The sequence below is a fragment of the Daldinia childiae genome (assembly GCF_008694065.1).
Source record: "Daldinia childiae strain JS-1345 chromosome Unknown Scaffold4, whole genome shotgun sequence".
Classification (NCBI taxonomy): Eukaryota; Fungi; Ascomycota; class Sordariomycetes; order Xylariales; family Hypoxylaceae; genus Daldinia; species Daldinia childiae.
In genome coordinates this window covers 292,402-844,554 of record NW_022984645.1, presented here as the reverse complement: position 1 = coordinate 844,554, position 552,153 = coordinate 292,402, and the positions used below count along the sequence as shown (strand labels likewise).

The following is a 552,153-nucleotide window of genomic DNA, read 5'->3' as shown; positions in this document are numbered from 1 at the left end:
ATATCTCCACAGGGGTTATCCACGAGGATTCTGCGCTGCCCATATTAATACTTAGAGAATAAAGCATCATTGTTGTTTACTCATTGCCATCCAAGCAACAATGCCAAATCAGAGATTAAAAGCGACCTCGACCGGCTTCCTATTCCGGGAGACAATCCCCCTTGTTCCGCGCTTAACGGATAATCAACTCGTTATCAACTCGGAACACTTCCTTTCGCCATATCTTGAAGGAAGTTCAGTCGTGGCCACTGCCGCAGCAACAATGAAACCTACTCTTGCGAACCGTATAAATATACTAATCCTTTGAAGACCACGGAGCCTTTCATACGTAACAAAAAGTTGAATCTACCTAAGAACCTCGCTCATTAAGGTCATTGTCAGATGATTATTGACAGCGACAAGAGCTCGTTGCCCTTGCTTTATCATATTCTCGAGCATCCCCGCGCGTGAGATTTATACTGATACTGATACCGTCACTAATCAGAGTATTCTCCTCTGTCGTTTGTAAGATGTATAAGGGGAGTATTAAAATCAAGGATAACATATAGAATTAAAGATCTTGATATGTATTTGCCTATCCCGGAATGCAGAAAAGATGGCGTCTATTTTACCTAACTTACGCAGTATAACTAGGTAGATATTTTGTAATTAGCCAAAGGAAGAGAAGTTCGTTATATAAATAAGGAATATATGATATATCCAAGTTAGTTAAACGATGAATAAGTATTTAATAGGTTTCTTCAAACGAGGCACGTGCCTAGTAATTATTGGTAACTGGAGGCTAATGTACCTACGTAATGAGGCGGGGACAAATGTCTTACTACCATGTACCAGTACCGTAATTGTCCGATGCAAGGCAACCAAGTCGCCAAGCTTTCGGGTGGGCTACCCTGGCATAGGCCATCATAGGTAGTTCCCGTTCAGCCCGCTTCAGCACAGAACCTTCTTTAATTCTCACGTTAAAAGTTCAGGTTATCAATAAAAGTGGGTATAGTACCTAGGTACCTAAATAGTTGGAAAAGCCGATTCCGCCTCATACCTAATTTGTACTTGCACTTGCACTTGCACCTGCACCTGTCATTCTAGGACTTTGGGGGGCTCACCTACCTCATGAATAATCAATCAAAATCAGTCCATCTTTTTTTTCTGCTTGTCCTCGTTGCCTAGGTACCTACATATTAGTTACACCCTTCTTTTTCCGCATTCTTTCAACTTGATTGCGTATGCCCACATTCATTTGTGCATTGCGTTAGTTCTCATGGCCTAGTCACTCACTCGCATTCGCATTTTATATGGTACATATATGCGTATACGCCTAGATTCAGTATCAATATCCTCAGTATCCTCAGTATCCTCAGTATCTTCAGTATCTTCAGATCGTTATTCTTCGACCTATATTCCTTTAGATTATCCCCGTTCATAACAACGCCCTCGCCTGCGCCACCGTTTAGAAGCTATGGGCATCTTCAACCAGAAATCTCGGCTGAAGGCAGCGCCTCAGGAGATCCGTGTTGAAAAAGTCGTCGTTCCCACCAAGCCGCGACCCAGCCTAACCGTAAATCCTCCCCGCGTGTCTTCAAGCCATTACTCTGCGTCTCCCCGCCTCTCGCCAAATCCGCGCCTCTCACGAACCAAAAGCGCGTCGCCGTATCCTTCCTCCTCTGACGAGAAGCGCGCTATTATACGGAAGCGCAAAGCTATAGCCAGTACCCCACGAGACTCCCCCGCCTTCGGGAACGATTCGGAATCGGAGGATGATGATAGCGATCCTTTCCGAAAGCGACTGCGGCGTAGCGAATCAAGGTCGGTGGATCTAAATCGCAAGCTGCGCCATAAGAAGGCATTCGGCGATGAGATCAGAGACCCACGCATCATCCACGCGGCGGATATTGCATCGGTCGCCACAAAGTGTCCGCCTATCCAGGGCGCGAAACCAGAAGAAGTTGCGATAGAGCTGCAATATCCGTCTCGATGTAAGCGTGAAAGGTAAGGGTATCAACTCCAAAGGCATCACAGGGCGCACTAACATAAGACAAGATACGAGCTAGTATGGCAGAAAGATAAGATCGACGCTATTAAAGACATTCTTTTAGTCGTGGAGCACGTGGCCGAGACATATCTCACCGACGACGAAGCGAAGCCTTTCATCGACCACAACGCAAGTTTCAGAAGACAGATGGAACGCGCAATAAGCGAGAAATATAGAGATGTGCCAGTCTTCAGAGCAGCACTTAAAAACTACAACGACAAACTATTAGAATTGGTTGAGAATGGTACGATAGCGAAGAACATAGAACAACAGCACCATCTTCCGCCCAGTCTGGTATCGTTTATCCTCACGCAAGTATACGATCGCACGGTTGCGCCGAAAGTAGAGATGCTCACGAAATACGAGATGGGAAGCGACAACGTCTACGGAGAGCTGCTGCACCCTTTCATCACGAAACTGCTTGTCGAGCAGACGAAAATGACTTCCGACCAGGTTTTCATAGACCTTGGTTCTGGGGTAGGTAATGTCGTACTTCAAGCGGCCCTTGAAATCGGTTGTCGGAGTTACGGTTGCGAGATGATGGAGAATGCCTGCAATCTCGCCGAAGCTCAGGAGAAGGAGTTCAGATCCAGATGTCACCTTTGGGGTGTCGCGCATGGGCGGGTTCATCTTGAGAGGGGTGACTTTCGCACCAACGCTAAGATCTTGGAAAAGTTGAAGGAGGCGGACGTAATACTCGTCAATAACAAAGCCTTCACTTCCACTCTTAACGATGCCCTTATTAACATGTTTTTGGATTTGAAGAAGGGCTGCAAGATCATATCGCTAAAGTCCTTCGTCCACGAAAACAAAACCGCTATTAACGATGTCGCAAACAGTATCCTCGACGTCCAGCATTACCGCTACCACGAGAACTGGGTCAGTTGGGCCGCTGCGGAAGGCGACTACTATATCTCCATCAGGAAATAATGATGCCGACCAGTCTATATGGGAAAGAGACGTCAGCAATATTTCCAATGTATAGAATTCAGAGAACGGGTAGGTGAGAACGCGCGTTAGGATACCACATTCGCATAGATAAACATGATTCGAGGGATACCAAGGAATGCGATCAAATGGTAAGGACTTACAATACCGTTATTAGGTTATATAAATAGAACACATCAATACAATAAATCTCAAAATGGCATCCATGAGCAGTATGCTAGTTTTTCACCTCACCTCCGATTCTTACTACTTGGTGATTCGTTTTCTAGGTTCATGGCGTCTGCCTCGTGCTTCATCCGATCCATCCATCTCTTAATTAGATCCTTATTATCAGCTGCGACCTTAGCTGCTTTCTGCTCGGTGACATCGAGTTGTATATTTAACGTCAGGTTCTCATCCTGAATATCCTGTTGCTACGCATTAGTCCCCAGCCAAATATACATACCTACATCTACACCATCCTTTATTCGTACCTTGAGCATCTTGTTCTTGCCAGCCAGCTCTTCATTGCGGTCCTTAAGTTTCGCCGTGAGTGCGTTACGCTCGGCGGTCAAATCGTTAATACGCTTAGTATCGACTTTCGCTTTTGACCTCAGCTTCTGGAGTTCATCTTCGGCAGTTTTTAGTCTGCTCTGCAGCTGGCCTTTAGACCGGAGCGCTTCGGCTAGGTCTAACCGTAGTTGGGCGATGCTCTGATCCGCACCACTATCTGTCGTGCCAGTTGTCGCAATGCCTTTTCCCGACGGGTTTTCTGATGACGTTGGGGGGTTCGTTGAGGTTTGCCAGACTACCTTTTCGGCTTCGAGGGCGGCTACGCGATCGGCGAGTTGGGAGCCTAGAGGTGAGATTTATTAGGAATGGTCGGTAGGTAAGTGGAACACAAGAAATGCTACTCACAAGCCTCGACGAGGTCCTTGTTCACAGGATTGTTCCGCTCTGCTTCTTGCAGGGAAGTAAGATATTCAGATCGCCAGTCAGTCATGGTGGTCGAATTCTACATATTAGTATCATCTGAGATATTGAAAAATGTATAGTTATAGAATTATTTCTATGCACAAGATAAAGTTGCTTGTTCTGCTCGGCGCTCAGCGATAGGTTTTTTGGCATTTAAGGGCAGGAGGGGTACCTCTACATAAGCTTCGTAGGGTCCATAAATACCCGCCTACTAGTGCCAATAAATTCATATCGATTACATATATTAAGTACCTAATCTTAGATCTGAGTTATTATTTATATTCATTCCATTGGTTTAACCATTGTTATACTTGAGTATCAAAGAATTGCTATATATCCAATTTTATACAAGGGCCATTTCTCCTCATAGCTATGAATAATTATGAGACTCCAAAAAAATCATATACTTCTTGAAAAACAAATCTACCTAGGATACAAGTAGATAACTCAGTCACTCATCCCATATAATATGCGATATGCCCTGGCCGTCAGGTAACGTATCTTCCGTGGTCCAAGTCACCAGGGGCCACTGATCATCTATAACACCCGTCCCGGAATCCCTCGAGAACACAACTAGCCGGCCCGGAACGCTATATTGATTCGCAGCCGCAAATAGCGTCCCGTCCTTGCTAATAGCAAATGACCGCGGCCACAGACCTCCCGACGCCGTAAGCCCCACAAGCGCAAGATCGCCGGTATCAAGATCAACGCTATACGAAGCGATACTGTCACTACGCTCGCCACGGTACACGCTTCGCCCTTCATCGCGCGTAGAAAGCACGATATGCCTACCGTTTTCCGCCGCCGCAATCTCCGCCGGTATCGCAACCCCCGCGGCATCGCCAAACCCAGTCTGGTACGCGCTGTCCTTGTAGAACTGCTTGAAACCCAGGGTCCCGTCTTTCCCGTACACTACTTCGAACCCGTGCAGCGAATTGGTAAGCTCACCGAGCACGTAGAAGAACGTCTTGCTACTATTGCTTTTGACAAAGACGCCGTGGCGTGGCCCGTTCCCAGGCTCGATGTAGTGCGCGCCTAGTTCAACTAGCCGGTCATCCCATCCTACCGCGTATGTCCGCAGGGCATCTGCACCGCGGTCGAGCACCACCACGAATTTTCCGGTGGGGTCGGCGACGATGCCGTGGGGATACGGCTTATCTTGCAGCGTTGAGTTAGGACCAGATTTATCCATGAAGTAGTGGAAGCTCTGAAGCTCGACCAAGTTGCTCGGATCCGAAGTATCAATCTAATGTATGCAAACATTTCGTATCAGCTTTACGATACTACAATTCTAGAATCTTTGGCGTTATTTTTTTTTTGATTGGGTTGAAATGATAGGGCTATCACACTTACTACTAAACGTTAGCCACTGTATACCTTACGAAGGCGGTTTCGAGACTATTATAGAAAGGGGGTTTCAAAATAACAAGCATAGAGTATTTTTGATACATACCGACGGAGACCGCACCTCCCGAGTAGTGAGCCAACCCCAAGCGATTAGGAGCATAAAATGTCGACTGTACTGGCCCATAATCGGTGGTGATGTTGCCTAGTATTAAAAGAGACTCTTTAGAGAATGACGCCACCGAGCCAGCGTTGGTGGTCGTATAAGCTTCATTTGCGCAGAATAGCGTGCCTGTTACTGGATCAAGTTCCAACCATCCCGGATTACGACCACATTCCAACGTCGACCCGACCTCCCGTAACGAATGGCTCCCATCGACGTTGCTAGTGAAGGTCAGACGGTACACAAGTCCAGCGTAACTAGCTACATAGATGTCCCTCGCAACGGCGATGCTGACGCCAGCGGATACCGTTGCGGAAAGGATATTATACTTCATAGCCGTCCAACAATACTCGAGGTGAGGTAAGTAAATAATGGACGGAAACAATATGAATAAATAAGAGCAACTCTTATCTATCAATACTAAGTTAGGTTAGGTTAGGTTTTGAAAGCGCCCGAGACCATAAGAATATGATTTTCCGTGATGATTATCACACCGCTTTTCACTTGGCATCTTACCTATATATTGCAGCGGGATTACAGAAGGTAATTGTAACTATTAAAGTTCCATAGGAATAATTCTATTGTCGCACAGTCATTTATTGGTACCTGAGCGTCATCTCGCCTATCCCTATAGGAAAGAGATATCTAACTCAGTGAGGGATATACCACAACTATCCTCTCATGTATCACCCTTTCATACAAAGACATAACATTTGTATGTTCTAACCTTATTAATCTCTGCTTGCTAGTCTCCCTCAACATGCTACTCCATTCGTAATCCGGCTTAACGGGTTCTCTTGGGCAGGTTCTTTCTTCCTGGATTAGGTGACCAGTGTAATTATTTCCTTCTATAGGCCATACATACATATACCAAGCCCCTGACAAAGGAAATACTCCGTTGGTACAAGATTGCCAATCTGAAATCGAAACGTGCTTTTAGCGCAATCTTCGATTTTCCTCACTCATTCGTCTGAATAGTTCCTCCCTGCTTATAGCCCGTCATTTCCAGGTATATAAGCTCTAATCCCTCCTATTTACTCTTCGGAGTACTTTCCTCAACCGTAACAGAGTGCAGCATAAGCTTCGTCTGGATCTCCTGGCTATTCGCGGCACACCCCTTACTCCAATCATACCCGAGCGCGTACGCAAACAGGCTGCCGTCGTGGTTAAACGCCGTCGTTGTAATGGGGCTGCCGGTCGATGGATATGCCTGCAGCCGAGCGTGCGCGATGCGATCCCAGAAGTGAAACGTGCCATCGGAGCCAGCTGTGACTAGGACTGTGTGCTGGACTGGATGGAATCGTACGTCATTGACGGACCATACCTTGGTAATTTTCGTCTTAAGTTCAGGCGGTCCACGGTGGCAGCGAAATTTAAAGTTGATTTTGCTATATTCATTCAACATCAGTAAACATTTATTACGATCATATTAGTGCTCGGTGACGCGCGCGAAAGATCGGATAAGAAAAAGGATAGTAATACCGATCTTCTTCTTTGTCTACAGCGTTAAAACTGCATTTTCCCTCGATGCTTGCTGTCGCCCAGCCCTTGCCGTCTGGGAATACGTCGACGACCTTGGTCTGATGCTTGAGCGGCGATTCCAGAGTTCGGGAAATGACAGTTGGGCGTCGGAGGTTGATAAGATGGATATGGCGTTCTGCGGTAGCGACCACAAAAAGAAGAGACTTAGCATCCATCGAGTAGACACGGTCCTCGCACATGATGGTAGTGACCGGACTCTGCTGACGAAGATCCCATAATTTGACTGTCTTGTCCCAGGACCCGGACGCCACGATGTGAGTATTCGATTCCGGGATTTCGACGAAACGCACGCTGCGAATGGGCTTTTCGTGCGAGCTGAGAGTAGCTTGCTGGCCTGTCGGTAGATGTAGAATATGAAGCGACTTATCAGCTCCTCCAGCTGCGATTATTGTCCCGTCCTGATTTCCCGCATCAATACCCACCCCATCGACTCCAGCCTATATCACAACATTCCCACTTACCTATTTTAATTCCCACATTGGTTTTATTTCTTTTTTTCACGCTGTAGGGTTAGAAGAAACTCAAAAACTTACCTTGGCCCAGTCGCAGCCGAGAACGGGGCCGACCGCGTTAAACATAGCTGTTCCATTCGCGGTTCTGTTGTTGGCGTTGACGTCGTAGACACGTATTTTGCCATCCCAAGATGCTGCTGCCAGGTGGTTGGAAACAGGCGACCATGAGACGGACGAGATGGTGTCTTGGGCGTCATCTGGTAAGCTGACATCGTTGGATAGAGAACCCAAACTCAAAGTGGAGAGAGTCGTAGGAGTTTTCTTAGTGGAAGACATTTCGAACGATAATTTTGACGACGCGACAAATATAAATTATATGAGAGTAACTAAGTTATAGATGAAATAGAATAAGCAGGCTGAAGTGATACTTATAAGCACGAGCCTTGTTTACAAGGATGTATGTACATTAGGTATACCTGTTATTCGGTATATTGTACTCGATGGAAGGAACGAGGCAACTACACCTTAGAAATAAGGTTAACATCACATCTCTCAAGTAATTTCAAGCAGGTGTGATCCATGGATATAAATACGTACCTACCTACATAGGTACCTAAAGTACCTACATGTAAGCACCTAAAATAATCAATAATAAAATCGAAGACTACAACTTGACACTCTTGACCAAGCCCGGCTTGATACCAGTAAGCTCGCCTCCATATCCACCACGACCTTCGCCGCCCCCGTATACCGGTTTCATGCTCTTCAACTTCTTTTGCTTCTCTGCATATGCCTTTCGCTTCTTTACTCTCGGATTTCTCACGTCCTTCTTACGTCTCGGCGCAAGTCCCTTGTTCTTTTGTATCTGATAAGTAATCTTACGCTTTCCATCCTCGCCGACCTCCTCTGTCTCCACGATACGGTCATTCTTGCTAGCCGCTGCAAGAGCTGCTGCTCGGGCTGCTTTATCTCCCTTCTTCTTGCTTGTTGCTGCAGCAATCATATCGTAGTATTCATCCTCGTCATCTCTAACTGCAGTAGCAACTCGCTCGTCCTCTTCATCGCTAGCATCTCCAAGATCAGCACCCATCTTTGAGCTCTTCTGACCACGCTTCTCTGCTTCGGCATTGAGGCGTGCTTGTCTATCCTTCAGGCGTTCCCTGTAAGGAATATCCATGTCGCCACCTGCATCCCTGCCTCCGGCTGCTCGGCGGTTGGCTTTCTGTACGATCTGAGAGGTATAGAACCTAAGACTCTTCTTCCGAGCTGCCTTTTCAGCAGCCGATTTGGCATCAAGAGCCTCCTCTTCACCAAAATCTGAGTCACTGTCTCTTGCCGTAATATCAACGGTTGACTTCTTCGGTTTCTTCTTAGTAATAACGAGCGCATCGAGATCAGCAAGTGACTCTTCAATGGCCTTCGCTTTCTTCTTCTCCGCCTTGGCCTTGACCTTGGCCTCTTTGCTTAATTTCTTTGAAGATTTAGTTTCCACTTGTATTTTCTCCTCGGTGGCTAGTAGCTCCTCTTCCGGTGGTGATGGTATGCTATTAGTTACGTGTGTATGATCCGATATCTTCAGGTGCTCTACTGTCTTCCATGCATCTCGGCACTCTAACAGAGTTCCCATCACTTCATGATCACGTAGTTCTGCGGGATCCAACGCTTTTGCAGCTCCGTTGGCAACATCCCTAGCTGGTGATGCTAAGGTAGCGAAGTACATAGCAAGCGTGGCGACGTAGCAGCCTAGGATTCGGTATTTGACTACCGGCAATGACTTAGGCAGCTGCCCTTCTGCCTGTTTTTGTATAGTCACAAGTAGAGGTTGAAGTTGCTGGAGCTCATCTGCTAAGTAATCGAACTCGGGGTATCTTGTCCGTAGAATTCGGTATCTTTCCTCGGGGCTCATATCAGCGGGAATCTCGACATCCTTTAAGACTTCAGTAACAACGTCATCTTGTTCCGCATCCTCGCCCTCCGGAGCGAGCCACTCGGTTTCGTCGAAAATGAAATCGCTCTCAGACATCTTTGCCAGCTTTTTCTTCTGTAGTCTCCGGGCTTCCTGCTCCTCTTCTAAAGCGTCGGCCTCCGTCTCGGGATTGTCGGCATTGTAATATTCTTTCCTCGATGAACCCCACCAGCCGGAATCGCCTTCCTCTTGTCCAGATTCAGATCCATTGTCAGCCTTCCCCTTGGCAGATTTCGTAGGTTTACGAGCGTATCCGTCTTGGTCATCGCCGTCCTCCTCATCATCGGAGTCCTCGTCATCATAGGCAAGGGCCTCTTCGTCAGAATTCTCTAAGAATTCTTCTTCCTCTTCTTGCCGCTTTTGCTTTTTGGGCTTTCGGTCATCTTCAAAAAGAATTTGCTCCTTGTCCATGAAGTGTTCCTCCTCTGAGTCGGCTATATCTTCGAAGGTATTAATAGGACCCAATCTCGCATCAGCAGGGTTATATTCGCGAGGACCCTTTGGCTCCGAAAGGCCACTGGATGCCTTTCTTTTCTTTGCCATATTGATAATGTTTCTGATAATGCAAAAAATATAAAAGTACAAGCTGGCGTGAGTGGTCGCAAGCTTGGTTATAAACTTTTTTAGTGTTCACGTTTAGAACTTTTTTTTTTCCTTTTCCCCACGCAAAATGCTAAGCTTGATCTCTTATCGTTATCAATAGCTGCTCCACAAGGAAGCGCCGCAGGTGGGCCATCAAAGGTAAGTGGCTCCACCTATTATGCACAATAGCGGAGTGCATAAACAGTCCCCTGGTTCCATTTTGAAGTTATCCTCAAAAAAGGGCCGTGACAGCTTCAGCTAATCCTACGCTACTCTTCCTTATTTCACACTCTCACTCCACACGTACACAATGCAGTAATTGCATTCCACCAATATCCTAACCCTATGTACTCTTCCAAGGTCTCGATTGTTGTATATAATTTCCTATCTCTTCAATAGCCTTGATCTTCGATTGTCTATAAATTGACACTACAATCGTCCTTGTATAATTATAATACTTTCTACTTCCGTAATGGGTGTCTCTTGGAGCAACCAAATGCCCGTGGAGGGCAAGGTATGTCATGTCAACAGGACCACCCGAATTGTCTCTTTTTTGGGCATATCTAACAAGTGTTTTCGCCCTGTTTATAGACCGTCTTGATCACGGGAGCCTCGGAGGGGCTGGGCAGAAGCGCAGCTCGACAATTGGCCGAGAAAGGCGCAAACGTCATCCTCGTCTCACGAAGCGCCAGCAAACTCGAGACTGCAATGGCCGAAGCCAAGGCCGCCGCCCGCGACCCCGAAACCCAAAGGTTCCACTTCATCTCGGCCGACGTTGCGAAACCCGATTATGCCCCTCCCTTGCTTGCTGAAGCCGTAGCCTGGAATAATGACCAACCCATTGATATCGTGTGGTGCATAGCAGGCATGTCTGCCCCGGATTTCTGGCTCGAGGTACCCCTATCTCAGACGCGAAGCCAGATGGATATCAACTTCTGGGGAGCGGCCGAGATAGCCCACGCTGTACTGAGGCTATGGTGTGCACCCGACGCGCCGGTCGTGCCGGAACCGAAACACTTAATCTTCACGTCTTCTGTCTTAGCTCTTTTCCCAGTAGTTGGGTACGGGCCATATACACCTGCGAAGAGCGCGTTACGTGGATTGGCCGACACCCTAGTGCAGGAGGTAGAGGCGTATCCACAGAACGTGAAAGTCCACGTTGTGTACCCGGCCTCGATTGGTAGCCCGGGTTTCGAACGCGAGAACAAGACGAAACCGGGTGTTACAAAGATGCTCGAGGAGGGAGACCCGGTACAGAGTCCCGATACTGTAGCTTCGGGCGCGATCCGAGGGCTCGAAAGGGGGCAGTACTTCATAACAACGGCCTTGTACGGATATGTTTTCAAATGGAGTACATTGGGAGGCTCGCCGAGGAACAATTGGTTTATTGATACAATCATGTGCTGTCTCATTCCATTGATATGGATATTTGTGCTCCCGGACATATTTTCTAAAATCAGGAAGTACCGTAAGACGCATGGGCACCCTGCAAGTTATCGAGCTAAAGCCATAGAAGACCATCAGAGCTCTTAGTTTACCTACTGCATACCTCCTATATTATACCCGTGTCCAAGACACATACGCACTAATGGTTTCTATAATATCAGGTTCTCAGATGAATGCAATATTGTTTAATCTGATCTTAACATCAAAGCAATGTAAATCTTGACTTCTAAATCTAAGCTTATCAGGAGCTTCCTTTCTAAAAGAAAAAAACTATTGCGGCTTTAACTACCTTAAATCAGATATCTGAGATCCTAAGATGTGATTTATCATAATCTGCCGTCTAACAAAGTGGCAGTTCTTGGGTGGGTAGTCTTTGTGCTAGACATATATGGGGTTTGAAATACCTCCTGCAAGGCCGAGGCCGAAGGCATATCTTAGTTTATTGTTCAGTTAATTGTCATATCATTATTATTCATACTTCAACGCTCTGTTTACATTCAATCTTAGTCTCATGGAGCCTAGGGTATACTGAAGAGCAAATAAGAAAAAAAAAATTTGAGGCTCTGGAATTTTTTCACACCAAGCTTAAACAGACTTCAACTAATCTAATAACTATATAGCCAAGTGGGTAGGTATCTATAAGTGACGCGCATCATTACTATAATTACTATCATCAACGCCACAGTCAAACGTAGAAGATAAGACAATTCAGTCATCATGAGCGAGTTTATTGAAAACTTCGTAGACCCTCCGTGACCATGCTAGACTACGGCGAGACAGACAACCTCCTCCTTTCCCGGATATTTTCGTAAATAAGAAAAAACACACTCAACCTAAACTCCGTGCGTTTCCATATAGCGCGCATCGACTCATGCATGACTAAAACCAACTAGCATGGCAAAAAAAGAATGTTCCAAGTTCCTCTTATAGACATCTTAGAGTTTGACCAATTATTTTGACCCGGGAGGCTACTCCTCCTCCACTTAGAAATTGCCTTGAACATTTTCCTCAATGATTTGAGGATTCAATCGCATTGAATCCTGCCAGCAGGTCAAATTGAGGAGTACCATTCTCCTGATGCCTACCCGGCTGCTAACCGCTTTGCTGGGTTTGTCTCGCGTCGTTAGTGGGGTGGCCATCCTAAGGTGCATCTTGCTCATTCACGACGGACTGGGAAGCTCCATGAGGGCCGGTTTGAGGACCAGCTTGACCAGCCTGGCCAGCTTGGTTCTGCTGCTCACGAACAGCCTCCTCGTACAGGCAAATCTGGTAGGCTAGCTGCTTCGTAGTTGCATCGATCATGATCATAAGCCTGTTTGCGCGATCTGCTCCGCGGACCTGGGCCAATGCTTGCTCTATCGTATAGCGCACAACAGGATCAGTAGAAGCAGGAATCGAAGCAAAGTTGAACGGAGTCATGCTTGAGGGTGGCGGTGGAGCGGCCATGGGATAGGCGAAATTGTCACCACCAATCTGACTTCCGTGAGCCTGGGGATTGCGAGTCTCTATGTATATGGTTAGCCTATCAATACTTATTTATACGTGTATTTTGAAAGGATTAAGGTAAATGGCATACCATGAAAGGAGCATCGAGCACCAGATGCGTTGAACCAGCAATTGGCACAACTGCCGCACATCTGACCGTCGATGATTACGCAGCTAGTCCAAGGCCCGTGGCCTTTGTGGCAGTTCTTGCATGGCTGGGGTGCCTCCTCGCCAGCAATATGTGCGAAGAGAGCTTCGACGTTGCTACGCCGGACTAGATTCAATTTCTGTCCGGTACGTCGCTGTTGGGCAAGACGCATGCCAGGGTCGCGGGCCAGTCTCTTTGCCAAAGCGCTCTCAATGTTGATATCGAGATATCCGGACTGGTGAGCAAGCTCCTCTGTAGTATGAACCCCAGCATCATCACCTCCCATAAGATGACCGCTAAGGTCAGGATGCTGATCATTGGGATTCTGAACGCTGTTAGCTAGAATGCTAGCTGCGGTGAGTTCCACCTGCTGGTGGTGATGGTGATGCTGCTGAGCGGCGGCGGCGGCGGCAGCAGCAGCCGCCGCCTCAGGATCGAAAGTGGTATCATTGTCGAAATCCTCATCAGTAGTAGCATCTTGTTGCTCAAGGTCGGGATCTTGATTTGCAAGTCCGTCAACAGCGCCGATTCGACGATTGACTCTTGCGCGCGGAGCGCCGACCGGCTTGGTGACCTTGCTCGGCCGGCCACCTCGGGATGAATGCATGACGCCTTTCATGGTGGGCCAGGTGATCAAGAAAAAGCCGCCTGCTGGCTGACAGTTGGTAGTCCGATTGATGATGTCTTATGGAAGAATGAGAGTTTTCAGCTGTCGGCAGCTGTGTGAAATGATGTAGGATGAAATAATCTTTCGGAAAAGCCCGTAACTAAAAAGCTTAACTCAAACCGTAATTTCGCCGGGCGGTGTAGAAGGTACATAGGTACATACCTAACGTGCTATGGAGGTACGTACATATCTAAGTACATAAGTGTCAGGAGATCCCCGCATATAGGTATCCACGTACCTAACTTGAATACCATGACTTAGTTACATGTAGATAGACAACTCCATTGCAACTACTTAAGAGGTACCTATTCATGTAGGTGATTCAAAAACAAACCTAAGGGGAAATTATACTGGAAATACATAAGTACCTAAGTATGTGACTAAGTACATGCCCTAAAATACCGAAAAGTTGGATATGGAAGTGGGCAGGAACAAGATGAGAACCTTATATCAGAAGGTTGAAACGGGATATGTTGATGAGTAAGAAGCGTATATATACATCCAAGATGATCATACATTTTGCATTGTAAAAAGAAAATTTTTGCGTTGTAAGATTCGGTTATCCCTCAATGGTATGGAAGGAACCTTTTTTTCAATAATCAGATCTTGTAATATATACCTTACGCCGGTACCTAGGCAAGCAAATTTGTCTTCTAGAAGAGAAATCGACCGACAATTATGTTATTAGCTGAATATCAATATCATAACAGGCAAACACAAATTCACCAATGAAACACCCAGAATTTTCAAACATATATAGAAGGACATCACTTTTTAACATCATATCAAAGCCTTTATACTGTACAATTAAATGCCACCTAGTTAACGCGACACGATCTATAGCCACTCAATTCATCGAACGCCAACTGCAAGATAACAGTTTTCAGAGGGTATACAGATTAGAATAATGGGATGGGCTTTTATTGATCTTTTTTACAGATCCAACCAATTGTTCAGGATCTGCCTTTCCACGCTTTCCCCCCCTTATTGGTATAGCTTCATCAGTCATCCTCTCCTTACTGTGTAAAGAGGCAACTGCCTACGATCCACCTCCCGGCCGGATTTCAGCCATCCACTAAGGCACTCATTACGCCTTAGATTAAAAAAAATACGAAAAGCAAAGGAAATGGAAAGGAACCGGCGTAACCGCGAATTCGTTATTAAACAAGGTATGTAATCCGCCGTGACTTTAGATGCAAACGTCCTCCTTCCTGTCACTACTTCCGGATCGTGCGATCAACGGTGTCCTGAATCTTCGCGCAAGGCTGGTAGGGGCCGTACCAAAGAGTATAAAGGGAGTATGTGAGACAAAAATGGGCGCAAAACAAACACACGGAAGGAGATCGTTGGCCAGTTCATGGTAAGGGCGCAGGTCAAGTCGTTAGCCAGATTTATGACATTACTAGCAGCCGTCGAGTATGCGGTACCGAAAGGGGGGTATTGGGTGAGCTGGTGCTCTATAATAGATTTTGCGCTTGTGTTACTCTTATTCTTAATCAGATAAGGCCGCATAGACGCAGGTTCTCTTGGATGATTATGTCTTAAAATAGTGTTAGCATAGACATTGACAATTAGCAAGGTAAATTATATTACATACCGTTAACGGCAGCCATAACGAAGCGAATTTGTGTCGTATCTGTTGCACATGTAAAATGTGTGTAGATCTGTTTCGTTTCGTGCTGGTTCAAACTGACGAATCGGTTAAGGATGTAGTCGCAAGCGGCAGCGTAGTCGTCGCCACCTTCGTAGTCGGGGAAGTAGTTCTTCATTGGGCTGACGGGAAGCTTCTCCTTGAATCGATCGATCTTGTTTAGGAAGAGGATAATAGAGGTCTTAATAAACCATCGGGAGTTGCAGATCGAGTCGAATAGGGTCAAAGCTTCCTGCATACGGTTTACTGTCTCATCTTCAAAGAGCAACTGATCGTATTCAGAGATAGCGACCAAGAACAGAATGGTGGTGACGTTCTCGAAGCAGTGAATCCACTTCTTACGTTCTGATCGCTGGCCACCAACGTCGAACATTCGGTAAGTTAGATCACCAATGATGAAGGTTGTCTCAGTGATACCGGTTGTCTTGACACGAGATCGAAGGACATCCTGATCATTAGGCATGTAGTCAGGTGCAGCAATTCGAGCAATGTTGTCGAAGTAACTGCGATGGTTAGATGGTCCAGGAGTGGGAGATTAAACAGTGATCCACGTACTATCTTGCAGAGTCGTTCAATTGATACTCACGCGACCGCTTGAAACAGTCTTGGACACCACGGTCTTTCCATAGAGTTTCAATTGCGTTGCCAACCTCAGGAGGCAGCACGTCACCCTCGATCTGAGCGGGTTGCATGAAGATCGTCTGGACGTGATACTCCATTCGCTGATCTTCTAATGGAAGCTCTAGGGATTCCATAGCTTCGAGGATGACGCGCATTGACTGAACAGTGTTGCTGAAGATGATTTCCTTGAATGATTCTCGCTCGTCGCGCGAGTAACCACCCTCGTTGATGATCTTCATCTGCTTCAAGATTGTCGACTTTCCAGATTCACCAGCACCTTCGGCTATTAGATCGATTGCCGCGGTTGAGGGGAGATGTTCTTAGTACTCACCCAGAAGAAGCATCTTGATTTCGTTGCGCTGCATCATCTTATCACGCTTAAGCTGATTCTCAATCTCCTCGTTGCGGGCCTTGCCCTCCTTCTCCTCCGTACTCATTCCGCAACCCATCTTGACTAATTAAAGGAGTCTGGACTAAATGTTATAACGAATGTAAACTCGGCGTCTATCGCGAAAATAATATACGTCGAGTGATGACTGTTAAAACAATGGTGTCAGTAGGTAATAATACTAGAAAAAATAGAAGACAGCAGCCGAAGTGATGGGACGCTCTCTTCATCCAAGGGCGCAGATAACAAGACCAGCCAACCGCTTGCGCCGGTTTAGACGCAGTTGTAGGCCGTCGTTCCGCGTAGATGATTTCGATAGACACCAGTAAATAGACAAGACAAGAACATACCGGAAAATGTCAATTGAACTGACGAAGAGACACACACGATAGATAAGAAATGGGGATAAATTCGCCGAAGGAAAGAAACGGCGAATGTGATGAGAAAAGCTGACAGTGGAAAGGAAGAGTGTAAAAAAAAGGGTGGTCGCGAGAGATTGTGACGGGGCGAGATGGATGACCAAGTGGAGCACCTTTGCCTTTGAAAGTGCAGCTTTGGTTTGTTGCCGGACGACCCCCTGTCCTAAGGAATTGGTTTGAGAAGGGGAAAAACGAAAGGGTGAGAGAATCAATTCGGAAATGGGGTGGTAAAAATCGTGCCGGGGCTGGCAGTAACTGAGGGGACTATGACCGAATATAGTTAGATCAATCACAGTTTATGCGAGGAACAAAGCCAACGCTAATCCTAATAGTCTCTAGTTAATAGAATGCCTGTGGGTACCTCCTATTGCCCAGCATCGTAGATGGATTAGGTACATCGATGCTCAGTATTTAATATTGAAAATTTTAACTGTACAAAGAACTTTGGAAATTTTGTCTTATTTATATCTAGCCACTTACTTTTCCGTATATTAAACACTTTCCCGACTTAAGATAATAATATCCTTTTTTACAATGATTTAAAGTTATACAACGAAACCCGTTACCAGTAAACTTAAGTCCTAGGTAAAGTTAATACCGCATGAAATATCAATTCTCAAATATATCCCATAGTTCAAATGTACTTTGAAACGTTTGCTTACATAATGTAAGGTTTTGATGCAATTTGTCCACGCCGCCGTAGTACATTAGATATGTACCTGGTAGTGGATCTAGAATATATTATGTACATGTACGTACATATGCATACATCATCCACACAGCCATCTATCTATTAGTGCTTCAAAGCACTAAGTGCAAATATCGAAGTCACGTCAGCAATAAGAACTCTAGGTTACATACAATGATGTATTGATAATTCTAAATGCAGCAACAAAATTACCACAAAAAATTGCCAGCTGGTCAGATTAGAAAAGTCTTAACCATGGGAATGGATGCATTTTTATCAGCGCTGGAGATGACCGAAGAACTGGTAACCATACAAACCACAAAAAACACGGGGGAGAACCACTACTTCGCATCACATACAGTAGCTGATTAGTATACTGTATGGATGTATAGAAATACCTATCGCAGATCGGGGAGAAGCAGTATCGAGCCTTGTCAAATACCCGGATTTACCGCAGTATATTTAAACATTACATCCAATCATATACATAATTTCATCAAATAGGACTAGGAAATAGTTTGTTATTCCGTAGTTATTTTCCTGCCTAGCGATAAACGAACAAACGAAAGCGGCATACCTATATCACTGGGTAGTAACTATTACTAAATGGCCAGATTGATTACAATGGCACATTAGGATGCTTTGGATGCTCGAGACCCCTGTTCACAACCTGACTGCAGGTCCATCCACTGCTACCCACCTATCTGCAGGTCTGCCTAGGTCTGCCTAGGTCTGCCAGGCTTCGGAGCGAATAGATTGCCTCCATCTCGAATTACACATGCATCGACACATCCGTAGGACAATGTAATTGTATGCAGCAACAATTCGCCTTACGTGAGCACTGAAACAAACGCGTAACTAAGACAAGTTTTCGGCCTTTCTAATCGGCCTTGATATAGGTAAACTGATAAATTGCTAGGAACTGCATTAGGTACCTAGGTAATGCTTCTAGAAGTATACAAGATAAAAGTCGAGCCGTTTCCCCAGGATCCTCATATAAGCAAGCGGGTTGACTCCACCAGATCGTCTGTTTCGCGCAAAGAAAAAGATGTAAATAGCAACGTGCATAATATGATCTGACATGTTATGTAGGACAAGCCTTGTCATCTTAACGTGTGATTCATGGGCTGAAACGTGATCAAGTATACGTAAGAGCTAACTCGGAATAAATAGTTGCGTCTTTAGCATCTTTGACATTAATCGCTACCTGGGTTATACTATTAGGTATCTCTTGATTCAAATAGTATCTTGCCCTTTGAAGATCAGCTTAGTTACCTCTAATCCGGACTAATCGAATCCAATATGCACTTGACCCGGTTAGCCCGTCGCTTTGGTATCAATATTTTAAATGACCCGCCTTGGACCGTGCGCAGTATAAAGACTAATAACGAAAAGCAAGAACATTCAGTTCAGCATCGACATTAATAACTTTAAAATCATAATAAAATATGACAACGTTTGAATATAGCTTCAGTAAGTATAGGTAGACATAAGTAATAAGTAATATAAGCATTATAATCTCATTAGAACAACTTAAGATCACCTCTTCCACGATACTACATATAAAAGGGGCAATATTACGCTTAGGCCCCTTCTAAACAGTAGGATCATTCTAAGTTTCAAAACGCATCACATCTTCCATTCAACCCTCTGAAACTTCTCAAACAATAACAATGATATATCTCCAGTACTGATATATCTCGACCTGGTGATATGAACCATGCCGACCACGCGAGAAGTCGATCCATCTGATCAGGTAGATAGGTAATAGCCCCCCTGACACCAATCCACATCTGTCCATGGTCCGTCCATGTTGGAAATTTTGTTAAGTTCGCATTAATGAGTTATCACTTCTACGCTAAGATGTACATAAATGATGTATCGGGGTAATGGGTGGTACATTCGCACGATGGGAAGATTTACCCATCCACAACATATTTCCCCCCCAAAAGAGGCTCGGTGTACCATGTAGGTTGGTAGGCTGACAAGGTGTAATACCTACCTCTCATTTGTATAATGAACCAATGTCGTCCCTGCTTATTCGGAACAATTTCCCCTATTCTCAAATAATCTTGGATGAAGCCCAGACCAGCCATACCAACCCAGACCTACTCCATTGCCACGAGGTCGCTAGGTTACAATTTGCGCCATTGCGGCTAGATGACGCTATTCTGGCTCAGCGATTTTTTCGTGTTCAATCGGAGTCTAGGCCGAGACGGAGATTTTGGCTTCAATTTTTTTTAATAACTACAAGTTTATTCTTGTAAGAGAAGCGCGCAGCTTTGTTTTAGATCAAGTTCAGCTCAGCTACTTAATATAAACAGAAACTTCCATTCGGTCCCAAAGTGACTAATGATATGAGACTTAAGCAAAAATCTACTATATGGATGGACATGAGCCATCTACATAGATCCACTCGGTATATTTACCAGAATTTGCCTCAGCTGAACTTGATCTATGCGCAGCGCATGTGGTACATAGCATACATCCGAGTTTCAAGACATCGTACAAGGCTGTTCTGATCCCCCAGGTTTAAGAAGGATCATGCCTGAATGCATGAACAAAGAAGCCTTCTGGAAGCCAACAGTATCGAAACATCTGTACTGCTTTAACCTTAAGGTTGTATTTCCCTATAAGCTGAGCCGCCCCATACTGCCAGGGGCATGCAATCTGCGCCGGATTGATACATTAGATAGTACCGAAGCCTACAATCCTTCAACCATCCTGCAGGAGGTTTAAGCAGTAGATTAACCTAGAAAGATGTCTCGTTATTAATTTGGTGGCCTAACTCGGTGATAGGCCGTCTTCTACATATAGTTCCCCGAGTAAAGAAAGACTAGGTATAGGCCAACTCTCAAATACCAAGAATTACCAAAATGTTTACCTATTGCATAGATATTTTTTATAGGAGAGGCATGTACCTAATCAGAACTTGTTTCTTCTATGGCATCCATTTTTTCGAGACCCGCGAATCAGGTTTTAGGTAAATTTTTAGATACGCGACACGTAAAACAAAAAGAAGTCAACCTTTTCCCAGCCACCAACGGTAACGGTACCTAACGTAGCCGGCTTGGGAACAGATGAGCTGCAGATCGCGTACGCCCTACTTTGCATTATTAGCTCAATCAAGTTTTTATTTACAAAAAGTAAAATTACCTGTTAATTATTAGTTATCCCTTTTTTTAACTTGAGGCTCAAGCGTTCGCTGTCGCCGATACGTGCAAGTGCCCAAGCTTAGACCGCCTATACACACCGAGCTTCTGATTGCATCGTTTTCCCTCCCTCGCCGCGATATACAACTAGCATAATGGCCATTCCCCTAACGCGATTAGGAGGCGGAGGTATGTATACATTGCATAGTTACTACATGAATATGTATATCACCATATCATAGCAATTCTATCCCCTGTCTACCGTCCCAAGTGACGCAACATCCCCCACGTCGGGCTTCAATCACCATATACACCCCCAAGTCCAATCGTACCTAGTTTATCAATTCACAAGCTTACATACCATCGGCATTTCCGCTGCAGCCTTCAACCATAGTCCGAGCAATGACGCCGAAGCCGAATATGACCGGCTCCGAGACTTGGCGCGGGCGGAAGCCGCGAAACGGAACAGCTGTTTCGACCGGGTATGTACCTACATTTCATATACCTATCATACCTATCTATACCCGCTGTCTATACCTATACTTATACATACTTCATTCCTTACTTATATAATGTTCTTACCCACCCACACGTCCACCCCTCCTCCCTACCGTAGATATACGCATAAGCATCCTACCTTCACCGAGATGACACCGAAGGATTTTACGTACGCCACACTAACCGCCTGCCCCAAATGCACAGGCGCACCAGGCATACGAGCGCGGCGACGGCGCCGAGGCCAAGGAGCTGAGCAACGAGGGCAAGCGGCACGCCGCTAAGATGGACGAGTACAACCGCCAGGCCAGCGAGTACATCTTCCGGGAGAACAACGCCACGGACCGCGTCACCGACGACACCATCGACCTGCACGGTCAGTTCGTCGAGGAGGCCGAGGACATCCTTGAGCGCCGCATCCGCTATGCTCAGCAGCACGGGCAGACGCATCTCCACGTGTACGTGTGCCCTTCTCTTTCCACAAGACCCAACTTTACTCCTTTCCTTTTCCGTCCCTTCTCCCTTGATATCCACTTAAGGGAGAAAAGGAGAAAGGATAAGTACAAGTAAAATAACCCCTTAGAAACCCAAAGCTAAGAGCCACCACAGCATCGTGGGCAAGGGGAACCACAGCACCGACCACGTGCAGAAGCTCAAGCCCCGCGTGGAGCAGGTGTGCCGCGAGCTAGGGTTGCAGTACGCGACGGAGGAGAATGCGGGTCGTATCTACGGTACGTAACGCCCCGATCAGTCATCGCAAATCTACCCCTAGACTCAATTTCAAATTCGCGGTACCGATATATATATATATACCTACATGTTTACTCACACAAAAACAGTCAACCTTCAAGGCGGCGAGGCCGTAATGCCACCGCTCCCCCAACAGCCGTCGGCCCAGCACGGCGATCACGGGCACGGCGGTGGACAGCCACAACATCACCAGGGGGGTCGGCCGCAGCACCATTCCCAGCAGCAGCAGCATCACCAGGAACAGGAACAGCCCGACGAACTGGAGCGGCTGCTGTCGAAGTTTGTGCGCAAGCTGGGAGATTGTTGCGTTGTTATGTGAGAGATTTGGCAAGTCAAGTTTTACCCTCAGTTAAGGACCTAGAATCAGGAATGGCACTCTGGGTGCTATGTTCCGGGCGGTTCAGGCACGTACCTTGATGTGAAAAGAGGGAGAATGATACAGGTTTTGTAGGGAGGTTGGTTTAAGGGTGGGTATTAACGCGCTTCATGACGGTTCTCCAGGTCTGATTTATGATTCTATGAAATACTTAAGTTGCTATATTAGTAGATTCTTGAGATATTATGGATAAGGTTTCTTGAGGACTTGTCGTATTGTCGATGGCTTGCTATCAATTAATCAACGTATGACAAACACCGCCCTATTTAAATCAAGAAATTTAAACCCGAATACCACTGGGGTATTCTCTATTTCCCCACGAAAAATCCTATACATATTAAAGGGGTTGGTTATTCTTGTGTTTCTCCTCTAACTACCTACCTAAGGTAGTTATCCTTGGATTAAATGCTTCTATACAGTGCTCTATGTCTCAGTATACCACGGGAATATATGCTCATTTAGTTTTACTTCCGGCCTTATTTTCAAGTTGTCGTATATCGAATTTAATTTCCTATATAATCTTAGATTCAAAAAGACTATAATGATGATTCGATAAACGAAAGGAGAGCTCTACGTTATAGATGTAATCTCCCTATAGCCATTATTTCGTCGTTACTAGCTAGTCTTTGAGAATGAAAGATATCCAACAGTAAGTACTATTGAAAACATATCACTAAATGCATCTTGTCTATAAAAGGCCGCTTATGCAAGGCTCGATGTTATTACACTAGACAACCTAACTTTTGTCGTTCGTCTCCCAATTCGCAATATTCTCCCTATACTCTGTCATCTCTCTCCACTTTCGCGCGAAATCCCGCATTCCGCCCTCTCCGGCCAAGCTTGCATCTACGACATCCTTTGGCAGTTTGTGCGCCGAGTACTGCGGCGAGCTGAAGTTGAACGCAGCAGGGTCCTCTTTTTCGATAAGTCGTAGCTCTGGTATGAAGTCGTCTTCATCGTCATCCCCCGACGTCTCGTCCGTATCTTCTTCCTCTGCCTCTTCTTCGGCCCCCCCGACTACTCCAAGCATTGGGCTGGGCACCTCCATATCCAATAACTCCTTCCAATCGAAGAGAAGGCTGTCTGTGTGTGGAGCCCAGGCGTTGATATCGATAAGTCGTGCCCTACTTAGTGGCTCGTCCTCGCCTTCTGGAATATACACATCAAACGTGAAGTTGCCGTCCGGGAACGTGTATCGTAGTTTATGGTTAAATAACTGGCTGATCCGTCCAACGATGTCGGGTCGTAACGACTTCAGGAACTCGTAGAAGTGTAAATCGCGCTGTGAGATGGCTATCAGGTTCCTATGCTTCACGAAACAGCGGAATTCCATGGCTGTGTGAGGATTGAAGTATGAGCGTAGCACAAGCACGGGCTTGAAAGCTGGTGTGTTGCCTGTAGAAGTATTGCTTGTGGATGTGCAGTCATCAAAAGCGTGCTCCAAGTCGTAAGTGATAAAATTCGAACTCTTCAACAGTAGATATATGTCGTTAGGACTTGTACACTTGATAGTGTTCTGGTGGGGTGATATCCAAGCCGCATCTTTTGGTGCGGTCCAGTTCAATTTCGGTGCTACCGCACCGCCTAGCTCTGCGATCTTGTCTTTGATCACTTGGTGTAACTCAGGAAATCTCTGATTCGGCGGTAGTCTAGGTTCCTCATCTTCATCCTCATCGCTATCAGAGTCCGAGTCAACTTCCTCGACGGGTGGCCGGAAGCTTGATGGTGCCGATTCCCATTCGTCGTCCTCTGGCTCAGCTCCATCATCATCGGCAAGGATAATACCGTCCTCGCGGATATACTCTATAAATTCGGGTGAGAGGGGTATGATACGTGATTTGATGCATGACATGCGATATCTATTAGTTTGTAAGTTATATGCATTCGTTAAGCTGTAAGTTCATATTATTGTCTACTCACTTGGGGAACCAAGAATCATAGGAACAATTGATTATATGATCCCTTGTAATGGGTGGGAACTGCAGTGCCGAGCTTGCAGTCCCCGATGAAGATTGTGCGGTAGTAGGTGCAGGCATAGTTTATGTTTTTGAAATAACAGGTACCTAACTAGTTAAACTCCTTAAAGATATTTCTTTGGTTGGATCTGTAAACTTTGGAAGATGAACAGAATTTTTTAACAGGAAAGTGATGTCAATTATAAATTAGAAACAATCGCCTTCCTATAGGTACCTAACCTAATGTATCTGAGTATTTATATCTTTAAGCTCATGGTTGGTTGACAGTTCCTTTGCGACGACTCATACTATGCATGTTAGACTCATACTTATGGTGGGGCATCATATAGCGGGGCAAAGTTGTGACCCTCAGGGTAGCTCTTAACTTAGATGGTAAATGAACCCCCCACCATTCCGTTTCCGCCACTCTTTACCGCCTTCCTAGCTTCTTTGCTCTAGCTCACCAAGCTACGTACCTATGTACCTATTCACCTTCAATTACCTTAACTATATCATCTCTACCTATTTGACCTTTTAACAAACCAACGGAATCATGTCTGACAATGTTGGACTCTCGACACCCAGAGGAAGTGGGACATCTGGATATGTCCAACGAAACCTAGCACACCTCAAGCCGCGCGATCGAGCAGCCCCCTACAATACCAAAGACCTCGATAGCTTCAAGCATCGGCAACGACAACCGGACAAGGAGATTCTGGAGCACGATCGCAAGCGCGAAGTCGAAGTAAAGGTCTTCGAACTGCGCGACCAGTTAGAAGACGAAGGGTATGTTTGATCAATCGCGCGTCCAGTTTGCCTTTGAGCTGTTACCCGACTAATGCGGTATACGTAGAGTTGACGAGGATGAGATTGATAAACGTTGCGATGTCTTACGAAAAGAACTGCAAGCCAAGATGAACAAGGGAGATAGGGGTGCGGCACCGAGGAAACCACTCAAGGCGCATCAAGTTCACGAACTAGCCGATGCGAAGATCAAGGAGAGTGAGCGGTTACGAAATGCATTGAAGATAAGCAAGGACTACGAGGAAGGAAGCCACTGGAAGCGGCAAGAGGAAAGGCTAAGGAAAGCCGCGGAAAGGGACTCCTCTACTCAGAACAACAGAGATTAGAATATTTGGGCTTGGATAATTAGTGTTGCTCTACACTTCATTAGGTTGCGCAAAGGCGTTCGGGGCGGCTGAGCTTTATTAATAGGCCTCGGGAGTTTATGACTTATGTATGATTTTATGCCGGTTAAGCAATTGCTGTGCACATAATTCGCAAAAATAGGTCGAGAGAAAGTCACGTTTCTTTTACCATCGCTGTCTATTCTATTCCCACGGGTATCAAGGTTTAATTTGCCGCCAGAATTTCCGCCGCATCGAAAGGAGGGGCGTGATCTTCCCTTCCTAGACTGTTCCTGAGTCTTTCAGTATGCCGAGCCTTTTCCTCTGCTTCCCTCCGCCTCTCATGTTTAACATATGTTGCGTATCGCAGAGTCCCTAGAGTTAACACCGCCATGAAAATTATACCCAAGACGGATCGCCGAATTAGCACCCAGCGTAGCCCCTCAATGTCCGATCTGGAATCACTGTTGAGAGTCACGCTAATTTTCAGGTTGAGCTGTTGGATCTTTAGAAGGCGATGATTAGCAGGTGTTCCAGCGAGTTCTAGATAGAGGAAGACAAACCACGCTCTCCATCGTCCTCTGTTCTTCTCTCACATTCATCCGGCGGTCGTTGAACATGCCCTTGACATCATCCTTTAGTGTCATGAGATCCTGGGTCATCCGTTGGCTTAGAATATCAACTTCGTGCTGCAACTGGGTTCGCTGCTGACGTGTTGTTTCGTCGGCAGCCCTCTTATTGTTCTTTACCTCAGCACTGAGTTCCGAGCACGCAGCGCGAAACAAATACGTCTCCTATACATATCTATTAGCAGCCAGCGTGAGATAGAGTTAGAAACTTGCGCCTACATTATCCACGTCGCTTTTGCTCACTAGTCCATCTTGGGCAACGTCTAGATTCTGAGCTAGTAGTCCTCTAATAGCTTTCATGACTGTAGTAGCTTGCGCCGTGCTATACCCACCTTCCTCTAACTGCTTCACAAGAGTGTAAGTGTCGAAGTGATGAACGTAAGGGGAAGCTGATAGATGGGGATGGTGATATGTTTCGGGAGGAGGCATATGTAACACTGCTTCCATCGGACCGCTTTCTTGCATCTTGGCCTCTGTTGCAGCTTGCTGAGGACTCGAAGATAAGGAGGCGGAGACTGTAGACGCCCCTGGTGGAGGAACCTCAGCATCACCGGGTTCTTTTGCTACTTTCTCCTCTGGCGTTTGATGTTCTTGAGCTGCTTTCTTTCCCTTGTTTGCATCCTCCTTGCTAGGCGGCTCCGCATTCGAGAAGCTCGATAGTTTCGCGGGATCTGCGCCTGGCGCAGGGAGGTTTACAACGTCGGGCGTGACGGGCAACGGCTCGATGGCTTTACCATGCCTCTCAAAGACAGCCTGTCTTGAGGGAGTGGAAGATGAGAATGCCACCATGCGCGGGTTATTATTCGAAGACTTGCGACATCGGATCTTTGCTCCGTGAGCTGAAGACTCGCCGAAGCGGGCTGCCCGAAATAAATGCGGGTAGAGGAACGGTAACCGAACGGTCGACATGGTTCCTAGCTATGGGTAGGTATTTGAGAAGTATTTGTGCAAAAGAAACATATTGTCGGCGGACTAAAGGAGGTTGAGGAGAACAACTGCAAGTGACACAAATTAAGCTTGAATAAGAAAGGTCGGTTCCACGTGGAACCGTTAAGCTTGTAATCTGGATTGGATCTCTTCGGGTACCTGATAATTCTCTAGTTGGGCCGAGCTGTGCGGGCAGGCGGGCTGGCGGGCTGGTATAGTGGATCCTATAGGTATAACTGTGAAACGGTAAATCTCGAGCCCGTTGTTCCGTACCTATGACGGAGGTAGTTGATCTGTACAAAGTACATATGTACATGTAACTTTGTTACATGCCGTTACCAGATTACGAGAGTGGAGACGAAGAAGTTGGGATTAGGAAGCAAGGAAGGCAGGGGTTTTTGCTCGTCACCCCGCAACCCGACGGTGAAAACAACGCAGGGCCAGCTGAGGGCGGGAGCTTTCCCCAATTCCCTGCCAGCAAATAATTTACATAATTTACATAGTTATCTGCAGTGCCATGTCACTAAAGCCATCCAACCTCTCAAGATGTCTCTTTCGTGATTAGGTAGTTTTCCTTCACAGAGAGTAACCTTTTTTTCTTTTCCCTTTAAAAACATTTTCGGCTTGAAGTGCTTTTTCGGCCTACGATACAACGTATGAGAAGGATAGGACTAATTTTAGCTATTCATATACCGCTATAACTCACCGCTTCATACCCAAGTTCGAACAGATTTGTCCCGACATTCTGGGTAGCTTGTAACCATACATTCCGAAATCCTTAAGAATCTGGCATTCCGCATTCCTACCGATTTTTCCTCGTGGTGTCTCTAGGTTCGTTATCTGAACTGTTCGTCCACGAGCATTTTCGCGGCCATGGCGTCGGCCGATGCGCTATCGGCGCCCGGGTCGGCGACCTATGCGTCGGACACGATGGTGGTAGGAGACGGGACTTGGGACTTTACCAAGAATACTTTCCTGCTGCCGAACCTGGCCGGGCTAAACTTCGAAACTATGCGATTTAATGGTAAACCGATACTCCTCCCTACCATAATATCTAACAAAATCTGAACTTCTATTAGGCATGGGCAACCGTTTTGCAACAGTAGAACAATACCATCAATTGGTAACAGGCCACGGTATTCTTGCCGTTATAACCTTCCTCTTCATCGTGCCGGCTGCGGTTATGTACGCGCGATTTAGGCCATATGGCTCTCTTATTCGGCTGCACGCATATTTAAACATTCTTGCTGTCGGTCTCAGTACGGTCGTATTCGTGCTTGGGTGGTTTGCCGTGGGCCCGAGTCGAAGCTTAACGAACCCTCATCATGGAATTGGACTTGCTATATATGTCATGATTCTGGTTCAAATGATTGGGGGTCGTATAGTGAAGAATATTCGAAGAAAGTCGTTTAAACTCATGCTTCATCGCTGGCTAGGTCGAGCGATTGCGATCTTGGGAATCGTTCAAATTCCCCTTGGACTTACGCTTTATGGGTCTCCCTTGTTTACCTTCGTTCTATATGCCGTGTGGATGGCATTCTTGTTCCTGACATACTTCATCCTCAGTTGGCGACACGAAAGCAACCGCGACCGGGAGGACCTGATGATTCACGGCGGGCGTTCTGAAGGTGGGTTTACGGAATCGGAACGCAAGTCCGGACGAGGAATGGGATGGTTGGGGCCGCTAGCGGCAGGAGCTGGCCTTTGGGCACTTTTGCGAGGGAGAAAGGATCGCGAAATAGACGAAGAACGAAGTACTAGCATATCGCAGCCACGAAGTCGTCCACCTGAGGTGATCCCATCTCAAAGAGGCTCTGCGAGCTACTTCGAGGATGAAAAGGTGTCTGATAGGTCCGATCGCCGTGAAGGAGGTAAATCGAATTGGTTGGCTGGCTTAGCTGGGCTTCTTGGGGCCGGCGCGCTGGTTAAAGGTACTCGAGATAAAAGAGAAAAGCGAAGATACGGCGACGAAGAATATTCTGCTGTCGCGACCGACACGCCCAGTCGATTTAGCCGTCCAAGCCGGGTCCGGAAGAGTGCTACTGACGGGTATACCGAGAGTGAATTTAGCGAAGATCGGACAGAGCTCCACGCCCGCCCAAGACCGCACACTCCGCTACTACCGGGCCCTGGTCGTCCTACTGCTACTACAGTTCTAAGTGGTGGTACCGAGCCTATGACACCACGCGCATCCCATCCGCGACCACCGATTACAGAGAGCAGTTACATTTCAGACTATTCGTCATACGTTAGTCCGTCGAGGCGAGCTATCGATGACGAGGAGAGTAAGGCAGGGAAAGGCATTCTTGCTGCTATCGGGTTAGGTTGGTTGGCTAAGAAGATGAGGGGAGATGGCCAAACGGATGAGGAACGACGGAAAATGGAGGACGAGAGACGGGGCGGACATCGCGGGTCAAAATACACAGGCGATGGATACAGTACGCCAACAAAATCAACACAACGCCGGGTACCACCTACCGCTCCAACCGCCACAACCTTGACATACGACACAGAATCGTCAATGTTTGAAGATCGTCCTCCGGGAACAAGTGTTAGCGGGCCACCAATGCCACCCTATGGTGCGCGAGGTGGTCCACCTCCAGTACCAGTGCCAGTACCAGTACCAGTTTCTGTTCCCGGCTCCCATTCGAATCCGCACTCCCGCTCACAATCGCACTCGCACCACTCGCACTCTCACTCGCATTCCCACTCCCGGTCAAGGTCGAGATCCAAGAGTGTTATTACTGACCCAGTTTCGATGCCGTCAATGCCACCAGACCCTCACGGAGTTCTTCATCCGCTGCATCCAGGATCAGGCACCGAGTCTTACTCATCTGCTGGAAATGGGACACATAGACGGGATGAATCCCGTCGTCGTAGAGACGCCGAAGAAGCTGCCATGGCGGCTGCTGCTAGCGCTGCGGGTCTCGCCGCAGAGGAAGAAAATCGACACCAAAGGGACCGTAGTCAAGTTTCCAGTCAGCCAGTAAGCGTGAAAGTGAAATATCACGATGATAGGGATAGGAACATCACATTACGACGTATCACACAAGAAGAAGCGGCGGCGCAAAACCGACGTAGCCATAGAGGTAGATCGGATTCCATTAGTACTTTCTCGGAGAGCGAAGCACCTCCCAGCCGTCAACGATATCGACGCGATTCTAGTTCACACAGGACTGCAGAAGAGGCTGCAGCGGAGGGATTAGTTTCCGAATCAATGTCGCCACCAACGCCTGTATTTGCTGGAGGAAAACGAGGAGGAAAAGATTCGGCCTATTATTCTGGCCAGCCAGGTCCTTCTGGCGGACCGCCCCCAGCTGCACCGACCGTTTCCAGTTTGGAGACTCCGGCGGCAAGTCGTGCGACGTGGAGTGCGATAACCCCTTCTCCAGCAGGCCCATCAGATTCGATAGCTCCATCAGCTGCAGACCGAAGACGAAGAAGACGCCAAGAACGAAGAGACCAAAGGCCTACGGATACCGTAGAATTTGACTAGTATCCTAGGGATTCTTCATGATCTCTTCTTACACTCATTGTTCGGAGTTTTGGCGTCTACTTTGATGATTCAACTGGTCTATGAAAATGCATGTATTTCAAGGGGCAGCATATAATGGCTGGTTTCTGCCCTCGGGAGATAATGATGTTTAGAGAGAATTAGGGCTCATGATAGTGTGGGTAATGTTTTGCATGATATCCCACGATATCCGATCCATTATTTTCTATTTTATGTGTTAGTGTACTGTACTGTAGTGGACGAGCCTTACAGAATGACAATATGTATGACCCCGAATAGAATGAAATGGACTTTCATCGTTTATAATATTTTAACATGCAAATTTGTGATTAAAATTTAGAGGTAAAGGTTAACGAGATGCTGCGAGGGCAATTCATAACGATTCATAACAGCGTAAATCGATACACGTGCGGTCGCGACGTATCGATAAGCTACCGCAACCCAAAATCGCGGTTCACAGATAGAATCGCGCGTATCTAATCAGTATTATTAAACTTATTAAACTTAGCATCATATTTAATTATTTTCATGTGATCCAATCCCCATCCTTCATACCTACCTACATAAGGACAAGTCCTATACCATTGCACGCCAACGTATCAAACCATAGGCTAACTAGCAGACAAATTGTCTCAACAACTAAGCTGCAATCACCGCAATGGCAGCAGTAGCAAGCGGACAAGAAACAACAGCAGCTTCTCAGCAAGCGCCGGCATCCCCCCCGCTACCGGCGAGACACACGGCGCTGACTCCGGGGTTGCGGGCGTCGCGGTTCCAACAGGTGCTGGACTCAAGCTTGTCGCATACGCTATCCAAGATCGGCTGGGACAACTTTGCAGCCTGCTACCCGACCATCGCCGCGCAGGCGCCTGCCGTGCTGCGCGCCGTCCAGAAGCAGATGGTGGATCGCTTGGGCGCGCTGTGTAAGGTGAGTCGCTACGATTTGTTTACTCCCGCCGTAGTATTAGGTAGGGATAGGGGGGTGCATATTTACCTATTTTCCCTTTGCGCGAAAGACACAAATATCCAATGTCATGGTCTTTTTAAGTTCTTATAAACAGACGGAAAGAAATAAGGAAAGCCGTGAGAATATATATATATATGCTTACATCTGCCAACAGAAAGAATTCGATTCCGTCCTGCAGGGCCGTAACGTGGTGGCTAAGCTTAACGAGCTCGAGAGCCTGGTCAGCGAGGCCGAGCGCAGGAGGGACGACGCCGGCGTGGTTGGGTCGGAGGCGCCTATTCCGTAAGTGGATATTCTACTTTCTCGTTTGTTATGTATATAAGTCGCAATTAGACTGTATTCTTTCACGTACGACCATAGGATCTGGAAAACTCGGGATCCCGTCCGCTCTCCCATAGATAAGCCAGATACCGCCAGATTAGTAGTTGGGTCGGTGACGACCAGCGAATCCCTGGTGTTGTACGTTTTCTTTTTGACTTTTTGATTTCTTTTTGGTTTTTTTTTTCATCGCTATTTTTTAGTTTATTCTATTTTTATTACTCCTTCTATTTATTAGTAATTGGTAAAACATTGGCTAACTTGCAAAGACCGCACATGCTACCTCCGGACCAGATTTTGGCAGCACATCTAGCGCCGCATCTGGCACAGCAACAATCGCAACTTAACGCAAAATTGCAAACAGTACAAGCGCATAACGCAAAACTATTTAACGATATCCAAAAGCAGCGCACCGAGATGCAGTCTCTCATGGCGCTCTTACAGAAGGTCTTCGAGGACATCGACGGTGCTAACAGCCAGATGGATGATGTTGTAGATGATCTTGCCAAGGAGACGAGGACGGTGGAAGCTGAGATGGCCGAGCCGTGAAGAGCATTATTATACACTCGTAAATTTTATTAATACTAGTGTTGGTACAGGCTCTACATTCTGAGTCTACGAGTCCTGAGGAATGGGATGATGATGCATATACATGGTGTTCTGGCGTATAAGACGACTGGTTTATACCGGCTCGAATCAACTTAATATTTGGGTCCTTTATACATAACCGCTATACGTACATAAGATATCATTTTACAATCAGTAGCAGCAAATTCAGCATACTTTTCCATATTTGCAGACCTATTTATTATAGCTAATATTATGATCTCATTTCTTGTGATTGCATCTCTGTCTTTCTATATTCTTAGGAAATAGGATATCACTGTTTTATATCTCTTTGAGCTACCTAACCAGACATATTTCTGGTTTTTTTTTTTTATAAAAAAAAAAGAAGTACTTATCATTTGGACGAATGAACCAAGAGTCTGTAACCAACAGCTAAACCTACTAAGTTCTACATTGCAACCGAACTAATAGCAGAAAGCGAAAACTGGGCTAATCTATATGCGCCCATAACATGGCATTCCGGTATGACAAATTAGATGCGGTTGGACGCGTATACGCGCCCGAGGGACAAAGCAGGGTAGCTAACTAAGGATCTGCGTAATTTCGGCAACCTGCGTACTGCCGCATGCAACAAGACGGGACAAGCGAGTAGGCCTGGGTGTCGAAGCTACATGTATCCATCTAGCTGATCTAGATCTTACATTCCAACAGCCTCCTTCGAGATTATCCACCTATCACGGCTCGTGAGGCTACCCGTTGAATTGACCATTGTGGAACAAGCGTTTGAAATTGAACGGGATTATACAAATATGGAGATCAGATAACTTTTTATTGATGCCAAACAATGGCATAACTCGTCTTAATAGAAACCTCTTAGCTTGTAGATACATATTCGGCACCGACACATAACTAAGGTATGAAAGACGCAAGATCAATACCGCCATTGACACCAGTAGTCCAGTCATAGCATTACATTAGGTAGTACACAGTCTTTTTTCAAGAAAAAGAAGTCTTTTCACTTTGCCCCTATTGTACAACTGTACAAATCTGGCCCCTTGAATTTCCCAATATCACCCATTCACTCCTCCCATGCAGATGAATGCCAACTTTTCCAGCCTTCCATCAATGTACAAACCCCCTCTCCAAGCAGAAGAGGGAAGAATTAGCTAAAGGGATGATGGTGCAATGATATATGCGTGCTCAAATTAAAACCAACTCGAATACGCCTCCAAGAGACACCCGTGTAGGCTCGAGTCCAAGTCATAAACCACCCCACCTCTAAACTCCAAAATCCTGCGTCTAACGCTTTTTCCAAGGCATGGTAGCGACGACTTCTGGTTCCGTAGGAGTTCCGAGTCCACATACACGCCTTGCCTACTTAAATTTCGTAAGACCTCGTACCGTAATACTAGGACGCTCATGCATTCGTAGCTTGCGAGGCACCTCGGCCTCGAGGCGCACCGCCGCCACCTCTACCACGACCCTGTCCTCCAAAGTTACCTCGTCCACCCTGACTGCCAGACCGCCCTTCAAATCCTCCGCGTCCCCCCGGGCGATTCTGTAAATTTCCCCGCCCTGAATTGTAGTTACTACCACCATAAGCGCCTGCTTTGGGGCGGCGGGGCTCCACGACGATGCTCTCTCCGTCAATCACGTGAGGATTCGCAGCTACAGCAGCTTGGTACCCTGCGTGCGTGGCGAATTCCACGAAGGCACAGTTCTACAAAATGTTAGACTATATATCACAGTTGAACATGGTATAGTGACTTACCTTCTGGCGATTGATGTCGAAGTAGACTAGTTCACCATGCTGTGCTAATGACGCCCTTAATTCGTCCTTATTTACCTTCTCCGTGACGTACTTGACATATCCCATGGTGCCATCCTTGTCAGTCTGGGGTCCGGAAATCGACTGGGGTCTATTCTGTCGCTTCGAGTCGTTGCCAGCTGTCTGCCACTCCGTAGATGTCTCTTTGCTAGGCGTAGCGGGGGTCGCAGTCTCGGAGCTTTGGGACGGAGCGGGAGCTTGGGCTGTTGCTGACTGGGTGGGTGCGGCCGGGCGTGATTGCGGCGCTGTTGCAGGGGCTGCAGGGGCTGCAGGAGTTGCCGGCTTCGTCGGAAGAGGCACTACAGGTCGGGGACCCGCGCCGGCAGCTACTCGGCTGGCCCAGGTCATGGGCTTAGGTGGCTGAGTCGGAACCGGAGCCGCAGGCGCTGCTGTAGTGGTTGCGGGGGGTTGGCGTACTTGAGCAGGGGTCGGGCTTGGGTCGGCAGGCTTCTCTGGCTCTGGCTCCTTAATCTCTTCTTCCACGATCTCTTGGGTCGTCTCTTCAGGCTCAGGTGCAGTAGTCTTAGCTTCCGGCTCTTTAGCGAGCTCTGGGGCCGCTGGCGTTTCACTGGCGGCCGTCTCGGCTGCTACGTCACCATTGGTCGGAGTGCTGTCTTCGGGAGTCGCGCTCACATCCTCCAATTTCTTGTCGACAGCGCCCGCATCAAACGACGCAGGCTCCTCAGTAGGTGCCGCGGGCTGTGCTTCTGGCTCCTCCTTGGTTGCCGGGGCAGCCTGGGTCGCAGGTTCTACTTGCTCCTCCTGGGCAGTTTCAGCCGGCTCCTCGTCACCTTCCTCGTCTATGTATCGAAGAATATCGTTCAAGACGAAGTATCCGGATGGCTGCTGGGCAAGGACGAAAGTCTGAACGAACTTCTTGGGGTCGCCGGCTTTGTTGGAAGTCTCACCAATTACCTGAATGACGATATTGTCGTACGAGGCCTGAGAGTCGACGTTGGAGACACGAACCTTGCAGTCTTGAAAATCTAGCTGCTTGATGCGCTCCTGGATGTTCTATGAAAGCGCGTTAGTACGGAACAAAATCAGTAGGCATAGCGTAGCTGTTGAAAAAACATACCGGTCTACCAACAGAAACGTTGGCGACCTCAGCCTCTAGGCCATAGACGAACTGAGAGCGCTTTGAATAGAAAAGCTAGGTAGATAAATTAGTAAACCTTGTTCTAATAAATGTAGCATGCGTTCGAGACTTACGTGAAGCTTCTCCGGATTTTTGCTGAGGGTGGTGTAGTACTGCTCGACGAAGAACCAGGCAACTTCATCCTTTCCAAGATTGTTGTTGGAGCTGGTAGTACTTGTTTGGTCAACAGAAGGAGCAACGCCTCCGGAAGTTGTGGCAGTAGGACCTCCCGAGAATTGGTCGGTATGGGTGACGTTGCCGTTTGTCGCCATGGTTGCGCTAGGTTGTGAAGAAATTTGCGCGCCTGGTTGGGTAGAAGCGATCTTATCGACAAGGTCAAGAAGAGGGGTGCTCAATAATGAAAAAGCTGCCTCTTATTAGAGATGCTGCTAATTCTACGAGCGACTTATACGGTTAAGCGGAACCTGAAGACTTTGTACCTGCTTCAGTGGCGCGATAGAAAATTTCGGGACGAAACGTTGTGTCTCGCAAGGGACAAAGCAGGAAAGAGTCCGGATTAGGTGGGAGGAGAAATCGAATTAAATCGATAGTGCTAGGTGAAGGTAGAGGGGAGAGGTAGTTTTTTTTTGTTTTTGTTTTTTTTTATCTCTTGAATGTGAATGGCGGGGAAGGAAAGGTGTTCGTCAATACCTAAGGAAAGATTTGTAAAAGTGTAGGTATGTAGAAGTGGGTGATGGATAAAATGGAGGAAGGTTTATTAGAGTTGTGGTGGAGAAATGTTTGTTGGATGCGATTGTGATTTGGAGATTTGTTTAGACGGGTTCGGAGAAGGTAGGTACGAAGTGGGTAATAGGTAGGTAGTAGGTAGTAGACACCTAGTGGGAGGACGGCGGGCAGCACCTGCAATACTGCAATACTAATAATTATGTATTACTGTTATTGCCTTCTGTACCTCTGTAGAACACAGCGGCACGCTAACGTAATCGGGTATCGAGACGGACTAAGACGGGCGGGGAGAAAGATCTAAGTCCGCGCGGGAAAGTACGAGGGTCGAGGGTCGATAATGATGACGAATATGATGAAATATGAACAGTGTTAAGTTTTATAGAATGAAAGAAAGCTTGGGTGGCGACAGAATAAATTTCTGTTAGGTACCTAAGGTAGTGTAGACCTTAGAAATAATAAGGTATAGAGATGGAGTCTGAGAGTTTAGGTTGAACTACTAAATTGGACTGACTACTGGTAGACTGATGAGATTGGGGATGACTGACTGGAACGCCAGATTTTGTTTTTTTTTTCTTTTCTTTTCTTTTTTTGCCGTGGGTGGGCATGTACCTAATCTATGTAGGTAGGTAAGTACCTAGAGGTAGTCTTCACCAATTCTCGAGAGAAATGGGCTCCATCTAATTAGAAATTTGCCAAACAATTGGAAGTTGCAATACCGTATCGGATATTTATCGGCCTTTCCTTTTTTCCCTTCTTTTTCCCCTCCCTTCCTAGATAATATCCTCATTAGGTTAGATTTCGAATCTAATCCCCACAAGGCTCACAAGTTTTCCATCTGAGATCCAAGCTTAGGCCACATAAAAGTCTATGCATACTGGGTACGGCTAGGTACGTGGTACGTAGGTACCTAACCATAAGCCTTTTCTTTGACTTAGTCATCATTACATATCTTTCAACTCCAAACTTCTTCTATCGATAAAGAAATTGTAGATATGAAATACTTCATTAGATAACTTGCTTTTCCATTTATAAAATGTGGTTATATAACTCTATGTATTAGTAGTAATTTCTTCAAATACGCTTCCTATATTATTCAATTGCTCTAATATTTTATTATTGATGAAATGCCAGGCATACGAAGGCATCTAACACAAGGACCTAGGTACTTAGATAGGTCTGGGGATCAATCAAACGACATAGTTCAAGCATGTAAAATACCTACCAAGAACCCTGTTGGCTAAAGGAATGTGTACATAATATTTATAAAAAAAGATAAGTTAGGTACTATGTGATTCGTGCGAAATTGGGTAATTAAGGTCCATGCTTTGCAAGTTTGCTAGCTTTAGGGGCTGTTACTGAAGGTAGCATCCATTTGGCAGTCCATCATCAATTTTGTTATCTGTAATTGGAAGTAGTCTGAAAATAAACCCGCGCATCGAGGAAGACTTAAGCGAGTCTTGCCATCTCATGTATTACATCCTCAATACGTAGCCCTCCGTCTGGTCGGTTGGGTAGCCTGCCTAACTAACCTCTTTACAATCCTCCCAAAAGATTTCTTTTCTCAAACTTCACCATCTTCATGCTACCCTCTGCTTTCCAAGCATAATAACAACCCATAATTCCTACCAAGGTAGAAGCAACATACAAGACATCATGGATAATGAGAAGACCTATTACAGTCCATGCGACTCGCCTGCTCCGCCAGACTTCTACTGTACTACAGATACTACTTGCATCGTCCTTGCAGCCAATACAACAGTTTTATGCTGCCCAAAGGAAAGCAGTGGAAATTGTCAAGAAATCAATGTCATCGCTTGCGACCTGGAACAACAGGGCCCCTTTTCGAGTGTCCAAACCACAGTCAAGGAGGGAAAGCTACCGAAATGTGGCACAGGCTGCTGTCCTTGGGGTTACCATTGCGGGTCCGATGACTTTTGTTACATGGACGAAGATCAGAGCAAGCCACCGCCGATATTGCAAAGCACGACCAACGTGATAATTAATCATCCATCTACTGGCATTTCATCCTCTTTGCAGTCTATTCCGACGACTTTCGACACGTCAGTCACTTCACAGAAACCTTCGTCACCTTCATCGTATGCCGCTCTAGTGACACTCGCACCCTCTTCCGGGGACCCAAGCACCACCGTGAATGCCGACCCAACTGATTCATCAGGCGTAACTCTGAGCACCGGCGAGATAGTAGGGATAAGCCTAGGGGGTTTCTTCAGTATCGCACTGGTAGCCCTAGTCGTATGCTTCATGCGTCGTACGCGAAAATCTACTGAGCCTTCAGGTGACGATGAGCAAAGCCAGGATACAGGAATGCTAGATAATAAGGATATGGAGAAGCTACATGATCTCCACCGAGAGCTTCACGGCACTCCAGTCTTCGAGCTACCTGGTTAAATAAAGCACAGATGATAATGATGATGATGATGATGATATAACCAAATGACCTTCCTAATCGGACAACACAGAACTGTGATATTCAAGTAAGTGCTTAATATTCTATTTTGATATCTATTATTATCAAAGCGTAACTGCAGGTCCTAATAGAATATAGGCACACAACCCGCTTTTGCGTATACCGGGTGAAATTAGTTAGCACTTCACTTATGATGGGCTTGATATCCATATCGGCTCTTCGAAGACTCGCGGCTTAGGTCTCGCGAGAAAGGAGCTCTGATACCGTCTGCTAGAATACTAGTCAGGACAATACGGCAAGGGCAAACATGATGAACCCCCGATGCGCTATTAGTTAAATACCTACCTAGGGTAGCTAGTATAACGATCACGTTGATTTTAAAGCTGTGCGAGGTCTAATTTCGAACCCCCAAGATATCTACTTGAGCTGTAGCATTATAGAACGTTGATATGATATTCTGTCGTATTAGGCTAATAGTTACCTCTCAATCAAATTTGATAAATTTGCTGGCAGCCTTTCCAGTACACTCTACTTTTGATTTGACCCCGATTGTGGAGTCGATGATAACCCTTCTATAAAAGTGCTTGCATAGGAAACTATAGCATATATTTATGAACTAAGCTATATATCTGAGTCTACAACCATATGTTTATTAAGGAGGGAGAGGGGGTAATGACAATAATATATCGTAATTTTAGACATAGAACTTAACGGCAAGTATCAGAAACGAGTATCTGCCTCCTAACCTGGAGTATTTCTAGAATCCTAGCCTCGCGTTAACAGCCAACATTGCCCAAGCTAAATCCCTAAGGATATAAGACCGATTTGGCTTAATGCTTATAATCATTTCCCCGGAAAGTCGAAAGCCCCTGGATTCTTGGGATGTCGAGGCGCTGAACCAATTAGAATCTTTTCTCGGGTTCCTTGTGGCATTATGTGAGGTACCTGAGAATCCCTGTAGCTGTACAGCTTCGGGAATCCACAATGCCGGCCCTATCGAAGTCAAGTATGGTACTCATATTGATACTCAATATGTACGATATACCATGCCGAAGGTTCTAAAAAGACTTTGAATGCTACTTGCAAGGGTCCCTACTTCTTATGCCTTGAACGCGAGAGCTCATCGGGTTTCGTCAACCTGAGGCGAGACCCAGTGGGGGTACACCGTTAGATTATATGAACCAGATCTTTCTCTGGATCCTACGATCTATAAACCCCCCGAGCTTCCTGCGAATAATTCCCTATCAACCTATCTCTTCTAGGTGTACGGAAATCATGACTTCCTACGTCTTGTTGTTGTCACTTCTTCACGTCGCCACCGCTTGTGACAAGGTTTACCATCTATCTGCCCAGCAGTGGAATGGAAGTGTATCCTCAGAACTACAATCGGTTCAAGGTGGACTAGGCGCTTTCGACCAACAAAAGATCCTACCTTATCCTAATAGTACAAGTTTTGACTGGTGAGAACACTACACGACGAGGCCTACTATAACGTGTTACTTATTCGTTTTAGGTGGTACTTTGATGCGTTATCGACTTCTTCGGACAATGAGTCTATTGTTATTAATTTCCTAGAGGCCGGAGACTATGCTGTGACACCGCAAATAAGTGGCAGTCTGATCATCTCGATCGTAGGAACATTCGAGAATGGAACAAGCTACTCATATGGTGGACTCGCATTATATGGGGCGAACATCACTACGAATGATGAGAGTATTACGAGCCAATGGAAGGGACCCGGCATGAATATGGCTTTCGAGGGGTATCTAGACCTAAAATATAACAGGATATCTTATAACGTGACGCTCGATTACCCTGCTGTGGGAATTTCCGGTTCGCTGCTATTACTTGCCGTAAGCTCACTCCTCATCATTGCCGACCCCTGGATATTTCTCTGACTATATATCTTCTCAACAGAGAGCTCCCCCACGATATCCTTGCGATCCTAACGTCCCCGGTGTAACGGAAGAAGTTTCCCCTGGCTTGGGTTGGGCCAATGTGGTTCCTGATGCCGATGCTACACTAGACTTGACTATAGGAGGAGAGCACATACGGTTTACCGGAAATGGGTACCATGATAAAAACTGGGCTGACCGCCCGTTTACGGAACTACTGGATTTCTGGTACTGGGGACGTGCCCGCGTAGGTCCTTATTCTTTAGTCTGGTTTGATCTGAAAGCGCCAGATGGGGGACATCACCAGTCAGGATATATATCGAATGACGGTGAGGATATTTCTATCAGCTGCACAGATGCTTCGGCAAAAGCCATTCCATGGGGCAATAACAGCGAATACCCTCCTAAGCCAATTACCGGTCCACCAGAAGGTATTATCGTCTCATTCGATATGGGCGAGAAGGGTACTTTCGTTGCCAACATCACCACTCAGCTACTGTTGGCAGACTTCCACACCTACCAAAGATATATAGGTCCAGCGACCGGTGGATTTAAGGATGGAGAGACCTTTACTGGGAAAGCTTTATATGAAATAATGCATCTGGCCTAATTAGACGTTGGGGTGGGTTCGAATTATTCATATTGGTCTAGTACCACCCTAAATTTGGTATGACTGTATACAGCCTCAAAGCCATTCTAGGGTTACGCTTCTTTAATGTTCTAGATTCGATTCTTTATTGATGATGTTATCTAAATTTTGAAACATATTTGGAAATTGACGAGTTAATTCAAATGAAGGAAGTGTGAAAGCGAAGAGTCAATGATTTAAGTCAAAGTAACTAGTTTAAGAATCATTGTTTATTATTGCTTTAAGATAAATCAAGTGTCTTTCTCCAGTTAATACTAGTTAGTGAATAATCTAGAATACTCCTCCTCCAGGAATGAAGTGATATAAATGTAAACTAAATGAGTTTACTCGTTATTTCTCAGTCGTATCTGAGCCTTCGCGTCTTTCCTTTACTCCGGTAAACACCCCAGTTAGAAGTTTTATTCCATTTGCTTTTGGTTCCTGTCCGCGAAGAAGGATACCGATCTCGCTAGGATGATACCAATTCATCCAAAGCATTGCTATTAGAATCAATGCGGCATCAAAGACGTATAAATATACCTCCGATCTGACTAAAGTTCCATCGGTGCCTTGGAGGTACTCTATAACTCGAAACAGACTCCGCACCCAGATCATAACACCTGTTACGTATAGTGTAACCAGGTAATGCTTCCAGCGAACTTCGGGGGCACTTGCTTGAGCTGTAGGTGCGTTACTCATTCGGCGATGGAACATGCCCGCGAAGACGACGAAGGCTCCAAAGAAGCCAAGCTGCACAAATAGACCGATGATGATTAAATATTTGCCAATGTTGCTGGCAGTACCGCCTATAACCATCAAACCGCCTCCTATAATATGGTTAACGAGTTATTTTTACCGAAGGATTGTGATGAAAGTCTCATACCAGATGATTGGAAGAACAGTGATATGACGTCGCCGCCGACGAAAACTTTGGTAAGCCATCGTCGTCGAATGGGAATGTATGACTCTCCATTCGTCAACTCAACGATACGGCCAAGAATCATATAGATCGATGCGGCCATGAGTGTCGGTGCGATAAGAATGAGGCAGCTTTGTATGATATAAGGACTGAGGCTCCAGCATCCGGGATCTTCTAGGCCACTCTTAATTCGGCTAATGTAACCAATGAATTCACCTGCGATTAGGAGGTTAGCGAAGAAATAGGCTAAAGTAAGGTGCTTGGAACCGCATACATATACAGCCGATGACGAGTGCAAGAAGATACCAAGTCCTCGTTATATATAGTTGTGCGACATGGATGGCAAGAGTGATGCCAAAGAGCACACTGAAAATAGCTGCCGCCGTTGCTGAAGGCTCATATCGATAAAATGCCCATTTCGCGTCCTGCCAGTTAGGGTCGCCGCAAGTAGCCATCGTGGGCGATATGATGTTTTGGTCAGAGATGTTGATCCGAGTATATAAGAAGCCCAGTATAGAGCGGTAGAATACGATTAAGAGTATAATAAATGATTGAGATTATTTCGTAAGTGAAAGTTAGAGTGAAGTTTATTGTTAGAGTTATAGAATACATATTTGCAAAAGTTTGTTTATATATTCCTTCCATTGGACTATTCATATTCCTTTCGTAGTATCTCGCAACTCTTTTCGTAAGTTTCGGTTGACACAGCCCATTTAGAAGTGGAGAATGCCCGCGTTTCTAGTTTCTAAAGAACAAAGTTTGTTAGATAACTGTCAATCTGTCATGCTAGACCTTCTAGACTTATCTGTTTTAGATCTTAAACATACACTTGCGACTTAGTTTAGGAGATTAGGAGATAGATCTGAATAGGGGATCTGCCTAGTTTCAAGATAAGGTGGAACATAACTCGGATAACTCGGACTTCTCGTATATCTACAAATATTTTATCCAATGAGAAGCGCTTTTTCGAGTCGCATTCGGCATAATTCGTATAATTCGTATTTTTATCAAAACTTACGACGAGTTACATTTTCTTACCATCTATTTTTCATTATCCTCGCTCGCGTAACTGCATTAATAGTCGTACTCGGTACCTCAATATGGCTACAAGACGAAGTCATCCGAAGTCTCGTAACGGCTGTATTATCTGCAAGCAGAGAAAAATCAAGGTACATCCATTGACTTATACCTAGCCACGTACACACAGTACCCGCTCATATTAATATTCTATTCTACCTAGTGCGACGAGTCGCGTCCAACCTGTGCTAATTGCCTACGATACGGCGCCAGCTGCAGCTTTACGCCTCCTAAAGTTGCTTCTCTCCCCGTGATAGCTCGTACTCGTCTGCCCATCGGAGACTTATCCTCTCAATTACCAGATGATACAAACTCTCTAGGCACCGACTTGCAAACAACTTTTACTAATCTTGGCATATTGGCCAACCCCAGCTCCACATTATCAATCCCATCTGGACACGACGAATGTCGAGATTTTGAACTATTGCACCACTATTGTACTTTTACAGCCGATTCATTATCTCAACGTCTAGATAGACGTCACATCTGGAAAGTTGTCCTACCACAAGTCGGTTACGAACATGACTTCGTTAGGCATGGCGTTCTCGCCCTCTCAGCCATACATAAAGCGTATTTGAACCCGAGCCAACGGCAGATCTACTTAGTTCTTGCAGCGCACTATCAATCCCAAGGCTTAAGCGGTTTCAGAGCCATATTGCCCCGCATTACATACAACAATTGGAGAGCTGTCTTCTGCTTTGCTACTATCGTGATAGTTTATGTTTACTCACTGCCATTAAGGATAGATGATCTGAGGCTTGAGAATCCTGTTCACAACTTATTGGAACTGTTTACGGTTGTTCGAGGGCTGCGCGCTACTCTCGAACCCTTCACTCATCTAATAGCAAAAACTGAATTTGCACCAGTAGTTCATGGCATATGGATTCCTGAAGAAGAGAAAAGGTATCTATACATTCGTTTCTTAGCCACCATAGCGTTGGTTAATCTTGCGATAGCGTCCCATCTCTTGAGCATACCCTGCTTCCTCCAGAAACATTTTCTGTTCTATCTTCTCTACGACCACTGATTCAAGGGAAATTACCTCTTCCCAAGACACACCACTATGAGCGTGCTATCGATGGGTTGGAAACATGTACTAAAATTGTAGCATATGCCGGTTCATATGTTGAGCCTGGCATGGTAATATGGTGGTCATGCATACTCGACGAAACAATTATTAAGGACGTGGAATCATCTGATCCGCACGCTTTAATCCTCTTGGCACATTTCCTAGTGCTCATGAGCATCACAGAGAGGGTTAACTGGTCCGTGAAAGGATGGGCGAAACCGGTACTTGAAGATATTGAAAGACGTTTACGTGATCGGCCCAGATTTATAGGTCATCTTCACTGGCCGAAGGCTCAAATAAATCTATAGTCCTTTGGAAAAGAGATTCGACAATATTTTCCAATTGTATTTGGTTGGATAAAAATTTAACTGCTTAGTCGGTCGCATCTATCAAAGCCGAAGATTACGATTCATACGAAGAAGTTTTTTCTTTTTCTTTTTCTGTAACCCTCCATTGACATTTCCAGGTTTATGACTCGGGTGCCTCGAGCTTACTTTTTAGAGCGTCCTGTTCAGCTTTAAACTTTCGCTCTATCTTGCGAAGTATCTTAGCAGGGTTCCCAGCCGCGCAGTGATAAGCGGGAACATCCTATATAGAGATAATTATTCACGGTTAGACCGTCTATAAGCTATTGGTAGTAACAAGCTTAGGCTTTACTCACCTTGGTCACAACACTTCCTGCACCAATTGTACACCCAGCCCCGATCGTCACACCGGGGAGTATTATCACATTCCCGCCTAACCAGCAGTCGTTACCGATGGTAATCGGCTTACCGAATTCTGGTCCGTTGGTGCCGTTGCGTAGGTCCGGATCCAGGGGGTGTCCCCCGCTAAAAAGGGATACGTTCGGCCCAAAGAGAGTTCGTGACCCAATCGACACCATACAGGTATCAATTATAGTACAGTTAACATTTATGAATACATTACTTCCGACTTTAACATTGGTACCATAATCCATTCTAATCGGTCGTTCAATCCAAGGATATTCGTGAAGGATCGCATCCTCTTCTTCATCTGTTGTTGCGGGAGGAGGAAGAGGGCGATCGTCCTTGGTTATTCTGCCTAAAAGGTCAGTGTGCTATTCTAGCAGCCTAACTATTAAATGGCGTTTTTGAAAACCCGCTTACTCTTTCCAGTATTCCGCGATCTCGCGGCGGCTTAACTCTCCAGCGCTGTTGAGTCGGCCAAGTATGCGTGTGCATCGTTGTCGCTCAGCTATCAGTTGCGGAGTGAAGCAATAATAAAGCTCCCCGCGTTCCATGCGAGCGAGGTTCTCGCCTTCGTCGACTTTTGGCACCATAGTAGAGAAAATCTAGAAGTTTTTGGGCGAAAGGATAGGACGGAGAAGTAAACGAGGGGCGATGTCAGCTTAAAACTATTTACGTGTGTGAAAACGGGCTGTGAAATGTACCAATGCTCTCTTGTGAGGTATTGGGTTAGTTTTGAATACGAGCTGCTATATGAGTGGCTACCTATAGGTGGTATATGTGGTATATGTGGATAAATATTTACCTAAGGTACCTATGCATATTTACATAATATACCAAGGCCATTAATAATACGGCTAGTCTGCAGCGCCAAATCGACTTCCAGGACTATTTAGTAGCTAAGAGTTCGGATTCGCGGTTTGAACTTGTTACTATTTGAATTTGAACGTTGCGAAATTAACTTATGTTAAGCTCAGCCTAGTAAGCCTTTTAATGTTCAAGTGTAGTATAGTAGCTGTTAAGAGCTTAGTGAAATAATAACAAAAGCAATACTATAATCTTGCTACTCAACCTCCCCCAATCACATTATATAAACTATATGAACTATGTAGTTCGTAAGCATCCCATAATTATGACGAGAATTGTGTAGCGTTTGAACAAGTACACTCTATGGAAAGTCTTTGACTAACGCCCCTTTTCTAAATAGTAATATTACAGACCTCATGGTAATCATTTAATATTGGTACCATGTAACGGGCGGGCCAACACATAATAAAGATCATAAGCTTGAGATCCAGACCAAGCGCGTCGATGATCATAGAATCGAGTTATACTATAAAGTTGGTTACCTCCAAGAGGCAGACGTTAAGAAACTCAAAGCATCAGCTCAGGGCATAACACCAAAGTTTTGCCAAAGGTGAATAGTTGACGTTTTCAAGGACCTCGAAAGAAAGTCTCTTGTATCGAGTGGCACTGGTGATGCATGATATCAGAACATGGAAGCTGACCCGTATTCACATGATGTACTTCCTCTTAAGTTGCTTCTAGAATCCCATCCCAAATAAATTCTTAATACCCTGACCATCTCATATAAGAGTTTCGCAGACTTGATCTAGCCTGTCACTCTATATGTATTTTATTATGATTTGAACGCGGCCTAATTATTCATTTGGGTAGGTATACATATATTTACCAAAATTGTAAATTCCAGCTATAGTACCTATAATTCAGCTGAAGACTACCTACCATATATAGACGTTCGGCTGACTAAGTAGTACAGATACTTAGGGCTGGATCTATGACGGAAGTAGTATTTTAACTTAGAAATTACAGCTGGAAACTTAATGCAACACCTTACCACCTTCTAACTACCTCATCACGACTTTATTATAAGCAAACAGGTAGGTACATAAACTAAACCTACTTTGTGATAATCAAATGGGGTATATTCAATATATTCAATATATTCAATATATTGAAAACACAAACAATTTCTTTCACACGTGGAACCTCTTTATAGACGTCTCACAATCAATCTATCCTTAGAAATCCTAATGTAAAACAATAGATCAAGCTTTAGTTTTACTATTAGTTTATTATAAATTCCAAGGCATAAAACCTTAAGGCCCACGCTCCCGCATGCGCCAACTGTCATACACTGGCCTGGCATTCATAAGGAAATAAATACATACCGACTCGAAAGTCGAGAGACCATGGGTTCAGAAATCACACCTGGCACTAGCCGTTCGTCACCTTTTATTGTCGAGCCTACGTCAAATCATACCCACAGCTTCATCCTTCTCCACGGACTTGGTTCAAATGGACGTAAATTTGGGGAAGAATTACTTGAGACTGGTGTCATATCTGGTGGCAAAAAGCTGACAGAAGTATTCCCTGGTGCACGGTTTATATTTCCTACAGCTAAGCGCCGTAAATCAAGCATGATAAGACACGCAAAGTTGATACAGTGGTTCGATATCGCCTCTCTGGATGACCTCTTCTTCAAGCCACATACCCAAACCAGGGGGCTTGTGGAGTCCCATGGTGAAATAACCCATCTGATCAAAGACGAATGTCAAAAGGTTTCCCATCAAAACGTCATATTAGGTGGTCTCAGTCATGGTTGTGCAATGGCACTATTCTGCCTTTTTACATCTTGGTTTCCTCTCGGAGGGTTCGTGGGGATGAGCGGATGGCTACCATTTCAGCCCGACATCGATAGCCTCATAGGAAGCGAAGGCGACACATTCGTCTTCGGCAACGACGCTAAATCTATCGATGAAGATCCCTTTTTCTTAACCGAGGTATATGCCCAAGCAGAAGAGAATCCAATTGCCCCAGTGATCGAGTTTTACGATGATTTACTGGATTCCAGTGGCATTCCTGATATCAACAGCAGAGGGACATCACTTTCAACGCCGGTATTTCTCGGACATGGTGCGGCCGATGAAAAGATCGGATTGTCTAATGGGGAGGCGGCCCAAAGAATCCTCAAATCAGTAGGCTTTGACGTTTCATGGAAAGTCTACCAGAGGCAAGGGCATTGGTATAAAATTCCAGATGAGATAGATGACATAGTCAATTTTCTCCAGGGAAAATGCGGCATGTGACTCTGTTCTGTTGGATGCAAAACTACACAGGCAATCAGACAGTTTCGTATATAATAATCATAAGACCCTGCATTTGCTGAAGATACAATATATTACGGGGCTCTGCGCCTGACAGAAGACCTGAGGTGAGTGTTAAGAGCCGAATTAGAATAATAATATTATAAGAATAGTGAATTTTTAACTATTGTAAGGTCTTCATTCATGCCAAAGTAAAGTAGAAAAGCGTGCTATTGGCATAGAAGATGATAGGTCGGGAGTACGAGCATGAAAAGGGGACATATCTTAAATTAAGAATATACTAACTCATGTGTAACAAGGATAAGATCATTTACTAATATGTGTCTGAGTGATATACTCGTTTTTAGGCTGGCATAAGGAGGTACTCTTTGTATGACATAAGACAAATAACAAGCAAAGGATACATATATTCCACAAGCACCTACTCTCTATCCGCCCCTAGTTTGCCAGTGTGCCTTTCAGACCAACTTACTTGTTTAGAAGGAACCTACTGGCTTGTTGTGAGACACCGCTATATTTTGCTTTGCTATCATACCGTGTTAAATCCGATGGCTATATCCTCAGATTTAGAGCTCATATATGGGCGAAGGCCGTCTTTATACCATTTCCCCGTTCTTCCACATAAGACTGATACTACATCTCTTACAACCGTCAGTAACTTCATAACTGACTACTAGTATAGCTTGGTGGGTTTCTGATGTACACAGGTCAGTATATTAAAAAGACTATGCTTATAATATAATAACTAATGAATACAACGACGACAATTTTTGACAATACTTCCATCGTGTTCGGGCCTCCTAATTTGACGCCAGATGGGACATTACTAAAGAACATAATGATGCACCAAAAGCTGCGGGCATTGCTCCTACCACCTGCTATTATTGAACAAATCTTGATAGAACCAAACAGGATTAACTTCTTTAAGAATCTAGATTTTCTCGCATATGGAGGAGCACCTTTTAATCATGCAATCGGTGCCAGGCTCTTGAAAGTCGTTGAACTAATCTCTCCTTTTGGGTCTACGGAAACGCACCCAATACCACAGCTGGCTCTTCTACGGGGTGACTAGGCCTGGATAGAATTCAATCCCTTCATCAAACACAAAATACAGTTATTTGACCCCGACGAAGGCACATATGAGCTTGTTCTCTTCACAGGTGAGACTAATAAAGACACCGCCGCTATCTATCATAATCTACCCGGCGTCAGCGAGTTTCATACCAAGGACCTATTCACGCATCACCCCAGCTCTTCAAATACTATGGGCACAAAGACGATATTATCGTTTTGAGTAGCGGTGAAAAATTCAACCCCATTCCGTTTGAACTCAGCATGCAAAGTCATCCTGCTGTTAAGGGCGCCTTGGTAATTAGGGACCATAGGACACAGGCAGTGTTGCTTTTAGAACCAGAAGAAATCACTCTTAACGAAGAGAATATAAACGAGCTCTTAGACAGGCTGTGGCCACATCTGGAAAAATCCAATTTACTTGTTCCGGGCCAAGGTCGTATTCACCGCAGCAAGGTCATTTGTGTTTTGCCAGACAAGCCATTTATGAGGACTGCCAAGGGGACAATAATACGGAGGCTAACAGAGGAAGCTTACAGCGAAGAAATCGCGAAGCTATATTCAGATACAACAAGTAGAGGCGTTATAGTGGATCAGAAACTGGAACTCCTACCCCCCTACGAAGTTGCTTCTGTTACCAATTTCTTACGCAGTATTCTAGCGGTGCATTTCCCTCTTGGCTCTACTATCTACGGAGAAGATGGTTTGTTCACGCATGGTTTGGATTCGATCCAGACGATAGAAATAGTTTCGACTTTACGGCACAATCTTTAGCCTCTGACTTCCAAGTCCGTCGAAACGATCACGCCCATGGCTATCATTGGATAACAGCGTGGTCATGACACCTAGCGAAGACTCGAACGTCGTTTGCGCGCGTATGGTCGATGAATAGTGACGAGTTATCTGAAGCAATTGCCAAAGGAGTCTTCTCAAGCAGTAGAACGGACGAGACCTTCAAAATAGCGATTATTGGCTCGACAGGTTATCTAGGATCCCATCTCTTAGCTTTATTGAAACTCCCTGATATTTCTCAAATTTACTGTTTTAATCGATTGAACAATGCGCGAAAGATACATGAAGAAAATCTTCACGAGTTAGATGAGAGTTTGGTACCACTTCTATATAAACTAAAGTATATAAAAGTCGATAATGAGAAACCGTGCTTTGGTCTTGAGCATCGCGAATACGAAGAAATCGCCAACGAGGTCGATACCATTGTATACAACGCATGGAGACTTGATTTCGGCCTCTCGATTTGCTCGTATTACACGTTCCTAAAGGTTATCGTAAATACAAGTAATCTCGCGGCTATTAGCAAACGCAACATCCACGTTGTATTCATCAGTTCTGTTTCCTCAGTTAGTCGAATGGCCACGATCACCACAACACCTGAAGCTCCTATTTCAGATTCCTTAGCTTCCTTGGACATGGGCTACGGACAGTCCAAACACGCAGCTGAGCGCATACTCACAGCCGCAAACGAGGCGTCCGGCATTCCGGTATCAATTATACGGGTCTGCCAGCTTGGTGGACTTTCTCCTGGGAAGCCTGGGAAGTGGGCTGACCAGGCTTGGCTCTCTGCTCTGATACGCACGGCGAGGGCTATTAAATGCATTCCTGAGCACGTCACAGCAGTTGAATGGGTTCCTGTCGATGTCGCTGTTGAGATGATACGAGACCTTATTACCCGCCCAGTTCAACAGGAGGCGCAATTTTATCATATCTGCCATCCTATACCACAACGCTGGGAGTTACTTGTCGATGTACTTCGTGAACTACTTAGCGTCGCGGATACGGTGTCCTTAAAGGAATGGACTAAGAAGCTTAGGGACATTGAGGACCCAAGCGCCGAAGAGATTGCTAGAATGCCTGCGCTAACTATGCTGGACTTTCTCGAGGAACTGGGCGATGGGACGGAATCTGTAACTTATGCAACAGATCAGGCTACAAGGTACTCACAAACTAGGTAGTATATCCGCTTTGGACAAAGAAATGCTACGGAGCTGGGTCAATAGCTGGAATCTATGAGAAGTTTCCACTGCATTAACAACCACTCCTTTGCGAACCTCTTCCGTTATATCTATTTCAAACGTAGGAATAAGACCGGCAAAACGGTAGTATTCTGCTGCGCGAAGTTCAGCGGGCATAGAAATCTTATAAATCATCGAGTATGAAACGAGGCAGCACACTTAAATCTTTTGATTACTAGGAGGTCCGTAAGATCCTCAAGAATAAATATTTCTATTATTTGCGTCCAACAACGAGAGCGGCGGTGCAAAGGGGAATTATAACCGTCTTGGGAAGGTTATCAGCATTGGCGAATCCATAGAGCCTCAGCTCGCAGCCCAGCCCCAATGAGCAAAAATGCCCAACGTCACTGCACGTAAGCAAGAAACCAGTAAAATTAAAGTCAGGACGGGGTACATTTGCTGACGGCATATACTATTGTAAGATCTGCAACCGGTACTCTTCCGAAAGCGAGCCGGTGGGCGATCTCAAGTCGTTATATTGAAGCCTGGTAGGATTCGCGATATTCCGCTTCTTGTGGCGTCACACATGGTGGTGGCGGAGCCCTTCCTAATGGTGTAAGTCCTATTAGGTATTATAAAAAAAATGAGGCATCTCCCCAGAACTTGATTATGTTGGAATTTGAACGTTCATTTTTTCCTACCTCTGTACATACCTGAAAATTATTGAAACCCGACTACTTAACTATATATCTCTTATTTAAATCCGAATTGTCTTGGATTGAGGCCGCTAATATGTCGTCTGGTGTATCATTAGATGACATTTCCTTTTATCCCTACGACCCATCGGAGGCCGTAGCTGGAGTATGCCTCGCCCTATTCGGGATAACTCTTATTTGGTCTTCTGTTTTAACTATTCGGAAAAGAGCTTGGGTGTGGACGGTACAGCTGCTAGCGATACTCAGTAAGCTCTTTAGTGGCCTTTAATATAGCGCTGTAAATATTCTAATGCGTCAACAATAGTGGAAGTAGTTGGATATGCAGTCCGAATTGCGTCTGCTGGCAGTCCTACTAACCTGAACTTATACGCGATACAATTTTGCGTAATCATTCTCGCCCCTGTTCTCATGGCTGGTGTCATATATGTCGTCTTTGGTCGTATCGTCTTTCATGTTGTCCCCGCCCAAGAAAGGACGACGAGACTCCTCTGGATTCCGCGTATGTACTTATTCAAGCTCCCCTCCAACCATCCTTACTAAATGTTGCAGCTCGGTGGATCACGCCTATTTTTGTCACCTTCGACGTGATCTCTCTCCTTGTTCAGCTCGTTGGCGCCGTTTCCGTCTCAAGTACTGAAGTGACAGATGAGGACGCTGAGGACACAATAAATATGGGAAAGAATATCGCACTTGTGGGCCTCGCCATACAAATCGCAGCATTTGGGCTTTTCACGGTAGTTGCCGCTCGCTTTCATTTTACTTCGCAACGATTCGAGGCTAGTCTTTTGTCGAGGCTTGAGGCAACTGACGGAGGAAAGTCGGTCTTAGTCATAGGGCTATCACGAAAGATAAACAGGAACTGGAGATACCTCCTATATGCAGTCAACGTATCTTGCATTTTGATTCTAGTAAGAACCTAAGAAATACTTGTTAGTGTAAGCCTTCTAACATTGCTTCCAAGATCCGGTCTGTATTCCGCGTAGTCGAATTTGCCGAAGGCTCAAACAGCCCCGTATCTCAGCATGAGTATTTGTGAGTAGCCGAAGCCTACCTAGACACCTATAGTATCTCTTTATAGGCTAACACCATATAGCATGTACATCTTGGACACATTGCCTGTGTTCCTAGTTGTATGTAGCTTCTGCTTCTTCTTCCCCGGATCGTATCTCCCGTCCATGGGCTTTAGAATCCCTAAACAACCAGTCAACATTGGGGAAACGTCGAGTCATGAGAGCTCAGATACCGAGTTACAAGGGATATAGATATAATAGACGAGTTATAGTGGCTTATTTTCCAATCGACTTCTCTTTTCTTTTGCCTCTTCTCTACCCAACCCTGCATATGATTGCAATTCAATATAAACCCAGTAGTTGATTAAATAAAAGGGTTACTGCCCAGGCGCTCATCATGGGAAAGGAGGCGCAAAAATTCACCAAACTAGCTGAATATGTGGATATTTCTGATACCGATTTAATGGCAGCTAGCTGTTAAACTGTCGTCATCAACACGAAGACTTGAAATACAAGAAACAAGGGCAGTATCATGCCTGTCATATTTGCCGTACCAACACATCCTGTAGTCTGAGGCAAAGTCAGCCAATGATCAATTGAGGTTTTCTGGAGACATCTTATTCGTTACGCGTGTGACAAAGACATAATGTGCCTTTGTTTGAAACTAGACGAGACGCTGTCACCCGCGTTTATTTTCCGAAGTACGACATATACGACACAGACGAGCAAGGAGAAATTGTCATCACAGACCACTCGATCTCCCGAAACTAGCTTGTTCGCCTTATTTTGACACATGACGATTGGATGATATCTGTCAAGCTGGGCCTAATGGTAATGTGACTGATTAGTGAATGGCTTGTCGACAATCATGATCGTTGCCCATATGGCCGTGAGAATTTGACAGATGCAGAAGTGTTACCTGCATTGTAACGGAAGAGCGATGCATGCATGTACATAAGTCAGGCAGCCATTACTATAGTAATAAAAGTGATAGCAATGCCATCTCTTGTCAGGGATGAGCTGTCAACAGGAAGATCCCGGGTTCGGAGTTTTTGGTTTGAAAAAATCCCCTTCTTACCCTGGGCTTCCTGGGCTTCCTGGGCTAGATCTAGGGTGTGACAAACATGAGTCTTCAAGACCCCTCTCAGCGCTGTGCTAACATCCTAGATGATACAGGGGCCAATTAAAAGCTTGGATACCTTCGCTCTTCGTACTTGAGGATTGGACTTAAGGATTGGTATTCATTTTTCTTCGCCGATCTAGAAGCGATGAATTCTAGAGATCTGAGAGGAAGCTTTATGAAAATGTTAAGCATTTGGGAATTTTCGTGGGATGATGAATTGGCAGCAATGCGAGAAAAGCCCGAAGAAACCCAACAACTTGGCCAGATGTTTGTTTGACTCGCTTGACTTCTCTAATACCTCACAATGAAGTCCCTTAACCCCTCGGGGGTTACGTCACGTCAGGAAATGGCACCCGGATTCTCGCAACGTAGCACCCGGTTACAAGCCCTGGACAATGTCTTCAGCCCTGGGCGAAAGTATGCTGCGTTGTGAGTAACAGTGTTGATATGTAAGAGGAAGGACGTTGAGATAGTAGCCTTAATAAAAGCCTAGTTGGGGTAATTTATGTAAGGAGGAAAAAAAAAGAAGCTTCAAATACTCGTAGCTGGTGACTTACATGAATTAATTAAAAGCACCCTAATGCACGCAGTACCTAATGTACCTAAGTACCCAAATACTCAAATGCTATTAATGCTATTAAGGTATTAAGGTTCCTATATCAATAAGGTTTATAAATTAGCGCGGGTAAACATTTGGTACATCTCGATGTATGGATGTACCTACCTATTTAAGTTGATTATCCGTTACGACTCAACTTGCCTAGCAATACCAGCGGATCTCGCCTACCAAATATATGCATAGTGTGGAATATACATAGAACCCGAGAAGCTTCAACCCTGGCTTTTCTTAGGCTACTGGGGCAGTCTTGTTTGTCCTTGCCTGGTAATTCCGTTCAGGGCTGTCCGACTTGCTAGGATGTTTAACCTCTGATCCACGGCCGATCCAAAACATGTATTATCGCTAAACTACATGCATGTTAATCCATGTTACCCAAAACCCATGTTAATCTACGTACCTTTCACCCCCACACCAAAGCTGACGATTGGGTCTAAAGGAAAGCGGGGAAGTTCCTATTCGGTAGCATTATTTTTTTTTCTCGTCTCTTTCGACATTGGATGAGTTTCAAACAACCCCCAAGTCTCCGTAGGTGAAATACCTACCTACATACGTACCCGTACCTGTACCTAACATACCTACCTATGTAGGTCTAGGTATGCATTCTAATAAGAAAGCAGAAGCGTAAAGAAGGAAAGGGGATAATAATAAAAAGGGAAAAGCCCACCCATACAGACATGCATTACTAATAGATACATGGCGTATTCGGTATCAGACTGGCAGACTGGTCGTTTACTGGTCACTTTGAAGGATTGTGATTGACCAACACTTCTCACCTTTCAGACGATACAAGGTCGGATATACCGTATAACTATTGCCGAATACCGTGAGCCCCCATCACGGCTACCTAGCTCCTGGCTTCCCCTTCTGAACTTCAGCACCCTCTGCTTCTTATTAAGTATTCTCTTTGAAATAGTACCGAGCAACTTAACTTATAAAATAAATCGCCATTCAGCTGGAAAATATTATCCATATCCCGTTATTGGTGGTTGGTCTTCAAAGTTATATTAAACGTTGTTGCAAAAACGCCGTGCGCTTGCCGCCGAATTTCGATCTCGAAGGCACGTGAAGAGTCTCCGTCCGGACTCGGTGAAAATCCGCCTCGGGGGCTTCAGGAACGAAGTAAACAAGATCCGGAGTGGCATCGAGCAATCCTTTTATACAAGTGGCAGACGGGATAGAAGGAAAGAAAAAAAAGCAAGATTAATGCAGCTAGTCCTCGCATAATCATGATCCTTCTTGTTCCCCACGACTTTGACGAACTGCTTTCCCTTTTCGATACCTGCCAGCCGCAATATTGACCAACGGCGGCCGCCAACCTACGGAGACAAACGACTCAACGCGCGCAGCTAAGACAATAATAAACTACTCTGATTTGTTCGTTCAGCTTGCCTATCCTGGAGTTTTCGCACAATGGTTTATTGTGGAAAGGCTTCTCAGGGGTGTCAAAACTGTCGAACCCGACGTATAAAGGTGCGTATGCGCTCACAACCTCATCAAACACATTATACACATGCATCCGCCTTCCCTGTCCTGTCTTGCCCTGCAGCTGAGGCAAGATGTACTAGGCGGCATCGTATGCGAGATGCCGCAAGGTTCATCTGTGTCGTCTGCATCCACCTCAATCGATCCAATCGGTCGGGACCGTAATAGATGAATTAGCCCATAATTACCATAATTAACTAAGAAATTGTAGTGCGATAAGAAACGGCCAGAATGCTCACAATGCATTCGCGTGGGCAAGAAATGCCCGGGTTATCGAGACCAGTTATCTCTTATGTTTCGAGATGAGAGTAGCAAGGTTATACAAAAAGCACATGCCCAATGGGGCTCTTCGGGGTCTCCTGCTGAGCAAAGCGGAAATTTCGTTTCGAATTCAGCCTCGGCCTCAGCATGGGCAGACGAGTCGTCGAGCAGTGCTTCAGATAGTCCGCCAGAGAGTAGTTCAATTCCGCCACCCCAACTTGTTCCCGCAAAGATACCTAAGAAGGTAGAGTTAAATATGGAGCAGCAGGGCCTGCAGTTTTATATCAATCGCTATCTTATGCACCATCCCGACTCCCCAAGGACAAGCGAGGAGGTAGCGACGTATTTTACTAGTGCAAATGCCGCCCAGGGCGTCATGATAGCCGTAGGTCTCGCAGGACTGTCTAACCTGCTAGGGAACAAGAATATGAACCTAGTTGCGCGTTCTAAATACGTCGCATCTCTGAAGCAAACCGGACAGCTAATTGCTAGTAATGATCCTGGAAGCCTTGTAGCTCGCATTCGGAGCGTCGTAACGCTCGCATTATTTGAGGTAAATTGATTCCTGGAAACAATTATATTTAAGTATGCAACACTTACTATATATAGGTCGTCCAAGGTAAAGGATCTAGAGTGGCAGTGGGATTAGCTAGCACGCACGTTAATGGGGCAGTGGCTGTATTACGATCTGTATTGCCTCTTCCGCAGGCCCCTAATAAAGGTGTACATGCTATATTACAATTGTTATTTTCAATGGTATTGTATTCATCGCATCTTATCTGACCTACCTACTAACTATCCTAACCTAGTTCATTCCATATCAAGCGACAGACACGCCTCTTCCATCTGGTTTCTTCGAGACTCTAAAATTCTGTAAGCAGTTGATGCAAGGAGTACCAGAAAGTTGTTCTGTTGATTTGGCTATCGCTATGGTTCGACTTCTCCAACTGTCAGCTACATTCGAGCACACGGTATACACCGACGGGCGTCCAGCTGTAGATGATATTATACGACAATTTATTCAACTGGATAATACGTTTGATAGCTTGGAAAGGCAGCTACTAGAGGCCTTTCCCTTTAAGGAAAATAGGGGAGAGTATCCACCAGAAGCGGTCTTTCGCGGAAAGTGGCACAAGTATAATGTAATATGGGCTGCTAGGATATGGAATCATTATCGTTGGGCTCATATTCTCACTAACCAAAAGCTTGTCAAATTTATGAGCACCTATCCTATTTCGAGCAGTCGAACCTTACCGACCCCTCAGAGAGTAAAATGTTACGCCACTATTGAACGACTGGCGGAGGATATTCTTATAAGTGTACCTTCACATTGGCACCATCCAACGCTTGATCCCGAAGTGACTCGAGAGTTTGAAGCGGATGGATATGGCAATTCCGGAGCGGTAGGGGTACCTAGCCTTCTTTGGCACTTAAAAGTGGCTGGCTGCGCTCCGAACGTCCCGCCCGAGTTCTGGGACTGGGCTTATAACGCGATGCAAGTGGTTTGGAGGCAGATGGGAATGTTACACGCAAAGGCCTTGTCAGAAACCATGGAACAGTACCGATCCAAATTAGATAAAGAGGTGGATGGGCATAAAGTAAAGTTAGAAGAGGAGGAGGACCAAAGGCGGATATATTCAATGATTTAGATGCTGATTATATATAAGTGGTATATCTGGAAAGGCGTCCATGGGCGTGGCTAAGCTTTGGGAAGTACTTTGACTTGATGATCTACTAGGTGTATTTAGGGAGGGCATATAGGCGAATGGCATTATACAGGTCGGTAAGATTAGGTTTTCAAAAATACCCCTAAAGCTATATTCATTTGCAAATAATGGTTTACTTGAATTATTTCCAGCCTTTTGATGTCTAAAGCCTGAGCAGAGGTAAAATTGAACCATGTACAAGTACATATGTACCTAATGTACCTAACCGTTTAGTAGCATATGGGTCCGTGTATCATTTGCGGTAATTCTACGGGTAAGCTAACGAAGCGATAAGATCTTATCGGAGCGTCGTCAAGTGGTCCGGGAGCGCTAGCTTTAACGCCTCTTCAATCATACAACAACTGCTATCAATCTTCAAACTATCCATAAGTCGCTCCCTACGACGTTTCCATCACCTCTTATTCAATCTATGCTAATAGGACGATCCTATAACCTATACACAAATAAATGTAACTGACAAAAATTCAAATACCTATCAAAATGGCGAGCGGCGGAGAGGGGCGCAAAGGTATGTATCTGTAATTCGCAGATTTAACTGCGCAGCGCGCCGTGTTGACACGAATATTCGCCCCACGTTCTAGGTCCCGATGACGAAGGTACAATTAACGTCGCCTCAAAGAAAGTTATACGAGATAGGCCAAACGGTATAATCAAACTTAAGAAACCTGTACCGAAGCAATTAAAACCCGGCAATTGGAGAGATGGTAGTGTTGCCGATGGTACGTTGCGCCGGAACCCTTTACTCTCTTTGTAGCGCCAACGGCTTCTAAGTATTATTCTATTATGTAGATGACAAGAAATCTAAACCCTCCGAGAACCCTTCCGTCATCGTTGGCGTCCCGTCTCCCGGACCCGTGGTTAATCAGTTAGACGAAAACTCCCGCGAGACCTTTGCGACCGGACGGCCTCTCGAAGATAATCTTAATCTTCAACAATGTAAACACTGCAAAAAGGGCATTATCAAAACTGCAGCGAAGGAGCATATTGCGCAATGCCTACGAATTAAGAAAGAGAAAGCCCAGCGCAAAAAAGAGGCTAGGGAAGCGAGGGAACGAGCAAAGGAACAAGCGCGGGAAGAGGAAGCTCGCAAAGCCGACGAGGATGGAGATGCTAAGATGAATGATGACAGCGATGATGATGATGACGGTTCGCCTGAGAAAAAGGGAACTAGTGGGAAAGCAACTAAGAAGGTAAGTGGTAAGAAGCCAGACGGTGAGCCGAAGGGCAAGAAACGAAAGGCCGACGGTGATGCCGATAAGGGACCAAAGAATAAGAAAAAGAAAGAGGAGCCGAAGCCAAAGGTTCCTAAGCCTAAAGGTATCTAACCACTACGCATCCTTACCGTTGAATCATATTAGTTGTGTCTAACCAATCTAGGCCCCGTTGATGTTGAGAAGCAATGTGGTGTTATATTACCCAACGGGCAACCATGTGCGCGATCTTTAACATGCAAAAGTCACAGCATGGGAGCCAAGCGTGCTGTCGCCGGTCGATCACTTCCTTACGATATGCTACTTGCTGCATATCAAAAGAAGAACCAGGCGAAACAACAAAGTAAGACACAGAACACTGGTTAGGCATTTGATCATGACGACTAATTGGGAACAGAGGCCGCATTGGATGCAAACGCTCCGTTAGAGGACGACGACGACGCTAATGCCGGGCCAGTCGACTCTGATGAGGAGACTGCTGCTGTCATGAGTGCACTAGCACGATGGAATCCACAGCCCGTCCTGCCGCCGCCCGTTTTTGAGCCTATCAGGAGGACATATCAACTAGCGCGTCTTCGCGAACAGCTCCACACGGCGACCAATGGCGGGCGTACCAACATTTTCAAGGTGGTTGGTTTTGGTGCTCAAAAGCTCCCCGAAAACCATACCGATACGAATATGGACCTAGACGACGCGCCAGGGGAGCCAGACCTAGGAATGATGGGCGCGATGGGCATTCGACGGTCCTCAAGTTTTGGTATGCAAGCCAATTCACGACGGCCGTCCGTAGCAAGCCGAGCTTAGGACCGGCTGCTCTCATGCGACATATCGTATGAGGATATCAAACAAGGATATCAAACGAGTCTAAACAAGGGTTCAGTTAAGAAAGTCGTCTGAGCTTGCATTCCCTTCTTCTTCTGGCAGCAATATCTTGGTTTGAATCAGCCAGCACCATCCCCATTATAACTACATGTGCCTCCTATAGGCTTGTGCCGCCCAATAACGGCATGTAAACGGTGTTGGGTAAGTACCCAGATAATAAGGCAAATGCATTTGGGTGGACTGGTCATTGTCATTATCATTATCTTCACGATTAGGCGTTTATCGGGGGATACCAGAGCAAAGCAGGTGGATTTAAGGGTTGAATTTGTTTAGCAGGAAAGCGACTCGGGGGCGTTAGGTAAAGGTGGCAAGGTCAGCAAGTATACCATGATTTGCTGCCTCCTTGGTCCGGCGTTGAATTGTTTTTGGAGCCATAGGCCGTATTTAGAATTCATATGATACCACTCAGCAAATTCCAATAAAGAACATAACTGGGAATGGAAGCTGTTTAGGTTGAGAGCTGTGACGGCACACGTGTCGGTGCCCGAAGTGGCGGTATACAAGCATAGGCCTAACCTAAGGGCTGCACAGCGGGATGGAGCATGAGGACCCTGTACACGTGTAAGCTCGCCAATCTCTCGGGTGCCTTTTCCTGGCATCCTATAGGATATTGTGGACTCAGGGAAGCCCCTCGTGCAAAATGTGTGCGGTAGACATCCACAAGCGAAAGGATTGGAAGCGAATGGTCCATGGATAGCTAGCCTCGAAGTTTGGATATACAATTAGGAAGAAATGGTAAGGATGGTGAGAATGCAGGACAAGGAATGTCCATGTATGTAAACATAAAGGGGGGTGGAGTTGGAGTACTATAGTGTTTACTCGCCATCTTTTACGTACTTTGCGAAACACAACATATATTAGATGTCTTACATAAGATATTGTGTAGATATAAACTGGCTATGAACTGGCCATGACGTCGTCGTTCGAGTTACCCCCTCTTCGCTCGAGCCAGCTCGCGGCTTGGTCACATCGTGAAGTTCTCCTCTCTCATACACATCCCATACCCATACCCACGCCTAACACATAGTACTCACACACAAACAAATATGCCGTCGGCCTTGTGCGACATCGTCGACCCAATGGCAAATAAACAAATAATTGCACGGTAGACGGCATGATAGACTACATAATCTATATACAACCTAGTGGGTTCTTGTCTCCTCCTAGACACACGATCAGCTATCGACCAAACTTCTTGGCACCATTGACATCGTAGGGTTACAAGGTAACGTACATACACGACCAAAAAGGCCTCATCCGAGATTCGGTTGGTGTGGAAGCTGCTGACGATATTCTTTTGTGTCCTGTTTTGTCCTCATACTGTATTCTAGATCTTCCCGGAACCTAGATCGGAACGCTTGCTTCTTCGATATAAACCATACAAAGTCCCTTTTCACCTGTCCCCCCTCTACCACTTACAGCGCTAGGAAGGAAACCAACCAACCATGCCATCGTCAAGCTTCGCCAATTACACAGGCACACCGGCAGCAGTAGCAGCAGCAGCAAACAACTTTCTCCCGGCCCTACACCACGCCGTCTCGGGCTCCGCCGGCACGCTCATCTCAACATGCACTCTCTACCCTCTCTCTCTAGCGATTACCCGCCTCCAAGCTCAACGACAATTTCGTCGCGAGGAAAGACTCAACAGCAACAGCAGCAGCAGCAGCAGCAGCGCCGGCGACACCACCCCCACAGGTCCGACCGGTCCCGGGGCAGCAACAGCAGCTCCGGGTCCGGCACGGGAGTCCACGTACGCCGGAATCACCGAAGCCTTTTCGCGGATCTGGAAGTCCGGTGGCGGGCCGAAAGCACTCTATACTGGCCTAGCTCAAGACGCAGCCAAATCTGTCTTGGACTCTTTCCTCTTCTTTCTCTTCTATGAGTGGTTCCGGAGCGTCGGGCTCGCGGCCGGGGGCCGTGGTCGCGGGAGGAGAAGAGGGGATAGGTCCGCGTCGGGGCTGGGCGTCCTTGAGGAATTGGCTATTGGTGTGGCGGCTAGTGCCTGCTCAAGGCTCTTCACGACTCCGATTGCTAATGTGGTCGCCCGCAAGCAGACGGTCCCGCTCGTCGACAGCGAGGGAAGGGATGCCAGCGTCCGCGAGATCATCGAAGCTATCCGGAAGGAGCAGGGTCTCGCGGGGTTCTGGTCCGGGTACTCGGCTAGCCTGGTGCTCACCCTGAACCCGAGTATCACCTTCTTCCTTCAGGAGTTCCTCAAGAAAAAGACCGTCTCGGCCGATAGATGGGACAACCCCGGCGCGCACATGACGTTCCTCCTCGCGGCTATCAGCAAAACCATCGCTAGCACTATCACATACCCGTTCCAAATCGCTAATACCCGACTACAGAATGGCATCCCGGCCACGCCCAAGAGCCCGAACGGGGATGCAGCACAGGCCTCTGCGGGAGCAGTCGAGGCCCCCGCGCAGGAAGCGCAGACACACCACGTCACCTTCGACGAGCCAATATCTCCCAAGACAGAAGTCCCTCGTAAGGTCTCTTTCAAAGAAAACGTCGCGCCGCCGGAGCGGATCCCCGGAGGCGAAAGCGACTATAAATCGGACGCGCTACGGACGGTCAAGGACTTTGGTAAGAGCAGTGTCTTCGGCGCCGCCGTGCAGATTGCGCGCACCGAGGGCGTCGGAGCTCTATACGCTGGCATCTTCGGCGAACTGATTAAAAGCTTCCTGGGCCACGGGACTACGATGCTGGCGAAGGATGCCGTGCATAAACTGCTCTTTAAGCTATACTTCGTCGTCGCGGGCGTCTTGGCTGAGATCCGGGCGCGCAGGGCTAGGACTATGGCTAAGGCTGGAGTTAGGGGTAGAACTGTGGTTAGGCCTGTCACTAGGACTGAGACTCAGACCGAAACTGTGGTTGAGACTTCGGTTAGGAGTGCGCCGGAAGCTGGGATTGAAACTGGGCCAGGATCTGCGGCTATGATTGAGGCCCCAATGGCCCCGAGTGAAGCCCCTTCTAGCACTCCACCACCTCTAGTACGAATGTCCTCGCCTCCGCCGTCACCACCGTACTCATCACTGGAATTGCCACCATCACCACCACCGTCTCTACCCGAAGCGCCAACACCACCCCTTCTCGAATTCGAATCCGAATCCGAACCCCCCGCCCCATTCGCCCTCCCACCTCCTCCCCCACGCCAACCTTCTCCGCCGCCACAGCGCTCCTCTCCCTCCCCTCTCCGCCTAGCATCACTACCACCTCACCGCCCCCCAATGCCTCCGTCCTCCTCGCCGCCGCAGCACCAGCTACACTCTCTGCGAGACCGACACGACAACAACTACGACCGATACCGATACGAGCGACTTCCATCCCCTCCGCCGACGCCGTATCCCGGCGCCGCGGGATACGGCCACCGCTGGAGCAGTCCGCGGAACCGTAGCGGGGGGCGGAGATCGTTTCTGGCTGAGGACGGGGACGGGGATGGAGATGGGGGGAGCGTGGTGGTGGCGAATATGATTGATAGGTCGCAGAGGGGGGTTAAGTATTATTGATGAGATGAGGATGAGGATGGTGATGATGATAATGAGAGTTGATATTAGGGTGGGGTGGAATGGGTGGTTGTTGGGGAAAAAGGGGGGATTTGTAGGAATGGGATGTACGAAATTGGTTGGACAAGTGTCTGTCTACCGCGAGTACATCGATCGATCTATTTTTCTCTTCTCTTTCCTTTCCTTTCTTTTGTCTGAGGGGGAAAAAGTACTAATGGGTCGAGACTGTCATTCACATCTTTCCTTTCCTGATTAATCTCCTTGCTGTACTCGGACATCGGAGGGGAATCCAAAAGACGGGTTTGTTTGGTTTGGGCATTTGGGGCCCTGGAGTTGGGGAATTGTAAATCGAGGTACATGTTTGCAAAAAGTCGGGAGGTCAAAAAGAGTATATGGCAGGCCGCATCATGTACGAGGTTTGCAATGATTCGACTTTGGGCTGGGTTTGGGTTTGGGTTTGGGAATGGGAATGGGCTATGGGGATACTGGATATGGTATTGAGCATAGCGTACGGCAGGATGGGTCGGATATACATAATGTATGGTTTCCGGTGTTGGCAGTGGGCGCCGGCTCGTTGCTATACTCGAATTAATTATAATATTCTAGTCATAATCGAGTCCCATATTCTTCCTATAATATCGCAGTCAAATCTAGCATTGAAATGCCACGCCAGATTTCTGCACCTGGTTTACGCCCCCGGCTGAAAAGCCTGTACCCTCGCTCCTCAGCTCGACTAATCCCGGTCGTATCCTCTCTTTATCCTTTTTCTTGCTCTTTTCACTCCCCCCATCATTACTGCCCTTCTGATCTATAAGGTCTGCCTCGCAGACATAGCACCGTAAGCTCCCAGCATCACCTGCCGATGCGTGTGGATCATGGTGGTGCCGCGAGGGTTGCATAAACTTATCGACGCAGTTACGGCACAAGACATGACCGCAGGGCTTTGCGAGCAGTGCTTTCGAAGTATTGCTTAGTCCTTTCTTGCACGATGGACATATTCGTATACGCTTCTTCCTATTACTTGGACCATCCCGGCCCTCGCCTCCTCCATCTTCCTCTTCGGTGAAGTTCACTGTCACAAGTGTGTGTAGCGAGTACGTATGTGGACTGTCGTCTTTTGACGCCGGGCATATTGGCGTGCTCTTCGTCTTCTTGGCTACCTCGTGAAGCGCATCTTTCGTGTTGGAAGATGGTGTAATCGAAGGCGTCCAAAACGACGGTAACACGGGTTTCGTTGCTTTCTCTTCGTCGATTGCTTTCCGTGCTTTTGCCCTGTCTTCTTGCGCTATCCGCACCAATTCTTCCGCGTCTATTTCAAATTTACGCTTCTTCCCACTGCCATTAGGTAACTCCACTGCCGCCGGTGTGCTACTTTGATTATGACTATCGGTTGATCCTTTCCGAGTAGTATTATTGTCTTTATTAGTGCCATTACTCTTCGTCTTCGCGTCTAGGCCGATTTGTGTCATCTCAAATTCACGAATAGCACGTTCACGGGCTTCTTCCTCCTGGCGCGCCCTTTCTTCCAAGGCATCACGCTCCCCCTGGTCGCGAACTTTCTCGAGGCGCTTTATTTCCTTCTTCTGGGCCAGGATGTTATTCAGGGCGCACTCGCGGCAAAATATGTCGCCGTGCACACATGACACCGGGTCTTGGGCTATCTCGAGGCACAGTCCGCAGGATGAGAAGGGAAGGAAGCTTTCACGTGAAAGTCGTGCCGTCGTTGAGCTCCATGCTCGTTTAGCGAGGTCCCGCTCGTGGGAAGTGAAGACGGCGCGCGATGTGTTCCGCTTACCTATGGAGAAATGTGTTAGTGATACCGTCTATCCCCTTAGTATCCATTAATGCAACTATTATAAAATGGACGTCTTACTGTGTGACATGTTGAAGATGGTATTTAAAATAATTACAAAGGATACTTTATTATTTATTCGGTAGAGTTTAGGTACCTAATGTTTGATATCGCGAATATAAATAAAGTGGATATCTACATATACTTGTATCTTCAAGGCTCAAGGCGTAACGTAATGGAAGTAGGGATTTAGGTACTTGTCCAGGTATTGATGTACTGCAACTACAGGGGTCTATCAACGTATCATTATCTCCCCAATGAGATCATCCCGTCCCTGCAGATGTAGCGAGAAGCCGTCATCAAATTCCGCGTTAGTTACGGAGCGGTACTTTTTCAAGTACCTAATTACATGTAGGTACCTGCTAAAAATTCTACATCGTATGGGCTTGGGGGGGTTTTTTTTTTTGCGCTTGCGCTGTTACCTAAGTTTTCTTTTGATGTACTCATCATGCGAAACCCGCCTGCGGAAACTTCAAAACATCATGTAGTCTTTCCTTAAGAAAAAATCATTATTTGCTATGCCGTCGAGTTCTAGCAGCAAAATTCAATGGCATCTCACGAAGTCGACATGTCTAACTCCAACCCTAACAAGCTGCCTCTCCAGCAGCCAAGTCTACCCTGGCGCATGACTTCTTCTGTTATTATGGGCCTAACTGCGGCCCTCTCTAGGAGTTTCTTATATGGCTTAAATTCGGTCGAAGTAACCGGTTTAGAGCGATTCTTGGAAGTCTTGGACATGAGGAAAGATGTCGAAAAGAGGCAGAGAGGTCTCATTACTGGTGGGTGATGACGGGCCTCGTGATAGTATGAGAAACTAATTTTATATCAGTTTCAAATCATGTCAGTGTGTAAGTATCATATAACTAATATTCATAATCATATCTCATAAATTAATCCATCATATAGACTTGATGATCCTCTCATATGGGGAGTTTTACCATTCAGTTATGCCTTCAATCCATCTAATCATAGATGGGGCATGGGAGCCCATGATATATGCTATAAGAATAAGTGAGCGCATATCTCTTCACTCATATATACCTATATATCCCTTTCTCCCGCTAACATATATAGCTAGATTACTTGGATCTTTTTTCTATGCTGGCCAAGTATTACCGACTCATAGGTCAAAACACTCATCTCATGGGGGACTCTTTCAGCCTATAGTTCCCCAGGCGATTCGACTTCTATCTTCATCACCATTTACTACTTCGGCACCAGCTCCCTTAGAAGAGTCTCATGACATATTAGATCCGTTTACTTCGGGGGATATGACATTCACTACTACCGGCATAGACCAATACGTCGCGCCGTCTATATACTCTCAAAACCGGCATAGTTGGATCCATGTCTTCCCCGAGGCATGCGTACATCAGCACCCGAAGATGTTCATGCGTTATTTCAAATGGGGAATTTCGCGCATGATTCTCGAGAGCGAGCCCATGCCCGACGTGCTTCCCATGTTCATCGACGGCCCCCAGCGCGTCATGCCCGAAGACAGGGAATGGCCGCGATTCCTTCCCCGCTTCCCCGTCAAGTTCCGGGTAGCCTTCGGCGAACTCCTAGACACGGAGAAGAAATTCGGGGACCTTCGCGCGAGGTGGCAGGAGCTCGTCCGCAAGGAGAAAAAGAGGCTATCAATGGGCGAACTAACCGACGAACTTAAATACGGCAAGGAAGCCGTGAATCTAAGAATCGAGGTTGCGAGGAGGGTCCGCGAAGAAGTGGCAAAGGTTCGCAGGAGCATGGGATACCCAGAAGAAGAGCCAGGTTTCGAGCTAGCAGAAACGTGGGCACAGGAGCCGACTGAGGAACGCTTCAAGAGTAATGTTGATGACGGTTTAATCAACAAGAGGAAGTAAACCATTTGGAATCGGTTATTATAGATCTCAAAGCTGAGCGTATCGTAGAGCAGTAGATTATGGAATAAATTAAATGGCCGAATAGATATAGGGATACGGTTACTAATAAATCTTGACAGGATGGGATTCATGGAATAGGTACCAGTGTCCCCGATCTAGAAAATTGACTAATTACTATAGAGATTGTTTGATTCCCTATTCATATCTACCCACCGTATTCTCTTAAGAATAAGTAGACCAGATCTAAGTTAGATTTGACCAAGTAACTTCCATTATTACCTTCAAACCCCCTATCGTCGCACCATACAGTCAACACCGTCTTCTCACTCTCTAGGATCCAATCAGATATCCTATAAACGTGACTCATAAGTACAGTATCCAGAATTCACATAGTTACATTCGGCATCAGTTTGAAGTGTACAACAGTAGACGGAAGCTCGAATTATTGGGTATATCCTTTTCGATGCTTATTAATAGTAATGGATCTTTCTCCCAATCCCTATGAATGCAGTCGTTATCTATGAGCGTTATGACCGTCAGTGCCTAAACTCCTACCTACCCGTAACCCTTCTGTGCTGCATTAGGACACCAAATTCGCTACCTGCTAGACCGGCTAATAACCGCTCCTCACCTTCGTCGTGGCTATTCTATAACCGCAAAACGATGAAGCATAAACCCAACTCGCTATTTGATAACCCATATCCGTGCTAAGTGTATCTAAGACTTCTAGACACAAATCGCTGGCCCAAACTGTAACCTAGTGTCAATCATAATACTAATATCCTTGATCGTAAACGCCTTGCGAGGGTACAGCTGGAGCTGCAAAACCTCTGGCCTGGGCTTGGGCTTGCATTGCCTGCTGTTGCTGCATTTGGTGTTGCATAGCTAAGTCGGAAAACCAAGGGTGCTGCAATGCGTCGTGTGCGCTAATGCGGTGCTCCGGGCGTAGAACCAACATCCGTTGCAGGAGATCGATTCCGAGCTGGTCAATCTGAGGCAATATAGCTCTAAGATCCTGCGTGGCATACATTTGGATGCTTGGCTTGTACTCGGGGAACTGTGTGATACCGGGCCAAGTCCTTTCTGTAGGTGTGCCCATTATGCGGAAGATACGTATGATTTGGTCCTCATTTGTTGTACCTGGAAATAGTGGACGACCGGTGTACATTTCGGCCATAATACAGCCTGCCGACCATATATCGATACTGGTGTTGTAGGTTCGACTACCTAGTAAGACGTCTGGAGCTCGGTACCACAGTGTGACGACTTCGTTTGAGAAAGTGTTGACTGGAATACCAAATGCTCGCGCTAGTCCAAAATCTCCAAGCTTGAGCTGGCCCTTCTTGTTGATAAGCAAGTTTTGCGGCTTCAGATCCCGATGGAGAACTCTATTCTTGTGGCAAAAGTCAATGCCCTTCAGTAACTGAAACATGAAGGATTTAATAGTCATAGGCTTCAAAGCGCCCCTATCGCCGTGAGAATCCATGTACTTCTTAAGATCTCCGTCTAGATATTCGAATACAAGCATAAGCTTATTCTCGGTATGAATTACATCGTAGAGCGCCACAATATTTTCGTGTTTCAGTTCTTTCATGAGCGAAATCTCTCGAATCGCAGTTGACGGAGTGCCTTCTTCGGAGTCGAGGTGGATCTCCTTGAGAGCGACAAGTTCGCCCGTCTGGCGGTTCCGTCCCTTGAAGACCTATTACGCCCATATCAGTTAACAAAAGATATCCTGTCACGATTTCGAATACACGGGAGAACATACCGTAGCATATGTACCCTCTCCCAACTTCTCAAGCTGCTGGAAAGAGCTCGGATGCCTCTTTGCGTCCATCTTGGTATGAGTCGGACGAGATAGAGAGGTATAAGTAGGGTTAAATAATATACCCCCAGCAGTACAAGTCTCGCTTAAAAGGTCCAAAGTCGTTGGTTGTTTGCGAGGGTTGTCTGTGGGGGGAGTGGCGTTGGAAGTCGTGATGAAGGTAGGGGAAAGGAGAGTTAAATAGCCTTGCCGTAATACAAGGCGCGGGTTCTGGGCTTCGATGACGAGAGAGAGAAGAGGCGCCCGAGAAATTTTATTAAGCGACAGTAAATGTAATCTTGGCAAGACTTTATGGTGAATACGGCTGAGTTAGGGCGCTTAATCTTCAGTAAACATTCCGTTACGTATCCCCTCAGGATTTAAAGGGTGGATTAAAATGGTAGGTCGGCAGGTCGGTAAGGTCGTTAAGGTAGGTCAGGTATTCTCGGATTTCCGTTTAGCGGTTGAAGTTGAGGGGCAAATGGACGAGAATGGACGACATGAGCAGGGGGGAAGATGGATTCCAATGGCGTACATAAAATTGAATGTGTATACGTACCTACTTTATGTACATATGTACATATGTATGTATGCAAGTAATGCAGCCTACGAATACGTACGTACCTTATGTACCTTACCTAAGGTAAGATAATACCTAACAAACCTTAAGTAATAAAACGTATGTTCACTACGAATACACAAACCACTGACCATCCCTGCACACCACACTATCCAATGTCGAGTTTCACAAAGGCCCAAGTGATCGCACCATCCACACTCAACAAGCCAAAAGTGGAGGTGTACAAATAGGTACGTCATTCTCACTTTGGTGAGTATAGAAAAAACTAAGTTATACTCTGTATTGATTTGTACTTAAATTGTACCTACACTATTTCTCCAAGCTGGCCTCAAGCAACCTCCTGAGCTTATCTGATGCGGGGTGGTCCTTTATTCAACCATTTATGGAGCGGCTCCAACCTCCATACAGCCAAAAAGAGAAGACCCCAACTTAAGGTTATAATACATTACATACCGACTCATGTCATCATTCACCACCGCCTATGATTCCCCTTAACAAACCATATTGAACCTTCTCCAACCTCTTTGACCGATACATATTAGGTATTTATATATAGTTATACCTATATATAATACCTTTGTAGTCGTCTAAACTGCGAACGCATTCCTATAACTTCTTTCTATCTACCTAACTAACTAGATGTAAATCTCAACCATGCGACCCTCTCCTGGCGACCACGCTTGGCATGGGCGTCAGCGTCCGGCCGATCATGATCCAGCTCCCCTTATGGCTTCCAGTTGTAGTAGCCAAATGTCTTTTTTCCTTGCCGACGAGTCGTCCATTGATTCTTACCTCGAGCAGTCTAACCCGCACAGTCGTTTTCTAGATGCGCGGAAGGCTGCCACCTCTACAAGTGTGCCACCTCCCCGCGGCAATGATAGGGACAGTGAATCTTCAAGGCAGGCTACGATGCAACGGGAAAGAGATTATGTACCAGCATACTCCCAGTCATCCAGAGCTTCTGTCTTCACACATAGTCCAGCATCGATGAGGTCCCAGAACTATTCATCACTTTCGCGGCCGATAACACCCATTATGCTAGGTACACCCTGCACAGGTTCCGTAATCAGCACCCCGTCCTCCAGGAGAAATTCATTTGCTGGGTCGCTCTCAGACCACGGAGTTAGTTCCGATGAGGATTTTTCCGAACAAAGGCCATCGAACATATTAGATAGCGGAAGTGTTCCTCAATTAGTAATGCCCAGCATCAAGATGCCAAGTCGGCGTCCATTTACCGAGACAGGCAAGAATCTGGGGCGGTTAAAAGTGTTGTTTGCCGGTGACTCTGGTATTATTCCTGACAAGACTGTCCCTTAGCTCTAGCTAATGGACTCCGCCTTAGGTATCGGCAAGACTTCCATGGTCAAAGCAATCGTCCAAACCTGCGAGCATATCGTCCATGTTGATCCTATTCCATCTCAACCCGAGTCGAACACCTACCAGAAGCAGACTAGCCTACCTAGAAATACATCAAACTCGACATCTAGCATATCGGAGATATATGCTAGCACCAAGCCTTATCCAGAATGGTGGTCGATGTTGGACGAGCCTCTTCTCTCCCAAAGGCGCAAAAGTTTGGGCGACAGCGTTCTGGAGCGCAATGTGTGTTTTGTAGATACACCTGGATATCGGAATGGCTCATCCGTAGGTTGCACTAATTATGTTAACTATTTGGAATACTAACACACCATCTAGGCTATGGAGACTATCATGTCTTCTGTTAAATATATCGAATCTCATTTAGACAAGATATCATCGGACTCTCTAAGCGATTCGGATATGTTAAACATGTTAGGAGGTAACGGAGGTTTCCAAGTTGACGTGGTCTTCTATTTTATTTCACAAGGTAAGCAAGCGTCCAATCCGAGGAGAGACCAGGACTAACCAAACTTAAAGAATTAAGACCCATTGATATAGAATATATCCGCCGGCTAATACCACTGACGAATGTTATTCCCCTTCTAGCCCAGGCTGACTCGTTGTCGCCAGAACAGCTTGCTATATGTAAAGCGCAACTTACCGGCCAGCTTCAAGAGGCGAGCCTTCAAACATTTAGCTTTGCATTAACAAGCGAAGGATCTGCAACGGCGGTACCCAGTATTCCCTATGCTGTATCTAGTGCGACAGGCTCGGACGACGATATAATGGATGCGAGTCTTCTCATGAGTGCCGATTATGTTCAGCCTCTAATGACGTCGGAACTAAAATATCTTGTAGAGAACGTTTTTAGTCCAAGCGGAATATCCTGGTTGCGACATGCTGCAGCAAAGAAGTATCTGGGATGGAGAAACACCACACCCTCGCGCCCTCGTCATTTATACAGGCCGTTAAGTCTCCCTGGTCCGACGTCATCTTATCTTCCGAGCAGACCGTTAGAAAACCCGATTAGTCCACGTTCCTCCCTAGCACTCGCCCGTTTTAATGACCGGCAACTGGCCTATAATCCACCCCAAATGCATGTGGTGGATTGGGCAGCCAATCTTCAGCGTAGTCTGGCTAGTGAGCGAGCCCATTATGAATCGCTTGCTCGAGGAGAACGTGCTATTTGGCTTACGGAGAGATTGAACGAATGTGTGCAAGATGGCACACTAGTAGCCCTGAATAAGCCCCAAGATACAGGCTCAGTAAGGACAAGAAGACCATCCAAACGTAGGCCTTCGACAAAGACGGTACCGCACCAAGATCCACTAGGATTGCTTCAAGTGACAGCAGACTTGAGAGCGAAAGGATGGGTTGCTTTAGAGGTTATAGGTAGCCTTGGTATCATTGGAGGATTAGCATTTTGGATCTCAAGGCAGCATTGGCACATGGATCCCCTCGAAATCGCTCTTGCGGATGAGTGGGTAAGGCGTTGGAGCATGGATATTTAATATACTAGTACTTGTACAATTTGTACAAAATGGTTTGAGATGGCCACTCTACTCACAACATAGGTAGCCATCGGCCTTACCAAATAAACCCAGCTTTAATTTGAGTAGAGAGTTACAGATTGAATTTTGAGCTTTTGCGTATATTGGATGATTGCGTAGAATCAGGGATAATGCCTATACCCAAGATGATAGAAATAATATAGTTCTTTGTTTTTTGAAATGGTCTTTTTGGGGGGAGGGGAACATGTCTTCTATTATTATACTTTGATAAGAATGAAAACGATTTTTTTTTTTTTTTTCATCCAGTGTGCTAAATTTGACTTGATATTACCTAAGGTACTTTTAGGTACATGTGGACTTCCGATTCAATTCTTACGTCGTAAAAAGGATTCTTTGATAAGCGCGCGGTATATATCGATAAATGATAAATGATAAACAGTCGCAGATCAGTTCCCGAGGAAAGTACAAAGCAAAGCAAAGGTAGGTACCACCTAAGTACCTACGTACATGTAAAGGTAGATTTTATATTTTCTTTGTCTCCATTTCCTTACCATCATTCATTCCAAACATCAATTCTTTTTACGCGTATCCCATAAACTTTAGTATACTCGTACTTTTTTCTTTTCTTACACTTATTCGCGCGAGTCCTTACCCGTTCCTGAAGCCCAGTCGACCTGCTGCATTTGCCTAGGCTTATAACGAATACTTACAACGAATACCCCGAATTTACCGACGATACCCCAAAGGCAATGTGATTGTTTCTCGAAGCGACTTTCGATGCTGTTTGTCACAGACGAGACCAAGTCAGATCCTTTCAACTTCCTGCCTGCGCGCAGCATTATTCTACCTTCTTTTAATTATTTAATTCATTCTAGATCCGGATAATTTCCTTTCCTGACATTTTCTTAAGCATCATCATCCTTCGATATCTTCCCAACAAGACACAATGGCAAAATCTGAACAGACCTGGGGCATCACCCCTCCGATTTCAGTTGCTCTTCCCACACCAGCCGAGACACAGTCTACACATCTTCTCTTAGAAGAACTGCGACGACAAAATACGTTTGAATCCGCAGCCGAAACTAAGAAGAGGTAAGCTGGATAGCCAGCTCGTGGTGAAACTTTGTCTGTCAATCGCAACTAACAAATCTATTCTACTAGAGAGAAGGTCCTTGTCGATCTTCAGCGTATCGCCGACGAGTTTGTGAGACGAGTAGCAAAGGAGAAGGAACCGCAAAATGAAGTTCTCATCCGCGATGCTCGCGGCGAGGTCTTCACATACGGAAGTTTCTGTTTAGGCGTCTACGGTCCCGGCTCTGATATTGATACCCTCGTCACTGCTCCCCGATACGTCACTCGTGATGATTATTTTAAACATTTCCCTTCTTTACTACAAGAGATGGCCCCCGAGGGTGCAGTGACAGATCTCACTGCTGTAGAAGATGCATTTGTACCTATCATCAAGTTCGAATATTGGGGAATCAGTATTGATCTGATCTTCTCAAGAATAGCTACGCTGAAACAGTTCCCACCACATGGCCAACTCAATCTGAATAACAATGAATATCTACGTGGCTTAGATGATCGTGAGCTCCGCTCCCTCAACGGAACTAGAGTCACGAGAGAGATTTTGAACCTGGTCCCGGAGCAAAGCACCTTTCGCCTTGCCCTTCGAGCCATCAAGTTATGGGCAACACGTCGCGCTATATACGCCAACATTATTGGATTTCCCGGTGGAGTAGTGTGGGCTATGATGGTAGCACGGGTTTGCCAACTCTATCCGAAGGCAGCGAGTGCTACCATTGTTTCCAAATTCTTTCAGATCATGAAAGTCTGGCAGTGGCCTATACCTGTACAGCTGAAGCACATGGATGAGGGGCCACTCAATGTCCGTGTCTGGAATCCCAAGGTCGGTGTTTACTTTCATGAGCAAATTAGAAGTTTCACTTGGTTAACTAGCCGCAGATATACAAGAGTGACAGCTATCACCTAATGCCTGTAATCACTCCTGCTTATCCTCAGATGTGTGCAACTTTCAACATCACACATTCTACCATGGCCATTATACAGCGCGAGCTGGAACGGGGCGCTGATCTCACTGATAGGATAAGAGCCGGAAAGCTCGCGTGGAAGGATCTTTTTGTAAAGCACACGTTCTTCACTGCAGACCACAAGTATTACTTGGCCGTCATTGCGACTAGTACTACCAAAGAGGCGCACAAGATATGGTCAGGGTTCGTAGAGTCGAAAGTCCGTGTTTTAGTGGGCGATCTGGAGCGGCATGCTTCGGTTGCGATTGCGCGCCCCTTCAATAAAGGATACGAAAGGGTACACAAGGTTAAGAACGACCAGGAAACTGAAGAGGTTCGAAATGGGAACCTGACTTACCTTGTCCAAGATGACGATAGTGAAGATGACAACAAGGTGAAGAACGAGAATGGTGTTGAAGTCAAGACTGAGGACAAGACAGAACAGAATCCCACGGTCAAAGTTGAGAATGGCGAATCGATGAGCTTAGATATCAAGTCCGACTCTGAGGACCAGAAGATTAATGTGGAGAGCATCCCCGATGCAGCCCCCAACGCATCGAAGATATACACCACGACGCACTATGTAGGCCTCGAGCTTGCTGAAGGTGAGTGCCCCTCTACTTCATCCTGTTTTTGTATACATATTCTATGTGGCTTTTCGAGCCAGCGAACGCTCCGCTGTGATTCCTAACCTAAGCTTGATGACATGTTAGGCGCAAAATCATTGGATCTGTCTTTCCAAGTAAACACATTTAAGGATCTGTGCAGTCAATGGGAGAAGTACGAGCCAAGCTTGAATTATCTCAGTATCCAGCACGTGAAGAAGTAAGTCCACCGCTAAACCGGTTTATTACAATTATTAACTTCAAATTCCCAGTACCAATCTTCCCGACGACGTTTTCGAGCCCGGAGAAGTCAAACCAGCGCGCCCCCGCCCTGTTAGAAAGATAGTTGCAAACGGCGATTCCACAGTCAGCCAAAAGAAGCGCAACGCTTCGTCCGAAGTATGTAGAGATACATGGTAGATGGCCAATATCGTGACCACCGCCAGGATATCCAAGGAGGTCCTTGTATCCTTATGGAGCTCACTAACACGTAATTTAGGGGAACCCGCCACCCGCGAAACGACCACAGCCTGCCTTACAAACCCCTGCCGCTGCTGTGGGCTGAGTATTAGCCAATTATCCGTATCGCCTTCTCCGACAACACCGGACTATACTTTGACCATGCTCATTCCGAATCTCCTAAAGTGCCGACTGATCTGTTCCAGTTGCCACTAACTTGTATTTGATACTAACATAATAGTGCCAGAAGATGGTCACTTTGCAACATTGTGTGAGTGCGGTTGCCACAATACGAATATCAGCCTCCTTTCCATAGGCGAGCTGGCCAAACAGTAACAGGGGCCACAGAATACTAATGCCCGCGGAAGACAAATCAGTAGCCGCGGCCTTGCTTCGCGAGGAGTGCTACAACGCTCATTTTCCTTATTTTCTTTATACGACGAGTGTGCAAACTATACGAACCCTAGTGGTTGGAGAAATCGACGACGAAGCTCTCTAGGCTTGATGTGAGGGGGAAATATTAATATGGCCCATCCCGTTTTCACCATGATATCCCCGGTTTAATTACGTCCCTTGGCTTTATCTAGGAAGAGAGAAAGCTGAATTCGCATAGCACTGATCTGAGATAGGGCATCGAGTCGGAAGGAAATAAGACTTTGGCCTACAGTGTATTTAGAGGCGTTTGCAGATAAATAAAACTTGGTTAGGAGGCACAAGTGCCTCGAAACAATCATATTAACCATCCAACTAGCTCATCCCATTGTAGTATTATAACTACGTGACAACCGAATTTAAGTTATGACTTGACTACATGTAGTTAACAATCAAGGTATGTGAGCCAGGGGGCTACGTGCCCATTATTGTCTCACTATGAGGTATGATTTAGTAAATATAATAAGTAAAGAATATTATCACCTTGCTAGTAATTATCTTACCCATTTGGTGGCCATGCCAAGTGTATTATGCTAATAAGCCAGGGATTGTGAACAAGAAGCATAATAGCAGTTCATTATCTATAGTTGACTACAGCAAGTATCCCAAGTCTTTTAATAAAGAGCATATTACCTATGTACTCCATATGTTATAGGCAACATATAAGTGTTTAAGTTGGCAACTTAATTATCTAATCTAGGGACTCACTACAAGGTAAGCCTTGTTTGTACCATATTAGTTATGTACAGGTACCTATTCGTACAATCTACAGCCATACAAAGCTGGATCATTGAGAAAGATAAACCGTGGCAAAATTCTCTTTATTGGATAGCCAAGCTTGAGCTATAGACCAGATCATGCTAATACGCATCCGTCCGTCCTAACCTACATATCTCCTACCGCACCTATGTACAGGATATGCCAACTATCCCCTATCTTCCTTAGTGTCGTGATATCGGTACCAGTTGACTTCTCACATTGAAAACTCCCTCTCCTCTCTCCCTAGACATGGATAGTCGGACACCTATCAAATCGTATCGTTGAAAAAGAAGAATTTCCATCCCGAAAACACCTTGACTCATCCGTAACACCGTGCCGGCCATTAATGATGAAATTTTTTCTACTCGTTGCCGCCCTCTAGAAAATATGATACGTCGAAGTTAAACGCCGTCCTCACTCGTAACTCTTTGCTTGCTTGTTCGCGTGTCTATGTACCGAGAATCAATTAATGATTGCGTGAAAGAAGGGCAGTTTTGATATGGTTCAGGAGTCGAAGGATAGGAAAAATATTAGCATTAGCCCCGGCTCTTCCTTTGACCTTTGCGGCCCTTCGTCTTTGGTTGCGGAGGAGGCTCGCTGTGGAGGTGTCCGAACTCCTCAATGGCAACATTATTGGTCCAGTTGAGGCAACGGAATTGGGTAGGCTCGGGACTAGCCTGAGTCTTTCGGGTCGTCATCCGTTTAGGCTCCTCCTTCTTCCCATTCTCTTTTACCGTCTCCTTGGTCTCCTCTTCGTCTTCTTGGTAGATATACTGGGCTCGGCTCTTCATATGCGTTACAATCTTCTCCTTGTAGGCCAAGATTTCCTTTCTTAATTTAGACTCGTTGAAACCTCGAGGATCAAGCCAGTTCAGAAGTGAGTCGACCTCGCTCGGTTCTGAGTAATAACCCCATTGATAAGCGTTGAAGACGCTGGTACGACCCTCTTCCATCTTTTTCCTCTGTGGAACCGTCATTTTAAATTTCGCCTTGTACTCTTCCTGGTGCTCTGGGAGCATGTCGATATATCCCTCTCGTTCCATCTCATCAGGGCCCTGGACCCAGATACAACCATTCGCATAGCCTGCATGGGCCGTTGAGCTGGTAGGTAATCCAGCATATGGCATGCCATTACGCTCAAACCAATAGTACCGGTTCCAGAATCGATCCTTACCAAGAGGCCGAGTTCGGAAACAATCTGCTTCTCGAAGGTCGTTGTCCAAGATGCTAATCTCATTCTCGCACTTCTTAACCGTGCTTTCCCGTTTCTGGATATCCTTCTGCAGCTTCAGAAATTGCTTAGATTGCTTCGGCACCTTAGCAGCTAGCTCGGCTTCTTTCTTCCGCTCCTCTTCTTCACGTTTACGCTGACGTTCTGCTGCACGATTGCCACCCCGTCGAGTATTGTGGCGAGCATTCGCGTCTATGTCACTGTCTTCGGCCTCGCTCTGCTCTTCGGGCGAATCATCAGCATCGGTCATCTTCACATCGCCATTAGTCTTTATCTCAGCTTCCTCTGCTGGTGGTGACGGAGGCATATTTTCCGGTAGGAGAATTTTGTGCTGGTCGTAGAAGCCTTTAAGTTCCTCGTTGCTGCAAAGACGGTCAGTATATTAAGCCCCAAGATAAGCTAAGCTCCAACTTACGCTGCTTTTTTCTGCTTCTGCCATTCAATCTTTTCCTTCCTGTAGCCCGTCTGAGTCTCAGAACACTCGTCAATGTATGCACGGACAGCCTTGGTGCTGACAGTTAGCAGACAGATGATCTCAAGAGCCAAAACACGGAGATTGAAATCAAGTTTGCTGTATTGTAAACGGACCGTCTCCTGGCTCGGGTCGATATTGGGAGGTACGAGGCTGGCTAACACCTCTTCACAAGACTCAGCCTGCCACGGTCTTTTAGACAGCCGGTGTAGAATTCCAACCATAATCAACTCCCAACCACCATCTTGAAATTCACGTTTCTTGAGCTGCTCGACCCAGTCAAAGTTGGCTAAAGCCTCGGGGGCACGATGTTTAATCTCGGGCTCCGGGGTTTTCTCAGCAGCAGCAGCCTCAGCCTTAATCCTCTCTGCTTCTAACTTAGCCAAACTACTTCTAGTAGCACGTCCTGTCGGCTTTGGCTCGGGTTCGGGTTCGGGACTGGCGGATTCACTGTCCTCGTCTTCCTCCTCCTCATCGTCATCAAGCTCCGGAAGATCCACCAGTAGCTGACCACCGTCGGCTTCGGAGCTCACTACCTGCTTTAGGACTGCACAATGGATCTCAGTAAATAGCTGACAAGGAGTATCTTCCTTGGTAATCTCTACCGCCTCAACAAAATCGTCAAAAGTAAACGAGTCTAATTTGAAGACCTCGCAGTAGACGTTTAATGTTACCCACGTCTCCAGTAGCGACCCGATAGATTTCATCAGAATCTTGTCGTTTCGTGCAACACTGTCAACAACACCCTCAGGAGGGTCGCTGCACATGAACTTCAGTGCCGGCCGAACATAATCGTCACGGGGCTCCAGCTGTAAATCCTCAATGGGATATTTTGGGGGCGGCGGAGGAGGTGGCGGTAGTTCCGGTTGGGGTTGGGCAGGCGGCGGAGCCATGCCGTTTCTGAATGGCACAGGAAACTGAAATGGCACGTTTCCGGGCGCCTGAGGATGCGGTCCCTGGTTTTGTGGAAGATACATATTGACACCATTGTGGATATCCATATCCTGGTGATGTGGTGACTGGCTGTGGTGAGTCTTGATGGCCTTATGGCTCTTAGGTGCAGGCTTAAGCTCAGGTAATCGAGCCGGGCCAAAACTCTGAAAAGCACCGCCCGTACCATTCATATCCTGTACTCCGTTGTTTGGTTGCGATGCCTTCTTCTGGGCTTGGTGCTGCTTTCTCTCTAGCAGTTTATTGTCATACCGCAGGTGAGGTGGTACTCGGGTATCGATATGGTACTGCGCCGCGACATCGTGCTTAACCAACCAAGGGGCGCCAGTCCATGCTTCTCGAGTCACCGTCTTCTTAATAAAAGATCGCAACACTGACTTGGTGAAAATCTTCCTGTCGCGATAGACATGATCACCATCCATGACAGCTTCCTCACCGGGCCTACCGTCAATACTAATCATATAGCGTGAAAAGGGTTGCGTGAGAGTTCCGTCTGGTAGGACTTTGCTTCCTAGACGAGCTTTGTCCCTGACAGTTCCTGCTACGCGCTCCCCATTCATTAGCTGTACCATAACTGACTCCCCAGGATAGTAATCAGCCTTGAATTCGTCGTAGATCATATCTACCAACGTGTCAATGCGTGAAATCGTCTGAAACTGAACACGGCGCAAAACAGGAGCCTTAAGAGCTTCAGGGAATGCCTGGTCAACTTCCTGTGCGCCAGCAAGCTATACTACTAATTAGAGGAATGCGATACATATGCGACAATATCTTTAATGAACCTACCTCGCTCTTAAGAGCCTCAAAGAAAGATAGGCCAGAGTGCCCTGTGATTTGACAAATAAACCGAGGCTAAATACATATGTATATGTTAGCCAACTACTAAGGGTGCAATCAAAGTCCAATCGGGATACCAACCTGGTTATAAAAGTCCATACTAGTTAAGAATAGTTAGCATAGTAAATATCAAATTGGATTAAGTTTAGGGAACTTACCGATTCAGATAGTCTTCGTAGGTAATAAATATCTCCCCTGTTTGGGGGATATACCAGACCTAAGAGCCGTTAGTTGGAGGTGTGAAAATGTGTGAAACCTGAGAGGATGTATGCTACCTCTGTGGACTCATCCTCAACCGATGGGGTTTGCAGAAACTGCACCGGCTTGCGCTTGAATAGGACCTATAAAAGTTTAGCTATTATGTCTCTCAGTGTATGATTGTGTAGTCATGACTTACCATTGTGCCTATCGGCTCTTGAAAAGCCAAAAGTTGTTAACTAGCCGCACGATGAATCCTGCAAGGCTGAAAGTCAGCCTTCTGTCCGGGGTGGCGCATATAAGTTGATTCTCCAGCGATAGTATAAATATAATTATATCATGTCGACTAATAGAAGCTGCTTTTTTAATGTGTTGTTGTGGAATTGGTGTGAATGTAAAAGTGTGGTCACGGTGCGGGAAAGTGCAAGGTTGAGATCGAGGGTAGGGTTGATAAAGCGGGCGTGAGCATGGGCGGACTTACATGTGAACTTATCAAATATAGTAGGAACGCGGTTGAAATTGTACGAGACGCGTCAAGATAGTCTTGGACAACCCGGTGCGTTGAACCAAATGGTGGTTGCAGGCGAAGAAAAAATACTGGATTGCGGACGCGACGGGATTAGTTGTTGTTTTGTAAAAGATTTGTAGAAGGGGAGGAGAGGAGAGGACTAAAAATAATAAGGCGAAGGGCAAGGAGGAAGAAGGAAAACGCTACCTCAGGTACCTTATGTACGGCAGGCGGGAAGCAAGAGCCAGACCCCGGGAGACGGGGGTTAAGCCACTCAACGTTGTTTTCTTATTGGTTTAATCTAGCTCCGTAGTGGGTCTCTTTCGCTTATTTGGGATGGGCCTCAAAGTCGTGTCCACCTTGAATAACCACTCCTACCTACCCCATCGTCACTCTTTGCTCCCTACGGTCCCAGAATGCAAACATTCAACAACATTCTTATACTCGTTCAAATCGCCTATTCTAGACCATTCGAACGAGTACGGAATCTATTACTTTTAACCATATATTTGTAAAATACCTACGATATAAAAGCAACCTAGAGTCCTGGGTCTAATATAGGGCCAGCTTATGTCAAATTCCCTCGATCTCGATAATCATCCTCGAAAGCACTTTTCAAGCCAACCACATGTCGGAACAGGGTTTTGAATAACTCAAATTAAAGCCCACTCTCTATTCTATATAATTGATGAATTATGTAATTTTATAGCTAATATTGCTCCGAGTGCGGCTATATATCAACATTAGGCCTTCTTAACAACATATTCATCTAATCTATGTATAGGTCCTTATGCGACTAAAGTAGCAAATCCCTAAGCAGTCTCTAGCATTTTCCGCGCATTATTTTCCGATATTGATGAACCGGATATCATGTGCCAATTAATACGTCTTTGTTTGGATAACCGGGTGGTTCCTTGAGATCGATAGGCCGTCGGTGAGACTGGGCCTTAAACAAGCCTGTCAGGAAATTTTAGTCACCACACCTATGTACATATATGTATGGTTGGCACCAAGCAGCCCACAACCCCCCCTGGGTACCTACGTAGGGAGAGCTAGTCACCTGTCCTGCTTAAAACCTAGCCGAGATTCCCGACCAATGCCTATTATTCAAAACACATTTCATTTACAGAACGTCCAAACCATGTCATAGGAGAACAATTCTTAAACTTTATATTTAACTAGTTACTCCAGTTGAACCTAACATTAAAGTCATTAAACTCCGAAATATCATTGACTAGTTAGTCTACGAGGCAAAATATACCACCATAAACCCTATCCAACTACCAACAACCCCTATTGCTGAATATGAACTCATGAACATTAGAGGCAGAAATTCGTAGCTCTTGCCAAATATGATTCGGTGTAACAATGAGCAGTATACGATCAGCGGTATGCTAACCGTGATATAGAGAATAGTAAACCGATCAAAGAGGAAGAACCTCGGCCGACTTGAAGCCGGAGCAGTGCGATCAAACACCATCAGAAATAGAACCAACCAGAATATGGTATAAACTGTCTTGATCGGAAATTCGGCAGGAGTAAATAGCAGTGGGAATAACGAGACATGACCGGATACTGCCAAGGGACGGAACGCACTGAGATACCGCCGGTCCTTGAGAGCGATCAAGCTGAATGGAATAATAACGAGTAGAATGGCTTTTTCATGAACATGCCATCCAAAGAGGAATGACGAGTAGCCGCAGAGAGTGACTGCTCCTATGAAAGCATCCCAGTTAGGACGGGAAAACAGCCTCACGAGGGGTATGATTTGAAATAGGAGAGTGAGCGCAAAACATATCCTAGGTGTAATCTCAGGAAGTACTGCAAAAGCTGTATCCCCAACTAGACCTCTTGTAACGCTATTAATAGCCTCCGACTTAACCGGCAATCCCAGCCGTGGCGCAACTAGGTTTGTCAGTTACTAAACCTTATATAGAGAGAGGGTACTAGTTACCAAATATCAATACTCGATCCGCAAAGGAATACATAGCCCATACGTTTGGAGCCCAGTACGCATGGCAGAGTCCACGGGAGAATGGGAATAGCCTGCTTAGGATCTGAGGAATCTGGTTCTTAAGTGCAAATGGCCCGAACGCCAGTCCGAATACGCCGATGATGCCGGATCCTAACTTTAAGCAGTTGAGGAATTGGATACGAAATATTGACTTGGGCGAGAGGCAATAGGTTCTAAGAAGGTAAACGAAGTAAGCCGGCGCAAGATAAAGATAGATATGTTTCATGCATAGCAATGCTGCGAACATGATACCACTAGCTAGGAGGCCTGTCTTTTGACGGGCTAAGACCAATGATAAGATCAAGACGCCGTACATAGCCCCATTATACTGAAAGTGAATATGGTCTATGATGAGAAGGCCAGGGGAGAGGATAACTGAGATTGCGGCGGCTTGGGTTGCACGCTTGGTCACCCCGTGCGAAGACTCGACAAATCTACGACGTTATGTTAGTACAACAAGCCAAGCAGCGGTACAGTTAAGACATACAATTGCAGGGCGTATATCAGAATCAATTCTGTAGCGATGACTGTAAATCTTTGGAAGTAAACAGTTTGCCAACTATCATAGCCTAAATTATAAACTCGAAGCATGGCCGGGTCAGCTAGCTTTGCTACCTGAGACATAATCCATTCGAAGTAGGCGAAAAACGGAGGATAGTCCAAAGTCCATTCAGAAGTCTTTTCGTAATACCATTCCCATATTGGTAGACTATTCGTGATAGCTAACCAGTTCCTATGCACCTCAAAATCGGTAGATTTACTTTGAGTAATTTAGCTGTTAGGTTCTCTGTAAAGTGAAAATGTAGGAATTGGTACAACAACGACAACAACAACAACAACTAGAAGCACTTACTAGGCCGGGAATAGGAGGATCTTGAACGCGGTTGCAACTATTGCGCATTGCGCAAGAGTAGGATATGTTTCAGTCATTTGGGTTTGATTTCATGACATGCTTCGATACTTTCCAAATTCTAGGGCTTGGCGTTAACTGGTAACCTTTCAAGATGCAAAATAGAGGAGATGGCGTTGTAGCGCTGGGGCTTAGTTGAAGAATTGAAGTCAATTGAGGCTAGGATGACAAGCTCCACAGGATCGGTACGTATTTTTACCGACGTGCGACATCCCTCGAAAAAATCCAACTAAAGTCGAAAAGGCAGGGGTCCGTGCGTCCCTTTTTTAGTTGATCTGCCATTCCACGCCTTCCACGCATTCTTTCCTGCCACACCCACATACCTTTTCCAGCTACCGCCTTGCATGCCCTTGTTGGCTACGTAGAACATGAAACAGGGATCAAGTACCGAGTACACATCTGCTGCGACGTTAGGACGTTAGCGCGAAAGAGGTACACAGGTACCAATTGTTTCAAGCCTCCAAGTTCAATTAGCCTAGACTAAAAGGAATACGGGAAACAGTTACACTTGCTCCTTTCTGGGGGGAAGGCTATGAAGGTTTGAGCTATCCACACTTCCAGTGCACAATCTGTCTTTATTTATTTTTTTAGACTTTTTTCCTTTTGAATCAATTACATAGATTGCCTTTAACTTACCTAAGAGCGATATTCGTCGGTGCTTCTGCTTAGTCTAATAGGCAATCTTTTTTTTTTTTTCAATTCGCTTTTCTGTTCTGTTTCCTATTCCTAGGTAGTTAAGCTCCCCGCCTCTCTTGAGCTCAGGCTCAGATTAGGACAGCTTTGGTGCAAAGTGTCCTTACGAAGGTCACGAACTACTTGTTTTGTTCACTTCGTGTATTCTCCCACCCTTACCAAAAAAAGACTAATTTCTCAATAATCTCCTTAATATACCTATTGCATTTTCCGGGAAAAGCTTCTGTCTTATTAATTCTATTTCAAATCGAAGCATGCGTTTGTTACGATCGTCAACCTTTGCCTTTGGGCTTGCTACGACGGCGAAATTCGCTGATGCACAGGCGCAATTCCTTGTCAATGAGCTAAGCTTCGGTTACACTGGCAGGTGAGTTCTCGGAGAGAAGATCAAAGAACATCTTCTATCAGATAAAAAGGCTGACAGAAGCCCGCCAGAATAAATGACCGAGGACAAGCAACTGTGCCAGGCTTCTCCATACAGGGCACACCAGACGTACCTGAAGTCCTTTCCAACAAGTTGATCCTTACTCCTCCAGCACCCGGTAATACTCGCGGCGCGATATGGGCAGACCAACCGAACAGGTATTCGACGTGGGTGGCCGATGTCGATTTTAGAGTGAATGGGCAAGAGAGGGGTAGTGGAAATCTCAACATCTGGCTTGCAAGACGAGGTAACCAAGAAATTGGCTCGTCTAGTGTCTACACGGTCAACAGATTTGACGGCTTAGCCCTTGTGATTGACCAGCACAGCGGATCGGGTGGCATGATTAGGGGGTTCTTGAACGACGGCACTATCGATTTCAAGTCGCATCAGAGCGTCGACAGCTTAGCCTTTGGACATTGCAACTACCCCTACCGTAACTTAGGTCGGCCTTCTCAGATCAAGTTAAGGCAAACGCCCCAGGTATTCAAGGTTGAGGTTGATGGTAGGCTATGTTTCGAAAGTGATAAGATCAGCATCCCACCAGGATACTACTTCGGTATCACAGCCGCAGCAGGAGATAACCCTGATTCATTCGAAATATTTAAGATGGTGACCATGACGGAGAATCTCGATGCTAAACACGACGCACCTCCACAGCAGCAGCAGCAGCAGCAACAGCAACAACAGCAGCAACAGCAGCAGCAACAGCAATCAAACCAGAACCAGGCGCAAGCGCAGATGAGCTATGGCCGCAACCCCAATACCCGGAACAACAATCCCAATGAAGTAGATGCTTTTGGTGATTCTATTCCCGATACTGCTGCCAACGTATACACAAGCTCCGAAGCTCAGTTCGCAGACCTTCACAACCGTATACAGAGCTCTAACCAGCACCTCTCGACTATCTTCCGCCAGGTCGCAAGTCTGGGGAGTATTGGTGAAAAACGACACGAAGAAGTCTCGAAGGCTATCTACGATGTGAAGCAGATCCTGTCGAAGCTAGATAGACTCGACTCGCTTGAGAATGAAATTACCAAGCTACAGCGGGAACTCAAAGACATGCGAAGCGACATCAATTTGAAGGTGAAGGACTCGGAACACGCGGTGAAGAGTTTCATAGGCACAAATCACGGTACCATGTTAGAACACGTCGCGGTGCAGGCCGCCCCGAAGCACGGAAAGCTCATCTTCGTCATTATCGGAAGCCAGATCTTGATAGTGGTTGCTTACATCTACTACGAGCGGAAGAAGATTATGCCCAAGAAATACTTATGATATATCTAAATAGTTATTTGAGGAGGGGCTGGCGAGGTGAGGCAAGGCGCTGGGTAGAACTTTGTATAAAATATCTGGACGTGGGATGCGGGTTTGCATGACTGTGTTTTTTTGTTTAGCGCATGAATGAGAATTTCAATGAGGCGGCGTTACCCTAAACCAAACATTTGAAGTGTGACGAGATGTCTCTCTTGTACTATATACCGAAAATAAAAGGGGCTTCATTATTGCGCGAAATGACATACTTTCCCATCAATTATATTTTATATAATATGAGGTGTTCGCGAAATCTAATCTTCTCATAAAGGTCAAATTAAACCCCAACCGAAGCTTGAAAAGACGCCGTAAAGACATCGACTACATACATGTGGATAAGATACATCATATACAGCAAGCTGATTTCCCAAACGCCTATTCCCATCCATCCCTTGTATGAGCTATGTATATATAGGAGGTAGACACCTTGTGATGTAAATATGTAAATAATGATCGACGAAGCAAAACAAAAGAAACCCAAAAAGTATGAATATATATATCCTCGCTTGCTTGCTCGCTTACCTGCCTGTTCGGGTAGGTATTCATGTAGTTTATCCCATTCGTTTCTCTTTCTCTTTCTCTTTTCCCTTATGTTTATTTTATTTTCCCTTTATTTCCCTCCGCTGATCTACCTCCCCCCCCTATTCCCATCCAGCGCATCCCATCTCATGCATACCCCATCATGCGCAACAACTCTGCCCCCTTAGGCGCCGTCGTCAGGTCCTCGTACCCGCCATCCGTAACAAGCACACAGTCCTCGACGCGCACGCCGCCGACGGCCCAGTAGCGCTCGAGCGCCGCGGCGTCGATGTAGCGCGCGTGCTCGGGGCGGCGCAGGAAGTACGCCTCGATGTACGGCCGGCAGAAGTAGATGCCCGGCTCGACCGTGACGACCATGTTGGGCTGCAGCGAGCTGCGCGTCGGACGCTTTGATTTCTTGCTCTTGGGTTGGGTCTGGGGCTGCGAGATGGATTGCTGGCGTTGAGGGGGAGATGGCAGACGTCGGGGCTGGGGTGGGAGTGGCGGAAGGGGGGGGTTGACGTCGCCGTTGATGGTGGCGTTGCTGTCGCTGTTGCTGCTGTTTTTTCTGCTGGCGGGCGGTGACGAGGGTGAAGTTGGTTCGGCTGTTGTGACTACTACCGGAGGTGGGGAGGGCGATGATCGTGGCGGGAGAGGTGGATTTGTAGATTGTGTTGGCGAGGATTCAGTGAGTGTGGATGGCGATTGTGGATCCTGTGATGTGCTGGCGGTGGTGGTGCTGGTTGGCGACGAAGGCGTAGGAGGGGCGTTGCTGGCAGCTTGCTTGATCATGGCACGTACGGACTGGGGACCGATGGGTCGACGCTTTCCCCACATACCTTCACCGGCGGGACGCAGGAGGTCTCTGCTAAGAACGCTAGAGGAGAAAATACCGTTATTACGACTGGCATACGAAGTGATGGGAATAGGGGTTTGCTGTTGTGGACATAGTAGGGTAAGGGGTTTAAAGGGGATTAGAGGGTATGTAAACAGGGAGGAGGAAACCAACTCGTGAACGTCAAGACCGACGTGGTGGCCGAGGCCGTGCGGGAAGAAAGCGGCACCGGTACCGTTCTTAAAGATCTCTTCAGCAGTCCCATTATGCAAGATTCCAAGTTCTAGTAGGCCTTGAACGGCAATAAAAGTCGCATGTAGTTGCAAGTCGCGGAAGATGACGCCTGGCTTGATGCGTCGAATGCATTCTTCCTGCATCCGATGGACAAGTTCGTAGATAGCCCGAGCCTCCAAGTTGAACCGGTAACGTGGACCTAGGGGAAGGGTACGTGTTATATCGCTAGCGTAGCAAGACCACTCAGTACCGGCATCAAGCACCACAAGCTGTCGCCCCGCAAGTGGATCGCTGTTGGCCTCGTAGTGCAGAGTTGAAGCGTTAGGACCGGACCCGGCGATTATAGGGTAAGCTTGCGCTTTCGCGTTAGCCGCTCTACACGCCGCAGCGAATGCGGCTTCGACTTCACATTCATTTTTCATGCTACTCAGCTGTAGAGCGACCTTTTTATGTGCCGCCGACGAGATTTCGTTAGCCTTACGAATCATAGCTATTTCATAGTCAGATTTGATAACCCGCGCTTCATCCATCGCCGGCTGAAGCGACGTGACGTCGATCTTGAGTGAGGGCCGCAGCTGTTCGAAGCCGTCAAATTTAGGCAGCTGAGCTGAGCGAAGGGCGTAAAGAGACTTGATCGTAGTCAGCCGTGCGTTCAGATAAGCCGGAAGCTCGCCGATGTACTTGACATCATGAACGTCCGACTTCGTGATACATTCTTCCAGCGTAGGCGTCTTCCCGAACCAGAGTATCGTTGCCGGAGGTGTAAACGGGATCCATAACGTGAGCTTGTCCGCAGCGATATCGTACGTCACGCTACAGCCCGGAAAGTCGGCACCGGTCAGATAATAGAAACTGGGTGCTTCAGTTAGTCTCGAGGATATTTAGAAGGAGGTTGATACCATTTGAAGGGTACCTAAGCAGACATACTATCGGCGTTGCCGGAACGGGGGCCCTTGATCTGAATCTTCCCACGTTGATTCTAGCTGGCCCGGCAAATAGATAATTCCATTATCGGCTCCAAGCTCCTTAGCAACCTTCCTCGCATGTTGTTTGGCTAACAATCGTTAGAATATATTCTTAAAACATTCGTATATACGCGGAAGAAGAGAAGAGAAAAGAGAAGAATTGAGGAATATAGGACGTAGATCCGATATTGGTAGACGATGCGGTATGCTCAGAAAGATGATGTGGTGCAAATGTATATGTTGTGTTGTTTTGTCTAAAAGGAGGCTGGGTAACGTGCAATAATATCCTTCAGGGGCTAGCATCACCCTTGTATAGTTCAAAAGATACGTGCAAATCGAACCGCGTTCAAACCGTATAATTATATGTAAACATATACTGATACAATATAGTTGGTGTAATAGACTAAGCTACCAACACTATACCGTCGGTGTGTAGCTCGAAGGAATATGATTTAGTTAAGCTTAGAACTGAACTTACCAGGGTATCTCCTAAGACCTTCGTCGACTTTACCTTCTAATTCCGCGACGTTAACCTCGATAGATCTATTCCCAATAACTTCTGTTAGTGGTATCCTAGACAGAATTGGAATGCTGAGCATGACTGCGACGGCGGCAGAGACGGCGCTGTGTACCAGACCCTTAGTCCTGCAGCGGAACTGATGAAGGTCCATTGTGGTAGACATTGTAATTGTCGGTGAAGCTAAGGTTAACAAGGGCTTCGGGATAGCAGTAACACATACAAAGCATCAAATTCCTCAACGATAACTAGGTCGTGCTCGATATCTATAGCCTCCATCTTAAAAAAAGAAAAAAAACCTTTCCGTAGATTTAGTTGTTGTTTGACGAGTAGAGCAACGACAGCATCGTCAGTGGGGGTGTTGTCATTGTTGTACTAATTCTAATATATACCCCCTGGGCATAGTTGTATTATATAGCTAAAGCGGCTGATCTTATTCGACGAAATAAACTTATGCAACAGCTTAGCTGGTTCAACCTGGTTGGAGGCTTGGGCTTGGGCTTGGGCGATCTCACGTGGCGAAGCTCGGTTCGCATCGCAGTACCATACCTATAACTAATTTACACGTACCAAGCAAATATTCCCTTCAAAACAATCATGGCCAAGACCACCTCTAGAACCTAAATGATCTGTCTAAGGCCGTCGTGCAGCCCCTCAGAAAGCCCGAAGATCCTCAAGCTGTGCCCTATATGTCCACCCTAGATTTACTTGTTCTCTTACTTGGCCATTAACTGGACCAACAAGAGGTATACCCAAGAGGTATGCCGACGTAACCCCTTGCTTTTCTTTCGAGTTCATTCGTCTCGGATTTTAGCTCCGAGGGTTGGGCATATTGGGAGCTAACTTCGATCGGACTCCGATCAACGTCGCAGATGGATAGGATCGCTATGACGGTCTGCTCTGCATCATCAATAGAGGCCACTTAAGCTGACTTTATTATAAGGTGGCCCGTGAATAGCACAAATGCCAAGTTATGTGCCTGATTTACACATTTTATATACATCATTGAGCATAATCCACGACGAGATGCTCTCCCGCCGTGTCTCTAAAAGATCCTGCTCATTGCCTATGTTGGGGGTATAAGACTCGCTTTGGATCATAGATATCTTAGATGACGTCCATAGAACGAAAATTCATAAACTGCAATATGTGACTGTCCATATTCGGCGTCAATCATCAATGTTTTGATTTACCTATGCCAAACTCCAATCCCTTCCATCATCTAAGAAAACATCTATTGATGTCGTAATTATGCAGAGGGGTATCCTTTTTCTACTCACAAACCTAGTCCATTCCATGCTAAGGAAATGGCTGCCACGACGTATTAGCTAGTAACTCTTCCATCTCTCCTGGTTGTTGACCCCGTCGCCGCATCAAGTGTAATTGGTCTGATTGAAGTTGCGGGTGGGGTGAATGACGGTGTTCTAATGTGTGCATCTGTAACAGCATCGGATCCGAATACATCTGCGCTGGGAAGTTGAAGCCTGGTTGAGCTTGCGACTGCATTAAGTATGGCGGTAGCGGTCCCATAAGTTGTCCTTCGATACTATCATAGAAATTAGGTATATAGTACGGAGCAGGACCGTGGTGTGACAGGTCTCCTTGACTACCGCCCGGTACGCCTGACTGATGAGTGCCGAAATCAAGTTGGGGCTGGTTGGGATATTCTAAGGGGTCGTCCGAGGGAAACATCACTGCATCTAATTGATGGACCGGATTGCCCGCACTGAATGCTTGATGTTGCAAATCTAGAGGGCTAGGCTCGTGTAGGGCCGCGGCCGTTGCGGAATCGGGGGATGGTATCGGTAAATCTAACGGCGAGAATTGAAAACTGGAGGTAAATGAGCCGCCATATTCTGGCTGTGGTAGGGAAGAACTATCAACGGGGATGACTTGCGGGACGAGCCCGACTGGAGTCTTTCCAGCCTTTTTCGACGATTTCCCCCGAGGCTGATTGGGTCTCTCGGGGAGACGCTGTATTGAATCGTTTGAGTGTACTGGAAGTGGCATCGTCATATCATCATGTACTCCTGATGCGGGACGTTTTAGAGATGTCGTAGTGCTTGCCTGCTTAAGGCTCTTTGGTAATTGATCAAAGAGTATCTTGCTAGGATTAGCCATATATCGGTAGGTTTGTCATATAGTCCCAACTTACAGCTAGAGATTGGGATATGCGGTCCGCAACCAAGCTCTTTCTTGAAAGCTCTTCAATAATCTCTTTCCCGGCTATAGCATCTGCAAAAATCTCCATAGACCCGGGTTTGTCTTGATTCTCTAAAACGAAGAAGACCAGCGTTATAATAGCGAAGAATTCGGTGAAAAGAGTGAACCAATACGGTCCTACAAGAGAAACCTGTTTTCGCATCTCTAACCCGATGTGTACGATGTTTCGCGCGACACTAACACCAGCGGCTCCGCAAGCGTAGGCACGTTCATTTACATCCTTGCCAGCCGTGATACGTGGAGAAACGTAATGGAGGAATGGTCTATATAGTACCATCTGGATATGAGCGTAAGTAAACCTCAGTAAGTTACGCACCCTATAAGACCACTTAGTAAGCGCTCGAGTTCAACGTCTACTCTAGGAATAACTTACCGAACAACTTCAACAGCACCAATAGGGTTCGGCCGCCAAGCATCCGGCAAGTCCTCGTTCCATTTTTGAAGCTCTTTTTCGATTTCTTTTATTTTCCCATAGCTGATCGTATATGACGCGTATGGCTCCCCAACACCTTCAGCCTCACTCTGTTCCATACCTTTCAACGGGTAAACGTTTTTAACAACCTTACCCAGAATATCCATCAGTCGTACGTGCGCATTAAAGGCCTCGAGGAAAGACGGGGTCCCTGGAGGCGGGATGAGTATCTTGTCCTTCGTGATGTATTCGTCGTCCACAGGGGTTGGCAAAGGCTGGTCAATGTCCTCATCATTTAAAAGTAGGGGAAACCCCAGTAATGCAGACACATACGTATCCATCTGCCTACATATATAGAAAACCCTTCGTCTCGTTTCGGCCTCTATCGGATTTAGTTTGATATGAGGTAGGTGTCGATGTAAACCCATCCTCAACGCAGATCGTAAGGCAATCCCCACAAACCCATAGCAAGTACTTAAATTCGATATCGACTGGATGAACAGTATCATAAAAAGTAGAGCTTGAAGCGAGGGGAGGTCTCGGCACTCCGTTATATCTTGCAGAATGCCTCTTGCACTGCTATAATATTTAATTCTAAAAATGCATAAGTTAGTCGAGATCAGAGAAGCCCAAAAAGGGGGGAAGGGGGGGCATAGTATTACGCTTCGTCCATCGCGATCTTATACGGCGGCGTTTCCGAATTGTCATTTTCAGGTATGTTATACATGCAGCCCAGGGCCATTACAGAGTATGCTAGCGCTAGACTCCTTTTGTTCTCTGTCCCAGCTGCGCCTACTGGTTTTTCGTATAGGTCATCCAGCATCTTGTAAAAGGAAGGGACATGGACGATGCGCAGAAGACATGTCGCGTTATTAAGTGACTCGGAACATAGCGCAAGGGCCCTCTCCTTTGGGGGTAAATCGTAAGGGGGTATAATACGACTTGGCGGCGCTCGTGAACTTGACGGGGGTCTTGGGGGGTCTAGAGTGAGGACACCAACAGGTCGAGGCGGCCGAGGAAGAAACGGCACCTGATAATCTCTTCCTAGAAGACCACGAAAATGCTCCTTCATCCTCTTGAAGAAGACTGAACCGGACGAGGTCCCGTGGAAATCATAGTTGCCCCTGTCGTCGAGGTCGAGTTGGCCAGCGGTTTCGATCATAGAATGTAACTGGGCGTCTACAGAAGACGAGGAACCTGGCTGTTTTCCCTTAGTTGCCGAGGACCGTGTTCTAGCTTGCTCCCGGATGCGAAACTCCTGCTGAACTGCAGGATCCAGGCTTGGATCGTTGAGGTCGACATCTGGCATAAATCTGCGCAGCAAGTTCTCTGCTCTCGATAGCTTATTTTCTAGAGCCTCTATATACTGCGGAGCCGGATTCCTGCGCCTGTTGGAAGGCTTATCGTACGTACAGTCTATCAATAAAACATCAGCCGGCAAAGAAATAGCTAAAGAATGCGAGTAAAAGTTACCGTAGCTATACACCTGACAATGGGTGCATGGCTGCTTGCCATCGCACTTTATCTTCTTCCTACGGCATTCACTAGAAGAAACTAAGTTAGTATTTAGACCTTGAGATGTTGCTTAAGCGTCGAAGGTGAAGATATCTGACTAGGAAGCTCCGGGTGACACTAGACACGCTCACATAAGAGACATGTTTTCAAAGGCAACCAAAGAGGGATCATAGCAGAAAAATGGAGTTTAAAACTGCATACTCGCATGCGCGCGTCACCCTCCGGCGCTTCTGGAGAGGAACAGACGGTGTTTCGCTAGAACTTTCGACATGGCTACCTTGAGGAGCAGAGGCTGGAGTGTCCCCAGCTGGAGAGCCCGTTTCCAAGGCTTGAAAGGAAGATTCTTCTTCGTCAGATATCTGGCCGTCTACAGTTTCGGACTTAACGGATCCTATGCGATCAGCAGGAGTGCGTGAAGAGCGAGAAAGAGGTGTCATGTCCAGTTGATTGTGGGTGCCGGGAATGGCACCCTCCTAGAATAGGTCAAGAATATAGCCTGGTGCCGTCTTCTATCGCTTTAATTCATATATTTATGAGATAGCAGATGTATTCCAGCGCATTTTCGGATCTTTAACGCTTGCTCCTGAGCAAACTGATTATATCGAACAGGTACCACAATACAGGGCAGAAGTTGCTTTGCCTATATGAAAAGAAGTCAGTAATGTAGGAGGGGGTTGGCCCAATTGAAGTTCCGTGAATAGGCTGGAGGATTAGATATATAGCCTCGGCATTAACCAGAAACGTGAAAAATAAATTAATAAGATAGAAGAAGAAGAATAAGTAAAGACATGTTCTTATCTGAGTACGAATATCTAGGATAGACGGTTGAGTGAAGTAAGTGAGTAAGAGAAAAGTAGGGTAGGGTGAGATGGGACCGAAGGCGCTGATGCAGTAGCGTAGGTCATAGCATCCATAGCATCCATGACATCCATGACATCCATAGCATAGGGCGCCTAAGATTAGAGGTAGGTAGGACAAAACCTCTACCTACCTCCTCCTATACATTAGAGATGCAGTAGGCTACCTTGGCTTTGCTATTACGTACATACTTTAGGTAGTGTAGGAATTGTATATGAACGACGTCTTTTTTTTTTCTTCTCTTCTTCCCTTGGCAGTAAGAGAGATACATATACACAAGTATGTAGGGCTACGGGTAAAAAGGAGGGTATACTAAGAAGATCAGGTACCTACCGGGAGAGAGTAATGAAGTAATTAGGTATGTGCTTATTATCTGACGTCCTGTAGTAACCTGTAGCGAGTATGAACGACGAACAAACACAATGATCAAAACGGGATTGAAAAGAAAAGAAAAAGCGGTCGGTCGGAATAACCCGATCCAAGGATAGAATTGATTGATTGATTGATTGATTGATTGACTGATTGATAGGGCCGATACTGTTTGAGGCTAGTAACTTTTAAAAACTAATGAAATATCGGATGGATAACTAGGTAGGATATACTTCTCCTAGTTATGGCACCTTGCGAAGAGTAAATAATAGGTACGATGAACGAGAATCTAAAGCCAATTCGTCTCGTCTCTTAGAAGCATTTCAAGGGGGGACGATGGAACGCTTAAGAAAAAAAAGACATGGTGGCTCGAGTGGGGAGACTATGCAAATAGAAAGGCGCTTAGCTAGATAAACTGGGATCATATAGTTGGATAAGTACTGCTTTTTGCAAGGCGGGGCGAAGCTGCTTAGAAGTTGGGTAATCCCTGTATTGTACATCTACTTGATAAATGAGCCGGATGGTACCTCCTTACAAGTCATGACGAAGTACCATACCAGGTTTTGGTGGATCGAATAAACAGTTCAATAACCGTTTACTTTTTTGACCCATATTTATACTGTTTATTTCATTTAAATATTCAAGATCAAAAACGTTAGCCATTCTTAGCGTTTACCACTATTTTAATATCAAATAATATCTAAACGTTTAAAAATTTTTAAACATTCAAGTTTTTAAATATTTAACCTTTCGAATATTCAATATAGCTTCAAATATTTAAGCATTTATACGTACTCCCGTCGTTCCCGTCGGTCTAAAGGCCTTTATCACGGCCTTACACCCTTGTCAAGGCCATACAAGACAAGGTCTAATTTAAAATCAAGGTTGTACAGGCAAATCTGAGGCAATACAGGTATACAGGTATACAGGTCTATATAAAGGGCCCTCCCTTTCCTTCCCATTCATCCTTTTTTCTTCTAAGTCCTCAACCATTTGACCAACCAGTCAGTCAGTCAGTCAGTCAGTCAGTCAGTCAGTCAGTCAGTCAGTCAGTCAGTCCCCTGACCTTCTAATATCTTAGCTAATTAGATATATAACCAGTCTCCTAGCCAGTCTCAGATAATCTCTTATATAGTCCTTTAGATAGTCCCTTAAATAGTCTTATATAATCAATCTTTCAACTAATAATTGTATTCGTAATCTATTGACTGACTGACTGACTGACTACCCACCTGCCTACCCACCTGCCCCTGTATTTGTATAATATACGTACCTACCTAATTTACCTTCCCGTCGCTCCCGTGGCCTTCCCGTGGCCTTCCCGTGGATTTTGTAGCTCTTTCTATAAACGCTATAACGTTTGAAAGTAAGTGAAACGTTTGGAAATATAAATAGCTATACACATAAACATTCCAATCACTTCCAAACGTTGAAAATAACTTCAATAGATATAAAATCTTATTCGTCGTTCACTTAAGTCTTGATTTTCAAACGTTTAAATATGCAAATGGTAAAATAACGGTGAAATAACGGTTTATTCGATCCACCAAAACCTGGTATGGTAACAGGCTGGGGTCACACAGATTTGAACAGACTACTCCGATTTACACTAGTGACTTATGCATATTCAGATGCATATATGTAAGCAGTATATGTATATATAGAGATACACATATCTAGCACTGATCAGAGACATCTTCACGAAAGAATATATTAAAATAAGTTACTGGGATATATATTTCCCCTTGATTACCTATTACTTAATCTAACAACCCGGGAATTTCCATACAAAAGAGTGCTCAGGAATCTATAATCTAGTTATATTAGTATAGAAAAGCTTATATCAATTACATGACGGTGTTAACGTGTAAGTAACACTTAATATATTATCGACACCATAAGCAATCACGGATAGGACTAATATTACAAACATGTTCGAATGTTATTTCCAACACAAGGACGCACGTAAGGGAGCTTTGTACCTAGGATAGCAACTTTTTGGTTGGAGAGCACCAGCAGGAGGCCTCTAGGTTTAATGACAGGCAACATCAATATATCTTAATTCGATGTCAACTACTGAGGCCTCCTAGATTCAGTAGGTCCATTTGGACAAAGTTAATAGAGTCGGGGTTTCCACTAAGAGATCGGGTTATTCGGTTCATCAATAACTACATAGATCTCTCCAACCCGAATTTTTTCAAATTACGTATGTTTAATGAGTCGCTCTTGGCTTCGAGTCTAGAACATGTAGGTGGTTTTATGGCTGACTTCCACCAAGCTTTGATCGCCAAGTATGTACATACCTAGTTTTACTTACAAGGCTGGATTACCAGACCATAACTTCAAGTTCTATAAATGCATAGATCATCTCCATACCTAGGTATATGTACCAATGCCATCTCCATTCCTTTTCTTCGAAGTAACCTATCCTCTTCGCTCTTTATGCTTTGATAAATACGATGACTCTAAAATTACTTGCCATGACGATGCTCAGCCCGAGTATTCGGAGGGATTTAGCGTATTGCTAATACAAATACATAAACAGCGGCTATAGACTCTCACAATGGCAGCTTCTCTCACATCGACTACACCATAATCAAGTTTACCGGTCAGGAACACAAGGTATCATTGCAGACCGTTGCAGGTCTGATCACCATGTATATTCCATACATACGTACGCGGAGAGCCCGTAGCAGTGGTCTTGGCATGCCTCTAACCTTCAAAGCAATTTTCTTGCATGCATATTCGCGGAGCGGCGTTGATCTAGTAGAGATAAGCCAGCATGCAAGCCGTAACTGACTAGATCTATCATTGATATTATGTAAATGAAGCCAGTAAATTGCTCTATTCTCCAACCAAGCATACTTTGCTTTGACATTATTTTTTTTGCGTTTCACATTATTGACAAGGACAGATCAATACCTACCTTCGTCCCAATTGTTATTAGGAGCTGATATGGATTAGAGATAGATACCTCTTAGATCTCGGAAAACCGGCACACCGCCGTCTTGGCTCTCTCCACCGAAAAAGCTCTTTGGACCGGAATACGCCATGATTGGAGCTCGCGTCTCCGTGCAAAAGTGGACTTCAATCTTGGCAATATTCGCGATATGATTCTCATTTAGACCACGGTAGAGAATAGATACGAGCACCAAGGCCGGCGTATACCCATTCTTCCATGTATTTAAAATAATATACCTAGATACAATAGCCATCATTAGTATGATACAATTATATTTGGATCAACTCATATCATTCAATTGGCCCAAAATACCTCTTCTCACATAGAATTTCGCCTATTTAAGTATAGGTAGTTATATTGGTGAAGTTTTAGAGTATAGTAAGTTTCAGAGACGCGTTCTTACAACTCATATTAAAAGGAGGTATGCAAGTACCTATATTTGACGTGTCTACGGGGTATGTAGTACTGTTTGAGTTAACCAATAAGTTTGTTAAGTACCTAAGGTAAGACATATTGAAAAAAAATAGGTCTCAGATAATTGAACATTCGTCTCGTGGTCTGTATCCACCTTAGCCTCGTTGCTTGGCCTGTGGATCCAAGATATGGGCGGGCTGACGGGAGATGGAAGTATTCGAACTTGCCGGAAAGCCGTCCTATGTCCGAGGCAATACTATTAATATAAGCAAATCTAATATATTTCTGTAAGTATTGAAGTATAATACTAATCTCAATTTTAAGAAACTTTTCAGAGAGCCTAAGAGCAAAATATATAATTTATAAAGTGTGTGATAACTATACATTAACGGCTTGGTAGCTTTGTTATGTTAGGTAGATTATTATATGAATGTGGATGGATGAGGCTTCGGCAAGCTGAAGGCTGGCTAGCAGCCTGTCTCGAAAAGTAATGGCGCGGTTTTGGCATTTAACCCTTCTTAAAGAATCACCAGTTATATAAGCAAAATAAATAGTAATAAAATTATAATATATATCGTTTTATTTGCAAGAGGCTATTATACCTTTTTATCATTTTAGTTTTTTTATTAAGATAATAATGCGCTAAAAATATAGCTTTAAATATATATTTTTAATAACGTTTTAATATGCTATATTAATATACTTATAATTCCACCATTTCTACAGCAATAAAATTATAAAAAAAACCTATAATAATAATAAAAGCCAAAAAATCAATAGGTATTTTTTTCTATTTTTTGTTATCTTCTTTTGTGCTTTTCTTTACATATATTATATAGTGTTGTTTTTAGAAGAAAATGCCAAGACTGCGCCATTACTTTTCGAGACAGACTGGCTAGCTGCTTACCAAAATCAACAGCACGCGCTCCTGCTAGTGTTGCAAAACTCCACTTAAGCCTTACGTCCCCATGCTAGCTGGATACGTACTTGTGTACCTGAATAACAGTCCAATGGAATGTGCCACATGCATAGGGCGATAAGGCCTTGTTAGAACAACGTTTAAAAAATATGTCCCATTCTTATTAAAGCAAATGACATGTCCTTTTTTCAAAATTACTTCTTTAACAAAAACAATAAAAAAGAAAATAGCAAAAAAACCATGTGTTGAAAACAATCTAGTAAAATTGAATTAAAAAGATATTTCGTCAATTTCTATAATGAAATGGTGAAGATATTGATGTTAATGATATGAGGTACTCATGTTACATAATTAGAACGGGGCTTCTTTTTTGAGGCGATTCTGCTTGTCAGGTTCAACGTACCTAAGGTGTAGCTACCCCGCCAAAAACAACGTAGAGGCAGCTTCGACGTTCGCAACCTTGATACCTCTTTTTTTTTCTAATACACATTTCCAACACACACCATAATAACCCAAAACAATACTAAGCATTCAACATCCTCAGTCTATAATAATTCTACTTCTCAGGCACCCAGTCATCTTTTTCACAGCATAGGTAGCCAACAAATTAAGGTACAACTACTTGACTATAGGCCTTACTTTCTTGAGCGCCGGCATCATGGCAGCCGACCAGCACATCCTTACCTTTTTTACCGCCATGGACAACCAGGGCGTTGTTATTGTCAAAGGTACGAAATAACTTTCAAAACAAACAAGTTCTTCTGCAAGTTGTTGGGAAACTAACGTATTCTAGATGCTCCGAAGCTGGACCTTGATCTATACATTTCTAATTACAAAGGTAAGTGACTCTAGGTAACCTAGCATATGCTACCCGCGTGCTTTACCTCGTTTACTAATAGATACTCACCTCACTCTACTAGGCCGTACTCGTTTCGACCGATTATTGTTAATTGGCCAATGCTCCGTACCTCTATGCGTCGATGCCCTCAAAGCTGCTGTGGCCGAAGCCAAGCGTGGAAAAGACGTCCAGCGATACCGCGATGCTTTCGAATATATCCACATTGCTGCGCCCGACGAACCTGAGGCTAAGTGGGATGATGCCTGGGTCACGGCAACAGCGAAAGCCAATAAGGCAGAAACTCACCGACTTGAAACTGAGCTTAAGGGGTATAAAAACAATTTGGTCAAAGAGAGTATTAGGGTATAAATCCACTTCCAACCCAAGAAAGCATCTAATCATCGAGAGTAACACTGACATATTTAGATTGGCCACCGTGATCTCGGCGAACACCTTGAGTCTATTGGAGATCTTAACGGAGCCTCCGAAACCTATATCAAGATGCGACCCGATGCTAGTACACAATCTCATATCCAAGACGTAGGCAAGCATATTATTAGCATTATGCTACAGAAGCGAGACTGGGCTGCAGTTCTAGCCAACGCTAACAAGGTCTTGGCTATGAGCCCGGGAAGCAACGAGCAGAATTCCGAGCAACCTTATCAGAAGATGATTTATGGTCTTGCTCAACTTGGAGAAGGTCGATATTACGATGCTGCTAAGAGCTTTCTCGAAGTTGGGGATCCGATCAGCTGTCAGGCACATAACGACGTCGCTAGCCTAAATGACGTCGCCACATATGGAGGGCTTCTTGCACTCGCCTCAATGGACCGATTAGAGCTACAGACTCGAGTTCTGGATAACTCTAGCTTTAGAAACTATCTCGAGCTAGAACCACACATCCGCAAAGCTGTTAGTTTGTTCGTCAACGGACGATACTCGGCTTGCTTGGGAATACTCGAGTCATACCGAAACGATTACCTTCTCGACATCTATCTCCAGGCACATGTTCCTGCAATTTTCTCGCAAATTCGCAGCAAGTGCATTGTCCAGTACTTCGTACCATTCTCATGTGTTACCTTGGAAAGTCTAAATGCAGCCTTTGCCAAACCCGGAGAGTCTATTGAATCAGAGCTCATTGATATGATCAGAGCAGGTGCTCTAAATGCTCGCATTAACACCATTGATAAGGTAAGTTGAGATGTATCTATTAAAACTAACGCGTTACTAAGATCTTTGTTTAGCTTCTTGTTGCTGTCTCCACCAACTCCAGAGCAGTCATGCAGAAGAAAGCTCTGGATTCCGCCAAGAATTATGAAAAGGAAGTCCTAGAGAGAATTCGCCGGATGAACATCGTAGCGGCCGACCTAGAGGTCAAAGGCACCAGAAAGGTTGCTGGTGTAGGAACTGGCAATCTCCCCGGCGTAGGCGACATTTGGACTGACGAAGCCAGAAGACAGCCGGCTTCCAACGACGCAATGTCTTAAGTAGTATCGCTTTGAGAATAAGACGGTAATTCTTCTAATGTATAGGATGAATCATGTCTATTATAGGCAATGAATTCCAACATTCTGGCGAGAAGTAGTCAGGGTTTAGAAGAAAAATATGTTGGAGATGAACCGAGTTTTCACAAGAACACTTGTCATCACAGCTGAGAGGCAGCCAAACACGAAGGCATACAGCGCATAATGAGGAGTTGCTAGGATACAGGCGTCACGGGTATTGCATGTAGTTTCGTTTTTTTTTTTTGCAGGGAGGTTTTAGGGTTATGTCTGCATGGCATATTACGTCGTCCAAGAGCATGAGATTCGCAAATACCCTATGACAAGGTAGTCCAGGAATGAATTAATTGATTGCTATTACCATATCATCCCATCAACTGCCTGATATCTTCCGGAGGCCAGCGTACCTGTGCAAACGTTAGGCATCGTTTAATGCTCTGTAAATATTTCCTAGTCACCTCGTCACTCATGATATGTCCCCGCTCACCATCGTGTAATTTCTCCCGCGCGCTTCGCTCGTGGATACCCACCATGGTAACACCGATAGGCCACGCCGCCTTACCGATACTCAGGCGTAGATACCCGTCGTTGGCGTCGACGTAGCGGCGCTCCTGGGCGGCCTGAACGATTTCCACGACAGGTTTTAGGATGTCGTCCTCTAGCTCGCCCTTTTCAAATTTACGGAATAGCGGTACCATGTTGTCACGACTCGATACCATAGCGTTGATAGCTGCCTTCCCGGCAAATGTATCACGGTTCTCTTCCCGCGCTAATGCCACCTCCCACTCCCGCAGCACCATCGTGAAGTACGACGCTAGCTGTCGGAAGAGATACTGTCGTCCTGCCTTGTCCTGCGGTATCGAACTTTCTACCTTCATGTCCTTCTCCTCTAGCAGTTGCAGCGTTGTAGGTATAGGCCCGGCCGTCACGACGGTCGTGAGTCTTCGGTACCGTTTTAATTTCGCGCGATGCGTCTCGCCGAATAACGTGGCGGGCTGTCCTAGTTCGCGCAGCTTCGAGACTAGCGCCTCCTCCGGGATGTCGTCGTCGCCCTCGGCGCCTGCGCTGCCTTCGCGGCTACCGCTACTGCCATCTTCCTTGGATAGTTCGGGGAGCCCGAGGCGTTTCCGTCGGCGGCGCTCTTCTTCGGCTGCTTGCTCTTCTCGCCGGCGCCGCGTCTCTTCTTCTAGCTTCCGGCGCTTTTCTTCGCGGGCCTTGGCCTCCTCGGCTGCGTCCTCTTCGCGCTTGCGTTTTTCGGCCGCTTTTGCCTGGCGCTTTTCCTCGAGGGCTTTTTGCTCTGCCCGGTACGCGGCTTCGCGCTGAGCTTCGGCTTCGGAGCGGCGTATGTACTTTTTGTTATTAGAGGAGGAGGAGTCGCCAGTAGATGTAGGTGTTGTTGTTGCTCCTGTCGCCTTGGCGAGCTCTTTGGACATGAGCGATGCGAAATCCATATTGGAGGACGGGTGCTCTGGCAAGATTTGCGAGCCCACCGGGTGGCTGGTAGAAGATGACTGCTTTAAAAGTGAGTGGAGGTCTCAGCTACGTGGTCCCAAGGAAAGCCGTGCGGATGTGGTGTGTATGTTGGAAGGATGGAGATGGCAGGGCGGCGTATGGGGAAGAAAGTCGCATGGTTGAATTATTGTTTAAAGTGTCCAATAGGAGTCAACCCACTAAGGAGGTCGGCAAGTTTTTAGTGGGAAAATACCGATCATACCGACTATCTAGCAACAGACCACCTGCACGCTACGCTTAAACAGCTCTATATTGTATGCTACGGTCTATCCAAGTTACATCATAAAGAGCCGCTAAACTGCCCGGGGTAGGTGGGGCTTCTTAAAGTTTAGGAGGTAGTATTTAACATTTCTAGCATCTCCCACCATCAATATTAGCACATATTAACCCCCGAGTCCCTGGACAGCTGGAATCTTATCAGCGAAGCTTTCGAGCTCCTGCGTTTGCTTGCTTCAAAAAAAAAAAAGTTGAAGCATATCATTCGTAGCCTCGTCACTCCCCAAGTTTAAAATTTCCGAGCTTCCATTTATAACATTCCTAACGTACCATCTATCCGTGCTGTCTTGTTTCTCCTAACTTTCATCTACTCCGTTCCTAGGAAGTGTACCTATATAAGTCGACTTTACTAGTCGCAACAACATGATTTAAGATTGAACATAGTGTTCCTGAGAAGGTACCACTTGGGGAAGTGATATCTCAACATGGATCGTCACGCAACACCGCCGTTTATGCTACGGCTCTTCTATCGAACCGGCGCATTTCACAGGTGAGTAAACCTTCATGGGGTTCCCTGCGACGCTCCAAGAATAAGGGGGGACCACCCGAGTGCTTATACACATCTTAGACCCGATGAGTTCAATACGTCGCAGCTCCCACCGCATATGCCAATATATACCTGGCCCGACTGCACCTTAACGGAGCTTACTTATATTATCGCTGCCTTGAAGCCATCTCTCGTCCCTGACCCGGCCATCGGCACCCGTTTCGCATTCCGCCTCATCTTTCCAGACACGCGAAACACCTCGGGTCCAACGTCGTCCAAGTACACTGTTAAAGATTTAGGTAGCGTGATAGTTGGTAATGGGGGGCGAGGATTGGACCCTGACGACCCTGAGGCTGAGAAGACGCTCGACTCCGAAGGAGATAAGACTCTAAAGGAGGCCAGGTTTGTCGTCGGTGATTTTATATCGTGCGCCATCCTCCCTCCCCTACCGGACGGTTCCGTTGCCCCTGTTTCTAGCGCAAGGGTCGGACGCAGTACCGGTGCCAGCGAGCCCAGGGCTTCTATAGGTCATGTCCCCAGTAGCTCCTTCGGCAGAAGAGAACAGGAGAACGGGACCGACCGCTCTGGTAGACTAAGGAATAGCGGGAGGGGATACGATGGGTTTGGAAGTCGTGGTAGCATACCGATGGGTGAATGGAGGAGGGGAGAACGCTTACCTGAGTCGCCCCCTGTAGGACGTGGCAGAGGGACAAGACGGGCATAGGACACGGTCCTGGTGGAGACAACAGTATTTTTTGGAAAGCGGACAAGATAAGATGAACAGCATATTTGGCGGTAACAGACAAAATATGGTAGAGATATCGTCCTATGCGGACTTATGACAAAGTTAGTTGTTCCGACTCCGCAATGTCTCACTCGTGTATTTACTGATTTCAATGCAAGCAGGTCATCCTGTCTTGGCTCTCACGACGGACGCAAATTGATACCCGAATGCTCCCGAGTGTTCAGCAAGCAAGTGATTGTGTATAGATACCCTTCAAAATTGTCTTACAACTTGTTTCCGCTTTCCGGTTTTTATGGTATGCATTTTCGGAGTTATAGATGGGGGGGACGGGCAATTAAGGGAGCATATTTAAAAAGTTTGGTTTGCGTTTGCTGTTTTATGTAACTAATAGTATATGTTAGTATCAATTGACTGGTTTTAGTTTTGAAGTTATCTCTTATTTAAGTGATATTCGCCATTGAGAAACTAACCGTTTGTCGTTTAGCTATACCAGTCGAAGGGATTAATTACCTTATATATGGAAACTATTATTTTCAATACCATCATAATCCAATAGAAGAGAAGGTGCGCTCTTATTAATGGTTAGAATATATTTTCGAGAGAAGCCTGAATGAAATATGTAGAAGAGAACGAGTAGCAGCCATATCAGGAGTTGTCGTTCACATATCATATCTGTCACAACCCAGAACTTCAATTGAAGAATATACCATACCGTTAGACACTAGAACCCTCTTTATATTCATTTTCAAGATCACTTTTAACATCATACACCTGAAAAGTAGAGGCACTGAGAAGTGTTCATTGGTCAAAGTCCTCGTTCAATTACGGTAGTTTCGCCTAGCCTTATATACAGTCATCCAAGCCTTTCCCACGCAAATTCTTCTCTTAGAACTCCTTAATCAAGTCACCCTTCCTCTTCGCTCGCAATTCGTACTTTCCCTACACATCGGAGCTATGTCAGCAATCGCCGTATCTACATAGGTATATATTTCCACAACAATTCCAGCTAGGTAGGTCGAATACTCACGTCGGTGGTGTATGCGACAACGGTGAAGATGGCCGGCACGACGATGGCGTACATGAAGGTGATGCGGGCGGTTCGCGGAGTCCATCGGAAGAACTTGTGGCGGTTCGTGGTCATGTCTGCGGATCATATCAGCTACGGTTTGTTTACCTCCTTGGCAGCGCAGCCTTGCGCGATTCCTCTATTTGTGCCATGATTCACGGCGAGGCCTTAGGAGGAGGGACGAGGAACGAGTGGACGTACTCCCTAGCTTCTGGATAGCCGGGTCCATGGACATGCCTGACATAAATGTTAGCTTCTTTGTTTATTGCCGCGATCGGAAATTCAATTGAGCTCTCGAAGTTATATGTACGTACGGTAGTGCTCTAGGCCAGCCATCTTGACAGAGGTAGGCAGTTGCCGTGCACTAGATAGATGGGTGTTTAGGTGGTTGTCTTCGAGAGGTCTATCTCAAGATTGATTGATAGTAGCATCAATTCGCTCTAGACGTCTCGGATGGTTTGAGGCTTGTAACGTGGGGTGCCTTTGATTTTCAGCCTTATTGTGGCGTATTAAAGCTTAAGCTTCCATCATGGAATTAGGTAATCAAAAAAGTTACCAAGACCCGCCCCATACAACTGACGTAGCTGTGTTACGAACCCGTACCCATGAAGAAATAGGTTTACACAAACCAATCTTCCATATTCACATGTTATGCCTGATATTCAGTTTATTCTTGATAACGACTAAGTACTGAGGGTTAGGCCTTCCCATGATGGCCTTGTGTAACTATAATACCTATTAATTCTAATCGTAGTGTTACTCACACTGCTTACTTCAGGTAATTACCTAACTAAGGACTTAGATAGTCTATGATGTACATAGCCCGCAATGCTCTTAGTGCAAAATAATTATACCTCGGCAACTTTTAGCCATGGTTCTGCAAATTCTCGAAGATAGAAAGAGATCCTCTTTCGTCGTATGATGAGTAATAAAGCTAGGATTTTACAGCTGCTAATTAAAACTAAATTCTAGTCTTGCTTGGTATTTGAATCCGGGCTCGACTTACATAGAACTCAGTCTAGTGTAGGTATAAAATCTAACAAGACCCAGACAGTGTCCCCATCTTTCCTATCCCAAACATACAAATAAGACCCAGAGCAACTTCTCTGTTTTATCATTATATAAATCATTTTTGATATTCGAATAACTTACAATCATCTACGTTTTGCCCACCATGGCCACTGAAGAACAGCCCAAGATTAAGCTTTACTGGTAAGTTCCTTCATTATTCCCATCGCATCGTGAGCTGTCTCTTACAGTTAAACAGGCTAGAGCAATCTCGCGCTCAAAACATCCTTTGGCTTCTTGAGGAGCTCAAGGTGCCTTATGAGCTTGAAACATTTCATCGAGTAAACATGTTCGCCCCTCCCGAGTTAAAGAAAATTCATCCGCTAGGAAAGTCGCCTGTGATCTCCATCACACCCGCAGGCTCGGAAGAGCCAACCGTTCTAGCTGAGAGCGGGTTCATCACTCAATACCTAAGCGAGCATTTTAGCCAAGGCACCACCATGATGCCTAAGCGCTGGAAGGACGGCCAGGACGGCAAAGTCGGCGGCGAGACTGAGCAATGGCTGCGGTGGCAGTATCTGCTCCATTACGTTGAGGGTTCGCTGATGCCGATGCTTATGATGGCGATGGTCTTGGGAGCGCTCAAGGGGTCCAATATCCCCTTCTTCATCCGTCCCATCACCTCCATGGTCGCCAACCAGATCCTCAGCCGCCTCGTCTTCCCGAACGCGAAGTCGCAGCTGGGATTCTTGGAACAGCAGCTGACGACTTCGGGAGGCGACTACTTATGTGGCCCGGAACTCACATCTGCGGATGTTCTTCTCAGCTTCGCGTTAATCGCAGCTAAGGATAAGTTTGAGACTTTTGGAACGTGGGAGAGCGGTGGCCCTAAGGCGTTGTTCCCTAAGGTGTTCGCGTACATCGATAGGCTTGAGGCACATCCCGGGTACGAGAAGTCGGTCCAGAAGGTCAAGGAGATTGATTCGAGCCTGGGTATCATGTTCACGCCCAAGATGTGAAATTGAAAAGTCCTGATTATGCGGTATCACTCATCTTCATGCGAGACTATTACGAATACTGAATACATGCGATCTGAATTACGCCAACGTACTAAATTGATGCGGGACGGGGACTGAAAACCCTGCTACAGCCACCGCGCCGCTTTAAGCATTGGTCTACCTTAGGCCCGGCCTGATTGGCGTCTTAAACTGAACACGGCATGGAAATAAAAAGCCGTTGATATGAGAGGTACTATCGAGTAGGAGCTTTTATATCAGATGTAGGCTTTATAGTTGGAAGGGTTGGTGATTATATACACGTATAATATATAAGTTGTGATGTATCGAGGATGAAACTAGACCAGCATATTCGATTCTATCAAACATGGCTATTAGCAAACTTCCTCTAAGGACCTCTTTAGAGGAACCTCGCCTTTTTACGGCTCCCCACTACTTGAAAACCTTTGTATTAGAGGTTACATGTAGAATATGTCGCTGTCATGAACCAGACTTTAATTATACAGAAACCCACTCTCGTGTGGATTACTAAAGCACTGTAAGCTTTATCTAGTACTGGTGTAGACCATCGACACCGAGACTTACTAACTCATTTATCATGAGCATCATCCATCTTTAGATTAGACGACGGGTTTGATATTTAGCGTGCTAAATTTTAACCTGGAGGTAGTTATAGTTATCGGGACACTCGATTAGTGCGATGTAGACAAGAGATTCGCCCTACTGAGAAGTGTTGTTAACAAGCCGAAACGATGGCGATAGTCTATCATTTATAGTACCTACATTAGCACACATAATAACTATAATATACGGAGATTTTATGAAGAGTTAAGTTGATATAGCTGTTATTTGTAGGCGTATGTTCAAAAGCTATATTTTCTCGGAGCTCTAGGATCGCATTATTAAGGTACTTATCAATGGCACTCAAGACATCTAAGTAACAATATTTCCCGAGACTACTAGAATATTGTATCCCAACCAGAAAGATATCGATAGGTTACGCGTCAAGTCAAAATATTTGCGAGCTATGTCGAATGAAGAGAGAAGAGTATACTGGTCTAAGAACTTGCCGATTTATACTCGATCGCCTTCTCTCAGATTCGCGAGCTTAGCGGAACGAGTTATAAATACCTTACTACATACGGCAGGAGATGGGTTTAAACGCCGTTAGTCGGGAATGGCCTAAACTTATATCTGAACAAGAGTGGTCGATGCATTCATTACCAGAGGCGTGTAAGGTGGGTGGACATAACTAGGTATGTAACTAAGTCTAAACAAAAGCACTTGGGCGCCCCACGCCTATGTCAAACAGGTGATAACTAACAATTTAAAAGATGGATTTCGGATTTCGTCAGCGGCACCGAACAGCCAATAACTATTCAACCAAGAGCGCCGATCCGGTTCCCGGCGGCTGTGTCCGGGGCTCAACCGTCTGTCTCTCCACAATAATAATAAGATCTGTGCATATCAAAATGTACAGTTGCATTGCATCGCATCCCTCTCAACAACATCAAAGCCAGCCTTTCATAAGCTTACTCACCGCCCCCAATCAGATAATATCGTACCTTGATTATCTCTCATTAATAGATGCCTATTGAAACCTCATGCTGAACCCGCAGCTAACCGTCGATTCCTTCGATGGATTGCAGTGCAACTACGCCCGGTTAGCGGGGGGCTGAAATTAAATAGAGGAGAGGGGCCAATTTGGGCGGAAACAATGTCTACGATGGGAAATTACGTGCAAATAGGTACGTGTCATAGAGGAGTTCATGCCTGTAGTACGTGGCTACGTTGTGCTACTAGGCTAACCTACTTATTACATTAGGTAGACTATGTATAATAGAATGTATAATAGAAGACAGGTAAGATGTATGTAGATGCTTTCCGCTAAGGTCCATTGATGTTAGTGCAAAGTTAACATATATAGTGCAGATACTTAAGTATTAATATCCAAGTTCATTGGATCCGTCACTTTTGATCCCCAGATTTTAAAATCATTTTTTAGTTCGCTACATATAAATGTACCGTGGAAGCCGCTCCATTCAAGCCCATTGTGCTTGTGCTGCCCGACCTTAAATGAATTTTAAGGTATTGTCCTTTCCGATTCCAACAAAGGCTCTAAAGCCCGACAAACATCAAGTACTAAAGTTCCGAGGTATATTTAAACCTTCCAATAGCGCTATTACATCACATATGACAGCCCGCTTTGCCCCCGTCTAGTGTGGATTGTTCTCCGTTGCTGGCTCCCGAGTCACAAGCTCGACTACTTAAAATAATTCATTTTCGTTTGGGAGTAATAAATAATTACCTCTCCGGTACTTCCGGAAATGCGACATTACTTGTCCTGTGGATTATAACTGCTTCTCAAATGCACTCCCGACAGGTGGATAAAGATAATTCAATTATACTTCTCATGAAGCCCAACCATCCATGATACCTAGGTAAATATTAGGTATTTAATCAAGCAGTATGGCGAGCACACCTGAACGCCAGCCGAGGGCCTCGCTCCTCCAGGGTATACTAGAGCCACCTAGCTTAATAATTTCCGACGGAGAGGTATCACCGTCGTCTGACGGTGCAGTAGATGAGGAGTCGTTGTATATCGGCCAAGACGATGCTCAATCTATCATACAGCCGGCTTTAAGTCCCGCAGCTACAAGGCTCACCCTACCGAAGACTCCTGCAGCAGAGAAGGTGGCAGCCTTGGAGCAGGCGCCAGGTAGAGGTCTGTTTAGTGTTATCGAGGGACCGATCACTTCAGAGCCGGATAGTCTGCATCCATTAGCAATGGGTTCAACTAGGACGGCTTACCAAACGACCGGTACGAGGGCGCAGACGCGCCAAAGCAGAGGTCTTTCCCTAGGTCAACTTCCTTCGAGTCATTCACCCACGTACAGATTTCCTTCGCCATGGCAGTCGGGGCCAAAGCAGATGGTTGTGCAGAATGAGCCCAGTTCGAGACCAGCCCTATCTGCCGTATTTGGTCAGAATAATGGCCATCGCCGTTCTTCTTCCGGGGGAGCAGATGCGCTAAAGAGGATACGGGAGGCTCTGCCGTCTATGCCGTCTATGCCATCCATGTCTATGCCATCGATTTCTCTGCCGTCATTCTTTTCGGGACCATCTTCAACGAAGAGCGTAGGGCTAGATGCAAAGAAGAATATTACTTCCAATGACAGTGCACCAAGGGCAGGGCGGCTCATATTCACAGAAACGCCTGCCCTATCCTCTAGAAACATAGCCCCGCCGGAAAACAGGCAATCGCTTATGGCTCTACCCATCCGTAATGCTGAAGGCTCTACATCGTCTCGACCGCCAACCCGGCCACGGACAATGCGGCGGTCAACTTCTGATGAATCCATACTCTACCATTCACTATCTAGGATGTCGTCTTTCGGTGACGACGATAGATGGAATGATATTAGAGAGCAGAAAAACAGCAGGCTCAAAGCTATTACGGATAGCTTGGATGTACCCACGTTCAAACTACCTCAGTTTCCAAGTATCATTCCAGCTCCGCTCAAGAGAAATTCAACACTGGGGTTCAATCAGTCAGACTCGTCTTTATCAGGTACCCCACGTACCTCTACATTCTTCGATATTGGCCCATCAAACAACAGCGATACAAATCTGTCGGATCTGGATCGTGCTTTGGAGTTATTAACCGGCGACATTGTCATCATGGGCGGATACCGTGGGTCTATCTTAAGGTCTACCAAAACTAACCGCCAGGTCTGGGTACCCGTAAAGGTTGGGCTTAACATTCGAAAAGTTAATTTGGAAGTTGGTCTGGATCCCGAGGACGAGGAAAGAATGGAAGACACGATATACGCCTCCGGTATGCTTAAAAACATAGGACCGGTTGATATCTCGAAGCGTTTATTCAAGAGATTGAGAGAATGCGAAAATGCTAGGTCGGGAAAACTGAGGGTGTGGGATTATGGCTGGGATTGGCGTTTAAGTCCCCATCTACTCTCGCGCAAATTGATCGCCTTTCTCGAACAGCTGCCCTCAAATCAGGGCTCTGGCCTCTCCGAAGGCAAAGGGGCACTGGTCATTGCACACAGCCTTGGAGGGCTTATTACTCGCCACGCCGTAAATCAACGACCTGATCTATTCTCAGGAGTAATTTACGCAGGGACCCCGCAACGATGTATAAACATATTAGGACCGATCCGCAATGGCGACGCTGTGCTCTTTAACGAGAAGGTCTTGACGGCGCAAGTTAACTTTTCGTTAAGGACGAGTTTTGTTTTCCTACCGGAAGACGGCTTCTGCTTCATAAATAAGTATACCGGCGAACAGTATCCTGTTGATTTCTACGACCCCCAGCAATGGATAAAATACAGCCTGAGTCCGTGTATAGAGCCGTCTTTACCCTCCTATAAGTCTCGTTCCGGCGCGCTCAGCTCCCTGAGAGAGCTCTCTGAGAGATTACCGACCCCATTAAGGAGCCGGGGAAATAGTGCGGCTAGCGAATCCCGGTCGCCAACGCGCAATCTAGTGGCCGATGCGGTACGGAAAGTCGAGGTATCTAACGACAGGACCCTAGCACCACAAATGGGAACGCTGCATGGAGATTCGAGCACAGCTTATCAACAACAGCAGAAAAACATTGACCACGACGCCGGAACACGCAGCCGCAACCTCGCGTACCTAACCCGGACGCTTGCCGAGATCAAGCGATTCCGGGTTGAGACCCAGCACCGGCCGGAGCACACGCAAGCCAACGCGTACCCACCGTTGGCAGTTATCTACGGCAAGGAAGTACCAACTGTGTGGGCGGCGAGCGTTACGTCACGTGAAGCAATTGCGTGCGCGGATGCGTACGACGACTTAGTTTTCCGCAGCGGTGACGGCGTCGTGCTTGCCCGCGAGGCCATGCTCCCTGAGGGGTATGAGCTCGTACGTGGCGGCCAAGTTAGTACTGACAGAGGGCATATTACCATGTTGGGCGATATGGATGCCGTCGGAAAGGCTTTGCTAGCAGTGATAAGGGGCCGCCGGAAGGGCATCGGGCTCGAGGGGCCTAGAACTTAACCTTTTCGCAACTGTGCAATTAGGGTTTTATGATAGAATAACTAAGTATAAACCGGGGTTCATTAGAACGGTTTAGATTGCTGAGAAAGAAAGACATACGGGCAACCGAAAAAGAATAATAAGAAAGGCATCACGGGCGCATTGGATAGGTCCTCATTAGCGATAGGTCCTTTTTTAGTTTCTTCCCCCCTACGGGTTGGGGTTCTATGATATTGATATTGGCTTAACTTTGAATGGGGTCTGTAGCATTTGCATAGCATTATACTGTAGCATCGTCAGTAACAACTCTGTTTTGGCTTACCTTCTTCTACGGTATGGTGAGCTTTGACTTAGAGAGTTGGACTGGGGTAGATTATGTGTAACTGCCTTCTTTCCTATCTCTACCTATCTGCTTGTCTTGGTTATACATGAGGAAAACTCGTACAGATATATTACTCCTGCTCACGAACTCGCATTTCCCACGATATGGGGGTGTTACAGTGCTACGTGATCTGGCATCGGGTGAGCACCGACTTGTATTTATTTATTTATTCATCTATAGTTATATAACTCATCATTTACTTTCATATACTACCCGCGTTATAAAGAGGTATATTTCGGGTGACTGCTTCTCGAGCGACAAGGTATAACTCCGCAGGCGCTCGAAACCTGGTAGGTATCCAAGCTGTCATGTATTTATCCGTCTAACCTAGGTTCCCTACATACCTCCATACATACCACACTTACCGTCGGGTACTAGTCCGTTAGAACGGGAAGGGATCTCTGTTTTCTGCCCACGTCGCACGGGCTCGTATCCGTCGACGCTTCCCGGGTCCCTGGTGCCGAGCATGAACGAATTGGCTCGGCGGGCAGCTGCGTCTGCATCTGCGGTCGTTGAGGTACGAGGTACCACGTGGAGATATAGCTAAGACATATATTTGGCTATTGGTATTCTTTATCAATAGCGTAAGTATTGCTGAAGACGAGGTGATACTCGGAGATGATGTTTGTGGAACGCTGGTTGGTAGGAAAAGGGGGTGTGCTCCTATTCATGTGCGCCCGGGTGTTCAAAACGCGTTGTTGGATTTGAGGCCAGATAAATCCGAGTCTTGGATATACATAGAGCATACATAGTAAACGGACATATAGCATTGAAGTGTCTTCTCTCGTTTGCCGTACTTAGTAAGCTTGAGTCAGAGGTAATCCGTGGTCCTTCCCGACATCAACACCATCTATCCGCTGCGGCATAAATAAACATATTACACAGCAGCCTCGTGGCGCTGCCGTGGTTTCACATCAACCCTCCCTCCCACTTCTCCCGCCATGACATCAATTAGGATTTACGTTCCGTTTCAGCCTTCGGCACTGGGGACCTGGAGATGCGAGGAGAAAACATTTTAGACTTTAGACTTTCGCCGCAGAGGACTGTTGTGTACGGATTTGGGGACCGTTAAGGAGGAGGAGGATAAAAACGTCACACACACCTACCTACACCCCTCGGAGATTTCACGTATACTATGTACATGTATATACCTATGCACAGTAGATGACGGGTATATGCTCGCCTCGTCCACGGCTCCTTCAGCTGAGGGGGATCCGCTACTCTTGTCTTTCTAGAAGAGCAGTGCGGAAAGGAGCGCAAGTGGACCCGTCCGATATTCGTCAATACATACCTGTCCATTAATTTAATTTAACCGACGAGCATCATCCTGTGGTAAGTGTCGTGGCTGTGTGGATTGAGGGGGTTTGTAGCGCCTATTTGCGCCTCAAAACGCTGTTAGAGAACTCGTAGGCGTAGTGCTACTTGAGACGTGGATTTATCTTCCTTTGTTGCTCATGACGACACCTATTCTCGTGATAATGGCAATGGATATTTCTTGACATGTCAACACGAGGTCTGCGGCAGGTTTATATAAATGGAAGATATATGCTAGATATAGGGTAGGTATAGTATGTACCTATATATGTAATATTTATTTTGAGGTCACCCATTGCCGCGCGGCAAATTGCATTGGACCTATACCCGATAGAGTAGACTGCCGACGGCGTTATGTTGCTTAAAATACCTATACGATGCTGATTGATATAGTATTATAGTATAGTACTGACAACGTACGGTATGGGCATTTCCATGTATTTCGAAGAAATGCGGGATGCTCTACCGCCCCCACGAATATCACCACACACACGTGTGAAGCTCAGCGATGTCGCGAAAATTTTACCAACGCGTCTTGATGAGGAAAGGAATGCGTGGTGTATGATATAGTATGTATGAAGGGGGTGTACTGTACATCATACATGATATACCACCACATACATATGTAGGTTGCTACCTGGTGCCAATAACATCTAAGTGATAAGATCTCACCTCTCGAATCGACAAGAATCTGAGACAACGGCTTTCGTAATGTAGCTTCGACGGAACGAAGGAGGATGAATAATATGAAATTCATAAGCATTGTATTGGACACGAGCCAAGGGTTTTGCGTTTCAACTTTTTAAGGCGCTTACACGCCTGAAAGTTATGTTGTGCGCACCGCCCAGCGCCCATCGGCAATTCATTCCTTTTCATAAATTCCACACAGTTTATGTAAGAGTTTACTCTTCTCATTATTTCCATCATGGTTATCATTTAGTTACATAGTGTTATCTATGTAGATGACAACCATAATAGGTGCCTAGGTTTGGATTGTGCTTACGATGACGATGATGTTGCTGATCGGATTGACAAAACTCGCGAACGGGGAACTGCTCATAGACAGGGGACTTTCCGCCTTATTGCATCGCACTGGATACCTAATAAATCACGATTCACAAACCGATCAGCAGGGGATTTCAGACAAACCCCTCCACCCCTCATACGTGTACGGGGATCTGCTATGTACATATATTCTGTACGCCTGTCAATACGAGAGCTCTTCTGCATCGATACCCATGATGGCGATCCCCTATATTAGAACGACTTAAGTGATTATAAAAAAAAAATTATAAAAAAAAGGTTAGTTGATAGTGTATGTTCACGGGCCACCACCGTAGGGATTTGACGTGCCGAGGACACGGCACCCCAGGCCGCAATCCCGCAGTCTATTCCCTTAACTGTTCCTCTGCGTCAGAGACTAGACTGAAACATACGGAAATTTTTAGAGGCATAACAGATCTGGATATTATTACCGCTAAGGGCAGCTTACTTGCATGCATCTCGATACATACCTACTTAGGTAGATAGGTGGTATACTTGACACGACTAAAGGTTACGGTGAATGAAAAGTATTAATGAGGGAGGTTACTCTTTCTGGAATTTGCACATTTAAGGGAAGCTGATGAGACGGAATGTATTATACATACAGGTATACTGTACTTTACATATGCAGGTGGTAACGCTAAGGCAGGAGAAAGAGTTTCCAACGGGACGGTGTCCTGTTCGGGTCAAGTAAAAGTAGAGGCAATCTTCGTCCGATCTACTGGGCAGTTGAGCAAGAAAACCGAATAAGTTTGCGGCCGATGTAATCCTTGTCTGAACCAAAAAGGCATAACGTCCAACCAACATCAAGGACCCATGTCTAGAGTAGCTTCACCTGAATTCACCTGAAAATCGACGTTGCGCTCGTGTGCAACGGGGTGGACCATGCGGTAACAAATGGTAATTGACAGATAGAGGTACATAGTAAATGGATGGGATGGGAGGGAATCAGTAGACGTATGAGGTAGTCACATCCTGATAATCCGTGATCAGCCAACCCTTTTCTACTTGTCTGTATACTTCGGCGACCTGTGCCACGCCATTGGACGAATGATAAAACCGAACCGTTCGAGCCGAAGGTCGATCTAGCATCTGACATTTCGATAGTCTATACCTAGTGTATAAGTCTTTGTTGTAGATCACTAACATATTCGTTCTTATTTTCTGTTCTGTTCTGACAGCCCGCTTATCGTAAGTTGATGAAAATGACAAAAGTGTTGGAAAATACCAGTTCCAAAATACCAGTTCCCGAATTTGATCAATCTCATGGTATCCAATCATAACCGAGACCGGATTAAGCGGGTTGCTAAGCATCAATGTAAAACAGTCTACGGAGGCAGAGCGACGGGGGCTCCATTCCTTGGCTCAACCCACACGCCACCAAAACCTGCCTGACAAGAAGACAAGTCCGTCCAGAACGGAAACAAGTCCCACAGAGCTGCTGCTTTCTTCACCGTTTACGAGGTATGAGTATCCACAAGCCGTCTGAATTGAGCTCTTCTGGCAAATATTGATTGACTGACGTGTGGCGAGTTCGTGTGGGTTAGGGAAAGAAAATTGAATCGTTCTAACTTTGGTTATGTTTCACCATATGCGTCGAATTAGCCATAAATGTACCTAACCTATGTACCTACATTTGTGTGCACTGTTTCTAGCCTTACTTAGCTTGTATCTACATGTAAGTAGACAAGCAGGTATGTATTCGTGATAGTTACTAATATAGGAAATAAAGGGAAATAAATAAAGAAATAAAAATTAAGATGAAAAAGGAAAAGGGAAAAAGATGACATACATAGAACTCTATATCAGCCTAGAAATAACTATGCAAACCCCAAGTGAAGTGTCACCGGCCGTGCTTCAACGATCAAATCGGGAACCAATTGCACATCTTCGCTTCTCTAAATTTTTTTTTCTTCTTCACGACAGGGATTCAAAGTCCCAGGTTTGCCAGGCATGTCAGGCAAACCCAGGCTCCCCCAGGTCCATCTTCGTCGAATCCACACTTCTCTCACACATAACTGTGTCATTCCTAACATATTCCGCCTCCCCTTTCATAAGTCGCCATTCCGGGGGGGATTTTTTTGAATCTCTAGTGCCTTACCTGGCACACTAGCGTCAAGGCCGCGTCTGGGCCTGTGCTGTACCTAGCTGTACTTTAACTGTACCTGTAGCGCAGCTAAAGCACGCTAATGACTCAGTGTACCTAATAGAGCAAGTACATTTGTTTTGTACATGTTTTGTACAGTACGGTAGGAAGCAGTGTTCGTCCCTGAAGGAAACCGCTAATAACATGGGAGGTCGGCCCATCAGTCTGCCCCTCTTTCCGCCTCGAGAACCTTTCTTACCTTTTCCTCCCTTCGACTTAACCTTATCAACCTTATACCTTAATCCCATACCTTCCGCACTCGTCTTTCGTCGAGTCTCTTTCGCTACATCTTTCCTCGTTGTAGTGCCTTTTTTCTCTATCTCTCTTTCTTCTTTATTTTCTCTTGGGGGAAGAAAAGTTCGCTGCAACCGTATATACATCAATCCCTATCTAATCGAGTTTCGTACTGTTTTGTTCGATTTTCCGATTCTCCAATTCCAGCCACATTTTGGTATCTGTCCCTACCATAGTAATACGCCGATTCATCGACCGGCAGACATCCCTCTACGAGCGACTCGTCCACTTGTGTGACGAGCCCAACGTAAAGCGCAACACAATTTTAAGCGTCGCCTACATCTCTTATCCGGTGTGGTAGTATCGAGAAGGTGGATAGGCGAGTTAGCATTCATTTAAACTTATACCAACCTTGAAAAGAAAAGCGCATATCCAGTCGAGAGACAATTCGTAGAGCAGCAAGTCCGAAGAGAGACAAAGGAGGGGAGACCGCATATCGGATCCGATCTTCAGGGGGCATCCCTCGAACCGATAATCGAACTTCGATCACATCCGAATACCTAGCTCACCGGATCTTATCCCGTCCCGCGGACTTTACTCCAGCCGGTTGCATTCTCGAACTTCGGTATCAAACTAGAGTTGATCCGTCCGGCTCAAGGCCCGAAATATTCCAGTGCGATACAAAACTGATTGCTTACTCGGAGCTGACGTGCTGCCTACTTGCCCTCCGTATCATTCGTGATTGGCAAGCTAAGGCAGTTCATCAGAGGAATTAATAGGTTGAATCGATCGAGCGACCCGATCATTGGCGCGTTTAGACACGTACCAATACGGAGTCGGGCAGATTGAATAGAAGGACCAGATAATCATTGGCTGCAACCATTTGCACAATAATCGGGGCCCAACATCAATATTTCTGCAACTTAAGCCTGCAAAGTTAAGCGCAGGCGTGAAGGGGGGCTCAAAGTGCGCCTCATCCCTTCATCAATCAATTTCGCTGACATCTGGAGCGTCTTGTCTGTACCATCGTTGCAACGCTTTCAAGACTTTCCGCCCATTTCCCTTCCTTGCTGCCAACTCCCGCGTGGCGCATCAGCCATTTCAGCCGGGAATAAAAATAGGAGAGGATCAGCAACAGCATCCAAAGCAAGAAAAAAAAAAACTCAATTTCGAGCTAACATCATCGTACCTGGAATTACCATATCAAGAAAAAAAGCTTAAAGCCATTTGTACACCATGAGCGCGGCGATTGCTATGGCCCCTTCCCCGGCTCCCCATGATAGACCGGCTTATGCTGAATTGGCGCCTGCCACCAGCGCTGCAGGTACTTCCTCGACTCTGACTGGAATTGCCGCAGCGCCGGCTTCACCTTCCGTCCCACGTACTTCGGCTGTAGTTTCGGGCATTCCGAACACTAATGCTCATGCTTCTGCGACGCAACGTCCTACTAGCCGAAGTCCCCCTAGAGCCGCTGCCCAGACCGCGGTAAAGTCTTCTCCCCCGAGCGCGTAAGTAACTTAAATTTTTTTTTAGTTTCTTTTTTTTTCGCCCTTCTCCCTTTTTGGCCTCCACAGATCCTTCAATCCGTCATGAAAATACCCAACCCTCTAGAAAAAGAGAACCATTCCTCCGTTATCATATTTTCGGAATAATCCTTTCGCTAACCCTCGCCTCCGCTGTAGTACACGAAATGTGTCGAGCGCTGCTGGACCTAAAATCTTTGTAAAGAAAGAGCCAGGATCTCCCGATATACCAGCCGGTCGTCATCGCCCAAGAAGGCTGGATCTCTCCAAGAGTCTCACCGGGTCGGGCGCCGCTACGGCACGTCCGGCGCTAGGAAGGGAAGGACTCGGTATCCAAGAAGTGGGTATCGCATGCCTATCACCTGGCTTCATCACTCAAGATCCTGTAATGAAAGAACACCTACAACAGAGCATGAATGTTAGAGAACAACAACGCCGTATTATCGAAGCTAGACTACAACAGCAATCAGCAAAGGGGGACGGTCCCGATAATGGCAAGGAGAAGGATCCTATTAGCCAATTCGCCGCGAAGACCCCAGGGATGTCTCGAAGAAATAAAGCCCCTCCGGGGTTAAGTATTGTAGCACCATCACATGAGCAGTTCGCCCACGAGCGAGTGATCCAATCTGCGCCATTGGGTCAGACTTTTACCGGGCGCCATAACCCGCAACCTTTAACGAGGCATCTCGCTAATCAGCCTTCGAATCTGTCCAGCACGTCTCACATTCACCACGTACCTGCGAACCAAACGACGAATCGGTTGCCTCCAATCTCCGATGTATTCGGTGGCCAAGGGCTTCCCTCACACGCAGAATCAAGTGCGCGAGCTTTCTACCCTGGTTCGAGCCACGGACCATTAGCATCGCCCGGCCACCCGCCGCCAGGTCCTTCGCAACCTCCCATGTCAGGTCGGGGTCGAGAATACAAGTCGGCCGAGGAAGTACAGCATGAACTAGCTGGCGGGCGGCCAGAGCTGCTACCTAAGCTTGTTCACTATACCGGACATCAACCTCCGACACCTCCATCACCTAGAAATGGACTTAACCCCTTAGATACGGGTCGAAGTACAAGCAGGCGAAGAACCCGCGCCGAATACGAAGAAGGCAGTAGCCCTCCGCTCGGCCACGGGCCTCCACCTACTCGGAGAGGCCCCTTTGGAGCCGGCCGGGACAGCCCCGAGACCCAGCGACAGAAGCGCGAGGAGTTTTTGAAGCTGTGCGAGAGAGCCTGGGATTTATTTCACTCGTGAATCTCCCGCCGATGGTCCTACCGGGGCGGATCGAATTGACATTTGCAACTTCATGACTTTAATGCCATGGTACGAAGTACATACGGCCCTGTTTCCGTGTATACATTCTCCAATATGAATTTTTAGTAAGGGCAATGTGCATTTGTTGACGGGCCATGTCGAATTTGGACGGACTATACCCGCTACTATGTTACGCATATGATCCTATATTCCTATCGTTGGCCCATCATTTAAGGGATACGGGGTACGGATCGGGGGATATAATGTCTTAGTACTAAGTACGTCGTTCTGAGACGACGTCAGCGGATACGGAAGCCGCGGGTGATCATACTTGGGCTGCCAGATACTAGAATCTGGAGCACGACTGTACTGGGGTCCCTTATCTGGAGATCTTGATATCTAGCACTGATGGTAGTTCGGAGGGAAAAGATGATTACAAAGTGTTTTCTTTTGTTGCTTTCTGGGAGTTGCCATCTTTCATCTCAAACATTTTTCTTGATATGGCGGGGGAAATGAGGGTATGATTCGTGGGACATCTGCTAAAGGTGGAATATAGCAGGGACTACGGGATAAGAGGCAGGCCGAGGGAGGGAGGGAAGGACGTGTATTTATTTAACCCGTGGAGGCTACGGTCAAGGGAACTGGTACACTGGTACAACGTCTAGAAGCTAGACGTATATGAGGAAGAAGCCCAGAACTAATAGGTTCCGGTCAATACATAATATGGCTCTTTCCAACGGTTGGGGGGTGAAATAGATTTTTAAATCTACGTCTTCTAAACTCTTCCACGTAGTCGATATAGCCGTGCGCTGCGAAACCGTAGGTCCTACCGTTATATAGCAGTTGTATCCCAGCAAATCATGTCAGTCCCTATCGTAGTATACAAGAGCTAACTGGGATAGGTTGGTAATTACGTTCGTCCGTCTTGTTTAGTTTAAACGAAGTGTTTCTCATCGACTTATTCTAAACTCTATCTATGCGCACGTGGGAGATATAGATATTATCGAGAGGAGCTTATAGGGTAAAAACGAAGCACGTTGTCCCAGATCCGATCACCAACGTCACACTACCCCCCTTTTTGTTAGTATGTTTTGGCTAACAGTAAACTTCGAAATATACCAGGTATACAGGTCTCAACCCAACTTACAATTTCCGAGCGATTCTGCTCTGAGGTTGGCTAGAGCTCGAGGCTGCTGATGGATTATGGCGTCTTTGTTTATCACGATGCCGTTGAGGTCGGCTTCGAGGTCGTTTCATAGCCCCCGGTGTCTTCTTTGAGAGCCCCCCGCGCGAAGTAACGCCTGCTCGATGTTTTATCTTCGAATCATTCCCGGTGTATATTTCACCACAATGATATTGATACGTACCTAGCCTAGGTAGTATGTAATAAATAGATTTATTGGAATCCTATTGTACTGCCCCCGGGCGCTTCGAAGATGCACGTTTAAGCCACCATGCCACCTGGCCCAATAATTGGCTCTTTTCCCGTCAATCACATACGAAATACTCCAAAGCTGAATCGGTCTGTATTTGGGCTTTAATTTCTGTCTAAATCTTACATTACAGCCTCGCTGCATTCTACTCCTGTTATCCAGCAAACATAAAGACACTCTACTCCGCTTAGCCTCCAGTTGCCCTTTTGCTTCCACTCAATATCGTCAACTCAATTTTCGTCTCAGTAATCCCTAAATTTCGCATAACCAATAATGGAAACTCGTTCAGTTAAATCGGATTCCACGAATGGGCTCCAGTATCAAGAGGATGTCGGTACGTTTCTCGAGCGCCGTCTTGTCATGGGTCATCTGTCATTATCTACTCCCATCACCAACTAATAGCCTTGTTAGCGCGAGAGGAATTGTTTTCCAAGATACTACGACTTCTCACAGATATAAATGTGTTTAGTCATTCGACTTCTCCTAGCATATTTATCGTCTATGCGCATGAAAATCCTAAGCTAGATGCGAGGGCCAATGCCGAATGCGTCAAGAGACTTATCGAGTACTTTAGAATAATTCAGGCTCGAATTATTTCAGACAAGTCACCGCTGCCTCTATTTGATAGTCGTGAGGGCGGTTCTGCTGCCATCCGAAATATTCTCGATAACCAAATTTGTCTGCTCCCAACACCCAGCGATTCTAACAGCACCGGCACCATCAGCAGCGTCGATAAGGTGGTGGTGTGTAACTCTGGTCTGCTTAAACGATACTATGAAGACGATTTCACCTCATCGTATATAGGTGCCATTGAAGCATCGTATACCAAGGGACAAGCCGCATCCTCCGTACAACAACGCACAGAATGTATCAGGGAGGTGGTAGAAGATAGTTCCTCCCATGATGCTTTTCATCATGTGCTTACTGAACTTGCCTTTCTCAAAATACGGAAGTCTCAAAGTCGTGATAATCACGGCATTATTCCCGTTGCGCTCGGCCAAGATTCTTTGACGTACCTACCGTTCCTTGACAACTGCGACTTATTCCTCAAGCTAAAGTCGTCCAAGAAGGTCGACTTACACTGGTTGTTTTTCGCGCTACTTCGGCAAATCTACCCCAGTGTTGATCCACTTATCACTAGATTTAAAGACTGTTATGATGCAGCTATCGAACAACTAAACCATGAAGCTACAAGAAATAAGGGGATAACACAGGAAAGAATAATGGTAGTTGGCTGGTACGAAATCCGCAAGGCAGTAGACTACCTGATGCAGCTTGATGGTGCTGCTTTACGGAATTTAATACAGAAAGGTCAATTTCAAAGTAGTAAGTTATCGCATATCCTTAGTCTTCTTAATGCTTACTTCAATTCAACTATAGTCCTATCCCGCATAGATGAGATATCTCAAACAGATAAAATGGACAAGCGTAGCCTCTTCCTTCGCGAACTCCCCAGCGTATCATGCCCGGATCGTAAGGACAGAAACTGTGAGCGAATAGAGGGGACCTGCGAATGGTTCACAAGTCATGAGACATTTCGAAAGTGGCAATGCGGCGAAACCTTAGGCTTACTCTGGGTATCCGCAGATCCAGGATGCGGGAAATCAGTTTTGGCGAGGCATTTGGTGGATAACGTCCTTCCAAATACCAGTACGAGATCCACATGTTACTTCTTCTTCAAAGATGATTTTGAGGACCAGAGAAGTTTAGAAGGTGCTATACGCTGTCTATTGCATCAACTCTTCTTTCATAAGCCTGCTCTTCTTACCGATGAGATTGTCGACGGATTCACCAATAACAAACAACTCTTCTCTTCCTTCACCAGTCTTTGGGGTATTCTTACGAGTGTTTCATGCCATGATGAGGCTGGAGAGATCATTTGCATTCTCGATGCTCTAGATGAATGCGAAGATATCAACCGCCTGACTACAGCCCTAGAAAGGCTCTACGAGAACGGAGGCAAATTCTCCCTCAAATTTCTCTTAACCAGTCGACCATACACTCATATTCGACGCGGATTCCGACTTCTTGAGAATCAGTACCCCGAAATCCACTTAGATGGAGCGAATGAAGTTGAAGTCGATAAGATCTCAAGGGAGATTGATATTGTCATCAAAGCTAATGCGAAGAAAACCGGCGAACGCCTTGACCTCGAAGACAGAGAAATGCAGCTTCTTGAAGACGAACTTACCTGTATCCCACACCGAACTTATTTATGGGTCTACCTTGTTTTCGACGTTATAAATAATAGCGAAGGAATTACAAAAGGACGCTTGAAAGAAATTGTTCACCAACTTCCGGAGACAGTCGAGGCCGCATATGAGAAGATTTTGTATAGAAGTACCGACATTTCGAAAGCCAGAAGACTTCTTCATATCGTCGTTGCGGCAGAGAGGCCACTGTCGTTGCAGGAAATGGCAATAGCGCTGGCTATTAGAGAAGATCACGAATCCCCCAGCCAACTCGAGCTCGAGCCAGAAAAACGCTTCCAGGATACAGTCAGAGGACTTTGCGGGCTCTTCGTTACTATCGTAAATTCTAAAATTTATTTGCTACATCAAACAGCCAGAGAATTTTTGGTTCACAACTCATCAAGGCTCACTCTCACTAACACCAAATGGCAAAACTCGTTTCATCTCTCAGAATCACATCGTACAGTTGCAGAGATATGTATCACTTACCTTTGCTTTCCGGATCTTGAGGCTTCAGGCGAAGGTACCCTCCTAGTCTTTATGGATTATGCTGCAAGGAATTGGCCCGCTCACTTCCGTAGGGCCTCTAATAAGAATACGGAAAAGATGTTACGTTGTGCAGAATCCCTTTGCAACAGAGGCGATCAAAGCCCCGACGAGTGGTTCAAAATTTACTGGAGCACAGAAAGACCTTACCGAAAAAAAAAGGTCCCGAACGGGTTTTCTTCGTTGATGATGGCATCATTTTTAGGGCTAGAGGAAGTTGTTTATATGCTATTAAAGGAGAAGAGTCCAGGCTTCTACACGCGAGACGATTTATGTGGCCAATCTGCTTTATTTTGGGCTTGTGCAGAGGGGCACGAGGCAGTTGTGAAAATTCTCTTAGACTTCGGCACTAAGAAATATCACAGGGCTTTCGTAAGGAAGCATCTTAATCAGAGGAATAAACATGGCTTTACCCCATTAATTCGCGCAACTATCAGAGGTTATGAGGGAATAGTAAAACTATTACTTGAAAATAAAGCCGACGTCAATCTAACAAATGACGAAAACGAATCGGCATTATCTAGAGCAGCACTGTGTGGCCATGAAAGAATAGTAAAACTATTACTTGAAAATAAGGCCGACGTCAATCTAACAAACTACATGAACGAATCGGCATTATTTAAAGCAGCACTGTATGGCCATGAAGGAATAGTAAAACTATTACTTGAAAATAAGGCCGACGTCAATCTAACAAACAACTTAAACCAATCGGCATTATATGCAGCAGCAGGTGGCCATAAAGGAATAGTAAAACTATTACTTGAAAATAAAGCCGACGTCAATCTAACAAACGACATAAACGAATCGGCATTATATAGAGCAACACTATATGGCTACGAAGAAATAGTAAAACTATTACTCGAAAATAAGGCCGACGTCAATCTAACAAATGACGAAAACGAATCGGCATTATATATAGCAGCAAATAGAGGCCATAAAAGAGTAGTAAGACTATTACTCGAAAAAGGGGCCAATATTAATCTAACAAACGATTAGAACGAATCGGCATTATATGCAGCAGCAGATGGTGGCCATGAAGGAGTAGTAAGACTATTACTCGAAAAAGGGGCCAATATTAATCTAACAAACTATTGGAACGAATCGGCATTGGATGCAGCGGCATGTAGGGACTACGAAGGAATAGTAAAACTATTACTTGAAACAGGCTGAAGTTGATCTAAAACATGCCTAAAGCAACACAAGTTGCCAGTAACGGCGGCGGCGAAGAGGCTCTATATGTCGCTATTCGGGAAAGGAGCCAAACCATATTTCGCTGACTTAAAAACGAGATACTTTTTCCAGCAGCGGTAGCTCACGGCAACGAAGAATCCGTACGACTATTAATCGAAAAGGGTTCGGTATCCAACAGCATTGAAGCCCAAGATTATGAACACCGCGGTTTAATGTTGTTAATAACAATTAAGCGCGGCCACGAGACTACAGTACGACAGCTACTCGAAGAAGGAGCTAATATTGAAATCGGTAAAGATCATGGACGCGCGCCGTTATTATTAGCAACATCCAAAGGAAACGAAGGGATGGTACAGTTATTACTTGAGAAAGGGGCCAAAATTAGGCGTAAGGATAAATTAGCAGCAAAATGGAGCAGGCACAGGAAGATATTGCAGTTACTCGAGGAGGCTAAAACCATGTAATTGAACAGTACCTAGGTAGGTATATAACCTGAAGCCGTATATATAAATTTCAGTATTGAGCAACTAAGTAAAACAAATCCACATTGCCTACCTCCTATATAAGCTTTGAACCGCCCTAAAAAGAAATATTCATTAAAATAAGTGAAAGGCTTGTGAATCATTGAGGACAGTTAGTTTTAAAGGTTGGCGTAGTAGGTATGTCTGGTTAGAAACCCATCGGAGTTGGAGCCACCTCTTCGGCCCTCCTTTTTACTGCTGCTCGATCTCTGATTGATTTGGTATGATATGCTCTCTGCCAGAACTTTTTATGTTTGTTATCTCGTATGGCCGCATCATTGTACTGGAGGCCTGCCGGGAAGAATGTCTGAGCCATCGCAAGCCCGGCTGTCGGCACCCATTTCTCAAGCTCGATCAGGGCACCGTGAACCCCAATAGCGTATACCACTTCATCCTGCTTGTCAATATCGGTAACGTGCTGTCGCCATATTCTTGGTATCAAACGGCATATGGATGGAGTATGATTGGTCAAAGAGACTGGTTTCAGGGGTTCCAGCCAACTAGGAACACCATCGGACTTAGACATCGTGACTAGCCATCGTGGCATTGGAGCGGCTTCGTTTGGAAGAGAATTATCACTTTGTAGTACTAGTGGCGGCTTCTCTGACGCCCATGAAGCAATGTCGGCAAGTTCCTCAAGGGCCTCTTCCATATCAACCTTACAATCCATGTCATCTCTGTAGTCCTTACGTCTCCCTATGATTGTCGACACACGGGAGAATCTAGTGATATGAAAATCGGAAGCTCCTGGCTCTCGGGGTGTTCCCGCCGCGAAGACGTTTTGCAGCATACCGATGCTTCCAATCCCGACAAGAAACCAGGTGTGTTCTTTAAACCCCGATATACTAATAAGCAAACAGGTCCACAATATGGCGAGGAGTAGGGATAGCCATCGAGTCTCCGGTCGCGGAACAGGTACGCTACTTGCAAGAGATTCCAGATCCCAGGAGCCTCGAGTACCGATGAAGACCATGATATGGAAATGCCCGTTACCACGTGTTAGACATGTTACCTTGTCACGCTTTAACCGGCGGCCAGCCCATTTCTCTTGCGTCCACTGCGGCAGAGCACAGGTAGCAGCAACGAATAAATTTCCACATAGAGTAATTGCGAAAATTCCCCAGTCATCATATAAGACCCAGGGTACAATAGCAATACCGACTTGCGCAAGTAATACTACCCATCCAAGCCACCACACGAAGTCGCAAGTAGGGCGCGAGACAGGAAGCAGGTTAAAGACGTCGATTCGAATAGACTCAGCTCGACCACCTTCATCTTCCGGTCGTGGGTCGACGGGATACTTAATTTCATGATCCCGAAGAAGACGGCCTAATACCCAAGACTGGTTCTCCCTAACAAACCCGTTAGAACAGGTTACGAGAAAGGAAGGACAATCGCTCGTCGGCATCAGCCTCATATCCCCGATAGCTGAGAGGAGGTTGGAGAACCCATAAGCTGCCCACCCGAAAGAAAAAGCAACGGGGGCGATTGAAAAACCTCGATTTCTTTTATCTCCATAAAGGTGAATCCTGTGCCCGACGAGTTGAGCGATGGCTTTTTGCACAATATCGCTACCGATAAGGAGGAGAAGGCTGAGAATGTCACTTGGGTTGGCCCACTGGCTTCGAAGCTCGTCCGTAGAGATAGACATGTCATCGATTTCTGTTGTATATTATAAGAGGTATATATTTTGAGAGAAGAACATGAATAATTGTTTCTAAGACTGGGCGAGTGCGTGCGTCGATATTATTAAGCCGACAGAAGCTACTCTCACGTATAAGTACTAAAGCTAAGCCACAACCCCCTGAGCCTGGAGGCAGAATGAATGAGGGGCTAGGTGAGATGTTTGGCTGACTCTTCTAATACGTAAGATATACTATTGGTAAGATAGAATCAGCCTCGACTGCCCGGGATACCGCTTATCACATCACATCCTATGAATGAAGTAGAGCCACGATGAGGGAGGGTGGCCCTGGGGTTGGTAAAAGCCGTCAAATAACCGCGACGAAGATATTATTCCTAAGCGTCTCAGTAGATCAACGACTAATAAGTCATAACTAAATAATATTGACAAAGTTCTAATCACTTAGAGAAAGACAAGGCTATACTATATACCACCGATTAGATATATTAGTCTATTAGTCTATTAGGAGTTAAATAGCTAGAGAAAAAGCTAGGTTTGGTGTTTAACAATGGCTTGGGATTTCTGAGAGGATTGCTACTAACGGCTCATATCCCCCCCCCCCCCGGTGCGCCATCAAACATTGGTCCAACCAATTAAAGACTAAAACCACACATTAGAGACTTGCTTAGTAAGACATTGCCATCCTTTCGTACATGATATTAAATAAAACAGCTTGCTAGTACTGGCTTTTTACCTCCTCGTACCTAAAAAATGCTGCGCAGGAATTAGGGAAATGGTCAAGACTAAACGCTTGAAGATCACTAAAAAAGGAATATATTTTAGCAGTGTTTAAAAATACTTCTAAATAGGTGGGAAGCCTACCTGTTCGGGAGTACTTCGGATCAAGTATTTCATCTTGCACGTTTCTTTAATAAATACCTACCTAGGTAGCTACTTCGTGCGAGCAGGCAAAAACCAGCATTAATATGACACCAAAGACTTTTAAATCGGTTATAAGAATCCAATACATCCCCGCTATAGAGTTTAACTACCTAAGTTAATTAGTATAAAAAACAGGTAACTAGGTATAACTACTCACTAGTTATGGTTAAATTCTGTCAAAGTTATTAGCTCATTTCGATCAATCTGAGGTTAGAATATCTTACAAAATACCAGACCACTATATCATTCTTAAGGTGGTAAGTCTTGAGTCTTCTTGTAGTCTTAACCTGTTAACTAATATAAACACGTGTAGCATGCACTTAGTTAACAAAGCAATGCCGAGTTTATCGATAGATGTTACGTTGGTGTTATGTGCCGTGCAAGCTTGAGTCCCAGTTATAGTATTGTAATAAATATAAAATATTATATCTATCATGAATATAATCTTGTTAGTGCTGTCGCTTCGCTTGTATACTTAAACAATCTTTCAACACTACTATAACATCAGCTGACCAACCCCTTCCCCTTTCCCCGCCTAAAATGTCTTTCCTTGAACCTTTTAATAGATGATAGATGATAGACACTCCGTGTTATATCCCACTATCATGAGGCTGAAACCAAAAGGTGCCATTCATCAAAGACAATATAGATCCTTGGAGCAAAGCTGTGAGGCCTTGTTTATAAACACAAAAGGGTGAAGGTCCTAACTCTTATAGCAACCATACCATCCACGTAACTGTAATCTTCTTCAAAGAGAATGTCTTAGTCGTGTTTATATATTAGAATGAACAGAATTACGTGAAATTTTCTCTTTCTCACTTTGGTGTCGGTTGGGAAATGAGTTTATAAAAGGAGTATGTTAGCAAGACTTAACCTAAGACTAGTACTTGGGTACTAACGGTTTTTGGGGGTTTGTTTACTTACCAAAACTCGTTTTCTGTTTTACACTTTTTGGTATCCTGTCTCGCGGCTTTCTATTTGGCAGGAAATATATTAATTTACTTACGAAAAAAGGTGCAAGAGCGTGGCGTCGCGTGGTTGGGTGGTAATGAAGTCATCTCGATGTTGATTCGACAACGGAAGGGCCAATCTCATCAAAGAAGATAAATGAAGAGAGCCCCATTGTCAATTGTCAACTCTAGATTCATAATTCCTAATTACGAATTCTCGTCGAGTATTGTATACTATTGTCATTTACGGTATTTGGTAATGCTGTATACAGAATTGTAGTTGTCAATTGTCGACATTGCTCCTGTGTTCATAAGCTATGTACTCTATAATCCTATTACAAGTTTGACTTCATATCTTCTTCTAGCTGTGAATAGTTAATTAAATTATCATGGAATATATGTGCTCAACACCTTCAGCATATAACAATCTTGACGTTTACTTTTAAGCCTGTGTTATATGCTTGTTATGTTCACTAGGTACTGACTTATATATAAAGTCACTGGCAAGTTAACAATGCCTAGCAATTCAAATGTGCTACCTCAACGACGCCTTCGCTTGCTCACCCTTGGTTAGTTCCCATATTTAATTACCAATCTGATCACAGTCAAACAGGGCTAATAATAGTTGTCGTAGATGGAGGTGGAGTTAGAGGCCTCGTTAGCTTACTCATATTGCGGAGACTGATGCACCTTATTAATCCTAAAGAACCACCGAAACCCTGTGATGTTTTCGATATGATCGTCGGGACAAGTACTGGCGGTCTCATCGCAATAATGTTAGGGAGGCTTGTGTGTACTCCCCTTATCTGCTTTCAAATATCGTGCTTACTAATATTTTTATTCAGAGGATGGACGTATCGTCATGCATCGAGGCATATATTGATATGTCCAAGGATGTTTTCAGGGCCTCGTTATGGACGAAGATCCTAGGCCGTATCTTCTTCAGCATTATTGGCAAGGCAACGTTTGATCATAAAGTCCTTGAAGACAAGACCCGTGGCTTGGTACAAGACCGTCTTAGGGATGCAGATGCAGTCCTGCTCGAGGAGAACCCTAAGTGTAAGATGTAAGTTATGAGTACTCGAACTAGTTGTTCATATCTGGAAGAGTGCTTAAATTCATGTGCTAGATTTGTCTGTGCCAGCATGGTGAACACAGACACCCGACGACTAAGGAACTATCATTCTAATATCGAGGAGGCCTTGAACTGCCGCATCTGGGAAGCAGCACGGGCAACATCAGCAGCGCCTGTTTTCTTTGACCCTATCACCTTCCACAACGGTTGCACATTTCGCGATGGCGCGCTTAGGAGTAACAATCCAATATTCGAGCTTATCGACGAAGTTCAGACGGCATTTCCGAATCCAGAAGTATCCTGTATAGTTAGCATAGGGACGGGAATACCGGTCCCTATAGCCTTAAGAAATAGCCTTATGTCAGTAGCTAAGGCCTACGTGAAGATTATGACAGATGCAGAATCTATGGCTAGATCATTCAAGAAGATATATTGCTTGCCTAATGGTAGATTTCAGGATAAGTACTTCCGTTATAACCCTACGGGTATAGACGTGAGACTCCATGAGTGGGAGAAGGTGGATGTCATGATAAGTAGTACCGAATCATATCTACAAGATATGGCCGAAACCCTCGAGGTTTGTGCGACGCGCCTCAGATGAGAGCAAATCGTTACTGGATGAAGGTATGAAAGTGGCCTGAGTGGTGGTAGTGGGAATATGATTATCTAACCTAGCGGGGTGGATCATGTGATTATAGCTCAGTTAATTCAATCTGCTACATTCGACTATTACTATATTATGTAATAAGGAACTGGTTAAAAATAAGGTACGTAGGTAGGTATTAAAAATCTCTAAATCCTATGGTAATATATGAAAGAGTGAATATATTTAGTGTAGTTAATTATTTGTAACATTACTATGAGTCAAGACTCTCTAATCTAGGTAATTCGATATAATCATGATAGTAATACAAGATTTTATTACCCGCGGCTGACATTGTCGCACAGTCTATTAAACATACGCGCCATGCTTCTTTCACCAGACCTGCGTAGCGTACACCAACAGCTCCAAGTCAACACACATTCATGTGGTCACGCACGGGGGAAAAACCACAACAAATTAGTACACTAATAAGAATCTTCACTCTTGGCTCGGGATAGAAAAAAAATGGAACAATCGCCATGCGTGCAATGTGCTGTATTGTGGAGACATCACCGCTCTGTCGCGGATCAAACGGATCGAGCGGCTCTTTCATCGCTGGTAAATGCCAACCTCCAACCCCCCAAGACACTAGACGCCAAGGCAAGCCTCAGAATGTGGACTGAATCGCCTATCTAAAATGCTCTGAATCCGAGTCCTCTAATGAACAAACCGGATCATAGCCATTACATTCGCCCTGAAAGACGTGCTAACCGAACGAGCGGACGTAGAAGGGGAAACAAAAAAAACACAGCTTAGCCGCCCAGTTCCTTTTCCCTTCTTTGCAGCTGACCAGGAAAAAATGCGAGTATGCTTCTATCCTTTTACACGGATGATAAGAGCCGCTTCTGTTGGCGCTCACTCGCAGTGCGCATGGCGCATCTATTACCTATCCTGTTTTGATGCCTGCGCGATGGAATCCTGGTGCCGTGGTCCGAAGTATCGAGACTAAAATGTATACTGAAAAAATACGAACTTGAGAAGAAAAGCGAAATGCAGGAAATCGTAATTTTACCGGAACACCATGCAAGATGAAAAGAAACCTGGGCCATGAAAAGTCTGACTGATGCTGTTAATATCGTTGATAGCGAAGCAGTCTCCTCGAAAAGGTGGCGAAGAACATCAGGGTCGTCATCTTATGTAAAGTTGAGGACACCAAAGGGACGAAACGGTCCACAGCGATCGATTCTCGGTCTAACAATAGAAAGTTCATCCCTTAGTCAAGAGACGCCGCTCGCGAGGAGCAACATCGCTTAGAGACCTTCTTCGCCAGCTTTGCAGAGCTTAATTTCGCGGCCCCATTCGGACTTGAGAACCTGTGATGCTGTGATACGTCGCGTAGGATTGGGATCCAGGATAGAGTAGATGACGTTGCGACAACGAGCCTTCATATTATTCGTTAGGATTATAGTAACCACAAGCTACTAGAAAATTGGAGGAGACTTACACGGTGTAATGATTCGATTGGGCCATAACCTTCTTCATCGCGGCGTCCTTCGAGATACCGCTCGTAGAACTCATCCTCATCCTTCTTGGCAACGCGCCACAAGTGTCGTCCGGTTCGCATCGCCATATATATAACACCACAAGCCCAAACATCAACGGCACGAGCATCGAATTCTTTGTCGATGTATTCCTCCGGGGCGATATAAGGTGCAGAACCACAGAGACCCGACACCATGTGGGCATCGTTTTCCCACGCCATTCTGAAGCATTCACCGTTTCCGAAATCCGTGATTTTTAAGGCACCATGGCTCGTCAGAAGTAGGTTCTCAGGCTTTAAATCGCGGTGTGCGACTCCCATCTCGTGTAGGTATTCGACGCCGCGCATCATTTGCTTGAAGTAACAATCGGCTTCTATCACCTCCAGCTTCCCGGCGGCGAGGACGAGCGTGTAGAGATCACCACCGGAGCAATACTCCATGACCTCGCAATAGTCACCTTTTTGGTCCTTGAGCAAGTCTAGTGTATGTATGACATTGGGGTGGCGTAAAGAGGAAGATATGCAGAACTCTGCCGTTAGACGCTTGCTATACTTCTTTTCCGTCTCTTCTGGTCGGCGACGAAATTCCTTAACGGCAAAGAGCTTCTCTCCGTTTTCCATCTTCTTATGCGATATTCTTACGATGCCGAAAGCACCACGACCCACCACTTCTTGGCATTTGCCATACTTCTCGACTAGAGTAATGCTCTGGTTTGGTCCTCCTCTCTTGTCGCTGGCCAGTGACTCTTTCTCCTGCTTAAGGGTATCAACCCAACTAGAGACCAAGGACAAATCAGCTTCCGCCGGCTGGTCTTGCTTTCTTCCAAGTAGAGACTTCCACATATCAGAGAGTTTCTCTTGTCGCTTGCTACCCTTGAGATGGTGTTCATGACCGCCGGGGACGTCTGGATTCGCAACGAATCGCTGGTAGGGTATTGGTTTAGATGGTATAGGCGGATCAGCAGAGGATGGCTTACGAGCCAGTCCGCTTGGCTTTGCGGGCGTGCTAACACCAGTCTGGCTAGGAGAAGGACTCGGAACGATGCGCTTAGATGGTTGCGTCGGATCGATAAGGACGGATCTGGGCATGTCGTCCTTATTGGAAAACATTCGGGTTAACCTGTCCTTGATCGAAGCCTTCTCGGGTTGCTTCGGCTGAGCCTCGGCATGAGAGGCGTCACCAATGGGTTGCCCATTTTGTGGTCGTAATTTCGGAGATCGCGTGGAAAGTTCGACGGATTTTATGGAAGATTGCTTGGAGGCGCTGGGAGAGACCGTCTTTTCCGAAGCGCTCGACATTTCTGAAATTGGTGATACGAGTTCGTTAACTAGAGTGGGCATATAGTTATGGATCAAGTCTCGAATAGGAAAAAGGTGACTTGGCGACGGAGAAACGGCGTGGAGAGAGAGAAGGGTCAGTTCGGCGAATCGAGAAAGGTTGGTTGGCGGCTCGAGGTCGCCTTGGTGGGCTGCGCCCAAGTGTTGGCGACACTAAAGACGGATTGCAAAACAGCTTTGATCGCGTTGGGGGAATTTTCGCAATAGGTAAGCGAGAATGAAAGAGAAATTAATTAGAAGCGGGCGGATGGCAATTTGTAGTTTCCGGTGACAGGAAAGTTATTAATCAAAGTAGGGCAAGAGTGTGGGGAGGCGAACTGGGCTACCGTAATAACTGGTAGTGCGATACTAGTAGTTTAGCTCTAAGCGCTGCAGAGTTTAGGTCGTCCGAACTATTAAAAGTGGTTATGGTGCAGGTTTGCTGTTTGACTGTTGGATTGTTGGAGAGGAGAGCTGCTGGCTGCTGGAATCTGGAGACAGGTCCGGTATTCGTATGGATGTTAACGCGGGAGAATGACAATAGATAAATAAATAAATAAAAGTAGTAACTAAATAAGTCTTGAAATGTAGAATTAAAAAGAGGCTTTAAAGGTATTGTTGTTTGTGCTCCCTAATGAATAGCGTAGAAATATTAGATAAAGTTTAAGCCTTGTTCTTTTAGCGTCAATGCCAATGTCGAGTTCCAGTTGAGCAAGACGGTGTCTAGGTGATGTCGGTGCAGCTGGCAGCTGGCTACCTAAGCTACACGTAATGTAGGTATCTTTTGGCAGCAGTAGGTAAGGAGTAAGGGAGATAGATCTAACGACGTAACAGGCAGCGGGTAATGTGGGTAAGTCACGTAGGTAAGAAGGGAGAAAGATTCAGAGATGATGATGATGATAATGATGACGATGATGATTTGGTTTCAGTTTTAGATCTAGTTCAAGGTAGGAGGAGCACGTCGCCAACGAGCCGGCTTTGGACAGTGGTCAGTAGACAGTGGACAGCAACGTTATAATGATTTTCTTAGGCGAATCGATAGGAACCTTGGAAGGGTTCCAGCTAATGTTAGAGGAGGCGCGGGCGATGGCTAACTAGACTACGTTTTGACGAAGTGAAGACTGTCATTGTCAGAAGCCAGGACCAAAGGGAGTGTGCGCGGAGGAGGACGGAAGCAGCTAGAATTAAGATTCGTGGGAAGCCAGGTTGAATCGATCCAAGTGGAGAGGCCGCAAATAAAAACCAGACAGATTTTTTATTTTAATTCTAGGAACGAACCGATTGATTGTTGCTCGCGAGAAAGGAGGGCCAGAAAAAAGGGTATTGGACGCTCTGCGGTGTAGGTGATGTCAGGGTTTTGTATTCGTATCTGTCCGTATTTTCTATGTATGTATATACAATTGATACATTTGCGTTATGCAGGGAAAATCAGCGAGGTAGCTTTTCTACTATTACCCATGTATATGTTTATGTATGGAGGTATGTAAGTATGTAAGTAGGTAAGTAAAGAAAGGTGAAGGTGATCATGTCTCTATGTAGGTATGACCAATACAGCGCGGGATGCATGCTAATGAGTGGGATGGCTTCTGGCGTCTGGCTTCTGGCTGTCGTGTTGGTTGTACGACTGTATAGCTTCCTAGGTATGTACACGGTACCTTTCCGGTGCTGCTATACGTCGTATTTAACAGCTTACTTAAATTTTACTTTAGGGAAAGCTATGTAGGCTATACATTGAAGCAGTCAGCTTGACACTTCCTCACATTATAACTTGCATTGCCTATTTGGGTACTATACGTATGTACCCAGGTCCAGTTAACCCTAGGTAGGCTCAGCTGCGGGACGACCTAGTGACGCACCTCAGATGCACAAGACATATATCATCTAGGTAGCCTATAAGTGAATATGGGCATTTTAGGAATTAAATCTTAATTGTAACACTATATATTCCGTATTATTTTAGGTACATACCTAGGTAGGTAACTGTAAGGCAGCGTCTCAAAATGAAAACTTCAAGATGTATTTTTTCTATTTAACTAAGTTTTTAAAGTTAATGTCTTATATACATGTACCTGCCTAGTGATATTAGGTACTTGTGTCCACGAGAGGGAACCCGAGGGCCCCGTATCTAATACATATCTACCCCAGTATAAAGCGGTTACGCAAGAGGTCGCAACTACGATGGAAGCATCTGCACGTAACAGAAACTACAGAAGCTACAATTGGTGGGCTTTTAGTTCCCCAGTAGGCAATCTCGAATCTGCATGCGCGAGCTGGCTAGCTTTATTCGCATCTGAATAAAAGAGCATCGTGACACAATCCATCCCTTCTGAATCGTTCATCTAAGTCAATCTGATCATTTACTACCCATTTACTACCCTTCTACTTTTCATCACCCCCCCGTCCTAATAAGACGAAAGAACAATAATATTCCCACCCTCGCTTAATTAACTAAGGTATATGTTGTGTTGTATCGAGAATGCCACGAGGTCATCTAACCCGCTTAGTTGACAAAGAGCCTCATGCTAGATTAACAACGATTATTCCCGACTGACACTCTTGTTCCGATCTATCTCGTGGACCCTTACCACCTCTGCCCAGTCTACCTAGATAAGTTTAATATTATCATCGGTTTATATCGTTTCGTATCACTAAATAAAGACATTTCAGCTTTCCTACTCTTTAAGACATGTACCCTCTTTTCTTATGACGGAACCTATGTGTTACGCATTTCTACCTCTTTTCTTTTATCCTAGTACTACTCTATATTTCATCCTTAAGGTTTCTGTCCGACTACCGACTGTACATCAAAGAAACCTTATTCAAAATGGCACCATACCCACCTCGGAAGGACGACATCCTATCTAACTGATTGCAGTAGCTTACGGGAGCATCACAAACTGTTATCTGAGCGTTGCATGATGAATTTTTTTTTTCTGCCGCTGACTACGTGTACTGGATGAGGCATTTCCCGCCCTCGACTAAGACTAAAAACATAACAAGGAGATATTGGGAACGACTAGATCTGGACCGCCTTCGTGCTGCAATCTATTAGCTCGGCTACGCCGCACTAAGACCACATATTACGAGTATTCATGACTATCGATCGCCTTGAACTCGGCGCCATTCTAAACGCACAACATAACCAATCCGGATACGCTCACCGCTACAAGCTTGTCCGCTATACTACATATCCTGCCGCTTCTCCACCAGGTATTGCTTCAGTAGGTACAGACAGGGAAGCTTCGATATGCGTCGATGACTTAGTAAAAGTGTCATAATTATATTTCCTATTTCTTCTTCTCTCCGTACTGTTACTGCTCTACTGCTTACAGAACCTTGACTATTGTTTTGGTGGATCACTGTACATATTGCTATCCTTGCTGCAGCAAGCCATTTTTCTTCATACTTACCTACATTACCTACCTACCCAACCTAGGTAGGTAGCTTACAGCTGTAGCTAACAGCTACAGTACAGTACATGCATAACCGAGTCGAGCACGAAAGCTTTCTCCCTTATGCGGGCCGGGGCTATTCCACCCATATGCCAAGCCTCCCTCCTTTGGTTTTCTCTTTAACCTATTACCTATCACCTAGGAGGCCTCCAAACAGCCTCCACAGCAACTGCATATCCGCTTATACGATTACATAAAATAGGTGGATTAAGTACCTAGGAGGTAGGTACTTAGGTTTCCGCCCCGAGTCGGTTCTGACATCCGGAAGTTTCCCTACGTGTATTACAGGTATGTCGTAGGGCTATGGAGACTTGGCTCTCAACTAGATGAGATCTCAATTGGACCCAGGAGTTTGGGAGGGGTTGGCAAGTTGTGACAGAAACTTATTCCGATCTACTTGGGAAAACTGAGATCTCGTGTGTGGGTTTGATTATTGGAATGATTGACCCTTGGCCCTAATTTGCAGTTATCAATGTCAACAACGATGTTCTAATACAGGACAACATTGGGGTAGTTATCCCTACGCTCGAATTGTCATTCGGATTCATTACTGCTTTGGTGGCTGACGTCATGAATCTGGTTTTCACAATTTCACAAGCTTTCATCCATCTGTTTAAGCTTATTCACATCTAACAAATTAGGATGTCAATCCGACCAGCGTACATATTCATATTCATATTTCATCCATCCTAGCGAATTAATGCATATGGACGTAAAACGATATCGGGAACACGCATTATCTGATCATCCCATCAGCAGCAACTGGCCATCTAATACGTCCCTGTCAAGTAGCCGCTCCTTCATCTGCAACCATCCTGCGCGTCCCGCATCCGCGACGGCGCATTTGCAGGGAAAAGAGAAGAAAAAAAAAAGAAAGGAAAAAAAAAGGATGTAAAAGTATAACAACGAAATTCTTACATGTCCATCGACAAACCCGAAGCGGACAGATATCAATGCCAAGTCTTTTGGCCACCATGCAATGAAGATCAGATGCCTAGAATCCCGATAACCACATGTCGCACGATGCGTTTTGTGCCGATCATTATGGCCGTATTCGATGCTACTAACCTAATTTACGCCGCAAAACATACAACTCCCCGTTCCCGACCTGAGCATCATCCCAATTTTATACCAGTTCATTTTCTATTCGCTATGCATCTCAGGTAATGATGTTCAGGACTGCTTATACTTCCCCTATTTAACCTGGCGACTCCTACGGTTGAGCTGGAAGCCTCCGAATTCGCATTTTGTGTCACACCGCTCGTACCGGGTTAAGCAATACCTACCTTGAATTTGTTGTTCTCCCACTCTTCTGTAGAGTGGTTTAAGAGAGTGGTTTAAGAAAAGGAATATTCTTCATCGACTGCTTAGATACGGGGCATAGAGAATAATGACGGGTACCGTAAAGGCGTAGTAAGAAGGCGTGCCTATCCGGTCTCGTTATTAATCAAGGCTTCTCGATATGTCGGATAGGGTTTCCATCTTGAGCCTGTCCAGTCATTATAACATCAGATGGTAACGTGAAAAGCAACCGGCCTTTGTTGTGCACCCACACGGCGCAATTAATTCAGACGAGATTACCGGGGAAATTATCGACTGGTTCTAGATGCTAGGGGTGCTATCCAGTCGCCTCGATCGTCACATGTATAGTATAGTGGCATCCCATACCATTCACGTACATGGGGAGACGGGAAAACCTGGGGATATACAACCATAGAACACCTCTTTAAGATGTTAAAGAGCAGGGGATCAGAGGGGGTATTTCAATCCCCTGCTAGTCGTACGGTCGCTTAGTGGCGTCATATGCGGGATAGCTTTATATTGTACTTGCTATTTGGGGACAATACCCAATCATCGGCGTAGCCATCCATGCGGGTTGCGGCTATCGCCTCAATAAATCCCTCGTCCCCATGTCTATCCTAAAATATGTGCGGAACGTCGGTGTATATATCCTTACGTATGTTTAAAAACGTGGGATATCGATGTTTCAAGCTGGTAAGGTAATCCCCGAAAGGTAAAGAAGTCTACGAAGAAGGTCAGGGATATGAAAAGGGGGGGTGGTTGCGGAGTCTCGTACGGTGAGATTATCTCGTTAGCTGATTGACCGAGCAGAGCAGCCCTTCTAGATACGTTCAAGTGTTGGCGTTTTCTTGCGACGGCCCGTTCCCACCCCGGTTATCAATTGCCGAAGCCAAGCAAGACAACAATCAAGATTTCGAGCAAACGGGTCTGCAATCAGCGAGACGAAAAGTAAAAATAAAAAGGGGCGCGGCGCCAAGGTCTGCACTCGGTTCGTTGGAATCACCGGCCGAAAGTGCCAGAAGAAGGCCAGGCTTGACGGGTGATCTAGATTTGTCTCGCTTAACGAGACCGGCTTCTCTTTTTATTTTGGTGTGTGGTGCGGCAGTAAAGAAACCTGGGGTTAGGTTACCTCGAAAGGGTAGAGTAAGGCATTGGAGTTGGTTACTTTCGAACTAACGAACTAACTACATAAATACCTACTTAACTATACATATACAAATATGCATAGGCGGCACAGGACAGAAGAGGAGGGAGTAGAAGTAGATAGAGGGAAGCAGGGAGATGAAAGGGATATCATAGGAGGGACGGAGGGGATGTCTCCAGTCTTTAAAGCGCGAGGCAGACGATATCCTAGGACATACATGGCTGTAAGTTTTTTTTTTTTTTAAACAGACAAGCAAGCACACAAAAACAAACAAGTAGACAAGTTTGATATTGGATACCCCCCTTCCCTCCAGAATACTTACTAATAAAAAGCTAGATCGATCTCTATATCCCTCATCTCTATAAACAGCCTTGCCCCTTGTTAGTCCCTATTATGAAACATATCGGCGATGATAGCCAAACGGATGATTAGAGGTGTATGACCGCTTCAAAGACATCCGTCAGCCTCGCCAACGTAGCCTACATTGTGTCTTCCCTTTTTCAGCCTACTATATTCATCAATTCCTACACGTGCTCGAAATATCGCGTTTTCTTTGGCTTGCCTACGTATATTCCCTGCTGACCGGCCAGCCAGTTGTCTCCCCCCTTTTCCTTCTGTGTTGCTCTTCTCTTATGTTAATGCTATGTATACCACGTATACTATGTACAAGCACCAGGGTATGGTGAGCTAAGCTGGCTTATTCCCGCGGTGAGGAATGTCGTCTAGATATCTGCATTCGGTACCAATCTATGCATCTATATCTACCTACATATCAACCTATACGGAATATATATATATATATACATGCCTACATGGAAGGTCAACTACCACATATGTAAGTAGGTTGAGCAAGTATTTCTCAAACCGGCAACGAGCGAACCGTCTGCAAGTAACGCTATAGTGTGCGTGCCATGCATATGCTACGCAGTACATACGTATCATCACTCTGCTTGTCCAGGAGCTAGACACACATACACATACAGAGGAGAAGGGTAGGTAGGTGGCGGACAAATAGAAACAAATGTGATTCACATAATTATGCCCCGAATAAGTCAACAGCTCTCAAACTCCCTTCGGTAGCTACATCCGAGTTTTAGGAATGGAAAGCCAATCCAACCTATCAATCCCCCCCTCGGCGGGTACGTGTAGATAGGTACATACTACCATGCTGTAGCTTGATTATTGGCCACTTCCTAACCTACTAAGTACTTGGATTACGTAGATACCTCAACACCATCATACTAACAAGTCGAACCTGATCAACGGTTTCTTTTCACCCGCGTAGCATTCATTATGTAGAATAATGTCTCGTCTAGGTTAGGTTAGGTTAGGTAGATACCTACCTAACCTATCTCCTCCTATATTCTCCTATCACATGTAATCCCGCGAACCCGCGCAATACTAGAATTATTATTTGAGAGTGTGGTGAGAACCGACAATCATTTCCGCCCGTTCCAAATCCACTTTTCCTGTCTTTCCGTCCTAGCCCGAAACGCCCGCTCTGCTTGATTACATATACGCAACGGCGCTTCTATCGCCCTTTTGCTTCTTCTGTTATTCCCTGGACTGGATGGATATACTAAACAATCTAGAGGGGAACTACTCGCGAGCGAGTGACGCGTCATATCGTGACGGTTTGAATACGAAATATCATACCCCCTTTTTTTTTCTTTTTACCTCCCCTTTACGCTGCTCGTCTCTCCCGGAGACTTCGGAATGCTCACTAAGCGTTGTTTCTAGTTCGTATTCTTTTCCTTTAGGTCCTTAGTCGCGGCCATGACTAGGTTTGCGAACCTATGCCCTGTCTCTTTAGCGGCGTCGAATGCCTTCTTGGCACCGTCCTGAACTTCATGGCCCTCTCGGTCCACACGGTCCATCGTTCTATCTATTAAATTTGACACTCCTCCTAGAGCTGGCGAACTGGAGGTTGGTGATTTCGCAGCCTCCAATACCATATAATCGTCGCTGGTATACTTGCCCCTCTCTTGAGGTCCTACAAGTTTCGTGAGATAGGTCCTAGCCCGGCCTTTCTTCTTATCGGAACGGATACGTTTGATTTCCGTCTCGAAAGCACGATCATAGATATCAAAATCGATACCGGTAGGCGAGTCGGACACGATATCAGCCGCAGTATCAGAGGCAGTAAATCCGTCGTGTCCTCCCGTGCCGATACCTAAGAAAAGCGGTGCCCTATCCGTTACGTCGTGAGCATGGCCCTTCTCTTCTGCCCCAGGCGATGCCAGTGGGTGAGTCAATGCGTGCTTCTGAGCTGCAAGGAAAGCTCTGCGCTGTTTGACAAGCTCCGCAGCCTCCTCCGCGATCGATCTTTGACGTGCTGATTGCGCGATGGTCGAGGTTTCTGCAATTGAGGGTATGATTGTTTTTGTATCTTCCGGAATGGGCTCTTGTATGTTTTCTGGTGCGTGAGATAGTTGAAGTACTTTAATCTCGGGCGTCGCAACTCGACTTTTAGAAACGAGACCCTTAAACCGGCGAATTGCTTTCAACTAAGGTCGAACTCAGGTAAGTCTTTGAAAATGGGCATTATAGGGACAGGCAGCTCTTACCACACACATCAGATGGTCCATCTTTCGCGTGAATGCGTGGTTAACTTCCAGGGCATTCGGCGGCTCTACCACATCTGAACAGTTTTCTTCTTCGGAGAGCAAAGGATCAGTGCCTTCTTTTGTGACCCAAGAATGATTCTGCTTGATTTAGTATTCATCGTTACAGACTAGGAATGGGTAGACTTACTCTTATTTCTCGCAAAGTCAGTCTTGTCTCGTTGTTCTTATCTAGAATCCTGGTGATGAGATCTACAAAATTTGGATCTTCGTTGTCGGAAGGTATTCGAATTTCTTCGGTACGGATCGCATCATACATGTCCAGCACATTGTCCCGCTTAAAAGGTAGTCCACCATATTTGAGACAGTACAAAGTAACCCCCATAGACCATATATCAGCTGGTTTGCCCGGTACATCACCATGCCTGGCTTGGCAAAGCTCGGGCGGTAAGAAAGCAGGAGAGCCTGCAGATTTGCTGGTCATCATGTGATCCGGTTTCTCGAACATCTCGGACACTCCAAAGTCGACGATCTTGAGTACATCGTCCTCTGTTAGTAGGAGGTTGTCGGGCTTGATATCACGATGTATGATACCTTGAGCGTGTACTAAGATAATATAAAGTTAGTGGACGTGCGACAGGAGCCGTACCTCGATATGAACTTACGGTATTCTATGCCCAAGATGAGATCGCGAAACCATAAACGACATTGTTCGTCATCGTAGGGAGTTGCTTGCTCGTCCAAACCGACTTTCATAACAACGCCCTTCTTACACATTTCCAAGACCATGTATAAGGAGTCATTTTCAGGGTCGTCCAATACTTCGAATAACTGTACCAAGTTAGGATGGTTGAGCTTTTTCATGATAGCAACCTCCTCTCGTATTAGAAAGAGGGCATCCTTTGCTTCGGCAATTTCATGGTGGCTGAGTTGTTTTCTGTGGGCGCTGTAAAGACCCTGTCCCGGACCAAGCGATCGCGGCCTCCCACCTCCGGGTCTTCTCAAGATATTCGACTGGGCTCGTTTTCGGAGGCGCAATTTTGAGAATTCTTTAAGGGCCTATACGAGGAATGGTTAGACGGCTTCATGAACCCGAAACCAGTCGCGTGCGCTTACATATTCGGTTCCGAATTGATCGGTAGCAAGATGTACAGCACCGTAGGAACCTCTTCCAATCTCCTCTCGAATAGTGTATTGGTTGATGGTCTGTTGCGACCTGCCATCTGTCTCATCGTTCGTATACTCGGTCTTGGCATTGAGGGTTTCCTGCGACGGGATCTCAGTTCACGACGGCGTAGTAGTATGTTTCATCCCTTTCTCTACGGACCTTCACTTCGCGATGTTGAGATGGCGTCCTCCTGTGATGCCTCATAGGACTTTTAAAATGAGATAGGTCGGGCGGTGCAGACCTAGGCAAAGCGTTCAATGTCTTAGCTACACATCCACATACAATCCGCTAGACGGCCAAGACAAATCGCGGGGCAAAACCGGCGAAGTCTCGACTTATATAATATGCTTCCAAGACTCACAAGTGAGGGGCAAAGGACGGTCGATTGAACGCATCCGCATCTTGCTGGATCGTAATATGCGGAGACAGGGGCAGGCTATGCGTACTGTCGAATAGTCGCTCTTCGGATCCTCCTGATTCGATAAGTTCTCTAGGCGTTGGTGTAGAGGTGGTCGAGGTTGTGTTAGATGAGGTTTGCATCGTGGCGGTTTCGTTTATCCGTTTGAGGGAATGATGAACATCAGATATTGAAGAGTCGACTCTGTTCCTGGCGCATGACTCTCTCTAATTTGTTAATATAAATAAGAGAAGAAGAACAAGAGAAACATGAATAGTAAAAGGTCAAAGATTAGATAAAACAATAGAAATGATGGCTTTTTTAACATATGTAAACGGTTAGGTATCTTTCTGCACCATTCCTTCTTCTCACTCCCCCCCCGGACCCCGGCACAATGGATTTCAAAAGAGATTCAGCCCAAAGGCAACTAATTCGGCGATTGGGCGAATCATGGCCCCCAACTGCACTTCCATGATCCCTGTTGCTGCTGCTGCTGCTGCATCACATCCCCGCTGGGGCTCGAGGTTGTTTCTAGGGCTAATAACTGGAAGATAAGAACTTTGGTAAGTACGTTTTGACACACGACAGCATGCTCAACCCTTGAACAGCTGAATACCTACATACATGTAAACGTATAGGTAATGCCGGTAATTGAATGAAATAAGGATACTTGTTGAGAACAGAACCTAGCTAAGCGGTGACCCCTTTTCTAAATTGCTACGTGGTTGATGATATGTTTTTATAGTTTCCATATTTTATTAAAAAATAAATAAAGTATATAGGTACATTTAAATGTCTTATATATGTACCTACCTAGGTACATATTGACATCAGTTGATAACGACGCTACTGTAAGTGCTACTGTACCTAAGTTTTGGTCTTACTTTGAAGATTCAAGGTAAGAAGGCTGGACCCTCCCCACTGGATCGGCCCGCAAATATTGGTTCAAGTACTACTTAGAAATGTGCCGACTTGCCGGCCGCCGTTCTAATTCCCAATTCCTATGTAGTTCCCATTATTTTTAGCACCTGCATCATCAAACCACAATAGCGACAAGCAAAGCCAGTCCAGTCCAGTCCAGTCCAGTCCTTATCTCACTCTCGTCCGTCCGTCACGGGCATGTGATTTCCCCAGCTTGCGACCCGCGCTGGAGTTAGCTACTAGCAGCCATGCCTATACAAGTCTATTCGTTCTATATCTTCGACCGCCATAGTAAGATTACCTTGATCCTGTGCTGCCTACGTAGATCCCGGATGGCTACACGTAGCTCTCTATTATATAAATACCTAACTAATCCCTAACACTGCGCAGCCGAGTGCGTATACTCAAAGCTCTGGGTACCCCGGCCCTCATCCAGTATTGCCGGCCCGCTCCCATCACGGCCCCAATCGCAACAGCCGGCTCCGTCCCTCGCCGCCTCCGCCGCCGCAACAACCACCCTCACCACAACAACAGCAGCACCCTCCTCCGCTCCCCCATCAACAACCACTCCTCCCGCAAATGCCGCCGCCGCCGCCGCAGCCGCAGCCATCACCCGGCGGAAGAATGAGAACGACGCGAAGCTGATCTTCGGCACCGTGTTTAGCCTGCGGAACATGGTGCGCAAGCTAGGCGGCGATGACGACGCCTTCATCGCCTTCCGCACCGCCCACTACAAGCTGCACTACTACGAGACCCCCACCAACCTGCGCTTCGCCATGCTCACCGAGCCCGGCGCCCTCAGCATGCGCAACGTCCTACACCAAATATATATTAACCTCTGGGTTGAGTACGGTGAGTCTGGTCCGGGTCTTCTTTTGCTTTTTGTGGTGTTTTAGGTACATGAGGATGTGGCGGGAAGGGAGGGACATGTGCTAGCCTTGGGTTAAGAGAGAACTTGAGGATATCTCGCTACCGTATCATTGGGACTGTGAGATTATAAGAAATAACTGGATAAAGGATTGCCGTGTCTCTGGAAAATGAAGAATGCTAACATAACTACCCCCTAGTCGTCAAGAACCCCCTCTCACCGGCCGAGCACAAAGGCGGCGACGGTGTGCGGAACGAGATGTTCGAGATGGGGCTAGATAAGTTCATTAGAGGTCTGATGTGACGGTATCCTACGATATAGAATAGGCAGCGTGGTATAACACCGGTCTCAAGTAACCGAGGGAGTGAGCTTAGCCCTTAAGCAGTTCATTCCTGGTCAGCTTAGACGCTGAAAAACCAATCAATGCTGGGGATAAGTGTCCTAGTAGAGAGGATATATGGGTGGGTAGAGGGGTAGCATAGAGGCGCATCGCTTTCCCGGTACTGCGTGCACGCGGCCGAAGTATTTGGAGTTAGCATGAACTGCAAAACAAGGCATTGGAATTAAGAGCTGGAGATGGTATCATTAAACCCCCTCCGGAACCGAGAGGCATACTTGAAGCTTCGATATCCGCAGTACTGGTACATGTGTATATACATGTAATATAGCCCTCTATGTAAAGCTGGTTGAAAAGCCGGCAGTCGTAATACACGCGCTATGCTGTATCTCAAAGAAAATAAAAAATCCAACCCTATTATGTTCCCCCTTGTATGATCCAACGATGTGCATTTCATTTCATTACAACATCAGTACCCACAGTTCACATAGTAATCATGTTCTATCATGCCATGTCGCTCATATAACTCTCACTGATCTGTCGCTCGCTCCCATGCCGTCTCGAATGAGGACTGCGTCTGCGAGATTTGCGACTGCGACGGGTCGACTATGACCATGCTCTCTTCGCCTAAAGTAGAGACGTGCGAGAACCGACCCACGTTGCTGCCTTCTGGTACGTGCAGATTGCTATTGTTATTGCTATTGCTCGTCGTCTCCTCGGCGGCCCGCGCCGCAGCTAAGTTTTCCGAGTCCTGGATCTCGTTCTCCCAGTTGCTCGAATAGACAACGGCTGCGAAAGCTTCTAGGTCGCGTACCTGCTCCATCTCCTGTAGGTATTCGTTGGGCATACCGTTGCCGATAGCGTGGGCCTGTCGCGTCAGCACCGACAGGATCTTAGGCAGCAGAACAACCTTTGAGCCGGCAGCCCTCACGGCCGCCTGCTGACCGACTAGCGCTCCTAAGTCTGACGATGGAGGGGCGGTGAAGGGTGTTCCTGGTGTTTGGAAGGCGCCTGGCAGTACTTTCTTATATAAGAGAGTAGAGAAACCAGCGTCGAGGAGGAGCGTCAGAACACGCGTGAAGGGAGGAGACTCAATGAGGTCCGAAGTCTCGTCTAGGAGACGGCGGAGTGGCGTCTCTGAAGATGCCGATGCCGATGAACCGTCCGGTTGAACAGACGTCGCTGTGTCACCCAAGACGCCTGACTCCCGGAGGACGAAGTCTTCCATCTTAGTAGGGGGTAGTAGGAATGGCAGCCACTTTGAGCCTGGTCTCGACTCGCTGGTCTCTTCTGCCCTGCTCTCCATCTTCTTACGAACCTCGAGCGTAAGCTGCGAGAACGTGTCGAAGCTTAGTAGATCACGGGGACTAAGGTGTCCGAAGACCTCGCGAACGGCACCTTCAACATTCTCCATGATCTCAACCCAGCCGCGGTGTAGCAGCCACCAGCTGAAGGTCAGGTATTTCCGGTTTGTCTCAAAGTCGCTACCGTATGTGTGCTCCGTGTTGTCATCATCGTTATTTTCTAAGCTTATCGTCGACTGTGCTGTCCCTGTTGCTAGAGACACTACACTTGATAAATAACTACGTCGCCCCAAGAGATTGAGTTGGACCCGCGTGAGCATAGTAAGAAGGGCCAAAGTGTATACGAGAGTGAAAGCACGTGTTATTGCTAGAGAAACATCAATTAGCCTAAAAATAAAGAGCAGGTTTTGAATTGGCTTCAAAAAGGCGACTTACAGCTTATCGTTAAATCATCCCATAATTGTCTCTTCGTTTTTCTCAATCTCTGCACAGACTGCTGACCGCCATCTTGGGAGCCATCTCCTGCATTGGACACAGACGATATCGTCATCTGACTAGTAAATACGCCACTCTCGCTCGGTAAACTCGCGATACTCTTTCCCTCTTCTTCAGTTAAAGTAGTATCAGCAATGCTAGGAGGTGCAGCTGAGAATTCGCCACCATTACGCAGAGCCTTGCTGCCTTTCATTTGCTGAATCTCGAGCGTGATCCTTTCGGTGTTCATGGTCTCGAGTATATTCGTAGTCGCAGTCGGCAGCAATGCTAGGACTGTAAATGTGCAGTCTTCCTGGTTCTGCTCGAACCGACGTCGAAGGCTAGGGAATTGTTAGAGGGTTTATTCGTGGTTCCCGGAAAGAGGCTGTGACAACGCGGTCTTACTTCTCCTTCGCGATGCGATCGCTGCTCATGCGCTCACGCGCGTCGTTGATCTTATTCAAGACATATTGAGTAGCTAAATAGCCAGCGCCAATTACACCAGCACCAATGGCTATTGGAGTTCTATTACGGCGGAGCCATCGCCGTGTAGCTGATATCATGCTGGGCCCCTGAAGAAGGTTTCGGAGGTGGAAGACTTCGAAAATAGAAACAATGCTTCTAGTGGATAAACCTTGGGGTTTTGAGATATATATATTCCGTTGTAACTTTTTAGATTAGGTACCTTAGTATTGACCTTAGTATTGACCTTAACATTGGGAGGCTTGTATTGGAAGGCTCTAGGGGGAGCTTTTGAGTTGAGGTATGCAGCCAACCTGCAGCCAGTCCTTTCACTTGGAACATTTAATATGTAAGGTTCGGTTCTGACGTGTGCCTCGGTCCAAGCGCGCGAGTCGTACAACACGGTAAAAGGTACCTAACTTTAGGTACCTAGCCTTATTTACCTTAGCAGTTGATAAGATAAGTGCCTGATTGTATGTGCCTAGGTACCTACCTATGTATGCAGCCCCTGCAGCTAGCCTAGTGTGAGATTTTAGGTACCTTGTTAAGCTACTTCGTAGAAGCCACAGGATTAGAAGAATGTGGCTAATATGACGCATGAGGTAGTACACATGTATTCTTCCATGTATAGGTGCATTTTTCACCCCACGTTTCCAAGTCTTTCCCCCTCCGGCTCAGCCCCTTTGTCGGGACCCCTCCATCAGACGCATCAGACTGATGATCATCTATCCATCGTGCCGGCGTCTGCTGATAGACGACCTCGGGAAGGTCAACATTCCCTAAAACTTCATCCTAACAAACTCCATAACCATCCTCGACTTGGCAAATTATACTATGGAACAACAAACACCTCAAGAGTTCATCCTCGAGGCTTTTGCCGACCCAGCTTCCGTCCGTGATGTAGTAAGAGGTATTAAAAACCCTTCATCCAATCATATGCCCCGCGACCGTCATCATTATTGTCCTTCTACCTATCATCATCACTCGCTACTTCATCCATTCATCCATCCATCCGGCATCGTCCACGAAGCTAAATCCCCATATCCCGCATCCACCTCTGCGTCTCCCCACAGATCTGCCTACCTATAAATATATGTCTATATATCCAAGTAGAGGCTAACGCGTAATAACTCTCAACATAGGAATTTTACATACAATCTTCTTCCACCGGTTCTTCCCGTCGCTGCTGCCGCGCTCGCGCGAAGTCCTCGATATCACGCTACCGTACGTCGAAGATGCCGAACTAGATACCATGATCGAGAAGCGTGCCGCTGAGCTCGCGCGCGAACTCGATGCCGAACGAACACATTCGCACACGCATTCTCACCGCAGCGCTGGCGGCCGCGGTAACATCTCGGTCCAGTTCTTCGAGAAGAAGCGCCGCAAGACATGGTATCTTCCCTACGGTGGCGGCGACGAGGAAGTTTGCTGGGAGTCTTGGACAGTCAAAGTTACCGTAGCAGAACCTCGCACAGAGAGCGGTTTGTCTCCCTCTACCCCCATCTATCCCTTATTGCACTTCTCTTTATCTAGCTATCCACGCTAGGCATACAATCACCCCCTCCCTCACAAGCTACCCTTACATAAAACACTACAGTAAAACGAAATGTAGATCATACCCACTAACAAAACAACCCACGCAGAACGCGCCAAAGTCCGCAAAGCCATGGAGCAAACCCTCCTAACAAGCGTCATGAAGATCGTAACCAGCGTCAACACCCACAAAGACCACATCCCACCCATAACTACCAGCGAAGCCAACCCCTTCCCCTACCAAATCAACGTGAACCAAAAGGACGCAGGCTGGGCCACCCGAATTGGCATATACTAGGTATTGAAGCCGATACTACTTATTTAGGGTCCTCTGTCGGATAACACCAACATCAATATCGGCAATAAAAATGCTGTAGCTTTGTAGGAAGACATATATGGCTACGTAGGCGAATGCGGGGATATGCACATACATACATTAGGTAGGCAGGCGCAGGGACAGGACACGCATAGAATCCGGGTATAGGCTGGTCAAGGCAGGTATAATCTAACTTAGATAGCCAACCAACTAACAACTAAGGAGGGAGCGGAGGTTATAATGGCAAGGCAACGCATCGTGAACTAACGAGCGGGGAAGTGAAGGAAAGGGAACAGCGAGCACCACCAAAAGTATTCGGAGCGAGGGGAAGGAATGGGGGAAGGCGTTCATGTTAACTACCTGTAACTTTGGACTGGGAAACGGCGCTCAGGGAAATCTTGATCCCCCTACGATAGACTTGGGCTTCTTCGCGGATTTCGTCATGGTAGGCTGGTGTAATTATAACTACATCGCCGATTGATACCCCCCATCGTAAGTAAATATATTGTATGCACCGTGAGCTAGCTATACAAAGTCTTTCGGAGCGTCGTGATGATAGCATCGTATTAGTTTAGACATGTAAGCATGTTCTACAGCACAAGTCACAGCAGAAATAGGAACCATTATACGGATCCAAGATCGTTCGGATGAAAAAAAAAATAAGAGGTCAAAGTTGCGGTATAAGACCGGACTGAGTACTACGTAGATAAGTACCTAAGGCACTGATAGAAAAGCATCGCAAGATGAACCCCAACTCCAATGATTGACCGCCGTACATGGGCTATCCTAGCTGTCCGTCCGTCCTCGCAAATAAAAAAAAAGTAGAAAAATTATCACAAGAGCAACATATCCCATCTCAACCGAGTATGGGTCTCACCAACTCGCAAAACTCCTCCGGAGGCAATATGCCTCAACACAATTCCTTGATTTCCCGGCCTTCCTTTCTTTACAAGGACATTCCATCCAACCAACGCCTTATCGCATGCTTCCGCGTATCCACTAAAGATCATAGGCTAAAGGGCGCATGTGTAGGGGAGACTATAAAGATAGTCTACCCTGAATCTGCGCCAGACAAAACCCAAGCAAAAAGCAAATGAGAAAATCCAGATCTCATTATGTAGGCGTTGTGGTGAAATATGTACTTGACACGTATCGTCATTATGATATCAATAATAGGCAAGAACGCCGGCCGCGGGGCGAGAAGGTAGGCGAAAAGGTCTATATTCATCGAAGGTAAGCAGCGTATTCAACGCAGTCGAATCGAAGATATCCGGGATGCAATGAGGTCATTATTCGTAATCATCATCAATGTGATATGCACCCTTAAGGGTGTAGCGCAGGCGCGTTAAAATTTGGTCGTAAAACTACGACCTAGAGCCGGCTTCGAGGATTTGGAGGAAGCGGGTAGACCGCGAGGAGGTTGGCTACCGCTGATTCTCTCAAAGCCCTGAAGGATATCTATGCCTGTACCCTCGTCCGCATCGTCCTCGAAGAATTGGGAGGTGCAAAAGTCTTCTAGGCCCATCCAGTTGTTCTTTGTGGAAGAAACATTCTTTGTGGGAGACTGCATGAATATTTTACTGGGCGAAGATATGTCTTCGAACACCTTACTTGGGGTCTCATACGACAGAGGTGTAGTCGAAGTTGGTGCCTTCAGTAAGGGAGCCGACGTGATCGACCGTTTCGATGCAGAGTTTGTAAGGTCACCAAGGACACTAGCAGATATAGATCGGTCAAGGCGACCCCTCCTAGCCGAGCGCTTCAGGGGAGAGCCATTGTCCGAAGCACCAAAGAATTGATCTAAGGACTGATCTTGATATATATCAAATTCAGCAGGGTCCGTGACGAAATCGTTAAAGTTAAACAGCGAATCGTCTATTTGGAATGCTGGACTCCACGGCATTGTATCCTCAGTTATGTTGCTAACACGACGAAGAGGCGAATTAAGCATGGACCTAACATTGTCCCTATGTATGCGTAGATTCGTGTTGGGCGAAACAGAAGCAGGAGGCTTTGGGGGCGGCTTTATTTTAACAGCGGGTGTCAGAGGAGGCAGCATCTGACCAGCGCCGTTTGTCCGTCTCAGTGGTGATGAAGAGGGAGGGGCAAATTCAAAAGGACGTCCCTTAGTAGGACTATCATAGGATGAGGCACGAAGCCGCGCAATCTCCTCTTCGGCACGTCCTCGCTTAATTCGGGGACGATCAGTTCCAGAACTAAGGATTCGATTACCTCTAGGGCGCATAGCTGACGACTCTAAGGACGAGATATATCCACTATCATCCATACAGGCGTCCATTGAAGCGTACTTGCGTCCATGGCCACGCTTGTGAGGGCCAGATGAAGGAGGTTCTCTCCTAGTTGGGGGCGGAGTATTGCTCCGGGCTTCCATTCGACGAGGAATCGGGGGCGATGAATGTATAGCAGGAGGGAGAGGAGAATATGCGCCGCTCTCTGGAGGTTGCCCCTGTTCCTGGCTCTTGTCCGGTTGCTCTTCTGGTCCGACATTATCGGATAACGGAATAGTAGCATCAGATGAGACTTCAGGTGCAGCTTGACTTAGATCTTGTGATAACATCGAATCATGAATATATGGGTTCGGTTGTGCCGGGAGCACTGGAGGTAGAGAAGGTAGACCGTCATGGAAACCAGTAGGCTCAATTCGAGGAGGCTCGACCCGACTAGTCATAAAAGGGGTGTTTCCCATGTTCGTGGTAGATTTCTTACTTGGCTTCTCTCTCATAAATTGATGCTCCATGCCAGGCTCTATGGCCCAGTAATTACCCTTGCCCGGGTCATCCTTTGGTCGCTCCTGTTTGATAAAGGCCTTATTGAGGGAGAGATTATGTCTAATGCTATTTTGCCACCCCGCATCTTGAGCGCTATAGAAGGAGAAGTTATCCGAAATCCACTTGTAGATCTGTGAGAGTGTAAGTCGCCTTTGCGGGGCACGTAAAATTGCCATTCCGATCAGTTGAGCATAGCTATATGATGGTTTTGCGCCAGTATCCTCAATCGCAGGGAAGGAATCAGGTGGCGGTAAAGGTGATTCTTCTAATTTAGCCTTCTTCGCGGGTCTCGAGTCCTGAATTGGGGCGGCCTCGAGTAATGCTCGCTTCCGGGGTGGTGCATTTTGATAGTAATTCTCCAGGCTCAGATTGAAGGTAGATGGCGCGGGATATAGCGTAGGATGAACGTTTTCTTTTCCGTAACTTGCATTTGCTTCCACTAGCGGCTTTTGCACAACTGTCTTAAATCTCGACATTAACGGCTGTTTCTTCTGCATCGAATCTGTTGTCTGTCCATGAGACGCCGGCGGTAGTATCGATACGGCATTGAGCTTGCTGCCATGCGATCTGAGCGGTGTCATCGGTGAAGAAGCGGTGCGTCCGGTTGGCTTAAACGGTGAATGTTGTTTCGCGTGCGCATTAGGCGGATTAAATATTACGTTTCCATTTGAGCTCTGCAGAGCTCGGCGAGGAGAGTGCTGTTTATTAACCGAGGGCATCGGTGCCCGACTGATAGATGGGGCGGGCTGGTCCAAGTAGTCATCTTGAAATATGTGAAGCGGCTCAGAGTTGGCCGATAAAAGCGATGGTTTGACCATTTTGGCCAATATTTTTGGGTTGCTCGTCGCTCGGTAATACTATTATGTTTGCTATTGACGTCGGTTAAGATGTAGATACGGTTGATGTGCGACTTGAAGTGTAGTTCGTTTGTGAGTTCAGGTTCTTGTTCCCGCTTCTTGGACTGCGTAACGATTGAGAGATTGGTGAAAATGGAACGATCTAGTACTCAGTGAGAACTCACGGTGGGCGACTTTAATTAGTTGTGGATCCACGAAGCAAGGGTTGCCTGTGGCGCGCCAGATATCAGGCACTTGACGTGCCTAAAGCATAGAAGGTCTCAAAAGTGAACCGCTGTCGTAAAGTTCAAATAACGATATACACAATAGTCGCAGTAATGCTGTCATTGATATCGTAGATAGTAGTAATGGAGAAGGTTGCTGATGGATGGAAGGGAAACGATGGAGAAAGAAGAGGGGATGGGAAGGAGATGGAGATGGAGGAGATGGGGAGAGCCGGTTCGTGGGGGATCGAGATTCTGAATGGTTTCCTCGACCTTGAACTATTGCTGGTTTAGGTATGCGGGCGTTACAGGTGCGATAGAAGCACAGGAATGCCTTTGGGTCTTTTGGGTCAAGACCGACTAACAAAAGAGTCGAAGAGAGGGTGTGTCAAGCCTACAAAGGCTGCAGGGTCGGCACGCAGAGAATAGATTGAACCAGGACCGGGGAGAAGAGTGAAGACCGAATAGGGTTAATGGAAGTAGCATAGAGTAGCATAGAGTGTGCCGGGATTGGTAGAAAGCAGAACGCCAGCTCAGCAAAAGATCCACTTAGGTAGACCCGCCGGTGGATGTGCGGATGGGAATATGGGAAGATGGAGGTAAAAATGTAGAATAGGATTGGACGATAGCGTCGTGGGCTGACACAACCATGGCAAGTGCTAACAAGGTTTGTTTTAAACAAGACTTGACAGACCAATTTCGCAAGGAATGTCAAGAAGAATCCCAGTTTCTACGAAGTGGGGGAATTTGCAAGATGTGCTTCTGCACGTGTTATGGTTGGCCAGTTTTGATAAGTTATGCCGTCTCGAAGCAGGCCAGAACCCTGTCTTTGGTCTTTTTTTTTTTTTTTTTTTTGACCTTCGATTGCCGGATAGGCTGTGCAGGATAACAAGATAGTAAGATGGATGCGAACGATATGCTCGTAATTGTGAAGTGCTTGTTTGCTGGAGTTGTTTGGAGGTTGTCTGGGTGTATTTACTGTGGTAACGCAAGATATATCAGATGTTGACAGGTCGTGATTAGGATAACCTATCAACGATGAATAATGATGATTATGCTGATGATGGTTACTGGGCGAGGATTAAAGGCGGAGTTAAACGATCCCCAGGAATGAGAAGCAAACAACCTTAGGTATGTGGTATGTACCTAACGTACTGTTGGGACTCAGGACTCAAGACTCAAGACTCGGACTTGAAAAGGCCGCGTCGCACTGGTTATTCCCCAAAAAAAATCTTTAGATTCTTTCTCAGCTTGTATAGTAGTGACTAGCGACCGTGCAAAAGAACGAAGGTAGCTGAAGATGGTACGAGTGTTTAAAATTGGCGAGATAAAGTGAAAATGATTGGTCGCGAAGGTCGCGCGTACTTGCTGCAAAGTGTTTGAGGATTAAGAAGATGAAGAGAAGTGATTGGAACGCGAAGGCGCGTCGCCGTGGCTTCTCCTTTGTTATGCCTGAGGAGCGCGTCTAGCCAATCATAGTGATACCTTTAACTTCATACCACCTTGGCAAGCCATAAAAGGTTAATTATGTGCGTTACTGCATAAGAGGTGCATAACATGTACATAGTACGATGTATCTTTCCTATTATAGTAACCCATTTCGAACCTTGTCTTAGTCTTATCCTATGCTATCGGGTACCTGACCTAATTGTATGTAACTTAAGGTATGCGCATCTATTTGTTCTTAGACGCAATATTGGGAAAAAATGTATCAAATATAAATGTCATTATGTAAACCGAGGTATTCAATATCAAATATGCTCATTCCCTATCCTTGACAATAGAATGGACTTTTACGATTCTTAGTATTTACCTACATTTGTCTAAATACCTGCTTTCCAACCCGAAAGTATGGTTCGTATAGGAAAAGGGGGTAGAATTAGCACGAACATGTTGAAATTCTCAATACTACCGTCTTAATTCCACATCTGCCGGCGCCATCTTGATACGCCCGGACTAGTAAAACCAAGAATAAACCAAGAATACAATAAGCCATGATATCATGGCCTGATAGCCGGGTCCCATTAAACTCCATTCCTAATCCCGACGATCGCCTTAGGCCCATCTTAGACTAAAGCCTTGCCTGTCTCGATCTGACTCAACTTTCTAATTAAACTACCAAAACGTACTACATACTACATAACATGCTCAGACACGATCGAATTCTTGTTTCCGATCAATTTCAAGTACGAACTATTGTGAACCATTTATCCCGAACAGCTTAAAACAATGTCGTGAACATGCAGCAGAAAAAGTGCAAATATCTCTTGTATAACCATCCCTATGCGCCACGGTAAAAGCTACTGTACAACTCATCGCCATCCTTTCTAGCTTAATTAATTAAACGAGCCAGTCTATCAGTTCGGTAATGAACCACATCAACCGGGCGGCTGCCGGGATGAAGCCACTGCAGAATGTTTCCCAGCAGAGCAAAGTAAGTTCAGTTTCCGTTATGGGGCCGCATCCGTAGTCTTATCGTCGCCACATCGGCCAACAGCAGCATCACGGCGATCCAGGGCCATCCATGACCTTTTTACCATCTTTCATTGGTAGGAATCGGATTTTTCCAGAGTCGTACCATACCAGCTTTGATCACACATTAATAGTAGTGCTCTCCAAATTCCTACTAACATAGTATCATACATACTGCCATAACACATACGCTATCATACTAAAAAATGATATCTTCCAAGTTCACCGTTGATTCGCGCCGATTCGCGATCTGCCTTGGAGTTTGACCGCGTACCCCTGCCTTATTCGCTTCCCATTAACCCCTAATTAGGCAGGTCAACCAACTAAAGAACCTTTGTGCCGCGTCAGTACAGACATCGCATTGAATCGCAAAGTGCAAATGGTATAGTGCAAGGCATAGTATAGTATAGTATAGTCTAGTCTAGTATAATATAGTATGAGGCCTCGATCGATAAGTACGGACATATAGCATAGTGTATTTGAGAAATGTTGGGAATAACCTCGAGTGTAATACACTAAGCAATACATAAGCAATGAGGCAGAAATTAAACTAACGCCAATGACGTGCTCGACACCGTGTTTCCAGACGCCTTACGAGATGCGATAAATTATGAAACACGGGAATTCCAGGCCCGTGGCCGCCATCAGACTGGTCAAGACCCCAGCCCAAAGGTCCGTCTCGTCCGGTGAGATGCCTGGTCATAGTAGGCCATACTATGTACTATGATAGCTAAGGTTCCCCACGAGTCTAGTGGTGAGCAGTTGTCTGTACATAAGCATTCCCCAGTAATCATCAGGCCATACCTTTCACCCGGTAATACCATGGAGCGTCAGCCAGAATAGACGGTGAAGCATATTCAGACACGGCCCTCCTCCAGCGCAGCCATAGAATGCGCAATGGCCACTCCTCTTGCGCTGACGAGAGACAACCCCCAAATCGCCCGTCGCCGCTATTCGCGCTGTCGAAATTGGCGCAAAGCCTTTGGTGAGCATGAGAGGCCGGAGGGTGCGTTAGTAGGTCAGGCGAGGCTCACGCTGGGCGCCGATGACGCCCAACATGAATGACTGGCAATGCGGATACGGCCAGGTGATAGAGTCAAGGCTCTAGGACAGCTTCATGGTCAGATCGAGTCGAGAGACTTACCATAGATCTTGCCCTGTATTGGTCTGGTCGTCTGAGCGTCTGAGACCGGATACAATGAATCATCTTTGTTTAGGCCAAACCTCCAATGCTAGTTTGTTGGTGCATTGGTAGCATTCTAACGGCTACTGGGAGGAATTGAAGGATTTACAGGCCAGATTTCGGGTCCGTGTTTCTAAGCTATTGCTTGTTCGGCCTATCCTTTGAATAGGCTATCATTCAGTGGAGACAGTTATGAAAGTCTGCATACTGATGGCCCCTTTTCGTGAAAGGAGTCCAGTTACTCAAACTGGTACAAGATTATTGCTATCAACTCCCTCAGCATTCAAGATGTTTATTGGTGTATGTTGAATAGATTGTATCTGATTGGGCACATTAAGACACTGTTCTGAAGACCCCTAAAACAAATTATACTCATTGGCTGGACCAGCACAGGTAATTGGTTATTATACTCCTCCCCGCAAATACTATACTGAGCCTAACAGACCTTTTCGGTCACAATATATTATGAATGAAGATCAGACTACATGAGATATCTGATAATAAGACGAGCTCGTCAAGAAATGGGCGGGAAACAACCATCGGTTCGGAGTATCCGACTGCAGATGTAAAATCCGGCGAGCTGATAACTCGGACTGTGACATTCTGAAAAAAAAAACAACCACAAGGGGGCGTCATCCTTAAGGAAGCTCCATTCTACGAGGTGTAGCGTAGAAGGGACGCACGTGGTCATCATAATGAGCACTCGGCACTGTACATACCAATATTGCAAACAATATGTTAAACCAGCCAACTATTCTAGTCTTTGCCATACCTCATAAATTTTATTTCTCATGGTCTCGTGGCCAAGAGACCTAGGATGGAACGTCTTGCCGTAATATGTTGGGACGTACCACATCGAGTTCTCAGCAATGAAGTCTCCACGGGCAAGCTGCAAGCTCGGGTCTTGATGCTTCGCCATGGCCATATAACACAAAGCCAATCGGCCCCAATCCCCAGATGCTTGTGCAGGCTCAAGACACGACAATGGGTCAACCAGAACCGATGTTGGGGGCAAAGTCTGAAGGTCAGAAATATGATTTGATCGGGTTCCATTTCTGGCGTTATCCGGACCGCCTACGAGGAAAAACCACGTATCTTTGCGGTCGTAATCAGGCTCTTTCACACCCTCCTCGCAGAACCGATGACCATCGAACCCCTTGTCATAATCAATAAAGATGACCTTATCCTTGGTAAACCGCGAGTTTATCGTGTTGATGGTCCTACGGATCTTGGCGTTGACGGTGAGTACCATTGTATTCATCTGACTCCTCAGGTCCTTTTTCAGCTTCGGCCCACGCCACCAGACGCCAAAGCTCATCTCGTCGCAGTCGTCAGTGGCATCGTTAAAGAACCGGGCGTATCCCGTGACCGTAATTGTGAACGAGGGCTTCTTCTCCCAGCGGACCTTGTCGAGGATTTCCATGATGATGATCTCCAGGCGGTGTTCGAATTCATCGCTCTCGATCTGGTCCCGTGTGTTCTTGAGGGCCGTCTCGCAGGTACCAGAGTAGAAGTTGTAGAAGCGAAACACACATGCATTCATTACGTCAAAGAAGCCAAGATCATTCCCACCGATTGACAACAGCGCAAAGTCTACTGGTAGTGAAGCGTTGAAAGCGTCGATCTGGCTATCATGACTGCCGTCACGACTGGACAGAATCTCTTGGGTCGTGGCTCCTGTACAGGACAGAAATTGGAATGTCGTGGAATTCCGTCCACCTTGACCGGCCAACAAATCGGAAGCGATTAAAACACTATGGGCACCTAAACCCTGCCGACAGTCATCCTCCTTGCCATCTACGCCGGTGCCAATTCCAGCACTATAGGAATCACCCAAAGCAATGAAGCCGGTTACTGAGCTAATGTCCTCCGATGAGGCTGAGGAGATAGGGAGTGGAGGTTGTCGATGATGGCCTGACACGCTGTTTCCGATAACATATTGACTCCCCGGAACGATTAGTCGACGCTGTTGAAACGCGCGACCAGAAACAACTCCGGAGGAGACAACAAAGGTGAGTACAGCAGCCAGGCGCATAGCGAAGCTAAGCTTCATTAAGGCCGTATGTCAAGATACATAGCTCGAGTAGTATAAGTTCCCGAACTTGAGGTAGAATATATGAATATAGACATTTGATGGATCTAGGCAACTATTTAGGAGATAAGACGAAGAAGGTCACGTCGACTACGTTGTATGCGTTGTTTGCATTGTGCCGCAGACTATACTATGTAAGGTGAAGTCACAAGACCAAACCAATAAGAAACGCTAAGCCAATGCCTTATGCACATGTGCAATGTTGGGGTCCTGATTCCTTCTGGTTTGGCGGTTATCTGCACGTTATCTGCCCGGTTATCTTGTCTCCTCTTCAGTTATCTGTAACCGTAGTATAAAAGACTTCGGCCACACGTGGCGTAGTTAATCAAACTTACTCCTATATCTTTTATGTACGGTATAGTTATACGTTATACGGAACCCTTAATATTGGGAATTCGTAATACAATGTGCCTAGAAAAACCCATGCACAATCCTCTTTGCAAAGCAATTCGCATTAGATATATTAATAAATCTAAATGACTATGTTAAGTTTGTCGTGTCATTTATTAGAATCCAACATGTATTAATGTTTTGAGTATTTTCCAACAATATATTTCTAAGAATAATAGCAGAAACATTGTTAGATACTAAAAGCGGTGGAAATAACTCCATCTCTACCTAATCAAGGCTGATTTCGGTTGTGTGGAATCTTGAAATTCCCAGCTGGTTGGTAACGGCATTTATTATTCCTTCGGGCAATTCTCGTCATTTAAGTGGCATATTACAAGACAGCAACTACCTAAGGTTAGGACCTGAGGAAGCCACTTATTATATGCATTCGCAACAAATGTCTAAAGTTAGGTAAAGTGTGGAAACAGCTGAAAGGTGCTTGCTTCTTGCTGCAGCTCATATTGATGTAAGCTCAAACGATTCCGAGCTAGAAACACAATGACGTCAATATCTCTTTAACCCCACCAACGTCATCGCCCATCTATTCCTCATATCTTCCCCCCGCCTAAGCTTGTTCTAGATATGCAACATTATTTTCGACCATTCATACGTATGCAGAAGTAACTAAATCGATTGTCAGGTTTACCTTCATTGGCCAAAAGCTTCCTTGGAAACTCAGTCTCGAGATCGAGATCAATACGACGCCTTGATATCTACTTGGCTGTAGCACATAGCCCTTACGTATAAGTCAGTATGTAAGTCGGTCTATACACCTAGGTAATTAGGTCAGTGGCAACCAATCCAAAGCTTCAATCCCAGATTCGGCTTCATTTAGACAAGCCACATATCCTCGTATGCCGAAAGGAAGGAATACGGGGCTTACAAGGAACTTCTTTGTGCGTTAACCTTGCCGTCTTAAGCGGTCATTCTTCTCTTACAGGGAACAAGTCGTATGCCATCATAAAATACGTCAGAGACAAACCCACTATATCCTGTTATAGTCTATATAGCAAATATATCCATATAATATGTACCTTGCCCTACTACTTAATCTTGGCCATTCTTAATTCTCCAGATTTACATGACCTTTTACGACCTAAGCATAAACAAGCTTTATATTCCTTAACTGCCAAGCATACGACATTAGATACCTAACCCTCCTGCATACCTACATACCTACATACATATCTATCTAGCATATTACTCTTAAGATCTAATTCGCTATGGAGACTGTAAGCAACGTAGCTTCTGCGGCTGTTAAGGCAGTCTGGGGCGAGAATAAGCAAAACGGCCCGGAGCCTATCTCAGGTCAGACTGGCGATACCTCTAAAGGTGAACCGTACGATGCTGGCAACATTGGTAATATTATTTTGCAGATATGTCATTATCCAAGTTAAAAACTAACACGAGCTTTCCAGAAGATCCTAAAGTCCAAGCTGCCAAAGCAGAAACCAACGGCGAAACCAATGGCCAGGTCAACAAATCAACAGAATACACTAAAGATGCAGAGTTCTCCAAGGATACAGGCACTGCAGTAGAGGCCAAGGACACGCCAGACAACCCGTCGACAAATCTCAAGTCAAACAGCATACCCGACGACACAACCAAAGCTCAGAACGACGTGCGCAGCCCAGATGACCCGAAGACGAACCCCAAGTCCGCGCCTATTGATGTCAACGACACCGAGGACGGTCCGAACGAGGCCCAGAAGCTAGATGGCCCTGGACCCAAGCCGCTCGACGAGATAGCGCGCGAGCACGGCGGCGACGCGGGGAAAATAGAAAAGGACGAGAGCAAACCGCTTCCTGGCGAGGAAAGCGAGAGTAAGAGTAGCGGCGAAGACGAAGACGGCCCCAACGCGAAGAGTACCGGCGAGGGCACCGGGGAGCAGTACGTCAAGAGCAGCGGGCTGCAGGCCGACGGCGGAGACTTTGACGCTACGAAGCCAGGGGCAGGCAGGGAAGCTGACCGTAAGTTCACCATGCTACATCACATATAGGGTAAAACCACTAACAAGAAACCAGGTCTGCTAGAGGAGAAGGGAATCCATCCTGTCGGCGGCGCGAAAGACGACAACAATGATGATGCGTCGGAGCATAGCGACAAGAAGGACAAGGATAAGAAGAGCATCGGGCAGAAGATCAAGGATAAATTGCACCGACACTAATTTCGCCGGCCGTGTCGACTTTATGATAATGATGATCTATGATTTCCGAGAACCGCGAAGCTCGCTTTGTTTGACTGGTGCGGCGATATAGGAATAATGTCGCCGTCAAGTTTGAGCGTCTTTCACTTTGCGGCGTCTGTACTGTTATTATTACTACCTAGTTATGATGTAATATGAAATATTTCTACCGTTACTTCGTATGAGATGTTATCCGTCCTCTTGAGGAGAACAGGTCGTCTTAGTTATTTGTTATATCATGTTGTTAGTGTATTTGATATGATTTTTGTTCATTCTAGTTTGTTCACAAAGTCTTAGCAGCTAATCCCTGTTGCAAGAGAGTCGAAATTTATAACGATTAAGTGTTTTGTCTCTCCCTGTTGTCTGCCTCCTACATTATAGGATATATCAAATAATGTATCGTAATCCCCTTAGGGAAAAGGTAGGGATCTTATGGCCATATAGAAACGCTTACATAGATCTTCCTATAGCAGAAATTAAAGACATCGATATCAATCTGAACAGAGCAAACCCCATACCAAAAGTCAGATTATCCGTCTGATAGTTCCCCTATCTGTATGCTTTGAGTTTAGCTTAACTACAAGATATTAGGGGATATGAATCGACTACCCTCTTATAGTAGGTATCCAGGCCGAGCTGTATAGTAAACTCTATCGCCTCCGTCCTACGTAGAAGTATGGGGGAAAAGTTTTCCTATTTATGATGTACAACATTATAAAACACCAGCAGTCCCGTGTCACATAGCTTAAAATCAGACAGCTACAGTATATGACAAGTTAATGTTAAACAAACTATATACACGACTAAAGCCGAAGAGGGAACTATATACAGCAACGGCAGTAATTAAAAGGTCACTCGACCCAGCCTCGAAGAAACACCGATGAACAACACAAACCAGATACCCCCATGTGCCCGTATCTAAACTAGGGCAGCTAAGAAAGCAGTTAGATAGCTGGGTATAAGGTATAAGGGGACCAAAAGCAATGCAGCCTCAAAACGACAATATGCAAGAACCAGCCCACAGGGCAAACGAAAGACGCAGGGAAGAAAACGACCGATCCTAGACCCTGGATTCAAGATCCAATTCCCATGCAGATAAAAACAAATGCTCTCCCCTCCTAACGCCGGGGCGAGCCCAAAAAAGCCTAAAAATATCCACAGCGAGTGTACGAAGCCAAAGCCGATAGTTAGGTACCTATATACACGTACACAGATCAACCAAACTCCGTTATTTGATATGCAGCATCTTCTTCAGCGCGCTAAACAGGCTCTTCAGCTTGCTCAGCCAAGCAGGGGTCGTATCCGGGGTCTTGTTCTTGTCCCCGCCGTCCTTTTCCTTGCCGCCGCCGCCGTTCGAAGGGCCGTTGGAGGCCGGCCCGCCGACCGTCACCGTTAGAAGCTCCGGGTTGGCGTCAAAGACGGTACCTGCCTGGTCTGGGCCCGCGTCGCCCGAGGGCACTACGTCGTCGTATGGGAAGGCGTAGCCGCGGCCGTCGAGGTTGACTTCGTGGGTCTGGGAGGGAATGTTAGTAAAGATGAATATGAATAGGTAGCTAATGTAAAAATTAAATTGATCTGGTTTTTTATGTGGTTATGCATGGGAGAGAGGGCGGGAAGAGAAAAGAGGGTTGGGGGTTGGGGGTTGGGGGTTAGGGAGGTATGCCGACCAAGGCAAAAGAAAAAGAAATAAAAATCTAGTAGACATACGATACGCGCATAATGGTTAGTCGGGGTAGTCTTATAATAATTCGCAATCTGCTCCCCATCCGGCTGCTTCGCATCATCCAGCAGCGTAGAGCGGTTCAACGCCGCCGCGATCCTCGCGCCTAGCGCCCCCATCTCGTCGCGCGTCTCCTCGGGGTAACTACCAAACGGCCCCGTCGAGCAGCTGAATATGTCGCCGGCGCTGGGCTTCGCGAAGGTCCCCACGTTCGGGAACGTCAGCAGGTCGCCTTGCACTCGCCCGGTAACGTCTCCCCACGAGGCCTGCGTGTTGATCGTTAGGTCGGTGGACGTGTACTTGCTCCACACTTGGTTAACGTAGTCGTCGTAGTACCCCTGGAATAAGTTCGCGTCTGCTACACGGCCGCTGTTCGGGCTCAGCGCGCGCAGCGTCTTGCCGTCGGACCCCTTCACGATCAGCTTATCCCAGCCGGCTCCATCTGCTGCATTCTGCTGCGTTAGCTTGTCGGCAACCGTGTCCAGACCACCCGCGGGTAGGCCTTGAACGGTCTGGACGTTGCCGGCGGTGTTGCGCAGCTCGAGGGCGATGGGTAACGGGCCCACGAAGTCTACATAGCTGATGTTGACGAACAGCTGCTCCGAGTTGTACGTGAACTCGCAGAAGCCCCACGGGATGTTGTAATTAGCGTCCGCGGAGTTGGTCACACTAGGCTCGACAACGGCGGGGCCTGGGTTCAGTAGGAATGTCAGCTTGGAGCCTGTGCTGAACCAGATGCGGCCACCGGCGATTTGGGGTATCGTGACGGAGGTCGAGGCACCGGGCTCGCCGAGCGGGATAGAAACATCGGCTTCGAGGGCTGACTGGGGCGCGGAAGGGGATGACGGCCGGTACACGGTCGTGCCGTCGGCTTGGATAAACAACGGGACGTTGTTGTTGTTCAGGTCTAGGCCGGTGATATAGGCGTATGCTTGGGACGAGCCCGTGTTGTTCTTGATAGCTATCGCAGTCGTGGGATTCGTCATCTTGCCGGGCTTCCTACTCTGCTAGAACACGTATAGTTATAAAGGTAAGTAAATCGAAGCCGAGCTAACTTTAGCCGATATGTATATAGGATTATATTTAAAGTTCCGAGAACATGTAGTTAGGCTTTCTTTGGTTTTAAATGTGAGATGAGGTTTAGATATACAGCTAGAGGTATAGGGGTTCCAAGAGAATCCTAAGTCTAGGAGTAGATTTTGCGAGCATGTGCTCGGGATTCCTTGTTATAGGAGGCAACTTGTGACCATCAAGAAGTAGAGACGTATAATGACAAGAAGTGATAAAAGCCAACCGAGCATATGGGAGCGAATACCGTATACGTAAGGTAAAAACCAGCCGTTCAGTTGATGTCCCCCTAGGTCGGGCTTGTGAGCTGGGCCTACGATCATTTGATATCCAGTTCTGTCAACCAGTACCTGAAAAAGCAAGTCTATGATAGGTCGTATATACGCCGACCATAGGGAGAAGGCTTTGTCCGGGTTATTTCTTGAAAATCTAACCAAGCTCCAAGGAGAAGTGGTATCATGTGTTGTCGATGTGACGAACTTCATGTGATAAGTGATTCGAACCATGGTTAAGGACATCGCAAATAGGGTCGCAGTACTCGCACAGCCTCTTCAAGCCACTCATACTATGTATGTCATAGCACATGGTAAAGATGAAAACATGAGAAGTTTGAAATCGACAGGTTTTCATGATAACGTGTGTGGTATCCGGATATCAAACCTTGACCGGCTGACGAGGGTAAAAGCAACAACAAGGAATATAACTTGGTAGAAAGATACAAAAAAGAGGAACCAAGAAAAAAGGGAAAAGATGACTGTGAAACATGAGGTATGACGTCTCATCCATGATGAAAATCTTTAATGGTTTAGGCTATGTCATCGACTTGTGTATTGTAAGGGTAGACTTAACCTGCGAGGCTAGATGAGATTGTTTCACCCTACGGATCCAATAAAAGCCGTTACCAATTATAGCTATGTGAACACGCGCGTTGGTGTCTCGGAGGTTACATCCAAAGAAGAAGGCCGCCGGTGGACAACATGAGTGCGCCGTCGTGGTAGAAGGTGGTCGGGCCGTACCCGGCCGTCGGCGTCTCTATACGTAATATAAATGCGAGGAGTTTATTTGTATAGATGTTTTGAGGTCACGATCAATATACACATAATATACTACCAAGGCTGATGTGAAACAGTATAGGAAAGGTGTGGGTGTTTGACTACGTAATGGTAGTATAAATCTATATATATCTATATTTAAGGGTAATAGACGGTATAAGTATAAAGCATATAGGTTAAATATTGACAGGGGATTCTACCGTATTAACACTACCTTTAAACGTATCCGTACCTAATATTATCTAATATAATACCTAGATGTAGGTAATGAATTATCACAAGCTTTAAGTCTTACCTAAATACTTAACATACCTAAGGTATAGTTATACAATAAATGTAACCTACTATATAATTGGATCGGCCCAATTCAAAAAAAGCCGAAGACATGTTTACCTTCTCCACGATCCCCCATCCGATCGATCAAGCCTCTAAACTTTGCGAAACCACTAATAACTCACTCCTATTCGAAGGCTCAAACGCCTCCAAGCATGACCACATGTTGTGCAGAAAAAGGGGTGTGGAAGGGAGGCCACCCCAATTAGGCAGGTGGAGAGTGTTACCGCATAATGTGACTGGACCGCTCGATTATATAGAGTTCGACTTAAACATCAGCTAACCTAGCGTTGTACCTGTCTCTAGACTCCTCACTCTGCTACCGCTTATAGTAGCTTACTTAACTTGCTAATGTAAGTCAAGACGCTAGCGAATAGACGAACTCCAGTTCATTCTACCTCTAGTACGGTACCTAATATCCTTTACCTTAGGTACATGTAAGCATCTCCGCATTCCCCAGGTCCGGATGACTCGTGCGACCGCCGTCAACGATTAGCGGAAGAGGGGGAGGGGGAAAAAAACTTGCGAACCTGCAAAGCTGGGGTTGAGCTTAAAGTTGGTTGTGTCACCAGGGGGATCCCCAGGCTACCCTCCCTGCGACGAGATCGTCGAGTTAAGTTCCTCCTTGTCCGTTGGTTGCACACATCCAGCGCGCGTCACGAGATACTCTTATAAAGGAAACAAGTAAGACAGATCATTTCTCTCTTATTCTAAAATTTTAATTATGGAGTTTTTGGCTTGTGAATATACCTACATATATAACTAATATCATTGGTAATGTGTTACAATATGAGTTATTAGTAACGTTGCACTTCTAGCACATGATTAAATTTTATATATAAGTTTATTGAGATAAATAATAATAGTAGATATAGGGTTTTGACTTATTAAGTTAAATATATTACATATAAACTGCGCAATATTTATAAATATCTCAATTGTCCTTGCGAGAAGAGAGAGAGAGAGATATATACATATATACAGGCAATTGAGAGCCACAGCAACAGACGGCTTTAGAAGGATCGTCCTGGCGCCGACTTGAAAAGGTATCATACAACTAAAAAGTGCTATAGCTTAACAACCCCGCGCCATAATCAAAATGCTAGAATATGCTTGTCCGAATCGCCTCTATCATCCATATCACATCCTTCTAAGAATATCTAGACAGAAACTTCTTTATAAACCAACCACCCAAGTGCTAGTTGCGATAGCCGCAGCAAATGGGAGAGGTCGCCACCGCCTCGCCCGCCTTCCGTTGTTCTCGTGATAAGTCGTTTGGTTAGGTGTCATGTTCGCCACGTTGCCGAAGAAGTATGTCATGTTTCTATCGGGGATCGTACAGACTGCCGTCGGGGCTGACGGATCTTTACACCGTATCATATAATCGTCCTGTCTCGATTTCAGGGATGAATTAAAGTACGCCTTTACGTAGCTGACTGTGGTTGTGGCATCCGCCTTCGGTGGTCCCTGCGACCATCCCACATTCCCGTTGCTCCAATGCGACACCTGTAAGTTTCCGGGGGTGGACGGCACGCCGGTGCCGTTCATCTCGGTGAGAAGTTGGGCGTCCGCGTAGAAAAGCACCCTGTCCGGCAAAAAGTCGATTCTATACTCGTGGAAATCCGTAGTAGGGTCGAATGGTAAGTGAATTGTCTTGAAGTCTCCTGTCTTAGAAGCGTCAAACCCGTGGTCTTTAGACTCCTGAGATTGTAAGACGAGATTAACTGGGAACGTGTTATTGCTCTTATTGAACTCGGCTGATAAGAACTCTATGTCGATTTCTTGGGTATCATTCATATACTGATATAGACAAGATTAGCGAGTCTTTGGGATATAGAGATAGTCTTAAACGGATGACTTGTCCGTCAGGATAACTGCTCACCCAGAAGAAAGCACTACAAGTTCCTGGAATATCGGTGACCTTGATACCCGCCCTGAAGGTGCCGTGGTAATATTGAACGTCCGTCGTAGAAACGTCGGCGCAGGGAACCATTCCGTTTTTTATTTCACTTCCAACCACAAGCTTCAGACCAGCATCACCACCCTTAACCCCAGACCCACTGAATATTTGTTCGTCGGCGATATTATTTGATATGACATTTTGCGGTGTAAATGCTTGGCCATAAGGCCCTCGCGCGACCTCACTAGACATATCAAACTCCTGCGGCGACCAACCATATTCTCCATAACCCTGGGTCCTATCCGTGATATCTAGATGAATAAAGTCGCTCTCTAATAAATCGGTGAAAACGTATCGTTTGTCGTCGGTAGGCGTTATTATTGAATATCCGCATTCGCAGTCCGCTAGCACGAGGTTGAAAAAGACTGACAGCAAGGCCAAGACGCGAAGAGAAGCCATCGTGTAGCAAAGCACTCTCACGCGCGCTTGGCATTAAAAGAGAACACTTTATTGAGCTGCCGACAGATTAGGGTGTTGGAGCGGTATTGCGAAGACGAAGCAATCTTGCATGCAAAAAAAACTCGAGCAAAGGAACGATCCAGAGGGAGCGAAAGCCCATAAGGGAAAATTAAGCGTATATAGTTGATTGAGACTTCTTGATTTCATGTGAGGCAATAAGCATAAGCTAAGCAAATGAGTGACGTCCATCCATGGATACGCCTTCACACCTTCTGGAGGTGAGAATATCCCGCCATTGCTGGCAGGGACGATAAGCAAAATCATGGAGGTACCTTGGGCCAGAGCATCTCGCCTGTGAAGGATAGATTAGCTCGTACCTTTGTACTCAAAGTAAGGGCTTTCCCTTCGGTGATATTGTAATGTCATGTAGTACAATCAGGGGCTACATGTGCATATGAAATTACACTTTCCGAGTATCACGAGGTTGCAAGAATAGGTGGGAAGAACCAACGAGGGTTCGGGTGCTTGCAGCGCACAGATAGAAAAAAAAGGGGGCATCGTGGCGTCCACTTAGAGCTCAGAGATCGGTCGATTGCTTGTCTTGGTAGATACCATGATGTGATAAGCTTCACCATTCCACTGATAATCATTATCACAATAATACGATAATCGGTAATAATACCGTGTAACATCTAAATATCCGAAAGTGTGGAGAGAAGTGATATATTGAATATCTGACGCGTGTGTAGTTATCTATAACTCGACGAGAACCACTTCCAATCGAACCCAAAAAAGGTGATTAATTCAATCTGTGTACTCGCCTGTGCTTTCCGATTTACCAGACTCAAGTTTCCATCCTGAGATACCCGGTTTGCTAGTTCTATTAACATGACTCAAATTTAGGAAAGTTGAAAATGAGAAACAAAAGTGGAAATAAAAGGAGAAGAACGGGAAAGCGAAACAAAAAAACAGACGATTGCGCGCGCAAGGAGAGCATCGAATAGAAAACAACAGCCAGTATGTAGAACAAGGTATCTGACAACGGGCACATAGTAAGAAAAGACTAAAAACTTCAAGAAAAAAGTAGCAGCAGCATTAAAATAAAAATAAGAGTGCCGTAGCTAATAGAACAGAGGGGAAAGGAAGATATCACAAATGGTCCAGCCAGCCAACTGCATCACACATTATATTGCGCGCGTCGCGCTGAGGTTTCCCCTCCCCTTTTCCGCTAGGTCATCGCGAGAGCCTTCCCAATTCCGGGCCCCCCTTTAGACCATTGACGTAAGATGCAGATATCGGATGCAAACACTATTGAGAAACACAACGAGTTCCAGAAACACAACACCCTCGCGCCTGTCCAGACCTTGAATTTGAGAAGACAGTAACAAAAAGACGAACGTAGGAGGTATATGCCGCGTACACTTCTCCCACACCGCCCCTAATTAGTAGACAAAACATCAAAGAAAATCGTGAGTCTCGTAATAATTTCTAATACACACTCTCCTCGTCACCCCCTTGTGAGATCATAGAGGGCGTCGAGACGTTGGATGATGCTTCAACATCATCCACGTAGCCAACTAGTGCTTGAGAGTGAAGTCGGAAAGCTTCGCCCATAAGTCGGGTAATGCTATAGAATAAAGTTAGTTTCGTATCAAAAAGTAGAGATTTGCATGTCGACTTACCCCCAAACAACTACTTCATCGAGCATGGAGCCCCAGAGATGAGCCACGGTCGAACTTAGCTGTTGCGAGTTCATAGCACCCTCTGCATCCTTATCGAAGAGACTCCTAACCTTCAGGTACATAGCCATCTCTTCCTCGGAAGCAGCTTCTTCGTCATGTTCCAGACGATATAGCCACAACGTGAGGGTGATCATGAGATCCATGCCACACAGAGGGTGTTCGATGCTCCAGTTGGTCGGAGAGGTACGCGCAACCCAGCGCACGCCTTGACGGACAGCAGTTTCGATGCAGTTGTAGCACTCGTCGATTACCTTGATCATTTCACTGGAGCGCTTTACTCTGTCGCGTGCGTTTGACATAGCGGCAGCTACTTCGTAGTGATCATGGTACCGGAGCGCTTCTTGAACTGTCTTCAAGTCGACTTCCAGGCGAGCACGGGCGTTACGATACATTGCTTTGGCATTGAAGATTAGAGGATGCCCCTTGTGAGGCGCGCTGAGCGGGACCGTATCAGCCTCAGGCTCGCAGAGATCTAGAGATTTCTCCCACGTCTCTAGAGCCATTCGGAGCTTGTACTCAGTCACCACATCTTGGAGAGCCTCAGGGCTACGCTTATGATACCAAACTTCGAGGAACAATGCGTTGATCATAACACGCGTTGCGAAGGCGCTATATTTTAACATCACACCCTGGAAAAGGTTTTCGTGAGCAACCATAAATGTAACTGCAGGTGATCCTTTTAACTGTTCTTGCCAGGCAGCTTCGTCAGTGACCTTAGAATTCCAAAGCGCCTCCTGGGAGGGAAGTTGGAGGTCCTCAAACTCGTTGAAACTAATCGCAGGTGTGTGATTGTATGTTAGAGTGAGCAACCCGAAAAAGATGTAGACAGCATAGTACGTGCGCCGACAACCTTCATCCTCGATCCATTCGTCACGGTTTGGCTGCGCACCCTCGCGACCATCTTGCCGAAGCTTCAACTCATAGCGATTACCAGCCACCATATTAGCAAGAAGACTCTTGATAGAACATGCCCATTCTAATCCCTTCGGATCTCCACTCCAGCTGGCGAAGATCATGTTAAGAAGTGAGCCCTGCATAGTCCACAAAGGACATTTCCGGGAGCTGAAGTTCTCCTTGTTCTGCAAGAATTGGTTGACTAGTACTTTGGAACCGATATGGCACATATAGGCCTGGTCTTGGTCAAAAGCGTAGAGCGCCCCGATTGATAACACTGCAAGCAGCAAGGCGGGAGACACCTGAGTGACATCGAACGATGCAGGATGCAAGAACGGCAGGTGGTGGTGGAAGAGTGTGAAATAAGTTGATAGATAACGATTCAAAGAAGATAGGTTCGGGACACGGAAACCTTCGGGAATTGCGTGTTCGATATCGTTCGCTCGAATATTATCTAGAATTATATTTCGCTCTTCGTCGCTGTTCACTCGAGGAACGTTGAATCCACCCGAGGTCTGGGGTGGGTTAGTGGATGTGTTCACAAGAAGGGGCGCGTTTGGATTTGATATGTTGAAGGCCGCTGGGCCGGTGCTTAGAAGTGGTGAGGTTGCTACGGATTGTGACGCAGACATGTAGCTGTTATAGCTGGGACCAGGGGATAATGGCGACAGGTTGGGTTGGACCTCAATGGCACTCACATTGGCAAATTGTTGTTGCGACTCGAATGAACCCGATGCGTTCGACGTGACAGACTGGGCTTTGGTATCCATTGTCGACTGGGGAGCAAAGGAATCCCAGGGTACGCTATGAGGTAGAGGAACGGCACTGGCAGGGTAAGTAACAGCGGGGTCCATTATAGGAGCGTTATTCGGAGTGTAAGCCATTGAAGGACCAGATTCGTAAGGGCTTCCATTATCGCGCATCATGGCTTTATGGTGGAGGTCGGCTACTAGCATAGCGGCATGTTCGACGTCGAAGGCACCTTCACTACTAGCCTCAATCTGTTCACTTAAGGTAGAGGTGTCGATAGCAATGGAAGATTTGGAAGGGCCGCCGACAGATCGAGCCTTAGAGACGCCAGCGCCGGAGCGCCGCTTTCCATCACTGTGGAGAGGTACACCTCCATCTTTAGCATGAACGGTTCGGTCGTGACGAAGAAGTAGGTCGCGTCGCACGAAGGTACTTCTACACTTCATACATTTGAAAGGGCGCTCCTTTGTATCTATTCCAATTCAAGTCAGCTTTGGAGAACTCGGGGTAATGCGACTGACTACATTAAATTGATTTGATTTTGAGGTGTTGAGGGGTAGCAATTTCCAATGGGGGGGCAATGGATAGCGTGAAAGGGAGGGGTTTGGGGACTTGAAAGAGATTGGAGGGAAAGGAAAATTCGCGGTACATACGTGATCGCTCGTGTCTGCTGCGATGTTCGCTTCTACTAAATGCCCTATTACAGAACTGGCACTTATACTTCCTCTCTGGTTGCGCGAGTGAGGTCTTTCGGGCGACCGGAGTCGACGAGGCGGATGTGGGGAGGACTGCCACGCTTGCGCCCGGCATCTTGAATAATGTTTGTCGCGTTGGTTGACAATGGGTAGCTGGTATAAAAAAAGGATTCCACAGTCAATGGGCTTCTCTCGCTTTAAACAATGATTGCGGTCGATGCTCCGAAAATCGATGTTCTTGAACCTTTACACAGGCCGATCGTTGAAATCGCCTAGCTCTCCTCTCTCGCACGCGCGCTCCCGTGGGATTTAAAGTGTGTCTTCTTGACTGGACTGATGATAGTTGGTCATTTGTATCGGTATAAGGAGCATGGAATGGGCTTTGTAATAAGGTGGTACGGCCTATGCCGAAATTAATCTCGAAGCACAGACGTGTTCGAGATGATGCAGTCGTCTTATATTTGACGACGCAGAAAAAAAAAAGCTAACGATGCGCGGGTTGCGACCGTTATGAGTGAAAGAGGGGTTCGAGGGGTTGATAGAGATAGACGGGAGGAAAATGTTGAAGTTTAGGAATTTTAGAAGAAGGAGGGGGGAAAGGGACGAGGGAGCGAGGAGGGACAATGCCGGGTCAAAATGAGGGAGGGAAAATTGGATGCGCTGTGCGGGAAGTTCTGCTCTTCTTTGCAGCGCTGCGTTGTGCTGTGCTGTGCAAAAGTGGCTAGTGCAGCCAGGGAGGGGGGGGAAACAGGAGCAGCTGGGTAGGAGGTAGGTACCTAAGGTAGTTGGCTAGAATTGAATTCTTGGAGACAAGACCCCACCTGATTGAGCGAAACAAAACAGTACGTACCTAATACCGCGTACTGACACGCTAAAATTTAGGCGGCTGGGTACGAGGAGATAGCTGACGATGCTAGACGTTGCTAACGAGCGGGACCAAAAGCACGAGCCCCGATAGACTTGCAAGGACCAGTCGGATTGGCAACAAGAATGTGGGTAAGGTAGAGGGGGGGTTTACTAGGAAGGTGAGGCGGTTGTGGCTTTTTTTGGTCAAAGTGGTGAGTTGCGAGTTGCGCCGCAGGCAAAGTAGGAATGAATATGGCCCGATCGAGTTAAACAGGTGGATGCGGGCCGGCTGCACGGGTTGCTAGAAGGTGGGTGCTCTGGTGTTGTAATTAGCGGTGTTATGCAGGGCTTTACGGGTACCTTGGCGGTGGGATTGCAGCAGCTTCACAGGGCAACCGGGGATACAACTTTCTAGTGGGGATTTAACAGCTTTTTCGGAGTACCTTAACCTAGGCTCTCAGGACGCTATGTATGTAGGTATGTTTGTATTCTTTCTTTCCTTTATGGCCTTTCTAATACTTGTAAATCGATGCGGTGTGCAAACAAGGTTATTTATTCACACCGCTAATATACTGTATGCTAGTTCTGCATTGAAGCGGTTCTTATGTGTTATGCGTTAAAAATGTTAAACGTGTTCAGGTAATTCTAAACATGGGAAATTGCCAATTCTCTGCTACTTTTTCTACGGGTGTTACAAGTGTCGAGAGGGGCATATTAAAAAAAAAAAAAGTTCAAAGGTCTGGCAAAATAAAAAATAAAGCAGGTGGGATGTTTTGGCGGGGGAAATGTACAAAGTTACAAAATTTACAAAAGTTACACAAGATTACCAAGATTATCCAGGTTAAGCTTGAAATTCAAATGCAAAATCTCCAGCCACAAAAGGGGGGGCGGGGAATGAAAGGAACATTAGAAGAATAAAAGAATACATATGGACATAATGGAAATCATGCATCGCCGAGGGGTCCGTGGACAGGGAACCCGGACGTGTCTATTCTTTCTAATCCACATTTCCAGTTTCGTCTTGGCGTGCCACGTTCAATTTTGTGACCCGTGACCCGTTCGTGTCGTGTCAAAAAGAAACATTAGTTACATAATGCTCTACATTAATGCTCCGTACCTAAGATGGTCAAAACTCCTAGGCCTGTTTGTTCGGTACTCGCTCTCTGCTCGGCAAAAGTAGCAAAAGCAGCAACATGTAAATATCCCTAATTTAGCTTAGCAAACTATCTAAGTTAGTATCTACCTAAGTAGGTAAAGGTATTGCCATATTGCCATATTGCCATTGCCATATTATGTTATTGTGTCTCTGGTTTCTCTATTTGGATATTTATTGCTCCTTAGTACAGGGGAGAAATTAGCAATGTCTTGCTTCGCATTCAGTCCGTTATCTACCTAAGGTAAGATGTAAGTAATAAAGATCTGGCTCCTCCTTTGCCCTTTCTTTGCCCCTCCATCTATCACGGGTTTACATACTATGTAATACGTTGCGGCGAATCAGTGCCGCCCTGGAAGTCACGGATCATGGCAAAGAATCCTTAATCTGATGGATCTGACCACTTCATTTCCGCGTCGTTCCAACAAAAATTTAAGATTGGATGCTTTAAACGAGACTTATTACCGAAAGACTTGTATCTCATAGTTAGTTAGATTTTTTAGTATCACTATGTTTACACCAGTCTTATCAACTATTCGTTTCTTCGGGGTTTGATATGATCTGCTCTCATCTCAAGGATAATAAAATAAAATACTTTTTTTTAACCCCTCCATCCCACTTTATCGCAATCAGCCTCCAAAGTTTCGCCATAAGCCCCTCCAAAAGGTACACCCTCCGTCCTTCTTAATCTAAAGTTTATACTACATATACCTAGACCAACATTATCGTAATACGTGTCATCTGTTAAGATTCGTAGTCCTTAAAACATCTTGGTAGTGTGCGATTGAAAAATGGCCTGTAAAGGTAAAGGTAAAGGATTTAATATTTCATTATGGCTGCCAATGCTGACAATACACACACATGGTAGCTAAGATCCAGTTCAGATACGACCCGAAGCCATGTCGTCACGTATACGTTAGGTACATAGATTCCCCCAACGTGAAAAGTAGGTGTGTGCAACAATATATTCAACGGCGGCTATGTTGATCAGCAAACACCATCCTAAAATAGCGTCAACAAGCCTGAACGACTCGACGTTGAGTAGTCAGCCGACTGTAAGCTGACCATCCGCCTCGCTTCCGATATGCACGAAACTGGAGCAGCGAGGCTACATATGTATAGTGTGCTGCCGAAAAAAGGACCTCTTAAGTTTATAACCCTAAACTTACCTACTGCTTCAAAGGGTGCAGATAGTATAGATAGCTAACGATATACATGTCGCATGCTTGTTAATGAAATGAAACGTGGTAGAACGCTGCTGGCAAGTGTCGAGAACTTGTCCTTCGATGATTTATCCTTCTCATCATACTATGTAATGACCTTACTGGACAAAAGTCATCATGATCATGAACATTTTCTACTCCTATGTAATGTAGAGCCTCCAATATCGGATGCATCTCCATGAAGGTGGTCCCAATTATCTTTTCATTGTGGTTTGCCGAATGCGAAATCCTACCTCACCGGTCCTCTTACAAATGGTGAGGGGTTGAAAGTTGAGAGCGGGGCAGCCGACGGCTTTCATGAGGGGCTTGGGGCTTGGGCTTGGGCTTGTCTGATAATGCAAGTAGTTTAAGTATTCCGTACCTTAGGTAACGTAGGGGAAGATACTCCTATATTCCTACATACGGTACATACCTAACACCTAATCTAGACACAACCTAATCATATACTTAGCGGAATATATGTAGGTACCTATGAAATATCTGAGTAGATGAGCAATCCTTTTCTCCCTTCTTATTCGTAATTATTTTTGCTGTCGCAAATGGTGCCCTACAACTTCATAGGCTTAGTTGCATTTATTTTAGTTTAGTATGTATTGATAGTATCAATATTTATTTTTGGCCTTTTCAACGTCGCAAGTAAGAAACCCTCTTATCTCGGCAATGGCCGGTGTCACTCTAAACAACACTTCCCCTTTTTGTCACCAAATTTATGTAAGTTGCAGCAGTTCCCCGTAAATTACCTTAACAAGACGGCTGCCCTTGCGAATTCCTGTAAAGCCGGAAGTCCGTTGGCCCACAGGCCCCACGGCGCTTGGAGGTTCCCCGATGCTGGATACCCTCGACATCACGGGACAAGCGCGAAGCCCCTCTGAGGCTTCGAGACGGAAACATACTCCGTTCGTCTTGATCGCGTGGCAGTCCACGAGAGGACTAATGAGCACATCATGCTTGAATAGCGGAGGTATAGAAGACAGCTTCGTTCTTTAATAAATCCATACTTTGCAAATAACCGAACCATTTAACATATTAATGAGCACTTATGACCTACCAAAATATACAAGTCAACAAAAATTTCTAACAGAAGCTCCGACGTTACACTCGAACTCGACCCCTGGGAATAAATAGGATTGGAAACCCGGCTTCGAGAATAAAAACTAACGATAGCCGACAGGTGGTTGACCATTGTGTTGGCGTCTTAGCACTTCTAGATGGTATTGGCTGTTCTAGTGTAGCAGAAACGAGACGGGTAACAGGTTTGACACACTAGGAACATGAGTGGAGTTATATATACCTACCTAAACTATCCACATCTACAACACTAAGGCACCGGAATGAAATAGTCTACTTAAAGGTGCATCGTCACTTGATTCTGGAGTACAGCAGATCTTCCGCAATTCGACGTCTTGATTAGCTCCCGCTCATGTAAACGTGAAGTTAGAAATTGCGGCTGGTGCCGTTGATAACAACACTGCATTATCTAGAGATCTGCTGACCTGATTGATAAAGGAATATGGGGTAGTTGGAATCGAATGATATGCACACAGTCTTTGCGCGGCCTTGGAGTTTAACAGAACTTATGATCCTTGGACTCTCATAATAATACGTCTTATATACCTATACTACCTAGAGCAAGAATCGGAATAGTCGAAACTGGAAAAGGCGAGGTTCTGGGGTTCGCGGGACTCTTCCGGTGATCTCCACGTGTGCTAACCTACATCGATCATCAGGCCCAAGTGAGCCTAGTGTAGGTAATATCCGCTCTACAATTGTCAATAGGAGAGAACTAATTTCTTCCAGGATCCACTTGACGCGATTCCCGGGTCTCATATTTCATCATAAATGATACCTTCAAGGCTATTGCTTAGGAACAACATACTAGACAAATATGAGACAGGGACGATAATAGCCCTTTAATGCTTCGGAAACAGGGGCGAGAGAAAATTCTTTAATGATTGGCGTCCCAATGATCTGGGAGAGTGACGGGCATTTTGAGGCACAAGCAGAGAAGACGGCAGTCTGTTCGCTATCTTACCGCATCCATCGATCTTACCCCCTGAAGATCATTCGTGTATGCTTCGTGCCGCATTTTATACCTCGGGTCGTGCTCACAATAATACGATTTACATATGTAGATACTAGGTATCAGAATATCTAACGTAAGAATATCTATTATCTTACTCCTTGTACTAAGCAACATAAAACTTTTCCCTCGGGGTTGACATTACGTGCTCGAAATATCTGTCAAGCCCCCACCTGGGGAAGACAGTTTCGTGGCATCATAAGTTCCAGATTTCTGGATTTGAAGTTGTTTGTTCGTATCTTGAGGGTAACTCTTCCTTTAGCCGTCGCAAACAACACGGACTGTTCGTGATGACGAGTGGACGAGTAAGCAAATCCATCCGGGTAGGCAAACTGTCTCCAACCTGATAAGTGTATCCCAACGAAATTATGATAATTTGAATATTTTAAAGTATGCTAGCTGATAGATAAGGTTGAAGCCATATCGTTGAGCTCATAGGACGAAGACTCGCGGCTGACTGCCCCTTTTAAGTTTCGTCCAAGCTAGCGTGTATCTTGATATATCACTGGATCTTGAAAGGATAGTTCCGCAGTTCCCGTCGCCTCGACCCGAACCATTTTATGTTCCACGACCTGACATGACTGTGCTACACAGTTCAGAAGTCAGATGCTGACGTACAAGAGTACGTATAAGTACAACCGATACGACGCCTGGCTAATCGCGTAGACTATCTCGTAGGATCGCAGAGGCAATCCCACGTGGAGCTGCGCTGCGTTGCGGGAAGCCAGTTTGGGGGGCAGCAAGTCTTAGAATTGTAAGAGTTCGCCCTCCCCAATCTTGTGTATCAAAGGTCGTAGGATCGGGCAGATGACAATGTTTGACGACTATTTTCGTTCATCATAGGGGAAAGGAAACTTGGAGGATTTTTGGGGGCAGTAATGCCTGCCCTTCTCGGCCAGCGTGGGGGTTGGCTGATGCTTTGCGACCTTCTACTTGGAAGACACTACTACTATACTAGACTCATGATGGGATCTAGGGTCTTTTGCGTTTGCGCTCTCGGTCTGCCGGTATAGCTTATCTGTCTTGTGTCTAAATGTTGCTAGAAGTTTTAGCTATTCGAAGGAAAAGTAATTCATTTCGTAGTTGTGAGTGAGTGATATGAGATTAGCAATAAGAGTGAATACACATCTGTCCCCCATTGCTTAATACTATACCGTGTTACAACATGTTGCGACACCAATAGCATCTAGGAATTTTCTACATCAAATTGGACTTCCGCATTCCGACCAGTTTAAGACGTAGTAAAGGGAGTCCCTTGAGGACTTAAACCCCTACCGTTTCTCTCCTAACTCCGATAAGACGAAAGATTTGATTACTGTACTTGACAAGACTCATTTATGCCCTTATGCTCCTACGCCGATCGATAAAAACGTGATCACCTCTATGGCCATTCTGATCAGATAGATTAGTCCCATCTGGACTCAAGAGGGGCTACAAGGGTGCTCTTTATCTAGTAAATCTGTTCACCGTAGGCATGGACATGAAGAGTCGCCGAATTCAATTCACTAGGTAATTTAACGGGAGGACTAATCTAGCAAGTTTATTATATCCTCAAATTTGGACACGGCAGGGCCGTATAGTTCAGGGATATGTTCGGTGGTTGCTGGCATTAATATGAAAAGAGTAGGTCTCCGGCTCGGGCCTGCAGTAGGGCGTTAATGCTCGGTGTTTGTTGGATAGTGCCTGGGCAAAAGCTTCCACCCAAGTCTTCCATGCGTCTTCGAAATATTCCGACGGCTACTCCCAAGCTCCAAAGCCAGATCATAAGGCGTAGGGACACATGAATCCTAGCACGCAATATGTAGAGGTCCCATGTCTTCAGGACCATCATAAATGAACACGACCCCACGTGTATTTGATACGCGAGAGGAAACGTACGTTATATAATACTGATACTGCATCTGTATGTAAATCGTTGCGGTATACCTCCTTAACTCTTCACCGAGCTCCAGGCCTCTAGCGTTGTGTACATACTATACTGTGTACGCAGTATTGTAACGTCGGTTCGCCAAGCGGTAATGAGCACGAGGTTGCTGCAGCTTGCATGCATATACTTTATATTTCGTGAAAGCTATGCTACCCCCTCCTCCGCATGGATTCCTATCATAGTAGAGACGACGAATCAAGCTTCGAACTCGAGTACTTACGGTACCTGTCATTTTGACATATTCTCTTTGATATAACCGATATGATCTTGCAACATTTATCTTGGCTATTGGTTTACATCCCGTCCCGGGACAAGACGACTCTCGTGGTTGTTGGTTGGCTGATCTCATGCTAGGGGATTTATCCGTGCTCACAGACCATATCTATTAAGCATACCTATGTACATGTATATATGATACCTACTGGAGTGTTGCAAAATCCCTAAACGGATATAATAAAGTAATATGTTTAATCACGATCGTTACTCATTTATGTGTAAATACCTATAAACAAGCTTAATAATCCTGGAACAACTCTTAGAATATGTTAGGTACTTTTGAAATATGTACTCTCACAGTGTAATTATTTGGTGTCTGATACAGAAACCCTGTGAGAAATACAGTACTAATAGGAATATGCGGACTGGCATCTGGCCATTCTCGAAAGAACCCTTGCTCGATTCCTGGTCAATTCCTCTAACCAAATTTCGCCAGATTTATTTTGTTTTCCTTCCCCTTGGGTCCGGCATTTCAACCTGAATAAGCGGTCGACCGAGACATTCACAAAAATATTTATTTGTGCATTGTGTGTGTATTGTGCATTGTTAATGTTAGATGTCGAGTCAAGAAAAGGTAGTATTATGGTTTGACTTAAGGAGGCAAATATATTATACTGAAATATCTAATCGATAATCCTTCCTCGGCTGCATATATCAGGTAACTAACATGACATACTCCTTCTGTTCGTAGAAGGTGTCGAGATCTGATACTCGATTATATAAGGCATTTAGATTTGAATTTTACGGCACATTTGTTAGTCACGCCAGCGGGGTGTCTTCATAATATCGAAGTGTAAGCAAGTACTACCGTATTATCATTATTATACTACCGTACAATACGTTCGTACATACATATACCTACATGTATGCATATTGATGCTATGTTTATACACATACATAAGACATCTGATACATGTGGAACTCGCCATATAACTATAGTACATAATACTTACTTACATATGTAATATTTCGTACAGACTTCTCCTCGCATATGTACCCGTATACTCACCTGACTCTAAATCGAGTCGAAGGTATAGTACATATCTAAGGTGCATATATATGCAAACAATCGAAAAAAAAACACGATCAATATATTAACTAGCCAATCTACATCCAAAAGTCTAGGACGACAACTTGCGATTGCTGTCTGCAGGCGGAAAATTTAAAAGGGGTCCAGTTCAAAAGAAGAAAGAGGGGTTTTCTACTTTTACTAAAGACGCTAGAGTCATATACTATTGCTATATAAGGATTAGCTCAATATTATTAACCTTCCATAACGGTTACATGTACCCAAAACGTAGGTATTGACCAGCAAGTACTACCTAGTGTACATACTACTACCATGACAGCATGAACGGCGGCAGGCGGATGGGGAATATCAGAAAATTGATACGGTGGGAAACGAGCAGGCCCCGACTTAGATCTCTCTAACCTACTTCTCAGCCTACCAAGCCTACCAAGCCTACCTACCTTAACCTACTTTACCTTAATTCCGGCCCTGTATGTATTATCGGCTGGGTGTCCAAAACTACACCCCCCCCTTTCGCCGATTAACCACAACTTCACCACCCTCAAAGCAGCTCTGAATCCCATAGGCTGTAACCCAACTTGAACCCTCGACATTTGATTGTCTAGGTCTGACTCCTCTCAGCCCTCAGCTTAGCCTGGGCATACACCCTACAAGCCAGTATTGAGGTGACCCGACTAGTTCTTCTCGTCAGCGAATTGGACTCCTTACCTCACTTTCTTTACCCGCCCAACGAGAACGTCTTCCACCATTCACATCTTTTCTAACCTTGGTCTACTCCAGCAGCAAGACCCTTAGCGCTTGTAGGCAAATTGAAAGGAGAGCAAACAAGTTGCGATTGAGAGATTGAGAAATTAAGAAATTGAGAGGAAGGAAAATCTATTGCACCTAAATCTTCTACATTTGTTTCGTTCTTTTTTTGCTTCTCTTCTAAGTCTATCGTTCTGAACACGCGATTTTTCTTGTCGTTAATGATTCCGACAACCATAGCGACGACAGCCTCGGTATCAATCAACGCGTGTCCTTCTACATTGACCTTCGTCTACTCTTCATTGCGAAGCGACTTTTAGCAGGCTACCTCCGCGGGTTTGACCCCCCCTGGTCTCGTCCGACTTCGTTTTCCCCTTTCAATATTAGCTCGGGCATGATTTAATAACCGTTTTCGAATTCTCTGTAATTTCGCTTGGCGCTTTCCAAGTCACGATGCTCATGACACAGTCCGCAGTGTCGGCAATAGTAACAAACCAAAAAGATAACACGTACAATTCACGGAATAGGTCTCGATCTAACACTCTCGACAAGAATCCTGATTCTGCTATTGAACTTAGGAACCCGGCATCGTTGGATCGTTCCAGCGGTGACCGTGCTTACTCATACACCATGAACGGCATACTAGGTACTGCGCCTCCTGGCACACTGTATGTACGAGCGCTCTACGATTACGAGGCCGATGATCGAACGAGCTTGAGCTTTCACGAGGGCGACATAATTCAGGTCATTACCCAGTTAGAAAGCGGATGGTGGGACGGTGTAATCAACGGGGTCCGCGGTTGGTTTCCAAGTAACTATTGCCAGATCATCGAGAACCCCGACGAGATTCCCGAGCATTTGCAAAATGTTGATGGAGATAATGGAGATGACGAGCTGGAGGACCAGGTCGCGTACGACGAAGAGCTTGATGATGATATGGAGTCGGATCAAGATGAATTTAACGGGTTGCCCCTCGAAGGCGCGAGGACTTCGGGAAAATCTGGCGCCGACTTTTGGATACCTCAAGCTACGCCCGACGGCAGACTATTCTATTATAACACCATGACTGGAGAGAGTAGCATGGAGCTTCCGTTAGAATCGCCAACTTCTTTCAATGAGAATGGGCCGCGGGATCGAATGAACGTAAACATGGTAGAGAAGACGCGACTGCCCCCAGAAGTAATGGCTAGGGGTTTGATGCAGGATGAAGATGACGACTCGGAAGCAACATCTGCTTCAGAGCTCGAAGGTGAATTGCTCACAAAAAGCTCTATGAGTTCCTTGGTAAGTACATTCACATCCCATACATATGTTTACCACAAACTCACACAGGGTTATGTAGCCTTCGCGGCGTCGCGGCTACGACAGCGTCGGGGTCTCTCCCTCGCCGTCCATGGATTCGATGAATGGGTCTCAAGGGATACGATCACGAACTGATACCTACATCAACACCAACGTCCCAATGTCTACAGTAGGCGGTTTAGCACCGACACTGGCTTCTGCGACGTCCTTCACTGGCGCTAGTTTTAACCTCCCACAAGCAGCTACGATACCTCGTTCTTTCTTCGACGACGGCACCGCGCAGCCTTTATCATGGAACCTCCTCATAGCAAATATGAAGCGCGCTATCGACCGCTATCGAGACGCGATCACGAGCAATAATCGGTCAGAATATGTTGCTCGTGCAGAGGATATATCTGATCATTTGCGCTTGCTCTTGGCTGCTGGTTCCGGTACCACCGACAACCACTCTGGCCAACCTTCTATTATTTCGACGAACAAGGCGCTTTATCCTCATTTCCGAGACATGATGTCCAAATTTTCCAAACTTGTCATATCTTCTCACATAGCCGCAGCTGATTGGCCGAACGCTGAGTCCGTGCAGAAGTGTATGCAAGAAGCCGATGGTGTACTAGGGGGGGTTTTCAGCTTTGTTGAAGTCGCGAGACAGCAGAGGGGTGAGGAAATCCCGCGATTGTTTCCCGGGTTCGTCATAGGCAGCACCACTGGAGGAAGTTGGCAAAACAATGGGCTTGGTCCCCGTGACCCCATCACATCAAATTTCTTGGAGGATGAAGAGGGTTATGCTGAGCCGACCGCAAATCTGGACGGGAAACATCTCGAAAGGCTGGATGAATATAAGAGGATGCTAGTTTCTAGCATCAGGGAGTTAGAAAAATATCTCGGTTTATCTGACAAGGTTGTGTCACCATATAGACATGAGCTCATCGGCAACAATGTCTGCATTGCAGGCGGGAAAGTCTTGGAGATGTTCAAGCCATGGATTGCGATGATTGAGTCTATTGACCTTTCATCTCTAGGAAATACTTTTCAAACGCCCCAACTTGCTGACTTCAGCACCAATAAGCAAAGTCTCTACGACAATATATCCGACCTTATATTAGGATGTCAGGCAGTTGCTGGTCCTTTAGGTGATGAATGGTCTGAAGTTCGCGGCGAGTCGTTGGAAGGCAGGCTTGAGTATGTCAAACAATGCGCAAGGACTCTGGAAACGAACTCTTCCCATATCGGATTTTCTCTTCAGCTCCTTTCTGAACAAGTCCAATTTAATATACAGCAGCAGCGTGAAACTCGCATGCAGGAAGATAGCCTACAGAGAGGTCCACTTAGAAGAGACCCGTTGCTCACTTCTAACTCGATGCATATCCGCTCAGATTCGAACTATCTAGCAAATATCAGACCTCCTCTAATGACTTCAGTCTCTTATCCCGAAGAACCCACCAATTTCCCTAGGAAGGCCGGAAACCTATCTAAAGCTGCGAAACTCTTGGGAGAGAACTCTATTGCTGTGACCGCCGCCCAACCAGTTGAGGAAACGCCACTATTCTTACGGCTTGACCTCGAGAATGACTTATCCTGGGATCTCAAGGCAGCACAGCCGGCAGTCAAGGGTGGCTCATTATTGGCCTTAGTCGAGCAACTCACAAGACATGACAAGTCTGATTTCAGCTTTAACAACACATTCCTTCTAACGTATAGGTCTTTCACCACGGCACGAGAACTGTTCGAACTCCTGGTCAAGCGCTTCAATATACAACCGCCAGAAGGATTAAGCAATAATGACTACGATACATGGAGAGATCGAAAGCAGAAGCTAATCAGATTCCGCGTGGTGAACATTATTAAGAGTTGGTTCGAAAATTTCTGGATGGAGGAGCCAACAGACGAAACGAGGCAACTAATCCGCGACGTGTACGCATTTGCAAGGGACACCGTCAAATCTACGGAGACGCCCGGCGCCAATAATCTCATGGCCGTCTTAGATCAGCGACTTAGCGGCAAAGAAATATCATCCAAACGCATGATACAAACATTTAACAACAATGTTCCGCCGCCAATCATGCCTAAGAATATGAAGAAGCTGAAATTCCTCGACATCGACGTCACTGAATTTGCCCGCCAGCTAACAATCATCGAGTCGAAATTATATGGCAAGATCAAGCCAACAGAATGCCTCAACAAGACATGGCAGAAGAAGGTTGGCGAAAATGAACCTGAACCTGCACCAAATGTGAAGGCACTGATTCTACACTCTAATCAAATGACAAATTGGGTTGCCGAGATGATTCTGGCTCAGATGGACATAAAGAAGCGAGTAATTGTCATAAAGCATTTCGTATCAGTTGCGGATGTGAGTTTCAATGCCCAAGTCTTTGTTGTAGTTTGCAATACTAACGATTTTAGAAATGCCGGAGTCTTAATAACTTTTCCACATTAACGTCAATCATTTCAGCCCTAGGTACCGCCCCTATTGCTCGCCTAAAGCGAACATGGGATCAGGTGCCAGCCCGAACTCAAGCTGTCCTCGAGACAATGCGACGCCTAATGGCGAGCACGAAGAATTTCGGCGAGTATAGAGAGGCTTTGCATGCTGCGAACCCGCCATGCATTCCTTTCTTTGGTATGCTCTTATACTCATACCCGTATTCCCTTTTGCATACAAGCTAACTCATTTCGTAGGTGTATATCTTACTGATCTCACTTTTATTGAGGACGGTATTCCTTCGATTATCAAGAAAACGAATATGATTAATTTCGCCAAGCGTGCGAAAACAGCGGAAGTTATCCGCGATATTCAGCAATATCAAAATGCTCCTTACTCGCTTCAGCCCGTCCCAGAACTACAGGATTATATCCTAAGCAACATGCAAGCAGCCGGGGATGTACATGAGATGTATGACAAGAGCTTGACTGTAGAACCACGTGAGCGTGAAGACGAAAAAATCGTGAGGTACGTCCATCACATAGATTAGTATAATTTATACAAAGGCTTACATTGATATTACAGGGTACTGGCCGAATCCGGCTTCCTATGAGCTAGCCTGTCCCATGACAGGCTGTGCTCCGCAATTCTATGTTTGGCCTCTCAAACTGAGCTGTGTATAAAATAGCAGAAAGGCTTACTCAAGCTACTTAGTTTATGGCATGGACAAGTAAAGAGTATCTACCATGATGCTTTATTATACCTTTCTCGAGGATACAGAACCAATATGTCCAAGATTAGATTTGTGATCTGCTTGAGCGCTCTCAAAGCACTTTCGCGTGGATAGGTTTTAAGCTCTAGGGAATCGTGGTCAACGCCAAAAAATCAGACAAGGCAAAGGGTTGGTTAGCAAAAGGGGTCCCACATGGGAGCTGGCGAGTTGAGAACTTAATGAGGGGGTAAACTACACAGGATTTTGACCTCGCTCAGCTGAACGCCAATCGTGGGATAGGTACAGGGCCAACATATACACATCCGGGAGTGCTTTCAGGTCGTGCTGGGTGCCCACGGGTAGATCAAGCAGAAGAGCCCAATAGCGGTGAAAATAATACTGCTGCCGTGGAGTTAGATGGCGGAAAGCCATGGCAAGGCAACAGTAACGAAGTATGTGATGACGAGAAACAAACAAAAAAAAATTTACAAGAAAATGGGATACCCGCTAAGGAATATGACAGGGGAGCTAAAAAGGCAACCATCCGAGGTGGACCATGGTTTGAGACAAGATGCATCAGTGCCGCATAGGTAGACTTCATTCGCTGTTCAGACAAGTATTTAATCGGTTTCTTTATTTTTCTGTGTGGAAGGATGTACTTTACAAGATTCACGGGGAATATAGGGGCCTTTTACAGGGACGGCTTGCATAATGTCGAATCCACACGCCTATTCAGGCGGTTGTTCTTTTGTTGCGGGCTATATACATACATAGATCGGTCAGTCCTAAGCGACACACTCCCCGTTGGGACATATCGGATACAAGGAATATAATTTGCATCATAAATTCTATCAAGTTTGCTGTTTATGCTGCTGTTGTTGATACGTTCAAGAGTGTTGATATTGTCAGCCCCCTTTTTACTCTAAGTGTGCTACAGCCGGCATATATACATGGATCGAGAGAAGTCTAGATTAGGGAGCGAATAAGGACTAACAAAATTCATCACATACTTCTACATATCTTATTTTCTTATTCCCGGGACATTGGAGTTCCTGTCTGCTCTGGAGAATATCACTACTCCAACCTGACTCGGTGTCAGCCCGACGCTGATATGCGGTTGGAGTTGCCAACTCGAGTAGTGAATGTTATTTCTACGTACGTAACGTGCATACTTGTCTTGTTCCCGACGTCCTCATAGCAGCTGGACACGTGTTACCAGTAGCGTTTCTTTGTCGTCTTTGTTGTAAACTCGGTCCCCTAGACCCTTCCCCCCTTCCCCCCTCTGAGGCTCAAAGGCCACGCGATACGGGCGTCATCGATTGCTTACCTGGGTAGACAGTGGGCTAGGAATAAATGCAAACTGTACCGGGTGTACCTGGTACTTTTCTGTACGTCTATACGTAGGTACGTTGGTTGGTACGGTAGGGCGCGAAATACCGCGTATGTACAACATCCCGTCGCACAACGATTCGGCCCGCCCAGCGCGGAAGGATTTGGGTATGAGGTGCATTAGAAACGAATCCACCCGCCTGCATTACATACAGCTGGCTAGCTGGCTGGCTGGCTATGTACGTAAGCTGCGCGCATGGCTACCTGCCGACAGCACAGCACATTGCATCGGGCTGGCTGGTTGGAGGGGGTGGGGGGTTTCTTCTTTTTTTATAAAATAAAATAAAATAAAAATATTGTGCATGATACGGTAATATTTTGTGTCAAAGCTCCGTTTCATAAACGAAAAAGGTTTATTGTTGCGGACTTTAGTTAAGAGGTACTTAATGTTTGATGGGACGTGAGGGTGTGTTTAGTATATCATGTATAAGGTAGTTAGATCACGATGGACAGTACTTGATGTTTTATATCAGATCAGATTTATTTCCCTCCCTCTCTCCCTCCCCCCCCCTCCTCCCTTTCACCTTTTTTCGAATATTATTTTACGGTATTATATATAACATCTTATACGATCTATAATTGATTTATTTATACTTTATATAACCGTTTAACTTACCATTGTTAATAGTTATTTTTATTAATATAATAATTATCCATCGTTTAAATGCCCTTTTCCCTTTTCCCTTTTACTATATTATATACTCCGCCTAGCCTTTCTCTCCTCGCAATCGCAATCGCTACTACCACTCAAGATTATTCCGGTACCCAAACCCAACGTCCTCGTGGTATCTCCCCCGTTTGGGATACAAGACCCGTGCGTGCGTTGAGTAGGTCCCCAACTCCTTCGCATGCAGCTCCAAATTCCCGCCAGTCAGGCCACCGCACACTACACCCACTCACTATGACTTACATTACCTACATGTCTACCATACATATGTACTTACACACTGAACCAGATCCAGACGACCGGTGGGTCTCGGGCACGTTTAAAATGTCTCTAGCTCTGCGATCACCGTATGGGGTGCATAAGTCGGGTCCGTTCTGGCAATATATACCTATTATACCAAAGTAGAAGTACCTAGATATAGATAGGTACGAAAATACTTGATCTATCGCATGTAGGTATTAAATGCAAATGCATGTCTCACCGGTCCCGTGCTACCCCAGAAACATATGGTCGCCCGCATACCGAGCCCCCGCGCGATTGGCTGTTATACGCGGGTTAGCTTCCGTGCATGTGCCTAGAGGTATAAAGTCGTCGGGATAAAGAGAAGAGGGCGATGGCAGAACACATATCTTACGGCCGCCGCCGCCGCCGCCGCCGCCGCCGCCATCGCCACCACTACTCGTTCTGATATTGCTGCAAACCCCTGAAAGAAAGAAAAATTTGTGTTCATCTGGAAGACAAAATATAGTAGGTAGGTACTTTAGGAAATGGAAGAAAGATCGGCTGTGATACCAAGGTTACATGAGCGAGCGGCGCCCGTCCCATCGAAGCACTGTGTTCACTGTACATGTCAATACGTACATACCAACCAACCTACGACGCGGGAGTGCCTCAAGTAAATGCATCAGGCAGTGTAGTAATATACGACCACACCCTCCGGAGACACTCGCACAGAAATGTCTTAGATTTTGACGCTCCGTGCCGCGAGGTCGTATGTTACACGTCCATACATACATACATACATACATACATCATCTATCTACCCAAAAATAAGGGAAACCGCCCCTATCCTACGAACGGGGGGGAAACATTTGAAACGAGGGTGTTCGTGATGCGACTCACAAGAGCGAGTGGCTTTCTCACACCTGCGCGCGCATGCCGTATGCTGTGCCCGGGGCGAGCCGTACACTTGGGATAGGTAGATCGTCTGGCTAGGCTGCTCTCGTCTCCTTTTAGCCCCCCCTGACGAGCAATATATGCGGTTGCTATGCGTGCTTTGCTTTACTTTCTACATACATACATACATACCTCATACATAGTACAAACCTAGTAAACTACCAATTCAGGCTATTTCTTTTCTGGGACGAGGCAGATTCCCTTGATTAGTCTATCTATCTATATGGCTGCTTCTTAAATACCAAATGCTACTGTAAAGATACAGTTTATTAATTACTCAATTGGTTTATAGTATTCCCAGAAGATATCATCGAGATCTCCCTGGGACCTTGGCGTTATTCTATCTAGGTATTATTATGCTACTGTGCCATGCATATGTAGGTAGGTATAGTTCCCTACTATCTGAGAGCAACCAACACTGGCTAGTATGTACCAAGGGCACCGCGAGCCATCTAGCTCGCTAGAAGCATCTGGACGCCGCTTGATTCTAGCCGCTATCGTGATACTTTGGTAGGCATTAGTGTTACTAAGACAATATTCCCCCTTTAATTAGATCTGGGATCAGGCTTCATTAGGACTGCAGTAGTTCGCTTTTACCTAGGTGTAACGTAAACGCGGAAACTTACGCAGGGTATCTCAAGGCTACGGAGATATGGTTTAGAAGTATGCGGTACGGGAGCACCGATATAGGTAAATGGTAGCTTATTAAATTTATAATAAACGACAATTTAGTAGTTAGTAAAATTAAGAAAAAAATGGTAAGTACCTTAGGTAGTTTGAGGATTATATGTCTTTCAGTTTAAGACTATTCAGTATTGATTTTAGAACGAGACGGCTCTCTATTAAGGAATATTACATTTGTACATATTAACTCCAAGGGTTTTGTACCTACTACCGTGTTGCCCTATCCTTCCCCTTATGCTCCCTCCGCCACCCCTCCACAAACTCCTCCATCTCAACGTGGACACGCAGCCTTTTCTCGCACATCGTATTATACACCGACCTAAGCTCAGAAGAATCCATGTCTCTAACCAGCGTGACGAACGCCTCCATGAACACCTCCTTCGACCAGGGACAGCACTGGAGTGCTCGATAGAATACGCTCTTAGCCTTGGCTCTCAGCTCCTTTCTGCCGTGACAGAACCTGATATACGATACCCAGAGGCCCGGATGGTTTCTGCACGCTTCACTTTCGAAGGCGTGCTCGAATGCTGCCCGCGTTGAGTGTATGTTGCCTGTGCGGGACTCATATCGAATGGCAAACACGCGACTACTAATACAGTCATGTGGCTTAACGAGAACGACTTTGTCGAGGATTGAACGCACCCTATCGTCGATACTAAGTCGCGCTTCTCTCCATGCGTAAAGGTTGAGGAAGATTGTGTTTTGGGGGAAGAAATTGATGTACTTCGTCAGCTGCTCGCGGAGGAACCCGGGTCTAAATGGCCTATTTAAGTGAGTATTAGTCGGTATGTAAGGGCTATGTACTTAGGTGTGATTTACTTACCCTTGACTAGCATGGTAGTAAAGTAAACGAGCGGCAAATTGGAGTAGTATCTCATGAGCTGAACTACTCCTAAGATCTCGAGATACTAACTCATCGGAACAGGTAGAGATACTAGATATTGCAGACCAAATATCCCCTTGGCTTCCGCTGGAGGCTTCCTTATTACTCTGCCCTGTTAAATATTCAAGTAGCGCTAGACCTTCAGCATATATGATAGCACTCTCGGCATCGCCTAACGACAACAAATAGTCTCGTTTCGATGATAGGGAATGTCTTGTCTTCAGTATCTGGGCTGTGGAAGCTGGTGGGCTTTCCGATATTGATCTCGTAGAGGGGGGATCATCTGACAAGATACATAATTGTAGTGTTGCTTTAGTCAGGTTGCCATCTTCAAGCTCCATCCATGCGGCAGCAATGTTCAAGGAGAACTTGCTATAAACTGAGATGGCTGGCAAGCCCATCGCAGCAGGAATTGTAATGCGAGCGATATCCTTGTTGCCTTTTGTCCATTCGAGTATGCAGTAACCTAAGTATAAGTCGACGTTTGTAGAATCTTCTTTCAGGAGTGCCTTTGCCGTTTTCTTTTCATGCCCGGGCTCATTTATAGATTCAAAGGCGAGATAGTATGGGCCCAGCTCACCTATGCCAAATTTACGAACGAGCTGCTTTAATGTAGTCGAAATCCACGTGTATTGATCCGCGGGAACGTCGCCTCGAATCTTCTTCATATTTTTAAACCAATTAGGTACCGGGAAGAGAACCTCTGGTGTGATTTCCATTCGCTCATAGTCATGTGAGAACTCTGGCGGCCTTTTATTCTGCCCCTCGGTATTTATAATCAGACTAGGCGAGCTCTCTATGGTGATTGGGTCCGCCGGGCTACGAGCGAGGAAACTATCCTGAAGCATATCCTGGACAATTTCGCTAGAAGAGAACGCTGGAGGTAGTTGGCAGAATATCAAAAACGCGTCTAACAATTGACACTGAAGACCAGGAATAGCCTCGTTCGGAAGATGTAAGAGTATATCCTGGATGTCTGCGTACATGACGACTCGGAATGGATCGTCCTCTGGTCCAACATCCATGGTACGAACGGGATTTGCCGCCACCCGAGCTTGGTGTTGCTCAAGGATTGACCAAGCTTTATAACCATCTCGGGTACTTGGAGATATGAATTCATCTAGAGCTTTAGCCTCGGGAAGTTCCAGTGTTTGCTCGCCTTCTTCGAAAGTTGCCCATCCCGAAGCTCCATCCTCTCCTATCCGTGGTACTTCGCTTTCCCAAAAATCCTTAAAGCCAAATGGTGGAGCAATAGATATTTTCTCGGATAAAGTGGGTGGGCGCGCAAACGTCAATTCTAAGGCGGCCTGCCATGCTGCTATACCAAGTTCCTTATACCCAGAATCTACGATGAAACGTGTAGCTCTTAAGAAGACATAAATCATTTGTTCGTACATTCGAAATTCGTTCGAACGGTCTTGTTCCATCAGGGCTTCCCTTGCTAACCGGTTCATACGATTGGCGTAGTGGCGTTGGATTTTGTCATATTGAAATGTCGATAATTTTGTCTGCTGGAAGTTTGTATACTCTCTCCACAATTCAAAACTAACTCCGTGTTTCCCCAGAGCCAATTCCCATTCTTTTGAAATGGTTATGCTATCCCATATCTTCGAACCTTCTTGCATGATTCTTAGCTGTAGTCTCTCTCGCTGCGAATCAGTGGCTGCATGAAAGTAGGCTTGCTCAAGTAAGGACAGTTTGATACTAGCAAAACTCTTAATCTCTGCTCCGGTAGAATGATGACTATCTTGTCCACTTATTCGCAGAAGAGTATCTTGGTGATTAACGAGCTCTAGCCAAGCATCGATGTCTTGCGGATGGTCACGGACCTTTCTAGACAGCTCAATCGTCTTTAGATTCGTGGGCTCATCCGCACCTCGGTCCCTCGAGCCTGTAGATGTCTCGCTGCCGTAATCCATATCACTATCGGAATGTTCATGGCTTTTGCTTTTGCCATGGATTGACCTATAGGCTTGTCCTTCGTCGCTCGATGAATCCGCCGGTTCAGACCTATCCCGCTTTCGCTTTCTTGATGTCTTCAAGGGTACAAAGTCCTCTGAGCCAGCCACAGTTTGGGACTGTTCTCGTCGAACTCTAATAGGTTGCGATTTAAAATGACCGCCCTTGGCTAGAAGGCTTTTCCTATCGCTACCGAGCAAGGAACCGCTTTCACGAAAGCCTAGCAGAAAGAATTCATCACGGCTACCGGTATGGTCAATCTTCATATAGCCATTGGCCCCTAAGATACGACCGAATCCAAAACGGCGGTAATTAGGGATATCACGGCGATCGTTACCGCTATATCTCCGAATCAAGGAGTCACCTCGCTTATCGTATACGAAAAAACTGTCTCTATCTTGCTCTGGCGAGGAAGGTCGCTGCGGGGGCTTATTATGACTGGCTTTCTCCGTGTGATGGGATATAACTCCCGGTGAATCATGGCGTTCGCGTCTTGAGATAGAAAGCGTACCGCGTTGTTTCAGTTCCTCAGGCTTGGCCTCATTTTGTGGTTGAGGCTTCTCAAGGTGAGGCTTAAACGAGGAAAACTTGGGTACGGTAGATGGTTTCTCCTGTTTCGATGACATGACGGAGAAGTATATCTTACGGTATAGTTACTCATTCTATTTGCACGTTTGATGCAATAGCGCAATATTCCGCTCTGTGCCCCCCACATGCAGACTACTAAAGAATGGTATGCTGTTGACCATTCAGAACGGATATGCTAGATGGATCTACCTTGGCTGCACCATGCAGCTCGTAAGATTTCGAGACTAGCTACTAGGTTATCCTTGGGACCGAATATCCTTGAGATTGAATATTTACCATACGTTAGATATTAAGTGAGTTAAGTGAGTACGGCATATTAGAGCTTATCAAGCACTACAACATCAAATCCCAATGGTACTACTAGAACCTCTCGGGTAGCCGTATTTAGTAGCAATAGTCGAGATGAGTAATATTCAAGATGGTTGAAAGTTTGGAAGTTGTTTGGATGAAGTTGAATGGTGGCTTCATGTTGTGGCTTATGGCTAATAGATGCATGCAGAAAAAACGGTTTGTGGATCTTGGTGATGTAATACCTCACCTAAGATACCTAAGCTTATTGGACCCTTTTGTTAGTTTGGAATTTAGGGGATTTCTTTAGCTGCTGTTTCACGCGGCTACAGCGGGCTAATTGTGCTAGGTATACGGAATAGTGGGATTGTTACACCATCGATTATAATCATTGGAACGTGCAGATATGATGAGATACCTAACTCCACGTGCTTTCTATTTCCCCAACGCGAGCGCGAACGAATAATTAATAAATGGAGAAGCTTTTTAAAGCTGCAAGACAGGCCCTTGTTTCTTGATCACACACCATCTCCGATCCACCCACCAACATCTCCATCTGACCTTTATTAGTAGCCGACCATTACAGTAGCTTCTAGATACTGCAGTCTTACTGGAAAGCGAACCTAGCTCTTCATTGGCTTATTCTTGGCGAATCTGCAGAAAGACAGAAATGCAAAAAGGACAGCGAGATTGTAGGACAATGAGGCGGAAAGTACGATGATTCTTACTCGGTAGGAGCGGAGGTTAGCTGCTGACGTTCTCTACACCCCTTACTATTAGGTAGGTAGGGTAGGTAGGTAGTGTATCCGTAACCGGGGTATGGGGGGACATACTACGCTATTAACAGTATCAACTATCGACTATCAATTAACTATCACACAATACAACTTCTAATTTAGAAATTACCTACACTCGAACTCGTCTAACTCACCTAGCTTCATCTAAACCCACCGTTCTTCTACCTACTCTGCTCATTATGAATTGTGCTTCATTCAAATGACCCTATAACCCTCCCCGCGTAATCCCTGCTAAATGCTTCACGCGCCTCATGTTGCTCAAGACGTAGTTCCCTAAGCTAGCTACTGCCCACCTCCGATATTCTGGATCACGTTATACTACGTTTTACCAGACTCTAACGCGCTCCTATTGCTTCGATACGCCATACTACCTAGGTATGAATACGCACGAAACCGTACCTCCCTCGCAGGATTCCTATGGGTCGGTTCCTACTTCTCCTACATACCACCGCCATCGTTCGAGAAGATCCAGGCCACCTTCGATATCCGAAGCCCCTGATGAAAATACCGCCCTCTTGCGGCCCTCACGCTCTCGCGTGCGCATCCACAGTCCCCTAGAGACCCCTAGAGGTTATCTATCAAGGGCCCATAGCTTTGCCGGTTTGTCTACTGAAGTATCCTCGTTGAAAGTCGTTGCGTACTGATGTAATCCTTCTCTTTGTATCAGCAACGCCTCACGGGGCACGATATCATAACCGACATGAATCATGGGGACAACGGTTAATACAAGCGCTTTCGGATCGGACCGATCCCATGTCCGAATCTAAGAGTTCTCTTCTTGCTGACGAACGTATCTGGTACGACCAATTTACCTCGACCGACTGGGTCCACGATAGTATCGCCGATGCCTACCGAGTTAAACAGTTGCGGAGCCGGAAAGGCTTTTGGGGTAGAATCGTTGTCTTATTTGATGGCGCCCAGGGTTGGATACTTAGTGCTGTTGTTGGCGTTCTAGTCGCGGTAGTTGCTTATTGTGTGGATGTGGCTGAGACAACCATCTTTGACTATAAGGATGGCTTCTGCGCGCGAGCCTGGTATTTAAGAGAAAAGGTACCGACTACTCAGCCCTATATATTGTTATTATTATGATGATGGCATATCGTTTAGCTGAATGTGCAGGGGAGCTGACAATGCGAACAGAGGTGTTGTCCCCATGGTCCGTGTACCGATTGGCGATCTTGGTCTGAGGTTCTCGGTGGCCATCCCTTCGGTGAAGTTTGGACTGAATTTGGAGTTTACATCATCGCCGTCCTTTTACTCGCGGTGCTCTCATGTCTCCTTACCCTAACGACCAAAACGGTGGTCCCTTCAGCTTACCGAATGTCAACACTAGATGAGAACTTGGCTGCCGATTATTCTCAGCAACCGGAAGATAACAACAACGATAACGATGAGAGCGGAAGTATTAGTCCCAGAGCGGTACGGCAAACGCAAGCCGACCCGCCACCACCCATGGTATACTATTCAGCAGCTGGCAGTGGTGTCGCCGAAGTTCGTGTCATTCTCAGCGGATTCGTTTTGCACGGGTTTCTTGGTTTCAAGACTCTCATCATTAAATCCGCGGGACTGATCTTGAGCGTCGCCTCTGGCTTAAGCTTGGGTAAAGAAGGCCCCTACGTTCATATTGCAACTTGTATTGGCAACATTTGCTGTCGGCTTTTCTCTAAGTACGATCATAACGACGGTAAGAGGCGCGAAGTATTATCTGCCGCAGCTGCGGCCGGTGTAGTTGTGGCGTTTGGAGCTCCTCTCGGTGGTGTGCTATTCGGTCTCGAGGAGGTTGCCTATTACTTCCCGGCTAAGACGCTTTTTCGCACATTCTTTTGCTGTATAATCGCAGCTCTGACCTTGAAGTTTCTCAACCCGTATGGTACTCACAAGATCGTCATGTTTGAGATCCGGTACAAAATCGATTGGGAGTGGTTTGAATTATTCGGCTTCATCTTAGTGGGAATACTAGGCGGCGCTATCGGTGCTCTTTTTATCAAGGCTTCGCGTCGTTGGGCTCTATCTTTCCGTAAGATTCCAGTCATCAAGAAATATCCACTGTTTGAAGTTGTACTGGTGGCGCTGGTGACAGGACTCATAGGATATTGGAACACCTTAACTAAGCTTCCGGTAGCGAAGCTCTTGCTAAACCTTGCTGCACCATGCCAAGACGATAGCAGGGATTCTGAGTTGGGGCTATGTCCGTCAAATATTGATGAGATACCTGGGATCATTCGAAATATTCTTGCCGCTTTTATCATCAAGACTTTTTTGACAACTATCACGTTTGGTATTAAGGTTCCTGCCGGTATCTATGTCCCTTCTATGGTTGTCGGTGGCCTCATGGGCCGGGTTGTTGGTCATCTTGTTCAATGGATAGTACTTCGGTTTCCACACTGGGGTATCTGGGGAACCTGTCCACTTCTTCAAGAGTCTACGTGTGTTCAGCCCGGCGTGTATGCACTCATTGCTGCGGGTTCAACAATGTGTGGTGTAACGAGACTATCCGTTACCCTCGCGGTCATCCTCTTCGAACTTACGGGAAGCTTGGACTACGTCCTGCCTTTCTCCTTGGCTATTCTCGTTGCTAAATGGACAGCGGATGCCCTGGAACCGCTCAGTATCTACGACCTCCTTACTAACATGAATGCTTATCCATATCTGGATAACAAGCATAAACCGGTCTTCACATCCGAGTTTGCTGATATAGTCCCCCGCGTTCGCCGAGAACGTGTCATTGACATAAGCGACTCGCCGTTAGTCCCGGCCACACAACTCCGTGGTCAACTCGAACTGCTTCATCGGGGCGGTGAGTTGGATGGAGGATTACCAATTGTTAGGGATGACGTCCTCGTCGGCCTGATCCCGGCCCCTGACTTGGAATATGCCTTGGATAGCCTCGAGGATGAGAGCTCCAGCTTCTGCCTCATGGCGAATATACCAAACGTCGACGAAGACGAGTCTCCGGAGCGGGATCCTACCGACTTCACCCCCTACATAGACCCAGCCCCCTTTGCTTTAGATATTAATTCCCCCATGGACTTGGTGTATGAATGCTTTGCGAAGCTCGGCTTACGATATATTTGCGCGTTGAGAAACGGATGCTATGCTGGAATGGTAAGTCTATACTCATTACATCACCAACTTGGTAATATTAAGTGCTAACGGACGCAGACTCACAAAAAGAGATTTGTGAAGTATATGCGCGAACTAGAGGAGAAAGAGCACAATCACTAAACTTCTTTTTCTTTCTTTCTTTCTTTCTTTCTTCTAATTTGGGGATTATAGTTTCTTGGGAGTAATAGGTATATATTGATTGTAGCGAGACTACTTGGGGCTCGGGTATATAGGGTGTGTTTTACGTTACCGCATTGTCATGGAATTATCACGGATAATCTTTTCCTTTCAGCATCGTTGCATGAGCCTAGCGTTTGGAATGAATGGCATCGTCTCATCTTCTGATAAAAAAATATTTTCTGATAATGACGAAGGTGCTTTGAACGTTCTTATGAACGGATACGTGAAGGCTGCTGTGTGACTATCGGGTCGGAAACTATACGAGATTTTTGTGTGATGCTGCCCTTGGAAGATAGGTATAAGCTGAAGTTCGGTTATAACTGGGTTTAGCTAATGGTAAGTTAAGGCTCTTGTAGAGTTGATGGTCCTGATATATTTATTATAATCTCTTTTATGATTCTTTGTTATGCCAAATACGCTATTTCGAAAGAACGTCGCTGTCTATCTATATGGCACTATTTATCTTAGCTACGCCCCTCGAGCCAGCCACGTTCAAAGCCGCATATATTTACCACCTTATCGTGACTTATACCTAAGAAATCTAACCTAATCTGTTAAACTCACTTTCCATGGCTGACGCAGATGTCACGTGTCACGTGTCACGAAACTATAAGGAAGGATGTGACAACAGTACAGATGTACATGTATGTAATCGTATATTGTACAACATCAATAAATCAATAAATTAAAAAAATCAACTTCGAACCGGGATATCATAAAGTCAAGTAAACGTCTTGAATACAAACCAAACATTGAAACCTGCCTTTCCAGCGAAAAAAAAAGATAAGATTCCTTAGTAACATTAAGGGTATATAAAAGGGGGTATTGTAGTATCTATAATATGTACATTCCATAGTATCCAAATCCGCCAATGCATCATCGCATCCAGTCCGCACCATCTAGGATTACATGTGTTTCCAAGCACCTCGGAAAAGGCCGCGTTTCGGTTTGAAACAAGAGTCTATTCTATCAAACAGCCCTTCGATCTTCATTTTCGTGTCGCTAATAAATTAACCAAACCAGTACGTGAATCAGGGATTTAGTGGCCTCCATCGAGTTCAGAGCGGCGTGTTCCGTCGAGTTCAACCCTCTCGGGTCTCTCGGGGTGGTAGTACTGAGGGGGATATCCGCCACTTTCCAGCTCCACGGGATACAATGGCGGTTTCTGCGCTGAAAGTTGCGTCACTTCTGGCATCTCTGGCAGATTGTCGTTATGATTAGGACCTGTAGCAGCAGCAGCGGCTGCAGGTGTTTGGTAGTTGTTACTATTCCTCCGCCTCCTCCACAAAAAGAAGCCGCCTGCTACGAGGGCGATAACTACAAGGGCGGCGCCGACACCGATACCAGCTGAAGCACCGGCACTTAAACTACTGTCGGCGTCTGCCGTTGTTGACACAGCAGGTAGTGAGGTGCTACTTTGGGTAGCACTGCTGGATGGCGGGCTAGTGCTAGATGAACTAGAGGCACTAGTCGACGATGAAGATGTGCTCGTACTAGCGGGGGCTCTTGTGATGTTAAAGTAACGCGAGGTGACAGAGAGCGGGTTCGGGTCATCCGATTGCAATGGTGACAGCCAAAGGAAAAACACGTCGAAATTCGATAAGTCGAACTCGAATGCTTGGACCGACCAGTCAAATTGAGTTACAGCACCAGACCGCGTCTCTGCTTAAGTCAGCTGTCACGTCTTGGAAAAGGGTTTATGATATTTTTCTTACGAAATATGCTTGGTCCAGCTGATGCAGAGCCACCCTATATCGATTGGAGTTAGCGATCATGCTTACAAGAGATTTATGGATTTATGAATTTAAGGAACGACTCAGAAAGAATTCGTCAATTAACTTAATAGGGAAGTTTACTGCCTCTAATATCGGCCGAGACAGGGAAGGAAAGCGGCCTTAACGTCATGACTTACATCTCGGCTCTGCTGCCATAGATCAATGGTGTAATTCGAATATGTGGTGGTATACTTGATAGTTTGGATCTCGCCGAGCGTCCATACTGGGTTCGTCGAATAATCGGTTGGCCCGTCGAGAGCATTAGGAGGGTTGAAGAACTTGCCGACCTTGAGCGATTCTTGTTGCGCTTTTACGGTCGAGGTAGCGAACACCGCTACGAAGGCGATGAGCGATGATGGCCTAAGCATCTTTCTGGAGCCAAGAGGGTTCGCGATGTTGACCCTCATAAGCCCATAACGTTTACGGTGTGGGATAAACAGAAGAAATTCCTATCCCAGAGATCAGGAAGAGACGAACGAAGATGGGAGTTACTTGGGAACGGAACGGAACGCCAACAAGCTTTTGTCAGCAAAAGGTCTAGGCTTGTGTGGGAGGGTATGCGGGTATGTATGGCACAATACAGTAATAGTACTACAGAATTCTGTAGGGCTTCGAGAACTTGGACCATGGTTCCCCATGTGCTAAAGCATGGGCTGCAGTAGAGAAGAAAAGTAATTTTGAAACGTGGAGCTGAATCCTGGCGGCTATGTTGTAAATACAACCAACACTGGTTCGCCTATACCAGGGGAGTCTAGGACTGTTCGGACTGGACCCATTACACGGCATTGGAACTTTTGCACAACTCGACCATTTTTTATTTTCTTTGCTTCTTCTTTCCACTTAACTAACCCTTTGAAGTTCTTCTATTTTATTAAAATGTATGAATTTGAATCGAGGTCGCGTTTAGTTGTATCATGACATATATATATATATTTCAGATAGTATATGTAATAATATTTTGGATATATCTGTAGGATGCAAGTAGCCACCATCGCATAGCAACAAATATAACAAAATAGCAAAACTTAGTATGTCAGCACTAAGGCAGCTAAGTCAATATATCGGTAGCGCATATGTCATAGGTAATACAGGTTTAGAATGTACATATTAATATGGTGGTTTCCACGCGAGTATAGATATCTACAAGTAGTTACGATCGTACCAGTGGATCCACAACTAGGCTACAAAGCAGTAAAGTAGTAAAGCACGAAGAATGCGCTAAACCCTTTCTAGTCTCGTTTGTTACCAACATTACCAACGTGCATAAAGAGAATGGCCAAGCAACTGCGAGCTGAGCGACTCGTCATTTTACAGGTCGCCCTATTCGTTGAATGATCGCCCCCCTGAGTTTATTTTAATTCTTTGCATGTATCTCAAGGTTACCTTAGAGGTAGGTACCGCCTAACATTAGACGTACCCTGCGTACCTAACGTAGCGTCGTACATACAGCAGCAGCATACAGTTTTTCGGGAAGCTGTAACTAATTTCACATTTAACTTTTTTTTTTTTTTTTTTTTTCATACATTAGGTACTGATTAAAGACATGGGATGCTAATCTACCGTTTCCAATGTCTTTCCTAATATCGTCGGCACGCCGACTTTCCTATCCCGTTCTTATCGCTGTAAGCGCCCTTTTGGTCGTTTCGATATACCTTCTCTCCACCAGAGGAGAGGGAGTACCATATCTCAACGCCGCCGGAAGGACAGCGACAACCCCACAGCTCGAGTTAGCGGATATCGACGATATTCGCAACAACACTCTTGGCGTTAGTTGAAGCCTATATATTTAATACTACTGCCTTCTTGCAAATCTAACATCATTGTGCAGTTCGAGAAGATATTCGTCATTGGTCTGCCGTCCCGCACAGATCGCCGCGATGGGATGATACTCCAGACTGCCCTCAGTAATCTCGAGTTCGAGTTTATAGACGGCGTCGATGGCAAAGATATACCTGACAAAGCCATCCCGAGCAGCCATGAACTTAAACGTTTAGATAATCCCACCTTGGGAGCCTGGCGGGCGCATATTAATGCGATTCAAGAGTTCGTGAATACTACCTATCTTCCAAGTTCGGGGACTCCCGCGTCTTACTGACCTCCCGTTAGAGTCGTTCGGAGAAACCTATCGTCGGCGTTAATTATGGAAGACGATGCCGACTGGGATGTTAGGATTAGAGAGCAGATGCACGACTTCGCCTTGTCGGCACATGCTTTGACGCAGCCTTTAACAGGGTCATCCAAGTTTACTGACCCAACGTTCCCCACAGCCGGGAACGGTCCCTCGGCCGTTCCGGACCTTACATTCGGCAAATTACCCGCTACGACGGCTCCCAAGAAATCCCCGTACGGTGATAATTGGGACGTGCTCTGGCTTGGTCACTGCGGAATGCACTTTCCATTCATGGACAAGAAAATCGTACCCAAGGGCCGGGTGGTGCGCCCCAACGACGTTACCGTCCCTCAGCATAAGCATCTATGGTCTATCTACGAGCCAAGTGACCTAAAACAACAGTATCCGAGCCACACAAGGGTTGTCCACCACGTGCAAGACGGCGTCTGCTCTCTGGCATACGCGGTTACGCAACAAGGGGCGCGGAAACTCCTATACGAGCTTGGGTTGAAAGATATGACCTCGGCGTTTGATATCGAGCTGAGGTGGTTCTGCGAGGGGACTGGGGAGCCTAATCGAGGTCACCATAACTGCTTAACTGTAGAACCATCACTGTTCCAGATCCATCTTCCAGCCGGTCCGAAAAAGAGCAACAGCGATATATCAGATCACGGCGAAGGTCTTCAGGAGAAAATGACCAAGGTGCTAAGATATAGCGTGCGGATGAATGCCGAGGCGTTGATGGATGGTCGATTAGACCAGCTCGTGGATCAGTGGCCAGATTCATGAGCCCGCCAAATTCCGTAATTGTAACTTACAGATCTCATCTAGCAAACTTTGAGATACGCTTCGTCGCGGCAAATGAATTAGAAAGGGGAAACCACGCATCGACTTCGGTCCCCCTTAAGGCTTCTAATACGATGTAATTAGGGTTCGCAACACGCCCACGCCTCCCGAAGCCGGTCTCTGGCCGTTACTATATGATGGCGACGACTCCTGAGAAACGGCAGTGCCTATAAGGTACTCCTGTACAAGTCATCCAGATACCTGGAAGAACCAAAAATCGGTTCTATGTTCTAGTCTTCTACCTCCGTCACTACGAAACTATTCAGGTCGCATTTATTGGCGAAGGCGTTAGGCAGGGACAGAGAAAAGGGCATCAGGGAACGTTTTATGTATACTTAGGTGGCGGCTTGATTAATTGTTGTCTGGAAAATACAGTGCTCCTACGAAGAGCTTTCTTCTTTCTATGCTTGCTATGTCTAACAGATACCTAATCTATTATTCTAGTCAAAGCTCCTTAACGCGAATTTCGGAGGCGGTTAAGAAAGACATGAAACAGCAATGACCCCTTTTAGTTTAATCTAACCCTAGCATTAAATATCTGTGGAAATGGCATAGTAGCCACATTCGAAATCAGCATAAGATCATTACCTATGGGAGGTGAGATAAATAATATGGATTAGTGACCGAGTCTAAATTATATTCATCAACTACCTAGGGATAATCCAAAGAAAGGAATCATAAGAACCATGTCATCAGATCTAATATCCAATATGCCACCCCACACCGAACAACTCGTCTCCGAGGGTGAAGTCTAGCTCGGCAGGCTACCAGTTGTCCCTACCATCAAGGCTTTCGGTTGGTATTGTGTCGTAGCCCGGTACTCCCTCAACCAGCCATACTATAATATATAGGCGCCTTCACCTCCGCGGGCTTAGCTTAGCTTGCGGCAAGTCTTCTGGCCCGCATGTTTCTTCGGTACCGTGCTATTAGCTGCTCTCGCGGTCAGCGTTCGTGGTTAGACAGCCAAGATTGGGTAATTTGGCATCGGGCTATGCTGAGATAAACGCTCGTAGCCGCAATCCAATCAGCTGCGGGACCCTGGAGGGTTAGATATAAAGCTTAGACGCAAATATTTTATATGCTAGCATAGGAGAGACTACGTCGGTCTTGTTCGCTATTGTTTTTAGCCCCCTTTGTAGTATCTTGCTCGGTACGGTGGTCTTGACCGGGGTGGATTCCTGGTTGGCTTTTACTATTGCTGCTATTACGACGACTTGGGTATTGACTACCTGTCTTACATCGTCTTAGGTACGTAACTTCAAAGCCTTCAGAGGCATTCCTACTCTCTTACCATAGTATTGATTGACAAGCATGTATGTGTAGAATATAAAGAAAGCCGTGAGCATACTAGGGGTTACTCGTTAATAGATTACGGGATTGCTCAAATGATTTATATAGTTATACCTAGGGTAAACATAGTAGAAGTCTTAAATCCTTATTATATTCATCGAATGTAGGCCATACCGTCATATAGAAAGTGCAAAGCCGGTAATACTTCGTCCCAACAAGGTCGTCAAAGCTCTATAGAAACATGTAACATCCATGATAGAATTTTCATAGACTATACGATGTCAGGAGCTTGATTATTTACCTACGATAACGCACAGCCTCGTCAAAAAAAGTATATGTACATATTTATAGGTAGGTATATATATCCAAGTGAGAAGGCATCGTAGCCTATATACAGACATCGCGTCATACCTATCAGAAGTCGAAGCCCGGCTTCGACAGGACTCCTCCGGAAAGCAGGGAGCTCCGTCATCTGGGTATCCACCCCATCCAACCATTAAGTCCGGGAGTCGTGTAGCTAGCTATATGACATCCACGCCCACAGCTCATACGCCATGGTCCCTTCGGCGGTGCCGCCTCTTGGTATACACTGCAAGTATCGTCCCTCGCGACACCTTTGCTAGACTCTGGGATATTTGGTATTCCTTGACCAAATTTTTTTTTCAAGACCAGTGTCTTATAAATATTGGATCAACGCAATGATAGACAACAAGTCTATGTCACCTCCACCGCGAAGCGAAGCGGGGAAGAGTGGCAAGTGCGTACTCCGCGTTATCCACCTACGACAAACAGAGACTTCGGCCCGATAGCCACGATCATCCCCCAGAAGTTCTAGTATTTGACCGCGAACCCAGCCGCTTCTGATATAGGGCGGGGTTTATGTACACTACGTTATTGTAGATATGAGGGAGTATTGTGTAAGGTCGATATTATATCTCCTTTAGAATTAAGAAGGGCATTCGTATGGGTGCATCGTCCTTCAAATATTATTAAAGCTACCCTTTCCAGGAAAGAGTTGAGATGATCGGGCATGAATGAACCCGAGAGTCAGCCCGGCGGCTCGCGGTCGCAGGAACTCCAACTCCTAGCTTCGTGGACGGGTTACGATTATACTATAAGAAAGGGGTTAGTTACTCCGTCCTTGGCCGGGTTCATGTGGAGAAAAGTGGATAGCGTAGTCTCTTAATTCTCTCAAGGCATATACGAGGTTTGTTACTTACCATTAGTTATAGTAGTAGAATACTACCATATCCCCTAGCAGGGTCATGTCATGTCTTATACATAAACCATCCGACTTCGGGCTGTATCGTATCATTTCCGGTGCCTCGACGCATCTGCGGTCTGCCACCCGCGTTGACCACCTCTTTGGACCGAAATGTTCGTATCGCCATCGACCCGGCTACCATCTCGGTCGGGATCTCGATACCGTCCTTTAGCAGCGTTACTGGCACTTTGCTGAACCCGCTCGGCATCTGGCTCCTCGTCAACCTGACCTCCTGTCCCGGTTTTGCCCCGTGCAGACATCTGCCGCTCTCGTCCCAGAAGCAGAACGATGTAATCCATCCCGAGTAAGTCGTAGTACCGCTACCATTAGGTACCTGTTCATTGCAGATGCCCTGCCAGAATCTCCTTGTTGTCTCACTCTCTGGGTCTCTGAAACTGGTAACAAACCCGTCTAAGATAGGCCTAAGTAGCCGAAGCCATCGGGACGGTTCCGAGCCTAAGGTCTCCAGCCGCTCAACTCGCTCCCGGATCTTGGTCCAATCGCTTTCCTCGCCAAGTAAGGTTACGGATGGTATTCCGCATCGCGTTCCCCAACTATATGTGAAATACTTCTGCATCGTGCCCATGAATATGATGCTGGCGACAGCCTGGTCTATCTTAGTCGTAGTCGTGAAAGCCGGCAGGACCCATTGTTGCAAGTGCTCGTCCCGCAGTCTTTCGCCCAATACTTTAGTCATTAAATACGCCAATTTACCATGGTCGGCATCGTCTAGATCGACGTCGATATGTAACTCCTGTTGGCCCTCGTAGGTGCAGAATCGCTTGCGCAGCTCCTCCGCGTGCCCATTAACGTAGGAACAAAACTGCGTTAGGATAGCGAACCAGACATCCTCCGGCCTTATCACCAGGCAATGATGCTCATTATACGCATCCACGCACGCATGAACAAATCCATTCTTAGTAGCGAAGACGTTATCCTTCCTCTCGAGCCCTGCAAACGAACTCTGTACCAACTGTCTGGCCCGCGGCGGGCTGGTGCGCGTGTCGTCGGTTAGTGTATAATGTAGCAAGATCTCGGGCGACGATGCGAGTCGGTATTTGTGACCTGCCCAGGATGTCGACCCATGATTTGACGGCCTGACTGTGACGGGCATATCAGGCAAAAAGGCTTAGCTACATCTGAAATTTACACGATTAAAAAAGAAAAACGAGGGAATAGAAGAGGGACAAAATTATCAATGCTGATATTAAAACAGCAAAAAATGACAAAAGTCCATTATGACCAAGAAAAAGGAGCAAATATACAGGCTGTTATACTGGGACTATTACCGAACCTCTAGTTTTTTTTTTCCTTAACGCCTCTATGGTTCTAGGGAAAAGTCTCCCAATTAGGCAGCCGGTGGGAAGTAATGTGCAATCAGGGACTGGATGTATGACTGGATGTATAATTGGCCCACATGCGATGTTCGGGTGACGCCAAGTACGGCCTAAGCCGTGTAGGGCGACCGAGATGTGATGTGGGCTACACTGTAAACGGCACGGATTTGCCGCGGCATTGCCCCGAAGCACCTCTCACGTCCACTCAAGCCACTCTCATCTAGTGGTGTTCTATGGTCGACATTCGAGACAACTTGAACACCGAGGCAACCCGGAGCGATTTTCTCACGTCCGGGGGACAAAGGGGGACCGGAGGGAGGAGACGAACGTAGAGCTCGGTAAAGCCATGTTTACGCATCTTACATTTTGATTTGTCCACCTCTCATTGCCGACTACTACCAACCTGACGATGGCTGGATGGGTCGACGAGGTGGTTCGTGAAGGGTAAGGGCGCAGTTAATAATACAGCCGATACTGGCGCAAAACCCAATACAATGTAAATAACTGGTTGGAGTGCCGGGCTGATATCATCTGCCAGACGCGGCCGACATAAATGAAGTGAGGAACTTGCCGATCTTATCCTCAAACCAGTAGGTCCCGCGAGCTTTCTCGCCATCAACCAAGGATCTCAGTATATGTCTGCAACGTTTCTTCAAACCTAGACTCGGTTGGGCTATCCACCACGTGTCGAGGTGACCCGCGAATGCTAGCTGCTATACTGCATTGGGAATATCAAGTTCATCAAGTTCTCTCTTCGGTAGACTCATCGCCGAGAAGAAGGTTCCGCTTTAGCGATGATATAGTAAAATCAATCTAAGTTTTCACGATCCAGGCCCGATACCATCTTTGCCACGCGCCGGCATTGTCTCTCTTGGCCCGTCCGGACAATATGAATCGGCCCGGCTCTTCTAGAAAGTCGAAGCTAGTACCTATAGTTCGGCCTATGCAAGCGAGTTTTCGGCGCGTCGCGAGACAGGTAGGCAGGTAAGTAGAAAGGAACTATAAATCACGAGACAGGGTCCTCCCCTGGACATCGCGCCCTTGGCGATCGCTCTAGTTCGCCATGGCCTCGGCGAGCTTTCCGGAGCTCTTCAGATTTCGCAATGAATTTTGAGCATTTAATCGAGGCAGGTAGCTTGACCCGAGTATAATTTAGTCCTTTGGATCAGCATTTAATTGGTCCCGAGCTGTCATCTCTAATAAACGCACTGGCTTACTTCGAAATTAGGCCATGGAGCTGGCTGCTGCTGCTGCTACTGCTACTACTGCTGCTGCTGCTGATGATGAACCATGTTATTCTTGTTCTTCTCCGCGGACTAAGCGACTGCTCGAGTACGAAGGAGAAAAAAACTCGGGATTTGACAAATGGAGATGTGTTCATCTTGACTAATTGAAATGCTAGTTTCGTTAATAGATTGGTCGACGTATGTAATTACGATGCGATGGCGGAGTGAGATGCCTGCAAGACAGAGCTATAAGGCTGGAATAATCGATCCACTAAGAGGCCGCCGGTCCGCTTCGGCTTGGTGCAGTAGTCCCGTTCCGGATCTCGGTGTGGACGTCTCCAGGTCAGCGGGTCCAATACTTTCATATCTACAGCATGTGCTTAGGTGCTTAAACAGGTACCTAACATACATACTTCCTACATACGCACGAGTTGTCCCTATGGCGCAATGATAAGCCGCATTGCACCAACATCATATCTCGGCGGAACTCTCATGCCTCATGGTTGATAACTAAACTATGACCAACGTTGCCAAGTGTACAGTCGTCCACAGAAATGACGTTACGTATTCCTAGGTTGTGATACGTATTACGACTAAAGAATTAGAAAATAGACCTTCGTTATAGCATCTCCGAGGATGTTGGTGTTGACCTCGTAGGAGTCCTGAGCTGAACTCCCCCCCAGGACTTTAAGATTATATGCTTATGCGGCGAGTGTTATGCCGCAGCGTTATAATAGCCATTCTTTTGATATGGCTGAATATGTTCAATAATATAGGTAAGCAGATTATTCTATGGTTGCGATGTGATTCCCCGATATCTTACTCCACTTGCGGGCACATCTCTTGGCTATTCGATTCTATATTCGGGCTGATGGTGTGAAGGGGGGTATCTATAGTAGCTGACCACACCAATTATATCCTAACGAGGGCGAGACTCGGTTTAGACACCAGTCCACTTCCCAAACTTTTTGTAATTCGCAAACATCTCCCTAAATATGGCGCGCCCGTTCGCATCTAGGGATTCATTCAGTACCCTCCTACATCCCTGTGGCGTGATGTCGAGGACTGAGTAGACGCCCGGCTCGAGAGCTTTTCTAATGTCTCGTGGCACGTTCACCTCAAGCTGCAGTTTGATATATAACTCTAGTATGGTGAACATGTCCTGCCCCGCTGTCCGTTTCGCAATGTCTGTTGCGGAATCTAATTCGTTCGATCGTGTGCGGGCCACCGATGCCGCGCTTGGCTCACATATAAGCATGAGGAGGCGAGTGAACCGTTCTGCGTGTCTCGACTGCAGGTGAGATTCAAGCCATGGTGGACAAGCCTGTGAGAATGTTGCATCTGCTTTATCGAGGCCAGGGTCGGCCAGTAAAGTAGCAAGGAGTGCTCGCAATGCGGCAAGCAGGATCGGGAAGTGCCCCGTCAAGCGAAGTCGGTGTCGTTTGAGTATAAGGGCCACTAATCGGTATAACTTATCGTAAATCTCTCCTGCTGCTTTATGGTCCTGTATTTTAGGGCCTGTCTGTGAACATACATGAACAACACTGCTTAGTGTTGTCTCGATATTGAACTGGGCCATAGAGTTAGCGTGCTTATCAAGAAGCAGCAATAAGATCTCAGACAACTGTTTGAAGTGTCGGAGAGATTCTGCCTTGCTTAGTAGAGAGGCAAGTCGCTCATGTACGACGCCAAGGTCAATAATATCTTGCGCCTCAGCACTAGATGATAAGGTAGCAGGTCCTAAAATGACGTTAGACATAGCTTTGTTTGAGAGTATTAATTGTAGGAAAACTCACCATGACGCAGCTCGATAAGCCTCTTAACAGCCAGGAGGGGCCCGATAGCGCCACCGGCCAGCTTCCCACTGCCGATTAATTCACCAAGCAGCCGATCCCTTACGGGCTGATCACGATTTTTCACAAAGGCATCGACCAAATCATATACGACATCCTCACCAACCGCTGTAGATGCTTGTCCTAACTGCGTAAATAAGCCTAACGAGTCGTATCGATCTGGGTGGTTTCTGAAGAGGAATGCTCGTAGCTTCCAGCCAATGTTGATTTTCTTAGACACGTATGATGTACTTATGCTTTCCAATTGGTGGATAGTCTTATCTGTGAGCTCAATCCGTCTCTCTTCGTAAGCATCGGCAGTACATGCCGCCCCGCTTAGTGTTATAGAAAGTGAGAGTATAGTAGACTCATCTTCCATAGCCAGGTCCGTTTGTTTGTTCTCGGACGCAAATCTGGTCAAGCTATTTTGTACCTGTCGTTCTAGTTTGCGTACGATTTCATCCACATTGATAGTTGAGATATATGACTTGTTGGAGGAGTTGTGCAGTGCGGAGACTATACTCTTCACCAGAAGTATTTGAGCAGCTGTGTGTTTCGATGCCTTTGGCTCAAGGCTCTTCACAAAGTTCGACGCCTCGGTCAAGTAGGCTAGAGAAGGCCCATCGGTATTAGTGACCATTTGCCTAGAGTGAAGTCAGTCTCGCGCGAGATATGAGTAGGTAGATATGCATTGCTGCTAACCGTAATGTCAGGTCGATGAGCTTCTCAATTAAAGCAACAACAGTTTTATCGTCTTGCCACATGTTAGAAGATATGTAAACAAGATCGTCAAATTCCATATCCTGATAAAATTGTCAGTATCAATGCTTCGGTTTAGGAGCAGCTACTTACTTCGTAAAATGTTGGTTGCTGCATTACTTTGACCAACAATCTAAGCACAGTAACTGCTAATAATGAATCCTGCGATGCATGATTGGCTATTTTCGATCTCCAATTTTTCCATGAAGACATAATGCGCTTTCGCCGCCCTTTAGTCAAGGCTTCGCGTGGGAAGTCCAAGAGAATCGAAAGCATCGAGAGGCCCCGCGGTTGCGTCCAGCCTGACTGGTTTTCTGTATCGTCAAGACCATCAAGTGGTTTTGATATGAGGGCATCAATTAACGCTTCATCATCTTCGCAATCGAAGTTATGCAGGAGGGGCTGTAGAGCGTCACTAAGTAGCATGTCCTTATCAACTATGAACTTCTGTTCAGTCTGCCAAAACATATCTATGATGAGATCTCTGAGGTCAGCGGCTTCTCTTTTCGGTATATCGGCAAGCCTTGGTAAGAATCTAAACACATAGTCCATGTAAGGCCGTGATACAGAGGAGTCGACGTTAGTTTTCATATCAGAGATGACTCTTTCAAGAAATGAACGCGTGAGTTTAGCAAGATCCGCGTAATGCTTGCCTCCCGGATAGTTAGCCAGCCATACATTGTAAGAATAGCCAAATGCTTCAAAAGTCTCAGGGTCAGATAGAAGACCCTTCCTTAGAATGCGCTTAAGGGCCGATTTTAACTCAACCCAAAGCCGATCAACCTCTTCTGACGTCTCCCAAGAAGCCATACGGCCAGCAATACGCCATCTTAATGACAAAATCGAAGACGGAATATCCTTGTAGTTCTTGCCTTCAAAAAGCGCGGAGAAAATCTTCGAATCAGCACTTGTCGTGAAATCCTCTTCGGTGATTCCCGCTGAGATCCCATCAAGGACGACTAAGAGTGCCCCGCTAGGAACATCTGAAGAAGTTAGGCGTTCTAAGATACGGATCAATTGTGTGCTAGTTAACGTGCTTTGCAAAATCTTAGCCAAATGTTGCCGAATTTCGGCATCAACCCATATTGATTGGCCCAATGAGTCGGTAGCACTCTCGCCGAGACATTCATGCCATTTCTGGATAAAGCCTGAGAAGTTTCGCGATTTTGCGAAGGCATCTTCTAAGGGAAGAATAACCTCCTTAACAACAGTTTCTCTTGTGATAAGATCATGGCTTGAAATAGAACTTATTCTGTTGAAAACGCCTTCAATTAGAGAATCGTCTGTGAGGAACACATCAGCATCACAGGCAAGAGCCTTTGAAATTAGTTTCCAGTCAGTTTCATCCGTTCCAAGCGCATGCTCTCGGCACACGGTCCGTAGAGCTGTGGTGTTTGGAACCGAGTTTGCCTGGATAGCTGTATCTAATAATTGAATGATGATTTGATTTCGAACTAAAGGTTCCAAAGGTTGGATAGCTTTGAGCAAGACCGTAAAGACGTTCTGAGCCCATAACGTGTGCTCAGTTTTCGATTTCGGATTACTCGAATCTCGAGGCGTCCTTGCTGCTACATCCCATGTAACAATGGCGGAGCCGCCTAAATTTCTCTTTGCCAGATCCAGAGCAGTCTCTATTACCTCAACATTTTCGTCTGTCGCGAACGTATGCCTTGCAGGGCGAACGAAGTATGCATTTAAGAACCGCTCAAGCTGTCGAATCCAGAGACTCCTAGCCCCATCGCTGGTCACTGTCACAGGCGCCACCCCAACAAGGCCACGTAGCCTTGTTAGAATAGAACATATAGGCACATATATATGTCTAGCAAACTCAAGGCTGTCATCTTTATTATGAACGCGGAGATTCCAGAGAGTAGTTATAATGCCGATCCATGATTCTTGATCTCCGGAAAGGCCATGTTCGAGAACGCCCAGTGAGCGATCGCAGGTCAGAAGTAGTCCTGCAGCGATATCTCTGGTTTCTTCATTAGATGAAGAGAAGAGCGATTTGATATGCTCGGCTCCAACTCTTCGTTCTGGAGTATTAGGTCCTCTGCGGCGAGCCCCCTGATCAAGGAGACTACCTAAAGCCCCAAATAGTTCGGCAGCTGACTTTATGCAACCTTGCGGAGTACGAAGTTCCTCGATATCGGATGGAAATCCGTCGTCTCTCTTCCTCTTTTTCGTTTTATCTGAGGCAGTTCCATTCGTTTGAGTTGACGATACAGGAGAAGGCTTTCGAGCCGTGGTGATGTCGTTTACGGTCTGGTGCAGGATAGAGACGAATCGAAGAGATGCGAGCGATCTTCCCAGTGTTTGCGTCGGGATCTTGGGAAATACATGGCTCAAAAGAGACCAAGTAAGAGGATACCGTCGGACCTGTTCAGCATCCTCGGTCTTGCCGCTCATATTCTTGAATAGCCATCGTAATATGTTTTCTTCAACACCATGGAATCTTGTACCCTTTGTAGCTGAAAGTAAAACCCAAAGTCTGCAGATTTTTTCGGATAGCGCAGTTGTTCCATCTTCATCGAGAGATCTTACAGCTTTGATTAGAGCAAGCCGGCGCGACTAGATATTATGTATTAGTTCCAATTGTGTTGCATTTATTGCGTAAAATCGCACAGCGTATGAATTCAGCTTACCCCTAAGTCGCTATCCACCTCCATCTTGTAATTGAACCACTACTAGCATTGCCAGGTGCTTAAATTTTATGTTATAAGCTGTTGCGACACTCAAGGTACGCAATAAGTTGAAAGCTTCTAACTTTTTTTTGTGGAACTCCCCGCGATCTCCAAAATATCACTAATTCTGCCGCTATTACTAACCTAAAAAGGAATTATATAAAGTCACCGCCTTCGGGTACCAGGGAACACAAGCCGATCAAGCTGCGTCAATGACCTGATTGCTTTTATGCCGAAAGAGAATATTGTCGAAATAACGATAGTTCAGCCGTAGCCTCTAAGGAATACCTAAGAAATACTCAAGAAATACCCAATTTCAAATGTACGAGCTCCCTAACCTTTTAATCACCTAATTGAAACTAATTATTTATTGTAGTTCTTGACATCATGTCGGACAGCTCGGTCCCCGCGCCGCCTAGCACGGTCTCTAGGCCTGTGAGCGAGGCACTTTTGAACGAGAAGGTATGACACTACTACTCCTAGTCTCAGTCTACCGTCGTCGCATAAGGGTCGCTAATATGAGAATAACATAGTGGGACCGCTGCATTTCCAACATGCTCATAAAGTCATCCCTTGGTCTCGGATTCGGTGTCGTCTTCTCAGTTCTCTTATTCCGACGAAGAGCATGGCCCGCATTTGTGGGAGTAGGTTTCGGCGCTGGCAGGGCTTACGAGGAGTGCAACTGGAGCTTGAAGCAAGCATCACAGGAGCTGAAGAGGAAAGCATGAAGGGAAGCTGGATGGTAGCTTTAGTGAGGATCATCTCGACGAAAGACACATTCGCGAGCGTTACTACACCTGTACAACAGAAACAACACCAATAGACGGCCTTACCACCTTGAGACGAGCGTAATTGGAAGGAGCTCACTCATCGAAAAAAAAGAAAGACTTCCATGTTATGCATTAATAAAGCAGGGAGCTAAGCACGATCTTCCGGAACTCTCTGTACCCATATCAAACGCTTTAGGGGGGGACGCATATAATGAATGATTGAAAACCCTGGCAGGTCGTAGGAGCGCTATTCTTCAACCAAGCCCCCGTCCTCTGCATCCAAGATTTGCTCGTCGATATCACTAGCAGTGCTTGTCCCTCACAGCTCTTCAACGTCCACCGACCGCTGAAACAGGCGTAGGATCCTGCGATTTGTCCTATGCCGGACTTTCAGTTCCTCCTCTAGACAGATAGCACATCCGCTGTCCGGCATGTTCTGCGTAAAAAAGAACCACTACCCTTAGTTCCACTGCTTTCCGCATAACCAAGTACCGCCTCCTCGTCCAACCCGTGTAAGGGATGCGTTGTTCTCCTAAGCTCGCATATATCCCTCTCAATGCTAGTAGCAAGATCTGTGGTCTTGTGCCAGGCCGACTTGATAAGATCTTCCGCCGATACTTTTCTCAACTTGGATAAGAGCGACATATCTTCTTTTGGAGGTCGTTCCTCCGGTATGTGACAGCACTCCAGGTCCATGTTTTGGGTTGCTTTGCCTTCTTTCGTACGTAAGGACCTGATACCTACTCGTATACCCACCAAGAGAAGCCATCCCATAAGCAGGACTAGGAAACATATTCCCAAAGCCAGGCCATAAATCTCGTTGGGAGAGGCAGGTCGTACACCCAAGGGGTATGAGAATGTAGTGTGTTGAAAGACATGTGGCGACGCTGGGGTCTGAGGGAGCATCGTCTGCTGTAAGGCCCGCGCAGGACCACCATCATGGTTCGAGTAGTGCACCATAGTGGAGTCTGGGGCCGGTATAGCGTCCCTTTCCTTTTGATACTGCTGGTTATGACTGATTACTCTATGAGATGTGCTAGTGGTTGTGTTTTGTCTTTTGGCTTGGCGACAAAATGCGCTGCGAAGTTGCCTAGATTGTTTAGTTGTCATCACGAGATGCCACCGCTGTTAAAGGGTACTTTACTGTGGAAGTGTTTTGCAATAACGATATCAAGAAGATATTTGCAGCCAGGCAATAGCTTTGTATAAATAGTCAAACGGATAAGACATTAATTACTGCTTGATACCGGGCTGGGACAATGTCCAAGATATAGTACGTCAGGAACAGTCTGTGTGTGGAAGTGTGATGATACTTTGACAACGGATGTTAATAAAATATTGCCCATTAGCTGACTGGGTCGTAAGAGGTTGAACAATAGTCAAATGTACATAGTCATTGATCGTTGACCTTCCTTATTTTAGTAATTGCCAGGACAAACTCTCGTGTAGGCAGGGTGTTGCGTGGAAGGTAGAAAGGAAGAGCAGCAACGCAAAGATGTTAGTGGAACTTTCGGTCTGAATCGCAATTTACAACGCATGTATGGTAAGACCTTTAATCAGTTATTACTCACAAGGAAACAACTAGGGGGCCAATATAGGTATTCTACATAAAAAATGATACGGTAGTAAACGCTCTTATTTTATACATCAGATCAATATAGAATTTCCTTATAAAATATCATACTAGATTAGCTAAATCCTAATGTGAAGGCTTAGACAATAAAACGTGAAGAGTGACTTGAAAAGGAAACTTACATTAATTTCATCTTTTCAGTTTCTTAGCAAACCTATCCATGGGCCCTTCCCTAACCGCTATATCCCGAGTTGTATGCTTAAGTTCGCCCTTTCCACTTCCATCTTGGATGTCAGCATGGCTCTTGTGCGTCCTATCGCTGTTACCACTACTACTAAAACCTCCTATCTCTGTTTCACCGACCTTCTCAAATAATCCCCTCCATGTCCCATCCTTGACTTTAACATCATTTCCATATAGCCCAATAGAATATGCCCTCTTCATTGCAGAAATACATGCGCTCCTCCTCTGTCCAAAGTCAAACATCGGAGTTGGATAATTTCCATCCGTTGTCTCATGGAGTCCATCTCCTTTAATTTTCACACCAGCTTCGTCCAGTGTTGCTTCACTAGCCTTCCACGGCTCATAAATAAACTTTTCGTCTAAGTTCTTCAGCTCAGGCACCCATTTTCTTATAAATTCACCTTTCTTGTCCCACTTCTGTCCGAACGCCACGGGGCTATAGCAACGAAAATACTGGGAGTAGAATGCAGTACAGCTCACCCATTGCCAATTTCCAGCATTGCTAGCCGGTTCGTGATCGATCAGCAACTCTTCAAAAACGTCGGCTCCGCGCTCCCAATGTATATAACATCCACCTCTAGTGAGGAAACAAGCTACCATATGACGCCCCAGGTGATGAATCCATCCTTCAACACGTAGCTGGCGCATCAAAGCGTCAACGAACGGAAACCCAGTCATGCCCGCTTTCCAACGTAGAAGCCATTCCTCTGCTTGTGTAGAGTCAACATGATACTTGCCGCCAATTGCATTAATGCCTGTCTCAGTTTCCTCTACTTTTGAGGGTAAGTGCCAAGGAATAAACCGGCAGTATGCATTATTCATAGTTTGGGCTGTAATGCTAGAGTCAGAAGTTTGCATGCGTATCAATGGGGTCAAGAGCCGCTTGGTAACATTAGGTACTCACCGAAAGGAGATCCAATCGCCGCCTGAGCCGCGAAGTACATATCCCGAAACAACAGCTGGCCGGTCAGACTTTCAGGCGGTGTGGATGCTCCCTTGCCGTACCGTTCAACTAGATCTTGTGCCCGCCAATAGAAAAGGCGTGGCGAGAGTGCACCAAAGTGTAGCATCGGTGATAGGAGAGTCGTTGATTGCGGCTCAAAAGCCGCAGGACTAGTCTTCGGTTTCTGGAAAGTGGCCGCATATTTCTCGTCTGAGAAGATTTCTCCCAGCTGCTTTAAAGCAATTGTCTCACCACCACGGTGCGGTGTAGTAGCTGTTTCTGGGAACCCAAGTTCCCTAAGAGTTGCAATAGCAAAATCTCCCCTAGGTCCCGCAATGTGCGAGTAGGTTTTATCAATCTCACTCCGGTGTGGAGCATTAAGATCCGGTTCCGGCTCCGGTTTCTCTTGTTCAAAGTCTACGGGCATATCTCCTGGATCTGGAAGATACTCTGGTGTGGGTACGGGTCGAGGTATCTCCCCAACTCTCCTCCCGGCAGCTTGGAGTTGAGTAATAGACATAGTTGGCTTTCCCCCATGCTTGGCAACAACCTCATCGCTATCCCAAAGCGTACGCCCATAACGATAGATTACTTTAACGCCAGCCTTTTCTGCTAAGGCCACCACGATTCTATCTCTTTCTCGGGCATAGACATCTGTATCCTTTTCAAATACTAGGTGCGTTACATTCCACGCTTTAAATAGTTTGGGGAAGAGTGTTTGTGGTGCTTCGCGCAAAACAAAAAGCTTGGACTTGGGATTGAGGTTCTGAATGGACTTTGAAAGGTCCGTCTGACAGTCGAGTCTAGTAGTATTAGTGATTGGTTCCACGGATTCAACATTCGAAACATGAAACTCACAAGTATTGCCACCTGTTCACTCCTCCTTTGACGCGGTATACATAATGAGGATCCCACGTAAAGATAGGCCACAAGACAATGGGGTCTAGTTCAAGAGCCGCTTCTAAAGCGGGAGAATCGTGTAGCCGAAGGTCTGTTCGAAACCAGTATATTACGCGCGGCTTCCCCATTATGGTGAGTTCGACTATTGTCACTGGCTTAGAGCCGGACTATAAGACCTATCCTTAACAGATGCTTGTGAAAACTTGAATTTGTTTCGTGGGCTTTAGTGAGTCCATGATGTCAAGACATCAGCCACACCAGGGCTCTTTAGCGCAGGCCGGCCCGTAGCTACGAGAAAATATACTAAAAGCTAGTATGTAAACTCTGTAATATCGAATGAATACCTAATTCTAAATACAAAGTGTCGATACGGTTGTTTACGTCTTAGAGGTGTCCCTTAACGTTATTACGACGAAGTCGACAATTGCTAACAAACTTGTTCGAAAACGTGTAGTTAACAAGTAGTTAATAACTGATAAATACATCTATTTCTTGGGATTTTTGCCTTTTCCCGTTAGATAAGTCATAATATGTTTAACAAGACTCGGATGAGGCGTTAATTATGGCTACGAAGTGCATTCCGTTCATATATCACTAAGTTGACGAAGCTATGTAAAATGGGGCTTGTCTACGAGTAGGCCCCTATTCGGGAAACTCTTGGTCGCCGATTCGGCCTTCTCCACGATATAGGCCCACGCTTCGCACTAGCGCAGGAACCGCTAGGCTATACTATAAGTAGGTAGGGCTTTGGGACAGGGGCAAGAAGGTTGGAATATTTTCATAGACATCTTCATACATAGTAAATAGATTAGATCGTTAACTGGTTAGCTGTTTATCATGTGGAGTAGATCTGTAGGCTCATTGGAATGAATTGTTTGGTTTACTGTTAGCAATAACGTAATAATAATATGCATATGATCGATTTACATGCCAGCGATACACTATTGAAAGACATAACAAACTGTTCAGGTATGGTAAACTTGGTGATTTACAGCTCTGGCAGGGACAGCTATTAGGCCATGTATGAGCATACCTTACTACATAGGTAGTACATTTTGTTTTTAAGCTGCAGGTAGTTCGAGATCTGCACTTGTAAGTCATTTTATGAATGAAAAGAAATAAAACCCTCAAAGTTGTGCATAAGACTACCTAGTTAACTAATAGATATTGAATATTAGTTATTTGATTATAGCTTTTCCTAGACATCTCTATGACGACTTCGAAGAACCTTAGGTACCTATGTTAGAAGCATATACGAAAAAAGACTATACGAATTTCAATCCCAATATTCTTGGTCATACCCAAAGTATGTATGTAGGTAGGCAATGTCATCGCGAATGGTGGGGAGTGAAACAAATTTGGCTATAACTGGCGTACCAATTATGACAACAGGATAGATATGTTAGTTGAGCGATGAGATCTACTTAATGTACCGAGTGTAGACCATTGGCGTTTGCTTGTTGTGTATGTCATGTATCTCATGGTAACACGAATATGCAGGTATGGGGAAGAAACCCGACTTATATTTAGCCCTCACGTCGACGATGTGGGGATGACGGGAAGAGGACAAAGTTGCTATTATTGTACTGTCTACTTGGGAATTAAGGAATACGCTAGGCCTGTACCAGGTAGCCAATACCTATCTCAGTTGTGTAGCTCCACTAAGTTGCTAACTATAAAAGTACTAGAGTATGTACCTAGATACATGCCTAGTGTTTACATATCGCCCTCATAGACCCCCCTTGCGGGCCCTGTCCAAGTACCTTGTTTCAGACCAACCTGAATTGGACCGCAATCTGCAGGGCCTCCTTTCGCATTTTCGTTGTATCTGATCAGCGATTTCCCGAGTCTAGTAGTAAGACCTTACTGATAACCAAGATTTTTTTTTTCTTTTGCATGGCATATGTAATCCGTAATACTCTCCATTTCATCTCACCACATCCATTCATTTATGCCCCTTCGATGGTCCATTACCATCTATTCTTAGAATCGAGCACACGACAAAATTCGACACAATTGGCCCGAGATTTGCACCAAGTTCAATCCACCGCATGCCGATCTTTGTACTGATCTTTGTACTGGCAAACTGGGTGCCGACTTTCTAGGAAATAAAGTTAGGTGGGCACTGAATTGGTCTGTGGTCAAGGCGTTCCCGACCAACTTTAACCCCCAACCCCTTGCGACAATCCACCACCAAGGCGCAATACTGTGGAAGAGGCTAGGGAAGAGGGAGACAAGGCAACACAAGACAGCACAAGACAGTACAAGGTTGGAATAAATTTTTAGGATAAGGCATTATCGATTACTATTATGAAAGGGCGGACCCATATCAAAATTCATTTAACATTGATCCGTGGTAATTGATTCCGCGGACTCTTGGAAAAATAGCAGCCATGACCAGACCCCAGATGATTCGCGCAGGTGAGTCTGATCTACATACAAGCCTGCCAGCCTCTAAAAGGGCTAAGGGGAGAAGGGGGAAATTTTGGGAAGATTATTACAATGCAACACCCGGCTGACCCCTTGTCTACTAAAAAAAAAAAATTTTATGAATTGTTTGTTCCTTGTGCTATGCTAATACTTTGGTCCTTTCGAATTCTACAGACACTATTGATCTACAAAGTCAAGACACGCCTTCTGCTAAGAAACACAAATCTCCATCGTCGAACGCAGCGCCGAACGGGTCACTCGCGCCGCACCAGGCTGAAACTTTGCGCGAAGTTGAAGACGATAGGGCTGGCGAGGAAGCTCGAAGTCCTAGGATCTCGTGGACCGATGGTGATAGCAGTAGCGATTTGCAGCAATACGCCGAACAACTCGCGAATTCCTTGAATGGCAACAAGATGCAATCCGAAGATGCGCTCGCAATCGCGCAGAATGGAGGCGTCTTGGGGAATGGCTCCGACGATGGTGACATGGACGCCGACGCGGATGATGGCCTTGATGATGACATGATGGATAAGATTTCGAGTTCTCCTTCAATTGAAGATGGTGGGTACACCCTTCCGCCTCCTGCTTGGCCACGGCGCGTCGACTCGCTACGTCCTCTGGCCCTGCATTCCGTTTCCCTCAATTTTCCAGCACCCAGCGAGATGAGACTACCTTCACCGTGTCTCGAATCCGTTGAACACCCATCTATACACCCCCCAGATCAGCAGGCAAGCAAGGCTTCTGCTTATAAGTCAAATCATCATCATCATCCTTTTCCTGGTGAGTATAACGGATCGACCGACCGCGCGAACCATACAGAAGACCCGGACGACCTGTCACTACCCGAATCCGAATCGAGCATGTAGGAAATACACACGACGGCTCCGGTAGATGAAACAGGACAGTATATCGAAAAAGGGGACTTCGACCAACGCGTTACCTCCGAGTCCCAATTAAAGACCATGAACTTCTCTTTGAAACATCAATCGAGTGCACAAACCATCGAGACCGAGCTAGACGAGGAGCAATTCGCCATTTCGCCATATTATTTACTTCCTTATGATGCCTCCGAAGAGGATGATGATGATTATGACAATATTTCTTTGGCCACTAATACTAGATTCATTGATGTTGGTTGGGGTGGTAAAGACTTACAAGACTTAGAGGACATCGATTTCGAGTTCGTTTACGCTCTCCACACTTTCGTCGCTACGGTCGAGGGTCAGGCCAATGCGACCAAAGGCGACACCATGGTGCTACTAGACGACAGTAATAGTTACTGGTGGCTTGTAAGGGTGGTCAAGGATAGCAGCATAGGTACGAGCCATTGGTATATTCGAAGCCCGGCTCCAGACTCACGTTTGTTTTCCAGGATACTTACCAGCAGAACACATCGAGACGCCTACTGAAAGGCTAGCGCGTCTCAATAAGCATCGGAACATTGACGTATGTAATTATGCTCAAAGATACCAAGGATTTAACTCTAACCGCGAATTAGCTATCGGCAACAATGCTTGGCGACCAGGCAGAGAAGATCAAGGGTACTGCTATACTGCCTGCCATAAGGAGAAGAAAGAAAACTGTCACCTTCACGGCTCCGACTTATGTTGATTATTCCGACCCCGAGTTTTCCAGTGACGAGGAGGACGATAGCGAAAAGGAACTCGAAGAGCAGGGTTCACAGCAACAGAAACAAGAGCAGAAAGGGCCTACCGATGATGCCTCAGATGATGAATCCGCAAAGGTGGAACCGCTCAAGCCTAAGGGTCTACAGAAACAGGTCAAATCGGACTCTACCAAGACTGATGATAAGGACAATACGCTGTCGCCTGTTCAAAACGACCGCAGGGATAGTAGTGACATTTTCGATCATAAGGGTGAGCGGGTTACAAGGAACGGTACTGTTAGGAACACGGATTCTTTCTTTAAGGATGAGACGATAGAGACTAAGAAGATCACGTTGACTCCTGGCCTGCTACGGGACGATAACGAGCCGCGGATCTCAAGCGACTCGAAGGAGTCACTGCGGCAACGACCAAGTTTGGATAAAGAGCTTACGCCTGACAGAAATAAGGACGATAAGAAGAAGCGAGAGAAGGATAAGAAGGAGAAAGAAAAGAAGCCAAGCGCGATTCGGAGTTTCTTCTCGAGGAAGGATAAGAAAAAGTCCCTTGATGATGACGACGATTCGTTTGGCAAGAGGTCCCTGGATGCCACTGCTGAAATGACGGAGAAGGAAGCGGAGGAAGCGCACGCAGCCGATGCGGATCTGTCGCCCGAAAAGGCTAACGGACCTCAGCGGAATACAAGTAAACTTCAGAAGCACCAGCCCAGTACCGACCCTTCGCCTACTCGCAAACCTGCTATCGCGCCGTCACAGGCTGGTTCAGAGCGCGGTCCTATGCTAGCGTCAGAAACTAGAAGTAACAATGTAGCGAACGTACCGCCGGCGACATTGAGGATAGTGGAGTCTGATCGGCTTGAAAGTCCAGACCGATCATCTCAGAAGAACGAGAAGGGCAGCTCGAGGTCGGTCATTACGAAGGAAAGCAAGCCACAGAAGGTTACCAAAGCGAAGTCAAGACTCGAACTTGATGACTTCGATTCGCCCGAGGAAGATGAAACTGCGTCACAGTCGACCAGGACACCTCCGGAACCCACACGGCAGCCTGCCGAGACGAAGCAAACGCGACCAACTCTGCCGGGAGCATATCCAGATAGTTATGTCAGCACTCTAACATCAACATCAGAGCTCAGTGACCAAACGATAAAGCCCCAACGCTCCGCCGACGAAGAGCGGCTCTCGGAATCTCCTGTTCAGGTCTCACCGGTCATGTCATCGAACCCACCCGCCCTCATGGTCGATACTTCCAGTCAGGAAGGCCAATCTTCTCCTGCATCATCTCCATCGCCAGAGCTAGTGGACACGGACAATAGGACTCACGCAAAGCAAGACTCGGTGACGACATCGACGTCGGTAGCGACTACGCCGACTTGGAACGACGCCAGCCTTCGTGCATTCTTCGACTCGGGCTCCGATATTAGGGATCTGCTGGTCATCGTCTACGACAAGAACGATGTGGCGCCCGCGGGCCCTGAACATCCTGTCATTGGCTCTCTGTTCCGTGAGCAGAACGCAAGATTAGCTGAAATTACGACGGTGAGCTTCCATACGATTTTCTAATAGTGTTTGTTGACTTTGGACTAACGATTATATAGCAATTGGATAATATGCTTGGGGACTGGTTAGCCCGTAAGCAACGCCTTCGAGGCACGGTGTAGACCGTTGCCGTATTCTTCGTTTCACAAGTATTCGCATGAGGCCGGCGTTTCTCTATCGCGTTACTCTGCTGATTGTATAGGCTACAAGTTGTGTTTTTCTCATCTCGATCTCATTCATCTTCACTTCTGGGCCGACCTTTTTCTGTTTATTTTAGTTTTTTTTTCGCCCTCTTCTTTTTTTGCGGCACCCCTAACCTTTAACAACAACGACAACATCATCATCATCGGTGTAGGGCGCTCGGAGTAAAGAAGATTCATTTGTGTATCTTTGGTTTTTGATTTTTTTTGTCGCGTCTTATGTAACACCTCATCCCGGTGCGGGCGGTTCAGGGGCAAAGAATGGGAGACGCGGGAGAGTTTTTAAATACCATACCATCCATCGTTCATCTTCATCATGACGAAATACCATACCAATACCTATCTGGGAATCTTGTTTTTGTTTTTTTTTTCTGATTAGGTACATACCCATATCCCTCTCTTTTGTACGTCCGGGTCTGTTCCAACACCAATGTCCGTCCATCATCGTCTACGAAGTCTACTGCCTGAGCCGAGCCGACGACGCGGTGTGTGCGTATTGTTTGTTTTTTTTGCGATCTTGCGAGTCTGTTTCCTCCCGAACGCTTGTGGTGAGGATGAAAAGTGAGGGTTGCATACAAAGTTTTCATCATCCCCCGGCCCTTGGGGGCGCGGCGGGGGAGGGGAAAGGGAGCCTGGTGTTTTCTCTTGCCGCTGGGTTGGCTGGGTTGTATAACCTCTAAACTTACTAGTCTTTTCGTGTATGGCAAAGCAAAACTCACGCTGCTGTATATATTCGCTGCTGCTGCTGCTACTGCTACTGCTACGCTTGCCGGATGAAGGACGTCGCTTGGAATTTAGAGAGCGCGGCTTTTGGTCGGGCGATGTGTGAAAGAGGCGGCTAATTGTTACTTCTCAACATGAGCATGGTGATGTGAATACGATAAGAATTCTTGCTACTTGGCTATTTTCGCAGGGTATGGGTGATGTGCGTGAATTGCTATTTTATGTGATACTTTCAGGTTGTTATTAAGAAAGTATGTGTGCCTTGTCTTATTAACATATCCTCGGCATTTATGAATAACCTCGGACATCTTATAATTCAGCCCAGGTAAGAGACCTAGAAACCCAAGTTTCTTCAAAATTAATCCATCTAAAACAAGGGGATTGTAAGTTCACTAGCAACGAGACCGGAAGGGTAAGATCACGCCAGAAGTCATTAATACAGACAGCCAGCTTTTCGTGTTAGAATACGTATTTGTTAATCTACGGCTGTCTACTCGCTAGTAGTAATGATACTCAAAACGATTAAACACCACCTAACACTATCCAGTGAGTATAAACAAACAGAATCCCAACCCCAATATCTCAAATCGACGGGTAGAACGCCATCTCAAACCTCCGCCTCCCCCTAAGCAGAGCCGAGGATGTTTTTCTCGTACACGGATGTGAGTTTGCCCGTGTTGTCGTTCTTGATCTATATACGCCGACCCAACCCGTTAGCACTGTTCCTCCCTAGCACACACACACACACACACACACACACATATATATATATATATAGATAGATAGATAGATAGAAAAAAACAGGGGGGTAAAATAGGCTAAAGGATCACAAGGAGGAACAACATACCTCGTAACGCGGATCATCAGAGCTAGCTTGGACGTTGCGGTCGGCCTGGACGCCGGGCTCGGTGATGACGTCGGTGATCTTGCCGGTGCTCTCCGAGGTGTTGGAGTCGGGGCCACCGATGGGCTTGTAGCGGACGGTTTGGCCGGTCTTGTACTGCGGCATGGTGGCTACGTTGGAAAAGTACTGATGAAGAGTTGGGTCGAGAATTGGTGTGATAAGTCGTTTGCGTTAGATAGGTATTTGTTGAGTGCGATATCGACGCTGTTAGTATGGTAGTGTGATGTTTCTGTCGGCTAAGAAAGAAGCCGTTGTGGACAGACAGACAGACAGACAGACTCCTTATATCTTCACCGGACTCCAACAGGGACAAAGCGGTGAGATATCGATATTCGGAAGTCATCCGTCATGAAGTCATAGACGTGCGTCGTGGTGAGACTGATTCCGTAATCCTGATATCAAGACTCAGCATGCTCACCGCGATGAAGAATCGTGGCTTGCAAGGGCGCCGCGTGTCCAGAATTGGATATCTACCGCAAAAGGGGACCGTGCGAATGTAGTCATGATACTACAATATAGTAGTAAATACACACCGTGTCACGGTATCGACTGTAGGGCTGAGAAGGGGGGCATGGGTACGAGCACGGGCACGGGCCGTTGCCGTTCCTGGGGATAGATGTCGTCAGTCCGATGTCACCATCATCATCATCATCATCAGCATCATTCTTTTGGTAACCCTGAAACATAGTTAACTACCGTTACGTTTCTCTTTTTGGTAGGTTACTACTCCATATTACCTCGACAGGTAACCGATGCATACCGTGCAACCGGCAACAATATAGGGCCCAGGGTTATTCCCTTTGGCATCTCGATCCGGGAATTCGGATCATCTTCTTAGATCTGTCATACAATGACGCTTAGCTTACCAAATCAGGCGTCGTTTTCGAATCGAATCTTGAGCCTCACTAGACGAGGTATCTGTCCCTTGCATTAGCAATCCGAACTAATACATATGTGGTAAGAATCAAATGCTCCACCGTTAGAGTTGCTTCACCAGGTAGGTATATAAAGTGACATGGAAACTTATTGATCGGCGGGTGAAGTAACAACTCTGGCCAAAAGGGGTAGAAGGTAATGTTCGGCGACAAAGCCGTGGGTATCAATTAATATAAGTTGGTTATCTCGGGTAACTTCAAGATATTCCATCACCCTCCCTACAACGTATTATCATGCTTAAAGGATCAAATACTTCTCCCCGATCCCCTTAATAGCCCCCACATCACCACCCGCCCAGTAAATCTGCTGGAGGTTATACGCCGCCTCCTGGGTAAGATCGTCTCTGCCCATGATACCATTCCCGGAGTCGTCGGGCACATCCCGAAGTACACGCTGGTAGTACTCAACGGCAAGATGTGGGATGCCGATGGCGTGGTAGCTACGCGCAAGATTGTAATGAGCTTCCTGTCGCTGCGCCGCGCTCGGCGAGGCTACTTTGAGCTCGTAGTATTGGTGTAGAAACAAGAAACCTTGGGTTAAGAGGAATTGCCGGTTCTCGGCTTGCCTCTTCAATGCGTAGTGGACATAGCAATGGCCCACGCTAAGAATGACCATACTGTTGGTCGGATCTAGAGTATAGGCTCTCATGAAGTAGTCTATAACAGTGTTAGTGTCCTAGTAGCCTACAAATCGATAGATCATTATGTAAATCTTTATACTCACTTAACGCGTAAGTAAAGCTGTTCGATATAAACAAAATATGTCCGTAAAGCATTAACAACGTGATGTCCAACTCCTTACTTGGGTATACCCTGCCGCTAGGTACACCCTCTTCGTCCCCGCTGTCTTCAGCCCCTGCCGCCGCGGTAATAGCGCGGTCCATGAGCTTGATCTGTCGTAGCATATACTTCTGGACGGGACCAGAGGCATACCATGATGCTGGCGATGGACATAATCTGGATAAGGTAGAGAACATCCGGAAAGGATCTGTATCATACTGATACTCCCTCATGAGCCAACGAGCTGTGGCTACACACGTCTCCTCGTCTCTACTACGTAATGCACATGCTATATTGTATTAGCTATGGTCCGTCTTACAATCAGAGAGGAGGAGGATCTTACCAGCCCACGTTACGTGTATTAAGAACACGTCCTCTTTAGACTTGGAGAATATCGTGGTATCGCGAGCAGATTCGCATACTTTATAAGCATCCTGAAATCTCCCGACTTGGGCTAGACCGATGGCATATTCGAGGAAAAGGTCAAGCCACTCGGCAAACGAGACACCTCGATAGCTCACGGCTACCTTGATCTGCTTCTCGGCGCCAGAGTCCTCTGGATTTAGGTCTATATTTGGATTAGTATAAACTCGTTACCATTTGGATATTACAACTTACTGTTGGATAAACGTTCGGCCATGGCTAGAAGGTTTGGATTTCCTTTTCGGGCTTCGACCTTCTCACGGGCCTGATTTATGCCAAGATGCGCCAGATACTTATCCCAACTATAGAAATCCTTGTACGATCTAAAATCATCAACAAGGAGTCGAGCTGCGGATAAAAATGCATTGGATGGGCCATTAGAATCAGCTTTGGTCGAAATTCGAGAGTCACGCACGACCTTCCATGCTTCGGATAACTCGTCCGCCCTTCTCCTCTCTTCCAATTGCATTTCATCAGTGTGACCAAACACCTTGCGCCGTCTCCTTGATGGATCTGGTTGTGCTCTGGGTCTACGTTCCTTCGGCTTTGACTTGGGCTTTAGCAGCTTCGGTTTCTCGCCCTTTGGTTTGAGTAGGCGCTTGACTCTCTTTGGGTTTGCACTTATATCTTCTCCAGTGACACGCCCCAAGGCGGTTTCGAGTAGCGAAGTATCGTCGTCTGACACCCGACCTTCATCATTATCCTCTCCCAAATCTTCGTCGTCTCCACGGGCCTCTTCACGAGCTTGATCGTGGGCCTCCTGTAGTTTTATGGCTTCATTTACAAGGATATAGGCCTCTCTTTCTTCTCTTGCGGCTTCGTACATCTTTGCTAATTCGTAGCGTGCATCGATGCAAGCTTCGCTATTAGCTTCATCCTGATCGATGGCAGTTGTAAAACACTCTTCGGCCTGTCTTTTATCTCCCGCGTCCAAATAACACTGACCTGCCCGGATAAGAGACTCGGTATCAAGAAGGTCAGGTTCTCGGAGCGGTTCATAAAAGCGTAAGGCCATGGGCAGGCGGCCCGTCTCGTACAATGCCGAAGCTGCATCAATCATGAGATGCGAATGCTCTAGGAGTAGTTCAGGCGTATGAAGAATATCTGGATCAATAAACGCTAAGTGACGCTGATCTGTGTTAGTTTTTTGATGGCAACACTAGAGTATGCAGTCTTACCATAGCTTCATCCTCTTGACCAAGTTTGAGGCGATACACAGCAAGTTTTGCTCTTAGTTCCAGTGGAAGACCTTTGCCGTAAGATGAAATAGGATGCTTTCCATCTTGATATTGTCCTACTTCTAATCGTCGCGTGCTATCTTCATCCCATTCGCAGTCGTCCCCTTGGCTATCCCAAAACGCCTCATCCGATCGAGTTAGGAGCCACCTTGATAATGATCTTAGCTCATGAATAGCATCTTCGAAGTGTTCAATATACGCAAGAAGTTCGACGAAGATTTTGATGTCTTGCCAGTCAAAGGGATATTGAAGATCAAATCCATTTACTCGAAAGTGGGCGATGCAACGTCGATATGCCTCTATGACCTTGCTAGGGCCGTCTGCAAACCGGGGGTTTCCGGTGTCCGCGAGCAGAACGTATATTTCAGCATAACTACGGATGGCATATATATCGAATGGGCACTGCTCAACTAAGGCGGCATAGTCTTTGACTGCTGACTTAAGGTGGCCCATTTCAAAACGTACCGCGGCTCTCCCATGACGTGCTCCGCTATGCTTGCTGTCGATTCTTAGGGCTCTCGAGTAAAGTTTGTCAGCATTGTCGAGATACTCATCTGCCTGGTCTGGAAATTCCTCTCGAAGAGCAATGGCTAGCTCTGCGCACTGAAGCCACTCGTCTATGATTTTTGGCTGTAGATGCGCGGCGAACAGCCGTGCATGGAAATGCCCCTCTCTATCACCTTTCTCCTGGCGTAACGAAGCTAGGAGAACCCAAGCCCGATAAGTCTCAGCATTTATACGAATAGCATCATTTACAAAGTCGATTGCTTCATCAATACGCCCATCCATGTACGCATTTGATGCCATATTAAGGCGATATTTAATATCGCCAGTTGGCTCGGCAGCCTTCCTGGGTCCTCGCTTCTTAGCGCCTCGACCACCGTGGCCACCTCGAGGACGGTCTGGCTTGATATCAGCACGAAGGTACTTTCTGATAAGCCCACGCATAGGACGGAGTTTTGGCATGGGATTTTCCGAATTGAGGTGATTCTGTCGCTCTAGGAGCGCGTCGGTAGCGGAATCCATCGGATCTGCTTCGTCTTCTACAGCTATCACTTGGAGCGCTGTGTTGACTGGCATACTGTGTGAGTCGCGTGCTGAGCTATGCGACTGGGGGAGACTTCTCTCATTATGAGGAGCCCCTGGGGGTGGATAAGGGTTTGGTACATCTCTCGGCACACTACCCAAAGGAAAACTCCAGTCTTGTGAGTTAACCGTATTGGGATGAACAGGTTGATGCGGATACATCATTGATGGCGTTTCTTTCCTCAGAAGAGGTCGAATCTCCCGGGGCGGATAAGGTCGAATCGCCGGATAGTTCGACCTAGGCATGGAGACATTGCTATTTAGCTGTGGCCGCAACGCTCCTGCAGTTGTGTTTGGTAAAGGATGAAAGGCATTTTGCATATGACTTGGGCCAATGCTGAGCCTCTCGTACTGGGTTGTATCCGGAGCAAATTGAGAAGAGGGTTGTGTCTGTGGAGGTGGCGGGATTGTGCTTCCTGGATGAGGATTTGTTGAATTTGGCTTGTCTGACTTCTGAGTGAAGTGCGCCTGGAGGGCGTCAAATGTAGACGAAAATGGATGACTCATGGTGAGATGATGAGGTGCCGCATAAGTTTCTTGTGAGGAAAAAGGAGAACGGGATGGCGTCTTGGTTTACCTAGATGGTCTCAACTAGAAGGAGGCCGATGGCACACAGCGTGTTTAGAACGAGCTAACCCCAATCAGTTGATATGAGCAGCGGAGGCTTGACATTGACCATTCCGGATGACTTATGAAGAAAATCGCGGAGGTAAGTAGTGGAAGGTATCGCAAACCGTGTTGAAGAAGTAGAGAAGGTTACTGCGTATAAGTGAAGATTTCAAGTACGTAGGTACGAAGTAGCTCGAAATTCTACCTAAATTGGCAAGTCCCGTCCTTTAATTAAAAAGATGGCTTATCTACATACTCGAATGCATTTAACCGAGGTATAACTAACAATGGAAACGAGTAAATTCATAAGCCATCGTGACGACTTATAAAAAAACAATATATCAAGGTAAAGTCACTACTTCGTATAGTCACTTAATTAGGTAGATACATTTCCGATGGCTTTGAAGGCGTATTAAATCGGCTTGCTTATTACGACATCTCCAACTGGAAGACCCTTATATTTCATTTCGGATAAAGATAAAGATGTTTACGTCTTAATAGTGATAATCTGTGTACACGCATACCTTACAACAACAACCTCATCTGCTATCAGAGGACCGCTTGATAGCTTTTGTCATGGCCACCAAATCTCAACCTGGGTTTGTTGTCCAAACCTTTATCCGATGCGAAAAGCAAAATATTTTCCTAACCGCTCATATAAACTCTATTCTCATATCTTGACTGAAATCTCTCAATCCACGACTAGGATGCCGAGTAAATATCAAAGACCCTCAGCCTAATTCATGGCAACGGCTTTTTTTTTTCTTTTTCTTCTTTTTTCTTTTCGTTTCAAAATCCATCTTCAAATTGTGATGATTCAGTCGTAGTGGACAAATATCATCATTATTAAGTTACAGCGGCTAGCCCAGCTTGCCATCTGCCTTGGCCTCTGTGTATGTGTTAGCAATTCTGTAAGAGAGGCGCAGGGAACAAATTTTATTTACCCTTGACTTGTTCAAATACCTTCAACATCTTCCTGCGGGCTCCGAGGGCATTAACACCGCGATCTTCTAGAGCCTTATCATCAAGTTCAATCAGATCCGTCCATTTCATGTCCTTCAAATTGTCGGTGTACTTGTGCAGTCTTAGACTTCGAAGCCAGGCTGGTATATCTTGCAGAAGGGTCGGGTCAGTAGGATCCTCCGGGGGCTTCGAGGTTCCACGGCGTCCACGGGGCGATCGGCCACGAACCATATCCGAGTGATCAGACAGGTAACCCTCGGGAACACCCACACCAAGTTGACCCATGCTGATGGCACCAAGTCCGTTGTTTAGGAGCGGGTTCTGCGCGCTATCGTACGCACTTAGGAAGCCGTTATTTTGCGGAGAAGCAAAAGGCACTTGTCCGAAACCCTGCATTGCTATGCCAGGAGAGTTTGGACGAGATCTGTGGGCTGCGAACCCACCCATGGCCTGATGGTTCTGTAGGGCAAGCATCTGATCCCTATTCAGAACCTGGCCATGCTCATTGACCATGATGATGTTTGTGCCAGGGATATTTGATCCCTGGGGTACGGATTGCATAGAATTCTGGCTTTGACCAGGCGCGTCGTTAGAACGGGCTCTTCGGTACTTGCGTACATCATCAAGGGCGAAACGATTGTTGACTGTAGATAACGCCGCGAGTTTCATTGCCGTCGCATTGGCGACCATGTCTGCCTGGTTGGCGGAATTACCAGTGTTAAATGTTGGAACCATAGGGGTGTTCACCATTGAAGCCCAATTTCCACTTCCAGCCGCGTATGGCGAGAGAAGCGGCAATTCGTTAGCCGACTTGTCTGGGGCATTGAGCGTGGTACTTTGGATATTATTGTTACCGCCTAGTTGGGGTCGAGGCGATCTCAAACCTGCCGAAGGTGGGGGCTGAACAAACTGGCCCATGGGAGTCTGACCGGATGATGACTTGGGTCGCGAGCCACTTTGGTCCCAAGGCGACGCGGGATTCTGTGCATTGGGATCAAGTCCTTCGGTCGGCGCGGAGATGGTTGGTGCACCTAAAGGGCTTCGGATATCTACTGCTGTGCTGTTGCGGTTTGAAGGAGGCTGGTTTCCGGTCTGTTGGGTAAACTTGGCCTTTTCAGTGGCAATGGCAGCCGCAGCATCAGGGAACATAGCATTTATAGTTGATGGGTCAAGCCCAGAGTGTCTCTTAGTCGACGCTTGCGGTTGCGAAAGCGAGTTCCTAGCTGACCCAACGTTCAACTTATTCATAGCATCGCTTAGACGATTCGACATGGGATCTATGGAGAGTAAGATGGTCAGTATTATATCACGGTAAATAGGGCGGAACTATCGCCAAACACACCTTTGTCAAAATTGGCCGGGGATAGCACGCCAGACATGGGGTGGTTTTTTCCCATTTGCTGAAGGACCTGGATGAAGAAACGAATTTGGACCTGGGTAGTTTGCTGAAGCAAGGCATACAAAGCAGCAGTACGCTCAGCCTCGGATAGGACCCGAAACCACTGTTCAATAGCACTGAGTTCGTCCTTGAAATCCTGATCCAGGGTGGCGGCAGCCATTTCTTCCAGAGTTGTCTCGTACTGATCAATATCAGCAATCCATTGCTGGGTCACTTTATCCTGTGGGTCTGCATCAGCAGCTCCTTGACCTTGGCCTTGTTGGCCATAAAAGTCCGAAGATGGACGGATACGATTCGACGTCGCGGGACCAGCAAGAGCGGCCATGTCAGCGGATGCGCGAAGGTGGTGATTATTAGTAGCGGCTGTTCGTGATGACGGCGGACGGAGTGACGAAGCAGTCGAGGCCTCCGGAGTGCTGTTTCGGTTCATGCTGATAGTATCGTTGAAGTTGTAGATTCTAAAGAGTTTGGCGAGATATCGTAGCAAAATTTCGAGAAGCTGTAAATGGTCGGTAGCTAAATGATGCAGCGAAAAGCTAATATTCGTGTCTTTGCCAAATAAAAAACGCTCAGGTCTTTGCACGATAGCAATGAGACAACGACGGTAAGACTATCCCTCGATGATATAACCTTGAAGAACTATAGTTATAGTTGATATAATAGAATACTAGAGTGATAGCGATGTCGATTATATTGCTAAATAGCCCGGCGAGGATTCGTTGTCAACTTGTGACACTTTTCAGGGCGAAGAGACCGATAGGAATTAAAACGTCGGCGAATCAATTGAACAGGGAAGTCTAGCGTAATAGTTTCCTGTATACGTCGTTCGTGATATGATTGACTTGCAAGGCTCGAGCTCAACTCTCTAGCAGAGAACGATGGTAGAATACCTTTTTCTTTCTCTCGAGAACTCCTGCAGTAGCCTGCTGACCTCAAAGGAGTCTTTGAAAGGAGGCAGTTGGGAACGAAGTGATTATTGATAATGCAGAATATTAGATAGGTGACTGCGATAAGTATATGTTAGTAAACGATGCATCGTTGGTTAAAGATCAAAGCCGCCTCGACAGGGGAAGCGGTATGTATGCCGGATGACTGATCTAATCCGAAGATGAGGAATCTAGGTAGATGTAGGTACAGAATAGAGGCTGTATGACAGATGACAGTTCTGACATGTGAGGCAACAAAGGCCAGTCAGACTCGCCAAACTCGTCTGACATAGCGGTGATAGGTGCTAAATTTCCATGACCGTAATATTGTCCAAGGGGATTTTAATTCGGAATTGAATGCGACGGGTTACGAGATGCAGAAGACAAAAAAGCAAGCAGAACTTACCAAGCAATAACACTGAGATCAACTTCTACTCCAGGGCCAAAAAGAAAGGAACCAGCGGCAGGGTTACCCTCGAGCTGCTGAGGAAGAGGATGTGAAGAAAAGGGAAGGAGAAAAAAAGAAGCTGTAGAGAATTGACTGGAGACTCGAGACTAGAGCAAAGGACTGGCCAGATTCGGGCACAAAGCCTGGTCTCTTTTCGGAAAGACCCTTGGCATAAAGGCTGCACTTTCTGCACTGTTACAAGAGGCTAAGGATCCTATGGATGGAAGCACCAGTTCTCCAACAGAAGGCCGACCGCCCCGTAATCCGTAACCCTTTTTTTTGTGGATACATATACAGCCCGCTACAGCCCGCTTCCCGGTCAATGTACATAGATGTTGCCTCAAATATGCATGTACATATGTACATATATGTAAGTACATAAAGTGTGCACCGCGTAAAGTAACATCCCCTACATACATAAGGCAGGTGCCTTATTTTTGGTAAGGCATTCTTAACCTTATTAGTCGGACGTAGCTCGTGCTGTCTAAGCCTTGAGGCAAGAAGTGTCGACTTGCATGCGTTTAGACGGCTCAGCGCTAAAATTCAATCTAAACGTGCGATAGAGGTAGCACAGTATAGCGTACAACATTGGTACCTATGTACCTAGGACCCCAATTACACCAACTAAAATAACAGCAATGACGAAGTCTTTTTTGGCCCGGAAGGCTTACGGTTACAGCCCCTGGATTATACATTACATATATCCATTATAGGCACCTACTATAAAGGAGTTCGTTGCTTCGTACAGGTCCCCTATTAGTGCGGCTAGGAGAACTCGAAACGCCTAACTTGTCCGCTAGGGCGTGATCATCCACACACACCCTTTATGTTCCATACTTACCTTATATTGAAGAACTGATAGATTGGACCGTGAGCGTACGGCGGCTGTGAACTTATGCGAATTACATTAAGAACACGTATATGTTTCGATTTATATATATTTTATATCAATCATAGCTGGAGGCCATTCCTAACAACGTTATCTAAAACAGAAGGGTATGAAGTATATCGTCAGAAGTTGTCTCAAGTCAGTCTGAATCCTCGACCCTGGGATATTCTCGATTGTATACCATACATGTAACTCTGAGTATAGATATTGAGACATCACATTAGATATATCTCATCCAGGTAAATCAAGAAGCATGCTAAGAGGGAATATACCTGTATCACGTGACTTTGATTATAATATAAGGTACCTATGGTATAGAAGCACCTAATAATTGGCTTGTCCATTGTCATCTTTTTGAGCAGATATACGACTATAGATAGGGAAAAGATGAGTCCATTGATAACATGAAATAGACCATCCAGGAATGTTGCCTAGTCTCCATGCACTCTTGCCTTAGAGCAGGTCGAAGCACGAGTGTTTGGTAATTGACTGGCGAGTTGCTCTCGGCACGAGAAGAAATATCCTTCAGTAGATAGGCATGGGGTAGGCCTAGAACTGTACACACATATGCCGTTTTGTCATCACATATTAGACCAACTTACGATTATACTAGGCGCAGCAAAAGGGAGAAAAATCGCGAAGGCGCAGGAAAGTCGTTGGCGAATGTAACTCAGTTGGTTACCTCTTCCTCTTTATTGTAGAAGACTGTGCCTGGATACAAGCAGCAAATGCATAACCTTGACTCCTTGATCATGCCTGAATGACCCCAAATCGTGCCCTGATGCGCATTCGCGACGTCGTGTCTCGGAACCCATTTATCCACCACTTCAAGCCGTCTCTCGCTTGCCATCCTTCAGCTCCTTCTGTATTGATCGTCAGCATATGCTTATTTGTGCAATACGCATAGTCAAGCTATGTGTGCGCGATAGGACGAGTGACGTACCAGAGCCCTCATGGTACCGTGAAGAGCATGTCTATGGTTTCTTCGGAACTTGGGGTCGGTTCCCTTCAGAGAGGGGTATCTGTTGGTCTTTGGCTTCTTGATACTATACACCACCAATTCGTCAGCTAGGATTCGGCGGGTGTAGACTATCTAGAAAGCTTCATCGAAATAGCTATATCGACTCGAAATGGACATACCCGTTACGGTGAGCCTTGCGCGACTGGTTGTGCTGAGACGAATTCTTGGACTCTATGATAAATTTGTGAGCTGACCATTCCCCGATAACTAGTGCATAATATTCGTAACTTACTCGCCATTGTGACTGGATTGACGTCGGTTTGTTTGAGGACACACGGTAATCGACGAAGGTTGATGTTGTCAATGAAAAGATAGAAGTTCAGTTGGTGCGTCTGCTATTACCAGTTGTGGGCAAAAAATTAAGCGAGGGGTCAAGCCACAGTGTTTTTTGATAAATGATAACTAGTGGCTTTCTAAGAATTGCGCTAGGTGGGGGTGTCACAATATTAATCTACCTAGGTTAAGTACTTTTACCCAGATTACATACCTATGTATATGGTACCTATCCTACAATGAATAGAGATATTAAAAACAGAATTCAAGCCAAGAAACCTCTATCTCTTATGGCAAGTATAATACCTATAGAGGTGCTTTTGTTTCATTCAATTATTAATTCGCGCTAAAACTATTTGACTTCACTATGAATATGATTCTAAAACATCCCTAAAAAGACATTCTTATATACTTGCGCCTAGTCTGCCTGTACTCCTAACTCATAATCGATTATATAAATGCATTGTCTCCTGTTTAGTATATACTTGCGTATATGTGTTTTCTTTCGCCTCTAAAATTCTTCTCTAAGAGACTCACTCGACTACTTAATTGTAACAGGAACGGCGAGCTTCGCTCTGGAAGCAGTGGCTGCCGCCAACTCAGCTGCTTTAGCGAGATGTTCTGATCGAATCTTACGAACGTATCTGAATAGGAGGATAAATAGAAATTCCATCCTGCGAATAGAAGTTAGTATATGAGTGCCCAGAGTTAAATCGATATAATAATACTAAAACTTACCGCTCTTTGGTCATCATGAGTATTCCCTGCACCAGGAAACCCTTTATAATCTGGGGCCCAATGCCCTTGAAAAGACTTAGCAGACCTTCATGCTTGATAATAAATTGCATCACTTCGATGAAACCCTTGAATGGCTTTCCCTCACGTTGTGGCGGGGGTTTCGATTGCAAGCCAACTTTTGCAACTATTAGAGGTTGTGTAACAATTGTAGCTAAGGCTTTCGACATAGCACCAAGGACTATATTCTTGGTTAGTCTACTCTTTGTCTACTGTTTCCAATCACATCAGGGTAAACTTACGAAAAGCTTCTCCAGCAGTCAAGCGGGCCTTTCCAGGGAAGAAAGCGCCCTTTAATCGCTCGTATGCGCCATATGTAATAGCAGGGTTGACTACCAGTACCAAGCTGGCTTTCAGTCCCCTCCAAAGACCGAAGAAGCCATCCTCGCTTTCAATAACTTCGTGAGCCGTATCTAGGAGGCCTTTCCTATCCGCCTTGCTTTGTGTTTGCTGTCTCGTCGTAACCACGGCCACCGGAATCGTAAATAACTGGGCTACGGCACCAGCTATGGCGCCCAGTACCAGCTCAACGGCCGTAGACGGTGGGGCCGAAACTTTCTGCGATTTGAAGTAAAGTTCTCGCACGATTGAGTACCAATAAAAGTAGGCGAAATTAGTCGAAGCGACTCCCAATAGCGCACCATTCATGCCCGCATATAATCCTTTGACTCCATCCTCTGCTGTAATCTTAGTGATAGCATCCCACGTCGACGTGTAATGAGGGTCGGTGTGTTCGCTCGTATCACCAGGCTTTCGCTTAACCTGGACCTGCAAACGTGTCTTTACTCTGTAGAAACAAACATGTAATCAGTACCGATTCCGCGCAAACCTGAAGAATAGCTTACATATCCAACGGGTATACTAATGCATTAGCTAAAACGGCGCCCGTAGCACCAGCTACGGCGAAACCCCATGACGGTAGCGGAGCAGGTTTTGACTGCACAGCCATAGCAGCTATTCGATATCTCCTACAATTGATTTAGGTATATATATTCGCCTCAATCGAAAGCTCACACTCCGCAAATGTTCTGGTTGACGACGTCGGTGTTTATGGAACAAGATTAAATCGCAATTGACTAATCGAAAGGCGGAAGTAAGACTACCTGTACGAGTATGGATAAAGCCCTATGGTTAAAAGCCACTCGGTTGCTTTTTGTTTTTAGTTGCTACCACACCATGGAATATAGAATGAAGGATGCGATTCAAATGTCTGTATACATTTCCGTAAAGTACTAGCCCAGACCACTCTAAGAAATAATTATAAAGGATGAGGAAAATATTAATCCCCCGGGTCTGCGTAGGACAATGAAGCTGTCCTGACGTCGTCACTCCGGTGATGCGAAAATCGGGGATCTAATATGCAAAGCCGAGTTTAAAAAGAGCGCCCGTGAATAATGGACCTCGGCCATTACTGGGCTGGTCCACCACCGTCGGCAACTACCTAGCGTAGCCTAGGTAGAGGAATGCACACGACCTAATCAAGTTGAATGCGGGAAGAAAGTGTAGGTCCACTCCCGGGATGTTGTTAATCCGATCTGAAAACCAGGTTTCACCTAAGTTCCAAGTCCACTGTCATTACCTTATGTAATAATGTCTTATCCCTAAGCCATGTGCTTATCTGTGCAACATACCTAATAGAAAGTTAGTTTAACAACTAATAAATCCACATAGCTAGCAACAGCCCAATTTATAAAAAAAGGTCCGAAGGCACTATCGTGAATCATCACGCTAGAACTTACAAACATGTTTTCAATGTGGGGTAGTAATAGGTAGGTCAACTATCTCACCAGCTTATACAAACTTCAAAATGAAGTAACATAATCAAATCATCTCTTTTACTTCGTCTCTTTTTTATATACCTACCTATATATATATTGATGTCATTCGTATCATCCACCCAGTTGGAGCTTTACCCATACAATGATATGCGTTGTCTCCGTGGGCCATGTCAATTATTGATAACGTAACACCGTCTTCTTCAACACCTATCCACATAACATAGGTCGTTAAACACGAACCTAAAATTCCGTTTTTAATGCCCTGGGGACGTCCAACAGACGAGTTTCCGAAGGATATGATGCTGCTGTTGTTTGCCAGTAATAGTTGACGTGGAGTTTTTAACTGCGTCCCCCAACCTTTACCTATTAAACCCCCTACTCATCTAGCGAGCGCGGTCGATTTAAAACCCAGATGCCACGATAATTAAAGCAGTAAAACCTATCCTCTATGGAGGCAAAGGCAAAGGTAAATAGCAATCTCATGGGAGTCCATTTGAAATCTAACCGTGTTTAGGAACAAGAGGCGTTGTCCTCTAGGACTCAAGGCAGAGAAGCCCTCGATCATGCTACAACGGCTGCAGAACTGTATATGAAAGCAGCCCAAGTAGCATCAAGCCCCGAGGATAAAAGCCGTCTGATTAAAAAATGCCAATCATTACTTTCTAAGGCCGAAAACCTCAAGAAGTTATGTCAAGCTGGGGGTAGCGTCGCTGCAGTAGAGAAGCGTCTGAAGCTGCCACGACCAGTACGCAAAATTCCTACGAGCGAGCAAACTATCCTACTTCGCAATTCTCGGCTTTGTGGGAGTATCTTTCCGCCATGGGACTCAGATCCTACTCCTAATGAATTCAGCGGCAATGCTTTTAACGATCCTTCGAATTTTTCATTATCTACTCGCCAGGAAGCAGTTTTCTCAGGCTGGAAACGACCCTTGGAGATTCTGGGTCGAGAGACCCCACCGAATTCTGCTGAACAGAACAATGACTTCCTAATGGAGGCCCAACACGACTATGACCTAGTCCAGGACATAACAACAGACTGTTCTGTCGTTGCGAGCCTCTGCGCCAGTATGCGTCACCTGCGTCCGGGCCCTACATCTATCCTACCGGCCCTAATGTTCCCCATAGACTCCGAGAGTGGACAGCCGAAGTTTTCAGCCAATGGGAAGTATATGTTTCGCATGTTCTTCAACGGCTGCTTCCGTAAAGTTGTCATTGATGATCGCCTCCCTTCATCCTCAACGGACCGTACTCTCTATGTTGTAGACCGTCAAAATCCGGATCTCATCTGGCCTGCCCTTATGGAGAAGGCCTATCTGAAGGTTCGGGGCGGGTACGACTTTCCAGGAAGTAACTCCGGTACTGACTTATACGTCTTGACGGGTTGGATACCGCAGCAATTGTTCCTACAGAGTGATGAAGTAGACTGGGACCGCACGTGGAAGCGCGTCAAGAAGGCTTACGATTACGGCGACGTAGTAGTGACGTTAGGGACGAGGCGGCTTTCACCGGATGAGGAGGAGACGTTGGGGTTAGCAGGAGAGCACGACTACGCGGTTCTTGATATGTCCGAGACATCAGAGAGTAGGAGATTATTGGTCAAAAACCCATGGTGCGACGGTCTCAGCTGGAAAGGGGCAGGTTCGTTCGATACATCACAGCAAGTAACAGATGATCACCCCGTCAAGTTGAAGCCAGGCTCCTTCTGGATCAGTTTCGATGATGTGACACAAAACTTCGAATCTCTCTATCTGAATTGGAACCCGAGCCTCTTCACCGAGCGCCAGGACCACCACTTCACCTGGAAGCTCCCCGAGGCTACTATGGCTGGCTCCTTTGCACACAACCCCCAGTATTCTATGTCTACTGCGGTAGACGGCAGCACCTGGATTCTACTAAGCCGTCACTTCCAAGACGAAGAGCTCAATATTATGTGCAAGTACCGTGCTACCGACAACGACGATGCCACCATCTCCTCTCTCGCCGAGGTGTCTAACAGACTCGGTTTTATAAGTATATACATATTTGCGAATAGCGGAGGCAAACGTGTGCAGCTAAGCACCCAACCCATCTTCCGCAGTGACTTTATAGACTCCCCGCAAACGCTCGCGCCCTTCGAAGCCAAGCGTGGTATCACTTACACTGTTGTCGTCGCCGCTCAAGAACTACCCCTCCCACAGTACTCCTTTACCCTATCATTCTTTTCACGCGCTCCTCTCGTCGTCGCCCCAGCCGAGCCCGTCTTCCGTTACTACATAGACGTGAATGGATCCTGGACGCGCCGCACCGCCGGCGGCAATGCCGCTTCTGCCAGTTATCTAGACAACCCTCAATTCAGCCTTGTTCTCCCCCGAGCAGGACCTCTTTCACTCCTACTATCTACCGCCCGTGATGACCTACCTGTGCATATTGACGTGGTATGGGCCGGTGGTCGCCGCGTCACAGCCGTCGGAAATCGTGATCTGGTCGTCACGTCGGGCGACTACCGACGCGGCTGTGCACTCGCCGAGGCACCCAATGTTGACGCTGGCACTTACACTGTCGTATGCTCAACTTTTGAACCAGGCTGCCTGGCCGATTTTACATTACGCGTCGGTTCCGATATCAGTTGCACCATAGCCCCAGTGCCAGCTGACGCTGCAGGCCGCTTACGCATGCAATTACCGGATCTCGTATTCCGCGGTCCGTCGTCATCTTCTTCGTCTTCCGATAGCGAAGTTCACAAAAAGAAGCGCGCCGCCGTTTCAGCCGCGCGGCTCACGCGCGCAAGCGTCGTCGTGACAATGCGAGACAACTATCGCGCTACACCCCGAGGAGGCGCCAGCACGCCGCGATCGCACCCTACCGTGCGCGCGAGTATCGAATATGGCACGGGGCCCGACAAACTAGTCATAGCGTCTACGGACAGTATCGCCAGCAACACAGGCGAGTTTAGAGAAGTTGGTGCTAACGGACTGCGCACGAGCGAGTTCGATATCGACCCCCGCGGCAGCGGGCTATGGCTTGTCGTCGAGCAGTTAGGTCTATACCACTCCCCGCCGTCGATAGGCGACGGTAGCGGCGGCGAACTGCAAGTAGAGATCCTCAGCGAGGGGCCGGTACAGGTTGGCATGTGGGAGACGGTGAATGTGTGATTTGACGGGATGAGGTCGATTATTACGTGATTTTGTCATCTGAATATGGATATCAATATCTTACCTACCTGGGTACTTACCTAAGTAGGTACCTATATAAATTAGAAAGAATGAGAACGTCGAAAAGGGGTAATATAGGAAGCGATACGGAAGAAATTACGAGCAAGTGGTTTATGTTGTTGTATTGATTGAAACGGAATAGTAGCGTGGAATGATGGGTAAGAAACGCGGGGATGAAGGAATAGGGGCTTGTTGTGGTACCTGACGTATACACCCATTTGCTTGGACACTGCAGCTACCTAGGTTATTGGCTACCTCTTAGGTAGTTATATATCCATATTGCTTTTCAGGATTTTAAAGCGTTTATCACAAGACAAAAAGGGGAAGGGAAAAAAGGGGCCGCTATATATGATGTATTCTTCATTTCTCTTCGTCGTGCCTTTCATTTATCGGATTTCTATTCAAAAGCCGCAATATCGGTGACGTAGATAATTCATGATTTATATTCTACACTACCTCTATGGAAGAGGGTAGATAGCTAGCCATACCTACCTACGTAGGTAACCAACAATCCTCCCATCATATGGCTCGCTAGCTAAAAGGAGTTCCTATAATAGCCAGTGTAGGTACATACGTAGTACCTCCTACTACGCAACTATACCTCTCCAAGTCTGAACAATGGACATGATGAGGTTAGGTAAGTAGGTAGATTTCTTGCCAGGCCAGCTATATGATGCGAAGCACTCCTCGACTATCAACCGTCGTATCAAGGGAGCCCAGCCCTATTCCGAGCTGCTCCCTGCCTTTCGAATAATGCATGTGGTGGTGAGGGAAAAAGGGGGAGGGACAAAATAAGCGAATGAGTAGGTATATGTAGTGTATGTAGAGCAAAACGTTCGTAAACATAAAAAAAGCAGAAGAAGAAAAAAAAGCCCAGCAATAAGCACTCCCCTATGTGGTATAATTGGCTACGCCCAGAACGCCAACTCCTCCCGTTTGATCGAGGTATGATCCGTAGAAACCCCCGTCCCCCAATCAAATATCGACGACGCGACAACCAGCGTCCAAAGCTTTAGAACCAGCCACCCTCCGGGATATCATCTGCACCATATGTACATCTAAAATAGAATGGTAATATATCGTATCGTCAGAAGCATTCATTCTTCGCGTTGCTCGTTTTTTTTTCTCGTTACCCCGCTTCCCCAAAATCTTCACGGGCCGCCACGACGTCTCCGTCCTCTATTAGGTCCGTCAGGTCGCTGCGAAAGCACGTCGCGAAGGGCTGGATCATCCTTATCTTTATCGACATGGTGAACCCGTACGTGCCTAACTCTACGATTAAAACCCGCTTGACTTGCTTTTGTTAGTCCTGAAGAAATATCTCACCTTTGTAGATTATCTGGCCTGGGGTACTTGTGCTCCCGATCTGGACAGAACGGACACACGTACCCAGGCGAATCATGGACGAGACCATGACGGATCATTTCATTTTTACGCTTGAAGCCTTTTCCACCCTCGCTTCGCGGACATCCTTTTACAGAACAGTAGTGGGGACGAGCGGAAGAATGTACGTTTGCATGTGAGTTGAGCAGATACTGTGTCTGGAACGGGGGCGCGGTACAGCCTTGTACGGTACAAACGAATGCGCCAATTGCGGGATTTGTCATATTATCAATGCTCATCCGTTCCGTGATGGAAGTGGCAGGTGTCGAAGTATCACCACCGCTACCACCTGGAGTGTCCGCATTGCTGCCACTACTATAATCCTGACCAGATCGATGATGATTTGTATTATTGCCACCTGGGTAGAAAAAAGGACTCATAGCAGGGAGTGTGTGAGCTGGAGAAGGCATGCCTGGGCGATACGCATCATTAGGAGATATCGGAGGTGATGCATGGCTCCCGGGAATTCCGCCCATGCGCGGTGGGCCACCTGGGGGGGAGTGAGGATACTGAGGTCCGCTACGCATCGCCAATTCTTTCGGAGGACCTGTGAACTGATCGAGTAGCTGAGCCCTTATAGAGGGCAGCGGATCATGGTTAGTCGAGTCGGATTTCGGGGACACCTCTTGGATCGGAGGCAACTCCCCACGATCGGTGGGAGTATTTAAACCAGGCGGCGATCGAACATTGTTTGGATGCATCAGGACCTGGCTTGGTGTGTAATTCCGAGGGGAATACATCTCTTGTGGACCCTGCGGCGCATAAGGAGAGATAGGCGCCTGAAGAACGGGCCTATTTGCATCCTTCATCACGATATCATCTCGTGCGCCATTTGTCCTGAAGCTTGGAGCGGGCGTCGCTCTTTGCGCAACTCTAGAATCGTCATCAGCTATTTGCGAATCATCCGTATCTACCGGTTTTGATGCCGCTTTAGCAGCAGCAAGCGCGTTTGTCGCGAGAAATTGTAAATCTATCGACTTTGATACTGACGACTCGGCAGCACGAAAAGCACGGCGATGTGCAGGACCTGGGGACATCTCGTGACTCCTAGTATCATCCTCGTCCCCCGACTCATCGACCGTTTCTTCCGTGTCGCCTTTACTTTGTCCGTCGTCGTCCTCGTCGTCGTAATGAGCGAGCGGTCGCGACCATGCCTCGGCGACGATTTCCGGCCTTTTTCCACCGTCAAGATAGTGGATCAGCACGGCATCGCCGAGGCTCGGACGAACCTTTTGTCGTCGATTAGAAGATATCCGACCCGAGCTAGAAGAAAGACTGACTTTGGGAATAGGTAACGCCGGCGGGGAGGGCGAGGGTTCGAGTTTGGGGCGGTGAGCCTTCATCAAGGGACTGTTCTGGGGTAAAACGTCATCCGGATCGTACACGTCGCTAGCTGAAGGGTCGTGAGCGAGGGCCGAATCGACGGTCGCAGTCATGCTTTCACTCTCTAGCATGGAATGGCCGTTACTCACGCATTGGGCGACTCAAGTCATCATCAGAAAACCAAAATAAAGATTGCCGGTTGTCTTGTGGGAGTTTGGATCAAATTGCGCTAACGTGGTTTAACACTATCGAAGTCGCGGTCGCCCTCCCATTCGCAAATAAGTGAAGCTGTGAAGTTGTGAAATGTTATCCAGGCGCACACCGGTTTACCAAGTCGATTGGGCAGACGGGCTCGACCGTTAGTTGAGTAACACCGCGCACTGGGCTTGTCTGCCGCAACGAGCCGCACGCGGATTGGTGGGGACTTGGACCCTATCGCTAAAATACGGGGTGGTTGTGCGCGCTATCCAGCTCAGAAACTCAGCAGTTCCTTGGCCAGAATGCGCAAATTGGCAGAGCCGGAGGAAAAAAAGAAAAAAAAAAAGAAATAATAAAAAAGCAAGGGGGGAGTTGAAAAATAAAGAAGGGGAGGGTTCGGTTAGAATTAGACCTTTGGAGAAGGATGCGGTTAATGATAGATTTGGGTTAGACAATAGGAAGTAGATACGGTACGGTGACAGTGGGTATAACGGCAAGTATGTCCTGTCCTGGATGGGGGATGGTTATGGGGGATGGAGGGGGGAAGGGATGGGAAGACGGAGACTAGCTTGCAATGTGGATTTGAAGTTGTTGCCAAGGATTCAAGCCAGTATATCAGTATATCCTCGTGACCGCCGAAGATTCGACTTGAGATTGGAGTGGTACGGTAATGCTGCGTAGGTAACGTCGTGGTAAGGCAGGTCAAGTCAGGTCAGGTAAGGTTTGGCGCAAATAATGTAAGGCGGGGGAGAGATGCTGCGGAGCCGCGTTTTCTTCGCTCTGACTTTCTGTCTAGGTTGTCTGGGTTGTCTGGGTAAGTGGGATGGGGTTGATGGGACGCGCAGAAACATAGGCTAGCCAAGACCTTAGCCCTTAAGTCTTGGCTAGACAGGCTAGATAGGCTAGTCTAGTTTGACTAGTGTATGTACCTAAGGTAGGTAAGGTATGTAGGTAGGTATGTAGGTATGTAGACAAGCAGGTCGTTATCCTTGGATTTGGCGCTGGTAACCCGATGGGATCGGATCAGTCGAATTGCCAGATTGCGCCGTGTGATAGGCAGGTCCTAAGGGCAAAACCCGCATTTAATAAGACCGGGGGTTTATAAGCTTTCTGCTTGGACGAGGTTGCAGGGGTCGGTAATCCAGAAGGGATCCTGACAGGAAAATTCAGGTCAGAAACGATGTCTCTTCCGTCATGTCGCTTCTGGGACTTGATGGATGGTGGGGAAGCCTTGGGAAGCGGGAAGAGAATTAAAAAAAAGAGGTGTGAGGAGTTGAACCTGAAAGGAAAAAGGGAAAGGAAACGATTAATGCGAAGTCATGTTACAAGGATCTAGGGAAAGAGAAGCGGGAGATACATAAAACATAGTAGGGGTTTTTTTTTTTTTTTTTTTTGGAAAGTGAAATACGCCAATGTGGTAAAGCATTGAGCATTGACGGGACCTAACCCAGTGTACATATACAACATAGGTATACAACATAGAGGTATATAGCAAATACAAAAATACGGCAATTATACATAATATAAAATATATGTTAAAAGGCACGCCTTTTTCAGGGTTTCCCGTGTCTAAGAGCCCAATTGAGGGATGAGTCTGGGGATGTTGTACGAAATTCTCCACTGATGATGAGAGGTTGAACGGACCAAGAAGGAAGAGGCGTGCGGCGAAGAATGCGGCTGCGAGTGGATGATCCAAGGACTGGACCTGCCATGCCATCAGGTCCCAAGGAAAAGAAACATAAAAAGTCACTTACCGCACCGGCAGCACGAGGTATGTACAAAGGTACCTACCTTCGTATCTGCCCTTGTACCCTAATTCATGTACGAAGTACCAGCGTACCTAGTTGGTATCACCGTACCCGCGTACTCCAATATTTTGTACCTGCCGCCTTAACTGGGCTATCCCCGTTTCCGCCGTCTAGCGGCTTTTTTAGCGACTTTTCCCTGCTTAGCGACCTGGCAACTTCCAAAGCCTCATCAACACCCCGGCTTTTTCGATCCTGCCTTCGGTGCGGCAGCCTCGGCAGCTAACCGTCCTCCCAGAGCTCAGAAAAACAATTAGGTACGATTGTTGTAAATTCACAATCCTACCGCAACTGCAGCAATTTAGCGATGGGATATATTGCCCCTCGGGGTGTTGTTTCTCCTATCCGAATTTCAAACTGGACTCTGCAGATTCGCTCAAGTGTCAAGTCCTGCGCTACTCTTGTTATATGTAGGTAAGGCAATGTTTGTATGCTTGTATGCTTGTATATGTGAATATCTATACGTATCTGTCAGACGACAGCAAAATCGACAAACGAGTGATAGCGCGACGGATTTGCTGTGCGAGAGATGCGTCCAACTGGGTGAGGGTACGAATAGAGTGGGAATTTGATGTCGAGTCGGGTGTGTCAGATGGGACTAGAATATATCTAGGCCGGCTTTTTGCGGGGATAAAGGCACCGATCAGACAAATGCAGCGCTCGCTATGTTGCTATGTAGCAGGTAGTATTGGAAAGATGCGGCGATCCAGATAGCGATCCAATATTGATTACTGGGAGGGGCGTATGAGCGTATGAGCGTATGGGCGTATACCAGTGGAACTACCAATACCCCTTCATTCAGACGTACTCGAACGTCATATAGCACAACTTTCATAGGATAGTAATGGTCCAAGAAAGAGGGCTTAGCAGAGCAGAACAGAACAGAGCAATGGTAGCGAGTCGAGAGGATCATAGAGAAGGGGAAAGAAAGGAATGTAAGAGGAAAGGAAAGGTGTACTGCATTCTACATATTCACAAGCGTGAATCTGCGTAATCTCGTTGGCTCAGCCACTTTGAGGTCAGTGCAAATAACCGCGGCGAGAATTCATGACACACTATCAGGTCTATCAGGTCTATCAGGTCTATCAGGTATCTACAAGGTGGGTTTTTGCGAATCTGGGGACTATATGCGGTCTGTGCCTCTTGGCTACCTATCCACTCAATACGCGCGAAGGTGAGCGGCAGTATCTATCTTTGTATGTATGTACGGATACAGGGCGACTCGATCTAGGATGAGGCGGGGTCGCTTCGCATATACTCTACACACCTACATACCTATTATGTATATTATGTGCAAGAATGCGGCACGACCGGATCTATGGGAAACTAATAGGTTTCAAATTCAACCCAAAGGATAACCGCTCAAGACATCAATTATAACTATTATATTATATTACATAGTAGAAACAAGGAGGGGGGGAAAGGTTCCAAGGGAAAGGGAAGGGGAAGGGGGAATTCCCACGGGAGCTGGAAACGCTGGGACAAACATACATATTACATAGGAGGTAGTAACTAACTAACATATTACATACATTAGGTAGCCAGTAGGATATTACATAGTAAGAGAATCATAACTAACAAACCGAATGGGGGGATGTGCCCTCAGCTTCCGAGTCTGGATATGACGATTAATGGGGTCAATGTGTAAAAGAACGCATCTATTTGTCTTTCTAACAACGTGCCGCCCACGCAAGAAAGGGTAGGATTGCACGATTCGGTAGCACTATACAAAAGCCACTCAGAATGGACGCATGGCAGTCATGAAGGAGTAAAAGGGTCTAGCCCAGTACATATATGTGACGTGGAACTTGATAGAGTACATATCGCACCATGATACAGCCGCATCTGCAAGCCGCTGACCGCAAGACCCGGCAGCAGCAGCCCTCTAGTGTAATGATGCATGGATGCCTGCGGGAAAGGGTATTATTATTGATGTATCTTATTAGTTCTTATTAGCACATATCTTTCGCTATCTGGTAGAAGAGTTAGGATCAGGCACATCTGGGACCTCTAGCTGCACTTTTCTGTTTAAAAAGGCCCTATTTTAGCAAAAGAATATCACCGAGACAAGATAATTAGACGTTGAATTGTCGGTAGACCGCAATGCGTCACTTATTAAATCTTGGGTCGCGATCCCGGTAACGGAAAGAGGAGTTGTGTGCAGGGTCTTTGGTCGCTTGCTCTGTGGGGACATGAACAGCATGGGAGGCCTCTTGGAAATCGATCTTAAACTACTTGCCCAAAAAAGGTGTGTCCGCGCACACGAGAGAAGAGGAAGAGAAAAAAAAAGATTCGACAGGACAGGACAGGACAGCTCCAAGTCTCTCACTCTCACTCTCACTCTCTCTCTCTTTCTTGCTAGCTGGCCCGAGGCTCGCTTCACTTCAGCTCGAAGGTGATGAGTGGGCCGCAATTCCGGGCACACATACATACATTAGTAGATAAATACTAAGCTTGAAACCGTCCAATAGTTCTAAGAAGAAAGGGATAAAGGGATAACATAACGATTATGACGAAAATAGTCCGCGGTCTACATATTCGATTTGATGCCGAGGGATTGGATGTGGGAGGGTAATCCGCTCCGAGAGGATCCCCCGTATGAGTGAGAGATAGAGATAATTTTGTGGGGGGGAAACATACTTGAGGGAGGGAAGATGGAGGGTCCCGTACCACATACATAACACATACAATACCCTACTACTCCATGTCGTCGCCAACAAATTAGATGCTTTAGACGGTAGACTCACCTGCATGATAAATCCCCTCATCCATGTACTCCGCCGCATATACGTAAGGTATATGTAGTCATAGGTATAACCTAGTCATAATATTAATAAGAGGTTGCAATGTCGGGTGTCTGACCTAGACTCTGACCAAGTCCCCATTACATGCCTGAGAAGGCCTTGGTATGACGGTTATTAAGGCTTCACGGGACTCCTCTTCTCTCGTTTCATCTTGGCTATTTTATCTATCACACACAAGCTTACAGCTTCTACTTGACTTCTATATTATCCAAGAATATGTCAACCTATATATATATCTATAACTAGCATTAGCTTTTCATCGGATATCCCATCACCCCATCATTCCCCCGCAGCTCCGAACCAGGATGTATATTCATGCGTCTCGTCTCGTCTCTCACAGGTCCTCGCAGACTTGCCTTTTCTCCAATGTCATCGCAAATAGTCCGGCCTAGGACCGGGAGACAAGACGAAGATCAGCTATGCTCATGCTCGACTTCTAACGTACTATGTATGTATGCAATTGGACCTCGCAATTGCCATGACTGGTTGCCTATCAAGCCTATGACCTGCACGACCCAGAAGAGAGCTATTTTTCCCACGCCGTCCGCGGCTGGCTGATTCATGTGGTGATCCATTACCGTCAATAGGTAACGTTGCCGGTGCAGAGTCTGCGGACCCCAAAACCACCCTTTCTACATGCCTCCTAGCAGTTTGCATTAACTGCTCCATTTAAAAAGCTCTCTCATCATGACTTACCCCAAGACCAACACCATGACTAACGCTATGGTGCGTGTGATAGTTGGTCTATAAACTATGTACTGTATATGCATGTATAATACATATAATAGTTACATATAATACATACGTATAACATATGTATGTAGAGTCGTACGCGCAACTAGTGAGGCGGTGTCCGATTAGGCTGGCGGCTCAGCGCACACGATGACGCCTTGTTGACACTTAGCTTTCGCGATTGGTCCCTTTGGATCATGTTTTTAAAGACAAACCGCCATCGTCACATCGCATCACTACCCAGACAATTCATCTTCCCCTTTCACTATACCTGTGGCTTCCCTTGTACGCCCTCTGTCGTCGGGAGCGGCATGGAAGAACCTTGCTTCGGATTCCCTGAAACCTTCATTCAGCCGCTTCGGTTGACCTGCATTGGGGGCCACCTCGCTGAGCCTCCTATGAGCCGCACCCAACTAACACATGTCTCCCGGATGTCCAATTAAATTGATACGAAATGGTAGGACCAAACTTTTTTGTATAACCCTCAACCCAACCAACCACTTGGACTGGTCGACTACCTACGCACTCCAGCCAGCGGATAGGGATATATGTAGGTTACATGCTTTCGGGCTCCGCTCCGTAATCAGCAGCTTGACCATTCTGCAAGATAGTGGCGCCCCGCGAAAATCGCATCCACAGTGCATAAGTGATAGAGGAGTAGGGCTCTGATATGGTACGAGTTTCTTCGGAGCCTGGCGCTCGGCGCCTTGTCTAGCTAAGCCTTGAGAGGAGACAACTCCGGTTGTTTATGAATACGTAGAACAAGACAGAACGCAAGGCGCCACACTGTTTTAGATAGATAACTTGAGGTGAGATATTATCAACGTAGTGGATGATAGTGCATCTCGGATACATCGTCGCTTACACGTGGAGACATTTGTTGGCGACGCTATATTGCACCGCAGGACACCATCATATCTCTATTCATATTTCTAGGCCTTCCTATCCGCTTAGGCGTAGAATAGCGACCGGCCACGTTCATGTGTTAATTATCACAATTTGATCATGGTAAAGTGTTGCGCGCACACAATCGTGCTACTTATCGGGACTACTAGTCGGGTGTTTCCAAGTCCTTCTACATCGGTTAATCTAGCGAACTGAAAAGGCTGTGCTGTGTTAGACGGTAATTATCTCTGTATATTTTGAAGCCTTCGCGGGGTTCTGCCAAGAACACCATTGCTTAACTACGAACTTTAACTCTGAAGAAAGTAGACGAGGCAACGGGAACAAAAACAGAGGGGTCTTTAAAATCTATAAAATACTAACTGTTAGTTTTGGGCATGTAAGTATAGTTACCTGTTACCTGAGGATTACCTGAGGATTTGATCTGAGGCCTTAAAACACCGAGCTGGAAGTAAAGCGAAATTAGTGTTCGTGAAGATACCTATACTAGGGTTACCCCACTTGAGATAGTACGATCCCCCGCATTCTCTTTCGAAATAGTGAACTGGTGACATCGGAGTGTCGTAAATAGGCTCAAGAACAAAACGACCACATCGATGTAGCATAAGCAGTAACAAGTCGAGTAATTGGGTAAATATCTTTACTTGATAGAAGCCGGAAATCCGGAACTAACGTGGGTTTTCGGTATCTTACTGCTAAGACGTATCATGATGGAATTGCCGCTTACGATGAATGCTGTCGTGTTCGACGGTCCGTACAAGGTTTCGCTTCAGCAACGACCGGTGCCCAAGATACAAGACGATGGAGACATTATAGTCAAAGTTGATGCAACAGCTCTCTGCGGATCGTGCGTATTATGTAGCATCCTGCTTCTGCTCCTAGCTAATTAACTAATTATTAAACCTCTTAGTGAGCTTCATACGTTTAGAGGCCACCAGCCCTCAAACGCAGGATTTATTATGGGCCACGAGTTCGCTGGCACAGTTGTGGCAGCGGGTAACGACGTTAAATCTGTCAAGATTGGGGATAAGGTGGTATCTCCTTTCACCGTGTCCTGGTAGGCTAGGATGTGCTCTATATGCAATTTGAATAATTCATTAATATGCTCCGTAGCATGAACTGTTTTTACTGCAAAAACGGATATTCGTCTCGGTGTGACCATAGCTTATTGTTTGGTTCGGAAAAGCTGGATGGCGCTCAAGCTGATTACGTGCGCGTACCCCTTGCAGATGGTACAGCTATGAAGGCGCCACCCGAGATCGATGACAATGCATTGGTGCTCATGGCAGACATATTCCCGACAGGCTTCTTCGGCGCCAAGAATGCATTCAATAGCCTGGGTTCGCAAGATCCGTCCGAAGCCACAGTGGTGGTCATCGGTTGCGGACCGGTAGGACTGTGTGCCATAGTCTCGGCGCTGGAGTACAAGCCAAAACATCTCTTCGCCATCGATAGCATCGATAGCCGTCTTGAACTCGCAAAGAGTTTGGGTGCAGAACCGCTTAACTTTGCGAAGGATAGGTCGGCTATGATTGCTCGAATCAAAGAAGTCACAGATGGCCGAGGAGCAGATGCAGTTATTGAAGTGGTTGGCTTAAGCCCTGCCCTAAAGACGGCGTTTGATGTCCTGAGACCTTTCGGTTTCATAAGCAGTATAGGCGTCCACAATGCCGAGGTAATCTAGCTCCTAATGTATGCCTGCTCACGTACTTCCAACTAACATTTCACTCAGATCCCCTTTAGTGGCACTGAAGGATATAAGTACGCGGTGTCTTAGCCCACATTTGAGTTTTCTTATGGCTGACGTTGGCGTAGTAAAAATGTGAGGTTACAAATGGGAAGATGTCCAGTCCGCTCGATATTTTCCGATGCACTCAAGGTCCTCGCAAGAAACCAACATAAGTTTGGGTAAGTTGACTCTTTTTTATCACGAAGCCTGAGTCGACAAGTTATCGGCATTAGTTAATCCTTAGTAGGTTTATGTTCGAGAAAATCATGCCCCTTTCTATGGCCGTATCCGGATACGATCTGTTTGATAAGATGCAAGTGCAAAAGGTAATTTTCAAGCCGTGACCGAAGAATAGGTTGGAATCATTGCACCCCCTTGAACGGAACAGAACTGTCTCTCATTTAGTTCTGTCGAGGTTTGACAATACCATCATGCATAAAATAGTAAACGACGGTGGAATCATCATGTACTGTAGCGAGTAGTACTCTCTTAACACGATCCGCAGTAGCTGAGTTCTCTGGTGGCATGGAATCAAAAACGCTTGCAAATGCCTTAAGTGTCCATTTTTCGGCCAGGTGAACTGGCAGTACCCATTCGGCTACAGGTGTCTCCGGAATACGCCCTTCCGGGTTCGGGTGGGATTTGAGCATTTTAATCTGATCATCTGGATGTAAATAGAGCCGACGGGGAGGCAGTCCAGAGATTAAGGGTCGCGGTAGAGGTGAGTTATCCACAGGGGAATGAGTTAATATTTGTAGCTCTGTCCAATCGTGTTGATACCGAAGGTTATCAAGCACCGATTCCGCAAGATGTTCAACGTAAGTTTTCTTAGCCATGGCGAATATTTGTGTGTCAAGAGTCTAAATTGTAGTTGCATGGCAATTCTCATACAAATCAAGGACCCTTTTGGCAAACTATAAACTACGGTAGGAGCTTAGGGCATAAAGGCGGTGTAGAGCGGCATTTTTGTATCTTAGGTAAGGTATCAGGCATCACAATAGGTAGGTACCTAGGTTAGGTAATTACCCTACTGCTGGCAGGGCACTTTGTCTATTTTAAGGTTTCGAGATCCATCTAATAACAATGAATCTGGAGCTACATGTGTCCACCTGCTAGATTATTAGAACTACTGGAAGTTATGCATACAAAATCTTTATATGTTTCACTCCAACTTTTAGTTCGTGATGGTATACTGACGGCATCCCCCGACCCTAAGTGGTACCCAAATTGACATCACATGGAACCATACTTAAGGAGCAAACTGAGACTGTACGAGTATAGGTATAGTATATCGCTAATTATTGGTCTTGGACAGACTAGTAATAATATGTAGCCGCGTCTCAGCGAGGGTCATATCCGAAATTCGCTCTTGCGTACGTATTTAGAGTGGCAGTTCGAGAAGAGAGCTACGCATATGGCTACGCATATGGCTGTGCAACTATCGAGGCGCAGATCTTGAAACTTGCAGCTGGGTGGGGAGATCTAGACCTTTCCTACAATTTTTGCAGGTGTCATCGAAATGCGAAATCTTGTTCTAGGTACCTCCTATACGCTTAATGACGCATAACTCTATCTCGACTCGCGTCTCTTCTTTAGGGGTTGCAACTGATATTTGATTGCGAAGAGTTTTTTTTTTTTAGTAGGAGGTAGGTAGGATTGATTATATTTTTTTGGATGTAGGAACAATTGTGAAATCATTCATACCTATTCATGCATTTTGTAGGATGAAATGGTATGAATTCTCCCATCTGCTTATGAGACCAGTATCTCAAAAGACTAGGTACCATACCCCTGTTCCATGGCCAGCTATGTAGATGCGAAAGTGCGAAGGAATAAGTTGCACTCGCAAACAGCGACCAGTAAATAGAGGGAACGAAGAGACCCCTTGCCCCATTTAGAGGCCTACATTGTGTGCCAAGGAAACCACTAAAGCCTAACTCACGCTAGTATTGTACCAAATTATTCGTATATCGTTCGTACATCGTATCTCTCCTTATAGTGTACACCAAATCCTGCTGTGTTACCTTTGACGTCTTTTTTACTCGCCTTCAGCACTTCCGCATACCCATTTACCATTTCACTTCCCTTGACATATGTTATTATAATCGTTAATTTACATTTCTACCCTCCTTATTAATAAGGTAATCACGTTGAGCCCCGCTACTACAAACCAAATTAATCAGACCGCGTTGTTTCCCATTTCGGCTCTCCTTGCGCAGCTATACCTACGCTTCGAAAAAAAAAAAGACTGATTAATCTAATCAATACCTACCACATCTCACTCTCAATCACATTTCAACACCACCCTACGTCGTCTCGCGTTCGAAAACGAAAATCGTGTAACTTATCGGCTTCCGGGAGGAGCAGAGGCGTCTCCTAAAGATGCCACTAGATTCGCCCAGAATATCTAAAGAAGGACAAGAGGACACCGTTGATCGGGCCACGACAATCTCAACAGCGACGGACCAAAATGACTCTCTAAGTCAACGCGCACCAATTATGTCGACTCAGGCACAGGAAGGGGTAGGCAGCGCGCTCGCATCGAATGTTGCCGCTGTGAGCGTCCAGATGCAAGAGTATTCGAATGGATACCACTTCCCACCGAAATATCCCATAAAGGAGCAAATACGAATGGGCCTTGTTTCATTCTGGGAATTCTACAATACTGGATTCGGTTTCTTTCTCACTATCTACTCTCTTAACGTCGTGGCTTGGGGTGGCATGCTCTTCCTTCTTCTATGCAACGCTGCGCCGGAGACGTGCTGGGTGGATGGTAAATTTGACTGCGATAATATTGATTCGCCGCGCAGAATATGGATCGAGACGGATTCTCAAATACTAAACGGGTTGTTCTGCGTAACTGGTTTTGGCTTAGCGCCGTGGCGCTTTCGCGATCTGTACTTCTTGTTGCGGTATCGTATTCAGGGTGATCAAAAGGCTCTACGAAGCTTAGCAGGCGTCCATCGCGGTTGGTTCCGTCTTCCCGGTTCCGAGCAACTTCCTACGTCTCTTGGGCCGAAAAATATCGAGGAGATGATCGGAAATTACAACGTTGATAGCGTTCCGTATCCCCTAGAGACCATATCAGATGCTCCGCCAACGAGCATCCGGGCACCTCCGACTAAGATGTGGAAACTGGATTTCATTATCTACTTCAATGTTGCCAACACATTTCTCCAATGCGTTCTATCAGGTTTCATGTGGGCATTGAATCGGTACGATCGACCCAGTTGGTCGACTGGTCTATTTGTTTGTCTTGCATGTATCGCCTCCGCTATCGCAGGTATCATGATGGGCGTTGAAGGGAAACACGTTAAGGCTATCGAAGGGGTCCCTCTAACTAAGAGGGATATTGAGCGTCTGGCGCGTGATAAGGAACTAGGAATTCCTCATTATAACAACCTTGGCGACAAGAATCCCGAGGATGAGAAAGAGAAGAAGAAGATGAAGAAGCAAAAGCAACGGTTTGGGAAGGCTGAACAATCTAGTCTTGCGACTGATAATGAAAGACAAGCATTCTGTGTTTAAATGAGGTGTTTTGGCAGGTTTTTATAGACGGCGGACTTGGTGTTTACTGACATATATATTTTTGAATAACATACCATCTAGCGTTGCAAAACGCAAGTAAATATATTTACGAAGCAACAAGTAATTTACAGTTTACAGACTACCACTAGGCATACGATATGAGCATTTAAGCATCCGTCTTTCTACTATAAGAACATGTATAAAGGTTGAAATACGTAAAAAGTCGTTAAGCAAAGGAGTCAAATTAAATTAAGAGATATGTATGAGTATACATAACAAATGAGGCTTACAGTTCAAAACTTGGATAGTAACAAAGTGTTCACGAGATCGAATTGGTGAGCACCTGCCGGCTCCAGAGATGGGAAATTCCGCAGTTTAGATCCGGGGGGTTATAGCTAAGCCAATTAAAGCTGAAGTTGATATCATAAGGCTAATCGGCTGACCAATGCGGGGGCAGCTTCTGGTCCCAGCTCTTGCATTATGTAGGGTACCTACCTATTGTACGTACAGCATTGCCAGCAAGGTACACGCGCCTTCGCATTCGGCCAAGGAGGTACTTAACTTACCTAAGACGAAGTGCAATCCAACGTTATCAATTAACCACGCGGTGGTCGGTCCCTATCTTCTAACACAACCTTGGAACCTTCACACGTCCTTCCTTGCCGCCATCCCCGAGGAGCTTCGCATATCAGCCGTAGCTCATCAAAGCTACTGCGAATCATATCTATCATATCTCGTTCTTTTTCTTATAGTTATAGTCACATTACCCACGCTTGCTCAATTGTAACATCCCCTATCTCTTGCTGGCACAAGACCGAAATCCTCCGCGAATCGCCAGTCATCATGGCGCCAAAGGCCCTTATCCCTTTCCTGGTGGGCATGATGCTGCTCACCGGTGTCTGCAATACGCTCTTCACCAAGTATCAAGTAAGTCTAACCTAACCTCGCCTCGGCGGCAACCAAAAGCTATAGCTCGCTAACCGCGATCGCGCAGGACAATCAATGCGTCCGGAACTGCGACGACCCAAATCCCAAGAAGCGGCAGCCGTTTGAGCAGCCCGTGCTTCAGACGGCGCAGATGTTCATAGGAGAAGTTGGATGTTGGATTGTTGTCGGGCTAAGGCTCGCGTACCAACGCTACGCGAATAGGAAGACTCCGGCTGCCAACGGATACCAGGCAATCCCTAGGGGGGACGCCGAAGTCGATGATAACGATGATGCTGCTAGCATTAATTCGGAACAGGCGCTTATTCTTCCCAATCCTCCGATTAAGAGCAATGTTGGTGTAGTCGATGGGCCCCTAAGGGGCTTTGGCATAATACTCCTTTCGCTACCAGCTATATGCGATATCCTCGGCACGACGCTTGTGAACGCAGGTTTGTTCATGGTAGCTGCCTCGATCTACCAGATGACTCGTGGTGCCTTGGTGCTGTTTGTCGGCTTGTTCAGCGTTTTTTTCCTGCACCGCAAGCTGCACTTATTCCAATGGGTTTCCCTCGTTGGTGTCATGATTGGTATTGCGCTAGTTGGACTTGCGGGTATTATCTGGCCTGATGCCAAAGCAGAGGCCAGCAACGCCTTGTTCCAGGCTGCGGAAGATGTCGCTACTGATGAGGGCCTCCGTGCTGCGTTGGGTGTTATTCTCATTGCCTTCGCGCAAATTTTTACCGCTACACAATTCGTTCTCGAGGAGTGGTTGCTAGAGCGTTCCAAAATCGACCCCATCGAGGTTGTTGGGTGGGAAGGTCTCTTTGGTCTTGCTGTTACCCTGATCTGTATGCTGGTACTACACCTCACCATCGGGAGATCTGATGCTGGCCGCTACGGAATGTTCGATATGGTTGAGGGTTTCCGACAGATGACGGAGTACAGAGCTGTGTGGGTGTCTAGTGTACTAACTATGATCTCTATTGGGTAAGTTAAGCTCTGCATTACCATGTATTGATAATAGGGATGCTAACTTTGTTGCCAGTGGTTATAATTTCTTCGGCCTCTCCGTCACTCGCAACGTCAGTGCAACAGCGCGATCGACTATTGATAGCTGCCGAACCCTGTTCATTTGGATGATTTCCCTCGGTCTCGGGTGGGAAGGATTCAAGTGGCTGCAAGTTGCCGGATTCGTCTTGCTAGTGTACTTTACTTTCTTGTTTAACGGCGTCGTACGCCCGCCGTTCAAATTCCTCGAGCCAAATGAGGAAGTAGAGGAGTTGCTCCCCGAAGAACCTATCGAGCATAACTAGATTGCCCGCAAAGCAAATCGGATTACTTGATGCTGCCTAGGGCCCCGGGTGGGCAGGACCTAATTACTCTAAATGGTTAAATACTAGCCAGGGCTTGCGAATATACGTGTTTCTGCATTGGGATGGCGTTGGTTGGTATCGGCATGTTAGTGGGTTATTGTGCTTGTAATATGTGCTTTAGTTGGAGTACTTTGGTTTCGATCAGCGGATCAGTTTGTTTGATATAGTCTTCTAAATTAGATGGCAGCGTAACTATCAGGGTCGGACTCATAAATTCTATTGTTTGATAATTTACTCCCGCTCGACGTCACTTTCTAATAGGCTTAGGACATTCGTTATGTTAGTAGACTTGAGATAAGTAGACGACTATAGAGTATTAAGACGCTAATCCATCCTACATGCTTCGTAGATGCGCCTTAGAGAGTTCTTACGGACTACAGTTGCAGACAGATGATCATATGCCAACACATAACATTCAACCAGGTTTAACTTGAGGATAGTAGCGTCAAGATAGACATATTTATACTAGTAACCAATAGTAAACGAGCCCAGTAATTCTAAAGCAAGTAACAATTTATAATGCTAAACTATCTATCAACCCGTATAACACCACATCAAGGAGGCTTCATGACGTAAGAGGAGGAATTGTATCTGACCCTCGAATACCTCTACGGCGTTATACATACGCTTGCAAGAGGCGCGACCCTTGCCTTGCCTTGCCCGTCTAAACCCACCAAGCAGACCAAACCACACCAGACCCGCCTGCGATAACCAAGAAAACGCCTAAGCAATGCATACCCATGCTAAAAACAGACCGTCCTCGCCCATCATACTGTTGTATCTGACCGATAGACCGGGGGGAAAGCAGCCGCCCGGCTCAGCTAACGTTACACAGCAGCTCGGCCTCAAGGATAAACTTGCCCTCCTTGTACTTCTCGCTCGACTCGTAGGCGCGGTCATATTTCCAGCCCACCGTCTCCTTGCACTGCTTGCACGTGATGTCCCGCACAATATGCCGGCCAGTCGTCATGCTGCGCTCCGACGGCTCGCCTGCGTCCACGTTGACGACCGTGTTGAAGAGGTAGGCTTTGCCGTGCTGGCCGCGGAAGTTCTGGGGGGGACGGGTTAGTTGATGGGCTTTCGGTATAGTAGGGGTAGAATGGGATGCTGGATAGAAAGGTCCGTAATATGTAGGGAGGAAGGTAGAAGGCTAGGATAGGGTATGATATGGTATGATAGAACATTACAGAGCTAGAGACTCAAATCATGACGACGGAGGAAAGACAGGAGATACCATACCCGACTTATAATCTCTTCATGATTAGCGAGGTGGGCTTTGCAGTTCTTGCACCCATATATTTTGTTACTATCAAGATACGTGTTGTACGCAAGACCCATTGCGGCCGATCTACGCACGCCGACCGCGTGTTGTTCCGTTTCGTTACGAGGGTACCTCTAGTTGGTTTTTATTGGTATAACTATCCGATCCGACAAAGGACTCTAATAAGATTCTCGATTTCGATCGATGCGGAGCTAGCTGATCGGGTAGGTAGGTTAGGTAGGTAGGTAGATATCGCGAGTTCCGAGGTTGACGATAGCACGGAGCGAATATACCACAATGATGGACGAGGGGCGGACGTCTGTGTCCGAGAGGAGCGATAACGTAATATCTAACGGGGACAAAATCCGAAGGCTGGATTGATTTTATTGGTTTGGCGAGTTGGTTTGTTTATTTACTTTATTCGGTTATAAAGGATGTTGGTAGCCGAAGTGCATAGCAACTTGCAAGAAGACAAAAGCGTTTATGTAGGAACAAACCAGCCTCACGCGATGCAGGCGTGATGTGGATGTAGCCTTTCGGGGTTGAGGTCATCCGAGGAGGCTAGTAAACTGCTAACAGCTGGAGTTGCTTATCTTAGTAACCTAACCTAGGTCCTTACCCCGCTGACGTGGTACTGGGAACGATGCTATCTGACAGGCGGGTGCGACCTCCATAATGCGCCATGGGCTGCAACTTTCGTATGGGGTAATTTATCCATATCTTTACTTTATGGTTCTTATCTTCAACAATCAACGATTTTTACCTTCACTCAACAAAGATTCCCATCTAAACTTGTGTTACATTCCTTATTAACAAAAATTAATTTAAATTCGACACAAAGGGAGACTAATATGAGTGAATACTAATTTTGTGAGTCAACCATGCTATGACTACCTATGTTTCCCATGTCAATAGACAAACCTAGCTGGCTTTTTTTTTACCTATACAAGTAGTTACGTGGATAAACGCCAGGAATATATCTTTTCCCTGCCTATACCCTGTCTATATCCGAGTTGTCTCTTTTTCCTATCAAGCATTTATGATACTCCAGCTCGCATTTTATCTCATAGCAGTAGACCGATGCTTCTTGAGTAGACATGAGTATTTTAATATACCTACCCAAGTCGTAGTTGACTATTTGTTTCTCTGTTGAACCTTGGTCGAACCCGAGAGTCATATCTTAGGTAGTTATAGTTACCAACTCTATCCATCTGTTAAATAATGTCTTACTTAGCTTAAAGAAACCCTAGACTCATTTGTTAGTCATACATACATGTCTTCAACAAGTCTCATTATTCACCAGATAGATTGCATTATATCCCTCAACCAATATTTAACAAATCATATATTCTCGATCTCTCCGGCCATAGCCACCGGTTGGCGTCAGGCCGACATGTCTATCAACGAAAGAAGTATCTACAAGAAACTGCGAGGGCGGTCCTAGGAAAAATATCAAATATGCGCAACCGAACCAAGCAACCGTACAACTACAATAAACCAGGACGCCCTCCCCGCTCGGTCCCCTTGATTTCCAAGTAACCCAAGCAATGATGGTGACTTATTAGCTGTCTACCACGAGAAGGCCTCCTCGATAAAGTCGATCGACGAGTTGTATTGCTTGCGACGAATCGCTTGTCTAACCTCATCGCTGAGGGCACCAGGTCCGCAAACCGTCACGCCCATTGTTCCAACTTGCTGCTCTGCCTCCATGCTGATCAGAGTCTCGATGTTGGGCCTGCCAGGGAACATTTGGACTGTTGACGAAGGGCTATGTATTTCCTTTGTCGAGCGTGGCCTACTGACGAATAGCATAATCCGTAGCACGTCACGCCGTCTATCCATAGCTAGAATTTCTGTCATCCACGGCCGAATCCATTCGAGATGCTCAGGGCTCTGGATAATCCATACTAATACCACTTTTCGCGTGGCTACCGTGCCATTTGCGAAACCCGTAACAAGGTCTCGGACGTGAGGGACTGCGTGAGTAATACCTACACCGCCAGCAAAAAGCATCACAGTGCCGTAGGAGTGCATCATATGCTCGCCACCATACGGTCCTTCGACGAGACATGTTGTCATAAGCCGGCCATCGGGTTGCGCTGCAGCCCTTTGGTATAATGTGTGTGTCATTCCTGATCGTCCTCGAATGATGAAAGACATGGTGGTCTTGCGCATGGCGAGCACGTCTTGTCGGTTCATAGCCAACTTATCCGAGCTCAACTCTTCAGCCTCCTCGCTCCAAGCTAAAGAGAACGGATGGGACTGCCAAAAGCTGATAGATGGCATGTATAAGTACGCATGTTGGCCTGGCTTGAAAGTCCAAGGTCGGGCCATTGTCACCGTCAGACGGACGGCATTGCCAGGGAGCGCCTCAACGAGCGTTTTAGTTCCTCCCCGACCAAAGTTGTTATAAGCAAGGCGCATAACACGGATTAGCCTGTCGCCAGCCCATAAGGGAATAACCGGGATCAACCACTTGATCGCGGAGAGATGCTTCAAGTCAAGGTGGTACCAAAGGCCTGCAACCGCAAGCGCAGCTAAACCGATGTGCAGAAGCTTAAAGGATTCGTAGTACGCGTGTCTAGCAATGCTCGAAGCTTGGAAAAATATCGCCACAAAGGCAATGGTGGCCTAAGCAATGTTAGGTAAAGGGATCGCCTAGGATACGAACATATATAACTTACAAGGAAACCGTATAGCAGGAACGGAACTGTAACGGTAGTATTCAGTGCCTTTGACCATCCACCAGTTGCGGCTGACGCAGCCCAGAAAGAGAACGTATGGCATACTGCTTCCAATGCTACGATACGGCCAAACCAACGATGCAGTAGGTTGAAAGTGTCAAACGACATCCCGAGTAGGGGGATAAGCGGGTTGTTCCTGCCGGCCATGAGAAACAAGGGAATCATGTTGGCTACTGCCAGCGTTCCACTTCGGTTCCTCAGTTGCTTACACGCATCCGCAAAACTCTCGGCGAAGGGAATGTGAATGACACAAAAGGCAATGTTGGTTGCGAAGTATCCTACTAGAAAGAGGAATTGGAACCGAGTGGGTAGGGTACCAACATTGATGGCGCTGCTTAGTTGAAATTCTCGGTTATGTCGTTTCCTAAACATGGGGGCATATAAGAGATTCTTCTTGATCCAGGCGAATTTCGTAGACGGGCGTGCAAAGTATCGCTGTGTGTCGTTTGTTAAACTTGTAACGGTTCGGATATATTTTTGTAATGCTGTTGTGATGCGCCATATTATGAGACCCAAAGAGAGGGCGGCACAAACAACCAATAAATAGTTAGATAAAGATTCGTTCTCCATCGCCGGCGTCCATCCTGCTGCCTGTCCCTCACCAGCTTCTGCGTTTCCTTCTCCTCCAGCCATGATGAAAATCAGATTGTTGTCGTTGTCGTTGTCGTTGTTGTCGTTTTCAGAAGTGTACCAGCTAAACTAATCAAAGTTTAGAATTGAATTGAAAAGGGATCCTGGGTCCAGAAAATCCTCATCAGTAAAAGTAAGGAATGTTGAGTAGCCTCAAGAGGTTGGTTCTGAGACCTAGTTAGAGTATGTAATGGCTAAACAAGATCAACTTAAATAGCCCGAATAAGAATGAACGAAGGGCAATAACAGCCTGCTGTCAGGAAGTTATATTGAAGGCGGCCTAAGTCGTCTTCAAAGCTGTAGTCTAGGTGACTCGAGGTCAAGTTTTTGTCACTTGCCAAGGTCGAGCGGGAAGACAAATACTTAAATGGGTGTGTGTCTTCGGGATCTGGCCCAAGGCGGAAAACAAACTGACTAGGAGCCTCGAAGGATGTGACCTAGAAGAATGCCTGTAGAAGGCTTACAAGGGCACTATTGTAAATGAACGAAGTAGGTCGACGTTACACCCGCCCAGTTCTGGTTGAAGAACTAAGAACTTGTGATTTAGTATGGGTCTGTGAAGAAAGGACCAGAAGGATTAAGGCCGCAGGGTGTGGAAGACCTAGAGAGCAGTGCCCATTTGCATGAAATATATGAATGAGGAAGAATAAGGAGGTCAGTCTAATTGAAGGTAAGAATTACCTATGCAGGGCCTATGTGAACCTGGAATATTCAGGTACGTACCGACGGAGTACCCGCTCGGGGCGTTACTCGATTACGTCGACTAATGCCGGTTTGCCCTTTATATGCCAATCATTGCGTCTATCCCCTGAAAATTAAGCCTGGAGAGGAATGGAATAGGTACTAGTACGTATTATAGGTATGTACATAATACATAGAGGGGCTGGCTGGACTTTCCCCTCAATCATTCACTGTACGCTAGGTACCTTCCTTAGCCAAGCAGCCAAGCAGAATTTCTACATACTGAATTCTTTCACCGAGAACCAAATTTATTCAGCTCATCGCGATATATCATACATATATATTAGATAATCAATCAAAAGTCAAAATAATGTTCATCTTACTTTAAGCAATTGCTTGTTCAGATGTTATCTCTTCTATTTTCATTTAGTTCAAATGTTATTTTTTAGGAGACTTAGCGTTTATTCATTTACCAATTTACCAGCACACTCAGTTGAAACGTTCAGAATTTTCTCTGCATACCAATACACGCGTCCGCATGATAGGTATCTCCCGAAGTATTCCATACTCTTCTACTAAGCCTAGATTACGAGCAAGTCTTGCCTTGGTAGTGTGGGGATGGGCCGATAAAGTGCCACCAATGTAAGGTACACAGAAGAAAAACAGCAGGATTGGCCGAGGACCTGAGCCGATCGAGCAGGGGTTACCAAACCCCAGTACAACCACATCCCTGCTTTACATCATCTGGAGATCCAACCGTTTGGCCCTCTATCTTATCTATCTTTATTATTTGTTGAAACTGCACATTACGCATGCAATGTATGGCTCTCGTTAATGCTTCAATTTTGAGGCACGAAAACTTCTATCACCAATCTCACAGTCTTATCATTCGCTATCCGATCTTAATTCTGCATCGCGGTGGGGAGCATCATGATCGACAGAGCAGTTTTGAAACGAAGCCAGCGCATATTAGAAGACAGGGATCTAGTTGATCGCACCACCAATGACGATTCATAATGCCCTAGCACTAAAAAGCATCCTAGATTTTCGACACCTTCTCGACTTGTTTGCAAGTCAAACGACTGGCTGTGGCGCATATACTAGACTCATCACAAAACTCTTCCTCCGAGGACGATCACCACGATTGAATTATTACCTCTTTTCGCAGAGTATTGCGATGTTCTTACTATTTACTAAAGTCTAATTCATATCTAAAATATGGAATGCGATACCTTATTTTATTTCATCGAGGCATTACGAAATTCCACCAACACCATATAAAATGATAGTATGCATACAACGGCACTTCTTTCATCTAGTTTATTTAGCAAGCGGGTGCTTGCGTCATCTAGGCTCAGTGAGAAATGTGATACGAAATCTCTATCAAGAAACGTTCAATCAAGCCTCTTACAACCTAGTTCCCGTCAAAATGCTTAATTTTGACGATGATGATAGGGTCTCACTTGGAATAATACTTCTACCATATTCTTAGACCCACTACAACCCAAAAGCTCGACACGTATTGAGCCTCAAGATGCTTATGCGATCATTATGTGAAATGCATATTTCCCGATTAGCTCCATGTATACACGACTCTTTCGAATTATCATGGCACCCAGGAAATATTCCACTGAAGGAACGTTTAGTCATTCATCCTATATTCCTCGGTATATACCAAATACCATTTATAGGATCACAGCTACTACGTCGATGTCATGATGAAGATCATGGCTAGATATCGCAGGCCAAGCTTTGAATATCTACCTTATCGAAAACGGCAACATACCATGTAATAGAAGATGTGATACATGGAAGTGGGATATTTTGCATAAACCTCGAGGGTCTCTGAAAATCGAACAATTCCATATATGGCAGAGGCCGCGTTTGAGAGCACTCAAGTTGATACGAGTTGCCCAATCCAGCCGTTTCACGTTTCAACGGGCCTCCACCACATACTGCATATGCCGTATTAGATCCCCTCGTCGCTCAATCTCTAAGGATTACCACATGGGTTATTCCCAGTCGTGCATGGCGTCAATCACTTAACAACGTTACCGTTTGGGGCCGATAGTTTTTGCCTATTGCAGCTTTAAATCTCGAAAATAGGCATTTACAGTTATATATAGGTAATTATCGATATCACGATTTATATACTCTCTAACCAAATGCCATCTAGCGGCGCAGCTCCCGTTGAAAATACAAGATCCCACGCTCAACCGTAGAATCCTCCGCATCCGCTGGGCATAACGTTTATATATATTATATTCCCGGGCCCGAAACTATGTGTATCCAAAGATAGGTTTACAAAACCTACCAGTGGGCTCATACTAGAAAAAAATGATGCTATCTCGTAGTTAATAAAGTAGCGAGTCTCACATGCAAAGCTCATCCTCGCTACAATCGTCCCCGGGAATACCGGAGCTTACTGAACTTGCGAGACTGGATCTAGATCGTAGCTTGGTACCAAGCAGGGTCTTTTTGTCGATGCTCCTCCTTGGTTTCTTGCGAACGAAATGACCGCCATTTTCCTTATCGGAGCCGAGCTCATCGTCTAGTGTTGGGTAGGCTAATTTTACGGACTTTAGAGCGACGATGCTTTTGCTCCGACGGGGTTCCGTAGCCGCTTGTGGCTTGTCGCCCTGAGAACAAGAGTGCGCACGTTTCTTGGTGTTGACGCGTTCGGGACCGGGGGGCTTGGGGGGCTTGGGGGCCTGTACATTATTATTGCTCTCCACCTTTGCTATTTCCGGGCCTGGAACACTATCTGCTTCACCATAGATGACCACCCCAGACTGAGTGGCTCTCTGCTCGGTACCGTCTTCTATATGATCTCCATCTAACCTTGACGACGATCGAAGCTGTCTTGTTCTCGCCTGGGGTAGACGTCTAGGGCTGACTGTAACCCACTCGCCTATAGTTTCCTCCCACCGGTAGCCCGTGAAGAGAGGTCGGATACGAGCATCGTCCCCTGCGGCCGAGTGTTGGTTGCAGGCTAGCTTCTCCGCATAGATAAAGTCTTTGACGTTATTGGTCTGTTGCGCAAGAGAAAAAGCCGCTATCGCCTTCATGCTATCCAGGATTTCTTGATCGAGTTCGAGGCCCGCGAGTTGTCCAAATAGCATGTCTAAACAGTTGTGAGACGCAAGGTTCATTCCTCGACCACAACTGCGAGCTACTGATGACACAAATGAGGCTATATCGGTAAGACGGTGTCTCGTGCGGTTGCTTCTTGCGGAATTGTGGTCCGTATGTTGTCGCCATGCTTGTCCGATGCTGTACTTGAGATGAGAACTGATATTATTATCGACTCGAGCGTCTCTCGATGAGATGTAGTATGCCAAGTGCAACAAGTCATTTCCTAGGCCGTATCGCGTGGTCTTTGACGATTCTAGACCAGCCATACACGATCTAAGGATATATCTAAGCCTATTGCCAATGAAGCTTATCTTTGCGATCTCAACTTCTGAAACGCTTGCTGTATGAAGTTCTATTTCGCCTAACGAACTCATTGCAGCTAGCATTGTTAAAGCACTAATTAGTGTCTGCTTATTGGCCATGGCAATGTTTTTTTCTAGGCGAGTCGTGTCATTTCCGTTTGCAAGGATTCGCCTCCGGTGACACAACAACGAAACGGAATAGTTCATGAAAGCCACGGCGTCGTCAGCCGCCTCCACCACGGACAAGTGCCGAGCAGCTAATGCCCATATGCGCTCGAACTCTTGCGTCGCAAGCCAATCTTGAGAGAGGCTGCCATTAGATAACAACAGCAAATACTGCCGAAGGAGAAATGAAGTACGGCCATGCTTATTAGCAAAAGTCCATAACATCGAGAGAGGCCGAAAGCATCCTAGCTCGGTGAAGAAGCTGTCTGCCATAGTTGGCTGAGAGTATTGGCGATAAACCAGAGCTGCGATAAGCTCCTCGGCCTCAGATAATGCACCAGATCGGATGCATAGATCAATAAGTAATTCTGAGAAGTCGTCACTGAATAGTCCCTCTGAAACTCCTTGCTTTACCGCATTAAGACCGTCTGCTCGAACTACTATCCGGAGATGTTTCCATCCAAGAGCTTGATTTGATCCAATTGACTCTAGGTAGTTGTATATCTCTGTCGAAGTGTTGATACCGTCAAGCGTAGAAATACCCCCGCTCTGCTCGGCTTCCATCCTCTCCCAGGCTTCGAGCTCCTCAATATACGAGGGCACTTTTCTAAGACACATATCGAGGAATGAACGTGGCCCCCGTCCTCGACTAATGACATGCCGTGTTGCTTTTAAGAGCGCTTCTAAACTCTTATAAATTGCTTCTAGGTCATTGTGTCTATTCGAAGTTGATTGAGCTCGTAAGCCTGCGAGACGTTTCTCAAGATCCTTAAACTGATCTCGTCTGCATCCGACTATAGGTTGTTCAGGTTGCTCCTTAGGGTGACTGGGATTTGTGGGTGATGATACAATATGGCCTCGTGCACGTCGTAGTAAAGGCGTAGCCGGTACTATCTCACCAGGAACTACAGGTCTTCCCTCGCTGCTTTGGAGGTATTTTGTCGTACTCGTTCCCTTCGAATCCTTGCCAAGTATAGATTGACCATCTTGATTAGGAGATCGCCTCTGAGAATAGGTAAGGCGAACTTTCTTGTGCGGTCTTAACCATTCGCAATTAGCATTTTGCTGCTCAGTAGCAACTCTCCTTTCCTGCCCGAACTCATCGTCTCTTGTGCTTAATGATGACACCGCAGCATCCTTTCTTAGAGAAGCAATCCGCGAAAGCAACGGCCGAAGTAAGCGTTGACAGCGCGCCGCGGTCCAAGGTTGTGTTGTCACTCCTAGTTTTTCTGGCTTAGGCCTTGGCTTATACGGGATATTGAACTCGTTAAATGACATGGAGGGAGCTCTAGCAATATTACTAAGCAGATATGTATGCTGAGTTATGGATGTTTGTTTGAGAGCTCCGGTTTATTGATGGCGATACGAAGCTAGCAGCTCCATACTCCGCGAACGTCGTCGCCAAAATAAAAATAGTAGGCAAAGCAAAATGATATTATCGCGATAATTGATTTTATAGAGATGCGATCCAAAAGTGCAGCTTCAAAGATGGGATTATTTTATGACCGAACGACAAGAATACCAATGCTTGGTCCAATAAGGGTGAAAGAGACATAACGGTTCTAACTAAATAACCATGACCAAACATTTGATTTGTTTACTTGATTTCCTAATCAGGATATACCCACTTTAACTTTCACACAACATTTTGGTGTATTTCGGGAAATAGAATTAAAACTCATAACTCTCATATATGTAGCTTCGAGATGAACAAACATTTTCCACAGCATTTAGTAGCTTTAACTGTAGAAAATTATTAAGTTTTTATGGGAAAAGAGAATAAAATTTTTGCTGTAAATAAAATCAAAGTAGTAAAAGTACAGGAGTACCTACTTCTAACTTGCGGGCTTTTTAGTCCCCTAAAACTCAAATTATAAGCCAATCAAAATGGAGGTGGTTACCGTAACACCTCTTTTATGCAGTGTTACATACTAAGAGCATCACTATTAGGGCGGACGGGAAAGCCCCAAATGACCTAACTATCGCCGCAGCTCCGACTTGCCGGGAACAGCCGGGGTTTTTCGAGCCGCCGAAGAAAAAAAAAATTGAAATCTAAAATGTTGCTTGCTTAGCTGCAATAATGCTTCGACGATTCTTCCTACCTTCTTCAACATAATTACATTTACTACCTTTACAAGTTCAATTGATTTGCGGTTCCTTCATTAGACCTGTATAATATTTCTCGGACCTTGTTCATTAATACTTTTACAGTTTCCACGCCGGATTTTCCAAGCTGTGCGTGGGATCTCGTTTGCTATTCTTGTACAAGTAAGAGGATATTATAGATTTGCACCACAAAACTTCGACAACCCCTCCAGCCCCTCTTAATCCTATTCAAGTTGGCCCACTATGTCTGAGAAGCCAGAGGTTACCGGTAAGTAAAACTTTTTATATGTATCTGTCTGACTCTGTCCGAATATAAGTTAATAATAGTCTCGTATAGCTCAACCTTCCGACCAGGAAGCCGAAACCCTAAATGGTCAAACTGAAAATGCTAAAGTTGACTCCAACGACCAAGCGGCTGAGGAGGATGAAGAGGAAGTTGCGGATGGTATGACTAGAAACTCACTTCCCAGGTAGACATTGCCATACCAATGCTAATACACGGCTTATAGCATTGTATCCTCTCACTATCCATCTGCCCCACGAGCCGAACAAGATCCATGTGATGGTTAGTAGATACCCCTGTCTATTATATATGGATTCTCTGGCCGGTAATGGCTAATCTCGGTACAGGTCTCGCCTCAAGAGCAAGTTCACGAGCTACGACAGTCTATTATCGAGCTGCCATCTGCTTTCCAATACTCGTGTTTCCACCTCGAGCATGCCAGCGAGCGCATAAATGACTTTGTGCAAATCTCTGACGTGAAGGGACTCGGTCCGGAAGCCGAGATCCGCTTAGTAGAGGATCCCTACACCGAAAAGGAGGCTAGAATACATGTCATCCGAATTCGTGATCTAGTTGGTGCTGCTGGAGATCGGACTGACACCCTACAAGGGGTTCTACCTGGCATCTCCCTCTTCGATTTCATTACTACTAGTGCCCAGGATACCGACAATGTCCAAGCTAGTGCCTACGATTTCGAAGCTCCCGCGAAGCCTTTAACTCTAATACCAAAAGAGGAAGAGCCCGCCCCTAAGACGGTGAAGTCGATTGCTCTGTCGCCATGGAACCCTCCACCCTACCATCTTAGACAGAAGGGCCATTTGCTGTACCTACTCGTCACCACGAACGAAGGAGAGCAATACCAGATCACTTCGCATGTTGGCGGGTTCTACGTAAACAAGTCATCGAATAGCAAATTCGACCCCTTGCCTCGCGCTGCTCCTAAGGGTCATTCTGCGCACTCGCTATTAACGCTTCTAACTCAGATCTCTCCTTCATTCTCAGAGTCCTTCGAGCAACTACTGCAGTACAACAACCGTAAGGACCCTCTCGCCACATTCCAGATGACGAATGCCATCCCTGCGGCACCATGGCTAGTTCCTTCGCAATCCTCGCCTTTATGTGCTCACAGTTCGGATATCACAAGAACTCAGGAGGGCTATCTTATCTCTGGTGTTGATAATACTGATACACTAAGAGACTGGAACGAAGAATTCCAGTCAGCTCGCGAATTACCAAAAGAGACGGTTCAAGACCGTGTCTTCCGAGAGCGGTTTATTTCCAAGCTGTTTGCTGACTATTCCGATGCTGCTGCCCGAGGTGCTATTCTGGTCGCACGTGGTGAGGTCACTCCTCTCAACCCGACGGAAGGTCGCGATGCCCAGATCTTTGTCTACAACAACGTGTTCTTCTCTTTTGGAGCTGATGGCGTGGGCACGTTTACTTCTGAGGGCGGCGATGATGCTGCTAGGGTTGCCACAGGAAAGGATGTCAACGGCGTGCGTCTAGTCAACCAGCTTGACATCGATGGGCTGTACAGCCCGGCGACTGTAGTGGTTGACTACCTCGGAAAGAGAATCGTTGGCCAGACTGTTGTTCCAGGCATTTTCAAGCAAAGAGAACCTGGCGAGAATTCTATTGAGTATGGAGCGGTAGAAGGAAAGGAGATTGTTGCGGCCGATGAACGATTTGCGCCAACTTTTGAAAAGCTTTCGAAGGCCCTAAAAGTGAAGAAACATCCTGTCTGGGACAAGGATGGCAAGCGATTCGATCTAGAGGCTAGTGTCGAAACTAAGGGATTAATGGGAACGGACGGTCGTAAATACGTTCTTGACCTATACCGCATTACGCCCCTTGATGTGTTATGGCTTGAAGAAAATAGCATCAGCACCGAGGGAGAGAAGAATGAGCTCGAGTATCCTCATCGTATGACGGTCTTGCGACCAGAACTCGTGGAACTGATTCGGAATCAAAAATGGACCGAGTGGGTCAACAAGGAGCTCGCACGTTTAAAGCAACAGTCCCAATCTAAGTCTCAGGATGAGAAATCCAGCAAAGAAGAAAACTCGTCCGCGGAAGAAAAGGCTGAGGAGAAAACCGAGAAGACTGAAGAGGCTGAGAAGACCGAGGAGACTGAGGAGAAGTCCGAGGAGACTGAGAAGAAGAGCACAGACGAAGACAAGCCTAATGAGTCTAGCGATAGCGCCGCAACGGAGCCCGAAGACCGCATTGACGCTTCTGAATTCTACTTCTCACTTAACCCAGATGTCTGCAGCGGACAAGTTCCGCAGACCGAAGCTGAGAAGGAGGAAATGGCTGCCGACGAAGAAGATGTTCGAAATGCTTGTAAATATCTACGCGAGTCGGCAATTCCTGACTTCGTCAACGATATCAAGGCTGCAGATCTACCTTTCCCCATGGATGGTTTGTCGTTGACCAAGATGATGCATAAGCGCGGAATCAACATGCGATACCTTGGCCAGATTGTGTCTCTCTGCGAAGGACCGAGGCTTTCGCGCCTTCGGGACTTGGCCTTACAGGAGATAATATCGAGAGCATTCAAGCACGTTGCGAGCAAGTACCTGCGGTATTTGCCAATTCCTCTTACTTCGGCTGGCATTGCCCATCTTCTCAACTGCCTTCTCGGATTTAGCTTCAACAGCAAGCCTACTGCTGAGATAGACGAGTCTTTAAAGGCACTTTACCCTGAAGCTGACCTTGCATTCGCGGATCTCACTCCAGAGAGTCTCCGACAGGAAATTGAAGCGCAGGCCATTCGCCGATTCAAGTTCACTTTAGATTCGGACTGGCATAGCCAAATCAAGCACCTACAGCTCCTCCGTGACGTGTCCTTGAAGCTTGGACTTCAACTTCAGGTGAAGGACTTCAAATTCACCAATGACCCTAGCGCTGCGCCCACTACAAATGGCGCCAATGGCCACGCAAACAGTGATAGCAAGAATGACAGCAAGAAGAAAAAGAAGAAGACGAGGGATGGGTCCCCAGCTTCCATTGCTTCCTCTACCAGCACGCCGACCACCTTTACTCCGGATGATATTGTCAATGTTGTCCCGATTATTAAGGACTCTGCACCGAAGAGTGCCATTTCTGAGGAGGCCTTGGAAGGCGGTCGTCATTCCATCATGCAAAACAACAGGAAGATTGGTCAGGAGTTGTTATTGGAGAGTCTAACTCTTCACGAACAAATCTACGGAATCCTCCACCCAGAAGTTGCGCGAGCATACTCCAGTCTTGCGCAGATCTATTATCAGCTCGAGGAGAAGGAGGCTGCTGTTGATTTAGCGAGGAAAGCTGTTGTTGTATCAGAGCGCACTATCGGTGTCGACTCTGCGGAGACGTTGCTCTACTACCTAAATCTTGGACTCTATGTACATGGATCTGGCGACAGCAAGACAGCTCTTGCATATGTTAAGCATGCACTTGACCTGTGGAAGATCATCTACGGGGCCGACCACCCGGATTCGATCACGACCCTGAACAATGCAGCAGTCATGCTTCAGCATATGCAAGCATACCACGAATCTCGCATCTGGTTCGAGCAAGCTCTTGCTGTCTGCGAGCGTGTGATGGGCAAGCAGTCCCTCCCGGCTGCTAGTCTCCTGTTCCAGCTCGCACAGGCGCTCGCTTTGGATAACGAATCCAAGGCTGCCCTCGTTAAGATGCGTGATTGTTACAACATCTTCTTGCAGCAGCTCGGGCCAGAGAATAATAATACCAAGGAGGCCGAGACTTGGTTAGAGCAGCTGACACAGAATGCTGTCGCAATCGCGAAGAGGGATAAGGATGCTCAGTCAAGGCGTCTACGGGCTGGAATCCGCTTCCCGGCTCGCAGCGTCGCGTTAGGAGGTGGCGCCGGCGCTACGGCACAGCCCACAGCATTAAACCAGCCCGGATCGGACAAGCCAGATGCTCGAAGCATCGACGATCTTATCAAGTTTATTGAGGGTAACACGGCTCAAAAGAAGAGCACCAAGAAACGAGCAGGCCGCAGCGGGCCCAAAACTCGAGTAGGTGGGGCCGCTGCCTCATAAAGCGTTAAGGACAATAGGACACAGGGACAGAATGCGGATCACGGGGAACGAAGCTTGACATGAACGGGTATGAAGGGGGGCTCTAAAACACGGACCGGGGGCATGAAAAGGAAAGAATGAAGAGTTACGTCTACCTGGCATGAATGACATTTTTCCTCGGTTGAGGCGTCTCTGGAACGGGGTCAAAAATCCGTCTGTTTTTTTATTATTATATCTTTTTTTCTTCTGTTTACCCTCCCCCAGGGACTGGTTGCATAGATCTAAGAAAGGGGTGTTGCATCGCGTTGGTTTTTCCCTTATCTTCATCATCTCACCTTTACCGCCTATATGGCGGTAAACTCCTTACTCTCCATCTGCCGCAGTATATCGGAACTCAACAACGTATATGGTATGGTGGTGCTTGAGCTGTATATATTAGGTGGACGACGAGGGGAAAGGGGGCAAGTCAGTCAGACTGGGTCTAAGGTACAAACAAACAAACAGCAAGCAGTATAGCATCTCGAGGGGATCTACATATTCCCGCTCTCGGACATACATACTATGCGGGATATGGCGCGCGCAATTCCTTTATAGGTATTCGCTTACCTCGCGTGTGTTAATAGACATCATCTTCACTCTTGCCTGCGAGGTTGCTTGACTTGGTTACATAGACACCCATCTAAACGTATAGTATGCTAGGCATGCTAGGCATGCTAGACATAACCATAATTACTAGTCCAAGTACATATACACGTATGCAACTAACTGTTGGAATCGTATACTAGAACCCGAGGGCACGCATCACATACATTTTTGCGAGGAACTATGACTGATTGAATGGCTAAAAACTCTGTATGCATGACGACTATCGCTATAGTTGTAGCTATTGAAGTTCATACGGATTCATTTGAAAATCACCTACAAGCTAGGCTAGATACCGTACCCAGGCCTTGAACAACATACCTATTGTCCGTTGGAGGATGCATATGTGGATGTTCGGAGCAAAAAAAAAGAAAATGCGAGAAAAAAAAGCCTTCGCCTAATAAGAGACATACGCGAAAAGAAATAAAAACAAAAAGGGGTTTAAAAAACAACAACACCACAAAAGCAAGGACTCCCCTACTCCTCTTCTCGACTAGCTGACGCTCCCGATGCCTGGATTTGCGTAGACCCCCTCAGCAGTAATGCGTAGCTCACACCCACTCCCCAGCCAGTCCTTTTTGTCCAGTCCAGCCCTGTCCAGCCCCTGAAACGCCGATTTTTGTGTCGTGGGTGCCGTATGCGTTAATAATACATGAAGTATCCACCTACCTTCCTATCCAATCCAGTCCAGTCCAATCCGGTCCGCCCGCCTGACCGGGCCACCCGAATCGCTTTCCCCATGTCGCCTTCCAGATGTCAATGATGAATAATGGGTACCGCTAACTCCGGTTGATATAAAAAAGAGAAACCCACAGAAGCCGTTAGAATCCGAGATCCGGTTACCGGTACAAAGCTATATAGTAGTATAGCATCGCCCAGGACAAGAAGACGTAATTCTCTTCCCAGATCGACTTGATCGAAGGCACATGTTGACCACCCCAGCCCAAAGGAATGCAAGGTTCGTAGAATAATAGTACAAAATGGGGAAGAAAAGCCATGAAACCTCTTTCACAGCTATTTCCACTTAATGCAACAATCAAAGGTCCGACTAGCCGTAGCCGAAATGCCTCTTATGAGGTTAGTATATGATACTATTACTTAGGCCCGTCTACCGTTTGCACGGGGTCCAAGACCACCACCGAAGTGAAGATTGGCGTGGTAAGAGCCGATGCTCTGGAAGCCTCTATAATAGCCATTAGAAAATGTCCTAAATACTAGCCTATAGAAAGTGATAGCGTACTTAGTAAGGTCGAAACCACCTTCTCCTTCGCCCTCCCCTTCACCTTCACCTTCTTCATCTTCCGGCGCAGCAGTTTTCTCTCTGTCTTGGGTCTCCGTGCGGGCTGATCGTGTCGATCTGCTAGGACTGGCAACCGGTGACCCATCACCTGCGGCGGGAGGGGGGCTGCTGCTATTTGTCAAACGGCGCATGGGCTTCGAAGGACTGACGTCAAACTGCGGGGGCTTCAGGGGCGTGCTACCGATGTCGGCATACTTCCAGAAAGGGGCCGGTGAACTGGTTGGCATGTGCTGGCTGGGCCGTTGGGCGGTACTGGGAGGCGCAAGTCTAGGGTGGACGCGGTGAGGCGCTGGGGTGACGAAGGAGGCACTCTCATCCTGAAGAAAAGAAGAAGAGAGAGTTGGAGGTGATTGTGGAAGCGCCTGCGCTGCATCAAAAGAGATGGAGCCGTCTAAGGCCCGCCGGCGCGGAAGGGGGCTTCCATCTTGGAAGCTCGCCGGCCCTGTCGGTAAATACTTGCGATCTGGTGTAACCTGGGACAGGTTGAAAGATGACTTCGGGGGTGGCGATGCGAGTGGGGAAGCCTTGCGCTTTCGGGTCGATGCCGGCTCTCGGTTCGTGATCTCTCTAGGTCCATGAGTGATGTAACTCAGCTGGCTAGGCTGACTGGGAGACGAGGGCGCAGAAGAACCTCGATGTCCACCACGGCCGCCCTTGTACGCAACGCGGATCATTTCTTCGCGCGCCTCGGGAACAATCTCCCACTTCATACCTTTACCTGGCTCGTCCGTGGTTCGAGGTGCTTTCATAAAGGACTTATTCAATGACAAATTGTGTCTTATTGAATTCTGCGATTTGGTTAGCGCAGTTAGTATGGGAAAATATATATATATCAAACTTGCCTGCCACCCGGAAGGAGGTTGGTGTCGATAATAAGCATAATTCTTCGTAATGTACTGATAAATGCCGGCAAGGTTTAACTTCTCTTCCGACGTGCTCATGATCGCCTGCGTGATCATTTGAGCATAGCTGAAATGAGGCTTGATGTGCTTGTTTTCATCTTTGCTTAGGTCTACATCACTTTGACTCATTATCACCGTACCGGAAGAGCCTTGCGCAGGTGTCTTCTGTTGAGAAGTAGTAGGGCGACTCCGGGCTGAGGGTGGTGTGCCTGGCCGTGTGTAATTGGGGGGTGCGGGCGCGATTGGTTGCTGGAAGAGCTGGCCGCGGGAGGAAGAAGGCCGTGCGGGCTGCGAAGATGGATGATCTGCCGGAGGTGCCGTAGGAAGAGCTGTCCGTCCTGTTTCGCGCGCAGGGGTCGACTGCGAAGGTTTGATACCAGCTTGTTCGAGATACATAGGGTGTATATCGAGGGGTCCTAGGCTGGCAGGTAGAACGAACATCATCTCGATACCACCAATCTCAACAACCTCGCCGCTGGAGAGCGGATGTGGTGTATCCGTTTTCTTCATAGGGATGTTGTTGACCTTGATGCCATTGCGTCCCTTCGCCTGAATAAACCATCTTCCAGGGTCCGAGTCGTAATAAATGACAGCCGTCTGGCGTGAGAATGTCTTGGAGGGGCCAAGATCGATATGAACAAACTCTTCATTCTCGCGCTCTTGTCGAGGGGGGTGGGCATGGGAAGGTTCGGAAGTTCTACCGATATTGATAGACAGCGACTTGATATAATATGTCCAATCGTGTGCGGATATTTTGGCATAAGCTTCTATGTCCTCGGTTTTGGCTTCGTGTATAGCATTGGCATGATCTTTGCTGGCTTGGGTTTGAATGCTTCGCAAATGTTGGGTTACTTGAGTAATTAGTCGATCATCGTCGTTAGACCCTTCGGGCGCCGAGTTATCGAGGGTGAGACTTGAACCCTCATCCTCGACGGTTTCCGAGATCGGTTCGTCTCCCTGCATTTAAATAAGGTGATTAGTAGACGTAAGCGACAAGATAAAGCGCTGGAAAGGGTATTCACTTTTCTTCTGCGTTTAGAAGGGCGCGACGGCGAGGATTGCTCCGGCGGAGCGGGGCTCGGACTAATATCGCGATGCCGGCGCGTCCTCTGTGATCGCTTCGATGACGGAGGCATACTATAAGCCCATTACAAGACAAAGCCACAAGGTATTGGCGGAGTTTCCCAGATGACGCGGACCGTAGATAAAAAGACAGCGGGTTTATGCCAATTTATAGACCTAGAACTAGTGGGACGTGCGACGGGGTAGGTTCAGGGTATAGCGCAAGTAGGCGACAAAATTGGCGACAGAGTTGACAATGGTCTTACCCTATTAATACGAGATTTGTAGTCGTTTCAATCGCAAGACAAGATCGCAACTCTCTTGCGTATTTATACCGAATAGTTGTAGTTTAGTATAGATAACTAAACGTAAACGTAAGTGGGGTATGATAAGTCAAGGACGTCAAGGGTTCGTTGAGGCTCAAGGGCTAGAAAATGTCGCGGTGATGGTAGCGTAGTATTCGACGCGGCAAGTGGGAAATGAAGCGCGCTGGTAAAGCAAAGAGGAAAAAAAAAAGTCGCAGAGGGTTTACGGCGCAAAGTATAAATATTTAGAAAGTATGATAGCAACTAAGCTTCGGTCCTCTAGATATGGTCGCCAGGTTTATAGAAGTAGAATGAGAAGCTCGGAGGGGGCCAACACAATTTGGTTGCGGTGCGATGCGATGCGATTTGATGCGATTAGTTTTCAAATATTGACTTGGTGATGTGGTTTGTTTAAAAAAAAATGTCGATCGGTCGCGCCTCCCTCTTTCGTTACGCAACTTAAAAACATCCCTGTCATTTTGTCACCCACTTTCCCACTGAGGCGCGTCACAGACTCACAGTCAGTCACCCTTTTAAGATTTTAAAATACCTCCAGCACCTCCCCCGCCTGAATTATTTTAAAGTGCCCCAAGCTCCTCTTTCCCTTTTTTGTGTGCATAAGATAAGATATCCGTACATGTAATTGAGGCAATGCTGTTATGCAGACGCAGACCTATTTTTGTTACTTCACGTTAGCAAGTAATAAAGCTAGCCTGCGCATTACTTCTATTATCGACATAATAGCTTTTTATACTCCAAGTTGTTTACTTTTTTATAGCAAACTCTTTAGCGCCCATTGTTTGCTGATTGTTAGTTCTGCATCGCATCCCGCATCTCAAAAATACCTCTATTGACGCAGTGATCCCCGCAGTTCCGTCGAGATGCTTCCAATTCGCTATATTCAGATTCTTCATCCACTCACCCGCCCTCACCCACTGTAATTGGCCCAGGCTGAATCCAGAACTGCCAGAGTCTGCACATCATTGCGGAGACCATCTTGACAGCCTCGGCCTAGTTAGTGCAGCCTGCCGCTTCTATTATTTTCATATTTCGGTGCAAATATCTAAAACCGTCTCAGGTCGGCTTATTCTTCAACCACTCACGACACTGCCACTTTTTATGGCTTAGTTGTCTTATACCATTACTGACCTAATAGCCTTGTCAATCAGCGTCTTACAGAAGATGGACTTTTGCTTCAAGAGCTCTCGGTTTCACCATTACGTATATTGACTATCAGGGAGATGGGTGTAAGTGGTTCGCCGGTTCGCTAGACCTCGGGAGGAGCCGTCAGCCGCGGTCGAGTCTGCTCTAATAAGACTATCCTTGACAACCCTCTCGAATTTTCCAAAATACTTACCCGAATATGGCTTCAGATTAGGTATAAGTATAAACAGTCTAAGTAACGCTGGTATTACAATAGTAGTCATTTATCTCGTACAGTATTGGCGAACAAAGATCGGGAGATGTTGTTCCTTTATAAAGTACACATACAGTCATAGCACAATTCAGATCGAGAAGCATTCACCAATAAATGGCAAACAATCGTGTATTTTAATCTACTTACCTATGCCTAGGTATTTGTCCTTTAGGATACTTACTGATCCGTTGTGGCAGGCATGCGATCATGTATATGTAAATGTGTTGGAGCTATTAACATAGGCTGATTACCTTAGGTAAGGTAGTCATTTCAGAGAGCTTCAGATAGCAGTGCTAGCTGAGGTGACTTAGGTACTTCTTAATTCATTGATTACCTAATAAGCGTGTCTAAACAGGTACCTTGTAATTAGTGTATTTCTTGAAGATAACCTATCTGTCAGCATATTGCTCAAGCAATCTAAACAAATAGTTAACTATTAATTATACTTTGACTCTTCAAAGGGTAGTATCCGTCTACTCATAACAGACTACCTATATCGCTGGCTAATGACATGTTAAATACTATAACGAAACCTAAAATAAGTATAGTTATATTGAAGTGGTTTCAGGTTATATAACTAGTTCAAATCACTCTATATATTCAATCTTCCTAATATTATCATACCTATACTTGCACCACAGGCGAAAGGTCCTAAACAATGTCCAAGGCTTTCAGTTTGGTGGAACGTCAGACAAACCATTTATATTCGTGAAGGAGACAAGGTTCTCCTAGTTAATCCCATGAGGAGATAACAAGTAAGCCTCGGTCCTTAGGTCCTTAGGGTTGACGGGATATAGTTCCGGCTCTATGTATGTCTCACAGCAGGCTGCAACGATATCTCCACCACCGCCATCACGGCTATGAAGTCTATTTCGGTATGGCTTAGCCGAACCGTGAGGTCGTTGCCATAATTGGGGTCAATCAAGCCACCACAGGGTAACACCTGGAGGGTCTCATTCAAAAGCCATTATCCTAGACTGTAAGAGCGAAGATGCAACATCAACATGCAGAGAGCCCAAAGATATAGACTGGGTGCGTATCAGCCTCGTTCTTGAACAAATCTTAGCCTATGTATTGATAGAAAGAGCTGTAGCACTGGAAGGTCGTAGCGCATATTAGCGCACATCGTAGTAACCCCAAAGGCACGGCGCTGGATCTCTCAAGGAAAGCACCCCCCGCATTATTGGCTATTGGGCTCAATGGTACATTCCATATAGTAGTCCTTGCTTTAATAAGTGTAACCAAGTATAACCGAGTAAACCTTCCAAAAAGTAAAAGTTATAGCTTTTCAAATTAATAGGTACTTTAGGTACATACTATGTACCTACATATAGGTAGGTACCAGGTAGGTATTAGACTCGATTTACCTAATTAGAGGACTAGTCGCGTAGTGTTTGCTAAAAACTACGATAGCTCTAGTTAATCTAATTAAACCCACCAACACTTAACCGCTCACCAAACATTACTACAAGTCTCCAATCAAAGAGCGATCATCTCTCAAAATGTCTTTAAAATACATTCCATCTACAATGTTGCTTGCTATATACCTCTCAACCCCGACAGAGGTTTTCAGTCGAATTAAGTACTATCATGCGTGCCATACACCGCTACAAGCTATCTACATCGATAAACACTACTCAAAACATCAAATTCTCTCACCGGGGCATGACATGATTCGTGCTAGGGGTGTAACAACCGGGAATTAGGAATGTCAGTGACACGTCTCCAGCATTAGCACCAAACGTTCGCATGTGGCATGGCTACCTGTGCATTGCCGAATACCTTATCCAGGGCTCCGGTCACCCCTCGTTTTCTCGGCCCGTACTATACCCATGTCACAGACCCGGAAATATAAGAACGACTATCCAAAGCTGACCACTCGGGCCGGTTCTGGTAATCTAGTAGCACAGGTAATGGGCGCTTTAGCAATACCTATCTACATGTTTAGGCTTGGCAACTAGAACTGACGAGGATTGGCTCATTCAATAGTTTTGTATTGGTCGTACGGCAGCCTAGGAACCTATCGGGTCTTCTGTAAATGCACGACTAATCAAATGCTGTTTTCCGGATGGGTGCCTCTTTATGCGAGCCTCTTTACTACGGGTTATTCTACCAGCACTCGGGTTAAGTTCCGAGTTGTGGCATCGTTTTATCATAATTTCTTCAACATCACACCGAAGATGCTGTCCTCGTCCTCTTAGCTCCCTTATAGGTCATCTATCTAGTAAGAATGAGGCGGCGTTACTTTAAGGTCGGGTACCTGGTCTACAAATATCCGCGATTTCGGCTTTCCTATGATTACATCGTTGTGATGTGCAGCTGACAGGGATCTGTTGAAGAATTCTGTCCAGCCCTGTCGACTAATCTCGCCGGTTACAATGTTACTCCAGCTCGCAGGAGGCGTGGGTTTTTACGATAGCCAGGGAAATCGGAAGGGTTGCTTTGATTTCAACCAATCACGTATCAACTATAGGATAAGTCTATATTAGCGGTGAAGTACCGCAACGTGATCGAATTACCAAGTGCTTGAAGACTTCCCTCTCGCCATTGGTTCCGGAAAGCTTAGGGGTTCGTTAACTGGACATATTAGCTGGGCTCCCATAATTTTTCCTGGGCAGCAAAACTAACTACCTACCTTTCTAGTCATTAGATCTCGTGCGGTTCCTATGTACTCCATACTCTAGATATCGTCTAGTCTCCAGGGATCCACGTCTTCGGAGAAATCATAAAGGCCACCACCTACCGGCCGGTTGCTTTTGATTCGCTTGGACTATGCACTCTAGCATAATAATGACTTTAGTTAGCCAGCGTCTCCCTGCGGTACGTACGTCCGGTAATACTTCCTTGAGTGCATAATTACCTATCTCTGTGATTGGACACGGTCAGTCTAGTCGGGCGTAGTCTAGCGTTACTCGTATGCCATACCATTTTACGCTTACCAGACGGAACCGAGGACGATCGTCCGACGATCCAACGAACGCGGGTATAAAACACCCTTGGAGGCCGAGTCCATTCCTCGGAAACAAAGGTAGGTAGATAATCAGGACTATCTTACTCTAGCAAATCCCTTCACAGCCGACATCATGCTCGTAGAACAACCCAGAGACATCACACAAGGCCATCTAGAGAAGAGCAGCCTACTATGGCGGTCGACAGAAACCGAAGCCATGAAATCAGTACTCAACCGCGATATCACGTCTAGTACTTCGTCGTCCTCATCAACACCAAATGATGTGGATGAGCCCTGTCGGCGTCTTGTCCTAAGAGGACAGGGGAACTATATATACCTGGCAGATGGACGTGAAATACTGGATGCCTGTGGAGGGGCGGCTGTTGCTGTGAGTAGGCTGGCTATTTTATTTTAGAGGTTCTCAGCCTTAAACCTAGGAGCTCAAATCTCTAGATATTAAACCGCATTATTATTACCAAGTTATCTCTTAATGGAAAGTTCACTGATCTCTACTGAATAGTGCCTCGGACATGGAGTTAAGGAAGTTGCTGACGCAATTATCACTCAAACTGCCTCTATCTCCTACGTTCCTTGGGGTTTCATGGATAGCCAGAGCCGACGAGATCTGAATAGATGGCTATCGCAAACTTCTAACGGGCACTTCACAAAGACATGGGTTACATCATCTGGTATGTTGTATTCCCGTCGCTCTATCATGCGGACTCATACTAAATCTCTCCCGTCCTCCAGGCTCCGAAGCGATGGAAGGCGCAATAAAGCTTGCTCGCGAGTACTTTACGTGGATTGGGCAACCGCAGCGCGTGAATTACATCGCTCGGGATGAATCTTACCATGGGATCACGCTAGGCGTGCTGTCTGTGGGAGGTCACCTAACTAGAAGAACCCCGTTTGAACCACTTCTAGTACCCAACGTCTATCATATACCGGCGTGTAACCCCTATCGTCAAAGACTTCCCAGAGAGTCAGACGATGAATTCGTCTCCCGCAAGGCAGAAGAGCTCGAACAGGCGTTCCACCGGGCTGGCCCGGATACTGTAGTAGCATTTGTCGCAGAGCCGGTCGTCGGGGCAGCAGCTGGCTGTATGCCATCCGTCAATGGCTATTTTAAGGCGATGAAGGCTGTATGTGATAAGTATGGAGCTCTGCTTATACTCGACGAAGTCATGTGTGGCATGGGAAGAACAGGCACCCTGCACGCCTGGGAACAAGAGGGTGTCACTCCCGATATACAAGCGGTTGGGAAAGGCCTTGGGGGTGGTTACCAACCCGTCTCAGCCATATTAGCTAGCAAGAAGATCACACAGGTAATGGAAGCCAAGAATGTCGCTTTTACACACGGGCACACGTATATGGATCACCCCGTCACCTGCGCGACCGCCCTACGGGTACAGCAGATCATACAACGCGATAACCTCCTTCCCAACGTCCAGGCCCAGGGTCAGTACTTAGAGAAGCTACTCCGCAACAAACTACAGAACCACCCCAACGTCGGTGACATCCGGGGCCGCGGCTTGTTCTGGGGCGTCGAGTTCGTCTTGGATAAAGAGACTAAAGAGCCATTCGACCCCAAACTTCAGATCGCGCGCCGCGTCCACGAGACGGCTCTGGAAGCTCCGCACAACGTGTCACTGTATTTCGGCCAAGGGTGTGCCGGGCAGGGCAAGGGCGACCACATCATGATCATGCCCGCGTATAACGTCACTCAAGACGTCGTAGAGACGATCGTCGACAAGGTCGCGGCTGTTATCGCCGACTTCTTTACCCAGCTGGAGAAGGAGCACGAAGCTGAGCAAGAATAGGTAGGTGTATCACGCCCCAAGCCCGAACCTGTTGGTCTTACTCTTGTTTCTGTTGGTTTTCTACCCCGTTGCGTCGATGATCTCTATGCGTAGCTCGTCGATCTATCGTCAATCACGGGTAACTTCTAACGAGAGAGCAAGAGGTGGAATAGAACGCAGATGATGCATGTATGCTAGCTTCCGTTCTATACTCCTCATATCTGACAATATCACCACTATTTTCATCTAACACAATCACAATGTCCGTTATTTGTTGCTTTAGCAACTAGTAGGATCATGATTATCTAGACGGAATCCTTTGAAACATACAACTACACATACGACGGATGTGAAGTAGTTCGCGGTTTATATAATATCATGTAGTCATTATGGACACTCTTTATACAACTGACTTCGATCTCGAAATATGTCGAAATTCAAACTCGTGAGTAAGAGACTCTTTACAGTTTCGTTACGAATCTACTATGTCTACTAGCACCAAATTACGACAACGGAATCTGTTAGGATGAATAGTATATGTTGTCGTAGATAAATGGCCTCGAAACATTAGATGCTGCCTAGACGGTCTATAAGCGTACATACTAGTATAGTAGTAAACACTCATTATTCATAATCCCCTTTCCCACTTCGTAAGTAAGTAGAGGTAGGTACCTAAGGTACGTTCAAGTCCTAGGCTAAGGTAACAAAGCCCGGGGTCTTCAGTCTGGGTCTCCCGCTTAGTATCTGTCTCTTAGCTCTTTGCCGCAGGCGGGCAGAACGCAGCGAGCACCAAATCCGCCTCGTGACGTCCCTACGTGCCGCTTACACGTTACATCGCATCTCTAGCATGGGTGGGTCTGTAGCTGTGCCCCAGCGTAGAGCGGTGGCCGTGGCCGTCGAGCGGATTGACCGGCTTCGGGTTCGTCGGGATGTGGCCTAGTGGGTAGGTGGTAGTAACGGATCGTAAAGGATGCCGACAATCGGGCCGTATTGGTAAATGCGCGTATGACTTTCTCGGCCCGTGGATGTGGCTGGTGGGAGGGAGGGAGGTAGTATGCGGTGAGCGAGTTTGCTATGTGAGAGGTCCTCTGCACAAGGATGATCCATGTGTGTGTGTGTGTGTGTGTGTAATCTCATTGCTGATGAATTAAGCAGTCGCTTAGATGATGAGTGACCTCGAATAGGCGTATTCCGACGGAAGAGCCTAATGGGAGTGTTGACGGCTAAGAAGTCATCTTCGCTTCTAGATGCCTCGGGTTCTGGGCAGAGTTCTGGTAGTAACGCTTGTACGTTACGGTAGGCCTCCATTAAACTGCTGTTAAATTAGATCTCTGCAACTGTGATCGCTTCTTCGAGGAGGGTGGCACGACAATGCAACTCAGACTTTCGATACCGGTGGCTACCTGCCCAAGCGGGACGGGGGGATCCCCGAGCTCCGCTTGTGTGGGTAAGAGGAGGCGAGAGTACACCTGGATGATATTAGTGTAGAGGTTGTAAAGAAATACGGTGGAATTTCGGTTGCATTGTAAAACAAGCCCGTTCTCTTTTCCACGACGAATAGTGGAAGACTGAGTTTTCACTCATCATCGTCGTCATCGCTATCACTAGACCAGCCCTCCTTGTAGCTATCGGCGATTTCAGCAAGTTCATTACCAATCGTCTCACGATCTTCTAGACCGATGGAACGGATAACAGTACTGCGTAAAGCTTTCACTTTATCCGTGACGGTTGAATCCGTAGACAAAGCCGTCTGAACAGATACGCTGTCTTTAATTGGATGGCTATTGCTATCTCGAAAAATCTTAGGGTAGCTGTCAATGAGTGGGAAGGCAACTGACGACCGATAGCTGTGAAACTAGTTAGCCTCGGAAGAAAAAAATTGCTCCAAGGACGATTCAAGGGGACTTGTTATCGACCGGCTAGACCTACTTGTGGACTTTCGGACGACGTCGTATGCCGTACATATCCCTCGTCTCCAGTTCATCGTCGCGATTGGCCCGCTCTAGGCTCTCTGACCCTCTATCAGCTCGAATTTGGCTGAAAATACGCCGTCGCCGCCGTCTCCTATAATCATTACCAAGATTGAGGTCCTGAGGAGAGGATAAGTCTATGTCCAGAGTTGCGATCCCTTTCTGCGAGCCGGACTCGGAGTCAGCGTCGTGACCTGTGCCGGCGCCGTATAAGTTTCGCATACGTTCATCCCGCTCATTCAGGGCATCGGCGTTTCCGTTTACGCCGTTTGTACCATTCCCATTCTGTTGGGACTTTTGTGGCTCAAATATACTCATCTCCAAGTTCGCGATGGTTTGTTTTCCAAATACGTTGAGAAGGTCAGCAACATTTCCAAGATTACTTGAGTAGACGCGATCAGAGGTCTTCAGGCGTGTACACAGAGTTATGCTTTCCAAAGCTGCGGCGAACAAAGCAGTTATATGCCAAGTTGATGTAGGATCCAGTCGCACAGACAGGGGTAGAGGGGTCTCCGGCAGTGCAAGGGGGATGATTAGAGATGCCTGTGAGTTAAATTCCGCAAGAGCTCGTGCTTTGTTAGCAAGCTTTAGCAATCTCTTTTCCTAGTTAAGTATAAGTAATGGACGTCCGCGTAAGTGTTGAAGTAGAGACATACTCTTGATAAACCTCTATTAGGCTCTTGAGCCCCTAAAACCCAAATAGGGGTTTTACCATATTCATCCCTAAGTCGCTCCATATACTTGGCCGCAAACCCAGCCCAGGCATCATCGATACCTGTCATGACCTGGAGGCCTTGCATCTGATCAGCCTCCTCAACGAAGGAACGCAAATCTCGGTCTAAGAGGTCGTGCTCCTTATCCAGCGTGGCAAAAAGCTCTTCCCCCATATGCCACTTCTCAAAGGGCATGACCGTCGAGTTGAGCTCATACTCACTCAACTGAATAATAGACTTAGGATGGAAGAAGACGCGGTTGAAGTCAGACCAATACCTAACTGTACTTGTGGTAAGCTCTGGTGGTGCTTGACCAGATTCAAGGCTCTGTTGATATGAACTCGCCTCTATAGGCTGTTGTCTTTGCACTATCGTTCGGCCAGACCATAGACTATTCGAGGCCGCATCATTGTCGATATCATATAGAGCATTGATCTTCCGTAAAGTTCCAAAGCCTCCTTTCAGGTCGTAGATGACTGTTCTAGGCGTATAGGTCTCAGAGCCATCAGATCCGATACCCGGTCTAAAGTGGACGTCATGATCAATAGGTGACTCCTCGTCAGCGCCATATGTGAAGTATGATTCCTGAGCATTCCAGAAATGGGTTGCTAGATAGTTGCTCTGCTGACCGAGTTGCAAGGTAACGATCTCACGCATCGTAGAAAAACGCGATTTACCAAAATAGAAAATTTAGGTAGAGAAGAGGAGGAGCGACTTAGGTAGATAGAAAGATGGATAGTAGCAGTAGCTCATACCTTCCAAGTTACCTAAACCTAAGGATGTATACAATGAGATGTTTTATGCAATATTCATAATAGAATACTGATAAGATAAATCTTTATATAAGGCCGTAAATTGCCGCCGATAAAGTTTCATGTTCTTATCGGAATTGACGTATCTGCATAATTTATAGGTTTAGAGTTTAGGTATTTACATAATTCAACAGACCCATTTCAAAAATTACGCAGCTTTTCCATCATTCTCCAAATAATTTGTATATATCGGTATACTAGATTACTTACTATATTTATTACTAGACCAGTGTCGTAGGTACTAACATACTATCAACAATGTCCCTAGCTCAGGAGTGGGAATCCTTCAAGACACCTCCCGTCAAGGAGGTAGCACCAGTTCCGCAAGTCGGCTCTCCAGCTCCCGCACATCCCAACCTCACCTTTCCAACAGACAAGCCCACCGTTATCGTTTTCCTACGCCATTGTGGTTGTCCATGTAAGTCATAGTCGTACCCGATATCCTAGAAGCCGTCATCATACGCATACATCTAATCGTGCAAACTCCTCATAGTTGCAGAAAAGGCCTTCAAGAACCTAACCTCGACATCGACGCAGTACAAGGACGTACACTTCATCGCGGTCTCGCACTCCTCGCCCGAGGCTACCGAGCGCTGGGTCATAGAGGTCGGCGGCAACTGGGAGGTGCAAGTGGTCGTCGACTACGAGCGAGAGCTGTACGCGCACTGGGGTCTAGGTATTGGGACTACATGGCAGATTATGGGCCCTATGTCTCTGTACAAGACATTCCGCCTGGGCAAGGACGAGAACATCTGGAACCGCGCCACCGAGAGCGGTAACAGGTGGCAGACTAGCGGCGCTTTCGCCCTCGATCAGGACGGCATGGTGAAGTACAGCAGGGTCGCTGCGTCCTCTAGTGAACTCCCAGATCTGGAGGCTGCCCTGACGAGTCTGGGTGTAAAGGTCAAGCCGAAACCGCCGCCAGAGCCGAGGACAGACGGGTTCTTGTAAGCGGGATGCCAAGCATGATACTCTCTCGTGAGGAAGAAGGTGTCTTTCGCCTGGCAGTCTAGGACTGGGGTGTATTGGATGCTTGCTATGAACAATATTACGAGTTGTTGTTGTTGTTGTTGTTGTTGTTAATAAGATATAGATTGTGTTTAGTGTGGTAGAATGGTTTATGTAGCTCTTGATAAACTGTGAGTTTTAAGATTGGAAATAATGATCACGAATAATGCGATAAGAGTAACATTTGATATTTACCTATCACCAGTTTCACTTACTCAAAACTGTAATCCAATTTTCTGATCCAATCTAATAATTACAAATATAGTATCACACTTGAGTATCCCGCTGGTTCGTAGTAACAGACTATAGCTACAGTTATAATCAGCCTAGACACATCAATGCAAGACAATTTACGAGTAAAAATGCCAACAATCTACAAGTGATATATTACGTATTGATGAGTATCAACGAATGAGGCTCGATACCTATTCAGATGCTAATGTGCTGCCTGCTTAGACATCCCGCGACATCCCGCGACATCTCCGAATGCGTAGGTTGTTCGCTTCGTTAGTATATTGAGTAGAGATGTTAATGGTTTAACAGGCACTACGTGTCATTTATATAGTCTACAATCTACTAAGGTTAAGCGCATTATACTTACCCCAGAACGGGAGATACCGGCCGAGTTTTGACTCTATCTGTGGTTTAAGCTCAAGATTTGGTGCCAGTTTCGTCACCCCGAAGACTCATAATCGACTCCCATGGGCACCGCATAGTCTCGTCGAGGTAAATGCCCAACGTCCTACTGCCATTGGCGCGCAAGCATATTACGCAGGATATCATCAATCAACAATTAATAGTCGGGAGTTTACTGATTCCTCATAAGCTACCCCATAACCGTCATGATGCTAATATTAGGGTTCTCTTCGGGTTTATCACATTAATAAAGCTATAATAAAAAGAGCTAATAAAAGCAATTATAGTCGAATCTAATCTTTTAGAAACGAGGCTGACATATGTGCCGTGTCATACACCAAAGATTATTGTGATAGTTACTACTGTTCATGGCAGTTATCTTTCTACATATAAGTCAACCTTATTAAACCATACGAGACGCCACCCGATAAGCGACTCAGAAACCTGAACTTTACATGAGCTTCAAGCTTCTATTTGTTAACACTTCACGCTTGCTAAAGCTAAATACTACACAAATAAACCTTTAACAAATCCTACCACCTCCGATACGTTGTTGCGAGGAGAGACCATAAACAAGACACTATCATATCTATGGTCCCTTAGGATATGAATACACCTTATAGGACTTCTACGCACAGTTGTTTCCGTCAAAGGAGATATTCTAGAATACCATATGCGCTGGGTTATCTTAGTGTGACAATCATCGCTGTCAGTAACCACAATAGTTACAATAAGAACACTGTTAGGATTTAATCTGTTATGTTATCGTAGCTATTAACAAATGAATATTCTCATGATTACTTGACTCGCTAAATATAGCCATTAGATACAACACTGACTAGATTTCTTTCCCTTCGTAACTCTAATATTATTCTTGAGAAACTCGAAGAACCTATACGTAAAGATTTATGCAGAGAACACCTACCACAACGAGTTAAAGCTCGCCCAGCTCGATCTTCAGATCCGATCGGAATATGCCATGTGGTTTTATGGTGCCGTCTACGACGCTAGTCAATTGGCGATCGTGAAATACTACCGACGGTCCCGGCTTGTAGAAAGAACACACAAAAAAACCAGCTCGAAATCATATCCATAGGGCGAGATTTGTTCTCGATATAGTAGCTGCTAAGCTGTCAATATTCCTCCAGCTGCGTTTTATGGAATAGTCTTTCAGCCGTCAAGGCCGAGGATCTATTCCTTCGTTCTTTATTAGGCGGGTCTTCCACGTGCCTCGCCGACGGAAGAGGTTCGCCTTCTAAATCGGTCAATAACTTCAACTTTCTATGAGATCCTCCACTCGGCACAAATCATATCAATCTTTGCAGTGGCGGAGCTGGGTATCACGGCACAGAAATTTAAGTTTGTGGCGTTCATGATCTCCAGTGGCACCTACGCCAGATATTCTGTCTAGCCTAGACCCCGATCCGATCCCGAAATAGCATCCTTAGTCTGGGCATCCGCATATACGGGGCTAGTGATACCCAACTCTCCGGGTTGAGCTTACTATTGGAAGGATTCGACCTCTTGTTTGTACCTGCATAGAGTATCAAGTAATGATGCGGCGAGGGGCTTGTGGTCTTCGCAACTTTCGGCCCGGGCAGAGACATTCGTTCTGCGAAGATATCGCCACTAGTTGGTATATCATTGAATCCTGGTCCCAGTCAAGAATGCTTCTGGATGTTTTAACATTTATGCCGCAGTGGGCTGCCAAGCAGAACATTCAGGGTTCGCACAAGGCGAGAGCCAAGCAGCCCCCCGTGACGAGTTTCAAAAGACGATCTCTCCCTGTCGGCGGGGCCGGCAGAGTCCCGGCTAGCTTATTCGACGACTCAACCACGGATCAGTCTGGACTCGAGAGGTCTTCGAGATCCCTAGACGATATATTTCGTGAATGTGTAGTAACACTCGTTTATGGGTAGCCTGTAACTGCCAGTAAGCAGAGAACTATAGCTCCTAAGTTTCATATATGACTTTGAATTAATGTAGTGGCGCTTATGGGATCTGGAGTAGTACATAGTACGGCGGATAACTGGACGGGTGTGGGTGGTGGCGATCTTACAAGTCATAGCTCGGGCATATGACGACGTTGAAGATGCGAATTGCTTGTTGGTCAGATGGTATTGTACATAGTATGGTGGTCACTACAATTACCTAGCGCCCATACTTCGGTCAGGTCGGCGCCAGGTAGCTGTAGAGTATGTAGACCTTAAAGAAGGCTGAAACAGGAATCACTTGGCTGCCAGCGTTTCAGAAATAAACGTTGACAAGGGAGCTTAACCTAAATGCACCAACGACCCACGAGGGATGGCACTTTGGTAGCTCAACAGCGTCGTATTGTAGGCAGGGGCTCGTAATTCAGAACTCTCTGATTGCAGATAAAATACATGGCTGGTGACGATTGGGGAAGGTGTAAAATGTCCGAAGAAATGAAACAAGTCGATCTCTGGGGAGCCAAGAAGCTAACCAGTACTGCTAGTAGAGGCCATCACGACTTCAAAGGAAAGTAAAGCCGAGTTATGAAACAGACAGACAAACAAACCATCATGATAACTTTCATCGGTATGCCAAGGTCTTCAACCGACGTAAACCTCGTGAGATTTTGAGGCATATAGAAATCCGTAGTTCATATTTGCTGGTAGATGAACTTAAGGGTCCATAGTAGTGTACGTGCGCGCTGCCAACATCCGTGATCGTGCTTCACCAAATTAATTTCAATGCCACAACGCTTGTGCTACTATGCGTCTTGCCGCCAACGTGACATCTAGGACTCCGAATAACTCGCCGGATAGGCTGGAGCTAACGACAGTGGCCTGTACGCACGCGCCCAAAGCGCGCATTACTCCGGCGATGGGTACGGATCATAGGCGGGATGATACCGCAGTAGTGGGAATTCGGCGGGTCATCATTTCTAAATCGATCGACCTGGGCCGCGATGGAGAGCTGGTGTGATGATGGGCTTTGGTAGCACGGCAACCCTATGCTGGGCTGCAAAATCTTTGTATTTCGTAATTCTATGCCCGTTCTGGAAGAACTTGTGACGAGCTATGCCTGTTTTACGTAGTTACTTGGCTAAAGAGAGCAGAAGGGCCTACCCTTAGACAATCCACATCCAAGGCCGAAGGTGTCTGTTTCAGAGAGTCGTGGGCGGGGTCCAAGAGGGCTGACCGCATAGCGAGAATGCAAGGTACCCGGGGATGCTCGAGACTAGGGGTCTTGAAGATTGATAGCTGTATGTACTGTATGTACTGTATGTAGTTGGCTTTGGCTTTTGCAAGGAGTACGAAAGGATTCGCTCGGTGCTTTGTTTACCGCAATGTTCATGCAACTATTCAGGTACACCAATGAGATCACCCATCTCGCCTTACGTCCCGTGATTCGGTAGAAGATTGAGCATAGACATGATGGTTGAGTACAACCACGACGGCAACACCTCGAGATGTTTCAACAACGTTCGTGATGTCGAGTCCATCGTGTTTCAGAATGGGTGCTGCAGCTTGTAGTAGATCCAGTAGAGATAGTGTACTGGTCACATCTTGGTATCGAGATCGCTAATTCTTAAACTAACTTAGACCAAGCAAGGCGTTCCTGGATCCGAAGCCACAGTTGGATTGGCTTCTCGTATTGGGTTGTTTAAATTAATGATTTGTTGATAGGTCGCTTGTACTCACATGTGGGGGTCAGGAATGAGAAAAAGGTGGCTTACGAAGCTTGGTCGAGTTCAAGTTTATCTATGTACCTAAGATAACCCGAAATTACCTTTAGGTACGAAGTACATGATTTAGGTACCGATGTACTTGCGCATAGTATTGCCAGTTTAGTATTAGGTAAGAGTAACTGCCTTACATACTAGGTGCGCGGTGCTTGCCGCTCTCGATAAACCGATAAATTTGTATATAGTGTTAGCTTCATAATGGCCTGCAGCATGGTCTAAAAAGACCATCTGACTGGCGTCAGTCTCTCACCACAACCCAATCAATTATAGTATACCCATTCTCTGACATGCTGACTTGCTTAGGTACTTGCTTGCTTTCTCCCCCCTCCTCAGAGGTGGACACTAAGAATAAACTTGATATATCTTTGTAGTCATCAACGGAAGGGTAGAGCCGCCAGTTTGCGAATGTTCTAATGTAGTCCATTCGCTAGACCCACCGCTTACCGAAATGCCGCCATTCACCTTCTATCTCTAGCCAGCGGATGCAATGCCAAGAACTCGGACGGCACAAGATCTATGGTTTAGATATGATAAAGAGTTCTATTTATGTCGTGGCCTTGGCCGCGGCCAACGGCAGCAAACAGTATGTAAATAATCTGAAGGAGCCAATCAACCACCTGAAGAGCTTTCTCCTCACGCTCCTCCAACACCTCAAGCGATACGCAAGTTCAAGTCAGCTTCTCAGCCACATCATTGGTTTATAGCGTAGTATCTGGCCAATACAGAGGCCACTCGCCAATGCAGGAACAAGCTTGACCAAGTTTGAAACAAAGCACTTGGTGAATCCATCGAGATAGAATGACTAGCTAGTTGTATGAATTACTAGGTGTGTTTTAGATCACGGTAAATGTTCCCATCCACTCGTTCGGAGCATATGGTGGAGAATTCAACCCAACACTCCCGCCTAGTACTTCGTCATGCATTTCCCTGGCTATAACCATGGCTATAGGTACTACCAGCCGCCGTAGTTGATCAATGACATACTTAAACAACGAAACGTACGCTTTTTACTTAAAATATAGGTTGGGGGTGAACTGGGATAAGCTTTGCCGTCCGTACAACTGGGTTAGCTTATTTCTTGGCAGTGCTATATAAAGCTATTTTCACTAATAGGTGGCGTTTTAGGGAGGTGGATATCTCTGGGGAAGACATCTCTGGTAAAAGGATCACGTTCGCGTGCGAGATGCCTAATGCAGTAGTAAGCTTTTGTTCGCTCCCATGGACACGCCACGCCCATTTAGGATTCGTAGTTCGTTGTGCACGCTCCCAGAATCCCACCGTTGCTTTGCAGCTTATAATGAAATTGCAGAGGAGTTGTGCAGCTTGCGGCGAGATTGGGTACCTATGAGCTTTCCTCGTAGAAAAGTCAGCTCATCCATAAGGTACAAGCGCCTTAAAATACCCTTTTTGGGTTGTTTAAACTCACGTGTACGTTTGCTTGGGTGGTTCAAATCCTGATGTACGATGATAGTTTGCGTTGTAAGAAGACTAAAAAATTATAATGGTGAATCGGCATAAGATAATGGGAAGCTTTTAGCATCGCAAGGGTAGCGGGTCGATCAAACGACTAGGAGATGCGGCATCGGATGTCGTCATGTAGCTAATAGTAAGTTTAGGATGGGTTAAATATTCATAAGTGTGGTCGTTTTATGTTTTGGATTATGCTGGCCACGACTATCAAACCAAGCCTATCCATTAGTTCTATGTAAGTCGCCTCACATGATCCGTACATACGTGTATCTGATCTGATAAGTTAAGTTAGTACCTACCTAGGTAGAGAAAGATTCACCGTCTAGGCATGCGTTACCCCTTATTCTTTCGTTAATACTAAAGGATCCAAGCGGGAAAGGGGATTGAAGTGTGACTACACGGTATCCCTTAGATATAGAGTTTGGATTCAACGCTCATAGTACTACATACGAAGAGGAAATGACTTAGACTACATACGAGGATACTCCCATCTGAACATACTAATCAAAGTCTCAGAAAAACATCCTAGTGATGATAACCATATCGCTGGATTTTTGCCGTTCTTGATTCAAGGTTCTGTATGGTAGCGTAAAACCAGGGGGGCCCCTCCACGGACCATTGAAGCCGGGCGGGCATGACCTGTTCGGAAATCTAGAGAATGTAAGTAGGCTGACGGGTCATTTACCGATGGAATGGGTTTACAGGCCTGCCTTTCATGGTCGGTGATGTCCTCCTGGTACCTATCATTGCAAAGAGAATATATCTTGATAGGCCTGCAATACGACAGAGGAGCGAAGACAGGATTGTAGCAGCCTTCTGGTTAAATATGCCTATGATCTTTTGTATGAGATGTTGTGCATGAATGAATGTGGGGGAATTAGTTCCCTGTAGTCGTCTTGGAAGCTTCGTATTTCCCATCTTCACCTCCCAACTAGTCGTTCAACGATAGACCAGAGGTTGGTTGGTCGTCGTCAAATAGAGTAGGGTAGAAGAGGCAAATTCTGATTGGACCGGATCGATGCAACTGCACATGAGAAGGTGGGATAATGGATGAATAAGATACAAGGAAAGATTAGCGCCGATATCTGGTATCAAGTATTTTCTGAAGCAATGCGCCAGGCGTGTTTCAGACTTACAGGGAAATCACAGGGGAATGGAGAGAAGTTCGCAGGGATTGAGGGATCAGCGTGCCAATGACAGGTACCCTTTCGTAGTATGGTACCATCCAGCGTCTTTCCCTCTTGGCATCTATTGGCAGGGGAAGCTTGAATAGATGATGGACTGTGCAGGTGCGTGCCTAATACCCCATACTAGCGTACCTGCAGTAAACATGCCCCTAATTATTTCTCAATACACCTCTAATAGAAACGATGACCTCAGTAAGGTGAGGTAGCTTCCCTAATGCAATTATACGTACTTATTAGTTAATAGAGCAAACTGAGCAAGTGAGTGAAAAGATGTACATAAAAAAAATAAAAATCACGCTACATTTACTTGGCTTAAAGCAGCAATTTAAATGGCCAATTCGCTAAGAACACCATTAAGACATCGTTCAACTAACTATTATTATTTTACGGTTTGTCAACGATTCCTAATTACCAAGAAGCACATACCTATTTGAGAAATTTACCATCGGGGAGCTAAGAGAGCTCCGGTACTTTAGTACTTCTTAGAATATCTACTATGTAATTGAACAATGCTCAACTGATATCCTAATAAGCGATGATAAATCCTTTTCTCACTCCTCTTCCCCTGTCGTCTAACCTTGTTCCTGTCATCCGCGATGTACTAGCATACGGAGATTACATGCTGACCCATACATAGCCCCAATTGGATTCTATGATTATATGTAATAACTGTGAGCTGTCTAAGACTTTAGACCGTGGACGAATAGTTAGGGCAGCACAGCAAAGCAGCAAAGATGACAAGCTAACAAATTCAAAGACAACAACAGTTAAGTAGGATCGGGACTGTCTTATAGCATTCTTTGTCGTCTTGTGGCATACCTGCTTCTTATGGTATGCAAATGACATCCTACCAAACTATCCTATGCGAAGGAACTTCAATCCACATAGAAGAAGGGAACGTTAATATATTAAACAGCGTACGAAATCGTGAATGTGCCGCATTCTGCTTATAATTCGATAAGGTATGGTAGGATGTCATGTCACTCTGCTATCACTGGAGTAGACTTGTAATACTCGCCGCCTTAACTTTGTCGAACCCCTATTCGCTTAGACCGTATAAGTTGATAGCATAACTGGAAGGGCCTGTTTTTAGAGATGAGCGCATTTGATACTTGAGTTGGTGTTACTTTGCTGTCTATTTAGTTATTTTTGTTGTATTATTTAACATTGCTCAAAACACTTATAGAATATCATGGATGAGCTCATCCATTTTGGGTACACCAGTGAAAATAGTTGATGACGACGATGATGACATGTATTTAAATGGTTATCAAGCTGTCAAAACAAACCCCTATACAAATATGGGATAGAAGTAAGAAACGTGCTAGGTAGTTTAAGTCAATGAGAACCTGGTGGACTAGCGAATATATGCATACATGATCCATTACTATAATAGTTTAGGAACACCGAGCATGGATAGTGGGTAAAAGAAGGACCGTGAGCTGAGTCCACGTCAAATATCCTTGTAACTTGATTTCAAGGTAGTACTCGCCCATCTATCTACACCTAAGCACCCTTGTTCTCTGTGGATAACAGAAGATATTCCCCGAATGAAGACTTTGAGCGAGGCGAGAGAGGTCGCACGGGATCGACGTGCCCTCATTCTGTAATAGATGTAATTGATGGGGCAAACAAGACGCTTTGTCCACCGGAAGATACATACGATACGACGTCAGTATCGATAGGTACACGAATAGAAAAAGAAGGGTTCTTAAGTATATTGATAGATTCTGTTAAGACTCATAGGATAATATGCCGAAAAAGGGGGAGGTCCTTTACGAGAAGATACATACATAGTAGGGCTGGGTCGGGCTACTGCACTTAAGATTGCTTCCTCTCCACGCCGTGGCCGTAAAGGGGCAAAGGGTTAGAACCCGACGTATTACGAATAATAACTATCGAATTCGAATTACGCCGTCCATAGTAGATACTGATTATTATAGTAGATTAATACGCGGCGCTGGAATTAATCAAGACGGACCCGAAAATAAGCAAGTATTACATACATACGACGTACATGGTGGATTTGCCCACCTAGGCACGTAGTGTACATATGTAAGTCCTAAGACCTCCTTAGATATATCTACCTTCATCTATGTAGTAGATCTACATCACACATACATGCATACCTCCTACATATGTAGTAGCTGGCCTGACAGTTGTGGTTCACCCGCGATTTAGATCCTAATCAGTTGTGCAACCCTCTCCTCTGCGTTGCTAGGGTCTTCATATTAGAATCTATTAGAATCGGGGGCCTCCTTCGGGACGGACCCTTTTTTTCAACTAGTTCACGATGGAGATGAAGTAGTATGTCTTATCTGACCTCCCGTAGAGGTGTAGAGTAGGTAGGTACGGGTTGTGGCTCCTACAGGCTTCTCCATGCAGCCACGTTTCTGTGATGAGGGTGTACTTCGTACGGAATACATAAAGAAATATGCAATATGGGATATGGAATATGGTAAAGTATGCGCCTTACTACCTAACTTGTATATACTTATGTACTTAATGCAGAGGAAATCGCGAGCGGAAAAGTACAATACTACAAGTTTACGACTGGCGTTAAAATAAGTTGAAAGTGGGCGCGGAATGTCGTGCCCAATCTCGCTCGCGGATTCCTTGCAGGAAGGGACAGGAAGAGATATTTCCATATCCGGGCAAGCGTATACTTCTTAGGCGAGTACCTTTCCCATCCCGGCTAGCCTAACCTGGTTGGTGCATTTGCATTATGCCATTTTGAGCACACTTATCCATATTTTTCTTCTCCGCCTACTCCACTCTAAATCTCTTCTCTCCTACCCGACTGCACCGGCCAGACCTGGTAGACCTGGCAAGGGCCTGAGTCGACCCCAGCCAGCCGAATTCATTAAACCCCCCGAACTCCTCGCCTGTTTTTCTCTTGACCCTACTTACTTGAGTCCTCTTCGCAAGATCAGTTGTTCTATTCAGAACCCCTCCCTCTCTTTTTTTTTCTTCTTCTCCCTTTCTCGCCTCACAGTCTTTCGTGTTGCAGGCCATTAACACGTAAACTCCTATTCCTCCTTGGAGAGCCCGCATCCGAAGACGACTTCATTTTCTCTTACTCCGCAACCGCGAGACGTTTTTATTGATTACGAGCGTTTATCCCGACTGTCCGGCACAACCGCAACCGCAACCCCGTCCCTAAGCTTAGTTCGTCGCACCGTTAGATCTACCATTCAACGTCCGGTCTACCTTGTTTGATCCTCGGAAGCATCTTGTTGATTATTTTATCTGTTTCGTCCCTTGACATCGGAGCATTTACGTCCCCTTATACTTGTTTCGATAAGCAAGATATAATCTAATTCGGATTGTTGCACTTTCCTAATTGGGTCTTGGTGAACTTATCAGCAACAACGAAACGACGGGAGCAAAGTTGCAGGACGTAAGCCGAGATATAGTCGTTACGAACTCATAGCGTATTGCCACACTTGTCATCCAGGACACGGTCTGTCGGTCTGTGCATATTAGAGGCCAGGAAATTGAATTCTAGGCACTTGCCAACTATCTTTTGCCGGCTCAACGATCGCCTTCAAGGTTAGGCTTACGTACGACCACTTGCGCTTAGCCATTTACCAGAGGTAAATCAACGGCTGTTAAAAATTAGAAATCCAAATATTGCTCGGGCTGGACTCGGCTTTAAACACCATACGGTATACACGGTATACACCTTAGAGCTATCCGAGGAAGATTAGCGCGGGGGGACAGGCAGTGCCTAGGTTCCCACCTATCAATATCCAAACGAGTTGAGCGGAAACGACACCACGAACGATTTTGTATTGCTTATAAAAATACTAATAATCTCTTTTTTCCCCCGAGTTATTGGTTGTTACGGATTTGAACGACCTCTAGTACATTATGTACTCACAACAAGCGGCAATGGGCGCTACGGCGCCTCAAAAACCAGAGACTTTTATGCTTAGCACAGAAGCGCAACAAGCATTACCCCATGACGCACAGGTGGCCTTACAACAAGTTGACAATTGTGAGTTTAATTCCACTGTACTTAAATTAATACCCATTCGCGTTCAATTGCTTACAAATGAGTGTAGTAAAATATTTCCTTATCTCAGCGCCTGTTGACTGGCAGCATGATCAATACATTCGACGTTTCCTATTACCGACAGGTGAATATGTCTCCTGTGTATTATGGAATAACCTATTCCATATCTCAGGTACAGACATTGTGCGATGCCTTTCTTTTCGATTCCAGGCCTTCGGCCGTCCAGTGAAGAACTCCAAGAAGTTCGAAGAGGGCATATTTTCGGACTTGCGAAATCTCAAATCAGGAACAGATGCTTCCTTAGAGGAACCAAAGAGTCCCTTTTTAGACTTCCTATACAAAAACAATTGCATTCGAACACAGAAGAAGCAAAAAGTCTTTTACTGGTATAGTGTGCCCCACGATCGACTTTTCCTTGATGCACTGGAAAGAGACCTGAAGAGGGAGAAGATGAGTCAGGAGGCTACGACTATGGCTGTTAGTGAACCGGCCCTGTCGTTCCAATACGACTCTTCGCAATCCCTCTACGAACAATTGACGAAGGCCCAGCAAGCCAATTCTTCATCTTTCAGCGCCCAACAAGTTTCTTTTCCTCAGTCTCAAGCTCCATCTCCAGTGATGAGGGCAATGGACCCCATGCCTCCCCCGCAAATGATGCCTCAGTCGATGGCCCCTTTAGCGGATGGGATGGACGCCATGGTACAGTACAACACGATGGCAGCGATGGCCCCAGCCATGCCTCAACACATGCAGCAAGTAGTCAAGAGGGAGCCTGACTTCAGCCGTATGCAATACAACCAGAATGGTGTGCCGATGGCCCATAGCCACGCGCGTCATGCCTCGATGCCAGCTTATGGTCTTGAATACTCGCCTGCACCCTCGTTTGTTTCGTCACATTATGAGGATTACAGTAACCGAGGCATTTCATTCGAGCCAATTACACCTCCTCAACAGGCCTTAGCAATGGGAGCTGAGCCGGCCTATATTGCAAACGAGGAGACTGGGCTGTACACGGCAATTCCCGATCATCTCAGTGGGCTGAACGGGATGATGCAGTTACCGCCCTCTAACTTGGCCGGACCACAGTTTTCGCGTGCATATGGCGCCAACAATGTCTACTCTGTGATCGAAGGATCACCGACATACAAGCAGAGAAGACGGCGTTCATCCATCCCTCCTTCAGTATCGGCGATAGCAGCTGCGGCTGCTCAAGCGCAGATAGCTGCTCACCGGCCCTCGGATTTGAGGAGGTCAGTTTCGGCGTCGGTTGGCCCTGTGGCGGAGGGTGACGAGTCTCAAAGCAACTCCCCTCCCGGCCTATCATATAGTAATTCGTCGATGTCTCTCACCAACCAACAACATATGGAAATGTCAAGGCATGGCACACCACTATCGACCGTGGAAGGTAGCCCTGCTCTAAACCCAATGTCTCTACAGCGACAAGACTTCACCCAGTTCACTAGTGAGGATCTCAATGGAGACGGCTCGATTCATGAGCAGCGGGTGATGCAGCCTGGAGCGAACGTGGTTCGCAGGGCTCGCTCAGCTACTGTTATGGAGCTAGGGCCTTATCCTCAGAAGTCTCATTCGTGCCCAATTCCCACGTGCGGTCGTCTCTTCAAGCGCCTCGAGCACCTGAAGCGGTAAGATCAGATATTTCTTTTTGTTGCTTGCTTGGTGCACCGTTGTGTATCTGACCAAATATCTAGACACGTAAGAACACATACCCAAGAAAGACCCTACATCTGCCCCTATTGTAGCAAGGCGTTCTCTAGATCCGACAACCTAGCACAGTATGACTCCAATTTTCTAGTTTGTTTCGTTTGTCAACTTGAAGATCCTGTGATGAGCAACGATGTTTGTGCGATATGCCTTCAGAACGAAACCCAGCAATCATTCGAATTAAGTGACAACACAAGAAGCATACATCAACTCATCATGAGGAGCGGCAAGTTTCATCGATGTGGCAAAGACTAATTATTATTGTTATTATAGACATAAGCGCACACACGACCGCGGCGAGGGTGCTGAAGGTGGGCTGACTCTCTCGGGTGAAGAGGAAGAAGATTTCTCTGGTGAGGATCAACTCACCTCGCTCGAGGAAGCTTCGCCCAACTCGGAGCCAGGGTATATCCCGACCTCGTTGAGCTCTATTGCTACATCGATGCCTACATCTAATGGGCTTTCCGGAAGTGGGATGTCCCAGTCGACCTTCAACCCTTTGCAAACGCTAAGTATGCCCATGACAATGAGCACGCCAACAGGAGCGATGTAACTGAGGTGGCGACTTGAAGTTTATGGGTCCATTATAATATGATGCAACTGTCTATATTATATGGCAGTCTTAATCTGGGGGTTTAGTGGTTTGACTTGCATGATATATTTCATTTAGACGTGTGGGATTTCATTTACAAGCGCGGGCTGGACGATTCGTGTTCGGCATTGTTCTTATCGGGGAGCGATTTGTTTTTGCTCACTTTATGCATGGGGGATACCATGGTGGAAAAAAAGAGCTCAGAAGAAGCATTTGATAGACGGACGGCCGGAAGACTTGAAGGCAAGGGAACAATTGATTCACAGGATCGCAGAGGAGCAAAGTTGCTCCCTCGAAAACGGCAGGAAGGCGCAGGAAGTCGACAGACCACTACCACTCATGCATTTGTATATATATTTGCTTTCTTCTTTTGTTACTTGGGCTTCGTGGCCGGCTGTAGGGAGCTACGGGAGATGATACCAAATTTCTTTTCTTTTTTCTAGGGCACCGTAGTTGTCAGCTTATTATTTTTTTTTTCGGGGAATATGAACCGAAGGGGAAGATGAGGAGAGAGGGCTTAGTATAAACTTTGAGCTTCAATAAATGTTAACATCTAAATACTTCGTAGTTACTTGGTTCTAAACTTGTTTTGGTAGTGATATAATTATTTATATACGTCATCCTATGAGCATTACTATGCTGTGGAAGCTAGAGGGATCTATGAAGGTCCGGGCCGAAGTCGTATAAGTAAAAACAAGACCGCACGGTATTACTTCAGCTATAATGGCTAGTATCGCTCTAAATATAATAGCAAGCCACCTAAATTTAGCACACGGGCTACCTAGTAGTTGGCACAGTGTTAACAGAAAAGGATGACGTTCAAACACGGTGCTAGGGTCCTCCACATATGAGGTATACAAGACTCTTGGCCCGGACCTTCGTATACATTATACTTATCGGAAGTAAGGCTTATAAGCATTGTGACGAGGCTGTGAGAAGAATAATTAAGAACTTTTTAGTTGTACATCAACGCAGAATACGTTATTTGGTATAATTTATGTGTATGTTTTACGTCGTTCTCTTTCGTTCATGTATAGTTTCTCATGGTATCCCCGGTTAACCCCCGTGTATAGAACCCGTGTAAACGGGTATAATTGCAGATACAAAGTTCTAAGGTTACTACTAACGGAACGTCTAAGTAAGGCGAATGGGGTGGGTAACGATGCCGTGTATTTAAATACATCGAATGTAGGTAAACTGAAATTGCACATCATCTATAACTAGTAGCAATCTTAATCATATCTACATCCATCCTCCACATCATTACCGGGACATTATAATTCCCAGAGTGGGTTTTCTGCAATCTCATTGTCAACTATCATATCCCCCAACACATCGAAAATCAGGTTAACATCCCAATTCTCGTCAATTTCCCGGGGTTGAAGTATAGATTTGACGTGGTTGTTGTATTTTGGCGCCAGCCGGCTTAAGACGTATTCAAACTGATCCTTCTCCGAGCCGATTGCCCTGCCGTCGACGCGTAATTTCGTCAGAACCTCGATTTTCCATAGCCCAAAATTCTCGTGTTTGGCGTCTTTAAGGTAAGTCGGATCGGGGAGTAAATGTCTAGGTTTGCTCTGTATAGGTCTCTCGTGGCGTAGTACAACTTCAATAATGTCATTACGCATATTGGCAATCATGAAGCGCATGTTCTCAACATCAGCCCTTATCTTAATAATATCGTCATCTGTGCTCTGGATTGAGTCTTTAACTTGATCATCTATGAATTGCAAGGTGGCTTCGATAATCCGATTACGATCGGGTATATTAACAGGCATCTTGCTAGTTGTTGGTGCTATTGCTGTTGCAACTGGTTATGGTTGTGAATGGAAGAATTACACACGGCGTCGAAGTAGTGTAGGTTTGGTAAATACGAGAACGTAGACATGTCGTGCCGGGGATATATATATGAGCTGATGCAGAGGGGAATAAGAGTAAGAAGATCGGTGTAGTTTCTTGTGAATGCGCTTATACAATGAGATGCGTCGTAAGACATTTATGTCCCATCTCACAACATATCGCAGGATGAATCCAGGCGAGTCGCTCATCTCTAACACTCCTTCTTTCACCTTCGTCTCCTCTTCCCACCACTTCTACCCCCAGATCTCCTGTCAACTCCTTGGATCTCAGCAATATCCTTCTGGCTCAGTTTCAGCATGCCGTTCCTCAGCTTCCCCACCGCGGGAGCATCGACGGCCTTCTCAAACTTTCTAACTCTGGGCTTCCCTTTTGCGGCCGTACTCGAAGGCCGCTCAAGGATGATGCCGTTCTCGCGAGCCTCCTTGCGCCTCTTGGTCTCGCGCGTCGTCACGGCAGCTACGATACCTTTCCGATGCGACATGGGCATCTTGGCCTGTTTGAAGATGCTCGACTTGGATCCAAGCGCGGCTAGCCGCATGTCTGTGGCTAGATGGCGGTTGCGACCCGCATGCTCTATGCTGCCGTTGTTCTGGCCCGACCCGGAGAGGAGGTGCGATTCGGATAACAGACGTTGTAGCGCCAGGTCGTTCTTTATAAGCGAAGGAGCATCTTCGTCCGCGGCGTTTTTGTGCTTTGTCGCCGGAGTGGAAGAGGATGCGTTTGGGTCTAGAGACGAGGAAGGAACACGCGAGGATAGGTATGCTTTGCTCTCGCGCTTAGAGAGCGGATCGGTGGAGAGCGCTGGGAGCTTGCTCGTGTGGGTGACTACTTCAACGACCTCGACTGTCGATGAGCTATGTGGTGTGGAATCTGAATCTAATTCTAACTCCGACTCGGAGTCGGATACACCGTCCCAAGAGTCCTCAGAGGCATCGTCTGAGTCGGAGCGCAGATCTTCGGGTTCATCAATATGTGTCGGCTTTGAGGGGGTAAGTGACGGATCTAGCGGCGCAAACTGGGCTTCAAAATGCTGGCGGAAGATAGCTTGAGCTTCTTCTTGGGATAACGAGGGTTCGGTTTTCTGCGCGCGCGACTTGCGTTTGCCGAGTACGGCAGCCATCTTTCTGAATATTGAAGTTGAAGAAAGATAAAATTTTAGTGGATTCAGATGATTTAATGTGTTTAAAGCGTTATCCTGGGTATATCCTAAGTAAACTTATATATCAACCAATCAATGAACCTAATTGGCTTTATTACATAGTAGTTTCTAACGCTAAAAAAAAACACCCCGCTATGGCCTCATAACGGATATACTAGAGATCTGAAGTTAAAAGCCCACTATCATTAAAGTAAGTTTAAACATATTATTATAAAATGTATTAACTATAGTACTTAAGCTGTTTTATGAACATCAACCCCAATACCTGTTTAAAACACTCCAATATTATTTAAAATACCATGACACGGTTTAGGCCATGTATAGACCTACACGCCGGTCAGGTGAAGCAGATCGTAGGCGGAACCCTCGATAGCTCTACCGCTGAGCTTAAGACGAACTTTGTCTCCCAGCATTCCGCCGGGCATTTCGCTCGTCTATACCGAGATCACAATCTCGAAGGGGCACATGTAATTATGCTGGGCCCTGGAAATAATGACGCTGCGAGCGAGGCCCTGGCGGCGTGGCCGGGCCATCTTCAGGTCGGGGGTGGTATCAACGACCAGAACGCTGCGACGTGGATAGAACAGGGCGCTAGTAAGGTAAGTGATATGTGTATGAGTGTCATATATTATGCAGTATTATTGATTGCGGGTTCTAGTAGGTCATCATCACATCTTTCCTCTTCCCCGGAGGCAAGTTTAGCCAGGAACGTTTAGATGGTGTGTTGGCTACCCTCGGTGGCCGAAAGGATAACCTCGTTATCGACCTTAGCTGTAGACGACAGGGTGACGAGAAATGGTTTGTAGCTATGAATAAATGGCAGACTATCACCGATATGGAGGTAAACCAAGGTATTTAATCGTCTATCCTCCCTCGGCTTGAAAACCTACCCTTAAGTTAACAAACATCTGACTAAATGATACGCAGAGACCATTAAAACTTTAGAGCCATACTGCTCTGAATTCCTCATTCACGCCGCTGACAACGAGGGTCTCCAGAAGGGCATTGATGAGAAACTTGTTGAGAAGCTTGCAGGATGGTGTAGCATACCGGTGACATATGCCGGTGGTGGGAGAAATCTTGACGACCTTGAACTTGTCAAGAAGCTGAGCCATGGAAAAGTAGACCTTACAATTGGCAGTGCCTTGGACTGTTTCGGCGGCATAGGAGTAAAATTTGATGACTGTGTTGCGTGGAATGCCAAGCAAGGAAAATAACCGCCACAATAAAAGACAAAACACTAGCTAGAGAATAGAAGAATCTCTTAACAGACCTTGCATACATGAGGGAAAAGCCTACTTTGCGACGATAGATAAACCATGAATATCAGTCTCACCTACCCTTCGCGACAAGAAATCCGGTTGACAAAGTATAACTACAAATGCAGCCCATTAAAAGATTCAGGAACGCCAGCGTAGCTACGGGTACGGTATTTTCGAATGACTGCAGGTATAAGCTTCGTCAATATCGTTATCCATCAACTGCTCGACCCTACTCCACCTCTTTTAGTTGTCTCGATATGTATTCCTACAATGTCCGTGTTACTTTACGACCTCAACTCCTCCAACTCCAGCTCCAGCTGTCGGATACGTTCGCTCTGGTCCTGCGTTCCAGACCCTACTCGCTTCTTCAGACTGTCTACCTCATCCGTCAGATGATTGATCTTTTGACCTTGCACGCTAATCATGTTGGTCTGAGTCTCTAGCAGTTGCTTAATCTGCTCCAAAGTTGTTTCAACGCCTGGGCCAGCTGTTGGGCTGTTTGACGATGCTGAAACAGGGGCTGCTGTAGCCGAGGCCGATGGGTAAGTAGGCGATTTAATTGCGGGTGCCACTTTCGGTGGGGGCGCGGAGGTTGTCTTGGTCGGAGAGGGAGGCGTCGGCTCAGAGCGTGCAGGGATTGCACTGCGCTGAGTTGGCTTTGAGATCTCTTCGAAACTTGAGGTCTCATCGTCATCGCCCTCATCTTTATCTTCATACTTGGAGGCTATCGCAGCCATGGAACGATTCTGCTCCTTCACTGTGGGAGGCGGAGATCGCGCTGCTGGCTCAGGTTCCTTTTGAGGTACAGATTTAGGTGCAGGGGTCGGAGCTGGTACTGAAGCAGGTGGCTGATAATCAGCAGGGACTTCAACAGGCGCACTGCCCTCATAAATGCTTTCAAAGTCAATCTTCGGTGGCAGGCCAGTTTTGCCAGATAGCCAATCATTAGCACCAATACCGGGTTTGACGCCAGAAGCTGGTGGGTAAATGTCCGATTGGAATGTCTCAGCCCGCCGAGGGACAGTGAAAGAGATAGGCTCGATGTACGAGTCGTTAACCGTCTTGTACGCCCTCATGACTTCATTTTCATGAACCTTTCTATTGTGAGTTGTGATATTCGAAATTAAAATAGATGGAATATTGTTACTTACATTCACTCCGCGCTTTGGAACGAAAGCAATACCTCTCTGAGGCTCAATCGACTTATACTCGGAAAGATATTCGAACTTGTCATTCTCATACTCAAAGTATCGGATATTGCCATCTCTAATAAAATCCAGATTAGATGCCTGTTTTTGAGCAATATTAAAATCCGTAGGACTTACCCCTTTCCGGCGAGATATAAACAGTTGCAGGCGTCATCTATGCTAAGGTTAGCTGTGTGATGTATATAAACTAAAGATAGTCTTACCCCAGAAAGGCATGCAAACGCCGGAGATACTATCAAGAGTATTCAGTACAATAGGCGTATTGTTGCCGGGCTCCCAGAGCGCAAGTTGACGATCACTCATACGAGAGAAGCCGGTCGTAGCAAATCTATTATGTTCTCCTAACCAAACTGTTCGGCTGTTTTTGGCACCCTCATGGCCCTGTCCTTCATGTGCAGGGCGCTCTTGTCGTACATCCCATACGCGAAGCTTCTTGTCTCTTGAGGTTGTAACGAGCATTGTACCATCGGCATTCCACGACAGACTTTGAACAATATCAGGGTGTTTAAGTGTATGGGCAGCAGAACCAGTGCCAACATCCCATATCTTAATTGTGAAATCCCCGGAGGCAGAAGCAAGTATATTCTCAGCAGCAGGATTGAACAAGACCTGACCAACCTTCCTCGAGTGACCGGTCAGTTTGGAGACAGGAGCTACGTCGGGTGGTTCCTCGGCATCTGTTAACAAGGTAAAGCCCTGAGGCACTTCCCAAATCATGATTTTGCCATCTTCGGAAGCTGATGCGATTATACGATCGTTAAAGGGGTTCCTTGAGCAATAACATTAGGTTAAGGTCTTCGAATGGGGGGGGATCAACCATCCCAAGGGTCGCGTGCGCACCAGTCGGTATCGAGAACGGCAGCAGTGTGGCCACGGAATAGAGGAATGACATCGGGGAGCTTGCCCTTCTCACCCACGGGGATGACAGCAAAGGCACCTCCACCACTAGCCTCCCAATTGACGGAAAGATATTCTGGATTGGCCTGTTGCAACCAGACCCGTCAGTTCCTAGGCCTACCATGCAGACAGCAAAAAAGGAGGAGGAAGGCCGGACCTTAACCAAGTTGGTATCCCAAGCATTTCGGCTTATACGTATGTTATCATAACAGAATTCCTTCCGTGTAGATTTGCCGAAGACATGTCCTTAGTCAAGGTTAGTCGGGTCATGGAAAATCGCAAGGGAGCGCGTTGGGGGCGTACGGTACTTGGACGCTCGAACAAAGCGCCCAGACATGATTGGCTGTAGGCAGTAGGAAGTAGGAATGTGATAAAAGTAATAGGATAAATAAAATATGAGGTATCAATCAGCGAGATTGTAGCATTAAGAGGGTAAGTAGAGGAAAGTTAGATAGGGGAGAACGAAGCAAGTAAAGAAGGCAGTAAAGATATTAGGTAAGGGTACGAATACGTCGAATTGATTCAAGGAGAGGAATCTGAAGCTATGTACCTAATGTACCTGGGTACCCCCTGTTGAATCAGTTGCTGCTAGCAATTAAATCAGCGGCGAGCCTCCTGAACTCGAATGAGAACAAGTGGATAAGGTAAGTGGATAGGTGGGGTTTGCATCATACCCCCGGAATATGTAAAAGAGGTTGTACAATGCAAACCAGCTGAAATCACGTGTTCATTTTCGTTGAATTTACGCTAAAATATCCCCTTAGCTTTTAAGGCTCTTTAGGTTATGTAGGTACTTTACTTACTTAACTCAGGCAACTTAGCGCGTTGACGCGCCTCTTTGAACTTTTTCTCCCCAAGAGGCGGTCCACATAGCTGTCGTATCTCCTATACACCTTCCTAGCCTCATCAATAGCCCGCCAATTCAAGTCTACATCTCAATCCTCAACATGGCAGCGTTGTAAGTATGGCTCGTCAAGCCACTGTAGCTTCTTTTATTAATTGATGAACTTAATAGTGAGAACTTTGATAATATCTTCCTAGACTTATCTAAAGAGTCTGGGAAGTGCCGATTCGCAGAAAACGGTCTCGGTTGGAAACCCTCTGCAGGCGGCAACACTTTCACCCTCGACCGTAGTGACATTGCCAACGCGCAATGGAGCCGTGCCGCAAAAGGCTACGAAGTTAAGATTCTCAAGAGATCCTCCGAGCTTGTCCATCTCGACGGTTTCCAACAAGAGGTAAACCATATTAACTATTTTCTTAATATAGGCCTTACAGTTGCTGACAATACTGCAGGATCTAGAGCGCCTGAGCAAGATATTCAAAAACTGGTACAGCATAAATCTGGATCCTAAGGAACATGCATTGCGAGGCTGGAACTGGGGCAAGACTGAGTTCAGCAAAGCTGAGCTTGTCTTCAATGTCCAGAACAAGCCTTCCTTCGAAATTCCCTACTCCGAGATTTCAAACACCAATCTTGCTGGCCGTAACGAAGTATCCGTCGAATTCGCCGCATCAAATGAGGATGATACTGGCACGAACGGACACCTAGGTGGCGCACGAGGTCGCGGCAAGAAGTCCGGTGCGGGTAAGGACCAGCTCGTAGAGATGCGATTCTATATTCCCGGAACCACCACCCGTAAAGAGACAGAAGGAGAGGAAGCAGGAAGCGGTGCCGAAGAGGAGAAGAATGCTGCAACTCTATTCTACGAGACACTTATGGACAAGGCCGAGATCGGCGAGACCGCAGGTGATGCGATCGCTACTTTCTTGGAAGTTCTGCACCTTACGCCACGGTTCGTCTACTCGGCCCCTTTTCATTTAAGAATATCTCTAATCATTACTATATAGCGGACGGTTCGATATCGACATGTATGAAGCGTCATTTCGCCTCCGCGGCAAGACGTACGACTACAAGATACAGTATGAGGCTATCAAGAAGTTTATGGTCCTTCCGAAGCCAGACGATCTGCATTTTATGCTGTGTATCGGGCTAGATCCACCTCTCCGCCAGGGACAGACGAGGTACCCGTTCCTAGTCATGCAGGCCAAGAAAGATGAGGAAGTGACTATCGATCTCAACCTCACCGAAGAGCAGCTGAATGAGCAGTACAAGGATCGACTACAGCCTCACTACGAACAACCGCTGCACCAGGTCATTACCTATATTTTCAAAGGCCTTGCCAACAAGAAGATCACCTCTCCGGCTAAGGATTTCATGACACACAGAAACCAGTTCGGCATCAAGTGCTCAATCAAAGCGGCAGAAGGGTTTTTGTACTGCCTCGAGAAAGCCTTCATGTTTGTGCCGAAGCCCGCAACTTATGTGTCATATGACCAAACGTCTTCCATTGTTTTCTCCCGTGTTAGTGGCGCGGTCTCCGCATTATCAACTTTCGATATTGCGGTTCATATGAAGAGCGGTGGAGCGCCTCATCAGTTCAGCAATATTAATAGAGAAGATCTAAAGGCGCTTGAAGGATTCTTCAAACTCAAAGGTCTGCGCGTTAAGAATGAGATCGATGAGGATGCTAATCTACTTGCTGCTGCCCTCCGCCAAGAAGTCATGGATGAATCCGAAGAGGAAGTGGTCGGTCCTCGAGCGGACCGCGGTTCCGCTGATGAAGACGAGGAGAGTGTAGATGATGACTTCCAAGCCGAAAGCGAGAGCGATGTCGCCGAGGAATACGATTCGGCTCACGAATCGTCTGGGTCGGGAAGTGCAGAGAGCGACGTTGATGGTGGGGAGGACCGGGATGGGGATGGGGATGAGGATGAAGAAATGGTAGACGAGGAAGAGGAAAAGAAGCCCAAGGCCAAAAAACAGAAGACCGGAAAATAAGGTCGAACCTCTTCCTCGTGTCTAATTGACCCGGCGTAGACTTTAAGTTTTCATCGTTGAGTGGTTCAAGGGTAGGACCTGGCGGCAACGGCGTTACGGAGGCTTTGATAGCTTTGCTCAAGTACAATCGTTGCATTTTTTTTTTTCCTTGTACAGCTTACGGATTTCGTACGAAGCATGTGGCTGACTCGATAGTCTTGTATTGAGCATAGCGTATAGGGATAAGCACATCAAAGAGGTAGTGCTTCATTGGACCTATACAGCCAATCATAATGATACCATACGATAGGCCTTTTAGGCGTCTTCATAGATTAATTCATACATGATGAATTTAAGTACACGGCACTCGAGGGTTAGCAATCCCATTCAGGCCTGCATTCGGGTTGGTGAGTGTAAGAGGAAAACGTTAACGACGAGACTCTCGTTTCATATGTTATGTTTAGAGAGTGAGTACTCAGATTTCGGAAGTTAAACAAGACTCTAAGCCGTGTCCATCTCCTACATAGTCTTTCGAGGCTTCGACACCCCTAACTAGTTCATATAAGATCTCCATTGCCAAGCAGAGTCGGTTTGAGATATGGTTAACTTTCCAGTGGTTTTCTAGTTGATGCCGTTTACATACATGTGAAACCCCACCACTATTAACCGTCTACGGATCGCCTTTTTCTTTGGATAGGTAGATACCTACCATAGCGGAGGAGGGGGGTTTGGGGGAATCATTCTAAAACTGGAATGATTCCGTGCGGTGGAACGTTTTTGGGTTTTAAGGGCTCTAATTGGTCAGAATCCGGGGTTAGTGGGTCCCAGTACCCACTTTTAATATCTTATTTTAAAGAAAGCGTTTTATAACCGTAAAACCATTCCATCCCGTAAAATCGTTCCAACTTTTGGAACAATTTTACTAATAATACAAAATTTTAATAATAAAAAAATAAAAAAATAATAATAATAATAAAAATATTAAAAAAATAAAATATTAAATAAAATAAAAAAATAAAATGAAAAAAATAAAAATAAAAAATAAAATGAAAAAAATAAAAATAAAAAATAAAAATTTTTTCGAAAGTTTTTTTTTTCTAAGTCAAAATTTTACTTTTTCTGATGTAAAGGTTATAAGGCCTAAAAACAGGGGAAATTCCACAATGAAATAATTCGATGAGATTGGCCACCTTGTCCCATTAGCTCAAACGTTTACACTTTAAACTTTAACCTTAATGAATAAAAGGTGGGGTTTATGGTTACACGAACGCAAGAGTGGTGGGTTCGAGGACCAGTCCTTCTAATTTTTTGACTTTTTCCCTTTTTGACCCCACTTTTTCACGTGAATATCACGTGAAAGTCACGTGAAAAGGCAAATCGTTCTATTTTACGGAATCATTCTAGTAATAGAATCATTCCACAACGTTGGAATCATTAATCTGATTCCCCTGTTATCGTCAGGTGGAATGATTTTACTAAGTGCAATAGTTTTAGGTTTACGGAATGATTCCCTCAAACCCCCTTCCTCCGCTATGGTAGTTTTGAAATTTTCATGTCATTCTCATATAACAAGAAGGTTGCAAGAGGACATATGAGTGTTTATGTTTTAATCGGTATATTACACACCTACCTACGTAGGTATGTAGTTATATTTATCAAATATGTCCTATTCGACCGCGGAATGCTAGGCGAAGCTCCTATGACGTACGAAAGTAGAGTCGATCCTTTCGTACCGGTACATAAACATGATACATGATACGCAGTACGCAGATATGTACGTAAATATTTACATAAGCGTGATTTTTAAGGAGCATAAACCTTACCTTAACTCGGAAGGCCTTAAGTACACCGGGTATCTCCATGGCTTTCAGGGAAAGCCCGGGCATGAAGTTGTAATATCCCTTTTTCGGCATGGCCTGTTTCTAATTTTTACCCGTCAGCTTTCTGCATCTGCGTCTGCGCCTATGTACATACATACAGCCAGCCTACATACGGCCTACACTATCTTACGAACTGCACACTGCGTATGCGTACTTTATGTAGTACTGTACCTAGTTAACCTTAATAAATATAGATAATATGTCGTCAGTCTATCAGTGTAAGAAAGACTTGCCATGTTTCCGTTCATATTGAATTGACGTCGAAGCCGAGCGGTTTCCCATTGTTTCTTCGTACCTTATTTGCTGTATAATACATACATTTTGTTCCTTCCCCTCCCTCCCCCATATTTTATTTGTTTTTTGTTATCAATTCCTTCTCTCTGTCTATTCTACATCTTTCGATCTTTCGACACGGCAAGGGCAACGGAAACGAATGACAAATTTTTTTTTTTTTTTACAAAGAACAACTGCCTTACTGCTTTACTCCAATAGATGATTAAACCCTACCTAATGCAAGCAACTAAACTTGGCCTACCTTGGGTCCCATGTCCGACCTGCCTAGATTTTATTTGCATGGTTTAAAGGTCAACCAACCTGATCAGCCGACTCCGCATCGCGTTTTTACGAACATAAGACGTTGAAGGGGACTGCAAACTGCAAAACAAACCCCCAAAGCTCGCCCCCCCACTGCAAAGGACCCTTTAGATATCAATAGCCACTCCGCTGTGCCGTGCTCCTTTTTCTTGTACTAAAAAGAAAAAAAAAGAAAAGAAAAAAATAAAGGTCCGACCCTATTTTTCCTCTCCACTCGAAGTCGGTGCTCTTATTTCCATTATTATTCGATATTATATTCGTTAAAAAGACGGCTTATTATTCGTCAATCATACAAGACGTGTGGACGCTTCTTTCCATCCACACACCCCCAAGATTACCTTTCACTCGACACCCACGTACAACCGTAATAAATGTTCACACAGCCTACGCCGCCATCGCCGGGTCTTTTCCCGCCTCTCACACCTTCCACAACCGCTCCACCGGCATCTCCCTCGTCTCCAGGTAGAGGCAGCAGGTTACGAGGCTTAATACATCTACATCTCTTGTCGCGCGACACGTCTAGCCTCGTCCACCACAATAGGACCGTTCCCCAAGATACATCCATATCTGCACCTTCAATCCAGCCTGCTTCCCCCACTACCACATCCGCTGTTCCTCATGAGGTCGACTCCGACCCGCTTAATCCAGCAGATCCAAACGACGATTCGAGTAGGACCCATCGCCGTCGCGCTAGTAGATTCTCCGAGGCTGCTTCCGAGGCTTTGTTGAACTCAAGATCCGAATCAAATCATCTAGTTGAGAACCAGGAGCATTCGTTAAACGCAAACATGACGCGGACACGGTCAGCAACCACAAGCGACGTCGCTCACGATGTGTTACCAACTATACGCTTCTCAGCATTCTTCGATACACGATCAAATCGACCATCCCTTTCGTTCACCCCGATTTCGCGTACATTACCAACAGGCAAGGAAACAATTAAGGTTGGTAGATACTCCGAGCGGGAGAACCACGCTCTCGTTCCTATCAACACACCATCAGCTGCGCCTGTAGGTTTTAAGAGCAAGGTAGTAAGCCGTCGTCATTGTGAATTCTGGTTCGAGAAGGGAAAATGGTATATCAAAGATGTTAAAAGTTCTTCTGGGACGTTTCTCAACCACATTCGTCTAAGTGCCCCTGGTACTGAATCCAAGCCGTTTCCCATTAATGATGGCGACATAGTTCAGCTAGGAATAGACTTTAAGGGTGGGGAGGAGATGATTTACCGTTGCGTGAAAATGCGCATAGAGTTAAACAGAGGCTGGCAATCAAAACCTAACACCTTCAAGTACGTTGTACATCATATCATTTTCGTAATTCCCCAAGAGTTTTCCTTCCTTATATTCGCACTTTGTTCTTTTGTCGTCTCCATACGGCGACGGCGGCTAACAAATTAATAGCATGGCAACACACAAACGCTTAAGAGACTTGACGTCAACGTCAGCTTCATCAGCCCATGCGCAGGACTGCTCTATCTGCCTAAATGCGATAGCAGTAAGTATTACCATTCTGAACGCCATCAAACCCTATACTTTGTTTATTCGATACTAATATACCTCTCCAATAGCCCTGTCAATCGCTCTTTGTAGCGCCTTGTTCTCACACATGGCATTTCAAGTGTATTCGGGAAATGTTAAATGGGCCGTCATGGCCAATCTTTATATGCCCGAATTGTCGAGCCACGGCCGACCTAGACGCCGAAGTAGACGAGCCATCTGACGAATGGCAACAGCTAGACTCAGGCATAGACGATGCTCAGGAAGAGAAGACTACTCCTCCAGCTTCTCAACTGAACGGCGAAGCTATACCGCTTGCAATTTCCCAGTCGAATGTTGAAGTTAACTCACGGCAGTCGTCTGGCGAAGGTGACGCGGGCGACGTGACAATGCAGATCGACGCTGCCGCAGCACAGTCAGTCCTATTAAGACATGCCGTGACAGAGCCGGTCCCCATACCCAATGCGACACCACGTGTGAGTAGTGGCGATCGGTCTACAACTAATCGGACGCCATCACCAAACAGTAACCCCCCGGGGCCCGGTCACGAAGGCCCAATCACTCCGCGCAATGACGCAGGTCCATGGGTGTTTGATGGCAACCCAGCGCGAGCAAGCCAAGAAAGTACCCGGCGACCTGGTATGAGCAGCCTGGATGCCGCAGCACAAGTTGAAGTGGACAGATCATAGAAAAGCTGCTACCTCTCGTAGAGTTTAGGTTTATTTGTTGCCTAAAGTGGATACGTCTGCCCTCGAAGATTTGAGTGGAAGATGAGGAGAAGGGCCTCGTATAGCAATGCTGCAGTAGCATATGTATGGTTGAAGATTGAAGCCCGACGGATACGTCGCAGTCTTCGACAGCATACGCCCATATCAGTGTTGAGATGGCTACGATGATACAGTTTTGACCTATATTGGATTCTCATAGGTCATCCCGAGTATGGGAAGGGGTAACACAAGAGGGGGATTTGGACGATATCGACTCGTTAGAATCAGGGGAAACTATATATTTATATTTTATGTTTACTCCCTATTCAAGATAGACCAAACCTTGGCCTGAGAACTGGATATCATACTCGACTAGGTCTAGTACCGATATCTATGGAATTCGTACGAAGGGAGAGCGTAGGTTCGAAGTTATCTCATAAGATAAGATGGATGAGTGTATACTTGCTAGGAGTTAAGAAATATGGCTATTCGTAGGCGCTTCAGTTCCGGCGTCTTTGGCCTAATTTGTCATTTGTCATCCTTTTCTTTGGGGGGATATGGGGGTCTATGAAGCATCTGTCTACTGGAGTTGTTGTAAAGTATAGAATGCATTCAAGGCTGAACCTGGGGGGCATCAGCCATGGTTATGGGAGTCAGGTATATCTTGTGACGGCATAATAATATTATGAGTCGGTCACAAAGTCACAAACAATGAATTGAGGTTTTGCGCCGCCTTGTGCTTCAGATGCATATTTTTAGATGATACTTATATTTGGAATAATGGGGCTCTTGGTATACTTATAGCATTGAAGTTATAGGTTTATAGGTTTACAGTTATTATGCATAATTGCTATACAGTTACATAGGTACTCTTTCCTCCAGCCTTATAAGCTTATTAATCAAGCTAAGTACCTATATTCCGTACAGAGTGGGGAAAGGGTACAATACAAGCATTGCATACATATGGCAGCTTCGATCCATGCCGTATCCGTTATCCATTATCCATTATCCGCTATCCGCTAATGAGAGCTTAAAGAATTAGCTGCAACTTTAGGATTTGCGAGCTCGGAGACAGGCGTTGAATTTCGGAGGGTCCAATTCTACACATTTCTTTACATACTTAGATTTTGTATCACGTATCTATTTTTGTCATCAATGGATTCATTGTTAGCCCGGTCTTAGAGAAGAACAATAAGCCTCACCGACTAAAAATGGATTTATGATCTACATTTTTTGCCCATTTTTGTGATATTCTTCCCTCTTCAGTCTCTCCCTGCAAGACACATCCTCGTGTTTCCCGCTAACGCCGAAAAGCGAATTGACGTCGGAGATCAGAACTTTATATTCTGGTTGCGCTCAATTTTGTTTGCCCGTTGCCCGCCCTTGCGGTGTAACCCGAGCCAGTCGACCATAGTTTCTTTTGGCAGACCAGAGCAGACATTACTTGGAGGGGCGACAGAGTCCCAAAGAATAACTGCCCCGTGGTTGAGCGGACCACTTGGAACCACGCCATGGCGACTACTGCTGGGTACGATACTAGGCAATTCTGTTTGAAGCTTCACAAACTAATTAGAGTTGTAGGGCTTTCATAGCAGGCGGTATCGCCGCCTGTGGTGCCGTCACGGCTACACATCCCTTCGAGACTGTTAAGATTCGGTACGCATGCCATTGTCCCCTCGTCCATACACAATGGGTTTCTAGAGAAGGCGGTTCGTCTGCAATGTGCAGTATGAGCCCTTGTCTCAGCAAGAAACATTGTATGCATACATCATGGCATGACGCAGCTAATAGGGAATAGAATGCAGCTCCAAGGCGAGCTCCAGACCAAGGGCCACCAGCCACACCACTACCGCGGGCCTTTCCACGGCGTCGGCGTTATCGTGCGGAATGAGGGCGTACGCGGCATATACCGCGGCATTGGGTGCGCTTACGTCTACCAAGTTCTACTAAACGGGTGTCGGTTGGGGTTCTACGACCCCATGCGGAACCGATTGGCCTCACTACTGCTACGCGACGGCGCGGCGCAGAACCTAGGGATCAATATGTTCTGCGGCGCCAGCTCGGGCATCATCGGCGCGGCCGCCGGCAGCCCTTTTTTCCTCGTCAAGACGCGGCTCCAGAGCTACTCTCCCTTCCTACCCGTCGGTACCCAGCACAACTACCGTAACGCCATCGACGGCCTCAGCCAGATATACCGCGCCGAGGGTTTCGGCGGCTTGTACCGCGGTGTCGGCGCTGCCATGATCCGCACGGGTTTCGGCAGCTCCGTCCAGCTTCCTACGTACTTCTTCGCTAAGAGGCGGCTCGTCAGGCATTTAGGTATGGAGGAGGGCGCACCGCTGCACTTGGCCAGCAGTACTGTGTCTGGATTTGTCGTGTGCTGCTTTATGCACCCGCCCGGTGAGTCCCCAATCTCATCCTATGCCACTTTAAGATGCTCCATGGAGTGGATCAGACGCATGCTAATATAAGACGACCCAAGACACGATTATGTCGCGGCTGTACAACCAAAACGGCAACTTATACAAGGGCGTATTTGACTGTCTAGGCAAGACAATCCGCACTGAGGGGTTCCTCGCTATATATAAGGGCTTCCTGCCACACTTGGCGCGCATCCTACCTCATACTATATTAACATTGTCACTAGCCGAGCAGACGAATAAGCTAATGCGCAAACTCGAGATCAAAATATTGCCTGCTCCGACGCTAGGGAAGGCTTGAATGGGTCTATAAGAGCCGTGGATGCTGAACGACATGGCGTGACCGGGGACGGCAAGGGGGAAGGGAGTCAAGCAAGCGGGAGGGCTAGTTTGAACATGGTGTCGGTTAGGGAGGAATTGTCTAAATAGAGGGGAGATATCCGGTATATGGTATACATTCACGGTATTCAGATACCACCACGTTCATCATAGAGAGATGGGGGTAGGTGGGTTAGGTATACTTCTGGCCTATATTCGAGTGCCATTTTTCTCTCCGGTTAAGGTCAGGTGAGTTAGATATGGGACGGCGCCGTAGCCGGGACAAGTATGTCTATTAGATTTATTACTGGTGTTTTTCTACGGCGGGCGGAGTACGTAGAAGAAATAAATATTCAAGTTATCCACAGGCTTGCTTTAGCCATTGGTTTTTCTTATTGCTCGTCAAGGCGAAGGTAGGGTAAACTAGGTAGCTATCTACTATCCGCGTATAGACCGTTGGCACCCGTAGCATAGCTTCCGTCTAGTCTCCGCTCTGTCCCCGTTCCCGTCCTCGTCGTCGCCGATCTCACCCCGCCACCGCTCGTCGCCTAGTTCGTCGACTAGTGCGCCGCAGAGACCGCAGTTGGTTCGCCCGTTATTAGCATTACTGTTTGTAATATTCCCCTCATAGTCGTGACTATGGTCGTCATTTACGGGCCGCCGTAGTAACTTCCCCGTCGTGCGCACGACGTTCGCGACGACGGATGGATAGCTGGCTTCGACTTCGCTGAAGTACCGCCCCAGCACGTCGTCGATACTCAGGTCCCGGTGCGAAACTACCGCAGCTATACCCCCGCTCCCGTTGGCAGCGCCGGCGCCGGCGCTATTGTTGATCTTGGCTGCTTCGCGCGGCGGTAAAATGCTGATGAGCGGCGGCGACGCCTGTGATAGATACAGCACGAGTTCCTTGCGGAACAGCTCGCGCAGCGGGCTGTAGATGGGGAGGTGTCCGGCAGTCTCTGTTGGTACCCCGTTGGTCGTGGCGATGTTATTGTTATTATTGTTATCGTCATTGCCATTGCCATTGCTAGGGAACCCGTGGTTCAGACTAGAAGGGACGGGTACCGCGCCGTCGTTGACGAGCCATGGTAAGGAGAACCCGCGGCCTTTAGCTGTCTCAGAGAGCGTCAGCTCGGCGAGCGAGGTGGTGCTGTGCCCGAGGAGGAGCGCGTCGCAGCTCCGGGTGCTAGAGGCGGCGACGAGGACGTGGCGGATTAGGAGGCGGTGAATGTCGGCGCGGGAGGTTGTGGAGGGGAGGGAGTGCAGGATTTGGGAGAGACGGTGGGAGGGAGTGGTGCTGGGATCTTGAGGGGTGGGAGGAGTGGGAAGGGAGGTCCAGTCGATAGAAGGTAAATCGAGCGCGGAGCTCAGGGGGACAGTTTGCAAGTTTGCGTCTGGGAAGCGGGTGCGGAAGGCAGCGATATAGGGGTCCTTATTTCCCTCCCCATCATCATCCCCATCCCCTCCTCCCCTCTTTACAGAAGAAGGAATAGTATCGTCGACAACATGCACAGCAACATACTCAAACCGAGACGTCTTCTGCCCCCTCGCGCGCTGCTGCCGCACATTCTCCGTCAACACGTGCAACAACGCCGTCGACGACGGCCCGCATGACAACCCAACCAAGTACCTCTGCGGCCGTCTAGGGCCTTTGGTAGATCTAGGCGCGGCGGTTTCCCGCTGCAGGGCCTCGAGGCGCTTGATAGCTTTGCTGGAGACGTAGTATGCGAAGCAAGTCCTTGGTGATGTTTAGTGTTTTATGCAATAAAATATAATAAATAATAAATGCGTGTAATAGAAAGTATTTCCACCTACTCGCACACAGACTCGGCACCCCGCAAGTCGATGGTGCCTTCGTGGTCCTTGCACCGGTTGCACGGCCGAGAGGGCCCCGCCGTCTCGGCCGGGGTTGATGCCGCTGTCGTCATTGGGGACAAGGTCTGCTATGTGTTACTCCTACCCCCTCCGATGAAGATTTCTGGGTTGGGTAGAGACAGGATTTATTAAAGATAAAGAAGATTTACTACTTAAGGGCACACATAGGAATGACTTAGTCTTATAATGGCTTTTAAGCGTTGGTAGTAATTAATTTTATTTATTAAGTTGGTAAGTTTAGAAGTTTTGAATTTGACTCATTGAAGAATTCTTTCGCGGGTGTCACGTGGGTCCATTTCTTAAGCTATGCATACTTTGCCCCTGATATCCGGTTTACATAGACACCAAGCGCATAACTATGCTTTACTAAATAGCGTGTAGTTTAAGGAATCTATTCTTCTTTTACTATATAGATTCAAATATATAACTATATTTCTTCCTTTTCTAAGAGAATTAACTTGGTATCACCGCTCATCTAGTCGCACTAAATAGAAAGGCGAAATCGCTTTCTTCAAACCACCGGCGGTCCTTCTTCCACGCGCGAGTTATCATATCCCTTCCAAGGCGTCCACACCCTTCAACCTGCTCCACCGATCCCCAATCCGGGACTACCATCCCAAAGGAGACCAGGTGAGCGCCGACTTGAATCGCCGTGCGGAAAGCAAACTCTTCGCTCACCGGACCGTAGCCCTCCATAAATCCCTGAGCCATAAATATGCCTGCTGATTTATCCTTGTATAGCTTCAACTCATACAATTCTGCAAGCATTTGGCCGACATCGAGGTTGGGCTTTCCTATCTGTGACATCTCCCAGTCAATCACGAACATTGATACGTCTACTCCCTCTTGGATCTGGGCCTTGGGAAGAAGAATGCTAGTGAGGTATCTATCAGCAAATAGGTCACAGGAAATGAATGGGCCTATATCACTTACTTTCCTGTCCAGAAGTCCCCGTGGATAACCTGGAGCTGGCTGTCGTCCTCTAGCTCTGCCGCAGCCATCTTCCCTACCTCTTTGAAGACACCTTCAGCACCTCCGAGGACATTTGGGAACTGATTTACTCTGTCCATAAGCCACGAGAAGTTAATTGTGTGTTTCAACTGCTGCAACTCCTTATTTGCGGCCACCACCTGTCGCAGCTTGGGTTGTCGCGCCGCCCAGCCGTGGAAGCCTTTGAGCCACCTTCCTAATGCCTTGCCAAGCTGGAGACTTTGGTGTTTTGTTATCTCTGGATCAGCCCCGGATTCAACTGTTAATGTATGCATTTTTAAATCAATGCCGTTCTGTAGATACTCCTGAACTTGGGTGTTGTTCGCCTCGTCGAAATGGTAGAGCTTGGGCGTTCTGACGATGAAATTGTAAGAATCATTCTCATCTGCCTTGTCAACGATAGGAAAGACTGATAGCGCTTTGAGACATTCTTCTTCGATGCGCTACCAAGAGTCAGTGCCGACTATTGCAAATATATAAGGCCAAAGTTTCATTTGGTAGTTCTAACATACGCAACGAGATAGAGTCAACTTGAAGCCCGGTGAGGTCGCAACATAATCCTCAGAATGCTTAACGGCAACTTCTTGCGTGCTATCCTCAAGTGACTGTATTAATGTTGCACGGTATATAAAGTTAGCAGTCCCCCCTGATAGTACATCGAGCGAGGATGCTTCGTAAGGTGTTCCTTTGAGACTCTCGAAGACTTTAGATGTGATCTCCTCACGGCTTGCCGGAGCCATGTTTAATTAAAGCGACGGAATTCCCTTGCGGGTGAATTGAATCAATTCAATTATAAGAATATAATAGCTTCAATTGTCGTTAAACCCAAAAATCGTGAAAAGGGCTGAATAAATGACTAAGACCAACTATGCAACATATTCTATAGGATATCTTTGATGGGAGATAAGTTTGGATTGATATATATATATATATATATATATATATATATGTATAGGCAGTTTAGACAAGCAACTATTTAAGTCTTTCATATTCATATCTCATCAGTCTTAATCTGCTCAAAGAAAATCGATAGTTATGATGCAGTTGAAGCTATGATTGGACTAAGTCGATTCGGCCAATGACTCAAGTCTAATGAGTCTAATGCAGTGAGGGAAAGCGAGGATTGCGAATATGTACCTAGGTAGTCTTGATTCGCGGGATCTATGCGATTATAAGTAATATAAACTTCAACTCTATCACACTCGCCTATTTAAAGGCTCACTTGCCATTACTAGTTTCTAATTATTAATAGTTAACTTTATTTTTTGAGAAATAGAAGAGATTTAAAGGTGCTACATATAAGCTTATGACGAAAGACATAATTTGACAACAAAGTACCAAGGTATCTACCCCAATTCTGGGTACCTATTGGTCAGGTACCACTGTATAACCTTTCAGCAAGAGCTTTTGCTCTTCCCACCAATTAAAGATAAGACAGGGATCAGTTAGTCGGTATCTCAAACACCCACTTGTTTCGTTTGCTCTCCTTGACATCATTTCCCCTTTTCCATTGGTTTACCTCGACAACCTGCAAGAGACAGAACGCCCTATGAACACCTTAATAAGGAAATAGCTACGAGGGGTTTGTTCCGATCGATAGGTTAGATTGGTCGGCCGCTTGCGATTAGCCCAGGGGGTTAGCTCGTGGGAGGGAGGGAACTAAAGGAAATCTCGCGTGGCCGGGGATCGAATGGCCCATACATATCATAATGACCTAAAATGGTCCAAAATGGAAAGCTGAATCTGGAATAGGCAATAGCCCAGGACTTGTAAAATTGAACTTTGTTTCTCATAAAGTGGTTTTTTTTTCCCATCTGCCGTCTTTTTCACTAACCTTATTTACCTTCTTTAAGGAAGAAGCTATTGCTACCGTTATTATAATTTTGGCTTAATATTATCACGAACACGACGTGCCAAAAATAGAGAAGCTGCGCTTCGTTTTCTTCAGGATACCATTTTGAAGTGCTTGTTTCGCATTGACTGCATTAGTGGCTTAATATTTTGTCGTTAGAACCGCCTTCAAAGTTCCGTTTGTTATCTTTTGCATATAATTGGCGTCGAGTGGCTACTCCTATCGTTCTGCAAGCCTATCCGCCTTGGGGCCTATTGCCTGACCCTCTCACAGATCTGCGTCTCGCGCCGTACTGAAAAAGTCTTCCGTCATTTGTAGCCTCCTGATACAATTCGCGTTTCGGCGTGTCTGCTTGTTCGATCTAACCAGATCCGACTGTGCCGACCTCACGTTGTTTGGCTAAGACGTCAGGCCATCTTATATGCTATTAAGCTATACTCTCGGAGAATAACCGATTTCCTCAATTTTCTTTGGTTCTGTCACTTTGGTTGATAGCGCTCTGCTGCGAAGACACCGGAGTATCGCGAAAGAACCCTTCTCCGAAGATGGCGCATCGTCGGCAACGGTCGCGACGGGTCTTAGATCTCACGGCACTACTGGCTATGGTCTCGACCTCATCGGCTGTCAACTTATCCCAGTTCCAGCTCATTATATCCAACAGTATACCGAAAAGCTGCATCCGCGCCTATCAGACAGAAATAGGGGGCTGCAGGGTTAGTGATTTCACAGGTGGAAGACAATGTTCGGCGAGTTGTGTGAAGGGAGTCCAGCAGGTGCAGGATCTTATACAAGAAGCTTGCGGGGATCTTAATATTAGCCACAAGTCATTGCTCGGGATCGTGTTGTCGGGTGATTTAGTCGATACCCTCTGCCCTGGCCAGGATCCGACGACAGTCACTACGACTATACACCCATCGTCAACCAAAGGGGAATTCTCAACAATTGTTACGGCACCGACAAGTTTCCCAAAGGAGACGAGTCGCACTACCAAAAAGACGTCATCCACGACGTCAAGTACGAGTACCAGTACGAGTACCAGCACCAATGACCAATCAACAACAACTCAATCTACAACAGATCAAAAAACATCATCACCAACGGCCACGGCTACCGACTCGCCTACCGACACTACATCAGCACAGAACACGGCACAGCCTACCACGCCGAGTGAGTCGACACAATCGACGTCGTCTGACGATGGTGCACCAACACCCTTTCTCGGCGGTACACCATTCGATCCATTACCTGCAGAGCAAGGCTTGGGCACAGTTCTCTCACCGGGATATGGCAAAGAAGCCTTGGTAGTTGCGATATGTGCTGCTATGTTATTGTTACGGTAGCGGTTTAACTTAAAGCCTTAGAATGTATATCCGAGCATGTAAGAATATTTGTAATGTTTAAAAGGGATGGGAGCGATAGGACATATGATACCAATCACGGGGTGCTGGGGATAGCGGTACCATGAGCCATTATGACTTCGGGGTGAAGCGTTAAAGAAGCGGCATGGGGAATTTGTGACTGGGAGCAGCAGTCTACTGGGATGGAGGATATTTATAAATTCGACGTTGAAGTTTTGTTATAGGAGATGTCACTACTAAGTGGCTTATAAGATTAAGCTTAGAGGTAACTTTTGTACACTATAAATTTAGGGTTAGAAGGCTAGAAATGAGAAACGCTAGTTATAAGAACAGAACAAGATGTTTTTACCTAATGCGAGTGCCGTACAAGCAGAGGGCAAGTTAGATTGCACAATGATGTCGGTAAAATGAGAGCGGTGGAATTCTGCCAATCTGGCTAAACCTCGATTGGTTAGCATTGGTTAGCATTGATTAGCATTGACAGGTACCTACTTAGGCGCATGTTAGCTTTAAAACCACCCCGAACCGGAGTGCCGAGGTAAGGAGAGAGAGAAGGTGCGAACTACGCTTTTTAAATAATTACCACCGGCGCCGGCGTCTCGTAACCCACTTACAGCACCTACTGTCGTACTATAGACGCAATCGTATCAGTAGCCGAGTTTTGTTTTGTTATTTTTTGACATTATCGCTCTGCTCTTTGTTCGTTACTGCGTTTTTTTTGCTTACCCAAACTAACTTACTATTAACTTCGTTGCGGTCTTTTAACTGAGGTATCTACACCAGCCATTGTTGTTGAACCTCAACGTCAAGTCCTACGTAAACGACACATATACCCAGGTTACCATTGATTTATTTGTGGTGACCTTTTTATCGGTAACAGAGAGACCAAATTGCTGCGTATTTAAACGTATTGTATTACATGGTCTATCCAACCAAGAAGTACACCTAAATACAGCAACCATGAGCGCCACCGAAATCACCACATCCGCGACCGCGGACCTGCCCTCGGGCGATCCCGTACCATCCGCCATCCCGCTGCCCGTAGCAAAGCCCAAGCCCTTCCCAATCAAAGAAGTCATCACAGCAGCACCCTCGAACATCGATGCTTTTCTAGCCCATCTCCAGCGCTGTCTACAGACGCCCTCGGGTATTGACACCACGCTGCTGTTCCTGTGCTATTCCTCGCGCTTCTCCGCCTCTATCCTCGAACATCTGACCCGCCCCGCCATCCAGCGCAGCGCCCAGCAACTCCTCGCCCTCGCAGCTAGCCTGCCCCCCTCCGCCACATTGGTATTCACTGCCAAAGCCCTACCCGGCCGTGGGGCAGCCCTCGCCCTGGTTTTTGCCAAGCGATTGCGCGCCCTCAGCGCCATGGTGACCGACGCTCGGACCTTCCTAAGGCTGTGGGGATTGCTGAATATGTACTTCTGGCTCCGCCGCCTCGTGGCGAAGAAGACGGAGGCGGAGACGGAGAAGGACGCCGGGAAGAAGACAGATAAGCTCGAGACGGCCATCTCCTGGTTCCAGTTGTCCACCTGCATCATCTTCCAGGCCCTCGAGAACGGCGCATATCTCTCCTCAAAGGGCGTCCTAGGTTGGGCGCCTGCTACTCAGCGCCGTGCTTCTCTGTGGAGCGCGCGGTTCTGGGCCGCGTTCGTGGGTGCTGAGGTCGGGCGGCTACTGTATGAGAACCGCAAGCGTGGACAGCGAACTCGCGCTGAGAAGTTCGCTGATGGCAAGACGGCGTCGGAGGTCCAGATCGAGGAGACCGAGTGGACTGCTACCTGGCGCAAGACCCTCCTCCGCAACCTCGCTTGGGCCCCGCTTACGCTGCACTGGAGCTCCGAGACGGGACTTCTAGGTGAGACGGCGGTTGGCGCATTGGCTTGTGTGCCGGGGGTCATACAGATGAGGGATTTGTGGAGGAGGACTGCTGCTGAGTAGATACGTTTTTACTCGTACAAAAGAAAAGCTGATTGTTTTACATGGAGGCATGAGCTGTCCAGATTAGTTCAGGCGGCAGTGTAGGTTATGGAAGGGCAATATAGCCGTTGCTAGTTTCTCTTTATTTCTGTTGCGCGAGGAGACGGCTCTGGGGGTTATGATGAGAAAGACGTTGAGATGAAAAGAAAGCGAGGGGAATGAATGACTTGAGCGTGTATTGGGATTTAATGGGCCTTTCGTCTGCTCTCGATGTCGATTGATCTATGAAGATGCTATAGCGTAGTTAGTTATATAGATCCGAATACATATAATACAAGAAAATAAAACCTAAACCTGCATTTTACTCCAAGTACTCGGGGAATTTTCCTATGAGGATAGGCTATTCGAGTACCCTTAGGTAGATAGTCTTGGGATGGTAAGCTTAAGAGGTATTGTGTGATATAGGGAGAAGTAATTCGAGGTCTACTCCAGTCGTTCTAACTAGGATCTCGGGGGTATCAATAGCCTTTATCGAATTCTATCAAGGTTAGGCTTAGCTGGGATGTTTATACCAGACTTCTTATTCAAGGGGTAGATAAATGTTAGTCAACTTCAAGTATTACTTAGGTACCTCTCATATATGAATTTCATGGCTCTTTTCTTTCCTTCTGGTTCCTGGGAGGGTTTGTGCACATTCTAGTGCTTATTATACTGTCACTAGGTTACTATCTCATTGAATTTATAGTCCAACTACATAACCTAATAGTTATATTATATAAACTTAAGAACAACAATGTTCAGCACACAAAAGATAATAGAACCGCTATATATGTAAATATATTATTATTATAATTATATTATATTAAACTAATATTCGGCATTAGATAGGTAGATAGTTAATTGTTTGATGGTATTAATATAGTCTGCAAGCTTTAGGGGGGGTTGGATAGCGTAGATGAGTCAATGGTTTGACCCTATTACTATTTGAGGTCATAGGGGCCACATATGCTCTTTGCCCGCCTAATAATCTCCATACTTGATTGACATAGAAATCAAAGCAGCCACGTGGGTATTCATCAGGTGTGCCTAAGAACCGGGGTAACGATTAGAATACTAAGCGTTAGTGTGGTCTGGTCCGAGAAGCAAGCAGTATCGTCATCCCGTAACAACTTCATGTTGTATGGAGGTTCGCCCTGATGAGTTCAGGATTTGCTGCCGTTAGATAGGTAAACCGCCTCTCTATAGGCATTTGATAGCACAGTTGTCTGTGCTTCCGCGATTGTGTTCAAATATGCAATCCGCTGGATATTGACTAATATGGTAGCGTTTAGTCCCTTTCGTTTCCAAGCTATTTGTTTCCCTATAGCGCTTTACAGCACACCCGCACCGCGTCTCAGGGCCATATATTCCTGGCCCATGGCCAATTAAGCAGCTATATCACTTTCATCCGTTCGTCATTATCATCATAGCCATCTGTTGTCTTAGCCCTTGATAGAACATCAATCGGCAATATGGCTGATTCCATAGCCTCCATTCCTGATGTTATCAGGCTGACTGCTAAGGTCGCTAAAAGCTTTGTGGAATACGGGAGACAGGTTAAGGACGCCCCTAGGATAATTATGAATATCCACTTAGAGGTCAATGCTCTAAAGACTATCCTAGAGACTCTTTACATGACTCTTGGTGATAATGACGCGTCTACCCAGAAGGCAGGGCTTTCAGAGTCCCTAAACCAGTGCAAGGGAGTATTGAACGAGCTTCAGTTGTTGGTGTCACCGGAAGTAGAAACAGAATCTGATGACGAAGAACTCCCCAGCAAGAAGACACCACGGAATACGCAGAATCCTTTTCATAGATTTGGACATGGAAGAGCAACACCCACACCATCTCACCACCAACATAATGATAACTCTAGTGTAGACCATCTACAGTCTTTGATGCAGGTTCAGATCAATCATGAGTACCATCTCGCACAGCGCGGGTCGCATAACTTCAACATGAACCAAAACGTCCCTAGAGCACCAGCATGGTCACCTCGTAGGCGCCCGATAATCGATCTTTCGACACGGTTCAAATGGCCATTGTTTCAGAAGGGTAAAGCAGAGGAGTTAATAAAACAGCTCGAGAGGCAGAAAACTCAGCTAAATTTAGCGCTACAGACGGACAATACGTGAGTCAAGCTGTCCAAATTTGTAGCGTGTTGGCTGACTTCTTCTGACAGCATGAACCTCAACTCTATCGCCCATTCCATAAAGGATATCGAAGCTAATCTGGACGGTAAGATAAATCCTCGAGTTATTCCAGAAGGTGCGGGTCGACTAATATTGGAAGGGAATAGATAACGAAAAGAGAGCAGTCTTGGCTTGGTTGTGCCCTAGAATTGACATGCATGACTTCCATCGTGAGCAACACGACAAGCAGGAAGACGAGACATGCGAATGGATAACCACATCTCGTGGCTGGAAGCAATGGCTTAACGGAGGCTCATATGAGCCCAACGGCTACCGTCGTTTCATATGGATCTACGGCATCCCCGGCGCTGGAAAGACGGTTTTAGCCTCGTTTCTCATCGAAAGTATTGCGGTCCATTGTCGAGCGACGGGGTTTTCATACTATTATTGTCACAATGAACGAAACCAGGATGAGACAATCCACTTCCTACGTTGGATAGTAGGAGATTTGAGCCGACAGATTGATCGCTTTATCCCTAGGGATTTAGAGAAGCTCAGCCAATCTCAAGGTTTCACTATCGAAGGCCTTATGAACTGCTTCGCAGCAATTTCTAGAAAGTTTAAGAGTGAAGGCCGCCGGGTGTACCTAGTGGTCGATGCCGTGGACGAAAGTAAAAAACCGCGGAAGAGGTTGCTCGACGTGCTGATCGCAATGGGCACGGATATAACTTATGAGAACGTCTCAATACTGATTACGAGCCGTGAAGAGGAAGACATTGTAAACGCGATGGCTCAGGCTGCGAGCAGCGCACAGCGTTCACTTCCAGGCACGGTCCATGATTCAGATATCTTGAACAGTGCCTTTATGCCCTATACGTCTATCACGATGTCGAATAGCGATGTTATGCGAGCGATCCAGAAGTACGTCGAGAAACAGTTTGAACGAAACGCTAAGTTTAGAATGTGGGCACCAGATTTTAGGGCAGAGATAGAGAAAAAGCTGGCGAGAAATGCTAGAGGGATGTGAGTACCTGAAGGCCATATTTTCGAGAGGATCCGGTTGACCCTTTCCTAGGTTCCGATGGGTTGCATGCCAAATCGATATCCTCGAACGTATCTATATGGATACAGAAAAGGTGTCGAAAGCACTAGATGATTTGCCGGAAACTCTGTTTGACACATACGAGAGAATACTCCAAAGCATACGGTCAGAACAGCACGCATTCGCTCGCACGGCTCTGGCGCTAATATGTAGCAACACCTTCAAGGTCAAGAGCGCCGACGTATTAGTGCAGGCGTCGCTCCACGAGGTTCGACATGGCGCAATGCACATGTATGATGTCGAGACATTAAAAGACATTCTCGGCTGTCTAATCAAGGTAACCAATTTGAGGAAAAGGCCTCATACCAAGCTCAGGCGTGAAGATGATAATTCTCCCCTTCAGAAAGTTGCCGTCGCTCATTATACCGTCAGGGAGTTCCTCTTCGCGAAATCAAAAAAAGATGGGGCACCAAGACCAGCCGGCGAATTCGCTCTGTCTGATCATAGTATCCGCGTACTAGAGACACAAGTCGTGTTTAATGGCCTGCTACAATGGGGGAGAAATCGTCCTCAAAACAACCCGCGATTTCCCACTCGCTATGAGGAACACTGTCTAGAAATGAGCGAATGGGCTATGCGAGGAGCCCGGCAAAACTTGCTCATCAAGAATCAAGGTGTATGGGAATCAGTAGTGCAGTGCTTAATCCCTGGCAGACCACACATCAAAGCCATTACAAATGCAAATCTCCGTAAACACTTTCCACGGTGGGCAAAGCTAAGTGCACTCGACGAGCTGTTACCGGGACAACAGTCTCAGGCAGCTTCTAATAGGCGGTTCCGACAAGAAACAGGCATTTTGGCGAGCCTTATCTTGCTCAACTGGCCGGAGTTTGCGCAAAAATACATCAAGGACACCAATTTCCAAGTCTTATCACCCGAGGCAAGGCATGCTGTCTGGACAAATAAATTCACCATCAACCCGCTGGAGAATATGGACATCCCACGCACGTTTGAAAAGGGGAAGCCGATCACACTTCTCCAACTGTGTGTGTCGTGGAAACGTCCGGAATTCTTAGAGCTTTTCATTGATGCTGGAGCGAATTTTACTCATGAACCCGACATCATATTTACGGCTCTTGAAAATCCCTGGGGTCTCGATGGAATCGACGGTGATGGATCCACTACCAGCCAGCTCTTAAAGATGCTCCTCGAAGCAGGCGCGGATCCTAACCCACCCGGCTATTTATATACCCCTCTTCAATTTGCAGTACACCACCTCGAAGAAAGCTGGGTCCAGAGTCTGCTTATTGAGGCCCGTGATGCCAATTTAATCGGGAACCCCAAGGGAAAGGATCCATATGGACTTAAGGACAGAGATCATAAGGACAGAGTTCCTTGGTACAACTTAAATCCTCTTGAGATCTGTCGTAGAACGCCGCCAGAACCAGACAACGATGGATCAGAAGAGCTAAATAGCAAGACCAGGAAGCGGATAGAACAGTTGTTAATTCAGTATGGAGCAGAAAATGGGCCCGACGTGATCGATGTCTCGTCAGATAGTCCAGATGAAGGTACGACAACCTAGTACCGAAGTGGCCGCCGTGCACTTAAAATCAGTTTCCCTTCTACGACGGACAGCAAAATTTTGTATAGGCTGAATAAGCCTGGTGTAAGCTAAGATAGGTGAATAGTGAGGCGGGAAGTGGACTAGACGGTGTAGATAGTTCAAGGAAGAAATATTATTTAAATCTCTGCCGTTGAACTGTGCTGCTCTTTCCCAGCAAAGTGTACGCTCGTGTTGAATAGAATTCACGGAGAGGATATTGTTGAAAGCAACTATCACTTGTCTGACGCAGTGGCATATTCGGCCACAAGTGGGTGCTGAAAAATTATGTGAATTAATAAAGGTGTGTGATATCATTATGATTGTTTCTGGCCCATCTCTTCCATACCGATATCATCCCATTCCTCACTCCATTCGCCAATCTTTCCACCTAGCCAGATTCCTCCGGCTGTTGCTACGCTTGCTAGAAGGAACCAGCCCTCAAACCATCTATCCACGAAGCCCGGCTCCAAGGCACTTTCAAGCGCGTCACCGACGGCGCTGCCTACCTCTTTGGGAAGATTACTTCGTAAGAGTAGAGCGGCAGAGATCACGTATATAGCGCTAATCTGCCCAATTAGCAGAGCTAGATTGGCTTGGGCCTGATATAAGAGCCCAGGAGTCCACTTGGCGAAGAGATGGAATGTTTGGAGCGCACTGTTGGCGCTCGCAGCGAGGATGACGCCGGATAGTAAGAACGATATCTGCCTAGCCCAAGCAATTTGATCAAGCTTCGGGTCCCAATGTTTCGCTAAAAGGCCCAGGAATCGATTAATGGGATCTGACGAGGAAAACGAGGCAGTGGGATAATATAGCCGCCGTAGTGTAGTTAGGGTAGTCGCTATGATACGATAAACGCAGTATACGCTGAACACATAAGTAGGTATCGAAAGTAATTTTCCCGAGAAAGTTGCAGCACGAGCCGAATTGGCCTGTCGAGAGCGAAGCATAGAAAGAGAGGACGATAGATTTGCCTCCATAGCTTCCAAACCCGTGATCTCGAGACGTAGTGTGCGGATCTCTGCTGCATCACCGCCTCCGCGGATGGAACCGATGACCTTAGTGACGAACCCACGCTTCTCGGCCGATGGATTCTCTGCTGCCTTACGCAGTAGGCTCTGCAAGCGGTATCGTTTAGTTATGAGCATCTCATTCGTAGCATCAAGACCCGCTTGTTTACGGGAGACATCGGCGTCTGTCACGGGGCGCCTCGCACGGCTGCCAAATGTGTGCCACGGTGAAGAGACCGAAGCGAATCCGGATAATAAAGCCATAAGTGAAATGCCGATGACTCCAATCCGCTCAAGACAGGCACGTGCTAGACTGCCTGAAAACGCGGGTTCGGCCCGGGCCTTCTCCATCTTAGCGCTCGGGCGCACTGCCTCACTTCCTACCGGTACGAGATTTCCTAACGACCAGAAGGCGCATAGCCAGACGCTAAACATAACAAATTGAAGTATCCAAGCAGCCCGAGGTATTTGACCTTTAGAAGTGCGTTGAAAAGACCATCCCGATCCAGCTACAAGAGACTGAAGTTCGAGGAATGGTATGAGTACGACGAGGAGGAACAAGAGAGTGGGAACAGTGACTCGCAGAGCCAGAGCTCGGGCATAAGGGTTGATTAATTCAGAGATCTCGCATAAAATCAATTCGCCCAAAACAACCGCTAACCCAACCGTCGTAGAAAAAGCGGCCTCCGCTATTCGCCTTCGTAGAGATTTAGAGCCATGCTCGGCATGCGCTTGCTGGAGTGATGGGGGCGCATCGGAAGGGAGGAAATGGTCTTCGCCGTCGCGAGAATTTTGTACACGAGCCAGATAGGGAAATATCTTTTGGGAGACCAGAATAGAGACGACCACAAAGGTCATTACGAAAGGTGCCAATGAAAATGTCATTGACGTCGCCGAGGGCGCGACAAGGCTCGGGGCCATACATGCATCGTCTGAGCAGCTGAAGAGTCCCATTGGAAATACTCTTAACGACAATGATTACGAATGATTGCTCTGTGATAGCATTCTAGCTCATAGAACAAAGTATGGATTAATACTCATCGACGAGTAAGTAGTGCATTCGAGGTGGATGTAGGCACGGATCGAGGATCGAGGATCGAGGGTTGAGAAAGAGATAACATGATTAAACTTTCATAAATTGGAGTTTGAAACTTGAACAACGAAGTCATAAGATGTTGGGATTCCCCCAGAAAGATGACGACTGCCCTTGAACCCAAGCCCCACCTTCCACCCAGCCACCACGCGGCTACTAGCCTAAGGAATGGATCTCCGACGCATCCGTGCGCATCCCGATTCCCCCCAGTCTATGTAGTTTTAGCCACATATATACGTACTTCTCGAGGGGCTCCCCAGAGTGTGGCTTAAAATACAACGAGGCGCAAGTCTAAGTCAAACCAGACAGGGGTCCATGAAAAAAGTCGAATATCTCCAAGTAGTTGCGCGACCCGAAAATAATCGCCAGCAACTGCAGAACCTCTGCCATTGACGCTGGGAGAGGTACTGTAATCGCTGCTCCTGAATATGGCAGCTTCAAGTAGAGGTGGCAATGCCGCCGCCGCTTTATTACGAAGTAAGTTGGCTTCTACGGGATCATAAAAATTGTACATTTTGTGTCACTTAATACTAAAAAACTACTAGAAGGACAATCACAATCCAGCATATGCGCCAGCTGCAGGAATGCTCAATTCCGATCGTACTCTGCCAACGCCGAAGCCGCCGCTGCAGCTGAAGCACACCATCTTAAGCCGACGGAATCACAACCACATCCACCCTTCACAGCGTCCCGCAGGGCAGAATATCGCATAAAATCTGGCATCATCCTAACCCGGGCACCTCTACTAACCCGCGCCCTCACTCCTTTCGAGAACGCTTTCTACTTCTACCAGAAACGGTTGAACGAGCGATTGGTGCTGCCTTTCCGGCACACTCTCTTCTTCAAGAAGGACACGGCCGCCGATCTCGATTGGCGAATCAAATTCGAAGAGCGGGGCCGGATAGCGGCGAAGGAGCTAGGCAGATACTATGCCCAGGGTCGCAACGCGTGGAACGACGAGTTATTAGTGGGAAGCACATTGAGCAATGAGGAGAGGATACGAGAAATCTTGCTCAAGGATGCCGAAAACAGGGTAACGGAAGATGGCGAGGAAGCAGACCCGGATGAGGTCTTACCTGTCGAACAACCGATGGCCAGGGTCACGGAGGCTGATAAGACGAACGATGTGAGGCGACTAGACCGCAAGCTGGACCGGAGTCTCTACTTGCTTGTTCAAAGTAGCGATGGGAAATGGCAGTTCCCGTCTGAGGATGTGCCGACAGATGAGCATTTGCACGAGGTTCGTCTCATATAAGCAGCTATGCATACTATAGCGAATCTATTCATGCTAACCATACCCACAGACCGCGGTAAGAGTCTTGGCGTCTGCGGCGGGTGTCAATATGAACACCTGGTTAGTAGGCCGCGTGCCTGTTGCCCATCTAGTTACGCAGCCCGAGTTCAACGAGGACACGTCCCTCAAGCAGAGGGGCGAGAAGATATTCTTCCTAAAGGGAAGGATCATGGCCGGCCAGGCGGACCTAAAGGGCAACAAGCTGGGACTACAAGATTTCAACTGGCTCACAAAGGAGGAGTTGAAAGAGAAGCTACCAGAGGAGTACTTCCACTCCGTAAGGAATATGATGGCGGATCGGTAGATCGGGTAGATATCACGATACGAAGCCTCTGTAGTCTACGACCGTCAATGTAAAGACAGTGTACTATATTGTACCTTACGTGGAAATGAATCATCCCCGTACATTGCTAGTACATATATACTGGCTTCCAACGCAACTCATTTCTCGTGCCCAAGTATTCGGTCAGCCTATTATGCTTGCTTACGTCCAATCACAGCTAGATCGCTTGATCAACGGTAGCAAAACTCTTATCTCGTCGGAAAACTCAGTTTTGTTCGCATATTCTCTATAGCAAGTTTCCTATGGCTATCTCGAATCTACCTGACTTATAATGCCGAAATCGCAATTGAAAGGTCAGGATTATAGATGGGTTATCCGGACATCTAGAAGAATAATTACCTCCTTCCGTACGTATAATCCCTAGTTTCCGTAGCTTAGGGTTTGCTATCCCCTGCATAACAGTGAAGTTACTCCCACGTTTTATGGGTCCGCCTCTTAACACAAACCAAGGCTTAAGTCAACGTATTAGTACACGAATCTATCAGATCACTGATCCAGCAATTAGATCAAAAATATCGCCTATTGCTCGTATAAGTAAGTCGCGGTTGACTGTCCTCGCCTCGGCTTAGCATAAGCAGTAGTATCCTTAAGGGACTGGCTCAAAAGAGATATAGCCTGCCCCAGGGATAGAGCACTTATTGCCATAAGCTCTCCAGAAGTCATGTGTCCAGAGGGGTACCATGTGTATTTCCTCCTCCGAGTGCGTTTCGCCCGATGTTGGCATAGGCTCACTCTGCGTAGGCCCCTCCCCGGCCGATAGCATTGACTTGCTATGCCTAGGGGTCAATACTACCCAACTTGAAGCCGCCTCGTCGAGGATGTTCCATCTTTCTAGATTTCTCAACATTTGGTCGTCACCCTGGTCGAGGAGATTGATGGCGCTTGCCTCTGGCCACGAAGTCATACTGGAGCTTTTCGTTCTCTTTTCGTCCTGGCTGTCCTGTTTCTTCGGTGCGTAGAACTCTTTCTCAAATGGGACCAAGTGTTTCTTGCCTCTGAACAGAGTGTAAGTCTGTTTTAAGAATAGGCAGGCGGTAATACAACCTGATGAAGTAAGTTACAATATTCTAGCGATATAAAAGATGAAAGGGGGCTTACTATCATATCCGGCATGGTGAGGACCTGATGAATTATTACCGGATTCTGGGACGATCGCAGGAATCGGGTTTCGTACGTAGAAATGATGAATCTTTTCCAAAGCTCGATCCGGCTCCATCATATGTCTACCTCGTGCATACATGAATCTTGTGTCCGCGATTCGTGGGAAGAGTTTGTTTATCCCAACAAGGAAGTCGTCAACGTTGGCGGGTAGAGACTCAAAGAACGTTCGATATATATAGGCAAGGTCCATGAATAAGTTATGGCCAACCAGGATCGGTCTGTTTTTCTTCAGGCTGGCCTCGCATTCTTTAAAGTCGAATGTCTTGTTGAGTTCATTCCACGTTTTGGCGCGTTCCGGAACGTCGCTTTGGTGATAAACGTATTCCTGTTTCATTCTGTCGGCAAAGGATCCGCCTGACAATGCCTCGAATAATAGTTGAAGTCCTATACAATTAGTAATTTATAAATTATTCGTCCCGAGTGAATACTAACCAGATAATCGATTAACCTCTGCCAAGTTCCATCTCTTTCGTGCCTCGGTCTACTCCAATATGACTTATTAGTCGAATACTCGAAAATAACACCACGTATAGGATTACTTAGGGGATTACAGACCTTAGCTTTTGCAGCATCATCAATTAGAGCAATGGAAGCGGTGCCCGATGCTGCGTTTCTGTTTACCGCATAGGAAGGATGCTCTTCACGGATGATTTGGTGTATCAAACGGATTTGCAATCCATTTAGCCTATCTCCATACGGATTTTTTATGGTAGTTTCTATGGCCTAACAAGTCATCAGTTTAATGAGTATCAGTCTAGAGGGGAGTGTCATACCGGCCGAAATCTTCCAGCAACAAAGTCTGCAATTTGCTTCTTAGTCCTCTTGTAAAATTCTTCAGTCTCGTAGTCTAGCGTTGAAGGATCAAGATGCTCATTGTTGGGATCTTTCGACACACAGAACTGTTTTGCGACTCTCTGTTCCTCTCTATTGAGGTAATGAGCTCCAGTATCCAACGCCTTGTTGAAGTTGAAATCGTACTGTTGTAGAAAATCGTACGCTCTCACTGAGACGCTAAATTTTCTATCGAGACGCCTGGAGAGATTGTCAAAGAATGTAGATTTAGGGAACAATGGAGAAACAGAAAAATTGAATGTTCTCGTTGTATATTTAGCTGGTCATGAGTTAGCTATGGCACGGTTTATTTTCGGCTATTTTAAACTGACCTGATTCCTCATCATAGCGAACGAAGGTGAGTCCGACTTGTAGTACTTGAAATTGTTCTGCCGCCTCTTTGATCTTGGCGTATGAATCTTGGATACTGTTAAGACCATGAATAAGTGCGATACCGCTCATCTCAACGTCCACCGCTACAAATCGAGCATTCTGTGCCTCGTGTAGAATAGGTGGTAGCATCCAGAAAAAGTTGCTCCTGTTGACCTCCATGATGACGATAGTTATATGCTGGGCTATTGTTGAAGGTGAAGTAGCGGTAACAGGTACCTATTGTTATATATTGATACGGAATAGTAAAGAAGTGGAAGAGAATTCGTGTTTATAATAGAATGCGAAATGTTAGATACTTTTAGTTATGAAGCTATGACTGCAAGTGGGTTGCAACCTCAGATAGATGATTTCCACGTCAGGTATTCTACGTAAGAGTTTTACACGTTTCATGACCAAGAGAAACATTCTTAGGGAAGGTGCTGATGGTTTGTGAGTTGGTACTTGGCAACATTTCTTCGAACTAGAGTAACGGATGGCTAATCGTCACACGCAATCACTAAATATCTGCAAAACTACCTAGGTACATAAAATTAGGTACGCACGGTTGATTCTAACGATAGTAACTTTGGGAATGATTCATAGGTTACTCAGTTAATGAACTGAGCAGGAAGCTACGACTCAATTCCCCTGGGCTCATTGTTTTGTATTTGATTTTGGTTCCCTTAGGAAAAAACATGAGAAATAGCTAGGTACCTAGGTAGGTATGGATACTTTAAGTAAACACTTAACTTGAGGCTGTTTGTGTCTGATCAGAGTTTACTGTAAGGCACGTACGGGTTGACCTCTATTTTGTATGACCCTTATGCACTTCCCACTCAGGGTTTTTTTTTTTCAAGTCCAGTGATATTGTAATTGGGTCTTTATACCAACACTCATAACAGGTACCTACCTACCTACCTACCTATAGAAACAATGTAATACTGTTACAGCTGGGTCTAATTTTTATTTATTTTTCTAGTCTATCATGATATTATTACCAACATTAAGGATACCTGATAATGACTAACAATTTTTGGCAATCGTTAGGTCACTGCAAGACTACTGTTTTAGTTTATGGCTTCATATGTCTAAATCCTTGAAAAATGTATTGCTTCCCTTTGCTTGTATATCGTAGCCAATATCAAAGTGCTAGCTAAACTTGTAGTCTTAACTCGTAGAGTTAGATCGATCATTCATCCTGATCTAGGCTGAATAGTAGTTTAGCAATAGAAAAGCTGGAGTTGCCATTGGTTTGTAGAATCGTAAAACTTATGTACTGAGAATTAATAAGAGAGCTAACTAATAAAACGGAACCAAGTGTTATATAGTCCGGAGATGATATAAGTGTAAGCGATCAACTCTACAGTCTCTACTAAAAGGAGGTTATAAGGTGGTTCAATTACCGAAAAGAAGTACTTAAGTACCTTAATCTAAGTTAGAGTGGACCGAATTAGCTCATCAATTAATTACGGCCTAACCCTGTTGTGGTAGTCTTACTGGAAGAACATGTGGGGCTCGCCTAACGTTTATTCGCATTTGTCGGCCGATGACCGATATACCGAGGCACAGCGCACCTACCTAGGTCGGCTAGGTACCATCAAAATATGATGATCACACCAGACCTTAGCAAGTGCAATCTTCCCGCATACAAGACAATCACCGCGAGGATTTCCGACCTCGTATGTAAGGTCCCACATGCTTGTGTTGTTTCTGCATGTGCAAGCTCTACCACTACTGTAATGTCATGTTGGCATAGCTATTGATTTCACTATTGATTTCATTATCTTATTCTTGTTAGTGTCAATTGTGCTGTTGGAATCCTATCGTCGCGTATGTTAGCGTTTGGTCCGATTCTTATCTGAATTGCCTACTTCAGGTTATAAAAAAAAAAAAAAAGAGTATTCGCAACTATGTCGTTCGATGGTTCTTATTCCGCAACATTGAGTCCGTCAGTGTCCGAAAGCTTCGGATCCCACGTCCTATCGAATTCGATATCGTCCTTATCATCCTCAACAACATCTCGTCCATCATCGAATAATATTTCTAAGACTTACCGACAGGCTTCGCAATTATTCTTAACGCGTCGACTTCCCGAAGCTTTATCAACAGTCTTACCCTTGATCACCCCATCCACTGAAAGTTCCAACGTAAATGGATCGACTGAGCCGGCACCCGTTGCTCGAGCCTCGAGATCCACAAGGATAAAGGTATGGAGTCTTTATCTGACGATTCTCAATGCGATATTGGAACTGGATGCCGACGAAGGAAAAGATGCCTTTGGCACTCAGGAATGGCGTACTATATGTAAGAAGGTGCGGGATAGTGATGTCTGGGAAGAAGTGGTGCAATTTGGATATCATGGCGTCGAAGGAGAGGTAGATTCCGATGTCGTTATAAATCTGTAAGTTTGGTCTTCTACTATGTATTTCAAGCTGCGCTTAGACGGCTCGAATTTGATGTAAAATGAGTATTAACGAGTCTAGGGCGACTCTTCTACTTGCACATGCGAAATCACAGGCAATCAACCAAAAGCGGCTAGAGAATTATCTAGCCTCGTCAAGTACCCCAAACCTTGATATTTCCAAACAGCTCGAGGCTACTAGGTCTCCACGATTAACATCGCGAAGTCGAAGGTCACACTCTAAGAGTGGTGCTGACACTCCTCGGGATCTCAACGCTAGAGTTAAGATTCTCGAACTGTATACTCTCCACGTCTTGCTACGTAATAATGAATGGGACTATGCTAGAGAGTTTATTAGCTCCAGTGCAGTACTAGACGAAGAGCGGAGGGATGCTTTTCTACAGGCTCTCCAAAGTTTACAGGAAGAGCAGCATGAATCAGAACGAAAAGAACGCGAAGAGAAGCAAAAGCAGGAGGAACAACTGCAAAAGGATATCGAAGAGGCTAGGAGATTGAGAGCAGAGAATGAAGCAAGAGAACGACGTCGAATAAACGAAGAAAGGGCCAAACGAGAAGGTACGGAGATCGACTACGGTATCGAAGATACTCCAAGTTCTTCGGGGGTGAGAAATAAGGCTCGGAGCGGTTCTAATGGCTCTGCATTATCAAGGTCGTCCAAATCATCCAAGCCATCCACCCCCAAGGAGAAAAAGGCTGTAGCGCGCCCAGGTCTTGGTGCTCGAGCTATAATGATTCTATCGAATCTTCGTAACATCATCGAGCAGATGAGCGCTACATTTAGAGCGAACCCGGTATTGCTTATGAGGTTGTTAGCCTTTGTCATTGGTGTAATTGTTATGTTTGGTAGGAAAGGTGTTCGCGAGCGGGTTCGGCAGATTCTTGGTACGGGCTGGAATAAGGTGAGATCAACCGCTGGTATGGGTGTTAAGGTGAGCTACATTTAGTTGACGGGTTTATAATATGGTTTTCTGTATATCATCCCTTTTTAGCAGGTAATAATCACTCGGGAATACCGGATAGTATCCTGAACGAAGTATGTCGCATACGTTCCAAAGTTTTTAACGATAATCGGTTCATATTGGTAATATATTGGGTAGTTAAATGTCAATTTCATCTATGTGAAGACTGTCGTAACCTCTAAACGCCACCCTGAATGCTGATCCGAAGTATAACTCCTTTTCCCACGTAGATATGTGTAGGTACATTAGTGATTTTGACCTGTCAGATACGCTAATAATTCTGAATTTCCGAGGCACAAGCAACCACAGCCCAGACCCGGGCATCATGGAGGCTAGTACCCCGTCCGATTTGTTTTCTTTTGGTAAAATAGCTGTAAAACGTGTAAGCATAATTCGAGGTTCGATGGAGACTCAAGTGAGAGAGATGGAAACATACATCTGTACGTGAACTGCCTAGATTTATAATCTTGGGGCAACCGTCTCTATCCTTCTCCAGTCGCGTACACTCGAAGCAGTAGAACGCGTCTGATATGCCCTCGCCGCCGCACACGACACACTTATTTTGGTAGTTACCGAAACTACATTCGTCACAAATACGCACAAGAGTAGTCGGGCGCACGTAGGAATCGCATACAGGGCATTTGCCGTCGCACTTGTCACAGAGACGGCCGATGGCGATGCCGGATTGTTTACGGCACATAACGAGATCTCTGGAAGATGAGGTTAGCTTCAGCTTATCACGAGTAAACATCTCAAATTGAGAGCAAGAGAGTTACTTACGGATGATGTCGAGACATTTTGATTGATGGCGAACCTTACGATGGTTGAGTTATTGGGAAGGAAGTGTTGTAGATAGTTGGAACGTAAAGTATTGGTCGCTAATGCAATAATAATAATAATAGCCTTCTAGACAATTTCTCAGCCTTGCCACCTGCTTCTGACGATTTCTTTGGTACATGTATGAGCCAATCTGTATGAGGTTGGAGCTTCCCTGTCTGCTAGCCTGCATAAGGGAATTATTATAAAGTGGACCATAGGTACCTATATGCGCAATTGCATAGCGTGGCACCGACGTGCATACGTTAGGTACATAATACACTAGCGTGGGGTACCGTACCTGTTGGTACCCACCTCTTACCGTTTAGGTAAACTTTGAATGTCGCGCTCGTCGCACAGAAACGCTTTGGCCCTTTGGCCCTTCAGCCTCGTCCGCGCGACAGTCTGGTCAATCTTTCATCTGAGCAAACATTGCTTAGAAGTATGGTCTAACTTAATAGATCGCCCGCTGTGGCAATCATCTTTCTAACATTGCGCATTTTATACATAGTCTCATAAATATTTTCAACACCGGGGGGATCGGCACAATGTCATCTAGTGATACGTGAGAGAGACTGTCTTTACTCTAATCTTATTGGTCGCAATTGGCTAATGATAATGCAGCTCTCTCAATGGTCGTAGCCTAGAGCACGAAACGATTGCGACTGAAGCAGACAAGAACCAGCGTAGTTCGAATAAGCGCAAAGCTTTATCGCCTTCACCAAGCGAAGATAAATCTAGCCAGTCGCCAAAAAGATCTAGAATTGGTGATGGCTCGAGGGAAGACAGTACTGTCAAGCCGCAGTCCATACCAAAGGAGCCCTCTACAGATCGCCGCGAAAGCGCGCTGCAGGAGGAAAGGAGACGCGGAAAGCGCTTATTTGGTGGTTTGCTAAGCACATTAAGTCAAACCACTTCTAGCTCTCAGCAAAAGAGACGTCAAGAGATTGAGCGACGACAGCAGGCAAAAGTTCACCAGCAGAGAGCCGAAGACGATAAGCATAGAGAAGAGAAGCTAGCAAAGCTAAGAACCGTACGGCAGTTGGAACAGTTCAAGTTTGACGAGCGAGTTGTACGCCAAACCTCCGTTTTTCTTCTTGCGGTTAATCGAGCTAACAAGACGGCCAGATGCAAAACAGGCATTCCAATATGCTGGCGACGGCACGTTTTTTAGAAACTAAAAGTACACCTAAGATAGTGAGAATAGATCTATCACGTGGCCGACGCATCTACTAATCACGATTCCAGTATTATCTGCCGTGGGACCCCACAGAAGAGCAAGAAGACATGATTAAGGATCAGACCCGAGAGGTTGAGGACATCATCGATAAGGAGGTCTTCGATTTTAAGCAACGCAAAGAACAGAAGTTGAAGGTATTGGGCGTCGCCGTTAGATCTCCTACGCCTGAACTCAAGGACACAGTGGGTAATAACCCCAATGATGAACGCCCTGCTGACCCTCCACAATCTAACCCTACCAATCGCCCGCCTTCCCACGCTGGTAAGATCGGTCATGAAAGGGAGTCCGATAGGGCGGATGATGTTGTGATAGAAGAGGTTGAGGATACGGTCATTTACTGATACCTCAACTCCTCGGTGTGGTTTTTCTTTTCTTTTCACGTTACGTCTTCTTAGGCTCTGGTGATGGACGGCGGCACAGGCGTTTTGGTATGATGGGGGTTTACGAACCAAGGATTCCCGCCGTAAGTTTCGATTCCCAGGCTGAATTGTTCGTGTGTGTTATGTATATGCATTGAGCATGAATTTAAGATTCTTGATGAACTTGATTAGAAATCATAACTTCTATCATATTCTTGAGAAGGATGGACTATCTTCACCGGGGCAGCACTGTTTCTCATGTATAGCTGTGCCCCCGCTAGCGATAATCCCTCCCATTACGTCGGGGGGTGCCTGGTCATCACATATAAAGTACAAACACTGCTTCCAGATATATACTATTGCACGGGATAATGTTCACGATAAGCGGTGTAGTCATAAAATCAATGAATCCGGATTGTAACTTCGAACTCCCACGGAATCCGGGTTGTCCGGGTATGACTCAACAGCACGCCAGGGCGAGACGTATCTGTATACATTATGCGGTTGGCTATGTATATACTTGAAGGAAGTTCTGTTGCATCAATAATATGCCGTCTATAGTATCAGGTGAACGGTATTAAGTATCCTCAACGTGCTCGGCAGTCCAGTGTACGAACCCCCTTTTTGCGGAACCGCCACGGAAGCCGTTACGTGAGTCTCCGCTCTTGATGCGTGCCGAGGCACACGAGACGCTAATTGGCCCACTAGCGGTACCTATCACGCAAGAAGGTATACATACTATGTTTGTATATGGCATGTTAAAATTCGTAGACTCGTAAACGGACGGTTAGACAATTCCTCCGATTAACACCCTTGATCTCTTGGCCCAGATATCACCTTAAGGCCATACAGGTTTTTTTCTAACCTCGGGATAGTATAGGATATTAAGCTTTGTGGGTAGTCTATACGGACTTGTTGCTATTCTAGTGTCTCCAAACCCGATCAACTGGGTTTCTTAAGTTTAGATATGTTTGCTCTCGCCAACCCCTATTAATAATACAGTATCTACATGAAGCGGAGTAGTTACACTACACGTAATTGGTATGTAGTTATTACCACGACGTGCATTCAACAATGCATGTCTTATGAGTGTACATCGATTAACGATTAGTTATCATGCTTTATAATTGCCTCTTTTAGAAGTTCTCCAAGGATTGGGTAGTTAAGTCATGTACATACTTGACCGAAGTGGGTACCGACTCTCCGGCAGGCACATAAAAGGGTCCATTGGTCCCGTCCGTTCTCTCTCTCCCAGTTCCCACCATCTCTGTAGAAGAAGGCTTGCCTTATAAAGACTCGCCTACATCCTATATCGAGAAACCCCCAAACTAAGTCAACATGGCTGTCGATGCATTGGTCCCCAATGACCCTCGGGTTGAACATAAGTTCAAGTCCTTTGGAGATATCAAATACTACTACATACTGGCTAAGCCGCAGGGCAAGCCTGTTGCTACTGTTCTCCTTACTCATGGCTGGTAGGTGTCCCTGAACTTGAGGAGCTTCTACACTACTTACGGAATATCGATAGGCCAGACCTAGGTTTTGGATGGAGATACCAAGTTCCTTACCTGCTATCTCTGAACTTGCAGGTTATTGTCCCGGATATGCTGGGGTATGGGCAAACATCTGCCCCTGATGCTCCCGAGGAGTACAGCTTTAAGAAAATGACCGCTCAAATTGCGGCTATCGTTAAGGATCACACCGATGAGCCTATCATTCTTGGTGGTCACGATTGGGGCGCGGCTTTCGCTTGGTCAGTTTTCGTCCTTTATGATCTTTCTAGATGGGTGTAACTGGGGACCTATGTCTTATTTCCGGATTTGAAAGTCGTATCATGTGATTAATGAACTGACACTTGTCTATTATAGGCGCTTGGTTAATTACTATCCGGAGCTGATCCGCGGAGTTTTTAGCTTATGCGTACCTTACACGCCGCCGTCGCCGGTCAAATACTCGCTGGAAGACTTCGTCAAAAGGCTGCCGAACTTCACATACCAGCTACAACTGGCCAGCCCTGTCGCAGAAAATATCGTCAACAAGTCGCCGGCGCACCTCCGGGGATTTATCAACGGCGTTTTTGGCGGCCTGACGCCGGAAGGCGAACCTGCCTTCAAGGTCTCTGTAGGCGTCATCGAGGAAAACCTAGAAAGGATTCAGCCGTCCCCGCTGCTCAGCCCGGAGACCATCGACTTCTACGTCCAGGAGTACTCGCGCCACGGCCTTCACGGCCCATGTAACTGGTACCGTACCACCGGCCTCCGCGGCGAGGACGATGAGGAGCTTGCGAATAAGATCGATGGCAAGATCAAGGTACCGGCAATGCTGGTCATGGCCGAGAAAGACGCTGCGCTCCCGCCGCAGATGGCGCAGGGCCAGGAGAAGCACTTTGAGGCGGGACTTAAGCAGGAACTTGTTCCCGGCTCGGGCCACTGGGTCCAAGCCCAATGCCCTGAGGTAGTTAATAAGTACATTGGGGAGTTCATCAAGAGCGTGCTGGGGGATGAACTTAAGGCCTCGCTGTAAAGCGTTAGCTTAGCCCGTAGTATGCTAACCCCACTAAGAGCTCTCTCTCTCTCTCTCTTAGATACGTATTTTGAACTAAAATCTCTATAACGGTCTCTACTAGCGATATGTGGTAGTTTAAAATCCACGATATATAGCTCGAACTATAGTATAGTATATATAACTAACTATGCGGGGTGCCACATCGAGCCTAGCTCTATCTCGTATACTATTACTATTCTCGTCGTGATGAAGAAAAACCGAGTAAATAATGCTACCATCTGTTAGCTGACCATTAATAATGTGTTACGGAGACGTTGACCCGGGTAAGACGTGGAGGTCTGTACTGCGGTCAGCGACGCCGCCACGATGAGAAGCTATGAGCCCCTGAATTTGACCTAAAATAAGATTGATGAAGGCCCTCCTAATAAGATAGTTTTGCGACCGTATATGTACGCGGGTTTCTTCTTGGCAAAACTCCGTAGTAAATGAGTTAGGCTAGGCACTTTTCCTTGTGCTTGTTATTCTTTTCTTTTACCATTCTAAGGTTTGTGATGGTTAGTTATTTTATTTACCTAGGTGTGTTTTTTCCCGGATCTTTTCAGATTGTTTGCATGCGGTATGGAAAAAGAGGCATAATAATAACTCCTTTTGGGGGGTTACCTATCACGCAAGATTGTACCTATTCTCCAACTTCAATAGGTACATCTCATGTAGGTATGATTGAGGTTGCACTTGAAACTCTAAATATTCAATGGCTGTAAAGGTTAGGTACGTACCTGTTACGTAGTTTGCGTTAGATTATGTACCTCCTATTCAGATCAATTAGTAGTACATCCTAGCACATGTAGAGAGAGGTACATAATATAGCCTTGTCAGCCACGCATGCATTTCCTTGATATGATGTACTGGCTGAGATCCCTGTTGATGCTGCCAAACTGAAAGAAAATTCATTGGCACCTCCTTACAAGAACCAGAGAGCTTGTGTTACCCACGCCCCACAGGCGATTACTACTGGCCAGTAACGGAAGGCTGTGCAGAAGAAAATGGGTGTACACGAACACGGGAATGGGGGATCCACTTATTATCTACACTGATGCTTAGGCCCGGGTTTGCTCTGGATGAATGAATGCTACCCTTTTACATTTCTACGTTTCGACCAACTTATAGGCTAGTTAGAACTGTCAGACTCTAATGCTTTACATCGTAGCCACGACATCCGAACACTAACATCATTCATCATATTTGCGACTGTTCTATTCTATCTCTCTCTCTCTCTCTCTCTCTCACCGCTGCCTGTATTTCATCAGGCCTGGTAGCTTGTCCTTTTCTATTCTCGTCATCCACGAGCTGAGCCATCTCGTATTTTATTACCACCCCCTTGCTTGATACGTTGGACCAGGGGCGACTTCCAATATCATATCTTCAAGAATCAGTTGTGAGGTTATCTCTATGGAAACTTTATACGAAAGTTAAGATTGCCCGTTACTAAATGCAAACCTGAACCGAATCTATTTCGCAAACATTGGTTTTCCATTGCGCCCGTATGCCTCCGATCCTGCTCCCTTTGTAAGATCCATTCCTTCGCGACATGGCTGGCAGGGCGCCTCCCAGAGGCACCTCCAGCTCCAGGAATGATCTTTTACTAGACCTCGACGAACAATCCTCTTACGATGGGCCGAGGCAACCTGTACATGATGACCATTCAGCTAGACCATCCGTATCCTACGACGACTTTGTCGGTGGTAGCCAAACCACGCATCCCGCTGTAAAAAACCCTCCTCCGGGCGCCGGCGCTTCGGGTCCTCGACCGCCCTACCTAGCAGATGCCGACAGGCAATACAGCCAATCGTCTGGTCTAAACAACTACCAACGATACGCAGACGATTTCGACGACTATCCCGATGACGGCCAATCGTATTACCAGCACGGAGGAGCGGCGAACGCAGCCGGCGACTCGTCTAGTCGTGACAATGCGCGGAATCGCAATAGTGTACTCGGGTTAGGAGGTGGATTCCTGGGCAAGGCTAGGAACATGCTCGGAATGGGTCAAAAAGGGTATTCGGAAATGGATCTACCTCTTACGGAGCCAGGGCATGGTCGACCGGATTCGGGTCATGAACAGCCGAAACAAAAGAAGAAATTTGACTTTCGGTTCGGCTTTGGTGGAGGTAAACCAGATCCGTCCACTCTCGGTCCTCGAATCATTCATCTAAACAACCCGCCGGCGAACGCCGTGAACAAATATGTTGACAACCACGTCTCCACCGCCAAATACAACGTCGCAACGTTCCTACCCAAGTTCTTGATCGAGCAGTTCTCTAAATTCGCCAACGTCTTCTTCTTATTTACAGCTGCCCTGCAGCAAATCCCGAATTTGTCACCGACAAATCGTTATACTACTATTGGTCCTCTCGTGGTCGTGTTGCTGGTATCCGCAGGCAAGGAGTTGGTTGAGGATTATAGGAGGAAGCAGGCCGACAGTGCGCTGAACAACTCGAAGGCTAGGATCCTGCGAGGATCGACTTTTGAAGAGACAAAATGGATCAACGTTTCTGTGGGAGACATAGTGCGAGTAGAATCAGAGGAGCCTTTCCCCGCCGACATCGTCTTGCTTGCAAGTTCCGAGCCGGAGGGCTTGTGTTACATCGAAACTGCGAATCTGGACGGCGAGACTAATCTAAAGATCAAGCAGGCGCTTCCAGAGACGTCAACTATAGTCAGCCCGGCGGAGTTAAGTAGGGTAGGAGGCAGAATTCGTTCTGAGCAACCCAATAGTAGTTTATACACGTACGAGGCTACTTTGACAATGCAAGCTGGTGGCGGAGAAAAGGAATTGCCTCTCAACCCGGAACAGCTTTTACTACGAGGTGCTACTCTTAGAAACACTCCTTGGATTCACGGGATAGTGGTCTTTACGGGACACGAGACGAAGCTTATGCGCAATGCCACCGCGACTCCGATCAAGAGGACTAAAGTTGAGCGACAACTTAACACGCTGGTTCTTGCGTTGATCGGTATACTTCTTGTTCTTAGTATTATATGTACCGTGGGAGAGTTGGTTTTCCGGTCCGTTCGGAGAGACTCGATTGCCTATCTAGAGCTGGACGCCCTTGTTAAGTCTGAAGATGTGGTGCAGGCGATATTCAAGGACCTCGTCACATACTGGGTGTTGTTTTCTTCGTTGGTCCCAATCTCGCTGTTCGTGACTGTCGAGATGGTCAAGTATTGGCATGGCATTCTGATTAACGATGATCTTGATATTTACTACGACAAGACAGACACACCTGCTAACTGCCGAACATCCTCCTTAGTTGAGGAACTTGGTATGGTCGGGTTCGTCTTTTCAGACAAGACGGGCACTCTAACCTGTAACATGATGGAGTTTAAACAATGCACCATCAGCGGGATACAATATGCAGACGAGGTACCGGAGGATCGAAGGGCCACAGTACAAGATGGTATGGAAGTTGGAATTCACGATTTTAAGCAAGTACGTGAGAATATAAAATCACATCAGAGCGCCGAAGCGATTCATCATTTCTTGGCTCTTCTCTCAACCTGCCATACCGTTATTCCGGAGCGTGACGAATCAAAAAGTGGCAAGATCAAGTACCAAGCTGCATCGCCCGATGAGGGTGCGTTAGTCCAAGGTGCTTTGACTCTAGGCTATACCTTTGTCGCTCGCAAACCACGATCGGTAATTATCGAAGTCGAAGGCAAAGAATACGAGTACGAACTTTTGGCTGTCTGTGAATTTAACTCCACAAGAAAACGAATGTCTACTATATATCGGTGTCCCGATGGAAAAATCCGGGTATACTGTAAAGGTGCCGATACGGTCATCCTGGAGCGTCTAAACGAAGACAACCCCCATGTTGAGCAAACCCTGGTCCATCTTGAGGAGTATGCCTCCGAAGGTCTTCGGACTCTTTGCCTAGCAATGCGTGAGGTCCCCGAACAAGAATTCCAGGAGTGGTACAAGATCTTCGATAAGGCTCAAACCACCGTCGGTGGTAACCGATCTGAAGAGCTCGACAAAGCGGCCGAGATACTTGAGCACAGTTTCTACTTACTAGGCGCGACCGCTATCGAAGATCGTCTTCAGGACGGTGTACCAGAGACGATTCATACACTGCAGCAAGCGAACATCAAGGTTTGGGTTTTGACTGGAGATCGGCAGGAGACGGCTATCAATATTGGGATGAGTTCTAAGCTGCTAAGCGAAGATATGATGCTCTTGATCGTCAACGAAGAGGATTCCGTATCAACTCGCGATAACATTCAAAAGAAGCTAGATGCCATCCGGAACAATACGGATGGGTCGGTCGAAATGGATGCTTTGGCTCTTGTTATCGATGGCAAGTCCCTTACTTTCGCTCTAGAGCCAGACATGGAGAAGATGTTCTACGACCTAGCTGTGATGTGCAAGGCAGTTATCTGCTGTCGTGTCTCGCCGTTACAAAAGGCTTTAGTTGTGAAAATGGTTAAGAAGTTCTCGCCGGAGATCCTCCTCGCTATTGGCGACGGAGCCAACGACGTGTCTATGATCCAAGCCGCTCATATCGGAGTTGGTATTTCGGGTGTCGAAGGTCTTCAAGCCGCACGATCAGCCGATATTTCAATCGCCCAATTCCGGTTCTTGCGCAAACTAACGCTCGTTCACGGCGCTTGGAGCTATCAACGTATCAGCAAAACCATCCTATTCTCATTCTACAAAAACATTACTTTATATATGACACAATTCTGGGTAAGCTCACGACATCTTTCATGGTCACCTCTATATTTTTTCCCCTTAACGCGTCGCCCGTCCATGTCAGGCGTAGGTGTCGGTGATTCTTGAAGCTAATACATTAACAGTACACATTCCAAAACGTCTTCTCTGGGGCTATCATCTACGAATCCTGGACATTATCCTTCTACAACGTCTTCTACACTGTTCTACCCCCCCTTGTCATGGGTATTCTAGATCAGTACATTTCCGCCCGACTACTCGACCGCTACCCACAACTATATACTCTAGGACAACAAAACCAATTCTTTAAAGTCAGCACGTTTTTCGCATGGATCGCAAATGCCGTATACCACTCTCTCGTCTTATACATATTCTCCGAACTTATTTGGTACAGCGATCTAATCCTGGGTGATGGTACTATGGCGGGTCACTGGGTTTGGGGTACGGCTTTGTATGCGGCTACCCTTGCCACTGTTCTCGGAAAAGCGGCGTTGGTGACTAGTAACTGGACCAAGTACCATATCATGGCCATCCCAGGCAGTATGGTGATTTGGTATGGGTTTATTGTCGTCTATGGAATTGTAGGTCCAAAGCTTGGAATCTCGAAGGAATACGACGGGTTGGTACCAAAACTCTTCGCGAACCCTGTCTTCTGGCTACAAACCCTCGCTCTGCCCCTCCTCTGTCTTCTACGAGATTTCGCCTGGAAATACGCGAAGAGGATGTATTACCCACAGACGTACCACCACATACAGGAGATTCAGAAGTACAATATCCAGGATTACCGTCCAAGGTACGCTCTTGCCCCTCATGCTTTCTATCATCGCGTATTGTATCGGCTAATAAATGAAACAGGATGGAGCAATTCCAGAAGGCGATCAGGAAGGTCCGGCAGGTGCAGCGGATGAGAAAACAGCGCGGCTACGCTTTCTCGCAAGCGGACGAAAGTCAAACCCGCGTCATCAACGCTTACGATACGACAAGGCACAGGGGGAGGTACGGCGAGATGCCGGCATCAACGCCGGGCAGATAGTCGGAGGCTCGGGAGGAAGAGCTTTGGTTGTGTATTTATATAATCGGATGATATGATTACTACGAATCTCGCTTAGAGCCAGCAGCGGCGTTAAAAACAATATATGAGCAAAGGTCGCGAATGACGATCAAATAATATATACTAGTGCTACTGCGTATAGTAGGCTTGTAGACTAGTTAGTGGCCTTTTGTGACTTGATGCTGGTGTTGTGTGTTTCATCGACGCTGATATGTATGGGTTATATTTCATAATGTTTTGATTGAACTTTTCACATTATCAGAGGAGATCCCCTCCCTACCTATAGGACAAAGGTGAGAGTAGGTGTCCCCAGCACGGTCGCCCATCTCACAATTTCTCATCCAATCGCAGGTTCACTATGCGTGCTCAATAATCCTCCAACTTAATGACGTGGTAGGCAGGTTCCTCATAGGGATGAGCGCTATGTAGGAGATTTCTCGGTCAGCGGAGTTGCTTCGGATATGACATGTGTACCCTCCCTCTCCCTCTCCACTATACCAATATTCACTGCTCTAGACTAGTATGTATACCACAATTCCCCCCTATGCACCTATAACAACTACCAAACAGCCTAGTTACAATCTAAAACAGCACGACTTACCCCTTAAGCGCCTCTATAGCGCCCTTAACAACGTCCTCGCCGACGCACAGGGTCTCGACGCGGACCTCGGGGACTTCCTCGAGGGCCCCGACGGCGCCGATGTGCGGGTTCGCGGCGTCGCCCGGCCGGAATTGGCCCGTGCCGAGGGTCGTCCAGCAGCACTCGGTGTAGTTCCCGGGCCCGGGGTAGCGGCCTGCGCCTGCGGCGAAGATGGCAGATTTGCAGACTGCGAGGGCGGAGGGGGGTGTATAGAATATTAGAGTGAAGCGTGAGAGGGCTGCCATGGGGTGGGGTTGTCTTATAGATTTACTTATAAGGTTTTATCGAAGGGTATTAAAAGCTGATGATGATGATAATAATAAGGGCGAGATTTAGAATGATGAGGTGGGGAGAGAATCTAGCCCCGCGTTGAATATGATTGGATATCTAACAACTAGTACAACATTTCTTAAGCTTTGGAGCAAACATTTTCTTATTTATCACATGTCAGGATAACCCATAGTTTACCGCGTCTAACCCGCCGGTAATGATACAAGTTGATATATACTTGAGTAGTATTCATAAGGTGAGTATTATGGCAGAATAAAAGAGCATGTGCTTACTGAGCAAAACCTGATGAGTGAGGTGCTATTTATGTTTGTATTGGCTATAATTGATATAGAGAAAAGAGGGGTTTATATGGCTAAGACTTATACAAGACCGAAGACCCAAGTACGTGATATTAAATATACCTATTTATATTTACAACTTCAACTTCAAATTAAGATAAGGGCTAAGAGTTTCTGCAAATTTACTAAACTAGGTACTAATTATAAAACGTCTAATAGGCGGAACAGTTGGCCTAGAACTTTGGGAGTCTAAAATACCTCAATCTAATCTCCTATCATTACGACAGGGCTGAAGTGACTAATCAATTTAAGGTCAAGCTCTTCCCATTATAGTCTAGCGCTTCATAGTAAGTCAGGAAATCCCGAGTTCCCGGGTCAATCGCGGACGGCCGGACTCCTGCAACAGGTTAAGACCCTTGATGCGGACTTCACGGCCGGTGTCTTAGCCTTTGGCCCTAGCGCCCTAAGCTTCTTTCCTGAAAAAGTAACTAGAAAAAAAAAAAAAAAAAGAAAGATACCTGACCCGATCCACCTAAAAATTCATCACATTCATGTCATTGTCCTAATCCCAATTGGCGATAAGTTCCGGCCTATTTTTTGTGCGCTGCTTTTTTTTTACTAACCCCCCCAAATCGACTTTGGGCTGGACAAAAGATTAATTTTTGTCTACCGATTCCTTAACCATCCTCACGCCTCTTTACCCTTTTCTTAGACGGTAACTCCGCCGTCAGTTAAGACCCGATGGCGTCGTCCTCACGGGCCTTGAGCAGGCTCACTAGCCCAGCTAGTAGGCAATTATCTGTGCCCGTTGCCAGATTCACTACGACGTCATACCCGCGACAGCTAACCTCCGTTGTCGCAAGAACACGAACGAGAACTGTTGTTGCTCCCCGGCTTGTCAGGTCCTATGCTGACGCAGCTCCTCGCCCTACAAAGAAACCATGCAGAATCCGGAATACTATTAAATGGACATGGCGCTTTGTTTATCTGTCCATGCTCGGTGTTGTTGGTGCTGTCATTTACGACGGCTACTTAGACCGTCACCCCGAAGAACAATTTGTCCCTGACCCTCAGAAGAAGACGTTGGTAATTCTTGGTAAGTAATTGTTACTAAGCACCACTTACCGCTCTGTCTCTAATAATTGGGCTTTAAGGTACTGGCTGGGGCTCCGTTGCGTTACTCAAGAAGCTCGACACTGCCAACTACAATGTTGTTGTTATCTCACCGCGAAATTACTTCCTCTTCACACCTCTACTGCCCTCATGTACCACCGGAAACATCGAGCACCGCTCCATCATGGAACCCGTACGCCAGATCCTACGTCGCAAGAAGGCTGCTGTCAAATTCTACGAAGCCGAGGCTACTCATATCGATGTTGAGAAGAAGATTGTCAAAATTACCGACAACAGCGAGGTTAAAGGAAAAGTCCACCAGACCGAAGTTCCGTACGACATGCTTGTTATCGGCGTTGGTGCCGAGAACGCTACTTTCGGTATTCCCGGAGTCCGCGAGCACAGCTGCTTCCTAAAGGAGATTAAAGATGCACAGGCTATCCGTACCAAGATCATGGATTGTGTTGAAACTGCTGCTTTCAAGGATCAAGAGACAGAGGAGATCGACCGTCTTCTCCATATGGTAGTCGTTGGTGGTGGCCCTACCGGTGTTGAGTTCGCCGGAGAGCTGAGGGACTTCTTTGATGAGGATATCAAGAAGCTTATTCCCGATATTGCTCCGCGATTCAAGGTAACTCTCATCGAGGCTCTGCCTAACGTCCTACCTATGTTCAGCAAACAGCTCATCGACTATACCGAGAGCACTTTTAAGGAGGAGGACATCAAAATTATGACTAAGACTATGGTTAAGAAGGTGACCGATAAAACTGTCGAAGCTGAAATTTCTACTCCCGATGGCAAGAAGTCTATTGTTACAATCCCCTACGGTTTACTGGTTTGGGCCACAGGCAACACTTTGCGCCCATTGGTCAAAGATCTCTTATCTCAAATTCCTGCTCAGAAGGACTCGAGGCGTGGTCTTGCTGTTAATGAGTACCTCGTGGTTCAGGGAGCAAGAGATATCTGGGCCGTTGGTGACTGCGCCGTTGCCGGATATGCACCAACTGCCCAAGTCGCTTCCCAAGAAGGTGCTTTCCTCGCTAGGCTATTCAACAACATGGCTAAGACCGAGTCTATGGAACAGAAAGTCCGCGATCTTAGCGCCGACTTAAACCTCAAGCCTGGTGATACGCCGGCCGTAGCGCAAGAAATCGAGTCCATCGAGAAACAGCTACGCCGTATCAAGGATGTCAAGCCCTTCCACTACTCGCACCAGGGCAGTTTAGCCTACATCGGTAGCGAAAAGGCTGTCGCAGACGTCGCGTGGCTGAACGGCAACGTTGCTAGCGGTGGCAAGCTCACATATCTCTTCTGGAGGAGTGCTTACTTGAGCATGTGCTTTAGCAGTAAGTCTTCTGCTGCTTCTAATTTCACCTTATGAGAAATCAATGCTAACAATTTCCAGCGCGCAACCGTGCTCTCGTCGCTCTTGATTGGGTCAAGGCCAAGATCTACGGACGAGATGTCTCCCGAGAGTAGACGGATTTTAGTCGATAATACCTAATCTCATTAAAACTACTCTCCCACCTCGTTTCCGGGGTCCCCCCTTTTTGGATCGGAAATGGCAAGATCCATTTTCACCCCTATATCCATATAGCACCGCCCCACCCCGCTCACCGTGTATTATTCGTCCCCTAGAGAGTTTTAGAAAGAGAAGTGAGAAGTGCCCAGTCACGATATTACGAGGACGGACAGGACAGAACGGGTTTTTTATTTGTTATTTTTGGAGGGGTGTTTTTTTTTTCTCGAGGGGACATATGGTACACGGTATACGATATAAGACGCTCGCGTATAGAGAGCGTTTTTTTTTCTACCCGTGAAAACTAAGCTCGTAGACTAGGATAGACTTGCGGTAGGCGATGGGCTGGCGCCTGGGACGCTTCCGTTTGTATAAGTAAACGGACGAGTCATCATTAAGATAATATTTCATGGCCATTTATTTTATTAATACTCATTGGTGATCTAGAGTATAAGTAATATTTGACTGGTAAGGTGTGAGTGTGTTATTAGACTCATACTTGCTCATCTTGAGCTTACAATAGTATAATAGTGTCTTAATCTTTACCTTAGAGTTCTATCGGCAATAGTGTATCAGAGTTAGACCTGCCTATAAGCTCAATCGGCTATATATTTTCTAATAGCTATGTTCAAAAACTACCTAACCCAACATCCTATTGTCTTGATAGGTCCTCCTGGATTCTTTACCACATGCTTGACTTTGCCGTCTCCGGTTGACCTCGGCTATAGTACATTTGTATATGATCCCCAGTGACTTGCATATGTAAAAAGAGAATTAGATAAAGTTTTGATCTGAGAGCATTGCCGATCCCGACTAAGCAGCTCATGAGGGTGCGGGAAGCCAAGGATGATAGACGATTTCGTTACTGGTGGGTAGAAGCTTTTTGGTTCTATTTTTACCGCGTCAACTTACCTTATGTGGATGATTAACCTACATAAGGTTAGGTAGGTGGTTAACCTCCACATAGATATTAACGGCATCAATTTCCAGCTCTGAGGACCTCACTCGTGCGGACTCGTGCGGAACCCACACCCGCTGTGGCTTAGTTGCGCTCGGATTCTACAAACCAAGTACGCGCAAAATAGTATGGTCAATTTGTCTGCGGCTTGGCACTGGGCTCTCTAACCATAGCGTAGAGTTTTATAGCTGTGCCGTCGTCGTCGCATTCTAGCTCCTTCGCAAACTTGAACCCGAAGCGCCCGTAGATTTGCATGTTGGGAATGTCCCGGCTGGACTCGAGGTAGCAATTCATACCCGCGGCGTCGGCCTGGTCGGTTACAGCTTTCATCATAAGTCGGCCTATTCCTCTATTCTGGGCTTTAGGTAGCACAACCATGATATTGAGGAAATAGTAGCCTCGTGAGTCCGTCCAGACGGAGGACTGGGCCTTGGCTTGAGCCTCTTTCCATATGTAATAACGCTAGATAGTTGCTTTTAGGTTAGCAGTCGTTTGGAACTCGAGGTTGTGAAGGCCGAATAGTCGGTAGGGAGAGCAGAGACCCTGATCGCTCGACTGATACAGACGCTGAAACGGGCCATGGGGCGGAGCCCCCACGACAACATTTCCTGCCCCGGCCCGGGAATCATTGTCACCCTACTTTCACGTGTAATTTAGAGAAGTCGCCAGATGCAGCCAAGTCGGCAGATCAAATGCTTGTCTTGAAGCGGAGATTTCACCCGCGCCCATAATCTCTTGAAATCAGACTCTTACCTTAACATTGAGGCCGCCTCGACCGTAGTAAAGGTTCATCCCGACCTGGTTGAACCACAACCGCCAGTCTTCGATCCAGTCGGACCAGGTTGGTAGCTGGCCTGCCCTTTGTGGCCTTAACCAGCAAGCGACACCAAGTACTTCATCGCTGCCGTCTTCCTTCGCGACGTGGAAGATGCCGTTACGCATACCCCATCGGCACCGAATGCTAAGAGAGGTCGCATTGCGTTGCGGGTTGAACTAACGGCCTGTGTTAGTATGAAGTGTGGAGGCTAATCGCCATAGGAGTTTGTCCTCGGTAGTCCAACGTATTTGCTTAATTGGTTGGGTGATACTCAAACGGGAAGTATCTTGAAAGATAAAATACCAATACCAATACCAATGCTACTCAACCATCCCCGCGCCCTTGAAACGAATCTTGGCGTACACAATGTTCGGTAACGAAAGGACCATGCATACCGTAGATTTATCAAAGACCCAATTGTTGTACGGATCGTCCGCAAAAGCTTTTCTTCGGTGATAGGGTAGTTAGCATGGATAATAACTGTTACACGGAGCTGAGGAGGGTTCATCAGCCGCAGCGCCCTCCCTTCCGCTTAAGTCGCATGCGGTATACCGACCCATTGTTCCGTTACTCCATACTGTTACCCACCAACAAATTCCTAGGATGAAAGGGAAGATACTTACTGGATGGCGGACACAGCGCCTGGGATGTCTGCCTCGGTGAGAGGAGAAACTCGGATTGGCATGATGATGGGGTATCCGATTCGGCGGAATCAGCCGACTTACACAAAGCGTAACGCTGGATGCTCGGTAAGGATTAATCAACAATTACGTAGGTAACGTCTACTATGTATACACAGCTAGTCCGGTATATTTTATAATTCCAAACAAATAAAATAAAAATAACTAGCAGGAAAGTCAGATTTATAGTCTTGATTTTGATGCGTACATATATTTGTTCAGTTTAACTAGGGCGTGATAAAATGGCAGTGATAAACCAACATAAGTATTAGATAAGGTTAAACCTATTCGGGAGTACCTCGGGATAGCAGTCAAGATTAGGGAAGTCGTGGTTTGTTGATAAGCCTTAACTTTTATTCATGTTAAACTTGGATAGTGCTGTCTTCCAACTTTCCAACTTTCTCAACTTACAAACACGAAGAAAGCGAAATGGTAACAGTCTCTAGTTTCTCTACCCGAGTCTTCACAATGAAGTTTAAACAAACCTTGTTATTGACAAGGTCGATTCGGATTAATCTAGGATGAGCAATTTCAAAAAGCTTGATAGAGTAACAACCAGATCTTCCTTTTCAAGAAAAGCTTGCGATGGCTTGGCTTGGGTTGGCGCCGAGACTTCCATTCAGCTCCCATCTACATACAGCTCCCACTTATATATTCCATTACGCGTAAAATTACGTATATTACTCCCTCACGAGAATTCTAGCTCTTAATGAGAACTCCCAATGAGAACTATTAATGGTCATAATTCATTGGAATATTTATTGTCTATCTCATTTTCGACATAGAAAACTACGTAACTCAGAGTTACCAAGGACGAATGAGTAAGTAGTAGGCCTGTACTTAACAGTCCTACGAAGTTGTTATTATTTCTTATATGACAAATGACGTCGTCGTAAGTTTGTCTCTTTCATTCAATTATGTCGCAACCATTACCAGATACCGCCAGCTATCGCAAGATTCTCGAAAGACTCCATTATCACGGACTCGAGCACAGTCAAGAAAATCGATATGCCAGACGTTGATCTGTATCAAGTTTGGCGCCGTCGCTCATTATCCCTGTCTGAAACCCGGCAGACTCCGCAATTATTCCTTGTTCGAGACGGAATACCCTGGTCATCTTGTCACAACATCAACTTCAGGTCAAGGCGGTACCATCAACATCGACCCTAAGACACGCCGGCGAAAACACCAGCAGTTTCGCTGCGCTACTTTATACGAGTAGCATTAGTCCCTTAGTCCCTTTACATACTACACTAATCGCTAGGGATATTTACCCCCCCCCCTTTAGTTGCTCTAAGCCTCAAATCCAAACCAATTTTCATACTGCTACGTCAATATCAATCAACGCGCTTCTATGTATTTGGCTATGGGTTCAGTAATTAATATATCAACGCAGTAAATTCAATATGCTACGAAGTTATCCAGAAGCAAATGCGCCTAACATCTTAGCCATCATATCTGAATGTTTCAATTAATAGTTATAGCTTGTGTAAGTCGTCGTATAAAGTATGAGCGTTATTACACTATGATAGTAAAACCCTAGCAGCAGACCGTTAATCCCCTTTCGCGATGACCCTATTGGCATCGCGAGCCTAAGCAAGAATAATATCACATGGGGCAGCCATGCTGGTCAGGGATATGGCCGCCCGGGGCTCGTTGTCGTTGAAGGGGTCCAGGGGCCCTCATTACATCCCTGAGACGCGTTGCACTAATTGAGCCTTAGTCTCTGAATCTCAACTTGGAGACCTGAGATCTAATACGACTCTGAATTGCACTTTCTCTTCTATTACTTCGTACCTCCGTTACTCTTGGCTTTTTCGATCTCTTTTCCCCTTCTTTCCTTCTCTTTTTCTTCCAAGGCGGGCCTTCTTGTATTCTATTAGTCAATCCTCAAACTTGGGTTCTTGGTATTCTGTTCATTCCATCCTGTCGTTTTCGGTATACCCAACCAGATACGTTTTTGGGTGACTTTTAATAATATTCGTCTTTATTTTATCTTGTTCGCATACTGGTTATGTTATGAATTCAGGAAAAGTGCTTGGATGCAGAGCATTTCGGCGTATAATAATAGCTTCTGAACGATAACATGCCGCCATCTAACAGGAGACGAGAATCCCAGGACGCTCAATCATGGAGGGGGTCACCAAAAATGGATCAACGGTCGACGTTATTTTCGCGTAGGAGTTTGGGACGTAGGAATATCGAAGACGATGCTACTAGTACTAGAAATTTGAGAGCACGACGGATTGTTATTCGAGGCGACAACGAGAGCGACAGTGAATCAGACGATGATCTTAAGGATGGTCTAGGAGACTTGAGCGACGGTGATAGCGATGACGACGAAGACAATAAGATCGGCGATTCTCCACAGAAAACAACTCAATTACCTACACCAAGCTCTTCAGGTTCTATCGTTACTCTAACTGCGCGACCGAGTCAAGCTACTACGTTATCGATCATGACAACTACTCCTACATCAAAATTGACGTCTACTTCTATGCCACTATTCATTCCGGTATGTTTATCTATCAATTTAATCTCGTTAGAAACGAACTAATAACTTGCCGATAGGTTTTTTCAGCTCCTCCTACTCTGGGGAAAGCTTTCCCTATACAACAGGGTAAAGAAGAGGGTGATGATAATGACGATCCGGAATCACCCATCACTTCCCAGTTTGTCCCCACAGTCACCACTGGACAGTTGTCTACGGAGCCAACATTAGTACCCGTAGCCTCAGATACTGTGGGCGATAACGATGATGGGGGCAAGCATAAATGGCATGGTGATAAAGACCCTCAACAGCCACCTCAGGGTGTATTAAATCCTACAGCAGAGCACCTCCTCATTGCCGCAGGTGCAATAGGTCAGTATATTTTCCCCATTTTAGTGAAATTAGGTCACTAATACGTCCAAGGTGCTTTCATTTTATTCTGCTTTATCGGATGGATCATCTATAGGGTCTTAAAAAGGACCAAAGGCCAGGGCATTGGCATTAGCGGCGGCATGGGATCTATCGACAAGTTCAATGATAAACAGAGAGGGTCGATAGATAACCGTACGTTATACATGTCTAACGAGGCGCCCCCTATTTACGAGCAGGGGGAGCATGGTACCATGCAAGCAGGTAACTTCTATGGCCCTAATAAAGCGTATCCACTAGGACCTGGGAGTATGATACGTTCAGTCGCCTCAAATTCAGAGGCAGGAACCCTTCGACAGTCACCGGATAATAACCCACCTCTTGCGAGTATCATAAACCAATATATCCCAGGAAACGGGGGTGTCTCAAATAATGGCGATATCAACTTAACCATAAGGTCTCAGGTAACCCAACCATATTACAACGAATCAGATCTTCCTCGCCAACCGGAAACATTTAATGCGCCGAAACGGGCTGGAACCCGAGCTAGCGAAATATCATCCATCTCTTCCGGATTTGGGGACGGTGACATTGTTATACCTCCATCCTCAGGATCAGACAAGCCTCTACCTGTTCCGGCCGAGGAGAACCCTGCCGCTCGAGACTCATGGATAAGTCGACCAGGCGAAAGGAGGGAAACGGTATATACGGAAGCGAGCGAGGACCGTCCAGCTCGGTTTCGCTCTATAACTAGTTGGGTCAACCAGCAGGCAGGACGAGCAAAGAGAGCGGGTTCGAGGGCGCGGGAACGTGGAGAAATACCTGTTATGCCAGCAATCCCAGGCGAGATAAGTGCAACGCGACAGACCGCTTACCGGTGATGGATGATACTACTTAATACCAAAAGAATCCAACACAATACTTTTACCCTTTTCTTCGTTGTCCCAATCCAGGAATCCCCCAAGGAACAGGATCTATAGCGAGACCACAACAGAAAGGAATTATAATTTAACTTTAAAGGGATACCTGACCTTGCGTTCATTTGTATTGGTCAATAATATACACAACAATCCACGCCTACAATATCGTTACCGAGTGGATGGTGAATTACCATATCACCTAGCGTCTTATATACAATTAGGACCCATATCCTTCTTGGGTTTGACGACAATGCTGTTTTGGCACTCATACCATGCATTTCCCATGTTAGCAGGAGTCGGGGAGTCACATAACGGGGTATCACTATAGAGGAGCGGATGATAATGAACACTTCTTACATAGAATTAACTTATTCTAGTCCAACCTAACTACCTAGGTACCTACCTACATACCGAGTTCTTTCTTTTTTTGGAAGTTGAAAATGAACCAGAAGGTAGAACTAGGCTCTCTATACATTTAGATACGTACATGGTTGGAAGATACCGGGACGTGGAAAAATTCCTCTTACATCAATAGAGGATCAGAGTTGCCTAGATCAACCCCAGTTTTGATTCTCGTCCTAGATGGCAAACTTGCAACATACCTACATATAACTAAAGTTCAAGGTCTTGACGATCTTAACAAACCTCAGAAATTTCAAGTGATCGGTTTTTATTCCTGCAAGTACAACAGTCGATCTTATGTGGAGTGGCGTCCCATCGTTACTAATAGTGGACGAGCCGTGAAGACTCGTTACCGATAGATCAACGGCGGGTACATACTAAGATGTGATGTTGATATTGATTTTCATACGGAATACAAATTTTTTATATACATGCAGTTACCTACGCAGGTCAAATCATGCGTAATAAATATTTGCGTAAAAAGATTTACCTGACGCGCGTTGTATTATGTTGAAGCTGAGTTGGCTAATATATTTTATCTCTGTTTAGTAATGAGAAAAAAGCGAATGGATTGGCTGTCGATACCGATGTCCCGAGCTGAGTCGCACAGCCCTCTTGCCCTGTGGCTCGGCATTCCTTCAAATCGGTACGAATAGCGGGGTGATCCCCTGTAATATTCGCAGCAAAATTCCCTGTAGATGCCATAATTATAGCAGGGTCGAGCCCGCTTTTAAGGAATTCTTGAGTGACCAAAGCTGCAAACAACCTTGAGCACATGACGACAATGACAATAAGACATCGGGTCGCAAACGCCTCTTTTCGCTCTTCGTGACAATAAGGTGCCGGCGACTGCATCTCACGCGCGCATATTGTATATTATATGTATTGGTACATAAATACCTGGTAACTATTCAATATCGGATGTTTTGTTTCTATTCATTAGGTATCTATATCTTTATTTTCTCTCTATCACATATCGCAGTCTTTATGCTTTAGCCTATATTTAACTACCTCGCATACGCATACGCATACGATACTTGGAAGTACATACATGATTGTCATATTGACCCTTTTTAACCCTTGGCGCGCCATTGTTTCTCGGAAGGCATAACGACGATATCGAGGCTGAGTCTATTGTGCCGACCCGCGCTTAGCTTTTTGGCTTCGTCACCCACTACCGACTGCTACTTCCTTCTTTTTTATACATTGCCCACTTAAGTCAACTGCGACTTGTCTTGGAAGTCATTCATTTATTCTAAGTTTCCTACCTCCTTCTCTTACTTGGAATACCTGGAATATTTTGTATCTTTTCAATCTTGGCTAAGCTTTGTACACTACATTACATCATATCACCTACAATTATCTCACCTACAACCGATAGATGAGCCAGTACCTTGGAATACTTGGCATAACTTTTGCAAAATGCTCGACGAAAACTTACCAACTTTCTTCTTCAGACCCTCTAATAATCCGCTATGTAGAATCTTATACTTCTCCCAAAATGGCTCCGAGCCGGCACCTGAATACTCACTCCAGAAAATAAACCCGGACCTTCCCCAGTCTAGGAATAAGTACGCTGTAGCCTTAGGAGACGCAAGCTTTCAGGATGTAATCTTAGCTGAGGTCCTAATCGAGCCTGAATTTCAGCAGCCTACTCTGTCTGCTGCCGAAATCAGACAACAGAATGGTGTTCCACCTCCACCTGTACCTTTGATCCCTGACGGATTCGCCATACAACTCTACAACCCAGAGCAGCAGGTTATGGTGAAGGGTGAGAAGAGCACCTGGACCGGGAAGGAGTCGTGGGAGTTTGAAATGCCTCAGCAGAGCTTTCGCATGCCTTCGGTATCCAAGGTTGATCGCCAGCAGAATGACCTTGTCGCAAGTAGTCTCACACCTAAAATTATGTTCAAGTGGAAGAGAGATAGCAAGTTCTCTAAGGACATGACATGTTACATGACAGGCACATCAGTCGGTGGTAAGAAGAGCAAGGATCCAGATATCACAATAGCGTTATACAAGAACGGGAGGGAACCCAGTGTCACCATTTACGAGCCGAATCTTCAGAGGGTAGATATAGAGGATCGCAAAGGCCTCGAAGTCGTATTGCTGCTCGGTGCTGAGGTCATTCGCGAGATATACTTATTCCCCAACCGGGACTCCTTCAATATTGCAGGCTCAGCAAATAGGCGCAAGAACTCGCGGCCCAGTCCAACCTCATCCACATCACCACGTCTCATGACCGGCGCATTCGGCAACCTTCCTCCAGCAAAGACTACCTCCCCTGTCACCCAACAGCCCACACCTCCCGCAGAATCCAGCATCGACGTTGAGACCAAGCGTCTACAGGCCTTGGTTCAGCAAGAAGAGCGTGAGCGCGAGAAGCGGGACCGCGCGGAGCAGAAGCGCATCAAGAAGATGCTCGAGGAAGAGGAAAAGGCCCGTCAGCGCCGCGACGCAGAGGTCGCCAAGGAGACAGAGAGGCTGCGGAAGGAGTTTGGCATAGAAGGCCAGGACTTCGGCCCGAAACCAAATCTGCCTCCCCGACAATCCGTCGCTGGGCCTAGCCGCACGCAGCTACAACCACCGGTTCCACCACCGCGGCCCGTGAGCGCGGGACCCAAACCGCATTCGCATGGAGGAGGGTTTGGCAGCTGGTTCCATGCTGTAGGGCCTACACCTGGTGCTCCTATGCCGCAGGCTTCGGGATATGGGTACGGGTACGGGCAGCAGTTGCAGCCGAATTCGGGGCGGAGAAGGGGCGGGAGCGCAGATAGCGGGACTGGGAGCGGGACTGGGAAAATGTTGAAGAAGAAGAGTACGTTGTTCTGAGGAGGGTGTAAGGAAAACTAGATTTAAGATTTAGGACGTCTAGTGAGGATTAGGGGGTACTATGTAAATTTAAATTTGAATTTGAACAGGCTGGATCTGGGTCTGGGGAGGTTAGGACCGGGAAGGAAGGCGAGTGCGTAGGTATAAGGAATACGTGATTTGAATGATACCCATGATAAGTTCAGTTTATTTTATGTCTTCTGGTTTTTTTTGTGACATTGCTGTGATTGGGTTCGAGAAACACCCTGAGGTTCTAATATCCTTCCTTCTGAGCCCCTTAGTAATTTTAAATCTCAGTCTTGACGAGTGATTTTACCATCATTGATTCTACCATTACATTCCTAGTTTATTGTAAATATTTTCTGCAGCTTATTTGTATTGGCTAGCATTTAAATCGTTGACTACATCGAATATATTTTAGGACCAAGAGGTACGTATTACTGATTGTTATTTGCCGTCTATTAGGAACAAGAATACTTGAGTCTTGTACGTATCTGCACGTTAGATTTCACTTCCTGCCTTAGTTGCAACAGGCAATTAGGTAGTTTGTAACTTTTAAGAGACGGTTTTGAGGATTTTTACATGACCTATCTGCATCGATAGTTTTACACCACCTATTACCGCAGTTTTCTTAGCAATAAATTGTCTGGTGAATTTAACCCAAGATCATTCTAACTTGGACATGGTCTTATTTTATGATCTGAGTGTTTCTTATCGAAAAGTACTCGCAGTGGTTCTGTAAGGTACCTATCTTCAACGTCGTTGCCTTATGTCGTGAGCCCCTCACTGCAGCAAACTACCTACCTACTACAACCAACCACCTCTTAACGATTTAAAAGTCTTGCGGTAAATCAACTCCTTCCTTCCTGCAAAAAAAGCGACGAGGTGGTCTATGCAAAAAGTTTTTACCTTAGGTACTCATCCCCTCTTCTTCTTCTTCCTATTCTTCTTATTCTTCTTCTTCTTCTCCCAACCACTACTTTTTCTACAACCAAAGCATACAACAACTCAACAACTCACTTAAAACTTACGATAACTCTACTCAATATTGAACATCGCACATCACATCACAAAAATTAACCCTTATTCTATCTTTTATAACCCTTATTCTATCTTTTATAACCATCATCTGCTATCATGTCACGCCGTCACGAAAAAGGTATCTCCTCTACCCTGGACGGGTGTGACATTTCCATAGCTGCACCTCTCGGCGACGATTGGGACTACGTGAATGTTGCACGCTGGACAACGTGGAACGGCGGAATCTTCTGCAACGTCGTCGACAAGGACGTGACGCATGTACTCGCTACGCCTGAGCAGTACGAAGCGAAGATCTCTACCATCCAGCAGGCTATCAAGTTCAAGGCACACATTGTGACCAAGGACTGGTTCGAGGACTCGCTCCGTAAGAGGCGACACTGTAAGTTTTTAAATTGTTTGCTATCTCATCAGATTATTATGTTTGCCCATGGGAGCTACTTGTTGCTATGAAGTCTCGAACTCACGACTTGAACGACTCGTCTATGAGCAATGATGGTGTATACTGACACTATAATCTTTTCAATAGTGAATGAGGAAGATTACTCCCTCGAGAATATCGACAAGGAAGATAAAGCTAAGAAGGAACGTGAGGCGAAGGCGCAGAAAGGGATTAAAGAGGCCGAGTCCTTCGTTAACACAAGTAAGTCCCCACTCCGGAACACTCCCCCTATACCCACAGTATCTGGAATGTAATAGCTAACACCCACTCAAGACCTCCATCACATCTATAGAGATGATACCTATTTCGCCTACGAGATCACCTTGACTCGTAACGACAAGGAGAGTGGAAATATCGGTCAGAAGTACCAGCTCTATGTAAGTACTCACCTTCTAGACATTATCCTCCTACCCCTCTCTCACCCCTCTCACCCCCCTCACCCTTAACTACTCATTTCTAACTCCCATCTCAGCTCTGGGAATCTAACGCTAAGCCGCACCTTTATATGTTCGCGGCCAAATTCTACAAGAAGCCTCGCGACAGCCGCCCTTCGATCTACCGTCCGCGGGAGACCGGCGTGTGCCTAGAGATGGCATTGAGAGACTTCGTGGTGTTCTTCTACCAAAAGACCGGAATCCACTGGAACAACCGCATCGTCAAAGCGGGAACTACGGACAAGAGCAAGTTCCAGTACAAGCCTCCCGTAAGTCATACATTTATTCCAAGACTCTTTGATTATTAGTAACTGACAAGATGTAAAAAAATAGACCGGCGGAAAGCCAGTGGGCACCCTCTATAACCTGGCTCCTGAGAGCTTGTCCGTTGTCGGCAACGGCACTAACTCCGCGTCGGCAGCGGATTCAACTTCGAGCACTAAGAAGGACCAGAAGCAGGCACTGCCTGATAAAGCTGTCAGCCGCAAGCGCAAGAGCTCCGAGGAGCCTGTCCAGCGCACCGGCGGCGAGAAGCGACAGCGCCGGGAGAAGGAGAAGGCGAAGGTGAAGGAGGACGACAAGAAAAAGGTCGAGAAGGAGAAGGTGAAAGAGAAGAAGGAGGAAGAGAAGCCGAACTATGAAAACTCGGTTTCCTCTCGAACGCGCGGCAAGACCGCGGCTAACAACAAGAAGAGAGCTCGTGCCTGCGAGGACGACGACGACCTTGCCGTCGAGCGTCACGAGACGGCCAAGCGCCAAAAGGTCAAGGGAGCTGGTCCCAACGAGGCGAGTCAGGGAGAACAGCCTGAGATCAGCAACCTCTCGGCGGTAGTCCGCGCTATGAAAAAGACTCGTAGCCGAAAGGCGTAGGTGCCGCAGGGGCCCGACGATAGCGAGAAGAAGGAGTTGGAGACGCACGGTGCTATTATGATAGAAGACCTTGTCGACGATATTTCCGACATGTCAGAGGAGGAAAAGGAGGAGGAGGAGTACCGAGTAAGTGAGTGAACGAGCAACGTGGACAGCTGGAAAGATGTACGAATGTAAGAGGAAGCAATGGATTTCGGATACTCACTCACCCCCCATTAGCGGTGATTCTACCATACCATAGCCATAGATACCCCTGCTCGAGCAAAATACTGCTGCATATTGCGAGCCTTGATTTTAGATAGCTGTTTCGCCCTCGGGGGCAATTGCAATAACAATGCGAATGAACTCTTACAGTTAGAAAGTCGAGTAACTTGTCTAAGCTATCTAACATAACCACAACATATCATATCGTAACACAGCGTAAACTCAAACGCCTTGCCAAGTAGACCCCCAGCTCGCCCAGCTACCTGTGTAAATGCATCCATCATCACCAAAACATCGTAATATCATAAACTTGTCCTGTCCCGTCAAGTCAACGCTACCGGGGTACCCTTTTCTTCATTCCTTACTCCCTTTCCCTTTCCCTTCAACCCCCCCTTTTTCATTACCATCTTCCTTCAACCCCCTCCCCCCCCCTTTTTTTTTTCCTTTCTCAGACAGTCACTTTCCCCCCTCTTAAAACCGCAACTTAGGAAACACAAAAACAAGCAATACAGCAAAAACCGCCAAGCCCGCTATCCAGAGATACAGCAGCATGCGTCCCCACCAGCCCTTGCCCTCGGTCAACCGCCTCAGCGCGCCCATGCGTCCCGCGACCGCACCTAACCCACGCTCGTTACGCTCGAGATTGGTCCCGGCCGCGCGCACGACGTCTTCGTCCTCGCGCAGCGACGACGCGAACCGGTGCGTCGACTCCTTTAGCGCGCGCGCCATTCCGACCATCGACTCGGCGAGCTTGTCCTGCTCGGCGCGGTGGAGGTCCATGATTGCTTCTGTGGTGGAAGTTGCGCTGGTGGTTGGATCGGGGTGGGTGCCGAAGAGTTGGGTGCGCAGCGCGCTAGTTTCGGCGGTGTCTGATAGAGGGGGTTGTTGCGAAGCACCGCCGCGGGGCCGTAGGGTCTGCGATGTGCTGGTTCCTGATCCTGAGGGTGTTGGTTCTGGTGCTGATGAGGCTGTTGTTGTTGTTGTCGTCATCGCTTGATATGATTGCGTCGCACTGGATGATTGCTGACCAGAGTCTGGAATTTGCGACTCTGGAATAAGAGATAGCGATTCTTCTGTCTCTATCACCGCCTCCTCGTTTTGCTGCTCCTCTACATCTTCAATATCGTCATCATCATCTCCCTGCTGGCCCGCTGCCGAAGCTGACTCAATACTCTCGCTTGGAGTATTAATGATATCGCCTAGCAAATCCTCGCCTTCGGAACTATCATCGTCACTATCCACGCTGATCTCCTCGAGCTCGCGGAACCTCTCGGTGATTTGCTCGAGGACCTCCCGCTTGCCATTTAGATCGTTCTGCACCTCCTGTCGTCGCGTGTGTACTTTGATCGTAAGCGCATCATGCTCTAGCTTTGTTAGGAGTGATCGGGCGTAGTCGATGTTCTAGATGCAGTGGTATGTCAAGTTAGCTTTTCTAACCTCTATTAAACCAGAGGTGAGTAATCTAGGTCAAGTACATACGACCCTAGCTTTAGCGCGCTCATATTCGCTTATCCTCAGTCGTCGCTCCCTCTCAGCATCGGCATGGAGAATGTTCTCTTGTAAGCGGTCGAGGAGACGGTTAAGGTCTGGCAGGGAATCTGTGTTGGATATAGTTCGATTCTGCGTGATGGGCGCCTGGGCTAGTCGCGCCATATTGGAAAGTTGGTAGTGATCTTTGGAGTTTGATATTTAGGGGTTGTAAGTGTATCGAATTCAAAGAGGAGAAAACTGAAGAGTATCAGAGGTAGGGTAATCGTAATCTTAGAAACTTGTTTTGTTAGAGTTTAGATGTTGCCCGAGTTGGTGACACAACGCACGCGTCTTTGTACATATGATGTATGACTGGTTCCGTTGGTGGGGCATCCGGTCCGTAACTAGTGTAATAGAACTTACCTTACCTTACCCCATAACCTAGGTAAGCAAGGGGTCCCCTTCCCTCTTCCTTTCCCATCGTAAACAAATCAAACTATTTTGAGGTAACACGACATACATGTACGTATGTACATAAGGTACATATACCTATTATACAGGTACCAGTCTAATATTGGGCTAGGTAATAATTACCTAATACCTATTCTAAATTATCATCAATTTTTAGAGGAAAACATCACATATGACTTAGGATAGATAGATGCTCATAGTAAGAATACACTAATATGTAGTTTTATTTTAGACAGTTATAAATCAGATTAGATTCACAAATGCAATCACATAGAGACATACAGAATCATCGAGTTCCCAAAAATTTAACGCCTATATTAGCAATGCAATTTCTAACTTGCACAGATAGGGGTATAATGATAATTATCGCTAGCCCCTTAAAACTAACCTTCCCATGATTCTCTCTACCTCCACGCAAAATTAGCCTACCCCTAGATCATAAAAACTTCTATTCTATGAATCTTCTAAGCAAATATGCACCGCTAACGTCTCGCGCTATTAGATGCATTTTCTAAGAAGTTCAACAAGAAATTCCTATCTGCAGGAGATAAAGGAGCTTGATTCTCATGCCTCGACGCGTTGCCCCTTAACCCTGGCCTCCCTTCGCCTCCACTAGAAGCAACTGAGCCCAACCGGGATCGTGGTGCCGCGCTGGTACTAAACTGGTCGAGCATTGCCGGCTCCTTCCCTTTGCTCTGTTCGAAATTTGACGGCGACTTTCCGAAAAGAGATAAAAGTGCACTCTTTTGCTCGGCAGTTGAGTCTTGCCGGAACTGTACACTACCAGGAACTGGTAGCGCTGACGCAGATGGCGGACCTTGAAGCAGCGACAGCGGGTTGTGTTGACTCCCGTGTGAGGTACCGTATGGATAAGAGTGCGTCGAGTCTGCGTAGGTCCTCGGTGACGACCGGCCAAATTGTTGTGCCTTCTGTGGCACCAGCTGATATGGCTTCGGAGACGGATTCGTAAAAGAAGGTGAGCCTTTACTGAACGACCTATGACTAAGCTGTGATGTCGTGGCTGGGTACTGACCCGTTTCTGACCCGGCAGCTGAAGCTACTCTGTTCTGACTTGGTGACTGTTGTCCAGGCTGAGGGCGAGATAGTATGGCAAGTGCCCGGAATGGGAGATTTGCTTCAGGATTCATTTGTACAGGACGACCATTTTCGTGGGCTGTAGATCGCAGGGAACCGGCGTTAGAATGAGGCTGACTGTGCCATTGTTGTTTTTCGCTTTCGCTTAATCGGGAAGAACGTCGCGTTACTATTTCCCTATCGGCCTCATGTTGTGATGCCGATGATTCAGTCTTTTTGAACATATTAAGCAAATCTGAGCGATGTTTATCAGTCGGGAGTCTAGGCCGCACCTCAGGCCCAGGTGGCGCTGCATGACCATTATTTATCGACGTTTTGTTCAAATCGGAAAGCATGGCTGTAGCTTCGTATTGGCTGGCAAATGCATTACCCGGTGCAGAAAACTGGTGCTGGGGATTCTGCATCGTTGGCAAGTTCGCGACCAGTCCTGATAATTCTGGTACGAAGCCTTGGTTCATATCTGGCTGTGCTACACCACCCTTAAGGACATTTAATAAGTTGGCCGGATGCGCAGGTAGTTCGGTAGGCAGCGTCCTTTCAGGATACCCGCCTTGCGCACCATGATTGTGAACCTGAGGACCGTATGCACCGTATTGATGTCCTTGTGTCAATCGGGAAAGCCCTGGCTGGGCAGTCGTATTGTCCGTGACCTGTGGGGAGGAAGCCATCCCACGCAGGAGCATAGCTTTTTGTACCTGCGGCGGTAGTGGTTGGGGATGTACAAGTTGTACCGGTTGATTCCGGGATTGACGTGGTTGTTCTGAAGATGTTGGAGGACCAGGAAGCTCGGTAGTGACGTTAACGAATGGGCGAGCCCGGTGTTGTTGTGTGTAGCTTAGATTTGGATTTGCTTCACCTGTCAACCGTGCTGCTCCATAACTTGAGTTTGGATTTGCATCAACGAGCCGTGCTGCTCCGTAATTGGAGATCGGTCCGTGCTGCTCGGGATGATGGTGATGCGGAGCCACGTGCTTGGGGGCATTGATTGACGCGGGATCAAAGGGGACGCGAGTCTTCCCCCCTTGTGCTTGTTTAGATGCCTCCTCGTCATTTGATACCTTCGGCCGCAAAAGAGATAGGAGGGCTTGCCCCGCCTGCTGATCCGAGGATGGTGATAATATCTGAAGGCCCTGCGTAGGTGGTTTCACCTTCAATAACCTATGCAGCTCTTTCGTTGCGCTATCAATAAATTCCGAAGTTGTACCTGCGGGTGGTGCCTGGACTGGTTCGTGGACAATATTATCATCCGTCAAATTTTCATCATAGAACTGGGGGTGGTGGTGAACGCTAGGGTGTCCGAGTTTCTGGGCGTCCAGCTTCTTTTGTTTCATCACCCATTGTCGTAACTGAACCATGAATGGAGCGACCATGTAGAATTTATCGTTAGAAGGGCCTCCGACCCCGTTTTTACCGATACCTTTCCTCTTACGAAATGCTGGCAATTCTTCAACCTTGTACCACTTAATGCCCCCAATTTCCTTCCTGGTTCTTGTTTCGAAGACAGTATCTTCCGGTACGCCGCGAAACACATAGAGCCGGACCTGTTGGTCATGCATAGTAACCTCAAGGGGGTGGACTGGTTCATTCTTGTCAACAAGACCAGCTTCCCGGAGATCGTACCCTGTCTCTTCGTAAACCTCACGGATAGCGCAATCAAGGTCGTCTTCGTTTTTATTTATCTTCCCTCGTGGAAAACTCCAGCTCGCTCCTTTCTTGTAACCCCGAACAAGGACGGCCGCATCCATATCGTCGTTGAGCATAACTGCTCCTCGGACAGGCACTCTTGTCTTATATTGCATGAATTCTTCGAAAGCTTTGATATGACTCTCCGCAGAGAATGATGCTAGTAGAGGACAATGCTGGAACATCTTAAGACTAAAACTCCGTAACGACATGGATGGTAAGGCAGGATCTAAAGGTCGGATGAAATCTTCGTAGAACCATTGTGCTTCTTCAATTTGGAAACATATGCGCGCTACTGAGGATAGGTCTTCTCGGGGGAGGTTTATGATGAATCGAACGCAGAGGTCGTCCAACCCTTAGGAATAATGTTAGCTAATATCTCATCAATATATGACGCGCTTAACGCCGCGCCGGAATCAACCGCCAGATCTAGATCAGACAGATATCACCTCTAGGAAGTGACAATACGTACAATCTTCTAATGTCATTTTGTATTGCGCCATACTGAACTCTACTTCCTTGCATGACCACAGGTTGGGCAGAATGTTGTGTTGAACTGGAAAGCCGGCCAATTGTAGGACGGCGCGACAAGCAGGCGACAAGTGAGGGGTGGCGTGAGTGATAGCTCTCGAAGCTTGAGAGGCACGACTGCGCTGGGAAATACTACTGTCAATTAAATGATTCTGATGATTTATAATTTAATACGGGATCTGATTGATTGTAGGTGAGTAAGATTATGGCATTAGGCGAAAGAAATAGTGAGAAGTGAATGAAAGCTGTTTGGGAGTTGTTAAGTTGACAGTTAGGTAGGATCTGTCTGCCGATGTGGGGATCGAAGGACGATAATAAGGTTGTTGTGGCTGATAAGCTCGAAGTTACAGAACGTGGCCAGTGCTGATTGCATATGGAACTTGCCAAGCCACCAGTATGTACTGTACAAGCAAATTACTTACCTAATGTACCTAATGTATATAAATATGTACGTACCGAGATACCCAAGAGGTACCCACCTGGGCAGCTGTGCAGGAGAATTTTCAGTTGGACAGTAAAACTTTTAACAGATCAGAGCCTCATTTGTATAAGTTGCGGCTACTCATGGGCAAATTTGCCACCTATACGTGTTTTAAAACATACATATTTGCTCTTTAAAAAACAAGGAGGTAATTGAATTGTTTGGTACTAATGTTATTAATCTACTAAGTTGCATAAATATTGACATTATAAAAATAGCTATCCGGTTTAAATACCTAAAACGTAGCGACTTGGTTTAAATTGACAATAGAAAAGTAATCCGATACCCTTTATGATATACTAATAGAGAATTAGTACTATTAGCAAGATACCTATACAACGCTTATTCCGGTTATTCCAGCCAGCGTACCATTAACTCCACGTATGTACTAGAGTATATTTTTCTGAAACGAAATCGGTACCAAGCAAGACCGATAATGTTATGTTTAACCGGATGCCAAAACTTAGGATTTGTATATTTTGGTATCAGAAAAATACCAATAAGCATAGAGCAACTTATCTATTCCGTAGGACCTCACGAGTCATTATTGCGTGGCAAAAATCTCATTATTTGGAAGTACATAACTAGGTTAGAGATATGCTTGGCTGTACTTGCTATACCAATGACTTAGATGGGCAGGTATAATTACCTATGTATCAAAGGTATACTTCCATACAGCAAAATCAACCTTGTGTACATTTTGTAAGTCTACCTACACAATAATTCTATGTACATAGGTAGGATATAGACTACCTATAGCTCAGATGTGATGTATCTTCCCATGATCTAAAAATAACTACCGAAACTTAGCGCCTGAGATTGTTACACAGGCTCCACAGAGGTGCCGTAGCCTCGGGACCAAGTGGGTAAGAAGACAGGGGCTTTAAATTTCGACAAGGATTATTACCGCCAATAATTACTCTAAAGCTGCGGTGGAATAACAGATAACGAACTGTCAAACAGATTACAATTAACACTTTTAGGGACTGTTATAACCTTACTAGCAGGTGCAAGTTTGACTAAAATGTACCTAATGAATTAGCTACCTAACTAGAGGTAGGTATAAAGAAGACACATCAAGCACTAAACACGTTTGGGATGCCACAAGTAATGGGTGTATTCAAACCAACCCCTCAAAGCTCTGTCATTGGAATAACTAGACTGCAATTGTCCAACCCTGAAATCAAATAGTTTTCACGACGAACAGGTCGTCCGTGACTCATGCAAATTTGTGAACTGAATACAATACAATCAAAACAGTGAGCCTCCCTAACCCTAAAACTCTTGCGTAACCTAACTGTACACATAATTGTGGACCTTGGAGAACATAGAGGATATCGATCTTATCTTCACTAATTGTCAAGGTTGTCGTTGTCAATAGAGTTGTCATTATCCTCTCTACCAAGAGAGGCAAAACGGTTATGACCGCGGGCAGCGGGCTCCTTGCTGGAAGTAGCCTTCTGCTTCGGAGAACGTGACTCTTGTGGACCTTCAAGTGGCTCAGAACACTCGTCGTGGTCCCATTGGATCACCCACTGGTTATACTTTCTAGATAAAATTTATTAGACAAGGCCATATTATTGAAAGTCCCAGGAGAGCTTACCGTCTACTGAGCATGCACGTCCTGGTGGTCATAGCGTCGAAGATCGAGTTGGTCTTGATATGGCAATGGCCATCCGAAAATATGACCTTGATGATGACGAGTTTATCGATATGCTCCATATCGTTTCGAATCTCGCGTTCGGTAAGCTTTCCCTCGCAGCCTCGGATGATTAGGTTTCTGCTTGCACCCTTACGAATCTGAACTGTAAGTTCGTTGTTGATACGGTATGGGCGACTAGCCCAGGAGACGTGGATCTATATTATCGTTAGACAACCCAAGAAAGAGAGTAGCCAACATAACTAACCTTTTTCTCCTGAATGTAGAGGCCATTTTTCTGTACATGGTCATAGAATGACATAGCTCTTTCTTCCTCCACGAAAGACAGAAAAGCGACCTCAGTACCAGGTATCCATCGCAAACCTGACAAAGAGCCGCCGCGAATGACACTGGTAATATCCCAATAGGTCATACTTTTCAACAAACCCTTCAAGCAAAAGGTAGTCTTGCTTCTGGGGGGCAGTTGCGGTTCATCTGCCTCATGGCGCCACGGCTCTTTGAATCGTGGCTGTATACCTGACGGCAAGAACCTCGACTTTGCTGGAATATCCGATACTTTATTGTCCGGCACTTGCTTGTCTGGTGCTTGCTTGCCCGGTACTTGCTTGTCCGGTACTTGCTTGTTCGAAGAAGGCACGCAGACATTCCTAAGCTTCACAGATGTGGTAGATGCATCCTTCTGCCCTAGGCGAGGGACCTTGCTCTTGGCCTTGCTAGCCTGTACACTTGGAGGTTCATCCTGACTCAAAGCCTATCAACGGTTAGTCCATGCTGAAGCATTGCTGTGTAAAGCGGCCGTTGAATATTCTTCGAGTTACGGTACTATTGTACGGCTAGAGAGGATGAAAGTAGGTAGTAATACTTACCGTAATGCGTTCCTTAGTCATACCCTCTTGTAAAAGGTGACGCGTCAAGTTGGCTAGTAAGAGGTCAGAACAAGTCTAAAGTACCATAGATAAATCAGAAGGCAGAAGGGGTGGGGGGTATACCGTATTGATGTTGAGAAAGCATAAGGCCCTCATACTCGTCCATAGGAAGGCACATAATCGGACCTATCTCACCCCTGAGTTGATAGTCATTGCTCTAGGGATTATGTCAGAAAGCTAGCGATATAATGAGGGTTTAGACAGGTATTGCTTACAGCGTTGGCTCTATTAAATAATAACATATTAGCTTCTAAATCGAGAATCCCCTGATCATATAATAAATAATCCAAGGTTTTGTTTTGACATACCGTTGCACAAGAACCTCAAAGTTAGCTCTATCGAGCACGACAGTATTTCGCGGCGTTGCCATCATATTAACACTCCAAATGAGGCGGAAAAGAAACGAAAAGGAAAGTAAAGAAAAGTAAAGAAAAGAAAAGAAAAGAAAAGGAGGAAATAAGCTAAAAACCAAAGACTTCGACAACGGTGTGGGGGAAAGAGTTGTCGAATAAATCGGTGATTGTGGCGGGTTGGTAAATAAATAGGTGGTGAGGAATTAGGCAACTTTTAGGAATCAACGCGACGCGGTGTATGTATGTTGGTCGCATATTTCTACCCGACGGCAGCTAACATGATAGCGATTACAAATTCACCAATTTAAGCATTTACAAACGCAAACTAAGCACGGGGATTTAACCAACGTTTGATATAACACAATACTTCTTCCATTTAATATAGCAATTATTCAACACATCTTAGCTAGGTAGTTACTTGTTCAAGTTAATCAACTATGAGAAGACTCACAAAGACGTTAAGGGGCCAAAGGTAAATAGCTAAACAGATTATTAATGAATACCTGTTTATGAAGTACAGAGATACATCATACCTAAACAAAGCATAAAGAGAAAAGCTTAGTGATTAGATCTTATGGACCTTGACGGAGTCAACTTTATAGTGTATCAACCTGTCATCTGCCTTGATAACCTGCTTTAAACATGTTAATATGGACGTTTAATTTTACACGTGGAGGGCGTCTCTGTATACCTATCTGGCAAAGTGGTATTTCATGAAGCCGTGTTTTGGGAATTTTTTGTTGTTGACACTTCATAAACGATAAATATGTAGAACTGTTGGCTAGAATTGTTTAGATAGGATGACTACTTCATCAGCCATGTTTCATGGTACTAAGTATATATATTAAATAACATCTAGCGTGTCTGTGAATTCTACTTTGAAGATGAGGTATATACCAACATTTGTGATACTGAGACTCCCCTAGAAGTTGGCATTTTGACTAGTATAAGTAATTCTTGGATCTAAAATAGGGGCATCTACATCTATACTAAGTGGTCGTTACAATAATATTCCAACTATAAATATTTATAAATCATCCGTAGGGTCACTAACTAGGTATAATAGCTTGCCTGTGTAGGTACTCTCAAGGTTTCTAGTTGACAGCGTATTGGTTTGCCACATCCACAGCCAATCAAAGTCTAAGCTGACTGATTATGGGAATTAGGATCGAAGAAATAAGCCCGGTATTACTTTTGAAAAAAAAAAAAAAAAAAAAAAAAAATAAGAACCACCCACTGACGGGGTTTAGAGTATATATGGCTTGCACAGCAGTGCGTCTCTCATATATGTATGTTTCGGCGAAGCCGCTGGATCAAAGTTTGATGTCTACGTACTCGTTAAAATATCCATTAAGGCCAGGTCAAGCTGATATATTTCGGGGCTGCATTTAAATATTTGATAGACCTTGAAAGTCATGTGGTAGATTGAAAAAAAAAAACCAAGTTGATAGGTAATAAAATCACGAAATGTAAACTAAGCTGAGGTGTATGTAGTCAATGACAGAGCCTCCCTCTCGGGTATTTGACTAAGACTGAAAACCGTCCTATTTTTAGGTTTAACAAGCATTTAGCAAGCATCTACACAGTACGCGGTGTTGGTGTGGATCCACCAAAACAGAGGCATGTCACATTGTCACCCGATCTTAGAGTAAAAGACATAGGGCACACCTCGGGATGATGACATGTAAGAAATGTTTAAAGGTGACTATCAAATCTTGAATTGGTAATTGGTATAATTGGTAATTGTAAGTATGTAGAGTCGACATCATGTTATAACAAGTTGTCAGTGTGTAATATGTACCTAGGTATGTAGAAGAGAAGAAAAAATGATGGCATTGATAGCCAGGGTATACAGTACTTGATTTGGCTATTATAATGGAAATCCTTTAGAAGCAGGTTCTGGATGCAGTTCAGGTCCCCGGGTACTTCTAATACACTATGGATCTCATTGGACAAACCTGTCATCGCCCACTGTAGGCCCATGTAGTGTAACCCGATTACCGCACCTACCAATACCGCTATACCTCTTCTGGCAGAGAGCCCCATGTTATGCTGCTGCCAACACTTCGTGTTCATCGCTCAACCCTGGGCTAATCGAATCGAATCTTCTACATACCTAGGTATGTACGAAGTACACCATAGGCTTAGCGGGAAAATGCAAAGTACCCGTTAGTGAGCCCATCATCTTGTCTTTTCGTATCCTCTTATCCTTCTTTCATCCCATTCTTTCCCACCCTCTCGCTCTCGATGAACTGACAACTTTTTTCTCATCGTTCAACCCGTCGTTCGCTTTAATACTGCTACCTAGCTATTAATAACATTCGCTTAGTTCTGATAATAACTACCCTCCGCCTAAATACGTTTACCGAGGGAATCCGAATTTGCTGCGTTTTAGTTTTTTGTACTGTTTTCCTCGGCATCCACACCTCGTATCGACAACAGGAGAGGAAAATAGGGGGATCTAGTTAACGAAGCGGAAGCGAGCCAACGAGCAACAATTTTTTTTTACGCCCACGATAAATCCTAAAGAAACGAAATAATTGATATTGTTGGATTTCGAGTGTTTATTTATTTGTGGCGTTCTGTTCCCTGCAACTTAGTCGGAATCAATCGTCCATTAAACGTCTATCGGCATTCCATCATTTGAAACAAGATGAAAGGAGCACAAAGCCTGGGTCAATTTTTGACCATTGCCCTCGCTTTAACCCCTCTAACATCGGCGTGGCCAGGATGGCTTCCGGATGTAGATACGCTCGTAGTTCGGCAAGACGATTCATCGCGTATGTTATATTCCGTGGTAACTAGTGGATGAGGTTGGAATTGAATTTTACTAATAACATTGAAGCAGCCGAAGCTACACCAACTGCCACTAAGGCTGACGATAAAGATGATTCATCAGACGACCCAAAAACTACAACGACTGATGTTAAGACGACTGCTGCTGCCGACTCCGACAAGCCTCAGACTACAAACCTTAATACGGCCGTAGTAACCACAAAAAATGGAGGTCATGGCAACAGTACGGCTAAGCCCACACATCAAACGTTCGACCCGCAGGATGGAGCTGGTGGTGTCGCTATGATTACGCCGGCCATTACTGCGGGAACAACGCTTTACAGAATCGGAGACCCGACACCAATCACTTGGGTTTGGAACTACACCTCCCTGCAAGGCACACCAACCGCTATTGATGTTCTAGTGTCATGCTCCACGGCCTCCGCCACATGGACACTGACTCAGAACATGACCTTCAAGCCGACTGCCACATTTACCTGGGACACCGAGAAATACGCAGAGAGCGCAGTCGCTAGTCCCCTACTAGTCGCGCAATACACCCTGCTAATCCACGACTCAGACTCATCTGCCGATGCGACCGCTGAAGCCGGGTACCTGGCACCATTTGACGGCCTCCAATTTGGGTTGTACACGGCCCGACCGTACCAGGACCTCGGAGAGTGGAAGTGCGCAACCTGCAGCGGCGCATTAGGAGATCTTGACCGCCAGGCCCTAGGTTTCGCGATAACTATGAGCATCATCACCATATTCAGTTTCACGTGGTACGTGACAGGATTTGCTGCGATGCTATAGTTGGTCCTACTACAACCTACCTATTAGTAGGCGTAGTAGCACATGGGGAGATAGTATATTTCTGACTGCATATATTTCGGAAATAAGGGACAGCATCTTAATGGAGAAGTTCTCGATACGGTAATCTATCTATCTATCTATCTGGGTTTAAGGATACATCATTATCATGTAGTGGCGTTTTTGTTGAAATGAATTGCAAGGGCCGAAAGGAGGGGGGGAACTTCCGGCGTGGATTCCAAAATGGCGAAGATCTATCATTTACATAGAAATCTACGGCATCGGAAGGGTTATTTATATCGCTATATAGCTCTTAATGATTACACACCTAGTCAGGTTGCTTAATACCTTTTCGTCTCTCAATGACTTCGTAATGTCTATTATAGTATATGTTTCATTCTCATATATAAGGGGCAGGTTATATTACTTGGCACCTTCGTAATTCATACCATCCGAAGCGAGAACCCACCTCCTCGCTCTTCCTTCTCCCGCGCCGCGAATAACCCGCTGAAATCCAGCGACCCCAGATCCGCGGCCTTCTGTCCCCTGCCTGGCGCATTAGGCGTTGATCTCCTGCGCCTGCGCTCCTGGCCTGCCTTGCTAGGGAACGTCGGAAACATAGCCTCGTGCTTGGGTTTCGGGTCCTGTCTGAAGAACTCGTGGTCCAGCATCTCCCTCGCCGTAGGTCGTCGGTCCGGGTTTAGTGATAGTAGACTGCTCAGCAGCGCACTACCCGCGGCTGTTAGTAATGGAAACCGGGCGCGGATTATAGGCCCGGTATTGGCTCCGGAGCTCTTGGGTAATCGTAAATGCCGGGCGTTTGGTAGGCGGCGGAAGCCGGGCCAGGACTCGTCCGTAGGAATGCCGCATAACTCGAAGATCTTGCCTAACTCGTCCACCTCGTTCTTGCCCTGTAACAATGGCTCACGCGTTAACAGCTCGCCGAATATGCACCCAACGCTCCACATATCAACCGCAGCGCCATACGTCTTCGTACCAAGCAGCAGCTCAGGGGCGCGATACCAGAGAGTAACGACGAGCTGCGTGAGCTTAGGGGGCGGGGGATCGCCGACGTAGCGCGCCATTCCAAAATCGGCGATCTTGAGCTGTCCGCGGTTATTAAGTAGCAGATTCGAGGTCTTAAGGTCGCGGTGCAGGATCCAGTGGTCGTGCAGGTACGCGACGCCGCTAGCAAGCTGGAGCAGCAGGGTCTTGACTTCGGAGGCCAGGAACGGCTCGGGCATGTCGCCTAGCACGGACATGAGGTCGTGCTCGAGGAACTCGAGAACGAGGAATATGTGCTCGATGCGCGAGGTATCGTCGCCGACTACGACTTCGCGCAGCGCTACGATGTTCCGGTGCGAGCAGTCTTTTAGGATTTGGATCTCGCGCAGGCCCGTCTCGGGTAGGCCTGATGTGTCGGTTGGGTCGAATTTGAGCCGCTTTAAGGCAACGACTTGGCCTGTTTTGATTTCTTTTGCTCGCGCCACCCAGCCGTATGCTCCCTCTTCGATGTCGTTTAGCTTATCGTAGTTCTCGACGCTTCGTGATTTGCCCCAACCTCCGGTCTCGAAGCGCAGTAGTTTTGCGCTGCTCTCATTTTCTGTAGTTTCGTCCTTTTCTTGTTCGTCTTGTTCGGGTGTGATTTTTCGTCGTTTAGTGGGTGGTACAGCATCGTCTGGTGGTTGTAGGTGTTGTTGTTGCTGCTCTTGCGCGGCTCGTTGTCTGGCTGCGGCTGCCTCTGCCTCTGCTTGGGCGCGGCGCTCTGCTTCTGCTTTTTGTGCTTTTTCGGCTTTTAACCGCTTCTTTTCTTCCTTTTCGCGCTTCTGTTTTGCTTCTAGTGCTGCATCTTCTGCCGTATCCGCCCAGCGAGATTTACTCGCCATAATTGTGGTTGTCTCGATGGTAGCTAGTGTGATACTTGAAGGGCGGTGCGATGAATTGGTAAGATTGTGATTTCGTGCAATTGTTGCGCATGGAGTCGAAGCACGTTAGCGGTAAGTTTGGTGTTAGTAGACTAGAGAAAATCTTCGGTATGTAATTCTTAAATGAACTGTTAGTTGCTAGGTAAAATATAATTAATTATTCGCGATGAAAGGAAGGTTGGATCTACGTAATTTTGAGATCCGGAGAATGCTCGGAACTAAATTTCAAAGCTTTTGGAGCTTTAGAGCTCAGTCTCAAATTATACAAGACAACTCTAAGTTTTTCAATGTTAAATCATAAACATAACTTATTTAATTTTATGAAGTCTCATGCATCTTCGTGATGTATTAATTCCTTATTTAGAATGAGATCAAACGTGTTAAGGACGGCCCAATGCGGGCTTAGATACTTATCACGACGGCCATTATCTCATGGTCCCAAAGTCGCACATCAGATTTATAGAGGCTTTGCGGCAACACCCGTAACTAGAGAAGAAAGACAATGGTCAACACCTCTAGCCAAACAATTGGCCGAGGCCATAAATGTAAGTATACAAATACGTCGTAATAAAATCTTATACTTATACTATACAGATAACTGGTCCTATTCCTCTGGCTAGCTATATGCGCATGTGTCTTACAGGGGACATTGGTGGATACTACACAGGAGCCATAGAAGCCGGCCGCGATCAATTTGGTCGGAAGGGTGATTTCATAACATCCCCGGAAATATCACAGATATTCGGCGAACTTATTGGCGTATGGTTTGTAGCTGAATGGATGTCTCAAGGTCGCCCGAAGCAGGGTGTAGAGCTCATCGAAGTTGGTCCGGGTAGGGGAACTCTGATGGATGATATGTTAAGAGTGAGTATTATAATCGGCGAGTGAAACTTGCATTTTTATAAAGCTGACTTGTAAATAGACTATAAGGAATTTCAAAGATATGGCCTCTAGCATAGACACCATATATATGGTTGAAGCTAGTGTTGAATTACGCACGGCGCAAAAGAATCTCCTTTGCGGCAAGGATGCCGTAATGACGGAGTCTGAGATAGGTTGGCATAGTACATCAAAATATAATGGCCTACCAATCGTATGGACGGATTCTATCAAGGCCATCCCGCAGGACTCTAGCAAGACTCCTTTCATAGTGGCCCACGAATTCTTCGATGCACTGCCAATCCATGCCTTTCAGTTGGTTGACTTACCACCAACTCAGAAACCTACTACGCCAGAAAGTAACAACAAGACCTCAAGTTCAGACTCCGCCGCCGCTCCTAATCGCCAATGGCGGGAGATGGTTGTCTCCCCAACACCAAAAGGTACAACACACGCAGACCTCGGAACCCCCCAGGCCGAACGACACGACCCCGTCCCCGAATTCCAGCTTACTCTCAGCCCCTCCGTAACCCGCCACGCGCAATACCTCCCCGAGTCATCCCCGCGTTACCGGGCTCTCAAATCCATTCCAAGCGCCCTCATAGAAGTATGTCCCGACTCCTCCATATACGCCTCCGACTTCGCCACCCGCATCGGCGGCTCCAGCACCTCTCCCAAACCACGGCCTTCCGGCGCCGCCCTAATCCTAGACTACGGGCCCACCGACACCATCCCTGCGAACTCGTTGCGCGGGATCCGGCAGCACCGACGTGTGAGCCCGTTCGCCGCCCCGGGACTGGTAGATCTTAGCGCGGACGTAGACTTCGGCGCGATAGTCGAGGCCGCAACGATTGCTAGCCCGGGTGTCGAGTGTCATGGGCCTGTGGAACAGGCGTATTTTCTCGAGGCCATGGGCGTTCAGCAGCGCGCTGAGATGCTATCGCGGAAGTTGGGGGCGGGGCCTAACGCCGATGAGAAAAAGAAGGAGATCGAGCGCTCGTGGAAGCGGTTAGTTGATCGTGGGCCAAGCGGTATGGGGAAGATTTATAAAGTCTTGGCTATCCTACCGGAGAACGAGGGTAGGCGGAGGCCTGTTGGGTTTGGAGGGGATGTGAGCCCTTAAGGGGTATGTATAGTCGCAGCTTATGAACGCCGGACGGCTTGTACACATGTAGTAACATAGGACTAGACTTGATCTGATGTACACTTACGGACCCCTAAAACTTGTACAAAATTGAATTCACATGGTCTCTATTTCTACCGTTGTACGTAGTGATGGACTAAGTACTAGTCATAAATACAGAGACACAGCCTTGAAAAACGTTCTTTTCATACCCGTACGGCCCATTGCAATACATCACCAATAAAAACAGGCCCTAAAACTCTCCCAAAGACCTATTCGCGTGTGGATTTGTTCTTCTCGCCTTGATAAGCCCATGGAACGAACAATCCAGAATCCAACGCCATGCGTAGAGTCTATAATAGTACAGTAACGAAGGTGTGTTAATCCAAGTACAGTCAATGCCGCCTTCCCCCTGCCGATTTAGCAGTCCTAAAGGTCCTACTATTTCCTTCCTTTGACTAGATTTGAACCTTCACCACGATCCGTTTCATCTTCATCGTCGTCATCGTCATCATCTTCATCGTCATCACTAAACTTGTCACCGTCCTCCCCAACGGCAAATATCGTCTCACCGTCGAAAGAATCCCGCGGCGTCTCCGCTTTGGCAGGGGCTTTATTTTGCGTGGGCTGCGACGTCATAGAAGTGACGTTTGCTGCCGGCGTCGGACGTGCGTTTGTAATCTTGGTGCCAATGTGGGCTTCCTCGTCTTCATCTGAATCATCCGGAGCGCCTACATCGGCGAATTCAAACCCTCCATCCTCATCCTGAGCAATCTCGTCACTCATAGCGAATCTTCTGTTATTCGCCGTAGGCCTCCACACATACGCAACCCAGGCTACATCGGCGAAGTAGACCAAGTTGAGCCAACCGTCAAGAATGAACCACCGCGATTTCCAGTGGAAAGGGACGTAATCCGGGTCGGAGGCCGAGGCAAATGAGAAGGAGTTGAAAAAGAAGAAGCCGAAGATAACAAGAATACTGATTAGGATACACCACCAGAGCTTCTTGTACATGGCTTCTTTCACGGTCTGTTTGCGTTCGCGTAGATCCTTAAGGGTAGCGTTGAGCGAACTGAGCGTCCACACATAGAAGCCAGTCAAAGTACCCGCCAACGGGAGTACGATGAGGAGAACGAGAGGCCCTAGGAGTTTCAGTTAGCACCTATAGGTTCTAGACTGTTGGGGAAATCTTACCAGCCGTATCCGGCGACACCAGAAGACTGGTAACGGCGTAGACTAAGCCAAAAATGAAATGGGCAATGGCCAACCACCGGACATGTACCATCGTCTTGCCCAGGGAAGGCTTCACGACTCCGTAACCCATACATACGATGAGTAGTAAAAAGAAAGAGAATGAGTTGCGGAAAGCATTCAAGACGGCCACCACAATTAGGAGAACCTTAGCTCCAACATTAGAGCCGTTTCTATTCAGGTAATCTATGCCAAGTTAGTCACACCTAGCCAGCTTAACCCTCTTAAATGTTTACTAAAGAGCTCACCATAGAAACCCCAAGTCATCAACATTTCAACGACTAGGAAGACGAGAATAGCAGTGATATAATTTTGAACGGGCACTACGAATATGTTAGCTTCAGAACAGAAGGGGAGGCTTGTTATAACTCACAGATATCGTATCTGTGCTGATAGTATAGGAAACCCCAAAATCTGAACACCATTAGCGAGGAGCTTCGTTTGTACTGATTCCGAAACATACACTACGACTACCGCATAGAGGATAGTGATTCCACCGTAGAAGGGAAGTTTGGGGATCTGGGTCGCAGGAAGTTCGCCATAGGCCTCTCGGAACTCTGCGACGCCCATGAACTCCTTCGTATTTCCAAATCCATAGGCGGCAATACAATAGTAACCCGTCTTCTTAATTTCATAGTGGATCGGAGCCGAAGAGTTCAAGTGTATAGCTTTAGTTAAAATCAAGTTCTCGGATTTCTCAGTCGCATTAGGCGATAAAATCCATGTACCTATGTCATTGCAAAGGCCTGCCTTAACACTCTCTTCATCGCAGATTAACACTTTCTAATTCTCTTATCAGCCTTGTTTTTAGCACACGCATGGAGGATCATACCGGGGACGTATCATCATCAGGGTTCGTGGAGATGCCGATCAAATCTTCGTCTTTCCATTCAAATATAACCAAACTAACGATAGGGTCGTCATCGCCTTCGACGGTCTGATTCGGGAACGTAGTAAGGATAAACGGTTCTATCGGACCTCCCCAGTCGCTTCTGCTATACATGCCTAATTCATTATGATTAATAAGGCTCGGCCGGACAGCTAGTATCAATGGAGCATACCGGCGCATTTTTGGCGATTCTCATCGGTATGATCCTAGCAAAAAAAAAAAAAAAGTATTAGCGATAGATTATAAATGACTGAGACCAGTCGTATCTTACTATCTGCACTTCCAATGCCTGAGCTGTCCATAAGGACAAGCCCAGAAGAATTAACGGGGATAACCAGCTCTTCATCTTCGTTTCGTTGACTGCAGTAGTCGCCGCGCGAGGCAGCCTCGGCGAGAGAGTCTGTTGTCGCTATTCCGAGGGCTAAGTGTAACTACAATTACACGACACACATCAAACACAAACTCGAATCGGAATCGGAATCGCGGGTCGGACTAGAACAAGTCGAAGGCTCCTTGAAGCATCGGAGAAGAGCTAAAAAAGAAAGAGTAGACGTAATTAAAGATATGTATCTCTAAGTTAGCTCCTTAATGTATGTTTCCTTTAGATACGCTAGCTACTACGTTTATTAGAAACATTGAAATGGAACTATTGCGCAGCCTCTCTAGCTAAAAGCCAGCTAAATTGTTAGGCGCATACGTGTAAGCCAATTTTTGAAACGGAATACCGGCAAGTTAAAATAGATGCCTTAGGTTATTACATAAATATATGTAACTAACCAGGATATAGATAAGATAAGAAATATTTTGACCAGTTAGCTTCGAAGTCGCCAAGTCAATTCTAGTTGTATGCATCACTGGGGAGACTTTTGGTTTATTTTATTTACTTATCTTTTCTGTCGCATTACGAGTATGAACCATGGGGAAAGGTACGGATAAGTTATATATCACACACTCCGAGTGGTCATCTTCAGACGCCTACTCGGCAAATACAGGTTCGCGAACCGGTTTTAATGGCTCATCTTTTAAACGATTACCCTTCAACTTTTGCGCCGCCAGTCTCCAACCTTTCAAGAATCCCGTCTGTACCCCGAATGGAACCATATTCGATGTCGAAGTTATCTCAAAATGGCTCGAGAGTCACAATACGAATCCTGTGAATGGCGAACCATTAGCGGCACGCGACCTTATCAAGCTTAACTTCGCGCGCAATGGAGACGTTGACTCCAAGGATGCAGACGGGAAGGGGGATTTTATCGACCCGGTCACCTTCAAGGTACTCACCGACAATACCCACGTTGTCGCGATTCGACACGGAACCTACGCGAACGCTTTCGCTTGGGAGACAGTTGAGAGGATGAATATCAAAGCGAAGATGTGGCGAGATTTAGTAGACGACGTAGAGTTTAGTCGCTCGGACATTATCACGCTTCAAGATCCTCAGAATGCCGCTAGTAGAGATTTAAGCCAATTTCAGCACTTGAAAGACGGCGGAGATGCGCTCTTGACTAAGGAGCAGGAAGAGGAGAGGAAAGAAGGCAACGTCAATATTAACGCCTTGGGTAGAGTAGGTGAAAAGGTCTTGAGAGCGAAAGAGGCCGTTGAGAAGGCAAGGAAGGAACGTGAAGCTGGGGGCGACATTAACCGCTCCAAAGCAGTGACAAAAGCTTCAGGAAGCAATAATATTCGGCCGTCTATGATACAGGATAAGAAACAAAACTATAATTCTGCAGCATATACGACGGGCAAAGCCGCAGCTAGTTTCACAAGTACAGGATTGACACCCGAAACCAGTGGCGAACGAGCTACGCTAACAGATGAGGAGTACATGTTAAAACCAAAGAGGGTAAAGATAAAGGGCTACGCACGGATTGAGACGAACCTAGGCGATTTAAACATCGAGCTACAAACTGAATATGCCCCGAAGGCAGTGTGGAACTTTATTCGATTGTCGCAAAAAGGATACTACAGAGGCGTCTCCTTCCACCGAAACATAAAAAATTTCATGATTCAAGGGGGTGATCCGTCAGGTACCGGGCGAGGAGGTACTAGCATATGGGGCAAGAATTTCCAGGACGAGTTCGAGGGTCCGTTAACGCACGATTCTCGAGGTATTCTTAGCATGGCTAATAAAGGGAAAAATACAAACTCGAGCCAGTTCTTCATCATATACCGCCCAGTCAAGCATCTAGATAGAAAACATACCATCTTCGGAAAGGTTGTGGGCGGCTTGGATATACTGAGCAAGATGGAGGCGGTACCTACAGATGGTTCGGATCGCCCCCTGAATAAAATTTTTATCAAAGACGTCGTCGTCTACCTCGATCCATTCGACGAGTTCCTACGGCAGAAATCCGAGCGCGACAAGCTCGCAGAGACTCAAGCGGAGATTGAGCGGACAGGAGGCACCGAAGACGACCAGCTGACGTGGACGGGAAAGCGGGTCAGACGGGATGGAACTGTCGAGCAGGGCGGAGGCGGCGGAAACGTGGGTAAGTACCTTCAGGCCGCGATAAAGCAGCAGGGCAACGAAGACGAAATTATTGAGGAGGATGTCGATACGTGGGAGGAGCCAGTGAAGAAAAAGGCTAAGGTTGGTGGGTTTGGAAATTTTGATAATTGGTAAATGGATTGCATTGTATGGCGTTAGGTGATACCCGGAGTCTATAGAATAATATTCAAGCTGGACTCTAATAAGAGCTTTTCATGAGTTTATGTGGTTGTTGTATGACCATTATGAAGAGTAATTTGTAGTACATCATAATATTGTTGTCTCTTTCTAATATTTGTGGTTAACTACATGATTTGAAAAGACTAACCATATGAAGACATAAAACTTTTATGTCGCATCTATTATGTACTCTAAGATGTGAGTAAATATATTTGTAATTATTAATTTATTGAGTCTTGAAATCTTGAAATTTCGGCTCTTAGATAACGAAGGCATAAGATTTTCATGGTAAAGATAAAAGAAGTATTAAAGACAGCAATGTTAGTTCGTCTATAAAACTATAGTGACTTCAAAATTCAACAAGAAACTTCTTCCAATATAGTACATTTTAGTTCCTGGATATTGGGCAAATTTGACATGGTCCATAAATACAAAAGTGGTGGACTATTCGGAGAGAAGAAATGTCCGAGCTTACAACCTCCAAAAAGAAGATAATGACAGAGTCCTAGGCAGCAGTTTTAGTTTCATCGCGGTCCCCTTTTTTTTTACAATAATCCACGGTATGTCAACAGAAAAGCAGACTGCCCTATCTAGGCCACCGCGGGTACTCGCGTGTGTGTTGTGCCAGCAGCGCAAAGTCAAGTGCGACAAGATATTTCCCTGTGCGAACTGTGTACGGCTTCGCGCTCAATGCGTGCCAGCTACGCTTGCGCCGCCTCGTCGCCGTCGACGATTTCCTAAGCGAGAACTTGTAGATCGCCTTCACCATTACGAGAATCTACTCCGAGAGAATAACGTACCGTTTGAGTCCATATATGGCGAGGAGAGTAAAGCCTCCAGTCCTCAAACTCCGCAAGATGCGTCTTCGAAAGGATCTGCGTCGAGAGATGACGCGGTAGTCAAGCCGAAATTGGCATATAGACCCAAGTATGTTATATCTCAGAAGTTGAATTTGAGAGGTTATTAACTTTATCGTAGGGATATTTGGCGGGCTATGAGTCAGAAGGTATGATTCGAAATCATCAATAGGTATATTTCTGCTAATAATCGAAAGAAAGACCTCAGATTCCGAAGATGATGATATCGATGAGAGCGATGACAGTGACAGCGATTCACCCTTCAAAAAGGATGCTCTACGTCAACCCATGATCACTAAGGTATGGGATCGTATATACGAAAGCCAAGATAACAGCCACCTTCTATTTGCAGCACCTCAAACAAATGATGATCTTTCTACTATACACCCGGAACATATACAAATCTTCAGGCTCTGGCAGATATACCTAGAAAATGTCGACCCTTTACTGAAAGTTACGCACACACCTACTCTGCAAGCACGCATTATCGATGCTACAAGTCATATTGGTACTATTGATCCTACAATGGAAGCTCTCATCTTCAGTATTTATTGCGTGTCTATATTTAGTCTTACCAACGATGAGTGCCTTACCTTCTTTATGGCGCCGAGGGACGATCTTCTAGTGCGGTATCAGTTGGGATGCCGGCAAGCTCTGCAGAACTGTAGATTTTTACAGACAACTGACAGAGACTGCTTGACAGCATTGTATCTCTATTTAGTAAACTCTTCCATTTACTTATTACTTAGGGTCGATCCTAATGCTTTCTAGATCTCCGTAAGACCTAAAATAGATCCTCGATCTCTATCCTCGATGCTCAGCATCGCTGTCCGCATCGCACGTGGTATGGGTATTCACGACGAAACCACCTGTGCTAAGTTTACGGCTTTGGAAGCTGAGATGCGCCGGAGATTATGGTGGTCGTTAATAATCTTCGACAATCGAATCAGCGAGCTTTGCGACTACAAGACTGCGTCACTAGCTCCTACTTGGGACTGCAAGACTCCCCTGAACGTGTATGACTCTGAGATTCGGCTGGAGATGAAGACGCCATTGGCGATCCACGAGACACCCACCGAGGCAATTTTCACCGTCGTGCGTAGCGAGCTAGCCGATTTTGTCCGGCATAGTTCCTTTCATCTTATGTTTACCAATCCGTCTCTAAGTACTATCGCCAAAGGTATGCGGCAAGGCTCTATTTCGGAAGGGGATGAGCTGGATGCCTTAGAAAAAACGATAGAAGACAAGTACCTCGCCTTCTGCGATCTAGATAACCCGCTTCACTTTATGACAGTTTGGACTGCGCGAGGTTACCTTGCAAAAATCCGTATCCTAGACTATTACTCGAAGCACCTAACGTCGACAGCGCAACCGACGGAGCCGCAACGCAACACCACCATCTCCTCGGCCCTGAGAATGCTCGAGTGTGACACAAATCTCACTACTTCGCCTCTAATTAAGGGGTACCGTTGGCTAATTAGCTACCACTTCCCGCTGCCAGCATATATCCACCTTCTTCAATGCCTGAAGAAGCGGCCCAATGACGACAGGGCCGAAAAGGCCTGGGAAGCAATGAGCGACAATTATAAAGCTCGATTCATGAGTTCGGAAGTCAACGAGGCCTTTTCTCAGGTTTTCTTCCGAATTGTTCTCCGGGCCTGGGAGGCGTTGGAAGCGCTATCGATACAAGAGGGCAAACCTCTAGTTCCGCCATTGATCGTATCAGATATTCGAGACAGAATATTGCAGATGAAGTTAAATCACCCCCAAGACAGCGAGTTGGAACAATTGGGTGGGGTTACAGGTACTAACAACGCCGACTTATTTCAAATACCCGCACCCATGAACTTCAATAGTGGTTACGACCCGTCATACAACACGAGAGAACATGACTTCTCCGCGAACACGGGACTCTGGAACAGCTCTAACATATCAGCCCAAGCTACGACGGACATCATGAATTTTGACGATATCGATTGGACGAATATAGGCTGGAATCCTATGTGATTACATATGTAGCTCTGAAAGTGATGGTATTGTTTGGAGTGATGGTGTAAATTAATTGTAAAATAAGATAAATCTACACTAGATCAATATATTTCAAGTCCACTCCATGTTTCCTGAACACATCTGGTTCTACACGCAAATTCGCCCAGGGATTGTCTTGTACTTGTCTGCGAAAGTCTTCAAGGTCTACAGGCAGTGATTTTAAACGCGGGTCCTCGTAGAATACCTCGCCCGAAGAAATATCTCTGAAAGCCGGGGCGTCGGACCCGGATCTTTTTTCATAGGATCGGATTACCCGAATATTATCGGGGAGAGGCCCAAGAAGTGCTTCGTCGTACGCTAAGCCAAGCACGAAACACCTACCAATTACTCGGAATGTGTTATTGCCTTGTGGGCGTAGCAATAACGGGTACGAGCAACCAAGTAGAGTATAGACCTCATCACCAGGCTGTGCTAATGCCGGAGCAACCCCTATATAACCACCTGTGCACTGAATCAATCGGCACCTATCTACGTAGTGAATCATCGAAAGGAATTTGCGAACGCCCGAGGACCACACGAACTTCTTGTTGCTGGCACCGTTGATATCACGATCAGACATGATGAACTCCACGCATTGTTCCGCCACTTCGAAATCCGGGAAATTGAATATGGGTGGATCGAAGCTATAAGGGAAGTTATCGTGAGCAAGTAGCCTAGTATAGTCTTTAGTTGCGTGTTTCTCCTCTAGGTCTACCTTTAACAGCAAGGTTCGTATTTGCTCGAGAAGGATATTGCGGTGGTTTGATAATTGCGGCAGCTGATGATATTCCGAGACAACACACTTAGATACGCCCATAACTCTCAGTACGTCGGGATGCGGAAATTCATGCCAGGATGTAAACGGTGACATATATATGTATGGGGCGAATACAATAGATCTGGTGTCCGGTTTCGACCAGTCAGGAACCCAACTCGGGCATGTGCCGTCATTAGGCCGACACTGACATAGTATATTTAAAGAATTGTTGCTTCCAATCCAGTTTCTTACGACAGTGGCGTAAAGTTTATCGTAAGGTTGAGTATAGTCCGGTGATGGGATCAATGCCTTTTCATCGTCCTTTAACATAGCCAAAACCGCATAGAGCCGGTCCCGTGGGTCCAGACACTGCGTATTGTTATATTTATGGTCTAAATCCATTAACTTGTTAAAGTTTTCCTGAAATATAAATCCATGAAGGACATTCATCCGGGTATTAAATTGTTCAGTAAGGTTCGGCGTGTGTTTTAAATAAGTACACGCCAAACCTCGTCTGAAACTTGACCACTTGACTTGATTCAGGCCGCACATGATAACTGCTTCCGGGCCAGCTAAATAAATTTCTTGCCTGATCCAAAGTCTTTCAAACCACTGTCGACACAGCAAGTGGTAAATCGAGGAAACATCTCTGTCTTGTAAAGGAAGGCCGATATTGCAATCGCCGATGCTACGATTGGTGCAACCCGCCACAGGTCTCATTTCCTGCTTCACAAAATCGACTTCAACCTGAGACCCAAAATAGTTCATGAGATGCAGAGCACGATTGCTATCATTTTCATCTGGCCCAAGCCAAGCAATCACCCGACAAGCAAGCCGGAAAATCTCCCCCATCATTGCGACTTGAGGACCTTTTTCGACTTCGTTCGTTTGGTTAATACAGAGTGCGTCAGTCCACATAACTCGGGGCGCCTCATCATAACGTAGGTGCCTTAGGGCAACGTCTAAGTTTTGTGTAACCCAAAGTTGTTTGAATCCCATTTGAGAGACATCCCGTGATCCATTAGCTATAGCGGTATTATCCTCGCTGATGTAAATTGGTGTATGGCTTTTGTCTGAACCCCATACGTATGAGAGAGCCTCGTACGGCAATGTGTTATTAGGAAATGTTGAGGTATGGAATGAAACGACGATGTCGTCTTCAAACTTTCCGGGATGAATGGTAGCGAGCCTAATATAACCCTGTCCTGGAAGGGGATCATGGCAGTAGTGCTCCATGATGAAAGACTACCTCTACTACTATATGTGACCTAGGTAAAGATATGATAGGAAGAGTCTTGATTTAATTACACGATCCAAAGAAAGGAGGTACAGAAGAAATCATATTGAGGCAGGTGCGGAGATAGAACGAATGGAAGTTCATCTTGAGTGAGGAGGCCTCTCGATGATTTGTTTAGAGGTCACTGCCACGAATATCATTGCTGCCTTAGGTAAGCCCAAATAACTTCTGAATTAAGCTCTCTATTAGGTACCTATCATATGATCTACCATATAATCGTATAGGGTTTAACTTGACGCAATCAATAATTGAAATTATATTATAAAAACATCTCATTCGACTTATTACCAGGTATTCATACCTAGGTAGGTTAAGAAGTCTATAATATTAAATAGTAAGGCTCTTACCTGAGAATAAGGTTGTATAGATCCACTTTATGCATATTTAGAGCCGTATGATTGGCTGCTGCTATAATACGTGATAAAGCAAATGGATAAAGTCTTTCTTAAAACAAGGGTTTCCGAGAGAAATCAAGATGCGAGAGTCCTACATACGCACATTTGGGGTCACTGAACGCAAATGACTTTTATTTCCCTTCTAATGCCTCATAATTACTATGGGGCGTTGAGATATTATTCCTACTGCTACCTCGTAGATAATGACTAACGATTTAGGTATTCGTTGTCGTCAGCGATTTCCATAAGAAGATCCATTTAATTTCAGGCTGCCAAGGGCTGAGCATACGCTAATGCAAGCTTGGCAAAGCTTAATGAGGCTTAGTCACTTGGTTTTATTGTACGACCCAATGGAAACTGAACCTGAGACCAAGGATCTATTTCGTTCTCGCTTTCGTCAAAATCGAGCCGAGATGGGGTATATTCAATGCGAGTCTTCATGAACTGGGGCTTCAGCTGAATGGGTTCGATGAAGCTATATAAACAAACAATAGATAGGTAAGTTCTGCTTAAAAATTAGCATCTCAACTCACAATAATCCTCCCGCTTCATCTACAACTTATTCCTATACGTATTCGTATACTCTTCCTCGCTACTCAAGATGGCTTTAACTGAGCAAGATAATATCTCCATCGCAGAAATTGTTATTTATATACCAGCACTATTCATTGCAATATGGCTTTCTATACGCCACGGGTTTGGTCGTAACTCAGGATGGCTCTATTTGATTATCTTCTCGTTAGCTCGCATCATCGGAGCAGCAATGCAACTGGCCACTATACCGGATCCTACCAACCTTAGTCTTCGCGTCGGAGCGGCAACTTTGCAAAATATTGGCCTATCGCCTTTAATCATGGTCCAACTGGCCCTAATTGGACGAGCTGCTGGAAGTATCCGAAAGTCGACAACATGTTTCGTGACCGAGAAACGAGTCCGCCTCATCCAGCTTCTTGTCCTTGTGGGTTTGATCCTAGGCGCAGTCGGTGGCAGTCAATCCGGACAGAGCCTTGCCGACACAGGAAAATACACCGTCTCGAGTCTCTCTCAGGCCGGTACGGGCCTGATGATTGCCGCGTACGTCTTGCTGGCCTTTTCCACTGTTCTCGTCGCAATGCAGATGTCTCATATGGAACCGGGAGAGAAGCGGTTAGTTTTGGCCGTAGGCGTCTCTCTCCCTTTTATCCTCGTTCGATTAGCCTACTCGGCAGAATCTTTGTATGGACACAATCCGGCCTTTAACCAAGTGACGGGCAACATCAACATTCAGCTTGGAATGTCTGTCATCATGGAGATGATCGTCGTTACCATTGTTGAGAGTATTGGAATGACTTTGAATAAGATCACAAAAATTGCAGCTCAGCAGACAGAAGCCGATTACGAAATGGTATCAGACAAATAAATTCCGGCACCGACATTATTTTTGAAGTTTGTATAAAAACACAATATAGATATAGATATAGACATATATATGATTCCATAGTATTTTATTTAGATATATCAATATAATGATGATAATGATGACAAGGAAGAATATCGATATATAAATGTGCTGTACCTCGTACTATTTAAACTATAAATAAGCTTTACATAGTGAGATCCTGGTCCCCTAATTACAAGGGTTTCCACCGTCTCGGGGCTTGCCAAGGCCCTGAGCCGTCCCGCTACCGCTACCGTAGTATGTCGAAGAGGGGCAACTAAAAAAACAGCTGCGGGGTACTTTACAACGTCAGAAATTTTACTAATCGCTAAGTCAAGCTTCATCCTTAAATTATTTAAATAGGTTTGTTTTCCGCCGACTGGAAAAGATGCCGGTAAGGATTTGGGAAACGACACTATTGCAGACAGAATAATATTAATAAGATGTAACCAGTTAATCATAGTCACCGGTCTCCCTACGTCTGGTAAAACTACACGCGCGAAACAACTATATAACTACCTCTCCGACCGCATTGGGGACTCATCTGCACCCGCTACGGCTAAATATCGACTACACCTAATCTCAGATCAGAAACTATCTATTTCGCGTTCCGTGTACGATCTATCAGCGACGCCGGCGCATACAAGATCCGCTAATGCATCTGAGAAGGATGCCCGTGCTACCATCTATGGTGCCACGAAGCGCGCGCTAAGCGATCGCGATATCGTCATTCTCGACGGACTCAACTACATAAAGGGCTGGCGATATCAACTATTCTGCGAGTCCAAAGCTGTGCGCACGCCTAGCTGCGTCCTACAAATCGGCTGTACGAGGGAGAAGGCTAAGGAGGTCAACGATGAAAGATTGCGGCGGCGGAACGAAGACGTCGACGTTGCCAAGGATACAGGGGAAAAGAGTAACGAAGAGCAAGAAGATGAAGAGGGCCCTTACGAACAGGAAAACTGGGAGAATCTCGTGTTCCGTTATGAGGAACCGAATCCTATGACGAGGTGGGACAGTCCACTATTCACGCTTATCTGGGAAGACGGCGAGGAGCAGACGAAACAGGTTTTTGACAGCTTGTGGGATGCTATTGCAGGAGAAGCGCGGAAACTGGTACGGCCTAATCAGGCAACTGTGCAGCGGACCAGAGAGACGGGCGGAGATTACTTATACGTTCTCGACCGAGAGACGCAGGAGATTGTCAAGAGGATCCTAGACCAGCAAAGCGATGATGGCGGGGATGAAATAAAGGTCCCCCGGAGTAGCGGTAACAATGGCGAGGAGTTAGTTGTGGAACTGCCAGCTGGAAAGAAAGTAGGCCTACCTCAGTTGCAGCGGTTACGGAGGGCGTACATGGGGTTGCATAGAGGTGGTATTGGCCTCGAGGGAGTTGGAAATCTGGGACCGGAGAGGATACGAGAGACTTTTGTGAGATATCTTAACGATGCTTTTGAAAAAGATGGTTGATATATCTCCTGTCGACGCCTGTTTCTCTTATATATATTGATACCCCGGACTTATAATTTTGAACATCACGTCTAAAAAGGCTAGGAAGTTAAACTATCAAATTCGTGATAATAAAACTTGAGGCTGAAAAACCTAGATGTTTATATTTCTAGTATACCATATTCAACCTACCTCTCGGGTTATTGCTGAGCTTGCAGGTTCAAAGACTATGTCATGATCGATACTAGAATAGTTCGCTTATTGTAATATAATGCGGCATAACCCTTGTATATACCTGCATTGTAAGCTCGATCCCACTGCTTAGTAGCCATACTTGCATGTCAGACAGTTCTTCATCCAGTGCCTAATGAAGATCCCTAGGAGTGCAAAGGATATATATCGTTCGCAGGCTCGGATCATGGATGAACTATTCAAGAAAGCAATCAAAGAAAATGAAGCTTCGAGGAAGCCCCTCAGCGCTGTTCCGTGGAAACCCGATCAGCCGTATGCACAGCCCTTTTTCACACACGACCGCTCTAAACAAGCGTGGGCACCGGCGGAGCCCAGGCCGCTGCAGAAAGGGGATAGTGGAGGTGGAAATGGAATTAATCGGTTGAGGCTGTATAGCTGGAACATCGATTTCATGCTACCATTCGCGAAAGCGAGGATGGACGCCGCGCTAGACCATCTCGACGGTCTAACGAGCAAATTACCATCCACAACCGCCGCAGTAATCTTCTTGCAAGAGTGCATCTCCGAAGACCTCGAGACGATTGGTGAAAAGGAATGGGTAAGGGATAAATTCAATGTGACGGATATCGACGGCAGCAACTGGCAAGCCCACTACGGCACCACCACGCTAGTCGACCGCCGACTAGATATCACGTCCTGCTTCCGGGTGCACTACGCGAAGACGCACATGGAGCGCGACGCCCTAATCGTAGAAACATCGCTGGCTTCTTCGCCCAGCGGCACGCCCAAGACCCTCCGGCTGTGCAACTCGCACCTAGAGTCGCTAGCCCTGGAGCCGCCGCTGCGCCCGGCGCAAGTACACGCCCTAGCGACGCACATGCGCGCGCCGGACGTGCACGGGGCGCTCGCGGCGGGAGATTTCAATGCGATACAGCCGTTTGACCGGACGCTGCACGCGGACAACGGGTTGAAAGACGCGTATCTCGAGCTTGGAGGAAGCGAGGATAGCGACGTGGGGTATACGTGGGGACAGCAGGCGGCGACGACGATACGGGAGCGGTTCGGGTGCTCGCGCATGGATAAGGTGTATTTTACGGGGGGGTTGAAGGTGCATGGGTTTGAGAGGTTTGGGGCGGATGTGCAGGTGAGTGGTGCGAGGGAGCGCAGGGAGATTAAAAAGTTGGGGTTTGAGAAGCCGTGGGTTACGGATCATTTGGGTGTTGTGGCGGAGTTTGAGGTTGTTGATTGAGGGTTGAAAGTAAGTATAAGAAATGACTGCTGTGTTGAAATTAACATATCTTCCTGTCCTTATAGGAGAATATGAGAACTTGAAAAAATCTTCTCACTTTATAGTATTAAGCGGTTTACTCTGACTCTATGGTCTTCATATGAAGGATAGGGGTTATCAGTAATACACTTGATCTTAAGATATCATCAAATAACTTGTTAATCTCACATAAGAAATAATTTATAATCACGTATCTTGAAAGAATTAATCATAGACTACATCTGCTAAGTAGAGCCTCGAGATAATAATCGATCGGTTTATAAAGCGGCCTTGCAAAATTTGGGTATCTAACCGTCTTATATGTTACTTCTAGCTTGAATATGGTCTATATCTAGGTCTTGAACCTTTATAGACAGACTGATGACCCTGTCTCATTCGTGTCTAGGTTCATATGCCGCTATGAATTTTTCACTCATTGCACCTTAGACCGAGTATCTGACCACAGCTTATCCACGATCTGGAAGACCGCCGTAACATCGCGCATGACGGCGCTATCGACCTGCCCGCCAAGTCGCTGCTGTATCTTGTCCGGATGCCACCGAACACGTTCTTCTTTCAGCTTCGCTAGGAACTCCGTTTCTCCAACGTCCTTAGGGTCAATACCCATGACGAAAAAGTCTCTTACAGCATCCGCACCCACATCCTCACGCCGTCCACTCCGCACCGGCCATGCCATATGCTCCGGCGTCCCATCCCACTCCTTCCAAGCCTGTGCATACTCCTCCCAGCGCTCTTTCCAACCCTTTCTCCTGCGCCTCTCCTCGCCCCTGCGCAAGCTCCGCTCCATCTCGCGCGTGAGCCTCCTGGCCTCATCCTCCTCTCGATCTTGTTGTTTCCGGCGCTCCTCGCGGCGCGCCCGTTCCTCTAGCAGACCCTGGTGCGTCTTCTCCCACATCTTCTGCCGCACGTACGTCGCGTACTCGTCGTCGTCCATGCGCTCTAGTTCCCCGTCTGGCCCGGACCGCGCCTGGGGATAGATATGAATCGGCTGTCCGTATACGCCTTCCCAATACGCTGCGCCTTCGTCGTCTGCCATTGCGTCGAAGAGAGATTCTCGGAACGCGGCTTCGGAGCCGAGAGGGGGTGGTTCGAAGGGGTTGGGAGGTGTGGGTGAGCGTGTGCGTCGCCGCTTATGCTTATGGTGGTGGTGGTGACGATGCCTGTGTCTGTGGTGATGACGGTGTGGTTCGGCTTCATCTTCATGTTCGTAGTCATCATCGCGGTCGCGGTCTCGGGAGGAATGCCGATGGTGTCGCGAGCGCTTAGATTTAAAGCGGAATCTGCTTGTCTTCTTATCCTTTAGCTCCGTAGCTTCTGGGTCTTCCTGCTCTAAATTTGGCTGCGGCTCTGGAGGTGGGGTCTCAGCGGGAGGTGTATTGTCATTTTCTATCTTGGGTGAAGCTGAACGACGATCTGGGTTTATTGAGGATAATATGTGTCGCCTCTTCGGCGACGTTGCCTCTGAGGTCATCTTATAGACATAGCGCGTAGTTATTCCCTTCAATATATAGGAAAGCTCCGAAATATTGAGCTCGGTATGATGAGGAGGGTGTAGGTATGATGAAAGTGGGTAGGTTTAGAGAACGTAGGCACATGTAAACGGTCCATCAGATTTAAGCTTAACCTTATCTTATCAGGTATTTTCAAGCTTGAAAGCGACGAATTGCCCCACATAGCCTCAACTTGGTTAAAGTATTGAACTGGAATGATTTCCATTAAAGTCCTATAAGCAAGATTTTAATGCCAATATTTAATTATATTAACAAAAACATGGTAATAAATTTCCTACTAGGTAGACTCATAGTACGAGTCTATAGTAGCACGTCTTTAATAGCAGTATATTGATCCGCTACCTCGTACTTGGGTATCATAATCCGTCTTACTACTACTCCTATCCTTATTCAAAGAATCCACCTTCGCTTTCATTGTCGCTCAAATTTAGAGCTTTAGACATTTTACGTCTCTCAGACCTGTTCTTGGGCATTTGGGTACTCATAGGACCAGATGCATCTGAGGTCTTTGTCCTAGAACGATTGGCTTTCGTTGGGGTAGACTCCTCTAAAGATTTATTAGGTGCTTTCCCTTTCGAATCTGTATCCAGTTTGCGTTCCCTGATTTCGATTAATGCTGGGGTCCCTATCTCTGCTGCCTTTTCTATAACCTCCCATAGCGGTGGCCGTTCGCTACGTAGAGCCTGTGCTGCCGTACTTGCATCTTCCGCCTTCTCTCCGACCGGGTACAGGCTAATGTAACGCTCTCTGTAAGGAAAGAATCGGGTGTAGATACTGTCAATTTCTGCCTTATGAAGGTCTGTTTTGAGCTTTTCAATCTCTTTAGGATCTTCGGTCGTCGTTAGTTGAGTTTTGATTCGTTTCGCGAGCCGGTCTGCCTTCTTTCTCTCTATTGTATTGTTAGAATCCTGGTAACTAATTCCTTTAGTATAGAAAGTAGCCCTACCAAAGAAGCGAACCATATGATATTTTGTAATCATCGTCTTCCTCTTTTTTTCATCTACGGCCTCGGCAATTTTCTGCTGGTGATGGGCAAGTTCCCTCTCCAAATCATTCTCCACGTTTGCAGGCATATTCTGGCCCATCTTGAAGCGTCTCTCAATTGTTCGCACTCGTTTCTTGAGCCAATTTATATTATCTGGCTTTGTCTTGTTCTTTTTCGGCTTCTTATTATTGAACTTCGGCGCATGGCTTCCTGGAATGCGCTCGTGAGGGCCATCTTGCGAATCGGCCCTGAACTCGGAAAATTTCCTCTTGGAGCTCATCGTGTGCGCAGCGTATTATTTCTAACGGTGATCGTTAAATGTATTATAAATCGGGTCAAGAGAGCTTGGTTACTGAGGAATTGAATTGACGGAAAATAAACTTTCGAAGATTATTGTTTAACTAAATTTAAGATAAGATATGTACCTAAAGTATACATATATCTAAAAAGTACTTAGGTACATGCATAAGATACAGGGTCCCTGTCCCCGCTATCTTTAGCTGCATCTAGAACTTGAACTAAATATATGAACTTATTTTCATATTATCATCTTTTCACTTCTTTTCTAGTGAGGTATGTATCATTCCCCGTTAGGAATGAAATATACGCTCTTTCCTGGCCCCCCCTTTGCCGCAGCAATCCGAAGTGCCTCATCCCAATCTTTAAGCCCAAATTTTCCGGCCACCTCCATGCCCACTCTGGAGCCAATCTTCAGCACACCCCTTTCGACAGTTTTGATTAAGTCCTTCGCCTGTTGGGGTGTGTTCATAAAGGTTCCTTTAATTGTGATACCGTTGTATGATATGTGCCAATAAGGGATGTCGATGTCACCTGGTATTCCTCCCATGAGACTCATCCGGCCTCCTGGCCTCAAAGACAATATACCTGCTCTAATGTGAGAGCTCTTGCTGGCCGGTCGTGGGGATATGTCGAAATAAACATCCAGTGGCCCGAACTTGGCCAGCGCGTTGACGTCTTGTTGAACATCGCCGCTAATCTTGACGGTTTCTATTCTTCCAGGATCGGCGAGCTTCTTCAGGTCCGCTAGAGCTGCCTCGTTTCTTCCCATGGCGATGACTCTAGCGCCCATAGAAAGGGCCACATGTACCGCAGCACTACTAAAGGAGCCCGTGGCTGGGGCAATCAAAACCGTCTCGCCTGTTTTTAATCCAACATCTGCGAGGCCACCGTACGGGACAACTAGTTGACTAAGAGAACCAAGTTCTTCAAGTTTATACCCCAGTCGCCCAACTAGTATACCTTCATCTAGAGTGTGTACACTCTCTAAAGGTGCAGTCGATAGCGTGGCCCAACATCCATTGCGCCACTCTTCCGAGGCCATCAGCTTCCTAGTCCCCTCGCTGGAACCCTCATGAAATGATCTAAGGATCTTGATATTAGGGTCGTCTCGGCCCCGGACTGTCAACTCTACAAATACCAGCTGACCGGGTTTTAGGCTCGTGGCGTCGGATGGAACAGCAGCAACGCGGGCAATACAAGAACCACCAGGTACAAGCGGTAAGGGGTATTTATAACCTCTCGGATTTCCGTTGGTGAATATCTCGTTAGCGTACTGTACGATGATAGAGTACAGTGGCTTAACAATCGCGGTTCCAGCCGTGGGAATCGGTGTGGACAGTGCCGCAAGAATCGGTGACGAAGAGGGTGAATGGAATTGTAGACCGGTGTAGGTCTCCGGGAGAGAGTGCTCAGTTGGGCTTGCCATCCTCGTTGTGAATGAGCGGCTTAGGAAGTTAGAAGATGACCGAGTCCTAGTTGGATACTCCCATCCATTCCGTTAAGGTTGAAAGATACGGTAAGCTCTATATATATACACTCTATCATCAGCCTTTCTCTTGTGATTGATATGTTTCAAGTTACTTAATTTGTCATCAAAATGGTATGGCCCTAGTAAGGTCCTATCATGTTGCTCAGAATACTAGACCATCTCAAGTAGAGACGGCGGAGTTAGAGATGAAGTTTCTTAACTCCAAACTCCACTGCATCGCGCTCGGTTTTAGGAAATAGCTAGCTATACTAAGCAGGCAATTGTACTTTTGGCTATAGTAGAAGTAGTTTAACAATATACAATATATGTGTAGTCTATCGAATAGTTACACTTCTTGTTTTATAAGTTAAGTTGTGTGTATGATCTATTTCTTTGCAAATTGTTGGTGATATTACTTGGAAGATAATGGTAAGCCTGCTAGTTTACTATCCTGATATAATATATGGCCGTATAACTAGAAACTCTTATACTAGTTGGCTGACGGGTAAGCTCGTCGGAAACCGAGCGAGACTCGGAACATACTAAAGACTACAAGGGTTCTGTGGGACCGAGTGATCATTTTCCCTTAAGGTAAAGCTATCTGTAAATTGTAATATATGAGCATTCTATGATTAAACTAATCATAATACCTAAGTAGACATAATATCATTACCTCCTATTTTGATTTTGCTTGATGTCTACCTAGATAGCTTTATTTAGGTATCTTTCATGTTACAACTGTTGCAACTAAGCTTTGTCAGCCACATGTATGGAGGTTCTTGATTGGTCAATGGATCACCTGCAACACTGGAGGGGTTTGAGCTTAATTTTTATCGATAGGAGGCTAACTTAGTAGGAGGTGAGTAGCTTGACGCGGAAGCTCCAAGTTGATTTAATCTACAACAAAGTTAAGGTGTTGTGCTATTAGTGACAGCCTAGAGTCAATTGAAGTAAACTTTCTTTTAAGCATCCTTCAACATAAAGCAGGCACAGAGAGCTTTAGTCTACCTAATTCCTTAGTACGAGACATGTAGAGTACGCAAAGATGGCTCTTGTTGGTTTCATTCAATTCACATAATCAACACTCTTCTTGATCGTTTGTAAGAAGCCAGTCTAGGCCATGACAAATATATATCTGAGAACATCTCCCACGCATCTCCGGATAAATGTCACAATACGCAACTTCAAAGATGGATAGACCAGAGCCAGGCCTGATCAAATGGTCTCCTAACCCGGCCCGCGACACGTTTCTCCATGTTAACTTGCAACATCGAGTTGTGCAGCTATATGAACCTACAGGTCTTGCGCAGCCTGGGAGCTTTGACTTTGAAAAGTCATCAAAGTATGATGAGATCCCTCCGCTGACTACCTATGATTGGTCACCTGCTCATCCTGGGCTCGTCGCCATCGGAACTGCAAGTGGTACCGTGGATATCATAAATGTCTACGGTGATGCTAGCTCTCATATAGAGCTCCCTATAAGAATCACTCGTACCTGTCAGGCAGTGGCTTTTAATACAGGGTCCTTGCTTGCTGTTGGGTTAGAACGCGTTCGAAATGACCAATGCCTTAAGATATTCGACGTAAGTCGACTTACGACGCTGGAACCTAGCGCTACATGGGCGTCACTCGAAGGTTCGATGAACCCAGTGATCGGGCTTGAAGCTAGTATCTCTATATCAAGCACCAAATTCTTCGAAGACAGCCCCCAGGTTCTCGTTGCCGGGATTAAAAATCAGGGTATACGCATTTACGATCTCCGAGGTAGACCTTGTCCCCGATGATATCCTTTTATAAAACTTACTAATTGGTCCCAAGATCCACAAGGCGCAGTGATCAATTATCAGACAAAATGCAATAACAACTTAGCAATCGATTATGCTGACCAGAATTATTTTGCTTCGTCTTCTCTAGATAAACCAGGGCTGGTGATTTGGGATCGTCGGGCCACCTCAAGACCGTCTTCCTCGCGCTTTTACCTCGATGCCGTTGATACAGATGAATTGCCATGGGGAGCGTCACTCAACATCGATAAGGCAATTGATGTCAAAGAGGCCAATTTCCAAGATAGAGGTTCATTGATTAGATCGTTGCGTTTCTGTAGGGATCGTTCCGGTCTGATAGCAGTACTCTCTAGAACTGGTCAGCTCAAGGTCCTTGACACTAAGAAGGAATTTATTCCTTTCGAGATGCATCCTAAGGACAGCCCCGAGATTCTAGAAGTCAGGAAATCGTACGATCTTGACATGAGCTATTCAAAGGAACGAAAAGATGACAGGATCGTATCGTTTGACTGGGTGACGCTCGACTCTCCTGCTTTAACACCACGAGCAATAGTTCTACGCGCCAACGGAACATTTGATATCCTGGAAAAACCATCATATTCATCAGAACATTTATATAAGATGATACCCTGGAAATCACCTCACCGTGGGCTAGAAGGTAACACTATATTGGCCGATAGATGATCATTGCTAATTCAATATAAGGGAGCGGCAGCTATCACTCTCTGATGCAATTTGAAGCAACACAGTATCCCGAGATGATGGGACCACTCAATATAGACCAGGCTTTCAAGGATCAACCTCTATTTGGAAACCGTAAGGAATCCACTAATGTTATAATACAGAAAACATTATTATCTCCTTCACCCATGGCTGACCCCATATGTGACCTGGAGGCAAGTACTGAGCCACTACCAGAGCTATTCACCAGTGCTTCGACAACAGCAGACAAGTTACGTGGTTTGAGGCAATACTCTAGGGAAATCCTCGAAACTGCAAAACAACTTAGTGATAAGGAGCGACAGCAATCAATAACAAAAGATTTGGACCAATCTTTATCGGATTTATCTTTACAGGGAAATGTTTTGCCATCAAATAGACAGCTTCATGAGAGGCTACTCGCATCAACACTAGATTCAAGGGGGTTCCCTAAAAAAGCACAACTCGTTCTCGACCACGTGATGCTCCTTCGTTCCAAAGAAAAATATTTATTTGACTATGTCGCAAATAGGGACATAGCTGCCGATGATCCTTGGTTGAGGGAGCTATGGGACTGGGTTGCCGGTATGTGGTTTGCGCTTTGTTGTCTTATTCGTTTCAAAAACTGATGATCTAATAGGGGCCGACGATGCTGCCTCTGATATGGGAATGATATCGCAGGGCATCGACCTGAGTTATATGGGTGCTGCTAACATATGGACGCGGGACTTAGGTTGGTCGTAAAGTTAGCTTTCTTTTGAAAACACTAATTAATGGCTACGTAGGGTCTAATTTTTCAGTCAGACTTCTAGACGGCACTAGGATCCCAGATGCAACAGCATGGGAGCGTTGTCTACAAGAAATAAATAGAAAGTTAAAACAGCCACCATACACTGGTGTTGAATCAAAGAAGCCACTACGTCGCCAAGTTGCTACGTGGATTTGTGGATGGGGCAGGTCACCCGATGCATACTTTAGTGATTATGCGAAGATGCTGCCCTCTGAGCGAAATTCATCGTGGTATACGATGGCAACTGCTCATGCTCTCTTCGAAGGTGATTACGACAAAGCGGTTGGGATACTCAAGGGTGCTAGTACAGAGCACCCCGAGCTTTTGTTCGTCTCCTTAGCTCTACAACTCAAAAGTCAAGGTGATAGAAACCCCGGCAAAGAACAGCTAGATTTCGACGATGCAGTTGCTTCTAAAACTGATCCCTACCTTCGCGCAATATCATCCCTTATCGCAACAAATAATTGGGAGATCATCGCAAATCAAGAATCCTTGCCTCTCCGTGAGCGTACATTCGTGGCGCTTCGGTATTTCGATGACGAAAAACTTACACAATGGCTTGACAAGGAGCTTAAGAAGGCGATCGATACAGGTGACATCGAAGGCATTGTACTTACTGGAATAACCGACAAGCTGGTCGATATATTTGCAAAGTACATTGAGAAATTCAATGACGTCCAGACTGCCACTCTGGTTTTGTCAATCTGCTCACCGCGTTACATCAACGATTATCGGTGTCGCGTATGGCGAAATGCATACAGAGCCTATCTTCAGCGACACAAAGCTTTTATGCAGCGGACTAAGTTCGAGGTGGAAAGCACCAAGAAGAGCAAGCGAAGCGGCGTTCCTACTATCATGCCGCCCTCCCGACAGATCGCGCTACGTTGTGTATATTGTGACGCTGAATACGAACTTTCTAAGACGGGGGCAAATACCCAGTCAATAGTTGCTGGTAAGGGATCAACAAATCCGCTGACGGCGGCCAACATCAACGCGGGAGTCAGTTGCCCAAACTGTGGACGCCATCTCCCGCGCTGCGTCGTATGCCTCGAGGTCGTGGGCGTCCCGCGTTCAGACAAGCCAGAGGCCTCGCCTGACCCCCAAGTCCGTGTCGCTGCCCGCTTCCCGACTTTCTGCCTCAAGTGCGAACATGTCCTGCACCTCGACCACGCACGCCAATGGTTTGCAAGACATGTCGAGTGTCCGGTTCCGGAGTGTAGGTGCCGCTGCAACTTCAGGGCGAATCCGGAGTTGAATTATCATTGAGCGGTCTTTTGTGTGGGTAGCTGTAAGGGGTTTAAGTTGGGATTGTTGAATTATTGGTTAGTATTTTATCTGTATGCCGTTGCATGTCTGTCTACCTTACGGCTTCCTTTGGGCAGAAATACTATACCGTTTGAGATAAGTCGGGGTCGTAGTAGGGTTACAATTTCTAACATTAGACCAATAGTACCGCACTTAGTTTCTCTTCGATAGACTTATATGCTACTACTCGTCTTTTAATCACACGAATTGACCTAGCAAAGTTTTTGAATGCATGTTCTCCATGTAATAGCGTATCTCATCACCTTGCATGTCCACATAGACCGGCCGCTAACGGGCCTCTATTTAGAAGTTCCGCAGGTAGGTAGGTTTTCTAAGAATACGAAGCGCATAAGCGAAGCAACCTCTACCACCCACTACATGCTATCATTTAACCTTATAATTATCATTATTCGTAACCATCGTATAACTTAATATTGTACAGTCTGAATCTAATGGTAACAGTCCTTAGCAAAGAAAACGACCTCACGCCGCCAGCTTCCAGAGAGGAACGTACGCCCGCGCGGCGGGGGTATCATCGTCTTCGTCCTCGATCGCCTGGTTCATCCGCGTGATCCATTCGTTCTCTGTCCTCGCTGCGTCCCTCTCGATCTGCGCCATAACTGCCAGTTCAGCTAGCATATCCTCAACGAGCGTGCGGCCACCGCACACCATCCGTGCTAGCCCGGAGTCGGCTATAGAGTCGTCATTGACGTCGCCGAGATCCCGTAGAGCAGCCCGCCACCCCTCGAGCTTCCGCAGCAGGCTCTCGCAGTCGCGCGCCCAGGTCCGGTCTAAGTCGCCTAGGAACTGTACCTCGTCGCCGGCGATTAGACCCTCGACGTCTCCCGAGCGCTGGGCTGCGATGATAGAAGCCATGCGCTCGGCCCAGACCTCGAAGTCGGCTACGACGCGCTGGTAGCGCCCGCCCGGCTCGCCGAGCTGCCAGACGCCGTTGAGGACTTCGTCTAGGATCTGTACTTTTTCTTCCAGCCCGAGCCCTGATCGATTGCTTTTGCCCCACCGCACAAGCGCTGCGATATTCCGAGCCTCGACCCCGTGTCTTTCGAGCTTGATGAGGGCGTCGTGGTCGGCGTTTAACCGCGCGAACCGTGCCCCGAGCTTCTGGCGCGCGCTATCGCGCCATTCGGAGTCTACGGCCGTGGCGTCGCGGTGTAGGAGCGAGAGTTGTAGTAGTTCCGTCTGCAGACGACTGGTCTCAGCGGAGATGGCGACGTTGGCGGGGAGCTTGGAGGGCGAGGGGGGCGCGAGGAAGGTGGATGTTAGGGGTTTGGGCGCGAGGGACTTGGCTGGGCTGTAGTGTTGCTGGTGTGTGTTGAACGCTGGGCGGCTGGCGGGTTGCTGCGAGGTAGAGGTGGAGGTGGAGGTGGAGGGTTGGGATTGCGATTTCGTACGCGTATGTGTCTGAGAGCGTGTCTGCCGTGTCGGGGCTTTCGAGCTTGCTGTTGTAATTGCGCTTGGGGCGGGACTCGTGCGGCCGCCTGATGATGTAGATGATGTTTGGGATATCCGTGATTGAGTGGCAGGACGGAGGGTTGTTGCGGCCGTGAGGCTCGTGACTGTGGATTTCGATCGCGAGTGCCCGATAGACCGGTTGGAAGCTGTGGGGGGCGGGCCGCCGGATGATCTTGGTCGGTTGACGGTTGTACTTGCGGAGCGGGTTGAGGGGATTGATCCTGCTGTCGTTGACGAGGATGAAACTTGACGCGTAGACGATGCTCTGGCTAGAGGCCTGGAAGCTTTCGCTGCGGTATTCCCAGCATTATCTGGGCGTGCGGACGGAACCTTGCTATAAGTACCCGAAGCAGTTCTCCCCGTAATAGTAGAGCTTGCTATCCTTCGCGCAGTGGTAGTAGAGGAGGTTGTAGTATTCGACACCATCGATCGAGTCGTCATGGTAGTAGGTTTCACCGGTAGTCTACTAGGCGACGTGTTCCTAGCCTCGTTACGCGCTGAGGGTATATTTCCCCGTGATGATCCATTGCTCCCGGAAGTAGGTTTTTGAAGCGAGCGTGTGCGGCTTAAGCTGGTTGACGACGACATAGTGTTGGTCTTTAAGACAATGTCTCTTTTATGGGAATTGTTTAGAGTGTTGGTAAGAATCAGGGGTCTTTGTGCTATTGACCCGTGCACGCGACTAACAAGGTAAAGTTACCGAGAATTACAGTGGATGATTTAGCGGACCCCACGGTTGATTTCCCTGCTGTCAACCCCACTAAGTTGGAATGGCTGAAAGGCTATCGCAACGTTAGTTCCTCCACAGTTAATTGCGCCTGTCATTACAAGGTATATTACATTAGGTATATTACATACCTACCTAGGTACATTGGTAATCTATCCTCCCTTCCTTATATGACAACTACTTCATACGCACCTACTATGTATTATGTTACTCAAGCGTTTCAATAGTTTAAATATCATCAAAGGAAGGACTTATAGGTCAAGTAAGGAAACTACCCAATATCAAGGGGGACTAAAATTGAGAAAGTTAAGAAAGTCAAGAAGTAAGAAAAATATAACCGGTTCACTTGTATTCATCTGCATCTACATAAGCTTAATTGCAATTGGTATCATCGTGCGGCTTCTAGCCTGGATTCCATTATACCCTCTCCCTTTTGCCTTTCCATATCCAAGCTCTTGTCGTACATGTTATATACCAGTACAAGAGAGGTATCATCGTACCATAAACGCCTATCTCCTAATGCAATTCCTCCATTTTCGTCATCTATGTGCCATTACATACACCAAATAAAATCATTTCCTCGCTATCGATTCTCCTTAAGCATCAGGGCCGGTTTCCGTACTATACATATCCCGAAAATTGATGAAATAATAATAATGACCCCAGGTCTGAAGAAGAGTATTTGAAGAGAAGTATGTGGTTGGTTGGTGAATAGTCATCGACATAAGTTTAGTTGCTTGCTGCTTGCTTCCCTTTCTCGCGGCGCTGATCAACTTCCATATTATCCATCAGTAACTTAAGGTCCGACTTATAAATCCCCATGAGTCGTTCATGACACCCGAAGCAAATGCGCAGATTGCACCACGAGCAGGTCTTACGCGAGCCTGAGTCCTCAACACTACATGTCTGACAAGCTAATGGGTAGTTCAAGTTCTTAACTGGTACCCATTTATCGTGACGAACATAACAGTTGTAATGTCGCGAAGATATAGGAGCGGCTCGCCAGATAGTATCGGTTGAAGGGGTGGCCAGGCTGTAGTTCCTAGGGAAACGAGAGAGGGCCTCGTTGACTTGGGCTATCTGCTCTGCAGTCATATGTTCCACCGACTCGCCAATATCACTAAGTGCGCTCGCATCGACATCTCTTGAGATCTTGCGCATCGGTTTGCGACCACTCGAGTCTGGCGACAACGTAGGTTCGTTTAATGCCGTTACGACATTAAAGAGCTCAGGCTTCTTCATGGGTTCGACTGAATCCGATGGCAACATTAAAGGCATCGCAGCAGACGGACTGGATTGCGGTGAAGCTCTGTATCTTATTGGCTCCTGGACATTTTGAAGAGCCGACGGAGAGCGCAGGGAAGGGTTGCTTTGAGATGGTCGAGGATATCGCGGAAGTCCAAGACTCGGTTGTCTCAAATCGGACGAGCTCCCCTTTTTATGGACTTCCGGTTGGCTGGAAGGTGTAGGAGCTCCGACAGCGCGGCGCGAAATTGACTTTTCTGCGGACTCCTTTGAGGGGGTCTCCGACGATGGTCCGGGACGAATCGGCGCGTAGACTACAGTTTCGACTGAAATTTTCGGTATCACAGATTCCTCGGCGAGAATCTGGTCTTTTACAGGGGGTATGGGATTCAGGCTAGTCTTATCCCCATACTGCACCTTAGGCTCCAGTTTCTTAAGGTTTTCAGCCTTCTCGACCAGCTCATCTTTGGCTTTTACGGGGCCTTTAGCAGCCTCGCCTCGGCTAGTAAGCTCTTTGAGCTTTGCCGAAAGTTTGCGCATCTTGTCGTCTTGTTGCGGTTCTATCGGTTTTCCTGGTCGAATGTTTCTTCCGGGGAGTGACGCACCCCTAGGAGGTAATGAAGAAGTGGTGTTGATATTTTGTGTGGGCGGTGGGGGCGGGAGAGGGTCTAGGCTGACTGGTTGTGCAGTGGATGCGGTAGATCCGTGAGAGCCAGCTAATTTGAGCTCTGGAACGAGAAGGCCATGATCAGATTTCGATGATGCACGTCGCCGCCATATCTCCCGCCGCTGTGGGGAGTCACCTACAATGTCAGATGGCGACACTGACACCGACGGACCTCCATCATATACACCGGACCGGGACACGGGGAATGCCGGGAATGGGTCTACGGGCCGGGTCTGAGACGGCGTACTCGGACGGAACGGGTCCTTCAATGGCGGCGGCGGCGGCAGTACATCAGGTATCATCTCATCTCCATAAGGGTTACTTGGAAGATCTGTTAGGGTCTTTGTTAATGATTGCTGAGCATCGTTTATTCCTTCTCGCTCTGGTGAATTGGATGGCTCGCTGTCCTTTGTGAATATACTGCCTTGCGACGACCTCTGAACAGAATCCGACGATGTGTTTGAATATGCCGACAAGAGACTAGATATAGAAGAAACCCGTCTCATCTTCTTTGTCTGGACGTCTGCAGCTGGGACTGGGGCTGGAGTTGGAGCTGGAGCTGGATTTTTTGGTAGTCCTACTGGCTTCCTTGGAATCGACCTCGTCTGCGTTTGTAACTTCGTGGCCCCCATGATATTATTTTCTAGGGGTAACGAAGGAAGAGCTGAGTTGAAGCTTGACTTTGGACTACTAATGCTCCTGGCACTAACACTATCCTTCCTGGGTGGAAATGGCGAAAAAACTGAAGGTAACGGTTCTTGGGGAACTATCTGTGGCCTCTCGTCCTCCAACTCAGGCGGAGGGGCAGGTAACGCTTTTGAAAAACGTGAACGACCCGACTTGGGGGCTTGAAGAGTAGGGCGTTCCATTACTACGTATTATCGGCCGAATTAGGGGTTTGATAGGAAGACGTAAGGAGGACGAAACTACATATGCTGTCATACCAACTTGATGAGATATGACGGTTCTCGTTGCCCACTCGTTTCGTCTGATAAGGTCGAGAAAGAAGAGACGGGGGTTGAGCAATCAGGGTTGCAGAAGAAAGAAGTGATATGCTGTTGAATCGGGGTGGGTTCGCTAACCTTCTGTCAGTACCCTTGGCTTGATCCTGCTCTACGGTTTTGCGGAATGACAACACTTTTGATGCAGGTACCACGCTCGAAGGATCCACGCGAGAGAATCTCGACGAGTCAAAAGACAGAAGATCCCTGCTTGGATGGAAACCCCAACGTTCTTTTTAGATTTTCCTGCAAGACTGTTGCGGAAACTGGCTAAGGGAGGAAGCAGGTTTAGAGATGGGACAGGGGCGAGTCGGAGCTAGCCCTACAGACTTGGGGGGTGTTCTTTGTGGGAGGCCCGCTCGATCTGTTACGTATTGCTCACACTGCAATATGCGAATCCTCTCGCCTCCCTTTAGAACAGGGCCGAACAGCAAATCCGCATGGTTACTTTTGCCCCTCGTGGAGATGGACCCTTGAACGGACGTTTCAGCCACAGGAAGATCCCAAAGAGGAGGATAGTCAATTTTAATTAACGGGACTAAGTGGATGTATTTCTGTTGCTTTTCTCGACTAATTGACACTTCGACTAGTGTTCACAATTGATACCGTTTAGGGTTCAAATCAGTCACTTAAACAACGAATTTATGATAGAAGCTTGCAAAAAAGCTTGAAGAGGAAAGCAAAAGCTCGAGGATCCTTACTACCTCATACAGGTACCGACGCTGATGCCTAGAGATTTCGAGAACATGTCTAATTTGCAAATCTCACCACTAGACTAAAACGAGACTAGCAAAATGCGCATTTCGAAGATGTAGTGTGCGAAAATCGCTCCAGCCACGATAGTTTATCGTCTGTACGATAGATTGGAAGTAACCTGAGGCTGTGTCTTCAAGCAACTACGTGATAGGCAGTTAACTGCATACAAACGCGTCGGAATTCGTCCGAAGTGGGCTAAACCGGGCTATGACAACTCGAGCATGGTTAATCCCGTCCCACGTACGGAGAGATTAGCCAGTAAGGGCTTCGACAAAATCAATAGGTAGCATTCTTTCCCTGCTTAGGGGGTCCTATCAGAACTTCACGTGTAAGCGTCTCTGGAACTTCGGGAAAGCCGGAGATTGGTAGTTGTGTTTTGCATTCCCGTTCTCCCTTGTAGATCCAAGTTGATAGGTACACAAATATCGGGACTTATCGAACAGATAAAAATGGGTGTTGGTCCTGTTTCGGGAGTTGGGATCGAGTTTCCGGGTCCACTGAACCATCAAGCCGGTGTGATGGACATATCCCATATGCATAGGGCAAGTTTACCTAGCTTAACTACCTACATAGGTAGGTACATAAGCAGATAAGTCAGATCTCAGTTGTAAGTTAAGTTGATGATCAACTAACAATACTATTTACCTAGGTTTTATTTATTTCCAACCAACTCATAATTCATTAATTTAAGCAGTGAAATATATGAGATTCCCTAAAAAGAGACAAACCCTGTGTCTTAAAACCAGGTATGACACTGTATTCATCCGAGATGCTCATGCAGCACAAATTCCATAGACCTGGATTTTAATCCGCAGAAATTAAGCCCATACGAACGCGACGCGGCAACGTGCATTGGTTAGCTCTCGGTTTCCTCGTTGGTAACCAGTTAGCATGCAGTTCGAGAGAGCACTGCATCTAAAACCAGTATACTATTATCGTAATGTTTAATCAAACAGCAATTCGCTTCTGTTTCGGAGATAAAGGGAGAAATGAACAAACATGGTCGACTACCACAACTACCACAACTACCACAACGCAGATCAGATGTAAGACATCAACCATTGATATATCATTTCATATATCATTCGATATACCTAGGTATGATTTAATCCTCGAGTCGTCTAAAGAAATCATCCACTACGCAAATAATTTACCATCTATAAAATGGGGTTTCGGCGGGTCGTTAGCGATTGCGGGCGAACGTTATCTCGTGAGGGCCAGACAGCGCGTCCCCATGTCCCCATGCCGATAGATTATCAATCACTGCAGAATCCTCCAATTGCGTGATAGCAGATATGCAGACCGCTACCAACCGTTTGAAGCTCGTCTTTGTTCGTAATCTTTACCCCCCCCGTCTGGGGAAATAGTGCATTTGGGCTCGAAGATGTGTTAATTAGACCAATTTACTTTTTTTCTTTTCTTTTCTTCTTAGATATCTACGTAAAATCATCTAGGTTTTAGATCAATGTCTTCCGAAAACACTACCCCTAGCTATGCCGAAGGGGCTGCCGAGACGACACCTCTGCTAAAGAAAGATATTTCTGTCGTTAGCGTCTCAGCTCAGAGTCAGTCTAACGGCACGTTTTCGAGTGAGAGCAACTCCGTCGTAGACGACTTCCCGGAGAATGACGTGGAAAATGGCCGGCCTAACGGTGCTGCGCCGATCGGGGATGCGCCGAAGTTGAAAGTAAACATGAAGGCGCTACTACCGGCGCTTGCTATTGGTGTAAGTGAGAGCCTTTAGGCCTAACCTATTGTTATAGGTCCTTTCTTCTATGCAAATATAGATATTCATACATATCGAAAGGGTTCATAGATGCTAATGGTAATAGATCTTCATGGTAGCGTTGGACCAGACCTTGACTATCGCTACCTACGGCAAGATGGGCAGCGACCTCAATGCCCTGAACTCGACGAGCTGGATCTCCACCTCGTATTTCCTAACGCTGACGGTGTTCCAACCCTTATATGGGCGGTTATCTGACATATTCGGCCGTAAGGAATGTCTGCTGTTTGGCTACGCCGTCTTTGGACTTGCTTGCCTTGGCTGTGGGCTATCCCGGGACATCGTCGAGCTGTGCGTGGCCCGCGCTATAGCCGGCATCGGGGGTGGCGGTATGAACGCCGTTGTGACTATCCTCGTCACGGACCTTGTGTCCCTCAGGGACCGGGGCCTCTTCCAGGGATATATTAACGTCGTGTACACTGCAGGCAGTATGTAACACTGATAATTCCCTTTTCTTATTTTCCCTCCCCTTTTTAGATTTGTCTCGGGTGCTAGCATTCCCTCATCGAGCTGAATAGATTGTATTGCACCTGAGACATGGCTGAAATTACCGCACGACTTTCTAAAAGAAGTAGTTGTTGACTTTACTTGTTACAGTGGTGTCCGGTGCACCAATCGGTGGCCTCATCGCCGACACTATCGGCTGGCGGTGGGCGTTCGCGGCCCAGTTCCCGCTGTCGCTAGTCGCGTGGCTGGCTGTATTCTTCGTCCTCGACGTGCCCAAGGCGGACCACGCGCACTGGACACACAAGGTTCTACGTATCGACTTTCTAGGGGCCTTTACGCTAGCCTCGGCTGTGTTCACGTTACTATTCGGCCTTGATAACGGCAGTAATGAAGGCTGGAACCAGCGAATCACCATTATCCCCCTAGCGCTGACACCACTCCTCATCGCCCTATTCCTCTTCATCGAGGTCAAAGTTGCGTCGGTGCCGTTCGCGCCAGGTCATATTATCCTCGACCCGCCGCTGTTGGCGGTATACGGGGCCAATATGTTTGGTGTGGCCTCACAGATGGGTGTCTCGTTCTTCATCGCGCTGTTCTTCCAGGCTGCCGTGGGCCTCTCGGCAACGTACTCCGGTCTCATGTTCGTACCCAGCACTTTCTTCGGGCTCACGGGTTCACTGGGCGGTGGGATTCTCATGCGCCGGACGGGCAAGTATTACTGGATCACGGTTATCGGTTATGCCTTAGTCGTACTCGGTATAGTACCCTCTGTGTCGTTTTCAGGCGCAGTGGCGAAGTCGACTGTAGGTGTTATCGCAGGTCTCTGTATCATGGCGCTTGGGTCTGGTTCTTGTATGTTTCGTCTTTCTCTGCCTCCCATCTATTCTCCCTTCTGTCTTATGAAACCCTAGATGCACCTCAAGTAACAGAAGACGTATGATAGAATGCTGACATACCCGCCTAGCAATTACCAGCTCGCTCATTGCCATAATCGCCAATGCAACCCCTGCCGACTCGGCCGTAGCTATTGCATGCTCGTATCTATTCCGGTCCCTCGGCACGACGCTCGGAGTTAGCATTTCCACGGCAGTCCTACAGCAAGTCCTACGCACTGAGTTAGCCGCGGAGCTCGGTGGTGATGGCGATAAGGCGCGTGAGATTGAGGAGGGCGTGCGCCAGAGCCTCGACTACATCCGGACCTTGGATCCAGCAATCGCTGAGATTGTGCGGGCCTGCTACGCCGTCGCTGTGCAGTGGGCTTTCATACCAGTTGCTGTTTTAGCTTCGGGTGCATTGATCTCGTCTATATTCATCAAGGAAAAGAAGCTCGAGGGGCGGTAGGTACGTATTTGTTCGGGCTCCTTTGAGTTCACTTGAAAGACGGAGGTGAGGACGTGGGTAAGAAAAAAATAAAAGGGGGTTGGCTGGATAGTATATCCCCTACAAGGGTATATTACATGTGGCAGCTACTTGTGCTAAGTTGTTAAAAGAACAACGATATGAAAAGGAAATACAAAAAGCTCAGTCCCAGATTCGAACCGCATTATGCTGGAAATGATTCGAAATCTAGGACCTACGAAAACCCTAGCCTTTTATTTTGTATGCTAGGATTTTACTGACCTGTGCTGGCAACTCTACCATTAGAACCAGTTTGTGTGTAATGGTACAGTACACAGGTCGAAAGAACTGGCTGTTGCTATGGTATATATGCCGTCTTTGGGTGCATGTGCAATTGTACGGGCCGGCTCGTTGCTGTAGACAGTTGCTACATAGGTACCTAGAATCAAAAACCACCTAAGGCAGCAATATAATTCCTAACAGCAGCATCACAAGTACCAAACAATACAACTAAAAGTCCGGTGGTGTAGTGGTCGCACATTCCATCATTACGCTCATTCTGAGAAATGAACTTGGTTGAGATGTTGATGTTGGAAAAGCCATGGGTTCAAATCCCATCCGGGCTTACATTTCTTTTTTTTTTAATTTTTAATTCTATCTTTCTATATGGTAGGTAGGTACATTATTTCTATCGTCTTGTTCTTTTACCTTTATCTAATACATTTCGAAAGCCATATGTACCTATTTATATATTCATGGAGTTAGATAAGAGGTCAATTTTGGATACGAACTACTATCAGGATCCCAACTACGAGGTTCCTAAGGGGCATTATTCCGTATATAAGTCATTTATAGTCCCTCTAAGTCCCACCAGAGCAGTGACAAGTATTAATAAGGACCCTAGATCGGATTCAAGGCCTATATTCTGGTTTATGTACTAGTTATAGTTCATATTTGATACTTAAACCGTCTCTTTGGATATCGATATTAACGTTCCAGTGGTGAAGGTAACTGCTTAGGACCTATTAAGGGCGACAGATCCCATACTCACATAGGTAACGAGCAGTATAAGTTTCAAGCATCAGTATTTAAGTAGTATATTAGTCTCTAAATGGGTGATGGACTACGCGTATTTGTCTGCTCATATTTGGCAATTGTGGGAAATAAAAGCCAAACAAAACATATGTGCAACAACCTAGGTGACGCTGGTATGAAGCATATCAACACAACTTCGTATAAAGTAAAGTCATAGCACAGCAATCATAGCAAGTAAGCAATCGTGGTAAAATATAATCAGTATTCCAAACCCCCTCGACCAAGAAGGAGGTCCAAGATAGAGGAGGGGTGTATGTCACTTCTCTAACTAATTTGTGCGTGCTTGGTATCAGATCCCTTCCCGAGAGATGTATGTCCCATCACGCCTCATTCGTATGATAATGCAATAAAATCCGCACGTCTGATGCTCGTAAGAACCGTCCACTCATCGCCAGTCTACATAGATTAAATTGTGAATCGAAGAAGACAGCACTAATTACTCGCTTGCGGACCCCAAGAGACGCCTCCTAACTTTTCTTTCGCCTGCCGTAATCTAGTCCCGGCTCATTTGGCCATGACCGGTGGTATATCTCCCTTACACCCACTCTACGGAACTCTATAGGAATCCACGTCGCGGGAAGCTGACACCTTCTACGGCAGCGACGTCCGTAAACCAGCTACAGCGCTCGCCGGTTGCTTCGTTGACAAGTGCGCAAGGAAGTCCATTTCCTTGCTCGAATATTTCCTTCATGATCTCCTTCTTTCCAGCGCCCGTAGCGACGAAGGCGACCTTGACAGCGTGTGTGACAACGGGTAGTGTTAATGTGATCCGTCGAGGCGGCGGCTTAGGTGAGTCGTCGATGGGTGCTACCCATGCGTCTGTCTCGCGAAGAAGCGGATGGCCTGGAAATAGACTGCAAGTGTGACCATCTGGGCCTGAGCCAAGGAGTAGTAAGTCGAAGATGGGTAGCTTGACTGAGTCTCCCTTAGCAAAGGAATTGACAAGTATTTTTTCATACTGGTCAGCTAGCTCCTGCGTGTCATCTAGGTATTGTGTGTCGATTGGGTGTATGGTAGGCTGGCCTAGCTCGGTTGGTATCTTTTCCAGAAGCTCCTTCTTAACCAAACCATAATTGCTGTCTTCATGATCTAGAGGTACAGCTCTCTCGTCAGCGAAGAATATTTCCCACTTGTCGAATTTGACCGTGTCTTCGTTAGATTTCGGTTGCGCAAGGAGGGCCTTAGCGAGGGTCTGAGGTAGCGAGCCGCCCGAAATGGCGACTTTAAAGACGCCATGACGTGTGATGCCAGCATTTTGACATGTGATGATGTAGGATCGCAGGGCGGGCGCAAGAGCTTCAACGTCGCTAAAAGCGAACAAATTGGGTTGCTTTCCCGGCATGGTGGTGTACTATTGGTATGGGACTTCTGAATACGTAGTGCCTATGAGAGTAGGTATAAATGCGGGATATGGAATATGAGATATGAATGTGGTAAGTCGGTGTGAGTCGGTGAGGCGAAATTCTTTAATTTAAGAAATTCTGAGTTATTTGCGGAAGATGATGATGATAGTGGGGTTAGGTCATGTAAGGTGAGGTAGCTTTCACGAGTGATTTCTTTTTAGGGAAACAATTACCACCCAAGCTTATATTAAGAGCCTCAGGTAAGGTAACGGTTAAATATCGATAAGGTACTTAAATAGATAGATAAACATAACACCGTGACAATCAAAGGTCTTGGGTGTATGTTAATTCTTAAGTAATTGTTTGTTCTTTGGTCCCTACGATGCTAGATTGGTTGACTGGTAAACTGGGGGGGTAGACGAGATCGAAAACGATATACCTAGTTACATTAGGTACCTAGGTAGGTATGTATCTTGTGTTGGCAGTGTCCACTCGCTATTAAGAATCAATGCGCTAGGAACCTTGGCGTTGAGCCACCGGCCGTTTTGTAATTGGGTTGATAGGTCTGGGTTGGCTGGTTATAAAAAGTTGCAAGACCAGATATCAAATTCCTAGCTTAGTATCAGAAGGTAGTGTATATTGTTTATTGGTATTAAGAGAGAAATAGCGTGGCAACGATGATTCTGCCTGTCTTATCTATTCCTATTCATATGTAGGGATGGGAGGTAGGGATGGGTATGGGTATGGGCATATGTATGGAAGGTTGTAGATTAGGTTGTTGTGTCAACGTTCAGGGGTTTTTTTTTTTTTTTTTTTTTTTTTTTGCCAAAGGATAAAAAAGAAAAGGAAAAGAAAAACATGGAGGGGTTATTCATTGATTGACGTAGGGCTTACTGATCTTGGGTGACCAGAGGGGCGGGACAGGGAGCTGCCTTGTAGATAAGCGGGTTCTATTCCGTAGATGGGTGGGCTAGTGGGTAAGTGGGGGTTTCTGCGCAACATTAGAATGGATCTAATGCGGGACCAACTTCCAAAATTGCGTCTTATGAATTCTGCATTGCTGCAAGGACCCCGCCTACCAAAACCAATCGGTGTCTCTTGCTTATCCTAAATGTTATCAGGTCGATATTGCTCACGATGTTGATCACGATGATGGATTCTTCGATGACTTTCGAAGGTTTGGAATTTAACACCGTTTTCGGTTAGTCTGCCATCTCGCAATACAGCACTTCCTTTGATGATCGTCAAATATTCTTTATAGCATACACTATATCCTCGAGTTTGGTGCATAATTATTCATCTCACAAAGCTTTCTACCTTGTCAGACTATCCTAACATCTAATCCTAGCCTACCTAATCAATGTAGTACGAGATAAAGCTCTTTAGTTTGGATATACATACTACATTAGGTACCAATTGGTTGGGGATTAGAACCACTCAACCAACTCTTCTGTTATCGCCGAAGAAACAAGTTGACAAGTCATCTTCACTGCCGGTGTAGGGTAGGTATGATCGGAAGCTCTGTCGAATCGCAACCCTCACGATTCACTACATTTTCGTCGCAACCATAGAACAATAGGTCTTAGGTATGATTACACATACGACCTTACCGGCAGTTCCAGGCACAGTTCTGCACACGTTCTACACGGGTAGGGTTCCAATGCAGCACGAACATAGCACTCGATCTTGTATCTGAGACTTGTGACGTTAGCTGTCCTAGCGTGTATAAGTACCTAATATAGCATGACGGAAAGGTGCGGCAACGGTGATGAGTATAAATCTTATACTTCCCGAGAATTTGGCTTGGCATAATCGAAGAATTAGTATTAGGCTCTCATTCCGAATCATGCATAATAGAAGCCATCGGCATGGTAATGTTGCGTGCAGATCCGGATTATCGGGTGTACCTTGCGGTCAATGTATATCTCGTTACATTAGGTACCTGTGTAGTCCTTATTCCGTTAGACTTTAGTAGAAAAAGAAATCTGAATAAGAGGTAGATTTTAAGGGATATAATGTCGATAATCTGATATGTAAATGTAAGAAATAAAAATATTGACAATGGTCTTTACGAGGGGAACACATATAGGTACTAAGTTGATATTTTATCCGTTCCAAAGGCCGGGCGCGATGATAGTAGTGCCGGGAACGGACGGTTGTTGAACCAAAAGCCGCGGCTGCTATGATATGAAGTAAACCGTCTTAAAAACTTCACTCTTACAACTATTTTATACGACTAATAGATCGCAACGACGACAACAACTACTATTTAATAGCAACTGATAATATAGACCTGCTTCATTTATTGAAGCCCTCTGATATTATAAATATGTCACAAACACCCAAGTACCTGACGGGTGATTCAGCCGCTATCAATGAGTTTCTCGATAAGTTTGACGTGCGTCATTTTAACCTGAGCCACCACCCTTCATAACATAAAGCACAAAGTCTCACACAAAGTCTTACTTTCTATGCAGGTTTTCCTACTCGATTGCGATGGTTAGAATAAATGGCCAAGCTTCGAAAAGACCAGATGGCTGAAAATTTATAGGAGTCTTATGGTCTGGGGACAATGTCTTCGAAGGCATCGTCGAGACACTGGAGATGTTGAGATCTAGGGGTAAGCTAAATCTGACCTAACAAAACTACAAAACCTACACGTATGTGTACCACGAACTAAACCAGAGTAGGAAAACGGATTGTATTCGTCACCAATAATTCTACAAAGGACCGACCGGGCTACCAACAGAAGTTGACGGGCTTAGGTATCCCTAGTAATGTCGAGGAGATATTCGGCTCGTCTTACTCAGCCGCAGTATATATCTCACGTATATTGAAGCTACCGGCACCTAAGAACAAGGTCTTCATCATCGGTGAGAGCGGCATGGAGTCCGAGCTACGTACCGAGGGTGTACCCTTCATCGGTGGCACAGACCCAGCCTTAAGACGAGACATTACGCCTGAGGACTTTAAGGGGCTAGCCGACGGCTCTCTATTGGATCCGGATGTCGGTATTGTACTTGCCGGGCTGGATTTCCACATTAACTATCTCAAGCTATCAATGGCCTACCAGTATATACGACGAGGTGCTAAATTCATCGCGACAAACCTCGACAACTTACTACCTATGGGCGACACCTTCTTCCCCGGCGCCGGGTCTATCTCCATCCCACTGGTTAACATGACCGGGCAGACACCATTGACCTTGGGGAAGCCTAGTCAGGCTATGATGGATGCGATTGAAGGGAAGTTCCAGTTGGACCGGGCGCGGACTTGCATGGTCGGGGATAGGTTGAATACCGATATCCAATTCGGTGTTGAGGGTAAACTAGGCGGGACTCTACATGTGCTCACTGGTGTTCACAAGCGGGAAGATTGGGAGGCTGAGAATGCCGTGGCCGTCCCCGCCTACTATGCTGATAAGCTGAGCGATCTCCGGGGTACGACGTCATGACGAGATGCACTTTGTTCTTCTCATATCCCATGCTATCTCGTTTTTATTTAGACTTAGATTTGATGCTTAGCATGATACTACAGTCTACAGATTCTACCTAAGGTATAGACAGACAGATAGAAACTACGAATTTCGGAGGTACTACTCGAATTGTATCGCACAACAATAGTCGCTTCACATCCCTATTTAGAGGTATACTCCGTAACTACTGTTAACATCTTGTAGTCCATCTACTCTAAGCTTCGGCACGATGTTGTCGACCAGACTAAACCGAGTTCTCCAACAGCTCTCCGAAATCGCATGCCCCATTGGACAAGGGAATTACGGCTCGATATGCCGATTTCCCCGCGTAACTATTCCGCTACCCCAGTGGAGAGGGGGCTAATATATGTGTATTGATTCGACAGCTATCGTCACTCGTGATGGAGCTTAACAGGCTACTATTCGTTGGGACACACATATTAAGAATATAGTAGGATATTGTGATGGGAGTATACCCTTTATTTTGAACTTATCTTATTTGCTTCCATATATTTCTACCTAGGTTATCTAGTTACCTTTTGGGTATGTACTAGTACAGGACGTATTAACTATATGTAGATATCTTGAGATAAAACCACAGCTACGGTCTAATAAGCTAACGACCTCTCACCCCTATAACAAGAGCTATAAATTCAGCTATGGCATCACCACCAACTCCCTTAACACAAGAGCAGAAGGACTTCTTCCTTGCGAACGGTTACCTAAAGTTAAACAATTGCTTCACGCATGAGCAAGCCGCCTCCGTAATCGAGGGGGTATGGACGCGCCTGGGCATGTCGCCGACAGATAAGTCAACATGGACCAAGGAGAAAACTAACATGCCGTCGCACCGGACTTTCGACTGCGCTGAGTTTGCGCCGAAGGCGTGGCACGCGATCTGCGAGCTATGCGGCGGCGAGGGCCGGGTTAACCCCGAGTCCCGGCATTGGCGGGACTCGCTGATCGTTAACTTGGGCACGGCAGAGAGGGAGGGTAGGCCGGTCCCGCCTAAGGAGCTGACGAATTGGCATGTCGATGGCGATTTCTTCGTGCATTATCTAGATAGTCCCGAGCAGGCACTGCTTGTGATCCCGTTGTTTACAGATATTGTTTCGGAGGGAGGTGGTACGATGATTTGCCCGCCGGCTATCAATCGGGTTGCGAAGCATCTGTACGAACACCCGGTATGTAACCTTGGTGCTTGCTTCCTCTCCCCATTTTCTTTTAACCCAGTTTTAGGGAGTCGGAACTCCTAGCTCTCTCACTAATCTACCTTGGGTACTCGGATGAGTATTTGAGCGCAATGTTGATTTATATATCGTCACAGGAAGGCGTATCGCCGCGCATGGTACCCCGAGCGCATCCGGATTTCCCACGCGAGAAGAACCTAGAGTGGTATATTGAAATCGCGCAAAACTGTGCGGACACGGACTTCGTCGAGGCTATGGGCGTTGTAGGCGATGTGTACCTACTCCATCCCCTAATGATGCACAGCGCAACAAGCAATGCGCGGCGCGCCGTGCGCATCATCACAAACCCTCCGGTCAGCATCCGGGAGCCGTTCCGCTTCGACAGACCGAGCGGAGAGGAATACAGCCTCGTAGAGCAGAAGACTATAGCAGCGGTGGGCGGCCCGGAGAAGTTGAAGGGGTGGCGGATCACGACGCCGAGGGAACGGGTGGTCCCGGAAAGAGTGCGAATTCAGGAGGCGATGAAGCGGGAGGAGTTGCGTAGGTTGGAGGAGGAGCAGAGACTAAGACAGGGTAAAGTTGCTACTGCTGCAGCTTGAGAGGATGGTGAGTTGAGGGTGTATAAGGGGTGTTATGTATAACGAGGATTAATGAATAACTAAAATTGTGTATTAGCTTCTAATGTTAAGACTAGAGTATAGCCCGTTTTATGATTCGCATGATGCTAGTTAGGATTCGACGTAGGTATCCTTGATTATTACTTCGTATTGCATGACTTTACTAGAGCTTGCTGCTGAAATTGTTTCGATAGGAGGTATGTCTCATACGACTCTTATACTGTTGCCATTGGAACTCACATCCTTGTCTCGATTGAGCAACATGGCTACGATTGTAAATTGTAATGTATGAATAAATAGATATTATATGACAAGGCCTCAGAGTATTAGGGTATGGACAATGAGACATAGTGTACGGTATTGAGTAGTTACCTAGTTGTTTGCAAAGGGAAAATAAGGGGGCCTAGACAGATTTACAAGCAATACTAAAAATTTGAAAAAATAATTGCTAGCAACCCCAACTTGCCTCAAAATATTCACCTTCAAGCTTGTTTGAACAATCTGCTCCCTATTTTAACAAAAAAAAAACAATACTACTCATTTTGATCACCAAAATTCCTAATACGACGCAAGGAAAGAAAACTGCAAATGTCCAAACCCTCACCCTCCACAACTATGCTCCCCCCGGAGCTAACCCTCATCGTGGCCGCCACACGCACCATGGGCATCGGCCGCAGCGGCACACTCCCATGGACCGGCCTCAAAAAAGAAATGGCGTACTTTGCGCGCGTGACAAAGCGTCTACCACAACCACCTTCAACTTCATCTTCAGGTTCTCTTGCGCTAAACGCTGTCATCATGGGCCGCAAGACCTGGGACAGCATACCACCTAAATTCCAGCCGCTGAAGGGACGTCTCAATATCGTCATCAGCCGATCGCATGCTGGCTCCGAGCAGGAGACGGCGGTAACGACAGGCGAAGGTCCGATAAGAGTAAACTCGCTGGACCAAGCGCTCGTGCACCTCAAGGCTGCTAGTATTAGCCGGGCGTTCGTCATTGGCGGCGCGCAGATCTACGAAGCGGCGCTGGAACTTAAGGAGGCGCGACGCGTGTTGCTAACGAGAGTGCTGTCGCCGGATTTCGAGTGCGACACATTCTTCCCTCTTGGCCTACAGGAAGACAAGGTCGGTCAGGGAAGCAATGGCTGGGTGAAGAGATCTAAGGAGGAGCTGGATGCTTGGACCGGGGAGACGGTGCCCGAAGGTGCGCAAGAGGAGAATGGGACGAAGTATGAGTTTGAGATGTGGGAGCGGGTTGATTGAGTTGACTTATGTCTGCCTTTACGGTCTGGTATATATATGTACATGAAGAAATCTCGCTGCGAGATCACTTTTAACTTCTATTTTTTACTGCGCGCAAGATAATATTACGCAAAGCCCTATGCCAGACTAACTTTTCACCTTGATATAACGTGCCGTCATTATAATCCTAAACCTACCCACCTACCTCGTTACCTATCATACAACCCCCCGAGCCTTACATAGCTACCTTCTGCACCGGCGGCGATTCCTGCACCAGTTGCCCGTCGAGTTCCCTCGTGGGCTTATCGACGAGCATGAGCTCGTTCTTGGCGCGCCACTTGAAGACGGCCTCGGTCTGGTAGTGCAGGGCCTCGTCGGGGATCTGATCGAGCATCTTGAGACACAGCCGCATCCAACTGACGACGGCGGCCAGCGAGCGCACATCGATGTCCTCGCGGGCTTTGAATACGTTGCGCCAGACGGCGGCGGCGAGCACGGAGTCTCCCTTTATGACGCCCTCGTCGTATGCGGCGATCACCCCGCGCCACTGCACGAAGAGGTCTTTAAGATATCGGTGTCGCAGCCCGCGCGAGGTGATTCCGTGGGTTAAGTCCATGCGCTCCTCAGCGTTGAAGAAGAAGTGGTCTGTAAGCTGTCGCTGCCACGACCGCGCTGCGTCTGGTTCGAGATCGCGTAGTCGAGCGAATACTAGGTATAAGTGTAGCATTGTGATCTGCGACCATGTGCTAAAAGTCGGGGCGAGCTTGAAATCTAACAGATAAAAGATGAAATCTTAGCTATATGACCAGATTGATGACCAGGTAGCAGGAACAATAAAAACATCAATTACCTTCATGCCACATCGTCTTCCCTTCTCCTATATCCTCTCCCTCCGCCGTCTTAGTTATCGTGCCCGCCTTCCTGTCCTTATCGGGAATGGTATAGTCTGCCTCGCGAGCGCAGGTTTTATATATGTTCTCGGTAGCATTGATGATACGATATGGTTCGGCTGTGTTTTGGAATATCCTAGCAATTGTCTCGCGGATGTTTATGGCCGGTTGGTTGGGAGTGCTTTTGAAGCTTCGTCTCTGGCTGGATTGGGAGCCGACAACTGGGGCGATAAGTCGTTGTGGTGTAGCAACATTTTGGATCTCTGCGATTGAGCCAGTTTGACGGGTTAGCAGCATAAGCTGCCGTCTGCATGTTCTACACGCCATTTGCTACCGTGCTGGAAGTTGGTAGGTAATTGTCGTTAGGAAGGGCATTGATTCCCTGGATTCGGTAGTCTGAGTTATCAAATGTCGATTCACGTCATTGACATGGGCACGTCAGAGATAAATGTAGAGAAAAAATAAAAAATAAAAAACTGCGTGAAGCTTGGACCCCTGCTCGATTTTGAGATCTACAACAGGGATCTGGATCTACTACAGGTACAAGTGTACTTCTCCATAAGCATTCAACATCTAAAGATTAGTAATATTTTAATATAAGCGTAGAAATATTATATACTCGTCATGTCTTTATAGCATTTATACGTCATTATATTAACATAGCAATAATACAATAGCTGAGTTTTCTGGATAATCGACTTAGTCGAGTTGAGAGAAGACTAGCGTCGCGTTGGTACCTCCGAAGCCGAAACTATTCGACAAAGCAACATTGATCTTCTTCTCCTGAGCTTCAAGAGGTACAAAGTTGAATTTGGGCTCAACATTAGGTTTTGTTAGATTTAGTGTCGGGGGGAGAATATTCTGTTAGCGAATTAGTTAGGGGTATCTCCTACGAAAATTAACACCATGATTTGAAAACTTACCTCGACAATGGCCAAGATGGTGAAAATGGCTTCTATTGCGCCCGCCGCCCCAAGAAGATGCCCAATAGATCCCTTGGTACTACTAACGGAGACTTGGCCCTCGTTAAGATGTCCTTCCTCGCCTGCCATTAATGAGCGGATGGCAAGGGCCTCCGCTATGTCGCCGACAGAGGTACTAGTGGCGTGCGCATTAATATAGTCAACTTGATGAGGTTTGATTCCGGCATGCTTTAATGCCTTCTTCATAGAGAGGTATGCCCCTGATCCATCTTCGCGAGGAGCTGTCATGTGATGTGCGTCACCGCTAGATCCATACCCCTTTAATTCAGCATATATACGAGCACCCCTTGATTTGGCATGCTCTAGTTCCTCTAAAACAAGAACTGCTGCACCTTCAGCAATCACAAACCCGTCCCGCTGACTATCGAACGGCCGGCAGCTTGAGGGTGGATCGTGGTTGAAGGAAGTGGATAAAGAACGCGACCTCCCGAATCCCGCGAAGGTTAGAGGGTGAATGCAGGACTCTGACCCCCCTGCAACCATAACGTCGGCATCTCCAAATGCAATGAAGCGCGAGGCATCTCCGATAGAATGTGCCCCTGTAGTGCAAGCTGTAGTTACAGCATGATTAGGGCCTTGAAACCCGTATCTCATTGCAATATGCCCTGCTGCTAGGTTGATGAGGATCTTGGGTACGAAGAGAGGGGATACCTTCTTGTAGCCCTACCTTAAAGATTTAGTATATATTGAATTATTGAAGTAGTGCATATGATCTCACATCTCGTTCATACGCAACACTAGTGTTGTATAGTTCATCTAAATTTCCGATGCCGCTTCCTAAACAAATACCAGTCGATTCTAAATCTTCCCGCTTGTTTGGTTTCCATGCGGCATCCTCGAGAGCCATCTCTGCTGCGGCCATGGCATATTGAGTGAAGGTGGACATGCGCCGTTGATCCGAAACCGTCAACCAGTCATTGGGACACCACCGGTTTTCACCGGGACCTGACTTTGGAACGATCCCAGCTACGGTGCTCGTAAGATCGCGCCATCGTTTCTGCGGTTCGAAGTCCGCAACACTAATGATACCCGAATGCCCAGCGATTAGTTTATTCCATGTATGCCGAATACCTACGCCAAGGGGAGTGATGGCGCCGAGGCCTGTGACAACAACTCGGCGCATTCTTTGCCATAGCCAGGAATGCCTGAGCTGGATTTATGTAGAAAGTATTGACGTAATTTGTGATGAGGTACCTGGATGCTGGGCTTAAATTTGCTCACTCATAGTTGTAGCTTATGAATATTGAGAAATTAGAAGACCTGAGCCAAATCATGCAGCTATGAAGTTAACCGATTTTCTTGCATTGGCGGAAAAAGATGCCTTAGCTTTCTCTCTCTACCCGACCCCCCCCCCCCCCCCCCCCGGTGCTGCAAATATGTATGTACTCAGGTACCTGTCTAACGTAATGCAATTCTGCAATGGGGATACAGGAAGTAGTATTATTTTATGCAGGCAATCAATAATCCCAGCTCCCAGGTTATGCCACGCGGCAGTTCTCTAAATTTAGTTTCAGAATAACAACTTGAAATCATCACCTTTCATACTTTCGCGGAATTACAAGAGACGGCAGCTATTTCGGAGAAGCATAACGAATATTCGAATTGTAGTATCATATATTTAAATTGATGCGTTTTACCTTTTACAAGGCAATTTCTAACCACGTAGACGAATGAAGGTTTGAACACGCTTCCAGCATCCAGCTTCAAAGATACCTATCTTAAACAAACGCCAATTTGTTACCTCGGAGCTAAACGGAATTATACCGTGCGAACTTTCGGTTTTATTATTCTCAAGCCTCTCCGTATTACTTTTCTGCTATCTTAACACTCACTATCTTAACACTCGCTATCTTAACACTATTAGATTGTCGGACAATGTCTTCTTAGAGTCAGTCAACTTATGGCTCGCTACTTTGTTTTAGCAAATACGGACAACCCGTGACAATCATATTTCAGGGGTAGTATCTTTAATGATATTTTATATGGCATCAACACCATTTTAACTTAGAGAATTAAGACGTGGTATTTTGGCTTTAGGGGTTGATTTTTCCTACCAAGTCACCTTTAACTTTTAAGTTACAGAATGGGGAACACTCGTTCTTCACGGCCGTCTGGAACGGCTAATAGGGAGAGGATAGAAGAAGACGATCATATCTCGGAATATGGATCCGATCTGGATGAGACTTCCGGTGAAATTAGACATCGAGCGAGAAAGTCTGAGGAACGCTCCCGTACGGCACCAAGAAACGGTGCTGCTAATGGCCTAAAACGCCAAATCCCCGAATGGTCAGAATCTAGTGACCGAAACGACAATAACTATGAGGAAGGCGAGGAATATGAGCACTTGCTAGATCCCAACCTCCCAGACGAAGAGACTATTGAGTTACATCGAATGGATTCCGGGAGTCTAGCATCGTTCGATGATGAAACTGCTTCCAAAGCAGGCGAAGAAAACTCACCGTATGAAGAGGTCCGGGCTGCAGTACGCAACTATGATGAAGATCTTCCATGTAACACTCTTCGAGCCTGGTCAATTGGGTTAGCCTTGGTTCTTGTTGGTGCATCAATGAATACCCTCTTTTCATTGAGACAGCCCTCAATCGGCCTAGGTGCTCTCATCGCCCAAATCATCGCCTGGCCACTTGGTCGTGCTTGGGAGAAAGTCGTGCCTGACCGCCAGATTAGGATATTTGGTCTGGGATGTGACTTAAACCCGGGACCTTTCAACATAAAAGAGCACTCTATTATCGTTGTTATGGCTTCCGTATCATTCTCTGTAGCCTATGCTACTGATATCATACTTGCGCAGCTAGTATTCTACAAGCAAAATTTCGGCATAATATTTCAACTTGTCTTGACCATCTCGACACAATCTCTCGGGTATGGGATTGCGGGCATGATGCGAAAATTTCTAGGTGGGTTTAGAAGAGGGCTGTAAGTTATCGTTAATACTAATGCTTCTCAGTGTATCCTGCCTCCATGATCTGGCCTGGTAATTTAGTCGCCGTTGCTCTAATGAATGCGATGTATGAGAAACACCAAGCACCTGACCCATCTATCATTGGCGGGCGTATGCCAAGATATAGATGGTTTGGTATTATAACTTTCGTCTCTGCCCTATACTACTTTATTCCTGGATACTTTGCCCAATTCTTGAGTGTCTTCGCTTTCGCAACGTGGATGGCCCCTCAGAATCCAATTGTAAATCAATTGTTCGGTGGCACGACTGGCCTGTCTCTGCTACCGATTACTTTTGACTGGACGCAGATATCAGGATACATAGGTTCGCCCCTGACCTTCCCATGGTTTGTTGCCCTAGTTTCGTGGTCCACGTTCAGCGGCTAACTGGCTTCCAGGCATGCCATTGCAAATACTACGATAGGCGTCGTCCTATTTTATATTATACTCTCTACACTTTTCCATTACACTGGCGTATGGTATGCTCCGTTCTTACCAATGAGCGACTCTTCTACCTATGACAATACCGGCGCCACATATAACGTGTCAAGGATATTGACTTCCCAGTTCACCTTAGATGAAGAAGCCTACAAGGCTTATTCACCAATCTTCATCAGGTTTAGGATCCCCATATCACTCACTCGTATATTAAGCTTACATGATATAGCACCACTTTTGCATTGTCTTACGGGCTGTCTTTTGCGGCCATCACTGCCTTGATAGTATATACCTATCTACATCATAGCAGAGCTATCTGGGATCAATACAGGAACAGCACTAGTGAGAAACCTGACAGTACGTATAATTATATTGAATATCTTTTAGATTACTACTTTGGATACATCCAGCAAATTCGAATCCGCCCCCAACAATTTGCATAACCATTGCTAACACAGAACATTATAGTACATATGAAGCTCATGCAGAAGTACAAGGAAGCACCTTCGTGGTGGTATTTTTCCCTGTTCGCGATTGTCCGTTCTCTCAACCCCGGACAGCTTATGACTTTCGTCGCTAAACTGTCATATAGGTGCTGGCATTAGCCTTTGTTTCAGTCTTAGCATATCCGACCAATCTAACTTGGTGGGCTTTCTTACTCGCCGTGGGAATCTCTTTCACTTTTTCACTCCCAATTGGCATTATACAAGCTGTCACGAACCACCAGATTGGGCTCAATGTCTTAACCGAGTTCGTATACGGTTACATTCAGCCTGGACGACCTTTGGCTCTTATGCTGTAAGCGTATCTTGCTTTTATAGGTACCTATATAAATCACTAATGAGCCACCTTTAGATTTAAAACATACGGTTATATCACAATGTAAGTGCCTAGGGATAGTCTTCTAGTTAACATCACATTTAACCAACTCCCATAGGGCACAAGCTTTGAGCTTCGTCTCCGATCTGAAATTTGGTCATTACATGAAAATTCCTCCGCGAACTATGTTTATGGCTCAGGTCGTCGCGACAACATTTTCGTGCTTCATCCAGATCGCAGTCCTCAATTTCGCGCTCGGTAATATCGAAGGGGTATGTGAATTGACTCAGCCGCAGCGGTTTACTTGTCCCGGAGGCCGAGTGTTCTTCTCAGGTACCTACCCCCTTAATTCTAAAGGAACCCTCCTCTTGTCCTGTCGCTAACCTAGACAATCTCGTAGCCTCCGTCATCTGGGGTCTAATCGGACCATCCCGCGTATTCTCTCCGGGCCAGATATACTCAGGGCTCCTTACGTTCTTCGTCGTTGGCGCTGTTGCACCTATTATATTCTGGTTCGCAGCACGCCGATGGCCAAGGTCAGGCGCCAAATATTTGATGGCGCCCCTGATCTTCGGTGGCGCGGGTTCGATCCCGCCGGCAACACCCCTTAACTATCTATCTTGGGGCGTCGTTGGCTTCGTATTCCAGTACGTAATCAAGAAGACCCATTTCCGCTGGTGGAGCCGCCTCAACTACCTCACGTCTGCCGGCCTCGATCTCGGTCTTGCTCTAGGCACGCTAGTCATATTCTTCGTTTTTACGCTCAACGAGATCGAGGCTCCCCGTTGGTGGGGAAATGATGTGGTGACGGGTACAATGGATTACCAGGGTAAGGCTATCCAGGTCGTATTGCCGCCGGGCGAAACTTTTGGGCCGGAGGTATGGTAAGGCTAGGAGTGTATATTTGCTAGCGCCGACAGGAGTAAGTATTTGATGTAATCTAGATGCCCCTTGCTGACGTGGAGTTGAAATCCCAGAACTAGTTTCAAGAATCCAAGATAGAAGTACATCTTATAGATTCGTATATACTATTATTCTATTATAGGTGATTTACAGAGAGTTAAATTGTCAGTTAGGTTACATCGTTATCAGGATTGTCTTACGTGGAAACAATCGTGTTATTATTTAGGCACCTACGCCTTAGATAACCCCAAGGTGATAGCTCGCTAAGCCTTAAAATAAGGCAGACTACGGCCTATCACGCATATGTACCAGGTGGCCATGGCCACAGTCCAAGCCCAATAGCAAGTAAAGCCAACATAGCTACATAAATAGCATAGCCCTCGACGAATAAAAAGGAACTCAACCCGCCAATTCTAGCCACCTCTACGCACGCGGCTAAACCTATAAGTCGGATGATTTATTTCGATATTCACCTATGCAAGAGATTTTCTCAGACTTGGTCCCTTCTTATCTTTATCAAGGACTCGAGTCCTTAGCCTATCCGACCATTATACTATTGTTTCCTTAATATTATGTCTGCGCATCGGTAAAAGCAACTACAGTTACAGCTTATTCACTGCGAAACAAATTATGCTATGTTTCATCAGCAAGTACCTTATTGTAAAGAGACTAAGAGTTCGAATAATTTGTGGCACTCTTGAATCTACCTGTTTAAAGAGTACCAGCTGTTGGTTTCGCTCCAGCGCCAATAATCTATCTCATCATGTAAGAAGATATCCGGTGTATACACCTAAATCCTTAATTTAACAATCATACAGGGCTGATTCCGATGCTAGATCCGATTCTCCCGAGCCTTATTACCCTAGTTATACAATCTATCACACCGACGAGAAAATAGAGTGTTGCGAGTGTAGTGAATATGACTGTTTCGAACATGATGGCAATCCAGATGATGCTCTGTGCAGGCACTGTGCTCATAGGCAGTGTAGTGACTGTGGGCATGTCCTGATTCATCGTGAATCAACTAGAGGAGCCTTGGTGCAGGGAAGGGAATCCGTGTCGTTACCACAAGCGGAACATGGCCATACTCGGCAGAAGAGTCCAGCAACGCTCGACAAAATCAAAGAGTTCGGGAAGGTGGAAGAAATACGTAAGTAATAAAATCCCTTGAATTTCCTATATATTATTTGGTAATACTTAAGCAGATTTCGTACCAAAAGATCCCGATGCAACTCCTTGTCGTATAGAGTTGGAAGATTCTGATTTATCAGATGATAATGACTCAACTTTTTCCTCGGGTTCGCTCCCCGATACCATGACCTCGGTATCTGAAGTAGAAGGAATAAATGCACTGCTTGTCCATAGTTTCACAGCTCTATTTTACCAAGACGAAGAGATTATATCTCTACTATTGGTAGCTGTATCAAAAGAGAATATTGGAATAGAAGGGACACGACGTGAATTCCGTAGGTTGCTCAAGCGTTGTGCTGAGGGTCTCAAAATAGAGACACAAAACGAACAGCAGAAGGCAGCTGCAAGATTTATACGGTCGTTTCCAACTAATATAATGAGAGAAATCTTCTCCAGACTTCCTATAGACAGCCAGGAGACTTTGTTCCAGGATTTGAAAGCTATAAAAATTACCCAAGACAGCAGGGAGAAAGTTGAAGAATACCTTCGCAGAATGCCCGTTCTTACTAAGAGGTATTCTATAAGGCCCTCTGATCCTCCAGAGGATAGCGACCAGGACTCAATGGACGAGGAAAGTAGTGATGACGAGCAACCATGCGGCTCTTTGAAACACATTGACCAAATTGAGGGTTTTATTTTAGGTAGCGTCGCATATCAATGCCTACGACATCGACTTCTTGATTTTGTCTACCCTAGTCTACGTTCTAAACTTGGCGACTTACTGAGGCGATGGTCGAAGCCTCAAAATAAATACCATAGACACATCTCCGATTACAATCTTTTTGATTTGACGGCAGAACTGCAACATATAAACCCACATACTATTCAATTCCACAAGGACGAGAGGATGAATCGCACATATGACGCAGTCAGGCAATGCCAGAATCTAGTCGAACGCTGGACCAGAGAACATTGGGATTGGTGGCCATTGCGACCATTTCCAAGGCCCCTTGCGGAAGAGGAGGTACGGCTGGTATGGAAATGTGTATGTTACCCCTATTCGACATTCTAGATAGCTCATTCTTACTATATAGAAAACTAAGGCTAACACAAACTATATAGGCCTGTGGTGAGGATAGATGGGCAGAGATTCCTTCTCCTTTCGAGAGACGTCTTCGGAAGATTATCAGCAACCTACCACAGTCAAACATTCCCATGCGTGACACAAAACCTCTTTCCGCTGTAGATTACAAGAATCCAAACATGTCTGCGTCTGATCAAGATGTTGCAGGCTCCAGCCAGCCCTCCCGGAACGACCAACTCTATGGGGCTAGTAGCTCATCATCAGCCAATAAAATCCAAGCTGGGCAGGGACATCGAAGTAGAAATGGCATGGACAATCCCTTCAGACATCTGGTCCTCTTTGTGGTGAAAAGGGGGACCGATTATAAACTCGCGCAAATCGGGGTCAGTGGGCTCTCCTGCCATACATTCTTCAGTAACATGAGGGAACAATATTTCCACCTTCGAGGCTCTCTCCGTAACTGGTCTAGCATATGGCGATACTCTCATTGCGACTTTTACATGGTAAGCAAACAAGTATCCAAGACTCTCAGGAAAGCTCATATGATAACCTATAACACTGCCTAACCTAAAGTGTGAGAAGTTCGATGATTATGAGTTCACCCCTAAACAGAAAAATATGTTCCCCGAAGCTACAAATCACGACTACGAATACCAACCGAAGCCGATGGATAATATCCCTCCAGTCGCCGAACATGAGTTTCGCAAGCGCTTCTACGCGTGTCATAGCCCACGCCCGGCATTTCACTGGTATCACAAATGTAAAAGGTTAGGGTGCCACTCTTACGATATTTTACAGCTCTTCCCGAAGAAGAAAACGAGACTAGAAGAAGCGGGAGATGATAGGCAAATATTCTGGGGGATTTATGCACGTGAACGTATCAGTTTCGTGTGGGTACTAGGTTATAACCTCATTTGCGTTCTGCCAATGCTTGCATTTTTCATGGCTGGGATTCTACCTCAGGGGTATGGTACTGATCTACAGAATCCATCTGTGCCATTAGCAATTATGCTGGGAATGCTGTCTCTCTTTTGGAGTATGTTCATCAGCAGCTTACAGTTCGAAAAGCCGCATTGAATAAATTGGATGTTTGGATGTTTTATGGTTGATAGGGTCTGAAGATATTTTCATAGTGAGTTTACGTATTTAGACAATATCAAACGTTTAATGTACTTAAAACATCGACAATCCTATATAAGATGATCACTGCTGGGGATATAAGATATTTGAAAAATATTAACTAGGATCAACCTCTTACCCCTTTTCAGGGGCTAACCCTTTGATTACCTGACTACTTACCTACGTTACAACTACGTTTATTTTAAGGGACACGGCAACAAATATATCGAAAGCTTACGACGCCAGCTCCGCGATATTATCAAGAGCAAGATGGAACATAATTGCCGCATTCCCATGCCTTGGCTCGCTTGAGCTAAAATTTAAGACGTGCGTACTTATGATCAATGGTGTAATCTCAGAGGGACTTCTTTATTAGAACCTGATAGATCGCTATCCGTTAGTAAAGTTCAGATAATTCTGGTAGGTTAAACTATTACTGCTAGTGCTGCAGTTGATTTGATTCGTTCTACAAGAGAAACTTCGTGGACTGCTTCGCTCTCGGTAATGAAGCGATGTCCAATGGTTATAACCTTCACAGATAGACGCTGTTAAAACCAACACTAATACTGCAATCTAAAATTTTTCATGGTCTCATCGGCTCTCGTTTGGCTACCTACATAGACCACCTATCATAGCCATCATCTTAAGTAGCCATATAGGCAACGACTAGGTACTTTCCACTCTTTCCACTCCAATTAGTTAGTCGTATTCAAGTTAAGCATACACCGATGATAAACTGATTCGTATGAATACAGGGTCTAGGAAGGTTTGAATCCACGAGCTCTGTCCCGTACATTCTGCGCCACTCTCGCCTTGCCCAGCATCCTCATTATCTGCTACAGCCGAACCGGATTCTGCCATAATAAGCCTACCCCAACGACAATAGCTGCCGTGCCAGCAGCCATGAGCCTAAATCAAAGTTAGAAGAAGGATCCTATATAGCACGATCATACGGTTGGGAGTAACTTACGCTTTGTTTCTGCGGTCATGTAGCCATGACGCAAGGCCTCCAATCCATTTCACAAACACGATCCGTATGCAAGCTTCTAACCAGTCTGGATATCTATTGCGGCCCTGGTAGTGATGCGTAGAAGGTGGAGTAGCCGGCCTGTCGATTATACGTTTCCGTAAGCCTGGCGGGCTAGTGGTACCGAAAGATGTTGATTTTCCATTCGCTTCGCTTGTACTCTCAATGTCGGAACTGTTACTCAAGTACCTATCTGGCGTGCGACGTGTAGTGATAGTTGTACTGAGCTTAGGTAAATCGCTCTCAATTATGGCCGGTACGTCGTCAGTACTTCCCGAAACATCTACATTATCCTCCAGGACTGGGTCCTTCAGTACCGATGGCGGGGTTTCTGGGTCCAACTCTGCGGCCTCCGGAATATTGCCGTCGGAAGATGCAGGTGGTGAAGGTAAGGACGGAGAGCAATGTTGAGATTGCTCGGCTATTTTTCTAGAATCAACCCTCATAGCAATGCCTTCGTCGTTATCATCATCGCTGACGACACGGTCGGGGGTAGGAGAACCCCAAGATGGCCCAGGGTGTTGTATGAACGGAGCTGTAGCATCCTCCGTCTCGTCAATAGCATGCTCGTTGAGCGCTTCATCATCTTCCAAAATTGACCCTAGAGAGTTCGTCGATGATTCTCTACGCCCGGAGTGCGACTGTCTGACGCTATTGCCAGGGCGGAGATTCTGCTTATCATCTGAAAGCGAATCTGACACACTTGGCGACTCGCTCTGATTATCGAGTGAGTAGAAATTCTTGGAATTCTGGAGAATAGTAATTATGGGTGTCGGTGGAAGTTCGTCGGTAATTGTGCGGTCAACATCTATGCTCGTCGAAATGCGTCGCATAGCAGCCATGATAGACTCCCGATTGTCTGACGGAAACTCTTCTAACTGGGGATCGTCAAAGTCTACGCCCTCAATCTCAATAGCCGGGTTGCCGAACTCGGAATGAGACTTGTTATCCTTGTTAATGTCATCATCATCATCATCATTAGGTACGTCTTCTTTGTGAGAAGATGGTCCTATAGATTCATGGGAAAACATAGGGCATAGGTCTGTTTCGCCGTCATCCCCATCATCCAAAACAGATTCTTCAATATCTAGCGTCGCAGCAACATTGGCGACCTCTATAGCTGTCTCTGAGACCTCACCAATTGGAGTGGTTGACATACGTCGGGTACCTATTCTTCCTGCTTCGCTGTCTGATATCTCCGGCTCAGGGGTCTCGGGGTCTAAAGTGCGTGCCGAATCAGCCACCTCAGCAGCTGCCTGTGCGAAGTCCGGAGTCTGCGTGCCAGTGTTGGGATCCAACTCTTCTAATTCGCTGGTCTTAGGGTTTGGCACCTCGGTGGCATTTTCTTGAGACGCATCAATTGAGACTCTAAGAACATTGTTCGTATTTCCTGATTCATCCGTGGCTTGGGGAATTACAATTAGTATATGAAGTAGTGACGGAAGTGAAAATTAATATAGGATATGAAATATTTACCTATATCGGCACTCTCGTCCAAGGCCCACCAATCACCAGATCCTATGCGGAATTTGTATTGGATCTCGGTGCCATCGTCAACCATGACTTGTTTAGTGAATAGATAACCACCAAGCTGGTCGATGGCGACATCCATCTCTTGGGGCTGCCATGGCGGATCCGAAAACGAACCTGCTATATAGATAGGAGGATCGGTATCCTTCTTCTTGTAGGTAAAGGTAATAGGGACCTTTTGGTGAGACATATCGGATGATATAGAAGTTAATTTTTGAGTTATTACGAGTTCATGACTAATTGATGCCTTTCGAGGGTCGACCGAGTGTAGGATAGTCGGTTCGACAAGTTTAGGATCGAGGATGGTGTCCATGAAATAAAATGGATATTAGGGGGCTGAATGAGGCTTTTGGGCCATCAATCAAACCGGATTGGAGTTACTTCGGCCGCTGTTGTGCGAACCTAGATTCGCGGGTGCTCGGGTAAGAGCCTGTTAAGAGCCTGGTGAGAGAGCTTGGAGACTCGAGGCGAATCCAACGGGAATCCACGGAAGTCCAGCTACGGGATTAACGGGATAATACAATCTGAGACTGCAGGCTTAGTCCTTCCCTTGAAAATATATATATAATATCTCTTATTCAAAATTAATTAGTTTCTTTTATCGAAAAGCATGGGTTAAAATTCTGACAGGCCAGAATAGTTTATATGAATGGGCTTGCATTGATCCATGTAACTTTACATGTGCAACTACATGCAGCTTTCATGCAGATAAAAGACTAGGGATCGAACTTGATAAGGTGTTTGCTCAATTGACAACTTACAGTTAGGCAATAATCGTTGATCCGGCGTTTGAAGGATATAAATCGACAATGCTTGGTGAAAAAATAATAGACTCGCGTGTGTTGGTAGAGAATGAATGATGAAATGGTAGACCCAACCAAGTCTATCGAAAAAAAAGAATCAATGATAATCTGAAAGTGATAATTCTGGTATAAGGATTTCTTCAGGGTAGTAATGGCATCATGCAAGACCACCTAGTGTGTGTAGGTAGTAAGTACGTTAGGTACTTGGCTAACTCCCTTAGACGGTCGTGGCATGATGGTTATTAAAATCAAGCTGCGTCGTCCTGACGCAGTCTTTACGCTGGTCTGGGTCGTTCCATTCATCAGCCGTTGCCACTGGAGCAACCCAACCTTTACAAAGCCAAGGCTGTTATGGATCCGGGCCACACCCCAACTCGCGAGATAGTGAAATGTCAAGACGAATCATTGTTCTTGAATCTATCCCTACCTACCCATACCTATCCATACCTACCTAACCGTTGAGGCTCACCAGTATCCCCTATGAGTTAAGAAGCTTGTGGGACATGTATGCTTGTAGGCATGTATGTTTCTAGGCTTGAAGAAGAACGGTAGACACGTTGTCGTATCTGTAGGCCGAGTGGACATTTCGGAAACGTGTCGCTCTCCAGGAGGAGAAGTTGTATGATGTAAATCTAGCTTTAATAAGGTTCGCCTATCAGCCAACGATGCGAATAGCGTAACGCTAAGCTCATGGTCGAAAACGTAAAGCTTTGTAGCTGGATGACCGCGATGGAGAAGCGGGGATATGGAGGAGACCATGGAGACAATGGAGATAGGTATGGAGACAATGTACATCTGTAATAGTAGTGTACATATAAAGAAACAGGGCCTTCTCCCTTCTCCACTGTCTTTGACTCGGCCCACCCGGGAAAGCGGATAAGTATGATTATGTAGGTCGACTAGTTATGTTATACATATGGCATACATATGTCAACCTATGAGTTATATTAATTATGAAATGATAAGATGAATAAAAAGTGCGCCACCGTTTTGTTGAGACATAAAAATCAGTTTCTAAGTTTCATGAAAACCCACGGAGCAAAAGTTCCCTCGCTGATATCGGTAATTGCAATTTCGCCCATCAGATAAGCTTATCGATATAGATTTTGTTAAAGGGTTTAAAAGCTTAGCAGATGTTAGCGACTTGTATAGGATTAACCGTCACGTTCATAAAAGTTACACCGACTTTATATGGAAATGGTTTATTTTCTTTTCATCTCAATTGAGTTGGGCCATTGCCGCTTCATAAATTTAGATATAAAACTGATTATAAACAGACTATTTTCCTCGCTCAACCTTTTTCATTACGTATACAAAACGAGACTATGAATTGAGTAACGACGTCATCTTAATACTTACTCCAAAAGAATGCTAGTTACCTTAAAAGTAAACCCTCAGCATCATGCCACCAATACAAATTCACCCCACTTAAGTATTAGTTTAACATTAGTTGACTAGTATCATCTTACCCCTAACGAAGCAAAACATTTGGATCTTTTTAAAGTTAAGACTATTCAAATGCGACTTTAAGCGCGGTATTGTCCTTGTTGATTTTAGCCCACTCGACGCTCTTCTCCCATATAATACGTTGCTTCTCCTTATCCAGCACGGCAGGGTCAGGGTCGTCTTTCTTGAGGAGCGTATAATAACCACGTTCGCCATCTTCGGCCTTAGCAACACCCAATTCTATGATATCAATGCCGGCCTCGTGCGACGTGCGGAATATCGGGTCAGCAAAGCGTTGAATCAAGGGCATCAGTGGTTTGAATAAGACTTTCTGCATGATCCTAATGGAAAGTGGGACATTGGTTTGAAAAGCGCGGGAGTCGCCAAGGTTTCCGGGATTTATGGCCACGACGGTGATCTTGGAGAACTTGGGATCCTTATAGCGTCGAAATATTAGTCAAATCTCAGAGAAAAGTATCTGGGACATTCACCTTTTGTAAATATTCGTTGAGTGGATACATCCAGGTGGTAACGACCAGTTTCAAAATGGCATATCTCTGTGCCCCTCTACCTTGCTTATCGGGGTCCGCCGGTGGATGGATCAAGAGGTCGACGTTATCAGGAATTTCGGGAAGATATGGCGTCATCATGCTCTTTTTACGATAATGTGAGATACTCGACAGGAGCTCGATACGGCCGCCATCGGGACTAAAATGTTCGAGAAGGCGTAAGATTAGTGCTACATGAGCGATGTGTCCGACTTGTAAAGTCTTATCATATCCGTCGACGGTGAGTTCAGGATCGGCAACAAGATTCCAGTAAAACGCATTGCAGATGATCGACTTGATGGCAGGTAAAGATCCACTAGTGATCTGCCCCGAGATAGTGGTAGCAAATGCATGAACGGCAGTAAGGTCGGCTAAATCAAGCTCATAAATAGATGCTTTCGCCTTAGGATATCGAGCTATAATATCACGTAGGTTGTGGGTATTGACATCGGTATTAGCAGCACTTCTGACAGTAAAAACAGCAGTATGCTGCGGGTATGTTTTGAGAAGGTGATCAACGGCGTGGATACCGGCTGAACTATTGGCGCCAGTAAGTATAACGGTGCCAGACATAGTGGATGCTGAGCTGCAATGAAACAAAGGGCGTGAGATAAAGAATGCAAGACAAAACTGTACGACACAACCCATAAGTAAGTATATTGAAGGGGAAATAAGACGACTATGTACATCATTTCGGTCCAATAATAGCTTATTAATCCAACTAGCTAGATAGCATCTCTGTCCGTCCAAAGTCCTACATATGTAGAATTAGAAGGATTGTATATTGTTTATAGCTTCAAATACCAAACTAGGGTATTAACAACTTTGATTGGCTAGTCGCTTCTAGGACGAATGAGAAGCTTTAATTTTTCCCACGCCTCTGGTGCGGAGAGCTTATGTGGTTACCTCTGTAAGGCTTAGCGCTCTAAATTTATAATGAGCTAATGCAGGTAGAAATCGTTAACAATTCTGATTGGCTACTTGTCTTTCTTACATCTGATGGTATATCGAACGTGTTTCCTGACATCTAACCCTTGTCAACATTCCTTTTATTGCTCGGTAGTTTTCTTTTCTCTTGGCATAGACCTGCAACTATGAGCACACCGTTGCTTTAACCATAAGGGTGTCAATCTTGCATACTCATTCTTTTTGTATGAGGAATTGGTGAAATTACCATACTCGTCTACTTTAGGGCTTCTTATACGAAGAGGTAGGTCATTAGGCCCGCTCCTACCCACAACCCTAACTCTCTAAAACTCGATACAGGAATTAATGCCGTAGGTTAGAAATATTACAACTCTAGAAGTCATATCCTATCTTCATATAGATTATAGTCATTTTAACCTATTCAATTATCTACGGATGGACATGGCACAACTCAGCTACTATCTTAAGTCAACACTCTATTGTGTGTGTAATGATGCACATTAACATAGATATAAGGAATCTTGGTGCTAGAATGCCTTTCATTACTCATAAATGATTGCAGTTATTTGCATACAAAAATAAATTAAGAAAATATTAATTAAAACGTAAACGTTATAGATAAGATAAAGCTATCTAGGTACCTTGGTACTTATTTAAGGTTAATTAGGTAGGTATCTTACATAATACATATATTTCTAGGTACCTAAGTACCTATCCCTAGGTGACATATCTGCCCCACGTCAAATAGTCAAATAGTTCAGAACAACTTATTAGAGAGTTCTTCATTACAACTTTCAACAGCAGTTGTATTGCCATCTTCGGTGCAGAATAGTTTACATCTAAAAATCTGCTCGAATATTTTATATTACCATGTCTGTACCGCCGCAGCTAATTCGCGTGAAGCGAAAGGCCACAGAGGAGGCCCCAGTCTCTTTTCTTCGTAAGTTGTCGCATAACCCATCTCATTACGCGCCGTGGAGAAATTAGTAGTTGACCTTTATTCTAGGTGTTCAGGAGAACAAGAGGCACCGGAGCGAAGCCTTTGTGTATCAAAGACGGCAAGAGCGAGCTAATTCTGCCGAAAGCATTCCATCCGAATCACACAAACCAATCATTCATACTTCTCACCCACGCTCGAAGACCCCTACATTCCAGAGCCCAAAGACATCAGACACTATCGCCAATGATGAATCTAGCGATAATGAGACTACCAGCGAATCTTCCAAGTCCACGACCCCCGTCGGTGCCCCTTCTGAACCTCGCCGATTTCACATGTCAAGAAAAGATATAATGCTTGCGGCGGCTTCTCAGCCCGGCCGACCTCATGGAGGCATCTCGAAGAAACGTTCTGCACCTGCGTTATTCATAGAACGAAAGATTAAACGAATCTCATCCAGACCCCTTGAAAAGTTTCAGGCTATTACCAATGCTGCTAGTCAAGTACCCAGTCCAGCACCTGCTGCAACGGAGGACATGGAAATTGACAAGCCGGAACCTCGCAAACTCAAGAAACCTGGTGTAGCAAAGCTTGCGAAGAAGCAGGAGGGAGAAAAGTACAAAGCCGACCTTCCACAATCCATAACCCAACGATGGAATGTAGACATAGACAGGTTAACGGCTGAGCTGGATGCATATACAATGGAGCAAATTGGTCTCAACCTCCAGAAGGCCGAAGAGGAGAAGCGACAGCAACGTTCTACTGTTAACCAACAAAAATTCAAGCCCAAACCGATCAAGCGATATGCAGAAAGACACCCCGGGGGGATACAAGCTTCGGCGGATAAAGACATGATGGATACAGACGTTTATATTAGTGATAGTGATGACAGTGACTACATTATCGAAACCTACGAACGTGTACCTGCAAGCAAGATGGGAGAGCATGTGCCCCCGCACAGCGTCGGACTCCTCGTGTTTGATGAAGAGCCTGACATGGAACACTTTTATGGAGAAGATGATAATAGTGAAGACGAATGGGCCGAGGACGAGGAGGATGAGAACGGTACGTGCTACCATCCAATTAAAGTTCCCTACTGTTCAGCGCACTCACAGGTATATAGCCGAGAATTATTACGCCGCGGACTACCCCGATGAGGAAGTTGCTTCGGATGATGAATTCGATAAGAATCCATATTCTTTCCGAACTGGTAACGCCTCAGATCTCGAGGAGTATGATGTGGATGAAGATGACGGCGATGCGGCTTTTACCGATAAAGACGAGGCAAGCAGATTCGCTGCGTATATCAGTCGGCCTCGGGATAGGTTTATGGCAAACTAACTGTAAAAATGGCATTACGAAATCCCGATATCATCGGTACCGCGCGGCTAGTCTGCATAGCACATTATGAATTTGTGCCAACATCTATGAATGGCTGACTCTCATTGAACGGGTTGGTCTGCAGCCCGGCCCGGTATTCTGGCATAGCATCGGCGTTTAACCCCTGGTTGTGATTTTCCGAAACATAATTTGGCGAGGGAAAAGGGGGTTTACTTTGCCCAGCCTTGTCCGCAGGGTTTAAGCAAACACGCCCTAGTCCCGATCCGCATGTGAATCCCGAATGGCCCGAATATGGAATGGATATCGTCGTGGATGGCCATCCTTATGACGTTTATTGGTGCGGTAGCACCGTTAGGCAAACTTCGTCTTCAACCTCTCTTGTAGATAGACAGGTAGCACAGCCGATGAATCCAACCAGTCTGAAGAGGAATCACATAGCATTGCATCCCACCATCTTTAACTATTTCTCGCTTTCTGCAGCGTAGTAGTCATCTATAGCGTAGATTCTAGCAAGTGCTTGTTTAAGCCCCGGGGTAGGTGAATAACACCCCATGACTACCAACATGTTCACGCCGAAGAGGATGATGATTCATGAGGTAAACGAATACATAGTTAGCGAATGATGAAGCTGATTACGACCGAAAATGTCTGGAAGAATGTGTGGTTGCTTTTTATTTCTGCCTTAACGAATAAAAGCCTCCCTTGATGCCGTTTGACCGCCCTACCTTTGCATATAGGCTACAAACAAGTACCTACTAACCAGATAAATCACCTATGTAAGACACAGGACTCTCTAGAAAATAACTAGAGCCTTGCGAGCAGGCAAGCAAGATAGACACAGAATTGAAGGGGAAAAAAAACAAAAACCGCTTTAACACGCAAAAAAGAAAGAGAGAAAGGAGGTATATATATCAACCCATGCCGATACCCATTTCCGTGTCCACGTCCTCATTCATTGATCCGTAGCCCATATAAATAAATAAAATAAAATAAAATAAAAACCAGATTAGATCAAGTAATCAGTGATTCAGTCAGTCAGTTAGTCCGGTTCCAACTTCGGGAACCCAAAAGAAAGAAGAACAAAAGGCTGTGGTTCCCGGCGCCATGTCAGCAAGGCCTCCCTTTCTCGTTCCCTCTGACGCCCCCAACCTCACCGCCTCCAAACCATTTGCTCGTTGGGTGGCTGTTCCTCACCTAGCATACCTAGGTACGTTAAGTAGGTAGGTAGACAGAGGTTCCCCGTCGCGATGTATTTCTAAAATAAAGATGGAATAAATAGATAAGTAGATAGATAAATAGACTCCTTATGGTGGTGGGGGTCTGGGATTCGAAGAAGTTATCCGTGGACGAATAGATACAAACGAAGGTAAACGAGAGAAACCTAAACGGCTTCCATGTTGGGCGTCTATGCATGTATGAGGAGGCATGCATGTATGTCGGCTGTCCGAGACGGTCTGAGACAGCAGGCGGTATAGGCCCTTAGTGTCTGCTTGAGTGTTGTATTGTCTCAAGTCACCTGTAGTTGGCGCCGTAACCAGTATTCCCGTAGAGTCCGTCTTCCGTCTTGACTATATGCGAAATTTTGAGAGGGTTGTCCGCGAGCTTTGGGGACATAGCGAATTTGTTACGTTCTGGAGAGGGCTCGTATGGAGATGGGCGCTTCTGGGTCTCCTTGTCGCCGTCTGGCTTGTAACAGCAGACGCACTGGCCGTTTGCCAGCTTTTCCTTCCACTTGCCCTTTTCAATCGCTTCACGTCGTGCCTGTTCCTTCTGTGCAGCGCGCTCTTCGGCTGGTTGAATTCATTAGCTGTTGTCGCTATAGAGGGGAAACCCCCCTATCTGATGGGGAACTTACCTAGTTCAGCAGCCACGATTTTCATCTTGTATGGCACCCAGTCGTAGAGCATAGCTCGCTCGGGATATAGGTAGGTCAGGCTGAAGTATGGTTTGTCTTCCAGTTGTTTTCGAACCTTGGCAACCACTGCCTCTACGTGTCCCTCGGGTAGAAACACAAGTCTTCTTCCCTTATCTGTAAGGTGAGGGAGATGTTGGTTGTCTCTGTAGTGAACGCCTTGGATGCCTTGGGTCGCACGTTCTTTTCCAGGCGGCATAGGAAATTTCTTCCTAAAGAGGCGTTTATTCTCCTCCCACGAGAGCTTCAACTCGTATTTGTTAAATCGAATAAAATCAGCCTCCTCTGTTGTATACTTGATGTTATTGTGTGGATTCTTTTTGTTGCATTCTTCTTTAGGATCTTCTTCAGATAGCGAGGGTTGTGGTCGGGGTCGATGACAATAGCCGCGGGACTGAGAAGTGTACTGCTGTTTCTCCCGGTAGAATACTGGTTGCGGATCGCAAAATTTCAAGGAAATATTCAAAGATATGTTCAAAGAATTCCCCCTTGAATCTCGGGGTTGCGAAAGGAGTTCTCGACGGCGATTGGATTCTTTCCTTCTGAGATTAAGCCACTGGACGATGGGGTCTTCTGGCGCCGGAAACCCTGGCCGTGATGAGAGAGAGTACTCATTTTCGGGTTCCGGGCTAGAACTAGGTGTCTGTAGCACCCTCTGATGTCTGCAATGGGAAGAGGGTTGATGGCATTCGCGCTCCTCGGCTGGTAGGATATGGTAAACACTAGGGAGTGTGACTGGTTGGAGCTTGACCTTCTTCGAGCTCTCATCCAGGTTATCACATTTACGCTTGAGAAATTCTCCACGAGGGGGTGCTAACTCAACCCGAGGAATGCCATCGGGCTCGTGCTTTGACTTCGGCGTCTGAGGGGGCGAAGACCTAGCCGAAACGCTCTCCCATGGCTCTGTGGTAGCCGAAGCGTTTTCCCACAGCTCCGCAGTAGATTCCTGGGAGAATGAAGATCCAGACCTCTCACTGATTGGCGAATAAGGCGATACTGAAGTATCTGTGGGGTGAATCGTTCTGTCAACTCTTCTATAAGGAATAACCGGTGGAAGTCGGCCAGTGTTCACTTGAGCCGACTCGGACTTTAACGTACGTAGTGGGAGTGGTGAATTAAAAATCGCTTTTCGCTGGATAGCTGAATGATTCATTCTTGTTATATTGTTGTCGTATTGAATTCTCATACTATTAGTAAAAATCGAGTCGTTGATGGAATGAGAGGAAGTAAGGGTAAATAATTAGATAAAGGCTTAGATGAATAAAAATGCTTGCTGATCAAAGCATGAAGGGATGAGGACTATTTATGACTCTAGAATCGATGTAGGAGGACGATTCAGTACAGGAAAGGTACCCGACTGTTTAATATAGACCAACAGCGTCCCGACATACAGGGTCGAGTCTACTGAAGAGTACTTGGTGCAACCTCACAGACGACCAGCAGCCCTGTGGCAGAGAAACACCCCCGGGGTGTCGCTCGAGCGGCAGCTATTGGTGATCCGTCTCTTGGCTTCTGATATATAACACGGCTTGGGGTTGATAAGTACGCCTATGTCTCTAGTAAAATGACGAGAACGTGATTTTTCTTTTACAAGATTCTACTAGTCAGGCGATTGGTGGGTATATGAGAGACGCGAACTACTGCGGAGAATAAGCCATTCTGCACTGAGAATCTAAACTTGACAAGAGGCGAGCGGGAGCGGTGGCCGATGTGGTAGGGTAGGAATGGACGACACGGAGAATGACAACGCTTGGTCGAGTGGCGGTATACCTAAGCGGAGGAGTCCATCCATCCCCAATCTGTGATGCTTGAATGGACGGACCATGGCGCAAGGGGGGGCTCGAGGTCCAAGGCCATTCTCGATACAAACCTGGACAACCCAGACACACTGTTTCAATCAATGCAACCACATCGATGGTGGCCGATCGTGCATGAAACCAAAGCTAGAATAAAGGCAAGCAAGACATTATAAGTAGGTAGAGCTATAGGTACCAAAAAACGCCCTCTGCATTAGTGGTATAGAGATCGTCTAAGGTGGTAGTCCAGCGAGAAAAGGCATTGATTCCCACCCGTCCGGGATAGAAACAAGGCAATTGAAGATTCCCTGTTCCCGCCTTTTCCAGCCGATAAGTCTAATTACCGCCGTTTGGCACTGTGAGTAAACTCTTATGTGTCAATGGCACGCCATTCGCTTATAACCCTGAGAGGCTCCCAAGCTGTCGGTACCAGCCCACCAATAAAACCATCGAGTAGGTTCAGGGGCAGGTCAACCGAAGAGGGGGTGAAAATACGCGGGCCGGTTATACGATGGAACAAGTGTGAAGGACAGAACTGAATTATGCCAGATGTGCTGTCAGCCGGCGATGAGGATTGTCAGGAAGCGCGCATAAGCAACCTGGCTATCATCCATCATCGTGCCAACCACTTGAAAGAAGGTTGTCTTAGGGTGTCATTTGTGGAAGAGGCTTAGACTATCTAAGGTACCTCTGTCCGTAAACTTGGATTCGTCTAGTATATATAAGGGTAAATACTAAAAGCCGCACGGTGATGTGCTTTTTTTGGGCTTCATAAGCGCGGCGATACAGGTTGTGGTTAACTTTCATTGGGTCATTTTATCGTGGGGGTTGTTCATGGTCGAGACTTTTCGACACTCGGGCCGGCCAGAGAGAAGTGAATAATCGGGCCAAGGCAAATCCTTGCCCAACTCGGCTCTGCAGAATTCTGTCGTCTAACCCTGCTCATATGACCCCGACAGTATAAATCAGGCATGTGAATCGCATGTTACCAACATGGAGAAATGCAGAGAGCGCCAATTGCGAAAGTGAACCACTTACGAGCCTCAGGGTGCCAAGAGAGGGTATTGAGAGAAGGATCGATCGCGTCTCCCTTGTCCCGAGTACTCAAATAATACCTAAATCTATTCCTATGTTGGTTGGAAGAACTACACGGCGTCTAGCAAGCTGGTAGTTTGACCTTTCGAGGTAAATTAAACATCCGAAGCCGATATCTTTAGAAATTATTTCAAAAGCTCTCCACTGCCCCTGTTTTTCAACTTCCCAAATTTGGTACCTCCGAAACTACCTAGTAAACGCCGTAACTAGTATATTCGGTGTTTAGTCTCATTATAACACCTAGCGGCTGAGCTCAGGCGAGGCAGTCCAATTTTGTCCCCAGATCTAGGAAACAAACTCCTCGATTCTGTGTCCAAATTGGGTCGAGTCTTGCTTAATTTCTTTTCTCTTCCCGTCTTTTGTTAATTTTCTCGACCAATAGGCCTGTCGAGATGCAGTACACGTACGTAGGGGCGTGTAGTACGAATAAGTATCGGAACAATGATATTGAGGCTTTCAGCAAGTTTTACAAATTCGTAAATTCATTGGGCAGGACGGGATCTACCTGCCGTGATGACGACCAAGACACCACCCGTCAGTACATCCGATAACAAGGGTTCTCCAGACTAATGATCTCCAGGGTTCTGTAAGCCAAGATGTCTAAGCGGCCTGATGGTCAGATACCTAAACCGAATCTCGTGTCGTGGAGAACTCGGACCCCTAGCCCACTAGAGCCGGCTCTGGTGTATACCTGAGTATCATAGCGATCTTTAACTTATTGTAGAAGCCGAGACCATGCTACTAGTGTATATATAGATAGTAGATCCAATTCCGTCCTGTTTAAATTAATTCCACTAGCGACAAGAAACTAACCTGCTAAGGAACTGCACTTCTGACACGTCACATTGTCGAGGTCATTGATTTTCGCTCATAAGTAAGCATCTAAGACTGTCTTAGCTTTCAGCTTTATCATCGTCGGCATCCATTTTCGCTACCAGAGAGTGCAAACATACTTAGTTTAGTGCTCAGACGAGTTGGGTATATTCGAAAGCCTTCGAGGCTCCCCGAAGTAAGATAGACAAGAGAACAAGCTACCCCGTAAGGTAGTAGCACAGGTCTTAAAACAGGTCTTAAAACACTAACCATACGTTACAATAGTCGTTTTCGTGTTATTGTTACACCAAAAGTTGAAGTATATCAACAACCTCTGTGTGACAGACAGCACTTGATGTGAACTCGCGACAGGAAGCGACTTAGTCTTATTGGGGAATTGTTCCTAGGTAGGTCTATAATAGAGAAATTTGGAAATTTTGAAAGCGTCGCTAGACCTTTTGCTAAATCAAGAGAATAGTAATATAAACAAGACTGATTGAAGATTTGATCATTGCGAGAAAGCAGCAAACGATACTCTTGAATACGACAAGCTGATTTGTGAGCGCCTCGGCATTATAGCTTAGACCGATCGACTACTGGATTAATATGGCAGCTACTACTTGTCGTTCTGCTCTCCTCAATGACTGTATCAATTTTGGAGGTCGCCGTCGATGGCCACACGCTATTGTCGTCGGTCTCGATGAATGATTCGTCGCCAGAAAATTTCCTATCATTAGTTAGTTCATTGCCAGAAACCCTGGAAGGGGTAAACCACTAGAAACACTCACCATCCTCTTTCCTCGCCGCCTCGAAGAAAGCTACATTCAGAGTCCAATTCGCAACTCCAGCCTCCGTAAAGTCCGGAGCCAATTCTCCCTGGCGACCCTAGATTAAGCGACATTGAGTCATGTGGCTGGAGATCGGCATTGCCTGCAGGATCGGATTTCGAGTGGGTTTTAGATCTTGGTACTCCGACCTCTCCGTCGATCTGCGCCGTCGGAATTATGGCGTTAGTTTCTGCTTCATTTTCAGATTTTATAGTTGCTTGGATGGCGGCGCCACGCAACTGCCGCCTGTATTTACTTAATCCGCAAGTAAATGCCCCGAAGTCTTTCTCGGTCTGCCCAGTAAGAACTCGCCCTAGCGCGATAACTACCGCTGCATGAGTGCATACTAGCACGGTTTTATGGCCCTCCTGGTCGCTACGTCTAATAATGAAATCGATCGCCTCTGCGACCCGATCGTGTAATTGTGGCAAAGTCTCTCCACGGCGCGAAGGCGCTGGACTAGATTCATAGCTCGCATCAAGCTCGGGGAAGAGGTTTTGCAACTTGTTCAGGGGTGCAGATGAGGGATGCTCGAAGTGTGCTAAGCCATACCATTCACTAAGGCCAAGATCTACACGAATCTCAGAGTGTGGGTCTTTTGAGACATCCCCAGACGATTGGGTCTGTAGATGTCTAAGTTTGCATATAAAGGGCTGAATCGTCTGCATGCACCTATAATAGGGACTGGAATAGACTTGCTCTATCGGCGGGTCAAGCCCTAATAGGTATTCTGCTAGCTCATTTGCCTGTTCAATACCGTGAGATGCAAGAGCCGGGTCGGTTGGTAAACCCGTAGGAGAACGGATGGAAGCCGTATAGTTTCCAGTGGACGGGTCAACAGCCCATGGGGAACGGAACTAGCGAGAATAAGCTTGCATTCGCCTAAATAGCTTCGAAGTGGCTTTCGTCGTAAAATAGGGGTGAGATAAGATAATTTCAAAGTTAAAACAGAGTGCTTAGGTTATGAATAGACTAGAACTAGCACACCTTACCCCATGTCGGGTCACATAAATGACTTCTAGAGACATTGACTGATGTCTATTTCTATATGCGACGGTAAGTTGCTTAGAGCCTGATTGGCTAGTAGAGAAGCAATGGTATCAAAGTCTGAAGCCACCGGGAAAGACTTATCCGATTATACGATATTCCGTGCGGGAGCAGATGTATAACTAGAGCGTCAGTTTTAGGTACATTATTCGTGAATTGTAGTGTCCGAAAATGAGAGAAACTGGACAATAAACTTTGAAGAGAGAAGATTGAAGTTAAACATTGGCTCCTTAAGAAAGTACCAAGGTACCTAACCTAAAATATCATGCCGAGGTCAGAGCAAATCACGTGTGTCGCGTTTACATATTCACGATTTCATAGTACCTAGGTACCTAGGTACATAGGTAGTTTTGCATCCAATCACAATAAGACATAAAAAAACACTTAGGAGGTAATTATACAGGTACCTAGGTAATTATATTCTCCTTGAGAACCAGATGTTGTTTTTTAATCAGGGTAAATTCTAAATGTCTCATAAATTAAACAAATTATAATTCCTAAAACTTTCAAGTGAGATATATATAGTTATGAGATACTTACCAAGGTAGGATCGTGATGGCAACCAAACGCTCGACTACTTGACGATAGATCAAGTGCCACTGTAAATCGTTATATTTAATATCGCGAAGTTCTTTCCAACAATATCTAAGCCGCCAATCTATATGCAGCAGCGAACATGTTGATCCGATCCTTAATTCTATACATTCTTAGATTCGGTTGTCAATAAGAAACTATACCTATGACCTCAAGTGCCAGCTTGACATAGTACATTGGATAGGTAGAATAGCGGTATGTAAAAACTGTGCCGGGAATTATGGACCCGAAAAGCAAGTCTATTTACAATAAGGGTTTACAAAACTACCTATTCATCCTGGCCGTAGCATAAATTTATCACATCTCATTTCTGCAAGTGATTCTGTATAAGGAAAAGTCATTTGAAGATCACTTATATGAAGCATCGAAGTGTCAGACAGTCACAGATCCGGGGAAGCTTTCTCGTTCAAATAATCTTCATTCTATATGTACACTTTGCTCATGCACGCTAATACTTTCTATCAAACTTTCTGGGAGGCATCGTACTTCTCAACTAAAGGATTACAACAAGCCTCGGTAAACCCCAAATATCGTCACCCTATGTCATATACAAAAGCGTTATTAGTTGCAGTTGGCGTCGGCTGCGGTAGCTGCGGCGTTGTTATTGCCGTTAGCCTTCTTTCCGGCGTGGTGACGCTTGTTGTTGCTAAGTTCAAAGTTAGCCCATTAGTGTCGGTATTAATGAAAAAGCAATGATATAAAAATGACTGATTTGTATTCAAAGCTCTGGAAGGAGGAAATCACTTACGTGTTGCATGCGTTGGCATTGTTAGCGGCGTTGTTATTGTTGTTGTTACCAGTGGCGGCGGCGGCAGCGGCGGCATTGTTGTTGTTAGCGTTAGCATTGGCATTGCCGTTGTTTCCGGTGCCTGCTGCTACAGCGGCGGCGTTATTGTCTATGCAAAAAATGTTAGAAGAATTACACAAATATACAACAGTATAGACGTACTATTACCGCCGTTGGCTTTACGCCCAGCGTGGTGACGAGGCATCACCATGGCGCTGGCGGCAGTGGCGAGAACTAGGATGGAGAAGAACTTCATTTTGACTGGTTGGATAGAAAGCGGTTGACTGAGAAAAATAGAAGCTGTACACGTCCACTGGATCGTATTCAAGAGAAGTGAATGATAGTTAAAAAGGAGGACCGGCCACCGAGAATACGAATATGAACGAAATAGAATGAAGAAAATGAGACGAGTTGTTTTAATGATTGATAACGGAATGAAGAAGAGAAATCGTTGAATTATCACGGGCGTCTTGGCTACTTATACATATTCTTAGAACCAACGAGTAGTTATAACTAGGTACTACATACTAACCGACGATGTGATCTTGACAGGCTCACGACGACAATAGGCTTAGCCCCGACCCTGCGCAGCTCGAGGCGCCCTGCATTTCGTCAGTGACCGGGTGTAAAACAGAAGCGCTGTCACACTTTAGGTACTAAAATTTTCCTATTCGTGATAATAGCTTAGAGTTCTCTCAGCGGTAGTTGGCCCCAAGTCTCAAAAGAGAGAAGTGCGGCAGGATTTCGCGACGTTTCAGCAGGATCTGAGGCAATGTGGGACATCTAGAATATGGGGAATAAAAAGCTTGAAGCAATCGCATCGTCTTCCTATTGGTGCAAATTTCCCAAACGTCCCTAATTGACCAGGGGTCAGCTCGCGCCTTTGATACAAGCTTCTACCAGAGCCTCCTAAAATAGTAAGCCCCCAGTCGTTAAGATCCCCAGACCCCGACCATCTTGGGGAATCTGTCATTGATCGACTTTTGCAATGATACTTTACCAGTCTCTCATTGGGGCATAAACTTGCATCGGCGCTGGGATGTTTCCATATTAGCTGAATACGGCAATACTCCGTGTAAAGTGACAGTCTCATCTCTTTTGATTCCCATCGATTCCCATTCCAGTGCAACCTCCAGACTTGGCATTGTGTTCGCCTTGGTCTATTTCATATTAGCCCTGATTGGCCCTTGACAAGTGCGTATTAGAACCACCATGGTATCAAATTCTAGACTTCTACTACTTGGGATACGATCACCGCGAATATGCTACAATATTAAAACAATAATCGCGCAGGGTGGCTGAACTTGGCCACGACCAAGGGACCGATTTACTATTTCGGAAATTAAGCCACAATACCGACTCCGTGCGCATAAGTAGCGGAATGACCTCTGATATCAAATATCGTTAGCCTTTCAAGGTTCGTATAAAATTAAGCATTAGGAATAAACGGCGGGAATGAAGTCCTTGGCTACTGGACGTAGATCGGTTTCAGTATTCAGTACAAGGCAGGGCCTGATACGAGACTTTACAGACTCTATCCACACAAGGAATTTCTTGAGAAGGTCAAGAATTGCCGGGATTTGCGCCAGGACGTGCAAAGATTTGCGGTGATCATGTACGCGCTTATATGCTTATGCTGCTGGGAGTGAATTCACCCTGCGTAAATCACGATATCCTAGTTAGTGTTGAGATAGCTATATGGGTACCTTGTAGAAGAACATATTTACATATACAACCCATAAGATGTGGCGTTTTTATGGAATCAATTTGTATTATTTCCTGATAATTTTATTATATGCTAAAAATCAACTGCACAACTGATAGGTCATGAAGGTTATTCGCTACTATTCGCCAAAAAAGTAAGGGTTAGAAAGGCTCACCGAATTCTAAGTCGCTAGCGTAAAATGGTCGCTAATTAGTCAAGTTTCAGCTTTTATCCAAATGCCGGGACTAGACTCGAGAATATGAATATCCAAAAAGTACCGTTAGATGGCCGTTATTAATTAGATCCCGATCTGATAGTATACTGGCACGCATAAATGAAAACCTGTATTACAATATTCAAACATGCTTCATTAAACGTAACCGTCATAAGCCCCAGGTTCTTAGGTCTGAGCTCTTGGCGATCAGTAAGAGACATGTCTTGTGATACGCAACCTTGTGGCTGGAGATGACGACTGCTGCTCCTATTTCCTTGCCATTTCCATCGAGAATCAAACAGTAACTCTGATCGTAATCATTGATTCAGGAAGTAACATCCTGCGTGTTTACAAGGGGAAATTTAGTAAGACAATACTAGTAAGATAAATCGCGGTCAGCTGTGAAAGGAGGCGACACTTCTCCTTGGTTGAAATAGCACTTCATGAATACCAGGTAGGCCTGCTAACAGCATTACTTCTCATCTGGAAGTAGCAATTCATTTAATATCAAATGCACACCCCCAAGGATAAACTAGTGGCCTTAACTTTAGTTGCTTCGAACAGCAAAGCTATTATAGAGTTCTCAAAGTTAGCAAGCGGTCTCACCGTATCAGTATCCTAGCCTGTTGGAATTGGTAAGATACCGCGGCTGAAGCCCTCATCTAATCAATAAACTAATATCTAAAAATCTGGGGAACTGGTTAAGCCTCTAGCGCCCAATATCCAGTTGAGACATTTGGGGTAAGTAGAGTAGAAGGTTCAGAAATAGGAGGGAACTAGAAACAAGGAGGCGGTCAGGTACTAAGCTCTATTGAAATATTGTTCAAGACAACTGTCTGATCTTAAATGTTGAACTGAGAGTGTAAGGGTCCTAGACAGTAGGTAGTAACTGAAGATTCTCTGTTCGCATTCCTTTTACTCAACCAGTGCTAGGACTAAGGGGTTATGTTACATACCTCCTAAAGAATCACGGACTGAAAGAGCACAGGCCTAGATTATAGCCTACAAGTGCAATAATAATTCCTTAAGCCATAGACCCTCTGAAAATAGGAGAGGAATGTACTCCTTACTTAGGTATACAGCATTGCGTGTAACGATATCCAGGCATAATTTGGCTAGGTACCTTAGATAATTTAGTAAAACTTGATGGTAGTGTTTTCATTTCGTTCTCCCTGAAACGTATCTAGTTTCCAAATGCTATGAATAGATACTTAGACCGCGTAGCTATGTAACGAGTATGTAACAATAGGTATTATTTCATACACTTCTACAATATCCTATACAGAGTAACTTACCATATCTAACCCTACATCTAGACCGTCCCAATACTCACTATTAACATCACGAATCCAAAATGCACCAGCTGCGAAGCCATATAGAGAAGAATGTCATCGGGGTATTTCAAATTTCCAGAGCTATATACACATTTTCTGCTATACAAGTCGTACACTTCATTTTTACAAGGCGTTCATTTTATATAAGTGCCTGGCCCATGAACATGCTTTCTCTGACCTCAGCAACGATATCTCGCCTGTCGTCCTTGCCGACTAACACAACACCTCTTCCTCTCCTACCCATGCGACCAGCACGTCCTAAGCGGTGTATAAAATCGATGGTGTTATGTGGCACATCGTACAATATCACATGTCGAACCGCCAGGGTATCAATACCCCTCGAGGCCAAATCTGTAGCCACGATGACTTTGGTATTAGGCAAACTTCTTCGTCCCTTTCCTGGGGGTGGTACAGTGGATGTTGCGAATGTGGTTTTCATTGGCGCGGTAGTTGTAAACGAACCCAGCATCTCAGATTGACGTTGATCTGAGGTGTCCCGGTGTAGCGCAACAGCGTCAATACCCTTGGAGACGAGGTAGTCAGCAACCTCTTGGGTCTTCTCGCGCTCATTTACAAATACCATGATGCGCTTGACATCGACCTCTCCAGGTACGGAGCTCTCGTGTCGGACGGCATCCTTTCCGATAGACCAGATTGCATCGGCACAAGCAAGGTCTTTACTATTTCGATAAGGGTCCTTAGATACGTCAATGACTCCTAGTTGAACGCGTCGAGGAATAGCGTGGAGATTTGGCGTAGTAATCCGGACCATATCTGGGAATTCAGAACCTAAGTAGTTATCGAGCCTCTTTGGAATAGTAGCAGAGCAAAGGATGAGTTGCTTCATAGATGGTAACGCACGGTCTAAAATGGCCGTCGTCACAGGTGAAAAGCTGCGATCGAAAAGTGAGTCGGCTTCATCAACTACTAAATGAGTAACTCTAGATAGGATGTTAGGATCCGAGTCTGCCATCGATGACAGTAAATGAGGTGTTGCCACAATAAGATCGATGCCAGTAGGCAAGTACATGGTCGCATTGATAACCTTTGCGGAGACGTTGGCAGAGAATATACTAGTCCTAAACTTCACAATATGTGACAGTGCCTTTGCAACATGACCTACTTGGTCAACTAACTCAGCTGTTGGCACTAACACGACGACTTTTGGTCGTGCAGCAGTCGGATGAGGATCGAATTCTCGGGGGCCAGTGTATCCTGGTTCCTTCATTGCCGCCATCTGCTTATCGAAATATTCCCGATAGGCCGCGATGGCAGGGTCAGATGCTTCGGCCTTCTTAAGAGCATCTATCACGGGTAGCAGATAGGCTAGCGTTTTGCCCGAACCCGTCTCAGCTGCCAATAGAAATTCTTGCCTCTTGTTGCTATCTTTCCCCCGAGAGGATCGTCGACTAGTGTCCTGACCTAAAAGTGTAGGAATCGCGAGTCGTTGAATAGGAGTGGGTTTTAAGTCTACCATGCCTTTGAGCACATCTTGAGACATGGCTTCTTTTATCGAGGGTAACAGTTCGAATTGTTCGAATGATTCTATCTCGGCTACGCTCGCTTTCGTCCGTGTTCTGTGGCCATATGAAATTGTGGCTAAGGAGCTTTGCATCTTCATAGCTTTCGTTCGCCGGTCGTCCTTTCTATCACCCTTCTTTTCTCTACCGCCCCTAATCTCACTTGTTCGAGATGTCCTTTCTGGTATTCGTTCCCGTATGCCGGCGTACGTTTGATTCATGCCGCCAAACGGTCCTGCCGATCTTTGAGTGGGTCTTCTACTTCCACGACCATCACTATCTGTATCTCTTCGGGGAGCGCGTGCGACACGATCGGACAGGACCATCCTCGAAGGACTAGCTCTCGCTCGGCCAGAGAAGAATCGTTGTTGCGCCGTCACCCATGGCCGATAGACGCTTTGAAAGACTGTTGGGTTGCTTGCTGCGAATAGGCATGACGGGCATATTGGTGCTGAGAAAAAGGAGCGCATCTTGAGAGATGAAATTTACGAAATTAATTAACCTTCTTTCTTCAAAATTTAATAAATTAATAAATTTTCTAGGTTACCTAGATCTTTTGATCGCTATCGATAACAACCAATTGATGGTGTGGAACTCACCCCTCCTTCCAAAAGGGGCAATTTTTGGAAAGGTACATACGAAGTACACGGGTACACGGGTACCTTACCTACCAACATGACATGCCATTCGGTCCGGATTAGGTACATTATTACATGTAGATGCCGGGTGCATACTTGTGTGTATATAAGAATAGAAGACATGATATGCGGTATATGCAGTCATATAGCTATATACCTAAAGTACCTAAACCTAACTTAGCAGACCATACATCTATGTACTATCAACTTGCCATAGTTAACCCGTCTGCCCGTACAGTTTCCCAACTATCCCGTTCCTCCTTCAAAGAGTTTCGCGGCTATAGTAGATCTCCGTATGACCCAAGAGACACATGAGTTTGTAATAGCAAACATGTAACTATCCTCAATTCCGGCCTTGTCTACCATGTATCCACATCTCCAGTATAGGCTACGAGCCGCCCTCCGTGGGTAGCTTTTGTAGCGGCGTCGATTACGCTTATCATTCCTTGGCACGATTCTTCAACTGTTATAAGTTTTACCGGGATGTTGTCGTGGACTGCTACGAGGCCTGCAAGAGCGACTTGGCCCATATCAGTGTCTGCTAAACCAGGGTGAATCACAAATGCTGTAAGCCAGTTTTCTTCCTTGTCGATGCGCTTGGTTACCCAGTGAACCGCAACCTTTGACGGTCCATAAGCCGCGTGCGGGACGTCGGGTTGATCCCTATACTACAATTAGCTAGGTCGACGCGGGGGAGGACATCTACTTACTAAAGTGCACATTACGTTAGTCGACGCTCGCAAACAGAATAGTAAAGTATGGGTCATTTAGAGGTATTGTTAACTTACCACTATTTTTCCTCCGACAGAGCCCATAGTTATCCACTTAGGATTTGTAGACTTCTTTAGTAGTGAGATTGCGGCCTGGTATAGCCATACCACGCCAAAGAGGTTAGGAGTAAGATGTCCTTGTAGGTCTACAGTCTTAATATCAGAGACCTTGGGGAAAACGTAGCAGACACCAGCGTTCGCAATGACGATATCTATGTGATCGATGCCCTGTGAAATCAACTGTTTGATACCCTCGGCAGCATCGGATTCAACAGAGGCATCAATCTTAACAACGACGAGGCGAGTATCTGCCCCTTTTGGTAGTTCGGTAAGAGCTTTCGACGTAGGGTGATCCGGGTTGCGATTCGCAGCGATGACGATGTGGTTTGGTCTAGCGAGGTAGAGCTTAAGAAGTCCTTTGCCTAATCCTCGGTTCGCGCCGCTAATTAAGACGATAGTTGGGGCCATGGTATGTGCTTTGGTAGGTAGTGATACTATTAGTATTAACTAGTAAATTCTATTTAATCTAATTAAACTTATTCTAAGTCCTGCTCGTAGTCGGTTCGCCCCTGGACCTCTTATAGTCGACTATCCTATCTGTGCCGCACACCCCCGGCTCGGGAATATCTTATGTAGAGACATGGCCTGCTAATCATAATTGGCTAATGCAGAATGAGTTGTTCTTAGTACATGCCGGGGAAATATAGCCTTCACGCGTGTTGGGATATGCTACCGGGTGTATCACTGTTGGCAAAACATAAACCCCGGGCCGACGGGTTAGCCGACGGCCAATGAGGACTTAATTACGTTTAATAAGCACTATCAAATTGCGTGAAATAACTATATCTGGCGATGTTGGCCGTAATGTAATTATTCAGATAGTCTTAGTCTCTGGAGAAAATTGATGGCACGGTCTCGGTATTCTGACATTATTGACTATCTTACATACCTAATTAACGATTAAATTAACAAAAATAAATTAAGGGTATTTACAATCATATATATCATTTTACTCGCAAGAAGTTATTGTATATAATACACAATGCTATCTTCCAGGGAAGATGTTCGGACTATGATATTACTACAAGAGAGGGGCTGAGTCTTCACCGCTTTAGAATTCTTCATGGGTCCCACGAGGGTTGACCCATCATTCGTAGACTTGAAGCGTGGGACCCTCAGGGGTAACACGGTAGTATAGTATTGATCGACGTTGATGACTTTACGTAGCTAATAATGTCCGGAATTTAATATGATTGGTAGGATTTGACTTATTACGGAAGGCTCCGAAGAAGCTTTAAAGAATCCATACATAGAGCCTAGTCGAGCACTAAGCTATTATAGCGTAAGATAGATCCGCCGATCCCAAGTTGCAGGACGCCAAAGGATTTATTGCATGACAGACCGATTGCATGAGGAGGTCAAAGAGACAAATGATCGCATAGTCCACGTGTTTAATCAGATCCGAATTTTTGTTAGGTAGACTTATTCTAGATTAGCGAGTTGGCAGGCTGTAACACCAACTTGCAGGACAACAGTTAAAGTCAACTACATTAACCTACCATAGCGGAGGAGGGGGGTTTGGCGGAATCATTCTAAAACTGGAATGATTCCGTGCGGCGGAACGTTTTTGGATTTTAAGGGCTCTAATTGGTCAGAATCCGGGTATAGTGGGTCTCAATACCCACTTTTAATATCTTATTTTAAAGAAAGCGTTCTATAACCGTAAAACCATTCCATCCCGTAAAATCGTTCCAACTTTTGGAACAATTTTACTAATAATATAAAATTTTAATAATAAAAAAAATAATAAAAAATAAAAAATAAAATAAAAAAATAATAAAAAATAAAAAATAAAATAAAAAAATAAAATAAAAATAAAAAATAAAATAAAAATAAAAAATAATAAAAAATTTCGAAAGTTTTTTTTTTCTGTCAAAATTTTACTTTTTTTGATGTAAAGGTTATAAGGCCTAAAAAGAAGAAACATTCCACGATGAAATAATTCGATGAGATTGGCCACCTCGTCCCATTAGCTCAAACGTTTACACCTTAAACTTTAACCTTAATAAATAAAAGGTGGGGTTTATGGTTACACGAACGCAAGAGTGGTGGGTTCGAGGACCAGTCCTTCTAATTTTTTGACTTTTTTCCTTTTTGACCCCACTTTTTCACGTGAATATCACGTGAAAGTCACGTGAAAAGGCAAATCGTTCTATTTTACGGAATCATTCTAGTAATAGAATCATTCCACAACGTTGGAATCATTAATCTGATTCCCCTGTTATCGTCAGGTGGAATGATTTTACTAAGTGCAATAGTTTTAGGTTTACGGAATGATTCCCTCAAACCCCCTTCCTCCGCTATGGTAGTCTTACAAACTGTCAAGAATCAAATTGGGATATTTAAAATTATTCTATATATAAGAATTTTTTCTGTCATGCTACTATTCTAATGCCATTTCTATAGTAATGAACGCTTACGAAGTTAGTATGATGTTTAGGCAATCGCGTGAGGTCCCGGTCTACTGCGATGTAACATTGCGAATGCAAGGTGCGAGTGTTGTTCCACTTTCAACGTTGAGGGTTTAGCGTCTTATTATTTTCTTTCAATACCCACCAAATATAAGTGAGGAAACCAACTCGTCCTTAGAAAAAGTTGTTGGAATACATCCCTAAATAGGACACATGGTTTAACTAGATAGGGGAAGAGCAAAATAATTTGGGTATTTATCGAGGATGTTTTATCATCTAGCATCTGAAAAGTAAGCGTAAGCGTGAGGATAAGCAATTCAGTTCCATCACCTCAAGGGATATAATTTTCCTATTTTTCCTATCTCAGAGCTTGTGACGTAACAGCACCGGCACGTAGTTAGCGGCCAGTTTACTGACGGCGTGGTTATTCTAATCTTTGTCGTTAAGATTATCATCGCTAATCATAGTAGTTGATCAAAGATAAAATCCTCAAGCCTTCTCTAAGAGATGAGAAACAGGGACTGCGGGGTCCTCCTGAGGGTTTACTTGACGAAGAAGTTTCAACCAAGGTGATGATGTAATATATATAGAAAGTTCTATTGATGCTTAGTGGTGGTCAGCGAGATGGTAAAAGTCATGCGTTATAATTTGCAGTTATCTATTAAGTCTAAACTAATCAAAAAGGAGGTGACAATCGGCATAGTTACGAAGAATCTATCGTAATTGTATGAATCCCCTTTCCAGCAGTTACCAAGTTATGCAGTAGATATTCCCAAACTGGAAATCAGAAGAACTCTTTGGTTTCGGCCGAACTATAATAACAGTATGAACCCCATTGAACATCCTCCCTATCTTTATTCATTATTTTTTTAAGTCGTTACAGGCAGCTATAATAACAGTCAATGTTGAATGCGCTTAGTGTTAGCTCTACTTGTAAATGCCCGAACAATGGGTTTGCATTTTATACCGGTGGAAACATCGTAGCATGAGGCTTTTTAGCTGGTGTAATTTTGACTTCACTTCTTCGAGAAAACTCAATTATATCTTGACTTCCTTCACCAACATCACTTCAGCAATCGGAGGTTCCCATATAGAAATTCACCTTTATAGACAGGAGGAGGTCCTACGGAACTCTTCCTTCATGATGTCGCGCATATATGTCGCACTGGGATCTTCTGACGTCCCTGCGATTGGATTTTTTGCCTCATTTGGGTAGGATTCTCCCATTATCACCAATAAGCGCTAGATAGTAAGTTAAAGTTGGTTTATTTGTCTCAAAAGATTGCAGTACTGACATAACGGCAGTAATAATCGTAAGTCTGCTCCTAGCTGGAGGTGGTGACGCTCGGGAATATGTCCACATGTACTGTAGCAATATTGTTTAGCACAATGCGGGCATGTTTGTTCATTCTTGTGATGCTCATTCAATGTTGTAATATATTCATGGAACCTGGGTCCACATGTTGGGATGACTGACATAACTGCATCTCCACCTCCATCATACGTCTGACATATTAAGCAATTGAGGAATGGGGTGTTTGGCGGGTTGTTTGAATCGGTATCCAAGTTTTGCATTGGCATTTGAATTGGCTGTGTAGTATCAGAGGCCATTGTCAAATATTTAGATGAGTGACATTGCTGAACATTGTAGTACGACTGATAATACACTGGGGATGCTGCTAATCGGGATGGGGGAGTTATGGCTGAAAAGAAGAGAGAGTAGCACTGTATTTATAATTAGATGCAAGGACCCAGATATGTGTTTAAGCCCCGTGGGTGGTTGGGTTAATATATTAGAAAGTTCGGCGTGCAAACATACCTTAGTCAGTTCTTGTTTAAGTTCAGAATAACCTTGCTCGGTGGTCTGAATATCAACAAACTATTTGTACGAGAAGTGTTACCAGAACAACGAGGGCTTGGACATCTATTAGAATTTTGATATTGCTATAGCTTGGAATAAATATTTGGCTACGTTCGTCGCGAAAGTTTTATATCTATATAGTGGCTAGCTAGTATCCAATACAAGCAAACTTTTACTCTTTAGGAGTGCTTATAAATTGATAATCTACAGTTGCTTCCATTGCTTAGCGATATATGTTTGGAATATATCGTCTTGTATAATATGGATTTGAGACAGAGAAATAAGTGATCACTTTTGGGTTATATTATAAGTCTAGTTTGTTTACAGCACTGAAAGTAGGCAACTCGGTAAGACGTGATAAAGTTGTAGGAATAGACAAAACTACCTCCCTTAGAAACTCTAGTTAGTTATAGAAATAAAAAATTATAGTAGTTAACCACTAATGATCTTAGTTATGTAGATTAAGTACCTAAGATGGTTCTAGTCACAGAAACACGTATAGTTATTCAAGACCGAGGAATCCTATGATAAAGGTAGGAACCAGGTAGGAACCAGGCCGAAATATCTTGGACCTGGAGCATTGGATGTCAGTTATTAGGTTATTCATGGTCTGAAGTGTTATTATGCGCTAAAAGGGGTTAGATACCTTGTAAAAAGCTGCTTACCTAATTTAGTAGATTCCCACATCTAATCTTATCGGGTGTGACAGCTACGGTTACCAAGACTACAGGTGGTCAAGCCCCCAAAGTTAATGGAAAGCCGCCGCGATTAGAACAAGTTCACATTCCCACATTCCCATATTCCCACACTCCTACGCGCCATCCAAGGACAAACCATGTACGAAGATTCATGGTACAACTTCGTACCAGATCATACTCACAAGAGGACCCCTTCTATCCCACAGACCTCAGGACATAGAAGAAGGGAGTCGCTTCTTCAACAGCCCAATGTCAGTCCCATCTTTGAAACACTAAATACTCGTCTTCTTAACGTAATGCTAACAGCTAGCCTAGGGAAATAAGCTGTCCGATGCTGTAGAGCCGCTAGAAGAATTATTTGAAGAAGCCGAGGCAATAATTGAACCCCCCGAAGCAACCTTAAGTCGAAGGGCAAAGTCTTACTCTGATTTCTACCATGTCGTTCGTGCGCAACTCTCTAAGGATGCTGCTGCAAAGAAGAGGCGCAAGAAGGCCAAAGAGATGGGTTTAGAAGCGTTGATGGTTGAGAGGGTTGAAAAGGTTGTCCGAAAACAAGAACCAACCCAATTGAGATCTTCCGATGACGAATTGATCGAGGCTAGCCAGCAGGAATACTTGTACGGTACTTTGTGTTTAACAGGTGTCGATGTGGTCGCTAATAGGGAAACAGGCTTTATCAAGATCAGCTAGAGATGACTGGACGTCACCTAGACACGCTTATTGGCGATACCAACAGTGCTCTGGATCTGCTAACATCTTTGGCCGTTTCATTTCGTGCTGTCGAGTCGCAGACGTCCTCTTTCCAGGCCCAGTGCGACGATCTCATATCAGAAGAGAGAAGATTGCAAAAACTTGCCGACGGGGTTGGAACTGACTTACATTATTATGCATATCTAGATGGCGTTACAAGGAGGCTGAATGCTCCTGGTGCTAGTCGTCTAGTGAACCACGAAAGCTTTGGCGAAATCCTAACGAATCTGGATGCTTGCATAACATTCATGGTAGAGCATGTTAGTTTATGCATGACCTACGTATTTCCCCTATGCACCCTTTACTGACCTGTATTAGCCTGACTACCGGGATGCCGAGTCCTATCTGGCCAGATATCAGTCTCTACTCACTAAAGCTCTTCATTTACTCGAAGTTGGGTTTACAGGCCATCTTGATCGAATCTCATCGGACATATCAAAGCAAATTTCTGCTACACAATCCGAATCTGCTAGACATGCGCTCGCATATGGTCGATTTGAGGAGATGGTACTGGAAGTAGATGGGTTAGTGGCGAATGCCCAACGCGTTGTTCGTAGTTGCTATGATCAACTGGGAAACCCAACCCTTGGGCAGAGCTTTGATTATTATTCCAATACTGCCGTCAACATCTTTTCGTCTTACGCAGACGTGAGAGATCGTGATCTCCGTCCCATGACTCAACATGACCTTGAGGCATTTAGAAAAGAGGTCAAGGAAGTCAACGCAGAAACCGCATGTCGCAACTTTGTTAAGCAATGCTATGAGCGATCATATGATGAAGCAAATCTTTTCTCCAAGATCTTCTCCATAGAGCCACAGTACAACGTGGACCCTCAGTCCGCCTACGTAGCTTTAAAGTCCCAACAAAAATCATTAGTCAGTGCCGCAAACATTGCCCCAATCGCAACGACGTTGCAGTCTGTTTTACAAACAAGCGAGCTCCAATCGGTTTGTAACCTTGTGGGATGGATCACAAACGAGTACCTTCTATCGGAATACGACGAAGAAGAGACTCGATACTCCGTTCACTGCCACGACCTCACTGCTCGACTGCTCATCGAACATCTCTGGCCCTTGACCGACACTGCTTTCGAAGCCGAGGTTACGAAATCCATCTCAAAAGCCCCCATTCCCCAAGATTCTCTTAGGATAACGCCCGTCGTAAATGGCGTTGCGTCTTCTAATGTACATCCCATTACGAAACGGGCCCTTGAGCTCCTGGCTATGTATGACCAAGCCATGCCGAAGGAGCGAAGCGTAAGTAGTACCCTTGTTTTTTTTTTTTTCCGTTATCGTTGAAAATTAACCTATTGCCTTTAGTCCAGCTTAGTTGTCTTCCGAATAATTCACGAGACTATTCTTGCCATGCAGCGTGCCGAATCTCGGTTAAAGTCTAACAAGGCAGCTAATCCAGAGCCAGATCCTGATCTATTCATGATCAAGAATCTACTCATCCTTAAGAACGGACTGGTGTCACTCGAGATAGGCGACGTTAGATCTTACCCAGCAGCGATGCAGCACTTTGGCCAAATATGGGATGCTCTCAGCCCTCAAAACTGGATGGGCCTATTCAGAGGTATTCTTGGCGGTTCCCTATCACTCGGCCTCTGGTCATCTGCGGTTAGCGCCTCCCCTACTGCGAATGGCAAGGCCGCACCAGCCAGAAATCAGGTTCAGCCCGAGCAAGATGCGAACGAGAAGTTGGACGAACTACTGCGACAGAGCATCTACGCTTTTACACAGCGGTGGGGAACATTGATAAGCGCGGCTGGGGGCGGTAAACGCGGCGCTAAGAGCCTGGAGGCCACAGAGAAGGAGCTTGATGAAAAGCTCTTGACTGCGTTTGGTGGTCAGCCTGAAGTTGTAGCCAAGTTGCAGGAAGCTATCCAGATAAATGCACAAGCCCAGAATGAACTGAAGGCGGAAAAGGGTGTGCGATAGGAAGAAAAGAATGTTCATTTCTATCCGTGCCTGACACTGAATAGCCTCACTAATGATAATTACAGTACCAATTATTTCTACCGAGTTCATCCCGGAGAGAAATACGAGATACATTGGAAGATAGACACTGACATCCGATTACAAGTTCAATTTAATCAACATGGTAGTGATATTACCACCGAAGTAGCCTCTAGTGTCCGAGCAGCCCCTTTTATTCGAGTAGTTTTTTCCACATAAGTTGTGCAGTTCTAGTGCATTACCTTATGTCTAACCTAGCAGCTCTTTTCGGATTGTAGATGAAATATACCTATGTATTCGGCTTGGCATATAAGAGGACCCCCATTAATGATACGCCCACTAATACTATAGTCGTATCATAGTAGCTCCCGTGACGTAACTCGGGCGGAAGGACTAGTAAAAGAACGGGTAACCCAAATACCAACTCTCTAAAGAGCAATAGCTCCAACTACCAAGAGCTTCACCCGGGCTCTTGCCCTCATTAGTTACGTAGCTATCCCGATGTGGTCTAGTGACCGAGTGTACCGCACCATCGGTAGGGACGATCAAAGGAACATCCTTCCAGGGAGACAAGGAAACTAAGCAGACTTAAGTTCTTTGAACTATAGGGAGTATTAAAGATCGAAGGGAACCTAATTCAGGCCATTTTCAACCTAACATCTCGGTACGGAAGTTAAGATACATGTAATAACCCTGAATCAGTTATATTATTTTAAAAGGAGAGACATCATGGCCGCGACACAAACAGTACAAGTTCCACACTTGGAAGCCCAGGTTGGGTATGCTATATCGAATAACAAGCTGGATCCTTCAAAGCCGACATGGGTACTCATAAACTCTATGTGCACTACGGTTGAGTTCTATCGCGCCCAGCTAGATAATAAGGCGTTGACAGCCGCTGTGAACTTCGTGGCCATCGAGCCGCTCGGCCACGGCGCCACAACTTGCACTGCAGAGCACTTCACCTACTGGGATACTGCACTCATTGCATTGCAAGCCCTTGAGGCTTTGGGTGTAAAAAAGGCCTACGCGTTGGGAACCAGCCAGGGAGGTTGGATTATCATAAGAATGGCACTACTGGCGCCGGAGAAGGTAGGTAATTACTAAATTTTGGACGCTACTTGACAAGTGGATTGTCTCGGCTCACAAAAGATAGATTCTGGGCCTCATTCCTCTTGGCACGTCGATGGATGCTGAAACTAGCGAATCCCGCGAAAAGGGTTGCTGGTAAGCCAAATTTCTATCGTCAATGCTCTTCTAGTCCTGAAATTTACTCGACTTTTGAATGATGTGGTTGAAAAATCATACCGCTAACCATATTTATTGTCAACCGCTTTAGGGATCCAGTCCCATTTCTACAGCCGTTCCTCGAGAAATGGGGTACCCCTGCCCCAAACTTCGTCGTCGGTGACGACTGGATCCAAGCTGTAATTGGGTTAGGTTTCGGATCTGCGGGAACCCCTCAAGCCCTCGAGTTCTGGACTGAAATCCTCCGTAGCGTCTACTCAGGGGATGAGGGACGCCAAAAGCTCCGGATGGCTGCCATCTGCTTGGCAGACAGAGACGGGCTGCAACTCAGAATAGGAGATATTAAATGTCCCGTTCACTGGCTACACGTATGTTTTGCTTTCTCACCGCTTATTGGCTCCAAGTTTAAGGGATAATTGTTGCTGAGACATTTCTAGGGATCGACCGACGCTATCTACACTAATGTAGTTGCTCAGGAGCATTTCCAGCGATTCACGGGCTCAAGCGACGTTCAGTTTAACGTCCTCGAGGGTGGCGCTCACTTCCTGGTTGCGACGCATCCTAAGGAGGTTGAGGACGCAATTTTAGCTATGACGGCGAAGGCCTAGATAGATTGTCATTGGAAGGGCTCAACCGTACATTTCCTAAAATTTCGTATGAAATTTGGATAATTGGTCGAGATCTCTGTATCTTTACGGTTAGGGTCGAGTACCTAAGTACTGGTTTATCAGAGGACAAAGCAAGTAAATCATCGGATATAAGTTCCAACAAGAGGTTATTGCATGCCTAGAAGTTGAACCTACTATTATATACAATTGAAAATCATTTTTATACTAAGACTATCTGGGCTAAACCTGTTGAGCACATCACTTGACCGGAGTTCAGACAGTGATTTGAGTGCTTGTCTCCTGACGGCTAAAGCCCCTGTCATTATTGAGCCGCTGACGCAAAACAGCGTCAATAGTATCAAACGCACGAATCATCGTCAAAAATTAGAACATCCCTTGTAATGCATCATGCAGTAATACAGCATGCAGTGGTACATCAGAAGTCCCAAAGCAGAATGGCTCGATTCGAAGGAAGTACTGTCGAGTAAGACGTTTCCCAACTATTAGCTAATATAAAGATATGATGATATCGAGATGTGTATTCCCTTAAGTTGATTAGATCTAACATAGCATCAGGTTTGCTATTTTTTAGTTGGTGGCGTTTCGTATTTTTGATGACTCTCTATCCCCCTTTTACTCTTACCCATTTACTCCCCCTTTCAATCACACCCTCCTTGGATTCGATTTCCCTTTTGATTTTCTAAGATATTCTGATCGTTTTCACGCCTGCACCCGATCAATTATGGACCAATGGGCTCTCAGTTCCAACTTCATAGAGCCGCAGTGCTTCATCGGGCCATGTGTAAGTCTTGCTTTGTTTTGACACTTACATAAACATCAACGAATAAATTCTAATACGGTTTAAAACTTAGTGTCTATCATTAGCGGCTTCACTCGGTGAGAAAGTCGCTTTTCCAGGAAACCAAAAATACAGTTCTTCCATTTCTTCGTATCATAGCCAACAAGAATCTCATCTCGAACCTTTATGTATCGTTATACCAACCACAAGCGAAGATGTCTCTGTCGCAGTTCGCTCACTATCCTCTATAGCGGAGTCACTTGGTGATTATGAGCAGAGTAGTTGTCAATTCGCCATCCGATCTGGTGGACACACAGGTAATGCTGGAGCGGCAAATATTGCTGGTGGAGTAACAATAGACTTACATTCTCTTAACACTATTGAGGTGAGTGAGGACAAGTCTACAGTTTCTGTGGGGGTAGGTACTCTTTGGGGTGACGTCTATTCAGCGTTAGATCCTCTTGGTATATCGGTAGCTGGCAGCCGTGTAGCACAAGTCGGCGTTGGTGGATTAACTTTAGGTGGCGGAATCTCATACTTTTCGCCGCGATACGGTTGGACATGCGATACGGTATCGAATTTTGAAGTTGTGCTGGCTAATGGGTCTATCGTAAACGCTAATGCTGACGAGAACCCCGGTCTTCTGTTTGCTCTCAGGGGTGGTTCAAATAACTTTGGCATTGTCACTCGGATCGACTTTCAAACTTTCGAACAAGGCCCTATATGGGCAGGAGGAGTTCTTTCTTCTAGTGACACCATAGATGAGCAGCTTAAAGCGTTTTCTGATTTAAATTCGGCGGAATACTATGATGAATATGCGTCATTAATTACGAATCTTGGTTACGCCGGCGGGCCCAAAACTTTCATTTTAACCAACATCGAATACACGAAAGCCGAAGAGCATCCTCCAGTTTTCGAACCATTTATGAAAATATCTGCGATAGATGAGAAAGTGCGCATTTCTAGTATGGCAGAAATGGCGGTAGAACAGGGCTCGTATTCGAAAAATGGACGGCGGTATGTATCAAGGGTTGGAACAACCAGAGCATATGTAGTAGACTTAAACAACATGCTAACGCTAAATAGTCAATTATTCGTCACGATAACCCATAAGTCCACCGTCCCAATGCTCAACGCAGTTTACTCAAAGTGGGACAAAAGTATAGAGACCATCAAAGGCGTTCGTGGCATTGTTTGGGCCATTTCGCTAGAACCGTTACCGCCGGCCATCTACGCCCGATCCGCTACGTCTAATATTTTCGGACTTTCAGACCGGTCAGATGCACTGGTCATAACCCTGTTAACTGTGTTTTGGAGAAACGAGGCGGACGATTCGAAGGTTGAGATGGCAGCACGCAAATTATTTAAAGAGATTGAAGACGATGCGAAAAGGTTAGGCGCATATGATCCCTTCATTTACCCAAATTACGCAGCGCCGTGGCAGGATCCTATTGCTAGTTACGGGGATGAAAGCTTGCGGAAATTACAAAGAGTGAGGAAGGATGTAGATCCGAAAGGGGTTTTCTCGCGTCAGGTTCCTGGTGGTTTCAAAATTCCGTTCTAGTCGGGATATAGTAGCAACATGTTCCTGATCATATGTATGAGACTACCTAGGTATACATATAAGAGCTGCTGATAAGACAGAATATAGCTAATTCCAATTATTTATAAGGCGCCTAAGTTATATGATTGATGCCCCCGAGGTGACCTGAATGATATATTTTCGTTTGATGATGGCTGATATAGGCTTGGTGTTTTGCAGTCTTGAAACTCAATAGCTGTGGCTCATGGGAATTACAAAATAAAGAGAGAAATACAATCACAAGGTGAAATGAAAATATCCCCTATTGAGTCAAAGCCAGAACGGTATGTTTTTTATTCGACGAATCCCCGAAGGATTCTTTTTAGTTCTTTGACTCTTACAGTTACATATCAAAGACTCAGATAAACTTGATTATTGAAGTTTAACCATGTGTTTGTCTATCAACAAAGAAAAGGATACCAAGTATAAGACCCTTCATGCCCAATATATAAAGATGTCTATAATCACTTGATACCGTGTCTTCTCATCACAAGATACGACGAATACTACATTTTCATACTGCTATCATCAGGTATTTAAGATATATCTACAACTACCTAGCTATTAGATGACTCAGCCTTAATAATTAGCTAACCTGTATGAAAAGTGCCTAGACATCCCGCACTTCGACAAGATGCGTCGCGACTCTGTAATAATGTCATTTTTTGAGATGCTTCCAAGAATCATTAGTATCACTACGCTAATCGGCTGCGTTTTTTGTACTCTTTTCAATGTTGTCGCATGCATTGGCTCTCCTGTGGTGAAGGAATCTGGTCATCGCCTCAAGACGGAAGGACCTACGAGCGCGAGAGAGTACCTAACCAAAACCGGTTCAACCTCTTTTAATTTTAACCACTACGAAGTCCTCGACATTCCATGGTTCTCGCCGGTTGAAACCGTGAAAAAGGCATATCACGAGAAAGTAATGATATACCATCCTGATAAGTTTGGGGGCGACGAAGAAGAAGCGAACATGAATATACAACAAGCAAGAGAAGCCTACGAAACCCTCACAAGCAAGGAACGCTGCATGTACGACTTTAATCTTGGGTCGGGTATACGCCGGTTTGCCGACTGCAACCAAGCGTGGCTCGATAAAGAAACCGAGATGTTCAACGAAAGGCTGAAAGAAGTGAGAAAAGAGAAAAGAGAGGCACAAGAGAAACACTAGGCAACGAGAACAGAGAGAAGAGCGGCAGAAGAGAAATACTAGGCGGCGAAACGAGACTGGGTCGCAACTAGAACAAACGAACTCACGGTACCTATTGTTACAAATGGACAAAAGTTAGTTCAGAAGGTCAAAGACATCGGCATAGCTGTTAAAACTGCATTTCTTTTGGGCGCGGGGTGGGTTGTGGTACATTTTGGAAGGGGACCTCATATCAGGTTCTGCTAGGTTTTAGAAATATTCGAATATATGAGGATAGTATTAAATAGCTCTGTGATTAATAAATAGATATGATTTACCTTATCGAAGTGTTGATTCAAGTGGCTGCATGGTCGACGAATTGTCAGTTTATTCTTGTCATTCAAATCAAGAATTCTTTAGGGCTGGGTTTTAGAAGAGTCTTTTAATTAGTACTGGGTGTGGTTGCATTTACACATCGTCTACTTTGCTCTTGTTACTATCTTTAAATTTGAATATATTAGGGAAATAGTAAATACCTACCAAATATATCATTCTAATGTTGAATGGTAGTTCCATTTTGCTTTATTGATTCATTTTTTGCTACTTAAAGTAGCTCAACAATTAATGTTGGCATAATTCAATAAAGCATCAAACCCACTGTAAGGTCGTGTTTGTGCTCGGACCAAAAAAGGTATTAATAAAATAAGATTTACCAAACTTTAATTCAGAATTCAGAGTACCCCACCTTGTGGAGGCATTGAGAGGCACTTTGGCGGAGTGGTTAACGCGATGCCCTGCTATACATCAATAGACTAGGCATTCCCTTCGGGGGCGTGTGTTCGAATCACACAGGTGTCGATTTTTTTCTTCTTCGTAAAGATCCGTAAAGGTGGACCTTTAATAAGGTCAAAGTCAACTAGTTCGGATTACTGCAGGTGGGACGTCTGGATCTCCCGCTCCGTCTCATTGGAACTTCATTAGACTTCCTATTATATGTAGTTATGCCGTTGCAATGCGTTTCTATGAAACGCGCAAATGTATATCTTGACAGAAACAACTTCTTTATCAATTCTGCTTATATTATTGGAGCAATTCAAATAATATATGTATTTTTTACTTTTATCAGCTGGTATGGGTACCTAGTTACATTTTCACACCTCGAGTATTTCTAAACTTGTCAGGACGTCTTTCTTTTACGTAGCTAAAGCTCTACTAGGATTATTTTATAAGTAAAGGGGTGGTGTGTAGATACCTTTCCTATAAGCGAATGCGAAATACATGATATACCTACCTAACTTCCATACTCTACCAATCAATCAGCTATGCGGAACCTTCCGTTTCTGCAAGAACCCGTAGGGCTTAGAAAGCGAATGCTATTGCTAAGTACCTAAGGTGATATATGACAACCTGAGGCTGTGGTAACGGCATGCGGCCGCAACGACCGAGGCCTCCAAAGTGGCACAAGCTTTGTATTTCTTTTTTTTTTCCAATAGTTAAGCCAACCGTTTGATAACTCTAATTACCCCTCTTTCAAAGCGGCTTGGGAGAACTCAATTCCGAATCTTGCGTTAGGTATTGAAACTCATAACTAACTCCTCGACAATCCATACGGAAATGTACACCAAATTCGATCTCTACGAATCAATTCCTGAAGATATGAGTACATCTAGTTCGACAGTCGGGGGCGACGCAACCCCTACACATTCAACGACGACAGATGACCTTCTCAGTGACTACCACACGACACCCCCGCTCCCACGACGTAAAGAAACAGTACCGTGGCCAGGCCACACTTTTATCATACGCGAACCCATTTCAGGGAAGCAGCTTACCATCGTCCGCGGAGAGCTCCGGCTCGAGGCGCACAAGGGTGATCAGGGTGGCTATCACTGGATCTGCGTCGAGAAGAACGGATGGTTAGGATTCTGTGATCCCATACACAGTATGTTCATGGGCCATGATAGCCTCGGTACCTTCATCGCCCAAGTCAGACATCATAAATCCCACGAGTACTTCTGCACTCAAAGGCATCCGGATGGTGGTTATCTCCTTTTGACAAATTATAGAGATTGGCTATGGAAGATGGTAATCGCGGAAGACGGTCAGAAACTAGTGACTACGAAGGGCGACGGTACCGCTTGGGAGTTTATTAAGGTTTAGGTGAATATTTCTAGAATTTCTAATCTCTTCGATGTAATTTCGGGATTTTATGAAAACTTCACCTTTATTGTCCCATCCATCTATGTGCCAAATGATTCTACCCAACTTTTCTCCGCTAACCTTCTCAAATTGTAGTACCCAAGCCTCGGTGCTGTAGTAGTGGAACAACCCGCGACGAATGCGATCGTCTGATGTTGGTAGGAATATAAAGCTGTCGTAATGGTAGTGAGAGAGTATATGTTCTTAACTTGGCTTTCCATTGATATTAAACTTGAGAGATCCATCATCTTTAAATACCTCTAGAGACAGTGCCTTAGTTTCACGCCAGTAAATGCCTATTAACTCATTATGGGGTGGCTCCTCAGTTCCCGGGATACGATTTCGTTCCAGAGCTTCGGACATAACTTCATGTGCTGATCTCCATTTACTAGCGGCCTATTCAGCAAGAGGCAGCAGATCTCTCGGAGATGGGGTTTCTAGAACGGCCTGGAGGATCGTCTGAGCAGCCCAGTCTGCGGTATCCCCCTGAGATAGAGAATTTGTTAATACTAATATCACTGCTTGAAGCTCTGGGATTAACATGAAGTAGTTGTTATAACCGGTGATAGCTCCGTTGTGATAAAAGACTTGCCGCGGCTTGGAACTCGCCCCTAAGATCGGCATTCTGTCAACCAGTAAGGGGTTGAGACCAAGCCTACCAAACTCCGCTGGTGTGGTTACTTTGATAAAGCCCAATGTGTAAAGCTCGTCGAGAACATAGGACCGTTTTACGAAGCTCTGACCAGATAGAATAGTGTCAAGACCACCTAGGACGATTTCCTTGTCGCGAAAAGGATTGAGGACTGCGTGGCCCCATTTAAGCATATCATGTACAGTACTACGGATACCACCAGCGGTGGACATAAGTGTCCCGTTTATTATCCCTAGGTAAGTTGGCTGCCCTTAATAGAGATTTGTCTTCTAGAACAAGGTACGGCAGAGCTGTCGAATTAGGTGGCATTTCCCTCTCTATTATAGTTGTTTGAGTAAGCCCAACTTTATTGAGAACTCGGGTAGTCAGAACTTCACCAAACCGTAGCCCAGTAACGCGTTCAATAATCTCGCCAGCCAAAGCGTACATCCAATTGTTATAAAACCACGTAGAGCGGAATGGATATGTAGGTGGAAGAGAATTGCATATGGTAACAGTGAAATTCTTGGGGATATTGACTTCTCCGTTCGCACCAAGCCACATGATATCACGGCGACTAAGTCCTGTTTGATGCGAGAGGAGATCGATCAAAGTCAAGCGACTAGCTAAGGAGGCATCGGCATCGAAGGAAAGTTCAGGTATATAAGAAGTAAGAGGTTCATCCCAGGCGAGGAGATCTTCATCAACCAGTTGAGCGATATTAGTAGCAACAAAAGCTTTCGTCAAAGACCCCAGCGGATATCGCGTGCTCGAGTTTGCAACTTCTTTTGCTTCTAGGTTCGCAAACCCAAAGTTATGCTCTAAAATAACCTCGCCTTGATACATGACTCCGATGGACATACCCGCCGCTCCTCCAGTCTTCCGAATTGCGTCGACTTGAGGCAGTATATCGTTGAGTACATGGCGAATCTTATTCCTGCAAGTTGTTAGGGTCGTCGATAATACAAATGTAGAACCTATCATAGGAAGTTGGGTGGCGGTCACCACATGGTAAAGAATAGTTGTCAGGATGAAGATAATAATCATGTTTAGGTGATGTGAAGAAACACGTAAAATATATTTGAACGTTGATGGTAGTTAGTGGAAACGACATATTTGGAAGAAACGTCTGGATGGTGGTTGAACGTGAGGTTGGGGTTTTAGAGATAAAGTTGTTCTTGAAAAAAAGCAAAGCATTAATGAACGATAAGTGATGCTACTTACCTACGTACATATTACCGTGTCAGCCCTTTCAGACAGATTACCATATAGAATAAGTGCATTCTTTGGAGTCTTATATTACCTAAGGCGATAGGCCTCGAATACCTACCTAAGGGACTTCAATAATAGCCTGGAATGTTGGTACCTTCAAATTACGAGTGTTCTGAAAAAGTTATGAAGTAGAATAGGAACTATGTTATTTTACGGTAATCTGTACCTATTAGCATAACCCTTGTTTTATGATATCTTACACCTTAGGACCTCAGGTACTTATATACCTGATGATTACCCCTCAATTTCTTAGAAAAGTGCGATCAATGGAAACTCTTCCAAATTTCAACATCAACTATTAACACTATTAGAAATTAAACACAGTTCATATAAAGCCAGAAGTCTTTTGCTTCCACCTTTGGGGTAATGGAGAGAAACGCTTGGAGCGACCAAGAATATGAATGTCCTGTCTGTGGGCTTCCCCTCCGTGATAACGGTTGGACCGTAGAAGGACTAGGTGCCCCTCTTCCACCAGAATTTGATGACGAAGATGCTATCGCAATGTTGGAAAGAGATGAGCTATGGCTAGGCGACGTTACATTGCTCTGCGACCCGGATGATGAAATGGGCCAACTTATACCATCCTTTACTTATCAAAATCTCAGTGATCAGGGCGTTTCGCATCCTCAAACTCACCCATCATCCTTATCTCTACTTCAGCCCTTCGCCAAACAATCAGAAATTAGCGAGTACAAGGCAAAACATCTTGGCGGACCATGCTTTATCCTCTTCGAACCAGATGGAACTCAGCGTGAAGTAAACACCCACAATTGGGACTTTGAAACTTTCGACGAGCGCTCGTACATACCCATACATTCTACCTGTCTTAATATGGCTAGAAATGTTATAGAAAACTCCTCGAATAGGTATATTTGTAGCATGCGCAGCTTGTTCCTTGCCCTGCGCTGGAGACATGCTGTTTCGAATATATTTGGCGCGGCGAGCGAAACTGCGAATTATACGCTTGGGCCAACTTACTGGTACCGACCGAATGACTATTTCTGGGAAGGTGGTTATTTTTTCGATTATTATGATAAAAAACACAATAAAGCCCAGTGGCCCGGACCGACACAAGATGCACCATTCAATCTTTTATATGTAAGTTACACTTCCCGCCTATAGGTGACCAAAGTCCACTTGCTCATAAGAATACCGTTATCAGACATTCTTAAGTGATCCAATTAATATTGATAATATCACTGATACGCTTCTCTCTAATTTGGAACCGGTCCGACGTGACGTAGCTGAAGATGAGGCTCATAACCTCAAAACCCGGCTTATGGCTCTACCTGAGGATATTTTTCAGATCATCCTCTCGTACGTGCGGTCCTTTAGGGACTTGTCTCTTAAAATAAGTAATGTGTTGCCGCAGCATTTTTGGAAGAATGAGCTCATGCTAGCCAGTAAGGGGCTTCTGCCTTGGCTATGGGATATAGACACTCAAAAAATAGATTGCAAAGCAAACGAGCCTTGCCCGGGAGGCCAGGGCTTCGAATGGAATTGGGAGCTCCTCGTCCGGCAGTTAACTTGCGGCGTGGATGGGGGTATTCGTCTCGATGTTCCAACCCATATTGATGTCTTTGCACCCGGCCCCACTCGCGGAGAGTTCCAATACGATGAAGACATATGGGCCTGTACTGGTTACCACAATGTCCTGAAACATGTCCCTAAAGGTTTACACAATCGTCGGCGCATATGGCAGCTTCTGGAGGAGGTATTCGTTGGTGATCAACTTCCAATAGCCGGGACGCAACAGCGACAGCCAAAATACATACCGGCTAGGGAGATGTGTGTCGAGCTGCCATGGACTAAAGAGGGAAACCTTAGAGATTCTGCAATATGGCTTCCATCAATAAATCAGGATGGCTCTTACGTCCGTAGGATTGGCGGTGAGGTGTATATGATATCCGAACAAAGTCCATTGCAGTACTGGCAAACAAAGGAGTATATGGCGCAAAACGGCGGACCATGGGAAGATCCGGTCGAACCAGCATCTATTATTGAAATCTTGGAAGTGATTCGAAAGCTCGGATATCCTATATAGGTAAGATAAGATAAAATACTTCACATGATGTGTTAAATATATTATAACTGTGCTTAGCATATGGACTAACGATTAATAATTAATAGATCGTCCTTTGTGGGTATAGGGGTCGGTGGAATCCGAGTTGTAGAGTGAATGGCCTATTATGATGCTGGAATTTTTGAGCTTGTCACACACCCTGAAGTGGAAGTCAGACAATCCTTGATATAGTACGCTTTCTTGAGCTGTTATTCCTGTTCCTAGGTTGCTTAATATATAGGCATTGCGCTCCTTTTATTCACTGTATTGCCATATTCATATGACTTTGATACTAGCAAATACGACAATTGCGGCAATGTACAAAGCTGCGCTCACTAAATAAGGGATACCTAGAACGCCCGTCGCAATACCTCGAACCCATAATGTTGCCATTAAAGGTGCCCCTACCAGAGAACCAAGAGTTTTTACCATCATGACGATAGAGAATATGTGCGTTTCTGGTTCGGTTGGGTTTGTTGGCTGGTCGTCATCCTTAGGCGATACCGATCGAGATTTCAACAAACCCATGGTAAAGACGGGCAATGCAGATCCGAGAGCGTATAATAGAAGAGATGGAAATAAGAGCCAAATTGTAACTGCAGAAGAAATAGCCAATGCACCTAGGACAGAGACGACTAAGCAGACTCGAGCATAGCGAACATTGTCTTTGTCGGAAAGAGACTGAGATTGGGGCTGATTAACAGAGGCTTTAGACTTCAGAATGCCCGGGATTACAAAGGTGAGGAGAGTAAAATTTACGATAGCCTTCGCGGATAAGAGGTAGCCGGCTTTAGCAAAATCCCAATCGTATCTCTTCGATATATATTGGGGTAAAAGCTTGGTGTCGGAGCTTGCAAGGGAAGTGAGGAAAAAGCCAACTAGTAAGAGAATGAGGTTCATTGGGTGACTTTTGACAATGTAATAGAGAGTACGAATGCGCTCAATAACGGGTTTTAGGATGGATGTATCTGTTTCTTGAGCCTTCAATATAGGTGACGATATGAGAGGCTGCCGTTGCTCATCTTCTGATGCTGTTGGGATATGCGCCGGGTCTACTAGAAATGATACTGTGGGAATGGCCAATAGTAATAGGCAGATACCGATTAAAAATGGTAGGAACAGGTTCAAGGTCATCGTTGCTCCAGCAAGTCCGGGCCCAACAAATGTGACTACATATGATACAGCGTTAATCCAGCTGAAATAAGTTGCTCTACATTCCCAATATCAGTACTTCGGTGGGGATCTATATATTCGTAGAACTCATACCTAACGACATTGTCTTCTGTTAAACCGGCTGCTAGAGCGTATATGATGGAATTAAAAACGCAGTCACCGCCAAAGACGGAAAGACTTGGGCCAGCAACAATGGCTTTTAGAGGCAGGCTCTCTTCAAAATAGCCGACTACCACAGCCCATGCAAGCATGAAGAGCCTCGGTATAAGGTTGAGCCAGAGCACAGTCCTTCGGCCGTACTTCTCAGCTACAAACCCCAAAGGAATAGTCATAACGAAATCTATCTTATGTATTAGTCGTTTATACCGGAATAATCTACTGTATTTAACTCGCCTCCGACAATCCATAAAGTTTCCATAGTCCCAATTGTCCAAGCTAGGCTCTGTTGGATAGCATTCTCCTTGCAACGCTTTTCGCTGATGTTTCCATCAGGATCGATCATAGAGGGGTCATGGATGATATAATATTCCCGACAGAGACGCTTTTCAATGACCCGATTTAGCGGTAGTTGATAAAGTGTAGTCCCAAGATTAACTAATAGCAACAAAACCAGAAGCGGCGCGATAGACGATTTCGGATACACACGACGACGCGTCTCTGATATTGGGGCGCCTAGATCGTCATTTACATTATCCATATTACCAATCTCATCAATCAGAATGTAGGAGATATGGGTAAATGTAAAGAGATAAGTACGTAGTTGACAAGAGAATCATTAGATGTTATCACGAAGAGCACCGAAGACCACATGGAGGGGGAGAGGCTTAGGTTAGCCGATAAGAGAATTCGAGTTCGTAAAAATTATGGTTAGACGAAATTGAATCTATTGAGTTAAGCAGCATATTGCATATCGAAATATTCATTATGATTATTAAGTCTTTTTTTTAAAAAAAAATAAAAAAAAATAAAATATCCATGCGCAAACGCCAGTCTATCCAATCTAACATATTTATTTCCTTCTAATTTGGCCTCTATTTTTAGTCATATAGTCGTTATTTAACCCTTTTCTAGGCTACGTTGTGCTCTAATTCATATTTCTCGTCTGCTGTTAAATCGGCCGACGCTCGGCCGATCCTCGAAGTCGCGGCGCAGCATAGAGTGAAACCTGCCACCCCGACACCTGTCCAGAACCCAACTTGATATTTTTCACGTAGATCGGGGTTCTCTGCTGCATGATACCGGGCCCAAGTCGAGATGGCTAGTTCCGAGACACCGAGCCAAAATGCCATACCGAGGTATCCGAGACTCGTGATGAGTCCAGCAGCAGTAGCTTGATGGCGTCGGGCCATTGATGTTGTAACAAAGACGTTAGTCACATTATATGTAATGTCGATGCCAATAGTACCACATATCATCGAAGGAAATATGTAAGACCAATAAAGATGGCTGGTTGACATCCCACTTGAACCGTCTTGCGCAGGTATGAGAGGGAATAGCAATACACAGAGCACATAGCCCATACCGGAAACGATCAGTAATATATGCCCCGAAAGTATGTGTAAAACAAACCCTCCTGTAATTGCGAGTATGAAACCACCTAGAGCTAGTGGTATAAACCACACGGCAGTCTGTATAGGGGTTGCGTGAAGAACTTCCTCGATACTAATTCCGATAATTAGTATGTACCAACAGAATAGATAGTTAGTCAGTAATAACTTACTAAAAGCTAGCATAGAACAAGAAAATCGAAAATACCCCGAACCCGCAGAATATGAAGGAAGAGATACGCTTCATATATTTCGGTCGGAATATCTCAGCTGGAAGTAACGGCTGTGCCGAAACCCAGCCTTGAACGTACACCGCAGCGCAGAGCAAGAGGGCGCCGACTATGAAGGTTACGTAAATATAAGGCGTACGCCAGCTATCCGGCGCATTTCCGCCATCCGTAAGTGCGTAGACGACAAGTGCCAATCCTGGCACAATTGTACACACCCCCCACCAATCCATACATACGTCCGGATCGTTATGGCCAAGGTTTCGGGGGATGGTAAAGAAGCCGGTAACGATGACAGCGAATACGAACCCAGAGCCGACCCAGAAGTAGACGGTCCAGTCAGCTAGTTGTCCAGTAAGGGCGCCGATAATGATACCGAAATAGAACCCTACACAGGCGGATGCACCATAAAAGCTGAAAATAAGATTTTTGCGAGGGCCTGGCCGATACGTCTGGCCAAGGAGAGCAAGACCCGCTGGAAGAAACGCAGAAGCGCCTATGCCCTGCATAGCACGGCTTACTATCAACATAGTAGCGTTTTTGCTGAAGCCACAGACGATAGACCAGATCAAGAGCCAAACGTGGCCACCTAAAAACACACTTCTGCCACCATACATAGCACAAAGTCGAGAAAATGGCAGGAGTAGGGCGGCAGTGGTTAAGTTTATCACGCCAGCTGGCCATGTTCGTTGTGACTCTGGGATATCTAAGGCGTTGGCTAATGCGGGCAAGACGATATTGAAGCCACTGATAAAGTACTCGCTCATACATAGCGATGCGACCACGGCGAAAACGAAGCCGGCCTCGGCGGCCCAGTTGGCAAGAGTTTCTGGTCGTTGACGACCGAGACGCTCGATATCGACTTTGGTCAAGGCTTCACAGTTCCCATCTTCAGGGGTCTCGAGGGTCGAATCGAATATCCCATTATTAACCTCTAATGACCCAGCCATACTATGTTGAGGGCAACGGTTCTATTAGATTAGCTTGACCGATATTGAGCGAGTTGAAAAGAGTTAAGTTAAGTTAGGGAGAGAATCTCTTGAACTGATTCTACCGAATGCCATTACCAAATACTAGCAGAAGAGACATTTTTTAAGTGTTTATATAGCGGTCACCTAAGGAAAGACTTATAAAGACTTAGTCACCGTCTTGTTAGTGTCAACGTCGAAACTGCGGGAGGTGAATCTTGGCCACCATATTGGGAATCCCATCAAATTATGCAATTGAGAGTGTGGATGTTAACAAGAACTCTGGGTACCATTTCCGGGGTATTGAAACTTGTGATTGGTTAATATTAGTAAAGAAGAAACTAAGAGAATATTATACTGGATCCAACGATGCACAACTTGAGTCTTGGCTACCCTTTACGGCATAGGCAAATAGGTTAAACAAACTGTACATGATGCCAAAGCTTAAACGTCGCCCCCGTTGACTCCACCTACTAACCAACTTTTTACAAATTATGTTGTAATAAAATACCCAAATATTCTTCATTGACCAAACATCGTCGGTTTCTTATTCGCTTTATTACATAACTCCGGAAAGTCATCAAGAGTCCATTTTCAGATCTCTGATTTCTCAGCAAGACAGTGTCAGGCACTAAGCACATACATGTGAGTTGATAAGATCAACGAGAGACTGTTATTCAAGACTATCAACACTTAAACCTTGAAGCAAGCTACAGATCCCAGTCAGGCCTAATACCCATGATTTGGTAGCTCCCGTTATTCATTTAAACAATTATTATTACTCTAGGTACAGTCACTCACATATCTTTTACGGCTTCGGCGCCTAATCATACCTCATGGTTGCGCCAAAGGCTTGCCATAACTGCCGGAGCCGACGCTTACGATGCGATCGATCTGTTCCCGTGTGCCATAAATGTACGAGCACTGGACAAAGATGTCTTGGATACGGAAAGCTGTATAAATGGGTTGATAATAAGATACCGGGAGACCGAATATCGGCAAATTCTTCAGTCTATTCCACCCCTAAAACTCGGGAGCATGTCAAGTCCCAACCGGACAATCCGGTATACGATGAACAATGTGTGATATCTCCTCAACATGCTAGACTCTGTTCTCCCAATTTCGCATTGCTAGATCCACTGTTCCAAGACTTAAACATATCATCTCGACATTATCTTCATTATTGTAAGTCCCATTCCAACTTATCCCCACTGCTGTTTGCTGTTCACCGCCGGCCTAATGATATCTAGACACTACCCGTTTCTGTCAAGATCTCATTATTTATGATTCACCCCGCCGTGGTGCCAATCCATTCAGAGATTTAGTTCCTATATCTCACAAGTATCCCTTTCTTCGGGAAATCATCATTGCGGCATCGGCCTTGCACTTCTGCAATGGTGCGCGATGGCACAAAAGCCCATGGCATGCAGCCGACTCCCTAGTAGACGCCTTACATTCACGGCATAGGGCTATTAAATCTCTACAAGATGTCATTGGGAATCATAAGGCCTTAAGCGATATTCAGAACGATGATGCAGGTAGAGACGCACTTCTCGCTGCCGTGCTCTTTTTCGTCAACTTTGCGCTGGTTGATTCGGGGAAGGGTGGCTGGCGAGCCCACATGAACTTCGTCGGTACACTCCTTCGCATGCAAACATCTAGCTCTTCAAACCTAATAGAATTAGGACCAAAGCTAGAAGAAGATCCTAGCTCTAATCTAGATTTCACAGTTCATGATGCGCTTATTCCACTACCATTCGCGCATCGCCCTGCGACGCCTTCCCAGTCCCTAAGCATTCGTGATTATATTGCTTCAGACTCTATAGCTTATTATATCTGGAGTAGTGCACTTGATTCCCTCGTATCACCTTGCAATAGCTTCATAACGGTACCCTCGGCATTTGATGGGGATGACATTGAAATCTTTCATATCCTTCTCCGCACCGAGGCCAACAGTTATCATAGCTGCCCTTCCAGTTTATTTTACGCCATTTATCGAATATCGCAGTTAGCGAGGAATATAAGATCGAATAAGACTAGTGTTTTGAATGACGAGCAGATGCAGTCTTGTCTTTCGCTTTTAGATGAGGTTCAAGCTTTTGATGGTGACGCTTGGGCTGTTAAAGTCTGTGCGCAGATTGCAGCAGTTATCGGTTACGCAGACGAGATCGAACTACACTATCGAAGACACATCGCTGCCACTTACCGCGCCGCTGTCTTCCTGTATATCCTCCTAGTTGCTCCAGAACTACCACACCAAAGCCTTCACCGCGGGGGCAAAAGCTTTCCTGCCCTGTCTAGTACTGCTGACCTAGCTACCACAATTCTATATCACCTTTCCTTCATCCCATCTCATACGCCCCTATTTAAATTTGCTACCTGGCCTATATTCCTTACCGGTGTCGAAACGGCGGATGAGTCTCGTAGGACGTGGGTGATAGATCGGCTACATGATATGAGGGACGTCTGTCCTTGGGGGATGCTAACATCAACGATGGAAACGCTGGTGGAAATATGGCGGATGAGAGATAGTTCACTAGCAGCTGAGATTGAGACAGATGAAAGTGCTCCAGGCGGAAAATTAATCAGCACGCTGGACCAGAAGGTCAACAATCACTGGCTAATGAAATTGCAGGGTTTCAAGATCGATTGCTTGATTGTGTGAAGTCAGATGCTCGCGCTCAGTGGTACAAGCGCTGAGTTGGGGTGATGACTTCTTACCCCTTACAAAGTATGAGTATAGAACATACGTTCTATTATGATCTAGATAGCTATAGATGTCGTACGAGGTGGTTTGAATTACGAAATTCGCCAGAACTTTCTAGGGGTTTATTCATCATACTTCAATGTAGATACTCAGACCAATGTATACCCAACAATGTAGAGTGTCATCCGTTGTCAGGTTAAAAATAGTAAACTACACGCATGAACAAGTGCAACAGATATTGAAATCCACAGAGATCTACCAAAAGCTACCGGACGGAGACATATGCTTAGCGCCTCAACGCTCATATCTAACTTAATATAGCAACCAGGATTAGATTTAGCAAGCTGAAGAGAAAAATCATCATAGTTTAAGCTGTGGTATATAGATAATTTCGTACACATCGACCCCAAATCCCGCATGTCATAGATTTATTATTCACACGTGGTTAAATTTCAAGTATATCTAGTACAGCTATATTTCATGTACCCCTTTTAAAATCCAACTATTTATATTACTCTGGCCCTGTTGCCGAATACCTGTTCTCGATATATGAGTTGTCTTACAATCTTCGTAACCCAAGCAGATAGTGGCCGAAGGCTGAAGCGGTAGGCGGAGTCGGTATATGCCTGATTAATATAATGAAAATGCTACCGGGCTATGATCTTCAAGGAGTATGTTGCACAGTACTACAATCAGCATTCATATTAAATTTGCTCGAAACAAATTGGCTTATTGCTAAAGGTGCCAGCATACACTCGAGCTGCAGGTTGATTTCAAGACCCCAAGTTTATTTTTAGCATCCAGATTTCATTCTCTGTACTTTAAAGACCGACAAAACGCTGTATGCTACCCCTATATTCCCAATGGCATGAAACCCAGTGTAGCTTCATTATAGTATATAAGATAGATAGTTCGGGGCAGTCAGAGTCTTAAATGGCACCACAGATATACAAGACCTGACACCGAAACGTCCGTGAATATTCGTATGGCTATCATATTTATATTGAAGCGTACCTATTACAATGAAATTTAATATTATCATCATTACCTACGCTCTTCATATCGTAGGCTTTTGCTCCAGAGCAGAAGCTTTCATATCTTACGATCATCCAAAATTAAGGGTGCACTTAAAAGCACTCGCCAACCAAACATGGCCAGCTACTTCTACCCAATTAAACAAACAGCCTCGAGTTCGGGTATTCTTCCCAGTTCTACATCTACACAGAGCACAATGTCCAACCCTACTGCACTATGGTCTAATAGTACCAGTCGTTTCAGCACCAGATCTAGCGATAGAAGCTCCAGTAGCTTTAATTTCAATACTGTCAGGTCTACTATTAGCAGTCCGAGCAGTATCAATCCCCCCAGTGGCAGTTCATAATCCTACAGTTCCACCCCCGGTAATGATATCCCGAGCATTAACACTCCAACAAGTACCAGCTGGGAGTCCTCACAGACACATTCACAAACTGATTCGTCTTCATCACCTTTAACACCACCATCATCGTCTACGACGATCCCCCAGCCAATTTCAACAATGACAATCACACCCCCTGGGCTAAACATTGAAACCATTACCAACTCACAGTTAACAGCCAACACCTGGATTACGACAATAGGTAGTGATACCAACTCAACGGTCGTTCCTGTACTGGTTGGATGCCCTGGCTGTGGCGGTGACCGAAGTGGCATAGTTATATGGAACTTACCAGAAATTACCGGTGTTGAATTCGACTTCCCGGATCTTCCATCTCTTCCAAAATTTCAGCGTCCTTGCATTCAGGTCCTCGGTGTTTCGGCTGGGAATTGTCAGGGACCAGAAACAAACGCAGGAGACGATGGAGACTCGGATAATAATCCAAGCTCTACTAAAAGAGATACGAGCACAGAAAGTCAAAGTACTTGTACTAAAACCAAGACTGCAAGCGATTGTGCCATTACTTGCACGCCGACTACGGGAGATCCATCCAATTCATCCATAACTTGTTTTACGACAGTTTGCTCACAAACAACAATTGGTTGCGATGTCACCGGTACGACCATTACGACAACGTCAACTACTCCATGCATTACAGGTCTCACCGGGGTTGGACGCCGGGCAGATGATTGTAAATTATCATGTCCAAATTATGATGTCGATCCGAAGGACGAAAATATACCAGACAAGAGAAATCTTGCAAAGCGGGCAAGTAAAAGAACAATAGCAATGTTTGGTAAATGCAAGCCAACTACACCAAAGGAAACACAAGTGGCTATACCAACGTATCCTGCTGGCGTGAAATTCTGGAAAGATGACAGAGATGGTTTCAAGCAACAGGAGGATGGGCCAGCGAAGGATGCAAGTATATCTGTCCCTCGATGGTATTCAACCACAATAGACGAATATGCCTGTACACCTGTTGTCACAAAGGTTGCCGTAGAAGAATATAAAAATGGCGACCAAAGAACGAATCAACCTCGCGACGGAGCCTCAATGAATCATTCATGGGAAAAGGGGTGGCTTACGGAATTCTTCGAGACTACCATAAGCAAAGATGCACCGTCCGACACTTCCAAAGTCAACAACGTAGGTGATGGTAAATTGACATGTGACGAGTTTAATGAATATATTTTCGATTCCGGCGAGGTAAATCTGCTTTCCAACATCTTCAGCGGGCTTCCCTCCGATAAACCTGGCCAAATGGAGTTTATTGGAATGACATCTAATCTGAACGATTTCTTTAAGGTATATTTCTACTAAATCTCTTTATTAATTGCTCAAATTGAAATTTCAGCATGCTTATCTTTAATACACTACAGGGAGCTGTGTCAAATCCAAGTACCCATCTACGCAAGATATCCCGTATAATCAGTTTGGGTGTTATAGATTCCAAACAATCATTGCTTAAAAACTCGTTGCAGAGCATGAAGGAAAAAATTAACCAACTCGAGAGAATTCGTCTTGGGGTCTACATGAAAAATCTAGAAGAAAACAAGTCATTGACTGATAAAACAAACAATCGACTTTATAAGCTAACGTATGTTTTGAGTTAAGGATTATTTTTATTTACATCTTTAGTATCCTATTATAACAGAATGCTTACACTCCCTATTCTAGACAACAATTAGACGAAGCTCTTAGAACAAAATATCCCGAAGTTTCTTACTTCTAGCGGGGCGATTTCTTTGCGGAACAATTCAAAGATTTCATGAACAATAAGGTAGCCGACTCTCCAGAAACTTCAAGAGGGGAAGTTAAGGGCTACGCGAATAGACTTATTGAGGATATCACGTCTAAAATGCAAACCCTCATTAACCACGAGACTGAGGCTAATGAGTTGGATGCAAAAGAGTGGCATGAAATAAAAACCAAATGGAGTTGCTACAAAGAACTTGGCCCAGAGGCATGGGATATGACACTCTCATGGAATTGGGATTGCAACCACAGGCGGGACACATCATTCCAAGCCTGTGGGTTACCTATTCAGTCCTCAAGAATTTCAAATTCTTCCTCAACGTATAGCACTGGATCTTCCCCAGCCGGTTTGACAGAATCTAGGACACCTATCGTTAGCACCAGCTCAAGTTCTATACAACATAGCCAAACAGGAGGGAGCGTGTTGACAACCTCATCGCTGGCTAGTAGCCCATATCCGACCTCTACCGCTACGATTAGTAGCTCAACACAACTAGAAACTATTTCGATTTGGCTATATACCCGCTCTATGCCTACGGTAGCCCCACCACAGACGACGTGCTACACAGACTCTGAATTTCAGTTCGATCGGAAGGATGTCCTGTCTAAAATTAAGTATATCTGCGAGGAGATAGAGTATTGGGAAGGTATACGACAGAGCTATTACAATGGTGAAATTAAGAGGTATACTAACGACGGCGATAAAACGGACGATGCCATTGTTACGATCTCCGTCCAGGAGGAGGATAAGGCATGTCCCAGAGATTCGAATCTAGAACATGAGTTTAGGTTCTGACTCAACTCGGATGTGTGTGAGAAGAACCTAATGGGAGCTGTAGACGGATGCGATACTGAGTCTAGCACGCTCAAGCACGGGGGGATGATATGGGAAAATTGTTTGAGCTGGGAGGTAAAAGTTGGACCTTTGGAATTAATGTAGATATATTAATATTCCCTTCATAGGTTGTCATAAATTATTAAAAAAATAAATAAAAAATAAAATAAAACTAAGTTGTACTATTGTTTCGCGTTTCTGCATCTCTTCAGTTTTGGTGGGATGTTAGTGACGCCATTGACTCAGTAAGGCACCAATGAAATATTGTAAAATTGAACTTGTGAAGAAACGGAAAAAAGTCCAGTTACATTCTAGAGTTTAAAAATGAAAACTAGCTGTTACTATCTTGGCACTACTGAAATGAGCTTTCACAAGCTTTATACTAGTGCGCTTGTGATGTCAATCTTAGGTTTATCTATTACCTAGGTACCTAGGTACCTCCTTTTCTGGATATCCGGCATTCTCATTCCTACGACTACCTACATTTCTTTGACCTTTTTTGCTCCGACGCCGACAACAGCTTTACTTCTGGAGAAGTTGTTTCTTTCCGGTAGACTGTTAAACTGATACGTTGTAATTGGATTATAGCTGCCTAGGCGATAGACTGAACGTCGCATCTTATGATGGCGAACAATCAAGAGCGCGGCGAGGCTGCTTCTTACTACTACAATACACAACAGCCGCCTAATCAGTACCAGCAGCCTCAATATGCTCAACAGGGACCCCCAGCTCCGGGTTCGAACCCAGTGAATGGTTATGGTAGCGAGAAGCCCATGTTCGACCAAGCCTTCAAGGTTGAGCGTCCCAAATACAATGACATCTGGGCCGGCATTCTCGTGTGTAACATTCTACCTCGAATACCCTACCTAACGCATCTCTAATTATTACTTCCTAGTTCCTCATTGTCGTCGCGGGTTATGTTGCTGTGTCCGGGATTTCTATCAATGGCTACGGTTAGTAAATATCATCCTCCTGTGATACCCACCGCTGCTGCAATTCCTCTGGACTAATTAAACGATAGCTTCCGCAAAAAATTTCCAAGGCAATGGAATTTATGACTCCGGGTCGAGCGTCGGCCTTAATACGAATACACTTATTCTATTCGTCTTTTGTCTTTGTGTCGCCACAGTCTTCAGTTACCTATATGTACTATTAGCCCGCCAATTCCCTAAGCAGTTCATCTGGATAACGTAAGTATCAGCACTTGAAGCTGCAAAAAGGGATATGAAACTAACACAGGTAAATATAGTGGTATTCTCAATATCGTCTTCGGCCTCGTGACTGCTATATACATGCTTTCCCGGCACTATTACTCCGGCGGCATAGTATACCTGATCTTCGTGGCATTCCTCATCTTCGCCTTTATCGTAAGTTAGCCGTCACTACCCTTAGCTATATTTTACTTATCGGTTCATTTAGACTTGGATCCCGCGTATCCCATTTAGCGCTCTGATGCTCAAGACGGCTGTTGATGTCTCCAAGAGTTACGGGCATGTTTATCTAGTTAGCGCATTGGGTGGTCTTTGCGCGACTGCTCTCGCTGCATGGTACTCTGTGACCTTCGTCGCCGTGTATGCGAAATTCTCACCCGGTCAAAACCCCGCTTGCGCAAAGGGAGCCGGCGGCTGCAGCACTGCTAAGGTCACCGGCTTGCTTGTTTTCATTACGTTTGCGATGTACTGGATTTCGGAGTGGTTAAAAAATACCATCCATACCACTATCTCGGGAGTTTACGGGTCTTGGTACTTTCACCCATATAACCTCCCTAAAGGCGCAACCCGAGGTAGCCTTAAACGTGCACTTACATATAGCTTCGGTTCTATATCCCTAGGCTCCTTACTCGTCGCTATCCTCAATTTTCTAAGACAACTTTGCTCTGTTGCTCGGCAGAGCGAGGCTGGTCAAGGCAACATTCTCGGAACTATCATGTTCTGGATTCTTGGATGTATTATTGGGATCCTTGATTGGGCGGTCCAGTTCCTCAATCGCTATGCTTTTTCCTATATTGCCTTGTACGGGAAGTCTTACTTCGCCTCTGCGAAGGACACATGGAACATGATTAAGCAGCGCGGTATCGATGCTCTTATTAACGAATGTCTCATAGGCCCAGTCCTTTCAATGGGTGCGACATTTGTAGGCTATGCGACCAGCTTGCTTGCCTATCTATATCTTGTAAGATGTCTTCTTGAAGCTGGTTAGTTATATAATATTATTTGCTCACAGTATCAGGTATTCACGCATCCATCATACAATGCTGACGGCTCATATACACCTGGTAAGTCATACGGCTGATATAGCATCGCTCTTGAATATATACTAACTTGGTATAAATAGTTGTGGTGGCTTTTGCGTTTCTCATCGGGTTACAGATCTGCAACATCTTCACTACGCCGATAAGCAGCGGTATCGATACGATATTCGTGGCGACCGCGTGGGAGCCGCAAGTGTTGATGCAGAATCATCCTGAATTATATCAGTCGATGGTTCAAGTCTACCCTCAGGTCCAAGTAGCCATTCATGCTTAAGTGGTATACCCGTATATTAATAGTAATTATATAGTTTTTAGAGAGCATGGAAATTGAGATTTCATGACGAGTTTTTTAATTCGTAATAATGGGTCGGTTTTCGCGTTTGTATGGCTTCAAACGGTCTTTCGGCTTAGCGTACCACAGTAGCTGTAGAGATCGGTATTTAGTTACGCGCTACGGATAGTTGTTCGATTTGGTGGGGCGTTTTAAGGCCTCCGTTCATAAGAAAATAGGGGTCGGGAAGCTCGGGGTTTTCTGGTAACAATTTCAAAAGGTTGAAAAAGAGGCGAGCTGTCTCTATCTTATTAACGAAAGTTATTATGCGAATGAATCAAGCAGTCAAGCCAATCAAGTTTATGCCTTCGCAACTTACTACTCAAAGTAATAACAACAATATTAGCGAGATATGAATTTAGAATGGGTTGGTCTAGGCTACAGGCCAAGTTTAGTTAGCCAATTGCGGCGTAGATGCAAATACACCAATAACCCAACAGCCCAGCTAATATCTTGTTAGGAGGTCAAGAAATTTATTAGGCAGGATATTCACGTGAATCCTCTAAACAAACCACTTCTTCAAAAATTAGGCAGTTAGTAGGCAACCATGTCTATCTCAAAGAATGTATAACTCTGGATATATATTATCCAGAGTTTTTGGCAATGCTACAAGAACCTTCATCATCCCTAGATCAATATTCACGCGAGCATCTCACATCATGGCTACTAATAACATTAACAACCCATTCGCAACGATGTTAGACCCTCGTGATATAAAGGCAAAGCTTGCTATTATACAGCCGGCTGTTGATTGGGATGCTCCTATTAAACTCACTCTCACGGAGGCAACCTTGAAAGACACCTCGTATGAATGTATCTCTTATGATCGTTCAGGCGTTACGGCCGTGCCCACGCGAAAGTGTGCCCCGCCGCCGCCTCCTGCTGACAAAATGATGACCATCTCAATCGATGGACAGGATCAGGATATTCCTCATCACCTCGAAAGTGCGTTGCGTATATTTAGACGCAAAGAGAGGCAACGTACCGTATGGGCCGACGTCCTTGTAAGCCGCACTGCCGAAGAGCGCAGTGCCCAAGCCGATGTGCAGCGATTCATATTGGGCAACGCAGAGCGAACGTTATGTTGGCTGGGTCCAGACAATGGGGAATCTACAACCAAGGCTTTTCAAACCATTCACGAGATGGCGCGTCGCTTCTCGGAAGCCTGTCAGCAGGTTGGAATTGGACGTGATATGAGGCTATCTCAAGCGACACCGCGGCAAATGACCGAAATTAGGGATCGTCTTTTTAGCTGTCCCTATAACGACCTGGATTCCTTCAACTTTCGCCACTGGGATAATATTTACGATATTTTTGGTTCCAAGTACTGGTGTTCTGTACAATCTATAGCCGACATCGTGCTTGCGAAGGCGCCTATCGTCATCTGTGGCCGAAGCAACATCTCCTGGGATGCCTACATCGCCGCTACTCGTGCTATGCCCTATTTCCAGGTCAAGTTCTTCCAGGTCCCGTTACTGCCTCATGTTTTAAAGGGTTTCCAAATCTCCAACGAGACCGAGATCGCTGCACGTAAGAAGCGGCTGGGCGAGGCTATCGAGTTGTTACCTATGGTTCAGACTGCTCGAGGTTGCGATTTCAAAGACCCGAGGGAAAACGTCTTCTCGATGCTACATGTTGCGACGCCGTCCGGACGCACTAGATATCATGGAGCTGGTGCACAACCTTTACCAAAGATCGACCGTTCCAAGACCGCACAGCAGGTATTCACCGAGGTTGCTCGTTACTCCATATTAGAGCGCCAGGATCTTATGCTATGGTATAGCGAACGCCCACCATGTACAAAACGATTAAAGGGACTGCCGAGTTGGGTTCCCGATTTCAGCGCTCCGCCGCCTCAATGCAGAAGCGACGGTTTTTTCAAGCACAATCTGGGCATGCGTGTCTGGTGGGAAGCTGTCCCTCGCCGCTTCAGGAAACCTATCATCGTATCCGCCGAAGATGATGCCTTGCATCTTCAAGTACGACCGCTAGATCGCATCGTGCACGTCTCGCCCGTAGTATTCAACGGGGGCAACTTCCGGCGTCTGTGCTTCACCGAATTCAACAACCTCCCGCCGGAAACATCCAACAACGAAACACTTGCGCAAAGAACTGAGCGTTTCTGGCGCGCGATCCTCCTCAATGCGAGTGATAAGATAGGCGCAACCGTGCGGGATATAATACCGCCGCCATCTTCTCTAGGAGTGCACTTCGACAGCTTAATAGCTGAGGAAAGCATATTAAAAGCTCTAGACTGCACCATGGTCGACTTGCAGACGCCCGAAAATGCGGTGCGCATACAAAGCTCGCCCGAGCTAATGGCACTGGTACCTCGCTGCGGCAACGCCAAGCCCTTTGAAGACTTATTACTGAGCAATGCGTGTGGACGCCGGTTCTTTAGGACTGCGAACGGCAGGTTCGGTATGACTGCTATCGAGGACGTGGTAGCCGCCGACAACAACTTAGTAGGCAAAGAACCGCAGGATGCGGAAAGGGGCGTGAGAGGGGATCTCGGTCAGTTGATGAACGACCCCCTCCAGAATCTTTTGATGCAAGGATTCCAAGAGTACATGAACCAGCGGTCCCCAGAAACCGCGCCCATACTTGCCCGGGCTATAAGAGGCGACGTGCCAGGGCAGATCCCCGACCAACGCACGGATAGCGGCACGCGGGAAGGAGACATTATCGTAGCTGCTATTGGCGGGTTCTTCCCGTATGTCTTACGGCCTAAGTCTCAGCAGGCAGAAGAGACTGGGGAAGAAAGCGGCTCGGGACCTGCTGCTCAGGTCGACGAAGAACCGTCGACGTATGAGTTTATTGGCGACTGCTATTTTCACGGGGCCATGGATGGAGAGGATTTTAATGCAACTGGTAACTTCGATACGAGACATATTTCTATAGACTTATCGAAGATTGTTAATATTACAATTGTATAAGGAGGTGGAAGTGACGTTATTAGGACAGGATATAGGTACCTATTTATCTCTATTAATTTACAGGAATGACTTAAATATGATCAAAAAATCAAAGTAGACAGAGGATGTGATGTGATAGATTCATAAAGCCACTGGCCTTAGAGACAGCACTGCATAGAGAAGGCGTGCAAGTAAAAAGATGGTTGACCTCGAATAGTATCGAAAAGTAAATCTGCGTTGAAGACGCAACTACGCGCCTGTAGTAAACACTTAAATAACATACAAGATATGGGACTTGGCCCTAATCAAGAGTGTTCATCCATCCATGTTGGCTTTTTCCTCCTCAGTCTAGTACACACTCATCTACGGTGTGTATGTCTCCTTTGTGAGACAACTAGGCAAAGTTGATCCATCCTCTCTACCTTCCACCATTCTGTCTTACCTAGGTCGATTCGGTGATTTCCCCTTTAATACGCCGATAAAACTCCATGGCATAGGTGGTGATAACAAGACAAATAGAGCAATATAACAAAATCAGGGAATCCAGCCCACGTAATTGGTAACGAAATATCCCTACGTCTAATCCTACTTCTTCTCCTCGAAGTAGAACTTTCCTAACTTATCTCCTTCCTTCGAGTTCCCTAGAATAGGGGCGCGCCCGCCTTCGCCGCCATCGAGACGGTCTCGCACGATACGTTCTGCCGCTTCTCGCGTCGCCGGACCGCCTACGCCTTCTCTAAGAGCGCTTGTTCGCGGCTGACCCGGCTGAACGGGTATAGGTCCACGCGTCGTAGTATCGACAAACACGTCATCATCCGAGGTACCAACGTGTCCGCCGCCATCAACAGCAACGCCATCGACATACTTAGCCTGCCGTGTCTCGGCCGCGGCCATCGCACTGACAGGGGTATCACTCGCAATCACGTCGCGTATATCTCGACTGCGAGCCGTAGTCGCCTCCTGGCTCAGTCCCGAGCTACTACGTTCTAGACCCCAGATTCCCGCCGCGCCAGGCAGCGGCCTCCTGTGGTAAATAGGGCCACTGACGGTGCTATTTGCGCCCTCGCCAAAACCGACGAGGCTCGCGGTTCCATCATCGCTCATGCGGTCCTCAAAGCCACTAACTGAACGGCTTGCCATGTCCTCATCCATGGCACCAGACGTGCTATCCACATCCATGCTAATGCCATCACCGTCATCATCGACCTCCGTCAGCTCCGCATCCATCTCGTCCTCGTCTTCCTCACCGAACCGGTCGCCTGCCTCCGTGGTCGTCCGCGCTCCGACACTACCCGTTGCAGACGCAGTGCCAACGGTGCTCATCTTAGTCATCGCCGTCGGCTGCCCGTTCGAATCGAAGTACGCGGGTGTAAGAGCGTTTGCCTGTTGCGCGGCAGTTGTAGGTGTGTTCTGGGCGGGGCTGAGGCTGCCGCCGTGTTGCTGCTGGTTCGGGGCGCGTAGGGTGGATACGCGCTCGAGGCCGGCAAGGCGACTGATGCGATCTGCGCGCTCAGCTTCGAGGCTATTTGTGGACGATTGGTGTTGGTGGCCTCGGAAACCTGCGAGACCGTGATAGGTGTTGCCTCGGTGGCCATCCTTGATAGCGGTAGTTGATAGGGCTGAGAGCGATGTAGTTGTGCTAGTAGGAGTACCGCTGTAGATTATTCTAATTAGTAACTGGTACGGAGGGAGATCGGTGCTGATAAACGTACGGCATATCACTTGGAGTGTCTGGATTAGATGGCGGGGGAGGGATATTAATGAGCATGGGAGCTGTCTGTTGTTGCGACATGTTTGCTTATCTTCGTATAACTATGTTAAGTTAGAAGATGTCAATGTCAATGACAACGGATGTGATGTTAAATTTCGCGTAATACGCGCGCTTTGCTGAGATGTTAAGATATGGTCGATGACGGTTTGAAAATATGGGCTGATGGTGGTTTGTTACGAAGATGGAAAAGTAGGGTGGGGGGTATCAAAAAGAAAACAGCTTTTCTTTGTTTTAATTAATCGTGATGATAATGAAGATATAACCTCCTCGTTTTTGAATTGGTGAATTACGGATATATCAATCGGAAATGATGACGAGCAATTCTTTTGTCTGTAGTAGGAAAGAACAATTAGGTCATGTCCATAGGTAGATTTACAAGCTTGGATGATGAACATTGGTTGTTCCGTTCCTGCGTATCTGTAGTGAACGTTTGCACTGCTGCTAGTTGCCTACAAACATACCCCAGGACCCCATAGCTTAGGAAAGCTGGTAAAGTGGGGGATGACGTAGGGCTGTAATTAATCTTAATTGGCTCTAGCATACGCGCCTTTCCACTTTTCGATAGACACCAATCAAATAGACGTCATTTCGTTTACTGCCTCCACTTGCCCGCTTTCCCCCGACTTTCACAAGCACCAAAGCTTCCATCCTACCCCTTACCATCTCACAAACTTCTATCTCACGTCCCACGACTTAGAACTCACCCGGTGTAAAATCAACACCTTGAAGTTTGTCGAGTAAGTTTATAACACTCGCGCCAAATTCAGAGTGAGCTGGGTCTTTATAAAGATAATACGCCCTGTCTTCCTCCGACTCGAATTCGAAGATGAATGCGTGCGTCATTCCAAGCTATTTAACATTACCAAAACTGTCAGCCGGAAAAAAGCCTTTTATATGATAAAAGAGATATGAGATAAAAGTGAGATATTACCTGCTTTCCTTCGGGGCTATTATCTTTCCCACCACCATATACTTTCACGTAGGGTTTCTGGGATGTGGGATGGATGCAATTCGTTCCTAGAGCCAGCATCTGGGCGCAAGCCTAAACATAATGTTAGTCCTTCAGCATCCATGTTATCTTTTATCTATTCTGGATTTCTTACTGCCTTGACCTCCTCTGGGGGCACAAGGTCTTTGAATTTGAACATGACAACATGGAAGATAGTCATAGTGTAGATACTCTAGCTGCAAAGCTCTTTGTAATTAAGTAGGATCGAGTTGTTCTTGAGAAAGTTTGAATGATCTGCTCACGTTGGACTAGAAACTCAGATTGATATTTGAAAGCAACCCTTCGGCTGTAACATGCATATTATTCTATATCCGAAGCTCTTCAAAGCTCCGATAGTAATCCTTACGCTGCTTCGTATTATAAATCTGCTATCTTTATAATTGATATTTGCATTTAATTTTACTAGGAAGTAAGGTATCAATTCAATATCCTTACTACAACTCAGTATTAAACGATGCTAAGATTTAAATAACATCATACATATCCATTAACTAAATGATTTAATTAGATTATTTGTAATCCAGTGTTAGGAGATTATTGAGGTTATTGTATTAATAAATATGCAACTTATGAATAGTGTAGGCACCTGTGGCAATAAGATTGATTAACTCCGAAGATCAAGGCATAAGCTCCCACTCATACACACATAAACATTCAATCCCGTGATTGTTATCCCCACATACAGAAAAAGAGATTTTGGATCACAAGCTACATCGATCTTGAAAACTAAAGTACATCATGAGGAAAGTTGAGGTATCCGAAGATGAAGAATTGGGTGAACTAGAGGATAAGACAGAAGCCCTCATCCTTCGCTCAAAACGTACCGAAAGGGCTCGGAAAAAACAGGCAAAGAGAGTCAAAACCCCCAGTCGCGATTCGCAAGATCTTTTGAGCTTGCCTTATGAGCTCGTATTAGAGATACTGGCTCTACTTCGTCCAAGCGATGTTTTTAATCTACGAAGAGTTAATAAAGCATTCCACCAGTTCATTGCCCAAGAGGAGCACCGGATTTCAAGAGCTATCACTAATTGGCGCTATGTCTGCCTGGATAAATGCTTTCGATTGCCCGTACTTATGGAGAATATCGATCCTAGTATTCACGCAGTTATTCAAAGTCCCGAGCGACAGGAGCTCCTCATCATCCATAAGAAGCCTTATCAACACATACAATCTCCGAATCCTGCAGAAATTTGCACCTGTCTAACATGCTTATTACGATGGTCAGCACTCTGCTTGATTGTAGATTTTGCTCATTGGCAGCGAAATCTGGATATCGGGGAGCCGATTCCCATGATTCCACGGGGCAAGCATCCAACTTGGAATCAAAATCTGATAGAGTTCAATGCGGCTACTGTGCGCAAAGCTCTGCGTAGTCCATTGTGGCACGCACGGCTTTTGGAAACCCACTTAGACTCGACGACGAGGTCGATAAGTCGTCACGCTGCGAACAAGGGCAATAAGAGGCGGCGTTTTCGCATGTCGAAAGAAGATATGGAGTCGGGTTCAGACGTATTCTTAGAGAAGAGCGGGCCGCCAAGCTTTGACTTTCCATTTCACAGAGACAACTATTACATGCTGGAGGCTTACCTCCCAAACAGAGGATGGAGTGCAGAAAATAATAGGTGGATGTATGTGCCAGCGGAGCAACACGATATAGATATTAAATTTATCGTTAACTGGGAAAAAAGGCGACAAAAACCAGCTCCGGGGTCGGGAAACTAAATGCTTCAAAAAAAGAAACGCTCGAAATAATATCTTCTCCATTGTTCCTACCAGTTTTTTCTCAATTTAAAGCCTGTTAGGACCATCAAATGCAACGCCGTAGACCCCGTTTATCCCTGAATACACCTCAGAGTAATAAATACAGTCGCATCATTCACCCTTGGAGAGTAGACATCCCCCTTTTCATAACAAATAATCCTAGCCCATCGACAACCTTTTTTAAAATCAAGCGCCTCGTAACACCTATACCTACACCATCCTCTCCCCTCGATTTTCATGTGTATTTATACTCCAGAGCTCGCCGGCTCTAATGCCACCAATCCAACCAGGGCTTCTAGGATTTCGAATCAACATGGTAAACAACATAGTGCGCGTATGAAACTATGTTTAGGTTGAGGACTATTTTGTGTTAGAGTGTAACCTGATAACTCGCTCTCGTGGGGAGTGTTCCCAACTGTCTCGCTAGATTGCCCGCCTCGTGCTCCATTTTGAAATCGTAACGTTGTTGCCCTTTCACCTAGGGAAGAGGCCCGAGCTCTAGAGTGTAGCACTATATCGCTCTGGCTCGCGTGATACATCTCCGTTACGGCTCGCTGGCTGGTTATGGGGCTAAGCATAATCTGTTCCGGGGGGCGCATATCGGAAAGCCAACAACCTAGCGACAAGGTGGATGTGTCTGTCGTAGCGCTCCGCTGAGACCCGCGCCGTGTTGTTGCGCTCCGCATCTTACGCCGTATACGATCGAGGTCGATCAGCCGTGGCTTGCTTGGGTTCCGCTGACCCGTTTGCGCCGTGCCCTTGATGATCGTGTCTTCGAAGCTCGACTCAGAGGGGTATGCGACGCTGTCCCGGATCACGACAGATTCCCGCTTAGAGAAGCGATCACTTCCGAGCTCTGGCTCTCTGCGCAACATCCATATTTGAGGATGAGTGGTAGTTTGTGGGCTCTGTGCTGGAGTAGCGTAGAAGGATAGTGTGCTGCCGGAGTCGGTAGCACTACCGCGGCGGTCTTCCATAGCGTTGGGCCGAGCGTTTCTGACTTTTATTCTTCCTGCAGTATGGATATAGGGCTTGGGCTATGTATAAAGCATTTTACGCAACAGATACGGCGATAGTTCCTACGATGCCGAGGGGCGAATAGAATAACGCTATTCGCACTGGGTCATATGCGCGACGATGCTCGTTAAAAGCGTCCCTATTGGCAGGACGCAGGAGAGAATGGATCATGGTCTTCGCTTGTTGTCACTTACGTGGCATAGACTCTGCGTTATTATCTGCCGCACCGCACCATTTATAAAATTTACGATCATGGTGGTGTCGACGTTGGGTATCGACTCGAGACTCTTTCAACCTCGACGCCAATGATGCAGGAACAGGTTGGTTTGGGTCACAACATGATTGGACACTTATTCATTTACTATTTTGTATAACCAATAGCATAGCGACTTGATGTTTGTGAATAATGGTAACTTGATAATCGTTTCTTACAATTCACAAAGTAATCCACCTCCCAATTGTAATGGTTGTCACTCTTTCAGCCAAGGAATAGGGATTCAGGTGAGTAACTTTTCATCCGAACCAAGATCTACTAAGAGTGATTATGAGATTTAGTTCACCAAAGCTCTGCAGCGGATGACTCCTCATAGTTACAATCTAGGTGAAGTTATGGGATATCGGAAAGTACCTAATGTAAACGTTACTTTGCTGTATGTTAAACATATGTCACTTTGAAGCCAATTGCTGGGACACGGTGTCTATAGTTGGTAGATATCTTAAATTATTCATATTTTCTGGCCGTTTATGGCTTATTATAGACTTTTTAACACTGCTGGAATCACGCATATGATTGAAGCTGTTGGATAATAATACTCTCCCTGGTTACATAGCGTGCCTCGACCGGCTAAACTGTTTGACTACTAGCATATATATTCCCTAAGCGCAATTCTAGTCGTATAAATAAATAGACATGTTATATATTCAAGCTTAATAATGGAAGTAGAGACAGTGAAGCAATTCAAGGGAACTGGAACTATTTGATTAAGCGTAATATAAGACTTCTACTAATGACTGTGGAAGGTACATATATAGTATTACAAAATTCTATCATCCAGCACCAGTACTAAGCTCAATATTTGACTAGGTTAGTGCTCTTTTACATTGTTCGTTCACGTATTGAACTATACCCTTACTAAGAACATCAGAATGCCTTTGTTAAAATACAATCGATTAAGAATCAAACCACTAATCTAAGAATATAGATAGTATCTGTCCTTTAGTTTCTAAGCCCCCGACACTAACTCCTGAAAGTTCGTATAAATAGTCTTTCTGCCAATAAGCACTCTAAGTTATCACGTCGATCCACCTTGGTTCGAAGCCCTTCTCAATCTGGAGTTCCTGATTTGAATATTGATTAGTTCTCTTTGGATAAACCGTAGCTTTTCAATCGCTGTTTCGATCTTGCTAAATGCGATGGGATCGTCCTTAAAGTCCTCCTTTATACCCAGAAGTATAATCCGTGCACAACGGGCATCGCGGATATCTCCCTCAATATAATCATCTTCTTCAACATCCATGAGAGCACCATGGATGCTCTGAGAAAGACTTTCTTCGACTCGCAAGAGATGCTTCAGAACCTTGTCGATGTCCCGGGCGTACTCGATCTCGAAGTACGGGATTGAAATATGAGTCCGCATTGTGAATGATTGTGGAGATTGATATTTTTTAAAGGATGGGCAAGAGTAGTTGCGATGTGCTAGTATTGTTGTTTGGGAAATGTTAGGAATATATCCGGCTAGGATTCTATTATATATTGCACCTTTGGTAGGTAAGCATCACAGTACCATAACACAAAGACAATGCGAAGAACAACACCTATGTTACAATATACACAGACAATGAGTTTATTGTAGGACCGAATGAATGCCTTTATCATAATTTATTCACCACGAAACTAGTGTTGTACTATTGCGCTACAAGCACCGTCTGTTACATTTTTCTGTCATGTGGCCGGTGCTCATTCAATAAAGGAAGGTCTGCAACAATATCTGAATACCTAAGTAAAACAAATCAGGCATTCTAAACAAACCTATAGTAGAAATGGAAGTAAAGCCTAAAATATTATTTGGGGGGTTTAATTAATCCTTAAGTGACACATCAACTACCTAGCTGTACCGATAAAATAGTTTTTAAATATTTAAAACTTAGGTAGGTACCCAGGAAAGACCAAGCGTCCTATAATGTTACTCTCAACCTAGACATCGATGTATCTTTTTCAATACCAGAAGTTTGCTAAATGAATCAAGTATATAGATATTTCTTTTTGCACGCCACTACGTTACGTGACTCCTCGAATACTATTAAAGGTAGAATATATAATAATTGCCTACTAAATCTAAAGGTTCGCGTGAATAATGGCTAGCTTCTTCTTGTTATTAAATTCTGTCATTATTACTACGCCTAGCCTTCTCGCGGAGGTTCCATGCCCTGAGATTCTTCAAATATCTTTCTATATCGCCCAACATGCCTAGCGCGAGGCGGATCTTTCTCGTATTGGTGAGGTAAGGGTTGACCTGTTTCTCTTCTGGGGGCTTCTTGTCTTCCTCGACCGCAGCGTCTACAAGATAATCATGTGCTGTTATGATATTATCAAGATGCCTTTGAAGAGCCCTTTCTTCCGCGAAAGTTAAAAGATCTTGATTATCGGGGTAGTAGACAAGGTCGGACTTAAGTTTTGAAATCGCCTCAACGAGCGTATCGAGACAAGTGATGTTCATAGTGGTGATATTAGGTAGTCTCTGAATTCTGTCCATGATGAGAATTGCCTAAGCTAACTTGGTTCGATGTTTATTTTACCGTGCTTGTGCGTAAGCTGCGAATAGAAAAAGTATTTTGCGTAGATAGAAAGTGGATGCGGATAGGAAGCAGAGGAATACCCAATGGGGGCATGTTTAAATATGTATTTTGTTGCAGTAATAAACTGACAACTACCAAAATGAGTGATCGAGAGGACTTCTATCGGGTACGACACGAGACATCTTAGCTAAAACGTGTATATCACTTAGGGTTCCCATTTAACTCGTGAATGGGTTCATCTTGTCAACCAAATCACTAATACTACCTAACCTACCTCTCATATATCGTTCGGATCAACTTCAAGTTGTCCATATATTGCTACACGCAATATATATTTAATAACTATATGTATTCCATCATGATATTATGCTTTAGCCAGAGGCTGTAAAGCATCAAATCACCTTATTCCTTCAACAAAGTCCACTCACGGTAGAGTCAACTATATGACTTTATGCGAAATTCAATATGAGTCACTCGAATGACATCACGGCTAGATAATTTTCAATGAGACGGCTGAAGGGGCCCTGTAGCTGGATTCAGCCATCTCTGAATCATGTATTTATTCTGTATGCGCACCCGGCCGCCCCGGCTGGTTTGCCATCCCTGAATGCTGTATGTTGGAACTATATGGGTCGGATTTGGGACCCATTTCCTTCTCCGGGCATTGTTAACTGCATTATATTGACAACTAAGAGAGGAAGAGACTCCTTTATTAAGCCGATTAAGACATGACCTGTAATGTTTACTCTTAAGACTTCATTCACTGCAACGTGGTTAAGATGCGCTGCTTTAACTCTGCCTCTAAGGATCAAATGTTAGATATGGTCCTAACATAACGATACCGGGATTCTATAACCCTATCAATCACATCTAATAAACCATCCAGAATGTGAAGCACGTATTCCCCTATTGAGCGCGCATAGAGCGACTTGCTCGCAGCTGGAAGGATGTTTCCAAATTTGATCTCGACGTAGTCTCCTGGACAATCCGCATCTTTGTATGTTTCAACTATATATATAAAAATGTCAAAAATTTGTAGCAGTCTCATATAGTGGCTTACTATCATAAGATCTATAGCGGTATCGAGTGAGATAAGGCTAATAAGGCTATCCGCATTATCCCAATCCTTTAGCGCGATCAAATCATTCATTATGCTAGTAACGTTTGGACGAGAACTAACGTGGTCGATATAGCTCCTGAGCTCACTAATAAAAGCTTCCGTCGTTTTAAATAATCACTCTGACTAACTGGTATCAATCGGTCCACCATAAAAGCAATCCACGACTGCTTTCCAAGATAAAGGAGCCGTCACCTACCAGGGATGAGAAAGGAGAACCACTAGTCATATTCCTCATCCTCCGCCTAGCTAATCTCCTACTCTACACTTACACGTGCTGCCACACATCTTCGCCGAGGCGATTGCCGAGTTATTAGCTGAGGACGTCGCCTACCCCGCATTTCTAACCCGGCTCTCTGACGTGACGGCTTGTGAGGTCGTCGTGCGTTCGTTTGTGGCTGTTTCCTGGATCTGGGAGAGCCTCGTGTTTTTGGACGGCACTAACGCCATCATATTGGTGCTCTCCATCCTTGCCGATCTTCACCAGCTAAATGACTGGCCTCCACTGTTTGGTTACCCAAGTAGCGCGTGTGAGTTGCGTAACTTTTGGTCGCAGTTCTGGCATCGGCTGGCAGCGCGATCCTACAAAAACTATGGCTAGGCTTCTACTCGAAGATTAACATTTCTACACCCAAGATTGAAGCCTCTTGTGTCCGGAACCGTTATTGCCTTTATCGCCTTCCTAATTTCCGGCCTCTCACATGCGGTTGTGGGTTGGCGCCTTGGGATGTCTGGATGGCTAGATTTGCAGTGGTTTCTGCTTAACTTTGTCGGCTGTCTTGTCGAGACCCTCGTACTCTGTATACCGCGATGTTTGACGAAAAGGTTAGGCATGACAAGAGAACTTTTTTTAATAGAAAGAAGTTGGATTGGATGACTTGCTGGCTTCACATGGGGTTTTGCCTTTTTCTTTTGGAGTGTACCGCTTTGGAAGTTCCCAAGATTACACCAGGAGCTAAAGATAGTAGAAAGATGGGCGCTAATACTGTCTAAGAACTACACCGTAACTTCTGCTAGTTATACGATAATACCTGTATATTTCCTATTAATTATTAGGATACAATTTACCCTCTTACGTCAACAAATTGTGTTAATAACAACCTTTGCTACCCCGTTCACCAATACGTTCCAAAACTACCTGGCGATATATTCACTAAATTATTATTTAGCGAATCTTAATATCACAATACGGCAGGGATTTAAACCACTCGATATCGCCATGATGCTGAAACATCCCAACCCTGCGATAGTGCGAATCTTCAAACTTTAGGAGTAAAAGGCCATAGGATGACCGTTTACCATCCGCATCCAGAGTTGGTGCTATCGACGTAAGAAAGAGCTCAAGATTACTCTGGCGGTCCATCTCTTGATGATCTTCTATTGACAGCACCCCATCATCCCTATAGATGCACCAGATATTACAGAATATTCCATCTAGTGATTTATTGAACCACTGGTCAATAGGCCTAGGCATTAGTAGCCCGGATATTAATTTAAAATAGTACTCATAATTTTCCTTCTGCTTTTCCAAATACCCAATAAATACCTATCTCTCGTTACAAAGAAGAATTTTGATATTAGCTAAGGCCTAGACTTTTTCTGCTTTTTCACGGCTAACAGCTACGTCGTCAGGGCCTTTTTTTTAAGCTTCAAACTTCCTTCGTTTCTCTTTCTCTACCATATCGGCAGTTAACAGTGTATCCATCTTTTTCGCTAAAAGAGCACCGTAGAAGATCTGCCCAATAACAATACTGATAGTAGTAGCCGTGTTGCGGACGAAGTTTGGGAATTTAGGGTAGCTATCGCAACTACTATTTCTTCAGGTGCCACCAAGGCTTAGACACAGATAATTAAGGTCTGCATATTAGTGTCAATGCAGACTACAGGAAAGATTTGGAAGATGACAATCTTATAACCCGGCATGCAAGCAATCTAACCTATGGCTTCGACTATATATTAGGTACTGAACTACGGATGACAAATACAAAAGAGCTCAACTTAAAATATAATCTCACAAGATCGGTAGAAATCTAACAAAAAAGAATCCACTTTTATTCGGCAGAGCTCCGAGCCGGGCACTTTGCAGGTACTCAGTTCTTGCCGTTGTACCCAAGTACTTCGCCGAACCGGGGTTACACCAAAAGTGCCGAAAGGGGGAGGATGTTCAGATTCCTTGCAATCCGATTGGCTAGATTCTTCAACTACTGAGACCGGATACTTTTATAAAAAGGGAAGTAAGTGTCCAACCAGTAATCCACGCTTTCTAATATAATCCGAGAAACCAGTCGAGAACAATTGTAAGCGTTAGCTTTAACAGTGCTGGGAGCCTCGAGTTCCGGAAAGCAACGAACGCGTGTCAGTTTACTAAGAATATTTGAGTATTACATCGCTTATCTGATGGATTTTCGGGTGCGCTCGCGATTTGAGGTATAATGCATTATGCAACTTGTCAGAATATTCTAATTAACATTGTAATTTTGGGGTAGTTATATCAGAAAACAAGAAAGCTATCGACTTTCAGTGGTATATTTTATACTTTCCCGACTAGTTGCTTAAATCCGAAGGGCTACGCTAGGTACATCGTGGTTACAGGTAGCTACTAGGGTAGCTCACTATAAAAAAATAAGTGGTACTATGGTGTAAAACAACATGAACGGCCTTACTTATCATCGGTCTCCGGTCCCCATTGGTTTCCGGGCCGGATAAACGGGGCCGCAACACCTTTTTATCTTGAGGTCCGTCGGGACCCGGTTTTCTCTCGGGCCTGTTGCTCACGAAAGTGCGTCATGTATTGTATATTGAGCGCGAACCGCATGGCCCTAATGTTGTACAATGGGTTTTCCCACTTACTATTATCTATACATGGGGCTATTTAAAAGTGATTGTAATTAAAGTAGGGTAATGTAAGATGGCATGACAAAGGGGTAGGCAGCTGAGGGATATTAGGTAACATACCATTCTGGCTTGATAGCCTCATGCCTGATTGTAGATGTATATCAAGATATTAATTAAGGTGGTAGTAGGCCCTTTACATTGTCCTAAATGCTACGCAAAGTATCTCCGGTGCCGCCGCGTGTGCCGTAGCTAGGATTAAATTGAGTCCTTTTCGCCCCCTTTAGATGTAAACCATTCATCATTATCACATGTATCCTCCAATAATCATATACATATATAAGCACCATCAGTAGTACAGGTACTTGGAATAGATGTTATTAGTGATTACGTGCATCTCTTAATGTGATACCTTAGGAGGTACCTAATATAGATATTTCCCCCCTTCCATTTCAGTCAATTAATACTCAAACAAGATATCTGGCCTATCTCACTATTTTCTATATAAGCTTCTTCACCCCTCGCATTCAATAGCATCTCTGTTAAAAGAGGATATTAAACAAAGCTGTTCTAGAGATTTGCTATGGTCATCTATTGATTTTATATGCATTTAGATATGGATCCCATCCCTCCACTAACTGAGTCACAAGAGCCTTTTCAGTTTCTAGGTGAAAATGATGCATCTCGGTCTCTATCCGACAGGTTGGACTGGCTTTATCAAACGGTACCTAAAGATCCACCCGAGCGTCTACAGGATGAGTTTAGTCAAGGATTACGTGAGAATATTCCCGGTGTTCTTCGCCTATTTTTGGTTGATAATGACTATCAAGTTTTGCTTCATGGTCTCGAGCAGTCTTTTCTCAACACTCTCCGACAAGCCCCAAGAAATAATACTCGCCAACCCATTGTTCACACTTTTCCTCAAGGTGTATTGAATAAGTGGCAGCAAGTACTCCCAAAATTAATGGACGAGCCCTCGACGCTCGAATCGCAAATCGATCAAATATGGAATATAATACAAGAGATTAGGAGTATCTTTAAGGATCTTTGCAAGAGAGAGGACCACTTTTCCTTCATATATTACGCACTTGAAGATTTTTCCCACGAGTGTGATAAATTAAGCCATCGTTTCGATCATCTACAATCTACCGCATCAACTAGTCCAAATATGAATGACTCAGATGCCGCAGCCAAGTCGAATATGTTACCCGTGGTTACCACTCAGAGTAATGCGTCCCAGAAGTGGGATCCGATAGAAGCTTTGGATTTTAGTAGCATCATCCTTGAGATCATCGATTCGGCGATTTTCGAGCTTCTCAATGTATATAACTTTGATATCGCCCCTGAGCAAGCACCGGCCGGATCTTCCCTACCTATTCGCCTAGAGCTCTTGCGTGATCTATATAAAAGGTCAAAATCGTTACAACGACCACCAAAACAACTAATCCAGGATTCTGAAAAAGGAAAGTCACCAAAGAGTAGCTATCAGTACTCACGCGCGCTTGATACCTCTACAAACGATGTCAGAATCCTTGAGATACTTTGCGGTATTGAAGAAGATCCAGTGGAATGTCGCTTTTCGGTCTGTAATTTACATGATGGTATCCCAGAAACCTTATCATACGTCTGGGGCGAAGATAAAACGACAGAGTGGATTTCAGTCGACCAAAGACCGTTCTCTATAAGATTATTCAGGCTCTACGGCAACCAGATGCTACCCGAGCTATCTGGATTGATGCGATTTGCATTAATCAATCAGATCTCCGCGAGAAAACACACCAGGTCCGCCTTATGGGAGATATTTACTCCAAAGCAGAGTCGACTATCATATGGCTAAGCGACAACGAAACGATCAAAGTGCCGACAGAGAATAAAGGGACGGGCGATTCCTTCGATATAAGCGGGAAACCCAACATAGATGAAAACGATCTTACTGCGATCTTGAATAAATGTTCGGAATATACTATAGATAGTATATGGGGCGAGGAACAGTGGATTATTTATATAATGCTCATCCGTTGTGTTCGCCAAATACATTCAAACGAATGGTGGGGAAGGATATGGACAGTCCAAGAAGGCGCTCTTCCGATACGAGAACCGACGATATTTTTCAGAGGCCATTTCTTTTCGTTCGATGACCTTATTACTGCTGAAAATATTATACTCAAAATTGGGAACTCAGGGGCGTGCCTCCAAAATCAGATTGCTAATCTGTATAATGTACTAGGACATAGTAAGTGGATACCTCATCATCTTTTGGCTATATTTTATTTATAAGTAATTGGATATCTTAACTAATACGTACAAAGATGTACGGCAAACATTACTTGAAATAGCATATTCTTCGATGGACACTGTATGCCAAACACCATTACTACTTATATATCGCCGTGGTCTAAAGCAGTACAGGCGCTCCAGAATATTTAAAACATTCACATATGTGATATTTTTAGCAGATTTCTACAAGGCTACCGACCCTAGGGATAAGATCTTCGCACTAGAGTCCCTCCTCCCCAGGTGCCTCGGCCGGCTCATACATGTAGACTACAATGAAGACTGCAATGAGGTGTTCAAGCGCGCAACTGCTCGATCTTTCAACAGTATGGCGCAATTATACCTGATGGGAAACTTCAATTTTCTCTGCGAAGCCGCATGTCGCGAGGGTAAAGAGCCTTCTGGTCCCTCCTGGGTTCTTGACCTCGTCTACTCTGACGCGAGTTATCGTGCTTGTAACACAGCAAGGAAGACATCAGATAGGGAGACATTAGATGGATTTCTTTCCCAGAAAGAAATCCCACGCATCCAGTCAGAGGAGACCACTAATTATGTATGTTTTGCCACCCCGACAACTCTGTTTTGCACGGGGTATTGCATAGATCAAGTCTATAGGGTAGGCGAGATACCAAGCGTAGATGAGGATCCAGTTAAGGATATGGTAGACTTCATACTTAGTATCTACCTTACACGACAGTCAATACTGGGCCTGAATATTCCATCGGACTACATAAATAGCCTAATAAAAGGAGATTCAGAAACAGCACTCCTGTTTCGCTCCTGGATGGACCTCTTCACTTTGCAACAGGAGGATCATAGGTTGAGAGGAGACATCAGAGAACTTTATAAAAGTCGGAACTTCGAGCTTGCTGGAAAAGAGTTTTTCATAACCAAACAAGGTTTGGTCGGAATCCCCACAGCTCCCGTCCGCCCAGGGGACTTCCTCTGCTGGATACATAGCGCACCAGTTTACCTTGTCCTTAGGGGCGTTAAAAGCCCTGACTCAGACGACATTCAAAAGTATCGGATTGTTGCGCGCACAGGTATTTCCGAGAAGCCATCATACATGAAGGGAATGATCAAGTCCTTGCCTATTTGTCGTTTCCATATTGTTTAAAAAGTCTCCAACCATGCGGAAGGATATAATATTCAGGTTGGTTTCAAAGGCGTATGAGAAGCTCAATTTCATAGCAATACACTGCAGGAGTTCTATCGCTTTCGTTATCTTAAGGCAAAAAAAAAAACCCATAGTCTAAATATCATGGCAAACACACATATAGTGATACTATGAACTACAGAATCAAGTAATTCAAGACCCCTTCACAACTGTAGGCCATCCAGAGCTGAAGTCGAGCTTATTCCAACCAAAGCGGAACTCATTCGCGGGAGTCTTGCTTTGAACATCGTATGGCACTGAGATCGCACTTGATTAGCTTTTATGTCCTTACTATAATATAAAGTAAAGGTGAAAATGAACTTACCATAGTGGTAGTATATGATAGGTCCCCCGGCCTCGTCATCGACAAGGACCCCTTGACCGCCAGGAGCCCATATGTTATTATGGGTTCCCAAAATCTCCTTACCACCACTGTTATTGGCACAGTCGACCCCTTTGTCATCGACGTAGCCGGTACCCGGTTGCTTAGAGCGGCACACCATGACTTTGTATACGTCGCCCCTGTCGACCCAGTGGCCATCTGGTTGCTTGCAGCATCGGCCAGACGAGAAGAATAAGTAGTACCAATCCTGCCACTTGAAGATGTAAGCCGCCTCTGTCGGACCGGTTGGAAAAGCCGACGTCTTGTTGTTGGCGAGATGGTTGATATTCTTGTTAGCCCCATCCGCGATCTTGATCGGCGGGTCCGCTAATGGAAGTTGAAAGAGACCCTGCTGATACGAGCCAAATGTGAGGAGGTTCCGGCGATTTCCCCCGTCGTCGATAGTTAGGAGGGCGGCGTCGAGGATGTTATACCTCTTCGCCCAATCGATCTCAAGGCGTCCGTGCCACTCCCAGTCACCGATCTCGAGCGTCTTGGACGAAGCGACAAGGAGACTGGAGTTGTGTGCCCACGTGTGTATAGCAGGATCTGTCACGCCAACTGTAGAATAGTCGAATTCGTGATTGTTGATATAGACGTAATACGTGTCACCCACCCGATGTATGGAAGGGGCACCGCCATACTCGCGGAATTTCGCCGTGCCTTCGTGTGTCCAAGGGCCGTACAGAGAACCAGCCGTCCAGACGCTACCGTTCTTGCCTGTAGTATATAAGAATAGTTTATTGTCCGATTGGCGCCGGATTAAGGCAGGGTCTAATGTCTGGGCGATAGGATTGTTGGGAATTGTGCCTTTCATGACCTCAGGAGCTGGCCAACCATTCTGAGCCAAAACATTCTCAGTTAGGAGGCCTATGATGAAGCCTGTCGTGAGAGTAACAAGTCTTTTAGAAATCAACATTGTGAAAAACAAACAAACGGTCTTATAAACTATGTTTCAGCCTATTAGCACCAAGAGTGGTAGTTTATATGGTCATCAGGTTCGTTCGAGAATCAAAAGGTCATGCCCCTTTAATAGAAAACGGCAATATGCTTCTTACGTATTGAACTCTACGCTATGGATAAATTCTGTGCAGTCATCTATTATGGTCGTATTTTATCGCCATAGAACATGATGGAGGCTGACGCACTGCCACCTTTACAGATTACTACCAAGGATGATAGTGGGTAATAAATTCAACTTTAGCTTGGTATTATATTCAAGTCGGTGACGTATCTAGTGTATCTACTGGCATATAGTTAGAAAAGGTACCGCTATATTATTTTCTCTCCTCAGAAAAAAGTTTACGGGAATTTCAAGTAAACATAATCCCCTTAACGAAGTGTTATAATATTCTGGACTTTAACAATAGAAAGATCAAGTTGTTGGATACTTGTAAACTCAGCCTATCCCTGCCTTGAATATACTAAATATACCGAAAGTCGGGTACCTGTGGGGTAATTACGCAGATGCTGTACGGCACGGATGAAGATCCCTGAATGCCGTCGATCTTAATCCTAGTCCATGTCTAACCCCCGGAAAACAAGTCGGCCATCGGCATAGCCAAGATTTGATTGGCTAGTTACCTATATTTAAATAACACGACTATTACATAATTGAATTCGTGCTTGTGAATGCATATAATTTTTTCCCACGTAGACCTGACCATTATAATTCTCGCTGGTTGATTAACCTGCTAACCAACGACCGGGCCAACCGGCCGAACAAGGGACGAAGGCTAGTTGATTGCTTCTCTCCTGATTGTTGGTATCGGGTCTATGGCTCTAAGCGCATTTCACGTTTTCATGATCACCTCGAAGTATTTCTCAAAGCCGCCGACAACGCCATATCCTACAAACTCAGAAACAAGGTATATTGGTTCATTCTACCATCACATCTCCATGGCTTACCACCAGAAAATATATTTTAAGATGTTCTTATGAGTTGAAATCGCTCCTTTCGTGGTGAAGCTGTACTTGTGCGTGTACATCTTCACACGGATGATCGCAACACAATGTATACAGTAACCCTGTGATCCTCGACAAACTCCCGGCGAAACTCAAATTTATGGTCCCTCAAAAACCAGAAGGACAAGTATTCGAACTGTTAAATTTGGAACGTTTACCATATCTCACAGCTGTCATAATCGAAGGGTTAAGATTAAGCCCTGGTATGGCAACGCGCCAGGTACGCATCGCACCCGACCGCGAACTGGTATACCATAAGTGGCACATTCCTATCAGAACCCCAGTTGGTGGAACTGCTTAGAAGGGGTGATAAAGCCCTAAGACAGGTGTTACAAGGTGGAATCAAATAGCATGAAAACAACTTCGTGGTTCCGCGAGGAACTCTAGCCTACCTACCTTACATACTGAACATATCCTTTGCTTCAGATGTCCTATCCAGAATCCCGATAACAGGGATACTTATACAAACCTAATAAAGTAACGTACATATTTCTATCGCAAGTATCATATTACCTGTTATGAAAAATTTAAGAGCTGTTAGCAATGGCGTGACATTGTTGTTTATTACAGCTCCCCATCGAAAGTATCTAAGTGGGAATTTGCGGGCTTCATCATTAAGTCGAGTTCTTTCGCTTTCATCTTATCGTCTTTGCCATGATCAAGCGCATTTGCTATAGCACTCGCAGCTTGGCCTATCCTAGAGAATTTATGCAGGTGATAATAGTTGACGTTTGAAATAGTCAACGTGCGATAAGACGATGGATAGGTATTCACCTTTTCATGAGATGGGACGGTAGCTTTATATCAATGTTTCATTGCCTCGGTTTGAGTCCAGAATCATATAGTAGCTAAAGCCTAGAATTATAAGAACTCAGCCGTCTTTGTTTTTTCAGCACTCGTACTAGTGACGATAGGAAAATTTGTGTAAACTCATGATAAATTTCCATTATTCAAAATACTCTCGTACGCTGCCATTTGGTAGTAAAACTAAGAACTGCATAAGCATAAATTAGGACATCTTACGTTGTATATAATGTCCAATTAAACTTGGCCTGTCATATCACAGCCACAATGTCAGCCTCTAAGCATCAACATCCCACCCAATCCAGCTTAAAAAGCCTAAGTTTTCCAACAGCCTTATACTCATCCATTCTCATCGGTAGCTTGAGACTACGTAACTATGGAATCAAAAGGCGAGAGAAGTAAGCCAAGGCGATGGCTCACGCGGCTGAAGTATCCTTTTAAACGCCGGGCGACCATCTCAGATGCGCTGGCACCAGTCACAATTGAGGTACATTTAAGCAACTTAGAGATCTTACGCCAGTATCAAGCCGCATGGACTTTTCTAATCATTTCTATATTAGTATATAAGAGGTAGACAAGAGGATAATGTCCTAGATGTGAAACTCGAAGTCCGACGGAATTTACCCACTACCCAGTTAAATACTCACGTTGAGCAACCAAGCCAAACCCAAAACGAGGTATTGACTCGAGCTATACCACCTAGTGGTATTACTGAAGAATATTCCAAAGCAAGTTCAGTAATAAAATGGCCAGAGCCCTTCTGGTCCGAGGCTGTGCAAAGACTACAGAGAGAAAGGCCTAATATATACAGAGACCTCAATACCATACTCGGAGAGAAGTTGAAAGATAGCAGGAGTTCTCATTCAGATCTTGAGCGACTCGCCAGTGATGTGCTACATGTAGCTCAAGGCGAGAAAGAGAAAACGGAGCAAAAGGCATCATCAGATAGGCGACGCATCTTCCATGATAGCATAGGATACTCCAAAGCTATACTCGAAAAAGCAAAGTCACTACTAGATCTAGATCCAACTGGCTATGGAAAACTTGCATGTGTACCGCTCATCCTTGCTCTAGACGTGAGTACTATCTTGTCGATACGCGGTGGAATGCTAACCCATATAAGCTTGTCACTCGAAGTCATGAGGCTTATGAGGATGCTCTCAACGCATTCTCGTTTATTTCTCTTCTCCTCTGTCGTTATGAAGAAAGAGAAAAAGACTATAAGAAACATCAAGCAGAAAACGAGACCCAACTTGTACAACTAGAGAAACTTCTCCCCGACTTATACTTTGAAGTTCTTCTTGTATTAGTAGACTTGGCTAAACATTTTCAAAGGCAAAGATACGGTATGTTTCTTTCTGCGTTAAGAATGGGGAATTTTATTGTCCATGAATTTTCCAGGGCCGACGCTTCTCAACTAATACAAAACGGGGTTTAGAGCAGATATTAAGGTCCACAGTTATTGACATAGACGGCTGGAAAGTCAAGATGAAAGTGATTAAAGAGAAAGATGATCAATGTCAAGGTCTATTCAAGATAATAGATTCTAAGCGTAAGTATATCGCTAGACTAGAGCTGGAACAAGTCCCCAAATCAGTTCTATAATGCAGGGCTAATGTATTAGATGCAGTTACTAGAGATATACATGATAGAATGAAATTTTTTGATGAAGCAAAAAAACGGGACGGTATGTTTTAATTTTATATACATATAAGAGGCGTCTAATCCCTATTTAGACCGTAATACGCGAATAGAGAAGGCGCTTCGATGGACATCAGAACATGACTATTTAGGTGACTATAGAAATATAATCGGTCGGCTGTCTAAAACACCAGGCACTGGAAGCTGGATCTTCAAGCACAACACATTCCTAAAGTGGAACTCGTCGATAGATCAAGGGCTTCGATCTCTGTGGCTTCATGGCCCAGGTAAACGGATCCTTAAGACGTAAATGTTAAGTTCTATCTAACTGACCCAATATATATTAGTTGGTTGCGGAAAGACTACTTTAATGTAGGTGTTTTTATGTCTACACAAAAAAGCGACTACCTATTCTGACAACCACTTCTATAGAACACGCGTCATTGAGAGACTTCTCGAGAGTTCTCGGGATTTCCCTAAGAACGAAAACAGACAAGTTGCCTATTTCTACTGTTCGAAGACTCAGGGCTCTGGCAGCCAGCCATCAGAAGTACTAGCGTCTATTGTGCGCCAACTATCCTCGTCGCCTAAGAGTCAACAAGCTACCCAGCCTATAATGGATCACTGGAAGCATTTCCTAGATCAAGACAACCCGAATGAAAACCCGCCGAAGTTAGATCTACAGGAATGCGAAAACCTCCTAGGGAAGATTTTCGGCCTTAACGACCACATCACGATTATTATTGACGCTCTTGATGAATGTGCCGATCCGAGAGAGCTTCTTGAAGTATTTCAGAACTTCGAAGAACAGCTCCATAAAAGGCCTACCCCAACGATTAGAGTACTTTTCTCTAGTCGGGATGAAGTCCAGGTTTTAGATCAGCTCAATTCAAATCTCTGCGGAAATCTCATGCTTACACCTGCGGACACGGCAAATGACCTACAAGTATTTATAGAAAGTGGTATTAAAGATGCCATTAGAAAAAACAAATCACATCCCCTGAGTATGAATAATGAACTAAGAAGAGATATCATCGATGCTTTGGTTGAACATGGGAAAGGGGCGTAAGTTGGCATTACTATATCCGAGTTAATGTAAGACGCTGACTTATACCCAACAGATTCAAATGGACACAGCTACATTTAGCTATGATATCTAACTTTGGTAATGAAACTGATATCCGGACGTCCCTAGATGAAATCAAAGCTAAGGCCAGCTCGACTTATCTCAATAAGACCGCAGATACGCTAGGTTCATCGAAGCAGTTGCTAAATCTTTACGATACTTACGAGCTTCTCTACAAACAAAACATGAGGGTGGGACGTAATGCCGAAGTTCACTTTCAGCGCTTGATGCGATTAGTCCTCACCTATCAAACCTCAGAGAGGCAAACGAGTATCCTGAAGACAGCACCCACGATAGAGCTCCTCATTGGCGTGGCAATCACCGATCCAAATGAAGCAAAAGAGCCCGAAGGCGGAATTACTAAGAAGTATATCGAACGCATAACGAGCAACTTTCTCGTAGTAAACAAGGACTCAACAGTGGAGTTCGCTCACGTCTCTGTTAAGGAATATTTGCAGCATGCAAGGTCGGGGGATTTCTCAGACATAATCTCAAATATTTATGTGGCCGCATCCTGCCTCAGCTCAATCAAGCTTTTCCATGGAGACCTTACTGGGGCAACACTCAAGTCAATACTCGAGCCAATTTGGCCGCAGCCTCCGGCAAAATATTTCATGTGCTACTCTATTTTGTTTTGGGGTGTACATTGTAAAGCAGCAGGTCAGGAAGGACGGCAAGTGAACCCCTTGAAAGACCAGTTCTCGGAGTTCATACTTACAAAAGAAGTTGGAAATGCGTATAAAGCGTGGTTTCGTGCTATGGATCCGGCGCCTTATAAGCCGCCAGACCCCTTTTTTATGGCATGTGCGAATGGATATAACGAAGCCGTTGCTGTAATATCTCAGCATAGGCCAGAAGTAGTGAATATTCCCTTTGGAGCTCGGCGTAGCTCAGGCTTACATCTGGCCGCTCTTTATAATAACTCAGCCACCGTACGGGAGTTAATACATTCGAATGGCATAGATACCAATGCCAAAGACGGGAATGGGTTAACAGCACTTGCGGACGAAGCTATCGATATAAACTCAATGGATCCGAGTGGCAGAACGCCTCTGTCTCTGGCGGAAGGACGTGAGGGTATCTCAACACTTCTACTTAACAGAGGCGCCGACCCGAAAATTGCGGACTATTCAGGGCGTACTAACCTCTGGTTCACGAAGTTACGCGAGTACGTTGTCCCGAAGGATTCGTACGAAAACCCTCATTTTCTAAGGAAAGCAGTTAGCCTTGCTATGAAACTTGCTATATCATTAGCCCATTGCGAATTTTTATGGGTGGAAAGTCATCAATATAGTTCCACATCTCATTACTCCGTCGTTCACGTACTCTGGATTATGTTAGCAGAACTCGAGGTGTCTTATCTTCACAATGAATACTATAAGAGTCATGGATGGATATTCCGCTACTTCACATTCAATGATCCTAATTTGTCCAAGTACGGAATTGTGGTCAAGGTCATCCTCGAAGAGTTCAGGGGAGTAAAGAGTGAAACATTTCCTGCTCGACATTTCATTCTGCAGCATATTGTGCGGCCGCTGGACAATTTATATAAGGAGCTTATGCAAGATTGCGGTCACGAATTCGATGATGATGATTTTCCAGTTGTATCAGGATTAGTTAACTGGGAATTTGTGTGGAATTACTATAACATACTGGAGGATAAAGAGGAAGTAGCTTCTGATCGGCATAGAGGGAAGTTCATGGACTCGATCAATCGTTTGTTTGATATTAATACGTTATATCCCCCTTTAATTCGTCGGGATGAAGATTCGCTTGAAAAGGCTTGGCCGGCTATTTCGCCGTAAGCTGTATAAAATCATACGAAAATATTAATAATTAAATTTTATGTTTTTTCTTTATTAGGTTACTTATTTTACACTTATGAAAGACTGGAAAAGTCTTGCACATCTAGTCTAGGCAAGCCAAGTATGAGTAAAAAAGAGACCGTACGGTATTACTTAAGCTATAGTGGGTGATATCGCTATAGATATAGTGGTAGGTCACCTAAATTTAGCGTACGGGCCACTATTAAAACTTCAGCTTAGCAGGTAGCCGATACAGTATTAATAGAAAATGATGACGTTCGAATACAGTGCTAGGAACATTTCCTTTACCATTATGGTGGTTATTTAGTGGGTCTAATTATCCTTCCAATATTCATAACACAATCAACTTCTTATCTTCCCTCTAACGCAAGAAACAACTAGGGAACGACAAGAGTAAAAATTAACGACGATGGATAAATCCGACCTCCTATTATATGCTAAGGAGTATGCAACAACGCAGGATCTATATGAGCTTTTGGGTATAACATCTGACACGCCTAAAGAAGATATCCACCGCGCTTGGTACGTCATATTCTATCCTTCATTTGACAGTCTCATACATATAAATCACGGTACTAATACGCCATCCATAGGCGCAAGCGCAGCTTGAAATACCATCCTGACAAAGCAGGAGCCAACTTCGACCCGGCGAAATGGGAACTATTCGAGCGAGCACGGGACGTATTGTCCGACGCCCCAGCGCGCGATGTCTACGATTCACAACGATCTGCCGCCCTCCTGCGCGAACAGCAGCGTCGCGCGATGGACTCTAAGCGACGCGCGATGGTAGAGGATCTTGAAGCACGAGAACGCGGGGCCATCAAGCGCCCGCGCGGCGAGGGCGATGGCCCTACGATGAGCGAGGCTGAGAGGAGACGACTGGTCGAAGCCGGGAAACGGCGTCTAGAAGAGAGGCAGAGATTGATGAGAGAAGCGGAGGAAAGAGAAAGGCAACGAGAAAAAGAACAAGTGGTACAAGAGAGTAAAGAGAACCTGAAAAGGTCAAAGCCACCAAACTCGGATGAACAAAGAGGTCGAAGAAAAACACCAGATACTTCGAGTACAGTTGAGTCCAAGATGGATATCGACCCAGAACCACCAGCGAAGAACGGCGACGGCTATGATGACCAGATCGCGGATCTCGAGCGACGACTAGAGGGGGCGCGGCAGCGTAAAGCAGCCAAGAAGGAAAAGAAGGCAGGGTGGAAGAATGGCGATGAAAAGCTTAAGACACATGAGAATACACCTATTCCTAATGCCTCGCAGGGACCACAAGCTGACGAAAAGAAAGGCACTTCCACGTCGGGAACAGCGAACACATTTTCCTTCTCCGCCTCCACAGGCACTTCAACATCTCCCAACGGTAATGCTACCACTAGTAGTAAGCCTAGAGCTAAAGGGGACTTCGCGTCAACGATGGCTAGGCTGCGTGCCGCGCAGGCTGAGAAAGAGGCTCGGAAGAAAGCGGAAGAAGCCTCTGCTGCTTCCGTTGCTGCTGATGGCGTTGGCATTTAGTTGATTGATGAGGATCCGCTGCCCTCTTTAGATAGCTGCCATTGTTCTCGATTTTGTCTCTACTACCTATTATGATACCCCAGTCTTTCATAGAAAGGATTATACTCGAAGTGCATGCATTAAAATAAAAACGATATGTTCAAGATACCTAAGACAGAATGAATACCGTTCTTAATTGTGAACAGTGGAATAATTCTACGTTGCAACGAGACTTCTACTGACTTTGTATGCCTCATGATACATAACGTGCCTGATAGTTGAAATGGAAGATTGATCTTTAATATGTCTACGAAGCGGGCTTTGGTATATATGATATAGTATACAGGTTCATGCTGTGAGCAATATCTCATAGCAATATAGTTATGCATGTCCTCTAGGAACGCGATATTTATACATCCCACCCATTCCACTACCACGAGCAAAGTCGAACTTCTACGTACCCTCTTGTAACCTTTCACGCATCCAATCCGGCACAAACGCCTTTATCTTGACGGACTGTCCTCCACTACCCTCCTCGTCCGCTCCCCACTTAACAACAAACTCGTCACGAGTCGGGTCGAACGGTGCTCCCACAGCCGTCTCCCCCGGTAGTTCGACATCCGTCATGATTTGCAGCCTGCATAGTGCCAAGCCGATATTTCCCACCCCTCGAAGCCAAGTCCCAGCGCTGCGGCCTTTGGTACCGTCTCTGCCTATACTCAAGTTCGACGGGATATCCTCTGCCGATAATTCTTTATTACTCCCTTCCCCATGTGTACCCTCGTCGGATATATAGGGCTTATACTCGAGAGCTTTAGGTGGGGAAGGGGGAGAAGGATTGGGAGGATACAGTAGACATGGCAGTATGCGCTTGCGTACAATACCGCGGTGCCGTGTGCGGATCGTCAGTTCCTGTCCTACATAGCATCCCTTTCGGAAGTCAATGCCTCCCATGAGGTCCATATTAGCCTCGAGAGGAAGTGCTTGCTCGCGCGGTATCTCAGCCTGGCCCTCCGCTACGCCAAGCAAATACCGTCTCACGCGATACATATTGTCGTCACTTTGTGCTAGGTCCACGTCCAGTCCGTTCGCTCCCCCGCGTCGAAGTACTCGATACCCCATCCCAGGGGCACGAGTATCCGGCAGGATGATACTGTCTTTTAGATGCGATAACGGCGAATTCTCAGACGAGGAGATAGAAGAGCCATCCCACACCTGCCACGCAGCAATTTCGCCCTCATCCAAAACCCGGAACGTGAGTTTGCTCCGCAGCTTGTATCGCTTGATATGCCGCGCCAGCGTATCTACCTGTGCGGCATCCACCTCGACGACGAAAGTCTCTCCATCTGCCGCGCCTGCATTGATGCCTAGCGTGTCCCGGTAGACAAACACATCATGCAGCACGCGGCCCGTCGCATTCAGAAAACCGCTGTAGAAACCCGGTGCCCCGGCAGCGAGACTAGTGTGAGAGGAGACCGGCGTATTATGCCGATGTCTACCGTTCCCGCCGCCGGGCTCATCAACAACGGACTGCGTGATCAGACCGTGTAAAAACTTGGGCGCATCCGGACCGGCAAGGCTGATCAAGCGTCGGGAGGTCAGCAGCGCATAACCGGACGGGGACGGTGATGGTGGAGGAGCAGTAGCAGTAACAGTAGTAGTAGCACTTGCGCGGCCTGACGTCACCGAGAAACGGCGCAGCGATCTCTGGCACGATTGACATACAAAAGGCAGAGGGATGGGGCTTAGGCCGCGTCCGGGGGCGCTGCGCGGTAAGATCGGCATCGCGTAAATTTTCCAGTATGGGATAGGATACCCTAGGAATGATAGTTAGATACCGCGCCGCAACGTCGTAAGCAGTACGTTGTATTCTATATTTCGGATTACTGATAGCCAGCGAAGTCCGAGGCTAAGGTCTCTGGGCATAGTCGGAATCCTTGGTTAGAGGAAGGGAAAGCTTATCACGAGGCTTTGGAATGAATTGGTTTTACGGCACGGTAAGGCAAGGTTAGGGTAGGTAGCCTTGTCGGCTTGGCGTGTTCAAAGGAACCGTGCGTTCCGGGGGTTGTTTGGCCTTGGATGGAAAAGAGCTGTGATGTAATTTTTCGTTCGGTCTTTACATACTAGCGTTGCCGTGCCGCTTGCGAAACTCCGGCCGAGCATTATATAATACAAATTTCTTAGCATTTCGGGGGTGGCTCGGCGTCGGTATCCAATGTCGGACTTCGGATTTTTTGGTTCCGAAATCCTAATCTCTAATGGAACCTAGGATTGTCTCCTCCTAGGCTCAAATTTAAAAAGATTTTTTTTTTCGGTGCCTAAGCTAGCAGGCAGAGTCTGCTAGTGTAGGCACCTGACCTTACTAACAGCCCTATTTTTTTACGGCAATAGTCATTCCGAAATGTACCTCCTCTGGTAGCGAGTTGTTAGCCTTTGAAGTCTTGGAGGGGTTATTCTGCCCTACGATGATTGATACTAACATAAATCCGCCGTAGCCTCGGTTCGCGACTAAGGTTGTATACTTTAATTGTTATGCAGATCCATTAGACCGGGTCATGTACTGTACATACTAAAGAATTCTGTTAGCTCATGATGCCGTTATGAACAATCACATTGACTTGATTAGAATTCCGTATAGTCCGTGATCCGCGACCCGCGACCTGTCGTCAATCTTTCCTAATTTGCCGCTCCGGCTAGTAAGCCATCCTCACGGCCTCCAACAGTTGTGGCAATGGAGGCTTGAATACCTTAGTCATATTAAATCGGGGGCCAGAGCCTATGTACATACACGCATATCTCCCGTATCTCCTTGGACCCTTTTTGCATAACTGACTTACACCAACGCATATACAAGATAGGTAAGTCCGTAAAAAGAGAGAGATGTGTAATGCCGGAGACTAGGGTTATCACGTCAGCGAACACGCCGTTATCTCATTATCTTATGTGGATATTGTCTACGATCGCTATCACAGATCGTCTATACTACGACTTAATAATAACTCGGCAATCGGTAATTCAATTCTGCATTACGCACGTACGAGTCTTGTTTAATCCGATTGATGTTAGTTACCTACAACCTATCATACCAACCTACCTGGGTATATACATACCTCCTACATAAACTGTATACCCAACATTACCTACCCAACATACTGTACATTCTTACCCGGTTAGAGGATCATTGCAGCCGAGGGAATACTCCGCGAACAAATGCCCGAGTAAGGTAACTCCCTTATGTGCGATACCAACAAAGTTGATACTTTCAAGGCTTCCTGCATATGTATCTCCCTATGTACCTACCATTCAGAAGTATGACGATCTCCTTGCATGCAGCAGCGAGCATCAAGAGCAAAGCCCGGATTTGTGTCACCACCTGTAACGTGTCTATAGATCCATCCGCCCTACCTAAGGTACATCCATACTTTTGTATGGTTTGGGAAGTGGTTTTGTTGTTGTATGTATGTATGTAGGTAGATAGGTAAGTATATGTTGAAGTGTGTAAGTATCCTGCTGGTGTGTTGGCAGTACCAAACTACATTATTCTCAACTACCCAACTATATACCCAAGACATCCAAAGATCCAAGTTCAATGGATAAACCACATAGTTTAGTCATCCTATGAGATGTCGAATATCAAGTGCATGTAATAGCTAGCTAGTAGCTAACAGCTAGTTCCCCTTAGTGCAACCAGTCATGATATTGTATAGTTCTCTCCATAGTCTCGGCCGTGGCTAAGACGATGCTAGTTGAGTGACATGCAGCTCGAATGATTCACACGGCCGTTTGAACCAGAAAACCGATGAATCAGCGTCGCTTTTCCCCCGCCGACGATCCCCTCCTTGCTACCGTCGTGTCCCGCCAATTCGCAAAGCCTCACCGCTCCTCTACGTAGGCTAGCGGCCAAGCCAAGTCGTCTGTGTGGCTGCTCCGCAATGGCCCCTCTACGTTCTGGCGGTCGACGAGTGGGTAGATGCGCGAAGATGGCAAGATGACTAACTTACCTATGTAAACTAATAAACCTGCCTTGCCTTTTCTTGTCGGCTAGGGCCAATTCATCGTAGTACGTCCACGAGCCGTCCATTAACCTAACCTAACTTAACCCGTGTGTAATATAACAAGTTGTCTAAGCCTACATAACCTAACATATGCCTAGCATACCTACCATGTATCGGTCAAGTATCACGTATCATATCGATCACGTATCCGTGATACATGGTCTGACCCGAAACCTAACCAACCCTAATTCTCAAGTTCGCAATAGCGCGATTGACAATATCTTCACCGAATGCTCTAGACATGTTTCATCCAGTCAAGGTAGCAAGGAGTGATCTACATATGGATTACGGGAAGATCTCCCCTAGGGGTCTTGTCTCGGGGGGCCGTTGATTAATTACATATACCTTCTTGCATACCGACTTAAATAAGTACATATCATAAGACGCACATCCAGATTCCGTACAATTGAGACTATGCGCAATTATATTACTATTTGATTCAACTTGCGATATTGAAGATGCCGAGGTGTGTGACGATCGCTCAATGGACAATTCACGAGATAGTCTGTCAGACAGTCAGAATTCTATCATAATGTCATATCGGCGATTACAGTCTGCCGATAGTGGTCTGGTTGATCAGAATGGCAATATTCCAATCATACATATTATATAACGTGTAATACCTATTGAGTGCGACATCGAGAAATCAAAAATCATATGTTCGCATATTGAGACGGCCAAAGGCTGCGACATTGTAGATATCGTGATTTGAGTCTGTAAAGTCGGGGTTTGAAAGCAAAACAATAAAGCACCCTTCCATCTTCACAATCTCACCTGCCTAGCGGATCAATATATTGTAAATTGGTCTTAGCGGAAAGAAGCAGTGGTTCTTTTCTACGGGCAGCATAGAACATGCACAGTCATGATAATCGACAAAGGGGAACCAGTAGAAAACTTGGATGAAACCTCACCCGCGGCGACTGTAACGACAATCAACCGCTATGAGTGGCCATCCCCCTAAACCGTCGCCCCATCTATGGAGAGAGCGGTGACAGGCGTTGAAGCTGACCGCAGATTTGGGTTACCTAGTATGCGGGAGAGCAGGGGTGTTAAGGCGTGGCCGTGCGTTGAGACGGCCTTCTCTAGACAGCAGCGAGCGAGTTCTGTACATATGTATTATCTCAGCATCGTCATTAATGAGTTCGCGCTTCTCCGCTGCATTTCCCCTTCTGGGAGGACAGAGATTAAGCTATCAACTGCAACGCGTCAGATGGCTTCATTTCGCGTCTGCCAGAATTGGTAAGGCAATCGGCATCGGGGAATGGTTAGACCCCAAGCCATATTAACGCCTCTTCGCTAAACAGTTCCCAAGACGACATTGTCCCAGACGGGCGGCTCTTTACGGTGTAGGGTGTAGGGCTGGCTAACCTGAGCTGGCCTCCGGCTGCTAATTCGTCCCCAGCCGGATGCGAGGAAATCATATCCGTTCGAGACATTAGATTTAGTAGGGGTCCATCATATATCATGTATATATGTATGTATGTATGTATGTACCCTTTATCTCCTCATGTCTCTCCTTGGCCTGAACGGTACTTCTCCGAATTGCCTATTACACAGGTAGATACCCGTCCTTTTCGTCGCCGTCCAGGAGATCTAGACCCTGTAAAAAAAATAAAAAATAAGAAACAACGTAGCGTCCGAAAGGGGAGATTGAGCACTCGATTCGTGCTCCGTGCTCCTTGCTCCTTGCTCCTTGCTCCGTGCTTCGTATGATGCGGTATCAAGTGATCCGCGGATAAACCATGACTTTTAGATCCGGAAATGCTAAAACTAGCTGATAGCTAAACCTAGTCATCGCCGACGGTTCACAAAAACAAAGCAATTTAAACGAAAAAAAGAAAATAACAAATCAAAATCCACATTGGTTTTTTATTTTTTCTTTCAGCCAGGACGGTAAACGAGATTGTGGGGAGTGTCACAAACAGCTCAGCCCCCAAACGAAGGTCCGCCTGAAGATCGCGGCAGAAGTTGATTGGACGATTAACGGCCGCTGCCTCCTTAGTTCTCCACCCGGTGCGGGAAACCCAGACGGTTGGGACTCGAAAAAGCTAAGTTTCAACGGTACTTTGCAACTTTACGCTTTAAAGGCTAAAACTAGACCTGTTCTAGCTTAGACCGCGGTATCTAGGCCGGTGGATCTAAGATAATCACCCGACGACCCGACGTTAAGGTCACCTACTACATTACATAATCACGCCCATGTACCTAGGTACACGTTCCCTTTTCTCTCCCCCCACACATACGAAAGATTGCGAGAAATATGCCAAGTCGCTGATAATCACCAGCCGGAAGGGAGAGCCTTGTCTCGTTTTGCCTACTGCCTGATGGTGAGTAATTACCTACATACCTAACAAGAGAACGACCAGGGTAAGCGAGAAGCTTCCTTGCACTCCAGCTCCTTTACGTGCGTACTCTCGTAACTAATCCAACCTAGTCAAAACTAAGACCTTTTTTGTTCCAATGATCAATATCCTCATTCCGGCACAAGTCGGACTTTATGGATTTAATGCTTAGCTAATTTCCCCTTTCTATTCAACATATCTATCTTTCCCCCCATGTCTCCAGTCTAGGGTAAGGTCCTGGGGGGCATACTTTACGAACCCGATATTTCTCGCTAAATATGTCCAAGTGACGCCTTTCATATTCTACTAAATTCCTTCGTCTCGACACGCACGGCAAGGGTTTCGTCGACCTCGGACTAAGCAAGCTAACTAGGTAGCTTTGGGCTCCAGACCTGGCGAGGCTCGGAGTCCCGGCACTAAGGCGGGGTTTATCTTCGCACCGAGTCGTTTTTTGTAGTTTTAACTAGCGGTAGAAGGAATAATAATAATAATAGTAAGGAAGAAGAGAATTCCTTAGGGTTCGATTACTAGGAGACATTAAAGCCCTGTCGATGAGTTAGTAATATTCGCTCCCACCTCGGCATCTCGAATGTGATAACGATTCAAGTTTTTTTATTACCGATATCGCGGACGTCGCGGCGCGCATTTTACATTTTGTACCCGTGAATTCCATAGCACATGACTCAAGAAGTGATCTGCGCCCGGCTTATGGATTAGATCAATCAGATAATCATTGTACAACTGTTAATATACCTATGCACATGGGAAAATGTGATAATGTGACGAGGCTTGTTCACGAGGCAATCAATCACTGGCACGTTGAGGAATTATAGAGTTGACTAATTATCTTTTATTTGATTTGATGGGTTATAGCTGCATGTGCAAGCTGTTCTACCCTTCGCTATGTAAATGAGATTTAGATGCTGCGAGGGCCATTCGTGTTCCACTCGACCTTTGAGATTCAAACCCGATATCTGCGCAAAAAAATCATTTGCGTGGGTTGAAAACCAGGGAGCGAAGCAAGCCCCGCTTGTAGCCAAAATGTTTACCACTTTCGGTAACACTCTTTCGATAGTCCTCCAATAGAAAAAATAACTTGTGAGCGGTGACATCTCCCTCCCGCTAAAAAAGCCAAGCCTGGTTTCTAGGCTGCCGCGGTAATACCCGATACTATCCTCCTCATAATACCATAGTGAGACAGAAAAGGAAATCAAATGAAGTCGCTTGCGCTTGTAAAATGCCACGCCGCTATTGGTATTTTAAAACGCCGCCCAGATGCAGATGAATAAAGCACACTATGTGAACCAGACCCTATGCTGATGCAATTATTAAGACGAAGGAGAAGAGGTGTGATACAACATTCCTAATACACCGATATCGTAGATACTATTCGTGCTGTATTTCGCGGCGGCAGGTAGTATCCTTCGCTGTAAAAGTCGTTCTTGTTGTCCTCTTCGTCATCTTGTCTCGAGTCCAGGTACTTTGTTGTGATTGTGCTCTCCCTCTGCTTCTCCGAGAATGTAGGTATTGATGCTGTTGGCGGCGACGGGGGCATTGCCTCGTCCTCTGATGAGTCCGAGTCGTGCTCGAGCTCGGGTGGTGATGTTATAGAGTGGGATTGTGATCGAGTAAGGGATAAGGCGTCGTAGTCTTCGTCATCGTCCTCGAAGTCGTCCTCATCCTCATCCATGAGAGGTAATTGGGGAGATGCCGGTGGTAGTACCGTGTGAGAAGCTATCCGTCGTAGCGGTAACGCATCTGCCATCTCTACATCTTCGTCCTCCTCATCACTGTCGCTGTCCGAATCGGACGAGTCCGCCTCCCAGTCGTCTTCCGCGGTCACGTTATCGACCCATTGTACGTGCCTCTCTTCAGCCTTAGGTGTAGCTCCCCGGACGGATTGGTTGAACCAGCTCTCTTGTTCCCGCTCGGCTTCGGCAAGGTCGAGCATCAAGGAGTCTAGTAGGTTGGCGTGACCGACAAGTAGTCGGAGGTTGTGGTCGGGACGGGCAGCCTCGTTAGATAGCTTAGCCCGTGCCTTGTGAGCGAGGAAGTATGTCTGTGTGACGGACATTATCTTCTTCCTCGGCAGTGGTGACGATGTAGTTTGCGGGTATGAAGAGTGAGTAGGGGAGTGGAAAGGAGACGGTGAGGTTGATGAAACCATTTTGTATTATGTTATGTTGATATGCGTCTCTGCCGCAGATATGGTGCAATAGGTAGCAATTATTATTTTTTTTGTTGTGTTGTGTGAGTCAGGCACCGATTTCCGGCCAAGGGTAAAAGCAATGACCAAACAGCGAGTCCTTGTCTTTTATGTTCAGTTGCGATGGTTTGAACTTTTTCGACAGGGGTGTGGGGCGTAATAGTTGTCCGCGTTGGGTGGATGGAGTGACCGGGGTGTGGTACCTTACCAGATACAAAGATACAATGGTACCAAGGTACGTGTACCCTACCGACCGCTGTTGTGGAATTTCGAGGCTTGCGGTGTGGAGTTGAGAGTGTTGCGTTGGAAGGGCGTCGTGCCTGTTGTAATATCTGCGTAATATCTATTGAATCTGGACCGTGCCACGATCTTGAGATCTCGAGCTATTAGAATACGTCCTTGATACGTTCTTGGTATATTGCTAGTTCTAGATAGATTGATGATGATGGTCTTTGCCTTCCTTTGCTTTGCTTTTCTTTGGATTGTTTGGCTTTAGGGTTCCGGGAAGTCGAGTCTTATGTATAGATAAGAATTCAAACTAGGTTGTCCGGGACGAAGACGGGATGGGGGAACAAGAGCTTCTTTTGTAATGTCCGCTGACTAGATAGTATGGGTGCTCGTTTTTCCAAAGGATAGGTGTACAAACATATCGAGTTGTAATAAATGCCTACCTATACCACGATGGGGTTACGGATGGACTTTTGATCCCTCGGGCTTAAACGGATTGGCGGGGGTTCGGATCATTCGTAATGAGCGCGCGTGGCAGTACAAGGCCCCGGTTACTTTACATTAGGTTATGCTAGGTACCTTAGGTACATTCTCATAATTGACTTGGCCTTACGATTGTAGATACGTACCAAGGTACGGTACTTGACAACCTTGGAACCTTACTTTTACACCCATGCTTGTACAACGATACATGTACAAAGACCAGGCAGCTCCAATCTACCCCTGTCGCTCTTACGCAAATGCGAGAACTGCGCGATGCACGTAAGTTGTTCCTTCACCGCAACAAAGTACCCGTACCGCTCCCACCGATGTGCCTACACTTATGCGTCCCACTGCGAGTCGAGCCAAGAGCCTAGGCTACTTGCACAAGATATCGATTCGCAGTTACCTAACATCGCCGACCGCTCCTAAAGCTTTGCTTAAGTCATAAACCCGTTTCCGTATACCACATAGCAAGGCACTAGGAGTTTTTTCTCCTTTACCTCCTAACCGTTACCTCCGTCTGTCTATAACTAATGTCTAATGCTACGTGCAGCCGTTAGGTCATCGGTCATCGGAGACAAGCAATCAAGTAGTCATTTGCGAACAAACGGACAGGCGGACAGGGGATGGAATGCGACCGTGTCTGCGTATGCTAAGGTCTTATATTGAAGTTACCTGTCCACCTGGAAAGTCGGGAATTGACTGCTGACCGGATTGTGGCTCTGCCGTGACACCGCACGTATTACGAGCTCTAATACATACTATCTACATCTACTAGTCACATACCTCAATACCTAAAGTGGCTCGCTCTCGCTTTCCAATCCATCCGCTTACAAGAATCCAAGATTGACGGTTCTTGAACAACCCGTTCATAAATATGACATCAAAATGGAACAGCATAATACCATTTCATTACACAACTCAATACTATCGTTGCAACATGTTGCAACATGCATAAGAGTCAGATTGATCTAATACGCTAACTCTCAATTGATTATTATAAAATTCTACGTGTTACCAATGAGTGTTATGGACCATATTCGAAAGATTGCTTACGAATCGGATCTGTGTCGGGATTGCTGAACAATACATTGCACACATAATCCGGCGATCTACCGGTAAGGGTTGAATAGTCGGGTCTGGGGAAAGGAAGTTTGCCTAGCGATTAATAATTACTAACAACGGCTTTGAACTACGAATCCGTACAAGGAATAGTCTTCGAAAGGCATAACTCATAACGCCGAGTCGGATACAAGAATCAAACTAAACCTCCGGAGCTATTTTGTCAGGTTACTATGTACTAACAGCATCCATGAACGCTAACTAGTATGATTCATCCATTTTTACATTAGATAATACAACTAAAGTAGTAAATAAGGATTTTCGTCATGATTTCTGTCGCATTCGCAGCGCATCGGCATAATAAAAATTCTTCATAGACAATCACCACAATCTCTGACTCTTACCTCGTCAACTCTGATGCGCCCTTTCGGTAAAGCCCCAAAATCCGCAAATCTCCGCGCACAAGCGCAAGCGCAAGATATAGAATCGATCGATCACTATAGCACATGCATTACAACAATCCTGGGTTGATGAGTTGGAATTCAAATATCGACCCAATATCAATGACGGCATAAAATTAGCAAAGCCTCCTTGCATAAAATGACAAATCCGCGAAATAACAAAGCGCGGGAATTTAATACAAGCACTACAAGGCATGCTGTTGCAATCTAATCAGTCGTCACAAGGATGTTTCGTCACAGGACTCGGCAAGGAATATATCGGACTTTTGGGAGCCTTTCTTTTAACTGCCAAACCCGAAGCCTTTTCATATATCTCGGGTCCGTCATAAGGCCACCATCCCGTAGTATCCGCAAGGAAAAGGACCAATTAGGTTCAACTCAACCAAGCCAACTAGTAGATCAACTATCGCTATATGAACTTTTTTGAGGCTGTTAGGCGTCGGTCGGTCGCCAAGTTACATAAGGCACCTATACAACAAATGCGGTGGTCGTAGCAGGTAAAGTGATTTTTATCGCTCTCGGTAAGGTCTCGCGACCGAGACGATACACGCGGTCTCTCCCCAGTTGATTCATATGGGATCGCCCGTTGTCCACATGGCGCAGTTTGCGAAGACGCATGCAACGCAGCTAAACCCTAGGCGCACTATGAGTACTATGTCACGAGGGATTCAGGCACACCCGTTTGCGCACTTTGCGTCGTAACCTTTGTTACGCCCGTCGACTAGCAACGGAAACAAGAAACGGGTAGGACTTTCGCGTCAGGATGACAAACACGGTAAAGTGATATTATTGACATTATTGATATTATTCATTTGTTTTCGACGTTGCATCCCAAGGGCGACCCTTCTCGAGTCCCCCTTTGTTGATGAATCGTATACTCGATCTAATTGGGTATCAAGGTCCTTTGTTCGAGACATGCTTGCATAATATGTAATACCAATACAGCTGCATTGTACTTTGATGCTATTGATGCGACATCATAAATCACTTCTAGAAGATTTCCAATTCCGTCGATGTGACGCTGACAATTCTTTGCTGCTTGGCCTTATCCTGTTGACTGATTGATTGATATGCGAATTCGAAACGACCCATGTGGAGAGGGTCATAGAAAAAAAAAGTACAGTACATCCAGAATAAGTTATGAAATGATGGAATCTAATGCGACTCAAAAAGCCTTAGCTAGCCCCTGTCAGCTTACATATACCAGCCTAGCCCCGTAAAACAAAGTTAGGTACTTTATGTACCTCATACGGCGTATGAATTTGTCAAAAAATGCAGGGGTTCTATTGTAGGGCTGAAATTACATTATTATGTAAGTCAGGTACTTGTATACGTAGGGGCCTCCAAGGAGGTCATTCCGTTTGAATGATTCGGTTAACCACACTACCGGAAGTTTACTTTTCCCCAGGATCTCCGTTCAGCTGATTCAATACTAGTTCTCCTTAGGGGGTTTGCCAATGCCGCCTTTCGCTTTGCCCAACCTTATAAGGACAAGTCGGGATTCATAAAGCGGGAGCAATTGGTTGGTTGATTGGCGTCATTGGTAACGTAACGATGTTATCTTAGCCAAGATCTCTTGACATTGCCATTCTGTGGCTTTGCAATTTCAAAGTCCTTATTTCTCGTACGAGTCGTCCATCTAGACCAATACAATTTTTTAGCCTAGAGATTAAACCCCGAATCGTCTAGTGTTCACGACCTCGTACTACAAGGTGTTGTTGCTACGACGACTAGAAGTATGACAGAAAGCTATATCAGTCTCTTGAAACATATAAACAAGTCATCGTTTTTGGTTTTTGGCTCCCTCAACTCACAGATAGCAGCCTACATAGGATTTACACTTTGACAAACTAAACAACTAATATGCTCAGTACCTACCTAGGTACCTAATCAGCATTGTGCGGCGCAATATACTTCCTGTTCCTGCCAAGGACAAACAATCCTTCCGAGATGGGGTGACTCGATGCCGCTAGATCAAGATCCGAGCCTTTATGGAGAAACGGGACCGGGTCGGAATTAGCCCACTCTCTCTCTCTCTCTAATATCCCCATAACAGAGTAATTTAGCGAACCATTCGGAGACATCTTCATCATGTAGCGTACCATCCAACAAGAAAATCGACAAGCCTTGCGAAAGAAATTCTCCTGATGGACTTATTGGTTGATCGTGTCGGTGGATTGATATGCATTATCTAAATTAATCTATAGAAAAATGCTACGTGTTTAGGTAGGGTTGCAGAGAATAATATTCGCTCGTACTTCAGCCTTCCAGAAGACCTTCGAGAAGGCTTCTCTCGCATGCATACACGTGGTGGGATCTGCAGGAGACTTCGCTTACGCGAAAGTGCTGCTTCGAGCTGGAGACGAACCAGCCAGTCAACTCGTAGCATTGGCTAATCGATGCGCGGATCTGATACAACAGCTAACTTGTCAATGTTACCCAATTTACTCTGCGTAAGGACTACAGCTATGCAAGTAGACAGACTAATATAAAATCCTTCCAGAAGGGGCTACTCGCATCTAACCTCTATTCGTTCCCGAGGGGTACCGTTATAGATATCTGAATCCCCTTTCTCGCACAGGCGCGAGCAGTCTCCAGCATAACTACTACAGTAGGTAGCAACACTAGAACGGCGAGGATACCTCGAATCCTTCGCCTCTGCGTGTACCAACCAACATTACAGGTACCAACGCAATATACGGCGCTTATTGGCGAAGGAGGGCGCGAAGGATTTGTATGTGCAACCCTCCTTTTGGCACATGAAAAACGTGGCATCCACGGTCCCTGCGTTGCAACCCCAATCGCACAACTCGGCAGTCCAATTTCCCCTCTGACATCAGCTGCCACAACCTTACTAACAATTCCAATTTGGGTTGTGGGGATGCTATGAGATGAGATGAAATGAACTAACACAGCTGTCTTCTATAGAGTCTAACGCCACAAAGATGAAAGCTGGAGGGGAGGATAAAAGCTTGTACACAGGATTGCTACACTCCTATTCAATACAGAGGGGGCTGACATGTCTCCAACACCGATGATGGAATAGGTGGTATACATGAGCTCCTTCTGACGCAACCGTAACCGTAGCCTCGCCGGCTTCTCATACAGCCGAGAGCCTACTTCACGATCGACGCCCTGCAGGCGAGACATACACAAGCTCTCGTGGTTCTAACTCTTTCGCGTGACAACGGGCCAGAAATTACCGTTCTTACTATCCACGCTTGTACGCACGACTCGCTCTCCCCAACGCCGATCTAGTACGCGTTTTGCGGCAATAAGCTCGCAACAGCGTGGAGATCGTGATCCGAACTTAAGCGTCTCGGGATCTAGGACATGGGAAGTAGATAGCGGGAATATTCAAGGAGTATACGCTGTGCCGCACTATGAGATTATCTATTGATTTACACTAGGAAATAACCCATATGCCGCAGTTCCAGCCCTAGATACCTCATCTATTCTCACATTGCTACTACCTACCTCTGTACGTATATAGAATGGGATGAGGGGCATGGGGGTCAGGCTAGGCCCCCTTGTCTCTTCGCACGTGGCTAGACGAGTGAGACAAGGGGCTACACACCACTCAGGACCCTGCAACGCACGCGTGAGATGTATGTGGCATGCTCGACTAGGCAGGTAATGTTTCTTTTTTATTAGGCACCTCGCTAACTAGGATAATAGCAGCTATGCTAGCGAAGACATGTAAGCACTTCTTTAATATATAATCATAATGATTACATATCCAGTAGCTGTATGTAAATTGCGAGCACTAACTATCCTACTCGTAGTAACAGATCGACAAATGAGACTATGGGCCTACCGTATGCAGATTGTAATGAATGAGAAGATGTAATCAATAATTTCAAATTGTTCTTTGATATTTCTAGAAGGACTTTATGAATCGTCAATACTTGTGCACACATTGGAATGGGTTATATGGTTCGTCATCGGATAATCGGCTGCTTTCTTTTGTGTAGGTACCCTGGGAAATGATACTCATGTACTCTATGTATCTAGAGAAGTGCTGAGAAATATATTCGCACTCCGAGATATGCCGTGGCGTCCACTACCGGACCTCATCCATAGTCCTGGGACGCCGGCTCCGGCCCTACGAGTGGATAGAGTCCACAGAACAAGCATATGCAGTTTGCATTCGTTCGCATCTCTTAACCTCATTATGCTGAGATTTTATCAATGTTAGCATATTGTAGCAGTATGTGTATAGTAGCTAGTATCCTTTGATATCGTCTCCTAATTCTTCATACGGCATGTCCCACCGGTTCATCGTCTTTCTTATGTCAGAGTAGCGGACATTGAATAGCATGTATTGTATGCATCTGAGACATGTCTGCCCTTTTGGGAATTCTATCATATTTCATGTGCAGATATGTACCCTCGTACATAGCTGACGACGCCGATCACGGCTCCATCTTCCCGGAGACCTATGGGTTACTTTCTACGTACAGTGTATAATCGAGCTACCTGAATAACGTAGGTACCTAGGAGATTACTCCTCGTAGCACGGTATTACCGTACCCAAGGGACAGGAAAGACAGTCCCAACAGTCGACTGGCACTGGTTAAGCTTACTATGTATGGGCAGGGGTTGGGAGCTATGATGCTCTCTAGTCCCTGAAAACATCATAATCTCTATGAATCCATCCCTATCTGTAATGGAGTAAGTAACGATCCCTAGGACTATCTGATAATCTCGTAGCAGATTCAAAGCTTGTCCTTATCTATGCATCTCATCAACCCAGGTTCGTAGCATAACTAATAAGAATACGATGAAGCAATCCTCCACGGTGCTCGGCCAACGAAGCTGCCCGTCAGAACCCCGAAAAAGTGCGGCCGGACAGGTAGGGCTTCCCCATTGACAAATTACTCGGGGGCGTAAGCTACGCAATGCATTCCCTTGTCCGCACCACCCAATTAGAACCCTCACCCGCGCTGCTGGTATTAGTGATTCCTGAATGCAGTAAGAAATAAGGCTGCGGGCGGCCGAAAGATGGGCAAGAGTCTGCGAGATCAGCCCAGGGCCGATTAATCATATCACATATCTCTAGACCGTCCCAAGCCCAAGTCCTCGGGTTCGAGGGATCCATATGTACAGACTATCGTCAGCAATTCCTTCTAGAAAAAGTCTTCCATGCATGAAGAATGCTCACCCCTCATAAGCCTCAAACACTTCTCTGGAAACACTAAGGGGTAAAGTCTCACGCACAATCACATCCCATAAAACATGTCATCTACCTAAACGTCGGTCTTTCCAGCCACAACATTCCTAAGCCCTAACGCTCAGACTATCTACGCTAGTCTGCAATTTCCTGCCGCGAGATTCGGAGAAGGGGGCTCGTCAGAAAGACTAATGAATGTAGCAAGTCCAGCCGGTGCGGTCCAGGGACTCGCTCTGGTACGAGGCGGGAGCAAATGAAGGTAACGCCATAGTGCGAATTTCCCGCGTCCAAGCTCTGCAGTCTAGACTTTTCAAGCCTCATCTAGTTGAGACCTATGTAGAAGAAGAAAAGGTCTCAGCACAGACAACGGTACGGTATGTACAACCAATTAGCCTAGTGTAGTGTATATACCGGATCATATGCCGCATCCATCAGACCAGCCATCGTACGTATGTAGTAGTGTATGTAGTAAGTAAATAAGTAAGGGAGAAAAGCAATATCCGCCTCTTTCGCACGAATGTGTACATATGTAGGTGCCTATCTTCGCGCACGGACAGCCCAGGGGTTTCACCGACAAGCCCATATCCCGTAGCCATGGTAGCGCGGCAAGGTCCCGCGGAATCACCGCATTGACAGATGCAGCCCAACCACTAGCAGCGGCAGCTCTCCTCTCAGACCCAAGTCCTCGGGTTCCAGCCGCAGGAAACTACTGGGCGCCATTCCGTGGTCGCCGACTCCAGTGGTTCCTCGCCTACGGTACGTACAAGTATTTACTCGCCATGGTTGTGGTTATAGGCTTGAGCTTTGAGACACTGTCTGGTATGTACCTTGCAGCTATGACATGGATATGGATGGCACGAGCAAACAGTTTACATACCTACCTTTGTATGTACCTAATGTATGTATGTAAGGTACATGGTAGTTGAACCAGAGCAGCAATTCAACGTGTCGAAATAGCCTCGTATGTAAATCCCTTCAACGCCCGTGCTTGCCAAGAAATCCAGAACACCGTAACGCAATAGGGGCAAATCGTAAACCGTCCATTATCCGTGCGGCATTGAACGTGATAATCTTAAAATCCAAACCCCTTTCCGTAATGCCCGGTTGTGCTTTGACCCCAGGTCAGGTCATTCCAAAGCCCCGTCCCGAGCCGGTTCCCGCGTCAACGGCATGTCCGTAGTAGCCTATTGTTTACTCACCGGGGGCGGGTCGCTTCCTCCCGTCTTGGGGCCCGTTTGTGATGAAATTTAGCCAGTTCGGTCCCGAGTATAAGGCATACCCCTGATCAATGATATTAAATGGCAAGTATGGAATTCGTATAATTTGATGACACTCCTTGTGCGCTTTTCGGGTTGATCGCAGGTGCCTTAGATATCTCATCATCTCCGAAATTTCCGTACTAACTCCCGAAGTACCCTCAAAGGGGGTAATAACGATGGTGACGGCCTATATACCGTGTATTTGAACGCTTAGTATCTAGGCGCCTATGATATGTAATAGATTAAAGTAACCTCAGCCCCTTAGTCTATTGGGGCTGTAAGTGATTTGCTGTGTAATAGTTCTGCCGATAGCGAGTGGCTCCTCCTCTTATATGCCAACGTAGTAAAAGGGGAAGTTTGGTTGGTTTTAGTGAGTGTCGGTGACGTAGGGTCGTAGAGTCAAGTTAATACAGTTGCATGTAGTATTAAGATGCAAGATATTCTATGCGAGCATAATAATATGATGTTGATACGCAGATGCAACCAAGATTAAACGATATTGTACTTATATCTTTCATGGCTGTCTATAGATGGTTAAACCCCCCTTCAATAATTTGAACATGACGACTACTCAAGTCGCAGCTTCTTTCGCTTTCTCTTTCCACCAACTTCCCGATGCTCTTCGATATTCAACAAAGCTTCCCGCTTCTTCTCTCCCACTTCCTTCATATGATCACGGATAAACCTGCTTTCCAGGTTGACCCCTTCTTCATCCCATTTCTCTAGCTCCTTACCAGTGCGAGTCTCTATAGCGTGAATGCGCTCCACATCCCTCTGCCCGATAAAGGTAACCGCATCACCCTTTCTCCCCGCTCGAGCCGTACGTCCCACTCGGTGAATGTAGTCATCGGGGTTCTGAGGAACGTCGTAATTCACTACGAGGCTAACTTCTGGAATGTCCAGACCTCTGGAGGCGACATCTGTAGCGACGAGGATTCGTGCTGCTGATGCCCGGAATCGTCCTAAGTTATCCACACGTTGGCGTTGTTGTAGCCTAGAATGAAGAGATGTAACGCGGTGATCTAATAGTCGTAGTAGATGGTGGAGGTACTCTGCCGTCGAGGTACGGTTGCAGAAGATGATAAGCGACTTCTCGATGTTGGCTTCAGTTAAGAGGAAAGCATGTAGATAATACTCCTTGTGAGTAACATTGACCTGAATATACATCTGATGTAAAGTAGTCGGGACGGCAAGCTTCTGCGTATCGACCTCACATACAAAAGCAGACTCCTTCCCGGGTTTTGGCGGCATATCCTTCAACGCACGTACCTCTGGAGTGATTGTAGCGGTAAACAGAAGCGTCTGTCTCTCGCTCGAGGGTGGAAGGACTCCTAGGCATTCTTCAATGTCAGGTAGCATGCTCCCAGGCCCACCTGCTGCTAGTAATCTATCCGCCTCATCAAGTACTACGAATTTGACCCTCCGCAAGCCCGCTATGGTATCCTCGCCGGAAGAGTTGATGTGGTCTGCTAATCGACCCGGGGTGGCGATTACCACATGAGGTCTTTGGGCGAGAGCAATGGCTTGTGGACGCATATCAGATCCTCCAGTGATTAATATTATCTTTAGAGATTGGGGTGAAGATATCGCCTTGAATTGCTCGTAGATTTGCAAGGCTAACTCTCGGGTAGCTGTTAATACTACCGCGTAGATAGAACTTGGGTCCTCGGACCACTTCTGTAAGATTGGTGCGGCGAAGGCAACCGTCTTTCCTGAACCTGTCCTACTCGTTCCAATACAGTCTCTACCCTTGAGAATTTCAGGGATACAGGCTTTCTGGATACCTGTCGGCCGTTTGATTGCCATATTGGCAAGAGACCGAACAAGCCATGGCTTCAAGCTCAGAGACTCAAAAGTCGTATGATGGTCCACAGGGGCGGCAACGGGAGTATTCACAGGGACAGCCGTTGCTAATAAACTTTCTGACGGGTTGGTCTGCGCAGTGCCGGCACTCTTCCGCTTGATCCTGGAGGGTACATTCACGGATGATGTACCTAGTTCGGCGACAGCGGGAATTAACTCTGCAGATAGCTTGCGTCTCTTACGAGAAACCGCACTGTCGAGTGAGTCGAACTCTACTTCCGATCCTAACTCGCTTCCATCGGATATGGTTTGGTGTCGCGACGACGACGACGACGAGGAGTCCAATATTTGATCGTCCGACTCAGACGCGGATGCAGCGGCTACTTCCGCTACAGATGCCGGCATCTTAGTATTAATACGTACGTAGTTCGTATATAGCCGCTGTTTATTTATTTATTGTATTTTCCAAGAAGACGCATTAATCGACATACAGCTAAGCGCTTGAAAAGAGAACAAAAAAAAATTGAAGTCAATACCGAATAAAACAGGGATCTTAATGTGGAGAAAGGTTAAGCATTTAAACCAATGAATTACTGTGCCTTGAAGGTACCTAGCTACGCTAAGTAAACGCGCGGCTGTTGGTTCAATCGATTGCTCCATTGCCAGATTACCTTTTCGATGGGGTCCATCCTTATTACTCCTACGGCAGCATCGATTGGACTTGTTCCCTGCATCAAAAATACGTGATCGTAATGCGGGAAAGTAGTACTTGAGTACATTAGGTAGATACCTGGATACATACCTAAGGTAGGTACCTAACACAGGCATCTCCAGCATCCATTTGCTGCACCCTGTAATCTGTAATTCATGCTTAATGTCCTATGTTCCCTTAATCAAACTCTCAACTTTTTTTTTTCTTGTCCTTGATGTTTCAAGTAATAGATGGGGTCATCGGAAACCCGGAAAACCGGAAAACATGACTACCAAATTTTGCGGCCGTTAGCGAGTCGGGGAAGAGCTTGTCGGCGTTTTAAGCCCAGGTCTCGTCTTCCAGCCCTATGTTGTGATAATGTAATCTCAAAGCCGAGAACATATACATATATTGCCCTAAAGGATTTTCGGTTAAGATATAGCCAATCTCTTGTCTCGAGCGCTTGGCAAACTTGAGCAGGGTCTAGACGGGAAGGCATCTTTCCATCCTTGTATACATGCATGTGCTATGCACACATGATATTGCCCCTGACCATAGCTGGCAGCTGGTTCACCGAAGCCTTGCTGCAAGAGAAAGGTCGATTTCACGAGCCAAGTATGAGCACTGCATAGGGGGCCAGAGAGGCAGAGGTGAGTGGATGTTAAGATGAAAAACTTGTGAGAAGAATTACGAATGCATCCCATCCCTCGCGTAGTCGAACCACCATCGTTCAACCTCATTGTTCTACACGAGAAGGCATCACGATCGGGCACCGGTCATCCTTTGAAGCCTTTGGACCCCAATGTGTAAAACTCCAAATGGACTTCCGAACCAATCTACTCTAGCTTCGTGTCGCTATCGAGAATTGGGGTCTATGCCGTTTAACCCCAAAACTGGACCCCAACAGCTTTTGCAGTCTTTGAGCTTTTGAGCTTTTGAGCTTTGAGGTACATATGCCCTATGGTGCGTAGTTCCACAGAGTTGGGGTATTCGGTCTAGGGCTACATACCTTAGGTACAAGGTAGCTTATACACTACGTGACGGCGAGCTACCCCTCCCAAGTCGGGGGGTTTCATACAGTATCTAGATGAGCACAGTCTCACCTCACCGTCGCGCAGTGCCCACAACGGTACATAGCGCTCGACATGTACATACATGTAATATACATACATGTAATACATACGTAGGTTAGGTGGTTGACAATTGCTAGGTAGGTAGGTAAGGTAGCTTACCACCCAAGTACGGAACTACCTCACCCTCGCTAATCCTTCCTGGGTGCCGATTCCCGACTGAATTTGAGATAATCTCGCCTACTCCGAGAAGTGGTGAGAAGTAGACGCATTAGCGGTCGACCTAATACAGTCTGACACAACAACCGGACATGTCAGCAACGACAAGACCTGCTCGAGTCTTGTCGAAACATTCTTCGACAATGAAATTCTACGATGGTGAGTGGTGGAGGCGGGACTAAGGTGGATCATTGATGTGTGGACAGGGTGGACAGCGCTCCCCCGGCCAAGCTGGTCAGGGGTCTAGTTGGAGGTTGCAATGTTCCACGATTTGATTCCTTGGGACCCGTAGTCTATGATCGGTCGACCATTAAGTCAACCATTGAGATTGTACTAAGATGGTACTGTACGACTTCAGGCCAACCCCTTGCGCGCAACAGCTGCTTCTCAGACGAATGCAGACGAATGTACATAGATCAAATGTTTTGATTGACCATTCATTCCATTCATGTGGATGATGATCATTTCAGACCCGAGCGTCGTCACATCTCAGGATGCTGGGGGGGGTTAAGCGGTTCTATGTAATAGGTTGCATAGGTTAGGTACATATTTCAATATTAGGTACTTCATATCATAATCATATTATATTGTATTGTATTGTGTCTTTTTCCTTTTCATATTTCCTTCCTAACTAATATATATCAAAAAGCCCTCCTACAGGCTCATCTAGTTTTTTTATTGTCTTGGTTTGTTTTCATTATCTATTGTTAACCGCCAAACAACTCGTCTCATATTATAATTCGAAACTACGCCAACGTCCACCGGCATCCACCTGACACTTTTTTCAGTAACTGTCTTACGGGGGCAGCTTCCATTCTATGTCCTAGGCTCGGGCCGGTCTTGATAAACTTAAAGACCTTCCATAACTTAAAGACCTTACCTTAGGTAGGTACCTAACTTGGGTAACCCCCACTAGCCACATTTTCGATACTTTGATACTTCAATATTGAACTTATCTCCTGTACTTCTCTGCCTTTAAACTTCCTCGTTACAAAATCTTTTATATCTGTTGCCCGCATATCCACCTATTCGTTCAGCGCATGCGCGTAGATAACTATTGGTCCTAGTTAATACACATACGGAAGATAGTACACATAATACGACAACTATCTCTCTGCATACATCCGACTGGTAACTAAATATTAACTAGCAACTCACAAGTCACCAGTCGCATTAACCCAACTTGACCCATTTCACATCAATTCGCTCGTTGATTGCTCAGTTGTCGTTTATCGCCCAATCTACAGGAATTTGGCGCTGAGGACCTGGTACTGACATGGTATTGGCATGAGAACCCGCATCAAGATCCCTGTAATCGAGTCTTGTTTCTGGTTCATCTGCCCCGTCTTTTTCATCATTAACAAAAGCCACCACCACTCAAAACCGCATCAAACCCCCAGGTCTTAGCGGGACAAGCCAAGGTTCACCAACGACAACTCAAAGATTCGGGTCTAATAACTACCTACCTACCTTAGGTCCTTGTCGTCCAACGTCTAGCCAAGTCTTTCTCCGCTTCCTCGAGAGGAAACTAGACGAGAACAGCTATTTACTACATTATTCTACTTATACTACCTGACTACATACAACCACATAAACCTGGACTGCTGGCCATCCAACATTTGTACAGGGGTTTAATTTCAACTACGCGCGGCACACAAGCAAACTATCTCCTCCACACTCCTCGGTTCTCCCCCACGAACCCATCAACGATTCGATTTTGACATTTTCATTTTTGTCAAGTCCAACTTTTGATTGCTCTAAAAATTCTTTCATTTACTTGATACGATTCCGAATAACTATAACTATAATTCTTTCTTTTATAAAATAGTGCCACCAACGGATTTGGCAATACGTCACTCCAATATATTACCTGCGGCGCTGTGTAACCTCGTTAGAGCATATCCTGGACATATCTGGACATACCTGGACGAGTCGTGTTGACGGACTGTTACATACAGCCAGCTTCGGCCCTTTTATTTCTTCTTTGTACTCGATCAGCCCGACCGCCTCCTCGGCAAACTACACCACGAACACGCACTCACCCACAGGCTTGCTGCGCAATCTGTGGTTTGAATACCGACCTACCACAAAATGCCCGATCACGAGAATCCTCAGGCTTCTGAGCCCGTAATCCAAAATGTAATTGTGCTCTCCCCTCTTAGCTTCGCCTTCATTAGCTTTATTTTCTTTGTCTTCATACGTCTGTCCTTTTGTTTCTACATACTTCCAGCAAGCTTCCCCGCTCGTGTGCCTGAGATGCTAACGTACATTTATCATGAAGGTTTCAACTACAACAACTCTCGACGCTTCTGTCAGCACCCCTCCGCCTGCTCCAACACCTATTCCTATCATGTCGTCTTCCCCTGCTCCTCTTCGACCCGCGCTCGGAATCGGTAGGCCGAGTGGCGGACGAACACCGAGATTAGGCCTAGCTATCCCACCATCTCCCAATGTTAAGCCGGTAGGCGCCGCAGGCGCTCCATCGCGGCCTCAACTCACAGTACACGTCGCCACTCCGATGGGTAGCACCATCGCACCGTATGAACAACATCGTCCTACAATCCAGCCGGGACAATCTGCGAGCGGTGGTAGCGAAAGCAGCGCGGCGCACTCGCGATCCGGTAGTTTCGGTCCCCTCGACGGAAGAGCTAGCAACCCTACATCCGCAGGTTCCCAATTCTCCGCCCTATCGTTTGCGTCACAATATGGCATCGGTTCGAGGCCGCAGGGCACTCCGGACCCCATATCTGCTGTCGGTTCTATCTACTCTGAGAGAAGCGAAGGGGGCATCGGCATGGAGCGAGATAATAGCACGCAGGGTCTCGAGGATAGCTTCGATAAGCTAACTCTAGAGAAAGCAAGAACTGCCGATGTAGATGAGCTTGATGATAATGGCTGGAGAATCGCGAGCGCAGAAAGCAGAATTGTTGAGTTGGGCAGCCTAGGCGAGGGTGCTGGCGGTGCTGTCACACGATGTAAGCTGAAGGGTGGAAAGACGGTATTCGCATTGAAGGTATGCCACCTACTTTTTAGACCCCGACTTGAACAGGAGCGCGCATAGGTGCTAACATGCTTTTTAGGTCATTACTACAAATCCAGACCCGGATGTTAAGAAGCAGATCTTCCGTGAAATCAACTTCAATAAGGAATGCGCATCAGAGCACATTTGCCGATACTATGGTGTTTTCGGCGACCCTGCTACAGCCACTATTTCTATCGCTATGGAGTTTTGCGAGGGCGGATCCCTCGACAGCATTTACAAGGAAGTAAAGCGACTTGGCGGCCGAACAGGCGAAAAGGTCCTAGGGAAGATTGCCGAAGGCGTTCTTCGAGGTTTGACTTATCTCCACAGTAAAAAGATTATCCACCGAGATATCAAACCATCGAATATTCTGCTTTGCCGCAACGGCGAAGTCAAATTGTGCGACTTTGGCGTTTCCGGTGACTTTGGAACCAAGGGTGAAGCTAATACTTTCATCGGTACGAGCTATTACATGGCACCGGAGCGTATTACCGGTCAAAGTTACACTATCACGTCAGACGTTTGGTCTACCGGAGTAACACTCCTTGAGGTAGCTCAGCACCGATTCCCCTTCCCAGCTGACGGAACCGAAATGCAACCCAAAGCAGGATTGATCGATCTGTTGACCTACATCGTCCGACAACCGATACCAAAATTAAAGGACGAGCCGGATGCCAACATATTCTGGAGTGATAGTTTTAAATATTTCATCGAGTGCTGGTAAGTTATTTAAACCCGTTAACTACTATTGAGAAGAACATCGATGTCTAATGAATGAATAGTCTCGAGAAAGAACCAAACCGCCGGGCAAGCCCATGGAGGATGCTTGAGCACCCTTGGATGATGGAGATGCGAACAAAGAGGGTCAATATGGAGAGATATCTATCCCAGGTCTGGGGATGGGACGAGGAGACGAAATCCTAAACTGAAAAGCGTAGCCCGAACAAGCGACCTCTAATCCGTTCACCCAAGGCAAAAAGCGGCTTCCAGGCACCGAAGCCTGTTATGATACCCACATAACTACATCGCCACATCCACGCCCATCTAAAAGGCAGGTGAATAACTAACACTACCTACCGAACGTCGCTGCGCACCACCGCCAGCAAGCCATAATTACACAACATCTAGACTGCCAGTATTAGAAGGAGGGGTGCCTTCTTACTTATTACGCCAAGGAGCATTACTGGGATACCCGGAAAAGGGGCAAAGCGGCCGGAGGAGGCAACGTATATCACTCGTATATATATTCACACATATACTTATGGAGTTTGGGATTGAAACCGTAAGGTTTATAGGACTGATTAGGTACACATTGAATAAATATGTTCTCAAGTATTAAGACACAGGCACATTTTCATTTGGATATGATAAGTCGGGTCTGTTAACCGTTCGTAAAGTGGTATGTTTAAAGTCGGTGGGCAGCTACCTCCTGAGTAGGGTGGGTGTTTTCGTTGTTCCAAGACAACAGCGAGGCATCAAAACTTAACTCAAGTAGTTGGTAAGCGACTACTTAATTCAAGTACCCACCCAGGTATATAAATGTTAACAACCTCTCGTTCAAGCACATACGACCATAGGATCTGGAGAACTCGGGATCCCGTCTGCTCTCCCCTGATAAACCGGATACCGCCGGACTAGTAGTTGGGTCGGTGACGACCAGCGAATCCCCGGTGTTGTATGTTTTTTGGTCCTTTTTACTTCGTTTTCTTTCTGTTAGTTAGTCTTTTTTAGGTCTTAAATTGGTGATCGAAGTGGGGTGTACACTTGAGTCTCGCCGGCGCCTAAGGACATAATGCTCCTGTAAGTGGCAGTAAACTGTGCCCTTGCAATTTTAGAAAAGAGAGATCAGCTCGTGTAGTACTAAATTTATCATCTATACCTATGTACTATTCGTAACTTCAAGCACCGATTATGAGACATGTCCTATTATAGAAATAGACGACATTGAGCCTTACCATCTGGGTAGAGTCGTAAGAAGGTTTAGATTAAGATAGGTTAATCTGAGTACTTGCGTTTTTCAATAGAAAATTGACTCTTATGATAAGCTAGGATATTGAGTAAATATATTTCAGGTCATGTTATGTCAAGTTGGTTTCAGGGTATAATATTCTCATTTATAAGGTAGTCTCTCATACCTTACAAAAGTCTTAGCCTTTATTTAAGATAGTTACATTAATTTCTTGAACAACTCCCTAGAACACCGAAGACTCCGTGATGAATATTTAGAGGAATATCAGAGGAAATAAATATGAGTTATGACTTAGAATGAAAATAGACACGATAATCCCATCCCCGTAGTTGTAAGTAATGGAGAAATTCTTGTTCATCGGGACTCTCAATGCAAACGTTGATTTTTGTAGGGGTTTGCCTTCCTAATGCCACCGAGGACGAAAAGAAGATAATCAGATTCGAACCAATCCTCTAGAACAGTTAGTTAATCTGAGTCCCAAAGTGATTCACTTTCAGTTTCAGACTCATCCGGAACTAGATCATCTCTTGGATGCTCTTCTGCATACTGTCGTATCGAATTAGCCACAGTGAAATGCATCCCTCGTTCTGCCCTTTTAATCGCCCCGTTATAACCGGTTTGCCCCGGGCTACCACTAACAGCTCCGACATTTAAGAGAAGGTGAACCACATCAAGTCTTCCATGCCGCGCCGCCAGGTCTAGCGTGTAACATCCTCTTACACTGGGTGTATTGATTTCAGCTCCCCCGTATATCAATAAAAGCACGATCTCTATGTTACCTTCGATAGCAGCAGTCTGCAAGGCCGTATGTCCATCCTCAGTACTTTCAGGGGCGTTAATATCCGCGCCTTTCTCGATCAAGAACTGTATAAGACTGACTCTCTTTGCTTCTTCCCCTTCTAGAACATCATACCAATCACATGCAGCTTGGAGGGCCGTCTTCCCATGTATATCAGCCGCTTTCTGGTTGATGTCGGCACCCTTTTGCAGCAGCTTTTCAACCAAAGCTTTATCGCCTTGATATGCTGCAAATTGAATAAGGCTTCCCCTAAAATCGTAACCCAATAATTTGACGTATGCGTTAATATTTACACAAGACTCTAGGAGCCTTTCGATTAACTCGGGCGGTCCTCCATAATAAATCAAACTTGGCAGTGCAAAGTCATCCTGAACCAGTAAGCCGTACTTGAGAAGCAGTTCGAGTACCGCAATCTTTTCCTTTCGGGTTTTGGCTTGCTTTTCATCGAGGCAATGCTGTCCTTGTGAATAGAGACAGGCTTCCCATAGACTTAGGCTGGAGTTATTAGGGTAGAGTAGGTCGTGGGTACGTAATTTCGGTAGAAATAGCTCCATAATCTTAAATAGTGAGCCATTCGCCTCATACTCATGGAGGAGATCGTACACGAATTGGAAAGCATTTGGGTCGTTTGGATGGTGCTTTAAAGCCGAACCACAGTTGACTAAGTAGTTCAGCATTTCGCAACTTGCTGGACCAGGAAGCTTCCTCTGTCCACAAGACCAGTCCCACAACACCGGACAATCTTTGCTTGGAGAGCATGCTGATGCAATAACACTCCGGTTTGTAAGAGGAACCACTGCGTTGGCGTCTACCCCTAAACATAACAGCAACTTAACTGCATCGTAATTGTCAAGCCGCGCAGCTAAAACCAATGCAGCAGCGCCGTATCTTCTCACATCAGCGCCAGTTCGGCTAAGGGCTTCCAAGATATCTATTCCCTCTTTCTGAACACCAGCCACCAATACGTTCGGAGTTATGGTTGCTCCTGATCGAAGAATTAGCCTCAAAACTGTATCAAAGCTCTTGCCAAAGCGATGAACATACGGTTTTAAGACTAGGTGTTCGAGGAGATCTTCGATATCCAGATTATCATGTATACGTTCTTCATGGCTCCTTAATAAACGAAGGTTTGGATCCACACCGAATTCAAGAAGTCTCTGGATAATGTCTATGTTGATACGCACGTCCTCTATATCAATAATTTGATCATTCATAACTTGTTGAAAGAGAACCAACTCCAAGGCTGGGTTCGTTATGGGACCAGACTCTGGCGATTGCAAGGATAAGTATTCTTGAAGGTATTCCTTGCCTTGCGACGCTAAGATACGCATGTTTGATTGAAAAATGTGTTCTGTGGCGCCACTACTGTATGGAGCGAGTTCTTCGAATAGACTTTTGTCCCAGTAATAAAATTTTTCTAATGTGGTGAGACACCATCCCTCAGGGACATCGTATACCTTGCTATCGTTAAGGTAGGTGGCCCACGGTAAGTCGACATTTGCACCACAATCCAAAAACATCTTTAGTATTAGACGCCGAGACTCGTTCTTAAGATTAACACTGGCTGTAGTGAACTGCTCACTTCTGGTTCCAATGAAAACGGATGGTAATTGGTGATAATTTCGGTCTGCAGGTATGCGAAGCTCGCCCTCTGCTAAGGTGATGAGAAGTATTTGAAAACTTGACGCGTTATGTATGATCTTGCGATTTACATCACACGCCCCCAGCAGCAACTTTACACATTCTATATTGCCAGCAGCCGCAGCTTCAACGATAACCGGGCACACTCTGCCTGTTACAATATCATCGGCACGAATGCCGACGTCGAGTAGATCCTGGACGACATCAAGAGCATTTATAGTGGCAGCAAAAGAGAGGTATGAAATCCCACGAGACAGAATCCATTCCTTATGCTGGAATCCAGCCTTCATCAATGAAATAAATGTATCGTCGTAGCGGGATGTGCCGACACACTCAGTTAAGTATGTCCATATGAGCCTAAGCATAGGGAGATCTTGTTCGAACAATCCATCCAGAACTTCTTTCGGTATTTGTCGAGACAGAAGTTGGATAGTTCCGGTAAATATATCGTAATATAGGTTCTGCAGGCTGCGATGAAGACCATTAGAAGCTAAATAAACTACTTTGGCTAGGAGGTAATAAGCATGGATATCTGGTGTAAGTGCCGAAGATGAGGGTACAGTGCTCAAGAAATGCAATCTGGTGGAAGGAACTGCAGCTTTCCAGATCCTAAATGAATCTAATCCAAGTCTGATGTCAATGAGAGTCCTCAGTGAGTTAAGGTCCAGCGGGAGGTTTGTGTCGCTATCAGTTGGAGAAATTGCGGTCGCTAATATATATATATCAGTCGATGTCCGAGGATATAATGACAGAAGGGTTCCAGATACGTACAAAGCATTCTATAGTTAAATTTGACCCATGGGATGCCATTTAGGGCATTGTCAATGTCGGCCAATGATACAACAGGAGCTGTAGGTGAAGAGATTGACGGTTGGGGTGAGGAACTCATTGATTGTTGAGGGTTTGTTGCTGGAGAATGGGCCATCTGAGATCTGGCTGGTGATGGTGATGGTGACGGTGATGGTGTCCTCAATACAACATCCATCGGGAGCGTGGCATCGCCATCTAGGACGTGTGTTAGTCCCGTATATTCTACCATTGTGACTATTGACGTTGACTATCTATTAAAGATATCTTACTCACCCCGACCTGTATGCGGCAAAGGCCCCGACCTTTTAGCCTCCTTTATCACGTCTTTCCAAAGAATCTTTCTGTTGTTATGATAAACTACAGTTGGCAGACCTTTTCTGTTGACAAGGTAATGTCGGTATATTCTCAGCCAGTCGCCGTTCTTGAGCCTCTTGCATAATTTGAGCTTATTCCGGATTATTTTTTGGAAAGCTTTTTTCCTATTGACCTTGATCAGTAATCTAGCCGGAGACTAGGATGAGTATTTAGGTACTTACGTGATGTGTGGGCACCCGTATTCCCTCTCCATGATTTCCATTACTTCTTCGGCAGTTTTATTTTCGACCACGTAGAAACGCTCGATAGTAGGTTTATTCTGTAGCCATATATCCCCCGTAGAGTCTTGAGATGAGCCTCTAGATGATAACATGATGTCAATATTTTTAATAGAATAGGTGAACAGAATTTCGATGAAAGGAATCAAGTCAAGATGCCTATTCAAAGGTGGCTGTTATTCGTAGTTAAAGAGGCTGTGAAGTAAGCACATAGGAGAAAGTTGCAATTTAAAATCGATGGAGATTTTGGGCACCTAACATACCTAGGTACCTAACATAGCCTACCTATGTAGAGCAATTGGGCATTACAGGTTGAAGACAATGTAGAGGTAGGTAAGTAAGCAGATACCTAGTACATAAGTACTACTAGTTCAGCTGAGGTTGTGGGTAATGTAGGTCCAGGTTGTCCAAAATCTCCCTTTACCATCTTCTTCCATAATCTCCCTCCACAATCCCCTTCCACAATCCTCTTCCACAATCTCCTCCCACAATCTCTTTTCCCACAATCTTTCACAATCTGCGGGAAGCCAACGTGACGCATAGTAAACTGCACTTTATTCGATTAAGTAGCCTTATTAAAATATGATTGGATACGTTACTATACTGAATTGGCTATGTGGCATGCCGCATGCTACCTGGTAACCAAAAACTCACCTTTCCAAAATCTCCCCTCCAATTTTTCCCCTTTCCGAAATCCCCCCTTCCAAAGCCTTGTTCTTCGGAAACGCTCCTTTACATTATTCAATGTACACTTTAATGTTTTGTTTCCACTCTGATGCTAGCGCTCAGTAGACATACCGCTATCTCTATAGCTTTCGGGAACATATAAGTAAGCTTTCCTTTCCGTCTTTTATGAAGTTTATAACTACGCTTAGATATTTGTTTCTTCTCCTACTATACTACTAACCAAAGACACTGTTGATTTTGCCCATAATGGCGTTGTCAGGCGATATAATTGTTGGAATCGTTTCCATACTCATCATGTGCATCATCGCAGGTCTCCAATACCTCCCAAGATTCATTCGTCGTCGCAACGCTCAATCACTACAAGAAACTCCAATCAACTACGATCCGCTTACTAGGTCGTCTTCGCTCGAATCTGGGACGTTCTATGCTGCGGTAAGTCCAGTATCCTATCAATGAGGGATCAGCTAATAGCTAATGTTTATCGTCTACGGAAAGAGAGGCGTAAGAGTCGATACGTTTGCGCTTTGGTCATCTCGTATACCAGGTCCCTCCTGGACCTTACCTGATCACGGGTCGGAACTCGATACCCAAGGTAGATATTGTATAGTTAACTACCTTATAGTTAGATGTAAACTTGGCTAACCTACCGGTAGAGCTAGGGCAAATATTCGTACCCCAGCCTGGTCGGATATTAGGAGATGACAGAAGTGCCTAACTTAGAGACATCTACAACTTATACAACGATGTTTCGACGATTGGCAACCCCACGGTTCCACTGGAGGCTGAGCCCTGCCAAGTCTTAGTGCCATCATCCCCTTCCCCCACT

At 45.9% G+C, this 552,153-nt stretch overlaps 156 protein-coding genes across 170 annotated transcripts; 77 read left to right on the top strand and 79 right to left on the bottom strand.

Moving 5' to 3' along the window:
• Positions 1–1,456: 1,456 nt before the first annotated feature.
• Positions 1,457–2,959, top strand: GL218_04544 (Histone-lysine N-methyltransferase, H3 lysine-79 specific; the record flags this gene model as incomplete). Its single annotated transcript, XM_033581161.1, has 2 exons — positions 1,457–1,986; positions 2,038–2,959. The coding sequence occupies 2 exons, from the start codon at positions 1,457–1,459 to the stop codon at positions 2,957–2,959; spliced, it is 1,452 nt and encodes a 483-aa protein (XP_033435304.1).
• A 248-nt stretch (positions 2,960–3,207) lies between these two features.
• Positions 3,208–3,959, bottom strand: GL218_04543 (Autophagy protein 16; the record flags this gene model as incomplete). Its single annotated transcript, XM_033581160.1, has 3 exons — positions 3,208–3,384; positions 3,451–3,812; positions 3,875–3,959. 3 exons carry the CDS (start codon positions 3,957–3,959, stop codon positions 3,208–3,210), a joined length of 624 nt encoding a protein of 207 aa, XP_033435301.1.
• Positions 3,960–4,382: 423 nt separating this feature from the next.
• GL218_04542 (6-phosphogluconolactonase) lies at positions 4,383–5,772 on the bottom strand (the record flags this gene model as incomplete). Its single annotated transcript, XM_033581159.1, has 2 exons — positions 4,383–5,089; positions 5,385–5,772. 2 exons carry the CDS (start codon positions 5,770–5,772, stop codon positions 4,383–4,385), a joined length of 1,095 nt encoding a protein of 364 aa, XP_033435302.1.
• Positions 5,773–6,468: 696 nt separating this feature from the next.
• GL218_04541 (Poly(A)+ RNA export protein) lies at positions 6,469–7,768 on the bottom strand (the record flags this gene model as incomplete). Its single annotated transcript, XM_033581158.1, has 3 exons — positions 6,469–6,826; positions 6,921–7,417; positions 7,514–7,768. 3 exons carry the CDS (start codon positions 7,766–7,768, stop codon positions 6,469–6,471), a joined length of 1,110 nt encoding a protein of 369 aa, XP_033435299.1.
• A 328-nt stretch (positions 7,769–8,096) lies between these two features.
• Positions 8,097–9,941, bottom strand: GL218_04540 (uncharacterized protein; the record flags this gene model as incomplete). Its single annotated transcript, XM_033581157.1, has 1 exon — positions 8,097–9,941. One exon carries the CDS (start codon positions 9,939–9,941, stop codon positions 8,097–8,099), a length of 1,845 nt encoding a protein of 614 aa, XP_033435300.1.
• Positions 9,942–10,452: 511 nt separating this feature from the next.
• On the top strand, positions 10,453–11,513 carry GL218_04539 (3-ketodihydrosphingosine reductase gsl-3; the record flags this gene model as incomplete). Its single annotated transcript, XM_033581156.1, has 2 exons — positions 10,453–10,494; positions 10,572–11,513. 2 exons carry the CDS (start codon positions 10,453–10,455, stop codon positions 11,511–11,513), a joined length of 984 nt encoding a protein of 327 aa, XP_033435960.1.
• Positions 11,514–12,566: 1,053 nt separating this feature from the next.
• Positions 12,567–13,678, bottom strand: GL218_04538 (uncharacterized protein; the record flags this gene model as incomplete). The annotated part of the gene is made up of 2 exons (XM_033581155.1): positions 12,567–12,931; positions 13,003–13,678. 2 exons carry the CDS (start codon positions 13,676–13,678, stop codon positions 12,567–12,569), a joined length of 1,041 nt encoding a protein of 346 aa, XP_033435959.1.
• Positions 13,679–15,222: 1,544 nt separating this feature from the next.
• Positions 15,223–16,447, bottom strand: GL218_04537 (Guanine nucleotide-binding protein subunit alpha; the record flags this gene model as incomplete). The annotated part of the gene is made up of 4 exons (XM_033581154.1): positions 15,223–15,266; positions 15,324–15,880; positions 15,933–16,275; positions 16,330–16,447. 4 exons carry the CDS (start codon positions 16,445–16,447, stop codon positions 15,223–15,225), a joined length of 1,062 nt encoding a protein of 353 aa, XP_033435965.1.
• A 4,353-nt stretch (positions 16,448–20,800) lies between these two features.
• On the top strand, positions 20,801–22,209 carry GL218_04536 (Smr domain-containing protein C11H11.03c; the record flags this gene model as incomplete). The annotated part of the gene is made up of 5 exons (XM_033581153.1): positions 20,801–20,834; positions 21,027–21,127; positions 21,348–21,598; positions 21,750–21,871; positions 21,980–22,209. 5 exons carry the CDS (start codon positions 20,801–20,803, stop codon positions 22,207–22,209), a joined length of 738 nt encoding a protein of 245 aa, XP_033435964.1.
• A 793-nt stretch (positions 22,210–23,002) lies between these two features.
• On the bottom strand, positions 23,003–24,302 carry GL218_04535 (uncharacterized protein; the record flags this gene model as incomplete). Of its 2 annotated transcripts, XM_033581152.1 has the most annotated exons (2): positions 23,003–24,125; positions 24,187–24,302. In XM_033581152.1, the coding sequence occupies 2 exons, from the start codon at positions 24,300–24,302 to the stop codon at positions 23,003–23,005; spliced, it is 1,239 nt and encodes a 412-aa protein (XP_033435962.1). The 2 variants fall into 2 exon arrangements, with proteins under 2 accessions (XP_033435962.1, XP_033435963.1); XM_033581151.1 differs by lacking the exon at positions 24,187–24,302 and having other exon boundaries at positions 23,003–24,118.
• A 472-nt stretch (positions 24,303–24,774) lies between these two features.
• GL218_04534 (Pre-mRNA-splicing factor CWC21) lies at positions 24,775–25,351 on the top strand (the record flags this gene model as incomplete). The annotated part of the gene is made up of 2 exons (XM_033581150.1): positions 24,775–25,007; positions 25,075–25,351. The coding sequence occupies 2 exons, from the start codon at positions 24,775–24,777 to the stop codon at positions 25,349–25,351; spliced, it is 510 nt and encodes a 169-aa protein (XP_033435961.1).
• Positions 25,352–25,574: 223 nt separating this feature from the next.
• GL218_04533 (uncharacterized protein) lies at positions 25,575–26,886 on the bottom strand (the record flags this gene model as incomplete). Its single annotated transcript, XM_033581149.1, has 3 exons — positions 25,575–25,853; positions 25,912–26,142; positions 26,197–26,886. The coding sequence occupies 3 exons, from the start codon at positions 26,884–26,886 to the stop codon at positions 25,575–25,577; spliced, it is 1,200 nt and encodes a 399-aa protein (XP_033435969.1).
• Positions 26,887–27,777: 891 nt separating this feature from the next.
• Positions 27,778–29,894, top strand: GL218_04532 (uncharacterized protein; the record flags this gene model as incomplete). The annotated part of the gene is made up of 3 exons (XM_033581148.1): positions 27,778–27,928; positions 27,984–29,518; positions 29,682–29,894. The coding sequence occupies 3 exons, from the start codon at positions 27,778–27,780 to the stop codon at positions 29,892–29,894; spliced, it is 1,899 nt and encodes a 632-aa protein (XP_033435968.1).
• A 1,182-nt stretch (positions 29,895–31,076) lies between these two features.
• On the top strand, positions 31,077–32,252 carry GL218_04531 (Kinetochore-associated protein NNF1; the record flags this gene model as incomplete). The annotated part of the gene is made up of 3 exons (XM_033581147.1): positions 31,077–31,346; positions 31,540–31,667; positions 31,973–32,252. 3 exons carry the CDS (start codon positions 31,077–31,079, stop codon positions 32,250–32,252), a joined length of 678 nt encoding a protein of 225 aa, XP_033435967.1.
• Positions 32,253–33,687: 1,435 nt separating this feature from the next.
• GL218_04530 (putative G3BP-like protein) lies at positions 33,688–35,508 on the bottom strand (the record flags this gene model as incomplete). The annotated part of the gene is made up of 4 exons (XM_033581146.1): positions 33,688–33,990; positions 34,042–35,112; positions 35,177–35,251; positions 35,311–35,508. The coding sequence occupies 4 exons, from the start codon at positions 35,506–35,508 to the stop codon at positions 33,688–33,690; spliced, it is 1,647 nt and encodes a 548-aa protein (XP_033435966.1).
• A 4,118-nt stretch (positions 35,509–39,626) lies between these two features.
• Positions 39,627–40,856, top strand: GL218_04529 (uncharacterized protein; the record flags this gene model as incomplete). The annotated part of the gene is made up of 3 exons (XM_033581145.1): positions 39,627–39,811; positions 39,865–40,204; positions 40,269–40,856. 3 exons carry the CDS (start codon positions 39,627–39,629, stop codon positions 40,854–40,856), a joined length of 1,113 nt encoding a protein of 370 aa, XP_033435465.1.
• A 369-nt stretch (positions 40,857–41,225) lies between these two features.
• GL218_04528 (Protein RTA1) lies at positions 41,226–42,248 on the bottom strand (the record flags this gene model as incomplete). The annotated part of the gene is made up of 3 exons (XM_033581144.1): positions 41,226–41,701; positions 41,758–42,009; positions 42,068–42,248. 3 exons carry the CDS (start codon positions 42,246–42,248, stop codon positions 41,226–41,228), a joined length of 909 nt encoding a protein of 302 aa, XP_033435466.1.
• A 645-nt stretch (positions 42,249–42,893) lies between these two features.
• GL218_04527 (uncharacterized protein) lies at positions 42,894–44,247 on the top strand (the record flags this gene model as incomplete). The annotated part of the gene is made up of 3 exons (XM_033581143.1): positions 42,894–42,962; positions 43,034–43,773; positions 43,827–44,247. 3 exons carry the CDS (start codon positions 42,894–42,896, stop codon positions 44,245–44,247), a joined length of 1,230 nt encoding a protein of 409 aa, XP_033435473.1.
• A 160-nt stretch (positions 44,248–44,407) lies between these two features.
• GL218_04526 (putative acetyltransferase C18B11.09c) lies at positions 44,408–45,239 on the bottom strand (the record flags this gene model as incomplete). The annotated part of the gene is made up of 3 exons (XM_033581142.1): positions 44,408–44,527; positions 44,601–44,997; positions 45,067–45,239. The coding sequence occupies 3 exons, from the start codon at positions 45,237–45,239 to the stop codon at positions 44,408–44,410; spliced, it is 690 nt and encodes a 229-aa protein (XP_033435474.1).
• Positions 45,240–46,859: 1,620 nt separating this feature from the next.
• Positions 46,860–47,756, top strand: GL218_04525 (Acyl-protein thioesterase 1; the record flags this gene model as incomplete). Its single annotated transcript, XM_033581141.1, has 1 exon — positions 46,860–47,756. One exon carries the CDS (start codon positions 46,860–46,862, stop codon positions 47,754–47,756), a length of 897 nt encoding a protein of 298 aa, XP_033435475.1.
• Positions 47,757–51,607: 3,851 nt separating this feature from the next.
• Positions 51,608–52,793, top strand: GL218_04524 (Protein RTA1; the record flags this gene model as incomplete). The annotated part of the gene is made up of 5 exons (XM_033581140.1): positions 51,608–51,776; positions 51,836–52,030; positions 52,081–52,439; positions 52,493–52,563; positions 52,625–52,793. 5 exons carry the CDS (start codon positions 51,608–51,610, stop codon positions 52,791–52,793), a joined length of 963 nt encoding a protein of 320 aa, XP_033435476.1.
• A 2,900-nt stretch (positions 52,794–55,693) lies between these two features.
• GL218_04523 (uncharacterized protein) lies at positions 55,694–57,675 on the top strand (the record flags this gene model as incomplete). 2 transcript variants are annotated; one of them, XM_033581138.1, is made up of 4 exons in its annotated part: positions 55,694–55,753; positions 55,977–56,579; positions 56,636–56,782; positions 56,836–57,675. In XM_033581138.1, the coding sequence occupies 4 exons, from the start codon at positions 55,694–55,696 to the stop codon at positions 57,673–57,675; spliced, it is 1,650 nt and encodes a 549-aa protein (XP_033435467.1). The 2 variants fall into 2 exon arrangements, with proteins under 2 accessions (XP_033435467.1, XP_033435468.1); XM_033581139.1 differs by lacking the exons at positions 56,636–56,782; positions 56,836–57,675 and having other exon boundaries at positions 55,977–56,588.
• A 558-nt stretch (positions 57,676–58,233) lies between these two features.
• On the top strand, positions 58,234–59,768 carry GL218_04522 (SAGA-associated factor 73; the record flags this gene model as incomplete). Its single annotated transcript, XM_033581137.1, has 5 exons — positions 58,234–58,261; positions 58,335–58,472; positions 58,543–59,070; positions 59,131–59,307; positions 59,362–59,768. The coding sequence occupies 5 exons, from the start codon at positions 58,234–58,236 to the stop codon at positions 59,766–59,768; spliced, it is 1,278 nt and encodes a 425-aa protein (XP_033435469.1).
• Positions 59,769–61,291: 1,523 nt separating this feature from the next.
• Positions 61,292–63,246, top strand: GL218_04521 (Peroxisomal adenine nucleotide transporter 1; the record flags this gene model as incomplete). Of its 2 annotated transcripts, none has more annotated exons than XM_033581135.1 (2): positions 61,292–62,569; positions 62,827–63,246. In XM_033581135.1, 2 exons carry the CDS (start codon positions 61,292–61,294, stop codon positions 63,244–63,246), a joined length of 1,698 nt encoding a protein of 565 aa, XP_033435471.1. The 2 variants fall into 2 exon arrangements, with proteins under 2 accessions (XP_033435471.1, XP_033435470.1); XM_033581136.1 differs by lacking the exon at positions 62,827–63,246 and adding an exon at positions 62,668–62,673 and having other exon boundaries at positions 61,292–62,611.
• A 759-nt stretch (positions 63,247–64,005) lies between these two features.
• GL218_04520 (Nitric oxide synthase-interacting protein like protein) lies at positions 64,006–65,238 on the bottom strand (the record flags this gene model as incomplete). Its single annotated transcript, XM_033581134.1, has 2 exons — positions 64,006–65,150; positions 65,229–65,238. 2 exons carry the CDS (start codon positions 65,236–65,238, stop codon positions 64,006–64,008), a joined length of 1,155 nt encoding a protein of 384 aa, XP_033435472.1.
• Positions 65,239–65,775: 537 nt separating this feature from the next.
• GL218_04519 (Lysophosphatidylcholine acyltransferase) lies at positions 65,776–67,069 on the top strand (the record flags this gene model as incomplete). The annotated part of the gene is made up of 4 exons (XM_033581133.1): positions 65,776–65,986; positions 66,037–66,055; positions 66,114–66,218; positions 66,286–67,069. 4 exons carry the CDS (start codon positions 65,776–65,778, stop codon positions 67,067–67,069), a joined length of 1,119 nt encoding a protein of 372 aa, XP_033435912.1.
• Positions 67,070–67,844: 775 nt separating this feature from the next.
• On the bottom strand, positions 67,845–68,906 carry GL218_04518 (Negative regulator of the PHO system; the record flags this gene model as incomplete). Its single annotated transcript, XM_033581132.1, has 2 exons — positions 67,845–68,771; positions 68,838–68,906. 2 exons carry the CDS (start codon positions 68,904–68,906, stop codon positions 67,845–67,847), a joined length of 996 nt encoding a protein of 331 aa, XP_033435911.1.
• Positions 68,907–73,269: 4,363 nt separating this feature from the next.
• On the top strand, positions 73,270–75,523 carry GL218_04517 (Poly(A) polymerase pla1; the record flags this gene model as incomplete). Its single annotated transcript, XM_033581131.1, has 6 exons — positions 73,270–73,415; positions 73,485–74,232; positions 74,289–74,958; positions 75,067–75,178; positions 75,231–75,357; positions 75,458–75,523. The coding sequence occupies 6 exons, from the start codon at positions 73,270–73,272 to the stop codon at positions 75,521–75,523; spliced, it is 1,869 nt and encodes a 622-aa protein (XP_033435903.1).
• A 1,621-nt stretch (positions 75,524–77,144) lies between these two features.
• GL218_04516 (Imitation switch two complex protein 1) lies at positions 77,145–80,499 on the bottom strand (the record flags this gene model as incomplete). The annotated part of the gene is made up of 7 exons (XM_033581130.1): positions 77,145–78,201; positions 78,255–79,990; positions 80,049–80,114; positions 80,181–80,199; positions 80,258–80,316; positions 80,375–80,440; positions 80,497–80,499. The coding sequence occupies 7 exons, from the start codon at positions 80,497–80,499 to the stop codon at positions 77,145–77,147; spliced, it is 3,006 nt and encodes a 1,001-aa protein (XP_033435902.1).
• A 1,549-nt stretch (positions 80,500–82,048) lies between these two features.
• Positions 82,049–83,749, bottom strand: GL218_04515 (Dolichyl pyrophosphate Glc1Man9GlcNAc2 alpha-1,3-glucosyltransferase; the record flags this gene model as incomplete). Its single annotated transcript, XM_033581129.1, has 4 exons — positions 82,049–82,710; positions 82,760–83,253; positions 83,307–83,579; positions 83,673–83,749. The coding sequence occupies 4 exons, from the start codon at positions 83,747–83,749 to the stop codon at positions 82,049–82,051; spliced, it is 1,506 nt and encodes a 501-aa protein (XP_033435905.1).
• Positions 83,750–84,676: 927 nt separating this feature from the next.
• On the top strand, positions 84,677–86,121 carry GL218_04514 (putative lectin family integral membrane protein; the record flags this gene model as incomplete). The annotated part of the gene is made up of 2 exons (XM_033581128.1): positions 84,677–84,789; positions 84,858–86,121. 2 exons carry the CDS (start codon positions 84,677–84,679, stop codon positions 86,119–86,121), a joined length of 1,377 nt encoding a protein of 458 aa, XP_033435904.1.
• Positions 86,122–86,823: 702 nt separating this feature from the next.
• Positions 86,824–93,814, bottom strand: GL218_04513 (the record flags this gene model as incomplete). 2 transcript variants are annotated; one of them, XM_033581127.1, is made up of 8 exons in its annotated part: positions 86,824–87,553; positions 87,686–88,597; positions 88,673–88,799; positions 90,646–91,330; positions 91,383–91,767; positions 91,824–92,456; positions 92,525–93,406; positions 93,579–93,814. In XM_033581127.1, the coding sequence occupies 8 exons, from the start codon at positions 93,812–93,814 to the stop codon at positions 86,824–86,826; spliced, it is 4,590 nt and encodes a 1,529-aa protein (XP_033435908.1). The 2 variants fall into 2 exon arrangements, with proteins under 2 accessions (XP_033435908.1, XP_033435907.1); XM_033581126.1 differs by lacking the exons at positions 86,824–87,553; positions 87,686–88,597; positions 88,673–88,799 and having other exon boundaries at positions 90,527–91,330; positions 92,525–93,278; positions 93,336–93,406.
• A 5,743-nt stretch (positions 93,815–99,557) lies between these two features.
• On the top strand, positions 99,558–101,224 carry GL218_04512 (COP9 signalosome complex subunit 1; the record flags this gene model as incomplete). Its single annotated transcript, XM_033581125.1, has 5 exons — positions 99,558–99,627; positions 99,693–99,737; positions 99,820–100,100; positions 100,164–100,928; positions 100,982–101,224. 5 exons carry the CDS (start codon positions 99,558–99,560, stop codon positions 101,222–101,224), a joined length of 1,404 nt encoding a protein of 467 aa, XP_033435906.1.
• A 380-nt stretch (positions 101,225–101,604) lies between these two features.
• On the bottom strand, positions 101,605–102,690 carry GL218_04511 (Pre-mRNA-splicing factor 18; the record flags this gene model as incomplete). The annotated part of the gene is made up of 1 exon (XM_033581124.1): positions 101,605–102,690. The coding sequence occupies one exon, from the start codon at positions 102,688–102,690 to the stop codon at positions 101,605–101,607; it is 1,086 nt and encodes a 361-aa protein (XP_033435910.1).
• Positions 102,691–103,452: 762 nt separating this feature from the next.
• GL218_04510 (Histone deacetylase complex subunit SAP18) lies at positions 103,453–104,238 on the top strand (the record flags this gene model as incomplete). The annotated part of the gene is made up of 2 exons (XM_033581123.1): positions 103,453–103,517; positions 103,596–104,238. 2 exons carry the CDS (start codon positions 103,453–103,455, stop codon positions 104,236–104,238), a joined length of 708 nt encoding a protein of 235 aa, XP_033435909.1.
• Positions 104,239–105,144: 906 nt separating this feature from the next.
• Positions 105,145–105,661, bottom strand: GL218_04509 (putative nadh:ubiquinone oxidoreductase subunit protein; the record flags this gene model as incomplete). Its single annotated transcript, XM_033581122.1, has 4 exons — positions 105,145–105,198; positions 105,287–105,402; positions 105,527–105,562; positions 105,640–105,661. 4 exons carry the CDS (start codon positions 105,659–105,661, stop codon positions 105,145–105,147), a joined length of 228 nt encoding a protein of 75 aa, XP_033435414.1.
• Positions 105,662–106,499: 838 nt separating this feature from the next.
• Positions 106,500–107,352, top strand: GL218_04508 (Glutathione S-transferase 1; the record flags this gene model as incomplete). The annotated part of the gene is made up of 2 exons (XM_033581121.1): positions 106,500–106,537; positions 106,593–107,352. The coding sequence occupies 2 exons, from the start codon at positions 106,500–106,502 to the stop codon at positions 107,350–107,352; spliced, it is 798 nt and encodes a 265-aa protein (XP_033435415.1).
• A 3,381-nt stretch (positions 107,353–110,733) lies between these two features.
• On the top strand, positions 110,734–112,389 carry GL218_04507 (uncharacterized protein; the record flags this gene model as incomplete). The annotated part of the gene is made up of 1 exon (XM_033581120.1): positions 110,734–112,389. One exon carries the CDS (start codon positions 110,734–110,736, stop codon positions 112,387–112,389), a length of 1,656 nt encoding a protein of 551 aa, XP_033435408.1.
• Positions 112,390–118,724: 6,335 nt separating this feature from the next.
• GL218_04506 (uncharacterized protein) lies at positions 118,725–120,260 on the top strand (the record flags this gene model as incomplete). The annotated part of the gene is made up of 2 exons (XM_033581119.1): positions 118,725–118,996; positions 119,171–120,260. 2 exons carry the CDS (start codon positions 118,725–118,727, stop codon positions 120,258–120,260), a joined length of 1,362 nt encoding a protein of 453 aa, XP_033435409.1.
• Positions 120,261–123,111: 2,851 nt separating this feature from the next.
• On the top strand, positions 123,112–124,877 carry GL218_04505 (Vegetative incompatibility protein HET-E-1; the record flags this gene model as incomplete). Of its 2 annotated transcripts, none has more annotated exons than XM_033581118.1 (2): positions 123,112–124,803; positions 124,869–124,877. In XM_033581118.1, the coding sequence occupies 2 exons, from the start codon at positions 123,112–123,114 to the stop codon at positions 124,875–124,877; spliced, it is 1,701 nt and encodes a 566-aa protein (XP_033435406.1). The 2 variants fall into 2 exon arrangements, with proteins under 2 accessions (XP_033435406.1, XP_033435405.1); XM_033581117.1 differs by lacking the exon at positions 124,869–124,877 and having other exon boundaries at positions 123,112–124,191; positions 124,263–124,304.
• A 1,414-nt stretch (positions 124,878–126,291) lies between these two features.
• GL218_04504 (uncharacterized protein) lies at positions 126,292–127,794 on the bottom strand (the record flags this gene model as incomplete). The annotated part of the gene is made up of 1 exon (XM_033581116.1): positions 126,292–127,794. One exon carries the CDS (start codon positions 127,792–127,794, stop codon positions 126,292–126,294), a length of 1,503 nt encoding a protein of 500 aa, XP_033435407.1.
• A 4,833-nt stretch (positions 127,795–132,627) lies between these two features.
• Positions 132,628–134,198, bottom strand: GL218_04503 (Serine/threonine-protein kinase hal4; the record flags this gene model as incomplete). Its single annotated transcript, XM_033581115.1, has 2 exons — positions 132,628–132,759; positions 132,822–134,198. The coding sequence occupies 2 exons, from the start codon at positions 134,196–134,198 to the stop codon at positions 132,628–132,630; spliced, it is 1,509 nt and encodes a 502-aa protein (XP_033435412.1).
• Positions 134,199–141,808: 7,610 nt separating this feature from the next.
• On the bottom strand, positions 141,809–144,344 carry GL218_04502 (Calcium/calmodulin-dependent protein kinase kinase 2; the record flags this gene model as incomplete). The annotated part of the gene is made up of 7 exons (XM_033581114.1): positions 141,809–142,579; positions 142,640–142,777; positions 142,827–143,242; positions 143,302–143,695; positions 143,753–143,902; positions 143,964–144,045; positions 144,166–144,344. 7 exons carry the CDS (start codon positions 144,342–144,344, stop codon positions 141,809–141,811), a joined length of 2,130 nt encoding a protein of 709 aa, XP_033435413.1.
• Positions 144,345–145,370: 1,026 nt separating this feature from the next.
• GL218_04501 (Transport protein particle subunit bet5) lies at positions 145,371–146,293 on the top strand (the record flags this gene model as incomplete). Its single annotated transcript, XM_033581113.1, has 3 exons — positions 145,371–145,413; positions 145,513–145,974; positions 146,190–146,293. 3 exons carry the CDS (start codon positions 145,371–145,373, stop codon positions 146,291–146,293), a joined length of 609 nt encoding a protein of 202 aa, XP_033435410.1.
• A 563-nt stretch (positions 146,294–146,856) lies between these two features.
• Positions 146,857–148,668, bottom strand: GL218_04500 (Peroxisomal biogenesis factor 3; the record flags this gene model as incomplete). The annotated part of the gene is made up of 3 exons (XM_033581112.1): positions 146,857–147,998; positions 148,067–148,446; positions 148,511–148,668. The coding sequence occupies 3 exons, from the start codon at positions 148,666–148,668 to the stop codon at positions 146,857–146,859; spliced, it is 1,680 nt and encodes a 559-aa protein (XP_033435411.1).
• A 733-nt stretch (positions 148,669–149,401) lies between these two features.
• Positions 149,402–150,398, top strand: GL218_04499 (Meiotically up-regulated gene 66 protein; the record flags this gene model as incomplete). The annotated part of the gene is made up of 3 exons (XM_033581111.1): positions 149,402–149,477; positions 149,710–150,048; positions 150,211–150,398. 3 exons carry the CDS (start codon positions 149,402–149,404, stop codon positions 150,396–150,398), a joined length of 603 nt encoding a protein of 200 aa, XP_033435266.1.
• Positions 150,399–151,761: 1,363 nt separating this feature from the next.
• GL218_04498 (Forkhead protein sep1) lies at positions 151,762–154,023 on the bottom strand (the record flags this gene model as incomplete). The annotated part of the gene is made up of 1 exon (XM_033581110.1): positions 151,762–154,023. The coding sequence occupies one exon, from the start codon at positions 154,021–154,023 to the stop codon at positions 151,762–151,764; it is 2,262 nt and encodes a 753-aa protein (XP_033435267.1).
• A 4,648-nt stretch (positions 154,024–158,671) lies between these two features.
• GL218_04497 (Lipase 1) lies at positions 158,672–159,973 on the bottom strand (the record flags this gene model as incomplete). Its single annotated transcript, XM_033581109.1, has 1 exon — positions 158,672–159,973. The coding sequence occupies one exon, from the start codon at positions 159,971–159,973 to the stop codon at positions 158,672–158,674; it is 1,302 nt and encodes a 433-aa protein (XP_033435262.1).
• Positions 159,974–161,625: 1,652 nt separating this feature from the next.
• GL218_04496 (putative glycine-rich cell wall structural protein 1 protein) lies at positions 161,626–162,569 on the top strand (the record flags this gene model as incomplete). Its single annotated transcript, XM_033581108.1, has 3 exons — positions 161,626–161,761; positions 161,821–162,372; positions 162,427–162,569. 3 exons carry the CDS (start codon positions 161,626–161,628, stop codon positions 162,567–162,569), a joined length of 831 nt encoding a protein of 276 aa, XP_033435263.1.
• A 1,246-nt stretch (positions 162,570–163,815) lies between these two features.
• On the bottom strand, positions 163,816–165,293 carry GL218_04495 (Glucan endo-1,3-beta-glucosidase; the record flags this gene model as incomplete). Its single annotated transcript, XM_033581107.1, has 2 exons — positions 163,816–164,100; positions 164,295–165,293. The coding sequence occupies 2 exons, from the start codon at positions 165,291–165,293 to the stop codon at positions 163,816–163,818; spliced, it is 1,284 nt and encodes a 427-aa protein (XP_033435264.1).
• A 2,643-nt stretch (positions 165,294–167,936) lies between these two features.
• Positions 167,937–169,119, bottom strand: GL218_04494 (putative glycoside hydrolase family 16 protein; the record flags this gene model as incomplete). The annotated part of the gene is made up of 2 exons (XM_033581106.1): positions 167,937–168,560; positions 168,643–169,119. 2 exons carry the CDS (start codon positions 169,117–169,119, stop codon positions 167,937–167,939), a joined length of 1,101 nt encoding a protein of 366 aa, XP_033435265.1.
• A 1,488-nt stretch (positions 169,120–170,607) lies between these two features.
• Positions 170,608–173,315, bottom strand: GL218_04493 (Transcriptional regulator of form adherence 5; the record flags this gene model as incomplete). Its single annotated transcript, XM_033581105.1, has 3 exons — positions 170,608–170,746; positions 170,802–172,977; positions 173,159–173,315. 3 exons carry the CDS (start codon positions 173,313–173,315, stop codon positions 170,608–170,610), a joined length of 2,472 nt encoding a protein of 823 aa, XP_033435257.1.
• A 9,797-nt stretch (positions 173,316–183,112) lies between these two features.
• On the top strand, positions 183,113–186,819 carry GL218_04492 (Cell division control protein 25; the record flags this gene model as incomplete). The annotated part of the gene is made up of 5 exons (XM_033581104.1): positions 183,113–183,766; positions 183,825–186,134; positions 186,188–186,404; positions 186,464–186,734; positions 186,792–186,819. The coding sequence occupies 5 exons, from the start codon at positions 183,113–183,115 to the stop codon at positions 186,817–186,819; spliced, it is 3,480 nt and encodes a 1,159-aa protein (XP_033435258.1).
• A 4,222-nt stretch (positions 186,820–191,041) lies between these two features.
• Positions 191,042–194,302, bottom strand: GL218_04491 (Protein NRDE2 like protein; the record flags this gene model as incomplete). Its single annotated transcript, XM_033581103.1, has 2 exons — positions 191,042–191,597; positions 191,658–194,302. 2 exons carry the CDS (start codon positions 194,300–194,302, stop codon positions 191,042–191,044), a joined length of 3,201 nt encoding a protein of 1,066 aa, XP_033435259.1.
• A 1,424-nt stretch (positions 194,303–195,726) lies between these two features.
• On the top strand, positions 195,727–198,574 carry GL218_04490 (H(+)/Cl(-) exchange transporter 3; the record flags this gene model as incomplete). 2 transcript variants are annotated; one of them, XM_033581102.1, is made up of 4 exons in its annotated part: positions 195,727–195,949; positions 196,017–196,399; positions 196,490–198,454; positions 198,512–198,574. In XM_033581102.1, the coding sequence occupies 4 exons, from the start codon at positions 195,727–195,729 to the stop codon at positions 198,572–198,574; spliced, it is 2,634 nt and encodes an 877-aa protein (XP_033435260.1). The 2 variants fall into 2 exon arrangements, with proteins under 2 accessions (XP_033435260.1, XP_033435261.1); XM_033581101.1 differs by lacking the exon at positions 195,727–195,949 and having other exon boundaries at positions 196,103–196,399.
• A 1,099-nt stretch (positions 198,575–199,673) lies between these two features.
• On the bottom strand, positions 199,674–200,777 carry GL218_04489 (uncharacterized protein; the record flags this gene model as incomplete). 2 transcript variants are annotated; one of them, XM_033581100.1, is made up of 3 exons in its annotated part: positions 199,674–200,296; positions 200,350–200,383; positions 200,547–200,777. In XM_033581100.1, the coding sequence occupies 3 exons, from the start codon at positions 200,775–200,777 to the stop codon at positions 199,674–199,676; spliced, it is 888 nt and encodes a 295-aa protein (XP_033435747.1). The 2 variants fall into 2 exon arrangements, with proteins under 2 accessions (XP_033435747.1, XP_033435746.1); XM_033581099.1 differs by lacking the exon at positions 200,547–200,777 and having other exon boundaries at positions 199,674–200,294; positions 200,350–200,409.
• Positions 200,778–201,977: 1,200 nt separating this feature from the next.
• Positions 201,978–203,308, top strand: GL218_04488 (glycosyltransferase family 25 protein; the record flags this gene model as incomplete). The annotated part of the gene is made up of 3 exons (XM_033581098.1): positions 201,978–202,175; positions 202,238–202,452; positions 202,516–203,308. The coding sequence occupies 3 exons, from the start codon at positions 201,978–201,980 to the stop codon at positions 203,306–203,308; spliced, it is 1,206 nt and encodes a 401-aa protein (XP_033435745.1).
• A 2,615-nt stretch (positions 203,309–205,923) lies between these two features.
• Positions 205,924–207,033, bottom strand: GL218_04487 (uncharacterized protein; the record flags this gene model as incomplete). The annotated part of the gene is made up of 1 exon (XM_033581097.1): positions 205,924–207,033. The coding sequence occupies one exon, from the start codon at positions 207,031–207,033 to the stop codon at positions 205,924–205,926; it is 1,110 nt and encodes a 369-aa protein (XP_033435740.1).
• Positions 207,034–209,422: 2,389 nt separating this feature from the next.
• GL218_04486 (Nucleolar pre-ribosomal-associated protein 2) lies at positions 209,423–213,739 on the bottom strand (the record flags this gene model as incomplete). Its single annotated transcript, XM_033581096.1, has 5 exons — positions 209,423–210,222; positions 210,279–210,958; positions 211,017–211,117; positions 211,167–213,641; positions 213,716–213,739. 5 exons carry the CDS (start codon positions 213,737–213,739, stop codon positions 209,423–209,425), a joined length of 4,080 nt encoding a protein of 1,359 aa, XP_033435739.1.
• A 402-nt stretch (positions 213,740–214,141) lies between these two features.
• On the top strand, positions 214,142–214,482 carry GL218_04485 (MICOS complex subunit mic10; the record flags this gene model as incomplete). Its single annotated transcript, XM_033581095.1, has 2 exons — positions 214,142–214,216; positions 214,288–214,482. The coding sequence occupies 2 exons, from the start codon at positions 214,142–214,144 to the stop codon at positions 214,480–214,482; spliced, it is 270 nt and encodes an 89-aa protein (XP_033435738.1).
• A 1,804-nt stretch (positions 214,483–216,286) lies between these two features.
• Positions 216,287–218,311, bottom strand: GL218_04484 (Cryptochrome-2; the record flags this gene model as incomplete). Its single annotated transcript, XM_033581094.1, has 3 exons — positions 216,287–217,170; positions 217,245–218,086; positions 218,142–218,311. The coding sequence occupies 3 exons, from the start codon at positions 218,309–218,311 to the stop codon at positions 216,287–216,289; spliced, it is 1,896 nt and encodes a 631-aa protein (XP_033435737.1).
• Positions 218,312–220,576: 2,265 nt separating this feature from the next.
• GL218_04483 (putative sh3 domain protein) lies at positions 220,577–221,479 on the top strand (the record flags this gene model as incomplete). The annotated part of the gene is made up of 2 exons (XM_033581093.1): positions 220,577–220,604; positions 220,812–221,479. 2 exons carry the CDS (start codon positions 220,577–220,579, stop codon positions 221,477–221,479), a joined length of 696 nt encoding a protein of 231 aa, XP_033435744.1.
• A 96-nt stretch (positions 221,480–221,575) lies between these two features.
• GL218_04482 (Tip elongation aberrant protein Tea4) lies at positions 221,576–223,895 on the top strand (the record flags this gene model as incomplete). Its single annotated transcript, XM_033581092.1, has 4 exons — positions 221,576–221,930; positions 221,986–222,059; positions 222,112–223,773; positions 223,833–223,895. The coding sequence occupies 4 exons, from the start codon at positions 221,576–221,578 to the stop codon at positions 223,893–223,895; spliced, it is 2,154 nt and encodes a 717-aa protein (XP_033435743.1).
• A 2,878-nt stretch (positions 223,896–226,773) lies between these two features.
• GL218_04481 (Transcription factor tau subunit sfc4) lies at positions 226,774–230,056 on the bottom strand (the record flags this gene model as incomplete). The annotated part of the gene is made up of 5 exons (XM_033581091.1): positions 226,774–227,192; positions 227,260–227,604; positions 227,659–227,883; positions 227,934–228,867; positions 228,917–230,056. The coding sequence occupies 5 exons, from the start codon at positions 230,054–230,056 to the stop codon at positions 226,774–226,776; spliced, it is 3,063 nt and encodes a 1,020-aa protein (XP_033435742.1).
• Positions 230,057–231,531: 1,475 nt separating this feature from the next.
• Positions 231,532–233,463, bottom strand: GL218_04480 (Protein VTS1; the record flags this gene model as incomplete). Its single annotated transcript, XM_033581090.1, has 3 exons — positions 231,532–231,560; positions 231,616–232,911; positions 232,977–233,463. The coding sequence occupies 3 exons, from the start codon at positions 233,461–233,463 to the stop codon at positions 231,532–231,534; spliced, it is 1,812 nt and encodes a 603-aa protein (XP_033435741.1).
• Positions 233,464–237,131: 3,668 nt separating this feature from the next.
• GL218_04479 (Peroxisomal adenine nucleotide transporter 1) lies at positions 237,132–238,334 on the bottom strand (the record flags this gene model as incomplete). Its single annotated transcript, XM_033581089.1, has 4 exons — positions 237,132–237,264; positions 237,329–237,566; positions 237,628–238,172; positions 238,231–238,334. 4 exons carry the CDS (start codon positions 238,332–238,334, stop codon positions 237,132–237,134), a joined length of 1,020 nt encoding a protein of 339 aa, XP_033435100.1.
• Positions 238,335–239,611: 1,277 nt separating this feature from the next.
• On the top strand, positions 239,612–242,296 carry GL218_04478 (Calpain-like protease palB/cpr-8; the record flags this gene model as incomplete). The annotated part of the gene is made up of 2 exons (XM_033581088.1): positions 239,612–239,629; positions 239,678–242,296. 2 exons carry the CDS (start codon positions 239,612–239,614, stop codon positions 242,294–242,296), a joined length of 2,637 nt encoding a protein of 878 aa, XP_033435101.1.
• Positions 242,297–243,507: 1,211 nt separating this feature from the next.
• On the bottom strand, positions 243,508–245,193 carry GL218_04477 (putative C2H2 type zinc finger protein; the record flags this gene model as incomplete). Its single annotated transcript, XM_033581087.1, has 2 exons — positions 243,508–243,622; positions 243,683–245,193. The coding sequence occupies 2 exons, from the start codon at positions 245,191–245,193 to the stop codon at positions 243,508–243,510; spliced, it is 1,626 nt and encodes a 541-aa protein (XP_033435108.1).
• A 7,018-nt stretch (positions 245,194–252,211) lies between these two features.
• On the top strand, positions 252,212–253,577 carry GL218_04476 (putative zinc-type alcohol dehydrogenase-like protein YbdR; the record flags this gene model as incomplete). Of its 2 annotated transcripts, none has more annotated exons than XM_033581086.1 (6): positions 252,212–252,351; positions 252,415–252,561; positions 252,669–253,179; positions 253,237–253,265; positions 253,320–253,412; positions 253,481–253,577. In XM_033581086.1, 6 exons carry the CDS (start codon positions 252,212–252,214, stop codon positions 253,575–253,577), a joined length of 1,017 nt encoding a protein of 338 aa, XP_033435109.1. The 2 variants fall into 2 exon arrangements, with proteins under 2 accessions (XP_033435109.1, XP_033435110.1); XM_033581085.1 differs by having other exon boundaries at positions 252,618–253,179.
• A 57-nt stretch (positions 253,578–253,634) lies between these two features.
• Positions 253,635–254,069, bottom strand: GL218_04475 (putative tRNA-splicing endonuclease subunit tsp-1; the record flags this gene model as incomplete). The annotated part of the gene is made up of 1 exon (XM_033581084.1): positions 253,635–254,069. One exon carries the CDS (start codon positions 254,067–254,069, stop codon positions 253,635–253,637), a length of 435 nt encoding a protein of 144 aa, XP_033435106.1.
• A 1,546-nt stretch (positions 254,070–255,615) lies between these two features.
• Positions 255,616–256,761, top strand: GL218_04474 (putative alpha-l-rhamnosidase c protein; the record flags this gene model as incomplete). The annotated part of the gene is made up of 1 exon (XM_033581083.1): positions 255,616–256,761. One exon carries the CDS (start codon positions 255,616–255,618, stop codon positions 256,759–256,761), a length of 1,146 nt encoding a protein of 381 aa, XP_033435107.1.
• An 843-nt stretch (positions 256,762–257,604) lies between these two features.
• GL218_04473 (Solute carrier family 35 member F6) lies at positions 257,605–259,001 on the top strand (the record flags this gene model as incomplete). The annotated part of the gene is made up of 3 exons (XM_033581082.1): positions 257,605–257,688; positions 257,756–258,675; positions 258,734–259,001. The coding sequence occupies 3 exons, from the start codon at positions 257,605–257,607 to the stop codon at positions 258,999–259,001; spliced, it is 1,272 nt and encodes a 423-aa protein (XP_033435104.1).
• An 877-nt stretch (positions 259,002–259,878) lies between these two features.
• On the bottom strand, positions 259,879–260,399 carry GL218_04472 (uncharacterized protein; the record flags this gene model as incomplete). Its single annotated transcript, XM_033581081.1, has 2 exons — positions 259,879–260,112; positions 260,301–260,399. 2 exons carry the CDS (start codon positions 260,397–260,399, stop codon positions 259,879–259,881), a joined length of 333 nt encoding a protein of 110 aa, XP_033435105.1.
• A 1,492-nt stretch (positions 260,400–261,891) lies between these two features.
• Positions 261,892–263,438, bottom strand: GL218_04471 (Ferric/cupric reductase transmembrane component 2; the record flags this gene model as incomplete). Its single annotated transcript, XM_033581080.1, has 2 exons — positions 261,892–262,953; positions 263,007–263,438. The coding sequence occupies 2 exons, from the start codon at positions 263,436–263,438 to the stop codon at positions 261,892–261,894; spliced, it is 1,494 nt and encodes a 497-aa protein (XP_033435102.1).
• A 3,311-nt stretch (positions 263,439–266,749) lies between these two features.
• Positions 266,750–268,597, bottom strand: GL218_04470 (uncharacterized protein; the record flags this gene model as incomplete). The annotated part of the gene is made up of 1 exon (XM_033581079.1): positions 266,750–268,597. The coding sequence occupies one exon, from the start codon at positions 268,595–268,597 to the stop codon at positions 266,750–266,752; it is 1,848 nt and encodes a 615-aa protein (XP_033435103.1).
• Positions 268,598–270,328: 1,731 nt separating this feature from the next.
• On the top strand, positions 270,329–274,417 carry GL218_04469 (Clustered mitochondria protein; the record flags this gene model as incomplete). Its single annotated transcript, XM_033581078.1, has 4 exons — positions 270,329–270,353; positions 270,423–270,530; positions 270,595–270,650; positions 270,716–274,417. The coding sequence occupies 4 exons, from the start codon at positions 270,329–270,331 to the stop codon at positions 274,415–274,417; spliced, it is 3,891 nt and encodes a 1,296-aa protein (XP_033435322.1).
• Positions 274,418–276,136: 1,719 nt separating this feature from the next.
• GL218_04468 (Fork head protein like protein 1) lies at positions 276,137–278,203 on the bottom strand (the record flags this gene model as incomplete). The annotated part of the gene is made up of 3 exons (XM_033581077.1): positions 276,137–276,221; positions 276,279–277,126; positions 277,181–278,203. 3 exons carry the CDS (start codon positions 278,201–278,203, stop codon positions 276,137–276,139), a joined length of 1,956 nt encoding a protein of 651 aa, XP_033435321.1.
• A 4,904-nt stretch (positions 278,204–283,107) lies between these two features.
• Positions 283,108–284,794, top strand: GL218_04467 (uncharacterized protein; the record flags this gene model as incomplete). The annotated part of the gene is made up of 3 exons (XM_033581076.1): positions 283,108–283,362; positions 283,495–283,663; positions 283,725–284,794. 3 exons carry the CDS (start codon positions 283,108–283,110, stop codon positions 284,792–284,794), a joined length of 1,494 nt encoding a protein of 497 aa, XP_033435572.1.
• Positions 284,795–286,349: 1,555 nt separating this feature from the next.
• Positions 286,350–288,113, bottom strand: GL218_04466 (Protein dml-1; the record flags this gene model as incomplete). Its single annotated transcript, XM_033581075.1, has 3 exons — positions 286,350–286,620; positions 286,703–287,346; positions 287,400–288,113. The coding sequence occupies 3 exons, from the start codon at positions 288,111–288,113 to the stop codon at positions 286,350–286,352; spliced, it is 1,629 nt and encodes a 542-aa protein (XP_033435571.1).
• A 413-nt stretch (positions 288,114–288,526) lies between these two features.
• On the top strand, positions 288,527–289,219 carry GL218_04465 (putative alkyl hydroperoxide reductase subunit c thiol specific antioxidant protein; the record flags this gene model as incomplete). The annotated part of the gene is made up of 2 exons (XM_033581074.1): positions 288,527–288,686; positions 288,762–289,219. 2 exons carry the CDS (start codon positions 288,527–288,529, stop codon positions 289,217–289,219), a joined length of 618 nt encoding a protein of 205 aa, XP_033435575.1.
• A 10,956-nt stretch (positions 289,220–300,175) lies between these two features.
• GL218_04464 (Transcription factor steA) lies at positions 300,176–302,574 on the top strand (the record flags this gene model as incomplete). Of its 2 annotated transcripts, XM_033581073.1 has the most annotated exons (4): positions 300,176–300,281; positions 300,349–301,942; positions 302,009–302,092; positions 302,295–302,574. In XM_033581073.1, 4 exons carry the CDS (start codon positions 300,176–300,178, stop codon positions 302,572–302,574), a joined length of 2,064 nt encoding a protein of 687 aa, XP_033435573.1. The 2 variants fall into 2 exon arrangements, with proteins under 2 accessions (XP_033435573.1, XP_033435574.1); XM_033581072.1 differs by lacking the exon at positions 302,009–302,092.
• Positions 302,575–304,678: 2,104 nt separating this feature from the next.
• GL218_04463 (uncharacterized protein) lies at positions 304,679–305,593 on the bottom strand (the record flags this gene model as incomplete). The annotated part of the gene is made up of 1 exon (XM_033581071.1): positions 304,679–305,593. The coding sequence occupies one exon, from the start codon at positions 305,591–305,593 to the stop codon at positions 304,679–304,681; it is 915 nt and encodes a 304-aa protein (XP_033435324.1).
• A 338-nt stretch (positions 305,594–305,931) lies between these two features.
• Positions 305,932–306,849, top strand: GL218_04462 (1-(5-phosphoribosyl)-5-[(5-phosphoribosylamino)methylideneamino] imidazole-4-carboxamide isomerase; the record flags this gene model as incomplete). Its single annotated transcript, XM_033581070.1, has 3 exons — positions 305,932–306,231; positions 306,294–306,483; positions 306,560–306,849. The coding sequence occupies 3 exons, from the start codon at positions 305,932–305,934 to the stop codon at positions 306,847–306,849; spliced, it is 780 nt and encodes a 259-aa protein (XP_033435323.1).
• Positions 306,850–307,178: 329 nt separating this feature from the next.
• On the bottom strand, positions 307,179–309,336 carry GL218_04461 (Coronin-like protein crn1; the record flags this gene model as incomplete). The annotated part of the gene is made up of 7 exons (XM_033581069.1): positions 307,179–307,988; positions 308,046–308,160; positions 308,220–308,256; positions 308,306–308,871; positions 308,943–309,085; positions 309,121–309,245; positions 309,303–309,336. 7 exons carry the CDS (start codon positions 309,334–309,336, stop codon positions 307,179–307,181), a joined length of 1,830 nt encoding a protein of 609 aa, XP_033435570.1.
• A 610-nt stretch (positions 309,337–309,946) lies between these two features.
• On the top strand, positions 309,947–311,841 carry GL218_04460 (FACT complex subunit ctc-1; the record flags this gene model as incomplete). Its single annotated transcript, XM_033581068.1, has 4 exons — positions 309,947–309,957; positions 310,015–310,237; positions 310,296–310,795; positions 310,851–311,841. The coding sequence occupies 4 exons, from the start codon at positions 309,947–309,949 to the stop codon at positions 311,839–311,841; spliced, it is 1,725 nt and encodes a 574-aa protein (XP_033435569.1).
• A 2,824-nt stretch (positions 311,842–314,665) lies between these two features.
• On the top strand, positions 314,666–316,479 carry GL218_04459 (E3 ubiquitin-protein ligase DMA2; the record flags this gene model as incomplete). The annotated part of the gene is made up of 3 exons (XM_033581067.1): positions 314,666–315,582; positions 315,695–315,788; positions 315,862–316,479. 3 exons carry the CDS (start codon positions 314,666–314,668, stop codon positions 316,477–316,479), a joined length of 1,629 nt encoding a protein of 542 aa, XP_033435499.1.
• Positions 316,480–318,008: 1,529 nt separating this feature from the next.
• Positions 318,009–319,218, top strand: GL218_04458 (Mitochondrial oxaloacetate transport protein; the record flags this gene model as incomplete). The annotated part of the gene is made up of 4 exons (XM_033581066.1): positions 318,009–318,025; positions 318,079–318,153; positions 318,296–318,897; positions 318,980–319,218. The coding sequence occupies 4 exons, from the start codon at positions 318,009–318,011 to the stop codon at positions 319,216–319,218; spliced, it is 933 nt and encodes a 310-aa protein (XP_033435500.1).
• A 455-nt stretch (positions 319,219–319,673) lies between these two features.
• Positions 319,674–321,163, bottom strand: GL218_04457 (Cytoplasmic tRNA 2-thiolation protein 2; the record flags this gene model as incomplete). Its single annotated transcript, XM_033581065.1, has 2 exons — positions 319,674–320,973; positions 321,051–321,163. 2 exons carry the CDS (start codon positions 321,161–321,163, stop codon positions 319,674–319,676), a joined length of 1,413 nt encoding a protein of 470 aa, XP_033435501.1.
• A 418-nt stretch (positions 321,164–321,581) lies between these two features.
• Positions 321,582–322,840, bottom strand: GL218_04456 (uncharacterized protein; the record flags this gene model as incomplete). Its single annotated transcript, XM_033581064.1, has 3 exons — positions 321,582–321,996; positions 322,044–322,543; positions 322,613–322,840. The coding sequence occupies 3 exons, from the start codon at positions 322,838–322,840 to the stop codon at positions 321,582–321,584; spliced, it is 1,143 nt and encodes a 380-aa protein (XP_033435502.1).
• Positions 322,841–324,497: 1,657 nt separating this feature from the next.
• On the top strand, positions 324,498–325,292 carry GL218_04455 (uncharacterized protein; the record flags this gene model as incomplete). The annotated part of the gene is made up of 1 exon (XM_033581063.1): positions 324,498–325,292. One exon carries the CDS (start codon positions 324,498–324,500, stop codon positions 325,290–325,292), a length of 795 nt encoding a protein of 264 aa, XP_033435503.1.
• A 978-nt stretch (positions 325,293–326,270) lies between these two features.
• On the top strand, positions 326,271–327,254 carry GL218_04454 (putative peroxin 11c protein; the record flags this gene model as incomplete). The annotated part of the gene is made up of 1 exon (XM_033581062.1): positions 326,271–327,254. One exon carries the CDS (start codon positions 326,271–326,273, stop codon positions 327,252–327,254), a length of 984 nt encoding a protein of 327 aa, XP_033435504.1.
• Positions 327,255–329,230: 1,976 nt separating this feature from the next.
• Positions 329,231–332,031, top strand: GL218_04453 (putative ankyrin repeat protein; the record flags this gene model as incomplete). 2 transcript variants are annotated; one of them, XM_033581060.1, is made up of 4 exons in its annotated part: positions 329,231–329,403; positions 329,455–329,510; positions 329,572–330,427; positions 330,480–332,031. In XM_033581060.1, the coding sequence occupies 4 exons, from the start codon at positions 329,231–329,233 to the stop codon at positions 332,029–332,031; spliced, it is 2,637 nt and encodes an 878-aa protein (XP_033435124.1). The 2 variants fall into 2 exon arrangements, with proteins under 2 accessions (XP_033435124.1, XP_033435125.1); XM_033581061.1 differs by lacking the exons at positions 329,231–329,403; positions 329,455–329,510; positions 329,572–330,427 and having other exon boundaries at positions 331,066–332,031.
• Positions 332,032–332,366: 335 nt separating this feature from the next.
• GL218_04452 (Golgi pH regulator) lies at positions 332,367–334,013 on the bottom strand (the record flags this gene model as incomplete). Its single annotated transcript, XM_033581059.1, has 1 exon — positions 332,367–334,013. The coding sequence occupies one exon, from the start codon at positions 334,011–334,013 to the stop codon at positions 332,367–332,369; it is 1,647 nt and encodes a 548-aa protein (XP_033435126.1).
• A 567-nt stretch (positions 334,014–334,580) lies between these two features.
• Positions 334,581–335,750, top strand: GL218_04451 (54S ribosomal protein L17, mitochondrial; the record flags this gene model as incomplete). The annotated part of the gene is made up of 3 exons (XM_033581058.1): positions 334,581–334,629; positions 334,698–335,392; positions 335,457–335,750. The coding sequence occupies 3 exons, from the start codon at positions 334,581–334,583 to the stop codon at positions 335,748–335,750; spliced, it is 1,038 nt and encodes a 345-aa protein (XP_033435127.1).
• A 1,967-nt stretch (positions 335,751–337,717) lies between these two features.
• Positions 337,718–338,333, bottom strand: GL218_04450 (Poly(A)-specific ribonuclease PARN; the record flags this gene model as incomplete). The annotated part of the gene is made up of 2 exons (XM_033581057.1): positions 337,718–338,061; positions 338,114–338,333. The coding sequence occupies 2 exons, from the start codon at positions 338,331–338,333 to the stop codon at positions 337,718–337,720; spliced, it is 564 nt and encodes a 187-aa protein (XP_033435128.1).
• Positions 338,334–340,063: 1,730 nt separating this feature from the next.
• GL218_04449 (uncharacterized protein) lies at positions 340,064–341,519 on the top strand (the record flags this gene model as incomplete). The annotated part of the gene is made up of 2 exons (XM_033581056.1): positions 340,064–340,554; positions 340,637–341,519. The coding sequence occupies 2 exons, from the start codon at positions 340,064–340,066 to the stop codon at positions 341,517–341,519; spliced, it is 1,374 nt and encodes a 457-aa protein (XP_033435605.1).
• A 286-nt stretch (positions 341,520–341,805) lies between these two features.
• GL218_04448 (PHD finger-like domain-containing protein 5B) lies at positions 341,806–342,331 on the bottom strand (the record flags this gene model as incomplete). 2 transcript variants are annotated; one of them, XM_033581055.1, is made up of 3 exons in its annotated part: positions 341,867–341,905; positions 341,971–342,244; positions 342,315–342,331. In XM_033581055.1, the coding sequence occupies 3 exons, from the start codon at positions 342,329–342,331 to the stop codon at positions 341,867–341,869; spliced, it is 330 nt and encodes a 109-aa protein (XP_033435604.1). The 2 variants fall into 2 exon arrangements, with proteins under 2 accessions (XP_033435603.1, XP_033435604.1); XM_033581054.1 differs by having other exon boundaries at positions 341,806–342,244.
• Positions 342,332–342,898: 567 nt separating this feature from the next.
• GL218_04447 (putative pinin sdk mema domain protein) lies at positions 342,899–343,931 on the top strand (the record flags this gene model as incomplete). 2 transcript variants are annotated; one of them, XM_033581052.1, is made up of 4 exons in its annotated part: positions 342,899–342,915; positions 342,975–343,422; positions 343,479–343,547; positions 343,599–343,931. In XM_033581052.1, the coding sequence occupies 4 exons, from the start codon at positions 342,899–342,901 to the stop codon at positions 343,929–343,931; spliced, it is 867 nt and encodes a 288-aa protein (XP_033435602.1). The 2 variants fall into 2 exon arrangements, with proteins under 2 accessions (XP_033435602.1, XP_033435601.1); XM_033581053.1 differs by lacking the exon at positions 343,479–343,547.
• A 1,356-nt stretch (positions 343,932–345,287) lies between these two features.
• GL218_04446 (Bifunctional epoxide hydrolase 2) lies at positions 345,288–346,472 on the top strand (the record flags this gene model as incomplete). Its single annotated transcript, XM_033581051.1, has 3 exons — positions 345,288–345,424; positions 345,478–345,702; positions 345,818–346,472. The coding sequence occupies 3 exons, from the start codon at positions 345,288–345,290 to the stop codon at positions 346,470–346,472; spliced, it is 1,017 nt and encodes a 338-aa protein (XP_033435600.1).
• Positions 346,473–348,042: 1,570 nt separating this feature from the next.
• On the top strand, positions 348,043–352,219 carry GL218_04445 (uncharacterized protein; the record flags this gene model as incomplete). The annotated part of the gene is made up of 3 exons (XM_033581050.1): positions 348,043–351,201; positions 351,312–351,979; positions 352,042–352,219. 3 exons carry the CDS (start codon positions 348,043–348,045, stop codon positions 352,217–352,219), a joined length of 4,005 nt encoding a protein of 1,334 aa, XP_033435269.1.
• Positions 352,220–352,603: 384 nt separating this feature from the next.
• GL218_04444 (putative GTP cyclohydrolase 1 type 2) lies at positions 352,604–353,122 on the bottom strand (the record flags this gene model as incomplete). Its single annotated transcript, XM_033581049.1, has 2 exons — positions 352,604–352,658; positions 352,839–353,122. 2 exons carry the CDS (start codon positions 353,120–353,122, stop codon positions 352,604–352,606), a joined length of 339 nt encoding a protein of 112 aa, XP_033435268.1.
• A 1,065-nt stretch (positions 353,123–354,187) lies between these two features.
• GL218_04443 (External alternative NADH-ubiquinone oxidoreductase, mitochondrial) lies at positions 354,188–356,038 on the top strand (the record flags this gene model as incomplete). The annotated part of the gene is made up of 3 exons (XM_033581048.1): positions 354,188–354,542; positions 354,601–355,905; positions 355,965–356,038. 3 exons carry the CDS (start codon positions 354,188–354,190, stop codon positions 356,036–356,038), a joined length of 1,734 nt encoding a protein of 577 aa, XP_033435599.1.
• Positions 356,039–357,168: 1,130 nt separating this feature from the next.
• GL218_04442 (uncharacterized protein) lies at positions 357,169–358,538 on the bottom strand (the record flags this gene model as incomplete). The annotated part of the gene is made up of 4 exons (XM_033581047.1): positions 357,169–357,498; positions 357,790–358,029; positions 358,249–358,300; positions 358,477–358,538. 4 exons carry the CDS (start codon positions 358,536–358,538, stop codon positions 357,169–357,171), a joined length of 684 nt encoding a protein of 227 aa, XP_033435598.1.
• A 2,453-nt stretch (positions 358,539–360,991) lies between these two features.
• GL218_04441 (uncharacterized protein) lies at positions 360,992–362,274 on the top strand (the record flags this gene model as incomplete). The annotated part of the gene is made up of 3 exons (XM_033581046.1): positions 360,992–361,048; positions 361,105–361,396; positions 361,448–362,274. The coding sequence occupies 3 exons, from the start codon at positions 360,992–360,994 to the stop codon at positions 362,272–362,274; spliced, it is 1,176 nt and encodes a 391-aa protein (XP_033435592.1).
• Positions 362,275–364,137: 1,863 nt separating this feature from the next.
• On the top strand, positions 364,138–365,547 carry GL218_04440 (uncharacterized protein; the record flags this gene model as incomplete). Its single annotated transcript, XM_033581045.1, has 1 exon — positions 364,138–365,547. One exon carries the CDS (start codon positions 364,138–364,140, stop codon positions 365,545–365,547), a length of 1,410 nt encoding a protein of 469 aa, XP_033435597.1.
• A 1,137-nt stretch (positions 365,548–366,684) lies between these two features.
• GL218_04439 (putative brct domain containing protein) lies at positions 366,685–368,331 on the top strand (the record flags this gene model as incomplete). The annotated part of the gene is made up of 5 exons (XM_033581044.1): positions 366,685–366,967; positions 367,115–367,228; positions 367,301–367,404; positions 367,500–367,730; positions 367,795–368,331. The coding sequence occupies 5 exons, from the start codon at positions 366,685–366,687 to the stop codon at positions 368,329–368,331; spliced, it is 1,269 nt and encodes a 422-aa protein (XP_033435164.1).
• Positions 368,332–369,006: 675 nt separating this feature from the next.
• Positions 369,007–370,188, bottom strand: GL218_04438 (uncharacterized protein; the record flags this gene model as incomplete). The annotated part of the gene is made up of 2 exons (XM_033581043.1): positions 369,007–369,936; positions 370,015–370,188. 2 exons carry the CDS (start codon positions 370,186–370,188, stop codon positions 369,007–369,009), a joined length of 1,104 nt encoding a protein of 367 aa, XP_033435165.1.
• Positions 370,189–370,958: 770 nt separating this feature from the next.
• GL218_04437 (mRNA decapping complex subunit 2) lies at positions 370,959–373,757 on the bottom strand (the record flags this gene model as incomplete). The annotated part of the gene is made up of 2 exons (XM_033581042.1): positions 370,959–373,609; positions 373,727–373,757. 2 exons carry the CDS (start codon positions 373,755–373,757, stop codon positions 370,959–370,961), a joined length of 2,682 nt encoding a protein of 893 aa, XP_033435160.1.
• A 1,861-nt stretch (positions 373,758–375,618) lies between these two features.
• On the bottom strand, positions 375,619–376,813 carry GL218_04436 (Negative regulator of differentiation 1; the record flags this gene model as incomplete). Its single annotated transcript, XM_033581041.1, has 4 exons — positions 375,619–375,814; positions 375,870–376,123; positions 376,174–376,677; positions 376,793–376,813. The coding sequence occupies 4 exons, from the start codon at positions 376,811–376,813 to the stop codon at positions 375,619–375,621; spliced, it is 975 nt and encodes a 324-aa protein (XP_033435161.1).
• Positions 376,814–379,858: 3,045 nt separating this feature from the next.
• GL218_04435 (uncharacterized protein) lies at positions 379,859–380,793 on the top strand (the record flags this gene model as incomplete). The annotated part of the gene is made up of 2 exons (XM_033581040.1): positions 379,859–379,985; positions 380,054–380,793. The coding sequence occupies 2 exons, from the start codon at positions 379,859–379,861 to the stop codon at positions 380,791–380,793; spliced, it is 867 nt and encodes a 288-aa protein (XP_033435671.1).
• A 440-nt stretch (positions 380,794–381,233) lies between these two features.
• GL218_04434 (Serine/threonine-protein kinase ppk23) lies at positions 381,234–382,676 on the bottom strand (the record flags this gene model as incomplete). Its single annotated transcript, XM_033581039.1, has 1 exon — positions 381,234–382,676. One exon carries the CDS (start codon positions 382,674–382,676, stop codon positions 381,234–381,236), a length of 1,443 nt encoding a protein of 480 aa, XP_033435672.1.
• Positions 382,677–383,080: 404 nt separating this feature from the next.
• GL218_04433 (NADH dehydrogenase [ubiquinone] complex I, assembly factor 7) lies at positions 383,081–384,717 on the top strand (the record flags this gene model as incomplete). Its single annotated transcript, XM_033581038.1, has 3 exons — positions 383,081–383,260; positions 383,310–383,579; positions 383,638–384,717. The coding sequence occupies 3 exons, from the start codon at positions 383,081–383,083 to the stop codon at positions 384,715–384,717; spliced, it is 1,530 nt and encodes a 509-aa protein (XP_033435712.1).
• A 441-nt stretch (positions 384,718–385,158) lies between these two features.
• Positions 385,159–386,971, bottom strand: GL218_04432 (Membrane protein PTM1; the record flags this gene model as incomplete). Of its 2 annotated transcripts, XM_033581036.1 has the most annotated exons (6): positions 385,159–385,859; positions 385,912–386,154; positions 386,217–386,291; positions 386,342–386,382; positions 386,432–386,751; positions 386,801–386,971. In XM_033581036.1, the coding sequence occupies 6 exons, from the start codon at positions 386,969–386,971 to the stop codon at positions 385,159–385,161; spliced, it is 1,551 nt and encodes a 516-aa protein (XP_033435674.1). The 2 variants fall into 2 exon arrangements, with proteins under 2 accessions (XP_033435674.1, XP_033435673.1); XM_033581037.1 differs by lacking the exon at positions 386,801–386,971 and having other exon boundaries at positions 386,432–386,538.
• Positions 386,972–387,773: 802 nt separating this feature from the next.
• On the top strand, positions 387,774–389,480 carry GL218_04431 (Peptidyl-prolyl cis-trans isomerase-like 2; the record flags this gene model as incomplete). Its single annotated transcript, XM_033581035.1, has 1 exon — positions 387,774–389,480. One exon carries the CDS (start codon positions 387,774–387,776, stop codon positions 389,478–389,480), a length of 1,707 nt encoding a protein of 568 aa, XP_033435162.1.
• Positions 389,481–391,195: 1,715 nt separating this feature from the next.
• Positions 391,196–392,389, top strand: GL218_04430 (Zn(2)-C6 fungal-type DNA-binding domain; the record flags this gene model as incomplete). Its single annotated transcript, XM_033581034.1, has 1 exon — positions 391,196–392,389. The coding sequence occupies one exon, from the start codon at positions 391,196–391,198 to the stop codon at positions 392,387–392,389; it is 1,194 nt and encodes a 397-aa protein (XP_033435163.1).
• Positions 392,390–392,895: 506 nt separating this feature from the next.
• Positions 392,896–394,403, bottom strand: GL218_04429 (Heterokaryon incompatibility protein 6, OR allele; the record flags this gene model as incomplete). Its single annotated transcript, XM_033581033.1, has 2 exons — positions 392,896–392,899; positions 392,953–394,403. 2 exons carry the CDS (start codon positions 394,401–394,403, stop codon positions 392,896–392,898), a joined length of 1,455 nt encoding a protein of 484 aa, XP_033435635.1.
• A 1,057-nt stretch (positions 394,404–395,460) lies between these two features.
• Positions 395,461–397,746, top strand: GL218_04428 (Protein kti12; the record flags this gene model as incomplete). Its single annotated transcript, XM_033581032.1, has 2 exons — positions 395,461–396,243; positions 396,730–397,746. 2 exons carry the CDS (start codon positions 395,461–395,463, stop codon positions 397,744–397,746), a joined length of 1,800 nt encoding a protein of 599 aa, XP_033435634.1.
• Positions 397,747–398,143: 397 nt separating this feature from the next.
• GL218_04427 (uncharacterized protein) lies at positions 398,144–399,166 on the top strand (the record flags this gene model as incomplete). The annotated part of the gene is made up of 1 exon (XM_033581031.1): positions 398,144–399,166. The coding sequence occupies one exon, from the start codon at positions 398,144–398,146 to the stop codon at positions 399,164–399,166; it is 1,023 nt and encodes a 340-aa protein (XP_033435627.1).
• Positions 399,167–399,617: 451 nt separating this feature from the next.
• Positions 399,618–400,676, bottom strand: GL218_04426 (uncharacterized protein; the record flags this gene model as incomplete). Its single annotated transcript, XM_033581030.1, has 1 exon — positions 399,618–400,676. The coding sequence occupies one exon, from the start codon at positions 400,674–400,676 to the stop codon at positions 399,618–399,620; it is 1,059 nt and encodes a 352-aa protein (XP_033435626.1).
• Positions 400,677–401,102: 426 nt separating this feature from the next.
• Positions 401,103–401,981, bottom strand: GL218_04425 (rRNA-processing protein efg1; the record flags this gene model as incomplete). The annotated part of the gene is made up of 2 exons (XM_033581029.1): positions 401,103–401,605; positions 401,663–401,981. The coding sequence occupies 2 exons, from the start codon at positions 401,979–401,981 to the stop codon at positions 401,103–401,105; spliced, it is 822 nt and encodes a 273-aa protein (XP_033435629.1).
• A 300-nt stretch (positions 401,982–402,281) lies between these two features.
• GL218_04424 (alcohol dehydrogenase GroES domain-containing protein) lies at positions 402,282–403,427 on the bottom strand (the record flags this gene model as incomplete). Its single annotated transcript, XM_033581028.1, has 1 exon — positions 402,282–403,427. One exon carries the CDS (start codon positions 403,425–403,427, stop codon positions 402,282–402,284), a length of 1,146 nt encoding a protein of 381 aa, XP_033435628.1.
• A 1,232-nt stretch (positions 403,428–404,659) lies between these two features.
• GL218_04423 (SEH-associated protein 4) lies at positions 404,660–408,008 on the top strand (the record flags this gene model as incomplete). Its single annotated transcript, XM_033581027.1, has 5 exons — positions 404,660–405,233; positions 405,288–405,911; positions 405,959–406,537; positions 406,593–406,685; positions 406,738–408,008. 5 exons carry the CDS (start codon positions 404,660–404,662, stop codon positions 408,006–408,008), a joined length of 3,141 nt encoding a protein of 1,046 aa, XP_033435631.1.
• Positions 408,009–408,530: 522 nt separating this feature from the next.
• GL218_04422 (uncharacterized protein) lies at positions 408,531–410,108 on the bottom strand (the record flags this gene model as incomplete). The annotated part of the gene is made up of 1 exon (XM_033581026.1): positions 408,531–410,108. One exon carries the CDS (start codon positions 410,106–410,108, stop codon positions 408,531–408,533), a length of 1,578 nt encoding a protein of 525 aa, XP_033435630.1.
• An 868-nt stretch (positions 410,109–410,976) lies between these two features.
• Positions 410,977–412,032, bottom strand: GL218_04421 (uncharacterized protein; the record flags this gene model as incomplete). The annotated part of the gene is made up of 1 exon (XM_033581025.1): positions 410,977–412,032. The coding sequence occupies one exon, from the start codon at positions 412,030–412,032 to the stop codon at positions 410,977–410,979; it is 1,056 nt and encodes a 351-aa protein (XP_033435633.1).
• A 3,349-nt stretch (positions 412,033–415,381) lies between these two features.
• Positions 415,382–417,490, top strand: GL218_04420 (Vacuolar membrane amino acid uptake transporter fnx2; the record flags this gene model as incomplete). The annotated part of the gene is made up of 4 exons (XM_033581024.1): positions 415,382–415,642; positions 415,749–416,130; positions 416,300–417,001; positions 417,114–417,490. The coding sequence occupies 4 exons, from the start codon at positions 415,382–415,384 to the stop codon at positions 417,488–417,490; spliced, it is 1,722 nt and encodes a 573-aa protein (XP_033435632.1).
• Positions 417,491–419,138: 1,648 nt separating this feature from the next.
• On the bottom strand, positions 419,139–419,924 carry GL218_04419 (putative 6-phosphogluconolactonase; the record flags this gene model as incomplete). Its single annotated transcript, XM_033581023.1, has 1 exon — positions 419,139–419,924. One exon carries the CDS (start codon positions 419,922–419,924, stop codon positions 419,139–419,141), a length of 786 nt encoding a protein of 261 aa, XP_033435182.1.
• A 2,330-nt stretch (positions 419,925–422,254) lies between these two features.
• Positions 422,255–423,379, top strand: GL218_04418 (4-nitrophenylphosphatase; the record flags this gene model as incomplete). Its single annotated transcript, XM_033581022.1, has 4 exons — positions 422,255–422,323; positions 422,403–422,424; positions 422,477–422,545; positions 422,616–423,379. 4 exons carry the CDS (start codon positions 422,255–422,257, stop codon positions 423,377–423,379), a joined length of 924 nt encoding a protein of 307 aa, XP_033435183.1.
• A 680-nt stretch (positions 423,380–424,059) lies between these two features.
• GL218_04417 (uncharacterized protein) lies at positions 424,060–425,189 on the top strand (the record flags this gene model as incomplete). Its single annotated transcript, XM_033581021.1, has 2 exons — positions 424,060–424,584; positions 424,728–425,189. The coding sequence occupies 2 exons, from the start codon at positions 424,060–424,062 to the stop codon at positions 425,187–425,189; spliced, it is 987 nt and encodes a 328-aa protein (XP_033435186.1).
• Positions 425,190–425,822: 633 nt separating this feature from the next.
• On the top strand, positions 425,823–426,470 carry GL218_04416 (Dihydrofolate reductase; the record flags this gene model as incomplete). The annotated part of the gene is made up of 1 exon (XM_033581020.1): positions 425,823–426,470. One exon carries the CDS (start codon positions 425,823–425,825, stop codon positions 426,468–426,470), a length of 648 nt encoding a protein of 215 aa, XP_033435187.1.
• Positions 426,471–426,684: 214 nt separating this feature from the next.
• Positions 426,685–427,666, bottom strand: GL218_04415 (CBP3-like protein; the record flags this gene model as incomplete). Its single annotated transcript, XM_033581019.1, has 2 exons — positions 426,685–427,220; positions 427,300–427,666. The coding sequence occupies 2 exons, from the start codon at positions 427,664–427,666 to the stop codon at positions 426,685–426,687; spliced, it is 903 nt and encodes a 300-aa protein (XP_033435860.1).
• Positions 427,667–428,038: 372 nt separating this feature from the next.
• Positions 428,039–429,445, bottom strand: GL218_04414 (putative 3-oxoacyl-[acyl-carrier-protein] synthase, mitochondrial; the record flags this gene model as incomplete). The annotated part of the gene is made up of 3 exons (XM_033581018.1): positions 428,039–428,200; positions 428,263–428,985; positions 429,041–429,445. The coding sequence occupies 3 exons, from the start codon at positions 429,443–429,445 to the stop codon at positions 428,039–428,041; spliced, it is 1,290 nt and encodes a 429-aa protein (XP_033435188.1).
• Positions 429,446–430,405: 960 nt separating this feature from the next.
• On the top strand, positions 430,406–433,425 carry GL218_04413 (Sexual differentiation process protein isp4; the record flags this gene model as incomplete). 2 transcript variants are annotated; one of them, XM_033581016.1, is made up of 9 exons in its annotated part: positions 430,406–431,237; positions 431,288–431,627; positions 431,679–431,897; positions 431,948–432,075; positions 432,187–432,254; positions 432,311–432,516; positions 432,574–432,600; positions 432,656–432,870; positions 432,938–433,425. In XM_033581016.1, the coding sequence occupies 9 exons, from the start codon at positions 430,406–430,408 to the stop codon at positions 433,423–433,425; spliced, it is 2,523 nt and encodes an 840-aa protein (XP_033435184.1). The 2 variants fall into 2 exon arrangements, with proteins under 2 accessions (XP_033435184.1, XP_033435185.1); XM_033581017.1 differs by lacking the exons at positions 431,679–431,897; positions 431,948–432,075; positions 432,187–432,254 and having other exon boundaries at positions 431,288–431,392; positions 432,429–432,516.
• A 4,185-nt stretch (positions 433,426–437,610) lies between these two features.
• GL218_04412 (uncharacterized protein) lies at positions 437,611–439,521 on the bottom strand (the record flags this gene model as incomplete). The annotated part of the gene is made up of 3 exons (XM_033581015.1): positions 437,611–437,683; positions 437,745–439,206; positions 439,278–439,521. The coding sequence occupies 3 exons, from the start codon at positions 439,519–439,521 to the stop codon at positions 437,611–437,613; spliced, it is 1,779 nt and encodes a 592-aa protein (XP_033435768.1).
• A 2,123-nt stretch (positions 439,522–441,644) lies between these two features.
• GL218_04411 (uncharacterized protein) lies at positions 441,645–442,701 on the bottom strand (the record flags this gene model as incomplete). Its single annotated transcript, XM_033581014.1, has 2 exons — positions 441,645–442,016; positions 442,072–442,701. 2 exons carry the CDS (start codon positions 442,699–442,701, stop codon positions 441,645–441,647), a joined length of 1,002 nt encoding a protein of 333 aa, XP_033435769.1.
• A 1,224-nt stretch (positions 442,702–443,925) lies between these two features.
• GL218_04410 (uncharacterized protein) lies at positions 443,926–445,333 on the top strand (the record flags this gene model as incomplete). The annotated part of the gene is made up of 3 exons (XM_033581013.1): positions 443,926–443,995; positions 444,062–445,057; positions 445,116–445,333. 3 exons carry the CDS (start codon positions 443,926–443,928, stop codon positions 445,331–445,333), a joined length of 1,284 nt encoding a protein of 427 aa, XP_033435770.1.
• A 1,512-nt stretch (positions 445,334–446,845) lies between these two features.
• Positions 446,846–452,804, bottom strand: GL218_04409 (Transcription factor tau 55 kDa subunit; the record flags this gene model as incomplete). The annotated part of the gene is made up of 5 exons (XM_033581012.1): positions 446,846–447,123; positions 447,189–448,250; positions 451,567–451,676; positions 451,738–452,633; positions 452,769–452,804. The coding sequence occupies 5 exons, from the start codon at positions 452,802–452,804 to the stop codon at positions 446,846–446,848; spliced, it is 2,382 nt and encodes a 793-aa protein (XP_033435661.1).
• Positions 452,805–453,978: 1,174 nt separating this feature from the next.
• Positions 453,979–454,460, bottom strand: GL218_04408 (uncharacterized protein; the record flags this gene model as incomplete). The annotated part of the gene is made up of 3 exons (XM_033581011.1): positions 453,979–454,063; positions 454,166–454,313; positions 454,367–454,460. 3 exons carry the CDS (start codon positions 454,458–454,460, stop codon positions 453,979–453,981), a joined length of 327 nt encoding a protein of 108 aa, XP_033435660.1.
• Positions 454,461–457,596: 3,136 nt separating this feature from the next.
• On the bottom strand, positions 457,597–459,447 carry GL218_04407 (ATP-dependent RNA helicase mrh4, mitochondrial; the record flags this gene model as incomplete). Its single annotated transcript, XM_033581010.1, has 1 exon — positions 457,597–459,447. One exon carries the CDS (start codon positions 459,445–459,447, stop codon positions 457,597–457,599), a length of 1,851 nt encoding a protein of 616 aa, XP_033435084.1.
• Positions 459,448–465,552: 6,105 nt separating this feature from the next.
• On the top strand, positions 465,553–468,106 carry GL218_04406 (Conserved oligomeric Golgi complex subunit 3; the record flags this gene model as incomplete). Its single annotated transcript, XM_033581009.1, has 5 exons — positions 465,553–465,666; positions 465,731–466,032; positions 466,086–466,425; positions 466,484–467,422; positions 467,486–468,106. The coding sequence occupies 5 exons, from the start codon at positions 465,553–465,555 to the stop codon at positions 468,104–468,106; spliced, it is 2,316 nt and encodes a 771-aa protein (XP_033435083.1).
• Positions 468,107–468,853: 747 nt separating this feature from the next.
• On the top strand, positions 468,854–469,980 carry GL218_04405 (putative alpha/beta hydrolase; the record flags this gene model as incomplete). Its single annotated transcript, XM_033581008.1, has 4 exons — positions 468,854–469,216; positions 469,281–469,351; positions 469,464–469,740; positions 469,810–469,980. The coding sequence occupies 4 exons, from the start codon at positions 468,854–468,856 to the stop codon at positions 469,978–469,980; spliced, it is 882 nt and encodes a 293-aa protein (XP_033435663.1).
• Positions 469,981–470,730: 750 nt separating this feature from the next.
• Positions 470,731–472,343, top strand: GL218_04404 (Bifunctional solanapyrone synthase; the record flags this gene model as incomplete). Its single annotated transcript, XM_033581007.1, has 3 exons — positions 470,731–470,782; positions 470,866–471,796; positions 471,866–472,343. 3 exons carry the CDS (start codon positions 470,731–470,733, stop codon positions 472,341–472,343), a joined length of 1,461 nt encoding a protein of 486 aa, XP_033435662.1.
• Positions 472,344–475,104: 2,761 nt separating this feature from the next.
• Positions 475,105–475,650, top strand: GL218_04403 (uncharacterized protein; the record flags this gene model as incomplete). The annotated part of the gene is made up of 1 exon (XM_033581006.1): positions 475,105–475,650. The coding sequence occupies one exon, from the start codon at positions 475,105–475,107 to the stop codon at positions 475,648–475,650; it is 546 nt and encodes a 181-aa protein (XP_033435667.1).
• Positions 475,651–478,871: 3,221 nt separating this feature from the next.
• GL218_04402 (uncharacterized protein) lies at positions 478,872–479,636 on the top strand (the record flags this gene model as incomplete). The annotated part of the gene is made up of 1 exon (XM_033581005.1): positions 478,872–479,636. One exon carries the CDS (start codon positions 478,872–478,874, stop codon positions 479,634–479,636), a length of 765 nt encoding a protein of 254 aa, XP_033435666.1.
• A 294-nt stretch (positions 479,637–479,930) lies between these two features.
• Positions 479,931–481,524, bottom strand: GL218_04401 (major facilitator superfamily transporter; the record flags this gene model as incomplete). The annotated part of the gene is made up of 3 exons (XM_033581004.1): positions 479,931–480,864; positions 480,921–481,167; positions 481,221–481,524. 3 exons carry the CDS (start codon positions 481,522–481,524, stop codon positions 479,931–479,933), a joined length of 1,485 nt encoding a protein of 494 aa, XP_033435665.1.
• A 370-nt stretch (positions 481,525–481,894) lies between these two features.
• On the bottom strand, positions 481,895–483,551 carry GL218_04400 (uncharacterized protein; the record flags this gene model as incomplete). Its single annotated transcript, XM_033581003.1, has 2 exons — positions 481,895–482,489; positions 482,548–483,551. The coding sequence occupies 2 exons, from the start codon at positions 483,549–483,551 to the stop codon at positions 481,895–481,897; spliced, it is 1,599 nt and encodes a 532-aa protein (XP_033435664.1).
• An 854-nt stretch (positions 483,552–484,405) lies between these two features.
• On the top strand, positions 484,406–492,811 carry GL218_04399 (uncharacterized protein; the record flags this gene model as incomplete). The annotated part of the gene is made up of 1 exon (XM_033581002.1): positions 487,814–489,016. The coding sequence occupies one exon, from the start codon at positions 487,814–487,816 to the stop codon at positions 489,014–489,016; it is 1,203 nt and encodes a 400-aa protein (XP_033435830.1).
• Positions 492,812–493,527: 716 nt separating this feature from the next.
• GL218_04398 (putative het domain protein) lies at positions 493,528–495,804 on the top strand (the record flags this gene model as incomplete). The annotated part of the gene is made up of 1 exon (XM_033581001.1): positions 493,528–495,804. One exon carries the CDS (start codon positions 493,528–493,530, stop codon positions 495,802–495,804), a length of 2,277 nt encoding a protein of 758 aa, XP_033435829.1.
• Positions 495,805–496,368: 564 nt separating this feature from the next.
• On the bottom strand, positions 496,369–497,575 carry GL218_04397 (uncharacterized protein; the record flags this gene model as incomplete). The annotated part of the gene is made up of 2 exons (XM_033581000.1): positions 496,369–497,437; positions 497,496–497,575. The coding sequence occupies 2 exons, from the start codon at positions 497,573–497,575 to the stop codon at positions 496,369–496,371; spliced, it is 1,149 nt and encodes a 382-aa protein (XP_033435834.1).
• Positions 497,576–498,247: 672 nt separating this feature from the next.
• On the bottom strand, positions 498,248–498,723 carry GL218_04396 (stress responsive A/B Barrel domain-containing protein; the record flags this gene model as incomplete). Its single annotated transcript, XM_033580999.1, has 3 exons — positions 498,248–498,403; positions 498,486–498,596; positions 498,658–498,723. 3 exons carry the CDS (start codon positions 498,721–498,723, stop codon positions 498,248–498,250), a joined length of 333 nt encoding a protein of 110 aa, XP_033435833.1.
• A 3,910-nt stretch (positions 498,724–502,633) lies between these two features.
• Positions 502,634–502,978, bottom strand: GL218_04395 (uncharacterized protein; the record flags this gene model as incomplete). The annotated part of the gene is made up of 1 exon (XM_033580998.1): positions 502,634–502,978. The coding sequence occupies one exon, from the start codon at positions 502,976–502,978 to the stop codon at positions 502,634–502,636; it is 345 nt and encodes a 114-aa protein (XP_033435832.1).
• Positions 502,979–511,669: 8,691 nt separating this feature from the next.
• On the bottom strand, positions 511,670–512,817 carry GL218_04394 (Arabinan endo-1,5-alpha-L-arabinosidase A; the record flags this gene model as incomplete). The annotated part of the gene is made up of 2 exons (XM_033580997.1): positions 511,670–511,773; positions 511,842–512,817. 2 exons carry the CDS (start codon positions 512,815–512,817, stop codon positions 511,670–511,672), a joined length of 1,080 nt encoding a protein of 359 aa, XP_033435831.1.
• Positions 512,818–519,669: 6,852 nt separating this feature from the next.
• Positions 519,670–520,775, top strand: GL218_04393 (Pre-mRNA-splicing factor cwf23; the record flags this gene model as incomplete). The annotated part of the gene is made up of 2 exons (XM_033580996.1): positions 519,670–519,782; positions 519,854–520,775. 2 exons carry the CDS (start codon positions 519,670–519,672, stop codon positions 520,773–520,775), a joined length of 1,035 nt encoding a protein of 344 aa, XP_033435838.1.
• A 432-nt stretch (positions 520,776–521,207) lies between these two features.
• Positions 521,208–522,539, bottom strand: GL218_04392 (putative transferase CAF17, mitochondrial; the record flags this gene model as incomplete). Its single annotated transcript, XM_033580995.1, has 1 exon — positions 521,208–522,539. The coding sequence occupies one exon, from the start codon at positions 522,537–522,539 to the stop codon at positions 521,208–521,210; it is 1,332 nt and encodes a 443-aa protein (XP_033435837.1).
• A 5,975-nt stretch (positions 522,540–528,514) lies between these two features.
• On the bottom strand, positions 528,515–529,318 carry GL218_04391 (uncharacterized protein; the record flags this gene model as incomplete). The annotated part of the gene is made up of 1 exon (XM_033580994.1): positions 528,515–529,318. One exon carries the CDS (start codon positions 529,316–529,318, stop codon positions 528,515–528,517), a length of 804 nt encoding a protein of 267 aa, XP_033435836.1.
• A 9,272-nt stretch (positions 529,319–538,590) lies between these two features.
• Positions 538,591–540,231, bottom strand: GL218_04390 (ATP-dependent RNA helicase DBP8; the record flags this gene model as incomplete). Its single annotated transcript, XM_033580993.1, has 1 exon — positions 538,591–540,231. The coding sequence occupies one exon, from the start codon at positions 540,229–540,231 to the stop codon at positions 538,591–538,593; it is 1,641 nt and encodes a 546-aa protein (XP_033435835.1).
• A 3,850-nt stretch (positions 540,232–544,081) lies between these two features.
• Positions 544,082–545,752, top strand: GL218_04389 (MAP kinase kinase MKK1/SSP32; the record flags this gene model as incomplete). Its single annotated transcript, XM_033580992.1, has 3 exons — positions 544,082–544,819; positions 544,887–545,548; positions 545,611–545,752. 3 exons carry the CDS (start codon positions 544,082–544,084, stop codon positions 545,750–545,752), a joined length of 1,542 nt encoding a protein of 513 aa, XP_033435340.1.
• Between the last annotated feature and the right edge of the window lie 6,401 nt (positions 545,753–552,153).